The sequence below is a fragment of the Stegostoma tigrinum genome, chromosome 5 (genome assembly GCF_030684315.1).
Source record: "Stegostoma tigrinum isolate sSteTig4 chromosome 5, sSteTig4.hap1, whole genome shotgun sequence".
Classification (NCBI taxonomy): Eukaryota; Metazoa; Chordata; class Chondrichthyes; order Orectolobiformes; family Stegostomatidae; genus Stegostoma; species Stegostoma tigrinum.
The window spans coordinates 106,082,743-106,659,458 of record NC_081358.1 but is presented as its reverse complement, the minus strand read 5'-3'; the positions used below and the strand labels follow the sequence as shown (position 1 = coordinate 106,659,458).

General features: G+C 41.6%; 2 protein-coding genes across 2 annotated transcripts; both read left to right on the top strand.

Moving 5' to 3' along the window:
• Nucleotides 1-256,589: 256,589 nt before the first annotated feature.
• Nucleotides 256,590-267,637, top strand: LOC125452007 (uncharacterized). Its single transcript, XM_048529868.2, has 2 exons — nt 256,590-256,676; nt 265,270-267,637. The coding sequence occupies exons 1-2, from the start codon at nt 256,635-256,637 to the stop codon at nt 266,008-266,010; spliced, it is 783 nt and encodes a 260-aa protein (XP_048385825.1). The 5' UTR covers nt 256,590-256,634; the 3' UTR covers nt 266,011-267,637.
• A 9,816-nt stretch (nt 267,638-277,453) lies between these two features.
• Nucleotides 277,454-568,842, top strand: col22a1 (collagen, type XXII, alpha 1). The gene is made up of 63 exons (XM_048529285.2): nt 277,454-277,992; nt 290,919-291,043; nt 319,311-319,877; nt 370,205-370,279; nt 375,728-375,827; nt 385,819-385,942; nt 390,042-390,317; nt 391,382-391,462; nt 392,833-392,949; nt 397,572-397,613; nt 399,886-399,939; nt 403,733-403,771; nt 421,297-421,350; nt 438,921-438,974; nt 441,548-441,592; nt 445,296-445,349; nt 449,690-449,743; nt 452,915-452,950; nt 454,142-454,171; nt 455,691-455,744; nt 459,605-459,658; nt 475,450-475,503; nt 480,834-480,887; nt 484,159-484,212; nt 487,982-488,035; nt 491,559-491,612; nt 491,736-491,780; nt 492,923-492,985; nt 494,878-494,940; nt 495,025-495,066; nt 496,925-496,957; nt 497,313-497,366; nt 498,103-498,156; nt 498,582-498,635; nt 499,044-499,097; nt 499,174-499,227; nt 499,316-499,420; nt 499,498-499,542; nt 503,941-504,018; nt 511,751-511,786; nt 514,654-514,698; nt 516,107-516,151; nt 517,148-517,195; nt 520,540-520,653; nt 524,976-525,029; nt 526,951-527,004; nt 527,851-527,904; nt 529,416-529,469; nt 532,098-532,151; nt 532,737-532,790; nt 533,067-533,120; nt 534,725-534,769; nt 536,575-536,628; nt 538,859-538,912; nt 542,136-542,189; nt 542,309-542,380; nt 543,032-543,067; nt 543,763-543,807; nt 555,489-555,668; nt 556,027-556,093; nt 562,752-562,934; nt 564,659-564,736; nt 568,188-568,842. Exons 2-63 carry the CDS (start codon nt 290,956-290,958, stop codon nt 568,373-568,375), a joined length of 4,734 nt encoding a protein of 1,577 aa, XP_048385242.1. The 5' UTR covers nt 277,454-277,992; nt 290,919-290,955; the 3' UTR covers nt 568,376-568,842.
• The last annotated feature ends 7,874 nt before the right edge of the window (nt 568,843-576,716 follow it).

Genomic DNA, 576,716 nt, shown 5'->3' with positions numbered 1-576,716 from the left:
TGGGAGATGTGCAATGATAACGTGGAGAGTTTGGTACTTATTCAATGACAAACCACATGGTTGGAATGTGGATGGCATAAGTCCTGAATTGTTGGGGACTGCTGGCCAAGATGGAGGCCAAAGGAGCAAACATTGAGCCAGTGCCATAAGGCTCTCACTCTGGCTTTCACATTGGTAACTGTCATATTCTGGTTTGCCCCCAGTGGTCAGCCAAATTCTTGTCTCCTGATTCAAAATTTGGGAACAACATCAGACTTTTTTCTTGATGTTGATATTCACGCTTTTTTTTCAATTGTGACTTGTTTTTCTGTTGCTTTCATAATTCAAGGGGTGGGAATGTCATCCATAGACATGTGCTCAGTGTCAAGTTTGAAATTAGTTGGAAGACTATTAGACAGTAAGATGCGTGCCAAGTCTGCTTCAGATGATTCACCTCTTCCCATGATGAAAATTTAATTTATATCTTTCAAAGATAGTATGTCATCATATAATGATATATGTTTGATTGAAAGTGTGTTTTGATATTCAACATTTTCTTACTATGGTGCTTCCTATAAGGTGTTACCCTCTTTGTGCAAGTTAGCATTATTAATTCTGTGCTTCTAACACATTGTCTGGAAATGTTCCACTTCCATACAAAAGTTTGTGTGATAAATCTGGACATTGCTTCCAATTATCTGTTTTTAAAATCCATAACATGTCTTTTGCTTTTCTTAAATATCTGCCATTATTCCTCAACTGTATTTGCTACTGAACCCCTTTCCCAATTCACTTCAGCCAGCTCTGCCCTCATTCCTTTGCAATTACATTTATTTAAGCTTCATACATTTGTTCCAACTCAAGTTACTCCCTCTCAAGCTGAAAGCTAAATGTTGTCATGTTCTGTTCACTGTTTCCAAGGGGATTTTTATTTTTGCTCTGACAATATTCGCTAGGCCTGCCTTATCATTCAACATCAGATCAAAAATTGTATGATCCCTTGGTGGATCCACCACATATTTTTTCTTGGAAACTGTAGGAACATTGTTGGTTGTTAATAAGCCAGTAGATATTTGTCTCAATTAAAAGCTTGTACCAATTTCTCCACTTGCAGGAGGAAGGACAAAAGCATAAGATGCATCAGAGACATGACCTACCATTTTACACCCAAGTCACAATCTGTCCAGAACTGAAATAATATTACCATTTCTCCACTATGCCTCAAGAACAACCTGGAATCTGGAACTACATTGTGGACATGAATACAGCACTTAGACTACAGCACTGACTAGATGAAATAAAATTTCGAATGACGCTCACATTCTGTGAAGAAGCAATTAAAATGTAAACAAAACTAAAAGGAGTCCAGTATTTTTAAGGTAGCAAACAAGGACAAATCCAATTCATGTCCTCATTCACATCTGTCTCAATCATGACCCAACAAAAATAGAGATAACAAGGTGTAAAGCTGGATGAACACAGCAGGCCAAGCAGTATCAGAGGAGCAGGAAAGCTAATGTTTCGGATCTAGACCAACTCAACAAAGATAGTCCTTTTGGTCTTTTTAATTCATCACTTGGCTCTGAAGACATCCAATCCCAAGAAGAACAATGAGCCTAATTCTGTAACATGTTGACAAACTGGCTCATGCTTTGAAATTTTGACTTTCAGTTTGATTCTACTGTCATATGAATGTAATTATATTGTGATCTTCAGCTCCAACAATAAATGCAATGAATTCCAGGTCTGCTTTAATGCAAAGATTAAGGTCACATTTAAGAGGGCTACCGTCATCCCAGTGTTAAAGAAAAATCATGCAATTTGCCTGAATGACTACTGTCTGGTCGCTCTGACCTCCACAATTATGAAGTGCTTCAACTGGTCAGTCTTGGGACACATCAACCCCAGCCTCCCAAATTTCCTCAGTCCTTTGTAATTTGCCTACCAGTGCAACAGGTCCACAGCAGGTACCATGCCCCTGGCCCTACGCTCACTCATTGCTGGAATATCTTGATAACAAGTATTCTAACATCAGGCTCCTATTTGTTGACTTTAACTCTACCTTCAATGCCCTGATTCCAAACGAGCTCATCTCTAAACTCTGAGGCCTAAGTCTCAGTTCCCAACTCTGTAACTGGATACTCGACTACCTGACCCAGAGGCTGCAATCTGTTAGAATAGGCGACAGCACCTCCTCCACCATAATCCTCAACAACAGTGCCCCACAAGGTTGCATACCCAGCCCGCTACTATACTCATTAAATATGCACCACTGTGTGACCAAATTCTGCTCAAACGCCATTGACAAGTTTGCTGACGACACCACCACTGCAGGGTGGATCATAAACAATAATGAGACAGAGTACAGGAAAGAGATTGAGTGCAAATGAAGGAGTTGAACATTGCCCTGTCTGCATCAATGGTGCTGAGGTGGAGTTGGTTGAGAGCATCAAGTCCCTGGGAGTGATGATCACCAAAAATCCATTCTGGTCTTCCCACGTCGATGCTACAGTCAAGAAAGCACAACAACATCCCTACTTCCTCAGATGGCTAAGGAAATTTGGCATTTCCATAAGGACTCTTACCAATTTACGTAGATGCACCCAGGAAAACATTTTATCTGGAAGCACCACAGCATGGTTCAGCAACTGTTGTTCCCAAGGGCACAAGAAACTACAGTGCGTTGTGAACACGGCCCAGCCTTCCATCCATTGACTCCATCTATATTTCTTGCTGTCTCATAAAAGCACAAACATAATTAAAGACCCCTCCCACACTGGTTTTACCCTCTTCCACCCTCTTCCGTCAAGCAGGAGATATGAATGTTTGGAAATATACAAATAGATTTGAGATCCTTTCTTCCCCACTTTATCAGACTTCTGAGTGGACCTCTCAAATTTTAATTTAATGTTTATTTTGGTCTCAGTGCACCTTCTCTGCAGCATAACATTATATTCTTCAATCTGTTTGATTACCCTTTGTATGGTATGATCTGCCTGGATTGCATGAAAAACAAATCTTTTCACTGTACCTAGGTACATGTGGCAATAATAAATCAAATCAAATCAAATCAAACTAGCTATTTTCTCTCATCTCCTGAAGCAGGTCAAACATTAACTGAAGAATCCCCCATCTTTAGCCCACAGAATGCATGTGTTTAATTTAACTGCGTATTTACCCCCTCTAATTCTAAGTCTGTGCCCACAGGTCCTAGTCTCCCCGCCTAACGGAAACAACTTCCTAGCGTCCACCCCTTCTAAGCCATACATTATCTTGTACGTTTCTATTAGATCTCCCCTCAATCTTCTAAACTCTAATGAATACAATCCCAGGATCCTTAGTCGTTCATCATACGTTAAACCTACCATTCCAGGGATCATCCGTGTGAATCTCCACTGGACACGCTCCAGGGCTAGTATGTCCTTCCTGAGGTGTGGGGCCCAAATATGCCCCCTCATCTTGAAATCCCCCACCCTAAGAAAAAGACACCTGTCATTGACTGTATCTAGACCCCACATGATTTTATAAGCCTTTATAAGGTCACCCCTCAACCTCCTAAGATCCAGTGAAAAAGTGCCAGCCTATCCAGTCTCTCCTTAAATGACAAACCCTCCATTTCCAGCAACATCCTGATGATTTTTTTCTGAACCCTCTCCAATTTAATAACTTTCTTCCTGTAGCAGGGCGACCAAAACTGTACACAGAGCTGCAAATGTGTCATTCCAACTCCTATCCGTAATGGTCTGAGCGATGAAGGAAAGTATGTTAAATGCCTTCTTAACCACCCTGTCTACCTGTACACAAATTTCAAAGAACTATGTACCTGAACTTCTAGGTGCCTCTGTTCAACAACACTACCCAAGGATGTATCATGAACTGAGCAATTACTTGTTTGTTTTACCAAAATGTTATGATTTGCATTTATTCAATTTAAACTCTATCTACCACTCCTCAGCCCATTGGCCGATTCGATCAAGATCCCTTTGTAACCTTAGATAACCAGTTCTAAAAAAAAAGAAACATCCAACAAGACTATGGTAAACATAAACTATCCTTCCTCAACCTGTCAGTTGCACTCGACATGATTGAGCACACCATCCTCTACCTCCACCTCTGAGATAATGGGAACTGCAGATGCTGGAGAATCCAAGATAACAAAGTGTGGGGCCGGATTAAGACAGCAGGCCAAGCAGCACTTCAGGAGCACAAAAGCTGACGTTTCGGGCCTCGACCTGTTTTCTGATGAAGGGTCTAGGCCCGAAATGTCAGCTTTTGTGCTCCTAAGATGCTGCTTGACCTGCTGTGTTCATCCAGCTCCACACTTTGTTATCTAACTCCACCTCTTCTTTGTTGTCCATCTGGATGTGGTTGCACAAGCCTAGCTCCTTTCTAATCTAGTTAGTTGTATTTGAGGATCAATTATAATTGCTTCACATCATAATTTTGCAAAGTTATGTCTGTTGTTTCTGCAGGCTCTGCCCTTGGCCCCTCCTATCTACCACTGACATGTTGCTCCTCAAGAACTCTTCTGAAAGTCTTCATGTGCACACTGTGATCATTCAGTGGTTGGCTACATTGTCAGACTAATTCGATATCCAGGACGGGGTGAGGAGAAATCTTCAATTAAATGTTGGGAAGAATGAAACACTTGTCTTTGGGCCTGTTCCAAACTCCATTTCTTGGCTCCCAGCACGATTTGCCTGCCTAGATTTGCCTGTCTGGGATTAAACCAATATGTTCGTAATCCTGGCTTCCTGGTTGAGATTGAAATGAACTTTTTGGCGATAATTGTGCAATCACCAACACTCTTTTCACCATCTCAAAAGCATTATCCAAATTTGTCCAGCCTCAACTGATCTGCTGCTGAAATCTCATTCATGCATTTCTTAATTCTAGAATCAAATATTGCATTGCGTTCCTGGCTGGCCTACAGTAATTCCACCCCATGTAAACTTGAGGTTATTTAAAATTCTACTGACAACGTAGGCACATGCATATACCTTGTGCTAACTGAGCTTCCACTGACTCTCTATCAAGCAGAGATTAGATTTTATAATTCCCATAATGATTTTAAAAATATCTTTGCGGCCTACTTCTCCATTTCTCTGAAATGTCCAGCACCAGCACTATCACTAATCCGCTAAAATGCTGAATGTATCAGAGATAATGGGAACTGCAGATGCTGGAGAATTCCAAGATAATAAAATGTGAGGCTGGATGAACACAGCAGGCCAAGCAGCATCTCAGGAGCACAACCTCTCTGATGAAGGGTCTAGGCCCGAAACGTCAGCTTTTGTGCTCCTGAGATGCTGCTTGGCCTGCTGTGTTCATCCAGCCTCACATTTTATTATCTTAAAATGCTGAATGTGTTCAGTTAATTCTGCTTTTTGTTAATTTATTCATGAGATGAGGACATTGCTAGCTAGACCAATATTTATTCCCATTCCAAAATGGACACAAGTGTCAACCACATTGTTATGGATCTGGTGTCACATGTAGGCCAGGCCAGGTAAAGTTGGCAGTTTATTTCTCTAAAAGACATCAGTGAACTGGTCGAGAACGCCCTTGACCGTGTCTCCCGCATTTTCCGCAGCACAGCCCTCACACCCCGCCCCTGCCACAACCGCCCCAAGAGGATCCCCCTCATTCTCACACGCCACCCCACCAACCTCCGGATACAACGCATCATCCTCCAACACTTCTGCCATCTACAATCTGACTCCACCACCCAAGGCATTTTTCCATCCCCACCCTTGTCTGCCTTCCGGAGAGACCACTCTCTCCGCGACTCCCTTGTTCGCTCCACACTGCCCTCCAACCCCACCACACCTGGCACCTTCCCCTGCAACCGCAGGAAGTGCTACACTTGCCCCCACGCCTCCTCCCTCACCCCTATGCCAGGCCCCAAGATGACCTTCCATACTAAGCAGAGGTTCACCTGCACATCTGCCAATGTGGTATACTGCATCCACTGTACCCGGTGTGGCTTCCTCTACATTGGGGAAACCAAGCTGAGGCTTGGGGATCACTTTGCAGAACACCTCCGCTCGGTTCGCAATAAACAACTGCACCTCCCAGTCACGAACCATTTTAACTCCCCCTCCCATTCTTTAGACGACATGTCCATCATGGGCCTCCTGCAGTGCCACAATGATGCCACCCGAAGGTTGCAGGAACAGCAACTCATATTCCGCTTGGGAGCCCTGCAGCCCAATGGTATCAATGTGGACTTCACCAGCTTCAAAATCTTCCCTTCCCCCACCGCATCCCAAAACCAGCCCAGTCTCTGTCTCTGCCTCCCTAACCTGTTCTTCCTCTCACCCATCCCTTCCTCCCACCTCAAGCCGCACCTCCATTTCCTATTTATTAACCTCATCCCACCTCTTTGGCCTGTCCGTCTTCCCTGGACTGACCTATCCCCTCGCTACCTCCTCACCTATACTCTCCTCTCCACCTATCCTCTTTTCCCTCCATCTTCGGTCCGCCTCCCCCTCTCTCCCTATTTATTCCAGAACCCTCTCCCCATCCCCCTCTCTGATGAAGGGTCTAGGCCCGCAACGTCAGATTTTGTGCTCCTGAGATGCTGCTGGGCCTGCTGTGTTCATCCAGCTCCACACTTTATTATCAGTGAACATTTTTTTCCGGACAATTGGCAATGAATTTATGGTCACCATTGGACTCTTAATTCCAGATTCTTACTGAATTTAAATTCTACCACCTGCCATGGTGATATTTGAGCACAGATCCCCTAATCATTACCTGGTCTCTGATTACCAGTCCAGCAATAATACCACTTGGCCATCACCTTGCCTGGAGGATTGTGCATCCTCACTTTGAAATAGTCCACCATATGTTGCCGTATCTTGAGCTGTTTATGCCTCGAGCCATGGAATAATCTTCTCCCCGCTGTCTGTCTCTCCATTTTGCTTTCTCCATTCAGACACACCTTAAAATTATTACTTTGGCCAACAATTTGGTCAGTTGTTCGAATATCTTCTTATGTTTTTCAGTGTTATAGTTTGGTTCTGAATGTTCCTGAAAAGCACTCTTGGGCATTTTGTTATCTTAAAGACAATATGTATTTACATCATATGTGTGTCATTGTGCATAGCTGTATAGAATTTGCCACTGTTATATTAAGGCTTCACCTTGTTTTAGTGGAACTAGTCAGCTTATTCCATTTCTTTGGCGGGTCTTGTACGCAGGAATATCAAGAATGCTGTTGTGTTTTTTTTTGTTTTAATTAACTATCCCCCATTTCTGGCCTACACTACTGTGGTGCCATTGACCTTAAAGGCACTCATAACAATATCCTCACCATTAAGATAATTTTCATTTGGAAGGCTGGACAGTCACTGTTAGCCAACTCTGTTTTTCTCAAGAGTGACTTGAACTGCTCTAGTAAACATGCAGGGAGATTCCTTCAGCTCATATAACTGGGTAGCTGAGATTTGGCTCCTTTCTATAAGTCATTGACATCGAGACCAATCTTTGCAGCATCAATAAAACCCATGCTCAAGAAAAGTAATTTGGCACAGAGTAAAAATTGAACCTCTGGCCTTGCTGTCTATGTTCTCAGAATCAGGCCACTTGAATGAATAGATCAGTTAAATCAATTGCTTGTCACTGAATAAATCTAGAAACCCTCTTCAAGGTAAAAGCTACACTGTGCATAAGAGCTTTGGATGTCAAGAAGATACCAGACGAACTGCTCTCTGATTCAATTTTCTTTTAAGTTTCACTTTAAGTGGTTAAGTTTAGAAATTAGTCTGTGCAGCACAATTATACAAATATTGAAAGCATTCAGATCAAATTGTCATGTCTTATTTACATCAGAGGCATTACCTAATACATCCAATTTCAAAAAAAAAGTTTAAAATTCTGTCGAATTCTTAAGAAATTTCAGCTTGATGGATAAGCAACTTGTCGTCACTCTCAGCATTATTCCTTGGCTTTACTTTGGGAAGCTTTCCATGGATTCTTTCAAAGTGCTTCCAAGTATCTTCCTAAGCTGAACAATGGCTTTCTTGACATTACTGTTGTTGAGTATAAGCTGTTCCGTCTAATAAACATATGGTGAATATTTAATAAGCTTTGCATAAGGACCATACCGATTCGATATAATGTGCCGCTCGGGGCAGTCACTGATTTTGGATAGTTCCATCAAATGTTTCTTTGACCTACACTGCCACACTGTGGCAACTTTTAACATTAAGATTCATGGTGATTCCCTTCAGCAGATATGCACACTTCATTATTATTGCTTAAAGATATCCATTTGTAAATGATAAGCGGGTTCAATTTGTTCTGGGAAACCTGCCAGATTTGTTTTCACAATGCTTTATAGACTACAAAGCTATAGATAGTTAACCATGTATTTTTATTTAAGTAATATAGAATCACACATCGATGAGCTTGCTGCCTGTTGATAAAGTAACTGCTTAATTTTCTCTAATTTGGAACAGCAAATGCAAATAGATTCTTGTTATAACACATTCCCAAGACAGAATACAAGTGAGAGGTTTTAGCTGGAGTACATGCCCAATGCCTGTTGAAAGTTTCATAACTGCTCCTAATTAGTTTCACTATTGTCTTTACTTGCAAAAGAAAATTAATTATTCTTTGAATCTCAGCAGTCCAGAAATTGTGATGCAACCATGCAAATATTTAATATCTGTGCATCAAATTCAGTTTTCTCTAAATAAAAACTAAAAGAGCTGTGGATGCTGTAAATTAGAATCAAAAACAAAAATGCTGAAAAGCTCAGCAGGTCTGCTCACATATGTAAAGGGAAATCAGAGTTAACATTTCGGGTCCAGTGTGTCATTCTGAGGAAGGGTCTTCGGACCGCACAACATTAACTCTGATTTCTCTTCATAGATGCTGCCAGACCTGCTGAGCTTTTCCAACAACTAATGCTTTTGTTTCAATGTTGTCTTATTTGTTCAGTGTAGCTGTTGATCTGACTAATTTCATCTCTTCAAATGGTGGAGTAAAGAATTTGGTAATAATGCAGTAGGCCGATAATATTGTGGCTTTACTCACAATATTTATAAGGTCAAAAGAAATATCTAAATAGGCTTCTTGGAGCAAATATAAATTTAAAAGCATTTTGAGATTTTAAAAGCATCAATCTTCACATCTGGAAATCTGGATTTGTAAAGGTAACATCTCTGCAGTCTCTGAGGATTGAATTCTTGTCAGAGAGATGACTGGTGGCAGCTCCACCTTCGGGTCACCATGCTTTATGCAAGGAGTGAGATTGAGGAAGTTCTTGGCAAAATCAGTTAGTGCAAAAAATGAACCCATGCTGTTGGCATCATTCTACATTGCAATCCAAGTATCCAGTCAACTGAGCTAACCATCTACCTCAAAACAAAAACGACATTGTTTGGGTAGGAAATGTTCTTTTGCCTCTTTGATTGTGATATATTGCCCCGTGTTTACATATATATGGATGTTAGTGATGATGTGGATTGAAAGAATAAGGGTTGTTGCGGTGAAAGAAGACTTTACCTTTTACAATCTCTGTAAAGAGATCCCTTTACAAGAAATGTGTTTAGAATAATCACTCACATCTCTCAGTCAATGCACGGTCTCATTCTATGATTCGATTGTCAAGCATCTATTGCCAGAGAGCCAAGCGATGATTAAGGGAAATCTCCCCAGTTAGCAGCCATTGTCAAATGGACTTTGGGGAGAGATAGATCTAAAGGCTCACGTACCAATGACATGCAACAACTGCTCCAACAAATGTACTGCTCCTTTATGAAACCAGTACATAATAAAACCAGCTCACAATGACACTGGTTGCTTAGGAACAACACAGGCCTTAGGTAATTAATCTATTGACAGATCTCCAAGCACAGAACACTTGACCAAACTGCTCAATCCGGCGCATCAGTGATTGTTTTTATAGTCCTTTTTTTTATATCGCACAATTGTTACAATGTGTTCCACATCAACAATACATGTTTTTGGCCTACTCAATTGTTCTTTTTTGAACTGTTTCACTTGTTTAAAGCTGTGCTTGCTTGGTCTCAATTTCAAGGTTATGCATGAACATGCACAGTCCTGGGGTGTTATCTCTATCACCTATATCTATGAAGATATTCAATGATGGGGTGAAGAAGGCATTTTCATAGGCACACAGACAGTGAAGCTACAGTTCTCTCACCGCTCCAGCATAACTCAAAATTATTTTACACTCTTTACTGACTGTTTCGACAAAGTGTTCCATCCTGCTGTCGTGTTTTTAAATCCTTCAGTCAGTCTACCAATTTTTCCTTCAATGTTCCATTTCAGCATTGTGAGACAAACTCAGTGTACAGGAATCTTCTACTGCATTCCATCATTCAGAAAACACTTTTTATTCACACAGTGAGCAGTGGAATACACTACCAGTTGTAGAGGTGGGAAATGGGGAAGGGGGTGGTTTGGTTCACTTGAAGCACTCAAGAGAGCACTGGATAGGTTTTTGGATAGCAATAATGTGCAGGGATGTGAGGAAGAGTCGGGGGATAGGCGCAAAATAATCGGGCCAGACTAGCTAATAGAACCAGTGCAGGCATGATGGGCTTAATGGCATCCTTCTGCATCGTATCGATTCTATGATTCTACGATAGTAAATAAAACAAAATACAACTATATGATTCACAAACTCAGCAACTGAACTGGACTTGTTATATGTACAGTGGTTATAATAACAGGCCAGAAGCTAGGAATCATGCAGCAAGTAACTCACCTCCCGAATCCTCAAAGCTCATCTACCATTGAAAAGGAACAAGTCGAGAATGTGATACAATATTTCTCACTCTCCTGGATAAGTGCAGCTTCAACAATACTCAAGACAGTTGGCACCTATCAGAATAAAGCCACTCATTTGATTGGCACCACAACGACAAACATTTAGCCCCTCCAACACCGACACACAGAAACAGCAGAAAGCACCATTTACAAGATGTACAGCAGGAATTAACCAAATCTCCAAAAACAGCACCTTCTTAACCCTACCACCGAGAAGGATAAGGGTAATGGATACATAGCAAAACCATTACCAAGTTTTCCTTAAAGCCACTTAATATTCAGACTTCGAAACATATTCCTTCAGTGTGCCTGTGTCAAAATCCTGGAGCTCCCTTCTAAATGGGATTGTGGGTCTCCCTATACCAAATGAACTACAGCAGTTCAAGAAGGCAGCTTACTACCATCTTCCCAAGGACAACTTGAGATAGGCAATCAATGCTGGACAGCCAGAAATGCCCACATCCCATGAGGGAATTTAAAATAAGTGCATTATACAAAACAAGGGCAAATAATGGAAGCTGATGTTTCAGGTCTGGACCCTTCTTCAGAAACGTCAGCTTTCCTGCTCCTCTGATGCTGCCTGGCCTGCTGTGTTCATCCAGCTCCACACTGTGTTATCTCAGAGTCCAGCACCAGCAGTTCCTACTTTCTCCAAGGGCAAATAATTCATTGCCTTACAGAAGTCATGCATATGAACATGGTCTTAAATGGACAATTTTCACTGCAAATGTACAGGGCATTAGAAGAGATCGCACCAAAATACTGCATACAGTTTTAGTCACCTTATTAAAGGATACTTGCATTGGAGGCAGTTCAGCGATGGTTCACTGAGTTAATTTCTGAAATGAAAGGGTTCTGCAATAAGGATATTGAGCAGGTTGGCTCCATGTTCATTAAAGCTTAGAAGAATGAGAGGCAATTTTATAAAACTATACAAGATTCTGAGGGAACTTGACAGGATGGATATTAAGGAACATTTGGCCTCACAAAGGAATCTAGAAAAAGGAGCACCGTTTCAGAATAAGAGATTTCTATTTTATGATGGAGATAAAGAAGAATTTCTTCTTAGAGAGGGGTTTATCTTTAGAATTTTCTATGAAAGAAAGCAGGGAAGGTCAAGTAATTGAATATATTCATGACTGAGGCAAATTTTTGATCTATAAGCATGCCAAAGGTTATGAAGATCAACCAAGAATTTACTAAATGACAGATCATTTTCAGAGGGCCCAAGATAACAAAGTGTAAAGCTGGATGAACACAGCAGGCCCAGCAGCATCTCAGGAGCACAAAAGCTGACATTTCGGGCCTAGACCCTTCATCAGAGAGGGGGATGGGGAGAGGGAACTGGAATAAATAGGGAGAGAGGGGGAAGCGGACCGAAGATGGAGCGAAAACAAGATAGGTAGAGAGGAGAGTATAGGTGAGGAGGTAGGGAGGGGAAAGGTCAGTCCAGGGAAGATGAACAGGTCAAGGAGGTGGGATGAGGTGGTAGGTAGGAAATGGAGGTGCGGCTTGAGGTGGGAGGAAGGGATGGGTGAGAGGAAGAACAGGTTAGGGAAGCTGAGACAGGCTGGGCTGGTTTTGTGATGCAGTGGGGAAAGGGGAGATTTAGAAGCTTGTGAAGTCCAATTGATACCATTGGGCTGCAGGGTTCCCAAGCGGAATATGAGTTGCTGTTCCTGCAACCTTCGGGTGGCATCATTGTGACACTGCAGGAGGCCCATGATGGACATGTCGTCTGAAGAATGGGAGGGGGAGTGGAAATGGTTCGCGACTGGGAGGTGCAGCCGCACCTCCATTTCCTACCTACCACCTCATCCCGCCTCCTTGACCTGTCCATCTTTCCTGGACTAACCTATCCCCTCCCTATCTCCTCACCTATACTGTCCTCTCTACCTATCTTGTTTTCTCTCCATCTTCGGTCTGCCTCCCCCTCTGTCCCCATTTATTCCAGTTCCCTCTCCCCATCCCCCTCTCTGATGAAGGGTCTCGGCCCGAAATGTCGGCTTTTGTGCTCCTGAGATGCTGCTTGGCCTGCTGTGTTCATCCAGCTCTGCACTTTGTTATCCTGGATCGTCCAGCATCTGCAGTCCCCATTATCACTGATACAATTTTGAGAGGGCCGACTGGTCTACACCAGCTCTTATTTCTTATTTTAAATCTGCTATTAACAATTTGGAATTTTTTTTAAAAAGAGCATTAATAATATTGAGTATGAAGTTGATGATCATAAAAAAAACAAATTGATTCATTCATTTAATTTAGGGATGATAACCTGTGATTTTATTTGGTCTCATCAATACATGGCAACCACCACCACCACACCCCCCACCCCCCACACCCCCCTCCACCCCTTGTTCTACACCTGCCATGTGGACTTTTACCTCTGAAATAACAATTCAAGTCCAGTAAAGCACTGTATTGATTTGGATAAATTAGGACATTCAATCAGCTTCACAGACTAACTACGAAGGGCAACAAGCACCAACTTGCCAGTGATACAAACACGCTAGCAATGAATGAAGATAAAGGATTGAAATTCCAAAACTGGCGGCATCTGACCAAACTATCCAATCACTGAATTTAAAGGCTGACGCATGCTTGGGTCTTGATGGACTTCCTCCCAGTGTTAAAAAGAATGAACTTGATGCATCAATTTCAATTTTCCAAAATTTCAATGAGCTGGGGCAAGTCCCATTGAATTGGAAGATAGCGAATATAACATTTTTATTCAAAAAGAGTGGGAGATATAAATCAGCAAACCGTAGACCAGTTAGCTTAAGGGAACATTTTGGGATCAATTTTTAAAGAAGGCGGGGCACTAAGAGAAGTTCATTATAATCAGGCAGAGTCAATTTAATCTGGTGAAAGGGAAATCATGTCATATTTGACAGGCTATTGGAGCTCCTTGAAGCAATAATATATCCTTTGGCTTAAAGGTAGACATTGGATTTACTCAGATTTCCAGAAGGCATAGATAAGGGACCCACCACAAATAATTACAAAGAATGAAAGAAGTTCATGGTGGAGATTGGCATGAATAGAGGATTAGCTGGTTAGCAGGAAGGAGAGACTAGGTATATCCAGTTCTTTTTCAGGTTCACAAGGATGTAAGTGATGGGAAATTTTCTGGGTGACTTAATGTATGAATCATTAAAGCCTAGCATACAGCTACAACAAGCAATTAAGAATTTAATTGAATGTTATCGTTTAGAATGGCTGGAATTGTATACAAAAGTAGGGAGATTGTGTTATGATTGTTTGTCATTTTAAATCTTGTGGTTGCCCTGTCTGTCTTCTAAGAAATAAATTATAACAAAGTCTGAGATTTAATGTTTGAACTTAACTAAAAGAAATAAAGTAATCTTCACCAACCTGTAACTAAAGAGCTTGCAATTGTTTCATACCTTGCACAACCTGAAGGCTGTCCAAAGGAACAACAAAACATAATCAGTGCTGGAAGGTAAAAAAAACTACTTCAAGATAAATCATACCAGTAAAGTTTAGAAAATTAAGAGTGGAAGTAATTTTAAATTTATTTTATCCATAGAATGTCAAATTTTGTTAGTAATCTGCCAGTTTAAGTACTGGACTCAACAATGTCAAAGCAAAATTGGCTGCAGACTGAGTGAGGAATCGCATTTAAGAGCTGAGCTCAAATTGTTCTTTCATCCTTGACTTTGCATTTTCACATAATTTAATGCATAACAACAAATTTTCCGGAACCCAACTAACTTTTGTTTTTCAATCATACTTAGAAGACAGGCAGCTCTGCATTTCATAATTCTACTGATGTACTGTAACTAACTAATATTAGTGTGACAATCTAAAATGATGCCTTTTCATAGATATATACGTTTAGATACCTTCATAACTGCTTGGTAACAAGAACTTGTAGTTCCATAACAACTGAAGGGTGAAAGTCAGCCAGATAATCTTTGTTTAAATTACATGAAGTGCCATTCATAATGTAATAATGCATTAAATCATATCATCCTGGGATAGCTGACAAGATACACTATATTACCACATACCATGAATTTTAAAATATGAATTAACTATTGATTAGTGATTAAAAAAGCTTGAAATTTGTTGGCTCATATAATGATCTGCCCAGCGAAAATGAATAAATTGCATCTCATTCCTGTATGTGCCAAAATAGGTTATAATGTTGTCTTTATCATATTATGCAGGTGAATACACACAAAGTACTTTATCTCTCTAATTTCTTCTATTTTTACCTACCTGTTGTCACATGAACTGGCTATTTCTCAAGTTTGATTTTCACCTGTCTTTGCAAAGATTTTGAATGAAATTGTCGTAAAACTTTACGTTTGGTTTATAAGTAAATTCACAACAAGCCGTTAGCCAAACAAAAGACCATTGGAATTAAACAGACGGGGCAATGTGAATATGAATTGGGGAAAGGAAAGGAAACAAACATTAACAGTGAATGATTATTCTTCATCCCAGAGTGAAGTATTCAGTAGCATTACCTAACAGCTTTTTTTGATATGTATTAATGATCTGGTGCTGAGGGCATAATTTCAAAATTTGCAGATGAGATGCAATTGAGACATATCATAAACAATAGGAAGGATCACAATAGACTTCAGGAGGACATAAACAATCTAGTGAAGTAGACATGCACACTGTTGATGAAATTTAATGCAAAGAAATGAGGAACTCTACGTTTTGATTGGAAGATTGAAGAGATGCACCAAAAACTAAATGCTATGATTTTGAAGGGGATGCCTTTTTGATTAGACTCCCTATGGTGTGGAACCAGGCCCTTTGGCCCAACAAGTCCATGCTGCCCCATGCAACATCCCACCCAGTCCCATCTCCTATAACCCACACAACCCTGAACACTACGGGCAATTTAGCATGGCCAATCCACCTAGCCTGCACATCTTTGGACTGTGGGTGGAAACTGATGCAGACATGGGGAGAATGGACAAACTCTGCACAGACAGTTGCCTGAGGCTGGAATGGAACCCTGGTGCTATGAGGCTGCAGTGCTAACCACTGAGCCACTGTGCTGCCCCAATTGTCTGGTTTGCACATACATTTGTGAACATAAGAAATAGAAGGAGAAAGGTTCATCCACCCATCATGCGTTCACCAGCTTTGGCTGTGTCATTTGCTGATCTCAAGCTTCGACTCCTCTTTCCAATCCTGCCTCTGTATCCCTTGATACACCAATTACTGAATATCTCAGCCAGAAATAAATTCAGGGTCCATCTGTTACCTTTGGAGCAGAGATTTTCTGAATTTTGCACTTTTCAATCAAGATATTTCTCTTTATCTCAGGCCTAAATGATTCCATTGCATGCCAAGACAGTGACACCAGCACAGTTCAAGTGAATATCATCCTATCAGTACAATTTCATGTTTTCTCATTCCTGACAATAGTGCTCCAGAAATCGGAACCTGTATTCCCTTCACTAAACTTTGGCGCATGTATTCAAACCTTTGATCCTACTTATTCTCCGTCAAATTTGCCATGGTGGCTCAGTGGTTAGCACTGCAGCCTCACAGCACCAGGGACCCGGGTTCAATTCCAGCCTCAGGTAATTGTCTGTGTGGAGTTTGCACATTCTCCCCATGTCTGCGTGGGTTCCCTCTGGGTGCTTTGGTTTTCTCCCACGGTCCAAAGATGTGCAGGCTAGGTGGATCGGCCATGCTAAATTGTCCATAGGGCTCAGGGGTGTGTGGGTTTGGGTCTGGGTGGGATGCTCCAAGGGGTGGTGTGGACTTGTGGGGCCAAAGGGCCTGTTTCCACACTGAACAGAATCTAATTTAATCAAATTTCTTGAGTCTCAGGTGATGATTCAGAGGGTATTAAAATGGGAGGACAATCTGAGCAGGTTTTTTAAAATATGAGGACCCTTGGCTTTAATAATAAGTAGTCTTTCCTACATGACTGTATTTTAAACAAAAAGTACTTCATTGTCTTTAAAAAAGAACTCTAGTTGTCTTGAATGTAAGAAAGAGGCTTCATAAATCTAAGTTTGTTTGTAGTGCATTATGATGAAGCTATTCTAAGCTTTAAACAAACAAAGAATAGACCTTAGCGAGAATATTGAGTTGAATCCTGGCCTCCACAGCCTAAGAAAAATGTATGGGTGTTAAAGTTTTACTCAGATGAGTGGATGCCTCAGGTGGAGATGCTGGTGAAGTGTTAACTGGACTAGTTTTCCAGAATACCAGGCTAATATTCCAGAGGCGTGGCAGGTGTTGAAATTTGAAACTGTAAAAAAACGAAAGCTACAATAAAAATCTAGCCTGGTGGTGATCACATTATTAATATTCATCCTTCTAAAAACGTATCTGATTCACTAATGTTCTCAAGGAAAGGAGATCTGGCACCTTTAACTGTTCTAGCCCAGCCACCAGACATGCCCTATACTGTGGAGTTCGAAAGGGGTCTTCATTCCTGGGGGAAAGAATCTCAGAGTTTCTCTGCTGATCTACTGACTCTGAAGCTTAAGGCAGCACCAAGGATACCTCAACTGTGTTGCCAAAAGCCAGCTATATGCAACATACCTTTAAAATCATGCACAGGAAATATCAATATTAATTGACATATTCAGAGAAAAAATTGAAACCTCAGAAACACCCCACCAATAAATAGCTTATTGACTTACAGCAGCAAATATAAATTTATTTAATAATCCAAACTGGATCAGGTCAATCAATGCTCACAAATTCTTAATCTATTATAACAATTTTTTATGGTGTGTACAAGTATATCTCATCAACACATCATAGACGCATTGATTGCTTTTTTCAGTCAACAAATAGAAGATCAAACTACAAAACTGCTGGATGTATAGAATGGCTTGGTGATGGTTAACGCCAAGCATTAATGGAGCTTAATCAGATCAAACAAGAATTGGAGCAATGTATCCATGTCTAAGAAACTGCTGGCCAAAAATCTCGCCTATTAACAACTCACACAGCAAAATCAAACCTTAGAAGTATTACACAAGGCTTCTACAAGTCTTACGCAGAGACTACCAGTGTTTTTAAGCTATTAACAAAACAAATAGGTTCATAAAAGATGGATGAATAAAATCTTTATACAGAAATATCCAAAATCTCAAAGTGACTCTGAATATTAGTTGAGTTGAATATTAATGTCTGATGACCATGAGTGTCAAAAAGAAAATATAAAGAACAGGAACAAAAATCCTCTTTTAAAAGACTATAATTAGGAAACCAACCCTTGTTCATGATTGGGATTTCCTACAGAATAAAGATGATACTTTTAAAAGAGGCTTAGAAATGCATAGGCATGAAAATTACTTTACCATCCATTTCTGTCCACAAAAATGACCTTGAGGTTCCGGTTGCCTGCTATTTCAATGCATCAACATGTTCCCTGGCCAACATCTCTGGCTTAGGCTTGCTGAAGTGCTCCAGTGATGCTCAGCGCCATCTAGAAGAACAGCAAGATAACAAAGTGTGAAGCTGGATGAACACAGCAGGCCAAGCTGCATCTCAGGAGCACAAAAGCTGATTTTTCGGGCCTAGGCCTTGTTATCTTGGATTCTCCTGCATCTGCAGTTCCCATTATCTCTGATAGAAGAACAGCACTTCATTTTCCACATAGCACCCCTGCAGCCTTCTGGACTCAACAATGAATTCAATAATTTTAGGGCCTGGGTACCTTCTCCCATGTCCTCATCCTAATCCCCACACACCAGTCCTCGTTATCACATGGGCTGTTACCACGTGCAACCCATTGGCATCCATAAACGGTCTCCATTAGCAGCTATTTATTCTCCCAGGATAGCCCTTCCTAATTCCATTGTCTGCCCAACTATTTTTCTCTCTCTCTCTCTCACCTACTAGATACTCCTCCCCCTCATCTTATCCCATTTACAGCATATATACCAACCTCTTCCTGCCTACAATCAGCTCTGAAGAAGGGTCACTGTAATAATTTGAACAGGCATGATTTTCACCTCACAAAGCCATTGGCTTTGCTTGATAATGTTATGCATTTCTAAATGCTCTACTATTACATACTTGACAACAGACTCCAGCATCTTCCCTGTGATAGATGTTAAGCTAATTGGTGTCTGGTTACCAAGTTTTTTGACTTAGGCTGATACATTGGTAGTTTTACAATCCTTTGGGACTCTTCCAGACTCTAAGGGTTCTTGGAAAGTTATTACCAGTGGATCTATTATCTCTGTAGCTACTTCTTTTTCTTATCCTAAGATGCAACTCATTGGGTCTCAGGGAATTTTTGTTCCTTAGCCCCATTAGATTCCTTAATACCTTTATCTAGTTACAGTTATTGTATTTGTTTCTTTCTCCATCTTTTGCACCTTGATTATTTAGTATTGTTGGATACTATTTGTCTCTTCTATTATGAAGATTGAAGGGAAATATTTATTCAATTCGTCTGCTATTTCCTGGTTCCTAATTATTATTTCCTAGCCTCATTCTCTAAAGCTGATGCTTTCAATTTGGTCTTTCTGTTACTGTTTATGTGCTTGAAGGTTTTTAGTATACTTTTTTCTGTAACTTTCGAGTTTATTCTCAAAATTAGTTGTCTCCCATTTGTTTGGTTTTTGGTCATCCTTTGTTTTTAAAATATTTTCAAACTTCTGCTCATCTCGGATATTTACAACATTTTATGCAATTTTTCTTTCAATTAAATACTATTTTAATTGCCTTGGTTAACCATAATTGGGTTATTCACTTCATGGAATCCTTCTTTCTCACTTGGGTACATTTTTGTCGTAATATCACCCGAAGGAAGGCGATGTGATATTCAGTCTAGAATATTAATTCAGAGATCCTAGTACATTTCTGGGGGCATGGGCTCAAATCCTGCCATAACAGTTGGTGGACTTTGAATCCAATAACAAATCTGGAATTACAAGTCTCATGATGACAATAAAACTGTTGTTGATTGTAAGGAAGAACTTATTTAGTTTCCTAATGTCCTGATTGTCTACCCTGTGTATGACCCACAGCAATGTGATTGACTCTTCATTGTCCTCTGGAAAATTAGGGACTGACAAGAAACACTGGGTGAGCCAAAAACACCCACATCCCATGAATGATCTTAAAAAGGTGACTAACATACTCCCATTTTTACACGAGCTCATTATCTCCTGATTTATTCTGTGCCCTAAGTTATAGCCATTATTAGATGGCTTGTTGACTACTTTTACAGCTCCTGTAGCAATAGTACTATCTTCTCCCTGACCTGTGCCAGTTTGAACTGGCCTCAGATCTCCCATTCTCCACTTAGCTTGTCATGTGATCTGGCATCTTTCATTGGCATCTTCTCCCAGATACAGACTCACGGTGACCACAGCTCTCAGTGAGACTGCTGAAGCTATAGCGTTGTTGACTCTCTTAATGAGCAGTGTTTGGGAGCAGGCAGCTTTCCTTCATGGGGTGCAACAGTGTCAATGTCAGCCACTTAATGGGCTAGAAACCATTAGATGTTACTTCAGCTCTACTGCCAGACATTGTGTGGTAAAGTCTTACATTCAGAACGGTTGGTGGATCCCTGCCACTGATGTAAATTCCTACACAAAGGAACAGGTCAGAGGCAATCACCGGCAAATAAGGTCGACAAGAGGCATCAAAATTTAAATATTGCATCTAAAATGACTTTATGTGTTAAAGGTAGATTTGCTCAATACCTCATTGCCGTTCCCACCTGATAAATGACAACGGCCAGTCTGATGTATCTAATGGCAATGAAGCAGATATAACATGACTGCACATTGGAACCACTGATAAATCTCACATACATAGTGACTGAAGGTGAATCCTGTGAGCAACATTGCCCATGGCTGACATTAGAAGGCATTCTCTACCCTCTCTCTCTTTTATGTGAAAAAAGATAAACATTATTAATGATGTGAAAGAAACCCAAATGCAAATAAATCTTCAGAGAATCTCTCATGTAAAGAGCTAAACTTATTCACATCATTAAAAATAAACCATATTCACTGGATGAAAAAGCAGATTTTTTTTCAAGTCTGGTTTCAGTGGAGCACTTTGATGAACCTTTGCTCTGCGGGTAGTAAATTTTATCCAAGCCCACGTTCTATCATGCTGATGATAAAAAGACAGTGTCAATCCTGAATGACCATAGTGAGCTAAGCAAGGTGCCACAGCCTCCCTGGCTAAAATAAACAAATATCGCAACTTGCACGAGCATGAGTTTTGTTGTTTGTGGTTAAAATGGAAACATTGCCCAGAACTTCAGAATAATTCCTGTGTAAATGGTGCCATTGAATCTTTGATATTCATCTGAACAGGAAGATAGGAAATTAGCTTTGTAAGCAGCCAGTTTGGCTCTGGCCTCAGAGTCAGGACATTATGCGGCCATGTCACATTCAAGGGCCTTGAGCACATTATCAAAAATGATCCTTCAAATACGAAATATGCTGCAGTATCAAAAGTACTGGCAAGATGATGGTAGAGTAGGATACTCCAGCTGGAACTTGTCTGCTCCCTGCTGTCTTTTTCTTTTTTTTTCCCATTTCTCCTCACTTTTGTGGTTTTCTTCTCCTCTTCTGTCTTCTTGGACTGTCGGCCTCAGACGCCTGGCCTCTGATTCTTAGCCTTCAAAGCAGGTTTGGCAATCGGCAACTTGGAGTGAGGTCACCAGCGACCAGTGGCCAGCTGCCCAGAGTGGGGTTACCAGTGAACAGTGGCCAGCTGCCCAGAGTGGGGACACCAGTGGGCCAGAGCAGAGACACCAGCGACCAGTGGGCCAGAGCAGAGTAGGGCAGTGGCCTGGTGTGGAACCCGGTGGTAGCTGTGGTCAGATCACATGGTAGGCCACTGCACTGGTCTGCTGCTGACAGCCCTTGGAGAGACACTGTGAAGTTTGTCTTTTAATTTTGCTTCTTGTTTATCTGACCTATGTTTATGCTGTGTATAGCTTTAATGTAACCTTTTTTTCCTTCATTTCTCCATTCTGTAACTGAGGATTGTACCTAGGTACTTTGTACCTAAGATGGTGCTGTGTATTGGTGACCCTGTAACCAATCTTGTTACTGATAAAGCTGACCCTAGGTACCTTTGTACCTAAGATGGCACTCTAAACTTTCCTCTGTGCTCAATTGAGTACATGCGGCAATAAACCTAATTCATCCATTCATTCTGTATTTAATATCTAACCTGAAAAGCTTCTGGCTGGGCTTTCCTTTGCATCCAATAGGTGTCATGGCACTCAAGGAAGAGCAGTGAGCTATCCAAGGGATCTCATCATCATAAAACCACACAAAAAAAAACTATTTCACTGCTGTCTAGAGTGTTATTTCTGTTTCTAAATTCTCTGCTTTGTTCTTCTACTCACAGGAATGATGATAAAACAATTCTGAATACTTTATTGGCTATAAAGAGTTTTTGGAATACCTTGAGTTTTGGAGACGCTGCAATTTTAATTTCATCTTTCTCCTTCTTTAGTGAGGAAAGATTTCAGGAAGGCTGTACTTATTGGTTGTAACTCCACTGGTGGCTAATCAGACCAGTCCATTATGACAGATTTTACTGTTGTGAAGCTATAGCTGTTGCTGTAGAAGTTGAAGCTATTCTTTTTTTTATCTTTTGTGACAGCTTCTCGTTCAGTCTCAAAGGTTCCTGCAGCACCATCAACATAATATCTTTTGTCTGTTCTTCCTACTAGTGAAGGTGGATGTGGCATTCAGGCAGAGACTTCTTCATTGAGTACTTGAAACATTTGCACATTCATTCTGTTTACAAGTGCCCAGTTCTCCATACAACATGTTTTGTTTCCACAGGACTATGATATTATCCTCCCTTCTCTAGTTCTCCTGGTCAGGGAAGACAGGGCGATATATCTAAACATGCATTTAAGTATTTCCATTGAAGGAAGCCATGTGGTATTCCCAATAGCAACATTGAGTGCAACATTGCATATTCGAGCCAGAAAGCAGGAATCTTCTGTAAATGGAACCAAAACATGGAACCCGGCTCTCAAACTATGAAAATCTCAAGTACTTCCTCATTCATTATGGACAGTGACGTTAAAGCTTTATTGTTGGTACAAAAGAGAAAGAAATGTGCGTGACATAAGATGTGTCATTCAGAAGTTTGTTATTAAATGCTAGAGAGGTGAGAGAACAAACCAAGATTGTTACTGTTGTTGAACTGATATCACCAAGTCATGAAATTTCATAAGACAAAGATCTGCACATTCTTGAGATCTGAAATTAAAAACAGGAATTACTGGAGAAACTCAGTCGGCCTGAGGAATAGCTAAGGAAGTGTCCCCAAACTTGAAATGTAACTCTTCTCTCTTCCTACAGGTCCTACCAGAAGTGCTGAGTTTCTCCAGCAACTTCTGATTTTGTTTCATGAAATATCGTAATTTATACACTATTCATCTTCTTATAGCATTAATTCATGCCTTTCCTCCTTCACAAGTCTGTTGCTATCTTTAATGTAGAACGTAGGAGAAGAGGCTAAAAACCCCTTAAGAGAAGATTAGCACTCTGAGGACATCACATGAGTCCTTTGCACCATTCACCAGCACAGATTCGCATACACTTCAGCAGATCTAGTTTCACAAATCTTTACATTAGAACCAGGCGCTGTAATACGCAGTCCAGTCCCTCAAATTAGTTCCACCATTTGTACAATCGTAGTTGATCTTATCTGGGCTTCAACTCCACTTTCCTGCCTGCTTTCCATCACACTTTAACCCATTACTAATTAAAAACCTGTATCTCTTCACCTTAAATTTACTCATCGTCTTGGCATAGAGAGAGAGCTAGTCTGGATTTGTGACGCATTGAGAGAAGTAATTCCTCCTCATCTCTGTTTTATATCTGCTATTCTTAATTAAAATAACTCCACAGAGGCCAGCATCTCATCATCAAGTTACTCTTTATTTACATGTGGAGACAGCCCCAATCAAAGAACCATATTCTATGATGTCCACCTGTCTGACCTCATTACAATCACTACACTTAGTATGAAACTACAACCTCTTATTCAATATTGCTCAGCATGAAGAAATACCCTTTCCATGTCCACACTTTGTCAATCCCCTTTAGCATCTTAAATACGTGAATTAAATCTCTTGCCATCCTTCTAAATTCTAAACAAAGTTTGAACCACATCATATGTGAGGAGGAGCAAGAGTTGAGGACAGGAATAGCAGTGAAATGTTACAATTGGAGAATATTGTGTTAGGAAGTATATCTTTGTACTCTGCCGTTTGCTGTAATTAAGTCACCTCTGAAGTTATCCTTTTGATAAAGGCGAAACAGCAGAAGTCATTAGATCCACAATTGGAACATATTATCAGGAGTGTGCATCCAATATTGAGTGTATTCTCATAGTTGCAAGAGAGCCAGCTGCTGTAAGAAACAGCAAAGCATAATTCAGAATTAAGTCTGCAACTTTAAATAGGACTTTCATGCTATGTGAGTCAAGACAGTTATAAATAGTCTGCTCTTAAGGAGGTAAAAGGATATTTGAAAATAAATTGGGAAGATTTCTAGACAGCTCAGGAATAGAGAGAGAATATTGATCTGTTTGTGATTTTACTGAGATGTCTCACTGAATCTTGTGAGTTTGGGCAGCTGAATGTTCATCTGATCAGAGAGATTTAGAAATGAGCAATCCCTCTGTGACAGCATGTCTCCTGAGAGAAGGGAAACACACACTCAAAAATGTTATGACATGTGTTGAAGTTGTGTGGATTTAAATGATCAACTGGGAGAATTAATGGAAGATCAAAAAGGCTTTGCAATATTCTAAGCAGCTGTAGGAGAAAATTACTGCAGATGCTGGAATCTGCCCTGAAAATAAAAAATTCTAGAAATCACAATGGATCAGGCAGCATCCAAAGAGAGAGAGAGCAAGCTAGTGTTTCGAATCTAGATGACCCTTATCATGTTGACTTAAAGCATTAGCTTGCTCTCTCTCCATGGATACTGGCTGATCTGCTGTTATTTCCAACAATTTTGTTTCTAGGAAGCTGTCCACTCCTTACAAGTGCAAGTCAATGGCAAATGAGATATTTACAGAAGGGCCAGCAGAAAGTCAAGATACAGGATGCAAATATTGCAGAGAACACCATGTGAAAGAAAAGGAGGCAATTGTGTAACTGAAAAAATCAGAATCACATTGCTCACAAGTGATGATACTCATTGCTGGATTGTAAAGCAAACTTATAAAAAACGTCTGGTGCAGAAATGTAGGAGGATGGTTCTGAAAAAAAAAATTCCCTCCTGAGAACACAGCATCGAGTTACCAGTAAAATAACTAGTCTGTGTCTCCTGGAAAGATGACTGCAGAGGTCAGGATCAAACGAGTATGGAGTGTCAAATAGGCACTGGTTCTGTCTGTAACACAGTGAGCTTTGCAGACCTGCATGAATTCATTTAAGATGGTGACCTGAAAAGCTGTCAGGTTTTAAATTGAGGATATACAAGGGAACAAAGCTCACCCAACAGGAAACATCAATCTGAAAGATCAATGTCATATGAAGAAAATGGGCAATGTTGAGAAGACACATTGAAATTCTAGATTGTAAACCGTTATGTTCAGCTTATACAGGTCCTACTTGCCCCGACCTGGTCCAAGCCTCTGAAACCTGACACTCTCCCTCTGATATAATAAAATGTGAGGCTGGATGAACACAGCAGGCCCAGCAGCATCTCAGGAGCACAAAAGCTGACGTTTCGGGCCTAGACCCTTCATCAGAGAGTGGGATGGGGTGAGGGTTCTGGAATAAATAGGGAGAGAGGGGGAGGCGGACCGAAGGTGGAGAGAAAAGAAGATAGGTGAAGAGGAGAGTATAGGTGGGGAGGTAGGGAGGGGATAGGTCAGTCCAGGGAAGACGGACAGGTCAAGGAGGTGGGATGAGGTTAGTAGATAGGAGATGGAGGTGCGGCTTGGGGTGGGAGGAAGGGATGGATGAGAGGAAGAACAGGTTAGGGAGGCAGAGACAGGTTGGACTGGTTTTGGGATGCAGTGGGTAGAGGGGAAGAGCTGGGCTGGATGTGTGGTGCAGTGTGGGGAGGGGACGAGCTGGGCTGGTTTTGGGATGTGGTGGGGGAAGGGTAGATTTTGAAGCTGGTGAAGTCCACATTGATACCATTGGGCTGCAGGGTTCCCAAGCGGAATATGAGTTGCTGTTCCTGCAACCTTCGGGTGGCATCATTGTGGCACTGCAGGAGGCCCATGATGGACATGTCATCTACAGAATGGGAGGGGGAGTGGAAATGGTTTGCGACTGGGAGGTGCAGTTGTTTGTTGCGAACTGAGCGGAGGTGTTCTGCAAAGCCGTCCCCAAGCCTCCGCTTGGTTTCGCCAATGTAGAGGAAGCCACACCGGGTACAGTGGATGCAGTATACCACATTGGCAGATGTGCAGGTGAACCTCTGCTTAATGTGGAATGTCATCTTGGGGCCTGAGATAGGGGTGAGGGAGGAGGTGTGGGGACAAGTGTAGCATTTCCTGCAGTTACAGGGGAAGGTGCCGGGTGTGGTGGGGTTGGAGCACCTTCCCCTGTAACTGCAGGAAATGCTACACTTGTCCCCACACCTCCTCCCTCACCCCTATCCCAGGCCCCAAGATGACTTTCCACATTAAGCAGAGGTTCACCTGCACATCTGCCAATGTGGTATACTGCATCCACTGTACCCGGTGTGGCTTCCTCTACATTGGCGAAACCAAGCGGAGGCTAGGGAACCGCTTTGCAGAACACCAAAGCTCGGTTCGCAATAAACAACTGCACCTCCCAGTCGCAAACCATTTCCACTCCCCCTCCCATTCTTTAGATGACATGTCCATCATGGGCCTCCTGCAGTGCCACAATGATGCCACCCGAAGGTTGCAGGAACAGCAACTCATATTCCGCTTGGGAACCCTGCAGCCCAATGGTATCAATGTGGACTTCACCAGCTTCAAAATCTCCCCTTCCCCCACCGCATCCCAAAACCAGCCCAGTTCGTCCCCTCCCCCCACTGCACCACACAACCAGCCCAGCTCTTCCCCTCCACCCACTGCATCCCAAAACCAGCCCAGCCTGTCTCTGCCTCCCTAACCTGTTCTTCCTCTCACCCATCCCTTCCTCCCACCCCAAGCCGCACCTCCATCTCCTACCTACTAATCTCATCCCACCTCCTTGGCGTGTCCGTCCTCCCTGGGCTGACCTATCCCCTCCCTAACTCCCCACCTATACTCTCCTCTCCACCTATCTTCTTTTCTCTCCATCTTCGGTCTGCCTCCCCCTCGCTCCCTATTTATTCCAGAACCCTCACCCCATCCCCCTCTCTGATGAAGGGTCTAGGCCCGAAACGTCAGCTTTTGTGCTCCTAAGATGCTGCTTGGCCTGCTGTGTTCATCCAGCCTCACATTTTATTTTCTTGGATTCTCCAGCATCTGCAGTTCCCATTATCTCTGATACACTCTCCCTCCGATACCAGTTCTTTAGCCAAGCTTAATCGATCAGTCCTCTTATGTCCTATATTCAAAGGCTCTCTAGCATGTTACTATGGAAGTAATTATGAGGTTACTGCTCTTGATGTCCTGGTTTTTAATTTCCTTCCTATCTGACTGAATTCTGTTTTCACAATTTGTTCTTTTGTTGCCCAGGCTTGACAAGTTGCTTCTGTCATGTATGTCCTTTGCTTCTAGGGTCAGGTTCCTTTCTGGGAGCAGGTCTTCAGTGGATATGCTCATCGCTGAGGGTATCTGATAGACAAAGCACCTGCAGCACATGAGAGGAATGAATGCGTCGTGGGCAGTCCCTTGTGCAGATATGTCTCTCTTGTGCAGATATATGCAATCTTCTTATGGATGGTCACATTTCACACAATGGAATTTGAAGGCTTTCTGATTTATACAAATGTTTGGTTAATTTGATGGCATCATGATTGCCACATTGTGCAATCAATTACTCACTTGACCTTGAAGTAAAGCTGCAATCCCCCTGGATTGAGTGGCCTCTTCCATTCTAAAGTGATTATTATGGAAGTCATGAAAACTGCGTGATGTAATTTTGGGATGAAAGTTAAAAAATCCTGCAGATATCTACAAATGTCTCTTGCATTAAATCATGCTGTGAGTTCAACAGATTATCTTAAAAAAGACATTCTGCCTCCTGCACAGTTGAGCTAAGTCAGGCAAAAATGTCATGGCTGGTGCAATATAAGTTACAGTCTAATTGAATTAAAGAGCCTATTGTTTTAAAGTTTCAGATTGCAGACCCTATTCATAGAATCGCTACATTGTGGAAGCCCATCAAGTCCACACTACTGTCTAAAGAGAATCCCACCTGTACTCATCTCTTACCATATCACTGTAATCCTACTGTCTCTGTCAATCCACCTAACCTGCACATCCTTAAACTGTGGGAGGAATCTAGAGCACAGAGAAGAAACCCACACAGACACGGGCAGGATGCACAAACTCCACACAGACAGACATCTGAGGGTGGAATCAAATCCAAGTCCCTGTGCTACCCCATCAGCCTGTCCATCCTTGGAAAATGTAAAATAAATTACTGTGTCTATATGTGATTCCAAAACTGGCAGGCATTGCCCGAACAATCCTAAATGCATCCTAGTTACACCAATAGACAGTTTAATATAATTAATCAAGCTCATGAAATGGTTTATTTATCCTTGCTGGAAGTAACATGCTTTCATAGACAGGGCCCATCTTGACAAACAGGGACATGTTCAATCTTTGCACTTTTTAAAAAATTTCATGGATGCTTGAGGAGCCTATAACTGTTGTCACCATGGCTACTCCTCCGACAATCAGAATCAACTTGTGACCAATCAGCATATTTCAAAGATTATTATAATTATCTAAAATTTGACATTTTTGTGTTTGTTCTGCTAAATGGAAGATGAATGGCTTCATCAATTAATCCTTTCGTTTTATAAGTGCAATATTTGCTTTGGTAATACTCAAGATCTGTATTACCAAACAACTATTTCTTCTGTTCAAAATCACTTAACATATTCCTCTTTTATCCTTGATCTATTTTTAATTCTTTGTGTCTGTTAATACATTTTCAAATGCAGATATACATTTGTGAAGGCACTACAGATTTTCAAAGTCTTGTCCCTGAATACATAACTTCTCTTTTAATGTGGTTGCTGCCATGCTATGGGTAAATGTCAGTTGACTACAGTTTTCTACAATCCTTTGAAGATAATGGTTGCCTCAAGCCATTGCTACATTCTATCTTTTGAATGTCGAAACAAAGCTCACTTACACATTGTATGCTATTATAGCTTCATTGGTTGTTCCGATTATTTGAATAACATGTATCCGATATATGCATTGTCTTCATTGAAGCTGAATGTCGAAATGATTTTAGAGCTCATCAACACCACAATGTTTCAGAATCATCTTTGTTTATCTCCACTTCTTTTTCATTTAGAAGCAAATGTGGCTTTCAGAGACTACCATTGGAGACAACTGCTCTGTTTTCCTCCCACTTGATCCCTTCAAAGTATTAGCCTAAAATAGTTCCAAACTATGCCTTACCACCTGTGACAATAACAAGCCTGAGGAAAGTCCACCCAGTACATCTGCTTTTCTTTGATTACATGCAATGCCAATAATGGTTTATCTTGCTTTTGAATATTTATCATTATAATCTATTCTGTATTACTTTATTTTAATGATTACTATAGCCCGGAGTCTGTGCTAATTAAATATGGTTATAAAATTACATTTCTATTTCAAATTTAAACTTTTTTTTAAACTCCACCTTAAGGACAATAAATGAATATTCTAACAAAGATGTGAAAAGATTATACTGACAGCTCAGTAAAATTTGATGAAATAATCAAATGACTTTGCCTCAGAAGAGTACATGAACCTCAAATCTCAAAAGTCAGTAAGAAATATGCTATTGTATTCTGCATGTACATTCCATTTTAACTTTCAGAACTTTGTCATTGAAATTTACCAATCAGGCTGTCATTCATTGATAAATCCTGAGCAATGAAGGGTTCTTGAGCATCATAAAAACACCTTCTTTAAAGAGGTCTAATTGAGAGCAAATCATCTCACAATGCAAGATTAGCAAGGGTAGTAAGGCAATGTTAAACCTCCTTCTGTCCATTATACCAACTGAGAAACTGTTCTTGGGGCCAGATTTCATATTCTGATGTTACAGCCAACCTAATAAATTAAGTTAATCCTATTCAATAGTCAGACGAAAACAATGGCTGCCACAAACAGAGCTTTGTGGAGTGGGCTGGGAGACACATAGGCTGGTATAAACCTGACACAAGCCGTATGGTCCATTTTCACTGGTGACAATGCAGAGACATATTTAGTAAAGGGCAGGAATGGGCGGTTGTGGGGATTTTGGGAGGTGCAGAAAGAACATGAGAGAAATCCATATTTGCATGCCTCTGGAAACTTCCTGCAAGTGAGATCCATCTTAAAATTTAAAGATAGATTCTAGAAGAATGCAATAACCCACAAATCATTTTTCAGATTGGGTTTTGCAAGCCCCAGTTAAGCCAGATAAGAGGTGAACTGATAAAAAGAGAAATGGCCTTGATATTTAAGAAATTTTGCTTGTTTCTGCCCTCTCCAATTTTCCTGAGGGCAGGAGAGATTGTGAGCATCCAGTCCGACCTGGGCTGTTTATGGGAACGGTTAACAACATTGTGGGGTTATTACCCTGTCTCCTTGAATTGTTTTGAAGATTTTTAGAGAGGGCAAAGATTGGGACAGCTAACTGTCTGAATATCAGGCCCATGTCTGGGAAAAGTTAAGGAAGTTGGAAACATTTAAAAAGATAAGCAGCCTCCACAGGCAGGTCAGTGGGAATTGGAGATTGGAGGACAAGAATGAGGGACAATAATGGGAAGTAGACGCTAACCTGTAGCCACACGTAGAGTCTTCAGGTAGAGCTGAAGATATTTGGAGTACACTGAAAAGCAGTAGTGATGGATTCTGCTGTTTTCCAGGTAAATTATCACAGATATCTGTGTTTCTCTCAGCTGGCTGTACATTGGCTCACAAATTAGGAGACTGGCTCTGGTACCTGATACAGTCAGGTGAGTGCCTTGCAGTGTCTTCCACAAGGATCTCAGTCAATGAGGTGGTCTGCATCAGTTTCTATAACATAGCCTCTCAGACAAACGTGGATCCTAAGGATGATAGGTCCTGGAGGTCCACAGCTCCCTGGCATGGGGTTGGCAAAATATAAGACAGGACAAGAATTTAGAGGCAGAGGGAGACAATGTTGAACATGTGTTGTCATGTTATTCACTGGGAAGAAAGTGAAGTCATTTCCCCAAACTCTCATCTGAAGCCAGGCCTTCTGTTACTCTGTGTCAACTCAGGCCCCTGTGATGGAGTTGCAAACTTTGATACAACTCTCTCCCTCAAAGCTGCCAGCAGCCTGAATGATGGCTACATTTTGTGCCTGAATGCCATTCCTGCCCTGGCTGGCTTTAAATGGATTTCTTCACATCAATTAAAGACTTACCTGCAGGAAAGACCTACAAATCAATCAGCTTTGCATCAGAGAGCCAGACAGTCATAAATTCACACAACATAGAAATAGACACTTCGGTCCAATTTGTCCACACCAACCATGTTCCCAAACTAAACTAGTCTCTCCTGCCTGCACTTCGTCCATATCCCTCCCAACCTTTCCTATTAATTTCCAAATGACTTCTAAATATTGTAACTGTACCTGCATCCATCACTTTCTCTGGCAGTTTATTCCACACATGAGCCTCTCTCCATGTAAAAAAGTTATCCCTCATATCCTTTTTAAATCATTCTCCTCTCAACTTAAATATATGCCCCTTAGTTCTGAACTTCCCCAACCTAGGGAAAAGACCCTTGTTATTCACCTTATCTATGCCCCTCATAATTTTATAAACTTCAGTAAGGTCACAATTCAACCTCTTATGCTCCGCTGAAAAAATAGTTCCTGCCTTTCCCTGATAACAAAGTGTGGAGCTGGATGAACACAGCAGGCCAAGCAGCATCTCAGGAGCACAAAAGCTGACGTTTCGGGCCTAGACCCTTCATCCTCTGACGAAGGGTTTAGGCCGAAACGTCAGCTTTTGTGCTCCTGAGATGCTGCTTGGCCTGCTGTGTTCATCCAGCTCCACACTTTGTTATCTTGGATTCTCCAGCGTTTGCAGGTCCCATTATCTCCAGCCTTTCCCTTCTATTTTTATATCTCAAACCCTCCATTCCTGGCTGCAACCTGGTAAATCTTTTCTGAACCCTTTCAGTTTAATACTATCCTTCCTGTAACGAGGTGACTAGAACTACATACAATACTCCAGAACAGGCCTCAGCAAAGTTCTGTACAATCTCAACATGACATCCCAACTGCTATATTTAAAGATCTGAGCAATAAGAGGTTTTGATGCAGAGTAGAATCAGCTCCTATTTTCCATCACCAGTAGAAAATCCAGGCTTTGGTATGAGCTCATATTTAAAGCCAGGCTTGTTGAATCAGCTGTTAGTATATATCTCAGGTGAGTGACTCAAGAGAATAAACGAAGGGAGCACTAATTCTGAAGCACCTCAAAATCTATTTCAAATTAGCATGCTAAATCCCTATAAAATTCAGAACTACGACAAGAATATTTTGCTATATAATTTTTCTGATGAAGTGTCTAGGCCCGAAATGTCAGTTTTTGTGCTCCTAAGCTGCTGATTGACCTGCTGTATTCGTCCAGCCCCACACTTTGTTATTTTGCTATTTAAATTTGGTTTAAAAATGTTTCAGCTGATTTAGATGCATTTAAAACATTCTGCATACTGAATTATTTATTACCATTATCATCTGTAATGTTTATAGGATATTAACATGATTTTGTTTTCAGTGGAATAAGTGCTTGATTTTTTTTTACAGGAGCTAGCAAAGCTTATTCGGCCTGAAGCATATGCTTAATGGTTTTCTTAAATGCGAGTTTACACCAACAAGTTTTTTAAATAGAGATTCAGAAGCAAAACTTCCTACTAAAACTGTTAGATATTTCTGCCTTCAGTCCTAAATCACAGATCCAGGCCTGGTGAATTAAATCAATGCTTGACATAACTTATAGTCAACAATGCAACTTCTAGAGAGTCAGATTTAACAGAAGGAATGGAAATAAGCCTCATCAGTAATTGCAGCTGTTTTCTTTAAGGTTTAACCTGTCTCTAAAATTGTCAAAATGATCTCAAGGAGGAAATGGATGATGAATGAAACAGCTAAAGTTAATTCCATGGCAGGGAGGCATTGTGATTAACATTTAAATTCCACCAATTCCCTTACTCGAACCCCTCCTTACTCATAACTTATTGGTTAATCACTCTAAACACAGATGGTGAGGCACAAGGAGCCCTGACTATTGAGCCTCAAACTTCGTTGGCATATGCAAATCATACAATGCTCATTTGAGGTGAGGAAGAATAAACCGTCTATTTTGTCCTTACTTAATCTAGCGGGTCATAGGTTTGCAACAGAAGTTCCTTCCTTTACCATTGTTGGACTTTGGGAATCCACATCAACCAAATTTCTCGGCCAGTGAACCTCCTCAGCCAAGTTATATCAGTGAGGCCATACAAGATCTCGCTTATGTTAGCATTTTTGAGCATTTCAACAGTTCATATGTTAAATAATATCTGTTGTGAAAAAGAAACACAGATTGGTTCATCAATATATCTAAGAGAGAAAAGTGCTCATCAAACTCAGTTCTCTGTGGTGATCTTGCTGCAAATTCACTGAACAGATTAAATAAAAGAAATAGAACCAGATAAACACAGAAAGGTGAATTTGGGCTTTTTTGCTGTCACAGTTAATAAGTGGGGTAAGAGTTCTTTTTAACAGCAACATTAAAATTTGAAAATTGTCTCACGCCACTTTGGCCTTGTCAGACTCTAATTGCCTAGACAACAACACAAAGCCATTTTAATGGTGAGATCATTGCTTTGTGGAAGTAGTCTACAAAAAACAAACTACGGTTGCTGCTGCCCCAAACTTCTCCTATTTGTAAACCCAAAATAAATTTCCAAAACCCACCACATCCAGATAACTCGGTTGCTGGCCAGGTAGCCTCTGGATATCTATTTTGGGGTGGCCATGTTCATTTAACTTCCCATTGCATCTCCTGTATGCAGTTCCTATGTGTTGCCAGCTATCTACGCAGAAGTTAATTTTCCCTTTTGGAAAATAGCCCTACAAACTAAATTCTTGGAGATTCTTTGCAGCGAGAATTTGGCAAAGTCCAAATTAATCAGTGGAAGGTAAACTCTGTGGGAAGAGCCAAAAGCAAAATATCAAAAGGCAGCGAGAAGAGCAAATATTAGACTCTTTGAACTGATAGAAATGGTAAATGAAGGATTATCACTCAAAGCTAAAACCGGAACAGGATTACTCAAGATATATAAATTAACAATGCCAATCATCATGGGACACCCATCAAATGCCCTTGGCAAGAAACCTTTAAGTTGTACCTAACAGTGTCAGGAGACTTGGATGGCAGAGAGAGCTCCACAATGAATCTCATTGTGTGTGAAACCAGCTCTGCAACTTCTAGGTTACTAGGCTATCATCCAATAATGCTGTACAACAGTTTATCTTCAAACATTTACTCTACAGCTATGCATGACATGATAGTAATGTGTATTCTGCAAACTTATGCGCAATCAGTTTTACAGGTTTTCCAAGCAGTCTTATTGCCATAGTAGTGATGGTTGAAGCCTTTAAAAGAAGCTTCGAAAGGATGCTGGAAAATTGGTAGAGTGGGCGGACAGCTGGCAAATGATGTTCAATCCAAAGAAGTGTGAAGCACTATGCATTTTTAAAAAAGGAAATGGACAGACAATATAAATAAGGAGCACATTTCTAAAGGGGGTGTATGAGGAGATTGACGTGCAGGTAAATGTGCAAAGATCATTGAAGTTGGCAGGTCTGGAGAAGATAGCAGTTCATGAGATATACCATTTTGATCAAGAACTGCAAGAACCCCTCATTTTTAAATTGTTCATACAGTACCCTGGGATTTATTGATCAGTTTATAAGAATGTTTCCTGGGATGGGAAACTACAATTATAAGGATACGTTGAAGAGTTTGCGGCTGTTCTCCTTAGAGAGAAAAAGGCTGAGAGGGCATCTGATTGAGGTCTAAAAACCATGAGAGGGAAGGATAGATTAGACAGAATGAAACAGTCCTGTTCATAATAGGATAAAGAACGAGAGAACAATGCGTGGGTGCAGAAAGCACTATCTGGAAATATGTAGGAAACAGGTTCAAGACGGCATTACATAAATTGTAACAATTTGTAAAAGTACGGAGAAAAAGCAAGACAAAGGCACTCAGTCGTGATGCTCAATTAGAGAGCTTGTGCAGGCACAATGGCTATGAAGGGATTCCTTCTGTAACACAACAACTCTAACATGCCATGGTTTTGTTTAAAAAATGGGGAAGAAATAGTGAACAGCTTCCTTTTAATCTTTGCAGTATCCAACCATTTCCACACTGCATTTCAAGCATCACACACAGCTTCATATTGCTCTCTCTAATACCAATACCAAGATTTCCTTCAAATTAATGTTGGCATCCCATAACCCACCCTAATGATGTTTCATGAGCTTCGTTGTTGATTGCCAATTTTAACACTCACCTGCTGAATCCATAGTCAGATGGGAACTGGACAACTCAGTATAAGATTACAGATAAGGTTACCCACCCCATTACATTTGTTGACAATCAATAACCTCCTTACTTGCTCTCAACACTTTCATTTGCATGATCATTATTCAAATGGCTGTGCCAAGTGGCTTCTTCCTGTCAGGAGCCACCTCAATAAACTGAAAGTGATGCATGTTATGTCTCAGTAGCAGGGCTATTCAAATTCAATCTGTTATTAATTGTTTCAACTTTTGCAGGGAAATAAACAGTCTTGATAATGAAAGGTAAAGAGAATTTCACTTGCAGTTCTTGATCAAAAGCATAGTGAGAGGCATCAGAACTGATTTATTTTCTTAAGTATAAAGGCCATGAAGTGTATAAAAGAGGAGAATCTCATAATTTAAATTATTACTCCACGTTGAAATAAATTTTAAGGTAGCTTACTGGATGAACTCTGTAAACCATTATGAAGAATGTTTTCTTTCAAACATTTTCCACGTGAATTAACACATTTCTGGAATACCGGCATGCATTAAAAGTCAATCATGAAACAAATGAGTGATTCCTGAGCTCCAGGTTGAAAATGACAAATTTTAATGAAAATATAGGAAAAGGAGTAGGCCATTCAGTGCAACAAGCCTTCCCCACCATTGAATAAAATTATGGTTGATGGAACACTTCATGCTTTTTATCCATCACATCTCCCTAACCTGTACACCACTGTTAACCAGAAATCAATCAATCTCTGTCCTGAAGAAGGGTAATACCCAAAGCATTGACTGTTCCTCTCCTTCAGATGCTGCTTAGCCTGCTGTGTTCATCCAGACTCTTGTTTGTCTAAATTGGATTCCAGTGTTTACAGGTTTTTTTTGTCTCTAATCTATGTCTTTAACATATTCAATCACATTGCTTCCACAGTTCTTTGTGGTAGAGTATTTCAAAGGTTCGCAATCGTCTAAGTAAAATAATTCCTCCTGGGCTTAAGTGACATACCCCTCATTTTTAAATTGTGCCCCCTGGTTTTATACTCCCTAAACAGGGAAATGTCTTACCTGCATCTATTTGGGCACACCTTAAGTATTTTGCAGTTTTCAATCCCATCACCTCTCAGTCTTTGAAATGCTGCAGAATACAGGTGCAGTTTACCCAATCTCTCTTCGTTTGACAGTCCTGCCATCGTGGGAACAACTCCGGTAACACTTACACTCTGTCCATGGCAAGAACATCCTTCCTCAGACAAGAAGGCTAAACCTACACACAATGCTGCAGGAGCTGATTAAAAATGTTCTTATAAAAATGAAGCAAATCTTCACCACTCCATGGCTCAAATCCTCTTGCAATGAAAGCTAACTTTGCATTAGCCTTATTAATAGCTTGCTAAACGAACAGATGGATTGATTGAAGGTCATAGCAAACACATCAGAGGGTATGGGTCTTGTCTGAACAAAGTATTGCCTCCTGTTCAGATTACAATATATAGTATATTATTTAAGATGTAGCAATTATCGTAGCACAAAGAAAATCTTGCGTAGTCAGGCTCACATTTAGCTTCAGCTCCCAGCATTGCTCTGAGATTTCTCCCTGTTTGCGATAAACAGTGCAAAGTATATGTTCCTGTTTAGTTTATAATAAGTTACAATTCCCCCAATCTGAAATCTAGTAAATGTTAAAAGTGACACCATTCAAAAGTAAAAGGTTTGTTCTGTGCTCTAGATAACGCTCAGCTCTCAACCGTTTGCTAATCACTCAAAATTTGAGCATTAGACCATTTGACACTTTCATGATGTTCAGCCATCAACATAATCACAGAATCGTTAAAGCACAAAAGGCAGCCATTTGGCCCTTCATGTCTGCACTGGATCTATAACTAAATGCCAAGCTCTTGCCTTTTCTCCATATTCCTGCACAAACATAATTATCCAAATGATCAACCAATGTTATCCTGAATGCCTCAGTTGAACCTGCCTCCACCACATTTCCAGGCAGTGCATTCCATACCACAATGGTTTTGTGTGAAAAGTTTTTTTTTCCACACCTCTCTTATTTTTCTTTTACAAAAGAACGTGAGAATACCTTGAAGCCCCTTGAACCTGTTCTGCTATTCAATAAGATTATGGCTGATGAGTGGCCTAGCATAAATATATCCATTTCAGACTTAAACTTAATATCTAGAATGTACTGCCATTTGTGGAAGAGAGTTCCAAACATCCACAACCCTTTGTGTAGAGAAATGTTTTCTAACATCTCTCTTGAATAGTATGCGTCTAATTCTCAGATGAGTTCTAAAGTCCCCACACAGTGGAAATAGTTTATTTTTATATCTCATATCTTTTCCTGTTAATTTGTTGAAGACGTCGATCATTCCTTAAAATTCTATGTTTTTGGGAAGCCAAGCCTAATTTGTATGTTTCCTCAAAACTTAACCCCTGTAGCACAGGTACTATTCTTGTATACCTGCATCATACTCCAATATATCCTTCCCACGGTGTGCTACAAGTTCTGCCCACGGTATTCTAAGTAGGGTGTAACCAGGGTTATTTTATAACTGCAGTGTAACTTCTGCATTCTTCTACTCCAAGCCTCGAGCTATAAAGGCCAGCGTTTCATTAGTTCTATTGGTAATTTTCTGCACCTGTTTATGGCATTTTAAAGTTGCATGCACCTGAGCCTCCAAGTCTCTTCGGACAACCACTGTTTTTAATTTCATATCATGTAGAAAGTACGCTGATCGCTCCTTTTCTCAGTCCAAAATGGAGAATCTCACATTTGCTTACAATGAACTCTGTCTGTCACAGCTTTGCCCATTTATTTATCTCCCTTTGTAATGTTATGCTATCATTTGCACTGTCTACAATGTCACCTAACTTTACGTCATCAGCAAATATAGATAAGTGACTTTCTCTGCCATTATTCAAGTCATTAATCAATAACGTGAATACTGGAGACCACAACACCACAAGTCACATCCTGCCAATTTGAATCCTACGCATTATCTACATTCTACCACCTGTCACTCAACTAATTTCCCATCCATGTCAGCCATTTTCCCTCTGTCCTGTGAACTTCTACCTGAGTGAACGATCTCTTATGTGGTTCTTTATTAAATGCCTTGAAGATGTTCATATAAACATCTATGACACCTTCCCCTCCTCAAAAAATTCACTGAGGTTTGCCAGACATGAAATATCTGCCATGAATTCAAGCTGGGTCTCTCTGATTAACTGAAATTTTTCAAGTAATTCAGTTACCTCGTCCTTGATGTAATACATCCTTAATGTATTCGTCCTAAATTCCTGATTTATACTCTGCTTGACGTTATGCCTATTGTTAGACAACCCTAGATATTGCTCTTATCATTATTATCTGCCCCGTCTGAGCTCAAGAAAAGAACTGGTTGAGCTGCAGTTTTCTGAGCTAAGAACCTTTCTCCCTATTGCCTTTATACCATCTAATTTAATGCAATGCAATTCAACAGATGAATTTAATAATCTGTAACATTCAAACATACATTGGTTGTAAAATTTAGCACTTGGAATTCCTGAATTGCAACTGAAGATTTAAACTCAGTTGCTCGTCACTGCTTAAGTCTCTACTGCCTTTATGAGATCTTGCTGATACAGAACACTTGTCTAAATAACAAACAAACCTAACCTATTGTACGAAACCATGAAAATATGATGATAACATTTCTGCACTCTATGTGAGTGCAGCTATTATCTCTGTGACTGTTAGGGTTAAACCCATTCTACATTAACAAAAGCATTGTGGTGAGCCACCTCATTAACATTAATAGCTTGTCTGATAGCAGGAATGAGGATAAGTTGTGAAGGTAAATTGGCAAACTGGATTAATAAACCAATATAGTCCATGGATAGATTTACTTCCATCTTTAGGGCATCTATTCTGATACAACGTAGAATTACAAATTGCTGGGCTCATACGGAATTGTTGCCTTGGACTGTTCAGGATAAGTGAACGAAAATTAGAAGCAGACTGTGTGCTGATTTTAAAGAAAAATGTGATTGTTTGATTTTAGTTATAAAAACAAAATTATATTTGTTCGTCTTTTGCTGTTGCTGAAGCAATAATTATTATGAAGAACCAGATGGTTGGCAGTAAGTTACAGGTAATTCAAAAAAAAATGAATCAGACAAAGTCATCAGCTGTGACTACCAAAATTGTTTTGATTATGATTGCTTTTGGCAAAATTCTAAATGGGGACTGAAGTCTTCACCTTGTTGCCTAGATATATAATGTGTAACAATGAATGTCTACAACACTGATCCTAATGACTCTAAGGATACACTCTGTTTTCTTTGTACTACTAATGTATTTTTATCTTTTACATATTTGAAAATCATGAGGGGTATGGATAGAATGAATAGCTAATGTATTTTTCCTAGGGTAGGGCTGGGGTGTTCCAAAACTAGAGGCCAAAGGGTTAAGGTGAGAGGGGAAAGTTTTGAAAAGGACCTGAAGGGCAACTTTTTCACACAAAGGGTGTTGAGTGTATGGAATAAGCTGTTGCATAGAATGATGGAGTCAGGTACAATTACAATATTTAAAAGGCATCTGAATGGGTACATGTATCAGAAGTGTTTGGAGGGATAGGGACCAAATGCAAACAAATAGGATTAGATTAGATTCCCTATAGTGTGGAAACAGGCCCGTTGGCCCAACAAGTCCATACTGCCCCTTGAAACATCCCACCCAGACCCAGACTCATCCACCTATAACCTACACACCCCTGAACACTTCAAGTAATTTAGCATGGCCGATCCACCTAGCCTGCACATCTTTGGACTGTGGGAGGAAAACGGAGTACCTGGAAGAAACCCATGCAGACACGGGGAGAATGTGCAAGCTCCACACAGACACCTGCCCAAGGCTGGAATCAAACCTGGGTCCCTGGTGCTGTGAGGCTGCAGTGCTAACCACTGAGCCACCGTGCTGCCCAATAACACTGTTGGATTAGCTCAGACTAGGATGGCCAGTTGTTGCAGATGAGTTGAAGCAAAGGGTCTGTTTCTGTGATGTACGGCTCTATGACTCTATGACTGTCTGTACTAAAATGTAGTGTCAAGTTGAATGGAGTTGTATGACGCCGGACTGGTTCGTGGGGTTTAGCAGCATTGTAGCAAGGGTGTGATTGAACTTCAACCAGATGATACAAACGCCAGAACGTCAATTGCTGGCAGGGTTGCAATTTAAAAATTGTGCTGTCAGAGTAACCTGATACAACAGCGACAGTCTTAGATTTTGAGTTTGCTGGTGTGGAGTGGCAGGGAACTGGAATAAAGCAGGGAACTTGCTGGCTTTTAATGACTAAACTCTTCAGTTCCATTTATGGAGTTGGTTAACAGGCAGTGAAATAAGGCCCGGTTTTCTCAAAAAGGACTCTGGCAAGCCTGAGCAATTTGGCTACATGCCAACATTAAATGTTTGTTTGTATTGGATGAAAACTAGCTGTGCGTGGATGATTTTGTGTTGGGATGGCCATATAAAATTCAATATGGCCCAATGGCCATTTTTCCTTTGAATTAATGTGGCAGAACCTCTGAGTGGTAGGCCACATTGTGATTTCCACTAGCAATTACCACTGACCCACTGCAGTTCCTGAATGTCAATAATTAGGAACCAAATTCTCTTCCTGCCCATTGGAGCATTGGAATATAAAGTCAAATCATCATTGACATGGAGGCATGGCATAATGACATATACTCATCCAGATGCCAGCTTCCCAAGCTTGGTCTGATGAAGAATCTTCTAGACTCAAAACACTAGATTTTTTTTTCTCTGTGGATGTTGCCTGACCTACTTTGATTTCCAGCACTTTTTCTTTTCAGCAAATGTTTCCAGCATATGCACAAATTTGGTCCTGAATTTGCCAGGCCTTTCTGCTGTGAGTTGTGCAGAAAATAGCGTAATGATTGGTAACATCTTCATTTTTGACAATATGATGAAGGCAAGTAATTGATGAGGCAGACTTAAAAGATCTTGTACGATGATTTCCTGGGATTGAGGTAATTGACCTCCAAAAACAATACCTTTTCTGTTTGACATGGCCCCAACTAACAGAGTTGTTTATATAATTTTCATCAAAATTTATTTGCTTGGACTCATTGATGGGAGCCTCAAATCAAAGACTGTCTTGGTGTCACTCGCACTTCATCTTTAAATTTGTTATTTTGTCCATGTTTGGACGAATTTGATTCAGACCTGAATGGCTCATTGGGCAGTTTGGCTCTGAGCAGTTCAGCTTGATCACACAATCAACAGAACTTTCAGTCATTGTGCTGATGGTCGAGAATACATCTCATGGGATCATTATTTATGCTAGGTTGCCAGATCTTTTGTAGATCGGCAACACATAATCAATTCTCTGCAATGTAAGATAAATCCCACTGTTACAGCTATACTTGAACAGCTTGGCTAGGAATGTGACAAATTCTGGCCACAAGTCTTCAATGCAATTGCCAAAATATTGTCAGGGCCCATAGCCTTTGAAGTACCCTGTCTCTTCAACCATATCTTGATGTCATATGGAAGAAGTTGAGTTGCCTGAAAGCTGGCATCTGTGATGCTGAAGATATCAGGAAGAAGCCCACATGGATCATTCAGTTAACACTTCTTGCTGAGTTAGATGCAAATAGTTCAGACTTGTCTTGTCCACTGATGTGCTTGGCTCTGCCATCATTAACGGGGGGAATATTTCTGGAGATTACCCCTCGAGTGAAGTGTTTAATTTTTCACAACCATTTATGACTGGATGTAACAGGATGGTTTAGTTTTGTTCTGACTAATGGCCTATCATATGCCTGTCAATTTAAAGCAATGGTGAACTTCAGACTGGATTACATGACTAATGTCCCTAGACAATAATATTCAGGACACAAATATTTAAAGTATTAGAAGCATTAAACCAACAACACTGTTACCCGGGGGGAAATGCAGTTATATCGAGCAACCAACAGCTGGAGCAATTCAAATATTGCCTCAGGTGAAAAGAGCAGAATTCTCAATCTGTTTTGCAATTTAATAGACACAATGAAAACATCATGAGCTTGTACAGACATAGAGTCATTCAGTGTGACAAATATCTCAAGACAGGGATAAAAGTTTTAAAATGCAAACTGAGCCACTGGAAAAGATATAAAGAGAGGACACTGTCGACAATTAATGAAGCTCACTCATGCAAAGCAATGGACATTTTATGGAAAAACAAAAATGCGTGACTTTTTTTAATCTGGAGAATCAGTTTTGTTCTTAATCAAAGAGATGGATCTTAAGAGAATCATAAAAGAAGGAGAGAGAAAGGTCAAAGAATTGGATTTCAGAGTTTGGGACATGTGCAATAAAGATCTAGTGGCCAATGGTAAACTAAGGGATAGGGTGAAAGGATGAGGACAAAAGCTGAAGTTGAAGCCCTGACAATGTGAGGCAAGGAAATGAATCAACTTAAAGGAGAAGTAGAGAACTGTAAACTTCAAGAATTTAGGCAGAACAGAGTAGGTGAGTAGGAGAAGGAAAGGACATTGCAAGCAATTTTGAAAGACTTAATAATTAAACAGGATGGAAGGAGGAAAACCAGCTAAGGGAGCAGTAAAGTGATTAGGTCTGGAGGTGAGAAATGTTTGATTGAGAATTTTACCTGCAGTAGATGTGCAAGTATATGGAATGTCGAAGTAAGCCATCTTGATGATGGAGATGATATAATAACACGAGAAAGAGAATAATAATAATATCAGGCCTATCAAGCCTACTCTGCTGTTCAATTAGAGCATGGCTAATCTTAAATGTAGAGTCAGCATCAGCAGCTCAGTCACATCAAATAGGAAGTCCACACAGAGAAAAACGTATTCCACGCCCAAGGAGGAGATTGGAGTTAGTAGAGTAGAGTTGCTGGTAGGAGTACAAGTTCAGCGGTACAATATTAAGGAGCAGCGATGGCTTCGTGGTATTATTGGCGGACTGTTAATCCAGGGGCCTGGGTAATGTAAGATAACAAAGTGTGGAGCTGGGTGAACACAGCAGGCCAAGCAGCATCTCAGGAGCACAAAAGCTGATGTGTCGGGCCAAGACCCTTCATCAGAGAGGGGGATGGGGAGAGGGAACTGGAATAAATAGGGAGAGAGGGGGAGGCAGACCGAAGCTGGAGAGAAAAGAAGATAGATAGAGAGGAGAGTATAGGTGAGGAGGTAGGGAGGGGATAGGTCAGTCCAGGGAAGATGGACAGGTCAAGGAGGCGGGATGAGGTGGTAGGTAGGAAATGGAGGTGCGGCTTGAGGTGGGAGGAAGGGATGGGTGAGAGGAAGAACAGGTTAGGGAAGCTGAGACAGGCTGGGCTGGTTTTGGGATGCAGTGGGGGGAGGGGACGAGCTGGGCTGGTTTTGTGATGCAGTGGGGGGAGGGGAAGAACTGGGGTGGATTTGGGATGCAGTAGGGGAAGGGGAGATTTTGAAGCTGGTGAAGTCCACATTGATACCATTGGTCTGCAGGGTTCCCAAGCAGAATATGAGTTGCTGTCCCTGCAACCTTCGGGTGGCATCATTGTGGCACTGCAGGAGGCCCATGATGGACATGTCGTCTGAGGAATGGGAGGGGGAGGGGTTCGCGACTGGGAGGTGCAGTTGTTTATTGCGAACCAAGCGGAGGTATTCTGCAAAGTGGTCCCCAAGCCTCCGCTCAGTTTCCCCAATCTAGAGGTAGCCACATTGGGTGCAATGGATACAATATACCACATTGGCAGATGTGCAGGTGAACATCTGCTTGATATGGAAGGTTATCTTGGGGCCTGGGATAGGGGTGAGGGAGGAGGTTTGGGGGCAAGTGTAGCACTTCCTGCGGTTGCAGGGGAAAGTGCCGGGTGTGGTGGGGTTGGAGGGGTGTGTAGAGTGGACAAGGGAGTCACGGAGAGAGTGTTCTCTCTGGAAGGCAAACAAGGGTGGGGATGGAAAAATGTCTTGGGTGGTGGGGTCGGATTGTAGATGGCGGAAGTGTCGGAGGATGATATGTTGTATCCGGAGGTTGGTGGCGTGGGATGTGAGGACGAGGGGGATCCTCTGGGGGCGGTTGTAGCGGGGACGGGGTGTGAGGGATGTGTTGCGGGAAATGCAGGAGATGTGGTCAAGGACGTTCTCGACCACTGCGGGGGTAAAGTTGCGGTCCTTGAAGAACGTGGACATCTGGGATGTGCGGGAGTTGAATGCCTCATCTTGGAAGCACATGCGGCGGAGGCAGAGGAATTGGGAATGGGGATGGAGTCTTTGCAGGAGGGTGGGTGGGAGGAGGTGTATTCTAGGTAACTGTGGGAGTCAGTGGGCTTGAAATGGACATCAGTTTCTAGCTGGTTGCCTGAGATGGAGACTGAGAAGTCTAGGAAGGTGAGGGATGTGTTGGAGATGGCCCAGGTGAACTTGTGGTTGGGGTGGAAAGTGTTTGTAAAGTGGATGAACTGTTCGAGCTCCTCTGGGGAGCAAGAGGCAGCACCGATACAGTCATTGATGTGACGGAGGAAGAGGTGGGGTTGTGGTCTGTGTAGGTGCGGAAGACGGACTGTTCCACGTAACCTACAAAGAGGCAGGCATTGCTTGGCACATGCGGGTACCCATGGTCACCCCCTTTGTCTGTAGGAAGTGAGAGGAATCGAAAGAGATAATGTTCTGGGTAATGTTCTGGGGACCCGCATTCAAATGCCAGTATGTCAGATGGTGGAATTTGAATTAAATAGAAATCCAAAATTAAGAGTTTAATGATGTCCATGAATACATTGTCAATTGTCAGGAAAAACCCATCAGATTCATTAACGCTCTTTAGTGAAGGAAATTGCTATCCTTACCAAGTCATGACTCCAGATTGACATCAATATGATTGATATTTACTTGCTCTCTGGGCAATTAGAGGTGGGCAATAATTGCCGGCCTCATCCTGTAAATGGATAAAAAAAATTAATAAGGGAGACTATAAAGGTATGAGGGCTGAGTTGGCTGTTATCGACTTGGTAGCTTCATTAAAAGCCCTGACAGTGGAAGGTAACGGTTAATACTTAAGGAGAGAATGTGTGCATTGCAGCAGTCGAAGATTCCTTTTAGTTGAAAAAAAACACAGGAAAAGTTGTTAATTAAAAACAAGAATAGTATTAGTTCCCAACAGGTGTTATATAAAGTTGGAGGAAAAATAATAGTAAGGCTGAGCACTTAGAACAGTTTAGAATGTAGCACAGTTGGGCCAGGAGGTTGATTAAGAAGGGAGTATGAGTGTAAATATGCAAGGAACATAAAAGCAGACTATAAAAGCTTTTTTAAGTATGTATTAAAGGAAAAGATTTATACAGACAAATTTAACCCACTTACAGTATGAAATGGGGGAATTGATCATTGAAGAACCCAAGGAAATAGTATAGCAATTAAACAACTACATTTGTCTTGTTTGCACAGACGGAGACGCAACTAACTTCCTTGAAACGCTGGGACAGCAAGAGTCTTTTGGGAAAGAGGAATGAAATGAAATTAGTGTTAGCAACAGCAAAGTGCTGAGAAAATAATGGAACTGATAGCTGATATATTCATAGGGTGTGATTATTTATATTCCATGGCTGTGAAGGAGGGGACTGTGGAAATAGTGGATGAGTTGGTTGACATTTTCCAAAATTCTGTACATTCTGGAGCAGTATCAACGAATTGGCAGATGACAAATGTATCCCCACTGCTAAAAAAAAATGACTGGGTCTTGAGGGGGCAAAGTTTTCATGCAGTGGGTGATACATGCATGGAATGAGCTGCCAGAGGAAGTGATAGAGGTGTGTACAATTACAACTTTTAGAAGGCATTTGGACAGGTACATGAATAGGAAAGGTTTAGAGGGATATGGGCCAAAAGCAGGCTCATGGGACTAGGTCAGTTTTGGATGCTTAGTTGAACGGACAAATTGGAACGACAAATCTGTTTCTGTGCTGCATGACTGATGATGATAGACTGATTAACCAAACATCAGTGTGATGGAAAATGCTGCAGTCCACATGGAATTCATAACATGTAGAAATTACTGATGGTATTACACGAAGTCAACATGAATTTATTAAAGCTAAATTTTTTTTTGACAAACTGCCTGGAGTCCTTTGAAAATGAAATCCTTAGACTTGATGAGGAAGAACCATTGGATGTAATATATTTGGATTTTCAGAACTCTTTTGACAAGGTCCCACATCAGAGTTGATTACACATATGATTGGAGGTCATAGATTGGATGCATTGAGAACTGCTTAGCAGACAGGAATCAGAGAGTGGAATAAACAGCCACTTACGGAGTGAAATTTGGTGATGGGATACCACAGGGACTAACGATCGGACACCAGCTATTACAAGATTAATCAATGATTTGGATGTGGGAATATTTTCAAGCCTGTTGACATCTCAAAAGTAAGCATGGAGCACATAACAAGGCTTCAGGATGACAGAGACAAATTGAGCAAGTGGGCCAATATGTAGCAGAAAATGTACAATGTGTATAAAGATGAATTTGTCCATTTCTGTCAGAAAATCTGAATGGCAGATTGTTATTTAAATAATGCTAGTTTGGGAAATATTGTTTTATTAAAGTACCTGGTTGTCCTTATACCCCACTCATTTTTAGAAATTTTGTTCAAACTAGAAATTCAACAAAATGCAGACAGAGGCACTTTAATTATGGCTTACTGTAAATAGTAAACTCTCAAGAATGAGAGGTGAGTAGGAGAGGATAAAGGGTATGGATCAAAAGGCAAACATGCAGTGAGACCAGTCGCAGAGTGATACCGAGAACCACATTTGGTGTCAGTGCAGGGAAAAAAGCTGACATGAGTAGGACTGGTGAATATTTCAAGTTGTTAAAGTAAGAGCAAGGTCTTTAGTTTGTATTTAAGTTTTCAACATTTTTCTTTTCTCTTTTCTTAAATGTGACATTGATGCTTATGATTTTCTCTTTTAAATGTTACAAAAGTGAAATATAATTACAGTAAAGTATAACAAGCTAAGACTTGAGTAATTAATTTATAAATTAAATGAAATAACATGGTGGTGGCAGGGTGAGTGATGTGTTGTTGCTGCAACATGTGGAAGCTGCTTGACATTAATGTAATCAAGAGTGAACATATTTGTAGTATTGAAGTGCTCGCGGCTCAAAGAGCTTCAGATCTGAGTTGAGGAACTGGAGTCTGAGTTGCTGAAAGGAAACTGAAAGGAACAGTATAATCAGGGTAATATAGAAGCATGATTTGAAGATTGAGAACACCCATGGGATCGCCTAAGTCCAGACTCATAGCAGAAGCACTGATGCAAAGACTGGAAAGGACTGCCCTTCCGCAAATCCAACCTAAACTATGGGTATGCTCCATTAGATGATACCTTTGTCGTCATTAAATGGATCAAATTAGAAGAGACACACAAACTCATAAACAACACCCTCAACGGAATAAAGTTCACCAGAGAGGAGGAGAAGAACAAACAACTCCCCTTCACGGACATCAGGGTAGAGCGCAAGACAAATGGGGAACTGCAAACAAAAGTACACCGAAAAGCCACACACACAGACCAGGTATTGAACTTCAATAGTAACCGTCTCAGCACACACAAACAAAGCTGCGTGCACACACTATTTAAACGGGCAACAACACACTGCAGCAACATGGAACCACACCAAGAGGAGGAGGAATGCCTCTTCCAAGTGTTCAAGGGTAATGGATATCCAAAGAACTGGGTCAGGAGATGCCTACAGGAACAGCATCAGAAAGATTCTACACGCCTCGACACACTCATCACACTACCCTACATCAGGAGCACGTCAGAAATCACCACAAGACTTCTATGACAGCTGGACATCAGAGTTGCACACAAGCTCACATCAACCCTACGGCAAGTGCTCACTTGAACTAAGGACCCACTCCCCATCATGGACAGGACCAATGTCATCTCCAGGATCCCCTGTAGAGACTGCGAGAAACACTACATCAGGCAAACAGGAAGGAAACTAACAAGAGTACATGAACACCAACTGGCTACAGAAAAACACAACCAATACTCACTCATCTCAATCCACATGGACAAGGAGAACCATGACTTCGACTGGGACAACACCAAGATCCTGGGACAGGCTGGGCAGAGACAAGCACGAGAATTCCTGGAAGCATAGCACTCCACGAAGCATGCTATTAATAAACACATTGAACTCGACCCGAAATACATTCCACTACGGAGGAAACCTGGAAGTGAGGCAATCCATCACAACAGACCCCAGAGTTTAAAAACCAGGTGCGAAAACACACTGACACTTCATCAGAGGCTGCACTGAGGATGTTACCAAGCATAGTTACAAAACATTGGAACAACAAATCAGCTCTGCGAGCCAACCAACTTCAACACCCACAACCCGAGCTACAGATCTACTCCAAAACCTTAAAGAATGAGAACAAACAGAAAACAAATAAAGAAATGGGCTAACAAGGCGTAGAGCAGGATGAACATAGCATACCAGGCTGCATCAGAGGAGAGGGAAAGCTACTATTTCGGGTCTGGACCGTTCTTCAGAAATGATCACATTAGGATTTGAGTCCAGGAGCAAAACCATTTTGCTTCGATTTCATCGAACAATGGTGAGATTGTACTTTGAATAATTTCTGAAGTAGGGTCCAGGCCTGAAACATTAGCTTTCCTACTCCCCTGATGCTGCTTGGCCTGCTGTGTTCATTCAGCTCTACACCTTGTTATCTCAAATAAATAACTGGGTCTTTCTTAGGTTGGTCAGTTGTGTCTGGTGACCACAAGGATCAGTGCTTGGGCTTTAGCACTTTATAAGCCGGGATGTGGGGACCTTTTGTAATATTTCCAAGTCTGAAGACAATTTAAAACTTGGTGAGAATGTGAGAAGGACAAGAAGAGGGCTAAAGGAAATTTTGAAATACTGAATATGTGAGCAAAACATGACAAATGAAGTTCTCGAGAAGATCTGCTTGGGTTGCATATGAGGTTGTAGACTTGCTCGCTGAGCCAGTGTGTTTGGTTGCAGTTATTTTGTCACCCTGATAGGTAACATTGTCAGTGCAGCTCCACTGAAACATCAGTGTTCTGTTCCACTTGTTATTTATATGCCTCGGTTTACTGGGGTGGTTGGTATTACTTCTGGTTCTGTTTCTCACTGGTTTGTACACAGGGTCTAATTTAAAGTGTTTGTTGATAGAGTTCCAGTTGGAATACCAGGCCTCCAGGAATTCCCTGCCATGTCTCTGTTTGGCTTGCGTGATTACAGATGTTTTGTCCCAGTCAAGTTCATGTTCCTCGTTTCTGGGGTAGTTCTTTAGCAAGTCTATATGTCGATGTGCCTGGTAGTGAAGTAATGAGTCTGAGTGGGAACCCCAATTTGTTTACCTTGGGGAGTCTGTAAACTCACTAATCACCCTACCATACTTCAAGGACTTCTCAAAAGTGACTACAAAACTACTCAGACCCCTGAGTATCAGATTAACCCACAAACCAGCGACAACTCCTGACAAAAGTAAAGGATCCCTTACCCAAAACCAGCGAAACCAGTGTAATATACAAAATACCATGTAAGGACAGTGAGAAACACTCCATAGGCCAAACTGGAAGAAAACTGACAATATGGATACATGAACGCCAATTAGTCACTAAGAGACACAACCAATTCTCACTTGTCTACACACAGACAACGGCAAGCATGTCTACAACCTAAACAACAAATGCAATGGAAAATGGGGAGGATGGGTATGTTTGAGACTATTCACTCTGGTGCAAAGTATTTCTTAAATGGTGGGAGTGTTGATGTCCAAAGAGTCCAACATGTCTTTGTTAATAAGTTACTGAAAGATAGCATCTGGTATTAACAAATGATTCAAAAGGCAAGTAGTCTGTTAGATGTCATCACATAAGGATTTGAGTACTGAAGCAAAGCCATTTTGCTTTGATTGCATTGAACAATAATGAGATTGTACTTTGACTGATGTGTGCCATTTTGGTCCCTTGCCTGAGGAAAGATGTAATTGCCATGGAATGCAGCAGAGGTTCATTACACTGATTGCTGGGATGGTGGGACTGTCTTATGAGGAGACATTGAAGAAATGGGGCTGTACCATCTGCAGTTTATAAGAAAGGAAGATGATCCCACTTAAACTTACCAAGTTTTTAATGGGTCAATAGAGTAGGTCCAATGGGCCAAAAGGCTTAGTCTTATTTTTGTGTTTCTATGTTCCCAACATCTTTTGTCAATAAAGTCAATGTGAATTATTAGTTAATAGCTGCCCAGAACAAATAAAGTACAATCATGTTGTGATGTAGGATGCATGATTTGTCTAATGTTAATTTTTTTTTGTTTGAATTTGTAATTTTGAACTAGAGACTTATGAGATTTTCTGAGTGCCTGAGTGTTTAAAGATTATCTTATAAGTTATTTTTGATGCTACAGTAATTATTTTATAACTGTTTAAGACAAGGACTAACAGGTGTTTAGAACAGTACAGCACAGTACAGGCCCTTCGGCTCATGATAGATTGAGAGACTATCATGATAAAACAATATAACCAAGTTTCAGTTAGAAGCGTCTGATTCAAATTTATTAAGCTGAAGGGAAACAAGAAGACGAGAAAAATGCATTTTTGTTTCATAGAAACCCTACAGTCATTCAGCCTATCAAGTCCAGACTAACCCTTTTAAGAGAATCCACTTACCCTGCTCACGAGGGGTATTTTGCATGGCCAATACACCTAACCTGCACATCTTTGGAACGTGAGATGAAACCAGAGCACCCAGAGGAAACATATGGAGGTGTGGGGACAATGTGCAAACTCCATACAGACAATTACCCAAGGCTAGAGCTGAACCTGGATTTGTGAGGTAACAGCACTAACCACTGAGCTACCATACCATTCCATTTTCAGCCTGGGATAGTTTTTTAGAATGCATGAATATAAGAAGGTGTAAAGTGGTTGGTCCTGAGAAAGGGAGAAGATAGTAAGAGTAGTTTCTTTTGAGTAAGAATTTTGCAATTCTTTCAGGCAGGATGTTTTGGCATAAATCCCTTAAGAAATTATTTGGAACTATGAACGTTTAAAATCAGATGTATTAGGACCCAAGAAAGTCATTATCAGATTATCAAGACTGGGAATTGAAGTCAAAGTTACTTTAAGTGAATGGAAGCTATAGAGGAAGAGAATTTCTCTGACGTGATGACTGTGTTTTTGGGAATCTGGAAAAGAAGGCTTTCGATTAGTGAGATTTTTCTTATATTTAAAGTTTTCAAGAAGGTTTGCAGCTCGGGATTTGGATGAGGTTGTATATTTGCACTATAAGTTTCAAAGTCTTTCAATTTGTACCATATTTAAATAGTTTGGCTTATTCTACCTTCAAAATAAGTGAGGGAATGTTTTGGGTGTCTCATGCTATACCTCCAAAAAGAGATTTGATGAAATATTATTGAATTTATGCAATTTTTTCTTCATAACAGCTTCTGAAAGAGGGATTTTCTAACAAGAAATCTCCCCAGCCTCTCACAGCTGCATAGGTAAACCAAATTACATTATGCTGGATAAATGGTTCATTAACTTCTCCAGAAATATTAAAGTTTCATTATTTCAGATATATTATGATAGGTTGTCACTCGTTAAAATCACCAAAGGAATCACATTTTCAAATTACCTGTTCTAAAATCACATGCACCTGCAATTTTGTTTGTTTTTCATACTGCGTTAAAAAAAGCTATTTGCATATTGCCTATTTTCTAATCAATAGGAGACTTATACCACAGAGATACTAAACATAACGTAAGCATGTTGAAGATACACTTCCAACATTTCAGTCGTTTTTGACAAAGCATCCCAGAATGAAAACTGAATAAAATGCTTGCACTCCCATGCACACTGCAGAGCATTCTTAACCTCATTAGGATGGATCTTTCTGGAAGATTGATTATATTCTTTCACTTTAGTAGAGCAAAAAATCTCTCAGACAGCAGAAGCCAGAGTCACTGCAATTTTCAAGGTAGTTTGAACATCTGCCACACCAAATTAAACAATGTTTTACAGTTCTATTATAAGAGTTTACCTGGTGCATTGCATGCCTGTCATGACAGTGTGTTGAGCTGTGTGTAAAGCTCTGACATTATTTTGCATCCAACTGTTACAGGAGCTCTGAGGGGAGTAGCCCATGATTGACGTCCCAGGTAACTGATATGTCTTGAATTATCTTTCAAGTCCCTGCAGCCAGAGGGTCTGAGGGTTAATTCCTTCTCTTGCTTTGTGATTGGAACATCTGCTGCAACAGAAGTTTCAAGTAGTGAGGTTGTTCTCAAGAGGTAGTGCATGCTGCCTCTATAATTAATTATTTTCATTTCCCTGCCAGTACTATCAGTATCAGTGCTGTCAGTCTGTTTTAGTGGAGGCATTTGGAGATCCAGGTGTGTTTCTTTGCATTATAGAAGAAATAAATGAAAAAACAATGAATGGAGGGAAGGTGTAGTATTATAGACAGTGAACAATTTGACAACACTTGTGTTATTAAAGGATTTATTGTGAAGATGGCATTAGTTTTGCAGTACAAGGAGCACACAGCTTTAAGAAAGCATATCTTAAAAATGCTACGAAACATTGGATATCTTGAGTGGATGTGATCTGTTAATGCTATCACTTGTCATTCTGTCTAAAGGATCACCAGTAGAACTTAAATGTATTGTACTCAACTCCCAGTGAATATAATCCACATATAGTCTTATCTTCAAATAGATAGCCCAACATTATTGTTTCAACTAGCCTTTTTATGATTCATATCTTATATCTAGAAGAACAGTGTAACATTAATCATCATTGTGCACATGCTCTCACAATCCTTTCAAGCGATGCAGCAGATTTACTGTTTGCATGGCACTATGGAAGTCAAAAATGGGTTTACATCTCCACAAGTATGAGGAAAAAACATGTTGTAAGGAACAAGCTCAGAAAAAGATAGCAGACTTTTATCCTTACTATTTGCATATTTACTGGGCAGAGGAGGTTGCTGCATTCTATGAGCCTCTGAAGGGTTCTTTGATGGTCACATAGATTCTGTAGGTAGTGAAGGTGAAAATTTACTTCAGTAATCCCTGGTGTACTCTGAAAAAGAACTGAAATTAATCATTGCAAGTCAGTGACTTTATTATCCTCACATACATGAATAAATAATTATCACCTTCATGTTGGGGGAAACAACATTTCAGTTTTGATGACATTGAAATAATATGCAACATGTAAAACAAAGTGAACTATATGTCTTTAACAATACTTAGTTCTCCAAATATAACTTGCCCTCCATTCAATGCTGGGGCATTGTATTGGTAGAATTAACCAAACATTCAATAGCTAACACCAATTTCTTCCTCATGTAACTCTTAGATTTTACTTCAGGAAGCTAACAATATGACAGTGTAACAACAAATTCAGAGCTGAAGCCAAAATTGTTATGATTTACACTTCGCTTTGAGAAATGGTATGAAAGCTGCAAACTTGTACCACAATGGCTGTTCACAGTAATATTGCATTGAAAGAGAAGGATGCACTATCTTCGGCCAATTAAGGTCATTTAAGATAGTGTCAAATTGAAAGAAGAGGCATATGTAAATGACAGGTCAGAAGATTGGATATAATATAAAAAGTAGCAGTGAAAGCCTGAAAATAATAAAGCAATAGTAATTACATGGCTAGAAGATGCTAAAAATATATACACAGTATTTTCAACTGGTTTTTAAAAAGAAAAATAGTAACTGAAGTGTATGATGGTCCTTTAGAAATCAAGTCTGTGGAATTAATGTAAAACAAGAAATAATGAATGGATTGGGCAGATATTTTTTCCCATCTTCTATGTAGAGGTTAAAAGTAACATTTCAGAAGTAATTGTAAATCAGGAGAGAAAAGGGAGGGAGGAAATTTTTTTTAAAATTACAATTACCATGGAAATGGTACTAAAAATAAATTAGAATTAAATATTGACAAGTTCCTAGTTCTTGACTGACTTCATCCTAGACTTAAAAGAGGTAATTGCAGAATATTAGATGCACCCGTTTTAATGCTCTTTGACTCTGGAAAAGTCCTGTCAGGTTGAAATTTAGGAAGTACAATTCCTTGGCTCATGAGAGGAGTGAGGTTGAAAGTAGGAACTGCAGGTCAGTTAGCTTAACATTGGTCACAGGAAAGGTATTGGAATCCATAGGATACTTAGGAAATCACAAAACAATTGAGCAGGATTAGTCTAATGTTGTGAAATACTAATCATATTTCGCTAATTTATCAGAACTCTTTGATGAAGTGACAAATGATGTAGTTAAAGGGGAGCATGCAGAAGTACTGCATTGGATTTCCAGAAGACATATTATAAGATGCCAAATCAAAACATACCACACAAAATAAGAGCTAATAAGGTCAGCTAACAAGAAACAGAGAGTAAATGGGTCATTTTCAGATTGGCAAGATGTAATAAGTAGAGTTCAAAAAGAATCAATGTTACCTCTCAACTATTTATATTCTATAACAATGACTTAAATGAGCAGACCAAATGTAACATCAATAGGAAGTTCCCTATTTTAAAACTGTAACTCCAAGTGGGATGTATTTTACCGCAGTCCTGACTTGTATCTTATAGACAGTGCAGAAGCTTTGGGAGTCAGGAGGTGAGTTACTCACTGCAGGATTCATAGTCTCAGATCTGCTCTTAATCATTGTGGCCACTGTATTAATATGGCTATTCCAGTTCAGTTTCTAGGCAATGGTAACCCTCAGGATGTTGATGGGAGGGTATTTGGTGATGGTAAGGAATAATGGTTAAATTCTCTCTTGCTGGAGATGGCCATTTCCCGGTATTTGTACAATGCAAATGCTGCCTATCACTTGTTAGCCTAAATTTGAATATTGCCCAAGTCTTCTATCATTTAGAGATCGACTTTTTTATCGTGTGAGAAATTACAAATAGTCCTGATCATTGTGAAATCATCAACGGCCATCTGGCTTTATGAAATAGGCAAGGTTATTGACGAAAACGCTGAAGATGGTTTGGCCTAGAATGCCACCCTGAGAAACTCCTGCAGAAAAGACCTCAATGATTGAACTCTAATGACTAGTCTCAACCACAATCCTTGTGCTGTGTATGACTTCAACCAGTCGACAGTTTTTCCATTGATTCTCATTGACTCCAGTTTTGCTACACAACCTCAGAGCCACACTCTGTCAAATGCAGGCTTGATGTCTTGGCCAGTCACTCTAAACTCATCTGAGCTCTGTTGTCCATGTTTGAATCCAGGTTGTAATGTGGTCAGGAGCTGAGAGAACTTGAAAGAACCCAAACTGAGCATCAATAGATCAGTTATGGCAAAGCAAGTACTGACTTATAGCATTATTGTTGACACCTTCCATAGTGATTAATTGTAGACTGATGAACAGTAATTGCCCTGGTTAGACTTGTTGTGTTTTATGTATACAGCAAATGCCCATGCAATTTTCCACATTGTTAGGTGGAATCCAGTGTTGTAGTTGCACTGAATCAGTTTGCTTTGATACATGGAGCACGCGTCTTCAGTACATGTCAGATTTTGGCAGGGCCCACAGTCTTTGCTGCATGTAATCCCTCCATTGAGGGGTGAGTGATCATTGAATTGTACAGAGGCTCTTGGGAAGATGAATGTGAGTATGAAAAAGTGTTGATTTCAACATAGTGAGAACGCAGGAAATTATCGTAGTATTTCATCTTTGGCAGGAACAGATGAGGTAAAAGAGCAATGGAATTTAGAAAAAGAGCAGCATATTGCATATGCTGGAAACATCCCAATACAAAATGGTTTAAAGTTTGCTTAAAATTCCTTGTGTCTTAAATATTCTACCATCTTTTAAAAATTATTCAGGCTAGTCTATTTGATCCCAATCATTTGACCTCAGCATCAATTTGCTTCTTGTCTTTCTGAGACAGCATTTATTACTCATTCCTAATTGTTCATAGGGCAGTTAGGAGTCAACCACAATGCTGTGGGTCTGGAGTCACATGCAGGCCAGACTAGATAAGGTCAGCTCTTTCCTGTCTTAAAGGACATTAGTGAACCAGAGGGGTTTCTCCAACAATGAATAATGGCTTTGTGGTCATCATCAGACTCTTAATTCCAAGTTCTTTTTTTTATTGAATTCAATAAAAAATGACTACATTTTCCAATATGAAGCTTCCTTGTATGATAGCAGCACAGATAGGCTGATGCAAATTCTGGTCCTTCTGACCGTGTTGTCATTTATATTCCTTGCATCTCTATAATGTCAAACTATGAAGCATCAGAATTTGGTGCATTTCTAAAATCAGCAGATTTGAAAGTCTTATTATAAATCTATGTACTAACCAGATCAGAAACTATGGGTTGAAATTTTCCCATTTTTTGGGTTAAGTGTTATTTTCTGGGAGTTTCAATGAGGCCGTAGTCACCTGCCATGACCCATGGTGACTTCTCTCATACGATCTTCTGTTGCTCATCCTACTTACATTTAATTGCGTATTGTCCTTCATGTTTTATCATGAGATGGCAGAGACCAAAGTGCTCATTGCTGCTGGAACCTTATACCTTTGGTGCCATGTTGAAGTCCTAGCTTGCCACGGCTTCAGATGCTGCAAACCTGGAATTTTTCTTCACAGTCTGCTGCTGTTGCTGCTGCTGCACTATTTTTGGGAATGAGATATTGCAGAAAGAACATTGGCACCCTGCTTCAAGAAAAGGTGATGCTGGTGATCAGGATGGTGAACAAGAGGGCCATCGACTTTCTTGTGGATCATCAAATGAGACCACAACCCCTCTCCCAGCTAGCCTGAACCCAGATAGTGGCCAGATTAGAGATATTTTGCTCATTAAGAGGCATGTGTGTGTGACTATGTGATTATTTATGAATGCACACTTCTCTGGGGCAAATGTACATACTACCAATGTGATGACAAAGAGAGTGCACACCCACTCAAGGTGCCATGCTCAACTGCCATCAATCTGGACTTCTCGGCAAAAAACTAAACACCTCGATCCCCACAAGCAAACAAAAACGAAACTACCCCATCCACTGTGAGTGTGTTGACAGCTATTTTTCATTCCTTATTGAGCAACTTGAGCAAGCTATCCAGATCATGCTCCTGTGAGTGAATTCTAGCCTCCATCTGAAATTCAAGCCATCCCCCTAAAATTTTGTGTACTGTTTTGTGTTGCTGCCCCTTTTCATGTTCCCCACATTCCCAGCCAGCTCTTCTATTTAATGGTCAATATCCCCAATGCTCCCCCTGTCCTTGGCCTAATGCCCATTCTACGATCCAATGCCTGCTTGTGGTGATGACTAGTGTATATCTCATTCTGTGGCACAATACCCCATCCTCCTATGCTCCTTTTTATATTTGGAGTTGCCTCCCCCCTCCCCTTCACTCTCATTGTCACAATAGAATACATCCCATCCCCAGGCTTCAGCTTCCTACATTCCGCTACACTGCATGGAATCTTGATAAATCCCCTTGATGTTTACAGCCCAAAATCCCAGGAATACTCCCGGACTGACTTGTAAAGATGCTCTGACTGTGCCCTGGGGTGGCATTGACAAAGACATAGGCTTCTGCCAGACTCACAACTGGAAACATGCTCACAGCACTTTAATCATTATGAAAAATAAAAGAAGGGAATTGATTGTGAAATGCCTGTTATATAATCTCTCACAAACACTTCAATGTATAAACTCGAACCAGTATTAACTTGTACTGTGTAACGTATCAGTCACACAGATCATTGGAATAAGAAATCTTCATAAAAATCAAGAGGCCGATGCTCACATTTTGATCCCATCAGCATGCATTGATGCTTCTCTTTTGCAAATAAGGCATTTCCAATGGCACATGGCTCTTTTTCCAATTCTCAGTACATCACATTCCTTTCACTGTATATTTAACCGGTTCTGATCTTGGCATGATTTCTGTTCCAATGTTTGACTCTGATCATGCATTCTGCAGTCTTACAGCCAAACTTTATAATCAAAGGTTTATTCTGCTCTCTATCCTTAACCTCCTATATTTTAGCCCCCACATTCTAGAATCTTTCATCCCAGGAAACTGCCAGCTTCGAACTACAATTTGCATCCATTCATAGTTTGAAATCCCTTGACCTAGTTGCTCATCAATCTCCTTCACTGTCCTCAATTGTGGATTTTTAGTTTAAATATTTTTATTCTAACCTCTCCCATGTTTCTCGCAAAGAAATGCTCAATTTTTTTCCAAGTCATTCTTTGTCTTTGTATTTATCAATCAGACAGTAGTATTCTTTTAGCGTGAACGCTAGAATCTCACAATATTCAGCAATTAGCTGGTGTGATCGTATTGAGGTTGTATACAGATTCACCATTAAGTCACAACATTTATAGCTAACTATCAATTTTAATGGTATTTCTCACCAAACAACTCAGCAATCAATTACTTTTATAGCCTAATTCAATTGAGGATCTTTTTTAACATCCCGTCAGCATTAATTCCCAAACCTCTTTCCTCTTTGCATCATTCACAATATAATTAATCCTGCATCATTTTAGCTAAAATATAGCACCTCACACTTATTGTATTTGAGACCCATCTGCCACTTTGCTCATCTACTCCAAAATCAATTTCGGTATCCCTTTGAGGCTTCCTCTGGTTTTTAGAAATTGTTGTTATATATTTTTGACATTGGTACAACCTAGAAGTTTAGACATCACTCTGTAGCCTTTTATACAAATCATTAAAACAGACAGGTAAGCAGAAATGATGCCAGAATAGAACTATGGAAACTTTCTTGAAAACTTTGTTAATTTTTTTTTGTTTTCTAGCATTCTCCTAACCACCTCCTAAACCACGAGCCACTATCACCCTAATTCCATACCTCATGCTTGCTCTAATCATGGGAATGAAGCTTACATTTTTTGGTTATGTGCAGGCGTGTTGAGTATTTGGAAGGGCTTTTCAGCAAAAGACCGAAAGAGATTTCTCACTGTATCTTACCAAACTTGCCTTATTACAGGCTTACCTTGACCTGATGGCATTCCTCACATGTGAACCTAGCCCTATCTTATCACATACCTTTTCCTGGAACAAATAGCTTCAGCAGGGCCATGCCAGAATTGACTGACACCCCCAGTGCCAGCCTCATCTTGATGTGTCTGTTGTTCCCCTTAGAAAAGCACTGTCAGTTCAGAGCTGCCCTGCACAGATCTTAACACTTTCTGTAGACAAGGCACACAAGGCAAATTTGATGTCCCCCGTCGAGGACAGGATCCTTGTCCTGCTGGACAAGGTGATGCACTGCTAGATGTTCATGTCCCCCAAAGCCATAGGAGACCACAATACTAGATCAGGTTAGCCTGGTCTCAGGTAGCCACCTAGGCTAGTGCAGGATCAACCATTTTGAGGAATATATAGAAGATAAATGATGCAGTGACGTCTTCCCAGTGACGATGGAGCTATCATCTGAAGGGTTTATAGCTTCATGATTTCCAATGCATGGGAAAATCTTCACTCTGTCTAGTTTTCTTCTAGCCACTTTACACCTTTGTTTGTTACCTGAAGGCAGTCTGCAAGAACTTTTACCTGCCTTTGAACAATATCCGAGATATCTGATAAATAATTCCACATCCCTCTCTGCCTGAAAAATGCAGGTGATGTACACTGTTTTAATATTTTATTGTTACATATATTTATGTTTGATTACACTGAAAATACAGCACAGGAAAAGCACAGTAAACTGATCTAATGTATGCTTAATGACTCTCTTCCCACACCAATTACCAGTTTCAAGTATCTTTTCTGTATATACCTGTGTTCATTTTTTTAGTGATATATGCATTCTGCCTACTTTTAAATGCATTAAATCATTGCAGCAGCATGTTGTGTTCTTTTGACAGCATCTTCCAACCTCATGACCTCTACTATTTAGGTGTACTAAGACAGCGGAAGCATAAGAAAATCACCAGCCAGAATGTTCCCTCCAAAATGACCACCACACTGACTTCGAACTATTTTGCCTCTCCTTCACTGTCATTGGATTAAAATCCTGGAATTCCCTTCCTGTCAGCACAATGGGTAAATCTATACATCGAGGAATGCAGTGGGTTCAAGAAGGCAGCTCACCACCACACACTAGAGGGTGATTCGAGATGGGCAATAAATGTCGCTCAGGTAAGTGATGCCCGCTAAACAGATGAAAAAAGATATCACAAGGCTCCTTCTGCAAAGAGATTCTCAACAAGATCTGTGAGAGGAGTAAGATACTTAATGCCAGCAAAACTAAAATTATGATCAATCCTTTACACTGACACAGAGGTTAAAAATGGACTGTGATCACGTCCTTACAAGAAAAAAAAGTGTCATGTCAGCTTTGCTGTCTTCTACATACCATGCAGCCTTTTGGACTCCAGATAGTAAGTCGACACTGAGGAACAAATACAAGTTGTTTACGTGCTTGCAGCTTGTACCGAAATATCAATGTTGCTTGAACAAATCAACAAGATTGGGACAATCGATTCAGTTTCTGGTATCTATTTTGTTTTATGTGGCCTTCACAAAGCGGCTGAACAGATGGCAACTTGTAATTTCTAGGGATCTTCATCTCGAAATGACCGTGCAAAACAATCTATGCTGCGTAATATTTTGTCTATAACTGAAGTAAAGAAGGTCACCCAGTCTATTGGGAATAATATAACTACATTTAAACTGTTGTTTTACGACAGTTTTATGGATAATTGTCAGCTATTGGTATTTAGATTTGATGTAGCAGCATTTTTGTGATCATTATGGTAAAAATACATCTGCACTGGTAAATGGAGCATCTACTATTTTATATATTTCATGACCAAATTAAACATCGCTGTCTCATGTAAAAAAGAACAATGACGAAAGCTTGAAAAACCAATTAATGTTATTGTAAGACCAGGAGCACAAAAATTCCACACAGCTATTCTTTTTCTTAAATATATGTACACAAGGGGATAGGTTATGCAGCAGAAGAATTAAAACAGTCATTTGGAGATGACAATCATTGAGGCAATAAAAGCAAACATAATATGGAGGAAATGCAAAGATAAAATACTGGCAGTGCGCAGCAGTTCAGTCAGTACCTGAAAGTGATAGATAGGGTAAGGGTTTTGCTGCTCAATTCCTCAGCCACTTCAATCCACTCCTTTCTTTTCGGGAAATGGGTTTCTTCTATCTACTTGTACAACATAACACATCGCTCCTGATCCATCTGGCTAAAATTTCCAGCAAGACCTTTAAGGTCTGTGTCTCATCACTGCCCTCTTTCCAGACAAATGAATGCTTCCAAACAATATTTCACTGGATACAACCATATCACCGGGCCTTACTTTTGGATGGTGTAATTGGCAATTAGGAAACTGAGCCCTGCCGGGCGGCAACATGAATGTCACCAGCAACTTAACCGAAATGAGTTTGAGCTGTTTAAGTTAATCACATTTCCACATGGCATGATATTGTTGGTTTGTTGCCTATGATCATTCTTGAGAACATAAGCATTGCCAAATCTGGTAAAATATTCCGCTGGAGGCAAATTTTTCATTGTAGTTAGCAATGGTGCCCATCTGTACAAAAATAAGACCGTCAAGATGTTGATGGCAACAGCTGGACAACAGCTATATAGTGAATATGGACAATCACATAACTTTTAGCACTAGGAGAGCTTGTCATTGAGGGTACGGATATATTTGGAGCCTCCTCCCATGAATTATTTAATGTCCACCAACATCCACAACTAGATATGGCAGGACTATAGATTTCAGATATTTTTGCTTGTGAGTGTCAGTTGTGTGCAATTTTGCTGCTGAATTTCTTACCTTACAATTGCTCCAAACTGCTTTTGTCTATCTCAGAATACTGAAGTATCAATATGCAAAGTTATATCCTCAGTGGCAACAAGCTTGGTGACCAATATGCTCTTGTCCTTATCCCACACTCAGGATCATTTGACATGTCTTTCCAACTGAGATGGATTGTTCTTGCTTGGTTTCAATCTTGCATAGTTAAAGGTTGCTAGCAATGTCTTACCTTTCCAGCATTCGACAATTACCTCTCAAATCCTTCAATGATCTATAATTAGTTCATTTTTCTTCATCATCCACATGTTACTCTTGGCGTCAACATCTACATTATAACTGAAAATATCATATTGTACTTGTCCATCACATCTCTTGACATCTCCACTGACTCCACATTGACAGACCAGCAGGAGTAAAACTATTTTCAGGCATGCAATAGGCAATAATCATGAAAAAATAGCACTGGGCTTCATTTATTTATAGGAAGTGGGCATCGCTGGATGGCCAGCATTTGTTGCTTGTCCCTTATTGCCCTTGTCCTTCTAGGTGGACGTGGTTATGATTTTGGAAGGTGCTGCCTGAGGATATTTAATGTATTTCGGCTGTGCATCTTGTAGATGGTGCATACTGTTTGGGTGTATGATCCATTGTAGGTGAAGGGAATGGATGTTCAAAGATAAGGTGCCAATCAACCGGGCTGCTTCGTCCTGGATAGTGTTGGAAATGCACCCATCCAGGCAGCAAAGATCCTTAGACCATACCTTCCAATCCCAGGACCACTTGTATTGAGCAGGATAAGTACGGCAGATACATGAGGACACAAAGCCCTGCAAGTTCCTCTTCAAACCACTCATCATCCTAACTTAGGAATATATTGCTGTTATTTCAATGTCACTGGGTCAAAAACCTGAAATTCTCACTTGAACAGCTTAGTGGGCCTTCTTACAGCACATGGATTGCAGTGGTTCAAAAAGGCAGCTCACCAATACCTTTTCAAGTGCAATTAGTGAAAGGCAATAAATGTTCACCTGGTCAGTGAAACCTGCATCCAATGAGTGAACATAAAAGAGGCCAGTTCCTTCAAATGGTTGAATGACTCTACTGTTCTAGAAGAGAGAATAATTTCAAAGGACAAAGCTCATGTGCTCATACAATTTCAATACAATGCTTTACTCTGCTTCCACACAGAGCAAAACTCTGGGCACAAAATATCAGAAAGCAGTGTGTTGTTATTTTTGATTTATGTAACTGTTACCAGGTTCATAAGCAATGAAATTCAAATGTCAAAGGGTTAATATGTTACAAGCTTTAAAGATCTTGTAGAATGTGATGCTCTAGCTTATGAATTTACTGAACTATCTAACTGCAATGTTAAATTGTTTAAACTGGCAGTACTTGTTGCAATAAGCCATGGTTGATACTCCTTTTTCTCATTAACAGAACAAAACAGAATTCTCTTGCCAGATGAAAAGATCTTGTTTGATGAAATCATCTCAAATACCATTTTATTTTCAGTCAAAATATTTGCTCTGCTTTCACCACCTCAGGAGTTGAGAATTACTTTTGGAAATTTGTTTGAAACATTTGGAATTTTGACAGTGAACTTTTAATCAGGAACTCTTGGATCATTGCTTCACAAGCAATGAAGATCTGTCAGAAACTGTTATGCCTCTAAATCTGTTGTAATATTACACTCCTAGATTTGTTACTGCATTTACTCCAAGTAAGTGTCTTCTTTTCTTCTATTTTTCAATTCTTCTAAAAAGGCAAGCATTTATTGCTCCTTTGTAATTATCCTGAAAGGTGATTGTGAATGCTTTCGATAATCAGAGCTTCCAGTATGGTGTCAGTACACCTACAGTACTGCTGGAAAGGATATTTCAAACTTTTAATCCAGCAACAATGAATCAAAGATGTGCACTTCACAATGAGAATGGACAGTGGCCTGGATGAGGGCATGAAAGTGGCAGTGCTTCTAAGCATCTGCTCTTTCTATCCTTATGGGTGATACAGGAGATGTGCTTGCAAGGGTGACATTGAAGGAAGCTTGGCACATTGCTACAGTAGACCTTGAAGATGTAAAATATTGCTACAATTGTGCATCTATTAACGGGAATGTGAGAGTTTAAGGGAATGGATTGGGTGCTGATCAAATGGGTTGTGTTATCCTGGGCACGGTCAAGATTCTTGAGTTTTGTAGGAGGTACATTCTTTCAAGCAAGTAAAGAATAATCCATCAAAACTCTGACTTGAGCATTGTAGATGGTAGGCAGGCTTTTGAGAGTGAGGAGGTAAGGTTCTCATTGCAGAATTGCTGGCAACTGACCTGCTCTTGCAGTCACAACATACTTGCAACAAGTCCAGATCAGTTTCTGGTCAATGGTAAGCCTGCTGAAAATAGGATATTCAGCAGTAGAAATGCTACTGACTGCCAAGGAGAACTGGTTAGATTCTCTCTTTCTAGCAATGGCCTTTTTCTGGCAATTATATGGCACAAATGATTTTGACATATCTTGAATGTTATTCATTGGTAGAACGAGCCATTAGTCCCCTTCCCCTTTTGCCCAATAAAGTGATACTGTTGTGCATTTATCTATTTCCCTTCAGAAAATTACTTCTGACTCACCCTCCACTACATTTGAAAGCAATGCATTCCAGATTATTGTAAGTCATTCTAAAAACAATGATTCCTCTTCTCACTTCTAATCCCTTTGCTAATTTACTTACATCCCTGGAAACAGTTGCCCCCTATTTACTCTAGCAAAATCATTCATAAAATTAATCACTGTTGTCAAATTACTCCTCAATCTTCTTTGCCTTAAGGGAACAGCAACAGCCTTTTCAATTTCTCCACATAACTGAAGTTCTGCATCCTTGGTACCATTCTAATAATTCTCTTCTGCATTCTCTTATTCATCCTAAATCCAGAATTGAATAATTAATGTGGTTTACTTATTTTTGTACTCAATTCCTCTGAATTTAAGTCAATTCTGATTGGCTGAGGTGCTTAATGGAGCCAACATGAAGTCAACTAATCAGTTCCCCCTTCTCCTGAAGTATAATTTGTGAGAATTGGCTGTAATTCGGCATTCTTGTCTTTGTCCTGATGAATACAAGGTAATAACTTTGAGTGACATGTCTTTCCTTTCAGCAATAGACAAGTCCTATGTTGTCAAACATCTTCAAAAACAGTTAAAGTACGTAAAGAATTTGAAATACACTGAGATCACAAAAAAATGCAATACCTAAGCAATTATTTATTTCTCCCTTCAAGTCAATTTCATCATTTTTCAATTGCATGTGGAGTTTTCATCATAGTGGCCAATTTGCTGGAACCAATAGTATAAAGTTAGACCTCTGATTTTGAAAAGTGCAAACTCGCTACTATCCAACATAATAATAAAGAATGAATTGGCAAGCATACAGAATCTTATTTTGAAACTACAATGCTACTTAATTTGTTTCTCAAAAATTCCAGCTCCTACTTTTATGATTAATTCCTCTCAAATTGGAATAGACCATTCACTGAGATAGCATACTCAGCTATTCAACAATTTTTAAAAAAACTCAATGCATGAAAACCTTTTCCCACAAAAGGCATCTCTGTAGTTTTTGACACTGAAAGTGTTGTACAATGTTGTGGTTGATTGGCTCACCAAGCTGGTTTGTTGGTCCGCAAACGTTTCAATACCCTGCTGGGTAACATCATCAGTGCAGACTCCGATGAAGCGCTATTGTGTTTTCCCGCCTGTTATTTAAACTCTGGTGTCCGTTGAGCTGGGTTAACTCACTTCCAGTTTTCCGTTGTAGTAGTGTATATACATCCACATCCTGAGCTACAAATCAACCAATAACCTTTGTTGTATAATCTGTTGAGCAGTTACTAAAGTTGAAATTGTTTAAATTGATTTCACACGGGAATCTTGCCCATCAATCTAAAGTGGTAAAATTCCACAAATATTTCAAATTTATCTTAATTGATAACCTGATATGTGAAGATCCATAATTCTCAACATCACTAAGGTTGCAAATATCAAGAGACAAAACAAATTAAATTCAAATACTTTGGTGTATTTAATCAAATATGTAATTTTAACGCTTCAACATTAGAATAAAATAGGGAAAATTGAAGGATAAAATGAACACTGGAAAGATAGTCTTGGGTAAACCAGATATTGTTATTCTAATTTACCAAATACCTAATAAGTATGGAGCTATGAATAAGACTTGATGGCTTATTCCTGCCAACAGCTAGAGAGGAAAGGATGTATCAAAAGGTTACCTTCTCTGCTGTAAATGTTGGAGGGTTTTATGATATTGCTTTAATTATTATAGTTTTTCTTTTATAAATTGAATATGCTACTGGCTTCTGAGGTATTACTGTGTACGTGGGTCCAGTCGAGACATCATACCCTCTTAATCTCAATGCTGAACAATTCTATTTTATGATAACTTGGGTAGGTACTGGATGGCATTTGGTCATCACAATATTGAAACACTCAGCTAATTCCGCTTGGGAACCCTGCAGCCCAATAGTACCAATATGGGTTTCACAAGCTTCAAAATCTCCCCTCCCCCTACTGCATCCCAAAACCAGACCAGCCTGTCCCAACTTCTCTAACCGGTTCTTCCTCTCAACTACCGCCTCCCTCCAGCACAAGACGCACCCCCATTTCCGACTTACTGATCTCATCCCGCCCCCTTGACCTGTCCATCCTCCCCAGACTGACCTAACTCCTCCCTACCTCCCCACCAACACTCACGTTTACTGGCTCCATCCCCGCCTCTTTAACTTGTCTGTCTCCTCTCCACTTATCTTCTCCTCTATCCTTCTTCGATCCACCTCCCCCTCTGTCCCTATTTACTTCAGAACTCTCTTCCCCGCCCCCATTTCTGATGAAAGGTCTAGGCCCAAAACGTCAGCTTTCCTACTCCTAAGATGCTGCTTGGCCTGTTGTGTTCATCCAGCTCCACACCTTGGTATCTTGGATTCTCCAGCATCTGCAGTTCCTATTATCTCAGCTATAAAATGGTATTATGTTTTGAAGACATCAAGTTTTCTTTTGCTGCCAACGAAAGACTGAAAGTTCCAACAATGGATGATGAGGCCCTTGTATTTAAGGTAAGCATTTAGGGCAGAGTCCTGCAGCTATATGTGTCATGTCCATTGTAGTTAAATGTGTATCCTGGGTCTAATTGTTCAACCGTACAATGCCAAGTCAAACTTTGAAACACTTCTTACTAACAAGATTTGTGACAGCCTTTCAGCATAGCACTAAAATCTAAGGCCAGAGATCAGTGTCCACATTAATTGTTCAAAACATTATATTCAAACTTTTTGGATGAAAATAGAATTCATGCAGTAAGGTCAAACCTAAAAGTAAAACAATTGCTGTGAGGTCTTGTTGCTGAAAGTGTCAAAATGTCACAAATCATTTCAAATTTGTGTTTAACTTCACCAATACTCTTATCTATGCATTTTAGGAAATATGCAAAAACTAAAACAGAAATTTCTGAAAAGACTCAGAAGGTCTGTCAGCATCTGTGGGGAGAAGTCAGAGTTAACCTTTCAGGAACCATTCTGAAGAGAGTCACTAGACCCAAAACATTAATTATGATTTCTCTCCACAGATGCTGCCAGGCCTGAAAGTTTTCCAGCCATTTTTGTTTTTGTTTCTGAATTTCAGCATCCACGATTCCTTTTTTTTGTCAAGAAAAACATTTTTCCATTTTATTCCTTTGTTCAACTTTCACATTAAATAACTGTGTTAAGGGACATATAAATATGCTTTCTACATTGGGACTTGGATTTTAAAATAGAGATAAATGGATGTGAATCAATTCTGCAAATTTGTTTTATTTAAACAGGTCAGAAAGTCACTTAGTACAGTAGCCCAGATATATCAACTTCAAGATTGTTGTGATTTCAGTTAAGTCATAGCAGAATGCTGTTTTGTTAATGGATGGAATAATTATAGTGCTGAGTTTGCAACAAACCAGAAGTTTATTAATTTTAGCTCTTAAGTTCAGTTCAGAAAACCAGAAGTTCAGTTCAAGTGGGAAAAATAATGGTTTCTCCTCGCACAGGAGTCAGATTTTTAATTTAGACATAGTTAGTTAAAATGCTGTCCTCTATGGTGCTTCCAACCAAAGAAAGTTTGGATAGAAATCTTCAAAATGGAAGATCTGAAAGGTTTTGGCCCATCAGAATTGTGAAAAGTTTATTCCCACAGGCTCAAAAAGGCATTATAAAACTGTACTGCAGTTGAAGCAAATGAAACTGTGAGATGTCTGTTTAGTTAAATGTTAAAGAATTGACTTAGAAGCAAAACTGTGCCAGAATTGAGTACCTGCAATATAGTGTTGGAAATTGTTTGAAACTTTGTTTCATTATTTGTATTACAATCTATCTAATCTTCCTATCAATCTAACTTTGATTTATTTTTCACTCTTTCATAAACTTTTGTTCCCAACATCTGCAACCTCATCTGAATATGCGTCATTTACTAAACCATCCAAAAAGAAGAAACATATGATATTACAAATATTGTGGACCCGACTAAAGCCCCTCAAAATATATTAAGAAGATAGCCTCGGCCTTTTTTTCTCAATTTAAAGGCAATTGCCAGACATTGCATTCCAAATACAATGCAATTGGTCAAACTACCAGCCTTGCAGCAAACCACACTTTATTCATACACTATACTTAAAATACAATTTTAAAAATTGGAATAACTTGACTCTATTGGAAAACTCAACAGAATCATAGATTATTTAACTACTAAGCTGTAACAGTTTCAACGTAGCAACATCCCATAAGCATACCTTTGGCAAAGTTAAGTTCAGTGAGATAGATTGTCTCACATACACCTCTAGCCAAAGGAAGAGAACCCCAGATTTTATCTGTAACAGAGGGAGGAATTAAAGCTTCCACATTTAGCTGAAACTAATCAACCTTCTGGTTCTATGGGAGCTTAACACCACCCACTCAGGCTGCTTCTATTGTTCCATCTTTTCATAAAAACCTAAGGTCTCACAAGCTGTTTATTTTATTGGCTCTGAGAAGACTGATCGGAACTTCTGTCTCAAGCTTTCTTCATGAAAAGAAAACATGACAAAATAAACCTCTTAAAACCATTGTATCATTGCACAAGCTAGGTCTCATTCTAGGATCTCTTATTTCATATACTGCTATCAGTTGGGATGATGCACTGTTGTAATTTCAATGTAAACATGAATAGGACAGCATAGAAAGTAATCCATAATCTATGGCAATGTGTTTTCTTCTTAATGTTAATAGTAAACATTCAATTCAATACATATTCCTAATTTATATGATTGCTTAAAACTCAATCCTCATCTCAAATGGCAACCAGAAGTAAACACTTTCCAGATGTAAAGGAACAGTTAGCTGAAGCCCCAACTCTAATAGCATCAGTGCAGGAGAAATTGGAGATATTAATAAACAAATGTTTGAGGTATTTATATAGCATTTCTGTGTCTACTAACTCAAAACATTGACAAAGGGTCATCATATAAATATCTTGAGCCCGAGATAGAATTCTCTGTGCAGCACTGGACTACAGGAAGGGTGTGATTGTGCTAGATGCAAAGAAGATTCACCAGCAAATTGCTAGGGCTGAAGCATATCAGCTATGAGGCGAGATTGTACAGCCTAGAAAAATGGTAGAGGCGGGAACCATCACAACAATTAAAAAGGTATCTAAATGAACACTCGAGGCATCATAGCTCTACTGTAGCTCTACTGTGTGATTTGTTATCCTTGTTATCAAGAGCCTGATGTGATTTTGCCTTCAGAAGGGAATTATACCATGTATCTCCCATATCATGGATGTGAGTTTGCTCGCTGAGCTGGAAGGTTAGTTTTCAGACGTTTCGTCACCATTCTAGGTAACATCATCAGTGAGCCTCTGACAAAGCGCTGGTGTTATGTCCTGCTTTCTATTTATCTGGTTAGGTTTCCGTGGGTTGGTGATGTCATTTCCTGTGTTGGTGATGTCATTTCCTGTTCTTTTTCTCAGGGGATGGTAGATTGGCTCCAAATCAATGTGTTTGTTGATGGAATTCCAGTTGGAATGCCATGCTTCTAGGAATTCTCGTGAGTGTCTCTACGGAGGTGTATATTGTGGTGTTGAAAAATCCATCAGACATTTTATTCAGGAGTGTGATTACCTCTGACATGATATCATGAATGTGTTTTTTAAAAGTATACTGACATTCTGACCATGCAACATAACACAATTGAACCACCAATTTATAAACCAGAAAATGAGAACTCAAATCCCAGCATGACAGTTTGAGAACTTGAATTCAGTTTTTTTAAAAAATGTGGAAAGAAACAATAACTGGTATTGTGTAAATCCAACCGCTTAGCTAATAACATTGGAAAGGAAGCTTGCTGCCTTCTCCCGGTTTGGCTAAAGGAAAGGGTAATGTTGCCATAGCCTTATTAGACCATTTGGGCTGCTGTCTCATTAGAGAGAGTTCACTGTTTGTGGCTTAACTTGAGGTTCACTAAGTCTCAGGCAAAGGGAACATTTAAAAAGGATAATCCTTCATGATAATCTGGCAGATGACGGAATTAACTCATGCCATTAACAATGCTCTTTATTACAAACCCACTATCCAGTCAACTGAGGTGAACCAGAATAGGTATCACTGAATTACCGTTACTAGTTATTATTTCATTGTTATTTGTGGGATCTTTGTATAGTCAAAGTTGTAACAACATTACAACAATGACTATATTGCAAACGCACCTCTTTGGGTGTAAATTTCTTAGAGATAGTTTGAGGTTGTGTAAGTTGCAATGTGAATGTAAGATTATGTTTCTTTGCTTTGGTTAAGTAGGAATCTGTTCATGTTCTCATTGCATCTGCCAGTGTTCTTGAGAAATGAAAACAATAGTTTATAGGATTCTGCATCTGATGTTGAGCTGAAGGTACATTTGCTGTGAGAAATTTGTAGGATCTTCAGTCTGGGATGTGGATAATGGCAAAAGTGATCCAGGAATTTTTGCATGCAGAAGTAGAAAAATGCTATGCACACAGCACAGACATCAGTCACTATAATAAAGACCAAGCATGTAAATATACCTCACCAACTTTACATGGACGTATAAATCAAAATCAATTCACGCCTGCTCGATGCTCCAGTTATTTATTTGTTGTCATCGTGCATGCATATATCATCATTAAACTGAAATCTGAACCTACTCCAAAAACACCTTTCTGTTCCTCTATCTTTATCTAACTGAAGGCAGATTTGCCAGGTGATGAAACTCAAGAATTAGATTATTCACATTTCTTTCTCTGTTACATATACTTGTTGACAATTCTTGCTCAGAGCTACAGCATGGAAAGTTTTTAAAATTTTATGTTTTGAGAACTGAGTTCTGAAACTGATAAGAATTGCATTGCAGCCGAGATGAACTAGATTAATGTTTTCTCAGATTGCAGGAGCAACTATTCTCGCAGTTAAGCATAGGCTGCTAGAAATTGACACAGAATTGCCAATTAATGCTGGAATCTGACTGGAAGAGCTGCTGCCATCGAAAATTTAATGATGGCTGACAGTTGAATGCAGGGCTTCATTTAAATGTTAAATCGAGCAGGCTAACTCTAATCAGTTCAAGCTTAAGCCTAAGATATGAACCAGAAAATGACTCACCACCTATTTTGAAACAGACACAGTGCGTATACATGTTCTTCATGTCTGCACAGCTTCCAGTAAACACAAGCGCACTGCACTGCAAGTCTGGCTGACAATCTTAATGTGGCTGTCAGCAGAATCTTTTGCAAACTCAAAACTATCCAGCTCATGGCATTCATTTACTAGCATCCAATGTTGGACGCTTCTTCCAACCACCATCTGTTTGTATGCAGTCAATGTTTTGTTCGTGGCAAACGACTAAAGGGATATACTGTCTGATAAGCTTCACTAGTCTTTGGGACATATGGCCTCTATATGTGGCATCACACCAGCAAAATAATGACCTGAGAAATGGCCATCAGAGAGTGGCAAGAAAAGACAGAGGAAATGAACCCGAGAATCCGGCAACAGCCGAGAGTAAATTTTACAAAGATACGGCACGGTGGCTGAGAGGTTTGTTCTGCTGCCTCACAGTGCCAGGAACTCAGGTTCGATTCCACCCTCAGGTGACTATCTGTGTGGAGTTTACATGTTCCCCTTGTATCTGTGTAGGTTTCCTCCGGGTGCTCTGGTTTCCTCCCATGGTCCAAAGATGTATAGGCTAGGTGAATTAGCCATGCTAAATTGCCCATAGTGTTCAGGGATATGTAGGTTAGGTGCGTTGGAGGGGGATGGGTCTGGGTGGGGTTGTTGGGCCAAAAGGCCTGTTTCCACACTGTAGGGATTCTATTAACAATCTAATGTATCTGAATGCACATTGAATTCATGACTAAATTAATTAAGAGTGCAAATTAAAGTAAATAAATGTGACTTCTTAACTATTACGATAAACTGTTGTTTGATGATTGATTGTGTGATAAGTCCTTGTGAGCTGATGACATTCAGGAAGAATAGCAAACTCATAAAGGTGGAGAGCACAGCTAGTTAAGAATGCAATTATTAAAGATGAGCCTGATTGAGGAGATTGGGATAAAGATTCAAACTGGGTAAAAATGAGGAATAGAAAAGTAAAAAAAAACACACTTGGGGATTGGCCTTGAAGCTCCGAAACAGTAAAGCACAATGTAGAAATGAGTATACAAGAGGAATATTGGGTGATTGATGTAACAAAATGACAATAAGCATTGGTGATAATAATCTACATATAAAATTGAAAAAAAACTGTATTTGTGATGGTCACCCAGATGAGAAATTTATAAGCTGTTTCTGAGGTAATTTCCAAGATCAATCTGTTCTGGAGCTAACCAGAGAATAGGTCATTCCAGAGATAGTAGGAACTGCAGATGCTGGAGAATCTGAGATAACAAGGTGTTGAGCTGGATGAACATAGCAGGCCAAGCTTCACAATGGGGTTAAAATTGTTTCAGAGATAGTAGGAATTGCAGATGCTGGAGAATCTGAGATAACAAGGTGTTGAGCTGATGAATGCAGCAGGCCAATTTCTGAAGAAGGGCCTAGGCCCGAAATGTGTTCATCCAGCTCTACACCTTGTTATCAATGGGTCATTCCAATTTGGTATTATGCAGGGTCATAAGATTAATTCATGATCTCGCAATATAGGCACAATTATTTAGCAGTGTCAACAAATACGTTTGAATTTTACATTCAATTTGGAAGGAAGAAAACTGGAAACAAAGGCTAGCTTTTTAACAGTAAATAAGGGCAACCATGTGGGCTTTAAAGCTAAGCTCGCTAAAGCAAACTGAGATTCTATGCAGGCAATAAAAATAAAGAAGCAGTGGAAGATCTTAAGGTGATATTTCAGAATGCTCAGAATAAATGTATGTCTCTAAAATTCTCAGGGGAAGATCCACCATGTATTGTTAACTAAAAACACTCAACAAAAGCATCAAGTACAAGAAATATGCCTAGAATCGTGCAAGGAACAATGGCTGGTCAGGTGATTGGGCAGAACACAAAGTAAGGTAGAGAATGACAAAAATATTAAATCAGGAAAAATAAAATAAAACATGTGAGTAAGCAAAGTAGAAGTTTAAAAACAATATCAAGAGCTTCTTCAGGTATTTAGAAAGATAAAGTTTCAGTGGTGTCTGTTAGTCATCTTGAGAGAGAGAATCAGCAGTAAATAGCAAATAACAAGCAAATATTGAATGAAAAGGATAAATATTTTGGTTTTGCATTCATTACAGAAGATGGAAGAAACTCCAGTATTAGTTGTAATTTAGAATGTGGAAAGGAGAGAAGAACTTGGTGTAATTACAATCATGAAACAAACAGTACTAAGCAAACTGATGTAACTGTGGACAAACAAGTCTCTGGCTTCAGATGACTTCATCCTAGAGTTTTAAAAGGTCCGGCTAATGCTGATTTTAACTTTCCCTTCATTGTGTTGTAATCACTTAGAGATTATTGGGGTGGGGGGGAGTGGGGGTCACAGTTGTTAGGTGCCCAGGACAGCTTTTCGAAACAATATGGAGAGAGCCCCATCAAGAGGAGCCTTAGTAGACGTGGTGTTGGGGAATGAGCCAGGCCAGGTTTTCGAGTGGCAGAGCATCTTGGGAGCAATGATCTATTTCTGTCAGCTTTAAGTTACTTATAGACCAGGATATGAGTCGTCCTTGAGTGAGTGTACTAAACTGAGGGAGAGATTACTACCACCATATGAGGGAAGAATGGGGAATATAGATAATGGGGGCTGTTTGCAAATAAAATCACATCTTGCCTGGGGGAATCTTTGAAAGGCCAGTTGATTAGAGTTCAGGACCAGTGTGATCCCATGAAAATAAAGAATGAGGATGGCAAGATTCAGGAACCTTGCATGTGACATTGACAAGAGAAATTGACAAGACAGCTTAGTAAAAATGTAAAAGAAGATAGAAGGAAAGAACGCACACAAAGGCTTAGAAGGGCTAAAAGGGGACATAAAATGTTCTTGACAAACAGGATTAAGGAAATTCCCAGAGAGATTAGGAACTGCAGATGCTGGAGAATCTGAGATAACAAGGTGTAGAGCTGGATGAACACAGCAGACCAAGCAGCATCAGAGGGGCAGGAAGGCTGGCGTTTCAGGCCTAGACCCTTCTAAGGAACCTAAGGAATTCCCGAGGTGTTTTATCCATATATGAAATGCAAGAGGGTAGCTTAGGAAAGGATATACCCACTAAAAGACAAAGGAGGGAATTTATGCAAAGAGATGGAGGAAGTGGCTGAAGTCCTTAACGAAGACTTTGCTTTGGTCTTCACAATAGAGAAAGACATGGTGGTTAATGAGTATTGGACGGGTCACGTTAATATTCGAGGGCAAGTCAATATCAAAAAGAGGAGATAGTGGGCGTTGTGAAAAGCAATAACATCGACAAGCCCTGAGAACCTGATGGGATCTATTTTAAAATGATGAGGGAGGAAGGTGACGAAATTGCTGGAGCCTCATACACAATCTCTGTATACTTTATAGTCACAGGTCACAGTGGATGAGTTTGTAGGTGGCCTGATTAGTAATTTTGCAGATGGCACAAAGATTGAGGAGTTGTGGACTGTGAGGAGGATTGCCGGGGGATACAGCAAGATATAGACAGATTGGAGACTTGGGTAAGAAATGGCAGTTGGAGTTTAATCTGAACAAATGAGAGGCGATATATTTTGCAACATTAATGCAAGAGGGAAGTATACAGTAATTGACAGACCTCAGTCGTATGAACAAAGAGGGGAAGCTAAACATACAGGTCTGCATTTCCCTGAAAGTGGCAACAAGTGGATAATGTGGCCAAGAAGGCATATGGCATGTTTGCCTTCATCTGTCAGGGCATGAAGTATAAAAAATAGCAAGTCACTTGGTAGCTATATAGAAAGTAGGCTATATTTGGAATATTTTGTACAGTTCTGGTCACCAAACTACCAGAAGGGTGAGGAGGCTTTGGCGAGAGTGCAGAAATGTTTTACCTGTTTTGGAGTATATTAGCTTTCAGGATTGGACAAACTTGATTTGTTTTTGGTTGAGCATCAAAGAATGATGGGCCGCATGATAGAAGTTTACAAAGTTATGAGAGGCTTGAATAGAATGGACAGTCAATATCTTTCTCCCAGGGTAGAAAAATCAATTACCTGGAGACATGGGTTAAAGGTAAAGGGAGGTGAGTTTAAAGGAAATGTGAAAAGAACGTTTTTGATACACAGATTAGAAAGTGCCTGGAATGGCCTGCCAGGGAGATCATGGTGGCGGATGCAATAGCAACCTTTCAGAGGCGTCGTGAAAGGTATATGTATCGGCAGGGAACACAGGATATTCGAATGTTTGGAGAAAAAGTTTTATAGTTTAGAAAAGCATTGAAGGGCCTGCCCCTGTGATGTAATTTTCTTTGTTCTTTGATTACATGATGTACCTCTGCGTTCGCTTCATGCTTCATACACTCAGTCCCTTTCTGGATGCAGCTTTCTGCATTTTCTTCATTTAAATAATACTCTCTTCTTTGGTTCTCTCTTCCAAAATGAACAGTTTTTCCACATTGTACTCCATTTGCCAACTTTTTGCCCACTTACTCAGGTATCAATATCTCTCTTTAAACTGGTTATATTCCTCTTGTAACTTGCCTTTCCGCCTATTTTTGTATCTCCTGCAAATTTGGCAACAGTTAGTAAACAGTTACAGTCCCAGCACTAATCCTGTGGAGCCCACTGGTAGCTGGGCTGCTGACCTGATTAAAAACAACTCTTATCCCCACTTGCTACTTCCTGCCCATTAGCCAATTTCCTCTTCACACCAATAAACTACCAACAATACTAAGGGCTCTTATTTTATGGCATGCTTTTGTGAAGTACCTTTTCCAGTGCCTTCTGGAAATTTAAAAACAACACAACTTTTGTTTCCCCTTTAATCCACCACTTCACAGGACTGGTGTAAATACATACAGGGGTCCCTCTGATCCTTTGTCCTTCCCAGGTTCCTACCATGTATTCACTTGCCAAATTGGTTCTGCACCGCTGCATCACTTCAATCTGCCACTGAACAACATATCTAACTGGCCCTGTGTCCACCTGGAATCTAAGGCAAGGCTATCCTCCTGAGTAAATAAAAACTGAAAAAAACTGCAGGTGCTGTAAGTCAGAAACAAAAACAGTTGCTGGGAAAGCTCAGCAGGTCTGGCAACATCTGGGATGAGAAATCAGAGTTAACATTTTGAGTCCAGTGAGCCTTCCTCAGAATTTTCTTTGTCCTGAAGAAGGCTCACCGGACCCAAAATGGTAACTCTGATTTCTCTTCATAGATCTGCTGTGCTTTTTCAGCAATTTCTGTTTTAGTTTCTACCCTCCTGACTATTTACCACATCACTGATTTTTATATTATCCGTGGTCTTAGTAGTCAACCCTCCTACATTAAAGTTTAAATTATTTATATATCACAAGCAACAAAGGCCCCAAGACTGAACCCTGTGGAGCCCCATTGGTAACAGATTTCCAGTCACACAAACACCTCTTGATTATCATCTGTTTCTACATACGGCCAAATCTGCACCCATTGACCCACATTTCCTTAGATTACACAGGTTCTTTCCTTCATTATATGTGTCCCATTTTTGGACCTTTTGTGTAGCAGGATACTGTTTGATCTAACATTACATTTTTTGAGGGCAGTATGAGAAATAAAATCCTACATTGTTTCATAGAAGCAATATCAAAAATAGGGCATTGAGGAAAAATTGGCCAAATAACAAATGATCATAGAATTTTATTTTACGGAAGGAGGCTATTTGGCCCATATGCTCCAGCTCCAGCTTCCAAAAGAGCTAGCCAGCTCGTCCCACTCTCCAGCCTTATCTCTGTAGCCTTCTAAATTCATTACTTTCAAATATATTTCCAGCTCTCTTTTAAAAACACCTGTAAAATCTGCCTCCACCACTCTCCCAGGCAGCACATTCCAAATCTTAACTACTCTCTGAATAAAATAGTTTCTCATCATCTCACCCCAAGCTGTTTTGTTATCAATCCTGAAATTTTGACCCTAAGTCACTGATAGACCAACTGACAGAAACAACGTATCCTTCTTTACCCTGTCAGAATTTTGAACTCCTCAGTAAGGTCACTTCTTAATCTTCTTGGCTACATGGAGAATGAGCCAATTTTCTCCAATCTTTCCTTGTATCCCTGATTCCTGGTATCATTGTAGTAAATCTCTGTCCAGGAATTTAATATCTTTCCTTTAATAAAGTGCCCAGAACTGAAGACAAAACTCCAAATGTAGTCGGACCAATGATTTGTAGAGGTGTAGCATCACTCCCTTGCTTTTATACTCTAAGCCTCTGTTTATGAACCCAAGCATCCTATAAACTTTCTCAACAAGTTTCAAATTGCCTAACGACCTTCAGAGATTTTAACGCATAAATCCCAAATCCCTCTGTTCCTGTTGTCCCATCAAAGCTGTACCATTGAGCCTGTATTGTCTCTCTGTGTCTCTTCTACCAAAATCAATGATTCCATTTCTCTGCATTAAAATTCATCTGCTAGGCGTCTGCCTTTTGACCTACTTGTCAATGTCCACCTGAAGTTGCTCAGAATGACCCTCATAATTCACAATTCTCTCTAGCTTAGTATCATCTACAAATATAGAGGTTTTGCTCTCAACACCATTCTCCAAATAGTTTATATAACTCAGAAAAGGCAAGGCACCCAATACTGATTGCTTTTAACTTTTAACTCGTCTCCAAATGAGAAATGCACATCTATATCTACCCTCTGTTTCCAGTCATTTTGCCAACTTCTGAACCATGCTGCCACAGACCCAACAATCCCAAACATTTCTAATTTGCTAACCGACCTGCCATGTGGTACTGTATCAAATGCTTTCTGAAAGTCCAAATATATAACATCCACTGGCTGTGTCACCTCATCAAAGAACTCAATTAAATTTGTCAGACTTGACTGGTCCATGACAAAGCCATGTTGCCTGCCTAATATTCACTTATTTTTTCTCTCAGTGTATCTTTACCTTATTCTGTATTATGGCCTCCATTAGTTTTCATACCACTGAAGTCAAGCTGACAGTTCTGTTGTCTTTTAGATTATCCTTTGTCCACTTCTTAAGCAATGGTGTCACATTTGCAGTCATCCAGTCCCCTGGGACTAATGCTGTGTTCAGAGACCCTGGAAAGTTTCTGTCAATGGCATAGTGACTTGCTCCCTTAGCTCTCTCAGCAATCTCATCTGCATCCCAACTGTTTTCTAAGAAAGCCAAATTGGAAGACAAAGGATATATTCCAAATGGATTGATTTTCTAAAAGAGATAATCAATATGAAGTCATTTATCAAAACACCAGCAATGTAATAGAATTGAAGTGCTTTTGAGGCTTTAGCATGTAGCTCTCAGTTCATGAGTGATTTCAGTTTATCTTTCAGCTTATTGATTTAGCAGAATCGCTCTTTGTAAAACTGTTTGATGATAACGTGCTTCTGGCCTATTTTATTCCGAAGAGGTTTAAGCAGCTTATCAGCCCATCACTTTGTGAAAACAAGCCGTACTCGCTACTTATAATTCATTTTTGCATGAAATAATTTACCTTAGCTTGGAACTGTGATGCCACTGTAGTTTAAAGTACGGAGAATTTCCACCTTGTTTTGTGTTATAACACATGATCCCTACAGTATGGAAGCAAGCCATTTGGCCCTTTGAGTCCACATTGACACTCTGAACAACATCCTACCCAGTTCCAGACCCCTAACAATCTCTGTAACCCTGCATTTCCCATGGCCAATGCACCTAACCTACACACTCCTGGACACTTTAGGCAATTTAGCATGGCCAATCCACCTAACCTGCACATCTTTGGAATTGGCATCTTCATTCTCAGATTCCTCCATGACATTTCTTTCTCTTCAATGATCTTGTTTGTCTCTATCTCTCTAACTTCATTGTGCACTTTGTATTCCTCCAATTCTGGCCACTTTTGCAAACCCCACACTCTGCTAAACTATTGGTGACGGTACATTCAGTTGTCTATTTTCTAAACTCTGGAATTCCCTTCCTAAACCTGTGTGCTTGTCTACCTCCCAGTCCTCCTTCAAGACACTAAATAAAGCCTACCTATTTGAAAATATTTCACCGCGTATCCTAACCCTTTCGCTCAATGTCAAATTCTATTTAGTTCCCGAACCTTTAAGCACCCGGTGGATATCTTTATCATAATGAAGGGAAGTTTTGTAAATAGCTAGCTGGGTTACTGTGTTAAACAAATAATTAAGTAAATATTTCAATTCAATATTGTGCAAATCATATACTGCAGAGAAACAAATTTCAAATTTCATTCTCTTGAGCATATAATTCTGAGATGATTTCTCAGAAAGGAAATGATGGTGACCATGCAGATATCAAGTCTGTCTTTATATAAACTTGAACATTCTCTCAAATACATAAGAGAGTAGGGAATTTTATTAAATGTGAGGCTGGATGAACACAGCAGGCCAAGCAGCATCTCAGGAGCACAAAAGCTGACGTTTCGGGCCTAGACCCTTCATCAGAGATCTGATGAAGGGTCTAGGCCCGAAACATCAGCTTTTGTGCTCCTGAGATGCTGCTTGGCCTGCTGTGTTCATCCAGCCTCACATTTTATTATCTTGGAATCTCCAGCATCTGCAGTTCCCATTATCTCTGAGGGAATTTTATTCTCAGGTTTTTGTGCTAGTCTGCTATTATGTCTTTTTCTGGGCATTATATTAATCCCATTCTTTGTAGTAAAGTTAGATTCAAAAAGAGACCTGTTTTGTCAGGGATCACACAAATTGAATTAGAGTGTATCACTGTCATACATTTCTAGATTGCCATTGATAATCGCTAGGCAACTGTAAAATGTGAGGGCTGGTGCTATTTCATCTATTTTCTGCCTTCCCCCAAGATGAATGTCACATCCAAAGTGGCAGTCAGAAAAAAACAATGTGTTAAATTAATATTAAAACAAAGTATTGTAGATCCTGGAAATCTGAAATAAAAACAAAACAAAAGAAATGCTGGGAATAACACTGCAGGTTCAAGACAATCTGTGGAGGGAAGTCATTAACATTTCAGGGCATTACACTTTCAGCAGAATTGAACAAAGGTAGAAATGTAAGAGTTCATAAACTAATAGTTTGTGGGGGATGGTGTGGCAATAATTTTGTCAGCAAGAAGTACAAAGCAGATGGTCCATAGCAGAATGTAAGTGTGGAAAGATAAGCTGACAAAAGGTTTCTAAGGTTTTGGAGTAGATCTGTAGCTCGGGTTGTGAGTATTGAGGTCGGTTGGCTCGCAGAGCTGATTTGTTGTTCCAATGTTTTGTAACCGTGCTTGGTAACATCCTCAGTGCAGCCTCTGATGAACTGTCAGTGTGTTTTCTCACCTGGCTTTTAAACTCTGGGGTCTGTTGCGATGGATTGCCTCACTTCCGGGTTTCCTCCATAGTGGAATGTATGTCGGGTCGAGTTCAATGTGTTTATTAATAGCATGCTTCATGGAGTGCTATGCTTCCAGGAATTCTCGTGCTTGTCTCTGCCCAGCCTGTCCCAGGATCTTGGTGTCATCCCAGTCAAAGTTGTGGTTCTCCTTGTCCATGTGGATTGAGATGAGTGAGTATTGGTCCTGTCTTTTTGTAGCCAGTTGATGTTCATGGTCTCTTATTGTTAGTTTCCTTCCTATTTGTCTGATGTAATGTTTCTCACAGTCTCTGAAGGGGATCTTGAAGATGACGTTGGTCCTGTCCAGGCGGGGAGTGGGCCTTAGCTCGAGTGAGCACTTGTCATAGGGTTGATGTGGGCTTATGTGCCACTCTGATGCCCAGCAGTCGTAAAAGCCTTGTGGTGATTTCTGACGTGCTCCTGATGTAGGGTAGTGTGATGAGTGTGTTGCTGCGTGTAGAGTCTTTCTGATGCTGTTCCTGTAGGCATCTCCTGATCCAGTTCTTTGGATATCCGTTATCCTTGAACACTTGGAAGAGGCATTCCTCCTCCTGACAAAAAGTTTCTTGATTCAAAAACCAAAAAGGGTATTCATGCATATGTAAAGAGACTAATGTTATGTCCAGTTGAGGCATGAAAGGATACATAGCAAACCTCTGAGAACAATTTGATTGGATAAAGAAAGTAACAACTCAGAAACAACCTTGACCTCAATGTTTATCTGTGATTTTTTTTGTGACCTGAAGTTGCTAAACTGAATGTTGAGTTCAGAAGAGTGTAGATTGCTAAGAAAAACAATATGAGATCATGCTCCTCAAGATTGTGTTAATTCTTATTAGAATGCTGCCACAGATCATGAAGTCAGCATGAGGGCAACATGGAGAAATAAAATGACAATCTTGGAGTCATGCTGGCAGACTGTATGGTGCTGATTGCAAAGTGGGCACCCTGTCTTATACCAGATCTCCCCAGTATCAGGGAGCACATCATGAACAATCAAGTGAAAGGAGCCTAAGTTACTTCTTTCAATATCTCAACAAGTCCTGGTTCGTTTGCCTTCATTTGTGAAACCAATTTTCTGAGCTTTAGTTTAAACAGTACTGAGGGCAAAATAACTCACGTTTTTGACTGAAAAGAAAACTTGCTGCATTAAATGTTCAAGGGATAAAAGCTTTAGTTCATTTACATTTATTGGATGAAAAGATTGTCTGACCCATTAGGTTCTTCGAGCATGTGACAATTTATGCCAATGACAGCAGTTTCTATAATATTTGCTCCCTGAAGCTTACCAGGCTATGTCCGATGAGAAGATTTCTAAATTGTACTCATCAAGAAGGGTTGTGAAGGGTCATTATTCCTTAGTGAATTACATGCAGAGAGAAATGACTGATTACTGCCTTTATTTAAGGTACACTACTTATTTATAAATTATTTCACTAATCCATGGATGAATCAATTGGTGCTAATTAGAGGATGTGAGCAATAAATTCCAGAGTTTATTCTGCTTGCCTGAATATTGTTGTTAATTAAAGATTGCCATACTTTTTTAAATTTTCTTATATTTTCTTTTCACCCATTTTTAACCTTGATATAATTGGGCCTAAGCCTGAGTCTCTCAATAATGATTCAAATATGCTAATCATCAACACCCCTACAGCATCTCTCAACCTCTAGCATCTAGAAGGACAAGCTGCTTGGCAGTACTGATGAAAACAGGCTAATATAGGCATTCCAAATTTGGATTTGGACCTTCCACTCCTTCATTATTTGCCAGAGTAGGTTCAACTGAGGTGAAAAGATCACAGTTCAGCTTGCACTTCACCTCAACTGCTCAAAGATAAAGATGGACTTTGTGGTCGATTCCAAAACTAGTTGGAAAAATTAAATTTAAGATATAGAAGGTAATGTAATGGCATGCAATATTCCAGAACTGGAAGTCGAAGCCATGTTTGATACACCAACACCAATCTTCATACATTAAACTTTGAAGTGGCTGTGCATGTGTGCAACTTAAAGGGAACATTACTGGCGTGGATTAACGATTTGTTAACAGACAGAAAGCAAGCAATAGGAACAAATGGGTCATTTTTACATTGGTACACTTGGCTGGTAGGCTACTGCAACGATCAATACTTGAACGCCATCTGAGGTGAGGATCAAAAGTAATATTTCCATGCTTTAGATGATAAAAGCAAAGTGGGAATGTATACTATTGGGATGATGTCGAATGGTTTCGGAGGAAGGTGGACAGGCTTAATAATTGGGCAAAATCATGGCTTCTTAAAGGAGCTGGCTAAAGAGCTAGAAATGCACAGGTGTTAGTTTTCCAAAATTCCCTCAATTTAGTATAAGTTCCACCAGGCTATAAAGTTGAAAATAAATACTCATCTATTCAAGAAGCAGGGGAGGAGGTGTGGATTGTAAGTTTGCAGATGACACCAAAATTGGTGGTATAGTGGACAATGAATAAGACTGCCTAAGGTTACAAAGAGATGTTGATCAATTGGGTAAGTGGCCAGAGGGGTGGCAGATGGAATTTATTTGGATAAATGTGAGGTATTGCATTTTGGTAATTCAAACAAGGAAAAGGCTTATACAATTAATGGTAGGGCTGTGAATAATGTTGAAGGACAGAGAGACCTAGGAATTCATGTTGGTAATTCTTTGCAATTTGCATCACAGGTAGACAGGGTGGTTAAGAAGGCATTTGGCATACTTGCCTTCGTAGCTCAGGCCTTTGACTAAACGAGATTGAACTCCTTGTTGAAGTTGTGCAAGACATTGGCAAAGACTTTTCTGGAGTACTGTGTGCAGTTCTGGTCACCCTGTTATAGGAAGGATATTATGAAACTGAACAGGGTTCAGAAAATATTTATTAGGGCGTTGGCAGAACTGAAGGGATTGAGGTATAAATGTTGACTGAAAAGGCTGGAGTTCTTTCACTGGAATGTAGGAAATTACGGGGCAGCCTTAATGAGGCTTATAAAATCATGAGGGGAATAGATAAAGTGAATGACATGGGTCTTTTCCATAGGATGGTGAAGTTCAAAACTAAGGGATATAATTTTAAGTTGTGAGGAGAAAGATTTAAAGAACACATGATGGGCAACTTTTTTTTACTACTGAGAGTGGCTTGTGCATGGAATGAAGTATCAGAGAAAGTGGTGGATGCAGGAACAGTGACAATGTTTAATAAATATTTGGATAAGTTACATGAATAGGAAAAGTTTTGAGCGATATGGCCAAGCACAGGCAGGTGGGGTTAACTTAGTTTGGGAACATGTTTGGCATGGACTGGTTGGACTGAAGGGTCTGTTTCTAAGGCTCTTTGACCCTATGAAACTGTAACAAACAGAAACAGAAATTGCTGAAGAAACTCTGTGGAGATAAAAAGAAACAGAGTTAATGTTGAGCCTCTTCAAGGGAGGGGTCACAGGACTTAAAACGTGATTCAGTTTTCTCTCCACAGATGCTGCCAGACCTGCAGAGTTTCTCCAACAATCTCTGCTTTTGTTTGCTTCAGATCTTTAACAGCTGCAATTCTTCACTTTATTTTACAGGAAACACTCAGCCAGTTAAATTGTCAGCCACAGGAAAGGTATTGGAATCAATCATTAGGGAAATTATAACTATACACTTAAAATGTAAAAGTAATCAGGAAGAAGCAAATTGGTTTCTCAGATGGAAATTATGTTAAATCAATTTATTGAGGCTTTCTGGAGAAGTAACATTATTTATTGATAAAGGCACGGTGGTAGATCTACTGCACTTGAATTTCCAGAAGGGCATTTGTCAAGAACAAAGAAAACAAAGAACAGTACAGCGAAGAAACAAGCCTTTTGGCCCAAAAGGCTGTGTCGACAAATGATGCCTTTCTAAGCTATAAACATTTTGCTTTTGCAATTTTCCTATCCTCTATTCCCTGCCTGTTCATATATCTTTCATGATGCATCTTGAGCATTCTTAGTGCATCCACTGCTATCCCCTCATCTGGCAGCACATTCTAGGCAGTTACCATACTCTGTATAAAATCTTGCCTCTCAGCTTTCCTTTAAACTTACCTCCATTTGTCTTAAACCTATGTCCCCTAGGAATTGACTTTTCTACACTGGAAAAAAAAGACTCCAATTATCCTTTCTACCCATAGCTCTCATAACTTTATAAGCTTTTGTTCAGTGACCCCTCATCCTTCAAGGTCAACTGAAAACAAACAATGTTTATCCAATCTCTCCTAATAGCTAATACCGCCCAAACCGGGCAACATTCTGGTAAACTGCTTCTGTGACATCTCCAATGACTCCAATTCCTTCTGGTAGTGTGGCAACCAGAATTGTACACAATAAAGTTACCAAATAAAGAACATTACAGAAAATAAGAAAAAGTCGAGAAAAAACATGCTAGCACAGATAGAAGATCAGCTTGCTAGCAAAAAGCAGGGGGTATGCACAATTGACAGCAGTCTGATTGGCAGCATGTGACAAGTAGATTTCCACTCGGTCTCTGGTGAAACTCAGCACTAAAAATCTATATTAATGACTCAGATGAGGGGAGAGAAGGCATGGTAGTTAACTTCACAAATGCCAAGAAATAGTGGTAGGAAGGCTTACTTTTTGATTGTGCGCCTAAAACTCTGGCACTCAGAGTAAAATATAGGAAAATGTGAAGTTGTTCACTTAAGGAAGAATGAAGTTAGCATTCAGGTCAACATGTAATTATGAAGTGTAATGGGATGTTAGCCTTTACTAAGAGAGGAATTGAATATAAAAATAAGGATGCCATACTAGTTAATGTGCCATTGATGTGCCCATATCTTGAAAATTGAGAGCAATTTGGTCTCCGTATTTAAGGGTGTGTATAAAAGGGTTGCAGTTCACAGCAAGTTCACTAGACTGAAAGCTTGAATGCGCGAGTTTTCTTCTGAAGGTGGAACGGGTTGTTTGGATTTTTATTTCCCTGGTGTTACGATTAGTTTATCAGATCTTGCGGGTATGGCATGGTGAACAAGATGGATGTGGGAAAGATTTTTTTTCACGGGAATCATTCTAAAACTAAAGGACAATAAGGAATTATCCACTGAAAACTGAGTTGAGGAACTTTTATTTTCGTGCAATCTGAAGCTATTTGCTCCAAAAGATGTTGGACTTGGATCATTTTACATTTTCAAGGCAGACATAGGTACATCCTTGTTAGGTAATCTAATCAAAGGGTCTTGGCAAATGTAGTAGTTGAGGGTAAAGAGGAATGTGAATTTGAAACACAAATAGTTCAACCATGATTGTATTCCATAAATGAATAGTTGAATGTTCTACTTCTGATCCTATGTCTTATGTTTGTGCATTTATATTGTGACAAAATGTGCCTTCAAGAGGGAATTGTTCTATCCTGTTTGTCTGATGGGTATTGTTGTAAACCTGGCAGGGAGTAGTCTGCTGCATTAGAAGCATAGAAAATAGCCCCTTTAAAAACTTTAGTAAAAAGAAGTCAATCGGTGGAGACAGGCTTTTACACAGACCCAGGGTTTTAGCTTTTACTTTCAGTTGTTGAAGTTGGGGATTTTTGAAGTTGAAGCTGTTCAATACAGCTCTCTCTATCTGCTGCTGCTGCTGCAAAAGCTTGAGGCCTCTTTCTTTTGCTAGATTCATTCTGTCAATAGTACTTTCTCCGGGAATGGAGGAAGTTACAAGTGAGAGAAATCTTTTTGCTGAACTTGCCTTACCCAAGGGCGTGTTTGAGATTTTGCTACATTGTAACAGTTGATAAGTAGCAGTTAAAATATATATTACTTTGTTAAGTGTTTCTATATAATTAAAGATACTTTTTGTTTGTATTTTAACTGTTATGTAAGAATAAATTGTGTTTTGCTTAAAGCCTAGTAGTTTGACCAATCAAATCACATCTGGAACACAGCACCTTACACTTGCCTTCAAATAAGATAAAAGTTAGAGTGTAGGCTATCTACTTGAACTGTTTTGATGGGGCTTGATTTGGACCATAACGTGTAAAGAAATCTTAAATTGTCACAGAAACTTCAAAGTAATGAAAGCCAAAGAAAGGCCAGTGAGTTAGTTGTTTTGTGTGCCTTGTGGAGAGAAGGTAACAGTGAGACTGGTGAATATACGGAAAGTGACTGAAAGAAATTGCTTGCAAATGTACTAGTTCTGTAAAAAAAAGTTAAGATAAGAGCAATGATTCTCTAGAATTGAGCATCTGAGAAGCATGTTGCTTAGAAAAATGGTTTAATCTTTATTTTTGCTGTTTATGTTAAGATGTTTCCAAATTATGATACATTTAGCTTTGTTTTTTATTGTAATAAACTTATGCCACTTCATAAAAGTACATTAGCAGCCTCATGTGAATATCTTCAGTGACTAACCACCACAGTAACTGAATTGCAGAAATAAGAAGATAATGCTCTATCAAGCTGGGTTTCACTCTGGAATCTGATTCTTTCAATATTGTCGTCATCTGCAATCATAACAGAAGGGAGAATGGAGGTACTGAGTTACATCTTTGACAAGATTAGGACGTGAGAAGCACGCAGTAAGAGTGAGATGGAAGAGGCTGCCAGGACTTGTGAGACTGGATTTGAAACGAAGAAGGGAGTAAACAAAAATAAAACACATTCTGCAGCATGAAATGTTTATTTTAATAAAGTGCCATATGGCAGAATATGATAAACTTGACAGACAAGCGTATAACGTTTGTTGTAGCCGGGGAGCTCAGTGGAAATCAATGAATGCAGCAATATTCTTTTAAACAAATCTATTCTGAAATCAAGTGATGAACTTTGGTCAATCTGCAAATAGCAGATAACAGAGAAGGGTTTAGGAATAAATAGACAGTGAAATTAAACAGTCAAAGCCAAAGACAGATGTTAAATAAAAATTTTGAATGAACTTTTAATTGTACAGGCTTATTTTTCTCGGGAAAAAAAGATGATTCCTTAATTTATTGCTGCTGTGTTTGCCAAAACAAATCATTGCCCATGGGAATGATTTTAAACCAATCCTCTTTTGTTGTAACCATAAGATGAGAAAAGGCTGGTTGACCACAACACCAAAGAATGAGACGATATCCTAACCTCTACTCAGAGAACTCAGCTGGTGATTTTGAGCTCCCAGTTTATTAAAGAAAGGCAGAAAACATTCATTCAGAAATGTAAAAGTGCTTTAGCCACAAGTCCGTTAACTTACACTCTGGGAATATGAAGGATTTCAGCTGAAAGATGTGTTGCTATTTCATACAGATCACATTGCTTACAATAAACATCAGAGTGCTGCCATCTTGGCTTTAGGGTACAACATCTGAAGGGATTTTCCCAACAATATCAATCTTATTCTCTGTGCTCACACAAAGTATTAGAAGTGCTGAGGCGCAGCCCCAGTGAGAGAACTTTGACATCCACATGCGGGCCAGCTATCATTCTCTCACGGGACAGGACTCATTCCCCCACCACCCATACATCCAGAATTGCATGGGAGACATGACACATAACTGCCCTCCCTGTGAGATGCTGCAATTGATAGTCACACCCTCTCGTGGTATGTGAGATTACATCTGAAGAGTCCACAATGGAAGCCCAGCAGCCTTCCACATTTCAAACAGTAGCCAGGGATAAAGACTGTCAGAGCAACTGCAGATTACGAAGCAAGCTGACAGTAAAGGTTTGTACAAGAATGATTCAGACTTCCTAAATATTGACTGTAAGTCAATACATGAAGTTTGTTATTGCAGTATATTAATATCTTTCTGTAAATGTTATTGGTGTTGTTAAGAACAACATTCATGAACATTGACAAAAGGATAATGATCAGATGGTGAGTTTGAAATCAATGGTTACAAGGATGAACAAGTATTGCCTCATTCGAAAGGAAAGAGTGGGTCAGGTAACATTCTGGTGCGTGACTTGACCTCTGAGACTTCTGGCAGCTAAAAAGACTACTGGAAAGTCTTGTTCTTGCTCCTGTTCCTCTCAAAGCTTTTTCTTCTCGTGGTCCTTTCCTTCTCCATTTCTTCCAGCCTTGGTGGTAAGGTCTGGTCCCTCTGGCTAAATTATGGATCAGGAATTGAACTACCAGATATCTGGAGGTACAGTCAGCAGGTTCCTTTAGAACTCTAGAACAATCCTGACAGCAATACCATTGTTTGAGTGTGCTTTAATTTGTGGCACTTTTCATTAAGGAAGATCTAAGAACACCCATGAGCCATATATAAAGGGGTCATCTTCCATTTCCAAATAGCCAGCCGTACCCTTCATTCTAGTCGGAATAGAGATGAATTGGAGGATGACTTCAGGATGAATAAATTACATCAGCCAGGCAAACCCAGCATCATCCTCTGCTTCTATTTCTAAAGGATATGCATGTTTCGTTAAAAATGGTACTAGGTTAACCATATGACAAAACATAGCAACAGGAGTAGGCCATTCAGCCCATTGAGACTGCCTCACCACTTAAAATGATCATGGCTAATTACTTTGATGCCTTTTACACATATTCTCCCCATAATCCTTTGTACTACTGATAATCAAACATTTTTCAAACTCTACTTTGAATTTACTCAAAAGGTGATCTTCCACAGCCCTCTGAGGCACAGAATTCTGAAGATTCACTATCATTGGAATAAAAAAATTCCTCCTCATCTCAGTTCTAAATGTCTCTCAGTATTCCAGGAGCAGTCTGATCAAGCTACTATGCAACTGAAGCAACAGTTCATTATTCCTGTGCTCAAATCCTCTTATCATAAAGGCTGATGCTCTATTCACTTCTTAACAGTTTGCTGCACCAATATGTTAGCATTCAGTCACTTATTGGCAAGGACACTCCTCACTTGCCTGGATGAGTGCAGCTTCAAAAACACTCAAGAAGCTTGATGCCATCCAGAACAAAACAGCCCACTTGATTGGCACCACATCCACAAGCATCAATTCTCTCCATCATTGGTGCTCAGTAGCAGCAGTGTGTACTATCTCCAAAATGCACTGCAGAAATTCATCCAAGATGCACCTTCCAAACCGATGATCCCTTCCATCTAGAAGGACTAGGGTAACAGATAGATGGGAGCACTACCACTTGGAAGTTCCATTCCAAGTCACTCACCAGACTGACATGGAAACATATCACTGTTCCTTCACGGTCGTTGAGTCAAATTGCTGGAATTCCCTCCCTCATGTTGTTGTGGGTAAACCCACAGCAAGTGGACTCCAGCAGTTAAATAAGGCTGCTTACTGCCAGCTTGTGAAAGGCAACCAAGTACAGGCAATAAATGCTCATCACGCACCAAAAACAACATCCCCCAAATTAATAAAAATCATCCTCCCAAGTCTCCCAAGTACATCTGTTGTTTCTATCAAATTAGAAAACATCACATTTGCCCATATTATTCATCACTAAACCAGCCCAAATTCTCACAAAGATAATAAAATGTGAGGCTGGATGAACACAGCAGGCCAAGCAGCATCTCAGGAGCACAAAAGCTGACGTTTCGGGCCTAGACCCTTCATCAGAGAGGGGGATGGGGAGAGGGGACTGGAATAAATAGGGAGAGAGGGGGAGGCGGACCGAAGATGGAGAGAAAAGAAGGTAGGTGGAGAGAGTATAGGTGGGGAGGTAGGGAGGGGATAGGTCAGTCCAGGGAAGACGGACACGTCAAGGAGGTGGGATGAGGTTAGTACGTAGATGGAGGTGCGGCTTGGGGTGGGAGGAAGGGATGGGTGAGAGGAAGAACAGGTTAGGGAGGCAGAGACAGGTTGGACTGGTTTTGGGATGCAGTGGGTGGAGGGGAAGAGCTGGGCTGGTTGTGTGGTGCAGTGGGGGGAGGGGACGAACTGGGCTGGTTTAGGGATGCAGTGGGGGAAGGGGAGATTTTGAAACTGGTGAAGTCCACATTGATACCATTAGGCTGCAGGGTTCCCAAGCGGAATATGAGTTGCTGTTCCTGCAACCTTCGGGTGGCATCATTGTGGCACTGCAGAAGGCACAAAAATGCTTTACATCTTTCTCACAACACACACCCTGCTTAGCTTTGTATCATCTGCAAAGTTGGGCATATTATCTTTCGTCCCCATGTCCGAATCATTAATATATGTTGTGAATGGCTGTTCCCTATGTTACCCCACTAGTCAAATCCTGCCTACACAAGAATGACCAATTTATTTCTGTTTTCTGTCAGTTAGCCAATCTTTAATGCATAATCAGAAGTGAGGTAAAAACAGCACGATGAGTGCGCTGCCAGAGCAACGTCCCACCCAACCCATCCCACAGCCAGCCCTTGCTCCAAGTGTGACAGAGCCTATGGAAGTCACATCAGACCGTAAAGCCACCTACGGACTCACCCTGAGAGTGAAAAACAGTCTCATCTTTGTCCTTGTCTGTGAGGGACCATCAATAATGATGTTGAAGCATGTCAGTACATTCCCTCCTTATCCCATGTCTTTCATTTTGATAATTAAGCTTCTGTAAGGACTTTACAAAACTTTCTATACCACATCCATCGATTCCCACTTATCACAGAATCACTGAAGCATTGCAGCGCAGAAGAAGGCAATTCAGCCCTCATTCCTGCACCAGTTTGTTAAACGAGCATCATTAGCTAGCATCACTCTCCTGCTTTATCCCCATACCCCTGCACATTATTTTTGTCCCAATAATCATCTGAAGCCTCAACTGAAACTGCCACCACCTCAATTCCTGGCAGTGCATTTCAGTTAGCGCAGTTGGCTGGATGGCTGGTTTGTGATGTACAGTGATGTCAACAGTGCAGACTTAATTCCTATACTGGCTTCCATCATCATGAGTGTCCTGCCTTCTCAAACTTACCTCTTGCTTGACCTGTGGTGATCCTCAGATTCAGCCCACTTCCAGGTGTCATGGTGACTCAGTGGTTAGCACTGTTGCTTCACAGAGCCAAGGATTTGGGTTCAATTACACCATCGGGCAATTGTCTATGTGGAGTTTGCACGTTCTCCCTGTTTCTACACGAGTATCTTCCAGGTGTACTGGTTTTATCCCACGGTTCAAAGATGTGGAGGCTAGGTGGATTGACCATGCTGAATTTCCCATTGTATCCAGGGAAGTTTATGCTAGGTGGACCAGCCATGTGAAATGCAGGGGTACAGGGCTGGGTCTCAGTTGGATACTCTTCAGAGGATCAATCTGGACATGATGTGCCAAATGGCCTTCTTCCACCCTGCAGGGGCTCTATGAAAAAAAAATCTCTTTCTCATGGGACCATAATGAATTTGATCAGGAAGTAACAATAATGCACCTGCAGTGTGGTTAAATGCTCCTTTAACTATACTGCTGCAAGATCCTAACAGCGGATGGCACCATGGTATTTTGGTACATTTGCAACAAAGCAAATAAGGTGCTAAAGCAAAACAATTTCTCAAAAAGGGTCTTACATCTGTGGATTCTTATTTTTAAATGATAAGTTTCCTGCATACCTATTGAGACAAAAAATTTCTAATATGATGCTTGGCCCATTTCTGTCATTGGACATGTTCACGTAGATAAATTTATTGGTACCTTATGTGCCTATTTTATGTCTCATAAGATTTAATTTCTCAGCAATTTTACCAAACTGTATTCTACTATAGTGTAGAAATCTGAAATGTCTCTACATTATTCCACATAATATAGTCACATAGTAGCTTTTCAGGTCTACATCTTATCCGTGAATGGTCTTGGTAAAGGACAGCACAATGCTAATATTATTGGAAATCATTTATTAAATTCTCTCCAGCAAAGAGAGGCCATGGGGTAATGGATCTTACACTTTCTGTGTGCATTTTGAAATAAATACCCAAAAATTGAAAAGGAGAACATTGACTGGAATAGTTTCAATATTGAAAATTCAAACATGAAAACAGCCCACAGCAACTTGGTTGATTTCTTTTTTAAACCTGCTAAGTTTTAAATTGAATCTTTTCCTTCATCATTGATGTGATGATATTTGCATTCAAATTTCTATCAATGCCTTAAAATGCCTGAAGTGAATAATACAGTCATATCATACCAGTCCAATACTTTCTTGCCTTGTACGAGGGATGTGGATTTTGCCAGCAAAGCCAGAATTTATCTCCAGTTACTAATTACCCTGCAAAAATTGGTGGTGAGTTGCTTTCTTGCACCATTGTAGGACTTCAGACAACACCTACTGTGCTGTTAGCAAGAGTTCCAAGATTTTAACCCAAATGACAGTGAATGAACAGTCAAATAGTTCCAAGTCAGGGTGGCATGTATCTTAGAGGGAAATTGCAGCTGCTGCCAGCCCCATGCACTATTGTCCTCCTATGGTAGAGATCTTGGCTTTTGAAGACACTGTTGTAAGTGTGTTACTGCATTACATATTGTAGGTTTGGACAGTTTAGGAGAGTGGTCCAGGAAGTGGCTGATGAAATTCAACGTGAGCAAATGCGAAGTTTTGCACTTTGGAAAAAAGAATGCAGGCATGGACTATTTTCTAAACGGTGAGAAAATTCATAAAGCCAAAGTACAAAGGGTTCTGGGAATACTAGTCCAGCATTCTCTAAAGGTTAACTTACAGATTGAGCCCATGGTTAAGAAAGCGAATGCAATGTTGTCACTTATCTCAAGAGGGTTGGAAAATAAAAGCAGCGATGTGCTTTTGAGACTTTATAAAGCACTAGCTAGGCCCCATTTAGAATACTGTGCCCAATTTTGGGCCTCACACCTCAGAAAGGACATACTGGCACTGGAACATGTCCAGCGGAGATTCACACGGATGATCCCTGGAATGGTAGGCCTAACATATGATGAAGGGCTAAGGATCCTGGGATTGTATTCATTAGAGTTTAGAAGGTTGAGGGGAGATCTAATAGAAACTTACAAGATAATGTATGGTTTAGAAAGGGTGGACGCTGGAAGGTTGTTTCCGTTAGGTGGGGAGACTAGGACCTGTGGGCACAGCCTTAGAATTAGAGGAGGTAAATTTAAAACGGAAATAAGGAGACATTTCTTCAGCCAGAGAGTGGTGGGCCTGTGGAATTCATTGCCATGGACCTTAGTGGAGGCTGGGACGTTAAATGTCTTCAAAGCAGAGATTGCTAATTTCTTGATCTCGCAAGGAATTAAGGGCTATGGGGAGAGTGCGGGTAAGTGGAGTTGAAATGCCCATCAACCATGATTAAATGGCGAAGTGGACTCGATGGGCTGAATGGCCTTACTTCCACTCCAATGTCTTATGTCTTACAGTCTAGGTAGCACATACTGCTGCCATTATGCATTGCTGGTGAAGAGAGTGGACATTGAAATCAGTGAATGAAGTGCCAATGAAGTGAACTACTTTGAATGGTTTTGGCCTTCTTGGGTGTTGTTGAGCTGCACAGGCACTGGGTTGTCCATTAATTCTCCACTGACACATGATGTGATTGACTGCTTTGAATGATGTTATCTGAAGGAATAGTGTTGGACTGAACACTGCTTTCAGGAAAATTTCGTGAATTTTTAAAATTTGCCACCTTCAACAATACAACATTCTCTCTGTCCAGCACTTGAAAATTGGCATGATAAATTAGACTGTATGTGCCCATTTGTCAGGTAGAAATTGGAGTCACGAAGCACTACTTCTAAGCTTTAAGGATGATTGGATTGGTTCAAAGGAATTTACCAGCTGGCTAAAACGTAGGCTATGTCCCTTGCCTATTTAAATTGATTAATTATCAATTTCATTGTCAAGCAGGCCTAGAATCAGTGAGGAAAAGTATCTGTTTTGTATAAATGGGATTTCCATAGTTTGGATGCAGGATGGTGTACCTAGAAATTTATTTCAACTGTTGTTCTTCCTATTTCTACTCTCCCAAAACACAATCTATCTTCATTCCCCAATGTATCCCTGTAGCGTCTCCTGAACATAGTTCATACGATATTGGTTGCCAGATTATCACAACACATAAATTATGTTTGAAACCTTTGCAATAGATGGTGAAGAAAATCTTTTAGAATTCTGGAGGTGATACAGTCATCACAGAGAACTCAGCCTCCGTCACCGAGCTTTTGCAACTAGATTCTTGAAATTACGAATCCACATTGTTTATACAGCTGGTTCAATGGTGACACCCATCGTACAGATGGTGGGAACTTGGCAATTATCAAACTATTCAAATTCAGAGGTGGGTGTTTTTAATTGTAGTCATTACCACCTGCCATATTTGCACATGAATTATACCCGCCACTTGACAGTTCAACATCGGATATAATAAATGAAACTATTTAATCAGTGAACTTCTAAACTTATGGTGGATTGAATATCTGTGTCAGCTTCAGGACTTCAGATGCATTCTGATTTGTCTCAGTCTGATATTTGTGTTTCCAGCAGCCCTTTTGAAGAGCTGGGACCAGATAGAAAGACAGATAAAGACAGAAACTGCTATAGAAACCCCGCAGGTCTGGCAGCGTCTGTGGAATCATAGAATCCTAAAATCCTTACAGTGCAGATCTAGGCCATTTGGCCCTTTGAGGCTGCACTAACCCTCTGTAAAGCATTCCACACTATCTCCATAACTCGGCAATAACCATGGCTAATCAACATAGCCTGCACATCCATGAACACTAAGGGCAATTTATAGAACATAGAACAGTACAGCACAGTACAGACCCTTCGGCCCACGATGTTGTGCCGAACTTTTACCCTAATCCTAAGGTCTATCTAACCTCCACACCTACCTTATACTAGCATCCATATGCCTACCTATTAGCCGCTTAAACGCCCCTAATAAGGCCAACTCCACTACCCTCTCCACCAATGCTTTCCACAACCTGACCACTCTCTGAGTTACGAACCTACCTCTGACACCTCCCCTACATCTATCTCCATTCATTTTAAAACTATGCCCCCTCGTAATAGTTACCTCCACCCATGTAAAAAGTCTCTAGCTGTCCACTCTTTCTGTACCTCTGGTCATTTTGCACACCTCTATCAAGTCAACTCTCATCCTTTGTCATTCTAAAGAGAAAAGCCGTACCTCTCTCAACCTTTCCTCATAAGACCTTCCCTCCATTCCAGGCAACATCCTGGTAAATCTCCTCTGCACCTTTTTGAATGTTTCCATATCTTCCCTGTAATGAGGTGACCAGAACTGGACACAATACTCCAGATGTGGCTGAACCAGGCTTTTGAACAGCTGGAGTATAACTTCACAGCACTTGAACCCAGTCCCTCTATTAATGAAAGCTAACACACCACATGCCTTCTTAACAACTCTATCCACCTGGGTGGCAGCTTTCAGGGAACTGTGGACATGAACCCCAAGATCCCTCTGCTCCTCCAAACTGCCAAGAATCTTTCCATTAACCCTGTATTCTGCTTTTCAAGTTTGTCCTTCCAAAATGAATGACCCCATACTCTTCAGGGTTAAACTCCATCTGCCACTTCTCAGCCCAGCTCTGCATCCTATCAATGTCCCTATGTAACCTAGAACAGCTCTCCGCACTGTTCAACCCACCTTTGTATCATCCGCGAACTTACTAATCCACCTTTCCACTCCTTCATCCAAATCATTTAAAAACATCACAAATAGAAGATGACCTAGAACAGATCCTTGTGGTACACCACTCGTAACTGAACACCATGTTGAATATTTTCCATCCACTACCACCCTTAGGGTCAGCAAATTCTGAATCCAATATGCCACATTTCCCCTATCCCACACCTCCTTATCTTCTGCATGAGCCTACCAGGGGGAACCTTACCAAATGCCTTATTTAAATCCATGTTTACTACATCCATTGCTCCACCTTCATCCACGTGTTTGGTCACCTCTTCAAAGAATTCAATAAGGTTTGTGAGGCATGATCTGTCCCTCACAAATCCATGCTGATTATCATGAATCAAACTGTGCCTTTCCAAGTGATCATAAATCATATCTCTCAGAGCCCTTTCTATTAATTTGCCCACTATTGATGTAAGACTAGCTGGCCTGTAATTTCCAGTGTTATCCATATTCCCTCTTTTGAACAAGGGAATGATGTTTTCCTCTCTCCAATCTTTCAGCACTATACCTGTGGAAAGATCATCGCCAACTTAGCATGGCCAATCCACCTAGCCTATGCATCTTTGAGCTGTGGGGGGAAACTGGACAACCTGGTTTTGACTTCAATAACCATGAAGTGCTTCGAGGGACTGGTCATGGCTCACATCAACTCCAGTCTCCCAACCTGCCTTGATCCCCTGCAGTTTGCCTACTGACATAACAGATCCACAGAGAATGTCATATCCCCAGCCCTGAACTCATCCCCGGAACATCTGGAAAACAAAAGACTACAATGTCCCCTCCAGACCGATCTCAAAACTGCGTGACCTTGGTCTCAGCTCCACCCTCTGCAACTGGATCTTCAGCTTTCTGACCCATAGGCTGCAATCAGTGAGGATAGGTCACTGCATAATAAGAATCAACACCTATACACCTACAACTATGCTGCCACTTCCGAATGAAAGCCGTCGACATGTTCACCGAAGACACCACCATAGTGGGAAGGATATCTAAGAATGACCAGTCAAACTACAGATGGGAGATAGAGGGGTTAGTGGTGCAGTTCAATGTAAACAATCTGTTCCTCAATGTCGGCAAAACTAAAGAACTGATCGTTGATTTCAGAAAGAAAGAAGGTGGACATGGCCCATCCACATCAACTGAACTAAGGTCGAGAGTGTGACAGCATCAATTTCCTCAAAGTGACAATAACTGATGACCTGTCCTGGACTTCCATGTAATATGACAGTTAAGAAGGCACAACAATGCCTCTTGGTCATTAATCCCCTCAGGAAATTTGGCATGTCCATAATGTCCCTCATCAACTTCTACACTCGCGTCATTGAAAGCATACTGACTGGGTGCATACCAGCCAGATATGGCAACTGCTCTTCCAGGACCCGTAAGAAACTACAGAATGTGATGTGCACAGCCCAGACCATCACAGAGGCAAACCATCCATCCATGGACTCTGTTTACACAGCTCGCTGCCTTGGAATGGTGGCCAATACCATCAAAGACCTATCGCACTCCGGTAATGGTCTCCTACAACCTCTCTCATCAGGCAGATGTTAAGGAAGCCCGAACACACGCACAAGCAGGTTCAGGAACAGTTTCTTTCCAGCCACTATCAACCTGTTGAATAGACTGTAGCCTCAAACAATGTAACCTATGTGCCTCTAAGATTTTTGATCTGTACATCCTTTGCTTGCTGTGATTTGCCTGTACCACTCATAAACAAAGCTTTTTACTATATTTCAGTGCACATGACAATAAAGTCATTCAACCAATCAATCAACCAATTGTGGTATAGTGCTGAATTTTGTGAAATCAGCAGTGGACAGCTCTCTATGGCAGTCTCTTTCCACATTTAGATGGTATAATTGGCTTGGAGGGAATCCTGCAGGTGGTATAGTGTCCCTGTGTGTCTTCTCCCCATTCTAAACGTAAGTCATTGTGAATTTAAAAAGTTTACATTTTCCATGGCAACATCTTTACTAATCAGAGCCCACTTGCCCAAGCAATTTTTTAAAAAATCTTATACACTTCAATGTTGTTTTCCTTTTTAATACAAATTGTCCTGATGAGTTCAAGACAAAAAATTTTGACAAAGAATTTCATCAATATTCAAGTTCCGTCTGATTGAAATACTGTTAGCTATCACCACTGGACTGATACTGGAAGTACATGGTATGTTTTTTTTCCCACCATCACCTTCCCTTACCCTAATTCAAGTAACACTAACCAGTCTGGCAAACAATCACCTGCCAATGCACATTCCTGTATTGCTCCTCATCAGTTCATGTTTCCCATTCATCAATAGTCATGTAAAAAGGCAAACTGAATGGACAACATGGAGAAGTTATGATCCCAGCCAATTCCATTATCAAACAGCAGATGCCAGTATGGAACTTGACTTCATCACAAAATATTTTGTATTGCTTTGGATTCATCAAAAAAGTCCCTCACTGAAACTAAAACATGTAAAGCTGCAGGTTGTGGTTTCAACAATAAGACCAAATTTTATGAACAAAAGAAACAAAGGACACAATGAATAAACCAAACCATCTGTTTATACTATAAATTCAAAGATTTTTAAATGTAAAAGTCTAATCAAATTAACCCCTGATCACTTCTTCGTAAATTGAAAAGAAACAAAACAGCTTTTGTGTAACACCGTAAAGACCACTCTTATAAGCGTCTTTGAAAAACACGGTAGGTTTAAGTCATTTGTAACTTCAACTTTTAGCGTCTCAAGTTAAAGTAGTTTTTGTCAATGCAGACTTGGTGGGCCATAGGGTCTCTCCTGTACTGTATGATTCTATGATAAACTGTTCAAAGAAATCACCACGATGACACAAATACTTACAAGTTAGTGAATAATTTCAGACACATAGAGATACCAACAGTTACGAATTCAAAAACCAGAAAACCAAACTTATTAAAAATAACAATAATATATAATAGATAGCAAGGTGTAGAGCTGGATGAACACAGCAGGCCAAGCAGCATCAGAGGAGCAGGAAGGCTGATGTTTCGGGTCTGGGCCCTTTTTCAGAAATGGGGTAGGGGAAAGGGATTCTGAAATAAATAGAGAGACCGGGGGAGGCTGATGGAAGATGGAAAAAGTAGCAGATAGGTGGAGAGGTGACGGACAGATCAAGGGGGCGGGGATAGAGCCGGTAAAGGTAGGTGGGTAAAGTGTAGGTGGGTAGTTAGGGTGGGGGTAGGTCAGTTCAGGGAAGATGGACTGGTTAAGGGGGCGGGGATGAGGCTGGTAGGTAGGAGGTGGGCGTGGGGATTAAGGTGGGAGGAGCAGGTAGATGGGAGAAAGGATGGACAGGTTAGCGAGGCGGGGATGAGCTGGACTGGTTTTAGGATGGGGAGATTTTGAAGCTTGTGAAGTCCACATTGATACCATTGGGCTGCAGGGTTCCCAAGCGAAATATGAGGTGCTGTTCCTGCAAGCTTTGGGAGGCATCGTTCTGTCACTGGAGGAGGCCCAGGATGGACATGTCGTCTGAGGAATGGGAGGGGGAGTTGAAATGGTTCGCGACTGGGAGGTGCAGTTGTTTAGTGTGAACCAAGCGTAGGTGTTTCACAAAGTGGTCTCCAAGCCTCTGCTTGGTTTCTCCAATGTACCGGAGGCCACATCGGGAACAGCGGATACAGTATACCACATTAGCAGATGTGCAGGCGAACATCTGTTTGATGTGGAAGGTTTCCTTGGGGCCTGGGATGGCGGTGAGGGAGGAGGTATGGGGCAGGTGTAGCACTTCCTGCGGTTGCAGGGAAAAGCGCCAGTGTGGTGGGGCTGGAGAAGAGTGTGGAGCGGTCAAGGGAGTCATGGAGAGAGTAGTCCTTCCAGAAAGCAAACAAGGGTGGGGAGGGAAAAACATCTTCGGTAGTGGGGTCACATTGCTGATGGCGGAAGTGTCAGAGGATGATGTGTTGGATCCCGAGGTTGGTGGGGTGGTATGTGAGGACGAGGGGGATTCTGTTTTTGCTGTTATTGCGGGAAGGGGGTGTGAGGGATGAGTTGCGGGAAACATGACAGACACACTTAAGGGCATTTTCGACCACTGTGGAGGGGAAGTTGTGGTCCTTGAAAAATAAGGACATCATATGTAATACTTGTTTCATGTGATTCTCCTAAATAATTCTCCTCACCAGTTAACATTTTCTTATTCAGTCACGTACGTGTTGCACCTCCTTTAAGATCTATATCTGCATGGTGCAATCCCAGAGGCTGGAGTAGAGGAGGTTGAAAGATTCTCAAATTCCTGATATAGAAGTAAACTACTACAGATACTGGTAAATGTAAAAAGCTAAAAATACTCAGTATCTAGGCAGAGAACAACAGAGCTTATATTCTAGAGCATATCATTCTCCGACTTTTCATTGGAATGCTTCAAGTCCCTGCTCTGAATGCTGAGAAGATTGTGTACACAATCTCTGTGTAATCCTTAAGAACGTCTCAAATTCTATCTTAACTGCATCTGTTAGGGGCAGACTCAGTTCTCAGTTCCTAACATCAGTGATCAGGAAACTGTTGGAAAATATTCTGAGAAATAAAATTACTCTGTACTTGGAGAGGCATGATCTGATGAATGATAGCAAAGAAGGGCATATCTAACCAATTTGATTGAATTTTTGCATCAAAGATGACGAGTTGTAGAGGTGAGGGTAGTGCAGTTGATGTCGTCTGCGTGGATTTCAGTGAAACTTTTAACAAGCTCTCCTGGTAGGCTGTTTAAGAAGCTAAGATCTTGTGGTATCAAGTTTAATTTGATCTAGACATGATTAGTTAGTTCATAGATGGCATACGTTAGCATGGTGAATAGCAAAGAGGAAGGCCTTAGACTACGGGACAACAAAGATTGTGTGGTTAGATTGGCTGAACAGTGGCAATTGGACCTTAATCCTGATAAGTGTGAGATGCATTTTGAGAGGACAAACAAGGTAAGGGAGAACATGTTGGATAGTGGAACTTTAAGAAGTGCAAAGGATCACAGGGGTCTTGGTGTGCATGCCCATGGATCCTTGAACGCAACAAAACAGGCAGATAAGATGGCTAAGAAGGTATTTTGGATAATTTCTCCTATTCCTCAAGGCATTGAATATAGGGGTAAGGAGATTACAATGGAGCTGGAGTACTGCTGCAGGAATACAGCTAGAATACCATATGCAATTTCCTTGCCACACAATCAGAAAGGGGGCCCAGTTTTAAGGTAAGAGAAGGAACAGGATATTTAGAGTGAATATGCGGTTTTACTTTCCTGGTATGATTAGGCTGCGAAAACACTTGCTTCCCTCAACACAGAAGTGTAGCACAATGGTCCTATTCATCGCAGCTTGGTGACCTCCAGCCATGCCTTCTTTTTGACAAAAATAAGTTTCTTTCTCCTTTGATGAAGGTGATTATTTCTTTATGTCTGCTCATCACCCTCTGAAATACATCAAGGGAGGTATCATTGGCATAGAGAGCAACATTTGGTCGTCATCAATTTCTACTATTCAGCTTCCTACTCTCAGCTCAAACAAATGCCACCTTTGTCTTTTAGTTATTCTTTTACAGGATGCGGGCATCATTGACAATTAACACAGCCAGCATATATTGCCCATCTCTAATTACTCAATACAGTAGTTGAGTCACATGTACGCCAGAACAGGTAAGGGTCATAGGTTTCGCTTTCAGAAGGATACTAGTGAACCATATGGATATTTATGACAACTGATAGTAATTAGACAGTGTCTTTTGCTAGCTTTTTAATTCCAGATTTACTTTGATCCCAATTTTCACGGCCTACCACAGTGTAATTCAAATACACGTCTCAATAAGATAAGTTGGAGACTGTTGATTACCAGTCCATATATCTGAATATCTATACCTCCCCACGAACCACCACTTCCCTTTAAAGCCTGAAGTGAAAACTGTGCCAAACAAATGTATTCTCGCCACACATTGCCATGGAAGCTGCCACTTAAGACAGTAACAAAATAGCGACGAGCCCCCACCACAACACATCCCCCTGCCTTGATAATTATTTACAGATTCTCATTCAATATGGGACACAACATCTCAAGTGTCTTACTGGGACATTGAAGGCACTTTCTTCATAGCCATTCTTCATTACACATTTTGTTGCAAATCTTTGTACAATTCAAGCCTGTGTACAATTTGCTCGGATTCTGACTTTATGGGTTACTTGAACCAACCACCAAAGGACAACCAGCAAGACTGGATTGACCTTATATTTTCCACTCCATTCAGGCTTGGTTAAAATTACTCTATAAATCTGACAAGAAGAGTCACAGCAGAATATTATGCTTATGTAAATTATGCCAATAAAGTAGGGTGCACAGATGTAGCTGTTTATATGCATGGATGAGTCAGACCCAGCACATTAAATCAAGAGGACACTTGCAATTCATACCCTGTTGTGTCAAGTCATACACAGAACATATTGATTTAACACACACCATTTTTAACTCATGACATCAATAGCAGTGAGTATACATTTTTCTTGCCTACATAATACTTCCCTCTATCTGCAGGGAATCATCTGTCTTTAATAAGAAAGACATGCTTTCCTTGCAAAGATGCTATGATAAAACTCAAGTTGATTTTTACTTATGAATGGGTTGCAGGTGAAAATTTGAATCGTTTGCAACTTACGTGCGCATTCATTTCAATGATTTTAATCATGTTTAATAGCAATAAAAATTTGACACCACTGGTGGTTTGGGCTTGGGACATGGACATTGATGGGGTTACAGGGAGCTGGTTTCCCAACAAGTTTACATTTATACTGCATTATTCAAAGCTGTTTGTGAGTTCCTTTGGAAAAGGTTTGAGTGAAAGCACAACAATATGAATTCTGCAGATCTGAAATTTTAAAAAGCGTCAGAAAATCACAGAATTGTTACAGTGAAAAGGAGAATATTTGGCCAATGGTGCCAGCACTGGTTCTGTGTTAATGTGTTAACTTGGTACCAAACTCTTGTATTTTCCCCTCACCCAGCACATTGTTCCTATTTAAGTAAATATCCAATCCCTTCTTGATCACTTCAGTTGAACCTGCCGCTATATCATTTCCAGGCAGTGTACTCCATTCTCTAACTGCCTGCTGAGTGAAACAAGTTTATTTTTTCACCTGGCCTTAACTCCTTTGCAAATGTTTTAAATATGTGCCTTTTCAATCATCCTTTTAGAAGCAGAAACAGTTTCTCACTATCTTCTCTGTCTAGACAATCAACAATTCAGGAAATGTCTATCAAATCTTATCGAAGCTTTCTCCTCTGGAGGGAAAAATGTCAGAACATCTCAATTTTTCCTCATTGCCTAATTTCCCTAGTTTCTCCTGTACTTTTCCCGAACCACCCCTCCCCAAAACATAGTTATCTATCTTCTCCATTTTTCCCTCGTGCCCAGAATCATACACAATACACCAGCTGAAGTCTCGCCAGTGAATTCTACAAGTTCATCAAAACTTCACCATAACTTCCCCACTCTTGTATGCTATGCTCCTATTAATGAAGCAAAGAATACCACATGCTTTGCTAACAGTTCTCTCTGTCTGACCTGCCACGGTTATATAGCCCCAGTACAATCTCCTGAGAAAATCCACAACGATCCTTCTTCCAGCCCGTAAACCATTAGTCTCTGTTTCGTATCCCTCAGCCAATTTTGTAACTATATGCTAACTGCCCATTTGATCCCATGACCTATAACTTTCCTCATGTCTGTTTTATCGCATTGTTTCAAACTTATTTTGGAACATAGCAGGTCTGGCAACATCTCCAAAGACAGAGGCAAAGTTAACTTTTCAAACCCAAATCTGAAGAAGAGTAATTGAATGCGATATTTCTTCAGCACATTCCACTTTTATTTAAGTGAGTGACCAGACATTTCTATGTGCTGGTACTTAATTGATTTGAATGTCATCAAATATACTAACAAGGTTGCATCATTTTCTTGACAACAAAAGATCTGACTATCTCGATCACATGTCACTAAGGCAGAGGATATTTTTCATGGATATATTTGAAAAGAAATATGCAAAGGAGAACCAAACAGTTACGATTGAAAGTCAGCAATGTTTGGGTGAGTGGGTGGTCAGACAATGTCATGAAAAACATGATAAATTGGACAATGAGGAAAAGACAATCCTTCCTAATACTGGGAATGAGATAGAAAAGGTTGACAAACCCAAGGGGTTGAAACTAGCATTGGACCCACCTCCTCTATCAACAATGGCTCAGGTCCAGTATTAGCATCTGGTGTCCAAAACAAAATGACAGCGATAATTTAAACTAACTATACTAAATTCAGTGTTAACTCTGGGAGGCTTTAATATGTGCTTTGGAGAGATGACATGCTGTTCATCAAGTGTACATTGAGCTTTACTGGAGCAGCGCAGGAGGAGAGAATGGACAATTTATTGCTCAGGTATTTTCGGGGACCTGATCTAAGTTAGGCTCAGTAATCCATATCAGCCTCAGAGACTGATGAAAACTGTAAATTTACCAGCAAACGGTTAATGCTGAACTTCTCAGAGCTATAGAACTAACCTGGATACATGAAGTTGTGATGCAGATCATCTGTCTAATTCACTGAATTGGCTTAGGGCAACATGATTCATTTTTCAGTACTACTCAACCTGAAATATTAGACCTTTTTCTTGCTCAATTTGATAGGAATGGAGTGGAGGGAAAATGGGAAAAAGGCATGAAATTGGCACTAGATGATTGAACCTGTTCAGGCACGATGGGCTGAATGGCCTCCTGCTCCGTAACAGTTCTGTGATTTTGTGTCAGGAAGGTTTATAGCATGGAAAAGATCCTGAGCCAATCTTGTCCGTGATAGTTGTCAAGTAACCGTTTAATCTAGTCTCATTTTCCAGATCTTGGCCCAAAACCTTGTATGCTATGTGCTTATCTAAAATATTCTTAAATTTGTGATATTTCCAATCTCGACCACCCTTCCAGACTGTAGGTTCCAGCTATTCTCACCCTTTGGAATAAAATAATCTCCTCTAAATTCCATTTAAATCTCTTGTCCCTTGCCTTAAATCTATGTAGATTACTCACCCTTCCACTCAGGGGAAATTACTCAAAAGAAGCCACCCTTTCCCTGCGCCACATAATTTTGCTTTTTTTTAAATGTCTGCCATTGCACTTCTATTGACCTATTCCCGAACAAAATTTACAGTTTACTTTAGCTCAGTTTGTTTTCATGCCATCATAAATGCTCTTATTTAGATCTAACAGACTAGTCTTGGACCAAGTCCTTTATCTTTCTCTCTCAATCCAAATGTAAAATTTGTGATAACATTATCACTGTGATCTTGGGCATTCACTATGAGGCCACTGGTTAGTCCTATCTCAGTGTTCAAAGTCACGTCAAGTATAGCCTGCTCTCTCGCTTGTTCCATAGCGTGATGCTCTATGGATTTATGGAAACATCCTATGATCTCTTCCTATTCACTATATTTGGCCATGCCAGTTTCCAATCTGCATGCTGATTAACATCTCTATGATTCTCACCATAGTTTTCTGAGAAGTTCCTATTACTTTTTTTCTCTATATTTCATTCTGCTGTGTGGTGAATCATTAGTCACCTTTGCCTCTCAAGTGGCTCCTTATCATTATCATTTATCTTTATTCAACCACTTCTGTATTCTGCTTCCTGGACTAAAGTCAGTTCTCCCTCCTGTGTCATTGTCATCATTAATAAACACTCCAGCATATTTTCTTAACTTATTGTCATTCCTAAATGTTTTGTACATTCAATATTCAAGAACCTTTTTTAACTGTAGAAAGTTGGATAAATGCAATGAAAAGAAAGATTCAAGTGTCTTTAAAAGATTGAAGCAATGTTGACAAGAGTTCAGCAGATAAACAAAAAGAGACATTATGAAGCAACAACATGGCTTACTTGCCAAAAGGGAGGAGAGTATTGTCTGTGTTGCTTGCAAGTAATGCATTCCCAAGGGATGCTTTTGTTTTACATGTTTGAAATAAATCTGTTAAAACGCATTTATTGATCTTGTAAAAAGTTGCAAAACGTATTTGCTTCAGTTAATCATGGGTAATTTAAGGTCAGTTTGAAGACATTCATGAGCTGGCACTGTTGTCATAGAGATGATTGGAACTTAGAGGCTTCTCTAGTTTCAATTTACATGGAGAGTTTTGTTGAGAGAATTAGGAACACTTTGCTTCTTGGGTAGTTTGCAGTTTGCTAAGAAAAGATCGCGAAAAGGTAGTTGATAATTAGATAGACCTGCAATGTTATCAGAGTAGAATAAAACTAACATCCTCATTAGTCATACAGCGTGTGGGTGAGAATTTATTTCAAAGCGAACAAGATCTGGAGTGCTGCCTAGTTTGAAACTGACGGAATAATCCATAGGGGGTCCTCTAGAGAATTTCATGGCAACGTCAGCAACAAACAGATAAGCTTGAATGGATTACATAAATAACCGGAACAAGGAACAGTCAAGCACAGTCAAGACATAGCAAATGGAAATTTTACCTCTGAGAATAACAAAAGCTGAAGAATATTCTCCCAAGGGCTGTGGCACACTTATGGGAGGCCCCTACTGAACGTAGAGTAGTACAGTTCCTGTGCCGAGCTTGATGTTATTCTAAACTAATCTCATATGCCTGCACATTGTCTGTATCCCTTCTATTCCCTGCCCGTATATGTGTCTGTCTGGATGCCTCCTAAATATTGTTATCGTATATGCTTCTACCACCATTCCTTGCAGCGTGTTCCAGACACCTATCAGCTTCTGTGAAAAGCAGAACTTGCCTCTCACATCTCCCTTAAGCTTTCCCCACTCAGCTGAAACCTATGGCCCCCAATATTTGATACGTCCACCTTGCGGAAAAGGTCCACTCTATTCATGCCTCTCATAAATAAGTTTAAGATTGATGCATCCTGTAAGACAATTTTTGGAATAAGTAAGAAGTAAATCACAGTCCTAGCCATAGTAATAAAACACATCATTAAGTTAATAAGACTTGTCTTTTTCTTTAATTCTTTAATATACAAGAAATTATTTTTAAAGGAAAAGTGAAATATTGTCTAATTCTATTGTGTAAAATGAGTAATTTGGATTGCTCTTTCAATATTAATGGCATCCAATTGGATTGTAACAGTATGATGTACTCCTGGGCACTAAATTACTTAACGAAATAAAATAGACAGTGAGAAAGCTGATTGTTCTTGACAACTTATGTTAACATTTATCTTTCATATCAGAGGTTATCCTATTTTCATGCATTTGGTGTTCTTGATTCCTTTATTCCACCTCCCTTCATCAAAACAACTTGCTTGTTCTTCAACATGACAAAATTTTACTTCAATCACAAACATCAGAAAAAGCCTTACAACTCCTATCGGTTTTCCATCCTAGGTCTACTACTTTTAATCTTAAAACTTTGTTTTCCTTACTCCTTCATATTTGAGCCCCAATGGAATGATGCTTTTTTTATCAACTCTATCCTTCTCTCTTCATGATAAATCAAGTTATTATTTCCTCTGTTCTCGCTCAGTATAACCAGCTAGAGCAGGGTTGCTTGGGTGCCTAGCAAACAGATGGTGTTGTTTTAAGACCAGAAAATATGTTGAATTGAATAGTGCATAACTGTACTCCCCAGTGATTTTGGACAGTCTCAATTCATTACTCAGCTTAATGCAGTGAGTCAGGAATCAGATCTTTGAAGCAGGGAGATAGCTATTCACTGACAAGAAACTGTTCGAGCAGCATATGTGGAGGAGTAAAATGTTCCAAACTGCTTCACATTGGTAAAGTCAGTGTGCAAGCTAGACTTAGACAACAGGGCTTTGCACATTGAACGCTAGATTTACAGCAGATTCACTTGCTTCAGCCAGGTCTGTTCATTGCAATAGGGACTTCAATTAACTTCTTTTCAATTTTGCTTCTGGGATACAGTGAAGCCTGACGGAAGTCAATAGAAAGATGGGGCATTAGAGGATGGCCAATTAGCTGCCACCCATTTTTCACACTGTTGTGATTAATAGCAACATTTGTCGTTCTGTAATTGAATGAACTATTTATACATTTGGAGATAATGAACTAATTGTACTAGCATTAGACTGTTAATCCAGAGATCCAGGTAATATTCTGGGGACCTGGGTTCAAATCTCACAATAGTCAGTTGTGAAGTTTGCATTAAAGAAAAGGCTAGAATTAAAAATCTAATGATGACCATGAAACCGTTCTTGATTGTTGGGGAAAAGTCCGATCTGGTTCATATACGTCCTTTAGGGAAGCAAATTGCTGGCTTTACCTGGTCTGGCCTATTTCTAGCTCCAGAACTATTGCAACATGACTGATTCTTAACTGCAATTGGAGATGGGCAACAAATGCTGGCATAGCCTATGAGGCCCACATCCCATAAATACACTTAAACAAAAAAAAATTAGAGAAAACCATTAAGTCAAAGTAGACCTTATGGTAAAACGGAACAAAGCTGGACCTGGTATAAAATTCACAAAAGGTTTTTAGATAGCGTATTCAAAACCCATGGCCACTTCCATCAGGAGCAATAAGGGCAGCAGATACAGGGAACACCACCATGTGCAAATTCCCCTCTAAGACGCTCAACACCTTGACTTGGAGATAGATTACAGATCCTTCACTGTCACTGGGTCAAAATGGATTGTAATGGTTTCAAGAAGGCAGCTCATCACTACCTTCTCTGAAGGCAACTAGGGTTGGGTGGACACGGTCAAAAATCACACAACACTAGGTCATAGCCCAACAGGTTTATTTCAAAGCACAAGCTTTCAGAGCCTTACTCATTCTTCACCTGTTAGTGAGAGAGGTATTGGCAGACACAGCATTGATAAGTAAAAGATCAAATGGGTCTGGGCAACAGCGTCACTTCAACTTTAGCTGTCTAATCTAAAATAGTCAAAGTTCCTGGGAATTATTTTAAAATCATTGTTTTCACATTTTATATATTTTAGTTATGGATACTTTCATGGTTTTTATGGTAAATGAAACTCAATAAACCAGGATGTATTAAACAAACCTGAAATGTTGTTAAATCTGTTTAAAACATCCTGATCAGTGGTGCAAACCTTTGATCTTTTGCTTATAAATTTTGCGTCTGATACTACCTCTGTCACTGACATCTGAAGAAGGAGAGAGACTCCGAAAGCTTGTGTCTTCAAATAAACTGCTTTGGACTATAACCTGGTGGCATGTGATTTCTGACTGAGTTAATAATAAGCATTGCAAAAAGGTATATAATTATCAATTTACCCATAGTCTGAGTCCACCTTTTGTTGTTAGGAAGAGCTTTATCAGATCTCAAATGGCTCCATAATTGAGCAAGTGTAATAACTTGGGGGTGTCTCCTGAGGTTGTGTCAAGCATGCTGAAAGTGCACCTTGTGTCCTGTTCAAACATCAACACCAAACATGGCAATAAAGGTTAATCCACTGGGCAGTTTTTACCAACATGAAAATTCACACCAATGCAAACTACAAGCCCGTGTTAGATGTGAGGTAACCCAAAATGAGATTAGTTAAGTTATACGACATATAACACTTAAGTTTAATTTGGCTCTGGACAACAGTGTAGCTTCAACTGATGTAAAGTTGTCAAAGTTCCTGGGAATTCTTTTAAAATGTTTGTTTTCGCAGTTTATTTTGAGTTGTTTATATGCTTAATTAAGGACACTTTCATGGTTTTCATGCTAAGTGAAGCTCAGAAAACCAGTATAAAGTGCAAATCTGCATTGTGAATTACAAAACAACTTTTGACCAGATGAACATGGAAAGGCCATTGGAAATGTTGGAGATGATCAGAGTTAATGGGAGAGATAAAATACGGATTGTGGTTCTGTACAGAGTACACCATTTGATGAAAATGAATCTGGTTTAATCAGCTGAAACGTGAAGCTAAGAGTTTACTGTTGCCATTGTTCTTGGCAGCATATCTGGATGTCAGCAAAAATAAAGCAGATGAAGCACAGAAGAGTGTCAATGTTGAAGACCAATTGATGAACATGAGGGATTTGCAAATGACCAGGTCTCAGCAGAAGTTATATAAATACTAATGGGTCAAATGAATGTAGCGCAGAGAGCTTATGGGATGAAAATTCATGTAAAAAAGAAGGTTATGAAGACTTGTAGAAAAGCACGTGGAAAAAGAGGCTAAGATAAATGGCCAACAGCTGGAACAGGGATCATATTTTAGAAATGTTTCACAAACTATGTATTAAATTTCTCTGAAAGTCATTTGGACCAATGGTCCTGTCAGTGATTTTTTCTAAGTGCGCTGTCAGAGCTAAAGTAAGATACAAGCATACAGTAGAATGGCCTTTTAAATGAGATAAAATAATAGAATGGCAGCATGTTTACTAATCTATGCCTTGCTCTGAATTATACTTGTTGTGAAGTGCATTACATCCTTTATTTTTCAATTTAAACATTATTACCCATCCTTTTCAATGATATTATGATCCACATCTGCTCAGTTTGTGCCTCTATGTTGTGTCAAAAAATGTGCAGGTTCGGTGGATTGGCCGCGCTAAATTTCCCATAGTGCCCAGAGGTTAGGTGATTAGCCATGGGAAACACAGGGTGGCAGCAATAGGGTGGGGTTTGGGTTTGGGAGGGATGCACTTCAGAGAGTCAGTACAGAGTCAATGGGCTAAAAGGCCTGTTTCCACAGTGTAGGGATTCTATGAGTCTACATTGTCTCTACAGATAATGGCACAACAAACAAAACCCACATGAAACACATCTGCGCTACAAACCTACTGAAAAAGAAGCAGTTCGGAAGTAAAATTAAAGATGTTACTAAGCATGTATTAAGTCGCTCCAAGACAGATATTGTTTCTGGAAAGGAGGAACTTGTTCCGATTTATGGTTTCAATTTTGGCGTGCCCTCAAACACATTAATTTTACTACCAAGATAATGGGAACTGCAGATGCTGGAGAATTCAAAGATAATAAAATGTGAGGCTGGATGAACACAGCAGGCCTAGCAGCATCTCAAGAGCACAAAAGCAGGGTCTAGGCCAGAAACGTCAGCTTTTGTGCTCCTGAGATGCTGCTTGGCCTGCTGTGTTCATCCAGCTTCACACTTTGTTATCTTAAATTAACTACCGAGTTCAAATTCCTTCATTGCCAGTTACCTTATCACAAACCAGTTTCCATTGGCCCTGACAGCATGTTGAGCAGATCTGGTTCAAGTGTATTGTGGAACATCGAATAACTTGACAGATTTTCATGTGCCTTGCAAACGGCTCATAGTATTGCATAGTCTGAAGTCAAATCCTTGTGTGCTTATATGTAAACCTTTCATAGGGCCTGGAGTAGGACATACTCAACAAATGTAATTTCATTAACAAAATGTATGCTGGGTTCAATGAAGGCTCCAACGTTATACATATAGGACTTGCTACTACATATGATCAGACAGCCATGCTCAAAGGCAAGTTGCAAAGGTGCTGTTTGGACTTGTCAACCTGTGTTGTGACATAAATGATAGAATTTGTCCTCATGGATCACTGCATCAACTAATACATGAACCACTTAACACACAAAAAAGTGATCACAAAGTGTGGAGCTGGATGAACACAGCAGGCCAAGCAGCATCTCAAGCGCACAAAAGCTGATGTTTCGGGCCTAGAGATGTCCCTTTACACCCTACTCTATTTTTGCCCAACTCTGAACAATATAAATTAGCCAGTTGTTGCGTGAGCTTTTGTATTCAGCTCTGAACGAATTTTACAGTGAAGGTAAGTCCACTTTTTTGAAGATCATACAAGACCTATATTTTAAGACCATCAACATTTCTTGCATATTGCTAGCTGATTTACCAGCAGGCCACTCAAAGAAGCCAGAGCCATTTGCATTATGTTACCATATCATGGTGATCTGGATGTGTCACTGCTGTCTGAATCTGTGTTCATTAAACTCACAAACTCATGAAGTTGAGTTCAGCTTCAGACACAATGTGTGCCCAAGTAGATGACATTGCCATGGGAGTGCCATTCAGACTAGCCTATGAAAACATCCTTTTCTGAGTACAACTTTCATGGAATGACCACTAACGTCTTACCCCGTACACATTTCTGATAACGTAGATGATACAGTTGCAAGATTTAAATCTGCAGCTGCCTGCACTAAAAAAATCTCTTTACACAACTTAATGAACTCCATTCTGTGCTCAAATTTACCATTGAAATGGAGCAATCAAACGAGCTTCCCTTCTTCAGAGTATTAGCTGAAACATCTACTGATGGGTTCACAAATACTAACTACCAAAAGCCAAGTTCATTGATCAATAAAGACTTTGGGGACTCTTACAGTCCCAAGGGCTACAAGATCAGTCTTATTTACAAGCTTGTGAATAGGGTCTGACCTGTCTGTACACCACGCAAGTGTGTTGCCGTGATAGGGGATGTCAAAGCAGCCCTGTGTGATAACAGATATCCTGATCAAATTACCACTCATAGAATACTATAGAAATACATGAGGGGGCCTATATCAATCACTTTTGGTCCTGAGCAGCACTCATTTTACCTCATATTGTACTGGAAGGGGGAAATGCCTGAAAAGTGTAAACGACAGTTGAAGCTAACTGTCTCACACAACTGCTATGCAATAAATCTACAAGTGATTTTTCTCCACTAACACGATGTTGCCATCAATCTAAAAATACACTTTGTCTCCCATGCCTGAGCCTTCTGAAGAAGGGTCCCTAGACTTGACACGAACTTTTTCTTTCTCTCTCCACAGATGTTGTCAGGCCGGCTGAATTTCTCCAGCAATTTCTGTATTTGTTAGTCATATGAGAAATGTAATGTATGAATTCTGGTGACAGCACGATACCAACTATGTAGGTTACACATCCCAATGTGGACCACATCAAACAATCTATCCTATTATCCAAGATAATGAAATGTGATGCTGGATGAACATAGCAGGCCCAGCAGCATCTCAGGAGCACAGAAGCTGATGTTTCGGGCCTAGACCCTTCATCAGAGAGGGGGATGGGGTGAGGGTTCTGGAATAAATAGGGAGAGAGGGGGAGGCGGACCGAAGATGGAAAGAACAGAAGATAGGTGAAGAGGAGAGTATATGTGGGGAGGTAGGGAGAGGATAGGTCAGTCCAGGAAAGACGGACAGGTCAAGGAGGTGGGATGAGGTTAGTAGGTAGGAGATGGAGGTGCAGCTTGGGGTGGGAGGAAGGGATGGGTGAGAGGAAGAACAGGTTAGGGAGGCAGAGACAGGTTGGACTGGTTTTGGGATGCAGTGGGTGGAGGGGAAGAGTTGGGCTGTTTGTGTGGTGCAGTGGCAGGAGGGGACGAACTGGGCTGGTTTTGGGATGCGGTGGGGGAACTCTCTCCATGACTCCCTTGTTGGCTCCACACTGCCCTCCAACACCACCACACCCGGCACCTTCCCCTGCAACCGCAGGAAATGTACACTTGCCCCCACACCTGCTCCCTCACCCCTATCCCAGGCCCCAAGATGACTTTCCACATTAAGCAGAGGTTCACCTGCATATCTGCCAATGTGGTATACTGCATCCACTGTACCCGGTGTGGCTTCCTCTACATTGGGGAAACCAAGCGGATGCTTGGGGACCGCTTTGCAGAACACCTCTGCTCGGTTCGCAATAAACAACTGCACCTCCCAGTCGCAAACCATTTCCACTCCCCCTCCCATTCTTTAGATGACATGTCCATCATGGGCCTCCTGCAGTGCCACAATGATGCCACCCGAAGGTTGCAGGAACAGCAACTCATATTCTGCTTGGGAACCCTGCAGCCCAATGGTATCAATGTGGACTTCACCAGTTTCAAAATCTCCCCTTCCCCCACCGCATCCCAAAACCAGCCCAGTTCGTCCCCTCCCCCCACTGCACCACACAACCAGCCCAGCTCTTCCCCTCCACCCACTGCATCCCAAAACCAGTTCAACCTGTCTCTGCCTCCCTAACCTGTTCTTCCTCTCACCCATCCCTTCCTCCCACCTCAAGCCGCACCTCCATCTCCTACTTACTAACCTCATCCCACCTCCTTGACCTGTCCGTCTTCCCTGGACTGACCTATCCCCTCCCTACCTCCCCACCTATACTCTCCTCTCCACCTATCTCCTTTTCTCTCCATCTTCGGTCCGCCTCCCCCTCTCTCCCTATTTATTCCAGAACCCTCACCCCATCCCCCTCTCTGATGAAGGGTCTAGGCCCGAAACGTCAGCTTTTGTGCCCCTGAGATGCTGCTGGGCCTGCTGTGTTCATCCAGCCTCACATTTCATTATCTTGGATTCTCCAGCATCTGCAGTTCCCATTATCACTATCCTATTGTCCACTTGCAGCATGCGGTTTGTCAATTATGTTCAACCAGCCTTTATTTGCAAGCCACAGAAAATTGTATCCACTAGTAAATATGATGCAGTTATTTTAAATCATTTATGAAATAATCCAGTCTCTGCTAAGAGTTATATTGGAAACCAACAAAAGAACCTAAGCAGCCAGGCTCATACTGTGATGCATGTTTGGGCAAAAAGAATACTCATTAAAACAAAAGGATTCATGGAGACATTCAATCTGTGTTACAGCCGCTTGGTATCACACTGAGTGATCAGAATCTAACAGCCTGGTCTGAGAAACTTTTATGAAAACTCAGGTTGACTGACTTTGCTGCATCTTCAATGATGGCTCAACTGATTTTCACCCTCTACTTATACAGTATGAAATGGTGTCCACTTCCTTTTTAAGTCTGTTTTAAGCATGCCAGTTGTTATTAATACAAGACGAAAAGCTTTAACCCCGTGTCGTCTTTTAGCACTTAAAATGCTGGAAGCACTCAGCATGTGAGAATGAATGGTTCTGGACCCGCCTCAATGCCAAAACAGCACTTTGCAATGTAATAAATTACATTCTGTGTGATTATGATTTGGGCAAAACTTTCTTCCCTTACTCAATCTGTCTGCAGCATTTGACAGAATTGACCATATCATCCTGCTCCAACACTGCTCTATTGCCATCCAGTATTCTCACTTGGATCCATTCTTATCTATCTAACCGTAGCCGGAAAATCACTTGAAATGTCATACTTACCTGCTTCCATACCATTACTTCTGATGACCCCTTTGCCAGGGATCCATTCTTGGCCCCCTCCTATTTTTCATCAACATGCTGCCTTTTCAAACACAATTTGAAAGCAAAATATTATTTTTTGCATGTATGTTGATGACACCCAGCTCTAGCTCACCACCATCTCTCTTCAATCCTCTGTTCTATCTCAGTTATTAGACAGCTCATCGGACATCCAATATTTGAAGGCGGCAACTTACCTCAGTTGAATATTGTTAAAATGGAAGCCAGTGGTTCCTAACCTCACCTCAACCTCCATTTCCAAGCTATCAACTCTTTCCCTCTCCCTGGAAAAAGTCATATGAAGTCAATATGCTTTACAACATTTGGTCCTAAAATAGTTTCAGACCTCAAATTTTTTCCATCTTTCAGGCTCTCATTTTCCACTCCTGTATTGTTACTCAGCTTCCAACTGGGTGTGCTCATCTGTTGCTAAGAAATTTGTCAGGTGCAATTGTTAGATGTGACTATTTCAATGCAGTTTTGGCTGGTTATTCAAATTCTACCATCTGTAGATTTGAGGCCACTCAAAACTCTGAAACCTGCATCTTTACTCACTCCCACTTCCCTTACCATTCCTTTGCACACTGGCATATTTTTGTCTCCTGGTCAAGTATCACCTTATTTGAACACTCGCATCCTCGTTTTCAAAACCCTCCATGACCTTGCCATTTCCACTCACCTACCCCACTTCAATTCCACAATCCTCCAAGATATTTGTGCTTCTTTAATTCTGGACTCGTCTGCATTCCCAATCACAATTGCCCCATCATTGACAGCTGCTCCTTCAGTATTCCAGGCTCAATCATTACATGTGTCCTTGTATTTTCCTTACTTCACTCCTGAAGTTACTTCTTAAGATCCACATTTTGAACAAGTTTTTGATCATCTGACGTAAAATGTTCTTCTTTATCTCTGTGTCAAAGTTTTGGTTTATAATGCAGTGCTTTTGTTTCATCAGGCTCTGAGTGCTAAATAATCTTAAATTAAAATGCTAACAACCATGACACATGAACTATTTCTCTATCCACAGATTCTGTCTTCCCACTGAGTATTTCAGTATATCCATGTTTTAGAATAGAATTCCTACAGTGTGGAAACAGGCCCCTTGGCCAAACAAGCCCATATTGATCCTCAACGCATCTCACCCAGACCCATCCCCCGATAATCCACCTAACCTACGCATCCCTGAATACCATGGGTAATATAGCATGACCAATCCACCTAGCCTGCACATCTTTGGACTTTGGGAGGAAACTGGGTCTCTCGGAGGAAACCCATGAAGACACAGGAGAACGTGTAAACTCCACGCAGACAGTCGCCTGAGGGCGGAAACAAACTCAAGATTCCTAGCACTGTGAAGTAGCAGAGCTAAAACCACTGAGACACTGTGCTGCAGGAATTGTTGTCAAATGCATGGTAAATGAAATTCTGTACAATGTTGATAAATGTGAAGTTATCCACTTTGGTAGCAAAACCAGGAAAACAATTTACTATCCGAATGGTGATTGCTTGGGAAAAGAAAAAGTGCAATGAGGCCTGGATGTCATTGTACACTTTTTGCTCAATGTAAGCATGTAAGTGCAGCAGGCAGTGAAGAATGAAAATGGGATGTATTTTTCATAGTGAGAGGATGTGCAGATTAGATGGATTGGCCATGCTAAATTGCCCATAGTGTGTAGTGCAGGAGATGCAAAGATAAGGGTAGGGGGTGTCTGGGTGGGCTGCTCTTCAGAGGTTTGGTGGATGTGAGTTTGCTCGCTGAGCTGGAAGGTTAGTTTTCAGACATTTCGTCAACTTTTTTTTTATTTGAAAAAATATACTTTATTCATAAGATGTACAAAAAATAAAACATATTTATACACCTACCCAGTCATGCAAGCCGCTCCGGGTTACCCAGGGGGTACATACATCAACTAAAGGAAAAAAAACAAACAAAGAAGAAAATAAAACAAAGCAAAGAAAATACCCCGGCAGTTGTCACCCCGCACAGTCCCAGTTGGCTCCCTGACCAGTTGGGGAAGGCGCCAGCTGGGCCCAGGTGCCAGATAGGGCCCTTTTTTCTATTCTGGATGAGGGGTTTCATACGGTGGTCTTTCCCCACCACGCCTTGGCGGCAGCTGCCCCAAGCTTTAGCGCGTCCCTCAGCACGTAGTCCTGGACCTTGGAGTGCGCCAGTCTGCAACATTCGGTCGGGGTCAGTTCTTTCAGCTGGCAGACCAGCAAGTTGCGGGCAGACCAAAGAGCATCTTTCACCACATTGATGGTCCTCCAGGTGTAGTTGATGTTGGTCTCAGTGTGCATCCCGGGAAACAGCCCGTAGAGCACGGAGTCCCGTGTCACGGAGCTGCTCGGGACGAACCTCGACAAATACCACTGCATCCCCCTCCAGACCTCCTGCGAATAGGCACACTCCAGAAGGAGGTGATCGACAGTCTCGTCCCCCCCGCAGCCACCTTGAGGGCAGCGTGCGGTGGTGCAGAGATTCCGGGCATGCATAAAGGATCTCACTGGTAGAGCCCCTCTCACCGCCAGCCAAGCAATGTCCTTGTGCTTGTTTGAAAGTTCTGGCGATGAGGCATTCTGCCAAACAACTTTGGCAACTACTCGGTCCAACTGCTCGGAGCGTTCCGCGGCAACGAGGCCAGGTCCATCCTTCGCAACACCGGGGACAGGTAGAACCTCAGTAAGTAGTGACACTTGGTGTTTGCGTACTGAGGATCTACGCACAGCTTGATGCAGCCGCACACAAAGGTAGCCGTCAGGGCGAGGGTGGCGTTCGGTACGCCCTTTCCCCCATTCTCCAGATCTTTGTACATGGTGTCCCTGCGGACCCGGTCCATCCTCGACCCCCAAATGAAGTGGAAGATGGCCCAGGTGACCGCAGCGGCGCAGGTCCAGGGAATAGGCCAGGCCTGCGCCACATACAACAGGACCGAAAGCCCCTCGCACCCAACAACCAGGTTCTTACCCGCGATGGAGAGGGACCGGAGCATCCACCTGCCCAGCTTCTGCTTCAATTTGGTGATACGCTCCTCCCAATTCTTAGTGCACGCCCCAGCTCCACCGAACCAAACACCCAGCACCTTCAGGTAGTCTGTCCTGATGGTGAAGGGGATGAAGGAGCAGTCGTCCCAGTTCCCGAAGAACATGACCTCGCTCTTGCCCCTATTGACTTTGGCACCCGAGGCCAGTTCAAACTGGCCGCAGATGTCCAACAGTCTACTCACCGACCAACGATCGGTGCAGAAGACGGCGACATCGTCCATGTACAGGGAGGTCTTGACCTGAAGGCCTCCGCTGCCTGGAATAGTCACGCCCTTCAGGCTCACGTCCTTCCTGATGGAGGCGGCGAAGGGCTCCACACAGCACATGAACAAGGCAGGAGAGAGCGGGCAGCCCTGCCTGACTCCAGATCTGACGGGAAAACTGTCCAATTCCCACCCGTTGATCGAGACTGCGCTAACGATGTTGGCGTAGAGCAGCCGGATCCAATTGCGGATGCCATCCCCGAACCCCAATTTGGAGAGGATGTCCCTCATGTAAGCATGAGAGACCCTGTCGAAGGCGTTCTCCTGGTCCAGGCTGATGAGGCAGGTGTCCACCCGCCTGTCCTGTACGTAGGCGATCGTATCCCTGATGAGCGCGAGGCTCTCAGCGATCTTCCTGCCCGGCACAGCACAGGTTTGGTCAGGGTGAATCACTGACTCCAGGACAGACCTGACCCGGTTGGCAATGACCTTGTCCAGGATTTTGTAGTCCACATTCAATCGTGAAATGGGACGCCAATTCTTAATTTCTTCCCTCTCCGCCTTCCTCTTGTAAATGAGGGTGACGATGTCCTTTCTCATGGACTTGCACATTTCCCCGGCCCGAAGCGCACGATCGTACACCTCCAGCAGGTCCTGGCCGACCAGATCCCACAGAGCGGAATACAGCTCGACCGGTAAGCCGTCGCTCCCAGGAGTCCTATTCCTCTCCAAGGACTTGAGGGCTCTGGTCAGCTCATCCAGGGATATCGGCCGGTCCAGCCACTCCCTCGTGCCATCGTCTAAGACCTCCGTGATAGACCACAGGAACGACTCGGTGGCCGTGCTGTCCGTGGGCTTCGCGTCGTACAGTCCGGCATAGAAGGATCTGCTGATCCTCAAAATGTCGGGTCGAGACGACGTCACCGAGCCGTCGTCCTCCTTCAGCTGGCTAAGCACAGAGCTCTCTTTGTGCACCTTCTGAAAGAAGAAACGTGAGCACGTCTCGTCCTGCTCCACGGAGCGGACCCTGGACCGGAAGATTATCCTGGAGGCCTCCGCGGCGAAGACCGAGGCTTGCTGGCCCCTCACCTCGCGGAGGTCCTCCGTGACATCAACCCCCATCAACTGAAGAAGGAGCAGGTTCTGCACCCTTTTCTGGAGTCACGACAGCTTTCCCTGCCTCTCTCTCACCTTCCAAACACCCTTGAGGACAAAGAACCTTTTGATGTTCTCCTTCACTGTCTCCCACCAGTTGCCCGGAGACTCAAAGGGGGGTTTCACGGTTCTCCAACCGGTGTACACCCTCTTAAGCTCCTTGACGTTCGCTGGGGTCAACAGAGTCGTGTTGAGCTTCCACGTCCCCTTGCCGGCCGGCTGGTCGTCCTGTAAGTGACAGTCGGCCAGCAGGAGGCAGTGGTCAGAGAAGAACACCGGCTTGACGCCGGTGGACCTGACCGAGAACACCCGTGACACAAACAGGAAGTCTATCCTTGAGCGAATAGACCCGTCTGGCCGCGACCAGGTGTACCTCCGCTGCGCTCCATCTGCAGGGGTGCTGAAGACGTCAAGCAGCTTGACGTCCTTCACCATGCCCATCAGGAATCTGGACGTGACATCCAGTTGACTCCCCCCACCCGCTGTCCCTACGCCGGATCTGCCATCTGCATCGATGATGCAGTTGAAGTCTCCGCCTAGGATGACTGGCCTGGACGTAGCCAGCAGGGGTGGAAGCCGCTGCAGGACGGCCAACCGCTCATTCCGTACCGTTGGGGCGTACACGTTGATCAGCCTCAGGGGAGCGTTCCTGTAGGTGATGTCAGCCACTAGGAGGCGCCCCCCCCCCCACCACCTCCTGAACTTGAGAGATGGTGAAGTCGCGCCCCCACAGCAGAATAGCCAGGCCCGAGGAGCGACAGTCGTTACCCCCCGACCGGATCGAAGGCCCACAGGTCCAGGTGCCGGACCATTTCCTGTACCTGCCAAGGTGCAGTATCCCGCACTCCTGCGGAAACAGGAGGTCCGCCTTGATGGTGGTCAGGTAGGCCAACGTGGACACACATCTTGCGGTGGACTTGACGCTGCGCACATTAATGCTCGCAACTCGTACCCCCATTGTGAGCAGTGACCGCAGTACCCTCCCCAAGTCCAAGGTCCACCCCCTCCATCTGTCCCTGCATGCCCATTGCCCGGGCTAACTGCTGGACACTCTCCGGGCTCAGGAAACCGTCCGTGCTGCCTTCCGGGTGGCATCCCCCCTTCGGGGGTGCGGAGGCAGGAGGGTCCGGCTCTGGGTCAGGCTGGGATGCACTGTTTCCTCCTTCCCGCCTGGAAGTTCCGGGGGGCCCTCCAGTGCCCCAGCGGCACTTGACTGGGTGTCGGAGGGAGCCTCGGGACGCCTCCCGTCACCTGGAAGCGTGGTGCTGCTTTGGTTCTCCGTCGAGATCTATAACTTCTGCTTCGGGTGGGCTCTCTCCGAATCCCCCTCGTCAGAGGAGCTCTTATAGCCCCCCTGTAGCTGCCTCTTCCCGCCTGATGGTTGCGGTTCCTGGGCCCGTCGATGCACCTTCCTCCTCACTTTCCGGACCGTCGTCCACTCCCCTGGGTCGCCTGTCGCTGCCTCCATCGACTCCAGGTTGTCGGGGGTGGGGAGCAAAGCCTGCAGGGGCGCTTTGCTGGCCTCGGGCCCATCCTCCTGGGCTGGGCCCTCCTGCACGACCTGGCCCTCCTGCACATTAGTGGGGTCCTTGCAGGGCCCTGGTGCCTTCCTCTCCTCCGGGGTGGGGGGCGCTGACCCCACGTTGCCCCTGCCGGCGACCTGGGCGTAGGTGGTACCCCGCTGCGGGCATGCCCTATAGAGGTGGCCCGCTTCCCCGCAAAGGTTGCAGCGTTTCTCTTGTGGGCAATCCTTTGCAAGGTGTTCCTCCCCCCTGCAGTTCCTGCAGATGGTGGCTTTGCAGTCGGCCGCCACGTGACCTGACCTACCACAGGCATGGCAGACTTTAGGTTGCCCTGCGTAGGTCAGGTAGCCCTTGCTCCCGCCGATCGCGAAGCTGGACAGTAGGTGTACGACGTTCCCGTCCGTGCCCATCCTCAGTGTCACCTTGACCTGCCTCTTACTGGTCCAGATGCCAAAGGGGTCCATGATGTCAGTTAGGTCCCCTTCCACCTTCACGTACATTCCAAGGAAGGCCAGGACATCAGCTGCTGGCACATGCGGGTTGTACATGAGTACAGTCACCATACGGCTCCTCTGCGCTGGCATCACAAACAGCGGGACAGTGGTCAATACAGAGAGGGGGCCCTCACCTCCTTTCTCCTTGAAAACCTCCAGGAAGCGCTCGCAAAGCTTGGCACTCCTGAAGGTCACATCGTAAAAACCTCCTCCGGGGAAATCCTGCAGGCAGTAAATGTCCGCAGCAGCAAACCCTCAACAGTCCAACAGGACCCTCTTCACGAAGAAGGTGCGGTCCACAGGTGCACCTTCATCCACCTTCTTTACGGAAACACGGATGGTGTTCCAGACCCCCTGACCTGGGCGACGAGCACTTGCCGCAGCCATCGTTGCAGGTTGGCTGCTCCCCTGAACCAGTGTTAGGATCCACCGGTTGCAAGGGTGCACAGCCAACCCGCCGTCTTCCTTTCACCTCCAACACAGCATTCTACTCCTCTCGGTCCACAGGAGAGTGGGTCTTTATTTTGTTCCAGATGTAAGCTGGTTCACTGAGCTTGAAGGTTTGTTCCCAGATGTTTCGTCACCATTCTAGGTAACATCATCAGTAAGCCTCCGACAAAGCGCTGGTGTTATGTCCCACTTTCTATTTATCTGGTTAGGTTTCCTTGGGTTGGTGATGTCATTTCCTGCATTGGTGATGTCATTTCCTGCATTCGTGATGTCATTTCCTGTTCTTTTCCTCAGAGGATGGTAGATTGGCTCCAAATCAATGTGTTTGTTGATAGAGTTTCGGTTGGAATGCCTGCTTCTTGGAATTCTCGTGCGTGTCTCTGTTTGGCTTGTCCTTGGATGGATGTGTTGTCCCAATCAAAGTGGTGTCCTTCCTCATCTGTATGTAAGGATACGAGTGATAGTGGGTCATGTCGTTTTGTGGCTAGTTGATGTTCATGTATCCTGGTGGCTAGCTTTCTGCCTGTTTGTCCAATGTAGTGTTTGTCACAGTTTTGCAAGGTATTTTGTAGATGACGTTTGTTTAGCTTGTTGTCTGTATAGGGTCTTTTAAGTTCATTAGCTGCTGTCTTAGTGTGTTTGTGGGTTTGTGGGCTACCCTGATGCCAATCGGGTACCCAATGAACACAGTCTACCGATTTCTCAGCAACAAACCAAAAGAAACAGACAAAACGGGCCCAGAAACCATAACCGCTCTCCCCTACATCAAAGACATTTCCAAAATGACTGCCAGACTACTCGGACCACTTGGCATCAGGGTAGCCCACAAACCCACAAACACACTAAAACAGCAGCTAATGAACTTAAAAGACCCTATACAGACAACAAGCAAAACCAACGTCATCTACAAAATACCTTGCAAAAACTGTGACAAACACTACATTGGACAAACAGGCAGAAAGCTAGCCACCAGGGCACATGAACATCAACTAGCCACAAAACGACATGACCCACTATCACTCGTATCCTTACATACAGATGAGGAAGGACACCACTTTGATTGGGGCAACACATCCATCCTAGGACAAGCCAAACAGAGACACGCACGAGAATTCCTAGAAGCATGGCATTCCAACCGGAACTCCATCAACAAACACATTGATTTGGAGCCAATCTACCATCCCCTGAGAAAAAGAACAGGAAATGACATCACCAACACAGGAAATGACATCACCAACCCAAGGAAACCTAAACAGATAAATAGAAAGTGGGACATAACACTAGCGCTTCATCGGAGACTCACTGATGATGTTATCTAGAATGCTGACGAAACGTCTGAAAACTAACATTACAGCTCAGCGTGCAAACTCACATCCAGAAACTCAGCCTGAGCTACAAATCTTCTCAAAACTCTCAGAGGTTTGGTGTTGACTCAATGGGCCGAATGATCTACTTCCACACTGTAAGGATTCTAGGAGTTCTACGATTTTTCCTGTACAGAAACACAAATGTCTGCTGCTGTCGGTGAGGCTACATCTGGAGCACTATGTGTTGGTTCAGTCATGTTCTCCAAGGAAGAATGTTCTGGCTGTGGAGAGAGTGCAACAAAGGTTCACCAGACTGGCTTAACATGACTGACATGGAAAGGCAGACTGGACTGGTTAGGTCTATGCTCACTGGTGTTTAGTAGAGTGAGGAAGGATCTCATACAAACCTAAAAAATTTGAAAAGGACTACTCAGGATAAATTCAAAATGGATGTTCCCAATAAATGTGGAGCCAAGAACAAGGTGTCAGAAGATAGTGAATTGGGATATACCAATTAGGACTGAGATAAGGAGAAATTTCTTCATCCAGAAAGTGGTAAACCTGTGGAATTATTAACGTCACAAGGTGGGTATGGCCAAAATGTTTTCAATAAGGAGTTAAATATAGTTCTTTAAGCTAAAGGCACCAAAGGGTATTGGAAGAAAACAGGAGCAGGTTACTGAAATAGATGACCAACCATGATAATCTGGAATGGTGGGACAGTCTCAAATGGCTGAATGGCCTACTCCTCCTCCTATTTTCCATTTTTGTACAATATGACAATTTAACATCTTCGATTGATTATATTTCAATATCTTTATTTGTTTCTTCCTGATTGTTCTCTCCATGGGAGCCACCTGCCCTGCCAAATTTTCTATTTTTTTAATTTTTATTTCAGATTTTCAGTATGTGCAGTATTTGGCTTCTATTTTCCCATGGTGCTATTAACCTATTGAGCATACTTCTTAATGCAGGTCAATTGTACTGAACTTCAGTGCATCTAATCTAATTCTATTCACAGTACTGGATGCTCCAGAAAACTATTTTCCCAAGTTGCTAGTTTCAGCAAAGTATACAAGCATAAGGGAAGTGATGATAGGAAGTGAGGGAGAAAAAAACATCCTTAATTCCTAGTGCTTCCCACAACACAGAATTCCAAATAACTAAATTACTCATTTGCAGAACAGTGGTAGTGCTCCTGCCTCTGAGTTCGAGGCCTGGGTTTAAATCTCGCCTGCTTCAAAGGTGTGTCACAACTTCACAGGTGCCACTTCACCTGATGGAGAAGTAGCGCTGTGAAAACTTGTGATTTCAAATAAACCTGTTGAACTGTAATTGGGGAGTTGTGTGACTTCTGACAACTTCGAAAACAAGTCAATTAAAAATAATATCACCACATTGCATAGCCGTCACTACTTATGTCACTGAAAAATAGAGTTCCCACATTTATACAGCTGTATGCGGGTATTTAACTCAACCAAAGCAAAGTGACCATTGTCTATTTCCATTATAAAAGTGTCTTTGCACCACACTAAACATATATTGCTGACAGAAACATGTGTTCAGTTCATTGTTTGTATCTTATTCAGGAATGCACTTGTATGCTCCATCACATCTCTCGTGCAAGGCCATAAGTTGACCTACAGTAACAAGCATGCTCATGAGGTAAATATCACCATGTTAAGGTCAGTTATCTTTTGGACTGGATACTCTTTAAGTAGTGTGGGGTTCGAATTCAACAGTGACTTGTTATTAATAATTTTAAACAACCCTTTTCATATTTGATATGCCTGGAATGTGTGGGAATTACGTTCACCCCTTCTAGTTCAGAGGTAGAGGCACAAACATTGTGCTGCAAGACCTACAGGGTGATTTGTTACAATTATATTCAACAGGAAAAATGCTAACCAAAATCATTCAACTCATACAGTGAAGAAATTATATTTATATTACTGCATCCACTACAAATGGTGACAACTTTATATCAGTGTTAAACTTTTGGAAGCAAAGCATTGAAGGGTTAATATAGTCAACTGTTAGGAAGATGTAAGAAATGTCAGGTCAATCACGAGAGGGATAGTATACCATTTTCACAATGACAGAGAAGGCTTTCCACTTTCGGTGTCCTTTTTAACTAGATATGATAGCATTGATACCTGAATCATGTGTGGAAATATATGCAAAATGCATATCATTCTTATTTACAACTTAATGCTTGAATTTAATTCTTATGTTTGAACTTGATATTTTCCTCTTTTGCTCTGCCAAGCGTTGGATTGTTCACCCACTAATAGGGAACGTGAGCTGGGATTAGACCATCGTGAGACAGGTTAGTTTTACCCTACTGATGATGTGTTGTTGCAATAGCAATAGCTGTTGCAAAACGATGTGATGCAATATGATTATGATTTGATACAATGGGGCTGTGCTCAATATTCTGATCAAATTGGTTGGAATGTGTATATTCACACTGTATGTAAACTACAGAATGTATACTACATTCTGAATGAAATTTCTAACTGACAATGAGGTAAGAAAGCATACGTACTGTAATCTGAAGCCCACTAGAAATAGAATTAGGCTGCCTGAGCTCTGTATCCAGCAGAAAAAGGGAGAGATAATAGGAACTGCAGATGCTGGAGAATCTGAGATATCAAGGTGTGGAGCTGGATGAACACAGCAGACCGAGCAGCATCTCAGGAGCAGGAAAGTTGACGTTTCGGGCCTAGATCCTTCATCAGAAAAATCATCAGAAAAAGGGAGAGTCGGTTTCAATTTTGGCTGAATTTAAAAGACATTTTCAAGGAAGAATGGACACAAAATGAATAGACTTCACATGTAACAATCTCCTAATCCAGTGTACTTTCCTTTAACTATGTATTTTGAAGCAATAAATTCATTCAATAAAAATGCTTTAGGGAGTTCATAACGTACTCAGCAAGTGACAGCATGACACTGTCATATTCTTGAGCTCATCTTACTGCTAAAGAAATTTGCTGAGGTAAGGAAAATGTTGAGCTAAACCTTATGTGCTTTTGGCTATGTAGGATTTGTTGACTAGGGTTTCTCAGCACAAGGCTTAGCAAATATCTTCACTGCATCTTACCAAACTCGCTTCATTAACAACCCGGCCAGCTCTCTCACCTAATTCCAGCTATATTCGATCACTCACCATTCCTCACTGGATATCACCTGAAAGGCCAACATCCCTGGCACCAGTAGCATCTTTAAACACTGCTCTACTCCTGGACAAGCTCTGGTAATCTTGCTTTGCCCTTCACTGGCAGTGTCATGGCACAGCAGTCACATAGTCACACTGCTTGTGGATTATAGCTGATTTAAGAGACACTCACAAAGACAAGAGATAATGGGAACTGCAGATGCTGGAGAATCCAAGATAACAAAGTGTGAAGCTGGATGAACACAGCAGGCCAAGCAGCATTTCAGGAGCACAAAAGCTGGCGTTTCTGGCCCCGAAACATCAGCTTTTGTGCTCCTGAGATGCTGCTTGGCCTGCTGTGTTCATCCAGCTTCACACTTTGTTATCTTTAACTCAAAAAGACAACCTTAGTCACTGTTTAAGCACTGGGCCACACAGCTTATCTGTTCTTAGCTACTTTCTGTCTCTGTCCCAGATGCAGGCCCATGGTTTGCCATTGTCCATTTGGGGAATTTCACAGACGGACAAGCAATTGGACAGTTCTGACAATTCCAAACACAACCTGTTATGTAAGGTCAGCAAAAGTAAAAGCAAACAAAATGGATAGAAGCTGCAGTTCATCAGCAAAATGAAAACAAATACTGCCATCATGATCAACGATTATTTTATAGACTGCCCACTGCACCTGGCTGTCATTTACTGGAACTGGGTGTCAATCAAGTCCTGGCTGGCTGTAGCGCTCAAAATAGTGGAACTGTGTCGTCCACAGGAAGATTTTCCTCAATGTCCCTTGTCCACTTCCTCCTCCTGCTCAGAAGATTGTTCCCACTTTCTCCACATCTTTCATATTGTCATGTCATCTTCTGCAATTGTACAGAGCATAACAAGTCAAGGTGATAGAGCACACTCTGTCCAGATGTTACTGAAGGGACATCTTGCTGCAAACCAGCGAAACATATCTTCATCAGTCCCATTATCTGTACCAGCCACGGCTTTAGCCAAAGCATGAGCAGCAGTGACCCTGTGGCCTATACCATCCAGGGGTTGCACAATGTTATTATCAGCCCTCGTCACACTGGGGGGGCTTTGCACCTCAGTAATTAGCGTTGTAAGTGCTGGGCCCTCAAATGTACCAGAATGTAGGGATCATGCAGCTGTCCAGGATAGTGATCACAGCTCACCTGAATATTAATGAAATGGAATCCCTTCCAGTTGATGAACTTTGTTATGCTGTGATATAACCCGCTCAGTGTCATGTGTGTATAGTTGTTGACACCCTGTACCCGGTAGAAATCAGTTAAGTTTCCAACTGCAGCACTGACCTCATCACGGGGAAACAAAATGAACTGCTATGATCTTGCACAAGTGGCATCGGTCACTATCCCAATGTATTTCTGGAAGTACAATTGAGAGATCCCACATAGATTTCCTATCGTTCCCTGGAAGGAGTCACACACATTGAATGTTCAGAAGACAATGGCCTTTCACTCTTAGATAATAAAATGTGAGGCTGGATGAACACAGCAGGCCAAGCAGCATCTCAGGAGCACAAAAGCTGACGTTTCGGGCCTAGACCCGTCATCAGAGAGGGGGATGGGGAGAGGGAACTGGAATAAATAGGGAGAGAGGGGGAGGCGGACTGAAGATGGAGAGAAAAGAAGATAGGTGGAGAGGAGAGTATAGGTGGGGAGGTAGGGAGGGGATAGGTCAGTCCAGGGAAGATGGACAGGTCAAGGAGGTGGGATGAGGTTAGTAGGTAGATGGGGGTGCGGCTTGGGGTGGGAGGAAGGGATGGGTGAGAGGAAGAACTGGTTAGGGAGGCAGAGACAGTTTGGACTGGTTTTGGGATGCAGTGGGTGGGGGGGGGAAGAGCTGGGCTGGTTGTGTGGTGCAGTGGGGGGAGGGGACGAACTGGGCTGGTTTAGGGATGCAGTAGGGGAAGGGGAGATTTTGAAACTGGTGAAGTCCACATTGATACCATTGGGCTGCAGGGTTCCCACGCGGAATATGAGTTGCTGTTCCTGCAACCTTCGGGTGGCATCATTGTGGCAGTGCAGGAGGCCCATGATGGACATGTCATCTAGAGAATGGGAGGGGGAGTGGAAATGGTTTGCGACTGGGAGGTGCAGTTGTTTGTTGCGAACTGAGCGGAGGTGTTCTGCAAAGCGGTCCCCAAGCCTCCGCTTAGTTTCCCCAATGTAGAGGAAGCCGCACCGGGTACAGTGGATGCAGTATACCATATTGGCAGATGTGCAGGTGAACCTCTGCTTAACGTGGAATGTCATCTTGGGGCCTGGGATAGGGATGAGGGAGGAGGTGTGGGGGCAAGTGTAGCATTTTCTGCGGTTGCAGGGGAAGGTGCCGGGTGTGGTGGGGTTGGAGGGCAGTGTGGAGCGAACAAGTGAGTCACGGAGAGAGTGGTCTCTCCGGAAAGCAGACAGTGGTGGGGATGGAAAAATGTCTTGGGTGGTGGGGTCGGATTGTAAATGGCGGAAGTGTCGGAGGATGATGCGTTGTATCCGGAGGTTGGTAGGGTGGTGTGTGAGAACGAGGGGGATCCTTCTCCCAGACCTGTAAAGGACCTCTGCTGTTTTTCATCCTCCGCAGGATCCACAGACTGAATACCCAGTTTCACTCAGCTTTACTGGACACCAAAAATCGTAAGTACAACCAACTCACGGGCCCCTGCCACCCACAAGAGGATTCCTGCGCCTCCCAAATCCCGATTCTGCCCCTGCCCCTCCCCCACCATGCACCCGCCGCCATTGACCATGAGGACACGGCCGGAGACCCCACCGATGACGTCACATCCGCCTCCGCCGGCCACAGAACTTCCGGAACCGCTGCTGCAGTCACCACCTCCACGTCCAGGTACAACACCCAACACACCACCCTCACCGCAGCTGCTGCCGCCCACCCCGATCCTCCAACCGCCGACGGAACCCTGCCCACGGCCGACGGAACCCCGCCCACGGCCAACAGAACCCCGCCCACGGCCGACGACCTCATCGCTCCGCCCACAACCTCCACAGCCAGCAACCCCAGAGAAGACAGCTACACTGAGCCCTGCCGCATCTTCACCATCCCCCCAGACCTCCCACTGACTGAGGACGAACGGTCAGTCCTTAGCAAGGGGCTCACCTTTGTCCCCCTACAACCACACATCAACGAATACCAGTCACGGTTGGACATAGAGCAGTTTTTCCGCCGTCTTTGCCTCCATGCCTACTTCTTCAACCGGGAACCTAACCCTCCTTCCACTGACCCCTTCACCCGCTTCCAACACAAGTCCTCCTCCTGGACACCACCCCCAGGCCTCCTACCCTCCCTCGACCACTTCATCTCCAACTGCTGTCGAGACATTAACCGCCTCAACCTCTCCACCCCTCTCACCCACTCCAACCTCTCCCCCGCAGACCGGGCAGCCCTCCGCTCCCTCCGCTCCAACCCCAACCTCACCATCAAACCCGCAGACAAGGGTGGCGCAGTGGCAGTATGGCGCACTGACCTCTACATCGCCGAGGCCAGACGCCAACTCTCCGACACCACTTCCTACCGCCCCCTCGATCATGACCCCACACCCGAGCACCAAACCATCATCTCCGACACCATTCATGACCTCATCACCTCAGGGGACCTCCCACCCACAGCCTCCAACCACATTGCTCCCCAACCCCGCACGCCCCATTTCTATCTCCTTCCCAAAATCCACAAACCTGCCTGCCCTGGTCGACTCATCGTCTCAGCCTGCTCCTGCTCCACCGAACTCATCTCCACCTATCTGGACTCCATTTTCTCCCCTTTAGTCCAGGAACTCCCCACCTACGCCCATGACACCACCCACGCCCTCCACCTCCTCCAGGACTTCCAATTCCCTGTCCCCCAACACCTCATATTCACCATGGACATCCAGTCCCTGTACACCTGCATTCCGCATGGAGATGGCCTCAAGACCCTCCGCTTCTTCCTGTCCCGCAGGCCCGACCAGTCCCCCTCCACCGACACTCTCATCCGCCTAGCTGAACCCGTCCTCAACAACTTCTCTTTTGACTCCTCCCACTTCCTACAGACTAAGGGGGTGGCCATGGGCACCCGCATGGGCCCCAGCTATGCCTGCCTCTTTGTAGGTTACGTCCCTCTTCCGCACCTACACGGGCCCCAAACCCCACCTCTTCCTCCGGTACATTGATGACTGTATCGGCGCCGCCTCTTGCTCCCCAGAGGAGCTCGAACAGTAAATCCACTTCATCAACACCTTCCACCTCAACCTTCAGTTCACCTGGGCCATCTCCAGCACATCCCTCACCTTCCTGGACCTCTCAGTCTCCTTCTCAGGCAACCAGCTTGTAACTGATGTCCATTTCAAGCCCACCGACTCACACAGCTACCTAGAATACACCTCCTCCCACCCACCCTCCTGCAAAAATTCCATCCCCTATTCCCAATTCCTCCGCCTCCGCCGCATCTGCTCCCACGATAAGACATTCCACTCCCGCACATCCCAGATGTCCAAGTTCTTTAAGGACCGCAACTTCCCCCCCACAGTCATCGAGAGCGCCCTTGACCGCGTCTCCCGTATTTCCCGCAACACATCCCTCACACCCCGCCCCCGCCACAACCGCCCCAAGAGGATCCCCCTCGTTCTCACACACCACCCTACCAACCTCCGGATACAACGCATCATCCTCCGACACTTCCGCCATCTACAATCCGACCCCACCACCCAAGACATTTTTCCATCCCCACCCTTGTCTGCTTTCCGGAGAGACCACTCTCTCCGTGACTCCCTTGTTCGCTCCACACTGCCCTCCAACCCCACCACACCTGGCACCTTCCCCTGCAACCGCAGGAAATGCTACACTTGCCCCCAAACCTCCTCCCTCACCCCTATCCCAGGCCCCAAGATGACGTTCCACATTAAGCTGAGGTTCACCTGCACATCTGCCAATGTGGTATACTGCATCCACTGTACCCGGTGCGGCTTCCTCTACATTGGGGAAACCAATTGGAGGCTTGGGGGCCGCTTTGCAGAACACCTCAGCTCAGTTCGCAACAAACAACTGCACCTCCCAGTCGCAAACCATTTCCACTCCCCCTCCCATTCTCTAGATGACATGTCCATCATGGGCCTCCTGCACTGCCACAATGATGCCACCCGAAGGTTGCAGGAACAGCAACTCATATTCCGCGTGGGAACCCTGCAGCCATATGGTATCAATGTGGACTTCACCAGTTTCAAAATCTCCCCTTCCCCTACTGCATCCCTAAACCAGCCCAGTTCGTCCCCTCCCCCCACTGCACCACACAACCAGCCCAGCTCTTCCCCCCCACCCACTGCATCCCATAACCAGTCCAACCTGTTTCTGCCTCCCTAACCGGCTCTTCCTCTCACCCATCCCTTCCTCCCACCTCAAGCCGCACCCCCATCTACCTACTAACCTCATCCCACCTCCTTGACCTGTCCATCTTCCTTGGACTGACCTAACCCCTCCCTACCTCCCCACCTATACTCTACTCTCTACCTATCTTCTTTTCTCTCCATCTTCGGTCTACCTCCCCCTCTCTCCCTATTTATTCCAGTTCCCTCTCCCCATCCCCCTCTCTGATGAAGGGTCTAGGCCCGAAACGTCAGCTTTTGTGCTCCTGAGATGCTGCTTGGCCTGCTGTGTTCATCCAGCCTCACATTTTATTATCTTGGAATTCTCCAGCACCTGCAGTTCCCATTATCTCTGGCCTTTCACTCTTGCCTTCAGGGCCTACTGAAACAGCTGGAATAGAACCATCGTAATGTTCAGGCATTCAGAGACTCTGTTAAAAGTAAGTCTCCCTGATCCCTTGGAAACAGTCACATATGAGAACACCTGGCCGTCCAATGGCCTCAACATATCCTAGTGAAAGAGCAAATTACTGCAGATGCCGAAATCTGTACTGAAAACAATGAATGCCGGAGATCACAGTGAGCTAGACAGCCTCCTCAGAGAGAGAGCAAGCTAATATTTTGAACCCAAGTGACACTTCATCAGAGAGCTTGATCTCTCTCCATGAATGCAGTGTGATCTCCAACATTTATTGTTTTCATTATCCTCATGAAAACCTGAAGCTGAGGCCTTTGACTAAACGGGGACACCTTCGACTCCAGTGCAGCTTATTGGTAGCTTGGGTTTCTTATCAGGCAGGATCCTCCTACAACACATGTACATTCCTTAGAAAAGCAGTGACAGTGACAAACACCCCATCAGTACCTGGATACATCACACTTGACCAGTGTTGGGAACATAAGGAACAAAACAATTTCTTAACTCTGAGAACAGTTACTGGTGGCATACCCTGCAGATGAGAGTTGCACACTCTTCCCCAGACAGTGAGACATACTGCACCCTAATAACAAAGGCCATCTCTCCATCATTCGTTCTGCTTCACTCTCCATGTTTGTACCAACTTTCTGTCCCAGCTGCATGAGAATTATATGACAACAAACGGTCATGCTCACTGAGCTCCAAATACTTCCTGTCCCAAATCTACGTCAACCATCAAAACTATCGCTGCATTCTGTAGATTCTATTGTGATACCTGCGTGACCAGTCAGTTCCACCTCCCCAAGCTCCCAAGCAAGTTTCACAAATTATGCATTAACTTTGGACAGTATCCACTGCTATTTAAGTTATTGCCAATAACTTCTGCATCATTGAGATGCCAAAGTTCAGTTTGCAAGTATCAACAGAATGGTGCAAATTGCCTTTTACTGCATTTGACTCTAAACATATTCCCCTTACAGCCATCATTTTTTTGGACAATATAATGATTGTAAATTAAATGTAGCTGAATTTTGCAAGTCTGTGCTTCATGTATTTGCCCCTTTAATATTCAAGCATCAGTAGATGTGGAGCCTATGCTTTTATCTGTCAAAGTGTCACTGAATCTGCCCACCTTGGACATTGTCTAAACATTTTTCAGTTGTATCACAGAATCCCAACTGGGTGGAAACAGGCCCTTTGGCCCAACAAGTCCACACGGACCCTCAGAGCAACCCACCTAGACCCACCCCCTATAACCCACCTAATCTACACATCCCTGAACTACGGGTAATTTAGCATGGCAATCCACCTAGCCTGCGCATCTTTGGACTGGAAACCGGAGTACGTGGAGGAAACCCATGCAGGCATGGGGAGGATGTGCAAACTCCACACAGACAGTTGCCCGGAGGTGGAATCGAACCCGGGTCCCGAGCACTGTGAGGCAGCAGTACTAGCCACTGAACAACTGTGCCACCCCATATAATGGAGCAGATCTCTGACGGCCTTTTTTGCAGTTTCCTGACTGATAATATATGGTTCCCCTGACTGCTTGGGTGGCCCTACAGGCTGGACTGTTGACTACCCCCTGGACTGCAGTCAGACATACACCCAGCCTGTGACTAGCTTGGCTGTTGACTGACCGCGGCCAAGGCCCTGGGCTGAGTGCCGAATATACCTGTGATTGATGGCACCAGGACTAGTAGCAGATCCCCTTGACTGGATGAGGATGAGCCCCCATATTGTTGCCATTTGTTTGGATAAATATGCAGAGTGATGGCCATGCAATCAGCCTGCACATGTTGTAGGTTTCACATTGACATCGCATCGTAATGTACAGCAAGATGTTACCATCTCCTGGATGGATCCCTATCAACAAACATCACAAGTAGCCTGCCTGTGTGACTAGGCAACAGAGCATGCCAATATACCAGTTCTGAGAGGCTTGTGTCCTGATTAAAAAGCCAAAGCAAGGGAAGGCATCGCTGATGCGAGCATGTAGACAGATGCGATGTGAATTGCACTCAGAGAGCAAGCGAGCAGCTGTGAGATTTAGTCTGGTCTGTGAGCTGGGTGCCTGGCCTTGCAAACAAAATGTCCTTGTAGCAGCCTTTTGGTGTTACTTACCAGGCAAATGGGTCTCAACTTCCAGAATCCTGCAAGTGGATTCAGAGAGGTTTCATGAAGAACCTGAGCAGTTGGACATTATCAGATGCCACTGGTGTGCGAAGCTGGTGCCAACAAATGTAGTTGCATGGTGACCGACATGGAGCCTCTTCTCAGTGGTGCGATGAAGTCACCAGCTACCCACTTCTGACTTCCATATTGAGAACTGTCAGCCTCTAGCTTGCTTAATTGGTGGTATGATAGAAAGCTACCTATTAATGAGGTGAGATTGGTGGCTGATAAAGCAACAATCCCCTTTAGTGGGTGACTCGTACCACCTTGTAAGAATCTCATCTTGACCTCTGAAACTCAGTTAAAAGATGCAGCAAGATGATCCCAACATTGGAAAGGCCCCTGGCTGACTTGTCACTTGATTACGCCATATTTCCTCCCAAAGCCCACTTCATTCAGGCCCCCGTAAGACTTTTGTCAGGGAGTTGATTTAAGAAATATCTTGGTGTACCTTCATCCTGCCTTAGGGATGAGAACAAGATCGTGTGAACCTGAATCACCTCCTTCTTGTCTCATTAGCCTGTCACACAGTCAGAATACTTACACTTCAGTCACCAAATGCATATCATATAACTTGCTATTCTGTTCCTCACTTCTCCCACAGAGCTGAAAGAATGGCAAAGATTTAAATAAATTTAATCCGATGTCGCATCTCTGGAAGGGATCTCTGGAAGAGAATTGCATTCAAGTTATCAATTTCGAATGTCAGCTGCAATTTGTTTGCAACGTTTCTTGCCAACTGTGGCAATGATGTCTTCAGACTGCTTTCGCTCCTGCTCCTCAAAATCATCTAAATGTCAGGACCTTGCTTTCACATAGCTCTGTTTTCTCAGGAATTCATTAAGGTTGTAGAGTCACAGAAACAGCACAGAAATAGGTGAATGACTTTGCAATATTTGAACAAGTTGCTAACGATCCTTAGATTTTTTTCATGGAGAATGTCATGCTTTTTTAATATAGTTACCTTCATTAAATAAAATAAATCAAGTGCATTTCATCAGGAGAGAGAAGGAACATCTATTAAACTTTATTAAACTTTCCATAATGTGTGTTTTCCGTATTGAGATACTTCAGAAGGAAAAGAATAAAATAACATTAGAAATCAAAAGGAGGTGGATTTCAGGGTGATAATGGCGAAGAGCAAAGAATGCAGAACTTTATCAACTGTCACTGGTGTGTCCTGAGGCATTCGTCAATACTTTCTGCTTGGCATTGCAGTCCTGTTGTCCAGGGATTATTCTTTTGAAACTTACTAACTTACTCAGGAAAGGGTCTCCAAGTAATAGAGCTTTGCCTACTGTCAGGATCAATATTTGGTGGCATTTTGTTGGCTATGTAAGATAATAAATTGCTGTGAAAGGTTATCTCGTTAAAAATCTTCACCGCACAGATGAATGAGTTACTGCCAATATTGATGTGGCATAGGATCAGATTGCGGTGTTCATTTTGATTTGATCTGAGCCAGAATATAGCAAGTGCAATCAACATGAGATAAAAAGAGTTGGTTAAGTCAAAGACAAAGAAAATATCACATATGGTGTTCTTCAAGTTGTCATGAAAGAGCAAAGTCTTTCACGGCCAACCACTTTCAAGTATGGGAGGTTCCCATATCCTTATTCAGCATTATTCCACTTTAACATCATGCAAATGATTGAGTTTATGCTCTTGATATTGGATCTTCCATTTTCACGTCGCTTTGCCTGAGGCGTGAGCATTTGTGAACCAATTAGCGCCATTTTGAAATAATTTCAAGTTGTTTGAACACACTTGAAGACACAGTGACTTTTTCTGAAAACCATGCAGTGTTATTTTGTGTGATGAATATTGGTCCCACAGTAATTTCTTCAAGAGTGAAATTAAAGTGAAGTGAGTGGTGTGAAGTGCAGATTCATAGTTCCTTGAAAAGGGAGTCACAGGTAAACAGGGTGTTGAAGAAGGCATTTGGTATACTTACTTTCATTAGTCAGTACATAGCGTACAGGAGTTGGAATGTTATTTTGCAGCTGTACAGGACATTAGTGAGGTTACTTTTGGAATACTGAGTTCAGACCTAGTCTCCTTGTTGTAATAATAATATTGTTAAACTTGAACGGTTCAGAAAAGATTAACAAGGATGTTGCCAGGATTGGAAGGGTTGAGCAATAAGGAGAGGCTGAGTAAACTGAGGTTATTTTCCCTGGAGTGTCGGAGCTTGAGGGGCAACCTTATAGAGGTTTATAAAGCCCTGAACTGCATGGATAAGTTGAATAGACATGGTCTTTTCCCCAGAGTAGTGGAGTGCAAAACTAGAGGGCATAGGTTTAAGGTGATTTGGCCTGCTGTGTTCATCCAGCTCCACACTTTGTTATCATAGGTATAAGGTGAGATGGGAAAGATTTGGAAGGGACCTGAGGGGCAACGTTTTCACGCAGAAAGTTGTGCATGTATGGAATGAGCTGCCAGATGAAGTGATGGAGGCAGTTACAATTACACATTTAAAACACATCTGGATGGGTACATGAATGAGAAGGGTTAAAAGGGATTTGGGCCAAATGCTGGCAAATGGGCCTAGATCAGTTTAGGATATCTGGTCAACACAGAAGGGATGGACTGAATAGCTTGTTTCTGTGCTGTATAACCTTATGACTATGACTCCATAAAGCCTGAATTTTCATAGAGCTAATATAAATATACATTCCCTAACACTGAAATCCTAATTTATTTTTGAATTCCTCAGGTGAACCCTGTTGAGGTTCCATGTAAGGTGAGACAAATTTAAATTTACTTACATAAAAACATAGGAACTAGGAGCAGGAGTAGGTAATTCAGTCCCTCAAGCCTACTCCACCATTAACTACAATCATGGCTGATGTCATCTTGGCCTCAACTCCACTTTCCTACCCGATCTCTGTAACCCTTCAACCCATTACCAATGAACATTCTGTCTGTCTCCTCTCAAATTTACTCAATGTCCCAGCATCCACCACAATCTGCTTGAGTGAATTCCACAGATTTATGAGCATTTTTTTCTGCATCACTTTATTTCCATGGCACTGGGCATTCTTTTGGTGAAAGGTACAGGACTCAGTCCTTATCCTTCAGGAAAACAATTCCAAAATCTTCTGACTGATTTTGGAACTTGACTTTCGTTTGCTTTCAAATTTGCAGCAGGTAAAGCAGAAAGGACATTTTAAATTTTGTAAGAAAGACATTTATAATGCACTGGAATTTTGCTTTCTTAATGCTGCAGAGCACCCAAAAAGGGAGAGAATTCCAAAGATTTACAGCTCTTTGAGAAAAAGAAATGTTTCTTCATCTCTATTTTAAGTGAGTGACTCCTATTTTAAATCTACACCCCAGTTCTAGATTCCCATGGGAGACCAAATGTCCTTTCAACATCTACTTGGTCAAGTTTTGTCAAAATCATATATGTATCGACTAACTCACCTGCTAACCTTCTAAACTTCAGAGGATATATACCTAAGCTGCCTGGTCTTTCCTTACAAGACAATTGGTCCATTCCAGGTAGTACTCCAGTAAAACTTCTTTGAACTGCTTCCAATGCATTAGCATCCTTCCTTAAATACAGTTCCAATACTGTACCAGTACTCCAAATATGGTCTCATGAATGCCCTATATAACTGTAGCATAACCTCCCTACTCTTGCATTCAATTCCCCTTGCAATGAAACATAACACTCTATTAGCTTTCCTGATTACCAGCTGTACCTGCATGTTAACTTTCTGTGATTCATTTACCTGGACACCCAGGATTCTCTGCATCTTAGAGCTCTGCAACCTGTTGTCATATGAATAATGACTTTGTTTTATCCTTTCAGACAAAATGGGCTTATACGCTTGATGATAAGGACCTGGAGAGTGTTGCCAAACAAATTTGGAGTGCAGGTTTATAATTCCTTGAAAGTGAAGTCATTGAAAGTGAAGAAGGCATTTAGTTTGCTTTCCTTTATTGGTCAGTGCATTGAGTACAGGAGCTGGGAGATCATGCTGTGGCTGTACAGGAAATTGGTTAGGTCACGTTTGAAATGCTGCATTCAGTTCTGATCTCCTTGCTATAGGAAGGATGTTGTTAAATTTGAAAGAGTGCAGAAAAGAATTCAAGGATATAGTCAGAGTTGGAGGGTTTAAGCCATAGGGTGAGGCTGAATAGGCTGGTGCTATTTTCTCTGGTGTCAGAGGCTGAGGGGTAACATTAGTAAGGCTTATAAAATCATGTGGGGTATGAATACAATGTTTAGTCAAGGTCTTTTCCCCAGCTTAGGGGAGTCAAAAACTAGAGGGCTTAGGTTTAAGGTGAGAGCGGAAAGATTTAGAAGGGGCCTAAGGAGTAATATTTTCACACAGTGGATGGTGCATGTATGGAATAAGCTGCCAGAGGAAGTGGTGGAGGCTGGTACAATTACGACATTTAAAAGGCATCTGGATGAATATATGAATATGAAGGGTTTGGAGGGATATGGGCCAAAAACTGGCAAATGGGACTAAATTAATTTGGGATATCTGGTCAGCATGGATGAGTTGGATCAAATTGTCTGTTTCCATGCTGTACATCTCTATGACAAGTTCAAAGTTCCCACTTTGTACCCTATTTGCCAGATCTTAGCCCAATTAGCCAATCTCTATACTCTGTGGACTCCCTATGTCCTCTTCACAACTCCCTTTCTTACTATCTTTGTGTCATTCAAAAATTTGGCTACCAAACCTTTGATCCATTTGTGATAATCGTTTATGTAAATTTCAAAGAGTTGAGGGCCCAGAACTGATCCCTGTGGTCTACTCTTGATGTCATGCCAACCTGAAAAGTATTTATTTATTCCTACTTAGATAGCAAGAGCTACAGATGCTGGAGTCAAAGTGTGGAGCTGAAGGAACCCAACAGGTCAGGCAGCATTATAGAAAGAGGAAAGCTGATGTTATGAGTCAGGACCCCTTCTTCAGAACTTATTTATTCCAACTGTCTGTTTCCCATTAGCCAATTAATCTTCCACTAAAATCTATACTGTTAATACCTCTCCTCCCCCAACACATTGTGAGTATTTATTTTCCTCAATAAATTTTGATGTGGTATCTTTTGGAATAGGTTTCTGCAAACCCCAATACAATACATCCATTGGTTCCTCTTTATTAAAGCACAAATTACTTTGTCAAAGGACTCCAATAAACTATTTTCTGTTGAATAAAAACATGTTGGTTGTGCCTGACTACCTCGAATTTGTCCAAATAGCCTATTATAAATCTTTAATAATGGTTTCCAAAATTTTCCCTGAAATATAACATTTGTTTTGATCATGTTAGAAAAGAAATCACAACTTCATTTCAAAATAACTTTAGTGCCAACTCAACCATGAAGTCATTCCAAACCAATTCAGAAATATGTAATAAGTTCTTCTTCACTTAATTCACGCACAAAAATACAACACACACAATTTTGCCGAAGCACACAATTTTCCTAAGAATGCATATCTTTGAAAGTATTACGTAACTGCAAACATGCGCATCAATTCAAGAATCAATTTCAAGTGTAAGGGCTATTGCTGATGCTCTATTTGACCAAAATAAAGAGTGGATGGTGTAAACTTCATGTATTATGCTGGTGTTTGACCTACTGCAATGTTAGAATGGGCACGAAATAGTGTTGCCTTGTTTTGTTCTAGTTGAAATTTGACACTTTTAGCCCAATATCCAGATAAATTCCTGGTGAGGAACCCAGAACAGTGAGTGGCAGGAGAGTATATTCTCAGTGTTGAACTAATAAGAAGTGACTTCCAAATGACAGGATTCCTGCATCCATTCATTTGGCCTGTGCAGATGGGAACTGTCCAGCTTCATCTTACGGCAGATGCTTTGTGTTGCAAAGGAGTGGGAGCAAAGTCATGGAGTCATATTTCCTGTTCAACAAGTGCAGAAAAAAGGGAGCTGTGTTCTTAAGCTGAGCTATTTTGTACATATAGAACCTCAGACTCTATAGCTACAAGTAAGATGTCATCTTTTACCATCCTCTGCATATAGTAATGTTAAATAAAGCCTGTTGTTATTATTTATGACAGTGTAGGTCTTAAAGAAAGTATTGATTTTACATTGATGTAAAGCAAGCATGAGCTAAAATATCAATTAGTCTCCTTGAAGTGGGGTATATCTCCTTCATGAATTCCCAACAGCAAGGTCAGGATGTCTGCATCCAGCGGGATTCTTCAGGAATCACTGTTGCTTCCCTTGCTGGTTGTAGATTTTGCGAATAATTTAGATGTGAATGTAGGAGGATTGATCAATAACTTCACAGATGATACAAAAATTGTTGAGGTGGGCAACTATGAACAGAGTAGCCTTAGACAATGGGAGGATAATGGCCAACTGATCAGGTGGGCTGATCAGTTGCAAATGGAATTTAATCTAGATATAGTGATACACTTTGTTAAAACAAACAAGGCAAAGAAATTTTTGATAAGTGGTAAGACCCTGGGAAGCACTGATTCAGAGGCACAACAACATGCATGTAAACATCATGTACACATGTAAGCTGTCAGGGCAGATGGGTTAAAAAGGCATGTGGTATACTTCGATATCAAGGTGTACAGCTGGAAGAGCATAGCAGGCCAGGTAGCAGCAGAGGAGCAGGAAAGCTGATGTTTTGGGTCTGGACCCTTCTTCAGAAATGAGGGAAGGGAAGGTGGTATTTACAAGCTTCAAAATCTCCCCACCTCTGATCTCATTCCAAGACCAGCCCAGCTCATCCCTGCCTCTTTGACCTGTCCGTCTTCCCTCCCATCTATTCCTCCCTCCGTCCTCACTGACCAACCCCCATCCCAACTCCTTACTACACTCACCTGTACTGGCTTCATCCCTGCCTCCGTGACCTGTCCATCTTCTCTCCATGCATCTGTTCCTCTATCCACCTTCTATCATCACCTCTCCCTCTCTCTATTTATTTCAGAGCCCCCTCCCCCTCCCCCATTTATGAAGAAGAGTCCTGACCTCAAACATCAGATTTCCTGCTCCTCTGATGCTACCTGGCATGCTGTGTTCATCCAGCTCTTCACCTTGTTATTTCAGACTACAGCATTGGCAGTCCCTACTATCTCATGTGGTATACTTGCCTTTATTAGTCAAGGCAGAGTTTAAGAACAAGGAAGTTATGCTGGAACTATAGGTGACTTTGATTAGGCCATAGCTAGTGTATTCTGGAATCCACATTGTAGGAGGATGGAGTAATTGGAGAGAATGTAGCGGAGGTTTACAGGAGTATTGCCTCAGTTGGAGAGTTTTAGTTATGAAGAGAAATTGGACAGATTAGGGTTGCTTTCCTTAGCACAAAGGAGATTGAGGGGAGACATGATTGAGATGTACAAAATTCAGAGGAACATTGATAAGGTAGGTAGAGGGGAATGTTACCCCTTGACAGAGGGGTTAATTAACAGAGGGCATGGATTCAAGGCAGGGGGCAGAAAGTTTAGAGAGATGTGAGGAAAAACCTTTTCACTCAGAAGGTGAGATACAAGGTGTGGATCTGGATGAACTGAGCAGGCCAAGCAGCATCTTAGGGGCAGGAAAGCTGACTTTTGGTGGGAATCTGGAACTCACAATCTGGAATGGTGGTCAAGGCAGAAACCCTCATTACATTTTTGAGATATTAAGATTTCACTTGTGGTGCCAAGGCATATGTCCATGGGCCAAGCGCTGGAAAATGGGATTTCAACAATCGAGCAGTTGTTTCTTTTATTAGCACAGGCTCAGAGGGCTGACAGGCCTTTTCTCTCTGACATGGATCTGGATGACACTATGAATCTATGACCCTATAAATGACTCAGTCACAGAATGACACTTTATTTGCTCTTTTCATTCACTTCCTGCTGTTATCAGACAGAACATCCGAATACACTGCCCCCCAGTCCAGGCCAAGCACTTGGAAGCAGGAGCACATCAGGGAGCTGACCCACAAATACAACATCTGCACAACTTCCACAAATTCCCACTTCCAAAGACACCTTCCCGGGCCTTGGAAAACTCCAGACATTGCTTCAATGGAAGTTAAGAAGACTTTAATATATTATGGTTGTGCTTCAGATTTTAGTTTAAGATATAAAAAGCAAGTAACTTAGATAACAGCAGGATAAATTTATCAAGCTGATCACTTATCATGTAGAAATGTTCCTACTCCTCTTTATACACAACTACCACATTTTTCATTCATATCAGCTGATGTTTGCATCCATCACCACAGAGAACAACATAACAGGACATTTACAAAAGTACAAAGACTGCGTAGCACCCTGAAAGACATAAATAGTGGAATGACAATGACTTAGAACCATAGAATCACTACAGTGTGGAAGCAGGCCACTTAGCCCATTGAGTCCATACCAATCCTCCAAAGAGCATCCCACCCTGACCCAACCTGCCCCAACTCTATTCCTGTAGCCCTGCATGTCCCTTGGCCAGTCCACCTAACCGGTATATCTCTGGACTGAGGGAAGAAATTGGAGCACAGTCATGGGCGGAATGTGCTGACTCCATGAAGACAGTCGCCTGAGGATAGCATTGCTGGGAACAACTATGCCACCCACTTGGCCCAACTGAACAAGCAGAAAATACCTGCAGCCCAGTATTTTTGATCAGTGAAGGCTCTGAAAAGTTAGAGAGGGTCTAACAAAGCCAACAGGGAATGGGCCACAGGAAGACAGTTGGGGCTGGTTGGGTCTGGGCTGTCTGCTCTTCAGAGGTTTGGTACAGACTCAATGGGCCAAGCGGCCCATTTCCACACTTTGGTAATTCTATGGTTCTAAGTCATTGTGTTAACATTTTGGGCACATGACCCAGATTGGCCCATGAGATGTCCCAGCGTCCGAATAAAGTTATCCTGTTTCCTTTCTGTCTTTTAGTTGATAACATAGAGGGATAGCCACTTTTATTCTGCTTTCCCCTGCATGCCATATTATGATGGCAGCATTAATTGCATTTATTTGGTAATTTAAGAGCTTCAAGAGATGAAGGGTGAATGTACTGGCTGACGCCATGTAGAGAACATCCTGGGGACAGGTGAAAAGACAGTGGGTTAATCACCGTTTCTGTGCTGCCCTTGCCTTCAAATGTGCCAGTGGAGGAGTGCAGTGAAAATAAAGCCCTTTAAATTTATATATGAGCTTCCCAAGTATTTACAGTGTTTCAGTGCATTTTACAATGAACACTTTCTTGTGCAGGAAAACACCACCACATGTTTCATTTGTAATGGTGCTTTTGTTTTGAGGGAGAAATGTTTGCCGTGATATAAATTAAAGAGGGACAGAGTGTTAGGGATTGTCGTTGACTGTGGACATGAGAAACAAGCTTGAGAGAGCTGAATTCTGAGTCACAGATACATGTGTGGAACCTGATGGAAAATGATGTCTTTACTGCGATTCTGTTACATTTTGTACTTCATGCGTGCCCATTGGATTGTGGTTTTGAGGGAAGCAAACTGAATGATACAATGTGACCTTCAGACAGAAATGAAACTTAAATCCTAAGTAAAATAAGGTATTTTATTCAGGAAGTTGGAAAAAGCATTCCTTGTTAAGGGAATTATCGACAACGGTCCTTATGTCACAACCTTTTTGAATTGTGAGGCTGTGCCAGTTGATTTTGCAGCTGGTGATCAGTTTTTCTGAGCTCTATCAGTGGCATCATTTTTGCGTCCTTTATTTTCAGGAAGAAATAAATTAGATCAGAGCAGAAAAAAAAATGCTTCAAATACTCAGCAGGCCTGGTAGCAATTGTAGACATTTCAGGCCCGCAATCTTTCATCAGAACACCTGTAATGAGAAATATTTCAAGATGCCAATGTCCTGTGCTGATCAACACACTAATTTTGATTAAATTTAACTTATTTTTGCATTAGCGATATTTGTAATTCAGCCTGTAAACAAAGAATTGACAAAGCATTTCGCAGAATTGATTCAAAAAGACGTAAACAACAGTTAAATGTCTAGAGAGTTCTTTCTATTACAAAAAAAAGCTGAAATCATGTGTAACAAAATTGTTAAACACTAATAGAATCATTTTTTTTCTAATTAGGGCAAACTCAATCGAACAAAACTTGTCTTCAGGTTAGTTTTTCTAATGTAATTAAGGTATCTCTCCATTCACCCTAGTGCTATTCGATAATTGTTAAATAAATAAAGATTTTAGGCCATACATGGTGGAGGATGAAAGAATAATGGCAGCTGGCAGGAACACATGGAAGAAGCTTTTATTGAGACCACAGGGCTCAGCATTTCTGGCAGCATCTCTAGGCAGAAAAACAGAGTTAACACCAATACTGGCAAAGTATTGTTGAATGGCCACTGGACTTGAAATGATAATTCGCTGTTTCTCCTTTCACAGATGTTGCCAGACCTGCTGAATTCTTCCAGTGTTCTCTGTGTTTACTTGAGATTTCCAGCATTCACTGTACATCGCTTGTATTCGGTAAATAAACTGTTTAAAGAACTCAAAGCCACTCTCTCACCTATTGAGAGAATTCAAGAGTGTTAGCTTGGTGGGAGAGTGAGTAGGATTGCAGGTGGATTGACAAGAGGGTAGTGTGCGAGATGGGTGTGGTGCTATTGTCAGGGGATAAGACATAGAATGCCAGGCAAGTGAATGAGGAGTTAGGCTGGGACTTGAGTAGTTGAGAAGGTTCAAACAACAGTGCAGTTTTGGCAATCAATACTTCGTAGTGTAAGAGATGTGCAGGACAGGAATCTCAATCTCATCCCCCTCATGATTGACTATATTTCTTAAAAAAAAGACATTTTGATCTTCAGAAAAGGAAAAACCTGCATATTAAAAGGGGCTGGCAGACAACCAAACTAGTAGTTTCAGAACAGATAAGCAGGTACATGTTGGGAGGAATCTAGTCTCGTTTCCTCTGGGCAACTTCACATCAAAAAGTCAGAGTGAGGAGGCTCACTGATGATTGGAAAATGGTTAGCATTATCCTCAACACCTCACTGAAGAAGACCTCAACAACATCCAGGCTTGCACATTTGTAACACCCTAGGACCAGCCAATGATCATCTCCAACTAGAGAAAATTTAACTGTCATCCCTTTCAATGGCATTATGATGGTTGATTTTTTTTCTGAGATCTTGTAAGCAGTTGAACACCACAGGAATTCACAGGCCACTGATACTCTCTTTGCTCTCTCTTTGTCAGAGGTAGACAATGTATTTCTTTAATAGCACACTTGACACAGAAACATAGAAAATAGGAGCAGACATAGATCATTTGGCCTTTTGAATCCACTCCACCATTCAAATGATCATAGCTAATCAAGCAACTCAGCACAAAGTTCCCTTTTTCTCCCTGTAACCTTTGATCTCTTTAGCCCTAAGGACGATATGAACCTCCACCTTGAAATCATTCAGTGTTTGGTGTCATCTGCTTTCAGTGGCAGAAAGGTTCATAGGCTCGTAACTCCTTGGGTGAAAATATTTCTCCTCATCTCAGTCCAAAATTGGTATCCTATGCCTGTGCACAGACCAAGTACTTTTTTGGCTACTTCCATCGCCGGATTCCGTCAGATACGAGCATCAGTATAGCTCACCAGTGAAATAAATTATTTATTCAGAGAGTAATAAGGGTGTGGAATGCCCTGCCTGCAACAGTAGTAGATTCACCAACTTTAAGGGCATTTAAATGGTCATTTGATAAACATATGGATAATAATGGAATAGTTAGGTTATATGGACTTCAGATTGATTTCACAGGTCGGTGCAACAGCAAGGGCCGAAGGGCCTTTACTGCACTGTAATGTTCTATGTTCTCTGTTCTATACATGATCAAGAAAGACCTCTATTCCTCTAGTGTCCAACTTGTCTGTGGCCTCAATAAAAGCTTCTTCCATGTGTGAGTATGCTCATGTTCCTGCCAGCTCCCATTATTCTTTCATTCTCCATCCTTCATGTCTTACCAACTTAATAGAATTCTTTGATCATGTCTTACCAACTTAATAGAATTCTTTGATTGAAAAGGGAAAGGCTGGAGATGTCAGAGACATGGAATTTAGTAAGGCGTTTGATAAGGTTCCCTATGGTAGCCTGATGCAGAAAGTGAAGTCACATGGGGTCCAGTGTGTGCAAGCTAGATGGATAGAAAAACTGGCTGGGCAACAGGAGACAGAGAGTAGTAGTGGAAGGGGGTTTCTCAAATTGGAGACCTGTGACCAGTGGTGTTCCACAGGGATCTGTGCTGGGACCACTGTAGTTTGTGATATATGTAAATGATTTGGAGGAAGGTATAAATCGTCTGAATAGTAAGTTTGCAAAAGACACGAAGATTGGTGGAGTAGCAGGTAGTGAAGGGGACTTTCAGAGATTACAGCAGAATATAGATGGATTGGAGAGTTGGGCAGATAAATGGCAGATGGAGTTCAATCCCGGCAAATGCGAGGAGATGTGTTTTGGAGGATCTAATTCGAAAGCAAACTATAGAGTAAAGGGAAAAATCCTGGGGAAAATTGATGTACAGAGAGCTCTGGGTGTTCAGGTCCATTGTTCCCTGAAGGTGGCAATGTAGGTCAATAGGGTGGTCAAGAGGGTATACGGCATGTTTTCATTCAACGGACAGGGGATTGAGTACAAGAGTTGGCAGGTCATGTTACAGTTGTATGAGACTTTGGTTCGGCCACATTTGGAGTACTGTGTACAGTTCTGGTCGCCACATTACCAAAAGGATGTGGACACTTTGGAGAGGGTGCAGAGGAGGTTCACTGGGATGTTGCTTGGTATGGAGGGTGCGAGCTATGAAAAAATATTGATTAGATTAGGATTATTTCCATTTGAAAGATGGAGATTGAGGGGGGAGCTGATTGAGGTCTACAAAATCATGAGGGATATTGACAAGGTGGATAGCAAGAAGCATTTTCCCAGAGTAGGGGACTCAATTACCAGGGGTCATAAGTTCAAAGTGAGAGGAGAAAAGTTTGTGGGAGATATGCGTGGAAAGCTCTTTATGCAGAGCGTGCCTGGAACATGTTGCCAGCGGAGGTGGTAGACGCAGACACAATAGTGTCTTTTAAGATGTATCTGGGCAGGTACATGGATGGGCAGGGAGCAAAGGGATACGGACCCTTAGAAAATAGATGACAGGTTTAGACAGAGGATCTTGATCGGTGCAGGCTTGGAGGGCTGAAGGGCCTGTTCCTGTGCTGTAATTTTCTTTGCTCTTTATATTATGTATGGCCCAAAATCTTCATTCCAATTCAAAATATGTGTGACTGGATCCAAAAGAACAAGAAATGATTTGAGGGGTTGGACAATGATACCTCTACCGAAACATCAGACAGAGGTGATACAACCAATGTCACCAGTTAGAGGTCATGATTAAACATGGAGATTATACTACAAGAACGCCTTACAAGGCTCTCAGATATGGTGGTGGTCTGCTGTGCTCTCCATAGCGCTGCTTCCCAGACAGTTGCAGGCTTTGAGGATTGTGAGACCTTGGTCGTAAACTACTCATTGGGGTAGAAGTGAGAGGAAGAGATTAAAAAAATGATCGAGGAAGTGAAGTCCGAAGTAGAGGACACAGAACACACTGGTACCCCTACTTCACAATGAGGTTGTAAAATAATTCAACCCAATCTCTCAAGTAACTGAAGTGATAATGAGGTGGTTGAGGTTAAAACTGCAAAAGACAGTAACCCCTACCAAGCCAGCCTCCAGGGTATCTCAAACTTAAAATTCGGGTCAATGGTAAGATGTTGTTATGTAAATCAGAGTCTGGATACAAACCAAGGTTTACATTTACAAATAAATAATTACATCTTAATGTACTTGATAGTATTATGTTAGTGTGAACTTAACTTTAGCTTCATAATGAACACAATGCACGGTTTTATGAATCCTGAATTAATATGATCATAGTTATTTATAATGTCAATTTCTCTTGAAATGTGACCCTTCCTCCTCTACCTGGGTATTATTTTAATTTCTTCGTTTCTGAATATTGAACATGGGAATATGAAGAATGCCTCCAAATGAAATGTCACGCTCTTTGAACAAAAAAATGACACGAATGCTTCTACAGTGCACATCCAGCTGATATTAAAATTCATTCATCTTAGGTTGCAAAAACAAGATATGAGAAAACATATCAGACTAACAACTTGAAGTAACTTATAAACAATGGATCAAAATCAATTTTAGTCTTGTGGTGGAGCAACAACTAACCTTTAGTGACATTTACCATGATTCAGTAATGATGAGATCAATTGCATTGAAATGACCTTTATGGAAGCCCAGGAATATATCTGATCAAAAGCAACACAGTTCACCATCAAAATAGGCTTCTGGGTGAAATGTTATAACTAGTAGCTTCTTCTGTAAGCCATTGACATATCGTCCATTAAAATCAGTTAAAGGGCAAAATGGAGGCTGTTGCGATATGAGTTTATCAACAGCTACTTCTATTTGGATTTCATTAGAGTGTAACACTAGCAGGCTTCAGGCAAGAAACAAAGGCCTGGAGTTTTGCTTACTGAGTCAGGAAAATTTCCTGGCTCGATAAAGTTGATTTTTCATAATGGCTCCCCTATGTTGTATTTTTGATCTGTGTTGGGGTAAGAAGGTTTGGTGGTGGGGTGCAGGGAGGGGTGTGGGGGGAGTTGTAGGTGGGGATGGCAGAGAATGACTTGGATTAGAAGTTTAAACAAATGACCCCAAAAGAATTGAGGAGGTCACTGGCGACAGTAGCTGTCTAGCCAAAGACCCACGAGGAGGATTTAAAGCTCTATCCGACATTTAAAAGTCAAGGTTAAAGCTGGAAACATCATTCACGGTGTCAGTTTGGACCTCCAATACCATCTTATGCTATGCCTGTCCCTCTCTCTCTCTCTCTCTCACACACACACACACACACACACACACACAAACATAGTAACACACACATGTGCACACACGCACACACTCATACACACTAATACACACACACACACAAACACACAAATATACTGACACACACACACACACACACACACACACACACACACACACACACACACACACACACATACTCCCAATGCCCCAGATGTGCCCCTCATCCACACCAAATTCCCCCCATATCTCTCGTGCCATGGTTCTCACCTGTACCCAAACCCCATGGTTCCTCATGCCCCAGTGTTAAGTATGCCCCTCCAAATAATTTGACCAGGAATAGCCATACAAATACTGCAGCTACAAAAGTGAAAGTCAGCGCCTCAGCGTTTTCTGGAAAGTAAATCACACTGTCTCCTGTTCCCTGTTGACACTTCACCATCTACAAGGCACAAATCTGAAGCGTGCTGGAAGACTGTCCACTTACCTCAATGACTGCTGCTTCAATAACACCCGACAAGCTTAATATCAGTGAGGACAAAGCAACCACTCAATTGGCACTCTCCTTGGCCCTTTCACCTTTCAGTTCCTCCATCCATGAACTTCAACAACTCACAAAGACTCCTTTGACAGCACCTTCCGAACACACATCCTCAACCAAGTGAAGGACGAAGGCAGCAGATACATGGGAAAATCACCACCCACAAGTTTTCCTCCCAAACACCACCATCCTGACCTAAAAATAAATCACTGTTTCTTCAGAGTTGTAGGGTCAAAATCCTGGAATTAACTATGAATGTACTTAGCTCCTGCATGCTAAGCAATTAGAGAAGGCAGCTCAAAATCATCTTCCCCAGAGCAATCATGGACAGACACTGTATTCTCTCCCAGACCGTGTTGCCCACACCTCAGGATCAGAATTACATAATCTCTACATTAGAGGTAATAGGAACTGCAGATGCTGGAAAATCCAAGATTACAAAGTGTGGAGCTGGATGAACACAGCATGAATACTGGCCACGTTTGGACATAGAGTAGTTTTTCCGCTGCCTTCACCCCCACACTTATTTCTTTAACTGGGAGTCTAATCCTCCCTCTACTGACCCCTCCTCCTGCCTCCAACACAAGCCCTCCTCCTGGACAACACCCCAAGGCCTCCTACCCTCTCTCAACTCTTCATCTCGAACTGCCATCGAGGCATCAATCGCCTCAACCTCTCCACCCCTCTCACCCACTCCAACCTCTCCCCGACAGAACATGCATCCCTCCGCTCCCTCCGCTCCAATCCCAACCTCACCATCAAACCTGTGGACAAGGGATGCACAGTTTTAGTATGGCGCACTGACTTCTACATTGCTGAGGCCAGGTCCCAACTCTCCAACACCCCCTCCTGCCCCCCCCCCCCACCCCGATCATGACCCCACCCCTGAGCACCAAACCATTATCTCCCAAACCATCCACAAACTCATTACCTCAAGTGACCACTCACACACAGCCTCCAACCTCAGCATTTCTGTTGAAGGGCCTAGGCCCAAAATGTCAGCTCTCCTGCTCCTAAGATATTGCTTGGCCTGCTGTGTGCATCCAACTCCACACCTTTTATCTCATAATCTCTACATTTAAGCTTTCACTCTGAGGCTGCCAGGTTCCCACTTGATTAGAGGCAACTGATGATTTAAATACCCCTATGAGCCACACATTGATGAATCCTGTCACGTACCTAACTCCAGCTTCCATGAAAATATGTTATGCAGCATTCAAGGTCATAATTTGTCATTTCCTGACTTGTCCATTATTTTTGCTAGAATAAGGAGGCTCTCAGTCTTGATGAAAATCCAGGCTATCTACTTGTTATCTACTTTAAGTTAACAATTTAATGCTGACCTCACATCATTGCCTCCCTCTCTAGAGGTTAAGTGGCTAACCCTGATCCTTTGCCCAAATACTTGCAAGGTGCTTGATTCTGAAATTTGGCTCAAAATATGACCTATCCTTGTCTGGAGATTCCTGCTTCATTATTTAATTACAATTTATCACTTAATTACAAGATAACCTATAATCTTGATTTTAAATGTCAACAACTATCCAGAAATATCCTGCACACAACAAGCAGAGGACATCCAACTCAACACTATGGGAGCACGTCCACATGCAAGTTCCCCTCCAAGCTCCCCTCAAGCCTTAGAACCATATTGTTTCATACTTTACAATTTGTTCCCTGTGATATTTACTTACTGAGCCATTCATGTTGTTTTCTTTGGGTGAGCAAATATTCTGGCCATGAATTTGTCATTCCTTCACTGTCACCAAGTAAAAATCGTGGAACTCCCTTCCAAACAGGGTTGTGCATGTTACTGCATCACAAGAACAGTAGGGGCTTAATATCTTCTCAAGAAAAATTAGTAATGGGAAACAAGAGCTGGCCTAACCCGGGATGACCAAGTCTGGAGCATTGGAAAAGTGACCACAATCGTAGGATTGCCAGATTTTGTACAAACGGCTTAGTATAATAATTTAAAAAGGAAAATACTGAAGCATTTCAACAGGTCTGACAGCATCTGTCAAGGCAGTAGCAGAGTTAATGCTTTCAATCAGGTATTCTTCAAATGTATCATACTTGTCAACACCATTATCCACAAGCACATTGAATGAAATAAGATTAGTTATTTTATGCAAAACCAGAAATTGCTGGAGACGCTCAGCAGTTCTGAGAAAGCAGAGTTAACACTTCAAGTCCAGTTCAGAACTGACAGTAGCCAGGAACGGTTAGTATTTAAGGCAATGATAGCGGGTGGAAATTTTGGAGGAGATTGGGGGAGGATGAAGGAGGAAGTGTAGGCTTGGGGGTGATAGTGAATGGATAGGTGGAGATGCATCCCAGAGAAACAGAAAGAAATTCAGGTAGCCAAAGTATCACTCATACTCTGCTAGGGAAAGAGAAAATGGGAACAAAGAGTAGGTGAAAGTGGGTTGGCTATGCTAAAAGCAGCCATACCATGGCAGGGCCGAGGGTGTAAGGCTGTGATAAAGAACATGGAAGGAGGTGCTCAAGATCTGAAATTATTGAACTTGATATTGAATGCTGAGGGCTACAGTGTCCCCACATAGCAGATGAGATGTTATTCCAGTCTTCTCTCAGTCTTAATAACATCATGTCATAATGAAATAGGCATTCCATAGAAGGATGTCTCTTGACCCGGCATGTCAACACCTAGTAGAAGCAATTCATTTCACCTTTCTCCCCTCAGTTCCACATGATCTCTTTCAAATAATATTGTAATTCAGTTCCACTCTTGTATGTCATGATTGAACCTGCTTCCAACCTGCTTTCAGGCAACACATTCCTTATTATTAACATTAGCTGAAACAAAGTTCTTTGCCATTTCATCCTTACTTCAATCTCAATTCCCTTAAATCCATTGCCTCAGTCCTTCACTTTGAATGTAATCTAATGCTGCTACCTGTACTTCAAATACTGGTTGGGAATGCCTTAAGCTGTGGGTGTCTGCAAGCGCACCATACCTGAAGTTGCTTGCCACCATCTCCAAGTAAGGCTCTTCAAATCATGAGCAGTAAGAGCATTGTATTTGCATCTGTGCATTGTAAACTCGCTGAATTCAGCTCTCTAGTATATTGTCCAGGAACTCTCACTTCACATGTTCATTTTAGACCAGCATGTCCCAAACTATTTCCCAGTCGGACCCCATTCTGAGGGTTGAAGACTGATGAGGGCTGAGGAGGGAATTCTATGAGAACAAGCTGGAGGTTGGTGCTGCTGCTGCTTCTAGGCAATGGAAGACCGTCTGATAGTGCAGGAGTGTATCTGTTCCAACTCAATCAGAGCACCGCATTGGGGTCTTGGAGCTGGTGACTCTAAATTTCAGCTTGTGACCTCATTTACAGCCCTAACTCTAATTTTAGGAAACGCCGTTCTAGCCTGGTATCTTGTCTCTTACAATGTGATGTCATGTTATTAGGGTCAAATGATCACTGACATCTTTATGATTTATACAAGTCTTATTCTGTCACAAGCTGGGCTTTCTGCCAATAAGAACAGTTTATCTCTATCTGCAGAAAGTGCTGGAGAATCTCAGCAGGTCTGCCAGTATCTGTGGAGAGAGAAACAGAGTTAACATTTTGACTCTAGTTTGTGACTTTTTTCAGGAACATTATATTGGACTCAAAACATTAATTTAGTTTTTCTCTTCTCTCCACAGTTGTTGTCAGACCTGCCAAGTTTTTACAGCACTTTCTGAGCATTTTTTCTTCGGATTTCTAGCATCTGCACTATTTGCTTTTATTCTTCCCAGGTCTCTGTCCAAATCCTTTACGATTTTTAACTACTCTATCAAATTCCATTCTCTAAGCAGAACAGTCCCAGCTTCTCCAATGGCATTCACCCCATATCCATTTTAGTGAATTTTATCTGTGGCCTCATTAATGTTTCATGTCTTAGCTAAAACATGACAAAATAAAATGCTAACTTTATTTTAGTCATTGATAGAATCTTACAATCATTCAAATGCCAGGTGGTTGAGGAATCAACTGATTCACACAGGATCCTATTAAAGATTATCTGATTAGATATTGTTGTTGGATAAACTTTGCAGGCTTATCTGTAAGTTAAATTTCCTTCAAGCTTTCTCCCACCTCGTGGTGCAGAACACCCAAGGAAAGCAACTGAATGACTCAACAAGTAAATCCCCCAAGTAAACAAATTGTAACATATCAAATTCTTTCAGACAAGCTGTTACTTTTACAGCTCTTCCAAATCAAGTCACAACTCCCACACATGTGAACATCTTGTTCCACAAACAATCCTAACCCTGGTTGAAGCAACCTCCTTAAAACCTGTGGACAGAGGAATAGAATTAATGTTTCAAGTTGAATATGAATTGTCTTCAGAAGCTCTGAAAAAGTGTCATGGTGGACTTGAAGCATCAACTCCTTTTCTGTCTCCTTACGATAGAGGGAAGACAGTCAGTGAAGCTACTGAAGATAGTTGGCCTTTGGACACTACTATGGCAAGCTTCCTGAAGCTGAGATGACTGACCTCCAACACAACCTTTTTCCATTTTGTTCAGGTATAATAATGGCAGGGGTTTCCCCCTGTTCCTACTGCCTGCAGGTTTGTCAAGGCTACTTGGTCCCACATTTGGTCAAATGCAACCTTAATATCGAGGGTGATCACTCTTTGATATTCACCTCTTCTACCCATGTTTGAACTAAGAGTCCATGCATACATAAGTTATTAGAGCCTATTGTTTCTCTACAGAGTGCATGCTTGGTAAATGGGATGAAAGTACCAAGAGTTGACATGCTGGTCATGAAGTGCCAATGAGTATGGGTGAGAACATGATTTAGCATTAGGTGGCATGAGGGTTGGATGGAAAGTACATGGGAATGAAGAAGTGTGAAGTTTGATAACTGGCAGATCATAAATATTAGCAAAAGGCTGGAATAAAAGTCTAGCTACCTAAGGATAGCTTTTTACCGAGTCCAGCTGGGCAATTGACTATTCCTGTTGTTGCCTTGGATTTGATTTCAAAGGTGGCATGTCTGACACTATCTCACCTCCACTTCTTCTCAGCTAAAACTGGGTCTGAAGGGGCACTTTTCAAAGCAGCTTTGCCAAGTCATTGCATGTCCAGAGTTAGTAGTGGTAATAAATTGAGCAAAGTTGCAAACTTGCTATTAGTGCCAGTATTGACAGTGCTAAACTCTTCAGAGGTTGAAAGTCTTATATAAAAATCTGGGAGTTGGATATTAGTTGAAAGAACAATATCATCCAGTCAATATCCTTAGAAACCACTTTTGAAGAAACAGCTTGGATGGCTTATAAATATGAATGTAATAAAATCAAAAAGAAAACTGTGGATGCTGGAAATATGAAACTAAAGCCGAAAAAGCTCGAGAAACTCAGCAGATCAGGCAGCATTTATAGAGAGAAAACCAAAGTCAATATTCTGATGAAGAGTCACTCAGCTCAAAATCTTAACACTGCTTTCCTCTGCACAGATGCTGCCAGATCTGTTGTGTTTCCTAGCACTTGCTGTTGTTGATTTAGAAATATTAATGTTTTGCTTAAAAGATGGCATGAACCAGTTCTGACATTGTTTGTTCATCATTTTTTTTCTGTTCTTTGGAAGGATTACAATTTTAAAATGTTATCAGTCAGCAATTTGCTCATACCCAGTCAGGTAAATGGGTGGATATACTGCCACAACGTGTTTGCAATGTAAGAGTGGAAGGCCGACTGAGATTCAGACCAGAATCACATTAAGATGAACCAGTTGAGCTGCTGATTCCTATTCACATCAAAGGTCAGTTTGTCCATTTGTGCTGATTGAATACCTGGCAGTAGCCAAAAGGTAAGCACTGGAGGGTCATCAGGTGTGTCAGAAGTAACCTTCAGTGGAGTATGAAAAAATGAATAATATTAAGCTCCAACTTTATCTGTTTCTTAGTTATATTATTTACATTTTGCAAATATTTTTGCAAATTGCAAACATTTCTACTTGACTTTCCTAACAAATATTTCTTTCTTCTTTCCATTCTCTCTCTCTCTTTCTGGATTTAACCTTGGCTTGGAGCCAAGCTAACATTCAGCTTGAGTTCCCTGCGTCACCAATCCTCCGCACTTCTGTTACGTCTTTAGGCAGATGAAGAAAAAGAAGTCATTTGGAGATGAACAAGCTTCCTGATATTGGAGCTGTTGCCATTCCCATTTTATACCGGGAAATAAAAACCAATTTTGATTCACAAGACTTATTTCAATTTGCTTCTACTTCCTAAAATAAAGCATATCAATTTTGTTTAGTAGAAACTGACCATAATAGACCCATCTTCAACTATTCCAGCAATTAGCTCTTCAATACTACTCCACCATATTCACTAACCTGGAAATGTACTTTTCATTTCTGATTTATAGCCATAAATAATTGCTTGGGAAATATAATCAATATTTAGTTATAGTCTTCCAATTTTTTTTTGGATTCTGGAAAGATCCTTGCCTTCAGAAAATGGCAAATATAACATATTTACTCAAGAAGGTGGAAGGCAGAAAGCAGGAAACTATAGCCAGTTAACCTAGCATCCAATTAACAAAAGCGCTAGAACTCATTAATGTTTTGACAAGATACTTTTTAAAAAAGTCACAAAGCTAACATGGTTTGTGAAATGGAAATCTTCATTTAATCTAATAAAGTTTTTTTTTGATGAAGTAACATTTACAGTGGATAGAAGGCATTGGATAAATGTGACACCCCTGGATTTCTGACAGACAGGTCATGAATCATAAAGCCATATGAAAGGTTGTTGCAAGAAGAGTACATGGTGTAAAAAAAAGATATCAGTATGGAAACAGGATTGGTTACAGATGAAACCAAGATAGGTAGCAAAGTAAATTGATGGGAGGTATAGAGAGTTTGCAAAGGGATATGGACAACTTTAGTGAGTGGGCAAAAAAAAATTAGTAGATGGAGTGTAACATGGGTAAAAGTGAAATTGTCCATTTGGGTAGGAAGGAAAGGAAAGCAGTGTACTATTTAAATGGAGAGATATTGAAACAGTGGTACAGAGGGACATGGCTGTCCCAGTACACAGAGTCAGAGTCATATAGCATGGAAACAAACCCAAACTAAACTAGTCCCATCTGCCTGCTCCTGGCCCATATCCCTCCAGTCATTTCCTATTCATGTATCTATCCAAATGTCTTTTAAATGTTGTAATTGTACCAGCATCCACCTCTTCATTAGGAAGTTCATTTCACATGCAAACTGCCCTCTTTCTCTTATGCCTTTTTAAAAAAATCTCTCTCCTCCCACCTTAAAAATCTGTTCCCTACTGTTGAAATCCTCCATCCTTGGGAAATTAAAACTACCATTAACTCTATCTATAACTCTCATTATTTTATAAACTTCTATCAGGTCACCGCTCAACCTTCTACACTCTTGTGAAATATTGTTATGCAAGTGCAAAAACTGATTAGGAAGGTAGATTAAATTACATTGAAGGCAATGGGCCTACTGCTGTGTCATAACATTCAAGGCATTGAGCCTGCTGCATGAAAGTGGGGCTAGTGATGGCAGTAGTTTACTTTTGACAGTGTAGGCATACAAAATGATCCGTGGTATAGATAGACAGCCAGAGACTTCTTCCTAGGATGGAGATAACTATTACAAGGGGGCATAGTTTTAAAGTGAGTTGAGGTAGATTTAGGGGAGACGTCGGAGGTAGGTTTTTTACTCAGAGTGGTCGGGGTGTGGAAAGCATTGCCAGAGAGGGTAGTGGATTGGGCCTCATTAGGGGCATTTAAGCAGCTATTAGATACGCATATGGATGTTAGTATAAAGTAGGGGTGGAGGTTAGATAGGCCTTAGGATTAGGGGAAAATTTCGGCACAACATCGTGGGCCGAAGGGCCTGTACTGTGCTGTATTTTTCTATGTTCTGTAGACCCAATGGGCCAAAAGGCCTCTTCTGTAACGTATGATCCTGTGATTCTGTGTAGTCAGATATTGCAAGAGGAATAGAATATAAAAGTAGAGAGGGCACTGTACAGGGTTGATTTTGAGTCCAGCGTACATATCAATTATTGTGCACAGCTGGCACACAGAAATGTGTCTAACCGTTAAATGACTTCTAACATGGCCTACCAAGACACTCACTTGTATCAATTTGCTACAAAGTCCTGAGCCAAGGAATAAATCAGATGGATCACCTGGTATTGATTGAAGCAGTAGAAACAATGTGGCAACCAAATGCCTGTTGACTCCTTATACCAACATCTAGAGGCTTGTGCCAAAATTGGGAAAGCTATCTCCCAGACTCATCGATCCACAGTCTGATATTGTTTGTAACCTAACATTCCATGAATATGACTAGCCAAACTCCACCACCACCATTCTCTTCTGTGGGCAAAGTGATTTCCAGTTAATTACCACATCTTCCTTCCTATCCCAAGCTGATGAATCATCCTCTAACACTATGAACAGCTGTTGGAGGAAGTCTGGAAGGGGCAAGGGCACAGAGGAACTCTGGGTAGCGACTTCAATGTCCATCACCAACAGTAGCTCACAAGTACTACTATTGACTCAACTGGCTGAATCCTGAAGGGTGTTGCTGTTAGTCTGGGTCTATGGCAGGTGACAAGGGAAGCAATAAGAGGGAAGAGCCTGCTTGACGTCATCCTCACCAAACTGTCATAGATGCATTCATGCAGAATTACAGATGCTAGTCTTTAGCCAATTTGATTCACTTTATGAGGTATCAAGAAATGGCTGAAGACGTAGGACACTGAAAAGACAATGAACCTAACAACATTTGAGTAGTTGCATTGAAGAGTCGTGCTCTAGAACGAATCATGCATTGAGTAAGAGTTCTTGAAGAACTGAAGCCCTGTTTTCATAATGAGAGTACCTCCCATTGGGTTGGGTGACATCAGAGCACTGTGAGCACTGAGCCCTGGAGCAGCACATGGGCTATGAGCCCAGAGCAACACGGGGAAGATGCTCCACAGCAGCATGTGGGAAGCAGACCCAACGCAGGTTGCAGGCAGCGAGTCCTGAATGAAAACCAGTGCACGGGGACAATCCTTAACTTTGAACTTAGAACACTGTAATGTTAACACCTTAATATTTTCCTGTGTTTAACTTACTTTCAACTCTGTAATTAAGCAATTACTTCTATTCCTCTGCTGTATCCATGAATTGTACCTAAGTGCGTGTACCGCTCGCACCTAAGATATCCCCATAAGAAGGCAGACATTCGAAAAGCTTTTCACTGTACTCCTACAATAGAGTGCATGTGACAATTAAAGCATATTGTATTGTCATATTGCTGAAGGGGATAGACTGTGAATAGACCTAACATACTAAAACAATGCACCATTAAGACACTGGAGTATCAGCAGCATTAGACTTGTATTCAACCACTTTCTGTAACCTTATGAACTGAAATATCTTCCACTCTTGCATTACCACTGAACCAGGAGATCAATCCTGATTCATTGAAGAGTGCAATATTAGGAGCAGCAACAAGTTACACCAAAAAATCAGTTGGCTGAAAAAACCTGCTGAAGATACAACACAGATCTATTGTGTGCCAAACAAAGGAAACAACAGACAGTAAACAGTGCTAAGCAAGAGAAAAAAGCAATTAGGTCTAAGTTCTGCAGTCACACCACATCTGTTGTGAATGGTGGTGGACAATTAAACAATTAACATGGAACAGAGGCTTCACAAATATCCCTATCCTTATTGACGGGAGCCCAACACATCAGCGCAAAAGATATAAATTGTATCATTTGCTTTTATGTTCAGATGAGGCCAACTTCGACAAGGGAGCCTCCAAAATGTCCACATTCTTCCTCAAACAAGGATTCCCCAGCTCCGTTGTCAATAAGGCCCTCAATCGGGTCCAACCCATCTCCCACATTTCTGCCGTTACCCTATCTCTTCCTTCCTGCAACAGCAAGAGGGTTCCCTTTATCCTCACCAACCGTCCCACCAGCATCCACATCCAGAAGATCATCAGACGCCATTTCCGTCACCTCCAACAAGATGCCACTACCAGACACATATTCCCCTCCCCTCCCTTGTCCGCCTTCCGCAGTAACCGTTCCTTCCAGGACACCCTGGTCCATACTTCCTTTACCCCTAACACGTCTTCAGTACCTTCCCCTGTAACTGGCGAAGGTGCAACACCTGTGCATTTACCTCGTCCCTCCCCAGTATCCAAGGGCCCAAACATACCTGCCAGATAAAGCAACACTTCACTTGCACTTCCAAGAATCTAGTCTACTGCATTCGCTCCTCTACATTGGGGAAACGAAGCACCGGCTTGGCGACCGCTTCGCAGAATATCTACATTCTGCTTGCAAAAATGACCCTGAACTACCTGTTGCTTGCCACCTTGCTCCCTGGCCAACATCTCTGTCTCTGGCTTGCTACAGTGTTACAGTGAAGCCCAGCACAAGCTGGAGGAACAACAGCTCATTTTCTGCTTGGGGACCCTACAGACTTCCGGGCTCCATATTGAGTTCAATAATTTTAGGGCCTAAACTCTCCCATTTCCCAGCCACCCACCCCACACACCAGGCCTTGTTACCACATAGCCTGCTACTACACACCCCCTGTTGTTAGTCACTAACAAACCCCATTAACAACTACTCACCCTCCCAGCCTAATCGTTAGCAACTCCATTGTCTGTCCAACTGTCTTTCTCCCTCTTTGGGCGCTTTCTTATCATTTACGCCCTGCCCCACCCACCTCCCTATTTTCTGCATATAAACTGATGTTTTCCCAGCCACCAACAGTTCTGAGGAAGGGTCACCGGACCCGAAACGTTAACTCTGTTTTCTCCTTCACTGATGCTGTCAGACCTGCTGAGCTCTTCCAGCAACTTTTTTTTTGTTCTTGATTCACGGCATCTGCAGTTCTTTTGGTTTTGATTCAGACAAAGTTATCTCCTTTCAATACAGAGGTGAGACTTTTTTTTCCATCACAAGCTCTCTTGAGTGTTGCTTCCTTCCCCAAAAATTCTGAAGTCTGGGATTTTAAATTTGTTCAAGACAGTGCAAGCTAGAATTTAATGGACAGGACAGATAGTAAAGTGGAAATAAGTTCTCAACCAGATTTGCCAATGACTTATTGAATGCTAAATCAAGCTTAAAGGGCCAAATATTCTACAAACCCTTTCTTTCCATGCAAATAATTTTATCCAGAGCTCTGCCTCAAAAGAAGATAACGGCTTCTCCAGAAGAGTCTCAAATTGCAACAAAATTTGATACCAAACAGAATAATTGATTGTCAAGGAGCTAATTTGCAGTTTATTATTTACAGGGTGACACATATTGTCTGTTACTGAATAATGATGCATTGTGGCAATCTGATTCCAAAAGATCTGCCATAGAACTATATGTTCCAAATGACTTATGGCTGTACTATCTAAACAAAGCAATCGAAAACAAATAGTTTGTAAATTTTACAAGGCAAAATATACAGTGCAATAAATGTCCTTGATATGTGGAACATTTTTCCTACTAGCAAAAAGTCATTTGGAAATTGATGGGTCCAATAGCACAGCAATTCAATTTTATCAAGTCAAGAAACAAACAATGGACTGCAGTCACAAAAAAAGTCAGGTAATAACGTTTTTTTAAAATTATCTCATCAACCTGCACAGAACTGTTATAACATACCTCTGGAGCAGGTGGAATTTGAACAAAAGCTGCTTGGCTCAGAGGTAGGGACATTAACAATGCACCACAAGTACCCCACAGGTAATAGCCTTCTCTAACAAAGCACATTATCCATATCTGACATTCCAAGGTAGTACTATAACCAGGTCCCACACTATGAAATCACTGAGATCACCATTGATTAGAAATGAACAAAACCAGTCAGCAAAACGTTGATGAGAGCGTCCCCAACCCCCCATAAACTGTATGCCAGGCTTTCTACTCCACCCATATATCATGGCCCCCAGGTCAAGCAATGGCATTCCAGGGTCCTCCTTTCCCCTGCATCAGCTTCCACATTCAAAGGATCACATCCAGCTGGGTACTACAACCAAACACATCTTCTGCACCCTTTATGTCAACATTTTTCATTCCCACTGCAGCGCCCATGTCTATTCCTCCATCACTCCTAACACTTCCTCTGGCCTCCATGCCATCTCCCCATGCAATTACAGAAGAAGTAATGCTTGCCCTTTCACTTCCTCCTTCCTCACTGCCCAAAGCCTCAGATAAACCTCCTAAATGAAGGAGCATTTTGCTTGTATTTCCATCAATTGGGCCTTTTGTATTTGCTGCTCACAAAACAGTTGGTACCCTTTTTCAGTGGCAAGACCAATTGCAAACAGGGTGACCACTTTGTGGAACAGGGCCACTCGCTACATAATAATGACCCCTAACTTCCAGTCTCTTTTTATTTCAATAAACCACTTTCCCCCGTGTTAACTTTTCTATCCTGGACCTGCAGCAGTCTGCAAACTTCTCAAGCACTTTTCAAGCTGAAAACAATGAAATCAATAACTTGAAACTGGGGTAGCACAGTGACACAGTGATTAGCACTGCTGCCTCACAGCGCCATGGACTCAGTTTTGATTCCACCTTCAGGCGACTGTCTGTGTGAAGTTTGTACATTCTCCATGTGCCTGTGTCGGTTTCCTCTGGGTGCTCCGTTTTCCTCCCACAGCCCAAAGATGTGCAGGTTAGGTTGATTGGCCATGCTAAATTGCCCGAAGTTTTCAGGGAGGTGTAGATTAGGTGGGTTATACGGGGATGGGTGTGGGTGGGATGCTCTGAGGTTTGGTGTGGACTTGTTGGGATGAAGTGCCTGTTTCCACACTGTAGGGTTTCTATGATAAACTCTATGAAAACATGATCTCATTACAATCCTCCCCCTCGGCCATGTCTTGTTTGTGCCTTGTTGTCTTTAACATCAGCAGAATGGACACACATTCTCTTTTATCACAACTATTCTTTACCCCTATTTTACATCTCTGTATCTTCATTACCACTCCCTTTTTTTCCCCTCTGGCACCCTCACCAAATGTTCCACTTGTTTGTCTTCACTCTTTGCCAACAGCATTTTTTAAAAATCTATTCCTATCGGCTCTGAAGGAGATTCATCTCACATTTGAAACATTAACTTCGTTTCACCCTGCACAGATGCTGGCAGACCTGCTGAGTGTCTCCAAAACTTTCTGTTTTTATTTGTACAGGTATATACTTTGTACAGAAGCAATAAAATTTTTCTTAATGAAGCACATATGAAAGTATTAATTTGTTCATTCATTTCTAACTTTCTACATTCTTAATAGAATTGTTTTTATTCCAGCTTTATAACAGAATCAATCATTCAGGCTCCTTACACACATGGGAACACCATTACCTCTAAATTTTTACGCAGACCTAAGTTATCTTGCATGAACCCTTTTTTTTGCTGTTCTTATATTGTTTCTGGGTCAAAATCTCTGAACTGACTACTTGACAACATTGTGACAGAACATTGAGCTAACAGAGGGCAATGATTTGAGATGAAAGTTTCTCAAGGGCAACTCAGAATAGGAAATAACCGTTGACATTTTCTTCTGACATATATACATGCAACGTATTTCCCTGAAACAAACACGATTAGTATTTTGCAGATGCAAGAGTTGGTTAACCTGAAAAGGAGACCAGTGATTGAGACAATAAGAAGTACAGAAGATACAATGAAACATAATATGGTATGTGGAAACTTAGCTTGCAAATGACATGGAGCTCATTTCTCAAGAAATGCTCCACCAAAAGTGGTACCTATTGTTAACTAATCAAAGTAAATGATGAATAAATTACATGCATACATCCAACCACTATTACCTCCTGTGAGCAGCTTCCACATTAATGTTACTCCTGTAATAAGGTCAAGCCTAATTGGCCAATTCAACCACTTTACAGTATTTAACACAACTATGAATCATCTGAATGTTCAGGGAAGGGGATGTTTATGCATTATAATACTATGCATAAATAATATTGCTTCACCAGGTTGGTTTCTGGGCTAACATGCAGCCTTAGTGCCCTCTCTTGGATAAAAATCATACTAGTTTTTTTGTTGAAAGGTACAATCAATTATGTATGCTTTATGCATGCCTTTTCACCTCCCTCCCACCTCATAAGCAAAACAGGTCTACAGATGACATGTTCTGTTTAGAAGAATGAGACACACTACACTGACCCTGCTGCTGCCCTTGGCCCAGTTATCACATCCCCATCCACTGCCCCTACCCACGAGCCCCTGACATGAACACAACACTGCTCTCTGGAACCCAGGGCCCTGGTTATTTGCCTTAGTGGTAATACCTTAAGTTTGGATGTAGGCCCTGACTACCCACATCAATGTTTGAGTGAGCAACCACGTTGATGTTCACATAACCTGCAAAATTTGTTGATGTATATGGATTGCTCAGTACTGTCGACACCATTAGAGACCCAAGGATCTCAGGACCGATTTCACTGAGAGTTCAGAATGGAGTGCTGTTTATCAAGGGCAAAGAGGCAGTCAGTGCTTGGAAAATGCAGTTTAAGGATCTTGGTATGAATATTCACTTTTACATTCTACAACATACTATCTCACACAACATTGGCAGTACGTGAGGTTGAAAAAAGCCATCTGCAGGCAACAAAAACAGATGGAATCATCTTTGAAATACAGTGAAGAAGCACTCTTTGCATGAATACAAGAGCTCATCTCCCCTGTCTGGAAAGTGGAGAGATGCTACAATTGTGGTCTTCTTCAAGAACCGAAATAAAACCAATTGCAGTGAATATAGGGCAGTATTGGTGCTACCTGCTGAAGGAACGTCATTGCAAAAAACCCTCCACATTGCCTTCTCCTAACAACTCAAGAATATGCAAGCATACAAACTAGGAATAGAAATAGACCATTCAACCCCAAGAGATTGTTACATAATAACATTGAAATATAGAAGGTAGGAGCAGGAGTAGGCTCTCAAGCCTTGGTGCCGTTCAATATGGTCATGACTGATCCTGGAGCACAATACCTTAATCCCATCCTCTCCTTATATCTCTTGATCCCATAAGCCAATAGTGTTCCATCATTGCAATGCAGATTCCTTCCATCAAAAGGCACAGTGGGCATAATCAAAATAGCAAGATAAGTCCATGAAAAATTCAGAGAGCAGCAGCGACCTTTACTTGATGCTTCACTCTCCAGAACTTCAGATTCATGCATCACAGTCAGAAATGCTGGTCTTTATCACCTCCACTTCAACATCCCATTTGTTGTAGTCCGATGAATAGACAGAATCATTGATGGGCACAACTCTTCTTGTTGACATCAGGATCTCTAGGATATCAAATGTTGCTGCTCACTATGTGGCCTCCACTATACTGGGGAGACAAAATGTAAGCTGGGCGACTGTCTTGTGGAACACCTGCCTTCTGTTTACAGAAATGATCCTGAGCTTTCAGTTGCCTGTCACTTACACTCACAACTATGTTCCCTGGCCAGCATTTCTGTCACAGGTCTGCTGCAGTGCTCCAGTGTGGATAAGTGCAAGCTGGAAGAATAGCATGTCATTTTCTTCCTGGGTCCCTGTCGTCTTCAGGACTCAATATTTTAGGGCCTCAACACCTTCATCCACATCCTTTACATGCCCCACACCCTGGACCTGTCCTGACCTAGGCTGCTGTCATCGCACCCAACCTATTTTTACTGATTAATGGCCCATATTATCAGTTTTTCTTTCTCCCCGGATCACCATAATTCAATTTCTTTGTCTGCCTAACTGCTGTTGTATCTCCCTGTGCTCCATCACCACCTATCCAATAGTCCTAACCCACCACCCTGTCTTCAGCACAAAAATATATCACTTTTTCCGAGCTAATATCAGTCCTGAAGAAGGATTACTGGACTCTGCTTTCTGTCCACAGGTGTTGCCAGATCTGCTGAGTTTCTCCAGCAATTTGTGTTTTTGCATCAAATGTCTTAATGTGTCACAGGATCTTCTGAGGCTTTTACAGGTGGCATTTCCTAAATAATCTTGTCTGGAGTTTGCCTTTAGTCAAGCCACTGAGTTGCAAGCAACCTGATCACTTTCTCAAGACAAAGAAGACATGAACTGAGTCGTTCATATTCAAGCCTGTGCCATGCTTAATTCATCCATCAATTTTAAAGATTCAATCCAAAAATCCTCATCATTGTTTCAAATCCTTCCATTACCTAAGCCCACCCATAAGTTGTTGATGCTTATTGCGTGATGTCATTGATCAGGATATATAGCATGGAGGTATATACATATCAACCTCACAATGTATGCCCAAATTGACAACCAACAATTTTCACAGTGCCAATGATACTGCAAGGCATATTTGCACTATATTTCTGTTTAAATTAAGTCTATTTCTGTAATTTCATACTTAGGACAATTTTTAATTATTCTTTCATGGAGTGTGGCTATCACTAGGTCAGCATTTATTGCCCATTGCTAATTGCCCAGAGGGCAGTTGAGAATCAATCACATTGCTCTGGATCTAGAGTCACATATTGGCTAGACCAGGTAAGGATGAAAGATTCCTTCCCTGAAAGGCAAATTAGCGAGTCAAATTCCATATCCCCAACAATGAACAGTGGCTTCATTTTTGACGTTTAATTCTAGATTTCTTTCTGTATTGAATTCAAATTCCACCATCTGCCATTGAATGAATCAAACCCAGGATCCCACCAAAACATTACTAGGGTCTCAGGATTAATTGTCTAGCAATAATACCATCAGGTCATTGCCTGCCCCTAATTGAAATGAACATCATACCCATCTATTTTACTTATTTTTATTCACTCGGGTTGACGGCAGAATGTACAGAGAGTTAGAGAAAAGCGGAAAAATGGTGCAAAGTATGATAAACGTTCAGAAAGACTGCACAGATAGAATAGGCTGATTAGCCTCTTCCTGCACTATAACAATTCTGTTGTTCTGTGATTTAATGGTAGCATATTGGCTATGTCACTGATCTAGTAATTCAGAGGGCTGGCCTGATAAACCAGAGAAACAGGAATTTACATCTAATTGTGGCAGCTCTGACATTGAAATTGAATTTTAAAAAGAACATGAAAATGAAAAATTGACATCAATAAAAGCCACAATTAAACTGTGAGGTTATCATGAAATTACAAGTAATTCACTAAAATCCTTTGGGTGTACAGCCTGCTGTTTGCAACCAGGCTGGGCTAAATTGCTGGGCAATTTTCTAAATTTTTAACATGGTTTTCTTCAATGATATTGGAGCATTCATATTGATTCATAGCCTACTTAAGCATTCCATTACTTTTTTAGAAACAGCTCCTTAGGTGTAAGAATAATGCTGCCCTTCATTTGAAAAAAGGTTTACTGGGTAAGGATTCTTAATCTGTAAAGAGAATGGATCCTAAACTGAGTAATTAATCACTCAGATAAAATATAATAGAGCTGGCAGCTCAGGTGATACATTTTAGCTACAATATGTGGGAGCTTCTGGACACTATGGTCTTCAGCGTTGTGAAGCAGAGTCACTGAACCTGAACATTTAACTCTGCTTTCTCTCCACCAATGCTGCGAGACGTACTGAGTTTTCCCAACAATTTCTGTTTTTCTTTCTCATTTCCAGCATCTGTAGTTCTTTGCTTTTTTTTATTGCTTACTGTCAAACACATTTGAAATGTGAGCTGCAGAAATATAACCACATCAGGAAGATCATAAGACAATAATACATGAGATTTGAAGTAGGGCATTAGGGCCGTAGCGTTTTTTTCAATCTTTCAATGATATTAAGGCTGATCTAATACTACTCAAGTACATTTTCATCCTTTTTTTCATTACAACCTTTCATTCACTTACTACTTAAAAATCTATCTACTTCTGTCTTGAATACATTTAATGATCTGACCTCTCCACCCCTCTTCAGTAAAAATGCCACACTTTCAACACCCTCCTTATCTCAGTCTGGAATATGTGACCCTAATTTCGAAATTATGCTTTCTGGTCAAAAAAAAGAAGCAATAGCTTTTCCACATTTAAAGGCTAGAAATACTGCATCAAGTAACTCGCCCGTTGACTGCCCAAAGCCTGTCCATCATCTGTAAGGCACAGTCAGGAGTGTGATGGAATACTCCTCACTTGCCTGGATGGGCACTATTATAACAACATCAAGAAGCTTGACACCATCCTGGACAAAGCAGCCTGTTTTTAATTCACACCACCTTCACTTGTATCCGTTGCCTTCACCACAGATACTCAGCAGCAGCAGTGTGTAATATTTACAAGATGTACTGCAGAATTCACCAAAGATCCTAAGACAACACTTGCCAAACACAAAACAACTTCAATCTAGGATAAGGTCAGCAGATACATGGGAAAACCACCACCCGGAAGTTTCCCTCCAAGCCACTTATCTTCCTGACGTGGAAATATAGTGCTGTTCCTTCATTGCTGCGTGTCAAAATCCTGGAATTCCCTCCTTATTAGAATTGTGGGCCAACTTTTAGCACTGCTCAGCGCCACATTCTTAAGCGCAAACAGGGATGGACAATAAATGCTGGCCAGCCAGTGATGTCCACATCCCACAATTGAAAGAAAAACCTATCAAGTACTCTAGGAACATTGTGTGTTTCAATAAAGTTGTCTCTCATTCTTCTAAACTCTAATTGGTAAAGGTCCAAGCTACCCAACCTTTGCTCATAAAACAGTGATTCCATGCCCGATATTAGCCTACTGAACTTTCTCCAGGCTACCTCCAAAAGTGTTCACAGTCTTCCAGCTGACATGTGCCATGTATACTTCTAGCAAGCACTTCACATGATTATAGAATTCCCTTAGAAATACAGACCACAGCAGCTGATTTGCTTTCAAGGTTACTCATTTAACGTGGAAATTGGCTTCTTGTGATTCATGCGCGAGGACTCCAAAATCCCTCTGCTCTGCAGCTTTCTGAAGGTTTTTTTGCCATTTAAATAATAATTGGTTCTTTTCTTCTTCCTGCCAAAGTGCATAACCTCACATTTATCCACATTATATTCCACCTGCCAAGTATTTGCCCGCTCACTCTATCTGGTTTTATCCTCCTGTAGGTTCTTTGTATTCATCTTCACTGCTTGCCTTCCCACCTACAATATTGTGTGACAGTGGCATGAGAAATCAAGTGAGACCTTTCTTGATGTTGGAAGCTTCAAGTCATATTTCCCAACAGAGTTCCTTACGTCAACATGAGATTTTCATGAGTGAGCTTGAGAGGCCTGTGAATGGGGATTACTGTTCATTATCATCCTCATTATAATCTAATCTCACCTCATTAGCATGCAGATTCCCATTTTACTACTCACGGGGTAGAAATTAGATTATATGGACCCTCTGCTAATTAATGCAGGGCTCTGAGGCTCTGCTCTTCAATTTAGTGCCTAATCCCTCATACTGCCTGAGCAGGATATCTATCTTTGACCAACAAGTCATTAGTATCAACATAGATTCTCATTTTAGAATGTGCAGTAAGGATATGAGGTCCCAGGGAGAGCCAGTGGAGAGGTATGAAGCTGTATGAAGGGTATGAAGAGCCACACAGGGCCAGGCTGAAGGCTTAAGAGGTGGTATGAAGGAAATGACGGGTTTAAAATGCATAAAAGGGCCACTACACAGCATGACTAGAATAGAACATTTATTGTTGTGTGCACTCAAGTACAGAAGTACAGTGAAAAGTTTACATCGTCACCCTACATGGAACCATGTTAGTTAAAAGTACCCAGGTACAAATCTTAGATAAAACATAGAAAAATAAAAGAAAATAAGTTACATTACTTGCAGTTATTCATAGTATAAGTTCAAAAAATAAGAAATAAAGTTAAAAAGAAAAACATTACAGTCTTTCCATAAAGGGCCTGCAATTGATTGGTACCGGAGTCTTCCACACAGCCTGACTGGGCTCACAAGCTGCTGACCACCAGCACCATCTCCCAGTCCAACAACAGTCCGCTCCACTTCAGCATCAAGTCCACTGGCTCTCTCTACTCCGCACAGGCTTCCAGCAAACTGGCCATCCCCACTCTGGTCAGGGCATGCTGACCATCTCACTCCACTCAGGCCTCCAGGCCGCTCCACTCTTTTTGTCCAGCTCACTCTACATCATGGGATAGCACCCAAAAGGGGGAAAAGGGGATTAAAGAGAAGGAAATGGGAAACAAGCAGGAGTGGAGAAACTCCAGTTGAAGCATCCTACTCCACAGTCATCTTGCCTGGAAGGACTGAAAGGTCTGTGGAGCCATTAGGGGTAGATGGGGGTCACAGCATGGCACAGTGAGATCATGGGTAAGACCAATCAAACCAATGTTTCAAAAGATTCCCTCATGCAGACTGTGGTTCACTAGTACTCTGAGCTGCCATGAGCTAAGAGTCACTTACAGTTGACTTGGACTCAATGAAAGTTGTGAAAGATGCCTATTCCAGCCATGGTTTAAGCTAAAACAGGAGACCAGGGTGCAGGAACACTACTAGCACCAGCCCACATCCTTATCTGGCACTGCCGAATGCTGAATGCCCTGGGAAAGCATTTGAGAATTCCAGAATCGCTAATTGGCTGGCACTTCCACCCTCCAAACCTTCTTACTCCATAAAAATCAGTGCATGATTTTAAGTCTTTCACTCTAACCAGTCTCCTCAAAATTTGACAAAATTCCTTGTCGCCCCCTCTGTTCCAAAGATAACTCTCCAGCCTATCCAATTTGTCCCTGTAGTTAAAGTTCTTCAGCCCTGACAACATCACTGTAAATCATCTCAGTCACCTTTCTTGTGTGAACACATCCCTCCTGTAATGACTTCCACAATTAAGATAATGAAAATAAATCAAGGTTTGCTTTTGACTTGGAATACAAAACTAAATATTCTTCCACATGTATCTTCAGTATGTCCTTCTTGTAACTAAGTCAGCAAACTGACCTTGGCATTCTCCTAAAGTAAATTTATTGTGACAGTAATTACACAATTCATCAAGAAGGAAAACAGTTGCTGTCAAATTTCTGCACAAAGTTTTTTTTTATTATGTACCTTGGGACTGTTAAATGATAATTACAGAAAGTTATTGAAAATCCACTTGGTCTACATCTCTGATGAATATAGAAATGTTAACCTTAACCATCTTGTACATGTATAAATAGCTATACTAACTCAAAAGCTTGTTAAATCTGTTAATAATCCAACAGGCATTCATTACTTTTTTTTCGAACATTCCTGAGAGCCTTCTTCGAGATAACATAACGCAAAATGAGACAAATTGAAACATGTCAACTGCTTTGATGTTCAAAGTAATAAGGAGAATAAAAAAAACAACAATGTTAAAACCCAATGGAAAACCATAGATCGAGACTTTTCTGCTAAAGGATCCTTGAGTAATCTAAAAATAAAAAGAAATTTAAAAGGAGAAAATGAGTTAATTATGGAAGAAGAAAATGTCATTTTGACAATGGAGGAAATCCAGTCATGAGAACAGCTCAAATCGATAAGAAGGAAGTTTCAGATAGGGCTGTGATGACATTGATCGCTGGCCAGGGTGAAGATTTACATCGATGCAGTCACCAATATCAAACAGTGGTTTGTGGAGGAAGCATTGGCAAGGGTCAGTTAAACCCGAAACACTGCTTCATTGCTTCCTTTGCTCCCTTTCCCTCTCATGAAAGAAAACTCACTGTGAGGACCACAACCAGGGAATGTGAGTGGTCTTGCCCTGCTGCAGGCGATTACAAGGGAGAGATGTGATTGGTGAGTAGCAGGTAAGGCAGGTAAGTCCTTCCAACTTCTATCGCTTGGTACATTTTTTGGCTTCTGGCCTGTAAGGGTCCAGGAAAGAAAAGTCACTGATAACTGGATTTAATTTAATCTAATATAAAGTATTGTCCAAGGTGTAATTTAAAGAGGTGAATCATGGCAGGAGAGCTCAAAGTCTTGGTTTGCTCCTCTTGCTCCATGTGACAGACAGGGGACAGTCCCAGTCCTACCCTAGGTCAGCATGTGTGCAGGAAGTGTCTCCAATTACAGCTCCTGGAAGCTTGAGTTTCAGAGCTGGAGTGGCAGCTGGAGACGCTGTGGAACATCCACGGAGCAAAGACCATCATGGATAGCACATGCAGAGTGTTGGTCACACCGCAGGCTCTGCAGGCGGGAAGGGAATAGATGACCACCAGACAGAGCAAGAAAGATAGGCGGGTAGGGCAGGAATCTCCCATGACGATTTCTCTGCAAAACAGATACACTGTTTTGGATGCTGTTGAAGGGAATGACCACTCGTGGAAAAACAACAGCAGTCAAACTGGTTGTACCATGTGCATGTGATATGGGAATATTGGTGATCAAGGGTGATTTTAATCCGCACATAGATTGGGCAAATCAAATTAGTCACAATGTCAGAGAGAAGAAATTCTTGGGGTGTATAAGGCATGGTTTTCTTGACCAATATGTCAAGGAACCAACAAGAGTGCAGGCCATCTTGGACAGGGTACTGAGTAACGAGAAAGCAGATTGTCAATTGAGCTGTGCAAGACCCCTTGGGGATGAGTGCCCATAACCTGACAGAATTTTAGATTTTGAACAATCCAAATTGCTGCTTCATAGCTGTTAGAGCAATCATCATTACTAGCAACAATATCCATCTTCTCCACTCAGAATTTTGAATTTAATAATACTGAATTATGGGCTGAAATTCTAACTTTTCACACTGCATACATTTGCAATGTTAAAATTGAGCTCCACAAATCCAGATTTCATTAAATTTATAGGATCACGTTCTGAATTTTATTTGTCGAGTCACTACATTGAAGCCGCCATAATTACCATTTTGCTCTTGAGCAAATTATGTTATCATGTGCTCATCCACATTTAACATTTGAAGATCATCTACTCAAAGAAATCAGAATGATTTGAGACCTTCAGCTTCATTCAAACACAAAAGTCCTCAGTTAAATTTTGAAATCAAAATCAAGTTGCTTAACACATTTTATACACCGAATGCTCAAAACAGGCATTTAATATTGCAAAAACATCAACTTTTCATGTCATGACTAGGAATGGCCTAAATTCATACATTATATACAACAATGAGACCAATAAAAACATCAAAATTTGAAAAGTGACATTATGGTTTAAACTAATCGGAGTTAAATGTTTATTTAATTCACACTTGGCCATCTCTTGAATTCGTAAACTGAATGCATGAATTCAGAGTTTTGACAAAGATCTGTAGCATGAGTTATGGGTGAGATTGTTGACTTGCTTGCTGAGCTGGCTTGTTCTCATTCAGATATTTCATCACCATGCTCAGTGATGGCCACATTGCCATATATCAAGAACGTATCAGAACTGTCAACAAGACTCCTAAGACCACTAGGAATCATGGTAGCACACAAGCCTATGGACACTTTATGACAAACACTTATAAGGATTAAAGACCCCATTCCCACAACATGCAGAATGAATGTAGTTTACAAAATACCATGCAATGACTGCCGCATACATTACATTGGACACACAGGACGGAAACTTGCCATCAGAATACATGAACATCAGCTAGCAGCAAAATGGCACGACAAAGTCTCCTTAATATTGATATACTCAGACAACGCAGGCCATCAGTTTTACTGGGGAAAGGTAACCATAGTAGCCCAGGCCAAACATAGACACTCACAGGAATTCCTAGAGGCATGGTTCTCCACCCGTAATGCAATCAACAAACACATAGAATTGACCACATGTACAAACCCATGCAGATCAAAACTGGAAATGGCACTACTTACCAGAATGGGCCAAACAGTATAAATTCCAAGTGGGGTTGAATAACATTGTTTTATTGGAGGTTCCACTGATGATGACACCTAGCTTGGTGACGAAACGTCAGAACAAGAACAAGTCAGCTCAGTGAGCAAGTCAACAACCAGAGTGCTTGAATCATCCTTATGCTTGTTCATTCATATGATAAAATCAATACTATTTGTAGCACTGATGAGATTACAAATTTTGCCCAACAATGTGCAGTATACACGACCGATCTAGGCATAGTGGAAGAATCTGGTTCAAATCTGCAGTGCTTCAATGTACCATCCTTGACACTGAATTAGAAAGTTCTTATTTTAAGGCCCAGTCCAATCATTTCAGCATATAACTTCGGTACACACTTTGGTTCATAATTGACGGCATACTTCACTTTCGTCAGATTTACCATCTTGTTGATGTATTTGTTAACTGAGGGCAGAAAAATAAAATATCATGATGCATTTGGAGAATAGTAGCAGTGTAGTCTCAGTATTTAAATCTCAAACAGCATCATTAATATGGATTATTTGGTTCTTCCTGTTTAATTGCTGGCCTTTAAAGATTTCCCAGTCTACTAATTTCCCACTGCTCTTTGCTTTTTTGTATGTTTCTTTTTCAATCTGATACTTTCCTTTATTTCCTTAGACATCCATGGCTGACTATCTCTTTTCCTACAGTTCTTCCTAATCACTTCTGTTGTACTCTGTGAAAAATCATTTTGAAAGTTCTCCACTATTCCTCAATTGACCCACCAGAAAGTTTTGCTCCCATTCTACCTTAGTTAACCTGTCCCTCATTCCTTCATAGTCTCCTTTGTTTAAGCACAGGACATAGGTACTGGATTTAACCTTCTCACACTCCATCTGTATTTTAAATTCAATCATACTGTGATCGCTCCTTCCGAGAGGATCCCGAGATGGAAACTTCAGTTTTATTGAAGGTCATTATCATCATCAATCCCTCAAAACAGGAATGATATCCAACAGACTTCATGATTTGAATTGGATACTCAGCAGGTCATCTGGTACCAGATACTTGCAATCAAAAAAGGTACAATAGTTTCTATTTCAGCTCTTCATTCCTCACTGTCCAACATCTCAAAACACGTTTCAGACAAAACAGTGTTTTTCTCATCTTTCTTTCAATCTAATCAATTGTATTTGCTGTTCACAGTGTGGTCTCCTTTACACATTCAAGGCCAAATGGAAAGTGAATCACTTCATTGTATAACATGTGTTTCTTGCCTTTTCAATAGGCCCCAAAGCTCTCATGCGAGAATAGAGTCAGAGAGTCATAGAGATGGAAACATGCCCTTTGGTCCAAATTATCCATGCCAACCAGTTATCTTCATAAATCTGCGAGTGGAGCTAAAGGAACACAGCGGGCGATTCAGCATCAGAAAGGGGGGAGGGGAAGGGCACTCTGAAATAAATAGAGAGAGGGGATGCGATGATAGAAGGTGGAAGAGGAGCAGATAGGTGGAGAGAAGACGGACAGGTCAAGGAGGCAGGGATGAAGCCAGTGCCTATGAGCATAGGTAGGGAGTTGGGATGGGGTTTGGTCAGTGAGGAGGGAGGGTCAGGTAGGTGGGAGGGAAGACGGACAGGACAAGGAGGCAGGGGCAAGAGGGGCTAATCTTGGGATGAGGTTGGGGGTGGGGAGATTTTGTAGCTTGTAAAGTTCACATTGAGATCATTGGGCTCTGGGGTTCCCAGGCGGAACATGAGGTGCTGTTCCTCCAGCCTTCGGGTGGCATCGTTGCGGCACTGGAGGAGGCCCAGGATGGACACGTCGTCTAAGGAGTGGTGGGGTGGCGGGTAGTGGTGAAGTGGTTTGCAACTGGAAATCTGGGACTATTTCTCTTTCCATAGATTCTGCCAGGCATACTGAGTTTCTCCAGCACTTTCCATTTTATTTCAGCAAGTCAGTTCTGCAGGTAGTTGTACAGAGAGGATAGTGTTGCCTTGAGGAACAGGAGATTCTCAAATCATTGATCTGCTCTCTGACTTCACTTTTGCCATTTGCCTGCAACAAAGTTAAGGTGGTACACTGTCAAGAATGAAAATAGAAGTTGCTGGAAAAGCTCAGCAGGTCTGGCAGCATCTGTGAAGAAAAGAAATCAGAGTTAACATGTTGGGTCCAGAATCAGTATTGGAGCTTAATTGGTAATGAAAGTAAACAGGACAAATAAGTAAATAATCTGTGTTGGACCAAATTCAGAGAAGAAGGGAGCAGGGAGTTTCATGCTCTGATTCTGAGGAAGGGTTACAGGACCCAAAACGTTAACTCTGATTTTGTTCTTCACAGATGCTTCACAGGCTTTCCAACAACTTCTGTTTTGGTTCCTGATTTACAGCATCGGCAGTTCTTTCGGTCTTTGTGGTACCCTCTTAATTGCCTTAAATAGCCACTTAGGGTCAATGAGAGATGCACAACATATTCTACCCTAGTTACGGATATCCACATCCCATGAAGGAAGAAGTTTATGACCGTTTTGCAACTGCCTGGATAAGCCACATGATATGTCTCCCCAGTGTCAACATGTTCCTGTTTCAATGTGACTTTATACTGTACATGGAGTGATAGAACAATGCTTTGCAGTTATATAGGATGGGCGAAACAAATTGGCTAAACTGAGTGAAAGAAGGTTTCAATATAAGACAAATGGAACAATTGTGAAGGGAGCATAGATGCAAATACTCAAAAGTAGAGGAACTATAACTGGAGGTAAGATAGTGGAAAATGCTTATGTATTAATGGTGCTTCGAACCCAGACTACAAGACACCAAAAGAAAAACATTAGGCTAAATTGTAAAATGGCAATGGCTGGCCATGGCTGGAGTATTGAGCAAGAAAATAGATGGCACCTTTTTTGAGGTAAGGGTGTTAAAGTTTTAAGAATTCCCATTCCATTTTGATTAAGATGGTCAACAAAAAAATTGCTATCATTAGCACGTGTGAAAGATTGTAATACTGGGACAAATGCTACTTTCCTTTCTTAAATGCCACCTTGGACATCTGCACACTTTGGGCAGGAAGCGTTATTTTGAAACCATCTTGTGCAACAGGCCTTCATTTCTGAAAACATACTTCTCCGAAAGAATGTATGAAACTGGAATAAACTGAAGAATATTGCTACAATTAAATCAGAAAATTCAATTCGAGGAGGGGATTCTAGAGTGATGGATGTAGTATTGGAGATTAGCTGGTAATGAAAGTAGACAGGACAAATAAATTAATGGATCTGTGTAGGACACATTCAGAGAAGATGGGAGCAACAAGATTAATGCACTGATTCTGGACCCGAAAACTTGTCAGAAGTGCTTTAAGAACATTGAATGACCTCAAATAGGTAGTCAGGCACAGTGAATTCATCTTCACATGAGGTTTTATACCCAAAACTCTAGCATCTCATTCTACACAATGCATCAAGCTCACACACTGGCATTCAGACAACACCCAAATATTCCAATTCACACTCCTCCATCTATAAGTGTTGCCAGTTTCAAATTCACCTTTTGCTGCCTTCATACGTAGCTGTAGAGAACAGACAGATACTATAAAGGCATATAGAAAGTGAGGCTTGAAAGCTGAGTCGCAGGTAGATAGGATAGTGAAGAAGGCATTTGGCATGCTTGCCTTTATCAGTCAGTACATTGAACATAGGAGTTGGGAGGTCATGTTACAGAGGTACAGGGCATTGGTTTGGCCACTTTTGGAATATTGCATTCAATTCTGTTCTCCCTGCTATAAGAAGGATGTTGTGAAATTTGAAACATTTCAAAAAGACTTCAAAGGAAGTGGCCTGGGTTGGAGATTTTAAGTAATAGGGAGAGGCTGTATAGATGGGGCTATTTTTCCTGGAGTGTAGGAGGCTGAGGGATAATCTTACAAAAGTTTATAAAATTGTGAGGGGCAAAAAGACAAGGTCTTTTTTCCAGACGAGGGTGGGGTGGGGTCCGAAACTACTGGGCCTAGGTTTAATGTGAGAGGGGAAAGATTTAAAAGGGAGCTGGGGCAACTTTTTCACACAGTGGGTGGTATATGTATGGAATGGGCTGCCAGCAGAAGTGGTGGAGGCTGATACAACAACAACATTTAAAAGTCATCTGGATGGATATATGAATTGGAAGGGTTTAGAGCGTTATGGGTCAAATGCTGGCAAATGGGGCTAGATTAATTTAGGATATCTGGTTTACATGGATGAGTTCGACCGAAGGGATTGTTTCCATGCCGTACATCTCTATGACTCTTGTGCGTGAACAAAGATGTGGCCAATTGACTATAGTGAGGGAAAATGCAGCATTGCCAACTTTGGCAGAAGAATAAAGATGAGTCGATTATCCAAAACAGTGAGAGATTACAAAGCCTTGAAACGTAAGGAATCTGTTTCTGAATTACTCAGCAGGATAAAAACTAAGCAGGCAAACTAACAGAACATTTTGATTTATTGCATGGGGAGCTGGCTACAAAAGCAGGGAAGTTGTGATTGAGGTCTATAGGGCAATTGTAAGTCATAATCTGGTCTCGTATTACTTATTTAAACGAGATTGTAAAAATGTTGGAAACAGTTTATTGGACTGGTGAATTGGAAGATATGAGTTATCTTATGAGAAAACATCAGATAGGTTAGACTTGTATCTGTTGGTGTTTAGAGGAATAAGAGGTAAATTGATTGAAATGTATGGGATCCTAAGCATTCTCCACAGTGTAGATATGGAGAGGATGTTTCCTCTTATGCAGTAATCTAGAACTAGGGGCCATTGTTTAAAAATCAGATATTGTTCTTTTAAAACAGCTTTTTTTTTCTCAGAGGGCTATGAGTTTTTGGAATTCTTTTCCTTAAAAGGTGATAGAGACCTTGAATATTTTTAAAGCCAGAGATAAATTATATTTTAAGTAAGGGGGGTAAAAAGTTATCAGCATAAACAAGAATGTGAAATAGAGACTGTATTCAGATCAGCCATGATCTTATTGAACAGTGGAGCTGGCTTGAGGGGCTGAATGGCCAACTCCTACTCCTTTTTCGTAATTCTTACGGTTGTACTAATGGTAGAGAATTTTTGAGAGGCCACTTATTCTACTGTTGTTATTTCTCAATGCTATTATGTTCTTGCTGGAATGGCTTATTCATATAAATAGGAAGTTGCATGATGGATAATAGTTAATGCAGCACTATTTATCGGATCGGCTTATAGCATCCTTGGGTTTATAAATAGAGACATAGAGTATATAAACAGGGAAGTGATGCTACACCACTACAAATATTTGGCCTAACCACATTTGGAGTATTGTGTTCAGTTCTGGGCAACTTAACTAGGGAAAGATGCTAAAGTTCTGGAGAGAATTCAAAGGAGATTTACGAGAATAATACCAGGAATGAAAGATTTTAAAGACAAGGTAAGAGTAGAGAGGTACGGCTTGTTCTCTTTGGAATAGAGAAGGTTGAGAGGTAACCTTATTGAACTGTTCAAAAGTATGAACAATTTTGACAGAGTACAGAAGGACATTCTATTTTTGCGAGTTAGTACGTCAGTAACCAGGCATCACAACCTCAACATTGTCAGTAAAAGAGCTAGGAATGAGACAAGGAGAAACTTCTTCACTTGGAGAGTTGTTAGGGTTTGGAATGTGCTGACTGGAGAGTGGTGAAGGTAGACTCCGTAAGAGATTTCAAAAGAGAACCTGATATATATTTGAAAGGGGTGAGGTTAGAGAGCTATGAATATAGGACTGGTGAGTGGGACTAGCTGCTTAGCTCTTTCAGGAGGCAATACAAACAGGATAGGTAGAGTGGCCTCCTTCTCGATTGTAAAATTCTATCATTCTATGTTTTTAGATGTTTCCGCATTTAGTCTATGATTTGTGAATGCATAATGTTCCCTGCTAAAATGAGTGTTCTCCATTAACATAACTGCAGGTTAAGAAACACAACTGTGAATAATGTCTTGACCTGTCCGTCTTCCCTGGACTGACCTATCCCCTCCCTACCTCCCCACCCACACCTTCTCCACCTATCTTCTTTACTCTCCATCTTCGGTCCGCCTCCCCCTCTCTCCCTATTTATTCCAGTTCCCTCCCCCCATCCCCCTCTCTGATGAAGGGTCTAGGCCCGAAACGTCAGCTTTTGTGCTCCTGAGATGCTGCTTGGCCTGCTGTGTTCATCCAGCCTCACATTTTATTATCTTGGAATCTCCAGCATCTGCAGTTCCCATTATCTGTGAATAATGTTTGCTATCCTATCAACAAAGTTGGCAAAAATTGCCATCCATTTTCCATTTTGGTCATCATCAACTACAAATTGCAACTTACAGTGTGTTCACACTGTGCATTTCATGGAGAAATAAATATATTTTTAGGTAAGAGGTGCAGTTCACTTGCATGCTTAATCACCCCTATTGGGTGTTGGGTTGCTGGGTGCAAATAATCCAACTGGTACAACTCATCTGCATAATTCTCATTGATCTGTTGTATTTCTCTTCTAAGTAGTTGTCTAATTTCCTTTTGGAAGTTATTATCATTGCTTTTACCACTCTGTCAGTCTGCACATTCAAGGACATTATAATTCTTTAAAAACAATCTTCTCCTCTCTTGCCCTTCTTTCAATGGCCTTGAGACTGTCTCCTCTTTTTGAAGGGTCACGACGAAACGTTTGTCAAATTTTAAGATACAACCACTGCCAGCATGCGATATTCTTGTTTGTGTAGTTTGCTGCTTCCTTAGAATATGCATACTTTATTATGTGAATGGATCCTGCTGCTTTCCTGAGATAAGGTCAATCTTCTCATTTCTACCTCCAGTATGATCTCCAAAATTAAATCTTCCTTGGACTATAAGAAATCTATCAGCCTCATCAAAAATTCCAAAAACAATTCTGACTCTTATAAATTCTGATTTCAAAGCTTCATGGTCACAGTTTTGCATTAATTCACAGAGGAAATTGATAAAATTATGTACAGAATCCTGGAAAATAAGCTCTTCTTCTGTTAAATCTTGTTCATTAACAAATTTTATTAGTTCTCAAAATAATTATCAAACGTTTGAGAGCATTGTCAAAAGTACCTGCAATTCTTTTAATAGCTTGGTAATTAAGATCATCGTTCATTGTAAGGCCATCATTCATTGTAAGGCCATCATTCATTGTAAGGCCTATTGAATGCAATAAGGTATTAAACTGTTCAGCCTCATAGTTGGTATAATTTTGAATTAAGTCTGTATCTTAAGAACTATCTCCTCCAAGATACCCCATCTTATGTTTCGTATGATCCATCTGTGACCATAAAACTTTGTCCAAGTATTAATTCTACTTTCATTTCTTTTTTAATGTGGATAATTTTTCATTGTGGAAATGCTGTCTTAAATACTTAACATTTCATGCTGCTTGGGAGCTGCTGTTCTTTAAACTGTATTATTGCATTCATCAATGATGGATTAAATTCTGTTGCTGTAAAGTTTGCTAGATCTGTAGTGTAGCTATTATGCAGGAATTTACTTGTCTGCTTGTCTTTGTAAGCTCTGTTATTGAAAAAATACTGTCGGAAATACTTCAAGAAAATTTTAAATTGTGTTAGATGTTGCTGTGTAGTGATTTACTGCTTGCAATTTTTAAGTGTAATTTCACTGCAGGACAGACTTCTCTCTGCACTGTTTGCTGCATTTTCCCACTTTTTCATAGATTCATAGATATTTACTGCACAGAACAAGGACATTGTGTCTGTGTCATTCCACATAGATCTGACTACACTATTTTCATCTTGCAGCCCTTAACCATGGAGGCTTTGGCAACAGAAGCAAATGTTTAAAATTGCTTAAATTGTATGAGAATTTCTGATTCAATCACTTTTTCAGACTGTTACAGACTTCTACCTTCTTCTAGGTAAACAAATTACCCTCAATTCCCATCTTCACCTTTTACATTTTAACTTAAATCTATGTGGCTATTGGTGTCAATACCAATGGATAAGTGAGTTCCTGTCTGCCCTAACTGTGCTCCTTATAATCGTAAACACCTCTATTCACCCTTGCGTCAAAGACTCCAGCGCATCCAATTTGACCTCATATTCTGATCCTGCAGCACAGGCAGTATTCTGTGATTCTCCCCTGCACTGCCCCTCATGCAATTGCATCCTTCTCATAATGCAATAACCAAAACTGCACACATTATTCCAGATGCGGCCCAACCAGCATTTTATTCAGCTCTAGCGTAACCTCCCTCCTCTTAGCATCTATGCCTCAGCTAATAAAGTCCAAGTTCTCTGAATGCCTTAACTATCTTCTTTCCCTGCCCTGCTACCAATCCTTTCATCTTCACAATATTGTAGTTCTTTTTTTTAAAGGTACTATCTTATCACAAATGTCATGGATGGTATTTTCTCACATTTTCGGAGGAATTTGTCTTTTAATTGACCATATATTTATTAAATATTTTGAATTGTTTCTTCAGTTGGTCCCACTGTTTATTATTTTTACCTCTCAATATACTCGCCAACAACTCTTAAGCCAATATACCTGGCTATATTAAAGTTTCAGATTTTGTTTTGACTCATATCTGTCACTATCAAAACTTAATATGGAATTCATTTATAATACAAATATGTATTCCAAGGTCAGGTCAATCAGAAATAAATAGCACAGCTTTTAAGCTAGTTAGTCAGTTGTAGTTACGTTCCCTAACTCTTCACCTGTGCCTTCCATTCATTTCCTGAGTATGACCTTAATTCAATGAAGTGCACAGATGACTTTATCATTGACAAGACCTTCTGATTTGCTGGATGTGTTTTAGATGTATACAAGTGGACAGATACCATAGAATCATAGAATTGTTTTGCAGCAGAAGGGAATCGTTCAGGTCATCATGTTGACTATCAAATGAGTACTCAGTAACATTATGCTGTTTCATCTCTGCTACAGTGCATACTGTTCCTTTTCTTGAAATCATCCAATTCTCTTTTGAGTGTCTCAATTGATCTTTCAAGCAATGCATTCCAGAGCCTGACTGCTTATTGTGTGATGTCACTGTTATTTACTTTACTAACCACTTTAAATCTGTGCCTTTTGGTCTTGATCCTTTCATGAGTGGGAAACTTGCTTCTATTTACTCTTTCCAGACAAAGTAACTATTTTGAATACTTCGATCAGTTCTCTTCCAAGAGAAACACAACCAATTTCTCTAATCTTTCTTCATAATTCAAATTTCTCAACCGTTCTCATAAATCTCTTCAGTACTCTTTCCAGTTCCCTCCAATCCTTCCTAAATTGCAGCACCCAGAGCTGGATGCTGAGGCTGAACTGGTATCTCACAAAATATATCAAGAGCTAACTCCAGCGTTCTGTTGCAGAAGTTTACAAATCACAACCAATGTCAATGAATTAGTGACCGCTGACATCGATCACTTGCCTTTTTTTCATATTTTTAACCAGGCTGCTGATTAATTTCTGATTTACCCTTTGTCCAAAGGGCATTTACAAAAGTTATAAGCTACCTGACAGATGCTGTCAATCTTTTTTTTAATGCAGTATGAATGTTTGGTTTTATCCATTGAGATGACAAAGTGAAAAGCTTGCAAAGCAATAAAGAATGAAGTTCAAAATGAGCAAGGCAAAAAAAAGCCATTAAAGTCAAGTTATTGAACGTATAATTCACAGATCATTATACCTCCTCCAGATTAGTTCCTTCCATTGTTGAAAGCATTAGTGCGAGTTATGTATGATTGCTGAGGTTCACTGGCCATCTTGTAACAAATCACTTAAGTGGTTATTTCTTGTATGTGAGTTCAGATCTATTTGATTGTCAGGAACATTAATTCTGTCATCATCTGGCTGCCCAAAATAAGGAATCAAGAGAATTTTGTTTTTACTTCTTTTGGACTAAAGTGCCAAGACTAATTGCAGCATCCTTTTTATATTGAGTAATCTGGTGTTGGTTCAGCCTTCCTGTCCAACATGGCTTTAGAAAGCTCTGAACTTTGGCCCTAATGTGGCCTTATGTTGCACAGTTAGCTCTGCATGCACTTAATATTCTTCTCCAACTTGTACCATATGTCACCCTGTCATGGATGAATGTCATCATAGAAGACGGCAGAAATTAATTGCTGTAAGACCTGTGAAGTAATAACACATGCAGAGAGTGATGAAGAGGTGTGGGAGTTCTTTCCTGAACTTCAGTAACACACAGATTATCTGCCTAATTGTGAATTTTCTTGCATCCAAACCAAAAGCAGCTCTTTTTACTGAGCACAGAAAAAAAACTTTCTTATTTAATTCCACACTGTCACAAAGCATCATTGCATCTTTACATGCTTTTTGGTTACATATTATGTTATTATTGAAATACTTAGATCAGATATTTTCATAAAGTCTGATTATTAATAATTTGGCACAAATGAGATAAATTAGTCATGGGAATCACATTGGTTTTGATGCAGTTAGCGCATAAACCTCATACTCTCTGATCGCCTTCATGGATTGGGTTTAAACCCAGTGCTGACTGTGTGTTGCCACTCTGCATACACAGCTGGAAGCATAGATTTAAATAAGGTTACTCTGAGAGAGGCTAAGCCCGAGAGGCATTGTTTCTAAAAATGCGAATAGGGAGACACAAAGGGAGAACAGATCTTTCTGCAGGGGGCTGGGAAACACAAGGACATTAGCTTCAAAGGGAATATGGGCAGTTAGCTATGGAAGTCAATGCAAAGAGTCTAGGTCAGAGGATCTGGTTGCAGTGTTGCAAGAAGTTAAATAGCCTCTTGTAAGTGATCAATTTTAGTGAATTAGTCTTCAAATGCCAATTCCTATGGACTGTCAAATTGTTTATTGCAGCAAACACCCATCACTTACTCATTCACAAAAATCTTTGGCAATCTGGACTCAGCCAATGGACAAATTCTCCCTCACCCTCGAACACAAGCATCACATTTGGATGTTGCAGCTTTCACATTATTCCAGCCAACGGCAGGCATGAGCCAAACACATTGTGACAGACTCACTGGCACACTTCCGACTAAAGGGAGGAGATCCTGAGGCAGTTGCGTTTCGCATTGTTGAAATTATTCTGGATGGCATACATTCCTGCAATACGGATCTTCTTAAGTCCATGACCCTGAAAATTCATGTAAACTACAAGCTTCAGATTGTGTGACAGGCAACTCTTTCCGTCTAACCATTCTCCCCACATCTATTTATTTTTCACTATTCTGTCATGAGGTATGGGAGTCACTGGCAACACCAGCTTTTGCTGCTCAAACATAATTTCCCATGAACTGTCTGACTTGCCAGGCCATTTTACAGGAGAATTAAGACTTAGCCACCATGTTGTTTATTAGAAGTTACATTGAAAAGATATCAGCTAAGGGCAGAAGGTTTCCTTCTCTTCTTATATTCGGCGTTGCAAGGAGTGACTTTTATTTGGTATGTCAGAGAACATTTATAAAGGAAGCAACCATCTTGTGTCTCGTGCAAATTAGTGGAAGCATCTGGAGAAAGATGACAGGAGAACAAAGCCCTGCCTTGCATAAAAATCATAAAATCATTTCGTCAAATTGTTAACTGAAAGTATCAATTACATTTTCCCCTTGTGTGTGTGTGTGTGTGTGTGTGTGTGTGTGTGTGTGTGTGTGTGTGTGTGTGTGTGTGTGTGTGTTAGTAAAAGGGAGTTTATAAAGCAATTAGAATCTAAAGTTGTAGTGTTATCTGCTGTCAGTTTATAACTGATTACCTGTAGCTGCAGTTTACTTACTTTGAATAAATATGATTTGTTAAGTCCGGAAACCTGGGCCATGTTTTTTTTATCAAACTAGATTTGGGAAACAGTTAAATTGTGGGATTTTATGCACTTATTCTAAAATTTTTCACTTTAATGACAGCTCCAGGGTTAACATTGGTTTCCAATGCTCTATCCCAGGAAGTTGTGGCACTTTCTGAAAGGACATGCATGAACAACAGGGATTTTTTTATAACCGTTATCTTAAGTTTTGTGGTGACCAAGACTGAGATTCAGCTTGAATTCCAAATGTATCAACTGAATGTAAATTCCACAATCTGTGATGGGATGGTATTAAGCGCAGAAAGCTGCTGAAGTTGAAAATATTAAATAAAAAACAGAAAAATCTGGAGTTACTCAATGCATCTGGCAGCATCTGTGCTGAGAGAGAAATAGAGTTTACAGTCAAGCCAAATGACCCTTCTTGTAGCTAAAACATCATATATGTGCCTCAACCCCTAGGCACAGCCCTAAACAGCCCACCTCCTCCTCCTCCAGATTTACATCTATATCTCTTCCTTATCCTCTGTCACCTTAACAGCTTCCAATTTCTTGGCCTTAACTGGATCGTCCAACAGTTTCTGTTGTTTCCAGCACAATGCTACTATAAAAAAAATTCTTCCCCTTATCGTTATAGTATTTTGAAGAGACCATTCCCTTCAGGGCAGTCTCTACCACGATAATTCCAATACTCCAGCCCTTTTTAAAGGCTTCTTCCCTTCATTTGTATATTACAATGACATGGGATTTTTGTTGTGTGAAAAGACCACCAGCTAAACTGTGGCAGCCTTCCAACGGGCATAATAAAGGTGCTGACCTCCACTTTAGCCCATGAAGGCACCTGACTGCGGCAGTGGCTGTCCTTTGGCATTGGTATCCCCTGCCTTTGTGGCTCATTGATCAGGTAGAAAGTGTTGATGTTGGTCTGAATCATTAATAGGGATCAGCCCGAACCACAGCCTCTTCATTGCCTTGGCACCAGTCAAATCTGGATTTGGGGTCACGACCTATCAAGGCAAGGTCATTTCACCAAACTGATGGGACCCACTGCCACCTCTAAAATATCTGGGTTATAAAAACTTTCAGTACAAAAGGAGGACATGCCAAAATTAGCCTCTGCTGCCGCTTTACGAGTGCTATCTGTTTAATCCTCTGTTTATGCTGTTATTTTCTCTTAGCCTGCCTTTTTCTTTTATTCTCAGGTATGTGTACAGTTGCCTTTCAAAAATTGTTCAACATGCTTTCACTACTATTACAGCTGTGTATTCCAGGGCATATTAACTTGTTGATAAATCCTTTCAAATCACCAACTATCACTTTAGGAACATAAGAGTCTTTCCAAAACACCTTCACAGCAATAACAAAACATTACAGCCTTGTTTGCAACAGAATACAATAACAACTTTCCTTTATTTCACACATTTTACTCAGCAAACTGTCACAGAATCATGATTGTTGAAGTTTAACATCAAATCACTGACATCAATGTTAGCAAAGGTGACCAAAGCAGTGTTTTTTGCGTGGCTACGCTGAAAGAGTCAGGGTTTTTAAACAAATGCTTAGGCAAGAGAATTTCAGAGCTTGGAGTTGAGTTAACTAATGGCACAACTGAGAATGCTGTGGCAAAAACTGAAGATTCTCAGGGAGCCAGCACAGTGGAGGAGTTTTGGTATCTCAGAGCCCAGGAAGGTTGCACAAATAAGGAGCAGACCAAGGAATTTGAAATCAAGGGTCACAGTTTTAAAGATGAGGTGTTGTGGATGCAAGGCAGGGAGCTTAGAGTGCCAAGTCATCATTTCTCATGAAAGGAAACATTGACAACAAACACAGAAAATACTGAGAAACCCAGCAGATCCAGCAGATTTGAAGAGCTATATTGGACTCGAAACATTAACTCTGTTCCTCTCACCACAGATGGTGCCAGACCTCTTGAGTTTCTCCAGCATGTTCTGTATTTATTTCAGATTTCCAGCACCTTCAGTATTTTATTTTTATAAGAAACATTTACACTGTGTTTGTTTAGTTTGGCACTTTGTTGTTGATTCCAAGCAAAAGATACTCAAAATGTGCATTTGCATTTAGAATTTAAATCTATCTTTAAGTAATCTGTTTATGACATTGTTAAAAATATACATTCTGCACATATGATAACAAATTTTGAAAATTGCGGCCTTCAAATCATTCTGAGTACAGGACTAAGTCTTATGAAGACAACTTAGCCTGTAGATTTAAGAAATTGGCTTGTGCTTTTTATAGGCAATGTCACGTAGGAACCATATAATTCTTCCCTGTTTTGAGAAGATTACAATATGTATTTAGGCTTTCATCTTTTTCACTTTATATTTTACCCTCATTAAAATAAAGCTTAACACAGTGTTGACTCATCAATCTCACTAAGTACTTGATGTTTCTCCGGTAAATTGCTTGAAGGTCAAAAAATATAAAAAAGTACAAATGTTATTGCAATTCATATTAAATCGCCCAGTGTTGTTCAAGTCACAGATACATTTGGACAATGACTAATGATTCTCCAATTGGGTGTGATCATAAGAAGAAAAAAAGATTAAATTAGCTAACCGATAATTAAAGATGCAAGTTATAGGTAGCATCTTAAATCAATTAAATCAGACATCTTAAATGATGCAATGCAAAGTATTTACTCTGAGGAGGTACTGATATAGAGGTGCCATCATTGGACTGCCAACCCCCCAGGTTATTAGAAAACAATAATAGTGTTTCAAAGTTACTCAATAATCAAAGGAAAAATGAAGGAGAGGAAATAAATACAACAATTATCACTAGGAAAAAAGGGCAAATGAAAATAACGGGGCTAAAGACTGCTATGTCCCCAGGACCTGATGGATGCATCCTAGGATATTAAATGAAGCTGTTTCGAAGACAGTGGATGCACTGGCAATAATCTCCCATAAATCTTTAGATTCTCTTTCGGGATTATGGAGCACAGTTAAGAAAATGGGTGTTGTTAGTCAACCCAAAAGACTGCTTCAAATATCTGTAACTCAATGTTCTGCTGTATGTTGGTGGGAAATTGCCAAGAATAGCCTTCTGAGCTCTGTTCAGTCATTTCCACTATTGAGTGTGGACTTGTTGTAGGATATCAAAGACGTCAGGTCTCCAGATTATTTCAATAAAGGAGTTAATCTTCCTTTGGATTATAAAGTCTTCCCTTGCAAATTTTACTGTCAAAAGTGCAGTCATAATATTTCTAGCTTCATTTGAAGTAATGCATTTAGATTTATTTTGTATAGTGGGGTGAAATCCCATTTACCTTCGCTTCTCTAGTCTGAGCAATAAAAAATTATATTGATGTAGCATCTTTAAAGTAGTTAATGTCTTAAGGTGCTTCAAAGGGAAGCAAAAAAGCAAAATCTGACCTTGAAATAAATGAGGTAATGTTAGGCAGAAGCCAAAACTTTGGTCAGAGCGTTAAAAAACGCCGTAAAGCAAAAAAGAGAGGAGCAGAGGTTCAGTGAGGAAATTTCAGAATTTTAAATCATAACTTTTCCCATAGTTAATTTATTTCATACTTGGGATCAGATTGTTTTACCTGGTCTAATGCTGAGAAATATTTTACCTTTGCGCATTGTCATGCTTGAATACAAGGCTTCGAAATATTGTTCATGTCTATGCATCTTGACTATTCATCAGTTAAGCATGTTAATCCAAAATATTTAACTGTGTGGTCAGTCTTGTTTTTACAATTTGCTATCAATCAAGATAGTGCCATTCAGAATTTAAAACTTCTTTGGATTACAAAAAGAAAACAAAAAGGTATCAGAAATGGATTTGAATTTTTAAAACTGAAAGTATGATGAATAGTCATTTTCTCAGCTGGGGTTCCCCACGGTGTCAGTGCCCTTTTTTGCCTCAGCCTAGATTCGCGTATATGTCGTCAATTACAGCAGTCCAATAACTCCCATCAGGGACTGATTAATTCAGTCAGTTTACGTACGTAAAAAGCAAAGCACATTACAAAAGTACGAAGCAGTTATCACAGCAAACTAACTAATGTTTGTGTGTGCATCTTGCAAACCCACAGGGGACTAAGAGTCAGAGTTCACAGCATTATATGTATTACACACACGGAGTCCTTAAAGGTTAACTTGCTTAAAACAATGTTCACAGACATCATGCAGTCTTTCAAAAGAAAGTTTGGCTGATTACATAAGAAAAACTAAGCTTATAGGTTTCTGTAGCAGACAGGTAATCTGCTGGTCCAACACTTTTTATGATGCAGAACATCTGAGACACCCATGTAGATTAATGCACTTGCACTCTAGTATCATTGATCCTGCACATGGAATTTGTGTGATAACTGTGGATGTAATGACTATATGCCTTTCACCTTCCATTGTATGTTATCAATTCAGCACAAACCTGATTATTGGTTTGTGAATTAAGTTAAGTGGGTTTCATAGCTTGAATTTATCTGCGCAGCAGCAATCTGTATTTTTAGAACTCTTCAACTCTAACAAAGAAAGACTTCATGGGTTGACTCACTTTAGCATGATTTATTACTGTTGACCATGTGTTTTAACTGTAAATTAGCTTGTTTACTGTCTCTTTAAAAGCAATAGGTCCCGTCAATTTGATATTTCCCACTAGTGTTCACTACATCATCATTATGACCGAATAACCAGTTGGCAACCCAGGATTAATTAATGCTGTGGGTTTGTTTGTTTCGAACAGTGGAGCAAATTACAAATTATGAAGCAGATACTGCAGCAAAGGAATGTGTGTGTGTGTGTGTGTGTGTGTGTGTGTGTGTGTGTGTGTGTGTGTGTGTGGTGTGCGGTGGGGGTGGTATACAAAAAAGTGACAATGGGAACTGCAGATGCTGGAGAATCCAAGATAATAAAATGTGAGGCTGGATGAACACAGCAGGCCCAGCAGCGTCTCAGGAGCACAAAAGCTGACGTTTCGGGCCTCGACCCTTCATCAGAGACGGGGATGGGGAGAGGGAACTGGAATAAATAGGGAGAGAGGGGGAGGCGGACCGAAGATGGAGAAAAAAGAAGATAGGTAGAGAGCCCAGTTCGTCCCCTCCCCCCTACTGCATCCCAAAACCAGCCCAGCCTGTCTCCGCTTCCCTAACCTGTTCTTTCTCTCACCCATCCCTTCCTCCCACCTCAAGCCGCACCTCCATTTCCTACTTACCACCTCATCCCGCCTCCTTGACCTGTCCATCTTCCCTGGACTGACCTATCCCCTCCCTACCTCCTCACCTACACTCTCCTCTCTGCCTATCTTCTTTTCTCTCTATCTTCAGTCCGCCCCCCCCCCCCCACCCCCCCATTTATTACAGTTCCCTCTCCCCATCTCCCTTTCTGATGAAGGGTCTAGGCCCGGAACATCAACTTTTGTGCCCCTGAGATGCTGCTTGGCCTGCTGTGTTCATCCAGCTCCACACTTTGTTATCACACATACAAAAGTATACAGGTTACAATTTCAAACTTTACAGATAAAATCAAAACATGAGAGTAATTTGAGCTGTCAAATAGATATTGATGGACTTCAAGAGGGCTTTGATACACTGGTACAATGACTGGATGTGTAGCAGATGAAATTTGGTTCACAGACTTGCCAAGTGGCACAATTGTTGAAGGAAGAATAAGATGCAGAGATAACCAGTGAAGTTCTAAAAGGAATGCGCAAAACATTGAGGATGACAGGGTAGGCTGAGAAAATGGTTGAAACATGAAATGGGAACTTTGACTTTGAAAGACAAATAGTACAAAAGCAAGTCAGTTTAATGAGCCTTTTAGAAAATGTTGCAGCCATTATTGTAGTATTATGCACAGTGCTGAGTTCCACGCTTTAAGATGGGTCTGAAAATTTTAGAGGGTGTGCAAAAAACATTTGTGATAGGAACTTCAGTGAAATGAATTGAATGAAGAAACTGGGATTCATCTCTGTTTTAACGAATAAACATTTGAGAAGAATGTTGACAGTGGCGTTCAAAATCACAAGAGGCCTAGAGGGCACAAGTAGAAAAAAAAGTTCCTATTTGTGGAAAGGTTAAGAACAAGAGGACACCAGTATACAGTACTTTTGTATTCATTCATAGGATGTGGACACCTATGAATGAATACAATCATTCATAGGTGTCCACCTATGAATGGTGGCCAAACTGGCCAAACCTACATTTATTAGCCAGACCACAGTTCGTAGAATCCCTACAGTGTGGAAACAGGCCCTTCGGCCTAACACTGATCCTCAGAGCATCCCACCCAGACCTATCCCCCTATAACCCACATAATCTACATATCCCTGAATGCTACAGGAAAATTAGCTTGGCCAATCCACCCAGCCTGCACATCTTTGGACTGCACAACAGGGATGGGTCTGTGTGGAATGCACTGGGGTTCGGTGTGGACTTGTTGGGCCAAACAGCCTGTTTCCACAATGTAGGGATTCTATGGTTCTATGAAACCAGAGCACTCAGAGGAAATCCACACAGACAGGAGGAGAACGTACAAACTCCACACAGATGGTCACCTGAGGGTAGAATTGAACCCAAGTTTCAGTTGCTGTGAGGCAGCAGTGCTACCCACTGAGACATTGTGTTAACCACAGAGTTAATCACATTGCTGTGGGTCTAGAGCTATATGGAAGTCAGGCCAAGTAAAGGCACCACCCTGAAGTCCATTGTGATCCTGATGTTTTTTTTTCCCTATTAATGGTTTCATACTCATCATAATACTCTTAATTCCAGATTTTTATTGAATTTCATTTCCAACATTTGCCACGGTAGAATTTGAACCAGCGTCTCCAGAATTTTAAGATAAATTGAAAAAAAAAACTGTGAATTGGGGAGATCTGAAACCAAAACAGAAATTGCTGGAGAAACTCAGCAGGTCTGGCAGCAACTGTGGGAAGAAATTAGAATTAACACTTTGGGTCTGACGATGAATGAGATTCTAGTGAAGAGTCACCACGTTCAAAACGTTAACTCTGCTTTCTTCCCACAGATGTTGCCAGACCTGCTGAGTTTCACCAGCAATTTTCATTTTTGATCCCTAGAACATGATCTGGACATCTGGATTAACAGGCTAGCCATAACACCATGAGATTTTTGCCTTCCCTAACAGGGAGTGAAACTCACTGGATGGAAATTCAAACAGCTTTGCAAAGGATGACCATCAGAACTAACCACCATGACTTCTGACATCCAGCTGCATTACAGAGACAATGTATATAAGTGACCTAAACTCAGGGGCTGCACTACAAACCAACATTGACATCCACTGAGGTGTATAAGAGAATGGGCCTCAGGTTAAACCACCAGAAAACAATGGCTCTCCATCAGGTCAATACTGATCCCAAATCTCACTCCCCCGACCTTCAAAATCAACAACAAGCCCATGGAAAATGTAATTATTTCCCATACATTGGGAGCCTCCTCTCAGTGCTAGCTGACTTTGATGATGACATCCACCATCAACTCCAGATACAGGGTACTCGAAGTTCGAGACCTCACACCCAGCACCAAGCTCATGGTCCCCACCCTCCTGTATGTTTCAGAAACATGGGGCCACATACAGTGTGTGGGCTATGAGCCAACATGACAACGAGCCCTAGAGCAGCATGGGGAGGCAGCCCAATGGCAGCACGTAGGCAGCAAGTCCCGTGTTGAGGTTGGCACTGGGGACGCAATCCTGGAACTTACATTGCAGCAGCTGATTTCCAGGGTGGAGTGCTCTGGGGCTCGGAGCAGAATGGGGACAGCTGTTGTACTGGCCTCTGATGCGGGCGGTCAGACCAGGTGCGGAGGCCCTGTCCTGAGCTGGTACACTGTAATGTCTATTTGAAATGTCGTACCTTCCTGTAAGGTCAAAATTTTCATGATGTCTTATTTTCAACTTATTTTTCAACTTTGTAAGTGATACAACCACTTTTAATCTTCTGTTGTATCCAAGAATTGTACCTAATAGATACCTAATTATACCTACGGCGTTGCCAAAAGAAGGCAGACATTTTTAAAGCTTTCACTGTATTCCTACAATGGAGCACACGTGACAATAGAAGGATTTTCTATCCTAGATTGTACAGCAGCCACCTCAAATCCCTAGAGAGTTATCACTAATGCTGCCTTCACAAAATCCATCAAATGCATTGTTAGGATGGGCTTAGCAACATGGCCGTCCTCTCCCAGGCCCATATACCTGATGTTGAGGCTTTGGTCATGCATGGCCAGCTGTCATGAGAAGGCCACACTGTCCAGATGCCTGACACAGAATTCCCTGAACAAATGCGCTACCTGAGCTCCACTGTGGTGAGCAATCGCTAGGAGGGCAGAGGAAATATTGCAAGGACACCATGAAAGTCTCCACAAACAAAAACAATATCACCCCCGACACATAGGAGTCATTTTTCCTAGAACACACAGAATAGAGACAAAGCTGCCACCAACCACTTCGAGTGACACTGAATGGAACACATGGAGACCAAGTACAAGCAGCAGAATCAGTAAAATCCAGAGTGCCCCACCCACTCAACTCATCAAACATCACCTCCCCTACCCATGGCAGAGTCTGCAGCAGCTCCAGGATTGGACTATACAGCAATCACAGAATATTACTGCAGGGTGAAAGCAAATCATTCTCAACCCTGAGAGACTGCCAAATGCAGAAGAAGAAGGGATAATCATCTGAAGAAAAACAAGTTGCAGGGTCAGAGGATAGGAGAGGACTTGGTTTTGTTGCTTTTGCAGAGATTTTCATGACCACGTCGAGTTGAGTGGCATCTGTTTTGTCATAAGACAATGATTCTATCATGTCTTTTGGAAAACATTGGGGTAATCTTAGGTTTATTCCTCATCTTGGATTAAATAAACAATCAAACAAAGCTCTTACCATAATCAATATTTTGCAGTTTAAACTTTACACTCCCTGACTCAGAAATTTCTGTTCAAAAAGTTTGAATGTATTCTGCTGAATGCTACCTGGAAGACAGGCACTGCGCCATCGAATTTTGAGACAAATAAAAGAATCAATTCTTTTAAATTTTGTGCAAAAACTCATTCCACAGTGGAGTAATCCATTTTGCAGCATGTCTTAAATTGAAATATTATTTCCAAAGTTTAGTTCAGCAATGAAATAATTCAGTGGGCTCCATTTGATCAATGGGAGATTTTTTTCCTCCCAATTAAATAAAAATCAACAGAGGCATTATGATTGATAACATACTTAGAATCAACTGTCAACAGCACAATGACATGTCAAGCTCTTAGCTCAGCTCTCACAGAAAAGATTTATCGCTCACAGTGAGGTATATAAGAGATACACAGTAATTGCTATTGACTCCAAAGTGACAGAATTGTTGGTGAGAAAGTTTGCCTCTGCCTATTCGCCTATTCCCTGAGCTGGGTATTTCAATCAAAGGAAAACTGATCAGTTCTGATACAAATGTGAGTCTTCATCATATAAAAGGCAACTGATTTAGCAGTTAATTGGGTGAAGTGTGCCATCCAATAGTTTTCTGTTTTATTCTCTGCTATATAGAATTAGCGTAAAAACACAAGAAAACATTTTTTCTGAAGAAGGGTCTAGACCTGAAACGTCAGCTTTCTTGCTCCTCTAATGCTGCCTGGCCTGCTGTGTTCATCCAGCTCTACACCTTGCTATCACAAGAAAACTGTGATCTGTAACTCTAGAGTGAATTCAGAAAACTCACCAGTTGATCAGATTAAATGAGAAAATGTAAACTTCTGATTGCTGAATTAGAATTGTGTTGTAAGTTGCTGAAGAACGTAATCAGGACTAATAAACGTCTCTGTTCAGTTATTATTTAATGCTTATTCCAGACAAGACAGAAGCCATACAGTATCTGCACTGCTGTTGGCCAAAAGAAGGGAAAATCATTCAGCTTAACTTATTTGAAATGCTGTTAAGATAATAGCAATAACTAGTAAACATATAGCACATAAAACAGAGCAAAAGAACATATTGGGCTTCACAGCAGTGTAATCACCCAAGCCAATAAAGAATACATGGATCAGGTTATTTGAAAAGACATGATTTAAACAGCAACTTAAAAAGGGAGAGAGACAGGTGGAAGACTTGAGATTTGTGGAGAGAATTCCAATGTTGAGGACCCACCTTGCTGAAGGCAAGATTACCAAAAGGGAGGAGACAGATTACATAAGAGTTAGAGATGGAGTGGAGATTGTTGAAAAATGTCCATACCAGATTAGAGCAAACCAGGCAAATTATTATATTTTTCTCTCCTTTATTTTTCACTGGTTCACATTAAAGGTTCATATATGAAGTCCATACTAATAATTTCATGAGGCTCTGCTGCTGGTATGGGATGCTATCAATATTAAGCACATGTCTTAGAATCTGGGCTGCAGTCTTACAGCTCCATCTCAAGCCTATGTTTACTAAGGTTCCATGTGAAAATAACATGACCAAGCCCTCTCTATCTTCTCCTTCCACATGCAGTGCAATGCTGTTGTGATGAATTCCTCTGCATAAAATCAGGGTTTCAGCATGCAGTTCTTGAAGCAGGAAGAAGATGTCAATGAGATCATTGTCTAAAGTAATGTAAATAATTAAGTGGAAATGAAAGAAATGGTATCTACATTTTTTGAACTGAGAGGCTAAGGATGGCAAACATTAAAAAAATCTCAACCTGTAATCTGTTACCTCAACTCCCAGTGGCCAATATGTGTACCATCCATCATCACAATTTTTTTATTGTGTTTAGTTTTATCTCATTTGTCACTGACATTATCTACTATGTGTAGTTATTGTGCAAGGTGGATATGTCAGCCTTCAAAAGCTTATCTGCAGAACCACACATGCTTTAACTGATGGTGGTCTCCTCGTATTCGTTTAAGCTGTATGAAAATTCACGTTAAAGTTGAGATTTTTAACAAAAAACATACTTTTGAAGGTTAAGGCTAAGTTTAAGTATTGACAAAGAACCTCTATTTGGGAGCATTTACCAAATTAAGCATCCTTAATTCATGAAGGCTGTTATCTAGATAAAATAGAAGCTAAATTCAGTAATATCTGATTTTTATCATCAGGGGTGCAAATCTGACAGGTTCAAATCAGACCTTGTTGGGATACATCTAAACTTTGCAGAGTTTCTTGAATACATAGTGCACCGTTTAATGACAGATAAATTTCCCATCCGGATGTCACCTGGGAAACTACTGGGAGGAATCAAAGATAGTTTTGGAGATTTCAAGCACTCTTTAGGATTGTTGAAACTAGTCATGAGGGACAGCAAAAGATGTGTAACTCATTGGGACTGTCAAAATGAACTGATAAAAGGAACTGTTAAGCTTTAAATGTTTATAATAATTTGTGTAGAGATTTACTTTGAATAACTGAATGCTCTGTCGCATTGCACCTGGTGAATCAAAGGTTGAATGTGATGTTGGAATAAGAAAGATGAAAGCAAAGTGTCCCCAAATTACTTTTCAACCAATGAAGCATTTTGTTCCAGTGACAAAGTCACTTTATTCAAGTGCTTCGAGGGAAATTTGGGATTGACAATACAGGTCAGAGAAGCCCAAACCTGTGAAACAAATATAAAATACGCTTTGGCGCATAGCAAGCTCCCGTAAACAACAATGAAATGAATGACCAGATAATCTGTTAACACACAGACAAAATTATAAATTAGGATCAGTAGTAGGCTTTTCAACCCCTCAAACCACTCCTTTGGTTTTAGATGTAGACTAAGTGAAAAGTATTGGCAAAATGTGAGGAATTCCCTTCATTTCTTTTACTGAATGTTGACGCGGGATTATTTTTACATAGGCTGAGAAGGAAAACAAGACCTTGGTCCGTTGTTTTATTCAAATGCTGGCATCTTGAGAGCAAAGAATTACCTCAGTAGTATACTATGGTGTCAACTGAAATTATGTGTACATATTGTTGAGAAAGAAGCATAAAGGTCAGTACCAGGAACATTAAGCTAATTTTTAAATTAATTATTCTCAGGATGCAGGTAGAAGCATTTAGTGCCCATCTCTAATCACCCATAGAGCATTTTAGAAATAACCACATTGCTGTGGATTTGGAGTCACATGTAGTCCAGACCACATATGGATGACAGATTTCCTTCTTTGTAGGATATTAGTGATCCAGATGGGTTTTCATGACAATTGACAGTCGTTACACAATCATCATTAGGTTTGCTTTTAATTCCAGAATTTTATGGAATTCACATGTTACCGTTTGCCCTTGTATGGTTCAATCTCATGTCCCCATATCATTAGCCTGGGGTTCTGGATTACGAGCCCACTGACTTGACTAGTAATCATTAGTTATGCCTCTTTTGAATTCTGGGAATCACAATTGAATAAAATTGTTAATGTTTTGGAGAGGTTGCATTAAAGAACAGCCTGAATTTTACCAAAAATGGAAAACTACAGCAACAAGGAGGGACAAACATAGTTATGGAAAGATTCAGGGGTGGTGCTGAAGATTATAAAGGGTTTGAATAAGTACACAGACAGAGACCTCATAGAAATTTGTTTACTAGCATGAGGTAACTAGAAGACATACTTATTTGGATTATATCTCTAGAAAACCTCACAAATGCGAAAGCCATGAACAGTAAAATTTTACATTGGGATCATCCAAGACATTATTAATAAATACAAAAATGTTCCACTGGAAAAGTAGTAAAATAAATAGTACAATACTGTATTGTACTCTTTAATATTAAAGCATAAACTGATACACAAACCACCATATCATGAAGTGGGTTCATGTGCAAAACGGCAGTCAAAACTCATAGGTGTTCTCTTTCCTATTCCAGAAAAATTTTCAGATATTAGAACCATAGAATGCCTACAGCATGCAAGCAGGACACTCAGCTCATTGAATCACACTGACCTTCCAAACAATATCGCACAAAAGCCAGCCCGACCCTATCCCTGTACCTTACATTTCCTGTGGCTAATCCACATAACTTGCACATCCTTGGAAACTATGGGTAATTTAGCACTGCTAATCCACCCAGCCTGCACATCTTTGGACTGTGGGAGGAAACTGGAGCACGCAGAGGTAATCCATGCACACGTGGGAATAATGTGCAAACTCCACATAAATAGTTGCCCAAGGCTGGAATCAAATCTGGGTTCCTGTCACTACGAGGCAGTAATGCTAGCCACTGAGCCACTGTGTCATACTCTTATTCACCATTTTCTTAGGATTTTTTTTTAAATTGTGGTACTAACTTTTTTTTTAATACGTCACTTGCAAGTTTTCTTCTGCTTTTGTACCTGCAAAGCATGGTACTTACACTGGCTAAGATGGCGTACAGAATGCTTTGAGCAGTTAAATGATTGCCGAATGGTGAGGTCATCAGCTTTTAAGTACATAGAATGTGCAGCATAGAAAGAGACCATTTGGTCCCAGCAGTCCATGCTAGTATTTTACACCGAATCTTCCTCACATCTTTTCTCATCTAAATTCATGCCCATTTCCTCTCTCCTCCCTTATATGCTTGTTAAGTTTCTTTCAATTTCCTTCAATGCAGCACATTCTTTTCAGCCATTCCCTGTTGTGATGAGTGACAAATTCTCACCACTCTTTGGGTGAAGAGATTGTTTCTGAAGTCCGAAAGGAATTTTTTGATGATTTTATCATTTCTCCAGTTCCTACGTACACTTTTTTCCCACAACAGGAGACATTTCTTCCTTATCCACTGTATCAAAACCTTTCACAATTTCAAAGATACCTATTAGGTCATAATATTGGGATGTCAATTTTTCTTGGGTATTTATACCCACACGTTTCCACTATCACAGAATCCCAAATTGTGGAAAGAGGCCATTCAGCCCACCAACGCTCCAAAGAGCATCCAACCCAGAATCTACATTTCTCATGGCTACCCTGCCTAACCTGCACACTACAGGCAATTCAACACAGGTAATTACCTAGCCTGCACATCTTTTGACTGTGGCAGTAAACTGGAGCACATGGAATTCCATACAGACACAGCGAGAATGTGTAAACTCCACACAGACAGTTGTCTGAAGGTAGAATTGAACCGTGGTTCCTGGTGCTATAAGGCAGCAGTGTTAACCATTAAGCCCCACTGCTATCCCCTTGTAAATTATCCTCGTAAATTTTCTTGACACCCTCCTCCAGGTCTCTATATCTTTAGTTTTTTTTAATAATATGATTACCAGAATTACATACAGCGCATTGAGTGTGGTCTAACCAAAGTTTTCAATAACTTATCCATTTTTCCAATTTATTCCTCCAGAAGCAAAGCTTATTAGTTGCCTTGCTTTCTCGATACGTCTGCTAATTTTTGATATAACGTTAAGTAATCACTGTATTTTTGTTCCTTTATCCCTCTTACACTTGCTCATAAGTGACCTCTCTGTACTTCCCAGAAAAAAACATATCAATTATTTGAACATTCTATAAATTTATTAACCTCCACCTCTAATTTGTTGCCTTCTTCCTCGGGAATGACTCTAATCTGGGATCAGCTGCACATATGCGGAGATTGTTTTCAAGTTGCTATGATCTGTAGCTGCCAAAACTAACACTCTCAGTAAATTTGGTAACAACATTCAAAATTATCTCAAAATAACATCTCAAAATTTGCAGCTAGATGGAAGGGTGAGCTGTGAGGAGAATGTAGATGGTGCAGTGTGATTTGGACAGACAAACACATGGCACATGGAGTATAATGTGGATAAATGTGAGGTTATCCACTTTGGTAGCGAAAACAGGTAGGCAGATTATTATTAATTGAATGGCTATAGATTGAGAAAGGGGAAGAGTTCAATGAGACCTGAGTCTCCCAGTGCACCAATCACTAAAAGTAAGTGTGCAGGTGTAGCAGGTACTGAAGAAGGCACAGAGATAGTAAGGACTGCAGATGCTGTAAGTCAGAGTTGATAAAATGTGGAACTGGAAAAGCACAGTAGGTCAGACAGAGAAAATGGGAACTGCAGATGCTGGAGAATCCAAGATAACAAAGTGTGGAGCTGGATGAGCACAGCAGTCCAAGTAGCATCTCAGGAGCACAAAAGCTGACGTTTCGGGCCTAGACCCGTCATCAGAGAGGGGGATGGGGAGAGGGTTCTGGAATAAATAGGGAGAGAGGGGGAGGCGGACCGAAGATGGAGAGAAAAGAAGATAGGTAGAGAGGAGAGTATAGGTGGGGAGGTAGGGAGGGGATAGGTCAGTCCAGGGAAGATGGGCAGGTCAAGGAGGTGGGATGAGGTAGTAGTTAGGAAATGGAGGTGCGGCTTGAGGTGGGATGCAGGGATGGGTGAGTGGAAGAACAGGTTAGGGAGGCAGAGACAGGCTGGGCTGGTTTTGGAATGCAGTGGGGGGGGGTGATGAGCTGGGCTGGTTTTGTGATGCAGTGGGGGGAGGGGCCGAACTGGGCTGGTTTTGGGATGTGGAGAAGGAAGGGAAGATTTTGAAGCTGGTGAAATCCACATTGATACCATTGGGCTGCAGGGTTCCCAAGCGGAATATGAGTTGCTGTTCCTGCAACCTTCGGGTGGCATCCTTGTGGCACTGCAGGAGGCCCATGATGGACATGTCATCTAAGGAATGGGAGGGGGAGTTAAAATGGTTTGCGACTGGGAGGTGCAGTTGCTTTGCGAACTGAGCGGAGGTGTTCTGCGAAGCGGTCCCCAAGCCTCCACTTGGTTTCTCCAATGTAGAGGAAGCCACACCGGGTACAAGGGATACAGTATACCACATTGGCAGATGTGCAGGTGAACCTCTGCTTAATGTGGAAAGTCATCTTGGGGCCTGGGATGGGGTGAGGGAGGAGGTGTGGGGGCAAGTGTAGCACTTCCTGTGGGGGGGTGCCAGGTGTGGTGGTGTTGGAGGGCAGTGTGGAGCGAACAAGGGAGTCACGGAGAGAGTGGTCTCTCCGGAAGGCAGACAAGGGTGGGGAAGGAAAAATGTGGTGCGGTCGGATTGTAGATGGTGGAAGTGTCGGAGGATGATGCGTTGTATCTGGAAGTTGGTGGGGTGGTGTGTGAGAACGAGGGGGATCATCTGGGGGCGGTTGTGGCGGGGGCGGGGAGTGAGGAATGTGTTGCGGGAAATGCGGGAGGCGCGGTCAAGGGCGTTCTCGACCACTTCGCGGGGAAAGTTGTGGTCCTTGAAGAACTTGGACATCTGGGATGTGTGGGAGTGGAATGCCTCACCCTGGGAGCAGATGCAGCGGAGGCGGAGGAATTGGGAATAGGGGATGGAATTTTTGCAGAAGTGTGGGTGGGAGGAGGTGTATTCTAGGTAGCTATGGGAGTCGGTGGGCTTCAAATGGACATCAGTTTCTAGCTGGTTGCCTGAGATGGAGACTGAGAGGTCCAGGAAGGTGAGGGATGTGTTAGAGTTGGCCCAGGTGAACTTGAGGTTGGGGTGGAAGGTGTTGGTGAAGTGGATGAACTGTTCGAGCTCCTCTGGGGAGCAAGAGGCGGCGCCAATACAGTCATCAATGTAACGGAGGAAGAGGTGGGGTTTGGGGCCTGTGTAGGTGCAGAAGAGGGACTGTTCCATGTAACCTACAAAGAGGCAGGCATAGATGGGGCCCATGTGGGTGCCCATGGCCACCCCCTTTGTCTGTCGGAAGTGGGAGGAATCGAAAGAGAAGTTGTTGAGGGTGAGGATGGGTTCGGCTAGGCAGATGAGGGTTTCGGTGGAGGGGAACTGGTCGGACCTGCGGGACAGGAAGAAGCGGTGGGCCTTGAGGCCATCTGCATAAGGAATACAGGCGGCAGACAGCATCAGTTGACATTTCTGGTTTGGAACCTTCATCAGGACTCCTGACAAGAAGGCAACCTGTATTTTAGCCTTTGTAGTGAGAGGATTTGAGTTCAAGAACAAGGATGTTTTGCTGTTTTAATGCAAGGCATTGGTGAGGCCGCACTAGAATATTGTGTACAGTTCTGATCTCCTTTCTGAGGGAAGACGTTCTTGCAAGAGAGTTCAGCAAAGATTAACACATTGATTCCTGGGATGGTAGGACTGATGTAGGAGGAGTGGCTGAGTTGGTTATGATTATTTTAAACGGAGTTTAGAAGAACAAGGGGTGATCTTATAGAAACCTATACAGTTCTAACAGCATTAGACAAGTTCTATGCAGGAAGGATATTCCTGGCAGTGGGGTAGGGTCACAGTTTAAGAATAAGAGGTAATCGTTTTAGGGCTGAGATGATGAGACATTTCTTCACCCAGAGAGTGGTGAGCCTGTAGAATTCACTACCACAGAAAGTAGTTGAGCCCAAAAGGAAGTGAGGCAGGAGATTGCTGGGACCCTGACAGATACAGTTATTTTTCACTGGCTACATGTGAAGTGCCAGATGACTGGAATTGAGCTAATGTGGTTCTTTTCTTTCAAGAAAGGCAGGAGGGGTTAGGCGAGGTAAATACAGACCAGATGGGGCTGACATCAGCAGCCTGGAAATTGTTGGAAAGATATCTTAGAGACAGGATTAATTAACATTTGGAAAGGCAGGGGTTTGTCAAGGATAGTCAGCACAGACTTCTTAATGGGAGATAACAAACTGTGAAGCTGGATGAACACAGCAGGCCAAGCAGCATCTTAGGAGCACAAAAGCTGATGTTTCGGGCCTAGACCCTCTCTGATGAAGGATCTAGACACAAAACGTCAGCTTTTGTGCCCCTAAGATGCTGCTTGGCCTGCTGTGTTCATCCAGCTCCACACTTTGTTATCTTGGATTCTCCAGTATCTACAGTTCCCATTATTTCTTAAAGGGAGATCCTGGGGCAGTTGTTGTGGTTTACATGAACTTCAAACTGGTCTTTGACAAGGTGACACATGGTAAGTTGGTCCAAAAGCTAAGAGCCCCTGGAATCCAAGTCAAGTTAGCAAATTGGATCCAAAACTGTTCTGCAATTAGGATTCATGGGTGGTGGGTTATTTTTGTGATTGCAGCCTGTGGCCAGTGGTGTACCACAGGCACTGGTGCTGGGAAGCTTGCTATTTGTTATGTAAATTAATGAGTTGGATGTGAATGCAGAAAGTATAATTAGTAAGTTTGCAGATGACACAAAAATTGATGGTATTGTTGGTAATAAGGAGGATGGTCTTCAGCTACAGTCTATTATTGATCAGTTAATAAACCGACAGAGCAATGTTAGATGAAATTTAATCCTGGTAAGTGTGAGATTATACATTTTGGGAAGTCTCATAAAGCAAGGATATGCACAATGAATGGTAGGTCTATAGGGAATACTAGGGAACAAAGGGACTTTGGGGACATTGCCGTACAAGTCCATAAATCCCCGAGGTGTTAGCATAGGTAAACAAGGTGGTGAAAAAAAATGTGGGATGTTTGCCTCCTTTAGCTAGGATGTAACTTTAAACAACTTTATAACTTTAAAACAGTGTCACAACTTAATATTGGTTTGGCTACAGATGGAATACTGTGTGCAATTCTTGTCACCTTACTATAAGAGGATGTGATTGCACTGGAGACGGTGCAGAGGAGATTCACAAGGGCGTTGCCTGGGATGAAAAGTCTCAGTTATAAGGAGAGACTGGAGACGATGGGTTTGTTTTCTTTGGAGCATAGAAGGCTGGGTGGAGATTTGATGGTTGGAGTTTGTTGGTTGGCACAGACATGGCGGGCCAAAAGGGCTGTTTCTAAGCTATGACTCTTTGACTCTAAAAAATTGTATTTACAAGAAAAAGACAGATACAGCTCTCATGGCTAAAGAGATGAAGGGCTAAAGGGGGAAGGCAGGATTAGGTTATTGAGCTCAATGATCATCCATAGTCATATTGAATGGTGGAGCTGAATGGCATACCCCTAATCATTCTGTGTTTCTATGTTTAGAAGAAAGCTGTAGAAGCGAAAAGGAAGAAAAAAGTGTGCCTTCAGCCAAGAAATAGATAGCATTTTTAAAGATATAGCAGAAGTTTAATGGACTGAGTTGGTTCTTTCTGTGCTTTATGATTCAAGAATTAGGTATGAACCCATAACCATTTTAATCAGATATTAAAGTACTATAGGCACACAGGATTTCATAAGAAGCTTGCCAGCAATATACTGAGAGATACCAAATTGATGCCTGGAACCCACTTTCTGCTACTTCTTCACTGGGCAGCATTCACTGCATCCCAAGTTCCATATTGAGAGGATACTCTCACCTGAAATAGGCAGGCAATTTGAACATCGGAAGGTAAGCTCTTTTCAAAAGGTCATTTCTCTGACATTGGAGAATAAGAAGGCTTGTGACCCTATTTTAAGGCTGTTGCTACCATGATAACATGAGACCAAGGCAGCGAGAAATGATCCTCACTCTCTTAATTGGGAATTATAGCAATTATAACAGTCTGAAACCTGTTTTACTTTATTTCTCTCAGGGATTTATGAAATGAGATAAGGCAAAATAAAAAGCAAGCAGCTAATACAGTATTAATGACAGGAAAGCTACATCTTTCTACAGGTTCACACAGACTTAAGTAATGGTTGATTGACCCAAGGGAATCCTATGTCATTATTAACTCCAATTATTCAGTGCAAAAACTGTGAACATCATGTCATTCAAACTGATGGGTTTTACCTATTTCAGAAAGAGGGTGAAGCCTTTTTTTCCAATTTGAATTTATCAGCATTGAACAAAAGCCTCAAAAGAAAAGATAAAGCACAAAGGTTTTCTGATTTCACATCTGTTCATGCAGCGCAGTAATTTCTCAAGTGACTTTTAACCAAACAGTGGGATCTTCACTGTTCACAGCACTGCTTGCAGTCTGTTAAATTTGACTTGATGAATCTCATGTAATGGCTCACAACAGTGGAGAGATTCACTCAACTGAGTAAATATTTTCCAATCGCTTAGTACAACATGGAAAGCTAGCTCTTGACTTTGATCCCAGCAACTAAGGAAATCTTAAGGGAATGTGATGGCCCCATTTCACATTAGCATTAAATGTAATGCACTAATACTGATCATTTGGGAAGGGGATTGGCAGAATTTGCACAGGGTACATATAAATATTTCCTTTGAACAATTAAAAAGTTTTAGCAAGTAAAGTTGTTTGAGCCACAGACTGTGAATAAAGGCTGCCAACCAAGTCTCCCTATGGTCCACTGGGCATGTCACACATTGTTGAACTGAAAAGTTGAGATTAATTTTTAATTGCTGGCCACAGTCAAGATGACCAATCTTAGCTGGGGTAACAGTGCAATATTATTTATGTATATACCAAAACTTATTGCCTCCTTGCCCAACATTTTCCTCTACTGCAATGTCAGTTGTCTTTTTCTACTTTATCAATACATATAGAGTTGTAACTCTTCAAAACCTTCCTGCCTTGTTTTTGTACCAAGAATGCTACGCCTTACTTTTAAAATGAATACAATTCTACCAGACTTCAACTAAATGTCAATTTTGGTCAGTTTTGTGGAGAATTTCTCTCTACAATGCCAAGTGTGTTTTCTTAAGATGATCTTCAGAAACTCATTTCATTACTTCTACACCAAGCCCTTTATGCTCTCTGCTCCTACTTACCACAACCAGGGCATGCTGGGATCCTGGACACCAGCACCAAATCCAACACCGGTATTCTGGAGCTGCCTGCATGGTTTGTGTCATTTGCCTCAAATATGTCAGACACAAAAATTGGAGCTCACTTTGCAAAAAAGAAACCTGCAAGTTTGACAACAATGATGCTGGTCCTGCCAGTCTGGTCAAAGGATACCACCTGGATAAGCACATATCCAGATGGCAACCATTGACATGGGGATCAGAACACCACGTAGTAATACCACAAGATGGTCAATGACCTATTATGTTTCATGATGATATGGACCATCATCTTTTCTCTGCTATCCCACACTCATTCTATCTTCATTAATTTGCACCTCCTCCTCACCCACTCACCAAGGCACATCATCTGCCCTCTTATTGTTGCATGCAGCATCCTCCAGAATTCAAAGAAAAAAGAACAAAGAAAATTACAGCACAGGAACAGGCCCTTTGGCCCTCCAAGCCTGTGCCAATCCAGATCTTCTATCTAAATCTGTTGCCTATTTTTTCAAGAATCTGTATCCCTTTGTTCTCTGTCCATTCATGTATGTGTCTAGACGCATCTTAAATGATGCTATCATGCCTGCCTTTACCACCTCCACTGGCAATGTGTTCCAGCTACCCACCACCCTCTGTGTAAAGAACTTTCCATGCATATTTCCGTTAAACATTTCCCCTCTCACCTTGAGATCATGATCCCTAGTAATTGAGTCCCCCACTCTGGGAAAAAGCTTCTTGCTACCCGTCCTATCTATACCGATGTTGTAGACCTCAATCAGGTCCCCCCTCAACCTCCATCTTTCTAATGAAAATAATCCTAATCTACTCAACCTCTCTTCATAGCTAGTACCCTCAATACCAGGCGACATCCTGGTGAACCTCCTCTGCACCCTCTCCAAAGCATCCACATCCTTTTGGTAATGTGGCGACCAGAACAGTATGTAGTATTGCAAATGTGGTAGAACCAAAGTTCTATACAATTGTAACATGACCTGCCAACTCTTGTATTCAATACCCCATCCGATGAATGAAAGCATGCCATATGCCTTCTTGACCACTCTATTGACCTGTGTTGCCACCTTTAGGGTACAATGGACCTGAACACCCAGATCTCTCTTTGCATCAATTCTCCCCAGGGCTTTTCCATTTAATGTATAGTTTGATCTTGAATTGGGTCTTCCAAAATGCATCATCTTACAATTGCCTGGATTGAACTCCATCTGCCATTTCTCCGCCCAACTCTCCAATCTATCTATATTCTGCTGCATTCTCCGACAGCCCCCTTCACTATCTGCTACTCCACCAATCTTCTTGTCATCTGCAAACTTGCTAATCAGACCATCTATACCTTCCTCCAGATCATTTATGTATATCACACTCGCTTTCACTAGCTCAATTCCTCCCAGGTAATTAGCTCTGCATGACTTCTGCACCACCTATTCAGTCAATCAGGGGATCTCAATGCCTTTCTTCTCCCAGCACTAACAACTGTGGCACTGACTTTCATCTCACTCATTGACTCCCTCTCTCCCATTTCAGGAGAAACTAGACCATAGTGGAGTGCAGAAATTTAGAACTGCAGTTGTAGTAGCTGGCACTCAGCTATTGCCACCATTGAGGAGAAGATCCTGCCCAAGTCCTTACTGGTGAGCACCATAACCATTAATGTAGTGATGCCAAAAACTTCTGTGTTCATTGTGTGCCACTCTCCAATTTCCGCAACTGTGGATGCACTTTCAACGTGACTGATTTTTTATCCCTTATTCACAGCATGTTCTATGTCTTGTCTCCTGTAGGTATTGATGGCATCTGCACAGTTTTGGGAGCTAAAAGTTCAGCTTCACAATATGTTCTCAACTTCCAGTTCTGTGTAAGATGCCAGAGATGTCATAAAGGAATACCTCCTGCAACAGTGTAAACTTCAGAAGTTTAACAACGACATTGAAAGAATCAGCAATATCTCCTCCTGGAATAAATTGTTCCTTGAGATGAAAGGGACTGAAGAAATGGTTGTAAAGCAATTAAACACAACATGCTAATTAACCATCCCTGGGAAAAAGGAGTCAAAACAACATAAACAAGCTGTTTCCTGGAAGAGGGGAGGTGACATTGCTTGATAACCTGCTGCCTCGTGACAAATGGGCAATTAAGACTTTCTGCAGAATGAAACTCCTGATGTAAAGGGGTGAACTGCAAGACAGGCTGTTTGAAACAGACAGCTAACACTGAGCGTAGTAAAGAACACGGAACCGCTTCTGATATGAAGGCAAGTTACAGACTTGAGGACTCCAGAAGCATAATCAATGTTGGGAATGAAAGAATCTAAAAGCTCATAAATAATATCACACCATAAACTTGAAAGAGAGAGAATTGTATAATAACCAAACATCAGACCTCTCCTTGAGCAGATTTGAAGCACAATACTTGTACATTGAACCCTGGACCCTTCCAGAGACAGATGCTACTGGTTGGAATCATAGCTAAATTCCACCATTAATTGGGCAATAGCCAAGTTGTGTTGTGAGACTCAACTTACTTCGAGGGTCTTATTTTGGTTGCTACATGCAATAAAGTTCAATTCATTGTTTCAGTGCTTCATTGTTTAATAAGTACTTAATAATTAGCCAAATTAAAAATAATTTGTGATGATTTACCCATAACACTCCTACATCACTCACTAGCTCTGATACTGACACCCTGGTGGGTATTTTAGCTAGACTAGAGGCAGGAGTCAATGTTGGTGAAAACACCATTGCCATTTTTTCATTGCTGGTTGAGGAAGAAGTGCTGTAGGTCACTGTCACTCAGAGATCTGCCAGACACTAAGCTCAAACCCAGGCAGGGGAAGGCCTCTTAGTATTGGTTTTTGATAACTTCGTATGAATGCACAACCAGAAACAACTGCAACAGGCAGGTTTGTCAGAAGCATTGAGCAATCCGAAACAAGGGTTGCGGTATTTTGCTAACGTTGTTTGCACCATACTGCCTAAGGCATGCACTATCTAGCTGCCTCCATGGGCAGTTTGGTGGTTGCCTTGTAGACCAAGTTCCAGTACTCTCAGCATTTACTCGTTTTCTGCACTGACTCCATCAGCAAGGCAGGAAGGTGATGACAGGTTGTCCTTGCTGCAGATGCCTTTTCCTCACAGGAGTCAGGATAGGTAACAGGACACTCCAGAGGTGGCCGAACCTAGTCTCTCCGTCCTCACTACCACTTGCAGCCTGGTAGCAGTTCAGGCTGAAGAGAGTACAACTGTCTGTAGGCAGGATGCGTTCAGTATGTCTGGGTCCTACCACTGTTTGAACACACACTGCTGTTTCATTATTCTCTCCTTTTTTTTATCAATTGCGTTTGAAGGTCCAAACTGAGCTGATAGGTGAACATGATCTTTGGACTATGACCAGAGGTTTGTTTTTTTTTAATAAGAGTACAAACAAGCTGTTAGCCTGGCCTTCACTGTCCCATGGTAGATCATTCCCAAGTCACTTGACTGATATTGGAGGCTGCATTCAACTGGTAATGGAGGCTGCATTTAATGGAAATTAGAGATTGCCCTTGACTGAAATTGGAGACTGCCCTTGATTGATATTGAAAATTGACCTTGACTGATAATGGAGGCTACACTTGACTTACTGTGCCAGGATTGTGCCTATGACTGCCCTGACTAAAGGCTTTCTCCCTTGACTTTACTGTGAAATGTTCCCATTAGATTTTGGTGCAGCATATGCAGTGTGTTCAACTTGTATTTTGCTGGTACATGGTGCAGCTGTGAAAATGATATCACATGGTGCCTTTCAGGAGCATGTCCACCAACTTGACTAATGACCATTCTCAACCAGAACAAGTTTTCTGACTTGCATTACAAGATAAATCAAAATTAAATATTGTGAATATTTAAGGTCTGGCTGAATAGGCAAAACTCAAAGAAGCATGTCAAGACAAAATAGTGGCGCTATGAGCATTCAAGCATATTCAGAGGAGAGGCAAGGGTCCCTAGGATGTAGACAGGTGGAATGCATAAGCTGATATCTGTTTCTGTGCTCTAAGTGTCCTGGCAGCAACATTGCAACGACAGCATACTCTAAAGTACAGGAATGAAATGGAGAACTGTCTCGTAAGTGGGTCAGAGATGTGGTCTGAGGGTACAGTACAGCTGCTACGGGTCCCTTGTCAAAATTCATGGACAGGGAAGAATTGTGCAGTCACTGTCCACAGACTGTGATCTGCTCTCACTTTCCTATCAGGAATTTTCAGTATCTGGCAGGCGAGAGAATGGGAAACTGCATATAAATGAAGTGAGAGCCACTAATAATGAGACATTAATCCATACAAATTCATGTAAATTGGCTTATCACTGCTCACTAGTCAGAACCTTGTCGCACCTTCTAATACTTGGTAGGAAAATAGGATGGTTTTGTGAAGTTTGTCAGTGCGAATCTCGTGATTTTCTTAACATTTGTACCAATGTCATTTGTTCAGTGGCTGGCAAGAATCTACCCTTGGTGTAATGTGATCTTGCTCTGTCCCTGTGCCAATGCATTCAATGCTGCTGTCTTATTTCCACTGAGACATGCCATTACTAACTATCGAAACTTATGATAGCAAAGAATGAGTCCACTTGACCTATTATATCTACACCAGCTCTTTTGAATGCTAATCTCATTAGCCCCAGTTCACTGCTCTTGCTTTTTTTTCCTTGCAATTTATTTTCCTTCCAATATTTATTCACTTCCCTTTTGAAAGTTATTATTAAATATTTTCCTAACAGGCAGTGTATTCCTAAACTTGTTAGGCTATTGCAGAGGGCAATTAACAGTCAAGCACATTACTGTTGACCTGGAGTCACATGTGGACCAGAGGGATAAGAATGGAAGATATCTTTCCCCAAAGTGCATTAGTGAACTTGTCAGGTTTGTGCGACAATCAGTCATATTTTCATTGAGACTAGCTTTCAATTTCAGATTTTTAAAAAATTAATTCAATTTAAATTTGATTGGCTGCAATGGTGGTATCCTGCAACCATGGAGCTTGTAGATGGGCTCTGGATTGATCACGCAATTGCCATCACAACATTATTTCAATTACCACCTTACCTAGGTCTACACAGAACTGATAGGGTATTGTACTTCAGAGGAGGTAGCTTTTGGATGAAAATAAAGCAAAACCCCATTTATCTGTTTGCTAAACATCCATTGTAACATTTGAAGAAGAGATCAAATCCTCTCAGTTCTGAGACCATCACATTTGACTCAAAACATTTACTCTTTCTTATCTCTTCACAGAAACTATCAGGCTGTTGAGTATTTCTAATGTTTTGTGATTTTTAGTTAGATATCATGGGTGTAGAAAAGATTTACAAAGATTTGGCCATGGGTTGGAAGGTTTGAGCTAGAGGCAGAGGCGGAATAGGCTGAAGCTATTTTCCCTGGAGCATCGTAGGCTGAAGGATAACATTATAGAGGTTTACAAAATCACACGAGGTGTGGATAGGGTGAATAGCCAAGGTCATTTCCTAGGGCAGGGGAATTCAAAACTAGAAGGTAGAGGTTTAAAGTTAAAGGGGAAAGATTTAAAACAGATCTGAGGGGCAGATTGTTCACACAGAGGGTGATGCAGTTATGAAATGAGCTGTCAGAGGAAGTGGTGGAGGTGGGTATAATTACAACTTTTAAAAGGCACCCAGGTAGGCACATGAATAGGAAGAGTTTAGTGGGAAATGGCCAAATGCTGACAAATGGGACCAGAATAATTTAGGATTTAATTAGTTGAATCAAAGGGTCTGTTTCTGTGCTGTACAGTTCTATGAATCTATGACTGTGACTCTAAGTGTCTGCAGTATTTTGTTTTTTATATCAATTTCTATCAGTGTTATGTGGACAATTTTCTAAACTTGAATACATTTTATGGCCACTCATTACAGTTTATGAAATGCAGAATATTTGCTGAATTGACGTAATTAGTTCGAGACATATAAACACTTTGTGCTGTTTTTAAGAGATCTGATATAACAAGCACTATATAAACACCAATGTTTCTTTCTTCTCCCTGCATTTGATCTTTGCTCAAATTTATCACATCATTTTCCAGTATAGCATATTCTTTCTCTGCACAAATGTTCTCTTAACAATGCACAATGGCATGATTTGGCCCACCACTTAATTTATCTTCCATTCAACCTAAATGAATAATCTTACACCATAACCCTTGACCTACTAACTGGTTAAGAAAGGACACTAATCTAAGCAACTATAGACTAAATGAAAGATGTCTCTGTTTAGTTGGGTTTTGAAAGCTTTCAGCTGTTTTTGAATATGCATATTGATTGATTGATTTTATTGTCATATGTACTGAAATAAAGTGAAAAGCTTTGTTTATGAGTGGTACAGGTAGATCACAGCAAGCAAAGGATGTACAGATCAAAAAAAAACTTAGCGGAACACAGGTTACATTGTTTGAGGCTACAGAGTTCATTCAATGTTTGATAACGGCCAAATAGAAGCTGTTCCTGAACCTGTTAGTGCGTGTGCTCATGCTTCTGTACCTCTGCCTGACAGAATATTTATGAACAGCTTCTTTTGAATCGTGGGGTAGAGGGGTAGAGCTTTTACAGGGAATGGAAAGCAAGATTGGCATTGCATGTGGAATTTAGCTCCCAAAAAAAAACGTGAGATTGATCAGGATCCCCACCACTTCCATCTTTCAAACTGGCAGGTTCCAAGCATTTCACACTCTCTGAAGTGTTGAGTAGGTTGCTTTATTTATCCTAAAATGTTACATAATATAGTTTTAATCAAGCAATCTCGCTTCAACTACCGTTGCACTTACTTTTTTAAGCTATCAGCACTTACAGGGTGATTTAGGGGAGTGTACATTTGGAGTTGACACTGACAAGCTGGAATGCCTTTGATCAGTGAAACTGAAGAGTTGTAGCCATGGCCAGGAGAGAAGTGAAATGCTTGACAGGCAATTGTCAATTCTTGGAAGTCATTGCACACCTGTCTTATGACGTTTTTGCCAAATAAGGTGCAGGAATAATCTCTGCAGCCATACCTCAGCAGGTAAAAGCGAATAGATTGGACTGACTAGCGATAAACAGCATGGTTTTGTGCAGGGGAGGTCATGCCTCACTAACTTGATTGAGTTTTTTGAGGAGGTGACAAAGATGATTGATGAAGGAAAAGCAGTTGACGTCGTCTACATGGACTTCACTAAAGCTTTTGACAAGGTCCCTTATGGTAGACTGGTGCAAAAGTGAAGTCACATGGTATCAGGGTGAGCTGGAAAAATGGATACAGAACTGGCTCAGTCATGAAGACAGAGTGTAGCGAGGGATGAATGCTTATCAGAACGGATGGCTGTGACCAGTGGTGTTCCACAGGGACACGTGTTGGGACCTCTGCTGTTCATAATCTACATAAATGATTTGGAGGAAAATGTAGCTGGTATAATTAGACCATAAGACCATAAGACATAGGAGTGGAAGTAAGGCCATTCAGCCCATCAAGTCCACTCCGCCATTTAAATCATGGCTGATGGGCATTTCAACTCCACTTCCCTGCACTCCCCCTGTAGCCCTTGATTCCTTCTGAGATCAAGAATTTTGTCGATCGCTGCCTTGAAGACATCCAACATCTCGGCCTCCACTGCACTCTGCGGCAATGAATTCCACAAGCTCACCACTCTCTGGCTGAAGAAATGGTGTCTCATTTCAGTTTTAAATTTACCCCCTCTAATTTTAAGGCTGTGCCCACGGGTCCTAGTCTCCCCGCCTAACGGAAACAACTTCCTAGCGTCCACCCCTTCTAAACCATACATTATCTTGTAAGTTTCTATTAGATCTCCCCTCAACCTTCTGAACTCTAATGAGTATAATCCCAGGATCCTTAGCCGTTCATCATACTTTAAACCTACCATTCCAGGGATCATCCGTGTGAATCTCCGCTGGACACGCTCCAGGGCTAGTATGTCCTTCCTGAGGTGTGGGGCCCAAAATTGGACACAGTGTTCTAAATGGGGCCTAACTAGAGCCTTATAAAGCTTCAAAAGCACATCGCTGCTTTTATATTCCAACCCTCTTGAGATAAACGACAACATTACATTTGCTTTCTTAATTAAGGACTCTAACTGCAAGTTACCTTTAGAGAATCCTGGACCAACACTCCCAGATCCCTTTGCACTTCTGATTTGCGAATTTTCACACCGTTTAAAAAATACTCCATGCCTGTATTCTTTTTTCCAGAGTGCAAAACCTCACATTTACTCACATTGAATTTCATCAGCCATTTCCTGGATCACTCTCCTAAACTGTCTAAATCTTTCTGCAGCTTCCCCACCTCCTCAGTACTACCTGCCTATCCACCTATCTTTGTATCATCAGCAAACTTCACCAGAATGCCCCCAGTCCCTTCATCCAGATCATTAATATACAAGGTGAACAGCTGTGGCCCCAACACTGAACCCTGCGGGATGCCACTCGTCACCGGTTGCCATTCCGAAAAAGAGCCTTTCATCCCAACTCTCTGCCTTCTGTCAGACAGCCAATCCTCAATCCAAGCCAGTAGCTCACCTCAAACACTTTGGGCCCTCACCTTGCTCAGCATCCTCCCGTGAGGCACTGTATCAAAGGCCTTTTGGAAGTCTAGACAGATAACATCTACTGGGGTCCCCTAGTCTCACATACTTGTTACCTTTTCAAAAAATTCTAACAGGTTTGTCAGACACGACCTTGCCTTACTAAAACCATGCTGACTTGTTTTAATCTGATCCTGCACTTCCAGGAATTTAGAAATCTCATCCCTGGCAATGGATTCTGGAATTTTACCAACAACCGAGGTTAAGCTAATTGGCCTATAATTTTCCATCTTTTGCCTTGATCCTTTCTTAAACAAGGGAGTTACAACAGCAATTTTCCAATCATCTGGGACTTTCTCTGACTCCAGTGACTTTTGAAAGATCACGACCAAAGCCTTCGCTATTTCCTCAGCCACCTCCCTCAGAACTCTAGGATGTAGCCCATTGGGGCCAGGAGATTTATCAATTTTTAGACCCTTTAGCTTTTCTAGCACTTTCTCTTTTGTAATGCCTACCATACTCAACTCTGCCCCCCGGCTCTCCCTAATTGTCGGCATACTACTCATGTCTTTCACTGTGAAGACTGACGCAAAGTACTTATTAAGTTCTTCAGCTATTTCCTTATCTCCCATCACTAGCCTTCCAGCATCAATTTGGAGCAGCCCAATATCTACTTTTGCCTCTCGTTTGTTTCTTATGTATTGAAAGAAGCTTTTACTATCATTTCTAATATTACTAGCTAGCCTACCTTCATATTTGATCTTCTCCTTCCTTATTGCTCTCTTTGTTATCCTCTGTCTGTTTTTGTAGCCTTCCCAATCTTCTGATTTCCCAGTGCTCTCGGCCACTTTATAGGCTGTCTCTTTTTCTTTGATATATTTCCTGACTTCCTTTGTCAGCCACGGCTGTCTAATCCCACCCCGGATAATCTTCCTTTTCTTTGGGATGAACCTCTGTACTGTGTCCTCAATTACACCCAGAAACTCCTGCCATTGTTGGTCTCCTGTCTTCCCCGCTAGGCTCTGCTTCCAGTTGATTTTCGTCAATTCCTCTCTCATGCCCCTGTAATTACCTTTATTTAACTGTAACACCATTACATCCGATTCTACCTTCTCTCTTTCAAACTGCAGACTGAACGCTACCATATTATGATCGCTGCCTCCTAAGTGTTCCCTTACTTTAAGGTATTTTATAAAGTCTGGCTCATTACATAGCACTAAGTCCAGAATAGCCTGCTCCCTGGTGGGCTCCATCACAAGCTGCTCCAAAAAGCCATCCTGCAAACATTCCATGTATTCTCTTTCTTTGAATCCACCAGCAATATTATTCACCCAACCCACCTGCATATTAAAGTCCCCCATGATCACCGTGACCTTGCCTTTCTGTAATGCCCTTTTTATTTCTTGGTGCATCTTGCGCCCCTGGTCCTGATCACTGTTAGGAGGTCTGTACATAACTCCCATTATAGTTTTTTTGCCTTTGTGGTTCCTCAATTCCCCCCACACAGACTCCACGTCTTCTGACCCTATTTCATTCAGTACCATAGATTTAATTCTATTCTTAACTAACACCACCCCCTCTGCCCACCTCCCTGTCTTTTCGATATGTTGTGAATCCTTGGATGTTTAACTGCCAGTCCTGTTTAGCAAATTTGTGGATCATACAAAGATTGGTGGAGCTGTGGATAGTGAGTCAGATTGTCAAAGGATATAGCAGGATATAGGTCAGTCAGAGGCAGGGCAGAAAAATAGCAGATGGAGTTTAATCCAAACAAATGTGAGGTGATGCATTTTGGAAGGTGAAGTACAAGTGAAAATTATACAGTGGCAGGCAGAATACAGGAGTATTGCTATGCCAAGGGATCAGGGTGTACAGGTCCATAGATCTCTGAGGGTGGAGGTGCAGGTTGATAAGGTAGTAAAACAGGCTTATGGCATGCTAGCCTTCATCGGAAGAAGCACTGTGTATAAGGATAGACAACTTATGCTACAGTGCTATGGAACTTTAGTCAGGCCAAACTCAGAATATTTAGTATAGTTGTGGCCATCACACTACTGGAAGGATGTGGATACTTTGAAGAGGGTACAGAAAAGGTTTACCAGGATGTTGACAACACAGTGTGGAACTGGAGGGGCACAGCAGGACAGGCAGCATCAAGAAGCAAGAAAGCTGACATTTTGGGTCGGGGCCCTTCTTCAGAAAAGGGGTATTTCTGAAGAAGCGTCCCAACCCAAGACATCAGCTTTCCTTCTTCTCTGATGCTGCCTGGCCTGCTGTGTTCCTCCAGATCCACACTGTGTTCTCTCTGACTCCAGCATCGCTGGTTCTTACTATCTTTTACCAGGATGTTGCCTGGTATGGGGGAATTATAACTATGAAGAAAACCTGGAGATACTGAGTTTGTTTTCACCAGTACACAGGAGGTTGAGGGGCGACCTAGTAGAAGTTTACAAGATTATCAATGACATGGATAGATTGGAAAGTATGAGGCTTTTCCCCAGGGTGGAGCGGTTAATTACTAGGGGACACAGGTTCAAGGTGCAAGGGAGGAAGTTTAAAACAGAAGTGCAAGGCAATTTTTTCCATACAAAGTGTGTTGTGTGCTTGGAACATGCTGCCAGAGGTGGTGGTGGAAGCAGACACAAAAGCAACATTCAAAAAGCCTGGACGAATACATGAATAGGAAGAGAATAGAGGGATATGAATCCTGTTAGTGAGGACAGTTTTAGCATGGAAAGCAAAATGTGTCTCTTCAGGGAGGACCCAAGGGTCTGTTCCTGTGCTGCATTGTTCTTTGTTCTTTCACCTCTGATTAAGGGTAAGATGATTAACAACTGTGACAGCACCAGCAACATGAGCACCTTCTGCCTTCCCCTGAACCACATGTCATTCCACATAGTAGAGGGGATGGATGCTATGTTCTGGCTCAAGCAAGTGAAACCTACGATTCCCGGTCTACAACCAGAGGAGCATCTCTCCTGCCACATAAAATGATAGTTCATGAAGGACGAGCTTCCCATTTCTGATCATTGCAATTATCTGCAGCTTCCAGGAGTAAGACCTCCATCCTATTGGGCCAAATGGGACTATTAATGCCCATTAAACTACCATCCCTACCTTCACCATCCCCTCTCTAATTTATAGCTTCCTGCCTCACACCAAGGTTACACGGTCTTTTCACTTTTGCATTATATTTTGAGTGTTCAAAACGGCCTTGTGTGTACAGCTGGACAGGAATTCTCAGTGAGGAGTAACCCAGAGGCATGGTTGTGAAATGGCAATAAGATGTTGCTGAGTATGAGTGATACCTGTTTAGGAAGAGGTGTGAAGTGCCTGGAATAAGAGAAATGAATGGAGCAGCAAGGTATTTTGACCAGAGTAGAGCTGTGCTGGACAATTCTGTAAAAGTCAGATTGTGGAGCATCATACCACTTACCTGACTTCACTGACTAAGAGCCTGGACCCTCTAGAAATCAACTTCAGGGAAGATACCTTCCATGCTGGTTTCCTTGGTCATTTCCATCTACTCTTACTTCTCTGGAGAAGGTTCTCTTTCCTCCAATGGGCGCGACTGTGGGGTGGTGTCAGGTGCAGGACTGAGACTGTGGAATGACAGGAGTGGACTGCGTGTTATGCCAGAGACTGTGTCACCAGGGAGGGGTGGGTGTGTTTATTTATGACATGCGCAGAGTTGAGGTTTTTGTTGAATTTATCCTTTCATGGTATGTGGATATTGTTGACAATGCCAGCCATTTATAGCCTGACCCAAATTGCCCTTGAGAGTGGGATGTGGAGCTGCCTTCTTAAATTGCCATGGTACAAGTGTTATCAAGACAATCTCAATAAGAAGTGAGTCCCAGGATTCGATTCGGTGACAGCTAGGGAGCGCCAATATATTGCACCAGTCAGGATGGTGTGTAGACGCACTTACTCTCATGAATTTGCTGTCCTTGACCTTCTAGGATGTCAGAATTTAGAAGGTAATGTTGAAGAATCCCTGAGGAGCAGCTGTAAGACAAATGACCCTGTAATTATCTGCATCTGTTCTAGCTGTCACTTAACAGGAATATAAGTACCCCCTAAGCTTGCTTCTAATCGACTTGTACCTCCCTGTGTCCAATGATGCCCATAAAATGCTGATCAGTAGCTTTCAAATCTCCTCTTCACTCACATTCAGTACTCTGGGATAAATGACATCCCTCCCTGGGGATATATGTGGATTCAACCACTTGAAATGTTTTATTATAATAGTCTTCATTGCACAATTACACCTCACGTTTCATGGGCATATGCCATCATGAAGAGGACTGTTTCATTCATAACGCAAAAAGAAGTTACACCACAGATTGAAGGCATTAAGTCCTTTGTGTTATATCCCTTTGTTTTGCCAAAGAAATCCAAAATAAGCCCACTAATTGACTGCTATCCTCCCTCTCTTGTATTTTACAAAACCAGACAAAGATAACCAGTTTCTGCGCTCTATGTTTCTATGACTCTATGACTCCTTAATCTAAATATATCGGGACTTAAGTTTTGGATAAAACAGTGTGGAGCTGGAGGAAAACAGCAGGCCAGGCATTAGCAGAGGAGCAGGAAATCGATGTTTCAGGTCAGGACCCTTCTTCAGAAATGGGGAGGGTGAGAGGAACTCAGCAATAAATAGAAAGAAGAGGGTGTGGGGCTGGAGAAGGTTCGTGGGATGGCGATTGGTCAGTGCAGGTAAGGAGCGGTGGGGATTGATCAGTGGGAAGGGTCGGGCGGATAGGTGGGAGAGAAGATGGATAGGTTGTGTCAGGTCAGGCAGGCGGGATGAGAGGGACGGTTGGTCGTGGGATGAGACTGGTGGGGGGGGGGGGGTGTTGAGATTTTGAGACTGGTAAAATCCACATTTAGGCCATTGGGCTGTCGGCTCCCAAGCTGGAATATGAGGTGCCGCTCCTCCAATTTGCAGGTAGTGTCATTGTGACACTGGAGGAGGCCCAGGATGGACATGTCACCCAGGGAGTGGGAGGGGAGTTGAAATGTTTCGTGACTGGGAAGTGTTGTTTGTCATGTACAGAATGCAGGTGCTCTCTCTGAGCCTCCTCTTGGTCTCATTGGGTGCAGTGAATGCAGTAGACCATGTTGATGGGCATGCAGGTGAAACTCTGCACGATGTGGAAGTTTTGTTTTGTGCCTTGAATGGAGGTGAGGGGGGAGGTGTAGGGGCAGGTGTAGCACTTTCTGTGGTTGCAGGGAAAAGTGCCGGGCGGGGGGGTCTGATGAGGTTAGTGGGGAGTGTGGAGTGGACGAGGGAGTCACAGAGAGAGCAGTCCTTATGAAAGTGGGGAGGGAAATATATCTTTGGTTGGAATGTAGGTGGCGAAAGTGGTGGAGAATGATACATTGGATTTGGAGTTTGGTGGGGTGATATGTGAGGACAAGGAGGATTCTGTTTATTTTTATATTTGTTGGGAGGAGCCGACATGAGGGCAGAGGTGCGGGAAATGCAAGAGGTGGGACTTCTGTTTCCTTTCTTCCTGGTAAAGTTTATATCCAAAATTTCCATTAGTAGTTACAAGATCCAGTTTGTCCTGGATGGTGTCAAGCTTCTTGGGTGTTGTTGGGGCTGCAGTCATCCAGGCAAGTGGGGAGTATTCCATCACAAATAGATGGTGGACAGACTTTGAGGAGACAGGAGGTAAATTAATCGCTGCAGCATTCCCAGCTTCTGGCCTGCTCTTGTAGCCACTGTGTTTACATAGTGAGCCCAGTTGAGTTTCTGGTCAATGGTAACCCCCAGGATGTTGATAGTGGTGGGTTCTGTGGTAGAATGTTAAGGGAACGTAGTTAGGTTGTCTCTTTGTGGTGATGGTCATAGCCTGGCATTTGTGTGGCACAAAGGTCACTTGTCACTTGTCAGACCAAGACTGGAAATTGAACAGCTCTTGTCGCATTTGAGCATAAATTGCATTGCTACCTGAGGAGTCACGAATAGTGCTGAACACTGTGCAATCATTAGCGAACATCCCCACTTCTGACCTTTTGATAAAGGGGAGGCCATTGATGAAGCAGCTAAAGATGGTTAGGCCTAGGACACTACCCTAAGGAACTCCCGCAGAGATGAGAGGATTGACCTCCAGCAACCACAACCATCTTCCTATGTGACAGGTATGACTCCTAGCGCCAGAGAGTTTGCCCCCCACCACCCCGAAAACCATTGACTCCAATTTCGCTGGGCCTCCTTGATGCCACACTCAGTCAAATGCAGCCTTGATATCAAGGGCTGTCACTCTCACCTTACCTCTGGAAGTAATAGAATTGTGCCATTAATACAATTCCCAAGAACTAGTATCTCAGAGGAAAATATTTCACTTTTGGACCTGATATACCTCTATGTTACATCTGTATGCCAAATTGTTCCTGCCAACTTCTCAGGTGAGAAAGTTGGAAAAGCATACACCTTCGCTCTTTTCTTGCGGCAGTCTGAAAACTTCAACCACTGTACTGTTTACGCACAGCATCTCAACTCCAGGACATCTCTGCAGGAGTTCCTCAGGGTAGTGCCCTCAGCAAAGTGAGCATTCATTGTAAATGGCACACCATTTACAAGCCACAAGTCAGGAGTGTGATGGAATACTCCCCACTTGCCTGGATGACTGCAGCCCCATCGACACTCAAGAAGCTTGACACTATCCAGGTCAAAGTAGCCCGCTTGATTGGCATTACATCCACAAGCATCCATTCCTGCCACCACTGACACTTAGTAGCAGCAGTGTGTACTATCTACAAGATGCACTGTAGAAATTCACCAAAGATCCTCAGACAGTACCTTCCAATCCGTGACCACTTCCATCTAGAAGGAAAAGGGCAGCAGATATATGGGAACACCACCACCTCCAAACTCTCCTACAAGTCATTCACCATCCTGACTTAGAAATATGCTGCCGTTCCTTCACTGTTGCTGGGTCAAAATTCTGAAATTCACTCCCTAATAGCATTGTGGGAGGAATGCAGTGGTTTCACAAGGCAGCTCACCACCACCTTCTCAAGGGCAACTAGGGATGGGCTAGAAATGTTGGCGAGCCAGCTACACCCACATCCCACAGAAAATGAATAGAAATAAAAACACAAGCTTCCTACCAGCCCAGGAGCTAATCAGGAGCTGTTGTTGTACTGGTGACTCCTGACCACCACAACTGGCTCAGATTGCACAAACCAAACTGCAACATTTCTGAGTGAAGCTAGCTCTGTACACACATTCATGGTGGCATGAAGTCTTAGACATCTTCCTGGAACAAATCAGCAATGAGTTCTGGCAACTTGTTTTTCAAAGTACAGTGACTCCTTCCACAGTCCTTGGTGTACATCAGTATCCTTTTCGTATTTGAGTCCATGATCCAGAACAAAGGAAAATAAAGAAAAATGCTGTGGTCAATACAGCAGCAGTAAAGCAGCAAACTGATGCAAAGTTAATCTATAGAAGCCAGAAGTTTGCTGTTGTGTGATTTACATTGCTTGCTAATTCAGTCTAATTGCTGCACTTATGCTTCCCACTCAAAGTCATTAGTTCTACGTTCACTGATCCAATATTTGAAATAAAATAAGTCAGGTTAATCCTGCCAACTGGACGTCAGTAACATTTGCTGACATCTGTTTAAGTAGGTTCAGGGAAAGAACGCGATTAGGCGAACTTAGCCACAGAAGAAGACTGATGCATTTAACAGGGTTAGTAGGAACTGCAGATGCTGGAGAAACTAAGATAACAAGGTCTAGTGCTGGATGAATACAGCAGGCCAAGCAGTATCATAGGAGCAGGGCAGCTGATGTTTCGGGCTTAGACCCGTCTTCAGAAGCCTTTCTTTCTGAAGAAGGGTCTGGGCCTGCAACGTCAGCTCTCTTGCTCCTATGATGCTGCTTGGCCTGCTGTGTTCTTCCAGCACGAGACCTTGTTATCTCCTGCATTTAATAGGGGCTGGGTGTGGGATCAGTCTAGTCTGGTGTAAATTGGATCACTGGTGAAATTTCAGCCTCACAGTTAGATTCCCTCGGTGATCATGGCTACTCTGGAAAAATAAATCTTGGGGATTTAGGCTGGGAATGATACAGAAGCCAAGGGAGGAAACAGGGAGAATTTCTTTTGGGTAGGGAGGGCAGCTTGGCAATTTATGGGACAGATTTATACAGCATACAGCACACAAGGGAGGAGGTGTGATGTCCTAGATACAACACAGCTCCCCTCCCTAATCCCAATGACGTACCCACATCTTTTCTCTGTATGGAGCATAAAAGGGACCTGCACACAATCATATTTTGGCACATTAGAGGTGCTTCATTCAGCTCAATAGTCTTGTGAACAATAACAATTGTCCTTTAATTTTTCTTTTACATTTGGTGTGCGGGCTGCTGATTTCAGGGTTAACAGCTGCAGGCTGGGTGGGAAATTAAGTCGCTTGATCTATTTAATGCGTTCCTTTGATATAAAGTCTCTGGGGTATATACAATCCAGGCCCAAATTTAAAAGCCTGTTGACTCTTTCAGTGTAAGATCAAAAGATGAACAGAGGCAAGTCATTCAACTTATTAGCTCATTGATTGTGCACTGCCATTCAATGAGATAAAGCACGTGATCCAGGGGACCTTAGCTAGTTGGCTCCAAAATTGGCTTTGTAGTAGGAGACAGAGGGAGGTGGTAGAGGGCTGTTTGTGTAATTGGAAGTTAATATCCAATCGTTGACCGCAGGGGTCAGTAGTAGATTCCTTATTTTTTGTGATATATACTCCACATGCACATAAATGAAATAGATTAGGGCAGGTATTACCACTGGGCTACTAACGCAGAGACCCAGGTAATGTTCTGGGACCCGGATTTGAACCCGCCATGGTAGATTGTGGTTTTTGAATTTAATTTAAAAACAAATCTGGAATTAAGAGGCTAATGTTGAGCATGAATCTACTATCAATTGTTGGAAAAACCCATCTGATTCACTGAAGTCCTTTAGGAAAGGAAATCTGCCATCCTTACCTGTCCTGATCTACACGTCACTCCAGACTCACATCAGTGGGGTTCACTCTTAATTGCCTTCTGGGCAATAAATGCGGGTCTAGCCAGTGACATCTTCATTCCATGACTGAATAAAAAAGGGAAAAAAAATGAGTGATAGAGCGATGATAAGTAAGTTTGCAGATAAAATGAAGAGTAGCCAGAAAGTTAACAGCGAGGATAAAGGTCTTAGATCACAGGAGGATATAGACAGGTTGGGCAAATGGCAGAATGACCGATGGGATTTAACCCTCATAAGTGTGAGGTGGTGCACTTTGGAAGAAATAGGAAGATGGGTTTACTCAGTGAATGACAGGATACTAGAAAGCTCAGAGAAACAGAGCGATCTTGTGGCGCTTGTCCACAGATATCTGAATGCAGTGTTGAAGGGTCAAGAACAAGGCTTAATTTTAAGGTGAAAGGCTTAGAGGGGATTGAGGAATATTTTTTCACCCAGACAGAGAATGGCATGCACTGCCTGGGAGGACAGTTGAGATGAGAAACCTTTAAAAAGTTCTTGGATGAGCACTTGAAATGTCATAATATGCAAGGTTATGGGTAAAGTGTTGGTAAGTGGGACAAGAATAGATTTAGAGTGGTTTTCTGTCAGTGCAGGCTCGATGGACCAAAGGACATTTTGTATAATTCTTTGATTATGGCTGAATGGATAATCCTCAACTCCACTTTCCAGCATCTTCCCCACACCCCAGTTTCCGACACCATAGATGTTGTCTAATCTGCTGAGTATTTCCACCATTTTCTGCTTATATTCCAAGTCTTTCATTTGCTAAATCACTATTGTGCAAGTTAGCTCTGCTCCCAAGACTGATTTTACCAATGTAGCTCTTAAAATGAAGTATTGTACTGAGGTTCGTGCAATTCAGCTACAGACTATTTCAAGACACACTCCAATGCATTTCAGAGCTACCCAGAGTTCTTCCGAAAAACAAATCCATCACATTGGAATCATACTGTGCACCAAATGGCTACCACATTTGTTGACAAATAAAAAACAAAAATCATAACTTCAAAGATAGGGATTATAGCCATGTATGAGCATCTTTCATTTAAATATATTATTAGAGGACAAAGACTGGGCAATTCCTTTGCGCAAGATAGCAAACAGAAAGGAAAAAGGAAAGCAAATGCTAACTTGAAAATTCTAAGGTATTGTTAAGTTGTTTTTTTTAAACTCTTGATTATAATTTCACTTACAAATTGGTAATGTTGCTTTGAGATTATAATGATGAAGGACAGAGAAAAGATTCCATCTTGCATCAGTTCTGCATCGGTGCCACATTACACGGTGGCCACTGACGTGAAATCATCAGCAGCAGAAGAACTGGGAACTTCAATCAACCTCAGCTTTAATGGGCTGCAAAGTATTTATTTAACGTCTGAGGCATTTCAGTGGGATTTTCTGTCTGACCATTGGTGAGACTCCAGTGACCTCTTTTATGAGAAAAGATAGAGGCTTTGTAAATACTTAATTTATGCTGATTGCTTAGGAGCCAGGCTATTTAAAAAAAATGAACAGTGCAATGCTTCAGTGCCAGTGTTTTTTCTCTGCCGCATTAATTTAATGTAGAATTAGAAGTGCGGTGCTTGGGCATCACCTACAGGGCAATGTGTTAATAACAGAAACAAAATTGATGTTGCAATACTGTACCGAGAAGGAAGACCAGTAAACAGTATGCATCGACTGAAAATATAGGAATCATTGACCTGATATGTTTGCTTTGCGATGTTGCCTTTGCCACGCTATTAACAATGCCAGTGCCCACCAAGGTACTTCATAAATCATTTTAAATTGTAGCTTGTGGGAAAAAGACCTATCACTACCTAATATGAGAAGCCCCACTCTAGCATAACTGGGCCTTTGTTTTAATTGTGAGGCTTATTGGCACTGACACACACACACACACACACACACACACACACACACACACACACACACACACACACCGATGAAAACAGAATCCAATGACTGAGGGAATGAGTGGGAGTCTAACTCACATGTTAGCTCCTGTTCCATACGGGACCTTGATGGCCTGGATGGCTCAACTGCATATGGGGCTCTTAATTTCAACACTAAAACAAAATCAGAAGACCTTTGTGATTTTGGGATTTAGTTAAGCAACTCATAGTCAGTTCAGAAAGCAGCCATTTGGTCCAGTGTTAACGTTTCATGTCTGGTTACCCTTCATCACCAGAGTTAAGCTTCGAACTCTGTTTTCTTCCCAAAGATGCTGTGGGGCTGTCGAGCCTCACCAGCAATTTCTGATTTTCTTTCAGATATTCAGCATCCACAGTTCTTTCTTTTATTTTATAATAAACTGGCTCAGTGTGCTCTGCAGTCCATTCGAAAAAGATATACAATTACTGCTGTTTCCCTAAAAGCCCCTTTTTGCTTTCTTAATAAGTGCATATCCAATTTCCCAAATTAATATTAGATTCTTATCTACCGTACGAGCTAATAGCATTCCAGATTATGACAACTTGGACATGAAAAAAATCTTCACTGTTTCCTCCCTTTTTTAAAAAGTATCTCAAAACTATGTCTTCCAATTACTCACTCTTTCATCACTGGAAAAGATTTGTTTCCATATTTACTCCGGAAGATCTCAAATTCCTTTTTGACAACCTTGTATATTTTAACGACACTAAAACTGACTTCCATGGTAACTTAGCACATGCTCTCGGTTTTTTTTTCCCTTGGGGAACATTGACAAAATTGTGGAAGGTTTAGTTGGCATATTGAAACATGCCATGTGCACACTATTTACAGCCAACAAGGTCTAGAGATCTCTTTAATCTCAGAGGTTCTGGCACAGAGGCATGGACATTAAATCGTGAACAATAAACCTCGTTGTTGTTGCTTCCGAGGAGAAGCTTATTGTAGTAACCATCACTTCCTTCTCCTTCCATCAATATCTTCCATTCACTTTAGGTGAGAAGCTGAACATTTCTTGGACTCATTCTTGGTTTCTGCTAAAACAAAATTCGAAGGCAGGATTAAAGTCCTCAAATCAACTGACACTCTAATTATCTTCCATGTTTACAAGTTCTAGCTGTCACACACAAATTGGAAGCCCTCGGTAAGGACACGTATTCAAGGTGTTAATTGTGTAGGTGTATTTAGATTAGATTAGATTCCCTACAGTGTGGAAACAGGCCCTTTGGCCCAACAAGTCCACACCACACCTTGAAGCATCCCACCAAGACCCGTTCCCCTGCAACCCACACACCCCTGAATACTACAGGCAATTTAACATGGCCAACCCACCTAGCCTGCACATCTTTGGACTGTGGGAAGAAACAAAAGCACTCTGAGGAAACCCACGCAGACACGGGGAGTATGTGCAAACTCCACACAGACAGTTGCCCAAGGCTGGAATCAAACCTGGGTCCCCGGCGCTGTGAGGCTGCAGAGTTAACCACTGAGCCACCATGCCACCCCAAGACATTACAATTCATTGTTTAACTGTTTTTAAATTCCAAACAGAAATTTGCTGTTTCTCATAAACCCAATCTTCCATCATTTCTGGATTCTGAACTGAAATTCCTGCCAAAATTCTGATGCACTACATTGGGCAGCTGACCTGTACAGGTGGGCATGTCACAAAATATAATCCTCAATCTCTCCACCTGCAACACACTTCTCCATTTTTGCAAAGCTTGTGAATCAGGCTGCCAAACAGTGAGTCGCATTTCAACTTGGTTGGTGAAAGCAAATGGCTTAAAATTCACAGCCTCGTCTATCTGCAGGGCATTTTATGACTGTGAAGCAGTGCCTAAGGTGTTATAAATGTACAGTAACGCAATTCAGCTAAATTGCAATTCTGGGGTCTGCAGTATTAGCTTATTTTGCTAGTCTATAGAAATGGCAGCTTTGGGAAATGCTAAGCATTCAGTTTTGGCACAGTTACAAGATGGAGCACACGGACAAAAGCAAAATACCATCCAGAGATATAGAATCTAGCTTTTCATTATTTTGCTTCACGGTGATGTTCTGCCTACTATAATGCTAGACATTTTCTTGAGTCCTTGCATTCTGTATGCCTTTTAAGTGGAGCTTGGGGAGTTCACCATGATGTAATAGGGACTGACAAGTGGTCACAAGTGGTGGTGCTAATGTGGTGGCAGGCGGAGGAGTTAAAAAGTAGATAGAACATGCTGACGTAAAAGGGTTAGGGGAAGGGGATAATTTTTTTTTCCTAAGAAAGAGATATGGACGTTGACAAATACCATGATTGTGATCTTAAATATAGGGAAAAGTTAATGGTGGGGATATGAATATCAGCAGCAAGGACGGAATTGGAATAATAGATTGGCAATGTGATCCAGCAATTAAAGTGACATGAGCTTAAGCTGCTGAAACTCCCTGACCAATTATAAACACATTGAGAGCGAAAATTTACTCCTTAATTTTGTTGAAGCTGGGTTATCATTTTTAAAAAAAGGCTTGCATTCACAGAGATGTTTTTCATAACCCCAGGATGACTCAAAGCATTTATGTTCGAAGAAATATTTTTGAAGCATAGTCACAGTAGTGTAGGAAACTGAGAACAAAAAATGCTGGAGATCACAGCAGGTTAGATAGCACCCATGGAGAGAAAGAGACCTAACATTTCAAATCTAGATGACTTTTCAGAGCTGAAGCGAAGTGTAGAGTGGGCAGCATTTATGTTATAGTTTTGGGGCTGGCTGTGGGGGTGGTGCGGGCAAATTTTGAGAAACAGCTGTATGACAATGAGCACATAAACTGTTGATTGAGTGATAAATACTGGTCAACCACATGCCTCCATGTAAACTAAAATACTGTGGATGCTAGCAATGAAAAATGGAACCACAAATATGGGGGAATATTCAGTGCCACTGGCACCATTGATGGAGAAAGAAAACAGAGTTACATTTTGGGTCTCTGACCTGTCATCAGAACTGGATGCTGTCAGCCTTCCTACACCTCACTTCAGTTCTTAGGCTAACTAAGGCTTGTGAAGTGAAACCATTTTGAGTCTTACTGGAGTCCTTTTAAATAGAAGTCTTCCTGCTCAGGGTGGGCAATTGCCTCTTGCTATTATTGCTGAACTGTTAATCTAGAGAACCAATGCAATGGTCTGGGGACCTGAGTTTGAATCCTGCTATGGCAGATGGTGGAATTTGAATTCAATACAAATCTAAAATTACGAGACTAATAATGGCCATGAAATCATTGTTGATTGCTGGAAAAGCACAACTGGTTTACTAATGCTAGGGAAAGGAATGGAAGGAAAATGCCATCCTTGCCTGATCTGGCCTACTTGTGATTCTGGGGCCCACAGTAATCTGGGCAATTGGGAATAGGCAATAGATGCTGGCCTGGCCACTATTACCCACATTCTTTGAATGAATGAAATCAAACAGCTGTGGGTCATTTTATGCTGATAATCTGCCACAAGAAATTATGAAGCAATTTCCTTGGCTGAATCAAACAGCCTTGACAAAATATGATCTGACAAATATAGGTTTCCTGATCCATGAGCATTTCCGCCTCTCCTATTGTGAGGGCTTCTAACAACTCAGCCCATTACCTTTGTTTTGTTCTTTATAGATGCTGCTAGAACTGCTGAGTATCAGTAGAATTCTCTGTTTCTGTTGCAGAATTTCAGAAGCTTCAGAATTTTATCTTTGGAGCAATTCATTTCCATTTGGAGTCATTATATTCCATGCACCTATGGGTCATATGCCCAATTGGAGCAGAACTGTGTGTATACCACATTTGTAATGGTGTTACAATAGACTATAGACACCAGGCAGGTTATGTTCTCAATCAGCCATGAAAGCTGATTGTGGATTTATTTTGGAGCTCTCCAGCTACCATTTTTCTCAACTTTACACAAATGGACAAGAATTCAAGGAAGAAAACCCCAGGAGCTACATAAACATTTTTCAGATTGGTTGCCAATTAATTTCTGCACGTAGCTGTGAATTTACAAGTGCTTTGTGCTTTCTACAACTGTATCAAGTTGCAAAGCTCTGCACTGAGTGACGTGGGAGGTGTTGAAATGGTTTTCTTTGCAGACTTCAGGGCTTTTGCAGAAACTAATAACTCTTGGACATGAATGCTTAATAGGCATTCTCCAGATATACAGCTTGAGATGGAGAGTGATCCGAGCAGCATAAAGCTGGAAGATGGACACAGGGGTGAAGAGAGATAGGCCTTGTAACAGGAGATCACATTTACTCAAGACCAATTCTCCTACCTCAGAAATAGTCAGGACCAACGTGAGACATCTAAGTTTTAATAAGGACATCCTCACTGCAGTAGAAGTAGAATCTCAAAGCAGGATATTGTCATTACCAGTGATAATGGGAACTGCAGATGTTGGAGAATCCGAGATAACAAAGTGTGAAGCTGGATGAACACAGCAGGCCAAGCAGCATCCCAGTTGCACAAAAGCTGACGTTTCGGGCCTAGACCCTTCATCAGAGAGGATGAAGGGTCTAGGCCTGAAACGTCAGCTTTTGTGGTCCTGAGATGCTGCTTGGCCTGCTGTGTTCATCCAGCTTCACACTTTGTTATATTGTCATTACCAACTGTCCATAAGTTTAAGGATCATATCTCCCCAGGGTTATGAGATTCTGCCATGGGTCTTCGTGTGATGTAACAGACCAGTTCTCAACCCACCATTTCTGGCATAAGGGGCAGGATGCCCCATGTAGTAGTGGCATCTGGAGTGCAGGACTTGTTTCATTTAATTTCCTTCTATGGCATGATGAACTACACTTTCAATGGTTGTCCTTCCAGGAGAGACTTGCAATGTCTTGCAATTTTGCTGTCCACCGTTCTATAAGAGAGGTCAGTATGGTTCTCTGAAACAAACATAGAGAATCCCACAGAAATCCAATAGATCTGGCAGCTTCCGTCGAAAGAGAAACAGACTTAACGTTTCAAGTCCAGTATGACTCTTTTTATTTAGTCATACCAAATTCAAAACATTAATTCTGTTTCTCCCTCTGTAGATCCTATCAGACCTGCTGAGTTTCTCCAGCATTCTCTCTGTCTGCTTCCAATTTCCAACATGCAAAGTGTTCGCTTTAGTTCATTATAGCTGCCTATTTACTTATAACATGTTACATTTCATTGTCTTTGGTCAAGGTTGAGCAGACAGAGATTGTGCAAAGCTTTTCTGGGATTGTATCTTCTTCGTTACATGGGGTGCCATTCAACGCACGGACTTGACTTGATCGGCAGGACACATCAATTTTATCCCATTCTGGAAACAAATTAAATGCCACTTGACTACAGTCATATGTTGGCATTTTATGGTGGTTTGTGGATTACAAGAACTCATTTGCAGAAAACAAGGCTACCCCCTCCAGGGTGTAGAGCAAGCTCTATACATGTCACTTTCATATAATGAAAACAATACTCCCACATAAAATGCAACCGAGCAAACTCCATGGTTCTAAAGCTACACTACAAGTGAATGAACCACTCTGGAGTCCCATTGAATTGTTCATATAAGTCTTTTTTTTCCACTCAGCCCTCACCTCCCCTCATTCTCCAGTGACTTGTCACTGTTTTTCAATCACACAGGCAACTGAGGTCAATTCAAAATGAGCAATAACTGCTGTCCCAAATGGTGACAACCACATCCCATGAAAAAAATCCTCAACACCATCCAGAACAAAACATCTCATTCGGCTGGTACCCCATCTGCTTCCAATGTTTAGTCCAATCACTTCTGACACAAAAACAATCCGAATCATTTAGAAGCTGCTCTTTAGTAATTCACTTGGGCTCCTCCACAGTGCCTTCTGAACATGTGACTCCAACCAACTAAAAGGACTGTTAAGATCAGATGCAGGTGTAGACGACAATATGCAAGTTCTATTCTGAGGCACACATTACCCTGGCTTGGAACAATATTGCCATTCCATCACTGTCGCCTACTCAGAATCCTGGAAGTCCTTATCTAACCTACACCTCAAGAACTAAAGCAATTCAAGAAGGCAGTATACAGTTGTGTAAGCAAATTGGTTTTAAAGAGTTAATGCTGCATTTAGTACTATCCAGTCTGATAATATCACAAAGCCTTTGAGTGGAGGAAAGGGTCTGTTACATGGAGCTAGTGTGTTTCCTTTGGATCCTAATAGACCCTTATACCCTTATAAGAAAGAGGATTGGTAGCTGCACTTTACCTCAACTACAAGTCACCAGAGATCGGTACCATAAAATAACAGAATCACAACCCATCTTCTCAAGGGCAGTTAGGGATGGGTAACAAATGCTGGCCTAGCCAGTGATACTCACATCATAAAACCTCTTTTTAAACTCTGAACTTTAGCTAATGGAAGCTAGCTTCATGCAATTAGATTTTGGGCTCCCTGTTGATGTATTTAGTGCTGGTTGTGTGAAGGATTCATTGAAATAACAGAGAGAGGTTGCCACGCTAACAGCATTACATTGAATGAGGATAGTTTAATCATGCACCGTAATCCCCATGTCTGTTTTAAGGGCTTATCTAATTTAGACCCCAATAAACCTAGAGATAGGAATCATTCAGGTCCAATGCCTGCAAAAACAGATACATATTGTCACATCCTAATGATGATTTAAGAGCTCCCTGTTAAATAAATTAAGCAATATTAAGCAGCAACAGTTTCTATTCCATGAAGATTAGATCAAAAGTATACTCCAAAGAGAGAGACTATTTGAACTAATAAGCTTTAGCCACAGAGGTGAGAAAGTCTAATTTGATATTGACTCATTGAATTGAATATGTCAATTACAATAATGCCTCTGAATAGATGTGTAACACTTTAAAATTTGTTTCATTAAGCGAAATAATTATTTTGAAAAATGCATGATATTTCTGTTAATAAATAGCTTGGTAGGCTCATATTTTGTAGAGATGTTTATAACTTAAAGCTTGCTGTCATAAGTAAACATTAACATTCAACCAAACAATAGTGTAATTTCACCAAGTAATATGTTCGTTCTGTTAGAAGAAAAACAGAAAACACATGAAGGACAAAGAGTATCTCAGACAGAAGCACACCATCTATAGTTCAAAGATAAGAAACTTCATTGTGTTGAATTTGTGCAACTTCACATTGCAGTCCAGAGTTTATTTTATGTTAATCAAAAATTTGTTAATTAGATGTGGGTTTCATTGGCAAGGCTGACAATTATTGCCCATCCCTCATTGTTTAAAGGGCAGTTAGGAGTCAACAACATTCCTGTGGATCCAGAATCAAATGTAGATGGGAAAGGTAAAATTGGCAGAATTCCTTTGGTAAATGACATGAGTGAACTGGCTGGGTTGTACAGAGAAATATAGAAATAACAATAAATTCTATTTTTACTGCATTTTTAATGTGAGAAACCATCTCAAGTTGCTGCGCAATGGCATTACGGAATAAAATATAATACCAAGCCACTAAGGAGATATAAAGTCAAATGACCAGAAACTTGGCTAAAAAGAAAAACTTTAAGACTTGTCTTCAAATTGGAAAATGAGGTAGAGAGGTAGAGATGTTGAGGGAGGGAGTTATAGATCATAGAATCTAGGCAGCTAAACGTATGGTTACCCATGATGTAATAATTAAATCAGCACGCTCAAGAGGCCGGATTGCAGATATCCCAGAAGCTGTTGGACAAAATAACAGGGATTCAGATGGGAGAGCCCATGGAAACATCTGAAAACAGGATTGAAAATATATAGAACTAGGAGTTAGCAGGTCTAACTGTCGTCAAGGTAATAGGATTTGAGGTGCTTTGTAAAACAAAAAGAGAATTCAGATGTGAAATTCCTAAATGTCTGAAGGCACTTTCGGCCTAATGCTCTGTTACGCTCTGCTCCATGAATGTCTCACATCTGTCCCATGTCTCAGTGCGATGAATATCTGATACGTCCAGAAAATCAGCAACATTTATACACATTTACCATCTACATTTCATTCTTGTACAATGCACAGAAATCTTCCATTTTTGTTTTTTCTCTTATCCTCCCTCCAGGAAATTGTTTCTGCTCTTGTTTGCTCTCAGGCTTCAAAATGGGCAAGTTTCCCTTACAGTCATTGCTGACATCTACACTTAGGGTGTTCAAGGTTCATGCCTGTTAACATGCGCCTTATGGCAAGTAGCTTGTAAGGGGTTGTCTTATTCCCATGATAATCCCTTTTTACAAAATCTTATTTATTGTACACTGGACTGTGTAGCTCTGGGGCTTATACAATATACAACACTTACTGGTAATGTCAGTTTATCTGTATTAGTTAAGAGTTCTCAATTCTTCCTTTGTATTAAGGTTCCTTAATGAGTTTTGACCTGTGTAAATTATACTTTTACAGAATGAATTTCAAACATAACCTGTTAATTGTAGTGATTACCCCAAGTTGCTGCAGGGAAAAAAAAAGTCCGGTTCGCTCTTATAGGAGATCTTTCTGTGAGATATATTATTCTGTCCCTTCACTGCAATCATACTTTTTCACTAGATTTAGGTTCCTATAAATACTGACATCTAAAATGAGTTGAAGGTCTGAAAATCTCACCACTAAAGACCGTTGTAATGCATTTTCCTTTGACTGCTGTGACGATTCCTAAGCATTCTATAATTTTTATTTTCAGCTCTCAGGGAATGATTTTCACTTTGGCATTTTGTGTAAAATGAGCAATATTGAATAATTCACCCATTATACATGCAACTGATAGTCCTTTCCATTGAAATCTCTGGGAAGAGAGATGAAAAGAGCTTTATACATGCTGCTAATTTAATACCGATTTTATATACCATTACTCAAAGTTAAGGTCAAAACATTATAATTTCAATCACAAATTAGATTTAATCCATAATTCTTCACTCTCCTGAATAAGAATAAAACCTGCAGACCATCAGACATTGACTTTTGCATCAACAAACCAACAAAGGCAAATCCTATCCATTCAAGCCTATAAAATATCCTTTCTAATAATTTATGGGAACTTGTACCAAAATTGGGAAAGTTGTCCATACCAGGCTGTAGTCTATCATAGTTATTCTCACACATTCTTGCATTCAGCCAAAATCTCAGACTCCTCCTCTGTCACTATTCCAGCAGATGTTACAAAAGGATATAATAACATATGAAATAGGAGCAAGAGTGGGCCATCTGATCCATTGAGCCTGCTTTGCCATTCAATAAGATCATGGATGATCTTTTTGTGGATTCTGCTCCAATTACCCACCCACACATCATTAGTCTTAATTCCCTCACTGTTCAAAACTCTATCTATTTTTGCCTTAAAAACATACAATGAGGTAGCCTCAACTGTTTCATTGGGCAGGGAATTCCACAGATTCACAACCTTTTGGGTCAACTCAATCCTAAATCTGCTCCACATTATTTTGAATTCTATCCCACTGGCAGGACTTACTTATGAGAAGTAATAACACAGATGTTAATAGTTGGGAGGAGATGCTTCTGGGAGATTTCAGTGTTGACTCAGGAGCCCATAAAGCCTCATGGTATCTGGTCAAACATGGGCAAGTAATCCTCATGTTATTGTTGTAGTGTTATGTCTCACAGCTTGTATGTCAGCATGTCTTTAAGAGATGTGCTCATTATATAATCACAGATGTCATAGCATCATTGAGGCCTATAGGACAGAAAAAGGCCATTTAGGCCCTCAAGCCCATGTCGATCAAAAACAACTGCCTAACTATAGAGATAATGGAAACGGCAGATGCTGGAGAATCCGAGATAACAAAGTGTGGAGCTGGATGAACACAGCAGGCCAAGCAGGATCTTCGCAGCACAAAAGCTGATGTTTCGGGCCGAGACCCTTCGTTAGAAAAGGGGGATAGGGAGAGGATTCTGAAATAAATAGGGAGAGAGGAGGAGGCGGACCGAAGATGGATAAAGGAGAATATAGGTGGAGAGAAGAGTATAGGTGGGGAAGTGAGTAGGACAGACAGGTCAAGGGGGCGGGATGAGGTTAGTAGGTAGGAAATGGAGGTGCAGCTTGAGGTGGGAGGAGGGGATAGGTGAGAGGAAGAACAGGTTAGGGAGGTGGGGACGAGCTGGAATGGTTTTGGGATGCAGTGGGGGAGGGGAGATTTTGAAGCTAGTGAAGTCCACATTGATACCATTGGGTTACAGGTTTCCCAAGCAGAATATGAGTTGCTGTTTCTGCAACTCCCTGAGCGTAGAAAGATTGCTTACTCAATCTTATCTTTGATCACTGAAAGCACGACACCCAACTTGAACTTGGTTGAAGTCTTAGAGCCACAGAGGTATACAGCATGGAAAAAGGGCCTTTTGCCCAAATCATCCATACCAACCAGGTTTCCTAAACCATGGAACCATGCTCCACCATTGCAAATGAATATTCTTATATTAACCAAAGAAAAACACTTATGTAAGGAGTGTAATGTTTGTTCACAATAGTTAGTTCAAATAACTTCAAACTGAAACACAAGCTGAGTACGAGGATGATTGCAGACATTGCTCAAGAATATGACAGGTCAGGCAGCATCTGTGGAGAGAAAACACATTTAAAATTTTGTATCTAGTCACCCTTTTCCTCAGGGAAGATTATATCCATATGGCAGATTATTTTCCTAAATTTCCCACTTTTCAAATGACTTATCAATACAAAAATCATGTTTGTTGTTGATACATGAATGTTATTTTCTCTTGTTTTCTTCAGCATTCCTGATCATATAATGTTGTACAACAGCCTGTAATACTCTGGCAAACTGTGTCAAGACGTGTTATTAGCAGGGAGTGATCCATTAACATATTATCACCTCAAGATGCGTGCTCAAAAAATTTTAACAAAACTTACGGTGTGCCCTCTCAAATCAATGCTCATTAACTGTCAAGTAAGAAGGCCATACTTTTGCAATACATGCTACATTTTCATGTGACACCGGTGGAGAGGGGATTACCATCCTCAGCACAACTTATAATCATAAGGCAAGCATGAACAAACTCATCCAACAGCCCGCTGTCTGATCAATCCAAAACACAGGATATTCTACTGCAAAGACAGAGAATGAAAGTGATATATGATGAACAAACAAATAGAGAACAACTAACATGGCACAAAGACTGACAGTTAGAAATACCAGTGCAAATACTTGGGGACAAGTGAAGATTTCTCAACTATGGAACTAGCACAGATCATACGAAGTTATTTTCATGTTCATGGCATGCCATATCAAAAGAACAGTCGCGAGCTCAGGACAGTGGATGGTGTGTCAATCATGCATGAAGAGAGGGAGGAAGAATGATCTGATGAACATGATTTTGTAATGATATTGGGTGACAACAACCAGCAGCAAGAGGCTAAGTTATCAAACATGTGTGATAGAGATCAATGCATGCTTTCCAGACAGGTATTTAACTAGCAGATCAATATGTGCTAACAAGCCTCCAAAATGTTAATTTGAAGATTGAAGTGTTAATATTGTGAAATTTGCTTGAATAATTATTAAATTGGTAACACATGCCTGTGTCCACCCATGTTACAGGAGCTAAGATAAAGATTTCTGCATTAGGGAAAACTATATATTGGAGGCATGCTGACAAAAAAAATCTATTGCCCTCCCTCAAATGAAAAATCTATTCTCCTCCTTTTGAATATTATGAAAGAGTCGAACCATCTCATTTTCTAATGCAACAATGTGAGGCTGGAAACCATTAAACTTTTGGATTTTTTTTCCCCTCAGTGGATGGGATATAGGCATTTCTGGCAGAGCCACAATATTAACACTTCAATCTTCAAATTAACATTTTGGAGGTTTGTTAGCACATATTGATCTGCTAGTTAAATACTATCTGTTGTCCATCAGTAACTGTTCTGGAAGAGGTGGTTGTGAACTTTTGCAGTCCTCGGGATGCAGCAATGTCCAGAGTGCTATTAGGAAGGAGTTCCAGAAGTTTGACCCACCAACATTGAAAATGATAGCTTACAATCAGGATGGCATCTAGATTGGAGGCAAAATAGCAGGTCATAGAATCCCCATACACATTTTGCCCTTGTACCTCTAACTGATAAGGGTTCAGGGATTTGGAAGGTGCTGATGATGAAAGCTTGGTAAACTATTGCAACACATCTTGCATACACTGCTACCACCAAAGCACTGATGGTGAAGGGAGTCAATGTTGAAAGTGGTGAATAGAAATCCAATATAATGATCTGCTCGGTTCTGGATGGTGTGAAGTTTATTGAATGCTTTGCTCTGCACCAAGCCAGGCAAGTAGTGAGTATTTCATTATACTTAAGCCATGTAAATGGTAGACAGACAATGGGAGACAGGAGGTAAATTACTCATAACAGAATTCCAAGTCTCTGACCACAGTATTTATATCGCTAGTCCCATTTAGTCTCTTCTCAATAGTATGCCCCAGAATGTTGATAGCTGCAGATTCAACAATCATAATGCAATGGAATGTTGATGGTTAGATTCTCTATTACTGAAAAGGTCACTGCCTGGTACTTTTGTGACATACATTTACTTGTCACCCAAGTTTCAATGTTGCCAAGGCACTCATCACACAAGCTTCAGTGTTGCCTGGGTCATGCTGCATTTCTGCACAGACTGCTTCAGTAACTGAAGAGTTGCAGATGATCAATAATCAGTGAACATCTTCACTTCAAACCTTATGATAGTGTGAAGATCCTTAATGAAGGAGCTGAAGTCAGTCGGGTTCAGAACATTACTCTTAAGGCCTCCTGAAGCTGAAATGATTGACCTCCAATAATCAAAACCATCATCCCTTGCACTAATTGTGACTCCAACTAGCAGAGTGTTTTCCTCTAATTTCCATTGACTCCATTTTTTGCCCCTCGTGCTCATTGATGCCATATTATATTGGATGATGCCTTGATGTTAAGGACAGTCACTCTCATTTCACCTCTGGAGTTCAGCAGTTTTGCCCACGTTTGGGCCAAGTTTATAAATAGATCTTATACAAACCTTAAATGATCACTCACCAGAAGTATCATTGAACAGTCATATTTTATATTTATTTTACTCTTCCCTATATTCTTCTTAACATTGGCAATCTAAGTTGTTGGAGAAGAAGAGTCCAAAGCTCCATTCAGCCTGTCCCATACAGTATAGTGTAACAGAGCATCAATTGAGATCCTAATGGAGGGCCAACCTTTTGCACTAAATATTGCATGGGAGACCATGACACCAGCTATGGCCAGCTTGGTCTAAGGTTCCTGTAGGTGTTAATATGGTCTCCAGAGAATGGATAAGTGCACAGCAAGTAGGGAGGTCAACAATCTTTTATATTCCACCAAAGTAAGCACAAGCTTCTTTTTTCTTCCTCACACTGGCTCTATATTTGCTAGTATCATTCTCACTGTCACATGCAACATCTTCCCTCACTCTCTCATGCTCACTCCAATTTCGTCCCAACTATTCAACCTGCAAGGTCCCTGCATTGCCAACGCATGTACTCATGACACCAGGACTATGCTACCCACTTCTCATCTCACTCAATCCCTCCCTTTCTCTCATTATAGGAGAAAATGGCCCATTCTCGAGCTGAAGGGAGGGCAACATCTATTTTCAGTGAGGACTGGTCCTGTACAGACTTCAAAACCTCCATGTTATACCAATTAAGAAAGAAGCACTATCTATTGTTGTGCTACTCTCCATTCTATCCCCTGTGTGAATGTACTCTTGATATGTCATAACTTCTACTTTTTGTTCACAATGTATTTTCTCTTTTGTCTCTGGTGGATGCAAATGGAATTATCAAGGTCTCCGCAAGCCACGAGACCAATCCCACAAGACATGTCAAAGAACAAAGAAAATTACAGCACAGGAACAGGCCCTTCGGCCCTCCAAGCCCTTGCCAATCGAAATCCTCTGTCTAAACCTGTCATTTATTTTCTAAGACTCTGTATCCCTTTGATCCCTGCCCATCCATGTACCTGTCCTGATGCATATTAACAGACACTAATGTGTCCGCGTCTACCACCTCCGCTGGCAACGCATTCCAGGCACCCACCACCTTCTGCATAAAGAACTTTCCACGTGTATCTCCCATAAACTTTCCTCCTCTCTCTTTGAACTCATGACACCTAGTAATTGAGTCCCGACTCTGGGAAAAAGTTTCTTGCTATCCACCCTGTCTATACCCCTCATGATTTTGTAGACCTCAATCAGGTCCCCCCTCAATCTCCATCTTTCTAATGAAAATAATCCTAATCTACTCAACCTTTCTTCATAGTTAGCGCCCTCCATACCAGGCAACATCCTGGTGAGCCTCCTCTGCACCCTCTCCAGAGCATCAACATCCTTTTGGTAATGTAGTGACCAGAACTGTACGCAGTACCCTAAATATGTACTCGAAATGTCCTCCTTAACGTCTGGGGAAAACAGCACAGATGGCACTGGCAAGGCTGCCTCCAGCTCAGATACTCATACCTTGGTGGCAATATTAGTTAGATCATTTGGAGGGGTAGTGGACAGTGAATAAGGATACCTCAGAGTACAATGGGATCCTGATGAGGTGAGCCAGTAGGGTGAGGAGTGGCAGATTGAGTTTAATTTAGATAAATATGCATTAAGGAAAGATAAATCAGGGCAGGATTGAGACAATTAATGGTGCGGTCCTGGGAAGTGTTGCTGAACAAAGAGACCTTGGAGCACAGGTTCACAGTTCCTTGAAAGTAGACTCATGGGTCGATAGGATAGTGAACAGCATGTTTTGTATGAGCAATAATGGGAACTCCAGATGCTGAAGAATCCAAGACAACAAAGTGCGGAGCTGGATGAACACAGCAGGCCAAGCAGCATCTCAGAAGCACAAAAGCTGACGTTTTGGGTATAGACCCTTCATCAGAGAGGGGGATGGGGAGCAAGAACTGGAATAAATAGGGAGAGAGGAGGAGGCGGACCGAAGAGGGAGAGAAAACAAGATCGGTAGAGAGGAGAGTATAGGTGAGGAGGTAGGGAGGGGATAGGTCAGTCCAGGGAAGATGGAAAGGTCAAGGAGACAGGATGAGGCGGTAAGTAGGAAATGGAGGTGCGGCTTGAGGTAGGAGGAAGGGATGGGTGAGAGGAAGAACAGGTTAGGGAAGCAGAGACAGGCTGGGCTGGTTTTGTGATGCAGTGGGGGGATGGGAAGAACTGGGGTGGTTTTGGGATGCAGTAGGGGAAGGGGAGATTTTGAAGCTTGTGAAGTCCACGTTGATACCATTGGGCTGCGGGGTTCCCAAGCGGAATATGAGTTGCTGTTCCTGCAACCTTCGGGTGGCATGATTGTGGCACTGCAGGAGGCCCATGATGGACATGTCGTCAGAGGAACGGGAGGGGTAGTTGAAATGGTTCGCGACTAGGAGGTGCAATCGTTTGTTGCGAACCGAGCGGAGGTGTTCTGCAAAGCGGTCCCCAAGCCTCCGCTTGGTTTCCCCAATGTAGAGGAAGCCACACCGGGTGCAATGGATACAATATACCACATTGGCAGATGTGCAAGTGAACATCTGTTTGATATGGAAGGTTATCCTGGGGCCTGGAATGGGGACGAGGGAGGTGGTGTGGGGGCAAGTGTAGCACTTTCTGCGGTTGCAGGGGAAGGTGACTGCAACTTTCCCCCCAGAGTGGTTGAGAATGCCCTTGACCGCGTCTCCTGCATTTCCCGCAACACATCCCTCACACCCCGCCCCCGCAACAACCGACCCAGGAGGATCCTCCTCGTCCTCACGTACCACCCCACCAACCTCCGGATACAACGTATCATCCTCTGACACTTCTGCCATCTACAATCCGACCCCACCACCCAAGACATTTTTCCATCCCCACCCTTGTCTGTCTTCTGGAGACACCACTCTCTCTGCGACTGCCTTGTCCGCTTCACACTCCCTTCCAGCCCCACCACACTCGGCACCTTCCCCTGCAACGGCAGGAAGTGCTACACTTGCCCCCACACCTCCTCCGCCATCCCCATCCCAGGCCCCAGGATAACCTTCCATATCAAACAGATGTTCACCTGCACATCTGCCAATGTGGTATATTGTATCCATTGCACCCATTGTGGCTTCCTCTACACTGGGGATACCAAGTGGAGGCTTGGGGACCGCTTTGCAGAACACCTCCGCTCGGTTCGCAATAAACAACTGCACCTCCCAGTCGCGAACCATTTTAACTAACCCTCCCGTTCCTTAGACGACATGTCCATCATGGGCCTCCTGCAGTGCCACAATGATGCCACCCGAAGGTTACAAGATCAGCAACTCATTCTGCTTGGGAACCCTGCAGCCCAATGGTATCAACGTGGACTTCACAAGCTTCAAAATCTCCCCTTCTTCTACTGCATCCCAAAACCAGCCTAGTTTTTCCCCTCCCCCCACTGCACCACACAACCAGCCCAGCTCGTTCTCCCACCCACTGCATCCCAAAACCAGCCCAGCCTGTCTCTGCCTCCCTAACCTGTTCTTCCTCTCACCCATCCCTTCCTCCCACCTCAAGCTGCACCTCCATTTCCTACCTACCACCTCACCCCGCCTCCTTGACCTGTCCATCTTTCCTGGACTGACCTATCCCCTCCCTCCCTCCCCACCTATCTTGTTTACTCTCCATCTTCGGTCCGCCTCCCCCTCTCTCCCTATTTATTCCAGTTCCCTCTCCCCATCCCCCTCTCTGATGAAGGGTCTAGGCCCGAAACGTCAGCTTTTGTGCTCCTGAGATGCTGCTTGGCCTGCTGTGTTCATCCAGCTCCACACTTTGTTATCTAGGATGTTTTGTATGCTTGCCTTTGTTAGTCAGTGCATTGTGTATAGGAGTCACAGGGTCATGTTGCAGCTGTTTCGGTCATTGTTTAAGCCCTGACTGGAATACTATGAAATTCTGGTCTCCCTCCTGTAGGAAGGATACTGTGAAACTTGAAAGGGTTCAGAAAAGATTCAAAGAATATTGCCAGAGTTGAAGGTTTTGAACTATAGGAAGAGACTGAATAAACTGGGGTTATTTTCCCTGGAACATCAGAAGTTGAGGGATGATCTTATAGAGGCTTATAAAATCAAGAGTGACATGGATAGGGTGAATAGAAAAAAAGTCTTATTCTGTGAGTGGAAAATTCAACCCTAGAGGGCATAGGTTTAAGGTGAGAGAGGAAAGATTTAAAAGGTTCCCAAGGGGCAACATTTTCATGTATCAAATGAGCTGCCAAAGGAAGTGGTGGAGGCAGGTACAATTACAATATTTAAAAAGGATCTCGCTAGGTATACAAATTGTAAAAGATTAGAGAGATATGGGCTAAACGCTTGCAAATGGGACTGGATTTATTTAGGATATCTGGTCGGAATGGCCAAGTTGAAGAGTCTGTTTTTGTGCTGTATATCTCTATGATTCTATCAGAGTTAGGAACACATGCAAGTGAAAAAGTCATTAATATGTCTCGGCAGCAGGTCCAGGAAGAAAAACCCCAAGTCACCGGCACTCAGAAGACTGATAAAGACCAAGCACCTGCAGAGCCCCTGACAGGAGGACGACCCCATGGCATACACAATTCATGTCTTCATTGAAATGCACAAGCTGTTACAAGAGCGGCAGGCATGGCTGAGCAAACTAATGCAGAGGTTGCAGGGCTGCAGCACTGTTGGCAGGATCCTGTTGCCTTCAGTGACAGAGATTAGCACTACGAGAGAGAGCCAGGTACAGATGGATAAACACAAATCTACATGCCATCACTCTAGCTATTGGTCTTCAGCAAGGCAACAGGGGACAAGACACTTCCACTCACTCCAGCTGTTCTGTAGTGATGTCTAAGTAATGTTGTTGCTCTTTGAGCACTCCTTGTCACAGACTGAAATACTCAGCCTGTCCACTCCAGATGTGGTCACAGTCACCTTCAGCCCCAGTGCGCACTTGTAAATTTACAATGTCATGGAAGTAAACAGCAGTTGCTCCTCACAAAATACGTCTCAGATTCAGCCTTTTACTCATTTGGGGTAAATATTCCAAATGTACGCAATCTTTTATCGGTAGCCCTCCTCATCAACCCTAACAGCATTGATCTTTTCCATGTTCTCAAACTACCAGCCTACCCAGATTTTCATTCCTCTACCTTACAAGCCCCAGCCTCAAGCCTATTGAAACAAGCCAGATATAGCAGTGATAATGGGAACTGCAGATGCTGGAGAATCCAAGATAACAAAGTGTGAAGCTGGATGAACACAGCAGGCCAAGCAGCATCTCAGGAGCACAAAAGCTGACGTTTCGGGCCTAGGCACTTCAGAGAGGAGGATGGGGTGAGGGTTTTGAAATAAATAGGGAGAGGCGGACCGACGATGGAAAGAAACAGAGAGAGAGAGAGAGAGAGAGAGAGAGAGAGAGAGAGAGAGAGAGAGAGAGAGAGAGAGAGTCAGTGCAGGGAAGACAGACAGGGGTCAAGGAGGTGGGATGAGGTTAATAGGTAGGAGATGGAGGTGCGGCTTGGGGTGGGAGGAATCATTTCCACTCCCCCTCCCATTCTTTAGATGGCATGTCCATCATCGGCCTCCTGCAGTGCCACAATGATGCCACCCGAAGGTTGCAGGAACAGCAACTCATATTCCGCTTGGGAACCCTGCAGCCTAATGGTATCAATGTGGACTTCACCAGCTTCAAAATCTCCCCTTCCCCAACTGCATCCCTAAACCAGCCCAGTTCGTCCCCTCCCCACACAACCAGCCCAGCTCTTGCCCCCTACCCACTGCATCCCAAAACCAGTCCAACCTGTCTCTGCCTCCCTAACCTGTTCTTCCTCTCACCCATCCCTTCCTCCCACCTCAAGCCGCACCTCCATCTCCTACCTACTAATCCCATTCCACCTCCTTGACCTGTCCGTCTTCCCTGGACTGACCTATCCCCTCCCTACCTCCACACCTATACTCTCCTCTCCATCTTCGGTCTGCCTCCCCCTCTCTCCCTATTTATTCCAGAACCCTCTCCCCATCCCCCTCTCTGATGAAGGGTCTAGGCCCGAAACATCAGCTTTTGTGCTCCTGAGATGCTGCTGGGCCTGCTGTGTTCATCCAGCCTCACATTTTATTAATTTGGCATCATGTTTTGCACAACATCGTGGGCCAAAGGCCTCATTCCTCTGCTGTATAATTCGAGGTTCTCTACGTTCTATATTCCTCAACATTTTCATGTGTTGAACTGTTGTTTCAGCTGGCATACAAAACTACTTCTTTTAATATTACTATTTCTTGTACTGTAAGTAGATTTTCTGAAACAGAAGATTTGCTTTGCCATAAACTCTCCTGCCCTGCTCAGCACTTTTGTTCAACTCACAATTTCTCAGCTTTGAATACAGGACTGATTTTTGCTCACAGTGTGAACTGTACCACTGCCCTCAGGCAATTCTAGGATTGCAGTCAAGTTCTTATGTCTCATGGTCAATTGCCCGCCCAACATTGGAGAGAATGGGCTCAGGAGAATGAATGTCAGACAGCAGGTCACTGGAAGAAGATAAAGGAGTGGTTGCTGATACTTCTGAAAACTGTCAATTGATTTTTGCCAGGGTTTTGCAATTGGAAAGGGGGAGGAAGTTTAAAGTCACAGGAGGATTAAACTTTCATTGAGCTTTCTCCACCCCCTTGCCTTGTAGGACAAGGACTCAAATCTGGGGCTTCTCTCAGCTCTTGCTCTTCTTCTCACTAACCACTGCAGTTTCACCATCGAAACCATCAGTTAAAAGAGAGGTCGGAGTCTGATGATGCACAGATTTGTATATTTTAAAGGAAGAAATACCTCTGTTTCATGCACATTCTTGTCACCTTCTCAGATATCAATCAAGGCCAGAGAAAGGAAGAGGGATGTCAAGGTTTGGTCACAGCAAACGTCTAGGAAACTCCCTCCAATAATTTCAAATGTTCCTTGCCCACCATTTGGCAGCATTCAAATCTCCTCTTAAGTGTTTCTAATTTGTTGAATCATGGAATATCACAGTATAGAAACAGGACATTTTGTCATAAAGGCTCAGCCAGCACATTTCTCCAAAAGAATCACGCAAGTTAGCATTTGTACTTTCTCCATTCCATATAATGATAAAATCACTCAAAATAACAGTACATTTGTTATCTGCTCTTCCTCTGTTGCTACTCCAGCTTTCTGAAACAGCAAACAGAATATTCCTAATGAATATTCCTCATTTTTCATTCAACTATCAAGTCGCCTTTTGAAATTATTTGTAGTGTTGGCTTCAACAATAATTTATGGTAAACAATTCCACATTGTAATTATTCACTGTTCAAATTTATGCTCTCGTTTACCATCTCATTCCTCTTCTTCACTGATAACATGCTAATAAATCCATGCTACACCTGTTCCATTGCCTTTATAGAACTGCGAAATGTTACTCAAAGCTGCACACATCTGCAAGTCTCACTAAGTTCCTCTGCAAGTACAGCACAATCTGTCCACTTTGATGTTTTATAATCATTCTCTAATTACAGGCATTGCTCGCAAGGCTAGCACTTTTTGTCCAATCCTAGGTGCCCTTCAAAACATGGTGCTGAGCCTACTCAAACTATTACTATTTGTGCAATGTAGGTCTTCCCACATTGCTATCAGATGGGGAGTTTGAAGGCTTTTATTCAGCAACAATGAAAGAAATCGATAAACCTTCAAGTTAAGTTGATGTGTGGCTTTGATAGCAACTTTGAGGTGTTGCTGACAACATGCATCTACTGCTCTGGCCCTCAAATCCTCAGAGGCTCTGGAACTGATAATCAGCAGGCTAATGGACCCAAGGTTGCATTGACAGGAAAGTTTGCACACAGCAAAGAGGAGGAAGCTGCCCACAGAAAGCTCTTACTCTCCAATGGATTTCAAAGAGCATTTCTATACCCACCTCATTCAGAAATAATGACTAAGGAAGTCTGGTGAATTCCCTCATCCTCAGGTAATTTGGCATGCCCACATCAAACCATCATGAGGAGCCGAGGTTAGTTCTTGAAACTAAGGCCACATTAGCCCAACACCACTCGGCTACACAAGATCAACGTGTGTCCAGTGAGTACCGTGACACTCAGAAACACCATGGATCGAATCAGTGGGGGTCTTTAACAATGGCTATGCTGCTTTATTCACTCAGGGAGTGCCCTATTAAACTCGCTGGAGGGTGCCTCTAAGTCTGGGTGGTGGGCTGCAGCATTTTTCAAAATTCCATCATGGTGTGGGCACGCCTGCTGCTTACCACACCTACAGAAGCCACCTTGGAAGAAAAACTAGCAACAGAATGAGGAGTTGGAAGAAGAGAATAGGCATTCAGGTTCTATTTGTTTCCCAGATGGGCTGACCACACGCTGCTAATGAGCAAAAGATGAGGCTGAAAAATGTTCAACCATCTTGAGACTGAAGTGTTGAGTAGATAGCAGCCTCTTGCTGAAGTCCCCAGCATCATTATGTGTTAACTGTGAGCCAATACGATTCACTAAGTGGTTTAAAGTACAGGTTACTGCAAAGACTGTGGACCCTGACATCATTTCAGCAATAATACTGAAGATGTGTGTTCTGGATCTAGTCATGTTTTTCTAATGTTGCTACAACCATTTCATTGCACCAGAAAAGTGAGAAATTGCCCAGTTTGTCCTGCCCAAGAAAAACTGAACAAATCCAACTCAGCCAACTGTTTCTGTTAGACTCCATCATTAGCAAAGTTACAGTGTGTACTTTCAACAGTGCTCTCACATAAACACCTACTGAGCAATAAGCTATTTACTAATTTGGGTTCCACAATGGCCACCCAGCTCTTGGCCTTGTCACAGCCTTGGTTTAATCGTGGGCAAAAGGAGGTAAGGTGAGAGAAAAACTGTCCTTGACATCAGGGCAACATTTGACTGTGTGTAGCAACAATGAACCTGAGCAAAACTAGAACCATTTGGAAATCAGAGGAAAAACGTTTCACTAGGTGGTGACATTCCTCACCCAAAAGGTGGTGTCTGGGCTAGTATCCTCAGCACAACATCTTCAGCTACTTCAATGACCTTTCTTTTATCAAAACGTCAGAAATGGGGATGTTCACTGATAACTGCACAATGTTAAACTCTATTCACTACTCTACAGATACTGAAGCAGTTCATGCCCTTAAGCATCAAGACCTGGACAATAAAAGCCAAAAGGACCGCAGCTGCTGTAAATCAGGAAAAAAAGCAGAGATTGCTGGAAAATACTGCAGGTCTGGCTAAGGTCACCTGATCCAAAACGTTAACTGATTTTTCTTCACGGATGCTTCCAGACCAGCAACTTCTGTTTAAGTCCTGGACAATTTTCGGATTTGACCTGACAAGTGGCAAGATATATTTGCATTCCATAAGTGCCAGGCAATGATCATTTCAAGCATAAAAGAATCTAATCACATTGCTGTGACTCACTGAGATAGCAGGCTAGAAATCAAGCTTGATCATTCTTGCAGTCATCACAAAAGTTAAAGATTGTAAGAGAAATATGCAAAATCTCCAAACCACACGATTTTTGGGAGTTAGAAAGCATAGTTCAGGTTTCCGCACTTCTCAATAAATAACTATTCATTACAGGTCATCAGATTCTGACTACAGACAAACATTTAAACTAAATTAAGTAAACTCTACACACTGAATCCCTAAACCCATCATGTACTCCCTTACACACACTGTCAGGCAAACAAACTGGGGAAAAAATGCATGGGCAGAAGGAAAGCAGTTTCATAATCTTTGTTCACAATTTCTGTTGGGTTGGTAATTGTTGAGCCAAAGGTGTCATTTGACCTGTTGTTTTTCCCCCCCGCCCCCCAAATGCTTCCACTGGCTTGTGAGAGGTTCAATGGGCTGAATGGCCTACTCCTGTTTCGACATCACTGACTCACCATTGTTGTTCAGGAGCAAAAAACATGTTGCTGAAAAGCTCAGCAGGTCTGGCAGCATCTGTAAAGAAAAAAAAAGTTAACGTTTCGGGCCTGGTGACCCTTCCTCAGAACTAGTAATTATCCCATGGGGATCTCATGATCCCCAGTTCTGAGGAAGGGTCACCACACTCGAAACATTAACTCTGTTTTGTCCTTCACAGTGCTGCCAAACCTGCTGAGCTTTTCCAGAAACTTTGCTTTTGATCCTGATTTGAGGCATCCACAGTTCTTTCGGTTTTTATTCACCATTGTTGCTCCACTGTTCCCTACTTTCTCATCCATCACCACCAACAATAAAACCTTTTCAACTCAATGCCAAGGCACCCACATTACTTCTGAATTTCTTTGGAGACAGTCTGTCATGATGCAGGGAATGCAGGAAATGAGGTCTTTCCTACCAGTTTTAAAGTACACCTTGATTTGATTCAGACCAGATCAGGATAAGGAAACCAGTCTCATCTTTGGGCCAGTTTTAGCGTATTGCGCCCATAGGTGCTAGCGAGTTGAGAAGATTTGTAGCTCAGGTTGAGGTTCTGGATGTGAGTTTTCTCGCTGAACTGGAAGGTTTGTTTTCAGACGTTTCGTCACCATACTAGGTAACATCATCAGTGAGCCTCCGACGAAGCGCTGGTGTTATGTCCCGCTTTCTATTTATCTGGTTAGGTTTCTTTGGGTTGGTGATGTCATTTCCTGTGGTGATGTTGGGAAAACACATCCATCCTAGGACAAGCCAGAGACACGCACGAGAATTCCTAGAAGCATGGCATTCCAACCAGAACTCCATCAACAAACACATTGATTTGGAGCCAATGTGTTTGTTGATGGAGTTCTGGTTGGAATGCCATGCTTCTAGGAATTCTCGTGCATGTCTTTGCTTGGCTTGTCCTCGGATGGATGTGTTGTCCCAACATCACCAACACAGGAAATGACATCACCAACCCAAGGAAGCCTAACCAGATAAATAGAAAGCGGGACATAACACCAGCGCGTCGGAGGCTCACTGATGATGTTACCTAGAATGGTGACGAAACGTCTGAAAACGAACCTTCCAGCTCAGCGAGCAAACTCACATCCAGAACCAGTCTCATGTCACAACAATTATATAGGATTTAATTACAAACTAGCCAATCTACTTTGCAAGAAAATTGATTCTTGAAAACTCTATGCACTTCTTATGTGACAAAGTGTGTGGGTGGCAATTGCATACTCTAGTGATTGTGTACACTTGTACAAGTACACATGACAATAAAAATATAACCAAATCTAAGTACTGCTAGAATCTGATCCTTTACAGTTTGGATTGTACCAGGACCATTCAATTCCACACAGTCTTGGAACAAACTTGAAACAAGGAGTTGAATCCCAGATCTGAGGTGTGAATCATGGCCCTTGATATTAAGGAATATGTCATCAAGGAGCTCTGGCTAATTTAAGTCAGGAGGAAAATATCTCCACTGGTTAGAATAATATTTGTGATTGAAGGTTAATTATATCCACCCAGGAGACCACTGCAGGGATTCCTCAGAATAATGTCCTGAGTCCACTCATTTTCATTGATAACCTATTGTAAGGTCAGAAATGGGAACGTTCGCTGATGATTGCACAGTTTTCTGTACCATTCCCACCTCGGATAATGCAGCAGGGCACAACCACAAGGGACGCCCTGGGCAATATTCAAGCATAGGAAAATAAGTATCCAGTGACATTCCTACCAAGTAAGTGGAAGGCAGATAACATGCCTAACTAAAGAAGGTCTAATTAACTCACCTTTATAGCACTCAGTGCTGAATACGTCACTATCATCATCACTGTTGATCAGTAATTTAATTAGAATAGCTGTTTTGAGACAGTGCGTGAAAGAACAGGTCTGAAATCTGAAACTTCTTAGCTTAGTGCTCTGGGAGTACTTACCTCACAGACTGAAACATTTCAAGTAACTCATTCACGACTACATTTTTCCATGCAATTGCAGGTAATAAATAAACGTTAGTCTTACCCGTGACGACAATCTATCGTTGAACATAAAGATGAAGCCGTGCTGTCTAATGACAGGTTATTGATCTCAACATTAACTCTATTTCTCCCAAAGATGATGCCTTACTAGCTGAACTTTCCCAGCATTTTGTTTTATTCCACACTTTGTGTCAGTTATTGAATTGTAATTGCCTGCATGGGTAAATGGTAGAATGAAAGCATCGTCCAAATCCTTGATGGTGCAGTAAAATAGCAGCTCGCCCAATGTGTCGTGCAATCTGCAATGGCAGCTCAAAGAGCTGATCAAAATTACTGACAGTTGGTAGACTAGAATATGCAAGAGAATTAGCTGCAGGAGGGTTTAAAATACTCTTGGGAATTGGGCAGAGAAATGGCAAATGAAATTTGTTGTGAATTAATACCAAGTGGTTAATTTGGGATCAAAGAAATCAAAACCGAGAAGAAAATCACATGTAAAGAAAATAAGAAAAGGCCTGGGGTTCTGACTAATGATAAAAACACACATTCATTAATACTGGGTGGTGGTAATTATTATAAAATCCCTGATAAGGAGCCATCATTGATGCATTGAGAAGGAGTTATGGGTAGGTAGCTGTGTAGGGCTGGAGCAAGAATCTTCCAGATGCCCCACATTCTTCCCTCAACTTCAGCTGGAGTATCGCTGACTCTACTTTTCCCTTCCGCGACTTCACTGCTTTCATTTCCGGGGATACGCTGATCATCAACATCCATTACAAGCCCACCCGACTCCCGTAGTTATTTCAAGAAATTTGTTCCATTCTTCCAATTTCTCCATCTCCTCCTGTACTTATTTCAATATGGTATACTGTATTTGCTGCTCACAATGCATTCTCCTCGATATTGCAGAGACCACACACTAGGTGACTGTTTCGTGCAACACCATCGCTCTGTCCATAGGAATGTTCCAGTTACTTACCGTGTCAATAAGTCACCTTGATCTATATTCTCAGTGCAATGTTCTAATGAAGGACAACATAAGCTTGTGGTACAACTCTTCAATTTCCACTTAGGCACTTTACATCCCCAAGGTCTCATTATTAAATTCCATAACTTCAGAGGCAGACTACATAATGCCTGTTCTCTATTTTTCTGATATTTCACTCCCTACCAACACACACCCCTCTCCCCACACCATCACCCCAAATAACCTTGCTGGATTTGTGTCCCATTATGTTTCTCTCTGTAGACAGGACCTATTCTATCTCTTATGTCTTAATTTACACCCATTTTACATCACTTCTTACACTATCCCCTTTGGCCCTGCACTGCCCCTGTCAAAAGTATTAAAAAAGGACCATTTTCCAATATCTTTCAGTTCTGAAGAAGTGCCTGACTGGACTTGAAGCTTTGTTTCTCTCACCACAAATGCTGCTGGACCTTTTGCGTCTCTCTAGCATTCTGTTTGTTTTAGGAGTTCACAAAAATTGCGCAAGCCGCACCCAGCTTGGGGTCCAAATACTTGACATTGCAATATGAGCAGGCCTTTAGGAAAATATTCAGTGAGGAAGCAGTCAACCAGAATTCATTGTGCCCAGCTGCATTTAGGTGAGACCTAATGCTAAACGTTGCTAAATTTTCACACTTTGTGGCCAACCCATCAAAATTCAGTGCAAGTTTAATTTCTTACACAATATGTTTGATGCAGAGTTGAGAAACAAATAGGAAAAGAGCACAACATTATTTAAAGAATAAAACTGCCTGATGACCATCCAGGGGTAAGATCTAATAAAATTTGAATTGTCTATGTAAGTACCATTCAACAAATGTTCAGTGCCGAAGGTCCTACTTATTGCATTGTGTAGCACAACAGGTTGAATATTATACAAAATTTAATAAAGAGTTTACATTATTACATCAATATCTCTCAGCAGATTTCAAATGTTCCATGGTCTGCAATTATACTTTTTTTGAATCATTGAGACTCATCATGAGTGCTAGGTAATGGAGACTAGCACATCCCCCGTAGTTGCTGCAAATTTAATCTCATCAAGCCTGTTAGGTGACAAATACAGCCATTATATTCAATAACATTATGCTCATGCACTTCAAATGTGCAACAGTGTGTTATGTTGCATGAATGCAACAAATACAACTTTTTAGCAAACTTAACCCAATTCTCTATTCTGTCTATTTCCGGGCAGTTACTTGCAATTACCAAACTAGAATTCTTTGCATTCTTGAGTGTGCTTTTGGGATAATACATGATTGCTGGCTTATAATTTTAAGCAGCCTTCCATGTTCTACTAAACACTGCACACTACTTCAGAGCCAAGATGGAGCCAACTGCACAGCAGATTTTTACCAAAGTGATATGCATAGTTTGAGCGCAATGAAGCATGAAAGCAATAGTGATTACATTCCAGGCAAGATAAACACTGAAGCGTTAGAACTGCAGGTTTTCTGCTGCTCGGGGCACATGTATCTATACACATTCAGGAAAGGGTTTGGACAGGAAGTGGTGCCATCCTAACAGTGCAATCAATGGGGTGGAGGCAGCGTCATGGCAAATTTAATCTGCCATTTAGCATTATCAGAGAGGTCAGGTCAAATCTAGAGAGAGGAGGTCGGGGTAATCAGGTTGAGTATGAATGAAATTGACTGTATGGACAAAAGAACTCTTCTCCACTGATTACAAGTAAAGTACGTTTTTATTCAGAACTTCTCTGGCTGTCAATCTTCAGAGAATACTGACCTAGCATGAACAGAACACGAAGCCAGCAGCTGAAAATGAATTTTAGGTACAAGTTTGAAGGTAGAACTCGTGGTGAAAAGTTGGAAGGCTCCTGGAATCTGGAAGATGAACTCTGGATAACAGGCATTAAAATCTGCTCATCCTCCACCAGAAACATGGAGCGTTTAGATTCCCATTCATAATTAAAAAGAAACATAAAGGAGCCCTGATTCACCAGCATAATGCCAAGTCTGACAACAAAGCTTTCTGTTTGGTCTCTTTGGTCACTACATACCTATTTGTAAGATCTAGAAGGACAGAGCAGTAAGCAATGACAAATTATGACAAGCTGCAAGATTCTCCCTAAGCCACATGCCATTTGATTTGGAATTATGTCATCATTTCTATGTGATTTGGGATCTGAATCCCAGAGTTTCCTGCCTAATAGCACTCTGGGTGTAGCTATATCACTGCCACAATTGAAGAAATTGAATCACATTGAATTAAGAGCACCATGCTCAGCTGAAAGAAATGCTACCAGACAATCTGAGTATTCCCAGCACTGCCTGTTACTGTACAGGGTGGAGTATTTTATTAAAAGTGGTCTAGATGGTCCAACATGGTATGGTGCAATACAGCCAATGTGGCAGTGATATAGCTACACCCAGAGTACTATTAGGCAGGAAACCCTGGGATTCAGATCCCAAATCACATAGAAACGATGACATAATTCCAAATCAAGATGGCATGTGGCTTAGGGAGAATCTTGCAGCTTGTCATAATTTGTCATTGCTTACTGCTCTGTCCTTCTAGATCTTACAAATAGGTATATAGTGACCAAAGAGACCAAACAGAAAGCTTTGTTGTCAGACTTGGCATATGCAGGTGAATCAGGGCTCCTTTATGTTTCTTTTTAATTATTTTCAGAATCAGTGTAATATGGCAAGAGCTTTTCTCATATTTCTATCATTGGCTGTGTTGCACCATCCAGACCACTTTTAATAAAATACTCCACCCCTGTACAGTAACAGGCAGTGCCTGGAATACTCAGATTGTCTGGTAGCATCTCTGAAGAAAGTTAACATTTTCAGTTGAACGTGACCCTTCAGAATTCTTGTCTTGATTTCTGATTCCATAAACTAAGGAAAACACTACTGCTGCAGAGATTGGTTTGGAATGAGCTGAGCTCAGGTGAACAGCTGGGGAAAACTGCTCTCATCTGAGGTTCTCTGTTCTGAAATCAAAGCAAAATTAATTGCTGAATTAGGTCAAAAAAAAATCAGAAGTGTGAACATCTTATTCCATCGCAGGGGAGGCAAAGGTCTTGTGATATTATTGCTGGAATGTTAATCCAGGGACCCAGACAATGTTCTGGGGACACCGATTTGAATCCCGCCATGGCAGATGGAATTTGAATTCAGTAAATATCTGGAATTAAGAATCTAATAATGACCATGAATCCATTTGCAGCAGGAGGCATTATTAGTGGTTTAAGTGCACCTACGTTTTAATTTGTAGAAATACACATCATTTGGAGATTAAAGTTAGTGATATAGTTACAAGAACTGTTAACTAGAGTTAGCTAATACAATTCTATATTCTGATCTCCAGAGGTAGATGTGTTTAAAATTATTTCCATTTGACAGGTCGCTATTTGCTATTTCACTTTATTTGCAGAAGAGATATCAGTTCTTGAACTGTAGCACCATATAATTTTCTTAGTAATTGTCTTTGTGATAAAAATGGAATTGTAGATGGCGAACATTTTGGGTGGAATTTTACTAGCTCCAGGAGTGGGAGGCTGGAAAGTAAAGAAGGTGTGTAAAACTGTGTGGACAGATCCTCAATATGTTCCAGTCACCAAAACATTTCCTGGCAACAGGAAAGAGCTTGACAGCAAATTGCTGAATTCAGACCCAATTAAAAGACCTTCATGGATTCACTGACAATTTGCCAAGAATCGGTTGCCAATATTGTACCATTACGCAAACTTGGACATGATTTTGATGGAAATAATAATTGGAAGAGCTGCATAAGTGAGTGATATCAGAGTTGTATCGATATCAGATCAGATCACACACATTCCCAGCTGTGTTAGGAGCACACCTGGTCCAGAAAAATGCTTGAATATTGAATTAGCTCAATTCACAGTGGCTTCAAATTTTCCTCTAATATAAAGCAAATCACTCGCTTACATTTCATATCCAGTGGCAATGAAGAACAGACTTTTCAGACTCAAGGCTGCTGACTTCCCACAGCTATAGCACACATCTGGTCTTGTCTGTTTTCTCCACAGAGGCTGCCTCACCTACTGATTGAGTGCTGCTTGGATCTTCTGTTTTGTTTAAGATCCATAATAATAGTATTGTTAGTATTCCACTTTTCACCAAAACTGTTATCTTGCAAAGTGGTACAGGAACTGGAAAGGAATAGTATAATTCTAAGCTTTATGCAGAAAATATTTTGTGACGTTTAGACTTTCCAAAATTTAACAATTCAATTTTCTATTCTGTTTTGTTTTCCATAAGGAATACTAAACTCCATGCTGGTTTAAGAATTTCAGTCAATTCTGATGAACTGCATGTAGTGGTGTGAATTTGTCTGCAGCAACCTGTTTAAGCAGTGACCTTAATCTTCATGTAATTATTTTATGCTGACATTTATAGATCCCTAATCCATTGTAAAACCTTGCGAACAGTTGCCTGCTGTCAAGGCTGCACAGTTCCAGAGGAGAAACCTGCAGGAGATGAGCAAACACGGACCAAGTCAGGAACAACTGGGAAGGGGAGTAAGTTGGTCCTTTGCATTTTTTGTGCAATTACTTTCTTTAATCATCTAATTTTTGTCTCCCTGTGTCTCAATTTCTCTGACTACTTATCTGCTCATATACTAACCATCCTATCAGTTTCCAAACTCAATGTTACAGCAAGATGCAGACAAAACAAATTCCTACAACAATGAGTATTTGTATCCTCATGCTAAACATTGAATTTGAAGACTGCTGATGTTTTATCTCAACATTCTCCCTGTAGAAACCTTTATGATCAACATTTGAATAAATGCCATCCAGTCCCTCGAGCCTAGTCCATCTTTTTTGCATTACAGCTGAACATCTACCTCAATGTCATATTCCCACATCACTGTCATTAGGGATAGAAATCATTCAATCTTGATCTTCAATGTAGCTAATGACAGAACTTGCTAACTTTTGGGGGTAGTAAATCCCATACATTCACCACCATCTAAGTGAACAGGATCCTTCCTATCTGAGTACTAAATGGATTGTCTTTATTTCTGAAACTGGTTCTGGACATCACAATTGGGTCAATTTCCTTTGATTGAGAGATTGCCTCTCATTGCTTGCAAAATTACACAGAATACAGGGGGTTCTCTTATAAATGCATGTTCTGGCAACATGAATTGGCTATAAAGCAATTGACAAATAGGGAAACACTACATCTAAAATGCGAACTTGTGTTGGCTATAACACAATTCAGCATTATTTAAAAATGCAGCTCATTGAAGTAGAAGACTGGACTCCAATGCTAAATTGACACTAAGTAAAAAATGAAGTATAGTTTAAACAACATGAATGCTGTTAAAACACCTTTTTCTGTAGCATTTGACAAAATGTGTTACATATTTACTATGCAAGAAATTTAATTCACTTATGTAGATCATTATGCCAAAAATTCTGTGTTACAACCTGCTCTTTTCCAGCACTATTTCAAATACAATGTAAACCTGAGTAACAATGCATTTCAATCCTACAATTAACTTCAGTGCCAATGGGTTACATAGAAAAGAAAGGTCAGATTCCTCTGCTTCAATTATTTGAAAATCTATCCAGAGGTATGTGCCTATGGAATGTCAGGTCAGCATTTAAATGGAGGAGGGAATTTTACTAAAAATTGCTGATGTGTCAATTTTGGGGGAGTTTCATGGAGGGTGCTAGTTCTGAGCTCTCAAGTTTGCACTGCCCTCTGGCTTTGGATCATGCTGGCATTACCATGCCGTATTGACCATTGCTGGGATTTCCAGTGGCAGAACTCTTGTTTAAAGCCCAGCTGTCACTTCGTTGCAAATACAAAGGTCAGATTTGTAAAGTATTGCTTCTTTGCAGCATCACCTGTCTGATTAACTGTTAGTATAACTGCAGCTATAAGAATAAGGTGACACAGGTGAGGAAGGATTATGGGAGATAATTGTTATGTGTCCTTTATTTCCCTAACCCCTCTTTTCCTATAGGCTCCATTATTTCTATAGCACAATTTTCTATAATGCAATGTTACACTGGAATGCAACTACTGTGTTAAAGCAGAACCTGCTGTACAGGCTCTGTTGCCTCAGAATGCATCCCAGCAATAAACCTGGTAAACATCCACTGCACCCTCTGTATATCAAGTGTATCATTCCTCAGGCAAGGGGCCAGACTGCACATACATCTTCTGCTATGATTGCTTCAGTGCTCTGCACAACTGAAGCAAAAATACTCCCCCTGTGCTCAAATCCTTTTTGATAAAGGCTACATACCAGTCTCCTCAAATTGCTTGCTGCACTTGCATGCTAGCTTTCAGTGACTTGTGAACAGGGAAATTGAAGGAGTCAGAGTAATACAGCATGGAAACAGGCCCTTTAGTCCAAACTGGTCCATGCTAACTTTGGTGCCCACTCATCTAATTCCAACTGCCTGCATTTTGTCCGTATCCCTCTAAACCCCTTACATCCATGTACCTATCCAAGTGTTTTAATAAATGTTGAGATTGCTCTGCCCCAACCACTTTTTCTGGCACCCCATTCTATATGTGCACATGGCTGTGAGAAGTTAACCCTTAGGTCCTTCTACATCTTTCCCTTCTCACCTTACACCTACCCCCTCTAGTTTTCAATTCTCCACTCCTGGGAAGAAAATAAAAAACTATATGCACTCATCCAGTTTGTGTCCCTCATGATTTTCCTGCTTTATACCTTTACACCTCAATAAGGTCACCCTTCATTCTCCTATGTTCCAGGGAATAAAATCCTATCCTGATCAACACCTCCTTATAAATCAGGCTACTAGTCCTGACAACAATTGTAAAATCTTCTTTGCACACTTTCCAGTTTAACTGTCTTTCTTTTAAAGAGTGACCAAAACTGTACACAATACTCCAAGTGTGGCTTACACAACTGTAACATAACACCCCAACTCCTATACTCAATGAAGGTCGGCATGCTAAATGCCTTCCTCACCACCCTGTATCCCCATGAAGCAGCTTTCAACTAATTATATATTTATACTTGTGGTCCCTCTGTTCCACAACAATCTTCAGGACCATATTATTTACAGTACATATCCACCTTTACTTTAACTTTCCAAAGTGCAACACTTCACACTTACCTGCATTGAATTACATTTGCCAGTCCTCAGCCCACTTTCACGTATGAATAAGATCTAATTTTTGATAGCCCTCCTGGCTATCAATAATACTCCTAATTTTGTATCATCTGCAAGCTTACTAATCATGCCTTGTACATTCACAACCAAATCACTTACGTAAATAATAAATAGTGTCTCTTTTATTATGTTCATAATATTGTTTTCATAGCCATTGTTGCCTGTTATTGATGGATATATTTTTCTTGATCATTTACTGATTTTAATTTTGATATTCATTGTGGTCACATGCAGCTAAGCACAGTAAAAAGCTTTGTTTGCAAGCAATACAGGCAGATCATAGTAAGGAAGGACATACAGATCAGAGGGCGTCTAGGCAGAGTGAGGCATACAGATTACACTACACAGGAGGTGCACAAAACAAGATCAACATTATTTAAAGTGAGAGTGTCTTATCAGACTGATAATGACAGGGAAGAAGCTGTTTTTGAACTTGGTGAGTATGTTCTAGCTTCTGTATCTTCTGTCTAATTAAAGAGATTGAAGGAGAGCATTACCAGAGCAGGAGGGGTCTTTGGTGATGTTGGCAGCTTTTCCATGGCAGCAAGAAATGTAAATGGAGTCCATTGGTGGAAGGTTGGCTTCTGTAATGGTCTGGGTTGTGCACACAAACTTCTGTCGTTTCTTACAGGCCTGGGCAAAGCAATTGCTATACCAGGCTGTTATGCACCCAGATAGTGTGTTTTGTATGATGCTTCTGTAAATGTCCTTATGGACTGTTTAATTTCTTAAGCCGCCCAAGTAAGAAGGAGGCATTGTTGTATCTTCTTGACCATCATATCATATTGGAAAATCCAGGACAGGTTATCAGTTATTGTTGTTTGTCAGAACTTGATGCTCTCAACCTCTGCTCATTTGATGTAGATGGGGTGGGGGTGGGGGGCGGGGAGATGTTCTCCTCCTTTCTTTGAGGTTCATTATCTTTGCACCACAATTCCCAGCCCTGTATCTCCTTTCTGTATTCTGACAGATTGTTGATGGATAGCCATCCTACCAGTGTCATCATCAGCAAAATTGTCAATGATATTCAGATTTTGGCAACAGTCATGGGTGTACTGGGAGTACAGTAGGGGACTGAGAACATATCCTTAGGGACTTGTGTTGAGGGTTATCATGGAGGAGGTGCAGTTGTCTGTATCTTCACTGATTGTGGTCTGCAGATCAGAAAGCTGAGGATCCAGTTGCAGATGGCAGAGCCAAGATCAAGGTCTTGGAGTTGAGATCAGAGAGGGAATAATGGTGAAGGCAGAGCTGTAATCAATGAGTATATGTCCTTGCTGTCCAGTTATTCCAGGAATAAGTACAGGGCTAGGGAATGGTGTCTGCTGTGGACCTGTACATCAGTAGGCAAATAGCAGGGAATTGAGGCAGCCTGGGAGGCTCACACTGATATAGTCCATGACCAGCCTCTAGAAGTACTTCACGATTATGGAGGGCAGAAGTCAGATTGCACATGCAATCTTCAGTACTGGGATGATGGTGGTCTTCTTGAAGCAGGTAGGGACTTCAGCCTACTGAGGGAAAGGGTGAAGATGGCAGTGAATGCCTCTGCCAAATGGCAGATACAGGATCTCAGTGCACAGCCAGGAATGCTGTCTAGGCCCATCAATTTCCTTGGGTTGACTCTCAGGAAAACTGATCTGACATCCAGGACTGTTGGGTCAGGTGACCCTGCAGTGACAGCATTGTCTTCAAATGGAGAATGGAAAGCAGTGAGCACATCAGGGAGGGATGTGTTTTTGTCTTCTATCTTGCTTGGCATCCTTTTGTATCCTGTTATCTTTATTAGGCCTTGCCACAGGTGGCAGGCATCTATGGTTGGTTTGGGCCTCTAACCTGGTTGGTACTGCCTCTTGGCATCTAATGACTTTGCACAGGTCATACCTGGACTTGCTGTATAAGTTTGGGTCACCTGACTTGAAAGCTGTACACCTGTCTCTGCTCATCCAAGGTTTCCAGTTGGGGGAACAGCTAGATTAACGTCTTTCCCATGCAGTCATCCACACTTTTGCTAATGAAGTCATGACAGCAGTGCTGAATTCATCCAGGTTTTCTGCCGAGTACCTGAATACAGATGGAGTCCGCCATTTCCAAGCAGTCCTGGGGATAGTCTTTATCTGCCATTCCTTTCTGCAAAGGGTCCTACTGTTTCAGTTTCTGCTTGTAGGCTCGGAGGACGAACACAGCATTATGATCTGATTTTTCAAAATGTGGGCAGAGATTGGAACAGTAGGTGTCTTGGATGGTTGTGTAGCCGTGGTCCAGGATGTTCAGTCCCCTGTAGAAAGGTATACAAGCAATTATTGTCAGTCTACTGGCATAGATAGGCATCAGTTCTCAATAGTTCAGTGAAGCAGAGCATGTTTTCTCTCCTGCTGAGGTATGGAGCCTCAGTTAGTAACTTTTGGCTTTTGGCTTGTTACAGGTTATGTTGAGTTACATTTGGGAGCACTAAAATTAAACCTGGAATCAAAGTCCAAAACTATTTGGGCTTCAAACTGTCCTGCTTTGAAATGATGTCTTCCACTGACTATCATTGTGGTACTTTTGAATTTACTGCTCTAAAATGGTTAGCTTTACTTTGACAATTCTCATGTGAATTGCAAATAAACACAATCAGCACAGCTGGTCAGAGAATTGTAAAGTAAATAAATTGCACCAAAAACACCCAATTGATAAAAACGTACAATAATAACTCACCAATAAAATATCCAAGTGAAGAAACAGCACTGGCCAGTTCCTGGTTTACATTAAAAAATGACATTTCATGTAGTAGACTCTAAGCTTCCAGGAAATAAGATTGGAATCTGATAGTTTGTTGTAATTAGTTGTGCACAGTTAGAGTTTATGCTTATTCCAGAAAGGAATCTTGGGGAGGTCAGTGCTAGTGCCCCCGCCTTTGGATGAGCAAGACCCATTTTCAAGTCCCACCTGCACTGGAGATGAATCTCAAAGCAAGCTGTTCAGAAAATATCTACAATGGCAATTAGGAGGGTTCCTGTGGTGCAATGATAGCGTTCCTATCCCTGGATCAGAATGCCCTGGTTCTAGTCCCAGTTCTTCAAAAAGATATAAACATACCTGAACAAGTTGTTTAAAAGTGTTCACAAGGACAGTTGGGTGCTTTTAAACTGTCAATAAAGATAACCGGGAGGAAATAGCTAGCATTATCTATTAATTTTTTTAGAAACCATAACTTGTCCCATTTCCCTTACTATTGTTTCTATCTTTCTGTAATTATTCTCACTTGTACATATATCTGCATCAGAAATAATCCAAACATCAGCACCTTCAGGCCCCTGGGAACTTTGAAAGCTAATGCTTTCAGTTACCCATTTCCACCTGAAGTATTCTAATCTGAAAGCCCTTACATATGTCATTATCCTGTCCAAACACTGACCTTACAATTTTCTGAAGATTTAATTCACCAATTTTTTTTAATGACTGTTGTCAACTAATATTGAGTCAATAGAAGGGTTTGCAGAAATGAGCATAGTCACGTAGATAATGAATATTGGAGACGATGTTCAAGTTATAGTGGGTGGAGAGGGTTGTGATATAATTAAATCTGAAGGTTGAGTGGAGCATACAGCTTTCTAACTTACTCACCACCCCCACTCTAATTCCACAATTAATTTGATCATGTTATTAATGTAAAACAACTCCCCTTGAACAGATCAGTCCTATTGCTAAAAGTTTTACTAGGTCATTTAAAACCTCCACCAGAACAAATTAATTATTTCTTGACTCATTTATACAAGTATTCTGGATCTCCTCTGATATCTCTTTTGCACAAAAGAGTTGTAAAATAAGTTGTTTTCAGTCTTTCCCAACCATATTTCACCTCTTATTTCAAATTTAAAGTAAAGAATTAAGGGCAGCCAAAATAACCCAAGCTACCAGCATAATTCAGATTGCTACTCAGGCACATTGGAACCACTGAAATTTTGAGTAAACACCTTGCAGAATAAAGACCAACGCCAGTTTTGCTCTCTAATGGACTTAAAATGTCCCCTGTGATAGTTTAAGGGTGAGAGTGGGGGTGATTTCCCTAATGCCCGATATTTGTCCGTCAGATTAGTCAGTCATTAACTCAATGTTGGTTGTGGAACCTTGCTGTGCATAAACGATCAGTCATATTTTAAAAATTCTAACAGTGACTACATTGCAAAAAGCATCATTGGTTGTTTGGAAACCCTGATGCAATGAAAGCCAGGCTTTTCCTTCATTTTTAAATTTTCTAATCAATGGCATTGCAGATTATCCTGTGATATTTTAAGCCGAAGGATGGTAATCAGAGTTTCTATTATTGACAACAGCTATAAAAGTCCTTCCCTTGTTCTGGCTAAGGAGGGAGTGCAGACTGACTCATGGGATGGCAGGATCGATGTATGAAAAAAGGCTGAACTATATTATTGTTTTTGTAGAACTGTATGCAATACAGTTAGAATGAAGAGGATCTCAGAAATCTATAAACTGAAAGATCTAAAGGGGGAAATGCAGGAAGAATATTCCTGTCTCTGGGAAGTCCAGAACCAGGGGTCATAGCCTAAGAATATTTGGGTCGGCTATTTAGGTCTGAGATGAAGATAAATCTCTTCCTCCCTAGAGAGGTGGCCCTATGGAATTGTCTGCAAAAGAAAGTGGTTGAGGCCAAAATAATGAATGTTTTGAAGGAGGATTTTGATATAGTTCTTACAGCTTTAGGAATCAAGGACTACAGGAAGAAAAATGAGAGCAGGGGGACTGAATAGGATGATCAGCCATAATCATATTAAATAGCAGAGCAGTCACTGAGGGCTGAACGGCCTATTCCTGAATCTGTTCTATTTCTGGTACCATCCTCAACTGGACTTGTCATTTGGTTAAACCAAGTTAAAGATTGAAATTTATGTCACCGCTATGTGCCTTAAATCTTACTACAATTACCTCAAGCAACTTGGGTTACTGATTAACTTGCACACTTGAACTTAGTTTCCTTGCTAAAATTGTCAGAAGTTACATAAAGTGTTCAAATGCTCCAACTACACTTGTTACCATGGAAAAAACAAAGACCCTTCCCACTCAAGTCTCTTGCAACCTCAATCAGGCAGAAGATTAGAAACCTAAACAAGCATACCAAGAGTTTCAAGAACAGCTTCTTCCCTGCTGTTATTAGACTCCTGAATGGACCTCAAATTTCAAATCCAATGCTAAGCTTGCTTTTGTACGCCTCCTGTGCAGCCATAACTTTGTATGCTGTGCTCAGTTTACCCTATGATCTAAATGTACTTCTATGATACGATCAGCCTGTATTGCAAGTAAGACAGAACTTTTCATTGTACTTAAGTGCATGTGACAACAATAAATCAAATCTTAGAAATGAATGTCAACACGATAACCATTTAATTTTTGTCCATATTCTAAAGATCAGAATCTTGTTAGAACACAACTCCAGTTTAATATCAACAAAATGAGTGATTTGGGTAAAAATATAAATAATGTTTAGATTAGAGAAATATTAAATCTGAAGCTATAAGAAACACAGAAAAACAAGGTTTCTTTAAACATTTGCACGTACCCACTTATTTGTACTTATTTCAAAGCAACGTTCTCCATCATTTGTGCTGTACTCCCCAAAGTGATTGAAAATGTAAGCTACTCTAGTCCCTTACCCTGTTAGTGTACTCAGAAGATATGCTTATTATGCCAATCTTCTGCTCAGATTTAATATCAGAATATTATCTGTTCCCTGTTGAAGAATCAGTAGAAAAGATATTACAAAGAATATATGGAATACAACAGATAATTTTTCTCACATTGTTTTCTTAAACCTACTTTGGCTTATTTACTAACTAAAAACTGTTTTTTTAAGGATACCAAAGGCATACATAAGATTGTGTGTCAGTACACTGCATATCATATATTACAGAAACTATAACAACATTAATTGATTGTTTTCAAGGGACCCCCAATGGAGAGGAGCTCAGAATCCAAACTTGAAAATGCATCCAGTAAGCTCAGCATCCTCAACCGCAACCAAACCAAAAACAGGAAAGGCCTGAGTGCAGTCACTATGAAACACTCAGCAACCAGTGTTATGGATAGCCGCAATGATGTCTCCTTTACCATCAACCCTCACGTGCAGCAGTTTAAGTCTACATCACCAAAGTCATATCAAGAAGCCAAAGATGAATTGAAAGAAATTCCCCCCAAAAAGCCCATAAAACTTGCTCCATTAGCACTCTCAGAGGAGGTCAAGAAAGCCCAACTTGAGAAGCTTAAATACATTCAAATAGAGGGCAAGCAGGCAGCAGAGAAGCTGGTTTCCACTGGAAAAATTAGCACTGAACATCATCCAAAGAAAGAGCAAAATCATGAACGTCTTGACAACTTGAAGACGATAAAATTGGCTGAAAAGGCAAATCTAGAAAACCAAAATAGTCCAAAGCATCTACTGCTAGAAGTACCATTTCTTCGTGCCAACATCTCAAATTCAATTTCCCACCAGACATTCAAGTCACCACTTCCAAGCAAACCCTTGTTTTACAAAACCACAAACATCAATGCTAAATCTGTAGTTAGCCCTGATGAACAGAAGTATATTCCTGAAGAAAATCTTGTGCCCTCACTCCATCCTGTACAAGAGAGAATAAAGATAAAACACAAGAAAGACTATGATAATGGAACACATGATAAGCCTTAAGCCATTACAATTAATCTTTAGGAATGGCAACAAAGAAGAACTTAATATTGTAAACCAGACAACTGAGGAACACAGCAAAGCAAATAAGCTATTTAGCAAATCAGCCAGGAGAAAATGGACAAGGAAAGCAAGTGAATAACAGACCTAATTTCATCAAATTGAAAGAAAACAAGCAAACGGTGGTCAGTTACCTGCTTTGAGGCATTGTCAGTTGTTTTGAGAAAGTGCTTTGTGCTGGAGCATTAGTTAAAGAAATAAATAACAGAAAAAAGTTGCATTGAGTATGGAATTCAACTTGAGGCATTAAGGAAAGGTTTGTCTGCTGTATCAAGCTTAATATTCTATGTGCATTTTCCATAGATTGCAATTGATTTTAATCATGAAAGTAGGATTGTTTTTGAGGTTGAATGACTAAACAAGAAAAACACTAAATGACAAATCTGAATAACAAAGAAAAGGAATTTTGAATAAAGTGAAAAGAACAACATTGGGACTGAACTATTCCCATTGGAAAGCTGATCATCCAAATCAGAAGTCATATGTGACTATACCAGATAATGACACCACATTTAAAATTTCAGCAAGTCTATTTGTTCCATATGCTATGGATAAGCAAGTGAATTTTGAATTCTCTACTATAATTAGAGAATTCCATTATTTATGTGCACCCAAATTGACATATGCCAAGTTGAAAGTGGAACTTCAAACATTGGTATACATACAGTGGCTTGCACAGAAGCAAGAAAGCATAGTGCCAAGTGGACAGATGGTACAAAAGGTGAATAACAACACAGAGTCATTCAAGGATATCAACAGGCATAAATCAACTAGATTAATCACAAATGACATTTAACCCTTACAGTACTACATTCCATTCTGTCTTGACCTTGCTTTCTTGTTGCAAAGCAAATACTTCCTTATAATTTTATAGACCAAACTAGCTAGCCTCCAAAAAGGGCACATGGATTATGATAAAATAACAACCATTGATTACAATACCTGCAGAAAATAAACTCTGCCTGTGAATTAACCCCACAGAAGCCAGAGTTACCCTTTATTTACATGTGCACAATATCAGACTCTGACCAGCCAACTCATAGCCAGTCCCTAAACTGAGGTGAATCCTTGAAATTCTTGTTTATATCTGTCAGCCAAGACTCCCTGATTGGCCCAGGTTAACAGTCCCAATCTGGGAACTCATGCTCAATGGATCCACCTGGCCACCTCATTCCAATCTCTACACACTGCCTGTTAAGTTGTACAGTTGCTGGGTTTGGTTTTTCAGTTGGTGGGATGTTGTGAGGCTGAGTGATGGCAATGGCTTAGGTTCAAATCGTACACCAGCTCAGGTTGCCAGAAAGGACATTCCTTCTCAACCTTTCCCTTTGCCTGAGGTGTTGTGACCCTTAGAATAAATCACAAATGAGAGAGCAGGCCTATGATGATTTTACCCACAATATGGTTGTTGCTTGTGGCCAGTGTTATTTGCAATGCTGAATGGTTGCACGCTTAAGCCAGAACAGCAAAATCTTATGTCCTAAGAGGCTAAAGCCATGTGAATGTCACATGCTCTGCTTGTGGGTAGTCTTTATCTCTGAATGTGTCTTTTTGTTATTCTTTTGCAGTAAGTGAGTATTTACTGTTTTGCCCTACTTGTCGTTGAGATGGTGGGGGTGAGCCAACTTTGTGAACTGCTATGCCCCAAGGGGGTTTGGTATACACAAGGTGTTCTTTGGAAATTTGGAATTCGATTTTGATTGAGAATCATGGCAGAAGGAAATGTTTAAAGTTATTCTGCTGCTGACTTGGAATAGACGCAAGAATATTATAGCATTAAAAACAATGAACTCCGTGGTTTTTTGACACTACAATTAGTGCAGGAGGCGCAGAGGAAGAAAGATGAGCAATATCGACAAGGAACCAAGAGACCCACTGCGCACTCTTTCAGGAGGTGAAACTAAAATGTTGCAGAAGTTTAAGATCTGTCACAAAAACAAGAAGTGCTCGAGAAACTCAAGAGATCTGGTCGCCCGTGTCATGAGAAAAAGAAAGTCTACTCTGATTCTTCTTCAGTGTTCAGCAGCATATTTAAACAATCTAATTATTGTATTAAGGTAATAACCAGCAGAGAATGGGGATAAAGGGATATTTTTCAAGATGGGAGCCAGTGACCAGTGGAGAGCTGCAGGTGTCAGTGCGGGGACCACAGCTATTCATGTTCGACATAATGATCTGGACAAAGGAAATTAGGGAATTGTTACTAAGTTGTAGATGACACAAAATAGTGGAGGGTTAGGTAATGGTGAGGTGGTGGGGAGGCTGCAGAAGGGCTTGGACAGGCTAGGAGAGTGGGTAAAGAAGTGGCAGATGGAATACAATGTACCAAACGCAGAAGCAATGCACTTTGGTAGGAAGAATAGAAGCATAGACTATTTTCTAAATGAGGCAAGTTTTCAGGAATCTGAAGCACAAAGGTAAATATCCTTTTGGATCACTGGACCCAGACTGACCCAACTGCCCACTGATTGTGCTCGACCGATATTGGAGACAGCTCTTAACTTATAATGCTGAGCCACTCTCTACCTGAAGAATGGCTCCCTGGACTTGACTGAGGACCACTCCCCTCAACACTGAGGCTGTTTGCTGGAAATGCATGGAGTGTGTCTGGCACTTATGCAGTTGGCACATATTGCTGTGTAACAGTGAATAACCAGGGCGCCATAAAGTAACTTGTGCATCCTGTTGAGTGGTAACTGCTGACAACCACAACAAGCTGCCTGGCTTTGTGTTAGCTGTAAAAGACAGGTTGCATAGTGGTACTGTGAGAATTTAAGGTGCAGCTGAGGGGGCCAAACAGCAAGAAAATGCAAGGTGGGATGTCATGAGTGTTGATGTAGCTGCAATGTAAGCAGGCTTTAAGAGACTGGGAAAGAAGCCATAAAATGTACCCTGGTCCAGTCAATGTGCTGAGGGGATGGGGAGGTTGTCGGTAACGGCTCACAAAGTGTCCGTACTCTGCAAACGGCAATGTTGATGTGCAGAGCCATCTGTGGACCAGAAATGTACCACAAGGGTGCAGTGAGGCTACTATGAGTTGGCTGTCAAATTCCGTGAACATGGGGTGCATGTGCTTACTGCTCAATAAATGTGCCTGAAACTATTTGTGCATGGTCTCCAAGGCGAAGGACCAGAGGAGCAATGGGCAATTTCTGTTCATTCGTTACGGATGAAAACACATCCCCATCACTTGTGGACAGTGAACTGAATTGTAATCATTATTATTTTTTAACAATGCAACATTCTTGACACAGAATATGGTACAACAAGAGTTCATATCTGGGATTTAGAGTCATAGAGTTGTACAGCAGGAAATCCTTCTCTCTAACTTGTTCATGCTAGCCAGATATCCTAAATTAATCCAGTCTCATTTGCCGGCACTTGACCGAAATCCCTCTACACACTTTCTTTTCATATACCCAACCAGATGCTGCTTTAATGTTGCAATTGTACTGACCGCCACCACTTCCTCTGGCAGCTCATTCTATATACCCTCTGTGTGGAAATGTTGCCCCTTAGGCCCCATTTAAATTTCCCCTCTCATCTTAGACCTATGCCCTCTAGGCCGTGGTTCGCACTAAACAACTGCACCTCCCAGTCGCGAACCATTTCAACTCCCCCTCCCATTCCTCAGACGCAATGTCCATCCTGGGCCTCCTGCAGTGCCACAATGATGCCACCCGAAGGTTGCAGGAACAGCACCTCATATTCCACTTGGGAACCCTGCAGCCCAAGGGCATCAATGTGGACTTCACGAGCTTCAAAATCTCCCCTCCCCCTACCGCATCCCAAAACCAGCCCAGCTTGTCCCCACCTCCCTAACCTGCCCTTCCCCCTACCTATCCTCTCCTCCCACTTCAAGCCCCCACACCCATCTCCTACCTGCTAGCCTCATCCTGCCCCCTTTACATGTCCAAACTCCCTGGACTGACTATCCCTTCCCTAACTCCCAACCCACACTCACCTTTACTGGCTCCATCCCTGACTCTTTGACCTGTCTGTGTCCTCTTCACCTATCTTCTCCTCTATCCATCTGCTATCCGTCTCCCTCTCTCTCCCTAGTTATTTCAGAAACCCCTTCTCTCCCCCATTTCTGAAGAAGGGTCTAGGCCCGAAACATCAGGTTTCCTGCTCCTCTGACGCTACTTGACCTGCTGTATTCATCCAGCTCCACACCTTGTTATCCCTCTCACTTTGGACTCCCCTACCCTGAGGAAAATGATCTTGACAATTCACCTTATCCATGCTCATCATGATTTTATAAACTTTTATAAAGTTACCCCTTAGCCTCCAACACTCCAGGGAAAATAGCCCAGCCTTTTCAGCCTCTCCCTATATCTCAAACCTTCCAAACCTGGCAACATTCATGTGAATCTTATCTGCACTTTTTCAAGTTTAATGACGTCCTTCCTATAGTAGGGAGAACAGAATTGCATGTAGTAATCCAATAGTGGCCTAACCAATATCTTGTATGGCTGAAACATGACATCCCAACTCCTATAATCAATGCACCGAACAATAAAAGAAAGCGTGCCAAATGCCTTCTTCACTACTCTGTTTGCCTGTGCCACCTTCAACAATGAACCTGTATGCCAAGGTCGCTTTGTTTGGCAACTCTCCCCAGGGTCCTATCATTAAGTGTAAAAGTCCTGCCCTGTTTTGCCTTACCAAAATGCAAAATCTCATAATTATATAAATTAAACCCCATCTGTGACTCCTCATCTATTCGGCCCATCTGATCAAGGATTTTGTGTGGTAGAATTGGTAATGGTTAGAGAAATGCAGGAAAGTTGGTGAAGGGGAGAGGGGATATTGAGGGTAGAAGGTGAGAGACATGGCTGAATGCTCAGGTTATAATGAGTAGAAGTGGCCCCATTGCTCCAAGGAGAACAACCCCAACTTCTCCAAACTAATGATGTAGTTAAAATTCCTCATTGCGGGAACCATACAAGAAACTGAACATAATCAGTGCCATAATGATGTCAGCCGTAGGTTGCAGGAACAGCAACTCATATTCCACTTGGGAACCCTGCAGCCCAATAGTATCAATGTGGATTTCACCAGCTTCAAAGTCTCCCTTCCCACCACTGCCTCCCAAAACCAGCCCAGCTCGTCCCCGCCTGCCTAACCTGTTCTTCCTGTCATCTATCCCCTTCTCCCACCTCAACCCACACCTCCATTTCCTACCTATTAACCTCATCCCACCCCCTTGACCTGTCCGTCCTCCCCAGACTGCCCAATCCCCTCCCTATCCTCTCCACCTATCTTCTCCTCTATCCATCTTCGATTCATGTCCCCTTCTCTCCCTATTTATTTCAGAATCCTCTCCCCAACCTCCTTTTCTGATGAAGGGTCTAGGCCCGAAACGTCAGCTTTTGTGCTCCTGAGATGCTGCTGGGCCTGCTGTGTTCATCCAGCCCCACACTTTGTTATCTCGGATTCTCCAGCATCTGCAGTTCCCGTTACATCTGATCATAATTTAACATTAAACTGGTAAATAATCAGTAATTATAATTTGTGCACTTAAAATGTTACTAATCCTCTTGAAAAATAACAGTGCAAAAGATTCATTTTTAATACTCCCTAACAACAAAATTTGAATAAATGAATGGTTGATTTTGCTTTACTTTGATCAATGAGGAAAGCTGATCAGAATTTCTTCCCCCAGTCTTGTTAAATAAATGCAACGAATCAACCAAAGAAGCAAAAGAAATCATGGATTGATATCCACAGATGGAAGACCACAGTCATGAAGAGGCATTTTACACCTTGAAGAAAGAAAGTTAAGAGGGCTAATTTCTGAAGAAGGGTCACTGGACCTGAAACATTAACTTTGATTTCTCTCCACAGATGCTGCCAGACCTGCTGAGGTTTTCCAGGAATTTCAGGTTGGTTTCTGATTTCCAGATTCTGCAGTTCTTTTGGCTTTTACTAAGGTTAGGAATTGATTTGATAGAGATGTTCAAAATCACGAGGAGTCTGGTCAGAACATATAGAGAAACTGTTTACCTTAACAGAGGGATCAAAAACCAAAGGGCACTAATTTAAAGAGTTTGGCCAATGACCTAGAGGCAACATGAAGAATAAACCACTTTTAAGCAGTGAGCAGATAAGATCTAGAATGCCCTGCTTAAGATTGTGATAGAAACAGTCAGTCAAGGCCTTCAGAAGGGAATTGGGCAATTATCTGAAGGAAAGGTTTTTCGGGGCTATGGGGAAAAGGCCAAGGATTGAGACTGGCTGAGTTGCTTTCACAGGGACCTGGCACAGATATGACAAACTAAATGTAACTATTCTATGATATAATCCAAAAGGAGCCATCTCCAGTGATGAAGGGCTTATTTCATTTTGTGGCACGCCGCTTCATTGAAGCCAGAGAATTGAGCGAAAGAAAATAAATGGAATGATGTATACGCTGCTAAAGTTGAGTCATGGAATAGTGTTGTGAGCAGACTAGGTGGCAAAATAGAGGGTTCAAATAAATAAAAGATTGAAGTACATGGTGTGCAATTAGTTAAATAGGCAGGCAGATAGGTAGACACAAAGAAAGACATAGAATCATAGAGACCTTTAGCACAGAAAAAGGCCCTACCGTCAGAGGGATCCACACCAGTCAAAAATAACCAACTAACTATTCTGATCCCATTTTCCAGCACTTGGTCCATATCCTTCTATGCATTATCATCGAAAAGGCACATCTAAATTCTTCTTAAATGTTGTGTCTGCCTACACCAGCCTTACAGAGCTCCTGATTCCCCCCTTCCTCTGGGTGAAAACATTTTTCTTCATACCCCCTCTTCTGTCCCTTACTTACTATAAATCTATAACCTCAGTTATTGGTCCTTCCTCTTGTAATTTTATACATCTCAATCACGTCCCCTGTCATTTTCCACTGCTCTAAGGAAAACAATCCCAGCTTGTACAATCTCTCCTCACAGCTGAAACTCTCCAGTCCAGGCAACATCCTGGTAAATCTCCTTGCATCCTCTCCAGCGTAAACACATCCCTCCTATAATGTGAATTCCAGTATTCCAGATATGACTTAACCAATGTTTTATACAGTTGTAGCACAACCTCTCTGCAAGTAAGCTCTGTACCCAGGCTAATAAGGGCAAGTATGTTACATGCTTCACAGCCACTTTCCCCACTTGTCTTGATACCTTAAGGGCGACCAATGTACATGCACACTAAAGTCCCTCTGATTCTCAGTGCTTCCCAGGGTCCTACCATTCATCATATATGCCTTTTTCGTTATGTCCAAATACAGCACCTCACATACATTGGGATTAAATTCCATTTGCCACTAATCAGCTCTGTGGCATCAACCACTGTCAAAGTACAGGAGATTTCAGTGGTCCAGGAGTCTGGTTTGAGAAAAGTGTATGGGGAACAGACCGTGAACATTACAACACTTTCTCGTATTCCAGATACTTGCAATTACGGACAGCATCATTGAACTAATTCCTTGCTCATTAATCCCAATCACCTACTTGCCTGCCATTACAAGACATTGCACTCACCTCTCAACACTACATGGCTGTGTGGTTACTGCAAGTTATTTTTTATCCTCCTCTTCAGCAATAGCCGATTGTGCTTTTTACCATTTTGTAACATCCCGAGGTTCACTAAAGCAGCAAATTGCCCTTGAGACACATTTATCCTGTGCCAGATAGAAGATAGATAGAAAGAAATATAGCTATCACTATCTGAGAGAAGTGTTGCATTATTTTTGCTGTTTCACATCATTAGTCTTGCACAAAGGGAAAATAATTGTGCAAGTCATGCAGTCAACCTTTTATTTATGGGCAGATATGACAGCAATATTACTAAAATTGCAAAATAATAATAATCTTAGTAAAAATCTGTATGTAATAATATCAGTCATTCGCCTGAAAGTGATTTTTTAATAAGTCTGTGTGGGAGCTATGATATAGCAAGTACATAGTAAATGGTGTGCTTCTATTCACATTTTCTCCCTTTGCCTCCCTTCAATTTATTTCGCTTTGTCTTCTGAACACGGAACTCATCCTGAGGTGTAGCTGCAGGAGCGCCAGTCACACCTTGCTCTTGAGGCTTGTTCCTCAGGTGTAGGTCCACTTTGAACCAGTAGATGAAATGATCATTCAAGCTTAGACAGTGAGACAAAACCTGTCCTTAATCCACTGCATAGAATTCTAATTTAACTTACCTCAACCCCACTCTTTCCTAAGGATATTTTCACCATTCAGACTGTAGTACATTAAACCTTCAATCCTTTAGAATGGCCTGACTTCCTGGGGAGTAAGGAATGGGGAAGGCACGAAGGAACCAGCTATTCTGGGGGAAGATACAGTGTTATCAATAAGAATTGGATAAGTTACCAAGTGATTATCCTAACAGAAGCCAAATTCCTGTGAAATGTAAATGGTCAAATTAAATTCAGTGATTGGAATAATAACCATTAGATAAAGTCATGAGATTTTTATTGCCATGTGATTGAACACAGTCATTTATTTGAGATAATGGGAACTGCAGATGCTGGAGAATCCGAGATAACAAAGTGTGGGGCTGGATGAACACAGCAGGCCAAGCAGCATCTTAGGAGCACAAAAGCTGACGTTTCGGGCCTAGACCCTTCATCAGAAAAAGTGTTCATCCAGCTCCACACTTTGTTATCACAGTCATTTATTTCTCTTTTTAAAAAATTTCAAAGTATGCAGGCATCACTGATTTGTTGTTCATCATAATTGCCCTTTAATTAAATGATGTTGCTACAGCACTGTCGTGGAAAGGCCAGATGAGGCAAGGATGACAGATTTCCTTTGCTAAAGGACATTAATGAACCAGATGGCTTTTTTTTACTATAATCGAAGGCTAGTTTCATGGCCATCAAGAATGAGAGTAGCTCTCAGTTCCAGGTTGTTATTAATTGATTTAAATTCCACCAGCCATCATGGTGGCATTTGAACCCATGTCCCCAGGATCTTTGGATTACTTGCCCTGTGATATTGACATCTCCCTCTGGATTAGTTGTTGAATTATTGTGTGGAAATAAAATGAAGAAAAGTAACATGGAAACAAGCCATTTTTCCTGTCAGATCTATGGTGGTGGCCTTCTTCTGCCTAACTTCATCTCAATATCAATTCAAAAAGCTTACTCTCACCCAACGCCAAATTGCAGAGTCCTTCTGCCATCCAGGTTGTGCATTCATGGTAATTATGCACCCAGTTGCAGTGATGAGAGCCTTGTTCCTGTTCATGCTATTGACTAGATTTAAAAAATGACTCTTGGAATACTGCATTCAATTCTGGCCTCCCTGCTATAGGAAGGATGTTGCGAAACTCAAAAGGGTTCTGAAAAGATTTACAAGGATATTGCCAGGGTTGGAGAGTTTGAGTTATAGGGAGAGGCTGAATAGGCTGGGGCTATGTTCCTTGGAACATCAGAGGCTGAGGGTTGACCTTATAGAGGTTAATAAAATTATGAGGGGCATGGATAAGGTCTATAGTCAAGGTCTTTTTCCCAGTGTGGGAGAGTCCAAAACTAGAGGGCATAGGTCTAAGCTCAGAGGGGAGAGATTTAAAAGGGACCTATGTAACAACTTTTTCATTCAGAGGGTGGTGTATGCATGGAATGGGCTACCAGAGGAAGTGGTGGAGGCTGGTATAATTACAACATTTAAAATACATTTAGATGGGTATATGAATAGGAAGGGTTTAGAGGGACATGGGCCAAATGGGGGCAAATGGGACTAGATTAATTTAGGATATCTGGTCGGCATGGACAAGTTGGACCAAAAGGTGTGCAGCTTCCATGCTGTGCAGCTTTATGATCTATGACTCTAATAAATAAATAATGTGAGAAAAAATCTTCTTTCCTTTCTTTTTCCAACTTCATAACTTTCAAGGTTCTCTGTACGTATTTCTGGAGATGTGCATCTTCACTTTGCCCCATACTTATGGAGCAGTTTTCCACATGCTGCACATAATTGATTGTCTCTCTCTCTAATAGAGAGAGATGCCATTGACCCTTTGTGGATTATGGTTCCTTGCCATACACAATAGTTTGATAAATGGTATGGTCCGTGTGTTGGAATGTGCTGAAATGACTTGGATTTTCTGGAATCCAGTGCAAAATGCTGGAAATAAAAATAAAATGTGCTGGAGAAGATCAGCAGCTCTCTAATCATCTGAAAGACAAATGCAGAGCATCAGCCATGTTCCAAAGAGTAGTGATTGAATGCAAAATGTTAACTCTGTTTCTCTCACAACAGATGTCGCCGGTTCTGCTGTTTTAATTTTCAGATAGGACATGTGTCCACCCAAGGGATCATGTTTTTTCATGGAAATGGCTTAATTGAGCACCAAAGACTGGTTCAAACCATAAATTCCACCAATGGATATTTCAGAAGGAGAAAAACTTGCAGGGGATTCTGTGATTAAAAAGCTGTGCTGATTTAAATGGACTGAAGGACAGTCCAAATTATACATGGGGTAAAAAAAAAAGCAGACCTTGGCAGAACATGCAACTGCACCAAAAATACCTGACATGATCAAGACACTCAAAATCTTTGAAGCTCTCATTGACCTAATATTACAAGAGATGTAGGTATGGAATATCAGATTACTTAACATTACCACCACTCCCCCATACACATACACACATCAAAGCAGTGCATACACTCTGTATGACAGTAATTTACCAACAAATGGCAATTTAGTTTTGAACACATTTTAATGCTCTTACAAGATTGGCTCAGACAGATGGCATGAAAGCCAAATGGAGAGTTTTTTTGGTCTGCTCATATATCATTTTACTTGTGAAAACAAATGAATTTTTGCCAGAAGCACACTGCGCTGTTCTTAATGCAGTGTCATTGTAACTTTTTTTAATTTTCAGCAAAAAATCACTATCTGCTACAATGGCTGGTACATTTGAAAATGTATCACTTCTCTCAAGCAAACTAGACTATAACGTAAAGAGCTGGACTGTGGCTTGATCTCAGCACTTTGTGATTCAAAATTGAAATACTAACGATTGAGCAAACAATTTCTCTCTCTCGAATTCATCATGCTTTTCAAACGTCATTACATTACAATTCGAAAGATGGAATAAAAATGGTGCTGTTTTTGCTTGCATTTTATTTTGTGCTTTCATTTATTGCTGTAAATTCAACGAGCTTCACGATTATTAACTAAACTTTTATCACTTCAGCTTTCACTCATTTCGTTAATTTAATATTAGAACACAAGGTGGCGCAGTTTCTCTGCACAGACATGTTGAGGCGAGATTATCATTTTCGGTAACATCAGCTCTGAAATGCATGTATATTTAATCTGTTCCCCATCAGATGACTGATAGATCTTTAAAGTTATATTAAACTTAGAAAGTCCTGGTTAGGGATGAAGCAAACAAGCAAACCATAAGTGCCAGTGAAGGAGAGCAACCAGGCTCTGTGTTTTAATTGACTTGCTATGAGATGATTTTAGATACACAAGGACCAAAATACCTCAAAGTTTGCTATAATTGGATAGGCTGACATGCACTGCCGCTGAAACTTTATACAGCGTCCTCTGCTCCAAAGTCGAGAGAGTGAAGATGATCAAGAGATGGGCAATTTACTGACAGAGAAAGAAATAGTGAACAACGCACGTTTTGTTTTCACAAGTTGTTGCCTGTGAACTTCGTTTTAATTTTTGCGGGTATCAGGATTTCATTGTTCAGTGGATGACACTCAATTCATTCAAATGCGCTTTCCCTTTGGATGAAGTTGGATTCTTGGACCCTGTTGGGCGAAAAAATGTCACTTTAAAATCCTGGTTGCGAAGTTCTGGGGTGCTTTTCCGTTCATTGCTTAGTTTTACAAATGATCTTTTCTTTCTCCCCTCGTAATCATCAGAACTGATCGTGGAAGAAGTTTTTCAGAGAAAGAGATTTTATTGCAGGTAAGAATCTAAATTGAAACCAATGTAGTAACCTATGTTTGACTTTAATCCTCCAACGAGGGTGAATTACAAGTTGGGAGAGTGCCAAATTTAAATCATTGTTTTAAAGCTCAGTGAAAAGGCATAATTAGCAGCATGTGCCATTTAAATAATTACCCGTGGTGTTTGCTCAACTATTATTTTTAAAAAGAGCATTCACCATCATGTCCCATCTGATGCTGTATTGAGTTTTTTTTTCAGGGTAGTAATGTTGCATGTGTTCGGCAGCATTATATTGGATATTAAATGGGATCCATAAGCAAAAGACTTTGAGGGCAAACATTCGTTTTGTGCATGTCTAGTCCTTGATTTACTTCCAACTCCACGATCCTTTGTGATGTTGCTTCCTGTAGATTGCATCAGAGCAGCAAGAGTTCCCCTTACAGCTAATGTAACTGAATCACGGTGGTAACAGTTTTAAAGCTGGCCTCTGTGTGTGTGTGTGTGTGTGTGTGTTTGTCTTCATAGTTTTGATACCTGCCGTTGTAGACTGTTTCCCATTCGAGGCACCCAAGTTCTTATTGTCAGAGACAGGACATGGCACTGCACTCTTTCACAGATTGTATGCCCTCAAGCCAGGAAAGAGCATCCCCTTGTGCATCGGGACAACATATCTATTACCAAAGCAGCTATCGAATGCCCTAATAATCTGCCAGGTCTTGCATCAGCAGGCTGCCCCTTCATCTTGTGGCTTCCTAATGCACCACCTAAATACCAGACCCTTGCACTGATGGTGAAGTTACAGAAACATAGAAGATAGGACCAGGAGTAGACCACCCAGCCTTTCAAGCATATTTTGCCAATTCACTGAGTTCATGGCTGATTATCCAACTCAGTATTTTTTTCCCACTTTCCCCTTTGATCCCTTTCGCTCTGAAAAACACATCTAACTCTTTCTTGAAAACATTCAACGTTGTGGCTTCAATCACTTTCTGTGGCAGAGAATCTCAGGCTTGGAACTCTCTGGGTGCAGAAATTTCTCCTCATCTCAGTCCTAATGGTCTACGCCGTATTGTCAGACTGTGATCCCTGGCTCTGGACCTTCCTGCATTCTTCCAAATCCAGAGAATATAGTCCTAACTGAACCATGCGTCAGTCATATAATCCCAGGAATCAATCTGCTAAATTTTTGTTCTACTGTCTCCATAGCCAAAATATCCTTCCTTAGATAAGGAGACCAACACTGCACACAATTCTCTTGGTATGGCCTCACCAAGGCCCTGTATAATTGCATCAAGCCTTCCTTTCTTCTGTACTTGAATCCTTTTGCTATTTAGGCCAAAATACCATTTGCCTTCTTCACCACCTGCTGCAACTGCATGCTTACTGTCAGTGGCATGTGTACAAGGACACCCACGTTTTTTGCACCATTTTCTTTCCCAAAATACCACTGTTCAACAATAATCTGCCTCCCTGTGTTTTTTTTCTCAATGTAGATAACCTCACATTTATCCATTTTGTACTTCACCTGCCGTGCAATGGTTCAGTCACTCAACTTGTCCAAATCACAATGAAGCATCTTTGCTTCCTCCCCACACCTCATCCTCCAGCTGGCTTTGAGTCCCCTAGAAACTTAGAGATATTACATTTAATTCTTTCATCTAAATCATTAAACTATATGGTGAATAGCTGGGGTCCAAGCACTGATGACTGTGATACCCCATTAGTCACTACCTGTCATTTGAAACAAAGACCTGTTTATTGCTGTTCTTTGTTTCCAGTCTGCCAACCATTTCATACACCAGCCCAATCCTGTGCACTTTAATTTTACACGCTAATCTCTTAAGAGAGGCCTTGACTGCCTTCTGGAAGTCCAAATAAACCACATCCACTGGCTTTCCCTTATCAAGTTGACTAGTTACATCTCGGGTAATTCCAGTAGATTTGTCAAGTATCATTTAACTTGTATAAATGTGTGCTGACTCTGTCCAATCCTAGTGTTGCTTTCTTAGTGCTTGGCTATTAAAACTTTGATAGTGGACTCTAGCATTTGGCAATTGTGAATAGGAAGCACAGTGATTTTTGATCAGCCATGGAATGGGAAGGACCTCCACTATCCATAGATCAAGACTATAATGTGTATGTTTTTAAAATGTGCCTGGTGCCACAGGAACTTGCTCTGTTTAGGGACTGGGTGGCTAGTGTGGACCAGATTTGGTTGGACCGCCAAACTGAATTGGGGACCTGTGCCAGCCATCATAATGCTGTGGGTCAGACTTGCCTTAAGGCAACTCAAGAAGAAGAACTGGTTTTCAATCAAACTGACTATTTCTTTCATCAAACCTGAACAAAATTAGGTGACTGCATTTTCAAATCATGGGAATCAGGCCTTGCTCCCATGGTATACTAATATTTCTGCCCCCAATACCTAGGATTGCATTCATAGGACAAGAACTGAACTTTTGTCAACAGCAGTGGGATCAGTCCACAGTTAAATACTCCCTTAGAAAATAAGTTAAAATTGAGTAAAATATGAAATAATGAAATCAAATTGCATGAATGTCTTGAAAATTTGAACATGTGTGGGCTTTTTTTAAGGTCATTTTTTTAACCCAGTAATCTCCGTTGAGATTATAACTGAGCTGAACCCAACTGCATATTCCTGACTTTTTCCTGTATCCCCTGATGCTTCTGGATAAAAAAAAGTATTTCAATCTCAAATTTAAAGTTAAGAATTGATCTAGCTGTTTGTGTAAGAGAGTTTCAAACATTCACCACCTCTTACTGAATCCTGTGGTCTGGACTGGAGTTGGTGAACTGTGTGCCCTGATATTTTTTTCCCACCCTTAACACTCTGTGGTGTGTCTCTGTCTATTTGTGAAGTGGGGATTTCAGAAGAGGCAAAATTTAAGGTATGTGTTTATAAAGTAGCAATTTTTAATCTTTTTTTGCCATTGATTCAAGACAATTTGTTCATAATAATCAGTTATTTTCATGCTAAATGCAGAAACCTGATGAGCATTTCATTTTAACCTAAGTTTATCCGTGAGGAAATTTGGGAGACTTTGGACAGTTGCATAAAATTTTTTCACATTTGTGATGACTCTGGGAATATTGGACTTTGATTTCGAGGGCAATACCCCAGTGGTCTTGACACCAGTCTGACTTGGAACTATACCACCAATCCTTTGCTGTCACTCCATAAAAATCCTGAGATGTCCTTCCTCACAGCAACTGTGGGATACCTAAACTGAGATTGCAACTGTTTCAGAAGGTTGCACACCATCATCTACAACAGGGCAGTTAGTGATAGGCAACAAACACTCACCTGGTGAGCAACGCTCAGATCCCAGGACACGTTGAGACCACAAGAATAAAACAAACAATTGCGGATGCAGGAAATCTGAAACAAAAATAGAAATTCCTTAAGACCCCTTAAGGTTCTCTGGATTAGGCATGTTAACTCTGTTTCTCTGTCCGCCGATGCTGCTGGATCTACTGAGTTTCTCCAGCAATTTCAGTTTTTATTTAATATTGAGTGCATTGTAGAAAAGCATGTGGTTTCTTGGGCTTCATAAATAGAGACATTGATCACAAAAGCAGGGAAGTTATGCTGAACATTTATGAAACACTGGTTAAGCCATAGCCAAAATGTTAATTCTCGTTCTTTAAGAAGGTTGAATTTCAGGGTTATTGAGAGGGTGCACAGGAGATTTATCAGAAAAGTTCTCAGGATGGAGGATATTCATTTCAAGGTGAGATTCATGAGGCTAGAATTTGACAGAGGTATACTAAATGATGACAAGCATGAATAAAGTAACCAAAGAAAAAGTATTCCTTTTAGCTGATGAGACAAGAGGAATGTGAGAATGAATTTTATTTTTATGTGGCAAATGGTAATGACCCGGATGACGCAAGGACAATAAATAATTTCAGAAGTAGACCAGATGAGCACTTGAAAATAATAAGCCTGCAGGAAAACAGGGATAGAACAAGGCAATAGCACTTCCTGGACCACTCCATAGAGAGCTAGCATGGGCCTGATGGGTTGGAAAGCCTCTTCTTAGCCGTAAATTAGTATATGATTCTATGACCCCAATATTACTGTAATCATTTTTTAGCTGAGAGTTTCCATGAAATTATTTTCAGATGTACATGGTCACAATCTCAGCATAGCATAAATGAGCAAATTTGCAACACTCCCCCTCAACTGGACTGTGAGGTTGGAATCAGATTAAGCTGATATCTCTGAAGAATCTTATCTGCTCTTTATGAAGCAATAAAAATTGGTTAAATTGACCTTTAGCCTACTCCTTTCTGGGAAATAACATTGGCATGTTAACGTCTAATTAAGGGGATTTTTTAAAAAATCCTTGCTGCAGCATATAATCAGTGTATCTGTCTGCTTTCTGTTATGGTTATTGAGTAGGTTTAGCATCTACTTTTATTTTCGAAGCCACATTAACCAAGTAGAAATGTATTTAGTGTTGCTTGTTCTGTGTAATTAGCAATCCCCTTGGATTTGGTGCTAAAGTGACAATAAAAGGCCCGTGCCTGAAACCCAAAAGCTGTTTGTGAAATAGTAAATAGGTTCATTAAAGCAGATAGTAAGAAATAGTTTCATTCTGTGTGGAAATTCAGAACAAAGCTGGCAAAATCTTGCAATTACAGCTAGACTGCTTACAAGTGAAATCGTGCAGCATTTGTACAAGATGGTTGGTCTTGACTCGGTGGTAGCCCTGGTTTTTCAGAGTCTGAAAATCATGTGACCGAATCCTGCTCACAGAATTGGAACACATACATTGTTTTGATATTTCAGTGTAATGTTGATGAAGTGCTACTTTCAGGTGACGTGACAAGCTATTCTTTTTGCTGATGTAAAAGATCCAGTGACACTTTTCTCAGAAGAACAGGACAAACAATGGATGTTCATCTTCACTGCCAAGTACTTTCATCCTCACTTGACTCTGATACATAGAAAGCATAATCTAACAAGCAGGTTTGTTCATAGAAACAGAATCCACTGTTCCATTCTAAGAGATTAAAGTCACAAAACTCTCAAGTTAATTCCACGAATACATACCCTCCAGAGGGGCATATTCCTGTGTTTCTTATGATCTAGTCATCAAATTGTTTGCTTGATGTGGAACTGTTTAACTGTATTAACAGGTTGTTCACTGACACAAAACTGCTTTCTTCTGATAATTATAAAAATTCCTGCTGTCCAATCAGAATACGAACTAAGGATAGGAACCTTTGCTGCTATATTTTAACATAAATCATGGATACTGCTGTGAGTTCTGTTAATTTTTTTGCAGTTGAGGTAAATTAACCTGATATTTTCTTAGCTTTATTTTATTCAGATGAATTAAACTTTCTCACTCTGTAGAAGTCCAATTCATATTTTATGAATAATTCAACTGAGTTCAATTTCAATAATTCTGGTGTCTGGAACTTTGCAAAAGCTGGATTTGGGACAAAAATGTTAAACTGATGAATGACAGGCCACAAAGAGGAAAGATAATTTTAGATGTTGCGTGCACGATCTTTTCTGCTGCGTCTGTCCAGGAATTTAGGTTCCAACATTTTCTATTTGCTACTGTTAAAATAAATTATTTTCTTTCAGGACAAATCAATACCATTCAGGTCCTTAATGATTCTAAGAAAACAATTACAGATGAGCAAAGCAATTCATCTTATCCCGTTTATTCTTCCAGACTGTCATTCCCCACATTGCAACGTGCATTTATTTCTCAAATGGTTTTTCTACCTTTACACTGAGTGTAAAGTTTATTCTATGTGTCAGTTGCTCTTACACGAGGAAGAAATTCCCAGTGTGATACTTGTATCCTATGTTTCCTATTCCTGTTACCCCTTATCCTATTTTAAAAATTTAGGTTATAGCAGTACTCTAGATTTGCATTTTCCAAATCTTTCATTGCTTCAGAACATCATCTCCCAGGCTTTTCCTTCCAGATTTCGTTGACCAGGCTTCTTTAGCTTTTCTTAATCTATCTTTTATATAAGTGATGAACCTCATGGCTTTACCTGAAAATCCATTTGTTAAATATTTATCTTAGTTTCTGGTGAATAAAACTTGACTGCAGTTCTCGCCTAGTTCAGAGCAGTGTTCTTTGTAGCCACAATCTCATTGGACTGATATTTTACTGGCTTATATTTTATAGCACAATATTCAATTAGATTTGTTAATTCCTACCTTACATTTGTTGGACATCTGAAATATTAGGTTGAGCAGATGTCCTTCAACCTTAGCTCAAACTATTTAACGTTAATCATAAGAACATAGGAACAGAAGTAGGCCATTCAGCCCATCAACTTTCCCACGATTTAATACAATCATAGTGATCAAACATAGGGAAGATATCTTACTTTCACTTATCCTGTCTATTCCTTTAAGTATTTTTTAAGTTTCATTGGGAACACCTCTTATTCCTTGAAACTGTATAGAATTCAGACCCAGTTTGCCCAGAGGACAGTTCCAACATCCTGAGGACAATTCTGGTGAACATTCACTGCAGTTACTCTTTGGCAATAATACCTTTTTGAGATAAGAGGACCAAGACCATACACAGTACTCAAGGTGTGGACTAACCAAGCTGTTATACAACTGAAGCAAGACTACGCTACTCAAGTCCTCTTGAGATCATAGAACCATACAATACAGAAGAGGCCTTGCGTCTGTGCAGCCAAAAATATATTACCACCTGCACGAGTCTCGCTTTCCCACAGTAGGCCAAGAACCTTGAATGTTATGGCACTTCAAGTGCTCATCCAAGTACGTTTTAAAGGTTGTGAGGCTTCCCAACTCATCTACCCTCTCAGACAATACATTCCAGACTGCCCAACACTCTGAATGAAGAAGGTTTTCCTCCCATCCCCTTTAAGTCTCCTTCCTTTCACTTTAAAATTATGTCCCTTCATTATTATCCATTCATCTAAGGAGAACAACTGTTTTCTATTCACCCTGTCCATGCCCCTCAATATTATACACCTCTATCCAGTACCCATAGCCTTCTCAGCTCCAAAGCGAACAACCTGAGCTTATCCAGAATCTCCTCATAGCTAAAATGCTCCATTTTTGGCAACATCCTGGTGAATCCCCTTTGTGCCCCGTCCAGTGCATCTAAATCCTTCCTGTTGTATGATGAACATAACTGCACTCAGTATCCTGGCTGTAGCCTAACTACAGTTCTGTATGGCTCCAACGTGACCGGCCTGCTCTTATAAACAATGCCACAACTGATAAAGTAGGCATCCCATACACCTTCTTAACCAGCCTATTAACCTGTCCTGATATCTTCAGGAATCTGTGACCGAGCACCCCAAGATTCCTCTGTTTTTCTAAGTTTCCCAGTGTCTTGCTATTCACTGAGTACACCCTTGTCTTACTTGTCCTTCCAAAGTGTATCACCCCACATTTATCAGGGTCAAATTCCATCTGCCATTGAACTACCCATTTGACCAATCCTTTGTATCCTTCTGCATCCTAACACCATTTCCTCACTGTCAACAACATGGCCAACCATCTTTGTAACATCTGCAAACTTACTTATCACATCAATAAATATCACAAAGAGTAAGGGACACAGGACTGATCCCTGTAGTGTGCCGCTGCACACTGAGCTCTGTTCACATAAATAGCCTTCTACCACAAATTTTGTCTCTTGTCACGAAGCCAGTTTTGGATCTAATTTGCTCAGTTATCCTGTATCCATGTTTTACCTCGTTTCTCACTTTCCCATGTAGGATATACTATCATTCTTCCAATTCCCTGGTTACATTTTTTATGATTTTTTTCTCTCTTCTGTTATACTTATCTGCATTAAATATCAATTTCTAACTCAAAAGTTCAGGTCATTATGCAAATTTTGAGCTGCTTTCTATGATTTCTTAAAACACAAGAAATAGGAGCCGGAATTATCCAAATGGCCTCACAAGCCTGCTCCACCATTCAGTAGGATCTTGGCTTATTTTGGGTTCACCAGCAGTTTCCAACCTGGTCCACTTGCCCCCAGATCCCCTGAAAGGTTCAACATGTAATATTCCCTCGGTAAATGTAATCAATGATGGAACATCTAGGATCATTTGTGAAGAGAATTCCCTTGTTTCCCAACCCTTTGCGTGATGTAATTTTTCTTCATCACCTTTCTAAATGATTTTCACCCTATCCTGCAACTGTTTCCTTGTCTTAAATTCCCTTAAAGGCTTCTTTATTCCTGAAACCCAAGTCCCGAGCAATAAAACAGTGACATGCACTTCCTTTTCTAATTGCTTGCTGTACATGCATGTAAATATTTTACATCTGTATAACCAGCACACTGAAGTTTCCCTGAACATGAATATTTACAAGTTTCAGATCTTTAAAAAACATTCTGCTTTGCTATTCTTATCTTCAAATCAATTAACTTCACACTTTTCCTCATTAAAATTAGAGGAGGTAAATTTAAAACTGAAATGAGACGACATTTCTTCAGCCAGAGGCTGGTGGGCTTGTGGAATTCATTGCCACAGAGTGCAGTGGAGGCCGGGATGTTGGATGCCTTCAAGGCACAGATCGACAAATTCTTGATCTCTAAAGGAATCAAGGGCTACGGGGACAGTGCAGGGAAGTGGTGTTGAAAGGCCCATCAGCCATGATTTAAATGGCGGAGTGGACTTGATGGGCCGAATGGCCTTACTTCCACTCCTGTGTCTTATGGTCTTATGGTCTTATGATACTCCATTAGTAATCTCCTTACACACTCAGTTAGGCTGTCATATCACATTGCATTCTGTCTGAGTTCTCTCCACAGTTTACATTGCACTCTTTCTCTTCTTACGAAGAACAAAGAACAGTACTACACAGGAACAGGCCTGTGAGTTCACCAAAACTGTGCCAACACATGATACCTTTCTAATCTAAAAGCCTCTTGCTTCCATGCTGTCCATATCACTCTAGTCCCTGCCTTTTTATATTTCTGTCAAGATGCCGCTTAAGTATTGCTAGTGTATCTGCCTCTACTACCTTCTCTGGCAGCACATTCTAGGCACTTACCTCTCACACCTCTTTTAAGCCTAAAAACATTTACCTTAAATCCATGTCTCATTGTAATTGACTTTTCTGCCCTGGAAAAAAAGACTTCAATTATCCATTCTGTCCATGCCTCTTGTAATTTTATAAAGGTTCATCAGGTCACCATCACCGCCACCCCCCACCCCCCAATCCTTCGATTTTCAAGTGAAAACAAACCTAGTCTGTCCAATCTCACCTCACAGTTAATATCCTCCAAACCAAACAACATCCTGGTAAATTGTATCTGTACCCTCTGCAAAGCCCCCACATTCTCCTGTTCATGTGTGGTGACCGGAACTGTATACAATATTCCAAATGTGGCCAAAATAAATTTCTATTCAGCTGCAATATAACTTGCCAATTTTTATACTCTATGCCCTGATCGATATAGGCAAGCATGCCATTTGCCTTCTTGACCACCTTCAGGGAACTGTGGAACTGCATGCCTAGATTTCTCTACATATTGATGCTGCTAAAGGTCTGCCATTTATTGCATACTTCCCACCTGTACTTAATCTCCTAAAATGCATCGCCTCACATTTGTCTGGATTAAACTCCATTGGCGCAACATTGAGGGCCGAAGGGCCTATACTGTGCTGTAATATTCTATGTTGTATGTTCTGTGCAACTTTTCCACCCAAGTGGGGAGTATTCCATCATACACCAGATTTAACCCTGGGGAAGGCAATGACCCAGTGATATTATCTGTAGCCAATTAAAACAGAATCTCAGATAATTTTCTGGGAACTCAGGTTGTCATCCCAATATGGCAAAGGTTGGAATTTGAATTCACTTTTTTTAAAAAAGTGAAATTGAGAATCTATTGATGACCATGAAACCATTGTCGATTGTTTGTAAAATACCCATTGGGTTTACTAGTATTCTTCAGTGAAGGGAATTGCTGTAATTATCTGGTCTGGCCAACATGGGAATCCAGACCTACCACAATGTGGTTGAATTTCAGTTGCTCCCTGAAGTGGTCTAGCAAGCCGTACAGTTGCATTGGCTCTAGAACACAAAAGATGAATGAAAACAGCAGACCACCTGGCATCAACCTTAGGGACTGAAAACAACGATGACAAACTCAGCCTTGATAACCCTGCAACGTCCTCATTACTAACACTCGGGTGCGAATGCCAAAATTGGGAGAGCCGTAACGCACATCAATCAAACAGCAGCCTGGCATCGTCATACTCACATGATAGTAAATTGCAATGTCTCAGGAAGCAGCATCTCCATCCCTGGATATGCCCTGTTCCAACAGCAGGACAGACTCAGCCGAGGTGGTGGCCCAGTGGTATACAGTAAGGAGGGAGTTGCCTTGGAAGTCTTCAACATTGACTGTGGATCCCATGAAGTCTTATCTCATCTGGTAAAAAAAATGGGCAAAGAAACCTCGTGCTGATTAGGACGTCCAGTCCTCCTTCAGCTGATGAAACAATATCTTTCATGTTGAACAACACTGAGAGGACACACTGAAAGTGACAACAGCACAAAATGTACTCTAAGTGGGGGATTTTAATGTCTATCACCAAGAGTGTCTTGGCAGCAGCAGTACTGATTGAGCTGGTTGTGTCCTAAAGGACGTAGCTAATAAAATGGGTGACAACAAGGCTCTATTCAACAGTGTGTGGCACCAAATGGCCTTAGCAAATCTGGAATCAATGGGTATCAAGGGCACATTCTCCACTAGTTTAAGTTATAGCTGGCATACAGGAAGATGGCTGTGGTTCTTGGAGGTCAGCATCTCAGCTCCGGGACATCTTCCAAGGAGTTTCCCAGAGCCTTTTCAAAGATTTGGCCATCTTCAACTCCTTCATCAATAACATTCCCTCCATCATAAGGTCAGAATCATAGAATCACTGCAGTGTGGAAACAAGCTATTTGGCCCACTGAGTCCACACTGACACTCCAAAGTGTATCCCACCCAGACCCACTCCATCCCTTTAACCCTGCATTTTCCATGGCTCATCCACCTAGACTGCACATCCCTGGGCACCAACAGGCAATTTAGCATGGCCAATTCACCTAACTTGCCCATCGTTAGACTGTAGGAGGAAACCCACACAGGCACGGGGATAATGTGTAAAGTCTTACAGATAGTTGTCTGAGGTTGGAGATGAGCCCAAGTCCCTGGCCCCTGAGGCAACAGTGCTGACCACTGAGCCACCGTGCTGCTCACTTCTGTAACAGTTCACACAATTCAGAAGTAAGAGTTCAGTAATGATTGCACAATGTTCAGCCCTATTCGTAATTCCTCAAATACTGAAGATGTCCATGTTCAAATACCACAAGATCTGGACAATATTTGGCTTGGGCTTACAAGTGGCAAGTAAAATTTGCATAACAAAGGAAAGGATAAGGAGGCTGAGGTCGGTGTGGGTATTGAGTTGTAGATGTGTGAGATAAATATGAGGTCTGTTACTCAGGAGCCAGACTATATATTTAAATTCATATTTCTGCAATTTAAATAGAGACTTTTGGAGGATAGTTCTTGTATAGATAATACAGATGTATAGATAATACAGCTATTCTAGTTCAGTTTCTGGTCAATGGTAGCCCCTGCTATGTACATAGATTGTCAGAGGTGCAATGGTAATTGAAAATTAAAGGGGATCTGTTAAATTCTGTCAAGTTGGAGATACTGTGTTTGAGATTCGAATGTTTCTTGTTTCTCATGAGACCAGGCCTGAATCAGGTCCAGGATTTATTGTATTTTGTTTGACTGCTGCATAATCAGAAGAATTGCAAATGGCACAAAGTAATTATCAACAAACATCCATACTTCTGACTTTATGATGGAGAGAAAGTCATTGATGATCTGCTGAAGATGGCTGGGCCTAGAATACCACCCTGAGAATCCTCTGCAGTGATGCCCTCTAGCTGTGATGATTGACTTTCAACAACTACAACAATATTCCTTGTGTGAGGTAGAATCCAACAAGGAAGGGTTTACCACAATTCTTACTGACTCTAAATTTACAAATTTATGAAAGGATAGGATGGATAGCCAGAGACTTTTCCCTGAGTACAAAAGTCAATTACTCAGGAACATAGTTTTAAGGTAAACAATGGTGTGTCTATAGGAGATGAGAGAGGGAAGTCTTTTGCACAGGTATTGGTAATTGCCTGGAATAGGCTGCCAGAGGAGGTGGTGACAGCAGATACAGTTGCAGCATTTAAGAGGCATCTTGACAGATATATGACTAAGAGATAACAAGGTGTAGAGTTGGATGAACGTAGCAGGCCAAACAGCATCAGAAGAGCAGGAAAACTGATGTTTCGGGTCTGGACCCTTCTTCAGAAACTACATATAATATATATAATATGGAGATATATGAATAGGTTGGTAGTAGAGGTAGGTGGACCAACTAGAAGCAAAATCTTTTAGTTTACATAGGCATTGCGTGTTGGCACAGTCTTGCTGGGTTGAAAGGCCTGCTGCTGTATTATTCTTTCTTCTTTGTCTTGTTACGTCTCCTTGTGCCCCAACTTGGTCAAATGCTACCCTGATGTCGAAGGCAGACATTGCACCTGACCGTGAGAATTTAGCTGTTTTGACCATATCTAGAACAAGCTGTAAAGATGTCTATCCCTGAGCTACCCTGGCGGAGCCTGTTTGTAGATTATCATCTCAAACAAAAACAGTGATGTGGGAGATTAACTCTTCAAGAGAGAAAATAGATTGGAGAGAAAAATAAAATCTATTTTTATTCGGAAGTTGCACAAATTCAAAAATCCTATGCATTAAAATATGTAATTTTAGGAATTTATCAATATTATTGCAGATCACGTGGCAGCACTATTATTTGTTGAAAAGAATGCTGAGAACTGTTAATGAGCCAACTATTAATCTCTTCCTATTTCACTACAGGGTTTAATGTCCTTCTATCTCTTCCCTGAAAAAAGAAATGATCCTTCGAGCAATGTCTCAAGTTTCTGTTATTGTCATAATTCTCTTGTTATGGACTGGAGAAGAAACAAACGCACAGAGAGCAGGTATGGTACCAGTTTCATTATTGAAAGCACAATTAGCCAGTTGTAATGCAAATCCCTTCTTTCCAACAGCAACCATGTCTGCTGCTCACTAAGTGGTAGAAATCATAACACACAATATCTGCATGTTGCCGAATGTCTATTGTGAACTGGAGTGTGGCTCCTTCTTCCAGTTCAACATTGCTATGTTCTGTATTGTCTAATCCATTTATAGTTTTATTTTAACTGTATCTCCATCATGGAAAGCCCTTCCAGCAAATAGATCGGTATGAAAAGTCTTCCAACTTCTTCCACTTTGCTCTGAATCTGGGGCAACTTGTTACTGTTCCATTTTCTTCCTGCACCAACCATTCAACTCAGCAAAACAGCTGAGGTGTTAATTTAACTGACCCTCTTACCAGACACAGTGGACCTTTGCAAACTGGTCTCACAATGTGGTCATTATTCGCTATTGTGGGGGCCCTACTTTTAGTTATGGGCATGCAGATATCTACAAATTTCAGACAGCTTGCTGGACTCTTCTAAAACATCCCAAGAAATCGAGAATTACAACTAACACAATGCCATCACAAGCCCAGCAGCTTTGTTGCCAAAAACTCAGTGCAGATTGATTTAAAACAGTTTGGTCTTATTAAATCAAACCAGGTTAACTGCAGATTGATTGGATCTCGTGGTCTGACCAGAACCAATTCACTGGCAGGATAATCCTTGCTGATGATCTCATTCCAAACAGCACTGTCTCACCATGAAGTCCATGACAACTACTTCCATCCTCAATCTATCTGAGTCATTCGATTGGCAGTCTCATGTCAGCTCATTTCCATGGCAAATGGAAACAAATTCCTCCACTTCACTACAGGAACGCACGTAGGTAAATGCTACTTTAAGCTCCAGTTTAAAACCCACAGCAGCAGATAATCTATCACTTCTGGTGGATGAAGTGTCCAGATAATACTCACATTCATAAGTCATTCAAAATGCAAAGATCGTACATCAATCTTGTCAGAGCATTTGCCTCTGAAACAGAAATGCATGTACTCACTGTACCACGCCAACAATTTGAGTACATAATAAAGCCGGATACTTTTGTTGCTTAGGGAGTGCTACAAATCAGAAATACTGTCTTTGGGATGAGATGTTAAAGCTGTCTGACCTTTCAGGTGGATGTAAACAATCTCATTGCACTTTTCAGAGAAGAGTAGTATTCTCCCCTGTCTTTAGCCAATACTTATTTCTCAATCAATATCAGCAAAACAGACGAAATGATTATAAGAGATAATGGGAACTGCAAATGCTGGAGAATCCAAGATAACAAAGTGTGGAGCTGGATGAACACAGCAGGCCAAGCAGCATCTTAGGAGCACAAAAGCTGACGTTTCGGGCCTAGACTCTTCATCAGAAAAGGGGGATGGGGAGAGGGTTCTGAAATAAATAGAGAGAGAGGGGGAGGCGGATCGAAGATGGATAGAGGAGAAGATAGGTGGAGAGGAGACAGACAAGTTAAAGGGACAGGGATGGAGCCAGTAGAGGTGAGTGCAGTTGGGGAGGAAGGGGGGGATAGGTCAGTCCGGGGAGGACAGACAAGTCAAGGGGGCGGGATGAAGTTAGTAGGTAGGAAGTGGAGGTGCGGCTTGAGGTGGGAGAAAGGGATAGGTGAGAGGAAGAACAGCTTAGGAAGGCTGGGACAAGCTGGGCTGCTTTTGGGATGTAGTGGCGGGAGGGAAGATTTTGAGGCTTGTGAAATCCACATTGATACCATTCTCACCTGGAATTGGAAAGCTTCTTCCATTTCGCCTCCAATTTCCACCCTGCCTTCACTTCCACCTGACTCCTCCTTCCCTTCCTCGACATTTCTGTTTCTATTTCTGGGGATAGACTGGCCATTAATATCCACCACAAACCCACTGACCCCCACAGCTACCTGGACTACACAGCCTCACACCCCATTTCCTGTAAAGTCTCCATCCCATTCTCTCAGTTCCTCCATCTCCGTCACATATATTCAGATGAAGCCAACTTTGACAAGGGACCCTCCGAAATGTCCACCTTCTTCCTCAACCGAAGATTCCCCAGCTCCATTGTCGACAGGGCCCTCAAGCAGGTCTGACCCATCTCCCACACTTCCGCCCTTACCCCTTCTCTTCCCTCCCGCAACAGCGATAGGGTTCCCCTCATCCTCACCTATCATCCCACCAGCATCCACATCTAGAAGATCATCAGAGGCCATTTCTGCCACCTCCAGTGAGATGCCACCACCAGACACATATTCCCCTCCCCTCCCTTGTCTGTCTTCTGCAGAGACCGTTCTCTCCAGGACAACCTGGTCCACACTTCCTTCACCCTCAACATCTCCCCACAGCCCTACAACACCTTAGCCTGTAACCGACAAAGGGGCAATGCCTGCCCATTTACCTCCTCCCTCCCCACTATCCAAGGGCCCAAACATACCCGCCAGGTGAAGCAACACTTTACCTGCACTTCCCAGAATCTAGTTTACTGCATTCGCTGCTCACAATGTGGTCTACTTTACATAGAGGAAACAAAGCGTGGGCTTGGCGACAGCTTCACAGAACATTTGTGTTCTTCTCGCAAGGGAGACCTTGAACTACCTGTTGCTAGCCACTTCAACACACTACCCTGCTCCCTGGCCAACATCTCTGTCTCTGGCTTGCTGCAGTGTTCCAGCAAAACCCAATGCAAGCTGGAGGAACAACACCTCAGTTTCCGTTTGGGGACCCTACAGCCCTCTGGACTCAATATTGGGCTCAATAATTTTCGGGCCTCAACTCTCCCATGCCCAAGTCCCCTACCCCACACACCTGGCCTTATTACCACAGCCTGCCATTTTAACCCCTTGTGGTTAGTCACTAACAGTCCCCATTTACAACTATTCACACTCCCAATCTGATTGTTAGCAATTCCTTTATCTGTCCAACTGCCTTTCTGTCTCTTTGGGCTCTGTCCTATTGTTTACTCCCTTCCCCATCTCCCTACTTTCTGCATATAAACTGACATTTTCCCAGCCACCATCAGCTCTAGGAAGGGTCACCTGACCTGAAACTTTAACTCTGTTCTTGCCTTCACAGATGCAGACCTGCTGAGCTTTTCCAGCAACTTTGTTTTAGTTCATAAAATATGGCCCAGGATATTAAATATGTTTTGGAAATTAAAATTAAGGAATTGAATACAATTTGAATTTAAAGGAAGGGAGAACGCTGTACAAAGGCACTGGTGGCATTAAAGATAGCTGCTGAAGCCATAAGAAAGAATTTTGATTTTGGTTTTATATGTATAAACTTGGAATGGAAAAATAATGAGACCGTATTGAACTTAGACAAAAACTTAGTTAAGCTACTGTTGGAGATGCATATGAAATTCTGATTCCCCGGTTAGAGGAAAATAATAAAGTGAATGAAACAGATATAGTGTTATAAAGCAGAGGTTCCCAACCCTCTGCCCCTCACTCTGAGAACCAAAACTGAAACACCCAAAGAGGAGCACCTCGCTTTATAATCTATAAAAGGAACATGAAAAGTGGTGTGCCCTGCTTTTCAACAACTTCTAGTGGTTAAATGGAATAAATCCCTGACACTCTCTTTAAAAGCAACAAGCAACATTTTATTTCTCTAACAGTGAACAAATTGACTAAACTATTAATAAGCCAAATAAATCCCTTCTAACCACTAACTATTCCCCATAAAACAAGATGCTAATAGTTTGCTCTTCCAATAAACATAAGTCCCACTTATACAAAAAAGAGAATTTAGTTTCTCAAAATTACATCCACGTTATTTGTTGAACAGAATGTTCTGTGCCTTCTCTGTTGATTCTTCTGTCAGGAATATTAACTAGCTATGGCAATGGTACCATTGGCATTTAGATTTTTTTCTCTAAAATATAGGGGAGGCTGCGAGAGCCAGCATTTCTTTCTTGAGAGCTAAAAGCTGTTAACTCTCCTGGATGGTCATTAACTCTGCCGTGTTTGTCCAACCATTCCCTTCTTTTATACCCTTGATGACATATGAATATTTCTTACAATAGATTGGTCCAATGTTGTCGAAGCCATCAGATTTATATTAACTTGGTTTTTGACATCTAAATTCCTGGTTCAAATTGATTGGCTAAATTGAAAAGCCTGGTGCCATGGCCAGCTAACGGTATCGCCTTTTGGCACAAATGTTTCAATTCAGATGCTCGCTGTGTACTTGCAAACTCTAAAGTTGCTGCTCAAAGACATCCATTTTAAATCTCTAAGCATAGAAAAAGCATGTCATCTTTTAAAGGGACCATACAACGTTAGCCCCCTGACACCCCAGAATTTTACGAACATTAAATTATAACTTCCTGCCTCCCAATCCACAAGTACTGTCCCTAACTTTGCAACATTAGCATGAAGTGACTCTGGTGTTAATAGTGTTAAAAAAGACTTGATATCTGCTGAAAAATGACATATTTTGTCAAAGACTCTTCCCCTTGCGCTCATCAAGATAATTTGCAAGAAGTACCAAAATAAAGGGAAAATAGACATTTATTCTGTATGAGAGAAGTATCAATTAATTGGCAAATGAAATTTAGTTAGTAGAAGAAGCTTTGCCATGGAAAATGCTCTGGTTAATTATGCCTGATTATTAATTTACCAATGAACAGCCAGGTTTTGTTTGAATCTTAAACAAGACAGGTTGACTCTGATTAGGAAGACATTACCCTGAAAAATGAACAAGAGAAGGAGAACAGGACTATGTGTTGACATATATGCCTCCCAAGATTCTGTATCCTGTTAAAATTCAAATGTTTTGCCTTCTATAAATTTGAGCTCAATTGAAATATTAATGCCCATATTATAGTTTGCTCCAAATCCCTATTTGTCCATCATCCTTGTCCATCCACACCATGACATTAAGATTTCAGCCATATGTTCACATTTGTCCATGGTCTCATCGACAATCTCTGCAAACTCATCCATTCCTTATGTGCCTTCAGGTACCTTATACCCTTCCAATTCTAGCCCTGTTTACATCAAAGTGAATCCCCTTCCACACCCCCACCTGCCTTCTACTCACTAATGGTGCATATGTTTTGTATTGGATTAGATTAGATTCCCTACAGTGTGGAAACAGGCCCTTCGGCCCAACACGTCTACACTGCCCCTTGGAGCTTCCAACCCAGACCCATCCCCCTATAACCCACACACCCCTGACCACTACAGACAATTTAGCATGGCCAATCCGCCTAGCCTGCACATCTTTGGACTGTGGGACGAAACCGGAGCACCCGGAGGAAACCCACGCAGACACGGGGAGAATGTGCAAACTCCACACAGACAGTTACTCGAGGCTGGAATTGAAACCGGGTCCCTGGTGCTGTGAGGCTGCAGTGCTAACCACTGAGCCGCCGTGCCGCCCTCTAGTTCCTACTGTCTCATCTCTTAAGTCTACAATTCCTTCAGTAAACCTCTGTAACTCTCCAAAAATCTATGTTTCCTTCAGGAGGATCTTTAGGGATTATGGCATTGTCCAAGCTTTTGAGCATAGCTCGTATGTCTCCTCTTTTGGGCTTCTCTGTGTCTAGAACTTGACCCAGTGGCACTGCCAATCAAACTGGCTATATCAATCAAACATTAAGATGCCAGGTTTTTAAATGCTCGAGCTTCAAGTATAGCCATTTTAAAACGTGACAGTAGACGTTGGCACAGGCTTGATTAAACAAATTCTGTGCTGGAATGTAGACTACAGGACCCTATTTTAGTGCTGTCGAAGTGGGTTGTTTTGATTGGGTTGAGCTTTGGCCCAACTTTGTTTACTGTCACCTCCACATTCAGGATAGACATAAACGTGTAAAGTGAATTGTTAAAGATACTAATCCAATCTAATACAGAAGGATTTAAAATGAAACATGAAATTCTTGATAATGCTGAAGTCAACAACCAGCAGGAAGATTACAAACAGCTGCAGTGCTGTTCACTTCAGCACAATGTTCTTGGGCCAGTTGTTCCCATACCTGTATACAGGGAATATTAACTTTTCAGGCCCAATCAATCCTATCATAATTTATCAATGACGACTGTCCCTGCAGGTTATAAGATTCATACCCAAAATCAATTTGGCCAATTTTACTTGATTTTATGACAATGATGGAAGTATAATAGAAAATGAAATCAAATCTCACATATACTGGTCTTAAGTACAGCAGATTTGGAATTTTACACTGCTACTCTCTCGAGTACTAGGGGTAATTTATACTTTAATGTATGAGGGAAACACATTGTCAAAAATTAGACCTGGTTCTTAGGAACTAGGCAGCTGAAGTGTTGATGACAACAGGAAGACGTAAGAGATCAGAATGGGAGGAGTACAGACATTTCTGCGGGTTGGTGCTGACAGGGATCAGATAGCATAATCTCAGCATGAGAGATAATCAACACAATAAAACAAATGTTCCTTATACTTTTCTTTTCATGATTGTTGCTCTGTGCAAAGGATGTTTATGTTTGCTGGGTTCTCATATTCACAAAAGGAGAAACTGAAGAAATAGTCCAAAGGCAATGTCAATTAACATGTAGCAAAGTCAGATACTGCTACAATACTCCATCTGTTTTCCTGAAATACAGAAAGACTTAGACAGTACAAATTGCCAAATCTAAGGTTTTAAACCTCATGCTGGCTCCGGAAAGCAGACACCAGAAAATAATAACTTGAATTGATAAGGAGGCAGAGCTATGATTTTGGAAAAGGATGCTTTGAGGTACTGTGTTTGAGGTTTTGAAGATTTTGAAGGGAAATACCAAATCAGAAGATGTTTCACACAATGACAAAAAGTTCTAATACTGGGACACAAGTTAAAAAAAAACAATGGTCCATCATTAAAGGAATAGGAACCGAAAGCACTGCGGTTGCTGTAAATCAGGAACAAAAACAAAGTTTGTGAAAAAGCTCAGCAGGCCTGGCAGCAACTGTGAAGGGAAAAAACAGACTTAGCGTTTCGGGTCCATGACCCTTCCTCAGAACTGGGGATCATGCGATCCCCGATAACAAAGTGCAGAGCGGAATGAACACAGCAGTCCAAGCAGCAAATCAGGATCACAGAGGCTGACGTTTCGGGCCTAGACCTTTCATCAAAGAGGGGGATGGGGAGAGGGAACTGGAATAAATAGGGAGAGAGGGGGAGGCGGACCGAAGATGGAGAGAAAAGAAGATAGGTGGAGAGGAGAGTATAGGTGGGGAGGTAGGGAGGGGATAGGTCAGTCCAGGGAAGACGGACAGGTCAAGGAGGTGGGTTGAGGTTAGTAGGTAGATGGGGGTGCGGCTTGGTGTGGGAGGAAGGGATGGGTGAGAGGAAGAACAGGTTAGGGAGGCAGAGACAGGCTGGGCTGGTTTTGGGATGCAGTGGGGAGAGGGGACGAGCTGGGTTGGTTTTGTGATGCAGTGTGGGGAGGGAAAGAACTGGTGTGGTTTTGGGATGCAGTAGGGGAAGGGGAGATTTTGAAGCTTGTGAAGTCCATGTTGATACCATTGGGCTGCAGGGTTCCCAAGCAGAATATGAGTTGCTGTTCCTGCAACCTTCGGGTGGCATCATGGTGGCACTGCAGGAGGCCCATGATGGACATGTCGTCTGAGGAATGGGAGGGGGAGTTGAAATGGTTTGCGACTGGGAGGTGCAGTTGTTGTTGCGAACTGAGCGGAGGTGTTCTGCAAAGTGGTCCCCAAGCCTCCGCTTGGTTTCCCCAATGTAGAGGAAGCCACACCGGGTGCAGTGAATACAATATACCACATTGGCAGATGTGCAGGTGAACATCTGTTTGATATAGAAGGTCATCCTGGGGCCTGGGATGGGGGTGAGGGAGGAGGTGTGGGGCAAGTGTAGCACTTCCTGCGGTTGCAGGGGAAGGTGCCGGGTGTGGTGGGGTTGGAGGGCAGTGTGGAGCGAACAAGGGAGTCACGGAGAGAGTGGTCTCTCCGGAAAGCAGACAGGGGTGGGGATGGAAAAATGTCTTGGGTGGTGGGGTCGGATTGTAGATGGTGGAAGTGTCGGAGGATGATACGTTGCATCTGGAGGTTGGTGGGGTGGTATGTGAGGACGAGGGGGATCCTCTGGGGGCGGTTGTGGCGGGGGCGGGGTGTGAGGGATGTGTTGTAGGAAATGCGGGAGACGCGGTCAAGGGTGTTCTCGACCGCTGCGGGGAGAAAGTTGCGGTCCTGGAAGAACGTGGACATCTGGGATGTGCGGGAGTGGAATGCCTAATTTTGGGAGCAGATGCGATGGAGGCGGAGGAATTGGGAATAGGGGATGGAATTTTTGCAGGAGGGTGGGTGGGAGGACGTGTATTCTAGGTAGCTGTGGGAGTCAGTGGGCTTGAAATGGACATCAGTTTCTAGCTGGTTACCTGAGATGGAGACTGATAGGTCCAGGAAGGTGAAGGATGTGTTGGAGATGGCCCAGATGAACTTGAGGTTGGGGTGGAAGGTGTTGGTAAAGTGGATGAACTGTTCGAGCTCCTCTGGGGAGCAAGAGGAGGCGCCGATACAGTCACCAATGTAACGGAGGAAGAGGTGGGGTTTGGGGCCTGTGTAGGTGCGGAAGAGGGACTGTTCCACGTAACCTACAAAGAGGCAGGCATAGCTGGGGCCCATGCGGGTACCCATGGCCACCCCCTTTGTCTGTAGGAAGTGGGAGGAATCGAAAGAGAAGTTCTTGAGGGTGAGGACGAGTTCAGCTAGGCGGATGAGGGTGTCGGTGGAGGGGGATTGATCGGGCCTGCGGGACAGGAAGAAGCGGAGGGCCTTGAGGCCATCTGCATGAAGAATACAGGTGTGTAGGGACTGGACATCCATGGTGAAAATGAGGTGTTGGGGGCCAGGGAATTGGAAGTCCTGGAGGAGGTAAAGGGCGTGGGTGGTGTCACAGACGTAGGTGGGGAGTTCCTGGACCAAAGGGGAGAAAATGGAGTCCAGATAGGTGGAGATGAGTTCGGTGGGGCAGGAACAGGCTGAGACAATGGGTCGTCCAGGGCAGGCAGGTTTGTGGATTTTGGGAAGGAGATAGAAACAGGCCGTGCAGGGTTGAGGAACAATGAGGCTGGAGGCTGTGGGTGGGAGGTGATGAGGTCATGGATGGTGTTGGAGATGATGGTTTGGTGCTTGGGGGTGGGGTCATGATCAAGGGGGCGGTAGGAGGAGGTGTCGGAGAGTCGGCGTTTGGCCTTGGCAATGTAGAGGTCAGTGCGCCATATTACCACTGCGCCACCCTTGTCTCCAGGTTTGATGGTGAGGTTGGGGTTGGAACGGAGGGAACGGAGGGCTGCCCGTTCTGCGGGAGAGAGGTTGGAGTGGGTAAGAGGGGTGGAGAGGTTGAGGCGGTTGATGTCTCGACGGCAGTTGGAGATGAAGTGGTCAAGGGAGGGCAGGAGGCCTGTGGGTGGTGTCCAGGAGGAGGACTTGTGTTGGAGGAGGGTGAAGGGGTCAGTGGAGGGAGGGTTAGGCTCCCGGTTGAAGAAGTAAGCGTGGAGGCGAAGGTGGCAGAAAAACTGCTCGATATCCAAACGTGACTGGTAGTCGATGATATGTAGGTGGAGGGGGACAAAGGAGAGCCCCTTGCTTATGACTGACCGTTCGTCCTCAGTCAGTGGGAAGTCTGCGGGGATGGTGAAGATTCGCCAGGGCTCAGTGTGGCTGTCTACTCTGGGGTTGCTGACTGTGGAGGTTGTGGGTGGGGTTCCATCGACGTCGGCTGTGGGCGGGGGTGGGCAGGGTTCCGTCGGCGTGGCTGTAGGCGGGGTTCCATCGGCGTCGGCTGTGGGAGGGGGTGGGCAAGGTTCCGTCGGCGTGGCTGTAGGCGGGGTTCCATCGGCGTCGGCTGTGGGCGGGGTTCTGTCGGCGTCGGCTGTCGGCGGGCCACCCAAGCCAATTTTCCATCCCCACCCTTGTCTGCCTTCCGGAGAGACCATTCTCTCTGCGACTCCCTTGTCCACTCCGCACTCCCCTCCAACCACACCACACCCGGCACCTTCCCCTGCAACCGCAGGAAGTGCTACACTTGCCCCCACACCTCCTCCCTCACCCCCATCCCAGGCCCCAGGATGACCTTCCATATCAAACAGATGTTCACCTGCACATCTGCCAATGTGGTATATTGTATCCATTGCACCCGGTGTGGCTTCCTCTACATTGGGGAAACCAAGTGGAGGCTTGGGGACCGCTTTGCAGAACACCTCCACTCGGTTCGCAACAAACAACTGCACCTCCCAGTCGCAAACCATTTCAACTGCCCCTCCCATTCCTCAGACGTCATGTCCATCATGGGCCTCCTGCAGTGCCACAATGATGCCACCCGAAGGTTGCAAGAACAGCAACTCATATTCCGCTTGGGAACCCTGCAGCTCAATCGTATCAATGTGGACTTCACAAGCTTCAAAATCTCCCTTTCCCCCACTGCATCACAAAACCAGCCCAGCCTGTCTCTGCTTCCCTAACCTGTTTTTCCTCTCACCCATCCCTTCCTCCCACCTCAAGCCGCACCTCCATTTCCTACCTACCACCTCATCCCACCTCCTTGACTTGTCCATCTTCCCTGGACTGACCTATCCCCTCCCTACTTCCCCACCTATACTCTCCTCTCCACCTATCTTCTTTTCTCTTCTTCTTCGGTCTGCCTCCCCCTCTCTCCCTATTTATTCCAGTTCCCTCTCCCCATCCCCCTCTCTGATGAAGAGTCTAGGCCCAAAACGTCAGCTTTTGTGCTCCTGAGATGCTGCTTGGCCTGCTGTGTTCATTCAGCTCCACACTTTGTTATCTTGGATTCTCCAGCATCTGCAGTTCCCATTATCATGGGATCCCCATGGCATTGTAACTCATTCCAAGGAAGGGTCACCAGACCCGAAACGTCAGCTCTTTTTTTCCTTCACAGATGCTGCCGGACCTGCTGAGCTTTTCCACCAACTTTATCTTTGTTCTTGATTAAAGGAGTAGGATTGGTGTGGACCATTCGTCCGTTCAAATCATTTCTGCTGTATATTCAACATCAGCTAATTAGTTCCTCATTCCTCTATTTAGCAGATCTATCCCAAAATCTCTTCATACTTATGATACCCCACTTAAAAAAAACTTTCCGTCTCAGTCTAGAAAAATTGAAAATAACGTGACACCAGATTATAGTCCAACAGACTTAATTGAAGTTTTAAGCTTTTGATGTCTCACTTCTTCTTCAGGTATCAGTGAGAGAGGTGGCATCGGACACAATTTATAAGCAAAAGATCAAAGGACCATAAAACTAATGTGAATGTGTTGCACAAACCTAAGATGACTGTTAAATTTTTAATCAGTTAGAACAGATTAATATGCAAATTCCAGAATTTCTTTCAAGTCACTGCCCTGAGATAACTGAAGGTTTTATCAGTTCCCACAAAGGTGACATCCCAGGTCAGATAGTGCATTTTAGATGTGAGGCCTTGTTTAGAACCTGGCTGTGTATCAATTTGGAGCCAGACCAGTTTCATTTCCAAAGTAGGAATTTATAAAATGTCACATTGACTGTCTACAGACAAAATAAAATGCATCTAAAATGTATTTGCAATTACAAATCTGCAAATGCAAATTCACCCCATAGATGTATGTGTCTGTGTGTGTGTGTGTGTGTGTGTGTGTGTGTGTGTGTGTGTGTGTGTGTTGTGTGTGTGTGTGTGTGTGTGTGTGTGTTTGTGCGAGAGAGTATGTGTGTATGTATGCATGTGTGAGAGTATATTGTGTGGTGGGATCACCAGTAGTGCAACATGAACACAAGATCCCAGTTCATGGGTATGGAACTTGACTATCAGCCTCTGCTCGGTGACTCTGCGTTGTTGCGTGTACCGAAGTCCGCCTTGGAGGGCATTTACCCGCAGATCCAAGGCCAAAAGTCCTTAACTGTTAGAGTGTTACCCCACTGGGAGGGAAACTGGTGATTGTTGCATGGTGTCCATTCATCTGTTGTCATTGCATCTGCATAGTTTCACCAGTATACTATGTCGTGGGCATCCTTTTCTGCGGCATACGAGATAGCCAACATTGGCTGAGTTACATGAGTATCTGCTGTGCACATGGTGGGTGGTATTCCCATGGTAGTGTCCATGTTAAAGATTTGACCTGTCTTGCAGAGGTTACCCTTGACAGGGTTGTATGGCATCGTGGTCGATATTGTCCTGAAGGCTAGGTAGTTTGCTGCAAACAATGGTCTGTTAAATGTTTGGTGGTTGTTTGAAGGTGACAAGTCGGGGTGTGGGGAAGACCTTGGCAAGGTGCTCATTGTCATCAAATATGTGTTGAAGGCTGCGAAAAACATGGCATAGTTTCTCTACCCTATCGGTTATATCATGTGTCTGTCTTCTGAAGAGGTCATTATAATTTTTCACTGGCAATCGATGAGTTAAGCATCGTATCCCATTTTTATGAGGGTGTACATCAACACCTTCAGGTGTCCATTGCATAACTCCTCGTCTGCACAGATCCTGTGTATATGTGTGGGGCTTGTGCACAGGGGATGGCTTTTTAAATATGTTTAAGGTGGAAGCTAGAGAAGTGCAGCATTGTGAAGTTATCTGTAGGTTTACGACAGAGTGAGGTACTGAGGTGTCAGCCTTTGATGGAGATACATGTGTTCAAGAATGAGACAGATTCTAAAGTATAGTCCATGTTAAATCTGATGCTAGGATGAAACTTGTTGATATCGCTATGTAGTTGTTTCAGTGATTCCTCAGTGTGAGTCTGAAGGGAGAAAATGTCATCAATGTAACTAGTGTATAGTGTTGGTCGGAAGTTCTGTGCAGCAAAGAAGTCTTGATCAAACTTATGCATGAAAATGTTGGCATTCTGGGGAGCAAATCTGGTTCCCATGGCTATTCCGTGTATCTGGATGAAGAACTTGTTGCTGAAGGTGAAGACTTTGTGGTTGAGGATAAAGCGGATGAGTTGTAGCAGCGTGTCTGTAAATTGGCAGTTGTTGGTATTGAGTATTGAGACTGTTGCAGTGACCGTCATCGCAGGGGATGCTGGTATATTTGCATTTGCAGATTTGTAATTGTAGATACATTTTATTTTGTTCAAAAAGCACACTAGACAGTCAATGTGGCATTTTATAAATTCCTACTTTGGAAATAAAACCAGTCTGAATCCAAGTTGATACACAGTTGGATTCTAAACAAGGCTCCACACCTAAAATGTATTGTCTGACCGAGGATGTCACCTCTGGTATACTGAGGGGACTCATAACGCCTTAGTTATCTCAGGGCAGTGACTTGAAAGAAATTCTGGAATTTGCATAGTAATCCATTCAAACTTAACAGCCATCTTAAATTTGTTCAACACATTTATGACCCTTTGATTGTTTGTTTATAAATTTTGTATCTGATGCCGCCTCTCTCACTAATACCTGAAGAAGGAGCAAGACAGCAAACGCTTGTGCCTTGAAATAAACTTGTTGGACGATAACCTAGTTAACAAGATGTAGAGCTGGATGAACACAGCAGGCCGAGCAGCATCTTAGGAGTAGGAAAGCTGATGTTTCGGGCCTAGACCCTTCATCAGAAAAGGGTCTAGGCCCAAAACATCAGTTTTCCTGCTCCTAGGATGTTGCTTGGCCTGCTGTGTTCATCCAGCTCTACACCTTGTCATCTCGGATTCTCCAGCATCTGCAGTTCCCATTATCTCTGGACTGTAACCTAGTGTTGTGTGATTTTTGACCTCATCCACCCCAGTCCAACAACAGCACCCCTACATCTTGAAAAATTGAATTCACAGCCTTTAGATGATTTTTACTGTGACCTATACAAGCAATTGTTTCCTTTTTGTCTTAAATGTCAAAATTCAATTTTAAAATTTATTGTCTCTGGTTCTCATAAAAGCTTTTCTGCATCTACCTTAAGTCCTTCTTGCAATTTGAGCATCCTGATTACTTCATCGTCAAAATTTTCACCCCCAGGGAATACAGACCAGTTTATGCATCCTGTCCTCACCATTTATGGACCACACATTTATATTCCTCGGGGTACATTGCCCAAAACTGTACACAATGTTCCAGATATGGATGGTCAGGCCAAAATTCTGCATAACTCAAACATCACCTCGTCACTATTGAATTCCAGTCCCCTCAGGAGAAAGGTTACAATTCCCTTAGCATGTGTTTTCAAACATTCTGGTCCATACTCATGACCTCATAATTATGACTTAAGTAGAAGTTCAGGCCAAGTAAAGATGGCAGGTTTCCTTCCCTAAAAAACAATCGTTAATTAGATGGGTGTTTGTGAAAATCACGCCATCTGCCATAGGGTGATTCAAACCCATGTCCACAGACTAATAGGTCTTCAGTCATTGAGTGAGACAGTCATTATGCCACTGCCTTCACTCATGTACTATGTGTGAAATCAGTCTCCAATTGAATTTTCAATATATCACTCAAGCATTCGTCACATCATGAGACACAACTGGACTGCAAACAGTTAAGCAGAAGAAGCTGGATACCTGGATAACAAAGTGTGGAGCTGGATGAACACAGCAGGCCAAGCAGCATCTCAGGAGCACAAAAGCTGACGTTTCGGGCCTAGACCCTTCATCAGAGAGAGGTCTCTCTGATGAAGGGTCTAGGCCCGAAATGTCAGCTTTTGTGCTCCTGAGATGCTGCTTGGCCTGCTGTGTTCATCCAGCTCCACACTTTGTTATCTTGGATTCTCCATCATCTGCAGTTCCCATTATCACAGAAGCTGGATACCTGCTCTATTCAGTGAAGCATAAACTTGAAAGGAATCCTATATGGGCCTGAAATTCTACTGGCTTCTATCTGTAAATGATAATTTACGTACAGCTTCTCTCAACTACCTGTTTTTCACTATAGAACAAGACAGGAGAGAAACTTGGAAGGGATAAAATATCATAGGTTGAATAAAAAAAAACACAAGATTGAAATGTGAAATATTTCATTCTCTTTCCCTTGAACAAAAACAAAAGTTGCTGACAAAGCTCAGCAGATCTGGCAGCATCTGTGGAGAAAAATATCAGAGTTAATGTTTCAGGTCCGGTGAACCTTTCTCAGAACTGATGGTAGCTGGGAAAATGTCAGTTTGTATGCAGAAAATAGGAAGGGGGGTGGGGTAGGGAGGAGACGGTAGCATAGAGCCCGAAGAGAGAGAAGAGCAGTTGAATTAGACTAAAGAGTTGACAAGGATCTGGCTAGGAGGGGGAATAGCAGTTAATGGAGACTGTCAGTGGCTATCAATAAGTGTGTAGTAGCAAGTAATGTGATAACAATAGGGATTAGGGGGCTAGGGGAGAGTTTAGGCTCTAAAATTATTGAACTCAATATTGAGTCTGGAAGGCTGCAGGGTCCCCAAGTGGAAAATGAGACGTTGTTCTTCCAGCTCGTGTTGAGCTTTGCAGCGAACTCTGCATTCTCTTTCACATATTCATCTTTTTTCTCATTTAACTACTGACATGATGATTTCTCTGCGAATACTCTTACCGGAATAAGTATATTTGAACATCTAAAGTAACAGCAATTCAGATAATTGGAATCTGTAATTGCTTGCTCGATGCAATTTTTAGATCTGTTTTAAAATGTTCTGTGTAAAATGTCATTCAGAAAAGATTTTACTTTTAAATTTAATGATTTACCCTGTAGCTCATTTTTTTTCTTTCTCTCACCTGACGATTTAGTTCTTACTGGATTCTGTTTCATTAGAACTGGCTAATCTTTTTGTCCTCACTGAACTGGCTGTGCTTCTTAACAGTGCCTGGCAGCATATTATTAAAACTAAGCCAGATCCTGTCTCCACCTAGGCCGACCACAGTTATATATTCTCCAATGTGGCATACTGAGCAGCAATTAAAACTGGAAAGTTTACCTATTTATCCATTCCCGGGGCAATTGACACTTATGACATGGCTGTCTTTCCGAACAATGTTGATATGTCGATGGGGCTAGGTCCCTGAGGTGGAGAGTTTCTTCCCAGGTGCGCTTTTATCAGACACTAGCCTGAAACACAAGTAGCAGATGTGACGAAACCGCACTCTTCTATTTTTCACTGTCACCCATGTATCTGGAATATGAAATGTAGAATATGCCACCTTTGTTATGGGATTGCCCAATGCCAATCTGCCTATGCCAGTTATTGATTTATAAAGCTCCACTTTCCACCTTTTAGGAAAACATCTAAAACAAGCATTTGGTCCTCTTGAGAAAGCTGATCTAGAGCCTACTAGCTATTTAGGAGCCCTTTACAAAACAAATGACCAACCAGTGGCACAGGTATAAAGACACTCATTTCCAGGGTGTGCAGCATCCCCAATAGGTGAGATGTATTTTGTTATAAGATACATTTCTGTAGAATCAAGAGGAATACAAATACATCAATTTGGAATGCTCTCACCTCTGGGTCAGGAGATTATGGTTCAGGTCTTACTCCAGAGACACTGAATGTAAAATCTGGTCCCAGTATAGTCCTGAAGTAGGGCTGCACATTTGGAAACCCTATCATTCGGATGAGCCATTAAACCAATGTCCTAGGTGCCCTGCCAAGTGGATATAAAATATTCTTGGTGGTTCTTCCCTAAGCCCAGGTTAACAATTATCCATCAATATAAGAAATAGAAGCAAGAGTAACATCTTGAACCTTCACTGCCATTCAAATTGATCATGCTGATACAAATATAGAAGATAGGAGCAGGATGAGGCCGTTCAGCTCTTTGAGCCTGCTCCGTCATTTAACACAATCCTGGCTAATCGTCCAACTCAATAGGCTAATCCTGCTTTTTCTCCATAACGTTTGACCCCATTTGCCCCAAGTGCTATATCTAGCCACCTCTTGAATGCATTCAATGTTTTGGCACCAACTGCTTCCTGTGATAATGAATTCCACAGGTTCACCACTCTTGAGGTAAAGAAATGTCTTCACATCTTCGAGCTAAATGATCTATCTCGAATCTTCATAGTATGACCCTCAGTTCTGGGCACACCCACCATCAGGATCATCCTCCCTGCATCTACCCTGTCCAGTCCTGTTAGAATTTTATTAGCCTCTCTGAGACTCCCCCTCATTTGTCTGAACTCCAGCGAAAACAATCCCAACCTGGTCAAACGCTCTTCATACATCAGACCCACCATCCCCCAAATGAGCCTAGTAAACCTTCGCTGCACTCCCTCAAGAGCAAGAAATCCTTCCTCAGCAAAGGTGACCTAAACTGCACACAATATTCCAGGCGTGTATCCCAGTTCTGCCTAAGTTCCACTTTTCTCCACCAATCTGATGGGTCCCAAAATAAATTCAGTGATGGAACATGCATAAATATCTGATGTATGACATTCCAAATATTCATGAACCTTCAATTCCTTGATCTCTGGCCCACCTAGGCATGAGGGAGAATTGGGTGAGCTCTGGATGAAATGTACAAGAACTGGGGATGGCTGTTTGTGGGTAATTTCACAATAGCCATGTGGGAATCTTCTAAAGACCCAGTTGATTGGAGTTTAGGATCAATATGTTCCTGTGAAAATAAAGGACAAGGATTACAAGATTTGAGAACCTTGGATGACAAGAGAAACCAGGAACTGAGTCAAAAAGAAAAAGGAGGCGTATTTAGGAACCTGAAGGTAGACAGTGCCCTGAAAAAATATGAAGAAAGGAAGAAAGAACTCAAAAAGAAATTAGGAGGGCAAAAGCAACCATGAAATGTCTTTGGCAAACAGGATTAAGAAAAATCCTGATGCTTTTTAAACGTAGTTAAGGAGCAAGAGGACAGCTAGGGAAAGGGAGTCGCAGTCAAGAACAAAGGAGGGAATTTACAGGAGGAGTGGTTGAGGTCCTTAACAAATACTTTGTGTTAGTATTCACAAAGAAGAAGGACATGGTGGATGGTAAGCCTTGGAGGGGAATGTTGATATTCTAGGCATGTCAGTATGAAAAAGGAGGAAGTGTTGAATGCTTTGAAAAAGGTTAAGGAGTCTTCAGGACCTGATGGGATTTATCATAGAATGCTGAGGGAGGCAGGTCAGGAAATTGCTGGGGTCTTATGCGAAATCTTTGCATCCTCTTGAGTCACAGGAGAAGTCTCAGATGACTGGAGAGCAGACAATGTTGTTCTTTTGTCTAAGAAGGGTAACATTTTGGGAAATTACAGGTCCACGAGCCTTATGCCTGTAGTAGAGAGAATTTTGGAGAAGGTTCTTAGATGAAGTGACAAAGATGAGTTATGAAGACAGGGCAGTCGATGCCTACAGAGTTTCACGTCAAAAAGATGTTCACCTACGCATCCACCAATGTGGTCTACTGCATCTGTTACTCCCGATGTGGCCTCCTCCACATTAGTGAGACCAAGCAGAAAGGTCAGAGACTGCTTTGTGGAGCATCTGCACTCTGTTTGCAACAGACAACAACGTTTTCCAGTCGTAAACCACTTCAACTGCCCCTCCTAATTCCTAGGTGACATGTCCATCCTGGGCCTCCTCCAGTGTTTCAATGATGCCCAGAAGCTGGAGGAACAGCACCTCATATTCTGTCCAGGGAGTCTACAACCCAATGGTCTCAATGTGGACTTTACCAGTTTCAAAACATTCCCACCCCTGGCCTCATCCCATGACCAACTTTCCCTCTCACTCTCACCTCCTTAACTTGACACAACTTGTCCATCTTCTCTCCTATGTATCCGCTCCTCCATCTCACTGACCAATCCCCAATATTGCCTACCTATACTCACCGATCATCATCCCACCTATCTTCCCCAGCCTTATCCCTCCTCTCTCTATTTATTTCAGAGCTCACTTCTCCCTCCCTTATTTCTAAAGAAGGATCCCAACCTGAAACATCAACTTTCCTGCTCCTCTGATGTTGCCTGGCCTGCTGTGTTCCTCCAGCCCCGCACTGTGTTATCTCTGACTCCAGCATCAGCAGTTCTTCCCATCCCTGCATGGATAGGCTAGGAGCCTGGATGGATAAATGGCAGATGGAGTTTAATCCAGACAAATGTGAGGTGATACATTTTGGGAGCTCTGGTGCAGGGGAAGAGTATTCAGTTAGTGGCATCAACATACAGAAGGATGTCGGTGGACTGGTCCATAGTTCCCTGTGAGTGGCAATACCAGTGGATAAGATAATTGCAAAGGCATATGGCGTGCTTGCCTTCATCAGTCTGGCATAAAGTATAAAAATTGGCAAGTTTTGTTGCAGTTGTATAAGCCACACTTGGAAATGAGTGTATAGTTCTGGTCGCCACACTAAGAGAAGAATGTGGAGGCTGTGAAGAGGGTGCAGAAACAGTGACCAGAATATTGCCTGGCTTGGTGACTATTTGCTATGAGGACACACTGGACTAACTTGATTTGATTTCACTTGAAGGCCAAAGGATCAGGGAGTGACTTGATAGATGTTTTCAAAATTATGTGAGGCATGAATAGAATGGATTATCAGAGTCTTTTCCCCAGGGTAGAAATGGCAATTATTAAGGAAGGTAGGTTTTAGTTGAAAGGGGGGATGTTTAAAAGAAATGTGAGAGGCAAATTTTAACACAGAGTAATACAGTATGGACACAGACCCTTCAGTCCAACTTGTCCATGCCGACCAAGTTCCCCAAACTGAACAGGCTCCTTTTCCCTGCACTTGGCCCATATTCCTTTAAACCTTTCCTGTTCATGTGCATGTCCAATTTATTTTTAAGTGTTGTAACTGTATCTGCGTCTACCGCTTCCTTTGGCGGTTCTTTCCAAATGCACACCACCCTCTGTGTGAAAAAAAATTTGCTTCTCAGGCCCTTTTAAATCTTTCTGTTCTCACCTTAAAACTATGCTGTCTAGTTATGAATTTCTCTGCCCTAGGCAAAAGACCTTTGCTGTTTCACTTTACCTGTACCACTCATGACTTTGTAAACCTCTTATAAGGACACCCCTCAATCTCTCATGCTCAGGAGAAAAACATCCCAGCCTACTCACCTGTCCTGATAACTCAAACCTTCTAAGAATGTTTTATCAGAGGTGGTGGTGGAGGCAGATACAATAGCAACATTTAAGAAGCATCTTGACAGATATATGAATTGGGAATAAAGGGATACAGACAGGCAAAAGGTTTTTAGTTTAGTAAAGCATTGTGTGTCAGCACAGTCTTGGCGGCTGTATTGCCTGTACTATTCTTTGTTCTTTGAAAGGAATGCTATCGGACCACAACACATAATCAAGGAGGCAAATTTAGAATGATAGTGTGAGAGACTCCTTTGGCCTCAAGGAAAGAATCCTCCATGAAACTCAATGAGAATGACAGTAAACCAATTTCTGGTAAGATTCCAGAAACACCCCAGCATTTTTAAACTACTAATTTCAGGTTAACTGTTATCCTATTGATCCTCCTGTTTCATTCTCTCTTCATCCTTTAATGCAGCATTACGTTCCCTAACTTGCAATCCACTGGGGCCAATCCAAAGCCTAGTGAATTCTGGAAAATCATAAACATTGTCCCTACTTCACTTGGCAGCAAACCCTTTTTGAGCCACAAAATCAGCAGCTTTTAGGGATATACTTTCTCTGCTGATTGCTATTTTTGAAAGTTCCTCTTGTTTTTATGTCAATTGATTATGCTTTGTTTCTGATAAGTAATCAAAATTCCATTTTGAAGACATATGCGCAGCATTTGATAAAGTCTTTGCCATTTCCTCATTCCTCATGATAACATCTGCTGGCTTAACAGCCAAGAGGTTATTATTTACATCCATATTTTATTCACTTACATGACCATATAAAAGTTCATGTAATTTGTTTTTTTTGAAATTTCCTGACTAGTTTGCTTTCATGTTCCATTTTTTTCCCCCACTCTTTTAACAAATTTGAGTCTCCCTTTGCAGTTTTCCAAAGCCCTTCGCATCGTCAGGTTTATTACTATTCATTATAACATTGTCAGCCTCATTTATTTTCCATTTAATGTTATTCTTTGTTTCAGTAGTAACCATGGATGGATCTTTTGCACTTTCTTTTGTTTCTAATGACAGAAAATTGTAATTATTTAACTGTTCATTTCACCATTCAATAAACACTATTGTCTACTTATCTACTAACCGAATTAACCTTAACCATGCCTACTGTCATGGAACTGACTTCGTTTACAGCTCAGATTCTTGTTTTAGACACAGTTATTTCACTCTTAACGTGGGATTTGTTGTTAGTGGTTTTTCTCAGACAGATTTTTACTGTTCGATTACTAATTAACCCTGCCTCAGGTCCAAAATTGGATCTAAAATAGCTTCTTCACCAGTTGGTCCCCGCAAGATCTTGTTCTAAAAAGCACCCAGAATCTTATAGACCACATCTGCCAATTTAGTTTACCTACTCTGTATGAAATGTACCATCTCTCACATTCATTGACTTTGTTTGAAGATTCAGTTATTTCTGATTTAAGGTTCTATCCAATAGTATAACTACTGCGAGGCAACCAAAGAACTACACATGCCAGTACTTTTGACCATTACTTTTCCTAATCTCCACCTATACAAATTCTAGTTCCCTATCTTCTGAGGCAAGAAGTTTTGTTTTACTATTTTCCTTCTGTTACTCTTAATTGTGAAGTCTACTTGATTCAATCTATCTTATCAGAATCTTAAGTATCTTGAAATAGTTATTTCCAAATCCTGGCTACCGTGCAAACATGTCTATCTCTCAGTGATTAGATCCAGCCCATCTAGTTCTAACTGTACTACTGCTTTATATACCTTGCTGTGCATATTTCGTGCATTACAAAATTAAATGGTTGAACACCATTCTTCACACTGACCTTAATCATTCAAGCATAATTATCTTTAAACTCTTCCTGTCCCATTGTTCTTGTGTTTTTCTAGCATCTTGCTGAAATGATGGCATTACAGTATTAACTTCACTTTCCTCTTTAGAGTTCCAAATTTTCTTTCATTTGAATCTTATAACTGATAATTTCAACCCATAAGCATAACCCTATTAACAAGAATGCCAATCTGAACTCATGAACTGAAGGCTGGGCGAATAGCCCAGCACCTTCTTTCCCCAATATAGTGTTAGTGTGAGTTTTGAGAAGATTTGTAGCTCAGGTTGAGGTTCTGGATGTGAGTGTGCTTGCTGAGCTGGAAGGTTAGTTTTCAGACATTTCGTCACCATTCTAGGTAACATCATCAGTGAGCCTCCAACGAAGCGCTGGTGTTATGTCCCGCTTTCTATTTATCTGGTTAGGTTTCCTTGGGTTGGTGATGCCATTTCCTGTTCTTTTTCTCAGGGGATGGTAGATTGGCTCCAAATCAATGTGTTTGTTGATGGAGTTCATATGAACATCAACTAGCCACAAAACAACATGACCCACTATCACTCGTATCCTCACATACAGATAAGGAAGGACACCACTTTGATTGGGACAACACATCCATCCTAGGACAAGCCCAACAGAGACATGCACGAGAATTCCTAGAAGCATGGCATTCCAACCGGAACTCCATCAACAAACACATTGATTTGGAGCCAATCTACCATCCCCTGAGAAAAAGAACAGGAAATGACATCACCAACCCAAGGAAACCTAACCAGATAAATAGAAAGTGGGACATAACACCAGCGCTTCGTCGGAGGCTCACCGATGATGTTACCTAGAATGGTAACGAAACGTCTGAAAACTAACCTTCCAGCTCAGCGAGCAAATTCAAAACCCCTTCTTTCAACTTGTCTCTTTGAGTTTAAATCTCAAATCTGTTTCATCCTCACCCAATTTACATGAGCGACAGATATTAATCTCTAGATTATTTAATGTAGAACTCAGTTCCTCAAATTTCCTTATCGGTACATCATTACTAGTTCTAACTATGTCACTGTTCCTATATGGACCACGACTGAATATCTTTTGCCTCCCTCTGAGATTTTATCCAAACGCAAGAAAAATATTTAATCTTGTTACCAAGCAAATAACAGGTGAGCTTGATTTTCTGAGGAGTGGGCAAGCACACACAGATGAGAGGGAAAGACAACAGTGGTTGTCAGGTCAGGGGGTCTGACTATTCCCTGGGTATATTCTGCAGTAACTCTATTGCATTCCATTACTCCAAATAGTTTCCTGCACCATGTGTCAATTGTCAACCCATCTGGCAGACCTTCTTCTCAGTTAGCAAGACCTAAGACTCCTTTGTCAATTCAAGGACCTGAATAATTGGTCTTGCAATGATCACATTTCTGTGTATGGAAGCTTGTTACGCACTAATCAATTACTGCTTTTTCTACATTATAACAGTGACTATACTTCAGAGGTACTTCATTGTTTATAAAATGTTTCATTATGCCCTGTCAGTGTCAAAGCAAATAGACTTCATTCTTCCTTGGCTCATTCCTTTGGTAAAGTTGAGGTTATATAAACTTTCGGTGCCTGTATTGATGTGTAGGTATATCACAGTTAAAAACCTCATATAAATCTCATGGCTGTGCAGCATCACCACCTATGCCTTAAGCCTGCGATTGGTCACTTTTTTTTAATGTGATCTCTCCGGAGAAAAAAGCTGCGGCAAGTTTTACTGTGCCACAGAAACACCTCTTTATCCAAAGCTGTGCCTAATAACAGGGTGCTAGAAAGACATGTCAGTTGACAGACAAAACTCAGCTGTGTTCATTCAATAAACTGCAATAGCTGTATTTACCGTGAACAGTGTGCCAGCTGGAACATAAATTTAGTCTTCATTAGAATGATAGGTAGCCTGTGGCTTTTGGATGTTGTTTCATCATAGTCTGTAATGCTCTCAAGATCTTCCAATGTGTGAGCAACAGAGGGAGAGATCACAGGAGCAGAGTGTCTTGTTGCAGTTGGTCCTTGGTGAGACCACACTTAGAATATTGTGCCCAGTTTTGACCTCCTTATCTGGGAAAATGTACTTTGGCTATGAAGGGAGTACAACAAAGATTTACTAAACTAGTTCTTGTCATGATAAGGCTGAAATAGTAAGAGAGAATGATTGCTTAGGGCTCTGTTTACTGGAATTTCAAAAAATGAAGGGTATTTCACAGAAACCTGTAAAATTATAACACGACTACGCAAACTAAAGAAAGATGTTTCTGGTATCCGTGGTGTCTAGAGCTGGGGAAGGGTCCAGATGTGAAACACCAGCTTTCCTGCCTCTCTGATGCTGCTTGGCCTGCTGTGTCATGCAGCTCTACACCCTGTTATCTCAGTCTAAGTGTTGGCTCTTTAGGAGTGAGATGTGGAGAAATTTCTTTATCCAGAGAGTGGTGACCTGGAAGAATTAACTGCTACAGAAAGCATTTGAGGCCAAATATTGATTTGTTTTCAAGAAGGATTGAGTTACAGTTGTTCAGGCTGATGGGATTGAAGGGTATGGAGAGAAATCAGGACGGATTATTGAGCCATGATTCATATTGAATGATGGACCAGGTGCTAAAGACTGATTGACCTACTCATGCTCCTATGTTTTTAATGTTTCTCTGACAACTTATATTAATAAGACACAAGGTGTAATTTCATGGACACCATAGGTTTCAGATACAGGGATCATCCTCCGCCTCTTTCACCAAAAGCTCAAATAGGCTGATCACCAACCAATATTCCTGATGTTTATTTTCAAACCCTTTATCATTCTAACTGTCTGAAATTAAACCAATACTTCCTGATTTGAACTGAACCGTGAAAGATAAAAGAAAACAATGGACTTTTAGGTATTGGCATTCTCATCTTTTATGTTACTTCCTCACCAACTGATGGCAATGCTAACAATGACAGAAAGCAGAAAAATGCCTGAAGGGATTTATTATGCCTAGTTTTCTACTATTTTCAACTTCTGGTGTGAGCTAATCCTTCACAGTGGTTATTCCAAAAAAAAACTCTCCTGCACAACTGTTAAAGCTTTGTTGAGAAATGAAAAGAGTTCAATTTTGCCATGGGCTAGTTCTTTTAACTTTCAACAGCAGATTGGTATGTTGTCCAGGATGAGATGTTTAATTTTTAAAATATCAATACCAGTTAGGGCTTGATTCAGTTAGAAAAGGTATTAATGTTTGAATATGTGGTATTATGCTTTTAAGAACAGTTTATGGATGCATTTCAGTTCAGATCCGATTCTTTCATGTTCAGTCATCTGCAAAGTTGGTAAAGATTGAATGCAATGAACGCGACTGTTGCATCAAGAGATTTACAGAGCATGTTCCCGAAGGCTGGAAGATTACTTTAATCAATCGGCTAAAATCCTATCTTATGTCCAACTGCAGGAATGTTGAAAAAACCTCCACAAAAGCTTTCCTTGATAATGTAACCTGAAATGTTACTGAGCTATACAAACGTGTGAAATAAGAGAAGCAGGCTATTCAGTCCCTCTAGTCTGCTTCCATCATCCGTTAAGTTTATGGCTGATCTACATATATATCAAAATTCACAATCTTACCTATCCCCAATAACCTTTGATGCTTTTGCTTCTCCAAAAATCTATTTCCCTCCAACTAACAAAACATTAAATGATCCCACGATAACAAAGTGTAAAGCTGGATGAACACAGCAGGCCAAGCAGCATCTCAGGAGCACAAAAGCTGACGCTTCGGGCCTAGATCCTTCATCAGAGAGGGGGATGGGGAGAGGGTACTGAAATAAATAGGGAGAGAAGGGGAGGCGGACTGAAGATGGATAAAGGAGAAGATAGGTGGAGAGGAGCGTATAGGTGGGGAGGGGATAGGTCAGTCCGGGGAGGATGGACAGGTCAAGGAAGCGGGATGAGGTTAGTAGGTGGGAAATGGAGGTGCGACTTGGGGTGGGAAGAGGGGATAGGTGAGTGGAAGAACAGGTTATGGAGGCGGGAACGAGCTGGGCTGGTTTTGGGATGCAATAGGGGGAGGGTCGAGTTGGGCTGGTTTTGGGATGCAGTGGGCGAAGGGGAGATTTTGAAACTTGTGAAGTCCACATTGATACCATTGGGCTGCTGGGTTCCCAAGCGGAATATGAGTTGCTGTTCCTGCAACCTTCGGGTGGCATCATTGTGGCACTGCAGGAGGGCCATGATGGATATGTCGTCTAAGGAATGGGAGGGGGAGTTCCCTCTGCTCGGTTTGCAATAAACAACTGCACGTCCCAGTCGCGAACCATTTTAGCTCCCCCTCCCATTCCTTAGACGACATGGGCCTCCTGCAGTGCCTCAATAATGCCCCCCGAAGGTTTCAGGAACAGCAAATCATATTCCACTCGGGAACCCTGCAGCCCAATGGTATCAATGTGGACTTCACAAGCTTCAAAATCTCCCCTTCCCCACTGCATCCCAAAACCAGCCCAGCTCATCCCCACCTCCCACTACATCACAAAACCACTCAACACATCCCTGCCTCCCTAATCTGTTCTTCCTCTCACCTATCCCCTCCTCCCACCTCAAGCCGCACCTCCATTTCCTACCTACTAACCTCATCCCACCTCCTTGACCTGCCCGTCCTCCCTGGACTGACCTATCCACTTCCCGCCTCCCCACCTATACTCTCCTCTCCACCTATCTTCTCCTCTTTCCATCTTCGGTCCGCCTCCCCCTCTCTCCCTATTTATTTCAGAACCTTCTCCCCATCTCCTTTTTCTGATGAAGGGTCTAGGCCCAAAACGTCAGCTTTTGTGCTCCTGAGATGTTGCTTGGCCTGCTGTGTTCATCCAGCTTTACACTTTGTTATCTTATATTAAATGATCCCACCTTTGGAGGCAGTGTTCCAAAGACACGCAGCCCTCTGAGAGAAAAAAAACCCTTCTCATCACTTTCTACAAAGGGTCTTTGCTCATTTTTAAACAGCGCCACCTTGTCTTGGACTTGCCCACAAGTAGAAATGTCCTCTCCACATCCACCTTGTCAAGATAGTTCAGGATCTTATATACTTCAGCCAAGTCACCCCTCGCTCTTCTAAATTCCAGTGGAAACAGACACAGCCTGTTTGACCTATTTTCATCAGCAACCTGCTCACTCTTGACATAAATCTAGTAAGCTTTCTCTGAACTGCATTCCATGCATTTATATCTTTCCTTAAATAAGGAGACAAAACTGTGTTAACCTCAGCTAAGACAAATGTGGAAACATATAATTTCCTGAGTTCTCCTGAGCCAAACTTAGAAAACAAAACAACCAGGCTTAGTACAAACTGATCACTGTCCAATGTCCTCTGTGGCAAGATATAGCTTAGTTGAAGAAATATTTGCCTTAATGATCTACCCACTACATTGATCATACGGGCTCAAATATAAAGGATTAAGCATCCTTGAAGAAAGAAAGTTTAAGCACAAATTACACTCCACAGTCTGTGGACTAAGTTTGGCTGATACTTTACTACAGTGCTGAGAGAGGAAATTCTAAAGTGAAACTGCTCAGGTGGATGTTAAAGATTTTCATTATAGAATTTGAACAAGAGCAAAAGAATACAGCAGTCTTTATTTTTTCTCCCCCACTAACAAACTGTTTCACTATTTTGCTCTCTGATTCATGCAATTACTCTTTGTAGGAGTTTGCTAATTAGTTGCTGTGGTTACATTCATGACCACAACCTACTGCTGCAAAAGCACTGCACTGACTTTGTGTCATGCTGAAGTCATGGAAGGTACTATACAAATGCAAGTTTTGTACTTTCCATGCAGCAAAGTTACAAAGTGCTGTAAAACTTGAACTCAATCGTTGGCAAAGAATCCCAAATATTTCCTCTGAAGTTCAGTCACAAACAAACACCATCAATGGTTCAATCAGGTAAGGTAATGCCATATGCCTTTCCCACTGATGCATTGGTATAGTTTGGCTGGGAGTCGAATGGCACAAAACAACAATAATAATTCCACATTTAAAATATGGGAGTATTTTATAAATAAATCCACAAATATAAAAAGTCCACTAGGAGCTGAAAATAAATACATATATTTGGACCCGTCAGAGTGCACGACTTCATTTTAAATTAAGTCCTCACGTCTAATTTGAAAATAAATACCTAAGGTGGAATACATTTTGAAAACCACTAGTGGAAGCTCTTTGTTCATTTAGGAATCAACAAGAAAACAACTTCCTTTAATACTACAGTCTGATGAGGGCAGGCTTCAGAGGAAGGCTGGAACTGCATATAATAACAGCTTTCAAATGTGTCGTACATCACTTCAAGTGAATCTCCTCTCAAAACGAGCACAAAGGAGCGAAGTGAAAGAGCTCAGCTTTCCTTTATCTTTCTGACATCCACTGTTTCAAGGCAGCATGTTGCGCTGAAATGCTTTGGGGATCAGTACTGCTGTTTTTCAGTGTGCACCATGTATTACCCACTGACTCTGCTTCATTTACAGGCTGCAAGAATGTCCACTATGACCTGGTCTTTCTGCTGGACACTTCCTACAGCGTGGGCAAGGAGAACTTTGAAAAAGTCAGGCAGTGGGTGGCCAACTTGGCAGGGACGTTTGATATTGGTCCAGATAAGACGAGAGTAGGGGTCGTAAGCTACAGTGACAAGCCTCACACAGAATTCACCTTAGGCACTTATCAGAACATAGAAGATATCCAGCAGGCTGCAGCAAGCATCAGGTACCGCCGAGGAAATACTGTAACTGGAGAGGCCATTGGCTATGTCACCTTGAACAGCTTCTCACAGCAAGCTGGCGGGAGACCCAATGACCCAAATATTCAGAAAGTGGCAATTCTTTTGACAGATGGCAGAAGTCAGGATGAAGTGTTGCCGAATGCCACATTGGCTCACTCTGCTGGCATCAGGCTGTTTGCTGTGGGTGTTGGTGATGCCCTTAAAGAAGAACTAGAGGAGATTGCCTCAGAACCCAAATCAGCTCACATGTTCCATGTTACTGACTTCAATGCCATAGACAAGATCCGAGGAGTATTGCGACAAAGGCTATGTCAAAGTAAGTGCTTACTGTTTGTCATATGGTGAAACCTGTTGGGAAAGAAGGTGTTACCTGGCTATTATGAAAAGCAGTTTAAATTCTTTTAATGTGTTAAGCTTCACGTGCCTGTGAACATTTGTTCTGCCATTTTAAACCAATGTTACTGCAACTACCCATGATTAAAAACAGCAATGTCAGAAGCCATTGCCCGAGCCCGTAAAACACCACATGATTGGGTAAGCAAGTGTTATTTTGGCACAGATTGTCAAATTGAGTCAATAATATGTGTGATTTTGTTGACCTTTTCTCAAGATTGGGTCTGAATTAAGTCTTAGCGGTGAGATGAGGAGTCAAATAGACGTTCCATTGCATTTTGCTCTGCTTTGGTTTTTGCAAGCTGTCAGCCGACGGGTGAGACTCCTTTGCGATGGCCAGGTACGTGGGAGTAATGTGAATTCAGCGTGACAGCAGTAGAATGAGAGAATGCTCCACTTTGATCTAAAAGAACTCCATAATGACTCGTTGTTCTGTGGAAACCCCAAAGGGCATCTTGGCATCTGGAGAAACCACCACATTCCTTTCCTCGTGGAAAGAAAACAAAAGTTTTTCAGAGACTTAACAGGTCTGACAGCATCTATGGAGAGAAAGTAAGATTAATATTTTGAGCCCAGTGACCGTTCTTCAGAACTGTTGGCAGATGCCACCAGACCTTCTGAGTTCCTCAGAAAATTTCTGCATTTTGTTTCAGATCTTCAGCATCCACAATACTTTGTTTCGCTTTAGCCATTTTTCCACAGAAGTTGCCAAGCTGGCATATCATACCTCCGATTGCATATTGAAGTAGCTTTCCACTTGGTTTGGGCAGCTGTGCACAACTGCCACTTAAAACCCTCCCTGAAATGTAAATCAGCCCATAAATTGGGTGCTCGAAATCTCCGCTGGAATCTCCTCAGCTGATCTTTCATGTGCCAGCTGAAATATACAGTGCAGGCAATTGAAAATCCCTTCATATGTGCTTTAGATGGTCTGCAACTTAAATCAAACATTGATAACTGGAAATTATAAATGAGTAGAAGCTTATTATCAGTGTTTGTTTAATTTGACAAGCTGAATTGCCTGAGTATCTGTGGATTTGAGAGGATGCCCAATAAGCACATGAAGTACAAATGACTGGAGGGACATGGTGATAGAATTAACTGATTTGGGTAGCAAGAGGTTATTGTGAAGTATGAACATGGTCTTAGACCATTTTGCTTGTTTCTATGCTATAACTTCAATACAATGTCCATCTGATAACCATCATATCAAGTTGTTAGACAGCCCCATTATGCCCATCTTTCTCCAAAGAAAGGATTCAATTCTCAGACTGGTGAATTATTTGTTTGCATTATTGTTCAATATTGATAGGGCATTTGTGTGAAAATTAGCCCATTTCATTTGTTGATGCTGTACAATTTTAATCTGCAACTCTTCAAACTATATGAAGATGAAGATTTTTTTTTGTACTGGATTTGATTTTGCTTTCATGAGTTGACCAGGTATGGATCCTGAAGCCTGGGATTAACTTTCACAGGATATTCCTTTGTGGCTACTCCCACTCTGGCTCTGTCACTTTGCCATAAGGCGGAGTGGAGGGAAAACTGACATAAGCAGGATTCATGCAGAAAGTATCTCCCAGTTATAGCAGCAGATCAGTTGAAACCCTGAAGCAATTAACCTCTGTGATTTTAATGCCTTTGGGTTGGGTTGGTTCTCAGAATGAGGCTTCAGTGGTGAACATATTAATGTCCTCACACTACTGAATTAGCAACTTACCAAAAAAAGAAGTATCATCGTGTCTAGCCCAGGAATAAGTGAGGTGATCCGTAATATTTCTGCCAATGGTTTATTTTAAGAGCTGCACACGCAAAGGGAAACTAATGACAGTTCTTTCCATTTTCACTGGATGAAAACATCTAATTATTCATGAAACTACCAAATGACTTGAAAGAAGTAATTAAAGAGCACCATTTTCATCTCCAGGGCAATAGCAAAGGCAGACCAACTATGAATCATTTTTGACTGAATGATGTCATGCACATGGCATCTGCCATTCTCACAATCCTGTGTTTTCATGTGGATTATCCATTCACCAGGTATTTTTCATAAGAAGAATATGGATTTGACTAAAGTATTTTGATCAAAACCGTGCCCCTTTCATTAATGGGTAAACTACTGAGACTGTGAGTATTCCAAATCCTCAGTTCTAATATGGTGTAGTAGAATGGTTACGCTGCATATCTTTGTATGATCCTAATATTGACCACTGTAAACCATAGGTCTGTGCCACTGTCTTGTTGTTGCTTAGACAACGCCTGAAAGCTGAGAATTTAAGAATGTCGAAAGAAAGAAAGAATGTGACACTAGCCTGCATCTGTTAATTTCATTGTTTTCGTCTGGTCTGGAGCTGCCTAGGAAACAACATGTTAGTAAAACTTTTACAACATTATAAACATAGTTAATCACATTATGAATAGGAAATAATTCAAAAAACATTTTCAGTTTAGAAGACCATCTGGCCCACACTGTCTCTTTTGAAGTGCAATCTTATACCATTTGGGAGTGTTACAGTGGCCCAGCAGCTAGCCCTGCTGTTTCACAGCATCAGGGACCCAAGTTCAATTCTACCCTCGGGCAACTGTCTGTGTGGAGTTTACATGTTATCTTTGTGTCTGCGTGGGCTTTCTCCAAGTGCTCCGGTTTCCTCCCATAGTCCGCAGATGTGCAGGGAAGGTGGATTGGCCATGCTAAATTGCCCACAATGTGCAGGCTAGGTGAATTAGCCATCAGAAATGTAAGGCTATAGGATAGGAGGGTTGGAATATAAAAGCAGCGATGTGCTTCTGAGGCTTTATAAAGCTCTAGTTAGGCCCCATTTAGAATACTGTGTCCAATTTTGGGCCCCACACCTCATACTAGCCCTGGAGCGTGTCCAGCGGAGATTCACATGGATGATCCCTGGAATGGTAGGTTTAAAGTGTGATGAACGGCTAAGGATCCTGGGATTGTATTCATTAGAGTTTAGAAGGTTGAGGGGAGATCAAATAGAAACGTACAAGATAATGTATGGCTTAGACGGGGTGGACGCTAGGAAGTTGTTTCCGTTAGGCGGGGAGACTAGGACCCGTGGGCACAGCCTTAAAATTAGAGGGGGTTAATTTAAAACAGAAATGAGACGACATTTCTTCAGCCAGAGAGTGGTGGGCCTGTGGAATTCATTGCCACAGAGTGCAGTGGAGGCCGGGATGTTAGATGCCTTCAAGGCAGAGATTGACAAATTCTTGATCTCAGAAGGAATCAAGGGCTACAGGGAGAGTGCAGGGAAGTGGTGTTGAAATGCCCATCAGCCATGATTTCAATGGTGGAGTGGACTTGATGGGCCAAATGGCCTTACTTCCACTCCTATGTCTTATGGTCTTATGGTCTTGGGATTGGCAGGGGGGAGGTTTGGATCTGGGTGGGATGCTCTTCAGAGAGTCAGCATGGACTCAATGGACCAAATGGCCTACTTCCAGGGATTTGATGATTCTTTCCCATGCTGTCTGCAGTTATGCTTCTTATTATCCCTTAAAATGATTTAAAAAGTGAATTAACCGGCTTGATTACTCCATTCTCTAGTAGCTTCCTGTGTAACGTCTGATCTCTTACTTCACTTTTTCAGTGACCAGTTTCAATTGATGACCACTCATAAATGACTCCTTAATCAGAAGCAATGGGTTTCCTTATTCACTTTGTCAAACTTCCATTTTAATTTAAAAAATACACCCCTTCCATTGATTTACTTTCCAATATTGCTGAACCAGTGAAGCTTATTCATGTTTCATAAGTCTGCCTTCTCATCCATAGCGTTTTGATTCGGTTCTGAGATATGAGTGCGATGGGCAAGGTCATAATTATTGCCCACCTCCATTGTCCTGATTTTGCTTTAAGTGATGCAGACCTTGTTATAATACAGATGCCACGATGGCCTTCCACAGGGATTTCCAGTAAATGAAAACCAAAAGAACTGTGGATGTTGTAATTTAGAAACAAAAACAGAAATTGCTGGAAAAGCTCAGCAGGTCTGGCAGCATCTGCGGAGGGAAATCAGTTTTAATGTTTTGGGTCAAGTCACCCTTCCTCAGAACTGTTCTGGCCACCTTTACAGATTTACAGCACCTGCAGTTCTTTCGGTTTAGATTTGGAAACTCTTAATTTGGCTTTGCGTATTTTCTTTGGTATCTAGATTTGTCTCTTTAAGAGAGAGAGGGATATGCTTCATTAAACGTTATGGCATCAGAACTAATGATTTTCCTCCTTTATAAGCAGCCAGGAGCTAAGATGATTTGCTGATTTAAGCCCTTCTATTCTAATGTTTGGTTATGGGGGCTGCAGGGAAGGTGTTGGTGGTAAAGAGGTGAGAGAAGATAGAGTTAACAAGGTGTAGAGCTGGATGAACACAGCAGGCCAAGCAGCATCAGAGGAGCAGGAAAGCTGACGTTTCAGGTCTGGACGCTTCTTCAGAAACCCAGAAGATAACTGGTTATACAAATTTTCCAAGGTTGTTGAAGCTACAAATTTGGGCACACTAAATGGAATTTGAAAATTGACTCCTGACTGTAAAAGTATTACTTATGCTTTTAAAACAAACAAAAAATTGACTCAAGATATATTAAGTAAGCTGAATATCTGGACTTGGTAATCTTTACGTTGTGAATGACTGCTTACTAATTTAGTGCTGAGTGCTATAGGCTTCATGTCTGTCAGCAGTTAAAGGCACAGACATTACTGAGCTGCACTGATTAGAATGGACAATGTTTCATGAGTGATTTCAAGGTATGTTCATGCATGTGTGAGATTGGCAGAGACCACTGAAGCGAACAGTAATTGCAGATGAGTGGACAAAGCTACATTCCAACTGAACTCAGCCAAACTTGTTTTTTTTAGGGAAAGTCACTTCTGAAATTCGACAACTGGATTCTGACAGATAACTGCAGCATTTTCAAAGCTGCCAAAATTTCCTGTTCAAATTCCTGAACATTTCAAATATTCAGTGACCTTCTATGAAAATAAAACTGTTCATTTAGCCTTCCTTGTCTTCTACGAATATATTTAATAGAATCCCCACAGTATGGAAACAGGCCCTTCAGCCCAACAAGCCCACACCAATGCTCGAAGTATCCCACCCAGACCCCACCAGGCAATTCACCTGGCCTGCACATAGATACAGGAAAAACATGCAAACTCGACACAGACATTCACCCAAGGGTGTAATTAAACTCAGGTCCCTGATGCTTTGAGGCAGCAGTGCTAACCACTGAGCCACCATGCCACCCATGTTTGAAAGGGAAAAGAGCAGGGCTGAGAATTTTTGCTACTGAATTATCATTTAATCAATACACACCATACTGCCACTAGCCATCAATCTATGCTATTCAACTATTGGGCATTAGAATGACAGGACTTCGTAATATAATGAATTTCTAGACTAAGTGCGAATCGGAATGAGTTTGATGATTGACTCTCACCACAAGGCCAAGAGAGTTTTGTTGCTCCATCTTACCTCACTGCATTAATTGGCAGTTCAGTCCTTACCACATGCGATATCCACCACATCTTACTAACGTGGCATTCTTGCAACAACTTGCCACTCACTAGAAATCCTGGAATTGAATGGCGCTCAAAATTTCCATCAGCACCATCTTTAAAAGTCCTTTGTGCACATTGTCAATGCGGAGCTGCTTTGCACTGTTCCCAACATTTGCCCAGACATGACAAACAGGTAGAAGTTAATCCACTGTTTTACGGGCCTTCATTGGATGTTAATGGATTGGAAATGTACCATGATTGGAAATGTACCAAGGCTGACACATGTCTGATGCCAATGTCTATGAATGTGAAATGCATGTGGCTGCCGCCTCTGGAGTGACCCCAAAATGTTGTCATCTGGTGCCCAGTGCAGTTTTTTGGATCAAGCAGCAAGTCCACTTTGTCAAGAACCTGCTCTGGTTTCCCATATCGAGTTTTCCTGGTGGCTGCTTTGTATGGCAGGTCAAGTAAGATTGCAACGCCCCTGTCAGTTTTTAAGTAACACCCAGGGTCACTTAGGAACTCGACACCACCTCGAAAGTATCTTTGATGACAAACAGTGCTTTTTACAGTCTCAGTGTGGAAAGACCCATGGTAGAGAGTAGCATTGCCAGAACACATGAGTGGGCAGAAGTGGGACAACTAACAGTTTGAGGATCATGTGGGAAGGCTATATCATCTTGGGGTTGCGGTGAATATCTCCATGCATATGGAACATATGACAAAGGATGAATTCCTTGCACCCCTACCCTCCATCCCACTTTTTCACTTCAAATTGTGAAAAAATACATATGTCACTGTTGACTGACTGCAGAGATCAATAATGTTGTGGTATGGGCAGTGTTAAATTCAAATCAGTTTGTCTGTTTAGAAGGCCAATTCGCCAATCACTTGGTTATTCATTGGACTAGCCATGCAAATACTGTGGTACAAGACCAGCTCAAAGGCTAGCAATCCTGCAGTGAATAACTCACTTGCTGACTTTGCAAATCTTATATACTATCTACAAGAGACACACTAGGAGTAGGATGGAATATTCCCTGCTAGCATGGATAAGTGCAGCATCAACAACACAAGAAAATTTAAACCACACTGGACGAAGCCTCTCTGATGAAGGGTCTAGGCCCGAAACGTCAGCTTTTGTGCTCCTGAGATGCTGCTGGGCCTGCTGTGTTCATCCAGCCTCACATTTTATTATCTTGGATTCTCCAGCATCTGCAGTTCCCATTATCACTGGACGAAGCAGCCCATTTAATTAATACCACATCCACAAACATCCACCACCAATACTCAGTAACAGCAGTATGTATGATCTGTAAGATACACTGTTGGAATTCATCAATGCTTCTTAGGCAGCACCTTCCAAAACCACAACCACTATCATGAACCTGCAAATTCTTTACTAAATGACCCACTTTCTTGACTTGGAAAAATATCATTTTTTCTTCATTGTGAGTGGGTCAGAACCTTGCAACTCCCTCCTTAATGACATTGTGAGTTGACCTGCATCAAAATGGACGGCAACTGTCCAAGAAGGGAGCTAACTGCTAACTTTGCAAGGGCAACTAGGAAGCGGAGTGCTGGACCAGTCAGCCAAGCCTACACCCTATAAGTGAATAAAGAAAAGCTCAATTGCTCATTTATGACTTTTTTTTTGAAAGGCAGATGGTAACTAAAGTGTTGTGAACAGATGTAATTGTGCTCGATTTTATGCACATGTAGGATGACAACTGTACCAATTTGCAAATACAAAATTGCAGCTATGAACAATGGGATTAAAAAAACTTACAGTGGGGTGATGTGATGTGTATATTTTGTGAGGAAAGTGGAATGTGAAGTTATACACAAAAGAAAGATGTTGAACAAAAAGCTTAAAAGTGTTCAGGTGTAGAATTCCTTTGAAATGTGACAGTATAGAGATATGGCCATAAAATATTTCAATAATATTTTGGGTTTGTATGTCCGGGTTTTGCCAACAGCAAGTGGCAATGGTAAAAGCAAAAGGTTGATTGAAATTAGAGAATATTGATTGATTGATTGATTACTATGTGTACCAGATTACAGCGAAAAACTTTGTTCAGATGCAGTACAGGCAGGTCATATGAAGCAAGGATGTACGGATTAAAGTTTGTAAAAACCTCTGACAGAGGCGTACAGGTTACATTGCACAGGGTGTGCACAAGGCAAGATCAATGTCAGCAAGATGGTAACTTTTACAGATTTAGAATTTACGTTTAAAAGTGTAGAATGGTTATAAGAAATGTTAGAGTTAGGTCTGCTGTAGGAATCCCCCCACGAGCCACACAGTGTCAATGCCATCTTGAATCCAAACAGTGGGCAATTTTGCTAACACTACTACGGAAAGATATTAAAGCTATGGAGGGAATGGAGTGTAGATTCACCAGAATGACAACAGGCTGGAAATCCAGTCAGTTGCTGATCTAATTGAAAGGTCCGAGAAAGTATCAACGACTCAACTTGTGGACCCATTGACAAGGTGCACGACTGTAACTTAGATCATTCCAACTGTACCTTTCTCAGCATTGACCTCTACCATCCAGAAGGACAAGGAAAGTAAACTCATTGGAACAACATTGTTCTGACTTGAATGTATATTATTGTTCCATCTGTCTGTACACTTGAAATCCCTAACAAAAACAGAAATTACTGGAATAAGCACAGCAGGTCTGGCAGCAACTGTGGAGATAAAGCAGAGCTAACTTTTTGGGTCTGATGATCACCATTATTTTCAGGCTGACATTTTTTCAAAAAAAAGTTGTGGTTTCTTAAACTAATTACTTTAATTATTTGAACATACAATTGACAAAGTTTGTATTATTTAAGTTAGTGTTGAATATAATTCTACTTCCTGGCCCTTAATCTTCAATGTTGGATTTAGCATTGGCAAAACTAATTCTAGTGAATGCCAGTGACTAGAGCTCAGGCTGTGGAAGAAGCAAAAGGTCTTTTTTTTTTATGCTAGTTAAAGACAGGTTTCACAATTTAGGAATGGATGCCATGTATGATTTATTGATCACAATTAATAGGCCTTAATGGTTCTATTACTGAACTAATTATAAAGAACTCTGGACAAATGTTTGAAAGACATATGGTTAAATATCCCCACCTAATTTAAGTTTCGTTAGTTTAATAAGTCCAGAGTTAAAAGCTAGTGACAGTAATGGCATAATGCAATTACTTGATTCTTGTAAAAACGATCAGGTTTTCTCATTTAGAGAAGAAAATTGACCATCGTTATGTGGTGTGTCCTATATTTGATGCCATGACCCACATGATTGATTCTTAATTTCCCTCTGAAATAACCTAACAAGAATTTTAGTTGGTTAAAAACATGTATAAATGATGGCCTTGCCTGTCGTGCCCATATTCTACGAATTAATAAAATATGAATTTACGATTCTACAAACAAATGAAGTTGGTTATCAGATTTGGGTTCCTTCAAATGTTTCTTCATCCTCTTCCCTTGAAGGAGTCAATTTATGCTGTATCATCATCCATGGAACAGCCTCAAACAAGGAATCATTCTTAATGAGGCCTTACATTAGGTGTCAATAGAGCTTGGAGAGTTCCATGACTGAACCCAATCTTGTTCCTGCATAATTTCTGCACACATACAAATTCTAGCAAAAATCAATCATCATCAGTTGTCAGGATCACTCAAATCCTGGGAAGGAAAGCCAGTGATGGAGTGCTAACTTCAGCTGATCGCTTCATTTCAATTGATTAACAACAAACTTTATATATGTCTCCCTCTCTCCTTTGGATTACATGAATTAAAACATGAATTTTGGGCCCCACATCTCAGGAAAGACATACTAGCCCTGGAGCGTGTCCAGCAGAGATTCACATGGATGATCCCTGGAATGGTAGGTTTAACGTATGATGAACGGCTAAGGATCCTGAGATTGTACTCATTAGAGTTCAGAAGGTTGAGGGGAGATCTCATAGAAACTTACAAGATAATGTATGGTTTAGAAGGGGTGGACGCTAGGAAGTTATTTCCATTAGGCGGGCAGACTAGGACCCGTGAGCACAGCCTTAAAATTAGAGGGGTTAAATTTAACACTGAAATGAGACGACATTTCTTCAGCGAGAGAGTGGTGGGCTTGTGGAATTCATTGCCGCAGAATGCAGTGGAGGCTGGGACGTTGGATGCCTTCAAGGCAGAGATTGTCAAATTCTTGATCTCAGAAGGAATCAAGGGCTACGGGGAGAGTGCAGGGAAGTGGTGTTGAAATGCCCATCAGCCATGATTTAAATGGCGGAGTGGACTTGATGGGCTGAATGGCCTTACTTCCACTCCTATGTCTTATGGCCTTATGGTCTAAATCACTATACAAGGTGGAAAATATAGAACACAGAACTCAGAGCATAGAACAGTACAGCACAAAAACTGTGTGCAATTCTAAACTAATTCCATCTGTCTGCAAATGGTCCGTAAACCTCTATTCCCCATCAGTTTATGTGTTTGACTAAATGCTTCATAGATGTTGCTATCATATCTGCTTCTGCCACCCCCCCCCCCTCCCCCGCCCCGGTAGAACATATCAGGAAACTACCATGCTCTGTTGTTAAAAACTTGGCTCACACATCTCCTTTAAACTCTCCCCTCTCCTCCCAATTTAAACTTATGCCCCTTATGATTTGATAATTCCAGCTTGGAAAAAAGACTCCAAATATCCAATCTATCCAAGCCTCTCAATTTTCTATACTTCTATCAGCTCACACCTCAGTCTCTGATGTACTAGTGCAAACAATCCAAGTTTTTCCAAGCTCTCCATATAGCTAACACACTCCAATCAACACAGCATCCTAGCACACCATCCAAAGCCTCCACATCCTTCATATATTGTGACAACGACAACTGCACACAACACTTCAAGTGTAGCCGAACTAAAGTTTTATACAACTACAGCATTACTTGACAATTTTTAGGTTCAGTAACCCAACTAATGAAGGCAAGCATGTTGAATGCCTTCCTTACCACCAATTCCATTTGTGTTTCCACTTTCATGGAGCTATGGACTTTACCCTAAAATTCGTCTCTACGTCAATGCTCCTGAGGGCCCTACCATTTACTATATCATTTCCTCTTGCATTTTGCCTTCCAAATGCATTAACTCATCCCTGTCCAGATAAAACTTTATCTGCTATTTCTCCATCTAACTTTTCAACTGATCTGTATCCTGCTGCATTCTTTGATAACCTTCCTCATATTCCACAATTCCTTCAATGGTCACATTGCCTGCAAACTTGTAAATCAGAGAAAGTAAGCTTTCTTTCACATCCATATATTGCATATATATACATATGGTGTGTGTGTGTGTGTTCGCGCACGTGTCCACGTATATATACCCGTACAACACAGGTCCTATCACTGATCAGTACAGAATACCACTGGTCACAGAATAACACCCCTCAAAGCCAATTTTGTATCTAACATACCAACTTACCATGGATACCATATGATTTAATCTTCTCAATCAGCCTACCCTGAGGGACTTCATTAAATCCTTTGATAAAGTTCATGTAGACAATATCCACTGCCCTACTCTCAATCATCTTCATCACTTGCTCAAAAATCTCAGTCAGATTTGTGAGACAACACCTTCCCTGCACAACGTTATCCTTAATACGTCTATTCTTTTCAAACGTGAGTAAACCCTGTTCCTCAGAATCTTCTCAATAATTTCCCCATCTCTGATGTAACACTCACTGGCTTCTCATTTCCTGGATTATCCCTGCTGCCGTTCTCATACAGAGGAATAATATTGGCTATTCTCCAATCTTCTGTGACCTTACCATGACTAAAGAGTTTACAAAGATGTATGTTAAGGCCCCAGAAACGCCTCCTTCATGAATAGATTCTGGAACTTATTCACTTTAATGTTTTTCAACATAGATGCCAAGCAAGAAAAATAATTTAGAATGGCCAATGCAGGACAGACGAAAGATAGGATCAGATTAAACAAAATTGCACAGGTGGTCTGGAATGAGGCATCTGAATACAATAAGGGTGTTAAGTAAGGAGGATGAATTTTAAGTGTGTGAGAGATTCTCTGACAATGGGGCAGGGAGAAAAAACCAATGGGTGGAATCTTCCCAGCCCTTGAAATGACATGGCCATGGTGAGAAAAGTTGGGAAAATCAAAAGAGGTGTCCAGCAAGGAACCTCTTGACATCAAGAGCAAAAAATTCCATTTTGAGCTTCATAGCACTCTTACAGCACATCTATTCTTCTGTACTTCAATGCTGTAATTTGGCACTCCTCATTGCGTTGTTACTGCAAGGAAATGGTACACAGCTCATGGTTTTAACCAGGGTGCACTTAATGGACCCTTGCTTGCACTCTTAGTGCCCACTCATTATGTGCCTGCCATGCTTGCAGCAGCCCTGTTTTACCTGGCCTTCCCTTTTTTGACTTTGTCCCCTCAGCCAGAGTTAACAGGCTCACAGTGCTTTCACCTTATCTTACCATACCTTTTAGAGGAGTGACAAAATTAGGCAGCTTGCGTGATTGTCAGCAGTCATCAGTGAACTTAGCAAACATGATGCTGGAGGGCACTTTGCTACATCAATCTAACGTCTACACCAGGAGCCAACCACACAACCCACTAAATGCACTGCATATGCATAAAAAAAAGACCATGTCTCAAAAGTGTAAGGGCAATGCTAAGGGCAAGCCAAGGAAGATACCCTTCAGGCAGGGGCAGTAAGTCAAGGGCACCATCCAATATCAGCCCAGCGACTCAAGCATAGTCAGTCAATCAGGTTATAGTTGGGATCCTCTCCTGGCAGGGGATAAGGAGCAGAATTTCAGGCACCACAGCATCTATCTCATCTCTTTCTGCCTTACTACGGGCTCTATTTTCCTGGACTAAGTCAAAGAGAGTGATTGAGTAAGATGAAAGAGATTGGCACTTGTATTCGCGCTGGTGCAATAAGCTAATGAGATGTCTGCAGTGAGTGAGTAGGCAACACAGAGGCTATTCAGGATTAGTAGCCTGGGGCTAGATTGAGAGCAAGAGAGGAAGACGTTGCATGTGATGGTAAGCATGATGGAGGTGTGGGTCGTAGCAGAGATAGAGTGACAATGAGATAACTCATACAGGATGATGACACTGATCCTGATCATTGACCTACTTGCAGCATTGCTGGCCATTCCTCTGCAGGGTAGAGGTTGCATTGGCCCAAGCAGCAAACACAGAACAAACTTATGTTGTGTCTTATGCCAGTATTGAGGGAACTAAATGGCCCTCCACTACACCATTCATCCTCTAGGACCTCAAATCCCTGTCTACAAAGTAAGACACAAATACCCCTTATATGTCATATCTGGAAAAATATCATAAACCACGCAGGAAGCTCTGGACTGAAACTTCTTGACTGAGCACACAAAAGTGTTTTAAATACAGCACCGTTGTTTGAAAACCCAGAATATCATGCCATTGGTCAGTATTTCTGGCCACTGTGACTGGGAGCATCAGGCTAGCATTGGGTGAGTATGGTTTCCATAGGAATGCGGTACATAGTTAATGAGGCGGGTTTGGGACAATGGCAAGAGAAAACTCACTGGATGCCTTCCATGAAATTCAATAAAAATGGCATGGCCAATTTCAGGTATGATTCAGCCTAATAATCTCCAGACAAAAAAGTAAAGGACTTAGATAGAGATTTATGGCTAGAAAGGATTGCCATGCAAGTGTGCAGGGAGAATGTTTACTGATTAGAAGATTAATGAAAGAGATCTTAAAGTCAATTATCTGCAGTCAGTAATTAGAGAGGGAATGAGCCAAGCACATCTAGATTTTCTGAAGAATAGTGGAAGTAACACCAACAAAAAGAATACTTGTGAAGCCAGTGAAATAATGATGGAATAGTTAAGGGTTTTAAAAATGGAAGGAGAAAAATATGCACATTGCAAATACAAATGGAATAAAGCAAACTGGACAAGAACTTGATGTAAAATGTTCAGTTCAGGATTAAAGACGATATTATCATTACGTAGCACAATATCCAATCTAAGAGAACAGTCTAAGTAGCTAATGGAGTTAGAATCAAGAGTATGTAGAGATCAAAGTTTAGTACTTAGATACTGTTGTCAAGGAAGAAGCAGAGTTCTTTTCTGAAACACAGACCTCTGAGAGACCTAAATTTATTATCTTGTTTTTGTGTGTCACATGGCATCTTCTTGATCAGTTAAATATCCCATTATAACTTCTGTAATGTTGTGGAACACTTCTGTTATGCTATGACCTTCAATACAATTCAAATTACTTTTGTCACCAAACAGAGAAACTCACTGTCACACTGAAAGTAGTCCAAGCACATCATTTAGAAACTACATCAAATGGTTTCCGTTGAAGAGTCACTGTCTGACACTAACATGATTGATTGGGGTGCCCCTCAGGGTTCTGCAATGAGATCATTACAGTTCCCACACCATATTAATGGGCAGCAACATGTCTGTACTGCACAAAACTTACTTTCATCTGCCTCCGAAGCAGTTCCACTCCAACCATGAGCATATCAAAAGAACGGGAAAGGTTTTAACAGGTTCAGAATATAAATAAAGAATGATAAAAAGAATATTCAGTGAGTGAGAACGCCACCTACTCCTATCTGAACTTGTAGGAACATTCAGATATAGGAACACAAATAGATTAAGCTCCTCAATCAAAAACTGGCAAGTGATCAGACTGATGTGTATCTTAAATTCAGTTACTGGCCTTGATTCTGAATTCCTTTTCCGGCCTGAAAATGGAGAGATGCCATTAAAGAAAACTGAACTGTGAACTCTTGTAGTATCAGAGATAATGGGAACTGCAGATGCTGGAGAATTCCAAGATAATAAAATGTGAGGCTGGATGAACACAGCAGGCCAAGCAGCACCTCAGGAGCACAAAAGCTGACGTTTCGGGCCTAGACCCTTCATCAGAGAGGGAGATGGGGTGAGGGTTCTGGAATAAATAGGGAGAGAGGGGGAGGCAGCAGACCGAAGATGGAGAGAAAAGAAGATAGGTGGAGAGGAGAGTATAGGTGGGGAGGTAGGGAGGGGATAGGTCAGTCCAGGGAAGACGTCCATCCCCTATTCCCAATTCCTCCGCCTCCACCGCATCTGCTCCCACGATAAGACATTCCACTCCCGCACATCCCAGATGTCCAAGTTCTTCAAGGACCGCAACTTTCCCCCCACAGTGATCGGGAACGCCCTTGACCACGTCTCCCGTATTTCCCGCAACACATCCCTCACACCCCGCCCCCGCCACAACTGCCCAAAGAGGATCCCCCTCGTTCTCACACACCACCCCACCAACCTCCGGATACAACGCATCATCCTCCGACACTTCCGCCATCTACAATCCGACCCCACCACCCAAGACATTTTTCCATCCCCACCCCTGTCTGCTTTCCGGAGAGACCACTCTCTCCGTGACTCCCTTGTTCGCTCCACACTGCCCTCCAACCCCACCACACCCGGCACCTTCCCCTGCAACCGCAGGAAATGCTACACTTGCCCCCACACCTCCTCCCTCACCCCCATCCCAGGCCCCAAGATGACATTCCACATTAAGCAGAGGTTCACCTGCACATCTGCCAATGTGGTATACTGCATCCACTGTACCCAGTGTGGCTTCCTCTACATTGGGGAAACCAAGCGGAGGCTTGGGGACCGCTTTGCAGAACACCTCTGCTCAGTTCGCAACAAACAACTGCACCTCCCAGTCGCAAACCATTTCCACTCCCCCTCCCATTCTTTAGATGACATGTCCATCATGGGCCTCCTGCAGTGCCACAATGATGCCACCCGAAGGTTGCAGGAACAGCAACTCATATTCCGCCTGGGAACCCTGCAGCCTAATGGTATCAATGTGGACTTCACCAGTTTCAAAATCTTCCCTTCCCCCACCGCATCCCTAAACCAGCCCAGTTCGTCCCCTCCCCCCACAGCACCACACAACCAGCCCAGCTCTTCCCCACCACCCACTGCATCCCAAAACCAGTCCAACCTGTCTCTGCCTCCCTAACCTGTTCTTCCTCTCACCCATCCCTTCCTCCCACACCAAGCCGCACCCCCATCTACCTACTAACCTCATCCCACCTCCTTGACCTGTCCGTCTTCCCTGGACTGACCTACCCCCTCCCTACCTCCCCACCTATACTCTCCTCTCCACCTATCTTCTTTTCTCTCCATCTTCGGTCCGCCTCCCCCTCTCTCCCTATTTATTCCAGAACCCTCACCCCATCCCCCTCTCTGATGAAGCGTCTAGGCCCGAAACGTCAGCTTTTGTGCTCCTGAGGTGCTGCTTGGCCTGCTGTGTTCATCCAGCCTCAAATTTTATTATCTTGTGAACTCTTGTAGGTTGTGTAGCAGATTGTGGACTGTTTGAAAGAAAGGCTGTTCTGGGTGGAAGGCATGTCTGTGTTTTACCCTTCAGGGAATACACAAGGAAGAAATTTTTAAAACAATGCACTGCAATCCCTGGTGTCCACGTGGAGTGCTGGCCTCATTATGTGCGAAATTGTGATTCGGGTTGCACTGTACTGAACTGTGCTGTGAAGGGACCCCATTGAGGGTTTCCATTTAGACAATCTTGCATGCTCTGACTGCTGAAAGCAAGTTGCTCGCAAAGTCACTGTTAGAAACTGGACAATCCCCTTTCAGCCAATTGCACACCCAAGAAGCTGCAAATAGCTACACAACTGCCAAAGGCACCAATACTTAAATTAATATGTGACAGCTGCACTGTTTCACAACCTATTCATCAAAGACAAGCTAGAATCTGATTTTTTATTTACTTTTACTTCTTGCAGTCATTGCTAAACTGTGTATTTGTGGCACATTTTGCAATGTTTTTAGTTGCGCATAAACTCCTGCTTTCTTTAACTCAAGAATTTGGTATATAAACAACATCCATGGGGTCAGGGATCCTTAGATTCATGGAATCACATGATAAGAAGAGGCCCTTTGGCCCATTGAGTCTGTACCGCCAAACATAGACTATTCCGGACACTTGTAACACTTTCACTTGCCAGGCTCACGCCCTGAACATTGTGACACTTCAAGTGCTCACCCAAGTACTTTTTAAAGGTCGTGTGGTTTCCCACCTCAACTACCCTCCCAGACAGTGCATTCATCTTTGGGTAAAGAAAAAGGTTTTCTGCAAACCCCTCTAAATACCCTACCTGCCACTTCAAAATTCTGCCCCAGGCTATTGACCCTTCTACTAAGGGGAACAGCCATTTTCTGTTCACTCTTCCATGTCCCTTGTAATCTTATATGACTCAATCTGTCCATCTACAGCCATTTCTGCTCCAAAGAAAGCATTTCCAGGTTATCCATCCTCTCCTCGTACCTGAAAAGCTCCATCTCAGGCAACATCCAGGTAAATCTCCTTTGCAATCCCTCCAGTGCAATTACATGCTTCCTACAGTGTGGTGACCAAAACAGCTCATAGTATTCCACCTGTGACTTAACCAAAGTTCAAGACAACTCCAACATTGTCTGTCTACTCTTGTCATCAGTTCCAGGACTGATAAAGGCAAATGTCCCAAATGCTTTCCTAAACATTTCTAGTTGCCCCCTTTAGAACTAAGTGACTGAGCGGCTTGTGATGTCGTATCAGAAATCATTTTATGGTCAATCATGTTGGTGTCTTTATGGGTGAGGCTACAGAAAAATCTTCTGATAAACATTATTGGTTGTGCTTTTACTCCAACATTGCAGCTTTGTGGTCACTTTTAACAACATATACAACTTTTTTTTTAATTTCAAGGTATTTAAAAGCCAAATTTAAAGTCTCATTCTAACATGATGGGGTAGTAACTCAGGTCTGATCTATTATATATCCATCATACATGCCAATAATTCTCATTTCTATTGCATTTAATCTTGCTCCCCATCAAAAATGAAAGATTATACTCTTAGTATCAACATTATTATTTTATGTAAAACTTCCTTTCTTTTTCATCTGGATAGCAATTGAAGAGAAAATAATTTTACATTATTACTTCCATCTTAAACTAATTGATATTTGTTATATTAGTGTACATTGCCATTAAGTATACATGGGGGAGAAGAGCACTGGAATACATTGAGACTAAGAATGGGATGTGGAAAAGAAGCGAGAGGCAGGAGAATTACAGTGATATGGACAGGACGGTGTGAAGTATGGCTGGCTTATAGGGATGGTTAAGAGAGCAGCAAAATCAGAAAGTAAAGGAAGTTACAATTAAATACATTTTTCACCCCCAGGGTGTTGAGATTAATAACTTTTGATGATGTTTACAATGAAACTGCAACACTGATCCAACCTATCCCCAGGCAAGATTCTCCAATTTGTTATGATTCTGGATGGAATGGTGACAAATGGTTATGTTCCTGGGTGAGGACAAACAAACTATTTCTGCTCCTTTGCACAACCTCACTTTCTTGGTTGTTCATGAAAGCATAATTTAAGAATACCAAGTTGACCAAAGCTGGTGGAATTTTCTGAGGTGCTGACCAAGTGCTTGGATGGGGGTAATGCAGCTGATGTTGTTTATATGGATTTCATCAAGGCCTTGACAAGGTCCTAGATAGGGAAAGTAATAAAGAAGGTAAAAGCTCATGGGATCCCAAGTAAATTGACAAGGTGGATCCAAAAATGGCTTGATAGGAGAGTGAGGGTCGTGGTAGAAAGCTGTTTGACCAATTGGAGTCTGGCATGCAATGGCATACCAAAGGGATCAGTGCTTTATCCCTGATTGTTTGGAATAGTCAAAAAGAATGTAGATGTGAATGTGGGAAGGATGATATGTAAGTTTACAGATGATTAAAAGATTAGCCGGTTGGTTGACAGTGAGGAGGAAGGTGATAGCTTACATGAAGATATAAATGGATTGGTTAAATGGACAGATCAGTGGCAGATGCAATATTACCCTTGTAAATGTGGGGTGATGCACTTTGGAAGAAGGAACAAGACAAGCAAGTACTCAATAAATGGCAAGACACTAGGAGGCTAAGCAGAACAGAAGGATCTTGGGTGCTTGTTCACAGATCCTTGAAGGTGCCAGGACAGGTTATTAGGTTAGTGTTACCGAAACCTAAGAATGAATAAAGCAGTGATAGAAATATCACAGGTCTTAAAGTGTTGCACCTTTGATAGCTATTTTTGAAATTAGAAGGTGACAATGCTGTTTCTACAGCAAGGTTTGTCCACTGAGAAACATATAAAGTCCTCACACCACCCTATCAAATATTTCGTAAATCATTACAGAAACTTCAAAAAGTGTTCCTTAAAAAGATATGAACAAAACTTTGAGTAACCAGTGATAATATGTTTATTGCCTTTATATTAGCATATAGCCATTTTTTATGAAAACTGTTTTGCAGTTTTTAACCTAACTCAAAGAGCGTCATTATATGTCTACTTTTTCACTGTCAGAAGAACAAGAGAGAAGTCATTCTAATTCATTTAACAACGGTTCATAGTTAACACAGTTGTGGATAACCTCTACACAACAGAGGTTGTGTATCTCAAGTAATATCCTGGCTCGTAGCAATGAAGGTTCATTAGTGGCTTAGATTTGTGGCATGCATTTTGAGAGAAAAATATCAGAAATAAAGCCTTGAAAATATAAGAACACATATCCTTTGAATAAATAATCCATATTTGAAACAATTCCAATTGAAACTTCAACAACGAAATTTGGAAAATGAAGTTGTTGATAAAGCTCAGCAATCCAGCAGCATCTGTGAAGAAAAACCAGAGTTGACATTTCGATCCAGAGACCATTCCTCAGAACTGATGGTAGCTCGGTAAGTGTCGGGTAAAATGCAGAAAATTGGGCGTGGAGAAGGAGTAAGCGGTAAATGATAGGTTAGGATAGAGCCCAAACAGAGAGAATAACAGTTGTACAGACAAAGGAGTTGATAACAATCTGGCTAGGAGAGTGAATGTGGACTCTTTGTGACTAACAATAGGTAGGGTGTAGTGGCAGGCTATGTGATAACAAGGCCTGGTATGTGGGGTGGAGGTCCTAGGACATGGCAGCGTTCAGGCCCTAAAGTTATTGAACTCAATATTGAGTCCGGAGGGCTGCAGGGTCCCCAAGTGGAAAATGAGATGCTGTTCTTCCAGTTTGTATGGAGCTTCACTGGAACACTGCAGTCAGCCTGAGACTGAGATGTTGGCCAGGGAAAAGGGTGGTGTGTTAAAGTGGCAGGGAACTGGAAGCTCAGGATTTTTTTTTACAGGTAGAATGTAAACATTCTGCGAAGCGGTCACCCAGTATACACTTCGTTTCCCCAGCATAGAGGGGACCACATTATAAGCAGCGAATACAGTAGACTAGACTGTGGGAAGTGCAGGTGAAGTGTTGTTTCATCTAGTAGCTATGTTTGGGCCCTTGGAGAGTGGGGAGGGAGGATGTAAATGGGCACATGTTGCACCTTTGGCGGTTGCAGGGAAAAGTGCCATGGGACTGTGGGGGTGTTAGGGGGTAGTGTTGAACATGAAGGAAGAGTGGGCCAGGCTGTCCCGGAGGGAACGGTCCCTATGGAAGGCAGACAAAGGAGGGGAGGAGAATGGTCTGGTGGTGGCATAAATGGCTGCTAATGATCGATAATTCAAGTTACTCTTTATTTGTTCACAGGATGTGGGCATAGCAGGCTGGGCCAGCATTTATTATCCATCCTGAATTTCCAAAAGTGAAGTTAAGCATCAAATCCATTGCTGTTGGTCTGGATTCATAATTTGGCCAGACCAAAGGGTGGCAGATTTCCTTCCCTGAAGGACATCATGAACCAGATTTTTGTTTAACAGCAATAGTTACATGATTGACATTAGCCCAACTCTTTATTCCATGTTTGATCAAATTCACACTTCAACATCTGACATCAGCTGTGGTGGGATTTGAGCCCATAATCCAGAACATTAGCCTGGTTTTCTGGATTATTTGTCCAATGGCATTGTCACAACATGCATGTGTATGTTACTGGCACGGTCTGGCATTTATTGCCCATCCCTTATTGCCCTCAAATTGAATACCATGATAAACTGATCCAGGGTATACTGAAAAGACCAATTCTGTGGATCTGGAGTTATATATAGGGCAGACCAGGAAAGGATGACAACTTTGAATGAGATGGGTTGTTACATAGTCAATATTAAGCCAGCTTTTAATTACAGATTTTGCCTTTCCAGCCATGGTGGGATTCAAAAAATTACACCAGAATGTTAGATATCAGGACTTCTTGATTACAAGGGAGGCAGTGATATATTGGTATTGGTGATCTAGCCAATAATACCCACATCTCAGAAATGAATTTCAAAAATATTCATATTGTTGCTTTATATCACAAAATTTTAAAATTCCTCCTTCAATGTGAAGAAACAAGATAGATGAAAAAAATAGTGTACCAATACCATTTTGAGTCGGGCATTATAGAAAAGGTAAAACAAGTTCAGAGTTTTGGAGGATTGTGCAACATTTGGAAATGTGATGATGAGCCTTGATTCAAACGTTCTTTTGATACTGTAAGATTGTGCAGGAGTACGGGGAGAGGTTGGTGTACATAATGAAGGGAAGATTATGCAAAGGATAAATCTTCTCAAAGATGTTTAAATCATGGAATAATTTGGAAAATTGTCTTCCACATTTCAGTTGAAAATCTCATGGCATACTTCCTTTCAATGATGTCAAATCAGCTTCCAATCAGATAATAACAATTAACACTGTTCAAGTCAACCATATCAAGACAGACAGACACACACACATATATATGTAAATGAATAAATGAAAACACCGCTTTTCTGCCTCTAATGAAGGACTAACAGACATTTATTTTTATCAATCTAGTGTCCCCTTAAGAGAAAACTTACAAAATAGTAACTGTCAAATGAAGTCATGATCAAAGTAACTGAAGCAAGACATATGCTATGAGCCCAGACAACAAGATACTGATGACAGATGTTTTTACCAAATTATCGCACTTGCATTCCTGCCTAAAGACATCATAACGTCTACACTTGAGGGGACAGTAAGTAAATTAATAGGAGGAAAGCAACTGCACCTCCCAGTCACGAACCATTTCAACTCCCCCTCCCATTCTTTAGATGACATGTCCATCATGGGCCTCCTGCAGTGCCACAATGATGCCACCCAAAGGTTGCAGGGACAGCAACTCATATTCCGCTTGGGAACCCTGCAGCCCAATGGTATCCATGTGGATTTCACCAGCTTCAAAATCTCCCCTTCTCCCACCGCATCCCAAAACTAGCCCAGCTCGTCCCCTCCCCCCACTGCATCCCAAAACCAGCCCAGCTTGTCCCCGCCTCCCTAACCTGTTCTTCCTCTCACATATCCCCTCCTCCCACCTCAAGCCGCACCTCCATTTCCTACCTACTAACCTCATCCCACCTCCTTGACCTGTCCATCCTCTCTGGACTGGCCTATCCCCTCCCTACCTCCCCACCCATACTCTTCTCTCCACCTATCTTCTTTTCTCTCCATCTTCAGCCCGCCTCCCCCTCTCTCCCTATTTATTCCAGAACCCTCACCCCATCCCCCTCTCTGATGAAGAGTCTAGGCCTGAAACGTCAGCTTTTCTGCTCCTGAGATGCTGCTGGGCCTGCTGTGTTCATCCAGCCCCACACTTTGTTATCTTGGATTCTCCAGCATCTGCAGTTCCCATAATCTCTGACTACATTACATGGCTCCCTGTTTGTGAATTGGTTCAAGGTAATTCTTGTCTCCAAAGCCAAATAACTACTGGTAGTTTTTTTTTAATAGAAGAGGATATATTGATATATGATATAACAAAACGTAAGTTGAAAGTGCCAACTTTTTAGTGAATAATGGTGGAATTTTATACTCCTCAAGGACAAGGGACTGATACAGCTGTGGAATGGTAGGTGAGAGTAGGTTAACATTTTGGAATCTGAAACCTTCCACCCCCAAAGGCACCCACTATTGTTGGAAGCAGGGAGTGGACGACTCTAACTGCTATCAAAATGTTGTTCAGTTATTTATTATGCATCCTGAATTTCCAAAAATGAAGTTAAGCATCAAATCCATTGCTATTGGTCTGGGTTCGCAAATAGGCCAGACCAAAGGATGGCAGATTTCCTTCCCTGAAGGACATCATTGAACCAGATTTTTATGTTAATAGAGTTTCATGGTTTAAACTTTAAAGAATGAAGAAAACCTTATAAGTACCTTTCATGACCACTCAATATCTCAAAGGTCAATATAGGCCCCACTTTTGAAGTGTGTTCATTTCGCAATGGTGGCAGCCAATTTGTGCAAGTACTCACAAACAGCAATTTGACAATTACCAGATTACCAGATGATCTGGATTGACAAATAAGTATTTGCCAGAATACCTAGGATAATTGTCCTGCTAAAATAGGTCTTTTTTGCAGTGCTAGTAATACTCCACAACTCTATTTCCCTGCAATGCTTCCTCTGTAAGCATCCACCCAATTTCCTTTTGAAAGTTCCTTTTGATCCGTCTACCATTACTCTTTCAGACTGTGCCTTTCAGAGTATGAAGTATTAAAAGGTACAGTACAAACTAAGTAGTTAAGTTGAAGCACCACTGTAGATGGTTGTGGAACGTCTAATAATTACTGCTGCGCTGCTCTGGCTCGACAACTTTCCAGCCTTCTGAATTTGTTTGGTGTTGGAAATGTTGGATCATTGAATTTATCTTTTAGAACAGAAGATGAGACAATGTTTCAGAGATAGTTCGAACTGCAAATGCTGGGGAATCTGAGATAACAAGGTGTAGAGCTGGATGAGCGCAGCAAGCAGCATCAGAGGAGCAGGAAGGCTGACATTTCGGGCCTAGACCCTCCTTCAGAAAAGGGTCTCTTCAAGAACAGCTTTTTCCCTGCTGTTATTAGACTGCTGAATGGGCCTCTCTAAGTTTAAATGTAATGCTGATTTTGCTTTTGTGCACCTCCTGTGCAACCATAACCTTGAATGCCTCACTCTGTCTAAACCCCCGATGAACTGTATGTCCTTACATATTGTGATCTCCCTGTACTGCTCGCAAAACAAAACTTTTCCCTGTACCAAGGTATTTGTGACTGCAATAAATGAAATGAAATCAAATCAAATCAGTATTCCTTGGTTTCGTAAAGGAGGATGGATTATTGGAATATCGCAGTGCCACTTACTGAAGTAATATCAAAATAAATAACATGTTGGCCCCAATTGTTGTGGCTGTAATGAAGGTCAACTGCCTTATCCTGTCAATATTCCACTGAAAGTGCTAACAAATTTGGGTATACGTGTATACGCACAATAATGCAAAAATCCAGAAGTTGCTGTCACTGAATCAATATTCCTTCCAGATCCTCCCAGAGTGCACGGCTAAAGCATTTGGTCAATTGATGATAAATTCAACTTTTATGTTGTTAATTTTTATATAGAAACCGTTGAAAAATGTGGTACCCCGTTAAATGACTGGGTTTGAATATCGTAATTAATGCTAGATGCTTTTACCAATCCAATAGAGGCTAATTCACATTTCTCCACAATAATAAAAACTCATACTTTGAACATTTTATTTTCTGAAAGCTTGTTTTTATTGATACTTTAGCTTCTTTCTTAATCCATTCACAAACAGTGATTGGTGATAATGGGAACTGCAGATGCTGGAGAATCCAAGATAATAAAATGTGAGGCTGGATGAACACAGCAGGCCCAGCACCATCTCAGGAGCAAAAAAGCTGACGTTTCAGGCCTAGACCCTTCATCAGAGAGGGGGATGGGGTGAGGGTTCTGGAATAAATAGGGAGAGAGGGGGAGGCGGCAGACCGAAGATGGAGAGAAAAGAAGATAGGTGGAGAGGAGAGTATAGGTGGGGAGGTAGGGAGGGGATAGGTCAGTCCAGGGAAGACAGACAGGTCAAGGAGGTGGGAGGAGGTTAGTAGGTAGGAAATGGCGGCTTGGGGTGGGAGGAAGGGATGGGTGAGAGGAAGAACAGGTTAGGGAGGCAGAGACAGGCTGGACTGGTTTTGGGATGCAGTGGGTGGAGGGGAAGAGCTGGGCTGGTTGTGTGGTGCAGTGGGGGGAGGGGACGAACTACCATTTCCTCTGCCCCTCCCATTCTTTAGATGACATGTCCATCATGGGCCTCCTGCAGTGCCACAATGATGCCACCCGAAAGTTGCAGGAACAGCAACTCATATTCCGCTTGGGAACCCTGCAGCCCAATGGTATCAATGTGGACTTCACCAGTTTCAAAATCTCCCCTTCCCCAACTGCATCCCTAAACCAGCCCAGTTCGTCCCCTCCCCCCACTGCATCCCAAAACCAGCCCAGCTCTTCCCCTCCCCCCACTGCATCACACAACCAGCCCAGCTCTTCCCCTCCACCCACTGCATCTCAAAACCAGTCCAGCCTGTCTCTGGCTCCCTAACCTGTTCTTCCTCTCACCCATCCCTTCCTCCCACCCCAAGCCGCACCTCCACCTCCTACCTACTAACCTCATCCTACCTCCTTGACCTGTCCGTCTTCCCTGGACTGACCTAGCCCCTCCCTACCTCCCCACCTATACTCTCCTCTCCACCTATCTTCTTTTCTCTCCATCTTCGGTCCACCTCCTCCTCTCTCCCTATTAATTCCAGAACCCTCACCCCATCCCCCTCTCTGATGAAGGGTCTAGGCCCGAAACGTCAGCTTTTGTGCTCCTGAGATGCTGCTGGGCCTGCTGTGTTCATCCAGCCTCACATTTTACAATCAGTCATTGGCTTGTCTGGTCATAAATATTCTGAATTTAAGAATGTTTAACTTCCGAGAATGTTCTGTGATATTACTGAGATGTGATGGGTGCTTGCAGTGCTTGTTGACATTGATATTGCTGGATTCCTGGATATTTCCTCGACTTGGCATCAGATTTAAACTGCCATTGGGAGAAGATCACTCAATTTGTGTGGGCTGCTTTCTTCAAGGTCAGCAACAAGTGACATAGATTTGCTGCTGGCTGCAAAATAAGAGCCACTAATTTCCCGTCACTTTCAGTTTGCTTAGAAGCTGGACCTCCAAGCAAACCTCCTGGAGGGATAGGAATCATTGCTCTGAAGAACTTCTAATATTTAGGGGAATCACCTTCTCACCCTATTCAGACATGAAAGTGAAAGTCAGCAGAAGATGGTTAAAAAATATTAGAAAGAGAGTCAGGGAATGGGCAGGAATATTCCTGCTTTTCAAATGGGTGTGGATGCAATCATCAAAGAGCAGCTTTTAGTAAAGACTACTATGCAAAAATGGCAACCATCAGAGTAATCACTTGAAAAGACGAAAAATATGAAACCAATGCACACAACAATCACGGCTGCTTTCCAAAGCCACATTGGCAATCTCAATTATATGGAACACTTCAATTTAACTGATGTTTACAGATGGATTACACCCATCAAACTCAAGTTATAATTAGAGTATAAACCACAGCTATTATAAGGCACATATCATTTAGTGTCAGTTTAGTTCCTCCCTTATCACTTAAAGGAAAATGACTAACTGAGTCAGATGGTTAAGAGTTGAAGACCCACTCCCACATCTTGAGCACAAACTCTAGGCTGACACTCCAAAGAGTACTGATGAAGTATTCCACTGTCAGCAGTGCCATCTTTCCAATGAAACATTAAGCTGAGATCATGCCCACCCTTTCGGGTAGTCATAATCCATTGCATGTTTGGAAGAAGAGGAGGAAAATAAACCCAAAGGTAATCCAATAAACTAATGCTTATGCCTTAACTCATAAATCTTAGAGACAGGTTATCATCTAATTATGCCTTGCTGTTCAAAGGATCTTGCTGTACTTGTTTTGGGTTGAGTTACACTATGACTACACTTCATAAATACTTAATCAGTTGTAAGAAGGGAAGGTCGTGCCTCACAAACCTTATTGAGTTCTTTGATTTGGTGACCAAACAGGTAGATGAGAGTAAACCGGTTGATGTGGTGTATATGGATTTCAGCAAGGCGTTTGATAAGGTTCCCCACAATAGGCTATTGTACAAAATGCGGAGGAATGTAATTGTGGGAGATATAGCAGTTTGGATCGGAAATTGGCTTGCTGAAAGAAGACAGAGGGTGGTAGTTGATGGGAAATGTTCATCCTGGAGACCAGTTACTAGTGGTGTACTGCAGGGGTCGGTGTTGGGTCCACTGCTGTTTGTTATTTTTATAAATGACCTGTATGAGGGCGTAGAAGGATGGGTTCGTAAATTAGCAGACGACACTAAGGTCGGTGGAGTTGTGGACAGTGACGAAGGATGCTGTAGGTTGCAGAGAGACATAGCTAAGCTGCAGAGCTGGGCTGAGAGGTGGCAAATGGAGTTTAAAGTAGACAAGTGTGAGGTGATGCACTTTGGTAGGAGTAACCAGAAGGCAAAATACAGGGCTAATGGTAAGATTCTTAGTAATGTAGATGAGCAGAGAGATCTCGATGTCCATGTACACAGACCCTTGAAAGTTGCCACCCAGGTTGACAGGGCTGTTAAGAAGGCATACAGTGTTTTAGCTTTTATTAATAGAGGGATCGAGTTCAAGAACCAAGAGGTTATGGTGAAGCTGTACAAAACTCTGGTGCGGCCGCACTTGGAGTATTGTGTACAGTTCTGGCCACCGCATTATAAGAAGGATGTGGAAGCTTTGGAAAGGGTGCAGAGGAGATTTACTAGGATGTTGCCTGGTATGGAGGGAAGGTCTTACGAGGAAAGGCTGAGGGACTTGAGGCTGTTTTCATTAGAGAGAAGAAGGTTGAGAGGTGACTTAATTGAAACATATAAAATAATCAGAGGATTAGATAGGGTGAATAGGGAAAGGCTTTGTCCTAGGATGGTGACGGCGAGCACGAGGAGGCATAGCTTTACATTGAGGGGTGAAAGATATAGGACAGACGTCAGAGGTAGTTTCCTTACTCAGAGAGTAGTAAGGGAATGGAACGCTTTGCCTGCAATGGTAGTAGATTCGCCAACTTTAGGTACATTTAAGTCGTCATTGGACAAGCATATGGACGTACATGGAATAGTGTAGGTTAGATGGGCTTGAGATCGGTATGACGGGTCGGCACAACATTGAGGGCTGAATGGCCTGTACTGTGCTGTAATGTTCTATGTTCTAAGACTTTTTGGGAATTCCCGAAGTTGTGAAAAGTGTGAATTAGATGTAAATATTTCTCCAGATAGAACAGGTTAGTTTTTAAGCTGATGAAGAAGCTGGCATTCTATGAAGGCAAACGGAGTCGCTATTTTGATCTTTGTCTCTTTGCCCCTATTCCTTTGCTTGGAGAAATGCTTTGAAAAGATTCTGTTGCAGCCTAGATTTGTTGAAGCGTCCTGCCTCCAAAATCAGCCTGCATTTATCTTCTTGAAAAATGTACAGTCTATTTTATGTCATTACACACAGTGAATATGGGTGATTTGAGTCACAAATAATATTTATTCACAGCTAGGTGTAATAATAACACTTATTCACAGGCTAGCCTCATGTCCAGTTAAAGGAAGAATATCCAGAGCCAATGCTTTTCAGAACATGTATCTCTCAGCGTTGCAACTGTTTGCCTCCATCTCTGCAACATTTCCACCACACATATCTACCCCTCAACCACTGAACCTCTTTCGTATGATTACCTTCTTCATCCTCAGATTTTACTTATCTGTTGCTACCATTTATGATAATGCTTTATTTCCACATGTTTATGCTTCACAAAGTCTTGATCTGTAATAAATCTTGATTACCTTATCAACCTGATCCTCATTGGCTTATGTTTGCACACTACCCCAAGTATTACATCTAAAATCCCCAAGTTAAATGGTAGATTTTACAAGTCCATGCCTAAACTGATATCTTAAAATGCCTCTAACCCTCTTTTCTCTGCTGCGCACTGTTTCCTAATCTCTAAAATTTTATAACATCCATCATCTGTATTCCCTTCTGTCTCCTGATCATTGACTGCCAACCACCTTACTTTCCTGAATTCTCAGAATTCCCTGTTCCAACCTTTACAACTCAGAGGTGGAGGTAGATAAATTCTTGACTAACAAGCGACTCAATGGTCATTGGATAAGAGCATGGAGTTGAGAGGACAGTCAGATATTATTGAATGGTCGAGAAATGAAGGGGCCAAACAAAACAGCCCTGCTTTTAGTTTGTACATTTACTTTTCGCTGTGAATATCAATTCAAACTTCAGCACCTTGTTCATCATCCCCAGCACTCGCTTTGTGTGTTGTGGGCATTCATTCTTCTGTTATGCCTGTTTACCAGAGAAGCGCCATAAGATTTTACATGTATCTTATAGATCATGCAACATGTCCCTCAACATCTAGTTTGGAAATTATTGTTGACAACATCAGCATACACTTAGTATGTTCATCTGACACTCCACTTTCTCCTTTTACTGCAAAAGTATTAGCATATCTCTGAAATATTTTAATGTGTGCAGATAGCTACTGTAGAACATCGTTCACTAATATTATCACTGTCAACAATTATCAGTCTTAAGAAGTGAACTAACTTCAGCTGGGGTGGCAGCAGGAGATCTAATCTTGTTGAGGTTGGATAGTTGCTGGGGAAAGGTATCTTTGCTGTGGTTATGGAATTTGTGGCATTTATCATAAATAATCCCATCCCAGTGATAGCTGGGGCAAATAGACTGAATGTTGAAGAACATGGAATCTGTAAGGGATTCACATGGCATTGAAATGGGACAACTGTAGTCATCTGCACAACTTTGGCAGTTGACCTGTTTAACCCCAAAAACAGCCCGTGAGGTGTGAAGAGATCAATAAAAACCCATGAACTGGAGCACAACCCATCTCCAGTTTGCATATATCCAATTTTAAAAGTCAGGATAGTTACATTGTTACCTTTTTTTTGCAACTCCAGCTGTTTAGTGAATTCCAAATCTGGGAACTGCTAAGGTAGGTTTTGAACCCATGTCCACAGATCATTAGCTGAGGGCTCTGGAGTTACAAACTCATGACATTGTCATTATACCGTTGTCCCCTCCCAAAGAGGGTATGCAGCATGTAACACTAGGAATGCCTAAAATGAGATGTCAACTAGGTAAAACGGCATCGAGAGTAACTTGCAAGTTTAGGCAGAATTGGTAGCAAGCAATAGATGGAGCTAAGAGGTGCCACAGCCAACAGTTCAACCTACACTCTGCAGCAAAGTTCCCTCTATTATTTTTTGTCTCTGCATGGACCTCTGAGAATCATGTGCGATTGTGTCTTCCAAAGTCAGAAGCTCTGAAGTCCTGCAACATCCAGCTATAAATGTGGTATTCAATTAAACAACTCCCTGGTGATGGAGGCACCACAAATATCCCCCTCTTCAGTGACTTGGGAGGTCAGCATTTCAGTATGAAACAAAGTCGGGAGAACTTATAAACATCTTCAACCAGGAGTGTTGAGGTGCCAATCCACTCAGGCATCTCCCTGAGGACCCCGAAATAAGGATTGCAATTTTCACTTCATGCAGTTCAATCCATGTGATATAAAGAGATGGCTGGAGTCAGGGGATACTGCAAAGGTTAGGAGACCTTACAATATTCTGGCAACATTCCAGTCCTCCTGTTCTAGCTGTGCCCATAGTCAATTTGTTCCAGTACAGTTATAACACCAGTATCTACCTGACTATGTGGAAAATTGCCCAAGTATCCTCTGCCCCATCAGTATATTCACTGTCAACAACAAAGTGATGTTTGGGGTAATCAACAATGTAAGTACTTACTCAAAAATAAAATTAATACAATAAATTGCTCCTTGATATACAGTTTGGGTTCTGTCAGAGCCTTTCAGCTTCTAGCAGCATTGGTACTGGTTTTGGTATTGGTACCCACCCCCCCCCGGTTCTGAGGAAGGGTCTCCGGAACCGAAACATTAACTCTGAGTTTTTTTCCCAGATGCTGCCAGATGTGCTGAGCTTTTCTAGCAACTCTTGTTTCTATTTCCAGAATATTAGCCTGAGGTTCTGGGTTTCTAGTCACCACTATGCTGCCACTTCTCATGACTCCTCGTGCACATGTGTAGGTCCAGTTGTATTCAGGTGCTTCATCAATGACCTTCCCTCCATTGCATTGTAGACAATGTCAATATTCCCTGCAGATTACACATATTTCGTGCTGTTCCCTATGTATGTGGAGATGGTTGCATATTGGTCACTTTACTAGACTAATAATTCAATCTCCAAGTTAATGTTCTTCGGACATGGATTCAAAACCCCTGGATTATGGATCAATCCTTCAGGGATAGGAATTAGCTGTCTTGACCTGGTCTGGTTTACATATAACTCCAGACCCACAAAAATATAGTTGACTCTTAGCTGCCATCTGGACAATAAATGCAGGCCTAGCCGTTGACACCCACCCTCTACTAAAAGAAGTAACTTCTCAGATGCTGAAACTGCTTGTGTCCAACTGCACCAAGACCGAGACAATATTCAGGATTGGATTAGAAACAGCAAGTAAAACACCACAAAATTGCCAGGTAATGACAATCCAACTAGTGAGTATCTAGCCATTACCCATTTACTTTCTGAAGAAATATCATCGCTGAATCTCTCAGGATCAAAATCTCAGGAGCTTTCCATGGAACAGGAAATGAATTAGACTGATGACCATAAGAGTAGGCCAATAAATGCTGGCCTAGTCAATAATGTCTGCATTTTTTGAAAGAAGTTTTATGAAATTGTCAGATAGAGCAATTTTTCACTTCACTATTTTCTCTGCAGTTTTATTTAATTGAGATGAAGAGGTGATTCAGTTCTGTGTCTTCTGGCAGCTGTAATACATACAGAAAGAAAAATTACAGACCTCTTTCTTTAAAGCTCAGAAATAGTGAAATTTGGCATTCTCTGTGGTATGGATCACTTCCAACATCATGAGCTAAATTCATACTTTGTTCAAAATCAAAATTTAGAGCAAGTTGAAAATGGAACAGCTGACCACCCAACCTACAAAAGTTGCTTTCAACAGCACTGTCACCAAGAGGGCAATGCCAAATTTAAGGTAATCCACTTGGCTAGCAATAGACAGGATCTGGTTAAATTCTGCTTTTATCCCTGGACCACTTTTCCTTGCCGTTGCCTGCACATTTCTGTCACCTAGAGGAACCTGAGAGATCAATGACAGCGGTATCAACTGGCAAGATCAAGCATGCATGTGCAAAATGTAATAGCTCAAGTCTCTTTTTCTGTAAGTACCAACACCACACTCCGAAACAAACCACCATCCCATTTCCAACCTTCTGTACCTTCCATGTCCTGGATTAAATGGCTAGTCTGCTGTGGTTTCAGTTCTCCTCAGTGGTTGTTCACATGGCTTCTCCCTGTGGTACTTAATTTGGCTGCTATTTCTCCCCAGATGCCAGAAACTTTAGACTGTTCAGCAGATATTGCAATGTTTACATCAAAATACACCACCAAAACCCCAGCCACCACACCAAACTATGATTACCTCCTACCTCCGATCTACTGTTCTCACAATGTTCCGCCTCATGTAATCTCTATGTTGCATAATATTTTGTCGATGTTAACAGTGTTTCTCCTTAAGAACTTTGTACTCAGCTATGGAAAAAATGTTTTTGATGTTTCCTCCCTGTAAAAATTTGAAAATCATTCCTGTAATTATTCTTCACATACACTGTAATGCTTTGCCATTCCCTTTCCTGCGCACTGCTAGAAATTCAGATGCCAAGTCTGAGGTTTTGTGTGGGTGGTGTTAGGCAGGGGCTGGATCATACCCAGATGTGGGCATGTTAGACTCCAAAAATGTGGCATCACTCATTGTTGTGAAACGCACTAGAGCAATTGATAATAATTGGAGACAAAACAGCTGACATTTTTTTAAAAAAAGCACCATAGCTCAAATCAATGCTTTCACAATCAGTGGATGATGTGTAGATGAGATGAATGTGAGAGAAATCCATAAAGTTTATGCTTATGTATAAAATTTCTATGATTTCCTAAATTCCACTCAATATTTATTTTTAATTCATTCATCGGAAGTGTTTGCTGGTTAGACCAGCATTAATTGTCATCCCTAATTGTCAAGAGGTCCATTAAGAGTCAATCTCATTTCTGTGGGCCTGAAGTCACGTATAGGCCAGCCAGATAAGGACCGCAGTTTTCTTCCCTTAAGGATATTTGTGAACCAGATGATTTTTTTCTGACAATCAATTCATGGTCACCAATAAACTCTTAATTCCAGACATTATTTATTTAAAGAAGCAAATTCTGCCATGGTGGGATTCAAGCCCAGGTGTCCACAACATTACCTGGGTCATAAGACCACAAGGCTCATAAAATATAAGAGCAGAACTAGGCCATTTGGCCCATCAACTGTGCTCCACCATTTGATCATGGCTGATGTGTTTTTCAAACTCATTCACCTGCCTTCTCCCTGTAACCTTTCAGCCCCTCACATTCTAGGTCATCTCAGTCTTAAATGCACACACTGACTTAGCCCCCACAGCCTTCCATGATAATGGAGTTCCACAGGTTCATATTTTTTGGTGAAAGAAATTCCTCCCAATCTCTGGATTAGTAGACCTCACCTTTATGATGTATAATGCTCAAACAATATACATAAGCCATCATCTGATAATTTTCAACTTTACTTTCTTACCTTCTACCTATAAGCAGTGATCCCTTTATAGGTTAACAATTTATCTAACTTAACCTTGAATATACTTAACAGCACAGCTTTAACAGAAGACATTTATCCTCTTCTCTATCCTAACTCAACCGCTGACTCTGAGATTATGGCGTCTGGTTCTAGAATCTCTCACATAGAGAAACAACTTGTCCATGTCTACCTTGTCAAAACTCCAAAGATTTTTACCTGTTATAATTTGGTCTCCTCTCATTATAGTAAGTTCCAATAGGTCCAGGCCCAAATTACTCAACATCTCCTCATAAGAAAATCCCTCCTGACATGGAATCAACCAAGTAAACCTAATCAACGAAGTGGCAAGAGAAGTTTTGGTTACTACTAGCTGGATGCTGCCATTCAGACATTCTGCATATCACAAAAGAGAAATGTCACATATAATTTTCAGTCTGGGTATTATGCCAAATATATAGTCTGTACTCTTTAGTCCCATATTAAATGGCACATACCCTTCAGCTGTTCATCACAATCTGAGGACTGAGCCAGTGCTTACAAAACTCAGAACATACAGTCCAAAGTGATTCTGTGATTAGACAGTACTTGCCAAACAAGTCTGATTCTGCTGAGAATTGCAATAATCCTCAATTTACAATGTGACTCACTTGCACATGTAACGTACTACACAAAAAATTCACATTCAGGGCCTTGTCCTTTGCTCAAAAACAGAAGTTGGTGGAAAAGCTCAGCAGGTCTGGCAGCATCTGTGAAGAAAAAGTTAGAACTAACATTTGAGGCCCGGTGATCCTTCCCCAGAACTCTTATTTTTCGTTGACTCTTTCTCAGAACTGATGCCAGTTGGAAAAACTTTGGTTTATATGCAAAAATGGGGAGGGGGATGGGGTGGGGAGGAAATGATAGTATAGAACCTGAAGAGAGAGATGACAAAAGAGTTGCTAACGATCGGGCTGGGAGGATGAAGAGTTGTAAATGGGGACTATTAGTGACTAAAAACAGATGGTATGTAATGGTAGGTTATGTGATAGCAAGACTGGGTGTGTGGGGTAGGGGGCTGGGACTTGGCAGAGTTTAGACTGACACGGCATCCCAAAACCATCCCGGCCTGTCTCTGCCTCCCTAATCTGTTCTTCCTCTCACCCATCCCTCCCTCCCACCTCAAGCCACACCTCCATTTCCCACCTACTAACCTCATCCCACCTCCTTGACCTGTCCGTCTTCCCTGGACTGACCTATCCCCTCCCTACCTCCCCACCTATACTCTCCTCTCCACCTATCTTCTTTTCTCTCCATCTTCGGTCTGCCGCCTCCCCCTCTCTCCCTATTTATTCCAGAACCCTCGCCCCATCCCCCTCTCTGATGAAGGGTCTAGGCCCGAAACGTCAGCTTTTGTGCTCCTGAGATGCTGCTTGGCCTGCTGTGTTCATCCAGCTTCACACTTTATTATCTTGGATTCTCCAGCATCTGAATTTCCCATTATCTCTGATACAAGGTCGACCAGGGTCTTTTTGTGGGCAGAATGTAGATGTTCTGTGAATCGGTCACCAAGTCTACGCTTTATTTTCCCAATGTAGAGGTGACCACATTGTGAGCAATGAATGCAGTTCACTAGATTCTGGAAAGTACAGGTGAAATGTTGATTCACCTGGAAGGTATATTTGGGACCTTGGATACTGGGGAGGAAGGAAGGAAATGGGCACTTGTTGCACCTTCACCGATTATAGAGGACGGGCCTTAGTGCTGTGGAAAGATGGTGGGGGTGAATGAAGTGTGGAACAGGGTGTCGCGGAGGGAACTGTCCCTGCAGAGTGCGGACAAGGGAGGGGAGGGGAATGTGCGCTTGGTGATGGCATCTTGCTGGAGGTGATGGAAATGGCATCTGATGATCTTCTGGATGTGGATGCTGGTGGGATGGTAGGAAAGAACAAGGGGAACCCTGTCGCTGTTGAGGGAGGGAAGAGAAGGGGTGAGGGTGAAGTGCAGGAGATGGCTCGGACCTGGTTGAGGGGACTGTCGACAATGGTGCTGGGGAATCCTTGGTTGAGGAAGAAAGTGGACATCTTGGAGGCTTCCTTCTCAAAGTTGGCCTCATCTGAACATGGAGACAGAGGAACTGTGAGGATGAGATGTAGTCTTTACAGGAAGCAGAGTATGAGGATGTACAGTCCAGGTGGAAGTCAATGGGTTTATAATGAGTGGCCAGTCTATACCCAGAAATGGAATCAGATATGTTGAGGAAGGGAAGGGAGGAGTCAGAGATAGACCAGGTGAAAGTGAGGGCAGGGTCGAAATTAGAAGCAAAATCTATTAACTTTTCCAATTCCGGATGAGAGCGGGAAGCAGCATGGGAGATATATTCAATGTATCAGAGAAAGAGTTGTGGGTGGGGGCCAGAATAGGACTGGAACACGGAATATTCTACGCATCCCACAAAGAGACAGGGGTAGCTGGTACCCATGGCGACTCCTCTGACCTGAAGAAAATGAGAGGAGTTAAAAGAGAAGTTGTTGAGGATGAAGAAAAGCTCAGCCAAGCTCAGGAGGGTGGTGGTGGGTAGGGATGTTTAAGGTCTTTGCTCCATGAAGAAACAGAGAGCCCTAAGACTCTCCTGGTAGGGAATGGATGTGGAAAGGGATTCAGCTTAATAGGACACAGCCGGAACCTGCAAACTGGAAGTTGCCCTTTGCTGATTGACACCCCATACATTGCACCTTTTTTTTTCAACTCGGTTGAGGGACAGCCATTCCCTGACACATCGTCCATTGCAGTGAATTGGCCATCAAAGTTGACATGCCTGATTTGAATTTAAATGAAAGTTTGGTGGTTAATTGTTTCCTGATGTATATTTTGTACAATGCCTCTTTCAATAAGAATCCAATTGAAAACCAATCAGTTACATCTCTCATGCACTCGAAATTCTTCTTCCTTTGAGTTTTAACTTTCCTGCAATTTGTCCTGGTGTCCGCAAAATGAAAATTCGAATAGCATTTTTTTTCAATAATTCTCATCTTCAGTGCTACCAATCTTGCAGGAACTCAAGTCTATGAACGTTCGGTTGAACCAAACTTAGCCTTAGGGTTCTTATACAATTTTGATGATTTCGGTTCAAATATAGCTGAACAACTAAATGAAAAATATATTCAGATAATGTTTCCAATATGTTTCCAATGAATTCCAGGCTCAGATTTTAAAAGTTGTTCTCACAAAATTTATGTCTCCCTTTTAACTGCCCACAATGAATATTTTTGTATGAGGTGTCTATTCTTATACACAGAGTGACTATCCCAAGTAACTTGATCCATACTTTTTATGAGTCTTAAAATACAGAATGTTATTTATTCTCACTCACTTGTGCTGAGACAATTTTTTTATTCATTCATCTTGCAAGCACTCACACAAGCAAAGAATAAATACAGATAAATGTTAATTGTTGCTGCAGATTACAAGTGTTTTAACTCCTTTCGTGTCATGCCTATAATTTCTCAAATGCTCTGAGAAAGAAAAGTGAAGGCTTTGTAATGCAAAAGATTTTAAGTAACTTGCTGTCTACTATTCAATTTTAGTTCCCTGTTGAACTTTAAATTGGAACATGTTGAGGAGTCTTTATTCAGTCAATATCTTCTGTTTTTGAGGTATTGTTCTTTATTACCTTGAATGTTCAGTTGATTACAATGAATTTGATGCTTACAGTTAAACCATCTCGGCAAACAGTTTCCAGCTGATTTAAAAGCAGAAAAGTCATCACATGACTTGCACAAGTTCAAATGCCTTTCTTCAAATGTAAATATTGTTTATTATGTTCATGCCATCGTCCTGTGTTAAAATGTGACATTCTGAGAGTTTGTGACCGATTACAATTTGGATAACGTGTCATCATAAAACAGTGGAAGATAGATAGTGTTCATTCGTATTCACTTCACACACACTGAGCTGTGATAATAAAGTGTGAAGCCGGATGAACACAGCAGGCCAAGCAGCATCTCAGGAGCACAAAAGCTGACGTTTTGGGCCTAGATCCTTCATCAGAGGAAGGGTCTAGGCCCGAAACGTCAGCTTTTGTGCTCCTGAGATGCTGCTTAGCCGGCTGTGTTCATCCAGCTTCACACTTTATTATCTTGGATTCTCCAGCATCTGCAGTTCCGATTATCTCTGAGCTGTGATGTTCCCTTTTGTTCAGAAGGAATATCAGAGATACAGGATGACTGGAAATCTGTATTTGTTTCTGTGTTGCTCGTCCTATTCAAAGGGATCTATGAATTCCCCGAATGGCTTTGAATGTCCAAGTTCCATCTGGGATTTGCTTGTCTGAATGTAATGTGGCACTTCAGCAGTAGTTTATCAAGGTCCAAAGGTTACAAAGTGCTGTGTAAATGCAGAGGGAAAACAGCATTTTAACTCAGAGACCCTTTTTCTAATCCTGTCGTGGGATGGGTGTATCCCTGGCTGGGTCAGCATGAATTATCCATCTCTAATCACTTCTTCACAAGGTCATGTTGAGCTACTTTCTTGAACAGCTGCAGTCCATGTGCTGTAGGTAGATCCATAATGCCTGTGGGGAGGAAGTTCTCAGATTTTGACCCAGCAACGCTGAAGAAACGACGATATATTTCCAAATCAGGATGATGAGTGGCTTGGAGGGAAGCTGTTTGCTGGTGGTAAAATGGCTCAGAGGAATGACCACCGGACCCAGAACATTATCTCTGGTTTTTCCTTCACAGATGCTGCCAGACTTGCTGAGGTTTTCCAGCAACTTTGTTCTTGTTTCTGATTTACTGCGTCCAAGGTTCTTTCATTTTTTTATTTGCTGGTGCTGCAAATTTTGTTTTAGCCAGCATCGTAAACACTGGCGCTCTCAATAAACTGACAAAAATTGTATTTCTCAAATACCGCAAGGTGCATTATTCTGTCCAGTTTTAAATTTATTTATTTCAATGTAAATATATTCGTTGTTCAATCGAATGGCCACATGAAATATCAACAGGGGACTCAATTTTTAGTCAATTTCTTCTCACATGCTGTGATCTACCCCAAAGGCCAAGTAGCCAGTCGGGAGTATGAGTGAAAGGCTCTTTGCTGCTAGGTTTCATTTAAGGCAAAGTTTCATTACTATTTAAGTGATCTATGGTGTAATTAAAGTGCAGCAGTGAGATGTAAACCCCCTGCACTACATTCCTATTCCTTAAGGTATGTTTTTACATTGATTATGTGGACCTCTTGATTATCCAGAATATTTGTTCAACCAGTACACTCCTGGTCCCATAAGGGCTGCTTAATGAAACATTTGCTGCATTTGATACTCTTGTCCTCATAGATTGAAGTGGTCATGGATTTGAGAAATGCTGTCTAAAGAACCTTGGTGAATTTTTGCAGTGTAGGTGAAGTACAGTCCTGCAAGTAGCATCAGTAGTGGAGGGACTGAACATTTATGGCTGTGATGCTAGTCAAGTGGGCTGCTTTGACCTGAACGGTGTCAAACTTCTTGAGTGTTGTTGGAGCTGCACTCATCGCCACAAGTGGAGAGTAATCTATCACATTCCTGACACATACCATTGTAGAAGGTGTTTCAGAGATAGCAGGAACTGCAGATGCTGGAGAATCTGAGATAACAAGGTGTAGAGCTGGATGAACACAGCAGGCCAAACAGCATCAGAGGAGCAGGAAGGCTGACGTTTCGGGCCTAGCCTCTTCTTCAGATAAATCACTTCACCGTGCTATCCCATCTAGATGGTGTGTAAGTTTGGGGGGGTCAATAGATGAGCTCTTCTGCAGGAAACTGAACCACTGATGTGCTTTTGGAGCTGCAATATTTATATGGCTAGTCTAGTTCTGTTTTCATCGGTGATAAACTCGAGGATGTTGTTAATGGGAAAGTTCAGTGGTAGTAACGTCACTGAATGTCAAAAGAATTAGGTTCTCTCTTGTCAGGGGTGGTTGCGTCTGGCATTTGTGTGGTAGAAATGTCAAGTGGCACTTATCAACTCAAACCTTGATATTGTCCAGACCTTGCTGTATTTGGTCATGAACTGCTTCAGTATTTGATGAGTCATGAATAATGCTGAAAATTTTGCGATAGTTGTCTGATATCCCACTTTTTTACGGAGGGGGAAGGTCGTTGATGATGCAGATGAAGCCTTGGACATTTCCCTAAGGAATTCCTGCAGAGCTGGCCTGGAGCTGGGATGACTGACCTCCAACTATCAATTTAGAAATGGTGAGCACCTAGAGTATTGGAGGCAAGTGGCATGATACTTTTAAGGGGTAAGTTAGGAGAGTAGTTGTTGATATAATTGCTGTCTTTTCTTTGTAGGTTAGGCCTGATTGGTGCCTTAAGTTCCTCAGTTAAGCTTACACTAAATAACGCTTGGGTGTTTATACCAAGGTTTCAGTATCTGACCGAAACTAGATTCAAAACAGTAGGAGTTGTATTTGATCTGTCAGAATGCTGTACTGAGCTTGGCAGGTTTTCCAGCGTCATTATATAAAGTAATCTTTAGATGTATTTCCGAGCCTTTGACACAAGTATTTTAATCTTGTAAATCTTGCATTTAATTCGACATTGTTAATTCATTTAGTCATGGGGAGAAAACCCTGAAGAATTGATTATCCTTTTAAAGGCAACTGGGATTTCTTTGAATCGGCCAGGATGAGTGAAGATGCGCATTTTGAAGTTTACGTTGTGGTGATGTGGCATTCTGATGAAACTGCTGTAATAAGTGGGAGCCTGAAACCTTGCAGTGAATTTTGGCAAGTATCTGGAAAACTAGAGTGCAAAAAAAGGTGGTTATTAATTCATAATTGCTTGGGCAGCACCCACTGCCCATTCCCCACTTGCCCAGCAGAAGTGATTTTTAGCTGGCTTCTTGAACCATATGGATTAGGGACAACTGCAATGCAGTTAGAAGGGAATTTCAGGTAGAAAATTGTTTTCTGTCCAGTCTCTTTGAGTTTTGCGATGATGACACACTGTTGGCCATCAGGGGATAGTCATCCTTGAGAACACCCATCTACTTTGCAGTCAAAATGCTTCCAGTTACCTCTTCGGGGTGTCAGTTTATCTCAAATTATCTCTCAAAATCACAATATGCAATGTGCTAATGCATTGGCTCTTTTTTTGACATGTAAGTTCATTACAGCCACAGAGATGCATGTCAATGATACTGATGGTACAGTAAATTTATTTGGTACTTGTATTAAGAGCTTGGAATATTTGGATAGAAATAAATGTTCTATGTTTGCATCTTGTAGCTTAACTACCACAGTGATAAGGACTGAAACAAACAGAACGTCTGCCCTTGTCCTATTAACGTCCAAAGTTACGTCAGGAAGATCTAACTCACTGGTCAGTAGTTATTGGCAGGCCTCATCTGTAACATAACTCACTGCTGAGTCTTAAGAGGCTATGGAATAGTTTCTAGATGTTGAACCTGATTTCATTTCTTCCAACCATAGAATTATTATTCAAATAGTTGGATACAATATGACATGATGTGGCGCATCTCACACACTTGTTATCGAGGTGCTAGAGATTTAAACTACCAAGAATAAATTGTGGTAATTATTCCTCAATCAATTTGTATTTTCTTTCTTCTGCATACTCCATCTTTTTCTCCAATGAATTGTAATTAGAAGCTTTTATTTATTTACCTGTTTGCTCCACTACTTTTGATCCCAGGGTCTATTTTGACAAAAAACTTTAAATTAAAACTATTTTTTTAAAGAGTAACAGCACCCAGACAAGTAAACATAGCTGTTGAACCTGTAGGGTTAACATTCTGAGAACTGGAGACTCTATCTTCAAGCCTGAAGCTAAAATTATTTCAGTAAATGAATTGTTATCAAGAATCTTACAATATATGATTTCCTTCTTGGAAAAGAATGTGTGAATAATTGCTGAGACTGTGAAGTTGTGGCAGCTAGATGATTTTATTCCGCAATTCTCTACCACTGATGTAAGGAAATGTTTTGTTAATAACTGAGCACTGTCTCTCATATTTCATGTTTTTTGTGTAAGATTTGGCACCACAAGGTGGTGAGTAACGAAAGATGAACAGATTCTGTCCAAACCAATGTGTTTTTTTTCTGACAGGGGCTAATAGACCATTGTAAGGACAAGGAATTCTAATTTTGTTTGTACATCCTGAGACCATTAATCGCAGAGTAAATTGTAGAGCCTCAATTTGTCAATTTAACACCAAGATTGGAAAAACCTGAATAGCTCTGTTCCACATTTTCCAATAGAATGACTGGAGTCATTAGAGATGCTGTTTTATGTGGTTTGATTACAGTTAAAATGTTAGGTAAGAATTATCAAAGGCCTCATTGTTCATCTAAGACTGTGAACAGTTCCGGCTGGATCTCCATGCTCGTGGTCCAATCAGTCACCACCCTGTTCTCATTCTGTCAAAATCATTAGTTTATTTTCAGGTTGACTTTCCTATGTTTTTGCCCTGAGGACAGCAAGGTGAAAAGGTTCGACTTATGTCTCTTCTGAGCAATGTTGCTTCAGTTGGTGTCATTGGACAACATCTAATATCATTCACCTCTCAGCACCCACTGCAGCTGAAAGCTGTATGCATTATTTGTAGCCACGTTCATATGATGGCCCCCTTCTTCTCTCAGAACTGTAGCTGTCACAGACAGGCACGACTGATTGAAAAACCAATTATTTAAGGTGGTGATAAGGGCACCCACCCTCTGTTCAGAAGTGGTATGTAGTAAAGGAATATTGTCACATTATGGGGAAAATGAGGAGTGGGAGCCCAAAATACATTCTATGAAACCTCTGCAATGAATTTTGCTGGATTAAATTTTTGTTGCTGTATATGAAAATCTGAATCAGTGCAGAGCTCTTTAATGTGTTTTATTTTTATTGGGTTGAGAAATACACTGTGTTCTAATTTTAAGCATAAAGGTTTATTTTATCTTAAATGTTAAAAATATGTGTCAAGTCATTTCACAAAAATGGGGCTGTGACATTGATGTAAAGTGGGCACCACACCCTATCTTATGGTGAGTTTAGTGCTCGAGGTCATTGAGTACAACTCAATGTGAGCAGAAATTCAGAACTCACAAAAGTCCAATAAAGCGACTGATAAAATATACTCCAAGCTAACCATTCGTCAATATTGCATTCAGAAAATAAGCATCTTGAGCTCAGTTCAATCTTTTACTTGAGTTTTAGCATCAGTATCAGGGCATTGGTAAGGCCACATTTGGAGTATTGCTTACAATTCTGGTTGCCCTGCAACAGAAAGGATGTTATTCAACTGGAAAGGGTACAAAAAAGATTTACAAGGATGTTGAGCTGTAAGGAGAAGTTGAATAGGGTAGAATGTTCTCCCTGGAACATAAGAAGCTGACGGGCTGACCTTGTAGAGGTTTATAAAATCATGAGGGACTTGGATAAGGTGAATAGCCAAGGTTTTAACCCCAGGGTAGTGGAGTCCAAAACAAAAGAGCATTGGTTTAAGGTGAGAGGGGAAAGATTTAAAATGGATCTGCGGGGCAACTTTTTCATGTAGAGGTTGGTGCGAAAGTGGAACGAGCTGGCAGATGATGTGGTAGAGGCGAGCACAATTGCAATATTTAAAAGGCATTTTGACAGGTACATGGACAGGAAAGGTCGAGAGGGATATGGGACAAATACAGTCAAATTTGGTTCAGGAAACCTGGTCGGCATGGACAAGTTGTGCTGAAGGGCCTGTTTCAGTGCTGTATGTCTGTATGACTCAATGGCCCTAAAAGCAACAAAGAGAACAGTTCTGTCACTGTACCACAAGGTAGACTCCCAAACAGAGACCCTGTAAGAGTGCTATCAAAATGAAGATTGTGGGCAAGTTTCTGATGCCACCAGCTCAATTAGTGATCCAGTGGCTCTGAGGCCTCAGTAGTGCCGTTGGGAGGATTGAGTCATTGAAGGAATCCTCAGGAGCTGCCTCAGGTCATTTTGAACAAAACTATAAAGGGATAGAGGGGAAAGCCCTCCAGGGATATCATTTTGGTCACTAGGTCTACTGTCGCTGCCCAGCATCCCTTCATTGACAGTGGTGCAAGGAGCATGTCATTGTGTAACAAACAAAATGCTGCCAGTCATAGAGTCATATAGTTATACAGCATGGAAACAGACCCATCAGTCTAACTCAGTCTTTTGGGATGGCTTGTAATTGGTCTTTTAATTATTCTAAGCTGTGGAGGAGCTGGCCTGATATAACTCTCCCACTGGTGTAACTTCTACCCTTTAAGCTTAAAGGTGCATTGATATTTTTCAAGTCTGTTGGGGAGCAATTGAAAGTGACCAGATGTCTTTGGATATCATCCTGTCAGCTGCTTCAAGATATTTTGTCTGAGCCTGTATAACCATAGCATTATGCTTGTGATTTGTGAAAAACTATGGGGGTCCTTGTGGAGAGACCTATATGTTTGAAAATTCTTCGTTTTAAAATTAACTCGTGGAATGTGGGCAACACTGGCTGGCCAGCATTTATCACCTGTTCCTAGGTACCCTTGAGAAATTGGTGGTGAGTTGCCTTCTTGAATCACTGCAGTCCATGTGCTATGGGTTGACCCACACTGCCCCTAGGGAAGGAATTCCATGATTTTGACCCAGTAAGAGAGAATGAATAGTCATAAATTTCCCAGTCAGAATGGTGAATGACTTGGGGGCCGCTTGCAGCTGGTGGGGTTCCCATATTTATGCTGCCCTTGTCCTTTTAGTTGAAAGCAGTTGTGGGTATGGAAGGTGCTGTCAAAGAATCTTTCATGAATTTCTGAGTGCATCTTGTAAATGGTATGCACTCCTGCTCCTGAGTGTGAAGCAAGAGGATGTTTGTGGATTTGGCAGCAATCAAATAGTCAGCTTTTCCCCGGGATGGTGTCGAGCTTCTTAAGTGTTATTGGAGCTGCACCATTCAGATAAGTTGGAAGTTTACCAACACACCTCCTGACTTGTGCCTTGTAAATGATGGAAAGGCTGTGGGGAGTCAGGAGATTAGTTACACATTGCTGTATCCCTAGCCTCTAACCTGCTGTTGTAGCCGCTGTGTTTGAGTCAATTTGAGTTTCTGGTCAATGGTAACCAAAGGATGTTCACAGTGGGTTATTTCAGAGATGGTAACATCATTAAATGTCAAGGGACTTTTGTTAGATTGTCTCTTGTTGGAGATGGTCTTTGGCTGGCATTTAGCCTGAAGCAAATGTTACAACAGGAGCAAACGGCAGATTGTGTTGAGGCCCAGTGCAAAAGACAAAGGACGAAGAAAAAAATGATGTGAAATGGCTGAATGTTAAGGTGTAAAAGAGAGAGAATTGGTGCTGTCTTCTAAATGCAAAGTTAACGAGATGCAAACATGACATGGCAGTGACCTAACCAAAATTTTGAGAGAACTGAGAACGGGCATATTGTGATCAGCACCTGAAGTTATGGATTTCAGTGTTGAGACCTCAAAGCTGCGAAGTGGCCAAGTGGAAAATTAAGTGTTTGTTTCAGTTTTCCAGCATTCATAGTATTTTGCTTTTATGTTAGTCAATGAGATGTGTTTGGTAAGATGCAATGAAAAACCTCACTGGGCTTCGCAACAAGAATCCCCCAAAAGTCTTGATACAACTTGTACTGAACTAAAAGTGAAATGCAGTCCAATGATCTTAAAAAAAATAGATTTTCTTCAGATTGAATCCTGTTGCCCGAAATTGGGAGTGGCAGTTGTTAAAGGATCTCAGAGTGTTGATAAATTGGTCAATTACAATCTCAAAATGTCAATTGACACCCAAGTTGATGACAAAGTACTCACTAAATGGGAGACTTATATTTAACAGATTATTTATGGATAGTGATTTAAACAAATACATGATATAGTACCTTGCGTCTGTCTAGTATTTTAAAATGACAGCTGTGTTCTTTTTATAATTCACTACACTTCCTGAGAATTTCAAAAGGACAGTCAGGAGGTATGTTCTTGCAATTCTTCAGCCAATGTATGTGAACAGTGGATTGACCGAAGCACCATTGTTTCACCAAGGGAATTTCCCCTTCCTCAGATTCCAAACTTAGATTCAGAGCCATTATGGGGATGATGTCCATCCTGGTGCGAGATTGAGCTCCTTCATCTCTTCAGTGTTGATTTTCACGTATTTGATTTGATTTATTATTGCCACATGCACCCAGGTACAGTGAAAAGTTTTGTTTTGGGTGCAGTACAGGTGGACCATACAAAGTGCATACGGTAACAGAACAGTGCAAAGAATGCAATGTTATGGCTGCAGAGAAGGTTCACGCAGAGCGAGATTAACATTAAGTTTAAAATTTGAGAGGTTCTTTCAAGAGATTCGGTAACAGCAGAGAAGAAGCTGTTCTTGAATCTATTTGTATGTATATACAAACTTTTATATCTTCTGCCCATCTGGAAGACTGTAGAAGAGAGTATAACCAGGATGGGAGGGATCTTTGATAATGGGAACTGCAGATGCCGGAGAATCCAAGATAACAAAGTGTGGAGCTGGATGAACACAGCAGGCCCAGCAGCATCTCAGGAGCACAAAACCTGACGTTTCGGGCCTAGACCCTTCATCAGAGAGGGGGATGGGGAGAGGGAACTGGAATAAATAGGGAGAGAGGGGGAGGCGGACCGAAGATGGAGAGAAAACACGATAGGTAGAGAGGAGAGTATAGGTGAGGAGGTAGGGAGGGGATAGGTCAGTCCAGGGAAGACGGACAGGTCAAGGAGGCGGGATGAGGTGGTAGGTAGGAAATGGAGGTGCGGCTTGAGGTGGGAGGAAGGGATGGGTGAGAGGAAGAACAGATTAGGGAAGCAGAGACAGGCTGGGCTGGTTTTGGGATGCAGTGGGGAGAGGGGACGAGCTGGGCTGGTTTTGTGATGCAGTGGGGGGAGGGGAAGAACTGGGCTGGTTTTGGGATGCAGTAGGGAAAGGGGAGATTTTGAAGCTGGTGAAGCCCACATTGATACCATTGGGCTGCAGGGTTCCCAAGCGGAATATGAGTTGCTGTTCTTGCAACCTTCGGGTGGCATCATTGTGGCACTGCAGGAGGCCCATGATGGACATGTCATCTGAGGAATGGGAGGGGGGGTTGAAATGGTTCGCGACTGGGATGTGCAGTTGTTTGTTGCGAACCGAGCGGAGGTGTTCTGCAAAGCGGTCCCCAAGCCTCCACTTGGTTTCCCCACTGTAGAGGAAGCCACACTGGTTACAATGGATACAATATACCACATTGGCAGATGTGCAGGTGAACATCTGTTTGATATGGAAGGTTATCCTGGGGCCTGGGATGGGGGTGAGGGCGGAGGTGTGGAGGCAAGTGTAGCACTTCCTGCGGTTGCAGGGGAAGGTGCCGGGTGTGATGTGATTGGAGGGGAGTGTGGAGCGGACAAGGGAGTCGCAGAGAGAGTGGTCTCTCCGGAAGACAGACAAAGGTGGGGATGGAAAAATAGCTTGGGTGGTGGGGTCAGATTGTAGATGGCGGAAGTGTCGGAGATGTGAGAACGAGAGGGTTCCTCTGGGGGCGGTTGTGGCGGGGGCAGGGTGTGAGGGATACATACCACCCCACCAACCTCCAGATGCAAAGTATCATCCTCCAACACAAGGCCGTTAGAGACACCAAGAGGCAATATGGGGCTAAGCTCGAGCCCCAAACTAACAACATGGACATCTGTTGCTTGTGGCAAAGCCTACATGACATAATGGGCTACAAAACAAAGCAGAACAGACGAACAAACAAAAATACATACCCTCCCCCACCACCCAATGTGCACACAGCATTTTACGATCATTTTGAATACAAAGTCAGTCACCTGCCCCGACAACCTGAGGTGCACCTGCCCCTCAGTCACCAATGCATACACCAGATTCGTCTTTTTTGAGAGTGAGCCCACAGAAAGCGATTGGCCCAGATGGAGTCCCTGGCTGTATGCTCAGATTTTGCATGTACCAGCTGGGAGTAGTTTTTGATAAGATCTTTAATCCCTCCTTGCTACAACCTGAAGTCCCCAACTGCTTCAGGAAAACTGCCATCATTTCACTGCCAAAGAAAGCTCATGCAATACGCTGCAATGACTACTGCTCTGTCACCCTGACCTCCAGAATTTAGAAGATCTGAGTGATAGAGATAAGCTAAATAGGCTGGGGCTATTTTCCCTGCAGTGTTGGAGGCTGAGACGTCTCCTTATAGAGGTTTATAAAATCATGAGGGCCATGGATAGTGTAAATAGTGTAAATTCCCTGGGGTTGGGAAGTCCAAAACTAGAAGGCATAAGTTTAACATGAGATGGGAAAGATTTAAAAGTGACCCAAGGGGCAACCTTTTGATGCAGAGGGTGTATGGAATAAGCTGCCGTAAAAAGTCATGGAATTACAATTACAGCATTTAAAAGGCATCCGGATGGGTCTGTGAATGGGAAGATTTTGGAGGAATATGGGCCAAATACTCACAAATCAGACTAGGTTTATTTGGGATCACTGGTCAGCATGGACAAATTGGACTGAGGGGTCAGTTTCTGTGTTATATATCTCTACAACTCCATGACTCTATAAAGTTGGTAATGGCTCACATCAACACTAGCCTCCCAGTCTGCCTCAATTCCTTGCAATTTGCCTACTGTTGCATCAGGTCTATGAAATACACCATTTCCTTGGCCCTACACTCATCCCTGGAACATTTGGATACCAAGGATATCTAGGACATGCTCCTACTCATTCACTGCAGGTTCATCTTCAGTGCAATAATTCCAAACAAACTATTCTCTAAACTCTGAGACCTCGGTCTCTGGTCCACCCCCTGCAACCAGATCCTCAACTTCCTGACCCATTGACCGCAATCCATGAGAATAGGCAACAACACCTCCTCCATGATAAACCTCAACACCAGGTACCCTGCAAGGCTGTGTGCTCAGCCCCTTACTATACTTCCTGTGTGCTCATGACTGTGAGGTCAAATTTCGTCTTAGCACCATCTACAAGTTCGCTGACGACACCGCTGTTGTAGGTCCGATCTCAAACAATAATTGGACAGAATGCCGAAAAGAGATTGAGTGCTTGGTAGCATGGTGTAAAGATAATAATCTCTCCTTCAATGTCAGCAAACTGGTGATTGACTTCAGGAAGCAAGTTGTTGGCTATGTCTCTGTGTCATTAATTGTGCTGAAGTGGAGATGGTCCAGACCATCAAGTTTCTAGAGGTGATGATCTGTCCTGGTCTACTCACTTTGATGCTACAGTCAAGAAAGCACAACAACACCTCTTCTTCCTCAGATTGCTCAGGAAATATGGCATTCTGTAAACATTCTTACCAATTGTTATAGATGCACCATGGAAAGCACTTTATTTAGATGCATCATGGCTTTGTATGGAAACTGCTCTGCTCAAGATTTCAAGAAACTTCAGAGAGTTTTGAACACAGCCCAATCCATTATGCAAGCCAACCTTCCATCCGTTGACTCTATTTATATTTCTCGCTGCCTTGGGAAGGCAGCCAACATCATCAAAGACCCCTCCTACCCAGGTTATAATCTCTTCCAACCTCTTCCGGGTGGGCAGAAGATACAAAAGCCTAGACACACGTATCAACAGATTCAAGAACAGCTTCTTCCCCACTGTTATCAAACTTTTAAATGGACCACTCAAATTTTAAATTGAAAGTTGATCTCACTGTTTATGCCCCTTCTCTGCAACTGTAACATTGTATTAATTGCTCTGTTGTATTACCATTATGCACTTTGTATGGTAAGGTTTGCCTGTACTGTACACAAAGTGAATGTTTTCACTGTGCCCATGTACATGCCACAACTATATTTTCATTCTGAAAGAAAGGTTTAAGGTGGGAACTGTAGAGCTTAGGATGGCTTCAGCAGCTGAAGGTTAAGGTGGAACAATTAAAATCACGTGTGTCCAGAACTGGAGAATTCCAGAGGTTTGTTTTTTAATCATTCGTGCGCTGTGGGTCTCATCGATTAGGATAGTATTAGTTGCTCATCGCTAACTGCCCAGACTGCAGTTAAGATTCAGACATATTCCTATGAGTCTGGAATCAAATGCAGGCTGGACCAGGTAAAATATGTCTGATTTATTAATTCAAAAGTCAATGCTCATAGCAACAGCTGCATGAACAATTTTCTTGAAGTTTGAACTGAGCTTTTACATTGCAAACAACAGACAGTTTCTGCTGGGGAGGACTCCAGCACACATTTTAAAATATTTGTCCTTTCTATGTCTGTGCCTCTGTAAGTTGTTTCCATTTCTAACCTGCTCAGTTACCTGAGATCCAGTCAGCTTCACTTATATAAAAAAAACTCCTCGGTACCCGATGATCATTGCAGGAACTTATAGTCACGCACACACAAAACAAAGCTCACAACAGGCATCAAATTCCTTGCTGTGAAATTATGCAGACATCCTGGTAAAACCTTATTTTTACAAACAATGCTTCCTTCTTGCAGCCCATATTTTTTCTTACAATAGAGAACCAATGAAGACCAGTGAACATGAGGTTCATACAGTGAACAGTGAGTGAACAGGATATGGAATGGTATAAAATAGCGGTAACAGAGCTTTGGATCAAGTTCTTGGATGGTGTAATTATCGGACACCGAGCATGAGACATGTCAGTTTGAAACGGGTATTGGCGCAAGAGTTGAATTAGGGCTGATGGTGAATAGAGATAGAAGTGAGAACTCTTGGTGATTTAGCAGATATGTTGCCAAAAGCTCATATCAGGGTCAACTAGGAAGTGTAAGTTGTGAATCTCAAATAGCAATCCCACAGACAGGACGAAGTTTTTGACTAGGAAATAAAACTTGTGACATGTAGTGACACCCATATTCCATGAATGAATAAAAACGTTCCCCATTAATGCAATGATATAGTACCTGCTATCAGGCTTAGAACATTCATTGTGGTGCTAAAGAGACAGTTTAGTTTAAGCACAGTTCTGTGTTATTGGTAGGATAATACGCTGTACATTACAAGATATATCGGTCTGAATCCTGTTTCCAGTGAGCAATGTCGTTGTACTTTATACTATGCTTTTATTACCGTATTCGATAATGATATTTTCAGTAACATTTTATTCTTTGTTTCAACAGATGTGCTATGCCCAAATTTAAGATTGGAAGGTAGTCAGTACAAGTTAGAAAATAAGGCTTCAGTTAACATCCCAGGTACGTGATTTTCTTTGCAGGAATGGCAAAGCTGAATTGTGGATATATCTCCATGCATTGCAATTATTTTTGACTGACATGCTCAACAATTAATGAATTTTCAAACTGAGCCTCTAAGAAACCAAGGTACAATATTAATATGTACAAAATAACATATTGGGTATAGAATTTCTGACTCAGATTTGGATGTTGTGCTCAAAGTTCACCAGAATTTTCTCTGTTTAGTTTGCATTTTTTGTTAAAATTTAGAGACAGTCTAAAACCAGGAGGCATAGTCTCAGAATTAAGGAGCACCAATCTAAAACTGAGATGAGGGGGAATTTACCCTCTCAGAGAGTTGTGAGCCTGTGCAACTCCTTGCCACAGAGAGCTGCGTACATTAAAGGCTGAGATAGATAGACTCTTCATCAGCAGTGCAATCAAGGTTTCTGGGAGAAGGGCAGGAAAGTAGACGTGAGGAATGTCAGTTCAATTTTGATCAGCTTGAAAGGTGGAGAAGGCTCGAAAAACCGACCAGCCTACTCCTGTTCTTATTTCTTATGGTCTTTGCTTAATCACCGCCCTGAAACCTTCTGTGAACAAGCATCAATGGCCAGTATAACAAAAGATAATTATTTCTTTTCATCAGCTACAATGTTGTTTCATCAGTTTCGGAGAGGTAACCAGGGTAGTTTTATTGATACAGCTTAAAATACGTATATCACTAAAAGAAGCAGTTTGAACAAGGGTGCCCAGTGCTCCACACGTGAGTGACCTGATTTAAAATTGTTAGAAATTACTTGAAAATAAATGTGCTGGACTATTTAATAGTTTTGTTAGAATAGTTCTATAACTTGGTAAATAATATGCATCTTGACATATCAATGCTTATAAGATTGGCTACTGCTGCCTATGCACCAGTGAAAGTGAATACAATTTGAGGATCCTTTCCAAACCAGTGTAATAAGCATCATTTTGCAATTTGCATAGGGGAATATGGCCAGCTTCATGGATGCGATCTCATGTAAGCATATGGAATTGTGAACGAACGTAAAAGATCACAGATAATATGAATGCAAGTGCTTTTGTGCTTAACCCATTTGCAATTAATACCCTCTGAACCATAGTGATGTTATTTCACTCAATTATATTGATATTATCAGAATAAAGTGAGTGCAGACTTGACTCAATATTTACTGAGAGCCAGACAGCTTAGGTACAAGTTTATAAAGTCAAGCTTCAGGATCCCTAGATCTGGTCAAATCAATTGCAAATCGCTACATGGAGGAAAACCCACATCAGGGCAGTGGATGACATAGAAAAGGATAATAATATGAATGCAGGGCCAATGTATTACCATGAAGGTGAATGGTGGGACCAGCATCCAGAGAATCCTGGATGTCAAGCAATATACAGGATAGGATAAGAAAAATGAAGGAGATTCACGGGAGATGCCAAAGCTCAAAATAGCAGATGTCCTAGAGCAGTTTAGAAAATACATTGGGTTGCTTAAAAAGAAATTCGGTGAGTGAAGAACAGTCTTGGAGAAGAGAGATAACAAGGTGTAGAGGTGGATGAACACAGCAGACCAAGCAGCATCAGTGAAGCAGGAAAGCTGATGCTTTGGGCCTCGGCCCTTCTTCTGAAATGAGGGAGGGGAAGGGGGTTCTGAAATAAATAGGGAGAGAGGGGGAGGCAGATAGAAGATGGATAGAGGAGAAGATAGGTGGAGAGGAGACAGACAGGTCAAAGAGGTGGGGATGAAGCCAGTAAAGGTGAGCGAAGGTGGGGAGTTAAGGAGAGGATAGGTCAGTCCAGGGAGGACGGACAGGTCATGGGGGCAGGATGAGGCAAGTAGGTAGGAGATGGTGGTGGGCTTGAGGTGGGAGGAGTCGACAGGTGGGAGGAAGGACAGGTTAGGGAGGCAGAGACAAGCCAGGCTGGTTTTGAGAAGCAGTGGCGGGAGGGGAGATTTTGAAGCTTGTGAAGTCCACATGGATACCATTGGGCTGCAGGGTTCCCAAGCGAAACATGAGTTGCTGTTCCTGCAACCTTTGGGTGACATCATTGTGGCACTGTAGGAGGCCCAGAATGGACATGTTGTCTGAGGAATGGGAGGGAGAGTTGAAATGGTTCGCGACTGGGAGGTGCGGTTGTGTAGTGCGAACCGAGCATAGGTATTCCGCAAAGCGGTCCCCAAACCTCTGCTTGGTTTCCCAATGTAGAGGAGGCCACAACGAGAACAGCAGATACAGTATACCACATTAGCAGATGTGCAAGTGTACATCTGCTTTATGTGGAAAGTCTTCTTGGGGCCTGGGATGGGGGTAAGGGGGAAGGTGTAGGGGCAGGTGTGGCATTTCCTGCAGGTGCAGGGAAAAGTACCAGGTGTGGTGGGGCTGGAGGGGAGTATGGAGTGGACAGTGGAGTCCTGGTGAGAGTGGTCCCTGCAGAAAGCAGATAAGGGTGGAAAGGGAAAAATGTCTTTGGTGGTGGGGTTGGATTGCAGATGGCGGAAGTGTCGGAGGATGATGCATTGGATCCGGAGGTTGGTGGGGTGGTATGTGAGGATGAGGGGAATTATGTTTTGGTTGCTATTATGGGGAGAGGCTGTGAGGGATGAGTTGCTAAAAATGTGGGAGACAGGGTCGAGGGTGTTCTCAGCCACTGTGGGGGGGAAATTGCAGTCCTTGAAAAACAAAGACATCTGAGATGTTTAGGAGTTGAATGCCTCATGCCGGGAGCAGATGCAGTGGAGGTGAAGGAATTGGGAATAGGAGATCGCATTTTTGCAGGAAGGTGGGTGGGAGGAGGTGTATTCTAGGTAGCTGTGGGAGTCGGTGGGCTTGAAATAGATATCATTTTCCAAGTGGTTGCCAGAGATGGAAACAGAGAGGTCCAGGAAGGAGAGAGATATATCAGAGATGGTCCAGGTGAACTGAAGGTCGGGTGGAAAGTGTTGGTGAAGTGGATGAACTGTTCGAGTTCCTCATGGGAGCGTGAGGTGGCGCTGATACGGTCATCAATGTAACGGAGGAAGAGTTGGGTTTTAGGGTCAGTGTACCTATGGAAGAGGGATTGTTTCACGTAACCTACAAAGAGCCAGGCGTATCTTGGTCCCATACAGGTACCCATGGCGACCCACATTGTCTGTATGAAGTGGGAGGAATTGAAAGAGACATTGTTGAGGGTGAGGACGAATTTGGCTAAGTGGATGAGGCTGTCAGTGTAGGGGGAAACTGGTTGGGCCTGTGGGACAGGAAGAGGTGGAGGCCCTTTAGGCCATCTGCATGGGGAATGCAGGTGTATAGGGACTGGACGTCCATGGTAAAGATGAGGTGTTGGGGGCCGGGGAATTGAAAGTTTTGGAGGAGATGGAGAGCGTGGTTGGTGGCATGGACGTAGGTGAGGTGTTCCTGGACCAAGGGCGAGAAAATAGAGTCAAGATAAGAGGAGATAAGTTAATTGGGCAGGAGCTGGCAGAGACAATGGGTCAACCAGAGCAGTCAGGTTTGTGGATTTTGGGAAGGAGATAGAAGCAGGCAGTGTGGGGTTGGGGAGTGATGAGGTTAGTCGCTGTGAATGGGAGGTCACCTGAAGTGATGAGTTTGTGGATGGTTTGAGCGATGATGGTTTGCTGGTCGGGGGTGGTGTCAAGGGGGCAGTAGGTGGAGGTGTCGGAGAGTTGGCAACTGGCCTTGGCGATGTAGAGGTCAGTGCACCATATGACAACTGCACCTCCTTTGTCCATGGGTTTTATGTGATGTTGGGATTGGAGTGGAGGAAGCGGAGGGCTGCATATTCTGTGGAGGAGAGGTTGGAGTGGGTGAAGGGGTGGAGAGGTTGAGGCGATTGATGTCATGGTCTCACATGGTAGGCTGGTTAAAAACCTAAAAGCCCATGGGATTCAGGAAAATTTGGCAAATGGATCCAAAATTGGCTTCGTAGCAACAAACAAAGTGCAATAGTTGAAGGATGTTTTTGTAACTGGAAGCCTGTATCCAGTGTCGTACCAAAGGGTATGGAGCTTTATTTTTCTGTTTGTTATTACATCAATGTACACGTCCCATAGATCCTTGAAGGTGGTTGGGAAGGTATACTTGCAATTTTTAGCCAAGGCACTTTTGACAAGATCTAGGACATTATAATGGAGATGTACCACAGTTGGAATATTGCGTGCAGTTCTGATCACCACTCTGTTGGAAAGATGTGATTTCAGTCGAAAGGTTGCAGAAGGTATTCACCGGGACGTTGCCTAGGCTGGATAGAATTCAACAATGAATAGCGATTTGTTAAGCAGGGGTTATTTCCTTTCGTGGAGAGAAAGGTGAGGGGGAGGTGGGGGAGGAATCTATTGAAGTGTGTAAACTTCTGAGGGACATTGACAGTTGGATAGGGGGAAGCCTTTCCCCTTCGTCATGGTGGCTCAATGGTTAGTAATGCTGTCTCACAATATCAGAAGCTCAGGTTCAATTCCATACTTGGGTGGCTGTCTGTATGGAGTTTGAACATCTTCCCTTTTTCTCATGGGTACTTCCGTTGCCTCCCACAGTCCAAAAATGTGCAGGTTAGGCAAATTAGCCATGCTAAATTGTTGACAATGTCCAGGGTGACGTAGATTGGCCATGAGAAATACAGGGATAGGCTGGGGTCTCAGATTGGGGTGGGATGCTGCTTGGATGATTGGTGCAGACTCAGTGGGCTGAATGGCCTCTTTCTGCACTGTAGGGATCTGATTATACTATTCAAGGTGTTAAAACCAGGGCACACCATTTTAAGATAAAGAGCAGGAGGTTAGGGGGAATTTGAGGGAACGTTTTTTCACCCAGAGGGTTGTGGATATCTAGACCTCATTGCCTGAAAGCGTGGTAGTGACAGAAAGCCTTAAGACATTTAAGAACTATTTCGAGAGAAACTTAAAATAGCATAACATATGAGGCTACAGGCCAATTGCAAGAAATTGGCATGAAAGTAGAGAGATTTTTGTTGACTGGTGCAGATTGATGGGCCGAAGGGCCTCTTTCCATGCTGTAAAATCTCTTTGATAAGGTAAAACATACAGTGGACCAAGTATAATGGTTCTGTAAGATGTGTTTTATACCATTGTTTTCGGCACTGTAAAAAATATCAAATCATATGAGGAATGCAATTAATTTCCGTGAGAAGTGTCAAATCAAGTCAACAGGCCTGTTCAACACTGTGCCAAATCCTATTTCACACAGACTTGGAAAATATTGCCAGGAGTTTTACTTTCTAATGAAAGTAATAGTGAACCCAGGAAATTAATCTGCAAAAAGAAATGTCTGTTATCATTCTGTAAACTTCACTGGGATGATTCTAGTCTTGTCAAATGTTGGCTGCAGATTTCCTGTGGGCTGTTGTATGCTGCTGGTAGGAATCTAATTTACTTGCACTATTTTTAAATGCAATCTTCATAATGTCATATACGTCTGGTGTGTATTCAAACAGGTTTTGATTTGATGGAGCGGTTCCATGTGAAAAGTATTATTGGAACAAAAGATAGAGGATTTGTTCGCCTTGGAACAATGCCCATTGTTCAGATGACCAAGTAAGTGAACAACCAAGCACATTGATGTGGTGCATCTAGAACCAATTTACTTTTATGCATGTTCATCTATTTTATTCTACTCTGTCTTTTGTCATGGAAATATACTCCACTCCCAGCAACTCTGCTCAACACCAGTGTACTCTAGTCCACTAAATATCAGAAAAGGAGTTCTTTACATCAATTCACTGTTCCTTACATTGCTGAATGGAATTTCACTCGACTATTCGTCCCTCATTTCAGTGCATACAAACTACTCGATGCTAGAAGAGTCTACTTATAGTATTATACGAGGGTTTACTATTGCAGCCAAATATCACAGCACATTGCTGTACTCTGCTGGATGCTATTGCAATGCACAGCTCTGAATTCTAACACTACAAAATGCTGAAGGGTCGGCTTGAAGTCCTAATATGCCATTCATGGCGTTACTGATATAAGTAATGAATTGTGAACTGAGTAGAAAGCAGACATCTCCTCTTAGTGTGTGAAAGGGAGTCAGAAAAACAGCCTGACATACTTTCCAGCATCTGCTCTGATGTGACAGAGCAGAAGGCTTAACAACAAGTTGCTTATCCAATGGTTTTGGTCAATGAAATTCTTAAAAAAAAATTCAGAATAGAAAAGTCAGAGGAGTCTGGTTCACTCGGTAAGCTGAAAATTATCCTTTCAATTTTTTCATTTGTTATCCCCTAGACAACATTAGATGATTGGATGAGTGGGTACTACGGGATATTAGAACCTTAGACTTGTTTGCAAACATAGTACCCAGCTCTAAAAATCCTCAAGCAGTAATCTACGTCCAGTTTGTCAATTATTGGAGATAAATAGACAATATTATTTAGAGAGGCTATGGGATGGATACTTGTAAAATAAATTGGCAATTTTGGAATTTTAGACATTTAGTGGACTCTGAGACATATGGTTGACAGAGTAAAGAAATCTTTGCGTTGACTGTAATCATCCTTGCGTTTAACCATGTGGGAGGTGGAGAAGAGAGTGCATATATGCAGTCAAGAAAACAAGAAAATTAAATGGTGTTATTGGATTCAAAAGGGAGATTAAAATTATTTTAGAAGAGACAATTTATAAGAAATAAATCATTTACACCAACAGAGGCGTAAAGATTTCCTGTCTCGTGTTGGCACCGAATCTCATGCAAGATTCAAATAAAAATAATAACAGCTTGCATTTATATTGTACCTTTAACATAGTGGGATGTTCTAACTTATGCTTATGTATCCATATGAATTCTCACTATCTGTCACAAACATCAAGTTGCTAACCCCCAACCATTCGCCTCATCAAATACCACTTTCCCCACTTTGGCAGAGTCCACTATTTAGCTAGTGCAGCACTGCCCCAGCCCTGCTCCAGCTCTGCTCCACCCAGAGTAGAAGCAAGTCATCCTCAAACTGTTGCTAATGAAGTTGCTAGTAAAACACAGCTTAGTTTTTTTTTCAGGGGCAGAAGGTTGTCGGGCTCAATCTTCACATGTGGCAGGATGCTTTGAGAGAGTAATCAGCAAGACATATAGAAATTTTGAAATCATCCACCAACTCTTCTTCCCTTCCCTTCATAGCAAGTTGTAAGACATGACCACTTGTTGTGCAAATGGGTCTTTCTCACATTGCCTTGCATTTCTTGCTAAAACCTTAGATCAGTGTCGCAGGTAAGAACAACTTTGAGTAACTTACCTGTTCTCTCAAGTTGCTTCTCAGTCTCAACTGTTGCACGAAGAACAATCCTAACTTCTCCAAACTAACCTTATAGCTAACATCCCTTACCTCAAACCCAAAACACAATATCCCAGTCATTGCTTTCCAAAGGAGATCCTGATTTTACAAGCAAACTCATGAGTTTCAGGTCTGTTCCGACCAGGTCCAATCTGCACAGACACCTGCCTCATCAAAATCAACTATAAGGGTAAAGTCACCACAGATCTACTGGACCACAGAGCTACTCTCTCAATATTGAGAAATGGCGTTTTAACCTGAGGGTGGCCATAGCTCAGGTTTGAGGAAAGGTTGAAATGGAGAGTGCTTCATGGCAACCTTAGCCAAAATCAGATGTCAGTGGATGCAGTCGCTGATTGAAATGGGCTGCTGCCTCTAGGAGGCAATAACTTCTTATTTAGAGTTTGTCTCCTTTCTACACCACTCGTACCCTCCACTGTGAAAATGATGGAGGCCAGGTTCAGCAAGGGATCTCTGTATTTGAGCTTCTGCTGCCATTTTCACACTGACAAAAGCCTCCCACTCTATGCACAATTTCAGGCCCTTATGCTTGATGCCTACATGTTTATCAATTTGCTCACTGTATGTAATTTGTAATTGAATTTTCTGTCTGTGGTATCTAGAGGTATGAAATATGATAAGGATTGCACTTTTAAAGATCTAATTGAAAAATAAAATTTAGAAATAAAACCCTCTATCTTTCATTCCAGCAATACTTTTCTAAAATATAATTTAGAAATATTTTGTTGTGTCTTTTGGAACGAATAAACCATATTAAATTTGAAACATTGAAATCAACATACAGTGGATGTCAAGGGAATGATCAGTATTCACACACTCACTGCATTTCATATAAACATCAAAACATTGAGTAGATCAATTTATGTTCCTATAAATAAACCTTTAGTTCCTCAACAGCAGGTCATATGTCAGTTAACTTTCACCTCTCCTTCATCTGACTTAAGTTATCTGTAGTGACAGGAGTAGAGAATATGCACAGAGAATTAGCTCGCCTCAAACAAATTTTTAAATTGCCAATCTTATTGTTGCATATTCCTGTTGAAATATTACATGATTTCCAAGCTAAGCAGCTCATTTTGAAAGGAGCTGGGTGAGCATTTCATGAGGTATGGGTTTTAGGATAAAAATAGAGTTAGAAATTTCCTGTAAAAACTACCAGGAAAGTTATCTGTGGAATGCAAGTAGCCAAGGGTAGGTATTATAGATTTTCCTGTTAGAATGGTGTCATAGAACATTTGCATCACTGCTTTCGACAGGAAAAGAAAACAGCTTTGCCTACCTATTCAGCTTCTTTCAAGAGATTAACTAAGCAATACCATTATTGTATCTATTGAATTTTGTTAAAAAAGGAATAGCTTAAATAAGCTGAATGTTTCATATGTTTCATATTTTGCTGTGTTATTATTCCTTTGATGCTAAGATTAGAGTTTGGATTAGGTTACAGTCAATGTTTAGACAAGGGTTTGAGTTGGAATCAGGAATTTATATCATTTCCACCTGACTTCCTCAGAAGCTTAACATGAAAATCTTTCTTTTAGCAGGGTAATTTACTTTGGCAATGCTCCAAGTAGCTTGTGCACTTCAAGGTGATAGATTTTACCTGGTGAAAGCATTGAATGAACTTTTTGTTTAAGCTTAGACAACAAATGAGATAATTAGCTGGTTAATAATTAAATATTCCTACCATTATAGGTTGTGGAAAACATTTATTTTTGTCCATTTGGTGAGCCAGAAATAGTATACTGATGTTTTCATTGACACATTACCAGCAATTGACTTCAATGAAAATAAAGGTTTGGAGAAATGTAAAAGAAGGTTCTGGCCTTATACAAAAAAAATCCTTGGGAAATATTTCGTTGACTTTACCATCATTTTTAGCAGTGAGCTGAAGATCCTGTAGGCTTTCTTTCTCTAATAATGGGCTACTTCAGTGGCTTGAGTTTCGAAGAAAGAGCTACAATAGCTCTGTAAAATACAGTGAAATGCTGGAGCCATTGTCTTCAAACTATGTCACTTCAAGGAAGTTACATTGGCACGGGTTTCTGATACCTTAATTTATAGCAGATTGTATGGACAGTTCACGTTTACCTATAATTCAATGATCTACTGTGTTGACCTGCGAGTTCACTGCCTGGCCATATCAAATTGAATTATTCAGGTTTATTTCAGGATGACACTGCCTGAACCTTAGAACACAGGGAGCCTTGGTATGAGGAGATGCGACACAACATCACTTTAACTTGACAGCCAGTTGCTCAAGATTCTAATTTAATGTGTAAAGACGTGAGCAACTGCAGGTTTCATTGTCAGAACATAAACAAAGCTAAGAACGGAGTTGATGAACAATAGCAGATTTTGAGAAGTGCTCCACTTAGACAGCTGTTAGCCATGTTCAAATTTCTTTGCCAGGGTTAGTTATCACTGGCTGACAGATTCAGGCATGACTGCAACCTAACTTAAACCATTATCTTGATAGTGGGAATAGTAAATATTCTGAGACAGACAACTGCTCCAAATTCAGAAAGATATTTGTTACCTCCTCACACCTCAGACTATAGGATAAACTCAGAAGTGATATTGTTGTGCTCCTTAGTTTTAACATTAATTCTCAAGGTATGACTCACAGTTAAGGCTGACATTCATCACCTGTTGCCCTGAAATCTTAATCTTGGGTCTGGTTTTGACTCATTGAGCCACGTCGAAGGCAGGGAATTCACATTGATAGGAGTGTAGACCCTGAATAAGGAGTGCATAACATCTGTGCATTAATAGGTTTATAAAAATGCAGTACACTTTTTTTAATACAATTTGGTATTTAGACTTATGTTCCTGGGATTATCAGTTTAGATCTCAAGATTATCACACTACCAAACCTATATTTTTAGAAATAATTTTCTAGATTCTGCCAAGAATTATGATGGTGACCCACCAATTTTTCAAGCACAAAATGGCAGTGTAAATGTCCCTTATAATAGGTCGAACAGATGTACATTCAGTGACTGCAATGCTCCACCCAGCAATTGGTTTAAGCAGAAATAAAAAGATTTCCAGAGCCCTGTTGAAAATGAAAATGTCCACTCATCCTTTCATGTATTGTACAAGTTATTGTACAAAATGCGGAGGAATGGGATTGTGGGAGATATAGCAGTTTGGATCGGAAATTGGCTTGCTGAAAGAAGACAGAGGGTGGTAGTTGATGGGAAATGTTCATCCTGGAGACCAGTTACTAGTGGTGTACTGCAAGGGTCGGTGTTGGGTCCACTGCTGTTTGTCATTTTAATAAATGACCAGGATGAGGGCGTAGAAGGATGGGTTAGTAAATTTGCAGATGACACTAAGGCCAGTGGAGTTGTGGATAGTGACGAAGGATGCCATAGGTTGCAGGGAGACATAGCTAAGATGCAGAGCTGGGCTGAGAGGTGGCAAATGGAGTTTAATGCAGACAAGTGTGAGGTGATGCACTTTGGTAGGAGTAACCAGAAGGCAAAGCACTGGGCTAATTGTAAGATTCTTGGTAGTGTAGATGAGCAGAGAGATCTCAGTGTCCATGTACACAGATCCTTGAAAGTTGCCACCCAGGTTGACAGGGCTGTTAAGAAGGCATACAGTGTTTTAGCTTTTATTAATAGAGGGATCGAGCTCCAGAAGCAAGAGGTTATGCTGCAGCTGTACAAAACTCTGGTGCGGCTGCACTTGGAGTATTGAATACGGTTCTGGTCACCGCATTATAAGAAGGATGTGGAAGCTTTGGAAAGGGTGCAGAGGAGATTTACTAGGATGTTGCCCGGTAAGGAGGGAAGGTCTTACGAGGAAGGGCTGAGGGACTTGAGGCTGTTTTCATGAGAGAGAGAAAAAGGTTGAGAGGTGACTTAATTGTAACATATACAATAATCAGAGGGTTGGATAGGGTGGATAGGGAGAGCCTTTCTCCTGGGATGGTGATGGCGAGCACGAGGGGGCATAGCTTTAAATTGAGGGGTGAAAGATATAGGACAGATGTCAGAGGTGATTTCTTTACTCAGAAAGTAATAAGGGAATGGAAGGCTTTGCCTGCAACGGTAGTAGATTCGCCAACTTTAGGTACATTTAAGTCGTCATTGGATAAGCATATGGACGTACATGGAATAGTGTAGGTTTGATGGTCTTCAGATCAGTACGACAGGTCGGCACAACATCGAGGGCAGAATGGCCTGTACTGTGCTGTAATGTTCTATGTTCTATGTCTGTCCCTGCTTTTTACAAGAGTAAATCAGCTTGTGCCATTCCTCACTGTTTTGCCTGCACCCCTTCAATTTTTCCTTTGAGAAAATGATCAAATTTTCTTTTGAAAATCACAATTCAATCTTCTCCCAACGTACTATAACCTGTGCAGTCCAAATCTTAACTACTGGTTGTACGACAGAACTTTTCGTCATACTGTCATATTGCCTCCTTAGTCAAACACTCCCTGCTGTCTTCTCAACTGTTCCTCAATGGGAAGAGATTGTCCCTGTCTACTGCGTCTCATGGTTTTGAATACCTCTAAAATGTAGATCATAGAACATAGAACATTACAGCACAGTACAGGCCCTTAGGCCCTCGATGTTGTGCCGACCTGTCATACCAACCTGAAGCCCATCTAACCTACACTATTCCATGTACGTCCATATGCTTGTCCAATGACGACTTAAATGCGCCTAAATTTGGTGAATCTACTACCGTTGCAGGCAAAGCGTTCCATTCCCTTACTACTCTTTGAGTAAAGAAACTACCTCTGACATCTGTCCTATATCTTTCACCCCTCAATTTAAAGCTATGCCCCCTCCTGCTCGCCGTCACCATCCTAGGAAAAAGGCTCTCCCTATCCACCCTATCTAACCCTCTGATTATTTTATATGTTTCAATTAAGTCACCTCTCAACCTTCTTCTCTCTAACGAAAGCAGCCTCAACTCCCTCAGCCTTTCCTCGTAAGACCTTCCCTCCATACCAGGCAACATCCTAGTAAATCTCCTCTGCACCCGTTCCAGTGCTTCCACATCCTTCTTATAATGCGGTGACCAGAACTGTACACAATACTCCAAGTGCGGCCGCACCAGAGTTTTGTACAGCTTGACCATAACTTCTTGGTTCCGGAACTTCATCCCTCTATTAATAAAAGCTAAAACACTGTATGCCTTCTTAACAGCCCTGTCAACCTGGGTGGCAACATTCAAGGATCTGTGTACATGGACACCGAGATCTCTCTGCTCATCTACACTGCTAAGAATCTTACCATTAGCCCAGTACTTTGCCTCCTGGTTACTCCTACCAAAGTGCATCACCTCACACTTGTCTGCATTAAACTCCATTTGCCACCTCTCAGGCCAGCTCTGCAGCTTATCTATGTCTCTCTGCAATCTACAGCATCCTTCGTCACTATCCACAACTCCACTGACGTTAGTGTCGTCTGCAAATTTACTAACACATCCTTCTATGCCCTCATCCAGGTCATTTATAAAAATAACAAACAGCAGTGGACCCAACACTGACCCTTGCGGTACACCACTAGTAACTGGTCTCCAGGATGAACATTTCCCATCAACTACCACCCTCTGTCTTCTTTCAGCAAGCCAATTTCCGATCCAAACTGCTATATCTCCCACAATTCCATTCCTCCGCGTTTTGTACAATAGCCCATTGTGGGGAGTCCTCTCAATCTTCTCTACGCCAAGAGGAAGAGTCCCAGTTTCTCATGGCTATCTATATAAACTGAATTTCTCAGCCATGGAACCATTCTCAAAAATCTTTTCTGTATTTGCTTTAATGTATTTCTGGTCTTCTAAAGTGTACTTGATGAAATTGAATGCAATACTTCAGCTGAGGCCAACCCAACATTTTATCAAGTTTTATCCTAATTTTCTTGACTGCCTCCATTTGTAAATCCCAGCATCCTATATGGTTTAAAAACTGTACTCATACCTATTCTGTGACTTTCACTGATATATGCAAATCCACCTATGTCCTTTGTCTTCTGGACCCTCTTTAGAATTTCACTCTTTACTATAAATTGCCTCCACTGTTCTTCTTCAATAGAATCCTTCACACTTCTCTGCACTAAACTTTATCTGCCACTTTTCTGCTCATTCTATCAGTCCATCTGTGATCTTTTGAAAGGTAATAGAGTTCACTATACTGCTATGTTTTGTGTCAGCTTTACATTCTGAAACTCCTCTTCACATCAACTGACCCAATTTTTATCCCTGGTTCAGACAATCAGAGTCAGGAAATGTTCTGGCGTTTCAAGCTGACAAGGAAATATTGACCCAGGAGGGAATATTCTGGCATGATTGGGCATGGGGTTGAACATGGAAAGAGAGCAGCATTTGCTTGCTCCAGGTATGAGACCAATTGAAGTTCCATGGGATTCAAATATTATTGGAGTAGGCAAGAATGTCGAGTTGAGGCATCAATCTGATCAGCCATAATCTTACTCAATGACAAAGCAACGTTGAAGGGCTGAATGATCTAAACTAGCTCTAGTTTTTATGTTGTCACTGACCTCGCAAGGGCCTTGTCATGTCATCACTAATATTAACCCCATGGTGGGTGGGCAAGACTTCTAACAAGGGTAGCACAACAAGGTTACATCATGGGTATCTGACTGAGAAATCAACCAATGAAAAAGCTGTAACATTCTGAAAGCCATACTGACCCCTATATCCTTGTGGCCAAATATATTTAATTTTTCCCTTACTGTAGCCTGGTGTCCTGTAAGTAAGCTTCAGATGGGTATTGCACGAGCAATAGCCAACACTTTCCCAGCGGTGCTGCTGTTCATCAGAACTACCAATATCTGATTATCTGGCTGCTCGTGCGTGCCCTTGATCCTGTGGGAAGGGCTATCAAGTGTCTGAGCAGTACATGATATAGCCAACTTTCACTACAGAGCTAACACTGGACCAGCTCTCCAGTTGATGAAAACGGGTGTGTTGCCTCAACAGTCTCTGTTCTTGACCTCTCAAGTGTATCCTCTGTGCAGCTCTGCAATGTTCAGTAATACCTGTTAGAAGGCTACCTTGCAACCTTTTTTAAAATTCATTAACAGGATGAGGGCTGCAATGGCTAGACCAGCATTTATCGTCCATCCCTAATTGACCAGAGAGCAGATAAGAGTCAACCACATTGCTTTGGGCCTGGCGTCACATGTAGGCCAAACCAGGTAAGGATGGCACTTTCCCCCCTTAAAGGACATTTGTGACCCAGATGGGTTCCCCACTGCCCCTGCTACCCCCCCTCCCCCTGGCCCCACAACAATCACAGTGGATTCATGGCCATTATTAGATTCTTAATTCCAGATATTTTATTGAATTCAAATTCCAGTATTTGCTGGGGTGGTATTCCAACCCAGATCCCCAGAATGTTATGTGGGTCTCTGAATTAGCAGTCCAGTGATAGTACCACTGGGCCATTGCCTCCCTTCACTGATCCTTAAAGAGCTTTCCAGAGGCTATCATCATAAAACTAAATTCATTTGTAGATTTATTTGTATCTCATGGCTCAGTGATAAATATGTTAAGGGACTCAGCCAGGAAATTTAGACAGCCTCACAAGTATGTATAGCCTCATAGCTCCCTGAAACGTAGAAAAGTGTGGCAGCAGTAGGTACAGATGTTAAGGTTTTAGAGCAGACTACCTGTTTGGGAAACATTTGTAGCAAGCCAATCAAGTCAACAGCTTTGGAATTTGAAATAAATTAATTAATGACAAATCTTAAAGTCAAAGTTAGTTTCAATAAAGGTACCAAAAATCTAGCATTGACTGTCTTGGAAATTCACCTAATGTCCTTTAGGGAAACAAATCGGTCATCCTTGCCTGGTCTGACCTACATGCGACTCCAGGCCCACACAGTGCCATTGTCACTCAGCCACTGACTGAAATAGCCTGTAAGAAACTGAATTCAAGGACAGTCATGGATGGGCAATAAGTGCTGACCTCTACAGCAAACCTGAAAGAATTGTTTGAAAAGCCACAACAAATATCAGCAGTAAACAGTTAATTGAAATGAAAGGATGTACTTGTGATATATTATGGCTGTGTAACCTACCTATGCAATGTCAAAAACAAATAGCTTTTAATGTTGGTTGTCTACAACTCTGCATGCATCAACTAAAACAACAGCGATTGGACATGATCCTTGGGATTTTCTTGGCATATCTGGATATATCACTAACTGCTGAATATTGATGAGCATTCAAGGACCTCTCAACTTTTATTTCAGAGACGTGTTTCCTCAAGGCCTGCCTGATGAATATGCTTTTGTTGCCACATTCAAATTCCGTAAAGCTTCCCGAAGAGAAGACTGGTACATCTGGCAAATTATTGACAAGTATGGGATCCCACAGGTATATTGTCTCACGTTTATCCTTCATTCAAGCGTGATTTCACTGGGTAAAATTGGATGACTGGGAAATCAGAACACAACAAATTAAGACAAAATCATTGAGTTATCAGCACATTTCACCAAATCAAAATAGATCTCTCCAAGAGGTGTTTAACGCCATAAAATCGAATGTGTTCAGATGGAATGTCCTCTATTGAACTAGTTGAGTTAAAACTATTTCACAAGTGTTGTGTTGCATGTACTTCCAGTATGTGTACATTGATGTGTGCATTCAGGTGTAGTTATTGACTGTGGAGGAATGTTGGGTTTGAATTATATTGAATAGATTTGGATAAGACTGCAGAAATTGAGAAAATTAAAAGATGCTGAGGTTACACTGTTAGTGAGGGTTTCGATCTTTGCCCTTGGTATTAAGGATATTCTAGTAATTGTGTTAAATTAGAAGACACAAGACTAGAGCTAAGAAATTGTAGAGAAATGGTAAAATGTCCCTTTATGAACCACAGGCCACTAAAAGATAGAAATCAGATAGAGTGTGAGATGAGAAGACACAGCACAAAGGTATGTAGCACTGTGTCTCAGTGGTTAGCACAGCTGTCTGACAGTGTTAGGGTCCTGAGTTTGACTCCACCCTTGGACAACTGTCTGTGTGGAGTTTACATGTTCTCCTTGTCCCTGTTTGGGTTTCTGCTGGGTGCTCTGGTTCCCTCCTACAGTCCAAAGATGTGCAGGTTAGGTGGTTTGGCTGTGCTAAATTGTCCATAGTGACCAGGAATGTGTAGGTTATGGGGTTATGTGGAGTTACAGGGATAAAGTAGGGAGTAGGGTTCTGGATGGGATACTCTTAAGAGGGTTGGTGTGGACTTATTGTTCCGAATGGCCTGCTTCCATGCTATAGGGATTTTATGAATGTAAGGATGACAATATTGAAGATTTTGACCATCTCAAGATAGATTGAAATAAAAATAACACAGTTCATTGATTTTATTTTGGAATGCTTACCAGACTGCTTTCAAGAACAATATATTCCTTTACTCTGGGGAATGATGTGAGCAGAATCTTTCTTAATAACTTTCTGTTGAATATTTGTGTGATCTGTCTGTGGACCTCGCTGTAGCTTTGATTTACACTGTTTGGGATGTTAGAATCAACTAGACACAGGGACAAAAAATATTTGGGAAATAGGAACCAGAATATAGCTTTTAGAAAAAAATAGTTGAAGAGGATGCAATTAAGTTACAAACATAACCATGCTTGGCTGGCAAAAGACAATGCTCAACATTAATATGAAGTGATCTAGCCCAATTTTATCATGGAGATCCTTTAGCAAGCAGATTAACAGATGAGAAATGAAGAACTTTCAAGCATGTGACAACCAGTAAAATTGCATTCATGTAAGCAGAAATGGTGAGCTCTGGCAAATAAAAAAAAAGAGATTGAAATGGGTTGAAATTTAAAAGTGAGACATATGATAATGTTAGAACAAAAAAAACTAAAGATGCCCATGAAAATTGAAAAACATATAATTACAAAATGAGAAGACATATACATAAAAGAGGTTTGCAAAATAGCGAGCAGATAATCTTTGAAAAAAACAATGGGGCTTTTATAATCACACAGAAAGAAACACAGCTAGACAGAGAATGGAATTATCATTCCAAGCTACGTGGAAGAAACTCATAGAGTCATACAGATGTACAGCACAGAATTAGACAGTTCAACCCAATTGTCCATACCGACCAGGTATCCTAAATTAATCTAGTCCCATTTGCCAGCATTTTGCCCATATCCTTTAAACCCTTCCCATTTGTATACCCATCCAGATGCCTTTTAAATGTTGCAATTGTACCTGCCTCCATCACTTCCTCTAACAGCTAGCTCGTACTCACACCTTCCTCTTTGTGAAGAGCTGTCCTGTGTGTCCCTTTTAAATCTTGCCCCTCTCATTTTAAACCTATGCCATCTAGTTTTGGACTCTCCGATCCTGGGGAAAAGACCTTGACTATTTATCCTATCCACAGCCCTCAGGATTTTGTAAACTTCTACAAGGTCACCCCTCAGCTTCTGGTGCTCCACGGAAAATAACCTCAGTCTACTCAGCCTCTCCCTTGAGCTCCCTATGGCAAGTAGACCAGAAGTGAATGCAGTATTCCAAAAGTAGTCTAACGAATGTCCTGGCCAGCTACAACATGACATCCCCACTCAATGTACTGACCAATAAAGACAAGCATACCAAAAGTCCTTCATACTATTCACCATTTATCATAAATGTTGTGAAACTTACAAAATTATGCCTTCCCTTCTGCAAACTATACTCCATGTAATCTGAATATAATCTGTGAACTGGTTTATTTGTATAATTTCAACCAAATGTACCTAGTCAGAAACTGACAGGATTGGATCAGTTATCCAATTTACATCATACCTGACTTGCTTTCCATTACACTCACAAGTGATAGATCCAGGCTTAACAGGTAGATAAATAGCAAATGAGCACCATGTCTAAAATCAAGTTTAATGGTCAAGATATTTGAAACAGTGCCCTAATGTGAATGAAATGATTCAGAAGAGGAAATATGGAAACATAGAAAACAGAAATAAATTAGGCCACTTGGCCATAGAGCCTAGTCCAACATTCCTCATAATCCCCCATCTGAGCACCACACTTCCACACATTCCCCAGAACGTTTGATACATTTAGCATCTAGAAATTTCTCTCTTTCTTTCTTAAATATATTTAGTACCTTTGTGTCTATACGCCACAGCCTTCAGGAGAATTCCATACGCCCACCACCCCCTGATTGAATAAACTGTCCCTTACCTCAATCCAAATAGCCTCCTGTTGGGCCATAAGACTATCAGATAAATGGGAAGAATTAGGCCATTCAGCCTATTAATTCTGCTCCGCCATTTGATCGTCACCGGTATGTATCTCAACCACATTCCCCTGCCTTCTCCCCATAATCCTTGGTTCCCTTAATAATCAAGATCCTATTTATGTCTGTCTTAAATGCAGTTAATAAGTTGACCTCCAGAGTCCTCTGCGGCAATAAGTTCCACAGATTCACCACCTTCTGGCTGAAGAAATTCTTCGTCATCTCAGTTCTAAAGGGTTGTTCCTTCAATCTGAGCCTGTGCCCTCAGGCTCCTAGTCTCTCCTACTGTTAGAATGTCTTCTCCATATCCACCCTATCCAAGCCACTTCATACCATGTAAGTCTTATTGGTAATGGTTTGAAGGCTTATGGACATTGGGCAGGAAGGATCAGTTGATATCTCAATGAGATCAGCCATGATTGCATTAAATGGTGGAGCAGACTCGAGAGGCTGTAATGCCTCGTCATGATTCTAGTTCTAATTCTTCTCAGTGCTGTGCATCCTCAGCGAGTGATCCCTTGTTCTGGGATCCTGGCCAAGGGAAAGGTCAGTGCTGCGTCCAGTCTGCCCAGCCTTCTCAATAAGTCCTCTGTCATTCTTCCAGTGAATATAACCCAATAGGCCAAAAATCTCCTCATATGACAGGATTGCCAATCCAGGAATCAGCCTGGCAAAATTTTGTTGCACTTGTTGCACGAATGTTATCTTTAGTAAGGAGATCAAAAACAATGGTGCAGGTGTGGTCTCACTTGGCCCTGTTCTACTGCAGTAAGATTTCCTTGCTCCTGTACTCAAAACTTTCTTACGATGAAGGCTAACACACCATATGCATTGCCAACTGTTTACTGCACCTGTTTGATTGCTGCACAAAGACACCCAGATTGCTGTTGTACATCAACCATTCCCAATCTATCACCATTTAAATAATACACTGCCATTTTTTCTTTCCCACCAAAATGTGCAACTTCACATTTATCCACGTTTATGCCATGTATTTACCACTCAACTTGTCTAAATAAACTTGAAGTATCTTTATGTCCACACCAATTACACTTGATATCCTCTTTTAATTTGTTGGCATATACTGTGGATAGCAGGATCCAAGTATTGATTCCTCTGGGACTCCACTTGTCAGCACCGTCCACACTGACAATAATCATTTTAAAAAGGTTGCCAGTGCAAACAGTTGGAACACAGAGTGATCCCTCCCTTTGCATTTTCCAGGTTTCCATTCGATTAGATGGTGAGGACAAAGCTGTGGAATACAATGCAGTTGGACTGAGAAAAGATGCTGTGAGAACTGTTTTCAAAAACAAAGAAGTCAGCGGCTTATTTGACCGTGATTGGCACAAGCTGGCACTCAGTATTCAATCGAGCAGTGTCTCTCTCTACATTGACTGCAAACTGATTGAAACACTGCCATTAGAAGAACGGGAGAACATCAACATTCGAGGGAAAACAGTGATTGGCAAACGTCTGTATGATAGTGTCCCAATTGATGTAAGTCATGTGTAGTCCATAAATTCAACTGGAGAATGTCCATTTTCAATTGCAAATCAGCGCTGAAGGATCTGCTATTGGTTCGTATTCAGACCGTGTCAGAAATGTATGCACTCTTGGTTAGGCCATCATTATAACAATAATCATTATAATAAACATGACACTTGTCTTTTGTGGGCAATAGGTCCTTTACCTGTGAAAACTGGAATGCTGATGGCTGCTTCTGGTTTGTTTTCCAAGTTAGATTGCAACATGTGACACACAGGCAAAGATGAGTTTAATCTGGCGCACCGTGATCAAACAAGGGTCCTTAAACCATTTGGAACCAAGTGCAGTGGAACCAAGAGTAACAGGAAGGCGTTTGAGGGCTGAACATATTTGGCGCATGTTCTTTGGGTTTGCAGCTAACTGCACAAGATTCTTACGTCTGGAATATTTCCCTCATTTTGAACTGATGGCATAACTACCACACGAGATCTAAAGTTTGGTCCCTTGCTTGAAAGGAAGATCACCTGAGAATCCCAGTGAAAATACTAAAATTATCTTTTGTTGCTTTGAAGTGCAGATTTACCCTTCCTTCCCTCCTTGACTGGAGAGTTGGCCAAAGGATTTATAAGAGAAAGGGTATTCTAAATGAAAATATTAGGAATGTATTTCTTTTCTAACTAACAAAAATGATTTTGAAATATACAATCTCTGAGAATCTTGCTCATGTGGAATGTGGAAAAAAGGTATTCTTTTAGTGGATGTTAAAGGAAATTTTTGTGGAACTAGAATCTCACTGCGTCAGAGAAGCCTACTCAGCCAATCTAGCCTCTGATGGTTCTCTGAAAGATCAGTCATGCTTAGCACATAGAATCATAGAAACCTACATCACAGAGTTAATTGTTCTTTGATAAGAATTAGATCAGGTTGAATTGTGAGGTGCAAATACCCAGCAGGCATTAGGACACTCACTAGAATTTGACAGAGTGGAAGGTTGAAAGGACGTAGATTCAAAATAATTAATAATATCCAGTAGTGATTTTGTAAAAAAACATGTATTTTTTTCAACCTTTCTCCAGTTTGACCTTCAACGGATTGTCATTTATTGTGATGCCAAGGATGCAGAGCTGGAGACCTGCTGTGATCTTCCCAGCAATCCAGTGAGTAAGAAATAAGTGCATGAAAAAGAGAGAGATGGTTCTAAAAGCATTAAAAGCTGATTTCAAAAGTCATGCTCACCTCTAGCAAATATGCTTTCAGTAAAATCATTACCTGCAATGTCCTAATTATCGGATATTATGAAGTTTACATCTTGAAGTAATCTCAATTGTTTATTCACTTTCTTTATAAACCAACTTTTCCCAAACTGTAAATGCCTTCAAATTGGTGTTCATTTCTATCTGATTGATTCAGTGTGAAGTGCCTTTCCATTAAATATTTTATATAAATGCAAGTTGTTGGAACTATTTTCTTAGTTCCATCTATCATAGACACATTAACACTTGCTAGCAAGGTTTGCTGCATATCAGTCAGGCTTAAAATCTTTGTAACAATAAACTACAGAGGCAGACTAACATACCTAGTGTCAGTCCGGCTGTGATCAGTGGACTCATTGCAAATCAGGAATTAAATCTGGGATCTTTTTGATCTGTATGGGGCATTACCACAGGGAGTCATTCACATCAACAATAATATGTGTTTACAGACAAAAGTACAGAATACAGCAAGGTACTTGACAGAAGCATGGTCAGACATTGAGCCAAAGGCGGACTGGGCCTTAGGCATGATATTAAAGGAAAATAGGCATTGACCAGCAGAGAACCAAAAGGTTAAATTACAAAAGTTACACAGCTTTTCGCAAAACCACCATAACAGGCCAGGTTTCTTGGCAGAGTGTAGGTACTTCAAGATTGATTTCAATTTATCATGTTTGAGCTGAGTGATCAAAAATCAAAGTAGATTAGAAAGTAGAGAATAAGTAAGTAGGTGGAGCTTTTTGCAAATCACAGGCAATGAGCTGAAACATGTGCAGAGTGGAAGATGGCCAGAAGAGTATTGGAATTTTAGAATTGGGAGATGCCAAAGACTTGAGGGCTTTTGCATGAGATGAGTTGATTCTTGGAAATGCATGTGAAATATTACAGAGGTGGACTTTGATAGAATTAATGTTGGAAGGAATAGTGATGTCATCTGCTGAGTCAAGCTCAAATAGAATGTTGGATTTGCATAACATTAACTTTGACATGAGACATTGGTCAAGGAGGAGAATTGTGCTGCAGATGAAGGTACAGAATTTGTGGGTGCAGCCAAAGATAATGGCTTTAAGGTCTCACTAACTTTACCCAAGAGATAATGAATGGCATGATAGGTTGAAACGATAATTGAGGGTGAGCTGAGTTCTTTCAAAGAACTTTTGCATTATTCCTGTCTGCATAGTTGGTTAAATGTAACTTGCACTGATATGCATTTCAAGTAACTGTCCTTACACTTTCTGCTATTCACCACCATTTCTTTGTCATTTGTTCCCCAGTGTCAAATTACTGTTGCCACACAACATCCTCATTTGGAGATCTCAACAATCCCACAACCACCTGCTGAAGTTGACAGCACAAAGACCATTAACTGTTCCTGCCTTCAGGGAGAAAAGGTACTCAAAGTAATTAAATGAATGCAATAATTGTCATTATTTACCACATCAAAGGCTAAGGGATAGAAACACAGTACATCAAAAATAGGAAATTCTGGAAATATTCCATAGGTCTGACAGCATCTGTGGAGAGACACAGTTTGAGTATCACGTTGATGACTTTTTCATCCAAATGTTGACCATGAGTTTTGGTTACCTGATGTTGACGGCGGCATGTAAATTATCTGGGAAGAGAAACAGAGCTTTGTTTTATAGATAGCAGGAACTGTAGATGCTGGAGAATCTGAGATAACAAGGTATAGAACTGGATGAACACAGCAGGCCAAGCAGCATCAGAGGAGCAGGAAGGCTGATGTTTCAGGTCTAGACGCTTCTGAAGGAGGTTAAGAGGCAATCTGATAGAAGTTTATAAAATAATGAAAAGTATGGATAGGGTTAATGACAGATGTCTTTTTCCCTAGAATAGGAGATTTCAGGAGTGGAGCGCACATTTTTAAGGTGAGAGGAGAGAGATCAAAAAAGGCACGAGGGGTTAATTTTTTACACAGAGAGTGGTTCGCGTGTGGAATGAACTTCCTGATAAAGTGGTGAATGCGGGAACAATTATAACGTTTAAAAGACATTTGGACAAGTACATGAATAGGAAAGGTTTGGAGGGACGTGGACCAGGAGCAGGCAAGTGGGACTGAATTAGTTTGGAGTTACGTTCCACATGGACTGGTTGGACTGAAGGATCTATTCCCATGCTCTATGACTCTGTGAATCAATGTCAAATGATTAAAACAAGTTTACCACAAGAAGAATGAGTGCCTATGTCTCTGCTGAGAAAACTGAGACAAATTTAGTTGTCTCCAATATTGCTGGAATTGATCATGCAGTGTCTTAGTGTTCTGAGGAAAGGTCACCAGACCCAAAATGTTAACTCTGTTTTCTTTCTTCACAGATGCTGCCAGACCTGCTGAGCATTTCTAGCAATTCTTAAAAAATATTCATTACTTATGCAGTGAGTTAGCACAGTTTCCAACCAACTCTAGGACCCGGGTTTAAATTTAAATCTGACTAATGCAACTGAAATTTCCACTTATCTGAAGAATGGTTAACCCGACACGTTAACCCTGTCACCTTTCCACAGATACTGCCAGACCTGCTGAGTTTCTCCAACGATTCCTGTTCCTTAAGTTTCCTCTCACCAACTCTGCTGCCTTTTGTTAAATACATTTAAATGAGTTTCAGGCAAGTTTCCTTTAGTTGTGTGGACTCACAGTATACAATTAAACAAAATGTGAGGTAAAAACAATGTATTGCTGGTTGGGGTAACACACAGAAAAAAAGGGAAATGCCATGACAATACGTAAGTTTCTCTTTCAATTTAATTTGTAATACAAACAATCGGTGTAATTTTTGGAGAAAATGTCACTAGGATTCCACACTTCTACTTTAAGATCTTGTGCATACAGGAAACACAACATATGGTAATTTTTTTAAATGTGTGCCCATGATAAAGTTAGGTTTTCATGGAAATTATAAATCCCAATATATATTCTAATGCTTAGGTCTGAAATATTCGTACATTCAAACACACAGACATTGATTTGATGTATTCATATTCACATTAAAAATGTAATGATTACCATGAGACATAAGTTAAACATGTACAGTGATTTTCCATTTCCCGACATGTTAGCTGGCATCCTAATAACAATGCCACCTATTTACTAAAGTGTCTGTTTCAAGTCAGTTTACCTCATATCAATATTGACCTTATACTTTATTGCACCATCTGAAAGCAATGGTTAAATAATAAGTATAGAAACATCATATTAAATGTATTGAGTTCGTGGAAATTGGAATACTTATTTTAAGTATCACATTTTAAATAAATTCTATCTCAGGGTAGATATAAGAAAATAGTACGAAGAAATGTATTACTGTAATAATTTATAATAATTTCAATATGAAAATTGTAGATTTTTGCTGCTGATTGCAGGGATGAATTAGCTGACCTACCAATTCAGGAAGTGGCTCGAGTTCAGACGCTAAAGGAATATTTTTCAGGCAGTAGAAAGCTTATTTCAAATTGATTCCACAAAGATATATTGGATAAGAAATATCATGTTAGATGTACCTGGAAGAGGATAATTTACTGCTTGTTTTATTTAGTGAGAACTTAATTGACAAGGTTCTTGAATCCCAGAAATAATTCTTCCCAAAACTGCCAATATACTTAGCATAAACTGCTTTGATTCAGTAGTTCTACACTTGGCCAGAGATTATGTATTCAAGTCCCACTCCAGTGTTAAATCCAGGTGAACATTTTACTATTGGATTGAGAAAGTGCCACATAGAGTCACAGTTTTCCTGATAAGATGTTAAAGATGAGATAATAAGAACATAACATATTTAACATTTGTTTTATTCATGGGATGTTGGCTTTCCTGGCAAAGATGTATTAATCACATTTAATAAGCCTACAGGCCAGCAAAGGGTAAACCACATTGCTGTGAGCCTGGAGTCACAAAAAGGCCAGACTAGTTAAGGATAGAGCAGAATTCCTTTCCTAAAGGACATGAGTGAATTAAATAGGTTTTCAGAGAAAAAAAAATGTGGTTTACTAATTACCTTTGGGCTAGCTTCTAATGCAAAAGATTTTGATTTAATTTAAATGATACCATTTTCCATGGAGTGGTGGGAGAAAAGACGGACAGGTCAACAAGACGGGGACGAGAGGGAGGGCTGGTCTTGGAATGAGGTCAGGGTTGGGGAGATTTTGAAGCTTGTAAAGTCCACAGTAAGATCATAGGGTTGTAGGGTTCCAAGGCAGAAATATGAGGTGCTGTTCCTCCAGTTTTCAGATGGCATCATTGTGGCATTGGAGGAGGTCCAGGATGGGCTTGTCATCCAAGGAGTGGGAGGGGGAGTTGAAGTGGTTCGCGACTGGGAGGTGTTGTCGTTTGTCATGAACCGAGCGTAGGTGCTCCACAAAGCGGTCTCCAAACCTCTGCTTGGTTTCCCCGATGTAGAGGAGGCCACATCGGGAACAGCGGATATAATATGCCACGTTTGCGGACGCACAGGTGAACATCTGTTTCATGTGGAAGGGTTTAGATTAGATTAGATTCCCTACAATGTGGAAACAGGCCCTTCGGCCCAGCAAGTCCACACCACCCCTTGAAGCATCCCACCCAGACCCATCCCCCTATAACCCACACACCCCTGAACACTACAGGCAATTTAGCATGGCCAATCCACCTAGCTTGCCCATCTTTGGACTGTAGGAGGAAACTGGAACCTGGAGGAAACCCATGTAGACACAGGGAGAAGGTGCAAACTCTACACTGACAGTTGCCCGAGGCTGGAATCGAACCCAGGTCCCTGGCGCTGTGAGGCTGTAGTGCTAACCACTGAGCCACTGTGCCGCCTTCTTGGGGCCTGGGATGGAGGCAAGGGAGGAGGTGTAGGGACAGTTGTGGCACCTCTTGCCGTTGCAGGGAAAGGTGTCAGGGGTGGTGGGGGAGTGGGAAGAGTGGAGTGGATGAGGGAGTTGGGGGAAGAGCAGTCCCACCAAAAGGCAGATAAGGGTGGGGAGGTAAATATTTTCTTCGTACTGGGGTCAGATTGCAGGTGGTGGAAGTGGTGGAGAATGATACATTGAATCCAGAGCTTGCTGGGATTTATTTCAGTGCCCCCTTCCCTTCTCACATTTCTGTGTCCAGGCCCAAAACATCAGCTTTCCTTCTCGACATCTGGGAAACCAAGTGGAAGGCTTGGAGACCGTTTTGTGAAGCACCTGCGCTCGGTTCGTGACAAACAACAGGACCTCCTAGTCACGAACCACTTCAACCCCCTCTCCTACACCTTGGACAACATGTCCATCCTGGGCCTCCTCCCGTTCCACAACAATGCCACTGGAAAACTACAGGAACAGCACCTCATATTCCACCTGGGAACCTTGCAGCCCATTGGTCTCAATGTGGGCTTTATAAGCTTCAAAATCTCCCCATCCTTGACCTCGTCCCAAGACCAGCACCCCTTCTCATCCCCGTCTCCTTGACTTTTCTGTATTTTCTCCCACCTATCCGTTCCTCCCACCTCACTGACCAACCCCCACCTCCACTTCCTACCTTCACTCACCTCCACTAGCCTCTTCCCCGCCTGCTTGACCTGTCTGTCTTCCCTCACACTTACCTGTCCCTCCCTCCTCACTGACCAACTCCCATCCCAACTCCCTACCTACACTTACGTGTATTGACTTCATTCCCACCTCCTTGACCTGTCTGTCTTCTCTCCAGCTATCTGCTCCACTATCCACCTTCTATCATTGGCTCCCGCCCTCTCTATCTATTTCAGAGCCCCCTTACCCCCACCCCATTTCTGAAGAAGTGTCCAGACCCAAAACGTCAGCTTTCCTGCTCCTCTGATGCTGCCTGGCCTGCTGTGTTCATCCAGGTCCATACCTTGTAATATCTGGTCAGCTCTTTCTAGATGGATTGCACTTATCTATCACTGTTTTTCTGATTATGTTATGATGACTCTGAGCCATTACTGATGTCATTGTGATGTGTTTCTGATATTTGTTTCTGAACAGCAAGAGTTCTAACTTATTTGTCTTGTAATTTTGACAGGGTGAGCGTGGTCTACCTGGTTTTGGACACAGAGGTCTGAAGGTAAGTTTGGATGGAGAGGGTGAAGAAGATGGCACATAAATGTTTTAAGGGTTATGCTTGCATTTTGTTTGATTTGACTGATTGATTGATTTGATTTATTGCCTTGTGTACAGTGAAAATATTTGTTTGTGAGCAATACAGGCAGATCATAGTAAGCAAGGACATACATATCACAAGGTGACGCAACAAACTTGGACAGAGTAAGGCACACAGGTTACACTGCACAGGGCATGTGCTAGACAAGATCAACACTAACAAGAGCAGCTTTATTTGAAGTTGGAGAGTACATTCATCAATCTAATAATGGCAGGGAAACAGCTATTCTTGAACCTGCAGCTGCATGTGTCCCAGCTCCTGTATCTTCTGCCTGAATGAAGTGGTTGTCGGAGGGCATAACAGGGCTGGATTGGGTCTTTGATGACGTTGGCAGCTTTCCCGTAGCAATGAGACATACAAGTGGAGTCCGTGGATGTGCTTCTGTGATGGTCTGGGATGTGTACACTACCTTCTATAGCTTCTTATGGTCCTGGCAGATCAGTTGCCATACCAGGCTGTTATGCACCTGGACAGCATGCATTCTATGTTGCATCTTTAAAAGTTGGTGAGGGTCCTTATGGACATGTCAAATTTCCTGAGCTGCCTGAAGAAGAAGAGCTAGTAATGTATAAAAGAAGATTTCTCCCAAAAGTATCTGAATCAAGGATTTTTCTCTTGGAATGGGCAATTTGGAGAATCACTGGACTAGCGATTCAAAACCCCAGGCTGTTATGAGGCAAGGGTTTGAATCCCATCATGTAAGGTGTTTTAATTTGAATTTAGTTTAAATCAGAAACAAAATGCTAACCTAATAATGACCATTAACAATTGTTGATAAAAAAAAACAGTTGGTTCAGCACAGTTCTTTATAGATGGAAATCTGAAATCCTAAATTGGCCTGGCTAATGTATAACTCCAGACCAACATTAATATGGTTGTTTCTTAACTACCCTCCGCATAGTTAAGGAAGGGCAATAAATGTTAACCCAGACAGTGACACACAAATATCATTAATGAATGACAAAACGTATAACATTTTGATCACTTTGGTCTAAGTTGCAGTCAAACGTGGACTGAAAAAATGTAAGCATGTTCATTTTGTCAATTACTATATTCTGAAGTGAAATTAGTTTGTTCAATTAATAATCACAATTATTCACAACTAAATATGCAGTAGCATATGCTGGAAATCTGATGTAGAGATCCACTTATCCATAGCGTAGCTCAGCATCTGAATCGAGGGCCGAAGGGCCTGTTCTGCACTGTATTGTTCTGCGCTGTATTGTTCTAAAGGCAAATAAAATGATTGAAAAGCATCCTCAGTCAAATAGAGTCAAAGAGTCACACAGCACAGACACAGCCCCGTGTGCTCAATAGATGAAATTAATTGCACTTCTCTTAAGATTAGCATAACCACAGATCCCAGAATGAGCAATTTTGGTTCATTCTGCATCACATAAAGGAACAGAATATTGCGTCGGGCACAGCTAAGCGCATTGGCTCTGAAAGCATTTTAGTAATACTGCTGAAAACCAGACACCAGACCTAGTCACTCCCCTAGCAGACAGTTACAGCCGGCGCACCACATTGGTTTCTGCCTCAAAATGTAGATGATTGCCCTGGTATGTCCGAGCCTCAAAAAACAAATAAATCTAACCCAACCAATTACGATGCTGTCAGTCTCCACTAAATCCTCATCAAATTGATGAAAAATTAAATGTACATGCCAGGTCAGTGATGTCCAGTTTGGTTTCCATCTCTTTTTTCTAAAAGGCATTACAGGATCCAGATACAGATGGTGAGCTGAAGACATGCAAAGCGTTAATAGTAACTAACCTTCATTCAGCCCAGGAGCCTGAGGAATAAAAGTCAAGTCAATAAGAATCAAAGGAAAAACTCTCGACATGCATAGTCTTCTTGTTCCTATAGGAAAACTGTTGTGAAGGCTGAGTTTGAGCACAACTTATATTGAAAAGCACAGCAGAAAAGGATGACTTTTTTAAAAAATGAGAAAATAATACCAAACCTAAATTTGAAAAAGCTTGCTCATTGCAGTAACTTTGCTTGTTGAAGCCACTTGCCTCTTTATGTACAGACAGGTTTTCTTCCCCTAAACGATAGTAATTGTGTCAGACTCCATTGGGAAAATGCATATGATTGATACAAATAAACCTGTGATTAGTTGGTCGGCTATTGACTTGAAATTAAAACCACGTATTTAATCTTTTGTTGGCAGGGTGAACCAGGCCAAGTGGGAGCTGAAGGCCCCAAAGGACAAAAAGGAGAACCTGTAAGTATTGATTTATTGAAGAAACGTTCTAAAAGGAACATCACATTGTTGTTGGCTCCCATAACTAAGCTGCCATTCTATCTCTCTAGTTTTAAAGTGTTAGTTAAATTGTCACAACACAAATTCTGAGCTAAAGTAGACCACTCACCCGCTTTGAGCCTGCTCTACCATTTTGTAAGATCTTTGCTGATCCATTTCGTGTTTGAAATTCCATGTTCATATCTACCCCGATAATCCTCAGATCCCTTGACTCATAAGAACATATCTAATACTGCCTTTAACGACCCAACCTCCACTGCCACCTGATGCAGAAAATTCCAAATTTGTACAACCCTCTGAGACAGAAAATAATCCATCTCACCTCTCTCCTAAATAGGTGACCCCAAATTTTTAAACAGTGCCCCTTGGTTCTGGACTGACTCACAAGCGGAAGTATGTGGCTTCCCGGTGTGGCATCCTCTACATTGGGGAAACCAAGCGGAGGCTTGGGGACCGCTTTGCAGAACCCGGTGTGGCTACCTCTACATTGGGGAAACCAAGCGGAAACTTGGGGACCGCTTTGCAGAACACCTCCGCTCAGTTCGCAATAAACAACTGCACCTCCCAGTCACGAACCATTTCAACTCCCCCTCCCATTCTTTGGATGACATGTCCATCATGGGCCTCCTGCAGTGCCACAATGATGCCACCTGAAAGTTGCAGGAACAGCAATTCATATTCCGCTTGGGAGCCCTGCAGCCCAATGGTATCAATGTGGACTTCACCAGCTTCAAAATCTCCCCTTCCCCTACCGCATCCCAAAACCAGCCCAGATCTTCTCCTCCCCCCACTGCATCACACAACCAGCCCAGTCATCCCCTCCCCTACTGCATCACAAAACCAGCCCAGCCTGTCTCTGCCTCCCTAACCTGTTCTTCCTCTCACCCATCCCTTCCTCCCACCTCAAGCCGCACTTCCATTTCCTACCTACTAACCTCATGCCACCTCCTTGACCTGTCCGTCTTCCCTGGACTGACCTATCCCCTCCCTACCTCCCCACCTATACTCTCCTCTCCATCTCTCCATCTTCGGTCCGCCTCCCCCTCTCTCCCTATTTATTCCAGAACCCTCACCCCTTCCCCCTCTCTGATGAAGGGTCTAGGCCCGAAACGTCAGCTTTTGTGCTCCTGAGATGCTGCTTGGCCTGCTGTGTTCATCCAGCTCCACACTTTATTATCTCACAAGCGGAAGCGTCTTTTTCATGCCCAACCTGTCAAGGCTATTCAGAATGGCTATGCACTTCAGTCAAGTTGCCCATCACACATCTAAACTTCAGTGGGATCAAGCACAGCCTGTCCTAACTTCATTCCAAGCATCAATCTAGCAAAAATCCTCTTAACCACATTCAATGCATTTACATCCTTCCTTAAATAAGAAGATCAAAACTGCACACAATATTAGAGGTGCTATATCACCAGTGCCATTTATAACTGAATCATTATTGTGGTCACTGATACTGAGGAAAACCATTACTCTGATGTCATTGACTAATTCTGTCATGTTGCACCATATCAAGTGTAATATAACCTACTCTGTGATCAGTTCAAGAACAGACTGGTCAAAAAATGTGTGAAATATTGAAATAGAAATAACGTGTACAGAACGCAAATGGATCAGAGAGACAAAGTTGTCTTTTTCAGTCAATACCACTAAAAACAGATTTGTTGATTGTTCACTTTGTAATAGTCTGATACAAAGTTGCTGACACAGACTGGGCTGCTTACGTAATAAGTTATTGATATGCTTCATTGTTTTATAATATCCAAAACGTTCAGCATGATAGGGCGTGATTAGGAACAATAAAATGATAGAAGTGTGCAGAAGCTATCCAAACCATCATTTCTACACCAGCTTCTTGTTAAAATAATCCAATAACTAATTGTGCAATCCTCCTAACACACCATGGCCCAGCATCTTCCCCAGCTTCAAACATTTTCAAACTGTTTAATTAAGAGATGCAATGATCTCTGCTTTCCTGTTGTGCAGTTCCACCTCCACCTTGAAAAGCACTCTCTATTAAAAAAAACAAAATATTTCCGACTCTCTCATTTTCATGCAAGTACCATACTCATCTTTGATAATGGGAACTGCAGATGCTGGAGAATCCAAGATAATAAAATGTGAAGCTGGATGAACACAGCAGGCCCAGTAGTATCTCAGAAGCACAAAAGCTGACGTTTCGGGCCTAGACCCTTCATCAGAGATACTCATCTTTGCTATGTCTTAAAGCTTGAATGAACATGAAGTCAGTAAAATGATTATGCGTTGGTGATAGCTGATAAAATAGCAGCACCCATTGTTCTCAATCATTCTAGATATTGCAATAAATGCAATTACCTAAGGCTTGTCTACAGATGGAGAGTTGTGAGCGCATGGAATAGTTTACCAGTGATAGTCGTGGAAGCGGAGTCATTAGTGACACTTAAGCGACAGCTGGACATGCACATGGACAGCAGTGAATTGAGGGGAATGTAGGTTAGGTTATTTTATTTTCGGATTAGGATTATTCCGCGGTACTACATCGTGGGCCGAAGGGCCTGTACTGTGCTGTACTTTTCTATGTTCTATGTTCTATGTTCTGGATGGGTCACCTTAAAATATATAAAATTGTTCAAATTTCATGACTCGCCAATTAAGTAAAGTAAAATTAGAATAATATTTATGCTTGGCCACTGGCCAACTGGAATATCCAAGAAATTCTGGAAAATATCACACTTTCAAAGCACCTAAAGGCATTATCGTTTTTTTTAGATTAGATTCCCTACAGTGTGGAAACAGGTCCTTCAGCCCAACAAGTCTACACCGCCCCTTGAAGCATCCCACCCAGACCCATCCCCCCTATAACCTACACCCACACACCGCTGAACACTACAGGCAATTTTTAGCATGGCCAATCCACCTAGCCTGCACATCTTTGGACTGTGGGAGGAAACTGGAGCACCCGGAGGAAACCCACACAGATGCGGGGGAGAATGTGCAACCTCCACACAGACAGTCGCCTGAGGTGGGAATTGAACCCAGGTCCCTGGTGCTGTGAGGCTGCAGTGCTAACCACTGAGCCAACGTGCCGCCCTGTAACTGTTCTCTCCTCTTTCCAGTGTAGTAGTGATGCTATCATGAAAAGAATTATCATCAAATATAACACAAATCTTTGCCAATAAGTGATGCATGACTCAAATTCCATCAGGTGAATTGCTCCTTTTCTCAAACGTTGCTAAATCAATTGAATGTCCCTTCATCCCTCAAAATGTTATCAGTAACTGTTCCAATTTTTTTCAGCTCACAAATCAAAATAATTTTGTTAAAGAATCTTCCTTCAACATTTTCTTCTTGCTCCACAGTTTTCTACATCTACCTAATTTTATTCCCTCTCGAATCATGTTCATTCAAACTCAGGGAGATGCACAATGGGGCTCTTCAGCAGAGGTGAGGTGGTGAAATGGTGGATGCCACAGTTTTATCCACCTATGCCATATCTCCAGATTCTGCTGATGTCCCAACCAAAGTTACAGTGGGATAAATTCTGTGAAAATTATAGGCACATATGTTTGACAAATGTCTTACCTTTAAATAAGGCCTCCAGAGACTGAGAACCACCTCAGCAACTTGATCAACAATCCGTTAAATATATAGATTGTTAATAATTGAGAAAAAAAGAAAACTGAATCAGTTTTGACTGGTTTAAATTTTTACGTTTACATTGTTGATATCAGTAAGAGGAACCTTTCCTGACAGCATTTTATTTTAATTCCAGGGTACAATAAGCTACGATTCATGGGTGAAAGGTGAAAAGGTAAGACAAATTATTTGTTAAACTGGGAGGGCTGGTAAGGGAAGTCATTAGCAAGTTGTTGCTCACGATCCAGTTGTGTCTGTGTATTGGAGTGAAGTTACATGGAGAAAGCATTGGTTTTTGGATATAATTCCACCTTTCAACATAAGACAGAAAAATGAGAATTACATCGCTCCTGTACACTGCCTATTTCCTTTTCTGTGGCTGTTGCTAAATGATAGTGTGTAATTCCTGTGTTAATAGACCCTCACTGCCCTCAATTATTAATTTTCTGATTAAGAATCAAAGCGCAATGGAAAAATTAGTATCCCTGATAAATAAAAAAAAGTCTAATGTCTAATAATTCACTAATAGTCCCTATGTAACTAATAGTTAATCATAAAACATTTGAGTAAACAATCAGTATCCACTAGTAATTTCATAACCTTCTAATATCTATTATGGGAAAATAATGGTAATGTCACTGGACTAATAATCCAGAATCTTCAGCCAATATTCTGGTGACATGGGTTCAAATTTCACCTTGACACATGGGGAAATTTTAATTCAACAAACTCTGGACTACCGAACTTGCCACTTTGATCACTGTTGATTGCTGTGAAAAATACCCATCTGATTCACTAATTCCCGATAGGAAAGGAAGTTTACTGTCCTTACCCGAACTGATCTGCCTGCAACTCTGGAAGCTTGTTATGCATGTCAGCAGGCCTCAGGATAGCCTTCGATCAGGGAATCCTGACCCTGTATGTGTGGTCAGAGTCAGAATCGTCTCCTCATAAGGGTTGAGGAGCCAGATTACTGGCAGCACAACACCAACCTTGGCTCTTTTTGCCCCATTGTGGCTTGTTTTGCTCCTGGAATGAGACAGACAGGAATTGTGATGGGTAGAAAGGTGTCACAGTTAGTGGAGGCAAAGAGACAGCAAGCAAGCGAGTGAGTCGGGTGTGCAGGTTAAGTGGCATCGGAAGTTGGGGTGAGTGAGGGAGGGTATTGCAGACAATAGTGTGAGTGGTTAAGCATGGGTCTTGATGGGAGGTGAGTATGCTAATAGAGATAAAATGGCATGAGAGATGATAATGTCATATACACCATATGAAGTGGAGGAGGTAATTGGCCTTCTTCCTACACCGCTGGGCATTTCACCATTCTATTGAGACTGCTCAACCTAAGGTGGCAACCTCAGACCAGGCTGGCATTGTCTAGTTTCATGGCTTCCAACTGCAGGACCCAGGAATGAGAAAGTCCTGCCTCTGCATCACATCGTCCAGCAGGAAATCTTTGAGGTGCTGACAAAGCGAGGCACTAATTTCCCCATCTGCTAAGCCCGGTAAACAGGTCAGGAACCATTCAGTGCAGCTCTGGGCTGACGGTGGCTGTCTGGGTGCATAGTAACCTTTTAAAGATGGTGCAAAGAGCCGGGGGTGAAGGGCAACTCCAAGATTTCTAGAGATTGATGAGTTGTTCCAAAACTGGCACAAGGTAAGAAGAGATGGAAATTGGAGGTGCTACTCTCCACTCGATGGCAATGGAAATTAAAGTGGCAAGTTTGGGCAGATTTGGTGAAAATACTCTCTTGCCCTTAGGTCAGGAATGGCTATGCCGTCTTCAATACAATTCACACTCATGTAAAAACAAAACTTAAGATCCAGCCCATTGTGTATCATCAAACACACGGCAAAATGTCATAACTGAGGTGGGATGCACAGCCTAAGAAAGGGATGGGCCACAAGATGTTTGGAAGTTTGGCTGGTCACAGTCTAAGAATACTGGGTCAACCATTGGGACTGTGATGAGGAACTTTTTTTTCACCCAGATAATGGTGATCCAGTTGAATTTACTGCTACAGACAATAGTTAAGGCCAAATATTGTATGATTTGGGGAAGGAGTTGAACACAGCTTCGGAATTAAAGCAGTCAAAGGATTTGGGAGAGAAACAGGAATTGAGTTGGATGATCAGCCAAAAAATCAACAGGTTCAGAGGGCCAAATAACCTATTCCTGCTCTTGTCTTCTGTGCTTGTATGTTTCTATGAGGGGTGAGAGTTGGAAGAAGACTTTATGTCTTACCATGGTCTTGAATGAAAGTTTGACACAGTGCAGGGAAACTGAAACAGGTCATTTGTTCATCCCACTTCTGCACTGCTTTTGGGGTTGCACTTCATGACTGTTAGAAAATCCAAGCTCCAGGGCCCATTATCCTGGGCCAGATTTGAGATGCCAGGTATTGCTCCTGACGCAGAAGTGAAACATTCATGCTATAGAATCAAACAGCACAGAAGAAACCTGTTCAACCCGTTGTGCCTGTGTTGCATTGATGCCCAGTTAGTGCCTTTTTCTGTGTTTGGCCATAGGCTCGCAAAGCTTTCCTTTTCAAGAAAATATAATTACATTTTGGAAATTATTGTTGTTTTTATTATTGACAAGATATGGGTGTTGCTGGCTAGGCCATCATTTATTGCCCATCTCTAATTGTCCAGAGGGAATAGTAAAACATTTTGAGAACATGAAATATGTAAATTGGATCTGCTTCAGTTGCCAAAATGTTCTGGCTCCAAGTTCAAATTTGAAGTGTGGCTAACCTCCAACTTCTTTCAAATCAACACAGCATGAAATAATTTGCTCTAGGTCCTCCTCCTTCCGTTACTCTGGAGTTTGTCCAGGGCTCAACCTTAACATTGCCTTGTCACTTTTGCTTTGTTGAGAATTCATAATGGCTTGGACATAAATATGGAATACATCTAAATGCTAAGTAATGTTTGTCAATCCCACCAATTTGTGGGAATATCTTCTGAGGTTCATTGGCATTGTATTGTCTTCCAAGATGATGATTTGCACTGCATGTGTGCCGACAGAATTAGCATGTTCCTGGACCTCTGAGTTGGGTGACTTTATCATCCCAAGAGATGCTAAAGAAAGATCTGACATAATAAAGGTGTAAACTGTACAGCTTTTTCTCCTGCCTAGCGTATTTTGCTCATGTTCCAGCACTATAGAAGAATGTTCTGATGACACAGGCTTCAGAGATTCACTATATGCTGTTCTCAGTCAAGTTACTGTTCTCAGGTAACAGCACATGAGAGTAAGCAACTTCTAACACTGATAACCCAACACTGGAAAAACAGAACAGGAAAGGAAGCAGGAGTACTGCTTCAGAAATGCAAACTGTTGTTAATGGGGCCAAGTGTGCACTATTTATTCTGATTATAGACACAAGGATAGTTTACATTAAGCTGAGAAGTATAAATAAACTATGGAGAAGTTTTGTGGAATGAAAGCAGGGGGATGTGATAGGCTTCTGATTGACAATGATAGTAAACTGCTGCACTAATCTTTTTATCATTATTTGAAGATTTAAACATCCATTCTCCAATTAGGATTATACAAATTCTTCAGGGGCCAGTTGAATATTTACAGAATTGACCCTGGAACCCCTAATAATAATGCTGACTGAGTGGTTCTGGCTGGCATCACTCACAACCTGTTTTTAACATTGAGGATTATTCTGGTCTGATATCTGATGCTCAGACCAGTCTGAATGGTCTCAATGTCTCTGTGTTCCTTCATAAAATGTATAAATAAATCTTTAATAGCTCTAATTCAATCTAGTCACATTGGTATTGCTGTATAGGATCTGACCAACTAAACATTAAGCATCAGTATGGTAGCAATCATGCTTTGGAAGGTTATGGGCCTATCCCTATTCTAAGATTTGACCATAGAAATCTAGACAAATGTGGCGACCGTCAATCATCCTTTGAACAAAATCCCAGTTGTGAGTTTTTCATTGGATTTGTTGTTTGTGTGATCATTCTGTGTGAAAATTGTCTTTTTAGTTTTTCTCCATCTGAACAGTTTCAAAGTATTTCATTGGTTGTGTGGTTTCTCTGTGCTGCACATATGATAAAATTCTCAGAGGAGAAAGTACCTCATGGAATTTAAATTCACTTGATAATGTTTGGAATTAAAAGGGTCGTCTCTGTAGTGATAACCATAGTACTATTAGGATTTTTTGTTGTAAAACCCCCTCTGGTTCACTGATGTCCTTTATAGAATGACAACAATACTTTGACAAAGGCAGCTTATTATTCAAATCAATGGGCTTGCTATGAAGCCTAATGACTTTTAATTCTTCATTTAAATTTGACAAAGGGGCTGCCGATTATGCACCCAGCCACATAAAGCGTTCTTAGGGTGTGCTCAACGATGTGGGTATAAAAACAGTGGGCTAGCCATCCAAACCTATTTTGTCTGCTCTCACACCTATCCCATGCATGACCAGAGAGGGTACATTAATTCCATGCCCTCTATGTTGATCATTAGCAACATTTTAAATGACTTTTCTAAAAGGGCTAGTTTTTACGAGCCAGCTTCTTTCAGGTCTTGCAATTTTCTCTGCCTTACGCTTCAGAATCTTTATGCATAGAAAATCCATCTCCAGCGGATTGCCTTAGTCGTGAACAGGATGCAGGTTCAAATGAGAAACATGGATAAACTCCTGTCAAATTGGGCATGTGAGAAATTGATGATGAAATTGCTGTTCAATGATATTTTTCCATGTTTGTTTGGAACACCCTAGGATCTGAAGATGTAAAATGCACAATTGGATCTCCCGGGGTATTGGGCATTCATTGTTTTCCAGCAAGTAAAGGATGTGCATTAAGTCTGACATAAGGATGGTCTCCCTCTCAAAAAAAATGACAAAACACCCAGAAATATTATGAACAATGGATAGATAATATCTAATATTTGAAATGAAACTGATGCTCCCTTAGTCACAGTGACAGCTGGGTGTCAGGAGCAAGTCACTGCTGGAACACTTCTGCTACGATTTTCTTTTAAATGCTTCACTAATATTTGGACTCAATTACTGTTTTTATTTTTAACAGTTTGTATAAATTGGAAGATTCTGTCCTAACCAAAATTAGCTGTTTCCAAGCTTTATGTTTTTTGACAGAGCTATATATTTTAACCACAGTGAGACATAATAACGTATAATTGCTGTCCAGACGTACACAAACAAACCAAAATCAATAGACAGGTATCTTGACTTGAATTTCTCATTTTGAGGATCCTTTCAACATTATTTTTACATTAGAAATGTACACAAAAACTGTCTGTTCTTTGGTGGTAGTAAGTAAACAGATTACCTTTGTGATCTGTAGCTTTCAGGTCATATATTGATCATTCACTGTCAAAAGTGGCACACATTTAGAGGGAGTATGATGTTATGATCAAGCCCTAGGTGAGATCCCCAATTCATTACGGTTCCAGATGGGACACCCCAAGATGTTAAGCATCCAGGGAAGTGGGGTGAACTGACTCCCCATGTTTATTCACCAGCTGCTCTCTTGTCCGAAACAAAGTTAAATTTGAAAGGAACCTTCCCTTATTTTACCAAAGAGGGATGTGATAGGGGCAGGATAGACAGTTAATGAAGTGAGCTTGTAAGATATACCAAGAAATCTTGCTTGGAAACACTTGCAAAACTCAAATATGACACTTGACTGGAAGGGGATAAGATTCAGCCCATTGATTCCATTCTCAAAGAGAGCATGAGTCAGTGATAATAAAGTGTGAAGCTGGATGAACACAGCAGGCCAAGCAGTGGCCTGCTGTGTTCATCCAGCCTCACATTTTATTATCTTGGATTCTCCAGCATCTGCAGTTCCCATTATCTATGAGTAAGTGAATCAGTTTCCTATGTGTTCTGGCCCCTCTTCTAATTCATTGACATGTCCATTTATCATAACCCTGGGTCATCAATGGACATAACAAACATGTAATCATAATATTTCCTTTTTTTCAGAAAAAGGAAAAGCACTGATAAATCCAGTATGACTAGGGATATAAATGCAGTGGCTGTCTGGAGAAGAATTCTGGAATGTCACACCTGTAGAGCCAGGGAAGCTTCAAATGGAAAGAGTAAAAAGGAAAAAGATAGCAACAGCCTGACTACCCCACCATATCTCTGCAGGAGACAATTTCCTGCAGCTTTTTTTTGTGTTTACCCTTTCAGTGAAGTCTAAAAAGTAGTGTTTGAAAACAAGCTTCAACCCTGGTTAATGTATGTTAGAGGCTTGATGCCGTAATGTTTGCCCCAATGAACTGTGAAGGTCGCAGTTTCAGTTCAGCTATTAAACACCTCTGTACTACAGGGACGTGAAGAGAAGAGACACTTGCTCATTCTGATTGCTTCCAGTCAGCCATGGCTGAAAGGAACCAGATCAAACTAATTTCAGTTTATATACCAACAATTATGAAAGCATCTGTTCAGCTATCAATGGTGATGGTACCAGTAACATTCACTGTAACGGCTATAAGGTTCCACAATCCAAACTTCACACATGCCTTATTTCTCTTTTTATGAAAGTTTTATCTTTTTAATTTGGGTTTACTTTTTATTCCTAATCTCTATATATTTATGTTGTATGATTATTTTGGCTTGTAGCTAGTAACAAATAATCTCATTCGTTTGTTAATCAAAAATCAAGCTGGTTTAAATTGATTCCTTATAAACTTAGGACATTTTGGTCTGGGATGGAGAAAAAAAAGCTACCCACAAGAGATGTTGCCATCAAAATTAACGAGTGCACTGGAGCATATGGAACCCATGGTCATCTCAAGGAAGTGCAGTTGGGGACAATATTATCCCTGCTCATGTTCAGAACCTCACACACACTGAGAGGCCCAGCAGCACAGAGTCTGCCTGAACGAGGAACACTTTTCCCTCCTCAGACGCTTGCTGCTGCTCCTGGCCTGGTTTCAGACTGATGACATTCCACATTAAGCAGAGGTTCACCTGCACATCTGCCAATGTGGTATACTGCATCCACTGTACCCGGTGTGGCTTCCTCTACATTGGGGAAACCAAGCGGAGGCTTGGAGACCGCTTTGCAGAACACCTCCGCTCAGTTCGCAATAAACAACTGCACCTCCCAGTCGCAAACCATTTCCACTCCCCCTCCCATTCTTTAGATGACATGTCCATCATGGGCCTCCTGCAGTGCCACAATGATGCCACCCGAAGGTTGCAGGAACAGCAACTCATATTCCGCCTGGGAACCCTGCAGCCTAATAGTATCAATGTGGACTTCACCAGTTTCAAAATCTCCCCTTCCCCAACTGCATCCCTAAACCAGCCCAGTTCGTCCCCTCCCCCCACTGCACCACACAACCAGCCCAGCTCCTCCACTCCACCCACTGCATCCCAAAACCAGTCCAACCTGTCTCCGCCTCCCTAACCTGTTCTTCCTCTCACCCATCCCTTCCTCCCACCCCAAGCCGCACCCCCATCTACCTACTAACCTCATCCCACCTCCTTGACCTGTCCGTCGTCCCTGGACTGACCTATCCCCTCCCTACCTCCACACCTATACTCTCTCCACCTATCTTCTTTTCTCTCCATCTTTGGTCCGCCTCCCCCTCTCTCCCTATTTATTCCAGAACCCTTATCCCATCCCCCTCTCTGATGAAGGGTCTAGGCCCAAAACGTCAGCTTTTGTGCTCCTGAGATGCTGCTTGGCCTGCTGTGTTCATCCAGCCTCACATTTTGTTGTCTTGGATTCTCCAGCATCTGCAGTTCCCATTATCTCTGGTTTCAGACCTGTTGTTCTTATAGCCACCTTCGCCACCTTCGCCCAGTGACCAGCTTCCCACTGGCAGCTAGGAGCTTGACTCTTACTGACAGCGATCTATGTGAGGCAACGTGTGAAGCAAGCCAGGTTCTGAGCTTTGAGAACATCCAGTGGTGGTCACCAGATCTCGCAATCCTCACTCCTTTGCACCCATCACCTGGAGTCTTCTGCCTTTCCTCACATTACTCTGACAAACCAATTCCCTGCAACCCCACCACGTGACTTGGAGACCCCCCACGTTGAACTTTACCTCTGCATGACTTCCTCGCCCGAGGTAAAATATTGCACCTTGACAATGCCACAATATTCCTGATCACACCCCCCCCCCACCCCTGACCCCGCAGATGGTGATCCCAGCCAGGATCACCCCCTCCAAACTACTATTCTGTTCTGCATGCTCCCCTTTATTGCTTGAATTTCCTCCATTACCATCGCCTGTCCCACTTCAACATATGCCCCTGTTTCCCCTTATCCTTCACCCCCCACCATGGACTGCATACCTGTCCTTGACTGATAGTACCATCCTGACCAACAGCACCACCTTTTGGCTGGACTAAGAATAGCTCCCACCTATTTTCCAACATGACCGTTGTTTGCCGCTCAAGCAGCTGGGACATGATGTAGGTGTGAAATTGAGATCATGGCATGCTGTAGCAAGGTGTCCTGTACACTGGACACAACCTGACTGATAAATATAAAAAGAAGCCTGTCTGTGTATTTGTGTAAACCAGCAATAGGGGCAGCCGTGATTGTCTTCAGGTTCTGGCTGGTGTGCCAACATTCTATCAGATATGCCGCAGCATGGCATGGCAAGGCATGGGTATCGAAAACATGTAGATAGGCATTAAGTGAAAGAGTGGTAAATAAACAAGAACATAGCTAATCCACACTGCAAGCTAGGTAGCTATGCATAAAGTGCCCTTGAAGCAGTCTTGCAGTTGCTCGTTGCAGATTAACTTGCAAAGTTGGTCTGTACTTTGTAAGCAGCTCTGAAGAAGGGTCACTGGACATGAACAGTTAACTCTGCTTTCTCTCCACAGATGCTGCCAGATCTGCTGAGTTTCTCCAGATATTTCTGTCTTTGTTTCTGTACTTCCTAAACATCCTGCAAGAGGGTTACGGAGGAGCCGTGAAGTTCCTGAACGGCTGACAGTTATGAGATAGTGTCAGCAGAAAGGAATACATGTGGCCCATGCCCATGGATCATATTCTGAGATACTAATAACCAGCATGGAGGCTGTGCATAGCCAATGGCCAGGTACCCGGTCTCTCTTCCATGTCACAGATTCACAGCCTATAGGTTGCTCTCAGCAGTTGATATGATAGAAAGCTGCATTTTAATGCAGGGTGCTGTGCCTCTAATAAGTTTGTTAACAAGCAATAAATTCCCTTAATAGGCAACTCACCATTTCAATGAGAATCTCACCGAGGTAGTGACCTTAACAAGGTCAGCCAGCTGGACCTCATACCATATGAGTTCCCTAATTGGGGCTGTTAATCTCATTCAACCAGGCAGCCTCGGTTGACATATAAAAAGGGGAGTGTCAGAGATGCTGATGCTCTGAGTTGATTCAGAATGAGGGAGAACTAAAGCCAAGGACTGGCCATCTGTAAACAAAGGTGATGGATGCTGGCTTCAATTGAGTTATTCCAACCTCAAATCCTGGAGTTTAGTGAAAAGATTGCTGTGATCAGAAGGGATGTGTTTCTTGGCAACCCTTCAGAAGACGGGATGGGGCACTCCTCTATCGAAAAATTGTGCCTATTTTTTTCCCTAAGATCTCAACCACAGGGGTTTTTTCATATCATTTCTGGGTACATTGTCGAGAAATTGATCGCAACTGGTTCAATAGTTTGTCTCTGTGTCTCTGTCTCTGTCTCTGTCTCTGTCTCTCCCCTGGCACCATGCCTTGATGGCCATGGACATGCGTGTTCACATTGGTGTAGAGGTGTGAATTGTCTTTGTTAGTGGCACATACATCCAATTTGTGAGGCTCTTCAGAAAGGTCATCGTTTGTCTACCTCAGTCTCTTGTACCATTGATCTTTCCCATCAGTATCAGACTTGACAAATCATGAATTCTTATTATGAGTCAAGAAATTACAACCATCTCATCCTAACCTTAGCCACTGGCATCCTTTCGGCTTCAGATTTTGCTCACCCCTCCTGTGTTGGTTGTGTGATTTTTCCAATATAATCTTCATTATTTTCCTGAGAAACCATTGTCCTGTACTTTAATTATTCCCTGCAGTATTTTGATGATTACTGGACATTTGCTTCCACATGCTAGACAGAGGGGAGGTGGCATGTGGTGGTAATGTTATTAAATTTGTTGTTCCAGAAACTCATGCTGACATTTGAGGGACAGGAATTCAGATCCCAATAAGACATGGTGAAGGGTCTAGGCCCGAAACGTCAGCTTTTGTGCTCCTGAGATGCTGCTTGGCCTGCTGTGTTCATCCAGCCTCACATTTTATTATCTTGGAATTCTCCAGCATCTGCAGTTCCCATTATCTCCATTGCTGGAAAAGTTAAGCAGGTTCTGAGGAATGGTTTCATTCATGACTCTCTTCAAAATCTATTGCAGTTGCTTTTCGGAGTCAGCAATAAGAATAGTGTCATTAGTATTTCCTATGTCACTAAGGTTGTTGTCTTCGACTAATAATTAGATCTTCAATCTCTCGAAGAATGCTTTCACCACATAAATCAAATAACTCTGAGGCATACCCTGATGTAATGCATCCTTGAGTCTCCAGGAAATTAGATCATTCTCAACTTTTGTGATTGCTATTTGTTCCCAATGAAGATTTGTTATTATACTAAGATTTTGGACCATAATATCGAGAGGTTCTAACAGAGTCATCTGTTCTTTATGCTTTGCTATGTGGTTTGGTTTGCGAAGCAGTGTGATGACAATTGCATAAGTTTGATTTGCTGAGGTTACTCTCCCTCTTAACCTGTCCCTTCACTTGAGGGTGGTGATTCTCAGCTTAAGTCATCTTCAGTCATCTCTATCTAATGAAAGAGTGGCCCTATGCTCTGGAAAGACAATTGCAAATTGACTTGACTCATGCTTTGCCTTAGTAAATATCTTCATCAATAAAACTCATGAATGAATTTTTTTCATCCCTATAAGCTCTCTCTGGTCATTGCTCATGTACCTCAAAGATAGAAATTCTCAATCTGCTAGTTTCACAAAATTATATATTGAAATTCTCAAATTTCTGACATTACTGTGATAATGGTCCTATTCATTGTCACTTGAAAAGGACCCTGATAGTGCGATTCGTAGACTGAGTAAGAGCGATGGAGCTCACATTCAATACCCCCGGCTTTTAATTAAGTCTTCATTCACTGTCGTAAACTTTACTGAAGATGAGAGTCAGTTTGTCCATTTAATGTCTTCTAAACTTTTAAGTTGTTTGCTAATTATTCCTCCTGGCACTTTGACATTTTTTCCCCAGAAAGTCTGAGCAGCGTTGAAAAGCCTAACTCAGAGCCTAGTTGAACTAAAAAACATACATTTCTAATCTGTTCTGCCTTGGAATTTACTGGACAGGAGTCCTGCTATGAAACAGAAAGGAAAATCTGGGAAACATCACACCTAGCAGTGGGGGGGATCAGAGTGATAACTACACCCCCTTTACCAACAGTAGGTATGACATATAGAACATAGAACATAGAAAAGTACAGCACAGTACAGGCCCTTCAGTCCACGATGTTGTGCCGTGGAATAATCCTAATCCAAAAATAAAATAACCTAACCTACAGTCCCCTCAATTCACTGCTGTCCATGTGCATGTCCAGCAGTTGCTTAAATGTCACTAATGACTCCGCTTCCATGACTACCACTGGCAAACTATTCCATGCGCTCACAACTCTCTGGGTGAAGAACCTCCATCTGACGTCTCCTATATACCTTCCTCCTAACACCTTAAAACTATGGCCCCTCGTGGCAGTCAATCCTGCCCTGGGGAAAGGTCTCTGGCTATCGACTCTATCCATGCCTCTCATTACCTTGTAAAACTGTAGTATACTGTAGTGTAAATGTCCAGCAGCCACAACTACAGCTAATGTGAAAGGCCAAACATGTAAGATAAATATTAGGTAACATGGCAGGTCAGGGAATGGGTTGGATATGGTGTCAGGTGGGTGAGGGTTTAGGAAAGCAGTTGGAAGAGAGATTGGGATGGCCTTCGATGTGCAGTTATGGCGACAGGAGGGTAAGGTGGTATCAGATCACTGATAAATTATGGGATGGGGTGTTGAGTGGATTGGGGATGTAGGGTACAAGCTGGCATTGTGGATAGGATTCCAATTCAGTTAAGGTCATAAGGGAGCCGGGGGGGGGTTGGCATTGTAATATACTAGGTGCATTATTAGGTTGGGTAGCAGGTAGATGAGGGGCACAGGGTGCCAGGTGGGTTAATGGTTATGTGGCAGATGGGTGACAGATTAGACAGGCAACAAGGTTAGGGTATAGGCTGTATGGTGAGTCCTTGGAGTAGGCTGAATAGTCGGATCAGGGATGGGTGTTGTGCCTGGTAAGGTTGGATTGTGGGAGGCTGGCGTTGGTCGATGGTGGGGAAGGGGTATCGTGTCTGGCCGGAGGAAGCCAAAGAAGAGTCAGGGGGCATGTTGTGTTGGTGGTAGAGCACGACGGATTGTGTGAACATGCTTAGCTCTGGCGGGTGTTGGGTGTGTCACAGGAAGGTTGAAAGAGTAACAGTGTGGAGCTGAAGGAACACAGCAGGCCAGGCAGCATCAGAGGAGCAGGAAAGCTGACATTTCGTGTCAGGACTCTTCGGATATGAATATCTCTGAAGAAGGATCCCTATCCAAAATGTCAGCTGATGCTGCCTGGCCTGCTGTGTTCCTCCAGCTCCACACTGTGTTATCTCAGACTCCAGCATCGGCAGTTCTCCCTAGCTCCGAAGCTAGTGGTATATTGAGTTGTGAGGAAGATTTGTGAAGGTGATTACAGGAAGGGGTTCTGGTGTCAGGTTGTTCAGGTATGGCATGAGATATGTATTCAATTAAGATAGGTTGTGCTGGGGTTGGCTGGCTTAAAGTATAGAAGGCTGGGAAGGGGAGAGAGGCAGTGGTAAATTGCTGGCTTTGTCCAACAGTCACTCAAAGTTTAGAGCAGGTATAATCCTCCAACTTTTCCAGTGTAACTATAGAAGCAGAACTCTGAGAAAAAATCTGACTCCCAGGGACTTGCAGATGCAAGGAAATTTCTGTTTCCAGTCAATCCCCATGCAGTCAACTGCGTTAAGATTTCCACGTGATCACTGTACAGAATTCCAACCTACATTACAGAAACGACTCTCTAGCAAGTGAATTTTTTTTCATCTTACTTATTTCTTTTCATACTTCACCTTTCATAATCTTTGTACCATATTGTTTTCTTAATAGCTGACTTTTCTTGGCTGTTCAAGGAAATACGCAATCTAGCTTTCAAGTTTTCGAGCCCTTTCCACGATCATATCTCCATATTTCCCTATGATGCATCTGCCAGACTTTCCTGTGATTTCCCTAATGACTTGATCATTTGTACTTGAATTTTTGTTTTTAATTTGATCTATTCCTATTTTTGTTCAGCTGCTTTTCCTTCTCTTCAAAACATTCTTGTTTAGTCCATTTCTCTGATCCTTGCTATTTGCACTCATCTATTTGCTTTACCTTCTTTCCATCCTCCCTCAGATCCACTTTTTCATCTGGTCATCCATTTTTTCCTTACTTTTTTTTAATTGAAACGCTGATTTTTCATAATTCTAACACTAATACTTTGAACCTTTTGCACGTTGAACAATTTTTTTGACTTCATGCAATTTTAAATTGTTTTGAAATTCCCTCGGAAATTTTCCTTTGAGTAATTCAGAATTTGGTGTTCAGAATCTAATCTGAGTAGATGAGTGCGAAGCTATCTGCCATAGAAAAACTAGCATCTTTCAGCAATGGAATTACCATTTTGTTCTGCAAGTTGCAGTGCTAATCTAAAAATAGTTTGACTTGCCTGTCATTACACTGGATTGAGAAGACCCATTGCACTGCTCCCACAATGTCTTCACTGTTACCCTGGCACAAGATCACAACCAGAGACTGTCAGCAGGGTCTTCTGAAGCTGAGGCTGGCAGAGAATCAGGCAGTCCACGCCATAGATCTCCCAGTACACCCACCTCACCTGAAGATCACTAATCTGTAACATCATTAAGTAGCCAGGATGCTGGATGCAAAATGATCAGATTTTAGTCTTTCTTTTTGAACAATTTCTACGCTCCTATCTCTGAGACTTACAGCAGGCTATTTCATGGTAAACTTTGCAATGAGGGTTCAGGCATTGAAGAAGAAATGCGGTCAGGTGTTTGAAATTTTGCAACTTGCTACAAATGATTTTGATATGTAGAATGATACCAAGAGACCAATTATTTCATAGAATCAAAGAATCCCTACAGTGTGGAAACAGGCCTTTCAGCCCACCAAATCTGCACTGACTCTCAGAACATCACACTTTCCCCAATAACCAACCTAATCTACACATCCCTCAACATTATGGGCAATTTAGTATGGCCAATCCACCTAGCCTGCACATTTTTGGACTGTGGGAGGAGACTGGAACACCCATAGGAAACCCACGCAGACACCGGGAGAATGTGCAGACTCCACACAGACAGTCGCCCAAGGGTGGAATTGAACCAGAGAAAAATAAGGTGATTTCTCCAGCAACTACAATGAGTGAAAATTAAAAGCTATATCCCTCCTATCAATCACAAATTATTTATGGACATGTTTTTAAGGGACATTACCTAATTCTATCTATTTTAGCCATTATTGATGTCACTGTTTGCAGCCATTTAGTTGTCTAAACGTAGCTTTGTGAATCAGCTTTTCAAGCGGAATGATTGATTCATGAATAGTGTAAGAGTCTTAACATGCCAGCTAGTTGATAATGGAAGGATAAGAAATAGCTACTTCTGCCCCTTACCTGTTATTAATAGGTATTATTACAATCCTGTAAATGTACAACTGATTTGTTTGTGGGTAAAAATGTCTCATTGCAGTGAGCTTGAACTATCTACTCAAAATTTGATTTTATGCAGGAATTTGTGTTCTGCACTGGAACTTATTCATTGTGACAGTAATGTCAGATATTTCAAGTTTACCAACTTTTTGTTATTTCAGTTCTCTGCATGATACATTGTTTTTTTTTAAAGTTGTATAAGAGAATATTTCCAGCACCGGAAAATGATTCAGCAATTGGGGAAACCAGGCAATTTGTAAATCAAATCATTCACAAAGAATTTATGGCTATCTTCACAAGTACAATTATTCATTGTATCTCGCTCTAAGCAAGTCATATTCCAGTTGGTACCACATGGTTTCCTGTTTGCAGTAATTTCAAAAGATTTACTAAAATTTGGTCCAACAGAGTTTTTTTAGATAAATTGAAAGTAATCTAACTTTACTCAATTTGCCCAATAATCACAAAGAGAAATATTTTGGAAACAGATCCCTGTGGTGCAAATTTAACTGGTTCAACTGGTAAAGATTAAATAAAACTAAAATACTGTGAATGCTGGAAAACTGAAATAAAAGCAAAGTGCTGGGAGTCTTAGCAACTAGACAGAGAAATAGAGTCAACATTTTGAATCCAAAATGATTATTCTTTGGACTCTTTGGGCTGGAGGATCAGCAGAAGGTGTCTTATTGGATTATTTGTAACATTAACTCGATTTCTCTCTCCAAAGGTGCTGCAAGAGTGGCTGAGTTTCTTCAGCATTTTCTGATTTTGCAGCTGGTAACAATAACCGGAATAGTAAACAGAAAATGTGGAATTAAAAATGAGGAAAGACAGAAAACAGATTGCCACCTCCTGCTTTACACAATTGCGTAAAGCCAAGATCATAGATCATAGAATCCAGCAGTGTGGAAACAGGCCATTCGGCCCAACCAGTCCACACTGACTTTCTGAAGAACGCTCTACCCAGACTTGCAACCTCCCCCCATCCAATCCCTGTAATCCTGCATTTCCCATAGTTAATCCCTGTAACCTCATAACCTACACATCTCTGCACACTATGGGCAATTTAACATCCGGCTAACCTGCACATCTTTGGGCTGTGGGAGAAAACCGGAGCACCCGGAGGAATACCAAGCAGACACAGGGAGAATGTGCAAACTCCACACAGAGAGTTGCCAGAGGCTGGAATTGAATCCGAGTCCCTGGCACTGTGAGGCAACAGTGCTAATCACTGGGAGACCTGTCACATTTGTGAAAAGTGTAGAAGTATTTTGTTCTGGCAAGCTGTTGCATCATGATAATTAATAACAAGGTCCATTTCATTGTGCAAACTCAAAATGTAATGTGCAAATCCTGTTTTTAATTATATGGTTTCCAACAGAATTACTCATTAGCATCAAACAATGGCGGATTTTCTTTTCTCTCTATTGTCCCTCACTGTCCCAGTAAAAAATCACTGAAGAATATTTTACTATCTAAAATAGTTATTCTAGCTGAAATCAACTGGATTTATTGATGGTACCTTAGACACCCCTGGAAGGGAAAAGTTAGATACAAAGTGCAGGTAGTTCTAGACATACCGATGTGGAAGGAGCCAAAGGCGCAAAGGTATAGATCTGAATATATTCGCTTGTTTAGTGAAATTGTCATTTAAGTAATGCAATTTCCTAAGAAATTCAGACCATTTGGCCCAATAAGCCCACATCAACCCTCAAACATCCCGCCCAGACTCACCGCCCTCCCGCCCTATCCCTGTAACCCAGCATTTCCCTTTATGCCCAGGCAGTAAAGGCATGGAGATTCCTGACAATGGTTTGCATCCCCAGTATCTTCATGTTTGTTCTGAAAATATTTGAAATGTGGGAGTACACTTTTGTTTTCCTGTTTTTTTTTACAATTTAAGATTACAACCATTTTATTTTACTGTAATAAAATGGGTCCAGATTTATATATCATGCAAACAATTCAATACCTCTTGATAGTTTTGACTAAATTTTGAATTAGCAACGCAAGTAAGGCAGTCATTTGTTGGTGCTTACCAGTAAGTTTGAATTTTATCCCTCTACATCTCTACCTTCTTCAGTCTTTCCATTCCTTTATAATGCTTAAAAATGAAAATTCAGACCCTGTCTCACTCATTCTTCTCTGCTACTCTTTTCACACTTGTGGCGATCTTGGAGTTGTAGTTCTCGCACACCCATCTCAAAATAAAAGAAGATCCACTCAGCTCCAGTCAGTTTGGTTCAGTAGCAATCATTTTGGTTCTTTTCTGATGCCTTCTTCCTATATCTGAGGGCACTATTCAGGTTAACACTAGTTCACTGCAGTGGGAGTGTTTATGGTCGGAGCTTAATCTTGAGATGAGAGATAAAACTGAGGTCCTGTATGCCTCTTGAAATTGATACTGAACAATAATTTCAATATTTGGAGAGTGCCAAGAAGCTCTCTACATATTCAGATAACTGTCACACACTCAATAAATGCTATAAAAACTCATCTCTCATGATCATCACTTTATTTCTTAGTAGGGACTTTGGTGTTGAGAATTGGGTACCATAGTTACTTACATAACAACATTTACTGCATTCCAGCTGTCAGTTATTGAATGAAGTGCTCTGAGATATTGCGGCATGACAGATACAGTTATTATCATTTGATGATACATGAGGAATGGAAAGTGACTTCAATCGAGACACAAAAGCTGACAGTAGAGTCACACTTTGAATCCAAAATGAATATGTTTTTCTAAGTTGCTGTTTAGTTCTTGGCTTAGTTGTGAGGATAAGTAGACAGGGATTAGGGGATGGTGTTGTTCCCATTGATCATCATTACTGTAATCTTAACTCTCCTTTCTTTCTGGTTTCCAGGGAGATCCAGGTCCACAAGGGCAGACAGGACAAACAGGCCTGAAAGGTGAAAAAGTAAGCATGAAAAATCACATTGTCCTCAATAGTACTGTAACCATCACGATATTCTTGATATTAAACATTTTGAATTGTAAGCATTTTACATCAATAATTGAGTCAGTGACAGGATAATAGCTGTGGATGATAAGAGGACAGCTATTCAATGGGGTGAAGGTGACGAAGGAGCAACGCTTGTGATTTCAGATAAATCTGTTGGACAATAACCATGTGTCATATGACTTTGGCCACCGCAGTCCAACACTGGCACCTCCACATCATAGATACTAATTTCGCGATCAGAATTTTATTAAAATAAGACAAAGGATGGAGGATGCCAAAGACCTGAAATAAAAACAGGAATTCCTAACGAAACTCAGCAGGCCTGGTGGCATCTGTGGAGAGAAAACAGAGTTAATGTTTCAATTCCAGAGACCTTTTCTGAAGAAAAGTCACTGGATTCAAAATATTAACTCTGCTTTCTCTCCATAGGTACTGCCAGACCAGAATTTCATTCTTCTCTACGAAATATTGTCTATAACTTTAAAAAAAAATCCTTTGCCATAAACATTCTAATATTAGAAACAGTTAAAACATGAATGTAAACATACTTTTTGTCTTGACTGGTGCTTTAATCAAGTGATCATTTGGCCGCAGCCACCTCCTCCTACACTCTGTCCCCTTGATGTGCTCCAGCTTAACTCCAGCCTCAAGACTCTATTGGTCTCTTCTGTTTCCATCATAAATCTCACCAGGCGCATTACCATCATGAGCTCCACCTCTCAGAAGAAGAGCTTTTTTTTTAGCTAAAAGTCAATATTAATGAAGTTATTTATGTGAAAAGATAATCACAAAAGTATACAGATAAGCTCCTCACCATTAAATTACCCTTATTTGACATTGTGTTGATTAGTAATGTCAATAATTTAAGCTACTTTACTGTTCAGCCAATCACAAACTATTAAACTCATGTCACTTTTTACAAAGTCTATACTTGAACCATCTGTCCATTTGTTCTACTTCTTTCTAACTAATGTTCTGGACTACATCAGCTCATCAAACTCTGTCAATGCTTCCACCACTTAATATTCATAACTGTTCTGCCTCCTGCCCCATGTTCAACATCATGGATAATTATGACCAATATGCATTACTTACCATTTGCCTTCTTAACACCCCTTCAGCTTTTGAAATGAGTGTTGGTACTATTCTTTTCAAATATTCTTCTCTAAGAGTCCTCCTCAATGTTTCACCTTAATCACACAGCCTATCTTATAGTTCCATTGATATCTATCCTCAAATGAGCAGTACATCTCTTTCTCAAAATTCTTTTGTCACCTTTGTCACTGAAGTTCTCCTTTACTTTACCAATCATGGTAAATGATAGGAAGACAGTGTAGTGGTCATTTCTCAGGACTGGTACACCCAGACAATGTGTTAAAATCTGGAATTTAAAGCTGGTCTCAGTACTGGTGACTCTGATCTGATCTTACTCACATATGACTCCAGAACCCCTGTATTGTAGTTGAATCATGACCTGACTCTTAAAATAGAAGGCAAGCGAAGAAAGGTCAAAAAATGCTGATCATGCTGGCAATGCAAAAATATCATGACCAAATAATTTTAAAAGCAATTGTTAGTATGTAAATCATTTAATTAATCCTTTTGGGATCCAAAATCACTTGCTATTATCAAGATTTTTTATCAAATCCAACTTCTCGTCCACAATATATGTTGCCATCTCTAATTTCCCACGTGCTCTTCCTTAAGTCAAAACAAAGTCTGTCGATGCTTGAGATCTGACAACACAGAAACAGAAATTAATGAAGAAGCTCAGCTGGCCTGGTAGCATCTGTGGAGAGAAAACAGTTAAAGTTTCGAGTTGGGAAGAGTCACTGAATTCAAAATGTTAACTGTTTTCTCTCCACAGATGCTGCCTTAGTTTTGCTAGCAATTTGCGTTTGTGTGCTTTAATGCTCTAGGCACATGGGTTTGAATCCCACATTTTAGGTGATGGAATTTGTATCAATGAAAGTCTAGAATTAAAAGCTAGCCCAATGGCAACCACTGTTGATTGCCGTAAATATCCACTTGATTCTCTAATGCGCTTCAGGAAGGAAAGCTATTATCCTTGAATGGTCTGGCCTACATGTCAACTCCAAATGCACAGTGCTGATTCTGAACTGGCCCTAATGATACCACTTAGTTTAAGGGGCATTTAGAGATGGACAATAAATACTTACCCAACCAGTGATGCCCACATCCCATGAGCAAATTCAAACAATATATTATTCCAGAAAGCAGAGATGTATTCTTCCAAGACCAGTCTAACCTTGTTGCCCAGAACTGTTCAAATTACTCCATGTGCATTCAACACATGTTTTGAACGGCTGGAGCATGATTTCTACCTCCTTATATTTTTAGACTCCAGGTATAAATAACACTGGCATTTTCCTGTCTTCTTTTACATTTTAACTGAAATAAGTAGTCACAAAGCTTAACCAAATACCAATCATGTTTGTTTTACCAATAATGTACAGAGTTCAAATGTAGAGACAATTAAATTTTAGCAAATATTTGATGAATGAAGCAGTACATTGAGAAGAAAGTTTTATGAATACACAGACATTGCTTGGTTTTATTCTGTAATCTTATGACTTTCAGCTTCTTCCTTCATATTCCTTTTTTTCAAATTAACAATCTACTGATCAAAATCATTTCACAAATGGCCAATATTCAAGGAAGAGGTGGATGAACATTGAGGAGGCAGGGATTGAAATATTATGGGAAGAAAATGTAATTCCTTGCCATGGAACAAAGGGCCCATTCACTACAGACAACGTTGTGAAATTTGGGAATAGAGAGAGTTTGTGTTTACAACAAGTCAGCATTAAATTGTGCCTGTGAGGTCAATTGTCTCAAATGATTGCAGAACAAAAACTGCTAAAATGCGAGTCAGCCATCTGACAGTTTATCTTACTGAGTATGTTTCGGGTTGTGGGCGGGGTGTGTTTTGTTTGTTTGTATGGGAAATTCCATTTAAAATGCATTAACAGTCTATAGAGTCCACTGTTATACAAACTAGAAGCTTGCTTTAACACTGTGTTGGTCATATAAATTAGACCACTTGGTCTAGCATCACAGAAATGCAAGTATGAAACTTCACATATTAATAAAATTTTGTTTACAGGAAAGCGGTAAAATCGCTCAACTTGGGTCAAAGTTATGTGAAACGACTGGGAAATGTCAATTTAATAACTGAATGAGGCAGTGTTTTTTTTAGAAGGGAAACTGGGATGAGGGGATCCTACATAGTGTGGCACATTTTGCATCATCTGCCATATTGACAAGTTTTCCCTGTAATTGTCTAGAATACATGCCTCAAACAGGTATCAATCCCATCAGCTATGTAAATCGATCGGGCCTAGTATCTCCTTCATGTACCTTCAAAAAAGTATGACACCTGACCATGCTGCAGTCAATTTCTTCGATGCACATCAGCCAATATTTTTAAAAGAATTGATGGTAGCCTTCATCAGAAAATACAAGCATTTAACCTGAAGAGTCTAAAAGATGAGCAGAGCTCACTAACACTGTTGTCACTGTCAGCCACTAATCGCGACGACTCCAATCTTGCTCTCTCTCCACACACCACTGCTGCATTGACTAATGCTCCAGTGCCATCTTTTCCATTGACCTATTTTTATCTAGGCCATGACCACCCAGTTGCATCAAGACACCTGGGAGCACAATTGTCTACAGCTGATGAAGAATAATTACCAACTATGTGTGATGTGATTGCTCAGCAGTTTAGTGCCCTGCTTCACGTTTGACTGTGGGTACGTACCCAAAGATAGACAAAAATTAACATCTGAGGTAATCTTATGGTCATTTTGTAGGCAATGCAAATGAAAAGATGTGGAGTGAATGCTTGGAATTTGTGGTGGCTATGACGGGAATCTATTGGCAATGAATGTCTTTTCAGTAAAAGTGGCAGCTACATCTGGAGATTACATGTACAGAATAATGTGGAAAACCAGAAGTTGCTGGCAATGATTCAATGCTTATCAAGGGATTGAACTGTTGAACTGTTTAAAAATGCACACTTTCAAAAAATAAACATTTTTTGGCTTGTTATGTTAAGATTTTAGCTTCAATCTTAAGCTAGTCATAATCATCTACCTTGTTGTATGAAGATTAAAAATGAATGTAAAGGTTAAAGTATTTTTAAATGCTTGGTGTAATATCTAATTAGCTTTGACCCTACTTGCTGACATTACTGCTGCTACATGTATGGAGATTCCCTAGGTTTGGCACCAGGTTGAATCTATGACTAGGAAAGGGGCAAACTTTGACAGAGTTCACTAGATTTTTGTGGACAGGCATCTTTGCAGGAAACTAAGAATTACTGTTTGTCTGCCTTCATGGAATTTGTAGAAATGAGGAACTGAAAGAAATTAGTATTAGGAAAAAGATTGCACTCAAAAAATTAACCGGATTGAAGTTTGATAAATCCCTTGGACCAGATGAACTGCATCCCAGAATGTTGAAGCAGATTAGAGAGATAATTGATGCATAGGAGCTTATCATAAATATAACCCTACTATTTAAGTAGAGATGCAGAGAGAAAAAGAGGATTATATATCCGTTAGTTTGATGTCAGTAGTAGGGAGAATGTTGTCATCTGTTGTAAAGAATGGGATAATGAAACAATTGGGTGACATCATCATGGGTTTAAGAAAGAGAAATTGTGTTTTGTTGACAATATTTCTTATAATATAAACAAAAGTGAATCAGTAGATGCAGTGTGCTTGAAAATTCAGAATGTTTTGGTAATGTCCTAACCAGGAGGATAGCAAGAAAAATTCCAATACACAGGATTGAGACTGATTTTCTGGCATGAAGTGAGAGTTGGTTAAGAAGCTGAAAGCAGAGAAGAGGAATCAATAGACATAAAGGGGACTGCAGATGCTGGAGAATAATTTAGCTCTAACTGTCCCTCCTTGAATAAGCAACGATTTCTCACAGATAACAAATTGTGAAGCTGGATGAACACAGCAGGCCAAGCAGCATCTCAGGAGCACAAAAGCTGACGTTTTGGGCCTAGACCCTTCATCAGGCCCGAAATGTCAGCTTTTGTGCTTCTGAGATGCTGCTTGGCCTGCTGTGTTCATCCAGCTTCACACTTTGTTATGTAAGCGGAATCAATATGTCATTCTCAGGAAGAAAAGCTATTACTAGTGGTGCTCCATAAGAATCAGTTATGTTCATAACTGTTCACAATCTGTTTAAATGATTTGGATGTAGAGACCAAATATAATGTTTCCAAATTTGTTGATGACATAAAACTAGGTGGGAATGTAAGTTATGAGCACAGTACAATATAATCAACAGTGCCAACATGACTTCATGAAAGGGTAGTAATGGCTGTCAAATACATTGGTGTTATTTATGAAAGTAACAAACATCATAGATAAAGGGGAACCAGTAAGTTTAACATAAATGTGACTTTCCAAAACTTGCTCAATAAGATGCTGCACATAAGACTGCTTAATAAAATAAGAGATATAATAAAATAAGGGAATAGTATATAAGGCAGACTGACAGCAGATGGAAAATTGGCATAAGGAGGGCATTTTCAGGGTGGCAGCCTGTAACAAATAGAGTGCCATAGGAATCAGTGTTAGGACCACACATATTTACAATATTTATTAATAACGTGGATATAGAAGTGAATGCACTATAGCCAAGTTTGCAGATGACACAAAAATAGTTGGGAAGGCAAGTGGCAAGCGTGATACAAAGAGTTTGCAGAGGGATATAGACAAGTTAAATAAGTGGGCAAAAAATTCCAACATTGAATTTATAATTTGTGAAAATGTGAAGTCATCTACTTTTGCATGAAGAATAGTGGTGGTGAATATTACTTAAATGGGGAAAGACTGCAGAAAGCTGCAGCACAGAGGGATTTGATCCTGTATAATCAGAAAGTTCTATTATTTAAGTTCAGTGCACAATAGGGAATGCAAATGGGATTGTTAGATTTTGTTTCAAAATGAATAACGTATAAGAATAAGCAAGACTTACTAAAGGGAAGGCTCATATAAACTGCATAGGAAGGCCCTTTGCTTATGGTAAAGGGGTCAATAACGAGCGAGTAGAGATTTAAGAAAAGACGTAGAAGCTTAAGAGGGGGGTTGAGGAGAAATGATGTTACCCAGAGGGTGGTGAAAGTCTGGAACTCATTGCTTGAAAGGGTGGTAAGTCAGAAACTCTTGTAGATTTAAGCAGTAGTTAGATATTCACTTGCAAATCGAATTGCAAATGGAAAAGTAATATAGAGAAACTCTGCAGGTCAGGCAGGATCTGGCACTCTGTTTTCTCTCCACAGATGCTGTCGTAATTTTTAGCCAGCAAGTTCTGTTTGATTTTCTGATTTCTGGTATTTGCAGTTCTTTTGTTATTTTGGAGATGTGCTGCACTTTGGGAGGGCTAGCAAAGTCAAGGGATCGCATTATGAATAGTAACACCTGAAAAGTATTGAATATCAGAGGGACATTAGTGCACATATTCACACATCCTTGGAGAAGGTAGGGCAGGTGAATAATGTGGGTAAGATGTCACATTTATTATTCAAGGTATAGAGTACAAGAGCAAGGAGCTTATGCTGGAACTGTCTAAAATTGGTTAAAATTGGGGGACCGTGTTTACTTTTAGTACCGCATTGTAGGAAAGATGGGATTGCACAAGAGAGGGTGCAGAGGAAATTAACCAGAATATGTTCTAGGCTGCAAGGCCAAAACTACCAGGAAAGATTGGTTGTTTGATGTATGATGTGTTTGTTTACCTTTCGGTAGCAGTGGTTAAGACAGATCCTGACAGACATGCAGACGATTATAACAGGCACAGATAAAGTGAAATGTACAGCACATTTTCCAACGGCAGAGGAATCAACAACCAGAGAGCACAGATTTGAGGTCAGAGGTAGAAAGGAGAGAGAGATGAAGAATTTTACTTTTCACCCTGGGGCTGGCAGGCATCTGGAACTCACTGCTTGAAAGGATTGGTAAGTTAGAAATATTTGAAAAGGATTTAGATATTCACTTGCATTGCCATGTCCTCCAGGGATAAAAAGCTGAAAAATAGGATTAATGTAGTCAGATCTTTATTGATCAGTGCAGACATATTGGGCTGAATGACCTCCTTCTGGACTGTTCAAAGCCTATGAGTCTACACCTAAAAAAGGCACTCCTCTGCCCTTGCTACCAATCCCACTGCATTCGTCAAATCCCTGTACTGTGCCATCCACAATCCTGGGCCATTGCAGAGTGTAATTCATTCAGGGAGAGACGACAGCAACTGTCTGATTGGTTCCTAATATATGCCAGGTTTTCCCAGGAAGAGACAGCATGGTGTCTCGCAAACTCAAGTGGCCAAGACCTCCATTCATAGAATCCCACTGAGGAGCAAATTGCTTTTGTCACTTCTAGAGCCTCCAGACCAAAACGCAGATGTATTATTACTAGACTAAGAATAATTTAGAATATTAGGTTTGCCTAATTGAGATATTGCATTGTTGATCTGTGCTATGAGGCTTCCTCCATTTGATACTTTAAAATACTGTGTAATGCAGCTGTTGCATGCTTCGTCTTTTTGAATAATTGTATCTATTCAGTTCCATATGATATTCTATTGCAGATTATAGTTTATATCACAAGTCTCATGTGAAAGAACTTTTGCCACACAAAATGACGTCAACACTTTATTTGGGGGGAGGGGGGAAAGGATGTTGAGCACAATATGAATGGGAGTAAAAGGGTTAACTTAGAGCATGTTTAAGAAGGACAATCTTAAATTACTTTGAAGGAAGACAGATAGTTGGCAAACAAAAAGAATTTACGTGCTGTGAACTTACAACTCTGAACCTAAACTCAAACTGCCAAACTTTTACAAGGAAACCAACAGAGAAAGAGGCGGAGAAAGAGAAAAGTATGTGCCATCTATTGGGGCCAAATTGAGGCTCAGGTCCAACAAGTAGGGACACTAATCTTTGCGCTGAAGAAACTTCCTAATTCCTCCAAATAATGAGCTTCATTGCATTGCTTTTGATGACATAAATTGCAACATTAATAATGCTGTACAATAGGTTGAACTCTTGCCTCCAACGTTTCAGCTTTTTATTGCATTGTTGAATATATGGTAGGAGCATCATTAGCTCACCAAAATCTCTGTGTTGCTCCTGTTGTCATTGCATATGTCTCCATACAGACTGTTAAACAGCACTTTACCACTGTTTTGTAAGAAGTTGTCACTTATAATAAAGAACTCTGTTTGGCCACACATTTTGGGGAAGTGTTAAATCATTTCACAAAGATTTATTGGGCTTCAGGGTACTACAGCAGTAAAGTTTAACTGAGTACGCACCATCAGGTTTCATTTAGCAAACAACAAATTGGTTTATATCGTTTGATGTGTCATCACTTTTCTGAAGACGCCAGGGTCATATTTAATGTTATGTTATCTGATATAATAATTAATGCATTAAAGCTGCCAGAATGAAATACAACAAAAAAAATAGCTGGATGAAACAAAAGCTGAAAGTGATATTCTTGCCACCCAGTTTGATAGTGCTGTTAAAAAGGCTTTCGGAGTGTTAGACCATAAGACCAGAAGACAGAGGAGTGGAAGTAAGGCGATTTGGCCCATCAAGCCCACTCCGCCATTTAATTCTTGGGTGATGGGCATTTCAACTCCACTTCACTGCACTCTCCCTGTAGCCCCTGATTCCTTCTGAGATCAAGAATTTGTTGATCTCTACCTTGAAGGCATCTAACGTCCCAGCCTCCACTGCACTCCGTGGCAATGAATTCCACAAGCCCACCACTCTCTGGCTGAAGAAATGTCGTCTCATTTCCATTTTAAATTTACCCCCTCTAATTTTAAGGCTGTGCCCATGGGTCCTAGTCTCCCCGCCTAACAGAAACAACTTCCCAGCATCCACCCGTTCTAAGCCGTACATTATCTTGTAAGTTTCTATTAGATCTTTCCTCAACCTTCTAAACTCTAATGAGTACAATCCCAGGATCCTTAGCCGTTCATCATATGTTAAACCTACCATTCCAGGGATCATCCGTGTGAATCTCCACTGGACATGCTGCAGGGCTAGTATGTCCTTCCTGAGGTGTGGGGCCCAAAATTGGACTTGGGGGCTTAGATGTTAGGTTTTATTGTTAGAGGGATTGAGTTCCGGAGCCGTGATGTCATGCTGCAACTGTACAAATGCTAGTGCGGCCTCATTTGAAATATTGTGTGCAGTTCTGGTCACCCCATTACAGGAAGGATGTGGAAGCATTGAAAAAGGTGCAGAGGAGATTTACCAGGATGTTGCCTGGCCTGGAGCACAGGCCCTATGAAGAAAGTCTGAGGGACTTGGGTCTGTTCTCATTGTAGAGAAGGAGGTTAAGAGGAGATTTAATAGAGACATACAAGATGATCAGAGGATTAGATAGGTAGGACAGTGAGAGTCTTTTTCCGAGGATGATGACTTCAGCTTGCACAAGGTGGCTTAGCTACAAATTGAGGGGTGATAGATTTACGACAGCTGTCCGAGGCAGGTTCTTTACTCAGAGAGTGGTAAGGGCGTGGAACGCCCTGCCTGCCAATGTAGTTAATGTAGCCACATTAGGGGCATTTAAATAGTCCTTGGATGAAGCATGTTTATTCGAGAGCGGTAGATTCTGACACAAAGAAACAGACCCTTCAGTCCAACTCCTCCACACCAAATAGGCTTCCCAATCTGACCCAGCCCCATTTGCTGACATTTGGCCCATATCCCTTGGAACTCTTCCTATTCATATACACATTCACCATATCTTTTAAATATTGTAGTTGTACCCACCTCTACCACTTCCACTGGCAGCTCGTTCTGCACACAAACCACCCTCTGCATGAAAAAGTTACCCCATTGATCTTTTTAAAATCTTTTTCTTCTCACCTTAAACCTCTGCCCCGTGGTGTTGGACCACCTCACCATGGGAAAAAGACTTTGGCTATTCACTCTTTTAATGCCCCTTGTGATTTTACAAACCTTTGTATGGCCACCCCGTAAAAATGGCCTCACCATTGTCCTGTCCAGCTGCACTCTGCCTTCCCAGTTCCTACTCTCAGTGTTCTGAACAATGAAGGCACGTGTGCAAAATTCTTAACCACGCTGTCTCCTTATGACTCCATTTTCAAGGAGCTACGTGCCTGTACCCCTTGGTCTCTTTGTTTGGCAACTCTCTCCAGGGCCCTACCATTAAGTGTACAAGCCCTGCCCTGGTTTGCCTTACCAAAATGCACTACCTCACATTTATCTAAATTAAAATCCATCTGCCACTCGGCTCATTGGCCCATCTGATCACAGTGCCGTTGTACTCAGATAATCTTCCTTACCAATTTTGGTGTCATCAGCAAACTTACTAACCATGCTCTGTATATTCACATCCGAATCATTTGAAGTCTAAGACCATTTCTCTATTGGCTTAGGCCAGATCCATGGGTAATGGGTGGAGAATAATTACTTTTGGACATACTCCTCCCTTCTATCATACATTTTCTGCAAAATCAATCAATTTTAAGATTATTTTGTTCATGGTATGAGACCAGTATAGAATAGATCAATCAATCTGTGTAGAGTACCAGTGTGAAGTGACTGATCCAGTTTCTATAACATAATAAATATGGACTTCTAAAGGACAAATCATATTTGAATGACTAACATGCTTGGAGTTTTGTTTGAAGAAGTAATAGAAAAAGTCAATGAAGATAATCTTGTTGACGTGTTATTCATATTTTTAATCAACCTGTTCAGATGTGCTGTGACACAAGGCAAGACAGAGTCCAGAACTTTTGGCTCAAATGTAGGGCCACTATTATGGTCACCATATATTTTTATATTCCTAGTCAACCTGTTCAAGCTGTTGTGTTATCTAGAGCAGATGGGATGTGAATTAAGGCCTCCTAGTTCAGAGGTAGGGACACTGCAGTTGCACCGTAAGTGCCTCCATCTGTTGGAATAATGTAAATGGAATTTCAAAGTCATACAATGGAAAGATTATGGAATAAAAGAGACAGCAGCAATGTGGAAGTAAAAGTGGCTGTGTAATAAAGAGAAAAGAAGTCAATGACAAGGTTTGGGCTGGAGGAAAATTTGTGGTGGAGTTCCCCAGGGGTCACTATTAGGACCCTCGTTTTTCCTGATATATATGAATTATGTATTTCTTAGCATGCAGAGGACAAATTCAATGTTTACAGATGATACAAAATTGTAAGTATTGTAAACTGTGAGGAAGACCACATAGAGCTACAAAGGACATAGACAAGGGGGCTATGAACTCAACGAGGACATATATTCCCACCGTTGTGGTACAGCAGCCAACTGGATAAACTCCCTGAATCATTGCGGAACTTTGCTTCTCCCTTTCAATCATTATCTCTGCCACCCTTGGCAAGAGTTCCTGCTTAGAAGAGTGGGCGGGAAAACTTCTTAGCTTAAATGAACGTCTCTCAGCTCCCACCAGTTGGAGCAGAGCCTTTCCTGTGGAAAGTGAATAAAGAAATTTAAACTTCATGCTACATAAAACTGTATGCATTGGTTGTTAAGTGCTGAATACTGGAGCAATGTATCTATGGGGCTTGATGCTGATGAATGCAGTCTTGTTCTTGAGTGCAGCAGAAATGAACAGATTTACAATAGATCTGCTGAATCAACAGAAATGGTAATTAATTTGCTTTATGTTGGTACATGGATAGGATGATTTTAAATGTTTTTTTTCTTTATTCTGTTAACAATGAAATAACAGGACTGAGCTGAATTTTATGATTAATATATACTACATAAATCATACATCAATATATTTGCAGCTCAAGGCAAGTCAGCCTCAAATACATTGAATTTATTTGGTCACAGGCGTGCTATAGTGACACATAGCACTGCAATGTCTTATGATAATTAGTTGATGAAAGTATAACAACTTAATTCACTTTAAGACAGGTAGCACTTTATTTATTATCTCTGGTTTGTAGCAAGTTTGGAAATGAATAATTACAGATGCGTTGCTTTGTGATATCTAAGCTGCTGCTTTTATATAAAAAGTAACTGCATTTGACAACATGCATATTACAACTTGCAGCAATCTTGACTTACAAATGCACTATATTTCTCTAATTGTGATGGTCAAGATAGTAGCAATACTGTTTCCTGGAATTACAGATGATAACACAAATAATGTGTTGAAGATTCAACAAGATTTTGTGTTATACACGTAATGAGATTTAAGTATTTAAGCAGCCAGAAAAGGCAATCCAATTTTGAAGTTTTTTGTGAGTCATACGGTTGCTGACTACTTACATCTGGCGAGAGACTTGTAAAGCTTTGATTCCCACCAGCTGACAAACACTACTTTTCCAGATGATAAATTAACCCTGACAGTTCAATGCATCCATAACTCTATATTTTTCCAAAAAATGCAAAGCAAGCAACAGTAATTATATATTATACTTATATTATCAACCAGCATTTACTGAAATAAATTGAGATATATGTTTCTAAAGAAATTCTACCTAAAAAAGAATAAAAGATAGACATGAATATTTTCTTCATCAATTTCCTCCTTGATTCCACTGAATATGTTGAATAACATTGAAATGTAGTTCTGCAGAAGCCATTTGTAATTATTTGTTGTGAATTTTAACAATGAACATTGGTACATCATTCAACAGAAAAGTGAATACTCAGCAAGAAATATTCCTATTTACACTCATTATTTAGTTATTTACTACAAAGTGATCGCAAGATGGAAAGACAAATGGAGTTAGAAGCCTTTTCCAAATAATCCTTGATTTCCTTACTGTTTAAAAATCCGCCTGTCTCAGCATCAAATCTACTTAGTGATCAAGCTCCTCTGCCCTCTGCAGTAAGTTACTTTAAAGACTCACTATTCTATGAAAGAAGAAATTGCCACTCATCTCTATTTTAAACGGGCAACCTCGCATTCTGAGATTATGCCCTCTGGTCCTACACTGTAGAAGATAAGAATATACAGGCTTGTAAATAATTATGATCTCTTCAGCCAGCCTCAGAGAATATCACTGATCCAAATATAAATTAATCATTCAGATTCAGATACCCAAGGCCACTGCATTGGCTTTTAGCTGACATTAAATTAAAAAAGAAGAAAAAAAATATAAAAACCTGTCATAAGTACAGGATGTCTCAACATAGTTCACATTCCTATAATGTGGAGATTTTCTTGAGCCAGGGATCAAATTTAAGTGTCCACAAAAGCAGTTAGATAAATGCAGTAAATTCTGATAAAATTCATCAAAGATACGTGTAAGGTATCAATCTTAGATTGGAAGGAAAGTATTAGATACCAGAAGTAAAGACCATAAGATGATAAGATGTTAAAACAGAAGTAGGCCATTCAGCCCATCGAGTCTGGTCTGCCATTCAATGAGATCATGGCTAATCAGATAATCCTCAAATTCACTTTCTCGCCTTTTCCACATAATACTTGATGTCCTTACTGATTAAATCTCTGTCTACCTTGGTCTTGAATGTAGTTAATGATCCTAGCCCTCTGCAATAAGATATTTCAAAGACTTACTATTCTCTGATAGAAGAAATTCCTTCTCATCTCTGTCTTAAATGAGTGACCTCTTGTTCTGAGATTGCGCCCTCTGGCCTCAGACTCTCCCACAAGGATTGCTTGTTTACCACAGAGTTGAGGAGTAATTTCTTTCCTCAGTTGGTTGTTAACTTCTGAAAATCTATATGTCAGAGATTGGGATCATTAGAATGTATTCATAACTAAATTAGATTTATACAGGAGCCATGGCTTTGGGAAAGTAGGGTTGAGACCATGAGTTAATCTAGATGTTGCCTCGAATTTCAAATGTTACATTGAGTTATTTAATGAATATCTGTAAAAGGTTACAAGACCTACACACTGAATGATTTGATATTTTCCACCTGCAAAATCTATTAATATGTACCAGGCAGGACAAAAAATGGATAATAAAATGTGAGGCTGGATGAACACAGCAGGCCAAGCAGCATCTCAGGAGCACAAAAGCTGACGTTTCGGGCCTAGACCCTTCAACGTCAGCTTTTGTGCTCCTGAGATGCTGCTTGGCCTGCTGTGTTCATCCAGCCTCACATTTTATTATCTTGGAATCTCCAGCATCTGCAGTTCCCATTATCTCAGGACAAAAAATGGAAATGTCTTCATAATTCAGCGTGCTTTGCAATTCCAAGTGAACATCACTCGAAGTGAACATCAAGCATTGGCACAGATATGACAACCTCCACTTCCCATCAGAAATATTATTCACCTAATAATAATATATTTTATTAATATGTAAGTCAAACTTTGCTTTACAAAGGCATCATGCAACTGAATCATTTAGGAAAGATAGCTTGCCTGTGCAGAATTATCTCAGCTTACCAAAGGCAGTATAAATGGTGTAGCAGGCCATGTTATAAAGAAGGAATCAGCTTGTGTTCTTCATCCTGATATATTAAATCACAAGGTCAACATGTTTACCTATGTCCAGAGTTAGGTGACGCACCAGAGGATGCTCATTGCTCTAGGAATCCCAACAAATATCTGGGATGATTTTACATTAAATTTCATGAGATTATGAAATGTCTGATGAGAGTTAGAGACTGCAGTAGATGACATTTCTATATTTTAAGTGGATGAGATTGCTAGTTGAAGAAGCAAATAGAACATGTATATGAGATTATAGCTACTACTCATGTGAAGATAAAACCCAAAACTGACAGCCTGTTTACATGTTGCAATTTTGATTGCTTCCAATTAAAATATATTTACTACATAATCTCAATGATCACACACTAACCTTCTTCATGGTCAATCTTACTATTGATCTCCATGGTCAGGAGAAGGCTCCCTAATTTACATACTATTAATGGGTACCAGTGCCATTAGAGGTAAATCTTGGACACCTCCATTTTTGTGAAGACCAACATTTGTGTTTTTTGGCCTGCCCCTTATGCAAACAAGAAGTGACTCCTATTTTTTACCAAACTCTGAAGTTAATTGTGTAAAAGATTTTGTTGCCATCCTGTGAGGTGGCAACAGCATAGAAACCGAGGTAGTTCATAAAAGCTGGCCATGTTACATTCACTTTGCCAACCTCAGCCATGACTATCATTTGCATCTTAGTTTTTCAAGACCAAAAAAGAACTGGCAACGTTTAGATTTCCCACATTTCAGAAGGCAATGGCACACAAGTCAACTGGAGCCAGGTGGTGATACATAATTTAAAATCAGTGAATTTTATGTAGTGGATGGGAAGGAATCTTCTGTCATGCTCATTCTCTTCAATTTCATTCTAAATTGTGCTGTGGCAACTGAAGACTCTCACACTTTTATATCTCAGAACATAGCAAGAACACTGAAGAGAATACCTAAGAGCTGAGACACAAGTTAGCCTTGTGTCAGGGCAGGTGAGGCTTCCCTTGGCATTCTAAAATAAACAGGGAAACTGCTAAATAGAAATAAATACTGAATGGAAAGCAGTGCGTTGAGATTTTTAAGTGTTAAATAAATATAATAAAACAATATTCAACTGACCCCTGATATGATCTCAAGAGATCCTTAAAAGTAACTTCAAAAAAAGAAAATCAAATTCCCAGTTATTAATGGATTAAACTAAGTCACAAGGTTTTACATTTTCATCAGAAGACTTTATACTCACTGACGGTTAAATAAAAATCAAGTATGACTAACAATGCTATATTTTGTGAATGTATTTATTTAACTATCCATTAAATTATATTTCAGGCAATGACTGTCTCCAATAAGAATCTGTATAACCACTATCCTTGACATTCAACATGATTACCATCACTAAACCCCCACATCAACTTCCTGAGGGTTATCATTGAAACTCAACTGAACTCACCATATAAATACAACCATGACAAGGGCAGGCCAGAGACTAGGAATACTACAGAATTTATATCCTGACTTCCCAAAGCGTGTCCATCCTCCACAAGACATAAGTCAGGAGTGTAACGGAATACTCCCCATTTCCCTGGATGAGAGCAGATCCAACAGCACTGAAGAAACTCGATGCTCTTCAGGACAAAGCAGCTCACTTGATTTGAACCACATTCATAAATATCAATTCCCCCACCACCAATGCTCAGTAGCAGTTGTGTGTACTATCTACAAGATGCACTTCAAAAATTCACCAGCTTAGACAGCACCTTCCAAACCCACAACCACTTCTTTTTGGAAGGACAAGAGCAATAGATACATAGGAACACGACTGGTTGCAAGTTCCCCTCCAAGCCACTCACCATTATGACTTGAAAATGTATTACTATTCCTTCACTATCACTGGATTAAATTCCTGGAATTCCCTCCCTAATGGCATTATTGATCTACTTACAGCACATTGACAGTTGTTTAAGAAGGTAATTCACCATCATCTTTTCAAAGGCAACTAGAGATGGATAATAATTGCTGTCAGCCAACTATGCCTGTGTTCTATGAGAGAATATTAACAAAAAATATCTTTGGGACGTCTATGTAAATGATGAACAACAGTGGACCCAGCATCAATACTTGTGGCACACTGCCAGTCACAGGCTTCCGGTCTAAAAAACCACCCTTTACCCACCACCTTCTGTCGTGGACCGTCAAGTCAATTTTGTATCCAATTGGCTTGCTCACTCTGGATCTCATGTGATTTAATCTTACTAACCAGTCTACCATGTGGAACATTGTCTATAGAAACAATGTGTACCATTCTGCCCTGATCTATCTTCTTGATCACCTCTTCAAAATACTCAATCAAATTTGTGATACATGATTTCCCAAACCAAAGCCATGCTGACTATCTCTAATCAGACCTTGCCTTTTCAAATGCATGTAGATCTTGAATCTCAGAATCCCTTCCAACAACTTACCCATCACTGATGTTAGGCTCACCAGTCTGTATTCCCTGAGGTTCCCTGTCATTCAATTTAGGAAACCTACTCAGCATTGATGAATTGGGCCAAAGGGCCTGTTTCCATGCTGCATGACTGTATGACTCTGTGTTAATGCCCCAAACTCCTAAACCATATGATTCGTTAAATATGAATTTGTCGCAACAACCTGACCTCACGTCTGTTGAGATGATATGATACCAGACAGTGGCTGAGCTCTAACTACCTCATGCAAAATTTTTTAAAAATCTTACAAGGGATGGGATCACAATGATTTCACAATTATGTCAAGTATCTCATTATGAGGAGAAGTCCTGTTTCAAGGCCCAGTGGTACCCTTGGATAATGCTGGAGTGTAAATATGTAAGTGGGGTTTCTAGCCCGACTCCTCGGCAGCTATTTTTATGACTGCCCAAACCCCATTTCCATTAACAGTGCAGCCTTCAAGAATACAAGTGTGTTTTCCAGTACAAGTAGCACTACTCATTTCCCTCTTTTACTTCCCCACCCTCTCAGGAATAGTGCAAGACAATGTTTGAGAAACAAATCTTAATTTCTTGACTTCTTATGTTTTTCACAGGGAGACCAAGGTTATCCAGGAGAACAGGGATTTCGAGGCGTCGCTGGACCATCTGTAAGTTGATCCTTTGGATTTGCCATTTGTAGTTGAATGTGATTCTTTCAGTAACATGTTTCAATGCTTAATTTAGTGGAGAATTTTATCCTCAGCTTTTTTTTAAATTCTCTTCTTTTTTTCCTACCTGAACTGATCAATCCTTTCCTGGAGTACATTTCCATGGAAGGAGAGAGGGGTTTTCCTTGCAATATTGTATACCTTGTCCTTCTTTCAGGACTGAAGACTGACAATGAACATTGGCAACCTATTCAACTGTAAATCTGGCCTCTGTGCCCTCTCCATACTTCATTAGCAGCTGGTGATCAGAGTCAGGAAACCAATCCAAAATACTCTTCTGTCCGGCTGAAGTGCACTGAGGCTAATTGCAGCACATTCTGTTGGAGAGATAATTCAACTCAACATCGACATAAAACCTAGGGCCTTAATGCTCATGTGTGGCTCATCTTCTCATTTGATCTCATTTCATAGCTGTCCCTTGTTATCCCACTGGAGGGTAGCAGCACATACTTCTGATAAAATTGTTGCATAAAAAAGCAGAAAGTCTAGACTCTGCGTGTCCCATATTGCAGGGATACTTGCCTTTTTGGCACGTTTGGACTTCTCCTTTTTCTCTGTGTCATTTGTCTGAGTGCACAGTACATGGAATGTGCTTTGTGTGCATCCTGCCTAAATCTAGCCATAATGTACCTGTACCTCTGTGTGCAAGCTATTATCATGGTTTGTAAATACCCATGGACAAAAATGAACATGTGTTTAAAAGCAGGGAAACTAGGCTGCCACTTCAACCTTGCAACTGTGGTAATTGTTGTTTGGTTTGGAGCCTTCAGGCTGCTGACCAAAAATAGCAGTCATCTGTCTGCAACCTAGCTGACTTTCCTTGCTGTATTTAAAAACAAGGTGCTTCTGTGTTTGGAGGTATGCTAAGGTGGCTAATCATCCTTTCATTGTTACAATCTTCAGAGTTTAATTTTGTCACATACTGCAATGTTTGAACCTCTGCCATGAGAAGGTAAATGACGTGACATCTGATTTAATCAAAAAGCAAAATGTCAATTCATGTCTCTTTCATTATCCACTTCTGCTACATTGCCCAATGCCATTCCGATCTACCTAAATGAAAACAGTCCATCTCCAGAAATTGCCTTTCTTCCCTTCCCCACCTCCCATTTCCTCAGTTCACCAATGTTCTATTCTTAGCCTTTTGCTCTTGTTAGACCCTCACCGACAAGGTATTGGGTAAATTTCTAAGTATGCTGATTTCAAAGACTCTTTTTTTTTCATTTCTCCTGTTAATGCTTCAGTGTTGTTAGGCTGCCCAACATCAAGCCTTGAATGAGTCATAATTTCCATGAGCTCAACATCAATAAAACAAAAGTCTTTATCTTTGGTCCATAATAAAAATGCCATCACCTTTATAATGACTTCATTTTCATCAACAACTACTCTGTCAGCCTGAAGACAAACTGTTTCTAACTTTGACATCGTATGTGATCTTGAGCTTAATTTCAAACACTATATTTAATTGTACACGTTGTTTGTTCAATTCCACCTCCAAAGTTCATCTCACTTTACTGATACTGAAAATCTTATCTGTTTTGTTTTTCATTTTCAAATTCAGTTCTTCCAATAGCCCTCTTGCTGTAATTCCATCTTTGTCATCACCATTTTTTTTTCTAAACTCTAAACTTTCACCCATCACTCTGGCACTCACAACTTTATCAGATTTTCCTATTCATCAATGCACTCAACTGAAAACTTTTACTCTAATGTCTACATCCCTCAGTGATCATGACTTATTTTACCTCTCTTCAGTCCTCCAGACATAGAATTCCAATTGGATTCTCCATCCCTTTGGCCTGTTTTTCATTTTCCTCCTTTTAGGCCACATTCGGTGGCAGAAATTTCAACTATTGCATCTTACTCTCTGGAACTGCTTCCATCTTTCACCTCTCCACTTTTAAAATTTTCTCAAAAACCATCTCAGCCATGAACATTTAAGCCACTCTCGCTAATTTTTTTTATCTGGCTTCATGATGTGGAACCATTTATTACTGAGGCCATTAAGTGATTTAGTTATTATTTTACCATCAGTGAAGCAAAATGCCCAGTTCAAATCTTTCTCAGCCCTGTCACATCTAGTTAGCTGATCAGCTGTCATGAATGTATGTGTGACTACAGTATTTACAAGATAGGTTAATAAAGAAACTTAATGAGTCATTATCCAAACTGGGTATATATTTGACTCTGGATTATTTTACACTATTCAATCAAGTTATATATTAAAGAAAAATGACAATTATTAATCTGTAGGTTATTAAACTCCGTACAGTATGTAACAAGCAGTTCTGTCCTTGTGACAACAGTAATATATTGAAGATCACACAAGCAAGACTTATGGATCAAAATGTGCTATCCAGATTACTTCTGTCCTATTTCACAATATGCTGAAATAAATGGATCCTAAATTAATTAATAACATATCAGTATTTCTCTCCTATAGCAGTGCTCATGTTCGTTATCGAAAATCGACTAGTTATTATATCCAGTTCTGACTGTATATTTATTTCTAGGGTATCAAAGGTGAAGCGGGTCAGAAAGGGTCCATTGGAGACAAGGTGAGAAATGCGCTGAACGGATGCAACATGTTTGATATTCTTTTAGGTTAATACCTAGAGCCATTGATATCTATAGTACAGATGGAGGCTACCTACACCATCATGTCAGTTCTGATTCTGGTCTAGAGCAATCTTACATTAATCCGTCTTCATTTGTTTAGCTTCATGTTGGGCGATTTCTGTGACTACTTAAATGTACCAAAGGAAGTTAACATGAAAGGCATGCTTAACCAACCCAATTGAAACCATTGGAAAGTAACAGAAAGGGCAGATAAGGGTAATGAAGCATATACAATACATTTGGTTTTTCAAAAGATCTTTGACATGTTAGTGCATCATGAACTGATGACAAATGTTAGAACATGAGGGAAGTAAAGGGAAACAAAGTATGATTAAATATAGATGAACAAACTTACAGAGGATCAGCAGTGACACACCTGATTTACAAGTAATTTTGAATTTTGTATACAATTTCAAACCTGCTGATGGCATCAAATTGGGAGATGACATTATAGGTATGTATGAATTAATTCACAAAGTAGTTACGTAACTAACAACATAACTTGAATATAAGTAAATGTAAGGCAGTATGTTTGTGCTGGTGGAAAAAATAAGAATGCCACAGACACCTTGGAAAGTAAATGTCTAAATGCTGTAGAGAAACAAAGTAATCAGCTACGGGGTAATATTATAAATCAACCTAGGTGGTGTCACAGAATCTCAAAATAAAATAAAATCTACCTAGGACTGAGATGAGGAGAAACTTCGTCACACAAGGGTGATAAATCTTCAGAATTCTCTAATTTAGAGGGTTGTGGACGCTTAGTCATTAGGTATGTTTGAGACAGAGATCAATAGACACCAAGAGATATGAGGATAGCACAGGAATATGGTGCTGAGGTAGATAATCTGCCATCATCTGAAATGGCAGAACAAACTTGAGAAGCTGAATGGCCTATTCCTGCTCCTAGATTCATACATTCCTGTTTCAAATGAAAAACAAAAGAAAATATGCTGAACATGTAAAGGACCTTGGTGAGATCAGACACAGAATATTATGAATATTTCTTGTCCTCATATTTTAAATGATATGAAGTCATGACCGGTGGTGCAATAAACAAAAATGATAAAATGATGCCGGAAATGTTTTGATAAAATTATCAGAAAAGATTGAATATGCTGGGATAACAAGGTGTGTAGATAGGAGAACACAGCAGGCTAAGCAGCATCAGAGGAGCAGGAAAGCTGATGTTTCAGGCCTCGATCCTTCTTCAGAAAATATGCTGGGGCTTTTTTATCTGAAAAAGTAAAAACTGAAGCGTGACATGTTGTAGAGTTAAACACCACAGAAACAAGCCCTTCGGCCCACCATGTCTATACTAATGAACAAACACAAAATTGCACAATCCCATTTACCTACACTTGGCCCATTGCCAACTATGACCTGGCATTTTATGTGCTCTTCCAGATGCTTTTCAAGTGTTGCGAGAGTACCTGACTCCACCATCCTCTCAAACAGTGCATTCTATATCTCGACCACCCTCTGTGTGAATTCATTTTCCTCCAGATCCCCTCGAAACCACCTGTTCTCATCTTAAACCTCCCCTCAGGCCATTTTAGGGGTCTTCAAGATGATAAAATAGTTTAATAAAATAGGAAAGACAGAGATGATTTATGGAATTTTTTTGAGTGGTAAGGAGTCCTGTCACCAAGACAAGAAATGGAATCCTACCCTGAATGTGACAGCAGATTGCTTTCTCAAATTGCGAATCCACTCTGTGGACCAGCCAAATCTGCATGAAATGACTGCCGAACCAGCAGTAGGAAGGCGAGATTTGAATGCATATTGCTCCAAAGAACCAGCCAGGGGAAATCACTTTTAAATAGCTATTTGGGAATATTTTTTGGGTGAGGAAATACCCACTGTGAGCAGTGAAGCAGCCATTGAGCAGATCCATCACCTTCAACAGGAACTTTCTGGGAAGTCACCAATGTTTAAACAGTACCAACATGGGGAAGAAATTATCCCTAATTTTCTCGTCAAGTAGCTCAACTGGCCACTCTAATGTTGACTTTGTTATTTTATTCATTCACGCAATGAGTGTGATGCTGGCGAGGCCAACGTTTATTGCCCATCCTTAATTGCCCACAGGGCAGTTGAAAGTCAACCACATTGCTGTGGGCCTGGTGTCACATGTAGGCCAGACCAGGTAAAGATGCATTTTCCTGCCAGAAAGGGCATTTGCAAACCAGATAGATTTTTCCAACAAGCAGCAATGGATTCAAAGTCATCATGAGATATTTTTCAGATTTGACAGGATTTGAACCCAGGTCCCCAGAATGTTCCCTGGGTTTCTGAATTAACAATCCAGGAATAATACGGCTAAGCCATTGCTTCCGCTGTTTGGTGGGACCCTTCTTTGGTTTACAAGGACAGACTGTAATCGTAACTGTGGCCACTACAGGGATAGAACTGTTGTTGTTGTAGGGGAAGAAAGAAGGTAGAGAAATTGAGCACAGTAAAATCCCAAAAAACTATAATGTAACATCTGACCTTACTGGGTTGTGGGATGAATACAGGCTAGGCTATCAGCAAAGCCCCTGAATTGTTCTTCAAAGTATTGATTCGGTGACATAGAACTTTGCAATAACAGCAAAAGACAACTTCTGCAGCCAAACAACACTGCATTCCATTTGTAGCCAGGATGATATCTGTGCAGTGGGTCATAGCTTGCTGGCTCAGTGGTGAAAGTCAGGCTCATGAATCCATGAGAAATTTGAGGAATTCACTGAGCTTCTTCCCAGCACCTAAGATAAAGTCCACAATGGAAATCTATTAGAATTACATCCTTGGTAAGATATCATGGGGTTGACCACATTACTGAGTAAGTGTGAGAAGGAATCTCATTAGCATCTTATGTCCTCAATGACACGAACAGGTATGAAATTCCATGGAAGGAAGATAAATGGACAGATCTGGTGTTGCTGGCTCAAACAGAGGATGGTGCATGTCTAGAATAGATTGACTAGACAAGTATTCAGGAGTGAGTTAGGCATGCATGCGACAAAGAAACAAATTGACACAAAATTGGATTGAAGCACAGGTTTTGTTTTTAAAGCCTGGGCCTTGTTATGTAAGGGTGTAAAGTTCTGAAAGGGTCAATACTGAGTACTATGATGATGCTGTTTCAACATGGGAGGGGAAGAACAGCTTCAGAACTGAAAGAGGAAGGCCTGTTTGAGTCTTCCTTATAATTTATGTAACTGTGCCTAACACATCAGTGTAACTTTTACATATCCGCCATCAGGATATGAATTGCATCTTGTTTAACGCTAGAGTCCCTTGTCATTTGATTACCAAGTCATCATTCTATCTACTAGATGAAAGAGACACTGCAGATCCCGATCAGGAAGGTGTATATTGGCAGCACTTCCAAAAGATAGATTATACAAGTTGAAGAGCATTAAGGATTCATCTTACAACAGGGATATCCATCTTTTTTGGTGCAGTTTTCTTGTGTTGGAAATGGCCACCTGATGAATCATGACAGATCAAGATGCAGCTCTATGCATGAATGTAAAGTCAGTGACTGTATTGAGTAGAAACTAAAATCAGCTTTGCATTTAAAAAGATCCGGATTAAGTGTTTTTCAGAATTACAGGTTGCTTGTGCGTTACATTAATGCCATCTACCATCTATTAGGGGGAAAGTGGCTTTGATGGATTTCCTGGAAAAGCAGGCCTTCCTGGTGAAGTGGTAAGTGAAAGCTGCTTTTACGTCGAACAAGTTAGCATCTCTCATCTATTCATACATGACACAAAAATATGGACGGTGAAGTGCCTAGTGTTAGATTGGTAAATTGTAACCGTAGAGTAAAAGAAAAGAAAAAAAGGAGCTTATATTTATTTTGCAGGATTCCAATTAATTATTTAAGAACTTGACAATTTCTGGCATAAAAATAAGCCACAGAAGTGCATCCACAAAAACACACAATCATCATTAGATGCCAACAATCTAAAGTAAACAGCAAAAGTTTCCCCATTTGGGCTGGTGAACTCTAATGACATTCAGTTCAGAATTCAGGACATGCTCAGCCATTCAACAATTCATTATCTCAACAATCTTACATGCTCTACACCATTTTAGCTTTCCTCCCCTTTTTATTAAAAAATATACTTTATTCATAAAAACATTGATTCTGGACACAATTTTTACATATGCACAACACACTTATGATGTAACAACTAATAAAACTTCGTTCAATAGGGTACGTTCCACAATGAAAGCCAGGTCCCCACTCAGTGGGAATGTGTTTCACCGTTAAGTCCACTTTATGGAATTGATTAAATTGCCTGTACAGCTATTAGACATGTCTCTTTAGTCAACATGTTTCTTAACCCTTAACTACTTGACAAAAAAAAATCACATCCTCTGCTGGATTCTTCTAAAATACATCACTCTGGGTATTCTGGTAATGGATATTCCACACCTGCTCTTGTTTTTCCAAACGTCTCCTGTTGAAGTTACTTCATCTGATGATTTGGCTTCATGTGGACTTCGGTCTATTCTTGAATTAGCAGCTGTGTGATCTTTGATCCTTGCATTACAACTTTTGGCAGCATGCTGCATTGGGAAGTCTATGACCTCTATCATTTTACTCTGCCAGCGTTTGGCTGCCGAAGAAGTATATTCTGACTTGAATCACAAGAAACGAGAAGTACATGGTTCACAGCAAGTTCTCCAGGGAATTGTATGCTGTTGGTCATCGTAAGAGGAAATGCCAATCAGAGAAATCTCCTTCTATGCCAAGAGTTTACTTCCTTTTTAATGAACAACATTAACTTGTCAAATACAGACATGCATGTGTTGTAAAGGATGGGGGTAGTTCGGGGGAAGAGAAATCCCTTTTGCAATCTCACCTGTTTGATTCAGGAACTTTAAAATTAAATCTTGATATTTCCTTTATTCATTCTGGGGATGTGGATGACATTACAATGCCACAATTTATTGCTTATTCACTAGTAACATCAAGTGGCTAACAAAGCCATTTCTGCCACAAAAACAGAATGCTGGAGAAGCTCAACAGGTCTGACAGTACCTGTGGAGAGAGAAAGAGAGGTAATATTTCAATTCCAGTATGACTCATTTTCAGAATCTGATGGCAGTAATGCAACAGCCACATGGATATGGTACTGCAGTTAGATTAAAGCCAGACCATTCAAGGATAACGTGACTTTTCTTTCCGCAAAAGATGTTAATAAGACAGACATGGTTTGAGATAGACATGAGACAGGGTTTAAACGCAGTTTGATATTTTCATGGTCATTTTGACTTATATGCCATTGTTTACATTGAGTTAAAGTTTTCAAGCTGCTGCAGTGAAATTCTATATGCTCGCAAACTGGATCATTATTTAAGGTTTCCGGTCCAGCAACAATCCCACTTTTCATTCGCTGTACGTGTTAGTCATATGATACAAAGCTAACAATTAAACTTTTATGTTTACCTTTTTTGAACTTTCTCGACTCAAAGGCTGCCCACCATGTAATCCAGCCCTCTCCGTCATGTTAAAAAGTGTCTTGTCAGATAAAGAACAGGGCTGGCTTTGTGCCGGGTCTTTGATGTGACTTCTGAGGCAATGGCTAAAATTGCAAGGCAATTGATTCTGACACAGTAAAGCAAATGCAAGCTGACTAAACTTGATGAATACAGCAAAAGGCAAAATCATTGGACACTTGAATGAATGAGAGAACATTTATTTCACATTACTGTGAATGAAATGTCCTTTCAATCTGGGAGATTGGCAGATGCCTGAAGAATAAAAGATTATATTGACATGGTAAAAGGCCAGTGTAATGGAACTGGATTGCTCACTGGAAGTGCTAGCACCCAGTCAGGAGGCCAAATGGACTCCTTAATACAGGCCTGTTTGGTTTAAAGCACAGCAAATCAATTATTCTAAATTTTCTGCCAATTGTGGGCCTAATATGAGTTGCCTCTTAAGATGGACCAAAGTTGCCACTTTTTGATAACAGGAATTCGTTGTCAGATTGTTTTGAGTTATTTGTTGAAATAATAAAAATCCCTGAAGGACTTGGTGGGCAATTGTATCCCTCAGTTTGTCATACAAGCTAATTGTCCTCAGGTTCAATCCCTGCTTTAAGGCAACTGCATTTAGACAGACCAGTCCAAATGCCCTGGGAGAGGGCATTGTCCCCATCCCCTCTCATTTTCATAAGTGGATATCAGCAAGTGTAACGTTGAACTTGGCTGTGAAGCCCCTCTAATGAAACTACCTGCCATCATTCACTGTGTCATGAAAAAAGGCCAGTTGGGTGAAATGTGGCATAATGTCAGTAACTATTTCAACCTGCATCTGGACTTTAGGAAAGTGAGGCAAGGAAACTGAAGAAAAGTAAAGGAAGTGGTGGCAAACAATGTAGAATCCTTTCAGTAACAGAGTATTAATTCTTTAAAAGAAGCAATTATGGATAGGATCTGCAATAGGTGAGCTGTTTGTAACAATGCCTCCTATAGAGGATCTGGATCAGCGCCAGCTTGGAGGGCCGAAAGGCCTGTTCATGTGCTGTAATTTTCTTTGTTCTTTGTTCTTTGTTCTATCCTTCACCTCTCAGAAACTTTGATTCATTCAAGCTTCCGAACTCACTGCAGCTTGCCCAACACTGGAGCGTTCACTGACCTGCATTAAATTCATGTCCACCAATGCCTTGAATATTTATTTTTCTAATTTCCAATGTTTCCATGATCTTACACTTCCATGTTTCTCAAACCTACAAGAGACCATTTGATTCTGCTTGATGTTCAATCGCATTCTGATGACATAACAGCCCACAGTTAAAATCTTGAGGATTACCATTGATCTGTAACTGAATTGAATAACCATAAAACTAATATGGCTATGAAAGCATGTTAGAGGCTTGGAATTCTTTGGCTAATAAGTCACCTGCTGACTCCTATATGCGTGTCTACCATCTAAAAGCCACAAGTCAGGAGTGCAATGATAAATCCCAACTGGCCTGGATGAATCATCTCCAGCAATAGTCAAGAGGTTTGACGATATTCAGGATAAAACTGTTCCCTTAGTTGTCACCTTTAACATTCACTTCTTCCAACATTGATGCACAGCGGCGACAGTATATATGATCGACAGGATATGCTGCAGCAGTTCACCAGGGATCACCTCAACATCATCTACTGAAATCGTGACTCAACTACCTACAATGACAGAGGTAGCACATATGTAGGAATACCGCCAGACGCAAGTTTATCTCCAAATCACTCAGATTCCTAAGTTAGAAATATATCTCAATTCCTACTCTCCTCATCAAGCGTCAGAAACTCACTATCTAGCAACATTGTTATGGCCCTGCACCATGTGGACTGCAGTGGTTTAAGAAGGCAGATCACGATCACCTTCTCAAGGGTAAGTAGGGAGGTGTAATAAATGTAGGCAAAGCCAGGAATACCCAGATCCCATGAATAAGTAGAAAACCTACAACCCTCCAAGAGTTTTCTGCATTCCACCTGAAGTGTTGAAATATTTAGTTGTTATTTGTGAAATTATGTGAATCTCTGTCCTGTTCACTGTGCTTGATTGGTTAGGCCTGGATGTGCACTCAAAGGTGAATAAATAAAAATCTATAGAAGTTGCTGGAAGCATTGAACTGTAAGCAGAAGAAGTTTTGGAACTCTGTGAACAAATCCCTATTACACACAAGGAAGCTAGCATGTCACCTCTTTATGACCCCTAGATATAAAATATGCAATAACTTCAAATGATTATTCATGTATCCCCACTTTCTTTTTCCACTAGAGGTGGTTGCAACATCAGTTACGTAGGTCCTTAAATCTGGAATTACTGCCCTAAGTCTCGACCTCAAAATTCTCTGTCAAGAGCCAGCTGAATTGCTACATCATTGACCAAGATTTTGACCACCCATCCTGATATCTCCTTTATCTTGGTGTCAAATTCTATCTGATTTTGCACTTCTGGAGTGCTTTAGAATGTTTTATTCAGTTAAAATTTCTGTTGTTGTTCAGTTAATTTCTGTTGTTGTAATATCTTCTATCCTTAGGGTGCACCTGGTAGCCCAGGAATTTCTGGTACTCCTGGAGAAAAAGGAGAAAAAGTAAGTATAAAAATTAAAAAACAAAATTGTTACGGCATTTGATATCATCAGAACAAATTGTGTGAACTATTGTAAGAATGTTTTAGGAGGATCAAAGTGATTCTTTTTGTTATGAAACAGAGAAAAAGACAAAATAATTTCAGTTTAACCCAGATTTTACACATGTAACACTAAAGAAAACTGTTAGCCTTCATCGTCACTGTTCCTATAAAACTCAGAGTAACATGAACTGCTTCCTGTGATTCTATGTTTCTCATTGGGGCACGCTGTTGAACACCTGGATTATAGTGAATTAGAAATCACTACACTGAAAATAATCTATTCTTTTATGCTATTAGTCTCATCACAAAAAAAAACGCTGAAAAGCTTCGCATTTTTAGAAGATGGAACTCAACCTTTAGTTGTGTACTAAATTTATAATTATTGTTACAGATAATCTCTGGCTCTGTAAACTAATTTCGTGTTTGTTGAATATCAAATTTCTCCATTATAATTTAAGAAATCAAGCTTTAAAAATGTTTGTATTAATTTATGGGAATTAAGCTTCCATTGTAGGCCCATGTGAATGGCCCAATCTTTGTTTGATTCTGTAAAATTTAACTATGGGTGAAGGATAAGCATGGTTTCTTCCTTCCAAGCTTGCTACTGGTGAGAATGCGTCGATATGATTGGCTGTTGGACTTGTTGCCAAATTCAAATTAATGCCAATCAAGAGGAAATCATCACAAAGGAGATTGTTAGATTATAATAGGTAGGTTTCTTTGATATCAGCACCAAATACCATCAGAGATAACAAGGTATAGAGTGGGATGAACATAGCAGGCCAAGCAGCATCAGAGGAGCAGGAAGGCTGACGTTTTAGGCCTAGAGGGTCTAGGCCTGAAACATCAACCTTCCTGCTCCTCTGATGCTGCTTGGCCTGCTGTGTTCATCCAGCTCTACACCTTGTTATCTCAGATTCTCCAGCATCTGCAGTTCCTACTATCTCTGAACCAAATACCATCAGTTAGCTGCTTCAAAACCAGGCCCTCTTATTATATTTTGGTAGTGAATCCAGTCAGCAAGGGGAACCTCATAACTTATATCAGAAGAACATTGGCATTCTGCACAAAATTTGGTATGGTGTGCGCTTTGAAAGTGAAATACCCTGTTAGTTTAATGTAGTTGTTAAGTTATCTCTTGCATATTAATCATTGATGGAATTCCTACTTCCATAAGAAACAACTCAATAATTTTGTTTGCGTTTCAAATTTCACAGCAGCTGTAGAGAAGCCAAGAGGATTTATGTTTGTGATTTTCTACTTTCCAAAAATATCATTTTCCCATCTGGAACTTTGTTTCTATCCTATCATGCTAATTGCTAACATTTATTGTTGATGGCATCCTAACCTCCACAGATCAGAACTAGCACAGGGAGGAGAAACTTAGCTACTTCAGAGATTGCTTAAAATCTTCCCCTTCCTTTAGTAGAATTCTAATAATGCCCATTCAATGTTATAATCAACACTAAAGCTATTTGAGCACCCATTCCATGGACACAAGCATGTCAGAGCAATACCAGTTCATAGACCTCGTGTGCTGTTTTCCTTCATGTTGCACAAAAAAGAAGACAGTTGCCTGGATATTGGTATAAGCATGAGAGCCTGTACAATAATTATGGTAGACAACCAAAAATGTAACCTAGAACTGAGTCAAGGTCTTGACTTCACACAACTTTGCTAAAAGAAGACTAAATATTGGAGGGTTTTGTCTTATACTCGTCAGATCTAAGATGTAAGCAACAGACTTGAAAAAATATGCATCATCTTGTACAGTACGAGAGAGGGTAATGATTGGTTGAGCCATCATTGGCACAGAGATACAGCAAGAACCATTAACGTTAACCTTAATTTTCAGACCAGTTACATAGATTCTTATTGGTCAGATCATTGTCACAGGGATTCAGTTGAGTTTGGCTGCCTCCATGGCTGTTTTCTTCTCAAAAAAATTTTCAAGTATGTTCCTTTTTGCCCACACGGCCCTAATTATTTATGTATGCAGCTTCTAATACCTGCAGATGCTTCACACTGTAAGTCTGGCAGATGATCTGGAATTGGCTTTGGATGTAACTCATAGTACAGCTGGATTATTTAATAAAAAATTTCCAATGGCAGAATCACATCTAATGTCGGATATAATGTTCTGATGCTTGAAAATACAGGCTGGTTGGGCATGAGCAACATGCTGCCACCTGTAAGTCATCATCAAGATGTGGTTTGGCATAGTCTGTCAATCACTGGTGTATATAACCTACATACCCAACACCACTTACTAGAACTCACATACCGCATTACTTATTGTGTGATGGACTTGATGGCAGCATTCCGTTAGTGGAGAAAACCACTTGTGGGTTTGCTTTGTCGTAGCCATGTGAGACAACTAGCTTCACCTGACCAATTGTAATCGTCAACTAAAAGGCCATTCTGTGTCCTGATATTGGTAAATTATCTCTGCTGTGATATATCTGTGTAGATGTATCTTATTCTGAGATTAATTTGGTAGTCCAAAAGCTCACTTTAGAATCACATCCATTGCTAGCTATGCAAACCATGTTTCAGTAATGATTAATTTCTCTCCTAGTTGATGTTTCAGCTTCACAATACGTCCAGCTGTACAAATTAAGATTGCTGGGAGTAATGAGCAGAACCATTAGCAGTGCTCTATTATAAAGGCCCCTCGATTCAGTCACAAATCTGTACAAAATTGCTTTATTTGGATAAAGGCTAGAGTCGGGGAGTGATAGCAAATAGTCTACAAAGGGAACAATTCAGCAAGAAGCAAAAATGCTGTCTGGAGATGCATGCTATAAGCTATTTGTGGGGTATTGGACGAGGACAAAGGCTGGTCTTAGACCTGACATTTTATTCCACAGTTAAATGATCAGGCAAAATATACTTGCTAATAACACAATGAAGTAAAATGGCCACAAAGGCAACTTGTGAAAAATCTGCACCTCTATTACTAAGCCCCTTGGTAGACCGGCAAATAGAATTGGAAAAAAAAAGTTGAAGATTTCTCTTACTTTTCACAAATTTCTTCATGCTCATGCTGGGCAGTTTGAGGAAGGTAACTAAGGCTTGAAAGTATAAATTTTCAGACCCATCATTTGTTGATATTGTTTTTTATTTACAGGGAGAAGCTGGACCTCCAGGTTACCCGGGCAGTGTGGTGAGTGTCTTAACTAGCAAAGTATAATGCAGTGGAAGATGAAGTGACCTGGTAAAGAAATCAAGGAGTGGGCTGACTTTGCAGTCTCTGTCAGCAGCAGGAACATCAGGTTTCAGACATTCCTGACTTCCCACTCTCTCCATTAAGCTGGTTGATTGAAGTCAGAGACAATTTGGATTGTCTGGTCTGGAAATATTCAAAAGTTATATAGATACAGGAGAGGAATACAGCAGGAATTGTGATCAGATGCTGAGTTCCTTGGGGTAAATTTATGAATTTTGTGCTTTTGGTAGAAATCTTTACCTCCCAGGAGTAAGCATCATGAATGTAAATATCATTTAGTTATTTTCAATCCATTTCAATGCATAATAATTTCCCTATTACTGCTTGCTTTTACAGTTGATGTACATTCAATGATGTTAAATAACTAACGTCACTTCTGTGAAAGCACATTTTTAAAAAATCTATTTTAAAATCAATGTGAGCAGTTGTTAAATGTTTACATTTACATATCTCCTAAAAATGGAATAAACTGTTCAGATTTAAGAAAAATTATGACATTGGCTATCTTTGTAACCATACAATTTTTAGCAACTTGTTTTGATATTTCTGACTAAAATAGTGATTAATGTCACACATTTCTCTTCAAATTTTATCAATCCTGATCAAGATTTTTATCATTTGATTTAAATACTTGGTCTTCTGTGACCAATTTCATTGTTCATTGGAATAGATAAAATGAAATTTTATTTATATCTCTTCAATGATCTTTTTCAAATCTCTTCTGAACAATGTACTTTTTTCCCATGATGTTGTGTCATTTGTAATTATCTACTGCATATTAGTAGTGGACGATAATCTGATCCTGTGCACCAGTGTGGTACAAGCATACAGAGAGCAGAGAAGGAGGAACAACAGTGAAGTACCTGGAATGCATTGTCCCTTCCACTCATAGCACTGCTCAACAAGGAAGATGCGCTAATTGTCCATAAGGCCCATTACCTTCTCTAATAATGCAACCTGAGAATTGTTTACCTTATATGGTTTAATGCCTTCTAAAATTAAAATTGACCTTCCCTGGTTTTAATAATTGCATAATTATTTTGGTTGTTTTAATTGTAAAAGGAAAGTAAGTTCTGGTTTGTTTGATCCTTTGATATTGATGACTAACAACTGAATATTTTCTTTTAGGTAGAACTTGGTGGTTTGAAAGGAGAGCCAGTAAGTTTGATTCCAGTATAAAGCATATATGTCTCGAACAACACATTAAAATACTATTCAAAGTGTCTGCATTTTGATGGCTAAGAAATGTTATGAATCAAGATGATATGAACAACTCTAGGTAATCTGTAAGCATTTTAAAATAAGAAGAAATAAGAAAGAAATTAATTCAATTCCCAAATTACTGTACAGGGAAGGAAAATACAATCCTAACAAAATGTATGCTGGTGTGAACTCTTTACACAAATATCCATCTCCACCTTACTCCATATCAGCCTGTCATCATATCCTTCTCTTTCTTCTTCGCTCATGTACTGAACTAGCTTCCCCACGAAAGCAGCCATGATCTTTAATCTGGTAACTCTACCATTAACACTGGTGGTGAAGGAGGAGCTAGCAAGAAGAGCCGCTGTAGCGTGGAAAGAGGGAGTAAAAGGATGTTACACAAGGGGCCATACCCAGAGTGATTATTCACAGAGCACTCCTCCCCCTCACTTAACTTCACTGAGAAACAGTATGTGAGAAATCTTTGTGATCCAAGATGATGGGAACTGCAGATGCTGGAGAATCTAAGATCACAAAGTGTGAAGTTGGATGAACACAGAATTCATCAGTGTGCTCTCTGATGAAGGGTCTAGGCCCGAAACATCAGCTTTTGTGCTCCTGAGATGCTGCTTGGCCTGCTGTGTTCATCCAGCTTCACACTTTGTTATCTGTAAGAAATCTTTGCTTATTCCAGGAGGGACAGTTAGAGCTAAATTACTTGCCTTTACCTTGCTGCACTCTCAAATCAGTATCATTATACATATGTCTGATGGATAGGGCTTAGAAAGGAATGTTTATTTTGGCCATTCTTTCCATGGCTTTCTGAGATGGCAAATAAACCAATTAGGTGCCTTCCCCAGTAAACCACAGTTTTCAGGTTAATGTGAAGTGTTCCCTGATCTGGCACTTATAGCTACACTCAGACTTGGAGTTGTTATTCATCTTCCACATTTGAAACAGCTGGCTGCAATATGAATGTCCAGCACGGACCAAGTTGTGCGCTGTCCTGTCTTCAAAGGAGGAAGAATTCTGGAATGTTTGCTGATATTGATGGCACTTTGAGCAGGAAATGAGGTTTGGGGGAATGAAGATTGCAGTCGGTAGAACAGAAGATGTCTGTAGTAGCATAAAGAGGTAGTGAGATAATAAGCTACAAGGGAATAAGACAAGCAAGGACACATAGAACATAAACACAAGCATAGATCTACGGCATTAAAAACTTCTTTTCAATGTTGTAAAATATGATGTGCTTCCATATACTTCGATGAAGTGTGGTACACTGATTGCAGGAGAGTGAAGAGATTTTAAGGCAATTCTTAATTGGACAAGTCTCTCATGAAACAATGAGAAAGCATTGAAAATATGAATCAAAATTCATCAATAATAAACCATTCTTATGAATAATATCTACAGGTGTTCAAGATTTTCCAAATGCTTCATTTTGATTTAGATGTAATGTGCTTAATCTTTACAGGGTCAGCCAGGACTTCGTGGACATCCAGGCTTGCCAGGTCCTATAGGGCCAATGGTAAGTAGACTTTTTCTCACTTTGAAAAGAAGAAATTGGCTCAAACCATTCAGCAAGATGGAATGATCACTGAGTGAAAGAAGACCTCAGATTCCTCTCACACATGTGCCCTTGCCTGATATTAAATTGCAACTAAGCATAATTAAAAACGCTTGTAATTACTGCAGGTAGCAGTGGATTTTCTGAAGCCCTTGCTTTGCTGATGAAACACATTGGAGGAAAATTAGTTCCTTGAAAAAATTTCTGATTTGTAAAATTTGGGAAGTAACATGGACTTGTTGGAGAAAGAGGACAAAGGTTTCGTTCAGTACAGATTAGCCGCATTGATGGACCATACTTACATTCCAAGGAATGTCATCAGTCAGACGTTTTCTGAAGTTGCCACTTCAGTAGCACATATGTGGCCTGAGGAAGCTTGCAGGGCAAACGTTTACAAAGATTCCTACCCATCCCACTTTCTGGGTCAAGCTGTCACAATTTAGGAATTCATGCAGCTTGAGAAAATTTTCTCTTCTTTATGGGTTGGCATTAGAACTTTTTGTGATAATGCATATAATTTCCTCAGCACAAATTGTTTCCTGCCAAAACAGGTAAAAATGTAGCATCAAAATTTATGGTGAAATAGGTGGCTATGAAAGTGGAAATTAACAGGCCTGGTTTCAATGCAACAAAAGATTTAGGACATGATTTTTCACTCCCTTAGGTGGTGAGAATAATAACAACAAGTTTCAGATTCTTGCTCTTGAGATAAACTCTAACACTCGAGTCCTCCCTCCTTACATAGCAGGTTCACCTTCTCACCATCAGGTAGTGAGAAGCCTACGTACATGAATTTGCATTTCAATAATTGCCCTAGATGTCAAAATTAATTCCCCCCTTACAGTTAAGCTCTTCCCTATCAAGAAACTTGCTTCAGAAAGACCACATCACAAACCATCTTTGATTTTCTGCCTCCAGTCCAGATAGAAGCATAAAAATAAAAAAAATAGACACAGGAACAGGCCACTCAGTCCTCAAGCCCACCCCATAATTCGCTATGGTAATGGCTGATCATCTACTCAGTACTGTGTTCCCTTTTGTCCCTTTACTTTTGATGTCTTTCATCCTCAGAACCACATCTAACTCCTTGAAAACATTCAATATTTTGGCCTCAACTGCTTTCTGTGGCAGAGAATTCCACAGGTTCACCATTTTCTGGGTGAAGGAATTGATCCTCATTTCTGTCCTAACTGGCCTACCCCATTTCCTGAACTGTGACCCCTGATTCTGGACTCCGTCGTCATTGGACACATCCTTCCTGTGTTTCTCCTGTATGGTCATGTTAGAATTTACAGGTTTCTATCAGATCTCCCTCACTCATCTAAATTGCAGTCAGTACAGTTCCATCTGCTGCACCTATCATTTTGACTAAGATACAATATGTCCCGAAACCATAGCTTCACCCAACCTGGCAATGGCAATGCACCAGTGTCAACTTCTCAGGGTGAAAGTGAACGCTTCACACAATTGAAAGGCAGGCAGTGAGGACACATCAGTGAAAAGAATGTTAACTGCATGAAAGTCAGAAACAGTCGAAGAAGGGTCCCATACCAAAATGTCAGCTTTCCTGCTCTTCTGATGCTGCCTGGCCTGCTGTGTTCCTCCAGCTCCACGCTGTGTTATCTCTGACTCCAGCATCGGCAGTTCTTACTACTGAGTGGCTCATGTGCCAATATCTTATCAGCGGACGCACAGCATTTACTTGTGGAATAAGATGAGAGGCTGAAAGGAAAAGAGGAAGCATGTTTCATGAGGCGATGGTAGCCTCTAGTCAGACGGGGATTACCACCACTCTCAGCCTAGGTACTAGGCCAAATCTCTGGATTGGGTTTGCCCACAGGCAGTCAGGTGGCTTGTCTGACGCAGATCTGAGAATCAATGCTATTACTGTATAGGGATTGAGCCATGGTCAGTCCTGACAATCAAGTGAAAGTGGATTGGGCCTTGCTCGTCAGTCATTTGGGGTCATCTTGCAAATTCAGTCGGGGTGATAAAGGGGATGTTGGCAAAGATGTGATTAGTCAGGGCTGTCCTGAGTGGGGTCAGGCACAGTCAGTCAGGGATGCATAACGGATTGTACATAATCAGGCTTCTCAAGTGCCTGTCCACCGTGTTGTCAAGCTTATGAGCATCTCAAGTGAAAGAATTGGCCAGGTTGTACTTGGTGGTTGAGTTTTAATGCTCACAATTGCAAGGGAGTATTGTAGATGGTATAGTGGGATCTAGCAGAAAGTAGGTTGAAACTGCATGGTCTCAAATGGATTTTCAGGACAGGTCATTCTGACCCCAGTATGGAGGGAGTCTAAGGCAGCAAGAACATTGATATCTCAATAGTTAAGAACCATGGAATAAAATAAAAACATTCATGGTCATATAAAGGAGCTCAACCAAAATGGGCAAGGATGATGGGCAATTCGGGAGCACAGAGTAGCATGATAAGGAATGTGAAGAATGGGGAGTTTTTTTGTGGGTCACAGGTAGGCCCTACAAGTCACTGCAGTGAAGATAGAGTCTAAATCTTCCCAAATTGATCTGAATATCAAGGTTTCAATGTTAGGAAGGTGGGAACCAAAGTGGGAGGCTCTATTTCTGAGATTCAGCTGCCATGCATTCACTGCAATCCCCACCTTTTCGGTCTGTTGTTCCCAAATGAGGTGATCTCTAGTCACTCAGTTTCCTGGTTATGCAAGATGAACGAAGGGTGTGAATCTTTCATTTTGGAGAAGCTCCTCCATTCTGATTAGGACGAGACCATGACAGGCATTTGCACAGCATGAGCGAAGATGTTTACATAAGCCCTTACTCCATACAGTGATTGATTGAACTCCTCTATGAGAATGTTTTGTTTTATTATCCCTCACCATCCTACAGTGTTGGGATGCCAGCTGAACTCTTGCAGTTGGGATGGGACGGAGCCTGCTGGGCATATGTCCCGTTGACTTTGAAGTCACTGGCAAGCATACCTTGGTGGCTTTGGACCTAAAGGGCCCAGCCTGCTGAAAATGCCTTGCATAATTGCACGCTCACCCTTCTGGGACTGAGCAGCTGAAGGAAATGGGATCAATGGTATGGCATCTCTGGAATGTCCTGAAGTGAAACTTAGAAATATAGAAACTGTAAGTAGGAGTGGGGAATTCAGCCACTTGAGCCTGCTTTGCCATTCAATACAGATTATGGCTGTTCCTGTATTTCAATGCTGCAGTCCTGATTTCTTTTTTCTCCATTACCTTGATGCTTTAATACGTAAAATGTTATCATTTTATTTCTTCAATATACGCAGTAGACCAGGCTGCAAACCCTTTTCTGGTCATGAATTCTACAGATTGACCACCCTCTGAGTGAAGAAATGAGGCTGTTGGAGTGACCATCACCTTTCCTCTATGTGGGTGCCAGTTGGCACCACCCTGACTTCCTGAGAAGATGAGAGACCTACAATGAGGTCAAGGTCTCTTGAGCCCACCAACCCTGCCATTTACTTAGCACCCATCTCATTCACAAATGCCCTCTGGATAGTCTGTAATCTGTAATCTGCAATCCTAACTTGGTATGGCCTACATGTGACTCCTGAGCCAGCCCCTAAACTAGGGAACAAAAATAGAAAGCACTGAAGAAACACGGACGAATTGACAGCATTTGTGGAGAGACAACTGTGTGACCCTTTGTCAGAACTGAAAGCGCTGGGAGAAAATGGTACTTTTGCAGATTATTGCAAGGTGGTGTTGAGATGTCCCAGGAAGGAAAGGAAATGAAAATTTGAAACTCTTGTGAACAATTAAAGCTCAATGAAATGTTAAAGAAGTGTTTTTGTTTTCTAATTTTAGGGTCGTCCTGGTCTGGATGGCACTGCTGGAAAACCTGGATCATCAGGTCAAAGGGTATGTGAACAGAAACATTTCCACTATGTTTGAGTCAACACATTTTCCACAACAACGTAGAACGTGACAAGATAAATCCATAGGGCAACAATTGAGATTCAATGTTAATGTAGACGCAAGGGTTTTTACAAAACATTTTCGTACAAGTACTTTCAGTGTCTAAACAACAATGCCAGCAAGCCCAGAGACAAAGGCAAAACTCAATCAACAAATGATATACAACCAAATCATACAAACTGCATGGGTTTAAGGCTCAATATCTAGTTAGTGTTAGAGATAATGGGAACTGCAGATGCTGGAGATTCCAAGATAATAAAATGTGAGGCTGGATGAACACAGCAGGCCAAGCAGCATCTCAGGAGCACAAAAGCTGACGTTTCGGGCCTAGACCCTTCATCAGAGAGGGGGATGGGGGGAGGGAACTGGAATAAATAGGGAGAGAGGGGGAGGCGGACCGAAGATGGAGAGTCCCTGAGGTTGGTCCGGAGGGAGGAGGGTAACTTCTTCAGGTTAGGCATCCCTGGAAGAGGTTTCGCAGTGAGGTTAAAATAGTATCAGCAGTTCCCATTATCTCTGATACTATTTTAACCTCACTGCGAAGCCTCTTCCAGGGATGCCTAACCTGAAGAAGTTACCCTCCTCCCTCCGGACCAACCTCAGGGACTCTCCATCTTCGGTCCGCCTCCCCCTCTCTCCCTATTTATTCCAGTTCCCTCCCCCCGTCCCCCTCTCTGATGAAGGGTCTAGGCCCGAAACGTCAGCTTTTGTGCTCCTGAGATGCTGCTTGGCCTGCTGTGTTCATCCAGCCTCACATTTTATTATCTTGGAATCTCCAGCATCTGCAGTTCCCATTATCTCTGATACTATTTTAACCTCACTGCGAAGCCTCTTCCAGGGATGCCTAACCTGAAGAAGTTACCCTCCTCCCTCCGGACCAACCTCAGGGACTCTCCATCTTCGGTCCGCCTCCCCCTCTCTCCCTATTTATTCCAGTTCCCTCCCCCCATCCCCCTCTCTGATGAAGGGTCTAGGCCCGAAACATCAGCTTTTGTGCTCCTGAGATGCTGCTTGGCCTGCTGTGTTCATCCAGCCTCACATTTTATTATCTAGTTAGTGTTAATTTGATTTCACTCAGGAAGCCATGCCTGTGATCATTTAAGCTTCTTGCGATTGACAAGTGACCAGTTACTCACGTCAGAAACTGTACATGGAAAAATCTTGGTTGAGGATTAAACATCTTTTAAGCATTTCCCTTATTGGTTGAATCCTTCCTTCTTTCCTTAGTTCTCTCTTGTGCCAAATGGCACATGGAATACAAGCCTATTTTTCTTTCCTGGGCTGCTTTATTCTGCTGGATGTTGGCTGGTCAATCACCACAGAATAGTGTTTGAGGGCTGCCACTTTGCATCTAACATGGTTGATCAGGAAAACTCTTTCAGAGATAGCAAGAACTGCAGATGCTGGAAAATCTGAGAATAACAAGGTGTAGAGCTGGATGAACACAATAGGCCAAGCAGCATCAGAGGAGGAGGAAGGCTGACATTTCGGGCCTAGACCTCTCTTCAGATTTGCCCAAAACGTCAACCTTCCTGCTCCTCTGGTGCTGCTTGGTCTGCTGTGTTCATCCAGCTCTACACCTTGTTATCTTTGATCTTTCCCACTTTTGCTGCCTGACATAGCCAAGATGTACCCCACATTATGACGCTTTCTGACACACATGTGATCCTGGCAATGTGGTCCAGATGCCCATGGGGGATATTCAGCTCCTGTTCTTGAGTCATAGAGCCATACAGCATGGAAACAAATCCTTCAGTCCAACTAGTCCTTGCTAACCATAATTCCAAACTAAATCAGTCCCACCTGCATGGCCCATATCCGCCCAAACCTTTCTTATTTATATACTTATGCAAATGTCTTTTAAATGTTGTAATTATATCTGCATCCACCACTTCTTCTGGAAGTTCATTCCACACACGAACTGCTGTCTGTGTAAAAATGTTGCCTCATATGTCCTTTTTAAATCTTTCTCTTCCCACCTATAAAATATTCCCCCGGTTGTGAAAACCCAACCATTGGGAAAATACACTTGCCATTCACCTGAATAATCGTCCCTGTTACTTAGATAGTGAAATTAAAATTTCAATAGTCTCTTTGTAAAGTGGCAGTGAAAAATGTTAGCCTTTTCAGAAAAATATTATGTGAACGGAAACATTAACCGAAAGCCCCTCTGTTTCATATAATCAGTTATTCCCCGGTGAAAAACTTGTCTGCTTGGATCCTCAGAAGATGTCACGAGGGGTTTGAGTCTGACGATCCTGTCATCTCCAATCTTGGAGAAATATTTGGGTGAAATTTAACACCCATTTATTAACCATGCAGCTTACTCAGTTTAAATAGTTAAGGGTGGGATGGCGGAATCAGTTGAAATGAAGCATGTTGATACATTCACTATCTTCACTTCTCCATGTGGCAGATTGCAATATGAAATACAGGCAGCTGGAAAGTTGCTCAAAACCATTGGAATCCTTCTGTGAAGGGATGATTAGAGCTCTAATGACATCATAATGACTCACAACATTAACCAAGAACCAAGAGAACGCATAGTCTATGAGATCATAAGAGATAAGAACTTAGATAGATTGTAAGACCCCACAGGCCTGCCCCACCATTCAAAATGGTCATGACTGATCTGACATTCCTCTTTCCCACTTCCCTGCATTTTGCTGTAATCCTTGATTCCCCTCCTAATCAAGAATCTATCTCAGATTTCAATATGCACAAGGTCTCAATCTCTACAGCTCTCTGGGAAAAGGAGTTCCAAAGGCTCGCAGCCCTCTGAGAGAAGAAATTCCTCCTCATCTCAGTCTTAAATTGGCATCTCTTAATCCCGAGCTATGACTTCTGGTCCTCGACTTTCGCATTAGAGGAAACACCTTCTCAAGCCCCTTGAAGAATCCTTTGTGTTTCAAAGAGTTCACCCAGTGATAAAGTCCTAACCTGTTTAACCTGTGCACATAACACAATCCCTCTGTGCAAGGGGTCATGTTTTTGAAATTTCTCTGAACTGGATCTAGTGAAATAATAGCTTTTTCTTAAAAAGCAGGACTTAAAGGCCCTTCAGCTAATGGCAAAGCTTATGTCAAGAAAACTAATGGCAAGAAGGTTATAGCAGATGAGGACTTAGAAACTCATTATCAGTTAGGAGGCAGTGCTGGGCAAGCTAATGGGGGGCCAAAGGTGGACAAGTCTCCTGGCCCTGATGAAATGCATCCCAGGGTACTAAAAGAGGTAATGGGGGAAATAGCAAATGCAGTAGTAATTATTTACCAAAATTCACTGAACTCTAGGGTGGTTCCTGCAGATTGGAAAACAGCCAATGTGACACCACTGCTTACAAAAGGAAGTAGACAAAAAGCAAGTAACTACAGGCCAGTTAGCTTAACTTTGGTAGTGGGGAAAATGCTTGAATCTATCATTAAGGAAGAAATAGCAAGACATCTGGATATAAGTTGTCCCATTGGAAACACCCAGCATGGGTCCATGAAGGGCAGGTCATGTTTAAGTAATTTGTTGGAATACTTTGAGGACATTACTTGCATGGTGGACAATGGGGAACCTGTGGATGTGATGTATCTAGATTTCCAGAAGGCATTTGGCAAGGTGCCACACCAAAGGCTGCTACATAAGATAAAGTTGCACAGTATTACAGGTAATATATTGGCATGGATAGAGGATTGGTTGACCAGTAGAAAGCAAAGAGTAGGGGTAAATGGGTGTTTTTCTGGTTGGTGGTCAGTGGCCAGTGGTGTACCTCAGGGATCAGTGTTGACACCGCAATTGTTTAAAATTTACACAGATGATTTGGAGTTGGGGACTAAGTGTGGTGTGTCAGAATTTGCAGATGACACTAAGGTGAGAGGTAGAGCAAAGTGTGCAGAAGACACTGAAAGTCTGCAGAAGGATATAGATAGTCCAAGTGAGTGGGCAAAGGTCTGACAGATGAAGTACAATGTTGATAAGTGTGAGGTCATTTATTTTGGTAGGAATAACAACAAAATGGACGATGTTTTAAATGGTAAAAAAATTGCAGCATGCTGCTGTGCAGAGGGACTTGGGTGTCTTTGTGCATGAATTGCTAAAAGTAAGATTACAGGTGCAGCAGGTAATTAAAAAGGCAAATGGAATTTTGTCTGTCATTGCTCAAGAGATGGAGTTTAAAAACAGGGAGGCTATGCTGTAGCTGTATAGGGTCCTGGTGAGGCCACACCTGGAGTACTGTGTGCAGTTTTGGTCTGCTTACTTGAGAAGAGATGTACAAGCCCTCAAGGGGGTGCAGAGCAGATTCACTTGGTTGATTCCAGAGTTGAGAGAGTTGGATTATGGGAAGAGACTGAGTAGACTGGGATTATGCTCATTGGAATTCAGAAGAATGAGGGGAGACCTTACAGAAGCATGTAAGATTATGAAGGGAATAGATAAAATAGAGGCAAGGAGGTTGTTTCCGCTAGCAGGTGAAACTGAGACTGGAAGGCATTGCCTCAAAATAAAGTGAAGCAGACGTAGTACTGAGTTCAGGAGGAGTTTCTTCACCCAAAGAATTGTGAATGTGTGGAATTCCCTGCCCAGTGAAGCATTGAAGCTACCTTGCTGAATATGTTTAAGGCAAGTCTAGATAAATTTTTGAACAGTAAAGGAATCAAGGGGTTTGGTGAGTGGGCAGGTAAGTGGAGCTGAGTCTCAAAAAGATCTGCCATGATCTCATTAAATGGCGGGGCAGGCTCGAGGGGCCAGAGGGCCTACTCCTGCTCCTAGTTCTTATATTCTAAAACTACTCATCAGTTGTGGTCTCACCAGCGATGGGTACAGTTACACTAAAACTTCCCTAGTCTTATAGTTGGCCACTGACCGCCAACCAGAGAAACACCCATTTACTTCTACTCTGTGCTTTCTACTGGTCAACCAATCCTCTTTCCATGCCAATACATCACCTGTAACACCGTGAAACTTTATCTTATGTAGCAGCCTTTGGTCTCCAAACCCCTTGAAATAAGGGGCAACATTTGTTTATCGTTCCTGATTACCAGCTGCACTTGTGAGCTAGATTTCTGTGTTTTGTGCATAAGTATCTCCAAACACCTTTGTGTTGCAAGCTTCATCTCTATTTTAATAATGTTCTATTCTTTTGTTTTCCTTTTCAAATGAACAGCTGCACATTTTCCCATTTTATACTCCAGTTGCCAACTTTTTGCTTATTTACTTAACCTATCAATGTTTCTCTGTGAACTGGATCCCTGTCATAACTTGTCTTTCCACCTACTTTTGTGTCGCCTGCAAATTTGGTTACCGTACACTCACTTCCTTTTTCCAAGCCATTAGTATATATTGTAAATGGTTATGGGCCCAGCAGTGATCCCTGTGGAACTCTACTGGTCACAGGTTACCAACCTGATTAAAAAAAAAACCTCTAATCCCCATTTGCTGTTTCCTCCCCATTAGCCAATTCTCTATCCATCCCAATATGCCACTTCCAACATCATGGGCTTGGATTTTATGCCTCTGCCTTTGGTGGGATACCTTGCTGAATGCTTTCTGGAAATCCATACATAGTGCATCTAATGGTTTCTCTCTATCCACTCTGGTTGAGACTTCTTCAAAAATTTCTCATAAATCAGACACCATTTCCCTTTCAATAAAGCATAATGAATCTGCTTTATTAGATTATGATTTTCCAAATGATCTTCTATTACTTCCTTAATAATCGATTCCAGCACTTTCCAACAATAGATGTTAGGCTAATTGGCCTATAGAGAAGAGACAATGGGAACTGCAGATGCTGGAGAATCCAAGATAATAAAGTGTGAAGCTGGATGAACACAGCAGGCCTCTGATGAAGGGTCTAGGTCCGAAACGTCAGCTTTTGTGCTCCTGAGATGCTGCTTGGCCTGCTGTGTTCATCCAGCTTCACACTTTATTATCTTGGCCTATGGATACTCTTTTTACTGCCCTTTCTGTTTGAATAGGGGCGTCACATTAGCAGTTTTCCAATCCTCTGGTACTTGTCCAGAATCCAGGGATTTTTGGAAAATTACAACCAATGCAACCGTTGTTGCTGTATTACCCTTTTTTACGATCCAAGGATGCAATCTATCAGGGTCAGGGAATTAATTTGCCTTTAACCCCGTTAGTTGGTCTAATATTCTTCAATAGTGATGGTGATTGTACTTGATTCCTCCCCAATATTCTTTCATTTTAATGCAATGTTTGAAGTATCTTCCATTGTAATGACTGATGCAAATATCTGTTTTACCCCACTGCCATTTCCTTGTTCCACATTATCATCTCCCCACATTCATTTTCTAAAGGGCCTATTTTCACTTTAGCTTCTTTCTTTCCTTGTTATATATTTAAAGACGCTCTTATTGTCGCTTCTTATATGCCTTGCAAGTTTGCACTCATAGTTTACTTTTTTCGCTCTTTATTACCTTTTCAGTCCTCTTTTCCCAGATTCTTAATTCATCTCAGTCTTCAGAGCTATAACTCACTTTTGTTGCCTTTGCTTTTCATTTCATCATAATATTCTCCTTAACTTCTATGGTTAGCCATGGTTGATTCATCCATCCCTGTGAATCTTCCCCCCTTACTGAGATGTATTTTTGTTCAGAATCATGAATTGCCTCCTTAAATGTATGTAACTGTGTGCTTACTGTTATTTCTGTTAATTTCTTTTTGCTCAGTTCACCTTGGCTGACTGTATTCTCATTTCACTGTAATTCCCATTATTTAAGTTTAGCAAAGTTGTTTCTTTGATTTGATTTGATTTGACTTGATTTATTGTTGCCACATGTACCGAGATACAGTGAAAATGTTGTTTTGTGTGCTCTGCAGGCAGATTATACTGTACAAAGTGCAACAGGTAACAGAACAGAGTACAGAATACAATGTTACAGCTGTAGGGTGCAGAGAGAGGTCAATATTGACATTTGTGAGTTCCATTCAAAAGCCTGATAGAGCGGGGCAGAAGCTATCTTGAATCTGCTGATATGTGCATTCAAACTTTTATATTTTCTGCCCAATGCAAGAGGATGCTTGCAGTCTTAAACTAAATATTAAATTCTATCATGTTATGATCACTGCTTCCTCGGGGATGTTTTAGTGGGAGGTCATTTTATTAAACCTGCCTCATTTTACACATTACAGGATCCATGATAGACTGCTCACTGGTTGGTTCCATGGCATATCGCTACAGAAAATAAACCTTAATGCACTCAATGAATTCATTGTTATAGCTACCCTTTCCAAGTTGATGAATTCAATCAACATGAAGATTAAAGTCACCCATAATTGTTGCTCTATTCTTTTTATACGGACCTCCCATTTGTTGACTTTCTAGAGAAGCTACTTTTTGCTGGGGTTGGAGCTGTACACTATTCTTACCAATGCTTTCTTCTCCTTGCTTTTTTTTTTAACCTCCCCCCAAATGGATTCTACATCATCAGGAGCAAAAGCAGAAGTTGCTGGAAATGATTGGGCGAGCTGGCAGCATCTGTAAAGAGAGATCAGAATTAACATTGCGTTGAGCAAATGATAGGTGGATAGAGCCCAAAGAGAGAGAAGAAAAGTTGGACAGACAAAGGCGTGAATAACAATCTGGCTAGGAAGGTGAAGAGCTGTTAATGGAGACTGTTAGTGGCTAACATTGGGTTGTATGTAATGGCAGACTATGTGATTATAAGGCCTGGTGTGTGTAGGTGGGGTCTAAGACATAGAACAGTTCAAGCCCTAAAGTTATTGAAATCGATATTGAATCCAGAAGGCTGTGGAGCCTCAAGTGGAAAATGATGTGTTGTTCTTCCAGCTGACACGGAGCTTTGCTGCAGCTCTGCAGCAAGCCTGAGATAGAGATATTGGCCAGGGAATAGGGTGGTATGTTAAAGTGGCAAGCAACTCGAAGCTCAGGGACTTTTTTGCAGGCAGAATGCAGGTGTCCTGTGAAACACTCAACCAGTCTTTCTGTTTCTACATCATCGGAACTTAAATCATCTCTCACAACTGTTTAATTTAATTTCTTATTAACAATGCTATCCCACCAACTTTTCCATCAATCCCGTGTTTCTGAAAGGTAAAATATCCCTGAATATTAAGTCCTTAGTGTTGCTCTCTTTTTAACCATGTTTCTTTAATAGCTGTGAGATCACGTTCATTTCTCTCAATTTGCACCGTGAGGTTTGTTAACCTTATTCCAAATGCTTTATGCATCAAGATACAAAGCCATTCTGTTTGTTCTATTACTGTTTCCCTACGCTTTTATGTCTTCATGGTATTTTCTTGTAACAGCCAGCCCCTTCACTAACCTACAATCCAACATTCTACTTTACCTTTGATTTACAAATTTTTCATGAAAGTTTCCTCCAACGACCTCCCCTACTGTTACCTCCTGACCTACCTTCCCACCACTATTTAAATAAAGCCCCATCTACAGCCCTAGTTATTCAATTCATCAGGACTCTGGTCCCAGCAGGATTCAGTTGGAGACCATCCCATCGGAACAGCTCCCTCCTTCCAGAGTACTGATGCCAGTATCCCATGAATTCAACCCATTTCTCCTATACCAATCTTTGAGCCATGTGTTTACCTCTTTAATCTTGTTGACTCAGCACCAATTTGCTTGTGGCTCAGATAGTAACCTGGAGATTATTCCCTCTTTTGTTGGCCTTTTTAATTTAGCCCCAAGCTTCTCATAATTCCTTAGCAAAACCTCTCTCTTTATTCCACCAATGTCATTGGTACCTACCCGGGCCATGAAAATGGGATCTTTCCCCTCCCAATCCAAGTCCCTCTGCAGCCCAGAAGCGATGTCTTGCATCCAGCCATTAACTAGACAACACAGCCTTTAGGATTTTCAATCCTGGCTACAGACAGTAATGTCTACTCCCCTGGCTATACTAACCTGATTATAGCTATATTTCTCTTTTCTACGCCCTTTTGAATGGCGCTCCGTATCATGGTGTTATGCTCAGTTTGCTCATTCTCCCTACATTTGGGAAGGCAATGGCTGGTGATATTATCGCTGGACTGTCGATACAGAGACCTAGGTAATGTTCTGTGGACCCAGTTTTGAATCCTGCCATGGTAGATATTTGAACCTGAATTCGAAAAAAATTCTTTAATTAAGGTAACCATGAAGCCACTGCTGATTCTTAGAAAAGCCCGTCTGTTTTACTCATGTCCTTTAGGGAAGGAAACTGTCACCTTTACCTGGGCTGGTCCACATGTGACTACAGACTGATAGCAATGTGGTTGATGCTTAATTGCCTTCTGGGCAACTAGGGATTGGCAATAAATGCTGGCCTAGCCAGCGATGCCCTTATCCCGTGAATGAATAAGAAAAGCGTCCTTCCACTCATCCACACAGGGAGCAAGAATCCCAAACCTGCTAGACAAGATCAAGGGCTGAGGCTCCTTCAGCACTAACTCCTGGATCCCTCTACCTTGCTTGTAGCCATACATTCCTGTCCCACACCATTGACCAAATTTGAGGTACTAAATCTAAAGAGTGTGACAACTTACTGAAACACTGCAGGTATCACTACATTCAAAGCTCAGGCCTCAGCTGATTGACTCTGAACTGACTTTCTCAAGCAACCAACAGTTGTTACAGATGTGGTCACCCTGAACCACAACAGGGTCAACCAGTTCCTACATCATGCAGATACAACACATCACCTGGCCCTGCATCTCTATTTACTTCTTAATTTATATTTTTTTAATTTCCTACTGGTCTTTCAGGTTTTCATCTGTAAAATATTTCTCCTACTTACTTTTAATCTGAAAATAGCTCATAATACACAGCCAAATTAGTAGTTATTACCAAACAACAAGCTTATGATTTTCCTCTGATGTCACTCTTTGTCTTCTGCTGGGCCCCTGATCCTGGGTTTCAAATTAACCAGATTAAAAAAAACTGCCTTACAAGCCTTGAACTAAAAAAAAGTGAAAAACACCTCTTAGCCTCTGCATCAAATTCACTCATTGCTCCAAAATTCAGAAATAATACAATCACTTGTGCTGTGCCTCAATCTGGATGTGATCTATCCTTTCTGATCAAATGAAGCTTACATAAAGCCATCAGGTTAAACTTGCTGAAATTTGAGAGAAAATCTCCAGCAAGATAAACTTTTGAATTTTTTTTTGGCATCAACTCAAAAGAACAAGGCTGGACTGCCCTGCATTTGCCTACCCTTTCCCCAGTCAACTTAGTTTAATGCCAAGGTCCATTCGAAAGCAGCCTAGAAACTGAACTGGACCAGCCATCTAAATACTGTAATTACAAGAGAAAATCAAAAGCTTGGAATTCAGCATTGAGTAACTCATCAACTGCCAACTATCTACAAGACATAGATCAGGAGTTCGATAGAACACTCTACACTTGCCTGGCTGGGTATAAGTCCAACAACACATCCAAGCAGCACACCATCCAGGACAGTGCAACTCACTTGATTGGAACTCCCAATGGAATTCAATAGTCATTCCAAACACAATCGAACCACAGTCACTGAACCGCTGCTAAAGGTAGCAGTGTGTAGAGAGTAAACGATATAGTAAAGTAATTCATCCAGTCTCCTTCAACTCATGACTCCTGCCAACTAGAAGTAAAAAGGGAGCAGATGCATGGGCACATCACCAAGCCACAAGCCATCCTGTCTGGGTCAAATCATGAAACTCTCTTCCAAACAGCTTCCCTACAAGGATTGCAGAAGCTCATGAAGACAGCTCGCTGCCACCTTCTCCATATGGAACTGGGGTTGGGGAACAAATGTTGGACTCCTGCCCGTGGGATGCGAGCAGTAACATAACTTCTAAATAATTGCTGTCCCACTGAAGAGTACGAGCTAGTCGTTTTGACTGGGCTTACATGGTTAGGAAGCTGAAAGGTTTGATGTGAATAAGAATTCTGAAATTAAAATGAACCGGGCCCAATCTATTCTCAATTTGTATTTGCTTCCATTATCCTCTGATCCTACATTTACTGGCTACACTTGGCCAAAGTGATACTGAATCATATATCAGGATCTCAAATGGAGTTGATGTTTGAAGGAGAAAGATGGACAGAGGAAAGTTTTAAAAATTCGTGACATCAAGCTTCATCAGCTTTAAAGATGAATAACAGAAATCCATAGACTTGCATAAACCGTACAACACAAAAATGGCAATTCAGAACTTCTCAGTTTATGCCAATGCAAATGCTGTACAAAATGTTTTATCACACTAGACAGCAAGTAGCAGTCAGTTCTTGTGATCACAATTTATATCTTCAAAAAGGTTTGTTTAATATTGAGACTACAATCATAAATCATGAGCAGATTTTGAGGAAATTATGAGCTAGCAACTGTACAATTAAGATGAAAATTAAAATTCTGTTATCCTGACTGACATCTCCCTGAGAATGATTGTCGCACTTTTATTTGCTATTGATTGTGTCATAAGAGGTTAGTTTATGTTATTACATAACAGTTGCCATGTTGCTATGCAACTGATTGCCATTCCATTATTGGTCATACAATTCCAAATTAATGAGACAGAGACCAATCAGTCAGTTTTACGTCTTCGAAATTTCTTGAATTTTCTTCATGCTCTTTCTGATTCATAAACTCAGCCATTTAACATTATTTTCTCTGTTGTGTTTCTCTTTCTCATTATCTGTTCAACATTCCCTTTCTTCTGAGACCCTGCACAATGCCTGTCGTACCAGATTTAAACTAATCTGGTGGGGGTTGGGGAGATCCAAAGCAGCAGGGAGACAAAAGAGAAAGGCTGTTGACAGTACAGAATGTGAGCCAGGTAAATAGTAAAGGCACAGTTGGTAACCCTAGTACTTGGCAGAGCAGGCAATAGTGTGGCAGGAAACAAGGGAAGTCTGACATAAACTTCATTTAATTCAATGCAGGAGGCCTGACAGGTAAGGCAAATGACATTGGGGCATGGATGTGTACGTGAGACTGGGATATTATAGCTATTACAGAAACATGGCTGAGGGAGGGAGTGGCAACTCAATATTCAGGATATAGATGCTATAGGAGGGATTGAAGGGGAGGCAAGGGGGTGGGGGGATGTCACAGTTTTGATGCGGGACAACATCATGGCAGTACTGCAAGATGACATTCTTGAGGGTTTTTCCAATGAGCTTATTATACAGGTAGAACTGAGAAATGAAAAGGGTGAGATCACTTTCACAGCATTGTATCATAGGACCCCTAATAGTTGATGGGAGATTCAGAAGTAGGTATGAAAGGAGATCACAGGTTGCTGGAAGAATAATAAGAGCTGGAATAGTAGGGGATTTTAATTTTCTTAACATCAACTGGGCCAGCCGCAGTATTAAGGGCTTGAATGAAGAGAAATTTGTTAATTGTGTTCAGGAAGAATTTCTCATGCTGTATTTAGATGGCCATACTAGAGAAGGGACAAAACTTGACCTCCTCTTGGGTAAAAAGGCAGGGCAAGTACAGAGGTGTTAGAAGGGGAACACTTTGAGAACAGTGACCAGGACTTTAAAATAGCTATAGAAGAGGATAGGCCTGGTCCGTAAGTTCAAGTTCTAAATTGGGGTGAGGCCAATTTTGCCGGTCTTGACAAAAACTTTAAAAAGTTGACTGGGGGAGGCTTTTGGCAGGCAAAGGGATGTCTCATAAGTGGGAGGCTATCAAAAGTGAGTTAATGATGGTTCAGGATCAACATGTTCCTGCTAGAGTGAACAATAAGGGTGGCAGTAGTAGGGAATCGTGGATGACTCGAGCTATTGAGGACCTGGTCCAGAAAAAGAAGGAGGCATGTGACATGTGCGGCAGCTGGGATCAAGTGAATCCCTTGAGGAGTATAGAGTACACTTAAGAGAGAAATCAGGAAGGCTAAAAGGGCACATGAACTGGCTTTGGCAGATAAGGTGAAGGAGAAACCAAAGAGATTCTACAAGTTAATGAAGGAAAAAGAGTAACTCACGAGACGATAGGGCCTCTTAAAGATTAAAAAAGGTGTGTGGAGCCACAAGATGTGGGTGAGATTCTAAACGGATATTTCTCATTAGTAGTTATGTTGAGAAAAGCATGGATGCTGGGGAACTTCTGGAAGTAAACAATGATGTACTGAAGAGATTCATAGAACATTACAGCACAGTACAGGCCCTTCGGCCCTCGATGAATTCCACATTACAGAAGTCTTAAAATGCAATTAAGGTAGATAAATTCCTGTGACCTAATGAAGTATATTTCAGGACTTTGCGGGAGGCTTGGGAGGAAATAGCGGGACTCCTAGCAGAGATATTTGTATCATTGACAGCCATGAGTGATGTTCCCAAAGGTCAGAGGTGGCTAATGTTGTGACATTATTTGAAAAAGCTTCAGGGACATGCCTGGGAACTCCAGTCCAGTGAGCCTAACATCTGAGGAAATTCTGAGAGACAGGATCTACAGGCATTTGAAGAGGCAAGGACTCATTTGAGATAGTCAGCATGGCTTTGTGAGGGGGAAATTGTGTGTTATGAATTTTCTGGAGTGTTTTAAAAGGGTGACCAAGAAAGTAAATGAGGGCAGTGCAGTAGACATTGTCTCCATGGAATTTAGCAAGGCCTTTGATAATGTACCACATGGTAGATTTTTGAGTAAGGTTAAATCACACAGGATCCAAGGAGAGCTAACCAGTTGGATACAAATTGGCTTGACGATAGAAGACAGAGACTATTGGTAGAGGATTATTTGTCAGTCTGGAAGCCTGTGACCAGTGAAGTGCCATAGGAATCAGTGCTGGTTCCACTTTTATTCATCATTTATATAAATGATTTGGATGAGAATTTTGGAGGTGTAATTATTAAATTTGCAGATGATATCAAGATTGGTGATATGGTGGACAGTGAAGAAGGTTATCTGGGAATGCTTCAAGAACTCCATCAACTGGACTAGTTAGCTGAGAATTTAAATAAATACAAGGTGTGCATTTTGGTGGGTCAAACCAGGACAGAACTTACACAGTCAATGGTAGGGCAGTGAAGAACGCTTCCGGCATGCTTGCTTTCATTGATCAGAGCACTGAGTATAGGAGTTGGGATGTCTTGTTGTGGCTGTACAAGGCATTCGTGAGGACACATTTGGAGTACTGTGTGCAGTTCTGGTCTTCCAACTATAGGAAACATATTATTAAACTAGAAAGAGTTAAGAAAAGATTTAATAAGATGCTGCCTGGACTGTAAGGTTTGAATAACAAGAGAGGCTGGGACGTTTTTCTCTGGATGTTAGGAGACTGAGGAGTGACGTTATAGGAGTCTATAAATTAATGAATGGCATGGACAAGATAGATAGCCAATAGCTTTCCCCTGTGATAGAGGAGTATAAAACAATGCAGTATAGGTTAAAGGTGAGAGCAGAGAGAAATGAAAGGGTCCAGGGAGCAATTTGTTTCACTCAAAAGGTGTTGAGTGTCTGGGAAAAAGTTGCTAGAGGTAATATTGGAAGCAAGTACAATTCCATCATTTAACAAATATTTAGACTAGTACACAGGTGGGCTAGGATGGAGGGAAATGGACCAAATGCAGGCAAATAGTTTTATCATGAAAACTGGGCAGTGTCGGCCAGTTGGGCAGAAGGGCCTGTTTCCATGCTGCAGATCTCTTTAACTCTATGACTCTATTTCTCATTGAGGAGCTGGGCTAGTGAATGAATCCCCTGTTTCCTGTTAACTCACCCTCATTATGAGGTAATTTGGTAAGGAACTTGATTTCACTGCCTGAAAAGATGATAGAAGCACAAACCTTCAGAATATGTTGAAAGAAATCTTGGAAATGCACTGGAAACACCTACTAGACTACAGATCAAAAACTGGAAAATGGGTTTAGGCCTGAAGGCTACTTGTTGACCAAATGGCCATATGTTCTGTTTTGATGCTTCTGTGATCACTCTCTGGGATACCAAAGATGTGTTCATTTGCACTGCAGTTGGCATTTAGGAGTCCATTGGTGATAATCTTAACATCATCTAGAGCCTAGAAATCAGACTTAGATTTTCTGGTAAAATTAAGTTTCCAACTGTTTTTATCACTGGAAGCCTATTGAGCTAAATCAAACATGCTTGAAAAGATTGCATTGTGCAGTTTTTGAGTGAAAACCATGAGCAAGATTATGGGAAATGCACTTAAGGGGAAGCTAAATAAATACATTCAGGAAAAAGGAATAATTAGTTATGATATGGTTAGATGAATGGTTCACTAGATTGGTTCTTGGGATGAGGGGATTATCTTATGGAGAAAGACCAAATAAATTGGTCCTATACTGTCTGATTCTTTGCAAGATGAGAGGCTCTTTTAATTAACTTATGATCATGAGGAGGTTTAACAGAATAGATACTGAGATGTGGTTCCCTTAGCTGGGAAGAAGAGAAATTTCTTCTTTCAAACGATGATAAATATTTGGAATTTTTTAACCCAAGATACATTTCAAGACCAAAATAGATTTTTGATCTCTCAAGGAATAAAGGAGCCTGGGGTGTTAACAAGAAACTGAAGATCAGCCATGATCATCTTGAATAGAGAAATAGGCTGAATGGGTCAAATGGCCTACTCCCGCTCCTAATTCTTATGTTCTTACCATAAAAATGTATATTATTGCACACTTCCTTCTTTCATTATTGTAGAAGTCACATCATGGAGCACCACCATGCTCTACTACAAACAATTGACTCTGCCCCAATATTCATTGTCTTATTTGAATATGTTCGACCACTGATCCTGTTCCTTCTGCTGTTCTTTAGGGAAGGAAGGGTGATCGGGGACTGCCTGGTTTGCAAGGAATTGCTGGACCTCCGGTGAGTGATAAACTTCAGAGAGCTTGTCCTCTGAATAAGTAAAGCTTAATTCCAGCCTTGATCTTAGTTTCCTTCAAGCTTCACCAGCGTTATTGTCAGTCTGGAAGCCTGTGACCAGCGAAGTGCCATAGGAATCAGTGCTGGTTCCACTTTATTCATCATTTATATAAATGATTTGGATGAGAATTTTGGAGGTATAATTATTAAATTTGCAGATGATATCAAGATTGGTGATATGGTGGACAGTGAAGAAGGTTATCTGGGAATGCATCAAGAACTCCATCAACTGGACTAGTTAGCTGAGAATTTAGATAAATACAAGGTGTGCATTTTGGTGGGTCAAACCAGGACAGTTCCAGCTGCGGCCACCACTCTTGGTGATGCTACTGAGTCCAGCATGTTGCTGACCGTTTCATCATCCAACGACATTCAAGAGGCTGGACTTATTTGCCAGTGGGAGCAGGAAATTGACTTCAAATCAATTATAGTTGTTATTTGTTGTAGTTAAATTTGTTTTCTTGTCTAGTGCAGGTGATGTTATGCATAATGATGACATCCTTATGACACTCTTATGTTAGTTCACTCAAAAGTAAAGGGGAAGTAGTGATATCATAATCGCCGCAATCACTGAGGAAGTAACCCTGAATCATAAGCTAATGTTCTGAATTTGAATTTGAATCCCATGATGATGAAATTTGCATTCAGTAGAAATCTGGACCAATGGTGATCATGTAGCTACTGCCAATTAAAGTAAAAACACAAAGTGTTCACTAATGCCCTTTAGGGAAGGAAATCTGCCATTTTTACTTAATTTAGTCGACATATAAGTCAAGAACCATTGCAATGTGGTTGACTCTTAACTGCCGTAACATGCATGTTTACATGCATGAATGTTTGAAAAATAAATTCAACTTAATCAATATTATAAATCTTGTATTTTATTTTCTCTATGCCTCAATGTCACACAGGACTGTTCATTTACTGACCTTGCCACTTTGCAGCTAAACTAATCTGTTCAAATCTACTCCTGTACTTTTGGGAATGAGAGAATACACTGAAGAATGCCTTCTCTCCCTCAGCAACAAAATCTTCTCTAATTTGCCATCAATTGCCACAGCATTAATAGATGGACGCTGTGGCATAGTAGTAACATCACTGATGTAAAAATCCAGCTTTGCAGGCGAATTCTCTGTAGGTACATGTCCAAATCCTGTTAAAGCTCGTGTGGAATTTGAGTTCAATTAATGGAACTGGAAAAATATAGTTTTAATTTTACAATATGCATTAAATAAAATTCAGTCTGGTTCACCAATGTCCTTGTGGGAAGGAAATCTACCATTGTTACTTACTTGCCCTACATGTGGGTTCAGACCCAGAGCAATGTGACAGATTTAGCAACAGTTGCATCAAACTGCTATGAAGCCTGAAATCAATGCAGCTGGACAGAACTCCCTTCCTAACAGCATTGGCAGTCTATGTACACCATTTGGACTCCAGATGTTCAAAAGAACAACACAAAACCTCCTTTTCAGGGGAAATAGGGATAAGAAAGAAATGTTGACCTCGCTAATGATGTTCACATTCGAATGACACAGATTGCCCACACAATAAATTTATTTTTTAAAAAAACCTCATTCCAGGTTGGCCGCAGGATGTGCAGTGGCAAAATGTCACATTTTTGTCATAGAATGAGATTGGCATGAAATGGCATTGGGGCAATATGGTGGCTCAGTGGTTAGCACTACTGCCTCATTTCACCAAGAACCAGGCTTTCATTCCCCCCCCCCGGATGACTGTCTGTGTGACGTTCACACGTTCACCCCTGTCTACATGGGTTTCCTCCTACAGTCCAAAGATGTGCAGGTTAGGTGAATTGACCATGTCAAATTGTCGATAGTGTCCAGGGATGTGTGCCGAGGTGGATTAGCCGTGGAAAATGCAAGGTTAGGGGGATAGGGTAGTGGAGTGGTTCTGGGTGGGCTGCACTTCAGATGGTCAGTGTGGAATTGATGGGCCAAATGGCCTGCTCCTACACTGTAAGGATTCCATAATTCCATACATTATTTGGGCAAAATAGTGGGGCCTTAACTCTCCGTTGTACTTCAAGTGATAGTGTTTGATCTTGGTACTTGGATATGAAATGGCAAGTGTTCTGTTCCCAAGCATGAGCTTTCATTCCAAAAAAATGCCGGAACACAAAAATAAATTTAAAATCATTGTCCAAAAAATGATACCCTGGCATAAAAATTTGTTAAAAAAAATATGTTTTCTAGTAAATTGTCCCCACTGTGCTTATCTGCTGTCACTAATTTGTGAATCATGTTTAAATTTCACTGAAGGTTTTGGAGAAATGTGTGGAAGTTGTTAATGTACTGATGTGTGTGTTTTTACTTGTTTCAAAAGCAAATGCCACCATCTTGTGGTCAAGTGGTATAAATGTAGCAGCACTGCAGAATAAATCTTTGCAAAGTCGATGAAAAGTTTCAGCAGTGACAGAAATATGATGACATCAGATCAACAGGCAGTCTGTCATAAACTTTGCCAGATTTCCTTATTAATTGCCGCAATGAAATTGCAGTCTGCAATACAAATATTTAATACATTCACTGTCATTTTTTGGTAGTTGTGTGCATCAAGGGGCTAGTGTGAGTAAACAGAGGTGTGGATCAACCATGATTTAATTGAATAGTCAGTCAGGCTGGAGGACCCAAGTGGGTTACTTTTGTTTTGTGTCCCTAAAGCTCTGTCTGCTTGGCTTTATTAGAGATGCTGACAAGCTTAAAATCTAGTGGTTAACAATCCATTAAAATGGCAGAGCAATTAATTTGAGCCGAATATATTAGATATTTGTATATCTTGTGACATAATTTCAGAGCCAAAAAACACAAAGTTAAATATGAATGTGGACTATTTAGGTCACTGTTTCATAGGTAATCACAGTTTACCTCCCTCACAGCCTCTTGACAGACCCCAGATTTTTTGGCCGACATTATCTCATTGGGAAACCTTTCCAGGCTTTTCAGCATGAAGGAGTCTTTTGTAACATTACCTATAGAGTCACCTCTAATTCTACCTTTGTCTTCCAGTCACAATTTAACTTGGAATTGATTTAACTTATTGATTCCTGAAAGTATCAAACACCTCAAAAGAATCCTTCATTTTTGAAGTTCTGAAGAGTCATACCAGTCTCAAAATGTTAACTCTGTTTCTGTCTCCTCAGATGTTGCCAGACCTGCTGAGTTTCTCCAGTATTCTCTGTTTGTGTTCATTTTTCAATGACCTCCTTTCAAAAGAGAAGCCTTGAACCTTCATGCTTGCATTCATAATTCAAACGTCAAATATGAAACAGCAATCTAGAGATCTGTTCTCCAAAAATTCCTTGCTTTCATCAAATCATACATTTCTTGCAAGTTTTTATTTGTATTTCTGGATTAAATACACTGGGGTAGAAACTAAATATCCTTGAACTTTTTTTTATGCCTGTGACATAAGTATAAAGATTGAATTTTTTTAAGGAATGACATCCCACATCAACAAGAATGCCATCCAACCTAACATTGTGTCAGGCCATTTTTCAGGCAGTCCTGTTGACTACCTGCGACAGGTACTAGGCTCCCATCAATCTATCTGTTGAACCTAGCACCTGTTTTAGATTCCTTGTGCAATGACACGAGGACAGCAAGTCAAACAAAGCTGCCTCACTATCACTGAATTTGTAAAACAGTGAAATTAAAACATTCAATGACCCTTACAGTTACTCGATTGTTCCTAACTTGAATTGACTAGTAACAGATCTTTAATACCAAGTTTATAATTACAACAAAATTAACAAATTATTATTAATAATGAAACTTTAGCAGAACAACAAGATAATCTAATTAATATCTATGATAGAAATAAATTTTCATTGACCATTGCCAGTCCACCCATTACCACCACTACTCATAGACATGCAGAATTAAGGGATAATTTTATTTTAAATGAAAAAATTGTCAAGTTACCAGTGTAATAACCATTTCAATAATGAAAACATGCCATATGTAAAATCCTTAAATGATGTTTTGAATTGCAGGCATGTTTGACTGTGTATCTTACATGAATTCCAAAGTCACTGTTGATGCAAACAACTTCCACAGATCCCTGGGGCCTATTGCTTATTTCTTAACACTGGGTATTTTTTTCTCTCTCAGAACTTGTAACAAGTTAATAACTGGAGGGAGCAACACCAAAATAAACAGCTTACCTATCAGGCAGCTTCTAAAGCAAAACTGCCTCCTGCTGAAAACCCCAGTCACCATCAGTCTTTTCTTTGTTCTCTCTTTTTCAGCATTCTCTGTGGTTGACTGACTATCACCAATCCTTTCTTGATTGATCAATTCACCAGCCAACCAGCTGCCAGGCCCTGAGCATAGCCGTATCTCAGTGCCAAACCATGTACAGTGATGAGCCTGCATTATTCTTCCAGGCCAATTCCCCACAGTAAACATCCGTCTGTGTTCTTTTCTCTTTTTCCAAAAAAGCTGCTGTTCAGAATTCAAAGTTTAATTCCCAATTTTGACTCACAGTTCCGAAACAAAAATAAGAAAAATAAAAGAAAAAGAGTGGTAGCCTCAACAAATGACAGAAATGAGTGTAAGATGAGAGGAATGGGAGCCAGGATTGCTCTGGTATTGGATTCTTCAATAAAGTTGAAGCATTTCTCTCTCTGTTTTAAATGAGAATTGATCTTCCCATCCACAGTCCTTCCAATCAGAGTGTTCCTTCCCTATTACTGACTGACTCTTGAGATTTAGCTGTGTACTTCTTTATGCAATGTGAACATGTGGAGACATTATCACTGTAATCTGCTCAGTTAATGTTAAAGATACAGATGGTCCAATTTTGGGCTGACTCTTTGCCTCCGCCAAGCTTAATAATAAATAATTCATCATATTCTTTACCTCCTTTTGCCAAAATATTTTACCACGTACCCAAAGGACATTGACTGTCTCTACTCACATTGATTACACAGGTTCTACACTCTTGAGACTACGTATTCAATATTTGGAAAACATTCAAGGTTTAAAACACAGTGTAATCACATTGTTAAATGAAACTCATGGAAAGGCACACTATTGCTTGGACCATTGGGTAAAGGCTAATTGTCAGCTCAGCAAAGCAAAGGTACTGAGACTAGTTATAATGTTCCTTCTGGTAGACGTGGCATGATCAATAACATTCACAGCAACATATCTAGCATGCAACTTAACCCTTCATGAAATGATCCCACTGACCTCTGTGAGAACTTCAACTGCATCCTTCTTAGCCATGTTTTTTGCTACCTTTTCTAGGGTCCTAAAGGGGAACCTGGTGCTCCCGGACCGACAGGACAGCCTGGAGAACAGGTCAGAGAGCTTTGTGAACATTTCAATTCAATGTAAACTTTACATATTGTTGGATAAAAAGAGAACATGTTACCAAACATGTATATGAATTGGTCATTTTGACTATTTCCTGTTGATATTTTCTTGCTTTTCTTTTGCCTAATCAAAGAGCAGTATCATTTATTTTTACAGCTTATAAAAGGCTACAGTTTTGTGGCCAAAGTGCATTATCTGGCAATCATTAGATTGCATTTTAAACATTAAATTGTTTGCTTGAGAAATTGCTGAAAGTGTGAGTTAACAATATTTTAGCAAGGCAAACCAGGAAACTAACGCCTGAGTGCTAGAATCCAACAACTGTGTATTGTCTTAGTTAATAAAATTAAAGTATTGTGAAACCAATGATGCAAGGACTGAGAAGGAAGTTTCAGTTAAAGTGGGCAAACTAATGTCAAATCAAATATTGGAAAAGTAGTGAAGTGAAGGAAAGAATGTTTGGAATCTGAGGAACAAGAAGGGCAGAAAGAAACAGTGAACATTTTATTAAATAAAATCACATCTTTAAAACTGTAACAACAGTTAGAACCTGAAGGAATGTATCTCTAGACTTTTAATCATTTTCAGAGCTGATAAACCATGTTTTCAGAGTCGTGTTATTAAAAGGATACTTATACTGGATTGGACTAAAGTTAAGTATTCTGTACCTGTTCCTCAAACACAGCAACTTCACACCATTCAATATGTTGCATTAGTGAGACACTCAGTGAACTTATTTCTTTTAAGATAATAACAAATTGAACAATTTGCCAGCAACTTGTGGCTGCTTAGGAATAACTGTGCACCCAATTCTTGTCTAAAGTTACAGTATCATTTGTTCATTATCAGCATCGAGCACTGTGAGCCCTAATAATTATTTTGGCAAATTATAGGCCAACATTATTCTTTTAAAAGTAATAGTTTTTAAAAGTTACTGCACAAAATACATGGATAAATTTTAACGTTGTATGGTAGTTTGAAAGTATAAAAGTGTAAAACCACCTATAGGCTTGTTTTACATCTTTCCTATTTTTATATTTTGTTACTTTTGTAAGTTATATCTGCACAGAGTTGAAAAATTATCGGTCTTAGCTCCATCGACTGTTGCATTCGAAATATGGCGTTTAGTTAAGTTTAGTAAATGGATCTATTCTATATACCCGATTGGACAAACAAGAAGTATGTGTTCAGGCATCCAATAGTTTAGGTCTGAAATTTCAATCCCAGATTTGGAGCGCAGAATCAAGACAATTCCCAACTCTGCAAACCCAACCCGGAAGAAAGTGCCCAAGAAGTTTAAATATTTGTTCCAAAGAGGAAGTTGCTGGGTGCAAGCAAACCTAGGGTCATAGTGAGTGACACTTGAAGATGTTTGCAAGCTATCAGGTGCTTTGAACAAAAGGTTTGCCTCAGTGTTCCAATACTTCAGCACTTTATCGAAGTTATGAAGAAAGTTGTAAAATTCGTGACCCTCAGATTTCACGTCCTGTTATCCATCCATCTAATCTCCCCATGCCCAAACCCTGCAAGGTTTCCATGACTTAGCTCCTGATACCCGCCACCCATGTCTGCTCATCCCTGCATAGCTGTCTGTTATGTACTCCTCCCATCTCCACGATCCGTCATAGCCTCCATACCTACTCACTATCTCCAAAGCCACTTCAATCCTTTGGCCATACACTTACCATGCTAATTCGCCCAGTATCCACCACAGACAGGGACCCATTATGTGCTTAAATAAATGCCTTAGGTATCTATTATTAAGCCACTCCTTCAAAACCAAAAAAAAAACCCTGAAGTGATAAAAAGCAATCATTGGATTTAATTTCCTTCAGTGCTTCATAAGCACAGGCATTGCAATTCATATCAAAGGACCTGGCCATTTAGAGCAAAAATGCACAGCACCTCATTTTCTCCTAGGGGCCTCTAGGAGTCAACATTGAGTTCAATAACTTTAGAGTCTGATTCTGCCCTTCCATGTTTTTATCTTGTCATGACATGGATTGCTTTCACTACAGCCAACTCATTTTCTCCTACTTCCAGCTCTCATTATCACTTATTTGGCTCCTCTGCTGTCCTGGCCTATTGTCCACAATCCCCCTTTCTGCCTATCCCTTTCATATCTCTCTCACTCTAGGCACTATTTCCATGTACTGGCTCACCTGTCCCCATACCTCCACCCCCCCCCCCCACCCCCCAACTTCATCTTCAGCATAAATACCACTTTTTTTTTCCCTAGCTACTACCAGTTCTGATGAAGACTCACTGGAATCAAGATGATGACTGCTTTCTCTCCACAGATGATGCCAGACTTGCTGAGTTTTGTCAGTATTTTCTGTTTTTGTTTCAGATCATGCAACCATTTGGAATTCTTACTCAACTTGTGAACTGACAATTCCTTCTGTGGTGATGATATATCATGAAAATAGTCATGCAGGATCAATCAAGGACTATGGTCCTTAGGCTTATGAAAACAGGCAGAGTGAGATAGCAAGCACTTTTTTAACATAGATTTTACAACTTTCTTTAAAATGAAATGAAAGACAGAAAATAAAAATGCCTGAACAGATTTACAGCTCTCCTTAATAGCTTTGTTGACAATGAGAAGAATGGTTAGCTGTTTTTAAACACATATTCATGTCTACTTTTAATATTTGCCAAGGGATCCTCACCTCCCCAAAGGCCATCCTGCCTCTCCTACAGGGCATCTATTTCAAATGTGTCCTGGGTCCATATCCAAAAGAGTACGTACATCTCCAAAAAGATGTACATACCTCTCCAAAGGAATTTGGCATCCATAAACCTTCTCCGACCAATTCTAAAGTGCATCGGTTGCATTTTGATATCTCACGGATGAAAGTCACACTTGATGGAAGCAGCTCTAATTAAACGTGTGTAGTTGCCTCTGTGAACCATGGATTTGCAAATTATAGTCAAACCCAATTCATTGCCTCTACAAAAATGGCTGGTTCCTGTGAGGATGCAAACTTCTCAATTCAAGCCTCGCTTCTCAGTAAAAGTGTGGAGATGCTGACAGACAGTGGAATTTCACAAGTGTTAGATTCTTGGTTGCTCAGTCAATACTTGGCTGACAAGTATAATAGCAGAAGATCTTTAGCACACATTTTTGAAAAACGCATTCAGTTCTTTTAATCAGATTTAAGGAAGTATATGCTCAGTTGTGGCAAATTCTGGTGTATTTACTTGATAACGAACAACATTTGCTGCTATGTAATTCACATTTTATGTTTCATAGGGACTACCAGGTGAAATTGGCTTCCCAGGAAAACCCGGATCAATTGGAAAACCAGTAAGAACAAATACCACCATCTTACTCTTTTGTGGACACAGTGATGGGGAGTTTAAAATCTTACTGTGCCATTTTAGTGTGGAATTCATTTTGTTGCTTAATGAAAATGTCTGAATTTGCAAACCATTATCTTTAAGACAAAACAAAAAGAAATTTCATTCCAATCTCTTTACATGCTCATAGGAGCGTGGGGAGCAAGAGTAGGCCATTTGCCCCATCAAATCTGCTTCAAATAAATCATGACTGATTCACCAACTCAGTGCCATTTCCTGCACCATCCCCATATTGTTTGAAACCGTTTATACCTAATAATCCATTCATCTTGTCTTGAACATTTTGACTGAGGCATCATAACCCTCAGTGGTAGGGAATTCCAAAGATTTACAACTCTGAGTAAAGAAATTCCCCCACATCTCAGTCCAAAATTGGTTACCACCACCATTTGCAAGCTCCCTTCCATGCCATTCACCATCCTGATTTGGAACTCTTTTCACACTCAAAATCAATAACTTGTATTCACCTTGTCATAGTCAATATGAGTGTGATACTACCTGGGACAACAACACATACCTCTATGAAATAAGATTTACTCTGTGATATTAACTTTGGAATACATACCCAAATGATACCATCTGTTCACAGAATATAATTTCTCAATCATTGTTTTCTTACTTTTAAGTTTCTGCAGCAAAGTTCAAAGCAATCTGGTTGGTGGTTTAACGTATGATGAACGGCTAAGGATTCTGGGATTGTACTCATTAGAGTTTAGAAGGTTGAGGGGAGATCGAATAGAAACTTTCCAGATAATGTATGGTTTAGAAGGGGTAGACGCTAGGAAGTTGTTTCTGTTAGGCGGGGAGACTAGGACCCGTGGGCACAGCCTTAAAATTAGAGGGGGTAAATTTAAAACTGAAATGAGACGACATTTCTTCAGCCAGAGAGTGATGGGCTTGTGGAATTCATTGCCATGGGAGTGCAGTGGAGGCCGGGACATTGGATGCCTTCAAGGCAGAGATCGACAAATTCTTGATCTCAGAAGGAATCAAGGACTACGGGGAGAGCGCAGGGAAGTGGTGTTGAAATGCCCATCAGCCATGATTTAAATGGTGAAGTTGACTTGATGGGCTGAATGGCCTTACTTCCACTCTTATGTCTTATGGTCTTATGGTCTTATGATCCTGTATCTGCCAGTAGGAATGCCCATGGCAAATTTCCTCTGGAGCTCCTGCCATTGTCTTTGTAAGGGTAATTTTAGCCATGAGTACTGGAGGCAGAATTGTTCTCTTGAAGGGATGGGCTTTGATCAGAGATTACCAAGGAAAGAGCTTCCAAAGCCTTCACTCTTTTCCTTGTCAAAGTCTACATGCAACTCCTTGCTAAATAAGTGGGAGTGCACTTGTTTGGATTTGAATGTTGTATTCAGACATCAAAGCAACTGTTTGATCAATGCTTCCCAAGACTGCCATCATATGAAGGCCAATTTTATTGCTCCTACATTCACTAGTCTTTTCCCTAAGTTCAGGGAGTTCAAAACTAGAGAGCAGAATTTTAAGGTGAGACGAGAAAAGTTTAAATGGGGCTTAATGGGCAACTTTTCCACCCAGAGTTGTTCGTATGTGGAAGTGGCAGATGTAGGTACAACATTCAAAAGATATTTGAATAGGTACACGAGTGGGAAACATTTAGAGGGATATGGGCCAAATGAAGGCAAATAGATTTTGATAGATTGGGAAACTTGGACCAAAGGATCTGTTTCAATGCTGTATGACTCTACAAATCATTAACCGGTTCACATGACTGTTCATGAGATTGGGAGCTCTTTCAATGGAGATTGTCACATTTAAAGTGTTGCAGTATTCAACTCTGCTCAACAAAGGGGGAGAGACCTTGTTGCAGGGAACTCTAGTTAATTGGAAAGTGAAGAGCATTTGAAGAGGAATACAATTAACTCCATATGGTTGAAGAGCTGTTGATGGTACTGATGAGTTGTCAGAAGGGCGCTGAACTCTTTGCTGTTGGGACTCAGAAAAACCCTGGAAGATATTTGGTGACTCTGTGCTACTGGACATTTGGGGTACATGGAATACCTGTGAATTTAACAGGTTAGTGGAGAAAAAAGAAAAGTGACTGCAGGAGAGCTAGCAGCTGGAAGAAAGAAACCTGTAAGCAGAGGTAGTCTACAGACAGCCCTTGACCGTTGGAGTTCAGCTCTGAGTAGCAGGAAAGCTGGGATATCACTATCCAATGGATGCTGGAGTGTAGCCTTGTGAATCCAATGGGTTCAGTCCTAAGAGATTAAACAAATGGGAGTCAAGCAGTCTTTGAGGTAACTGCTCTGGAGTTTGAAGGAAATCATGGGCTCTGTTGTCAAAAGGAAAAACGGAGGGTTTTAAAAGATTTCTGTGACTTACAATGTTCACTACCACCTGAATAGGTTACTGAGAATTTTATGAGATCAGTTTTGGTTGTGTCTGCCATTTACAGAATCCCAGAATTATTATGGTGCAAAAACACTCCATTGGTCCACTGTGCCTACAGTAGCTCTATTATGTAGGGAAGCTCTGTTACCTAGTGCCAATTCCTGCCTTTTCCCCATATCCCTGACTGTTACCGTTCTAATGGATCACTAATGCCCTCTTGAACGCCTCAGTTGAACCTTACTACATCACTTTTCCAGGCAATGCATTCCATACCTTAACAACTAGCTGTATAGAAAAGGTCTTTCTCATATCATCCTTACTTCATTTGCGCTTTCAAACTGTACCATCTTGTTCTTGTTGCTTTCAGTCTATTTTTACAATTCTAAAACCTTCAAAAAGATCTCTTCTCAGCCTTTTTCCCTCCAGGGTGAACATCCCAATTTTTTACAACCTATCGTTACAGCTGAAGTTTCTCATACATGGAACCATTCTGGGAAATTACTTTTGCATTCTCGCCAATGCATTCATATTTTTATTATAAATTGGAATGCACAGCTGAGGTTTAAAAAGTGTCTTGTACAAAATCAACATTCCTTGCTTTTAAACTCTACGTCTCCATCAGTAAAGCCAAGAACCCTGGATCCTCTCTTTACAGCTGTCTTAGTAATGCCACCTTCAGTGATCTTTGTGCTTGTATCCCCAGGTTCCTCTGCTATGGCATTCCCTTTGGAGGTGTGCTCCTATTTTAAATTGTCTTTCAGTATCCTTCTGACCAAATTTTCAACGTAAACTTCTCCATGTCGAACTTTATCTGCTACATATCAGCCTACTTCATCACTAGCCAGTGTTCTTCTGGTGTCCTCCTTTGAGTTTGCAATTCTTCCAAGTTACGTGTTATCTGTAAACTTGAAAATTGCCCCCCTCACGCCAAAATTCAAATCATTCAGCAAGGGTCTCAATACTGTTACCAGGGGAATTACAGCATAAACCTTCCACCAGCCCAAAAAATATATTAACCATTATTCTACATTTTCTTTCGCTCAGCCAGTTTTGTTCTGTGTTTATTTAACATGCAGTTTGTGGTATGTTTGAGCAAATTTGCCTGTTAATTTATGTTTATCTCATGTAAATTGTTGTTGTAAGTTGATGTGTAAAATGTTGTTTGCTTTGTTAAATTTGTATAATAACATCAATTTTATTTATCTTACTAAGTAACTGGGATTTCAAATTTTCTCCCCTTTAAACAAAATCTTACTTGTTAGACTAAATTTAGGCCCTGGTCTGGAATCATAACACAATTGATAAGAATTCCTAAAGATAGTCATTTTCTGTAATTGATATATTTATAGGGTGCACCTGGGATAGATGGGAAAAATGGCTTCCCTGGACCTCCTGGAGTTAAGGCAAGTATTTCTTTTCTTCTCTGTTCCATCTTATGGTGTTATCCTTTTAAGCATTAGCCCAATGCTGAAAGTGTGATACAAAGTAGCAAAGTTGCGTTAACTCACTCCATGATAACTAAATGGTCTTGCATTTTGTATATGCCAAGTGAAGAGTGAGAACAATCTGTAAAATTTGCACTGTTGAACAATAAGAATGATACAGCACAGAAGGGAGCCATTCAGCCTATCTTGTCCTTGCCGACACTTTCTAATCCCAGCTTCCTGCACACGGCCCATAGCAGCTCACAGCACTTGAGATGCAGAACCAAGTACTTTTTGAAAGAGTTTATAGAGTCTCTGCCTCCACCACCAAATCAGGCAGCAAATTCCAGATACCCACCACCATCTGTATAAAAATGTTTTTCCTTACATCTCATCTAATCTTTCTGCCATATAGCTTTAATCTATGACCCATAGTTTTAAACTGTCTGCCAGGGGAAACGTGTTCCTCCTGTCTACTGTATCCGTACTCTCTGATAATCTTGTACACCTCAATCATGTCCCACTTCAGTGTTCTTTGTTCAAAAGGAAGAAACCCCAACCTTTTGAATCTCTCCTTGTAGCAGCATATTGGTAAATCCTCTCTGCATTTGCTTCAGAGGTATTAAGTCAATCCTGTAACGTGGTGACCGGAACTGCACGCAATACTCTAGTTGTGCTTGTACCAGTGTTTTACTTGAAGAGTCATTATTAGTCATATGAATATGTTTTTGTCATGCAAAATGTGGCATTCTGATCTTGACATGCAACCCAAACTGAAATTGTCATTTGTTGTTTTCAGTGCCTTCGTCCCAAAAAGATATTTGCATTAAATCCACTCTCTTTCCCTCTCTACGTCGTGGTCTTCTCTCTGTTATCCAGGTCTCTAGGCATTGTCATGTTGTTGACCACATTATTTTTCACAGTCATGATTTGTACATCTTGAGGAACCTTTCTAATTCTTGCACAGTATTGATCCCTGCTGAACTGTATTTCTTTTCCTTTCGCTTCTCCCACAGAAATAGTCTGCACTTTATATAATTAATATAATCCTTAATGTATATTGCCTGAGTTACCACATTAGCTTCTTTTCAAAAGTATTTCAGAAATTATGAAACACATTGGATAGCCTGATGCCATGAAAAGCACAGTAAAATGGAAAGAAAAAAAATTGTAGAAAGTTACAGAACAGAGGGATTTTGGAGCCCTAATCAATGAATCACAAAAAGCTAATATACAACTTTAGCAGGTAAGAGAAGGAATAATTGCTAAAATTAAGCAAATCCTTGTAAGGCTACCACTCAGTCTAGTCAGTAGACTGAACAGTTTTGGACCCCTCACTCGTTTGATACCAGGTATGGAAGTTCTTTCTTAGGAGATGAGGTTGAATAGGCTGGGCCTATACTCATGGAATTTAGAAGAATCAGAGGCAATCTTGTTGAAATAGACAAAATTCTTAGGTTAATTGATGATACAGATGTCAAAAAGTTGTTTTGCTTTGTGAGAAAGTCTAGAACCAAAGGTGTCGCATATTTAATACAGAGATAAGGAGGAATGTCTTCTGTCAGAGGTTAGTGAGTCTGTGGAATTTTTTGCCACAAAGGGCTGTCAAGGTTGACTAGATAAATACATTCAAGACTGAGATAAACAGAATTTTAATCAGTAAAGAAATCAAGAGTTATGGAGATAAAGCAGAAAAACAATGTTGAGGATTATCAGATCAGCTATAATCTCATTGAGTAGCACAGCAGACTCAATGGGCCAAATGGCCTACTTCTACAACAATGTGTTATAGTTTTATCACCTGATAATGTTATGATGCCAGCTAATATGACCAGTCAAGTCAAATCCTAGAGTAAAATCTGGCCTGATAGGTTTTTTAAGTTTAACATAGCAGGCTTTCACTGGACATAAGCACACAAGGCTGCAGAGTGGGTTTTCAAATAAAGGTTTATTCCACAAGAGAAACAAAATAATGGCAATCAAATACATTAGTTAAATATAACCAAAACACACAGCAAACCTGAAGTAACTGCCAGCCAGCTCAGATTCAGTCCCCTAAACTGAGGAGATTCTAAATGCCCTTTTTATATAGGTCAGCCACGGCCACCTGATTGGCCCAAGTTAGCAAACCCAATCAAGGATCTTGTAGTCATTGAGGTCCACCTGGTTCAATCACTACAAAGCCAAACTCCCATCTATTCCCCAACACTATGAAGAAATTTCCCTTCCTAATCAAATTTGTAGGTTAGACTTAACTGCTCAGTCTTAGCTCCAGTCCTGAGCTGTGTGGCCTTTTCTTTTAATTGTCATGCAATTGAAACCTTCAGCTTTCTCAGTCTTTTAATGATTGGCAGAGTACCACGAAACACTCCTGCTCTGGAACTTTCACAAGCTACAGCTTTCACTAAGATAGCTTATTTCCTAAATTCCTCTGAACAATCTCCTTTCTCCAGAAGAAACTGCATTTAATTCAGACTTTAGTCAGGTCCCCTTCAAACAGCTTGACAACTTTCTAATCTCTCATGTTTTTCTTTGGTAAAAATCAATCCGTGATTCCTCTTTGGTCAAAATCAATCCGTGATTCCTCTAAAGCCTAAAACAAATGAATTTTTAAAAAATATTTTCTCTGGCCTGTCACAAACACTCACAATGTTAACAAATTTCAGCGCTCCAGAAGCACATGTTAGTTTAAAATCAAGGTTCTAGAAAAAACTGCCCTAGTTAATTTTCAGACCAACGCCCACATGCAACTAGTTTAAAATCCAGAGAAAATGGGAACTGCAGATGCTGGTGAATCTGAGATAACAAAGTGTGGAGCTGGATGAACACAGCAAGCCAAGCAGCATCTTAGGAGCACAAAAGCTTTTGTGATCTTAGTTTAAAATCCAAACTTTTAAATCAGTGCATAAATAAACCTTTCATTACAAACAACAATATTTGTTTCTTTTGTCTGTGATTTGAGGTTATGTGAGTTCAGTCTCTATCTTTTTACCTCAGCATTGATGGTAAAACATTCAGCTGCCCTAGATACATCGGCTGGAACTTCTTGCGCATCTCTATTCAATTTTTCTGTTCACTTTTAAAACTTATTTCAACTCAAATGTTTATTCAGCCTTTTTAATCTCTCCTGTAACTGTTCTTTGTGGTCATAGTTATCATATTTGATTTGTAAAGAATGACCAATTTTTTAATCCAATGTATGAAACAAACAAATGGGCAATAAATAGGATTAGGAACTTGCGCAGGCTTGGTGGGCTGACGGGCCTGTTCCTGTGCTGTATTGTATTGTATGAATTCTTAGGATCTGTGAACATACCACTGGGGCTGTGACATGTATGTTAAAAGTAAGTTCAGCTTTCTGTTTGGATGTACAGACAGGCAGCGGATTTAATACTGAAGTGATATTGACCACATGAAAAGCAGTGGATTGAAACAATCATTTTCAATGATCCCTGCACATTATATCCCAGAATTACCGTGTTTTCATCTTTGGCTAACACAGGGAGAAGCTGGAGATCGTGGACTGGATGGCATCCCTGGAAAGCCTGGTGAAATGGTAAGAGCAAAAGTGTTACATGTGCTTAAGATTTATTTTGAATGTATGAACCAGTTCCTTCATACTGTGGTAGGGAATCTGCTGATAAATGCTGAACATTCTGTGTTTTTTTTTGCGGAACAGGGAGAAGGAGGGGTACCAGGTATGACAGGGCCCAGTGGACCAAAGGTAAGGGAGAGACTCTTAATATTCTCCTAAACATGAACAGGTTCATTCATATTTTTCATAACGTGACCACATATCCTCCTTATTGCTCCCAAATTTTCAAATAGTGTGAGTTTGAAAGCATTATTGAGGCTCCCACAGAATTGCCATGCCATCTTTAGAGTAATCCTGCCATCATAACTCCCAGATTCAATGTCTACAAAGTGGTGGATGGCTGATCTGAGACATTGTTGTGGCAAGATTCAGTCAGGGATCAGGCACTGGATGATGATTAAATGTTGATAGCTATCTCAGAAGAGTACACAGGGGGTCACTAAACCAACAGAGAAACAGGGCAAATACCAAAAAGTTTAGGAATTGTCAGTGTGTCTTCACTGTAGATTTTTTAAAGCTCATATCCCTTCAATACTTAGTCACCAATTAGCGACTGAACTGATTCAACCATGTAAATAATGATAATCAGAAAAGTACAACTATTAGAGTGGCAAATTGTAGCTCTGTCCTTATACTTACATGGGTCCAGTCATCTTTCGTTGCTAATACAGAACCACCCAGTAAATGTTAAGTAGCATAACTGCAGTCAAATGCAGAGTAGAGGTGAATTTTACCACCATCTTCTGTTCATGGGGTTGCAATAGCCGACTGGTATCATTGCCAGACAATTAATCCAAAGGCATTGATAATTTTGTGGGGACCAGGTTTGAATCCTGCCACATCAGATGGTGGAATTTGAATGCAATAAAACAAAAATCTGGAATTAAGAGCCAGATGGTAATCATGATGCTGCTGTTGAATGTTCAAAAAGCTCACCCGGTTCACTCATGTCTTTCAAGGAAGGAAACTGCCATCCTTACCAGGTCTGACCTACATGTGACTTCCAATGTTAACAATTGGAGATGGGTATTAAATGCTGGCCTAACCAGTGACACACACATCCCATGAATGAATAAAAGAGCTCCAAGTTTTGAAACTTTAATAACTCAATGACTGAAAAAATAATGAAGGCCTCCAGAGTTGTTTTACTTTATTATAGCATAGCTTTCTTTCATTTCCTGTCTGACATGGTTTATGTTTTGAAATCACAATTTAAACAATCATGTAGTGATATTTTTTCATATACACAACTTGATCATATTCTTTTTCAGGGAGAAACTGGTCTTCCTGGACACCCTGGGCTACCAGGTCCAAAGGGAATGAAAGGAGAGCAGGTATGTAGCTTTGTGGTTCAATCCTTTAACGACAGGATGCCACATGACTTAAGTGTACAGCATATGCTGTAAGCCAATTTCAGAACCTGCCATCTTCAGCTCTTCCACCACAAACTCCAAAAGCTCACCATCAACTCTCTTTTGGCCTCTGTGAAATCATTTCCATTGACCTTCACCCTCTGCTACCGAACACTCACTATCCCCACTTCTTTCACGTCAAGTCTCAAAGATGCCCGTGCTTTCCTGGCACCCTGGACGATGGATAAACTAATCCATGAAGTGAATGAGGAGTCTGTCAGCTATTTTAGGGTCCCTTTCTTAAACTAAAGTAAACACCCTGAGCAGAGCAGGCTGGAAATTCTCCAAAATTTACATGTATAGGCAAATATTTTTTCTCTAAGTTGTGAAAGCAAGAGGAATTTCAGGACCCCTCCTGGCTCTGCAGCATTCCTAAGAATTGTTGTCAGTTCCAATTTCCCCAACATAGTTGTCTTCTTCCGAACCAAGGCATTAGCTGTGGCTGAGTGCCAGCCAGGCAAACAGTTTGGGTGAGCTTGATCCACATGGATTGGGCGAGCTACCGCGAATGATTTTGGAAGCTCTGGAAAGTCTCTTGAAGTTTCAAAAGGGGGCCCAAGCCTGAACTTAGAGTAAGCCTTAATGTGACTGTTTTAGGCATTTATTATTTGCAGATCATAGAACATAGAACAATACAGCGCAGAACAGGCCCTTAGCCCTCGAAGTTATGCTGACCTGTGAACCAATCTAAGCCCATCCCCTACACTATCCCATCATCATCCATATGCTTATCCAAGTACTGTTTAAATGCCCCTAATGTGGCTGAGTTAATTACATTGGCAGGCAGGGCGTTCCACGCCCTTACCACTCTCTGAATAAAAAACCTGCTTCTGACATCTGTCTTAAATCTATCACCCCTCAATTTGTAGCTATGCCCCCTTGTACAAGCTGAAGTTTTCATCCTCGGAAAAAGACTCTCACTGTCCACCCTATCTAATCCTCTGATCATCTTGTATATCTCTATTAAATCCCCTCTTAGCCTCCTTCTCTCCAGTGAGAACAGACCCAAGTCCCTCAGCCTTTCTCCATAGGGCCTGCGCTCCAGACCAGGCAACATCTTGGTAAATCTCCTCTGCACCTTTTTCAATGCTTCCACATCCTTCCTGTAATGGTGCGACCAGAACTAGAACATAGAACATAGAACATAGAACAGTACAGCACAGAACAGGCCCTTCAGCCCACAATGTTGTGCCGACATGCCGACTGCATGCAATATTCCAAATGAGGCCGCACTAGCTTTTTGTACGGTTATATATTCCTTGCAATCGATATCTGATCTTTTCCAGCCTCAGAGAGTTAACTGCAACTTTACCCAGACTCATTAGGGCACAACAGGAGGTCATTTGGTCAGTCAAGTTCATACCAGCTCTCTGTAAACAAATCCAGATGTTCCCTGCTCTCCCTATCTAGCTCTGCAAGTTTATTTGGCTGCAATGCCATGTCAGTTCCTTTTTGAAATCATGGATAATTTCTGCTTCTTCTGACCCCATTGGCAAGTCACTACCACTAGCTGTGTAAAATAGTTCTGCTTCACATTGTCCCTGTATCACATCCCCAAAACCTGAAATGTCTTGTAGACATCTATCAAATTGGCTCTCAGCCTTCTTTATTTGTAAAAGAACAAGCCAGGCTTCTCCATCCTAACCTTGGAGCTAAATTCCTCCATCCCTTTCTTAAACTAAAGTGAACACCCTGAGCAGTTGATGGAAAGTCAGGCAGAGACATATTATGATACTATAGGTATAGTCACAGTTGAATGTAGTTACCCTTTATATAGGTTTCAAACACTGATGCATTACACTGTGCTTTGACAGGGAGAACCAGGGAGACAAGGTTTGGTTGGTCCAAAATCAGAAAAGGGTGAAAAAGGTGACAAGGTAAGCAACATGTCATTGAGGTGAACTTTGAAATGTACTGGATCTTTCTGCATTTACAATCAATTCCTTTATTTTGTGTCTTAGGGATCTATTGGACCTCCTGGCTCTCCAGGCCTACCAGGGACGGTGAGTAAGATAAAACAATAAAATAAAATTCTGTATTTGTATGAATAAATGTTTCACTTCAGTGTTGATAAGGCTTCAAGTCATTCAAAACCTCAGGGGTAGTTGTATTTACCTATTATACACATCAGTTTATATCTCAGAGCAAGAAATTTCTGTGCAAAACATAAGCTCTTTACAATACTTTAAGATGTCAATTCAGGACCAACTCAGGCTTAACTAATCAAGTCCTCGGAGCATAGATCAGTTACCAGTCAAACTTAAACAAATACTGAACAGTTGAACCACTGAACATTCCACTCTTCTTTTTGCAAGTCATCCCAGTCCAGGTATGGGTCTTGTGTTTAAGGTTGTGAGCCACGGTCAACAGTAAAATCATTTTTTGGCAGTGTTTGTAAAGGATCTCGAACCTCAAGGGACATCTGTGGAGAATCTTTGAAGAAAACGTATTTTATTTTTAAGCATACATGAAGAAGACATGAGGGAATCACCCCATGTATTTCTCCCTCAGTCATATGGCTTTTGAAGTTGAAAATGGCAGGCTGGTACAAGAGACTGCAGGATGACAAGGTGTCCACAGACTTTGGAAATCAAACAGTGAGTTGCTTGCCGTGGAACGCAGGGTTCTGAGCTGCGCTCATAGGCCCTGTAATTTTATGGCCAGTTAAGTGAACTGATCGAGATAACTTGATGGTGACTAAATTTAGTGTTGGTCACGCCACTGAAGTTCAAGGGTGGATGGTTAAGCTCTGTTTTATTGGAGATTGCCATTCCCCGCCATTTGTGTGTCACAAACGTTACTTGCCACTGATCAGCTCAAGCCTGAATGTTGTCCAGGTCCTACTGCAAATGATCCCAGACTGCTTCAATTTCAGAGAAATGATGAAAGGCACGGAACATTGCACAATCATTAATAGGCACCCCTAATTCTGATGGTGTAATAGAGGGAAAGCAATTAATGAAGTGGGTGAATGTGGTTGGGCCCAGGACAAAACCCAGAGGAACTCTTACATAGATCTGGGTTCAGATCTATGTAAGAGCAATCCAATCTAAAATAAGTGGAGATATCTATACTCGTGAAGATGGTATCCAAATAAAAAGAATGGGAGAAGATTATATAATGAAGAGAGTCAGTCAAGGATCTACATCTCCAGCTATGAAACAAGTGATTCATAAATGTAACTTCTGTAGGAGATCATATGATGTGTAGACTCAGACAGGATGGTGAGTCTTGGAATTCTTCCTCAGGAGGCAGTGGAAGCAGAGACCTTTAATATTTTTGAGGCAGTGGTGAATGGATTCTTGATAAGCAAGGGGTGAAGGCTAGTTAACAATAGGCAGTAGTGTAATCAGATCAGCCACAAACTTACAGAATGCCAGAAAGGGCTTAAGGAAGAGAACGGACTACTCCATCTCCTAAATCACACTTTCATATGTTTGTGCAAATGGAACCATATCCTGGCATATGGTTTGGATACTTCCAAAGCAATCATATGAATGACACCTGTTGGAACAGAATATTTGGGAGGCATATAATGAGAACAAGAAAGTTGTACCAGAAAAGGTCAATATGGCAATTTAGTCCCTTCCATCAAAAACCAAAAGAACTGCGGATGTTGTAAATCAGGAACAAAAGCAAAGTTGCTGGAAAAGCTCAGTAGGACTGGCAGCATCTGTGGAGGAGAAACAGAGTTAACATTGCGCGTCCGGTGATCCTTCCTGAGAACCATTCTGACAAAGGGTCACTGGACCTGAAACATTAACTCCTTCACAAATGCTACCAGATCTATGTTTGATACTAACCCTTAACATGGTTTAACATCCCAATGGTTTTAATTTATTTTCTCTCCATTTTTTACAGTCAACTGAAGGTTTTCCTGTGCCTGGGATACCGGTAGGTATATAATAAGCATTGATAGTTTTCTAATTGCACCAGTTGATGATAGTGTTCCCCTTTACCTGTGGGGAAGGGGTTACAAGGCACATCAATGTGGGCATGCCCTATGTGCATGTGCATCTCAAGATATCACTTAATAATAACTGAAAGAGCTGCAGATGCTGGAAATCAGAAACAAAAGTAGAAAAGCCCAGCAGGTCTGGCAGCATTCACGCAAGGAAATCAGAGTTGGCATTTCGGAACAAGTGACCTTTCCTCCACAGATGCTGCCAGACCTGCTGGGCTTTTCCAGCAACCTTGTTTTAGTTCATGATTGCTAATGACTTCAGCTCTTTCTTTGTATTGTCTTTAGGGTTTGGATGGGGAGAAAGGAGAGAAGGGAAGTGCAGGAGAACCAGGAGAACCTGTAAGTATGAGCCCTCTGTACTAAGCACCTTTATTTAAAGCACTGTTGAGGAGATTGTGTCACTTTGGGGACTCCTTTGCTCAAGGAGGACAATCATGGGAGCTGTGATTAGAGTGGATAAAACATTAACTGGAGGCAACATCTGTCTTATCAGGTGGGCATTAAAAATTCCAAGGTGCTATCTCACTGCACGGCTAGAATGGTTACTGTGGTGGCCACGTAACACCCTCAGTCAAAATGACAAACATCAGATTATCTTTCCACTATGGTATTGCAGTTTGTGGGAGCTTCCTGTGAATAGCTTGGTTTCCAGATTTCCAACTTTACAATAGTCACTGCATTCCTAAAGTGCCATATTAGCTGTCATAGCAGGTGCTAAATAAATACAACCCTTAAGTAATCCTAATTATCCAGTGTGAAACAGACCCAGCCTCCCCCATCAAGTTGACTTTGTGGGAGGTGCACAGGGGACTTGGTTGGTGGGTTTCATTGAGCCGTTTCCGTTTTGTTGAGACCAAAAGGCCTCCCAACAATTCTGTGTGTGCTGGCTTCTGAATGGTGACACTGCAGTCCACCGCACTGTTCAAGTAGTAAGATGGAGGCCCAGCTTCAGATCCTGCCTGCTCAACAGGTGTGTAATAGCCTCTCAGAATGGGTTGGTTCAAAAATATCTTTTTTGAACTGTGTTTTGCGCTGTGTCTTATCATGTCTGTAACAAGTGAAATTTTCATTTTAGGGTTCCCATGGATCACCAGGTGCAAGTGGACCGCAGGGACCTCCGGGCCAAATGGTAACAATCACTTGTTGGTTTGACTTGATGGGATGTGAGCATGATCAGAAAGTCCTGTTTTAGTTGCCCATCCCTAAAGGAGGCTTGGCAAATTGCTGATGTGCATCTTATGTGGTGTACACTGTTACACTTCCTCTTATGGTGATGCACAATTGTATGTTTAAAATGGTGAATGGAATGCAAAAGAGGCTTCATTGTCCCGGATAGTGCTGAGTGTCTTGAGTTGATTTAACTGCAATCTGTGTTTGGGCCTCCTTGATGTTGGTGTTGTGCACAAGGAAAGTGATGAGGCATCTTTTGTTTTCTCATTTAGGTCAAATAACTGCTCCCTCATCCCAAATTCCAGAAATGGATGCCCTGTACTGACAACAAGGCACACTTAGGCGAGTGTAATGCATGAAACTAACTATTCCTTTCATTCTCAGGGTCAGCAGGGTGAACAAGGTCGACCTGGAATCTCTGGAGCAAAAGGTGAAATGGTAAGTTGCCCTCTTTCAGCTGAGAGAGATCTCACTGATAATGGGAACTGCAGATGCTGAAGAATCCAAGATAACAAAGTGTGGAGCTGGATGAACACAGCAGGCCAAGCAGCATCTCAGGAGCACAAAAGCTGACGTTTCGGGCCTAGACCCTTCATCAGAGATCGGTCTAGGCCCGAAACGTCAGCTTTTGTGCTCCTGAGATGCTGCTGGGCCTGCTGTGTTCATCCATCCAGCCTCACACTTTATCTCAATAATCACTGCCAGACCACAGACCCCACTGAGTGCCCCTCAGAAATCTTAGCAGCTACCCTCAATGCTTGTAGTCTCGCCCTCAAGAGCTGGTGGGGCCCTATTCCCAACTAATTAGAGTTGTACCTGTGTCTGAATTTTTTTTTAATTTCTTAGGGTATTCCTGGAAGACCAGGACCACCAGGGTCACGTGGCGTGCCAGGAAATGTGGTGAGTACATCATGATTTTGGGGTCTTGGTTTGAGTGAGAAAATTAAGTGGTAAATCTAATATGATTTCATTACAGGGAATCCCAGGAGATCCTGGCCCTCCAGGCAAGGATGGTCCCAAAGGTGAGACGGTAAGTAAGACTTGGTTTGACTGAGTCATCATGCTTCAGGCAAAATTACTGTGCCCTGCCTAACATTCCTCATGCCTCTATGTGATAGGGAGCGCCTGGTGCAGATGGTGAACCAGGATCACCAGGAATTCCAGGTGACACAGGACCAGCTGGAATTCCTGGATTGCCAGGAGAAGGTAAAACTGGTAAACCGGTAAGTCATTAAACCACTATGAGATTGAGAGGCTGGAGGAATTAATAAGACACTCATTTGTGATTATTATGTTACAGGGTCAACCTGGTACACCTGGCTTAGTAGGCCCACAAGGAGCAAAGGTGAGTTCATTAACACCTATTAACGACAGCCCACAAGATTAAAATTCAAGACACAAAGCATTTTTCCAGCATCATTGCTGATGCTTTTATTCATTGTCAACAAATCAGAACAGAAGATAATGAAGTCTTCAAAACATGCAGGGCAGTCAGTCTGCTTGGCTTAAAGAGATAGCAGGATGTTTCATGCAGTAGTTGACTTTAATACTCCGTTGGTCCAAATGTGGCTTTTGCAATGTCTGAAGGAGATTAACGACTTCTTCTCGATCGGCGTCCACGCCTCCTCCTTCTTCTACGTCGTCTTCCGCTGCGTCTTCTGCCTTGTCCATAGCTTCTTCTAGAGCGGCTTCTTGCCATAGTGGTACTTTGGCCTGTCTCCAACTACTGCTACCGGTTCAGAAATGTTGTCGTTTTATATAGGTTGTAACTTCCCCTCAGCACCCATTATGATGCGTACAGGTACATGACCCCCATTGTGAATCATACAAGCATTAAAAGTGTTATATCCTTACATGGTATTAATGATCATATTGATGTACATACACATATCCTGTCCTTGTTTGGTCTTGATGTGCATACCAACTTATATATCTCTCAATTTAATAGACATGATACCTTATTTAGTATTTTTATGACCATTTAAATTAATTTTCAGTTTGAATGTTACCATGGTGGTTGTATGTGATTGCGTAAAAACAGACAGCAGCAGAGGCAGTTTTACTTCTGCAGTACAACACAATTCAAAATTAGAAAGGTGGCCCTTGAGTTTTGAGGTATAGCCAATGTACTGTTTACAGGAACAGCAAAAACTTGCTTGAGAACTGCAGCTCAGATGGAATCCTAAGTGAAGCAAAGGAAATATAGTAATGCAGATCCAAGATATAAGCCATGGGAAGCAACCCTGTAGCTGGAGTCAAAGCACACGGCAGGAGTGCTTGACTAAAATAGAAACTAGGATGAATGCTTGACTAAAATAGAAACTAGGATGAATGTCCAATTGAAGAAAGCAGCCAAGCCAATGCAGCAAGGGAGGAGACCTGGATGAATGTCCAATTGAAGAAAGTAGCCAAGTCAATGCAGCAAGGGAGGAGACCTGAATTGTGTAAATAGGAGCTGGATCTAAAGTGCTTCTGAATGGAATTGGACCAGAAAAGGTCTTAATCAGAGCCATATGAAAATATGAGTACCGTATATAATAAAATATTGGATCAGATTCATTTTCTATAGGCATTATGTGAAGCAAGCAGAAGGCCCTATATTGTATAAATATAAATCTGGTATCTCTCTCAGGTTAGGATTTTGAAAAGTTTCCACCAGGCTGTTATAATGCCAGGAACTCAGGGATCTGAAATGATTGTGTAATCATTAGCAAGCATCCTCACTTCTCACCTGATGAAAGAAAGTCTTTGATGAAGCAGTTGAAGATAGTTGGGCATATATAGAATTTAAGCACCCTTAAAATCAAGATCATTTACAAAAAACATTTGTGAGGAATTGCCCTTGGAGTACCCTATCCAATCTGGATACATGTAGAACCGACCACAATTCTAGTTGACAACTGTGAGTTAAAACACAAGCCTAGGGATACAGGGCATCAGAGCTCTTGCAGACCAGAGATGCATAAGGGAAAGAAATTACTCTGAGACAAGCAGGTGTGAAAAGGGAGACTAGAGAAAATGGAACTATCTTGAACTATTCAATGGAGGCATCTTCCATTTTCTCTAGCCTCCCTTTTCACACCTGCTTGTCTCAGTATTTCCACTGTGGGATGCCAGGAATGCAAAGGAACTTTGCTGGCTTTTGCTGTTCCCCCATAAATTCAAGCTGCAAGTCAATGTCATATTAAGTGGACAGTGTCTGTTTAAGCATGACAGTTAACAAGGATAGTTGTCAGAATATTGTAAAGTAAAAGGCGAGTATAAATATCCTGGCATATATCTCTTCATGGGACTCTTCAGTAAACAGTCTTAAATGTCTATGTGAACAGTCTCAAATCTACACTAGCTGCCAGGTTCTAAAACATGCTTGCAAGGATTTGCTATACCCTATCCAGATTCCTAAAACTATTTGCACTGTTTGTCTGAAAGGACTGGTAACACCAGTTTGCCAAGACTGAAACAGATTGTTCCTCAGTCTTGGAAAGTGAATGTTGAATCAGGATGTGCAGTCTCCCATTTGGGCTTCTCCTGTCATCGAGGGCAGGTTCTAGTCTTTTGGTCATGTCACAGAGGTGATACTCTGGGTCTGGTCAACTTGATGATACTCACCACAAAGTACAAGGAGCTGGAGATGCTGTACATCAAAGTTGTTCTCTTGAGATTTTGAACAAAATGCAAAATCAGAGAGAGCTGGGGTTTCAGGTTGCCCCTTTTATCCTTCTCTTCCCATATTTATGTCTAATACTAGCATCAGAGGGAGGAAGATTCAATATGGTGACTCCTTTCCATTTCTGGAGGTCACAGAACATAGTTTTGATTCCTTAGCTCTCAAGTGCTGTGCTTGATACTGTGTCTTTGGCATTCTACTGAGGGAGGTGCACCTGCTATCAAAGCAGGTTCACTGGAGGTGTTAACACCTGTTCATTCTGAAACAATGTGGGTAACACCGGACCAGGCAGCTCCAGGTCTATCTCGTTTCCATGGGATAGTAATTATTCAAGGCCTGGCTGCATGAAGCCTGTTCACTGCATCTCTGCCGTTTGCAACTTGCAGAGTCCAGCTAGGTTTAAAATTTGCTTCCACATTTCAAAATTTGGATGTAATGGGCAAGAGCATAGATGTGCCATTGGTTAAAGTTTACTTGCAGAGTGAACATGTTATAGGATGTAGCCCCAAGCTTTCCAATGTCAGAGACAGGCACTTTATTGGGCAATGATTAGGCTGGTAGTATGCTATCTCTACCACATTGAAAAACAGTAGTCAAAAGAAGCTGGAAGGGCTGGAGAAAGTCAGCTGCAAGAAGGATAAAAAGCAAGAATTGAAAGAAGGTTCAAAGACACAGAGAGCTCATTATAACTCATGACATTTGGAAGAGCTGAAGAAGGGCCACTTAAAGTAGCAGGAAGGTCTAGATCCAAGAGATATTTGTAAGCTGAGCAGAGGACACTGAAACCCCAAGCCTTGGGGTGGCTCAGGAAAGGTCATTTGAATTAAACAGGATCAGCAAAAGCAGTAATGGCTAGGACTGAACCCCAACACACTGACGTATATGTCAGCAGTTGATCTTGAGCAGAGGCACAGAGAAAGAACATGGATTGATAATTGCAAGGTTAGACTTTTCCAACCTGTCTCTCTATTGCTGTCATTCCTCAGTGTCCAGTCAAAAAAAAAGGTGAACTGAAGAAACAACCATTCACCAGGAACACAAATTCTACCAACTTTGCCACTGCTCAGGGCACCAGACAACAATGCAACAGCACTGGTTTCAGATTTCAAGTCTAACATCTCTAGGACTTTAAGGACTTTTAAACTGCTCATCCTTCCAAACGCATTAATGATGATGATTTATTTATTTATTGTCACTTGTACTCTACAATGAAAGAAAAACCATCTTCTTTCCCTTGCCTCCACTATGAGTCCTGAGCCATGAGCTAGCTGACCAACAAAACCCATGCCACCACCTGTGCAAGACCCACCAACTTCAGAGTTGCCACTCTTCCAATGCCATCTATTTGTCGTCAAGTCTGGCCTACTTTTCCATGGTCATCTTCTTGATGTGTGTATCATTTCTGTGTTTGATGTTGCATTATTTCTCTCAACAGTAGGAGGTAATAAAATTATTTCTTTCACTCAAGAAAACAATGGTAACTGAACAGTGATTTCGTAGAAATGGAACTTGAGTGTCCTGGAGTGTTTGCGCGCTGTAGAAGGCGTCTCACATTTTTCTGCCAGACCTTAATTCCATAACCTTGTGTACATTTCTCCTTCGTTTGCTTATCTGATCCTCCTTAATTGAAGCAGCATTCATTATCTTAGGTATTATTAGCAAGATTCAAATTCCAAATATTCTTGGTCAAGATGCCTGTGCAATTGATCAGTGGTTAACATTTTTATGGCCCATTTTGTCCTCCCTTTTCAGTAGAAATATCAAGTTTAAATCATTTAGGTTCTCCGATCCTTTCAGCTGTAGGTAATATCTGCTGCAGAAGTTTATCAGGAAACTTTTGTTGAGACAGGCATGGATTCAGTTTGATACCTCACATGATCAATTATCCCACTAAAAATGAAATTCCATGTTCAAATATGAGGAGTGATTGGACAGTTGAGATGCCAGCCCCTGTGGAAAGCAGGAATGACAGCAATGGAATGAAATAATATAAAAATGAAAAGGGTCAGTGTGGTGAGTTATTCAATTCCAAGTCTTGATATGGATTGTTTATTCTTAAGCATCTATTTTTTGCAGGGTGATCCAGGAGATCCTGGTATACCAGGGTTACCAGGAGACAGAGGCCCTCCAGGTGAAGGGAACCCAGGCCCACCAGTAAGTTATTTCAATACATTGTCAAAAATAATCTCTAAACCACATTAAAGCAGAATTGTGTAGTTTTAAGGTGAGAGGTAAAAGATTTAAATAGGACGTGAAGGGCAATCTTTGAATACCGAGAGTGGTACTAGTATGGAATGAGCTGCCAGAGGAAATTGTACTGGGAAATCTGGTTGGCATGGGTCCATTGGGCGGAAGGGTCTGTTTCTGTGCTCTTTGCGTCTATGACTCTAAGCCATATTGTTCCTGAATTTGTAGGGTAATAAATCCTTCAGTTATATGAAGTGTTGCATCTCCATACCCTTGTTCCTATTCTCAACAAGCAAGTGTGATAAAAGTAAGAGGATTTGATCTGCCTCAACTCAATTCCACAGCAAGACTGTAGCACAAAATTCCTTTTGAGTCTACACTTCTCTGAACTCAACCTGTTCCCAGGTGTTATTACCAATGCACGGCAAAAACCCTTTTCTTTTTGACTCTGGCAATTGAAATATTCACTGGATGAATTTGTCAGTACTCAGCCAAGCAAGTCATAATATTCAGCAGTCAGTACTCCCAGTCTTGACTGGAGCAATAGAACAGAGTACACTGTGATTATCTCTACTGACCTGCAGGAAGCTATGACTTCCTGGATCAGTTATGTAGTTTATAGTCATTGAAAACTCACTCATCTTCTGGCAGATCCTGAGATCTGCAGCTGTGGTTCATTTTTTGTTTTCACATATGTTAGCAAACAAATGATCCAGGAACTGTTAACTTAGACCGTTGCTTTACGGCTGGTTGCAAATATGTTGTAGTTTCTAAGAGCAGTGTCAGTTATTGGTCCATGGCTGTTTTATTGGAACCTCACAGCTGTTGGAACAAAACAAAGAGCTGAGACCTACTTTACTGGGTGCCCATACCTTTCATTCCTGGACTTTAGAACTGAGAATCCTAGAATCTCAGAATTCAAGAATTGTTAGATAATTAAGTACTGCACTCCACCCAGTTTTCTTTTTACCATTTTTGTGTGATACAATGATGGCTGAGTTGTTGAATATCAATGACAATCAATCTCATAAACTGGCTGCAACAGATACATACCATTTATGTCCGGGCAATGACAATGTGTATATATTTTAACAAGCGGGCCTAAAGCCTGCAAATATTAATTTGTTGCCTTTCTGATGAATCTATATTAAGTATCCAAAGCCCAAAAAATATTAAAGATGTACTTTACGGTGTTCCAGCTTGGAATAATTCCCTGACATTCGGAACTCAGCATTGTACACTTTATACGTTTGCTAAGTAATTCCATAACTAACTATTGTACTCCAGGAAATTACACATGCTTCTAAATCTTTATGAACTATAAATCTTTCATGGTGATCTGTAGTAATGATATCCACTACCTCTTGTAAATCAATCATCTTAATCACATTTTCTTAACGCTGCAGAGTACAAACATCCATACCTTGTGTATTGATTTATGCAATAGATTTAATGTTGATGTATTTTCCAATTCACATCAACGATTGAACTTTATAGTATAAATCTAGAGAAAGAGTCTGGGTGGTTCCTGGAATTAAGCAGACATGGATTTACTAATGTAAACTCACTGGACAATGAGCCCCTCTTCAGTTATCGACCACATTGACACAATACGAAGTTGTCTGGCTTTGTAGCAGACAGCTTTACATACAAAAAGATTACGTTGGGAATTCATGCATTTACTGGGAGACCCATCATTATATTCCTTTCAAATAAAGATCACTTTCTTCTTAAATTCCTTCATTGAAGTTGCCTCCCAGTGTATCCCTGGTTCCTGAAATTTACTGCGTGAAGGAAGAGTTAAGTCCTCAATCCTTTTACTTTGGCAACGTACTTTTCTTTCTTACACAGTGCAGACTCTGTTGGACCTAATAGTCTACATTCCAGAGTATTGAATGAGATAGTAGAAACTGCAGATGGTGGAGAATCTGAGAATACAAGATGTAGAGCTGGATGAACACAGCAGGCCAAGCAGCATCAGAGGAGCAGGAAAGCTGACTTTTTGGGCCTGGACCCTTCATCAGAAATAGGGGAGGGGAAGGGGGTTCTGAAATAAATAGGGAGAGAGGGGGAGGCAGATAGAAGATGGATAGAGCAGAAGATAAGTGGAGAGGAGACAGACAAGTCAAACAGGTGGGAATGGAGCCAGTAAAGGTGAGTGTAGATGGGGAGGTAGGGAGGGGATAGGTCAGTCCGGGGAGGACGGACAGGCCAAGGTGGCGGGATGAGGTTAGTAGGAAGGAGATGGGGTGTGGCTTGAGGTGGGAGGAGGGAACAGGTAAGAGGAGGAACAGGTTAGGGAGGTGGGGACGAGCTGGGCTGGTTTTGGGTGCAGTGGGGGAGGGGAGATTTTGAAGCTTGTGAAGTTTAGAGATTGCCAATGCAATGGCAGTTACCTTTGAAAATTCCATAGATTATGCAATGATTCCTGCACATTGGAAGCAAATGTTACCTCATTATTTAAGACAGGACCAAGAGAGTAAGTCCCAGCAAATACTAGGATCTATCATAAAGGATGGGATAAGTAGACACTTAAAAGAAAATAATCTGATTTTGCATTGTCAGCTTGGATTTGCAAATAGAAAATCATGTTTGGCAAACTTATTGGAGCTTTCTTCAGCATATTTCCAAAAAAGATTGATCAATGGATGAAGTGTATTTCAATTTTCAGAAAGTTCTTCAGAAGGTTGTTTTGCAAAATTAAAGGTGATGGTTCAGAAGGTAATCTACTTGCATGAATCAAGGATTGGAAAACAGAAATAAAGAGTAAGAATAAATAGGTCATTCCATTTTAGCGGACTGTGACTAGTGAGGAATCGCAAGGGTCTCAGCTGTTCATTATATATATATATATATCATAATTTAGACATGGCAATGAACTGTAATATATCTGATTATGCAGATGATACAAAGGAATCTGGATTTTGAGGATGGCGTAAAATATCAGGAGGATTTAATGACTGGGCAAAACATGGCAATGGAATATAACAGAAAAAAGAGAGGTTATCCACTTTGGTAGTAGATACAGATATGCGAGGTATTTCTTAAATGATGAGAAATTGAAAAGTGTAGACCGATAACACAAATTGAATGTCCTTGACAATAAGTCATTGAAAACTAACATGCAGATGCAACAAGTTATACAAAAGGCCAATGGAATATTGGTGATGGAGATAATGGGAACTGCAGATGCTGGAGAATCCAAGATAATAAAATGTGAGGCTGGATGAACACAGCAGGCCAAGCAGCATCTCAGGAGCACAAAAGCTGACGTTTCAGGCCTAGACCCTTCATCAGAGAGGGGGATGGGGTGAGGGTTCTGGAATAAATAGGGAGAGAGGGGGAGGTGGACCGAAGATGGAGAGAAAAGAAGATAGGTGGAGAGAGCAGAGGTGGGGAGGTAGGGAGGGGATAGGTCAGTCCAGGGAAGACGGACAGGTCAAGGAGGTAGGATGAGGTTAGGAGGTGGATGGGGGTGCTGTTTGGGGTGGGAGGAAGGGATGGGTGAGAGGAAGAACAGGTTAGGGAGGCAGAGACAGGTTGGACTGGTTTTGGGATGCAGTGGGGGGAGGGTACAAACTGGGCTGGTTTTGGGATGCGGTGGGGGAAGGGGAGATTTTGAAACTGGTGAAGTCCACATTGATACCATTAGGCTGCAGGGTTCCCAGGCGGAATATGAGTTGCTGTTCCTGCAACCTTCGGGTGGCATCATTGTGGCAGTGCAGGAGGCCCATGATGGACATGTCATCTAAAGAATGGGAGGGGGAGTGGAAATGGTTTGCGACTGGGAGGTGCAGTTGTTTGTTGCAAACTGAGCGGAGGTGTTCTGCAAAGCGGTCCCCAAGCCTCCGCTTGGTTTCCCCAATGTAGAGGAAGCCACACCGGGTACAGTGGATGCAGTATACCACATTGGCAGATGTGCAGGTGAACCTCTGCTTAATGTGGAATGTCATCTTGGGGCCTGGGATAGGGGTGAGGGAGGAGGTGTGGGGGCAAGTGTAGCATTTCCTGCGGTTGCAGGGGAAGGTGCCAGGTGTGGTGAGGTTGGAGGGCAGTGTGGAGCGAACAAAGGAGTCACTGAGAGAGTGGTCTCTCCGGAAAGCAGACAGGGGTGGGGATGGAAAAATGTCTTGGGTGGTGGGGTCGGATTGTAGTTGGCGGAAGTGTCGGAGGATGATGCGTTGTATCCGGAGGTTGGTGGGGTGGTGTGTGAGAACGAGGGGGATCCTCTTTGGGCAGTTGTGGCGGGGGCGGGGTGTGAGGGATGTGTTGCGGGAAATATTGGAGACGCGGTCAAGGGCGTTCTCGATCACTGTCGGGGGAAAGTTGCGGTCCTTGAAGAACTTGGACATCTGGGATGTGCGGGAGTGGAATGTCTTATCGTGGGAGCAGATGCGGCGGAGGCGGAGGAATTGGGAATAGGAGATGGAATTTTTGCAAGAGGGTGGGTGGGAGGAGGTGTATTCTAGGTAGCTGTGGGAGTCGGTGGGCTTGAAATGGACATCAGTTACAAGCTGGTTGCCTGAGATGGAGACTGAGAGGTCCAGGAAGGTGAGGAATGTGCTGGAGATGGCCCAGGTGAACTGAAGGTTGAGGCGGAAGGTGTTGGTGAAGTGGATGAACTGTTCAAGCTCCTCTGGGGAGCAAGAGGCGGCGCCGATACAGTCATCAATGTACCGGAGGAAGAGGTGGGGTTTGGGGCCTATGTAGGTGCGGAAGAGGGACTGTTCCACGTAACCTACAAAGAGGCAGGCATGGCTGGGGCCCATGCGGGTGCCCATGGCCACCCACTTAGTCTGTAGGAAGTGGGAGGAGTCAAAAGAGAAGTTGTTGAGGGTGAGGACGAGTTCGGCTAGGCGGATCAGGGTGTCGGTGGAGGGGGACTGGTCGGGCCTGCGGGACAGGAAGAAGCAGAGGGCCTTGAGGCCATCTGCATGCGGAATGCAGGTGTATAGAGACTGGATGTCCATGGTGAAGATGAGGTGTTGGGGGCGAGGGAATTGGAAGTCCTGGAGGAGGTGGAGGGCGTGGGTGGTGTCACGGACGTAGGTAGGGAGTTCCTGGACCGAAGGGGAGAAAATGGAGTCCAGATAGGTGGAGATGAGTTCGGTGGGGCAGGAGCAGGCTGAGACGATGGGTCGACCAGGGCAGGCAGGTTTGTGGATTTTGGGAAGGAGATAGAAACGGGCCGTGCGGGGTTGGGGAACAATGAGGTTGGAGGCTGTGGGTGGGAGGTCCCCTGAGGTGATGGGGTCATGAATGGTGTTGGAGATGATGGTTTGGTGCTCGGGTGTGGGGTCATGATCGAGGGGGTAGTATGGCGCACTGACCTCTACATCGCCGAGGCCAGGCGCCAACTCTCCGACACCACCTCCTACCGCCCCCTCGATCATGTCCCTCTTCCGCACCTACACAGGCCCCAAACCCCACCTCTTCCTCCGGTACATTGATGACTGTATCGGCGCTGCCTCTTGCTCCCCAGAGGAGTTCGAAAAGTCATGCACTTCACCAACACCTTCCACCCCAACCTTCAGTTCACCTGGGCCATCTCCAGCACATCCCTCACCTTCCTGGACCTCTCAGTCTCCATCTCAGGCAACCAGCTTGTAACTGATGTCCATTTCAAGCCCACCGACTCCCACAGCTACCTAGAATACACCTCCTCCCACCCACCCTCCTGCAAAAATTCCATCCCCTATTCCCAATTCCTCCACCTCCGCCACATCTGCTCCCACGATAAGACATTCCACTCCCGCACATCCCAGATGTCCAAGTTCTTCAAGGACCGCAACTTTCCCCCCACAGTGATCGAGAACGCCCTTGACCGCGTCTCCCGTATTTCCCGCAACACATCCCTCACACCCCGCCCCCGCCACAAAAGCCCAAAGAGGATCCCCCTCGTTCTCACACACCACCCCACCAACCTCCGGATACCACGCATCATCCTCCGACACTTCCGCCATCTACAATCCGACCCCACCACCCAAGACATTTTTCAATCCTCACCTCTGTCTGCTTTCCGGAGAGACCACTCTCTCCGTGACTCCCTTGTTCGCTCCACACTGCCCTTCAACCCCACCACACCCGGCACCTTCCCCTGCAACCGCAGGAAATGCTACACTTGCCCCCACACCTCCTCCCTCACCCCTATCTTAGGCCCCAAGATGACATTCCACATTAAGCAGAGGTTCACCTGCACATCTGCCAATGTGGTATACTGCATGCACTGTACCCGGTGTGGCTTCCTCTACATTGGGGAAACCAAGCGGAGGCTTGGGGACCGTTTTGCAGAACGCCTCTGCTCAGTTCGCAACAAACAACTGCACCTCCCAGTTGCAAACCATTTCCACTCCCCCTCCCATTCTTTCGATGACATGTCCATCATGGGCCTCCTGCAGTGCCACAATGATGCCACCCGAAGGTTGCAGGAACAGCAACTCATTTTCCGCCTGGTAACCCTGCAGCCTAATGGTATCAATGTGGACTTCACCAGTTTCAAAATCTCCCCTTCCCCCACCGCATCCCAAAACCAGCCCAGTTTGTCCCCTCCCCCCACTGCACCACACAACCAGCCCAGCTCTTCCCCTCCACCCACTGCATCCCAAAACCAGTCCAACCTGTCTCTGCCTCCCTAACCTGTTCTTCCTCTCACCCATCCCTTCCTCCCACCCCAAGCCACACCCCCATCTACCTACTAACCTCATCCCACCTCCTTGACCTGTCCGTCTTCCCTGGACTGACCTATCCCCTCCCTACCTCCCCACCTATACTCTCTCCACCTATCTTCTTTCCTTTCCATCTTCGATCCGCCTCCCCCTCTCTCCCTATTTATTCCAGAACCCTCACCCCATCCCCCTCTCTGATGAAGGGTCTAGGCCCGAAACGTCAGCTTTTGTGCTCCTGAGATGCTGCTTGGCCTGCTGTGTTCATCCAGCCTCACATTTTATTATCACGGAATATTGGTCTTTCATGATAGAGAATTTGAGTACAAGGATAATAGAGGAGTCTTGCTTCAGATGAGGTTAGACTGCACCTGGAGTACTGCATGTAGTTTTGGTTTTTTTTCTCATTAAATATATGATTGCCACAGAGAAAGAGCAGTAAAAATTCACTAGCCTTGTTCCCAGGGTGATGCATTGGCCCTTTGAAGAGAGATTGAACAAACTAGGGCCTGAATTCTCTCGAGCTTCAAAGAATGAGAGGTGATCAAATTCAAACCTACGAAATACTTAAAGGGGACGCACAGGGTTAGATGCAGGTAAGTTATTTCCCCTGGCTGGAGAGTCTAGAACCAAGGGTCAAAATTTCAAATGAAGGATTGTTCATGTAGGACTGAGAGTGGGACTTTATTTTAACTCAGAAGGCAGTGAATCCTTGGGAGTCTGTACCCCACAGAGCTGTGGAAGCTCAGTCTTTAATTGAATTTAAAGTAGAAGTTGATAAATATGTGATTAGTAATTACAATGGGGTTATGGGAATAATGTTGATAAAATACATTGAAATTGTTTGATCAGCCATGATTCTCACTAATGGTAGAGCAGGCTCAATGGTCTGAATGGCCTATTGTTGTTCCGGTGTTCGTTCTGGAATACTTCCTCATTCTTAATGTCACGAGAATATAATCAAGCAGAAATCGGTAATGCATATTTCTTCCTTGAAATAAAAACGATAATATTGTGATTATTTCTCTCTTGTCTAGGGTGCTGCAGGACACCACGGAGAAAGGGGCCATCCGGTATGACAACTGTGATCGGAAACATTCAGATCATATTGGGAGTTAGAGTTGAGAGCAAAACAGTGCAAAACAAGAAGCAGCAATGAATTTCATTGTTAACTGATTTTTCTCAATGTTTAAAATATAAAATTCAATTAAATTTTCAAATTTTATTTCATAAGCTGCAATAACTGCGTCAAAGAAGGTGTCATTTGACACATCATGTCTCTTGGTTAATTCGATCATCCACATACATTAAATAAACATTGTCATCCTATTGATCGCAATTTCCCCTCTACAGTGGTCAAAAATGCCCTCAACCACATCTCTCGCGTTTCCCGCAACCTATCCCTCACAACCCCTCCACACAATAACAACAAAAACAGAAACCCCCTCATCCTCACGTACCACCTCACCAACCTCCGGATTCAACGCATCATCCTCCGCCACTTCCGCTGTCAGCAATGTGACCCCACTACCAAGGATATATTTCCCTCCCCACCCTTATCTGCCATCCTGAGGGACCGCTCTCTCCATGATTCCCTTGTCCGCTCTACTCACCCCACGAGGTCACCACACCTGGCACTTGTCCCCGCAACCACAGGAAGTGCGATACTTGCCCCTACACTTCCCCCCTCACCCCTATCCCAGGCCTCAAGAAAACCTTCCACATTAAACAGATGTTCACCTGCACATCTGCTAATGTGGTATATTGTATCTGTTGTTCCTGATGTGGCCTCCTCAACATCGGGGAAACCAAGCAGAGGCTTGGGGACTGCTTTGTGGACCACCTACACTCAGTTTGTGACAAACGTCTGCACCTCCCAGTCTCGAGCCACTTCAGCTCCCCGTCCCACTCCTTGGACAACATGTCTATCCTGGGCCTCCTCCAGTGCCATAACAATGCCACCAGAAGGTTGCAGGAACAGCCCCTCATATTTCACTTGGGTACCCTGCAGCCCAATGACCTCAGTGTGGATTTCGCAAGCTTCAAAATCTCCCCACCCCGACTTCATCCCAATACCAGCCCAGCTCGTCTCCACCTCCTTGACCTGTCTGCCTTTTTTCCTACTTATCCACTCCTCCCAACTCACTGTTCAACCCCCATCCACACCTCCTACCTACCAGCCCCATCCCTGCCTCCTTGACCTGTCTGTCTTCCCTTGACTGACCAACCCTCATCCTAACTCCCCACCTGCACTCACCATTACTGTTGCCATCCCCATCTCTTTGACCTGTCCTTCTCCTCTCCACATATCTGCTCCTTTATCCATCTTCCATCCACGCCCCCCCCCCCCCATTTATTTCAGAATCCCCTTCCTCTCCCCTATTTCTGAAGAAGGGTCCAGACCCAAAACGTCAGCTTTCCTGCTCCTCTGATGCTGCTTGGCCTGCTGTGTTCATCCTTCTCTACACCTTGTTATCATGGTATTCACCATACTGTTTTCCTTCAGCTGGGTAAATACTTTCTGGTGCTATAAAGATCATGCAAACTGGTTCTGAGTTGAAAGGAAGCCACCCCTGGATTTTCTGGTCCCACAAGGAAAATAGGCTTAGGCTTTGAAAAAAGGGTAAATATTCTCGCCTCTCAGGGCAGTTCTTTCCTCTGTTAGATCATCGGTGACCAGCGTTTGAACACTATTTTCATCAAACAACTTGTAACCCTTATCCAGAAGAATCCATTCATCTCAGCTCAGTCATGAGAATTACACTTGGAACAGCATCAGAAGTCTTTTGGGGAAGGGTGTACCAAATTTCACGCATCGTCACGTGAGAGAGTATTTCCTGGTTTCAGTTCTAAATGATCTTCTTCTAACTTCAGGTTCAGGCTCCATGGGCACTAGGTCCCCTGTATGAACCTATTAAAACCTCTTAGTATTTCAGACCCTTTGATCACGTCACCTCTTCCTAATCCCAAGGCAGTCCAACCCAAGTTTATGTCCTTAATCTAACTGTTTTAGCCCTGAAAGTTTGTCAAAATATGTACAAATCATCTCAATAAGATTGAGATGGAGGAGTGCAAAACTAGAGAGCATAGGTTTGAAGTGAGAAAGGAAGGATTTATAATGGACCTGAGGGATACCGAGAGGGTGCTGCATGTATGATCTGAGCTGCCAGAGAATGTGGTACAGCCAGATACAACTACAACATTTAAAACACATTTGGCAGAGCACATGACTAGAAAAGGTTTTGGATGAATATGGACCAAAAACAGGTACATGGGACTCGTTCAATTCCTGATACCTGCTTAGCATGGGCAAGTTAGACCAAAGGGTTTGTTTTCATGCTGTATGACCCTATGATTCCATGGCAGTCTTCTGGTTAGAATACCAGTTAAACCTTGATTACATTCTCAGAGCATGTTCTTCATATACGAAGAAGGATACCAACCAGTTTCCAACTGCTATCCTTCTTTCTTACTTAGGTGAGCAGTCTCTGACCTGAATCAGAGAGGTGAGAATGGAGTTGTGGTGGACATAGACAGTTTAGACAGCAAATGGCATTAAAAGTGCCTCTTTTGGAATTCAGTTTCCCAGGTTCACTCCGAGTTAGGTTGCTGAAGTAAACTTCACCTTCCTCTTCCCAACCCCGCCCAAAGATTCTCCTCATTATTTCACAGAGTATATATGAATCCATTATAGAAAGTGCACATGGAATTCTGTGCAAAAAAAGAAATTCCACACTAAAAAATCTTATGTACCAGATGCCTTAATAGTTAACTCAGTGGTAAATATGATGCGTAATTCAGCAACAGTAATGTGTGAAGATAATCCTCTATTGCAGTCCTTTACAGTGACTTTGAGAAGTGAAAATAAAGGAAATGGTGCACTGGATAAAAATATGTTTGGAATTGGCATTAATGTTGCTTTTTTAATTGTACTTGCCAGGGTCCCCGAGGCCCACCAGGAACTCCAGGCCAGCCTGGAAGTGATGTAAGTCCTTTTGAAATTTCTAAGGGTGCTATCATGTCAACTTAAGTAATATTTTGTAGCCTTAAGTTGTTATATACTGAATTTCGCTACAAACCCCATTGTAGTGAGAATCTATCCCTGATTAACTAATACAGGAGAAGGTAAGCCTCAGAAGAACTATTGTATCCTGCTCTCATTCACTTTTTGAGATTCAACAATGGACTAACATATCCCTGTCTATTCCAGCGGATATGCCTGGCATAGGAAGAATGAAGAAATAGCCAAGAGAAAAACAGTTACAAATTATAGTGTCTCACTTCTAATCCCTCTAAGAGGGATTTCTGAATTTGGACAGTAGAGTAAACTGCATGGTTTCACTGTGGAAAGCTACTGAAATCAATGGAAATGAAGTTCAGGAGCAATCTTCCAGGGATGGCTAAACCAAAGTTAAACCAGTGCCAAAATAATAAGTTGTATAAATTTTGAAAAAAAATGGAAGGGAAGAGATTCATGATCCAGTGTTGTTACCATTTTCAATTAAGTAACTATCTTCTCCATTAATGCCCCTCTTACTGGACTAGGGTAAATAATTGTAAGTCAAGATGGATAAAGATTGGTGTTGTCCACAAAGTATTGGTACTCTTCTATATTTACGTTGAAGTTTTCTGGAGTCTCCCTTTGCCCTTTTCTCTTCTTCACAAAGCTGTTGAAGTTAATTGTGAAAATTAACATGTTCAGCCTTTGAGGAAAAGAGGTGACAGAATATTTTTCACATATTTCAAGTTCACTTTTCAAGGTAATACCAATGTTGCCCTCTGAATGCATCTTGCTGTGTCAATGATCTAGCTAGCTGCAGTTATTGCAATGGCTGGTGTCTTGTAGATCAAAGAGACCTCGGAGGGGTTGGGGTGGCAGAAATACAAATGTCCTTTTGCTTGAGTTTTACCTAGTGATGCTGTTTGAAAGTTATATGCTTCAACAGTGGGTAGAAGCATTTATGTCCTTTGATAGTTGTTGAATACCCTGGTGACAATCAAGCCCTAGAATAATAATTAAAAAGAAATGGAACAATTACAGATGGCAGGGCATTTTTGTTCTGCTTTTTTTTTGTTCATGCAGCTGCCACCCAGAATCAAATCTTTGAGAGACTCAGGGGCAAGAAAACATTAGTTGTTCATCTGATATTGATTGATTATAGAATTTTAAAAGGTGAAACTAACTGAAACAGTATAAAATATAATATTCAATATTACAGCTTTCGGGAGGTAATAACCTCCACCAGTCCACCACGAATAACCTACCTTTAAAATTTTTGTGATGTTGTTCTTGTTTTAGTTACTTCCAGATCTTTGTGTAGGCTACAACACTTGGAATTGCTGTATCAACTTATTGCTTTCAGTCAAGTAAGTATTTTCTGTTTGTCCTGCAGGGGTTACCAGGGCCTAGAGGAGATCCAGGACCTCCAGGAGAACCTGTATGTTAGCATTTCCTGTGTACTATCATTACCATTTTTCCAGAAACAATTCCTTTTGCTATTTCTTGCTTGCTGTTACTAACCTTCTATCAGGATGGCTGATTATTTAACATTGACATATTTATTCTTTCAGCTTTTTAAATCTTCCTACTAGTTATTATTTGTTATCACATTTTGTTTCTCACTTTTGTTGCCTTTGCTACTTTAAAATTCCTTGCTTCTTCTTGAGCTCAGCCCCTTCCTAATGCTCTCCCAGAACTCTGACCATATGTGGATCAGTGGATGCACTTTGTTAACCTGATCCAAGATTTCTGTCTCTGGTAACTGTGCCATGTGAGGAACCAAGGGTACCGTCCCCTCAATGTGCAATTCAATAAAAATCATTTGTGTGTCCCAAATTTAGAAATTACGTTCCAATTTTTCTAGATTATTTTGAAAATATACTCGTGGCAATCTTCTGATGTTAGCGCTTTATAATAACTTTTATTTTCTTGATGCTATTTTCCCACATGTCATCCTGCAGGATGATTCTGATCCCATTCTGATTGACTAGGAGGCAAATTAGCCAGTGGAAGACAAATAATCCTTGGAATTCCTGTTTTATCCAAACCTTTGAGCTTCTAGGCTCCTGAACCTTTGGAATATGCTGGCTAAACATTCTTGTTATCATGGCTGTGGAGATTAGAGAGGGTCAGTGCTATTCCACGCGATAATAAAACTAAGAAGCTCAGTGGAGTCAAGGATTGGATCTCGGTCCTTTATGCAAATCATTGGCTTTGAGCAATTCTTTTTTCTTAAATTCTTTCACTCATTCCCTCTTTTAGACACTTTGCAATGAGCATCTCACCACCAAACTGAAGATGCTAACTTTACCATATTCAATTGCTGAGTAAATTAATTCCAAGAAAAAGGTAAAGAAGTGTAGCTAACATTTCATGTAAAATTGCATTAGTATAGTTGTGACACGCCAATGTAATAGTATTTTCTGACCTGCAGGCGTCATTACCTCTTATTTCAAGGGGACAGATAGAATACATGGTACAGGTGAGTGGTTTGGTAGCCTGATAAAATAAAAATTGGATTCGTGGGGGATGGGTTTTGGGTGGGGGGTGGGGAACAATATAGAAAAATATAAAGGAGCAAAGCTGTACTGTTTTAAGATGCTTGTACCAGTGTTGGCCATAACCATTATTGTGAAAATGCCGATGTTTTTATTTGTTCCTGGGATGTGGACATTACATGTGAGGCCAACATTTGTTCTCACTCTTTACCTGTCTCGGAAAGTAATTAAGATTTAGCCAATTACTGAATTGTGCATCTGAGGTTAACCAGGCCAGGTGAAATTGGTGGACTTCGTTGCCCAAATGATATTAATGAACCATATAGGTTTTTCTTTTATACAGTTAATGACAGCTTCATCATCACCATTACCATTGCCAGTTCTCAATTCCAGGTTTATTTTCAAATTAATTGAATTTACATTCCACAACTTCTATGATAGGATTCAAACCCGACATTCCAAAGCATTAGCCTGCCCCTCTGAATTACTAGATCACTAATATACTTTCTCATGGATTACTAATTGTAGCCCTTAGGGACTGAAAGACAACAATTTTCCAGCGTTGTTGTCCCTTTGGTGCACTGGGTCAACGTAACTTTTGGAAAACCAATAATGTATTATGAGGGACAAATACATCAGGATTTGGTAAAGTTCTTGCTTTCTCTGCTATTCCAAAAATAAGTCCTGCAAATTGTGCCATTTCTTCACTTTTTCAATGACAATATTGAATAATCCGCTGCTACATTTTTTTTTAAATTCTCCTGATACCTTTTGCTATTATTTCACCTATTAATATTGTTCCCAGTTGTTAAACTATTCTGCAATGATGTCACAGTGGTTGATTAAATATTACCCTAAGATGTCAACAGTAAGACCATCTCCTGGTCTTAATAGTCATAAGGTAATATGGAATGTCAATGACCCTCTCTTTACAATTGACTAATCAAGCACTATGTATGACATCATGCATTCTTTTGGGTGAAAAACAGTCACAAATATTGTTGAAACATGATTATTTGCTTTACTACAGTGAGTAATATATGCACAATTAAAGAATGTGACTTGGAGTGGGATTGATCAATGCCATTTAACAGAGAACAGGCAGGGAGTGTGGATGACTGTTCAAATTAAAAGGGGAGACACAGAGCTGCATGTGAGATATTCAACTGAACTCTTGTCTTCTTCTATTTTAAATCGAAATAGGAATAAATTACTGATCGTGCTGAAGCATGAAAGCAGCCCTCATTTGTGAGAATATGCTCACAGCAATCCATAATGTTGCATCGTTTCTTACAAAATGACACAATGTAGAAGTAATATTTAAAACACAAATCGTAACATTTTACTGCATTTTCAATAAATTTAAAAAAGATAAGTTAATAATGCATTATATTTTCAACATATTTAGTAAAGCTTAGTAATGCCGCACACAGACTAGCTGAGAACTAAACATTCAGGGGTTTGAGACTATTTGAAAGGATGGGAATAAAGAGAAGGGTGGTGGGATGGCTTTGTTCCTCTAAGATGGAACTAGTACATTCACAACAAATGATCTTTGATAGGATGGTATAGAATCCCCATGGGTGGAGGTAAGAAATTATAAGGAGAAGAAGACGCTGGTAGCAGTTGTCTGTAGACCACCCAAAAGTGGGGCATATAAAAATGCAATATATTAATTGTATGTGATTTTAATCTTCATATTGGGAAAGTAATATTGGCATAGGTAGCCACGAGGAAGAATTCATAGAACACAAACAGGGTAGTTTCCTTTAAGGATACGCATGGATTAAACTAAGGACAAGGCTTTTTGAGATCTATTTTATGTGGAACGAGGCAGGATTAATAAATGATCTCAGGGAATATCCCCTGGGTACAGTAACCATAACATGGTAGAGTTAGCACTCAATTTGACAGGGAGAAACTTGGTTTGGAAATAACTGTTCTATGCTTAAATAAAGACAACTACATGGAAAGGAGGATAGAGATGGTGGGAGTAGACTGAGAAAGGAGTTTAGCTGAAAAGATGGTTGATGAACAATTATAGATTTTTTTGAAAAAGTTCATAACTCTTGGCAAAGATAAATTGGAAGTTTGAAGGATTCTAGGAAAGGGATAAACCAACCATGGTTAACCACAGAAGTTAAGGACTGTACCACGCTGAAAGGAAAACAATACTGTGGCAAAGATGAGTGGTAAATTGGAAGGTTGATAAAGTTTTAAAAGCCAACAAATGTTGACCAAGAAATAATAGAGTAAACTATGAAGGTAAACTGGCAAGTACCATAAAATTAGACACAAGTAGCCCAAATCACACGCTGCCATCGCCAAAACACATAATGTAACCATTACCCTTCATCAGTTATTGACATTATCTTTCAGGAAGAGACCGAAAGGTGTGGGGGCAATGTTGTGAGAAATGGAATTGATGTCATTGCGAAACCTGTCAAATATGATTAAGAGAATCCTTGAATTAGGAAGAAAACAGATGTAGTGGAAGTACTAAATAAAAACCAAAAGAACTGCAAATGCTGTAAATCAGGAACAAAATTACAAAGTTTCTGGAAAAGCTCAGCAGGTCTGGCAGCAATTGTGAAGAAAAAAGCAGAGTTAACGTTTCAGGTCCGGTGACGCTTCCTCAGAAACATTAACTCTGTTTTTTCCTTCACAGTTGCTGCCAGACCTGCTGAGCTTTTCCAGCAACTTTGTTTTTGAGACCTAGTGGAAGCAATGGTATGGAAGGTGGTTTCAGCAGAACAAATAACATGGAGATGGAAAATCTAATCAAGGAAGGTGAATCAAATGAAGTGTAGTCAAGGTAACTTTGGAAAGTCATTAGTTTTATAGGGAGGAACGGTACTTCAAAAAGCCACAACCATCTTTCTTTTCTTTTGTGAGGTATTACTCCAACTAATGGAGAGTTTATTCCCTGTTTCCTAGTGACTCCAGTTTGCAGGGTTTCCCTGATGCAATACTTGGTCAACACTGATGTCAAGGCAGCCACTGTCATGTCAGCTATGAAGTTAGTGGTTTTTATTACATTTGAATCAAAGTTAGGAGCCATGTAGCCCTGGTAAAACACAAACTAAGTGAATGTTAGTGAGCAAGTTATTCCTTTGCAAATGCCACTTGATAGCACTGTCAATGACCTGTTCCATCAAATTGCTTGCAACTCTTTCTTACAAATTTCAACTGGATTATGGTAATTTATCAGTGGAATCAAACTTTAATTGATTGGGAACAGAAAAAAATCACTCCAACTAGGATGCTTGTCTGATCAATGGTATAGTAATGCTTTTCCTTCTAATCTGACTTTGTTTGATTCCCTCAGGACTTGTGCACAAGTTGTCCAGCTGGTCCACCAGGTCTCCAAGGGCTACCAGGTTTGAAAGGAAGCAAAGGTCATGCAGGGCTCCCTGGGAAAGATGGAAAAGATGGTCTAATGGTACGCTAATACAAAAGACTTCAAGAGGAAGAGTAAAATCCTGACTATAAAACTGACCAAAAGAAAGCCTGCATGTATACTGACAGTACTCTGTAAGTAGAGAAGCCAAACAGTATCTGAGAGACTAAAATATTTGGAGAAGATTTGGTAGAGGTGTGAAATTTGGTGAAGGCCCTGGACAGGAGAATGTATTCCCATTGCCTCAAGAATTGATTTAAGATGATTTTTCAGATGAATGACAAAAACATTAAAAGTGAGGGATTACTCTAACAACCAACGAAATGTCAGTTGGGCTCACAGTATGGTGAGCTTGCATTGTACTAGAAACTACATATAGATTCATACATAGGACCCCGTTCTCTGCAGACAGAAATAACTTTTACCTTTTCCTTCACAGAATATGAATGAAATATGGGAGGAAAAGCATTTTTACACAGGAAGTTGCTAGGGCCTGAAATATACTTCCTGTCAGAGATAGTAGGAACTGCAGTTGCTGGAGAATCTGAGATAACAAGGCTTAGAACTCGTTGAACACAGCAGGCCAAGCAGCATCAGAGGATCAGGAAGGCTGACATTTTGGGCCTAGTCCCTTCTTCAGAAAAGGGGGATGGGGAGACAGTTCTGAAATAAATAGGGAGAGAGTGGGAGGCGGATAGAACATGGATAGAGGAGAAAATAGGTGGAGAGGAGACAGGCAGGTCAAAGAGGCTGGGATGGAGCAGTAGAAGTGAGTGTAGTGTGGGAGGTAGGGAGGAGATAGGTCAGTCCAGGGAGGACGGACAGGTGAAGGAGGCGGGATGAGGTTAGTAGGTAGGATATGGGGGCGGGGCTTCAGTGGGAGGTGGTGACAGATGGGAGGAAGGACAGTTTAGGGAGGCAGGGACGAACTGGGCTGGTTTTGGGATGCGGTGGGGGAAGGGGAGATTTTGAAGCTTGTGAAGTCCACATTGATACCATTGGGCTGCAGAGTTCCCAAGCGGAATATGAGGTGCTGTTCCTGCAACCTTCGGGGGGCATCATTGTGGCACCGCAGGAGGTCCAGGATGGACATGTCGTCTAAGGAATGGGAGGGGAGTTGAAATGGTTTGCAGCTGGGAGGTGCAGTTGTCTAGTGCAAACCAAGCATGGGTGTTCTGCAAAGTGGTCCCCAAGCCTCCACTTGGTTTCACCGATGTAGATGAGGCCACCACGGGTACAGCGGATACAGTATACCACATTTGCAGATGTGCAGGTGAACAGCTCTTTGATGTGGAAAGTCATCTTGGGGCCTGGGATGGGGGTGAAGGGGGAGGTGTAGAGGCAGGTGTAGCACTTCCTGCATTTGCAGGGAAAAGTGCCGGGTGTTGTGGGGCTGGAGGGGAATGTGGAGCGGACAAGGGAGTCACAGAGAGAGTGGTCCCATCCGGAAGGTGCATAAGGGTGGGGAGGGAAAAATGTTTTTGGTGGCGTGGTCAGATTGCAGATGGCAGAAGTGTCAGAGGATGATGCGTTGGATCCAGAGGTTGGTCGGGGTGGTACGTGAGGACAAGTGTGGTTCTGTTTTGGTTGTTATTGGAGGGATAGGGTGTGAGGGATGAGTTGTGGGGAATGCAGGAGACACGGTCGATGGCGTTCTCGACCATTGAGGCAGGGAAGTTGCAGTCCTCGAAAAATGAGGACATCTGAGATGTGCGGGAGTGGAATGCCTCATCCTGGAGCAGATGCGGCGGAGGCAAAGGAATTGGGAACGGGGATGGCATTGTTGCAGGAAGGTGGGTGGGAGGAGGTGTATTCTAGGTAGCTGTGGGAGTAAGTGGCTTGAACTGGATATCAGTTTCTAGTTTGTTGCCGGAGATGGAGACAGAGTGGTCCAGGAAGGAGAGAGAGGTATTAGAGATGGTGCAAGTGAGCTGAAGGTTGGGGTAGAAGGTGTTGGTGAACACAGCTGGTGTTCATCTAGCTCTGCAGCTTGTTGTCTCAGAATAGCCAGCATCTGCAGTTCCTATTATCTCTGACAAGAAGTATATTCCAGATCCTAGCAACTTGCTGTGTAAAAATGCTTTTCCTCCCATATTCCATTCATATTCTATGAAGGAACATGTAAAAGTTATTTCTGTCTGCACAGAACGGGTCCTATGTTTGAATCTATATGTAGTTTCCAGTACAAACCAATGAAAACTGTGGGCTTAAAAGCGAAACTATTGACAACCGTGTAACCATTGTCAATTGTGATTAAAAACCCCTCTTGTGTATTAGTGTCCTCCAAATTCCCAGCAATGTGGTTAACTCTAATGGCCCACTGAAATGCTGTAGCGTGCCAATCATTTTCGAGGCAGTTAGAGATGAGAAATAAATACTTGTAAAATCCGTGACACTCATATGCTATGGAAGAACAAGTAAAAGTTATTTCTGTCTGCAGAAACCAAGGTCCAAAGTATTGACCTATATGTAGCTTCCAGTATATGCAAGACCTACTCTGAGCCAACTGAAATTTGGTTGGTTATCAGTGTAATTCATCACATGTTCAGGATTATTCAGCAAATGTTCTTATGTTGGATTGGCAGGGTGGCTCAACGGTTAGCACTGCTGCTTCACAGCACCAGTGACCCAGGTTCAATCCCATCCTTAAGTGACTGTGTGTGCAGAGTTTGTCTGTTCTCCTTGTGTCTGTGCAGGTTTCTTCTGGGTGCTGTGATTTCTCCCCACAGTCCAAAGATGTCGGTTGGCCATGCTAAATTACCCATAGTATTTAAGGATGTACAGGCTAGATGCATTAGTCATGGGAAACGCAGGGATATATGGTGGGGGGTGGGTCTTGGTGAAATCCTCTTCAGAGGGGCAGTGTGGGTTGAATGGCCTGCTTCCACACTATAGGGATTTTATGACTGAAATGTCACATGTAAAGTTGGGCATTATTCTGTGAGTTCTATGAGTGTGGTCTGGTTGGTTACAATCAGTACTTTGCTTCTTAAAAACAGCTGAAGGGATGCATTGTTGATATAATCCACCAGTCTTTGAGATGTACAGGCTGTATACCTGGCATCACAGTAGCACTGAAGTTAAAATACCTATTATTCATTTTGTGATAGATGGAAAATCTTTTTGGTTTTACACGGCATCCTATTAGTGATGAACAGTATTTGAGTTGCTACTGCATAGTAACAGTGTGAAATATCTAGCTTAATTTGTTGTTCAAGCTTCTGGAAAACCTTGCCCTCAAAGTTATCTGAAATAGATTGGCAACTTTGCAGAACCACTTTGGGTCTTTTCATGAGTTTGCATGATATTCAGCAAAAAATGATCTGATCCGGGTAGCCATTATCCCTGAAGAAGATTTTGGTACACCCTATTTCAGCACCAAGTTCCAGGGTGAACAAATGGCCCTATTTACAGGGCCAGAAAGATCAATTGTATAGCATGTGGAACTGTCAGATTCCCAACATGTATACTTACAAGTGAAGGTTATTTTGCATTGGACGGTAGTAGAGAACTCCCTCTCAACCTGGACATTGAAGAAAGGAAGCTCATTTGACTATGCCTTTTCAAACATGAATTTCAACATAGAATGGAGCCCATTAGGCAGGAAGTTGCAGATTCAATTCAATGGAAAAACCAACATTTATACTCTCTGAGAGGAGATGCTGATTATCTGCAGTGGACCTTGACGGATAAAAGTGTTGCCATGGAGAATGCATCCATTACTGCTGATTGACAATTAGCTGCCAGCCATCATTTAAATTTTAAACCAGGAAGGTTGTCTAGTTAAACCATTAGCCTGAGAAATAAACCCAGTTAATGGTTGTGATCTATCTTACTGAGCTAAAACAGGTGCAGCATGTATGCATATTCTTTCTGGGTGTAAACTGCACACTGTGAATCCAAGTGATAATCTAAAAATGTTTGTAATTATAATTCATTGTACCTTCAGGATTATCCAGCTAATGTTGTACAATTGCAGAACCACACCATGTTTAGAGTTTTGCAAGCACTTGCGAGTTAGGTTTTCCCATTGAATTAGAATTCTTGTGAATTATCCTGATCAATATTAGACATAAAGCTTTTATGAAATGTGTCTTTTCAACTACATTCAAGCTCTGTACTACCAAATGATGAATTGATATGGTAAAAGGCGATTGGGTGGAAAACAGTCAGAACTTTAGTTGACAAGTGAGTTCAGAAAACTCTTTACTTTATCAGAAGAAGCACATCAGTCTTCATTGCCCATTTTGTTATGAAACTGTGGGAGGTATATGATCATCTTTTCATCCACTTCAAAATAAATTGTAAAGTTTTATACTGATAAATTTGTTGTTTGGCCTTAAATAACCTTTCTTTAACTTTAGGGCGAACCGGGACCATCAGGGCTGCCTGGACCACAAGGCCCAGCAGGAATGACGGTATGAAATGCAAGCAATTCACCATATACCTCACTGAATCAAAGATCCTGGTGATTTGTTCCTTTCCTGCCTTGATAGTGCTATTAGCTCCTTGTCAATATTAATACTTCTGCACAAATGGACATCATTATTATTCCCTTCACCACCCTCACTGGCAGCACGTTCCAGAGGGTGGAAGGAATATGGGTGAGAAAAATTTTTCCTCCAATGTCCTCAAACAACTTACTCCTCACCTTAAACTTGTGCTCTCTAGACGTATCTGTCATGTGGAAAAGATTCTCACCATCTACACTGACTTTACCTGTCATAATTTTCTACACCTCATTCAGATCAGCTACCCCACCCACCCCACCACCGTCATCCTCGGCTCCAAGGAAAATAAATCCAGTTTATCCAGCCATTATGTGTTGTACCTGCAGACTAACCTCTTGTGACTCATAGACTAGAGTGCCTAGATCTCTCAGCATTTTGGAATTACACTGTCATTCTCCATTTAAGTCACATTCTGCTTTTTTTTTAATTCTTCCTGCCAAGTGAATAATTTCATATTATTTAACATGATAGTTCATCTGCCAGATTTTGCCGACTCACCTAACCTACATATATTGTTTACAAACTCCTTATGTCTTCTTTGCAGCATACGTTCTACTGACCTTTGTGGCATTTACAGAATTAACTACCTGGCTTTGCTGCACACATCTCACATTATTAGCCTCCGCCTGTCACATTCTGGCATTCAGACAAACACCTATTTAAGTATATGCTCTACATGCAGCCAGTAAGCCAATCTTACAACCATGTTAATGTGAAGTACTTACACCATTACAGAATAATATTGATGCAGCTACTTATCCAAGACCTTCAAGTACATTACATTTATATGCTGCCCTCTATCCACAGCACATGTTACTCCTTCGAAGAGTTGTAATAAACTGGTGAAACATGATTTTCATCTCATGAAACCAGGCTGACTCTTCCCAATTATCTTTAAAGTTTCCAGCTGCCTAGCTATTACCTCTTTAACAACCAACTCTACCACCGTTCCCACTTCAAACATCAAGCTAACTGGCTTATATTTTCCTGTTTTACACTTCCTTTCCTTGAGTAGATGGGTTGCATTTGATTCTTTCCACGTATGAGATATCACCAGTCAGGGCCGAATAAGTTCATCATTGCCACAACTTAAAATTAAGAATGAGTGAGAAACTCAAGGTGAAATATTTCCAGTAGCATATTTGAAGCAACTGGTGCCAATTAAGCACTGAGAATCCACTCTTTTTGGCATTTCTTGTTGGCCAGGAGAAGTGACCTCACAAGAGATTCTCTTCAGCCTCCTAACTACACCTCTTTACCACATTTTACCATTTCTGATTACATCCTGATGTTTTCACCTCCTCCCGTTGACCTAAACAAGGCTGTGATCTCTTCATCTCTTTCTCTCTCTCTCTCTCACACACACACACGCGCGCGCGTGCGCACGCACACGCATCCCATCCCCACTGACCTGTAACCGCTGCTCTTCGCTCCCCCAGCCCAGAGCAATGTCCAGTCCTTTCACTATCTTGGAATTTTCAGTTTGCAGTTGGTTTTTTTCTCTGCTCTGAATAGAACAAGCTAAATTCCGTTCATCTTTCTTCATTGAGAGGAGTGTTTATTTCTTCAACTTCAGTAGCTGGCTTTGGTAAGATTTCACAACACCAAAATATCTTCCACAAAGGTGTGCATACTGTTGATGTGTGACCCTATCTACTTAACCACAGCAGATATAATTTGCACAAATCACTCCCATAGTGGCACCAATAAAGGGATGCATTGTAAACCATCAATAGCCTCAATCTTTTATTACCCACTTAATGCAGAAATATTACTACATTCAAAGCCAATATCTAACACCCTGCTGCCCTTCTTCCTCATTCATCAGGGCAGTAAAGGAGATCGCGGTTTGCCTGGCTCATCTGGTGAAAAAGGCGAGCAGGTAATTTATTTTAAATTGTTTGTTAATCACATAAACTAATCCATCTGCCTACCTTTTTCTGAACTTTGTATCAAAAGTAAACCTCCATCTGAAATTAAGGTATGCTTTAAGCAGAATTCAGAATGGATTTGCTCAACTTTGTGATTTTGTGACTCACTATGTTTTGCTTTAACATCTTCAGCAAAGCCAGTCTGTTGTCCAGATTCTACTTTGGCAGGCACAAACAGATAGGATAGGCTGTCTGCCATAGGTAATGAAAATGATCATACCTTCAGAAATTAAAAAGGAGGAAGGCAGACGTTGCCTGGGTTAGGAGACAGGTGAAATTAAAAGGAGAGTACTGTTGAATCGTACTTCTTTTGAAGTTGAGTGATGGTGAATATGAGTGCCAAACAGCTTTGGTTAAAGAGCAAACCTCAGGAAATTATAGCAGCTATAGACAATCATTATTCCCACAATGTCTGTTAGATTTTATAGTGATTATAAAATTAATATCTGCTCCCCTCATTTAAGGTAGTCAATAGCAGAAGGGTCCAAGTGATAGAAATGTCTTTTCAGGGGCTCAACAGATTCTTTGACTTCAAATTGATTATGGGTTGTTTCAATTTTAGCTCAGATCAATGGATGAATATAGTATCTGTCCTGTGTGGTACAAACCATTGCAAGATCAAACGCTGTCAGCCAGCTCTGGGTTAGTAGATTTTGTTGCACTGTGTGTCAGTGTCTGTAGGCTGAGGCTGATTCAAAATCACATAAGGTTGCTACTTCAGATCACCATCAGTGATTCCTGCTCTCAACTATTTGCTTATAGTCTTCTTGAGTGTGTCTTTTTTTTAAATTCCTTAGGGTAGTCCTGGGCTGCCTGGTTATCCCGGACCTCCTGGAATTGTCGGCCAACCTGTAAGTGTAAATTAATATCTCTTGCTGATAGCATTTTAGTACTAATACAAATCAGATTCCGGCTCGTTCAATGAGGTATTCATTGGACCTCATTCTGGTGTACTATCCAGACTTTAAGTTGTCTAATTATCAGAAAGACATATTGCCTTTGAGAGACTACAGAGATCAGCAACCAGAATGATTCCCAATCTCAGATATCTGAAGTAATGAGTAAAGTGTAAGGAAATTCAGCATCTTTTCTTTGGGCAAAGTGAAGATACTAAAATGATTAAGTTAAAGTAGTTGAAAATGAGAAGGTGTACAGGCTATTTATGCCTACTGTACACATGAAAAACACTAACTGATCAAAGGAATATCAAAGTGGTAACCACATCACTCCAGTGGAGGAGCTGAAATCCTAGAAGTGAGGAAGAGATAAGAGTAACTTTTAAAATACATTCAACAGAGTACTTAACAAGGTGATCAATGCCCCCCAGTTGAACTTAATATATGTTCACATTATGTTCACCAGAGTCACAACTGATCAATGTTGATGGTTTATATTGTTCATTGTGTATAAGCCATGAATAGGATTTTCCCAAAGCCACGGTTATCTGGCTACCAAGGTCAAAAGTGGGAGGAACCAGGTAGATGATGGGAACCTATGTAATATTTTGTTGACAGCAGACAATGAAGAGACCATTGGTGGATGAATGTCAAATTGAGGATGTCAGCCTTACCCACTCCCAACCCATCACTCACCAGCTGTCATCAGAAGGCCAGAAGCCTCAGAAGCGTCATCAATAGAGGTGAACACTACTGAGACTGCAAGAAGAAGAGGGCATCTTAGTGCTGAGGGGGGATACGAAACAGCATGAAAGGAAGGCCAAGCATATTGGCACTGTGTGAACCCCTGGAATCCTGCACACATGATACTAGCCCCTCTTCACTCTGATATAAAGGGGTTGCGATGGTGCGAGGGAATTGGGCCTAACCCAGGCAGTTCATCAAATCAGTTAGCCACACACCTCATGTCAACAGGCTAGTCCACTGCTACCACCCCCGTGGCTGTAAATACCCTGTGCCCCTTCCCCCTTCTGAGGCCTTTAGCTGTCATTTTACAAGATCTGTTGCCTCCCAGGCTGTCACTAGAGGATAGATAAACTTCTAACTGCTTGTGTCTGAATTGGTTCAGTGTGAAATTTGAAACCTGTCACACACACATTAGGGATAATGGGAACTGCAGATGCTGGAGAATCCAAGATAATAAAATGTGAGGCTGGATGAACACAGCAGGCCCAGCGGCATCTCAGGAGCACAAAAGCTGACGTTTCGGGCCTAGACCCTTCTAGACGTCAGCTTTTGTGCTCCTGAGATGCCGCTGGGCCTGCTGTGTTCATTCAGCCTCACATTTTATTATCACACACACATTAGGTTTGTGCTGAGACTTTTCTTTGGGCCTGCAGCCAAACCTTTCTTCACAAATGATATAAAGGACATGAGCTCAGCAGCACAGTTTTATTGTTCCTTAGGGAGCTGATGGCATTCCTGGATCGTCTGGTGCCCCAGGGCTACGAGGAGAGAAGGTAAGATTATCTGTGATAACACAGTGTGGAGCTGGAGGAGCACAGAGGGCCAGGCAGCATTTGAGGCACAGGAAAGTTAATGTTTTGGTTTGGGACTCTTCTTCAGAAATGAGGAGGGGGAAGGGGGATGGGAACTAAATAGAGAGAGGAGGAATGGAGCTGGGGAAGGTAAGTCGGATGGTGATAGGTGAATGCAGGTAGGGAGTGGTGAGGATTGGTCAATGGGATGGGTGGGCGGATAGGTGGGAGAGAAGATGGACAGGTTGTGTCAGCTCAAGGAGGCGGGGATGAGAGGGAGGATTGGACATGGGATGACGGTGGGGAGGAGAGATTTTTAAAACCTGTGAATTCCATGTTTAGGCCATCAGGCTGTAGGCTCCCGTGGCAGAACATGAGATGCTGCTCCTCCAGTTTGCGGGTGGCCTGACTGTGACACTGGAGGAGGCACAGGATTGACATGTCACCAGAGAGCGGGAGGAGGAGTTAAAATGGTCGGTGACTGGTTGTTGCTTGTCGCATACAGAGCACAAATGCTCTCTAGGAAATGAACTCCGAGTCTGTGTTTGTCCTCACCAAGTAGAGGAGGCCACATGAGCAGTGGATACAGTTGACCATGTTAACAGATATACATGTGAACCCAAACAAAGGTTTGTCTGGTACCTTGGATGGAGGTGAGGGGGATGGATGTGTAGGGGCAGGTGTAGCACTTCCCACAGTTGCAAGGAAAGGTGCCAGATGTGGTGGGGGGTGGTTGGGAGTGTGGAGCGGACAAGGGAGTCATGGAGAGAGCAGTTCCTACAAAAGGCAGATAGGAGTGGGAGGGAGATATCTCTTTGGTTGTGGGGTTGGATTGTAGGTGGCGGAAGTGGTGAAGAATGATACATTGAATGAGGAGGTTAGTGGGGTGATTTCTGAGGACAAGGGGGATTCTGACATTATTTTTGTTGGGGGGAAGGGGTTTTTGGACAGAAGTGCTGGAAATGCAAGAGGTTGAATTGAGGGCATTTTTGATCACCAGAGGGAGGAAGTCGCTGTCCTTGAAGAAGAAGGACATCTGGATGTTCAGGAGTAGAATGCTCCATCTTGGGAACAGATGTGATGGAGGTGGTGGAATTGGGAGTAGGGGGTTGCATTCTTGCAGGAAGGAGGGTGAGAGGAAGTGCAGTCTAGGTAGCTATGGGAGTTGGTGGGCTTAAAATAGATATCAGTTTTGAAGCAATTTACAAGGATGGAGACTGAGAGGTCCAGGAAGGAAAGGGAGGTGTCGGAGATGGTCCAGGTGAATTCGAAGCTAGGGTGAAAGATATTAGTAAAGTTGATGATTGCAGCTCCTCGTGGGAGTAAGAAGCAGTGCCGATCCAGTTACCAATATAGCAAAAGAAGAGGCAGGGGATAACAGCAGAAAAGGGATTTGACTAGATGGGGAGGAGAAAACTTCAGAACAAAAAAGTGGGCCTGTTCCAAATCCTAGGCTGATTTGTGGCACATTTTTGGGGAAACACTGTTATACCTAGTTCATCACAATCTAATCCCATGCAAATTCAAAGCTCAACCAAGCAGCCACTGACTGTGAAAAACACCATGACAGTCTCCCATTCTAGTAACATATGTGAATGTTTTGGAGGAGTTAAGGATAAATGAAGAGAAAAAAACAGTATTATTTTAAATAACTGGTTTATGTCAGGTTTCTTTAAATAAATGAGAGAGGAAGAACTGGAAATTTACAGTTGTCCCATCCAGCTCTGGTAAAAAGAAAACAAATACTTTGGTTGAGGAGATATGGGAGGAAAATTTAACTCTCTAATGCAAAGACACAGTTAGTGCAGATTGATAATGTTACCAGGGGCCTGCTTCATTTTAATGGTCAAGCTATTTAAAATGCACAAGGGATCTTTCTGGCTGTAGAGGCATAAAAGCAAAATACTAAGATTGCTGGAAATCTGAAACAAGTGCACAGAATGCTGGAGAAACTCAGCAGGTCTAGCAGCATTTGTGGAGAGAGAAAGTGAGTTAATTTTTCGAATCTGGTATGACTCTTGTTCAGACAGAACAGGAAAGCTAAAATTGTACCACTCATTGCTGATCAATCCATACCCTCCAGATTTCCTCCAAACTCCATTTTAAGTTTGAATCTAGACTCAAGTCCTCACCCATCGATTTCCTGGTTGCCTTGCTCGATCAGCAAATTGACCGACTGACATTGCTCGCTCAGAACAATTAGTCAGCTAAGGTCTGACCCTGAATCTGGATCAGGCATCAAGCTGATGCCATTGTTTCATCCACTCACCCATCCAAATCACACGCAAATAACAATCAGGCTTACATTGGATGCAAACAATAGTACACACATTTAGGAAAATAATTTATGAAACTTTTAGAAATTAATGACAGCCTAGCTTAAATGATCATTTTAGTTGAGTAGTGATATTGTTTGAGAACCTACTCAGTCGAGCAATAACATATCTCTGACAAATATAAGGTGCAGGGTCAACTAAAGTGGGATGTTACTTGGAAAGAAGTGAGATAGTGTGAATGAACAGACAATCCAATCATTTAGTATAATTATCCATTAATAAAAAGAAAATGATTCTGGACAGTATTAACACTTGAATCTGTGAATATTTCCAGGGGAAGGAAGGTGCTCGAGGAAATCCGGGACCTCCTGGACCATTAGGGCCACCTGTAAGTAGTAGTTTTCAATCTAGTATTGCTTGGGGAAAATGGCAGCTCTATCACTTAAACCTGCCTTACAGAAGCACCCACCTGCCTCTCCCTTGACTAATTCTAAAATGTTTCCTCTCTAATTTCTTTGACTCTGCTTCCAAGAATTCTTGTGCTCTTTTATTTCTTCTTATCCAGTCAACTTAGCCTTTCATTGTTTCACTAGTCCTCAGCTTCCTCTCTGTTCTCTGATGGTACTCAAATATTCTTTGCTTTATTTCTTCTTGCTTGCTGTCCCTCAGTTCTGCTTCTTTTTCTCTTAGTGATCACATTCTCATTCCTCCTCTCGACCAACCAATTTTGCTGTCTTTGCAAAATCTGCTGATTTTTTCAAGCTACTGCTCCCATCCAAGCATATGCTCCTGGATGAAGTGTTTTCTTTTAGGATCTTAACAGTGAGGGCTAATTCATACAGTGCTGTCAATGTACAACTGGTTGCATTTTATTATGTATGTATGGAATTAGTGAACAAGCACTAGGAGGAATGTAGTTGAAGATTTCTGTGCCTTGGAATGACTAAGAAGTCAACTAATGTTTTATTCACAGGGCCTTACTGGCAAAGCTGGAAAGGACGGGAAACCTGGACCTGCAGGGGAACCAGTAAGAAACTAAAACAATCTTTTTATTCTAATCAGCTGGTAACCACAAATAGGATATACTCATTATCACACAATGGAAACAAAATCACTTGATGATTTAAATGCAAGTCATCCTATGGCCAAAATTCTTTTCAAATGTTTGTAATTGGCAGAGGTTGAAGCTCTGTTGAAATTTACATTACGTTTTGGATTCTATCTGATTTTAATGGGAAATCATTTGAGGGTTTGTTATTTAATTGGCAAACATTATTCAACAGCCTGGGCTCCTGTATTTCAGGGCCGGCCGGGAAACCCTGGGCCTCCTGGCAGGAGTGGCCTTCAAGGAATGCCCGTAAGTATGGAATGCCTAATACTTTGTAACGTATTTCAGAGCAATACAAAAGCAAAACACTGTGGATGCTGGAAGTCTGAAATAGAAACCATAAACCGCTGGAATTATTCAACAGGTTTGCCAGCATCACTAAAGAGAAAAATGGTTAATATTTCATGTCTGTTATAGTCAAGTTTTCTGCTTTGTTTCAACCAGTTTCCAAACCAATGTGCAATGGCATATTCAAATTGTGTAGTGCTGGATCGATGGGAACCATCACTTTTCTTTTGTAATTAGCACTAATGTAATGCTGGCTGAAGGATAGCAGCGTGTTGTTGAAATTCATATGTGCTATATGGCACCACATCGGACAAGATCTCATTCAGGTAGAGCAAGTGATCAAAAACCTACATGATTTCAATCTTATCACAATTCAGCACTCCCGTTAATTTTCCCAACTGTCTCCTGATCCAAGAGCCTGCACTAAAATGTTCCTCACTCAAAACATAAATAGGAAAGCTACCTGTTACTTGTGGCCCAGGAGACGGTTTGGTCTATTTCTTTGTGGGATGTGGGCATTGCCAGCAAGATTAGCATTTACCACCCATCCCTAAATACCCCTACGGAGGTGGTGGTGAGCTGCATTTGTAAACTGCTGCGGTATTACTGAGGAATGGGGCACCGACAGAGTTGTTAGAAAGGGTGTTTTCAAGATTTAACTTTATTCGTTGAATGATGATACAGTTCCAACTCAGGGATGATGTGTCAGGAGAAGATGTTCCTGTGGTTCTGCTACCCTTGTCCTATGAGAAGGTAGAGCTTGTGGATTTAAAAAGTGCTGTCAGATGCACCTTTGAGTGTTACTGCAGTGTATCTTGTAGATGGTACACACTGCTGCCCCTCTACATCAATCTTACTAATACTGTCATGGAGGGTGCATCTGGGACAAATAAATTAAAGTGGATAAGGTTCAGTAGAATTTTTTCCCCCTGTCAGTTCTCCAGTCCCTCTCCACAAACTAATTCAAGCAGTTATATCCTTTGGGACTCAACCAGCTCAGTCAGTGTTGGTGTTACTGGGGAACTTTTGGTGATGGACACTGAAATCCCCACCTAGCATACATTCCATGTCCTTGCCATCCTCAGTGCTTCCTCTATGCAGTGTTCAGGTGTGCTGATTCTTCAGCCAAGCAAGGCAGGGAAAATCCTTATACACCTAAGGAGGCAAATAAAAAGGGCTTAAACTCTTTACCATAGACATTATTGAGATTATTTAAGAAAAACTGTGAGATGATAGCAGACACTCGAAAACACATGGCCGTTGGCAGGGTCGTTCTCAGCTTGCAGTATGTGGAACTTAGTAAAGCTATTCAGGTGTCAGACATTACTAGAATATTGACTTGAAATGCAAAGTTAAGCAGTTTGTTATAAACAACACTTTTTTAGATTGTAACACTTGAAGATTTCCATTATAACCAGACCCTTTGACTTGTCTTCGCCAGGGGGAAGGCTTGGAAAACATTTGAAAGTTGTATATCACACCATGTTTAAATGAAAGATATTTGGAACAATCTCTATATCAAATGAACTGTATGAATTATTGATTTATACTTCTCTCTGACACAGGGCTTCAAAGGCTCTAAAGGTGCTCCTGGCCCAATTGGTCCAAGAGTAAGTATTGAAAATATCAATCATGCAGAAAGTTGAAATACAAAGGGGCATTGCTAAGCACTGCATTTATAATTTTAGCATATTATTATCGTACCATGTACAAATATGTTCAAAAGGGCAACCGCTGAGCCTGAATGAATGATGTTTTTGTCAGAAAAAAATTAATGCAAACTTGTGAGACCTCAGCGAGTTTTTAACTTAATTTAATAAGCAACTGCATAAGATATAGGCCCACAGAAAATGTGGCAATATATTAAAATGGTTTGGCAGATGGCTCTCAGTGGATTTTTTTCTGATTTTTCTGATGAAGGGTCTAGGCCCGAAACATCAGCTTTTGTGCTCCTAAGATGCTGCTTGGCCTGCTGTGTTCATCCAGCCCCACACTTTGTTACCTCGGATTCTCCAGCATCTGCAGTTCCCATTATCTCAGGTTGCAGAATGACTTGGACAGGCTAGGAGAGCAGGAAAAGAAGTGGCAGACTGAATACAGTGTGGGAAAAGGTGGAGGGTGTGTAATTTGTTGGAAGCATAAAGGCATTAACTATTTTCCAGATGGGGAAAGGCTTCAAAAATCTGAAGCACAAAATGATCTAGGAGGCCTAATTTAGGGTTCTCTTAAAGTTAACACACAGTTTCAGTTGGCTGTTAGGAAGGCAATTGTAATGTTAGCATTCATTTTGAGATGGCTAGAATACCAGTGCGGAAGGTGTACTGGTGATTCTGCATAAGGCTGTAGTCAGACCACATTTGGAATATTGTAGCAGTTTTGAGCCCTGTGTCTAAAGAAGGACATGCTGGCATTGGAGGGGGTCAAGGGGAGGCCAATAAGAATGATCCCAGGGATGAAGGTCTTGTTATGTGAGGGCTGGTTGAGGACTCTCGGCTGTACCTGATGGAGTTTAGAAAGATGAGGGGGAATCTGACTGAAACTTATGAAATACTGAAAGGCCTGGATAGAGTGGTGGTGGAAAAGACATTTCCACTAGTAGGGGAGATGAACCCAGGGCACAGACTCAGGATGAAGGGACGACCCTTCAGAATTGAGATGGGGCAAAATTTCTTCAGCCAGAGGACGGTGAATCTTTGGAACTCATTGTCACAGGGGACCATAGAGGGCAAGTCACTCAGTATCTTTAAGCTGAGATATGTAGGCTCTTTATTAGTAAGTGGATCAAGAGGTAGAGGATCATTTATGTGACTTTCCTCTGGGCCCTTTCCAAGAACAGCACATGCTATGAAGTGCTTAAAATTATACTTTCCCATAATTCCAATATCCAAAGTCAGACTTTGAAGTGCTAAACCCAAAAGTAAAATCCTTCCATCTGTTTAAACATCTCAATTTAAATTGAATTAAGTTTTTGACTAATACTCTTGAGCTTACAGAAATTCATGGGCAACATATTTGTTTTAAATAAGTAAAAGCAGTTCAGATAACTTGTTGCTTCTGATGAATTTTCATTGAGTGAAATATGAATGACTAGCACCCAAGTGTATATCTGGGTCCATTGATATGGTCCATGGCTTCAGGGGGCTCAGTTTGATGGCAGATCTAGCTCAGGAGCGATACTAAAACCTTTGATTCTGTCCTTCAATATGCTAGTATCTTGTGTTGTTGTCTCATTGAAAGTTGCAACATTGGAAGTTAGTGGTGATTATAAAATAACTTTTTAGCCATCGATAATTGATTGATAGACCTGGATCAAGTCTGAGCTGAAATGATGGGTAATCCTCTTGCAGCTACATGTAAAGAGGAATTAAGAATGTGTACAATACCTTTAAAACTGATTTCCATCTTTTCATTCCAGGGGGAAACAGGAATTGTTGGGCCACCAGGCCAGCCGGGCTCACCTGGGAAAGATGCAAGTTTCTAAAATAACTTTTAGTATTCCTAATAGAATTAAAAATATTGTTCCAATATGTTATCCTTTACAGTGCATGCATCATTCTATGACATTGTAGCTAGTTAAGAACTCAGGCATGTTTGATTGGCAATCATTATGCATCTTTTACCTCATTTTTGGGTAATTTATGCTACTATCTGTTACAACACAAAGTATGCCCACACACCAGGAGGGTGGGTTTCACCAGAATAGCAATCTTCTTGATAACGAGCGTGGATGTTCGGAGCAGCTCTGTCACAACTACTTGTTACAACATCAGCCAAGTTTCAGGTCCATCAGTCGGGAAATGAGCTGCCATCAGGCTCCCATCCTTTGAAGGAATTAACCCCCAAGATTGTCAGAAGCTGCAGACTGAGCAGGGTCAGCCATGCCACTGGCAGCAATGGCCACTAATAGGATTGCAGCTAGCCAAGAGTCATATACAGAAATATACATCACCCTGTCAGCAAGGCAAATGGGAACAGGGATTAGGCAACGAGGCACGTTGAGAGAGGTGCCACAAGTTTTTGTTTCTGAGGAAGGTGGGGGTGATGGTAGCGTTGCTGCAGAGGTGTCCATCGACACAGGAGAGCTCTCTTTAGGCCATGCAGTGCCCAATTAAGATCCCTTTCCCCTCATCCACACCCTTAAACAATATAGAGTCCTTTAGAGTTCTCCCATTTCTGTGCAAATCTTAGACTTATTCCTACTGGAGTGACACTGGGAAATGAGAAGAAACTCTGTCGACCTTCAAGATGTGTTCATCTCCATACCATCAGCCTTCCTTCTAATGTACCAGACTTGACACCTTCCGAAATAAGCCCATCATTTCTCCCCCTTTCTTTTGTCCTCATTTATTATTGGGCCAGTCATGGCACTTGCTGCTGGATTTCTCAGAGCAGCTTCTATTACCATTCCACTGTCTGTTCTCAGCAGATATTTTGGCAAGGGACAAAGTTCTTCAACCTTCATGTCATCCCACAGGCTCCCACATCTGTTGCTCACCCCAATCAGAGGTATCGATCTATAATTTAATTTCAATCTTCATTGTCTCCTGAGATTTTTTCTCAGGATGTGGGTATTACTGATAAGGCTGGCATCTGATGCCAGTTCCTAAATATCCCAAAAAGATGATGAAGATCTCTTTTAAATAGCTTCAACAGCCACTTGTTATAACTTACTTCAAAAGACAGTTAATGTTAAGCTACTTTGGTGGAATGAAAGATTGATCAGATCCCATTCATTTACTAGTTTCTTGGCCACAACAGGCTTATACTCTTTTTGTGATACTTATGTTTTATTTCCAAATTTTCAAAAATGAAATTAAAATTCTCAATCTGACAACGTTGGGATTTGAACTCACATCCACTTAGTTATTTATACCAACCTCTTTGTGGCCTCATAACATAACCAATTCAATATCAAGAGAAAAGTTTGCATAATCTCTGCTGAGCAAAAATGGCCAATCGCATCCACAAATCAGAGGGGTATAACTTATCATCTTCCACTTGCAATCAAGTTGATATGAGACTTTCTAAATATAATTGTAGATGTATAAAGCTTCTGTTTTTTTTATTTAATGCATCAATCTTCCGAATTCATCCTTGCTCACAATATTGATTGGCCCAATACTATCATCGAGCTCGACAGCACAGAATAAAAGCCTTTGGCCCAACACCAGCCAAAAACAAACCCCAAACTGTTCTAATCTCATTTCCTGCACTTGGCCCATGGCCTTGTATGGCTTGGCACCGCAAGTGTAAGTCTCAATCTAAATGCCATTCATTGCATGTCAATAAGCTCTGAAGATGCATGCAGGCTGGATTGTGAATGACATGCTTATGGGAAAACATTTCAACAGTTTTCCCAACAACAAAGTACTCAGTCAAAAATTCTCTTAGTGTGAAAGCGAACATTATGTGCTCAGGACAGAGCATGGGCCACAAATCCACTTTTGGTCTCAGTCAGGTTTTCTAGGTGAGCTGAGTCAAGCTGGTATAGCATAGCTGTGCAACCAGTAGTTTGAGACTTGATGTTCGAAGTGAGGTCTGATGGCAGCAGCAATTTAGTCTAAATCAGGAAATGCAAGATCTTCATGGTAACCTTTAACATGCATGGTTGTAAATGGAATAACAAGTTCATACTTATTACATCACTGTACTTTTCTGTATGTGTCTGCTTCATTATGAATTATATTTTATATTTGTAGGGTGAACAAGGACCTCCAGGACCTCAGGGACCTCCAGGTTTAAGAGGTATTCAGGTAAGATAAGTGTTCGCTCACTTCTTTGGGGGAGCCTTTAATTATTGTCTAAGGTTTTCAAACGTCTTGGTAGCTGGTTCTGTATTAAGTTAGCCGACACCCTAGACATCGAAGTTCTTATGTAAATTTTTTTCTGAAAGCATTAGCCCCTTACAACCAGTGCCTCCTTTCCCTCAGATTTTGCAGCAAAGCTTCTATCAATCTTTTTAGATAAAAGTAGTTTTCTTCATGTTGTAACATCCAAACCTACTGGAATTGTGCAGAATAATTTCAGGCTTTTGCTTTCAAGTGCCACATTGGTGACATAACTGATTCATAATGCCACTTTCAACAGTTTAATTGGATTAGTGCTCCTCCCATTTCACTGATTTAGCATCTTGTATGAGAGCTGTCATGCACATTTTAGTCCAATGGGCTGACAAAAGCAAATCATTAAGTAAACCAACGTAAATTTACCCAATAGTTTTTCATAACTTCTCATTTTTCACAGTAATTTCTAGGTGTAAATCAGGCAAGTAGAAATTCTGCATAATGTCCGGAAACTTCAGACAATGATGTGAGAAGTCAAACGAGGCCTTTCTTGGAGCGACAAATGGCATTTCCCATCAGAGTTTTGGATGTCAAGATGAGAACCTTGCCAGTGAGAGGCCCAATGGCTGGGACTATTACACATTATTACTCTCATTACTACCTAATCTTGGTTTATTAGTATGCAGATCCCAAATCTACCATCCACCAAATAGGAACTAGATGTTGAGAATACTGACACGAAAGTCAGAACAGCGAACTGGTGATTCCAGCTGCCATTTACTCCTGCAGACCTCCATCATAGACACCCAACATATCTCAGGACAATAGTTGAACCCACCCCATTGTCAAGAAATACTAAAAGGACATTGTGCAATCAGGACCTAGATAACAGATTCAAGCAGGCTACATCTCAGGGCTGTCCGCTCGCTTTCTTAGAGCTCAGTCACTGAAGACCTTCCTGGACACACACAGTACCCCTATCTTGCCTTTTAAAGCTATTCCTCAGTCAAAGTTAACTGACTCACAGTGTTTCTGGTTTGACTTGTCTTTTAGCACAAAGCTCGTCATGGTTATTGGCAGACCTCGGGTAAACATTGTTACTGTATGACACTATGCTACGCCAATCTCACACTCACAACATATGTCACCGGTATACGCAGCAATGAAACAGCATTCAAACAGATGTCCATTTCTCAAAGTCTAAGGGGAGTATTCCTCAGTCAAGTTAAAGAAACCAGTCCCAGGATCAAAGGCAGCCACTGATTACAGTCCAGGGGCTAGGAATGGACATTGAGCCACTCAGGCTGGGAATGGCCAGGCCCTCTCCTCATAGAAGGTGAGAACCTGAAGGTCTGTCATCCCACTGCCCGCTTTGGCTCTTCTTCCCTCTTGTCGGTGCTTGTTTCTTTTTTTCCTCCAGGAATTAGAGAAAGGAAGGTACTGAGTCAGGTGAAAGTGCATGGCACAACTTTTACTGTAGTTGCAGGTGGGGGTATGGTGGTGAGGTGTCCCAGTAGGCAGCACAGAAGCCATGCAGGGTTAGTGGTGTGGGGGGAGTTGGATGGGTAAGAGATAGTGAAAGAATATATTGTGTGAAACAATGAAAGTTGTAGAATATGAGGCTTAGTGGGTGCAGGAGCAGAGACAGAGTGAGCATGTGGTAGCAGAGAGAAGATGGTGGCACTATCCTGGCAGAGCAGAGTAGGCCATTGCTCTTTTTCTTATTTTGTGGGTGCTCCTCCAGATGGTTGAGACTGTACTGACGTAGCTGGCAAACTCAGCCAAGGCTGGCAGGGTCTGGTTTGCTAAGATCAAAGCAAACAAGACACAGCAAAGGGAAAGTGGAGATTCAAGAAAAATGTGGTTGAGATCAAGTTCTGAAGTTTTAGAAAGAAATATTGAGTCCTGGAAGCTAAAAAGTACCAAAGTTGAAATGTTGTGCCTCTAACTTGCAGTAAGCTTCAAGGATGGAAATGTTAGCTTGGAGCAAGGTTGTTTCTTATAATGGCAAGAAACTGGAGCCTGTTAGACTTTATCCCTGTTTCAAGGGATTGCTGATAGTAATGACTGACAATAAAACAGAATAAACTTTCCATATCTTTCCCTGTTACAAACTAAGCTGACTTAGAAACAGATCAAAAGATAAAAAGTTTTCATGTAGAGACATTTATCTCACACAGCCTTCCTCCTGAATAGTGAGATTTCACTCTCTTTATACCTCGCTAGATGTTCCAGGTCAAGATGTAGTTTGCTAGGGAAAGGAACAATGACCTCTGGGAATTCTTTCAATATTATGTGATAAATTAGCCAATCAAAGTTAGAAATTGTGAGCACCAGTGTAATTGTCCATTCTATGTGTCTTCAATAGAATTGAGGATCAGAAGTTAACCAAAATAGAAGTCATGAGAAATGTAAAAGCTTCATATGATTCAATGTCTCTGTCTCTCACTCTCTCTCTCCCTCCCTCCCCCGACTCACTCATTCGCTCAGTTTACCTGATTGCTTCTAATTGGATGACTAAATCACCATGGATTTGGGATTATTCCAGAAAGAGAAAGGAAATGAGAATAAATATCTTAACACATTGGACTGTAGTTTACAGGTCACCCAAGAGTGGAGAAGAATGCAAACATGTAAACTGATTGCAGGGTGCTTAGAGTGTTGAATATTGGCCTACAAGCAAGTATTAAAGCACACGCTAAAATTTAAAATAATTTGGAATGCAGGCTTGTTATTGCTAAGACACCGTAGACCAAAAGACATCCTTCTGTGATGACCGGGTTCCCATGTGTGTCACAAATATGTCTTACCAAAATGAAATGCCACATACCAAGGAACATTCTGAATAAATGCTGACTTGATAGAATTCTCCAAGGTATTTAGGATTAAAATAAAATAAAGATTCATTTGCCCTCCCTCAACAGAAGACTCAGATTTAATAGAATTACAGAAATAATTGATGGATGCTTACAAGAGATTTCTCAACTCGAGATATGATATGATGTATAATTTCTAAAATGACTTTGAATTAGAGTTTAAAAGCTGTGAGGCAACTGCTTGGAAAAAAAAGAGAGGAATGTTTCAAGTTATATGAGCCATGCAGAGAGTGGAGTAAGACCAGAAGATGTGTGAAGAATATTATTGGTGCAGACTATCACCACCCTCATTATCAATGTCTGTCTTATGTTCATAGGGTAAAAGTGGTCCTCCTGGTCCTGAGGGAAAACTTGGTCCTCCAGGTGACCAGGTAAGAAAACAGATTTTTTTCAGATTCTGTAGCACTATTACAGAATTTGACTGACAAAAGCTGGCACTGTGCAGAAAATTAGACTGACTCCATTCACATGAACTAATTTTCAATTTTAGGGACCAAAGGGTTCTAGTGGAAGATCTGGAGACCCAGGGTTTCCAGGGCCCCAAGGACTACCAGGACAACCGGTGAGGATTTCTGTCTGCTTTCTTTGCCTGAAAACAGAGTGAGATTTGTTTTTGTTTAAAACTGCTTACGAACTTGATGATGGCAGCCTTCTCTTCGTGAAACAATATGGAAGCCCTGAAGGGAAAATTCTCAAAGTGCACTAGACCAATAGTGGGTCTCCTCATTTCTGGTTTCTTCGATTGTTTTATAAGCTCCAGCATAAAGGTGATTACATAACAAAACTGAAGAAATATCAGAAAATTGCTCCATGGAGTTTAGAGCTGTGCCATTGGTGGTTAGCAGTCACTACAGCACAAATACTTAAAAATTTAGAGTTTCAAATCAATTTATCACTCAGAACTTAATTATAGTTTCACTACAATCAATTTATAGTTAATGCTGCCAAAAATTTGCCAATTTAGTTTTGAATTGGCACTCAATAATGTCATGGTCAATCAGTCTGACTGAGTGATCCAAATTATTGTCTCAGTTCCTTGATGTATAAACATGTTCTAAATTCTTATATTCTCTTGCATTATGCATTTTGTTCACACCCAAAAATATTGGTTTTCAATCTTGATTCTTGTCTATAAATTTTCTTTTTACTTGCCCTACTTTACTCCTCCTTGTAAGTTGATTTTTGTCATCCTGTTTTTTTTTTGCATGACCAGGGACAGCCAGGAGAGACGGGATTCCCGGGAAAAACAGTAAGTAAAGCACAACATGTTCATTCTTATCAATGTCTGGTAGAAACCTTACAGTGGGGAAACAGGCCATTTGCCCATGAAGTCCACACTGGCCCACTGTTGAACATTCCACCGAGATCCATCTCATCCTTTTCACTCTGCATTTCCCATGGCTAATGCACGTAGCCTACACATCCCTTGTCAATATGGGCAATCAGCCTAACCTGCGTATCTTTGGACTGTGGGAGGAAAGTGGAGCACCTGGAGGAAACCCAAGCAGACACAAGGAGAATATACAAACTCCACATAGACAGTCTCCCAATGGTGGAATCAAACTTAGGTCCCTAGCACTCTGAGGCAGCAGTGCTAACCACTGTGTTACTGTGCCACCCATGATAATAATCTGTTCATGGCCATTATCAAACAAAGACACAGTGTACATGGTGTGTTAAGGAAGTGGTGTGATAGTGATGCCACTGCACTTGTAACCAAGAACACAAGCCTAACATTTCATGCCTGCCTAGCTCAGTCCATAGGGTATGAGACTCTTAACTTCAGAGTATGCTATGGCACTGTCCCTACTACAGGTGCACAGGTTTCTTGGTTGGAGCCCCATTTCTGAATTTTGCATTTCTGAACAGGAGGTTAAAAATAATTACATGTCCTCATTGTATTCATGATGAAGGTTTCAAGACTGCTTTTACTCATTTGTGCAGGGATCTCCAGGCAAACCAGGTGAACGGGGGTCCAAAGGAGAAAGAGTAAGTGATACAGCAATGAAGACAAATTGAATATCACTAGGCTGCCTGAGCTGTCAACTAGCCAATAAACTGACCAGCAACCTCAGATAAGTAACAACTCCAATGTAAAAGAGTCAAACTCAATATGCAATATTATTCATTTCATTGCAAAGCCAAGTCCATTGCTACTGTAGGCAGATATCACTCCCCTGATAAACGTGAGAACATAAGTAATAGGGCAGGAGTAGCCATTCAACCTCTCAAGCCTTGCCAATCATTTAATAAGATCACAGTTTATCTACCCCAAACATCAACTCCTCTTTTATGTCAGCATGCCATAGCCCTCAACTCCCCGATATTTCAAAAATCTACTATTTAAATATTTAAATCATCAAAATAGTTAGATCAAACCTAAAACCTGCATGGTCCATGTGGCTCATGTAATATTATTTATTGTTTATACTCACCAAAGCAAGGCAACATACAATCCATATTTAAAATGCCATAAATATACAGATTGTTGGTATTACGATGTTTTGAAAGATTTTTGTGATTATCACTTGGAAGTTAAACATTGTGCAGACAGAGTGCAGAAAAGAAAACCTGGATAGAGGATTTCTAGCTGCTATCAGAACATACTAATTTTACTTCCATCAAATAGGGGACATTCTGTAAGTAATCTGCAATCTACATCATCAGACCATGCTGTGCTTCACCTGAAAACCCAGGCATTATTCTGGCTAAAGTTCACAATTATTCCTATAGTTATTTTCACATTCTCGCCACATTCTTCCAACATCTGATGCCACCAGAAATATATTAATTGATCATTCATCATGCTTGTATATTTTATAGAATCCAATTGTTTATAATTAATACGTAACAACGGTGACAGCCATCCAGAAATAATTGAAATGTAGCAAAGCATTTTGGGACATCTGTTGAACATGGGAAAATGCTTGAAAAAATACACATTGGTTCTTTCTCCATGTCAAATTCAAATAATAAATTTTCCAATAAAAATATGGAATCAAAGGAAGAGAAGTAAATAATGTTTCGAGAATTACTTTTAATGAGATACTGAACTCGTATTTTGTGAGATTTATGCCTTTTGCTCGGCTTTGTCGACAAAGAAAATTCAGCTCTCCTTCCGAGGTCAGGTGATTAAGGATGCTGGGAATTCAGTTTCCTTCAGTTGTTACATGTTAAGTTAACAGGGATATCTTATGGTTTGCCCTGCCCTTAATGGGTTTTGCATGTAAATTAATCAGTTGGAAAGCAAGCATAATCTACTGGTGATGGTAAATGGATGAAAAAGAGCAACACAGGTGATTTGGTGAAGGAAATAAACACGTTCCATTCTGTGTAAGAGCACTTCTGGATGTTTAAAAAAACACATATTTTAGCGATTCTTGTGGTACAGTAGTAGTGTCCTAACTTCTGAGCCAGGAACATATCCTATTTGGTCCAGAGATGTGTGATATTGCCAGTGAACAGGTTACAATCATAGAGCCATGCAGTATAGAAACAGGCCTTTGATTCAACTCGTCTATGCTGACCACATTCCTCAGCTGAACTAGTCCCATTTGCCTGTGTTTGGCCTGTATCCTTCTAAACCTTTCCTACCCACCTACCTTTGCAAATATCTTTCAATTATGTCCGCCTCCATCACTTCCTCTGGCAGCTCATTCCATTTATGCACCACCTTTGTGTGAAAAAGAAAATTGCCCCTCAATTTCCTTTTAAATCATTTCTCTCTCATTTTACATGGCATCCCTATCATTCTGGGCTCCCTTGCCCTGGGGAAAAGACCTTGGCTATTCCCCTTATCTCTGCCCTTCATGATTTATGAACCTCTGTAAGGTTACCCCCGGACTGCTATGTTCCGGGGAAAAGGGTGTCAGCCTCTCCTTATAACTCGAAGCTTCCAGTCTCAATAAAATCCTTGTAAATACTTTTTTGCACCATTTCCAGTTTAATAATATCATTCCTATAGTAGGGTAACCAGAATTGTACACAATACTCCAAATGTGGACTTACCAATGTCTTGTACAGCTGTAATATGACATTCCAACTCATGTGCTCAATGTTCTGACCAATGAAGGCAAGTGTGCCAATTACCTTCTTCTCCATCCCCTCTACCCATGACACTACCTTCAAGGATCTATCCACCTGAACCTCTAGATCTCCCTGTTCAACAACACTCCCCAGATTGACTGTATTAATCCAGTCCTGATTAGTCTTACCAAAATGCAACACCTTGCATTCATTAGAATTAAAGTCCATCTACTATTCCTCAGCCCACTGTCTCAGTTGATCAAATACTGTTGTACTTTTAGATAAGCTTCTTCACTGTCTACTAAACCACCAATTTTGGTGTCATCCACAAACTTAGCAACCAGGCCTCCGATCTTCTCATCTAAATCATTTATGCAATTGAAAAACGACAGTGGACTCAGCATCAATCTTTGTGGCACACTACTGGTCACAGGCCTTTAGTCTGAAAACAGCCCTCTACCACCAATCACTGTGTTCTGCCGTCAAGCCAATTTAGTAACCAATTGGCTAGCTTTTTCTGGATGTTGTGAGATCAAACCTTACGAACCAGTGAACCATGCAGAACTTTGTTGAAGGCCTTGCTAAAGCCCATGTAGATAATGTCCACTGCTCTGCCTTCATTGATCTTTTTGGTCATTGCTTCAAAAAACTCATACAAATTCATGAGACACAATTTTCCATGCACAAAGCCATGCTGACAATCCCTAAACTGTCTTTGCCTTTCCAAATATATGTAGATCCTGTCTCTTGGAATCCCTTCTAACAATGGAACACCACTGATGTTAGGTTCACCGATCTATAATTCCTGGCTTTTCCTTGCTGCCTTTTTTAAACAATGGCACAGCATTAGGCTTCCTGCAGTCTTCTGGGACAACCTGTGGCTGTTTATGATACAAATATCTCTGTGAGGGACCCCATAATTTCCTCTGTCCTTCCCCACAATGTCCCAGAATAATTTTGATCAGGGCCTGGAAATTTATCTTCTTTTATGTGTCTTAAGACCTCCAGCACCTCCTCTTCAGTAATGTAGACTCTTTTCAAGACATCACTGTTTATTTCCCCAAGTTCCCTAACATCCATATCTTTCTCCATAGTAAATACTGTTGAGAAATATTCATTTAGGACCTTACCCATCTCCTGTGACTCTTTGCATAGATGACCTTGTGGCTCTTTAAGGGGCCCTATTTTCTCCCTAACTACTCTTTTGACCTTAAATTACTTATAAAATCTCTTTGGATTATCTGCCAAAGCCATTGCATGTCCCATTTTGCCATCCTGAATTTCCAACTAAGTGTACTGCTGACTCCACATACTCTTCAAGGGATTCACTTGAACTGAGCTGTTTATACCTGATATAAGTCTCCTTTTTTCTTGACCAGAGTTCCAATATCTCTATTCATCCAGTGTTCCTCACTTCTGCCAGCCTTGCCCGTCACTCTAACAGGAACATGTTGACTCTGAACTCTCGTTATCTTGTTTTTGAAAGTCTGTCACCTGTCACTCATCTCTTTATCTGCAAACAGCCTCCTCCAATCAACTTTTGAAGGTTCTTGTCTGATAGCATCAAAATTGGCCTTGCCTCAAATGAGGGCTTTAACTTGTGAACCAGACCTATGCTTTTCCGTAACTATTTTAAAATTAATGGTCCAAACGTGCAACACCCCATTAGTACATCAGTCATTTGCCGTGCCTTATTTCCCAAGAGGAAGTCGAGTGTTGCCCCTCCTGAAGCTGGGCCATCTACATATTGATTGAGAAGCCTTTCCCGACCACACTTGACACATTCCTCCCCATCCAAGGCTTTAACACTATGGCAGTCCTAGTCTATGTTTGGAAAGTTAAGATACCCTACTATTACAACTTTTCTTCAGCTATCTGAAATCTCTCTACACTAGCGAGTTTTGAGAAGATTTGTAACTCAGGTTGAGGTTCTGGATGTGAGTTTGCTTGCTGAGCTGGAAGGTTCATTTTCAGACGTTTCGTCACCTTTTTTTTATTTGAAAAAATATACTTTATTCATAAGATGTACAAAGAAAAACATGTTTATACACCTACCCATTCATGCAAGCCACTCCGGGTTACCCAGGGGGTACGACACGAACTTAAGGAAAAAAACAAAACAAAGAAGAAAAAAAAGCAAAGAAAATACCCCGGCAGTCATCTCCCCGCACAGTCCCCATTGGCCCCCTGACCCCAGTTGGAGAAGGCGCCGGCTGGGCCCAGTTACCATATAGGGCCCTTTTTTCTATTCTGAGCGAGGGGTTTCATACGGTGGTCTTTCCCCACCGCGCCTTGGCGGCGGCTGCCCCAAGCTTTAGCGCGTCCCTCAGCGCGTAGTCCTGGACCTTGGAGTGCGCCAGTCTGCAACACTCAGTCGGGGTCAGTTCTTCAGCTGGCAGACCAGCAAGTTGCGGGCAGACCAAAGAGCGTCTTTCACCGCATTGATGGTCCTCCGGGCGCAGTTGATGTTGGTCTCGGTGTGCATCCCGGGAAAGAGCCCGTAGAGCACGGAGTCCTGCGTCACGGAGCTGCTCGGGACGAACCTCGACAAATACCACTGCATCCCCCTCCAGACCTCCTGCGCATAGGCACACTCCAGAAGGAGATGATCGACAGTTTCACCCCCCCCCCCGCAGCCACCTCGAGGACAGCGTGCGGTGGCGCAGAGATTCCGGGCATGCATAAAGGATCTCACTGGCAAAGCCCCTCTCACCGCTAGGCAAGCAATGTCCTTGTGCTTGGTTGAAAGCTCTGGCGATGAGGCATTCTGCCAAACAACTTTGGCAGTCTGCGTGTGGAACCATACGACGGGATCCACCCTCTCCTTTTCCCGAAGGGTCTCGAGGATACTACGTGCTGACCACTGCCTGACGGCCTTGTGGTCAAAGGTGTTTCCCTTCAAAAATTTCTCCACGAAGGACAGGTGGTACGGGATGGTCCAACTACTCGAAGCGTTCCGCGGCAGCGAGGCCAGGTCCATCCTTCGCAACAGCGGGGACAGGTAGAACCTCAGTAAGTAGTGACACTTGGTGTTTGCGTACTGAGGATCTACGCACAGCTTGATGCAGCCGCACACAAAGGGAGCCATCAGGGCGAGAGTGGCGTTCAGTACGCCCTTTCCCCCATTCTCCAGATCTTTGTACATGGTGTCCCTGCGGACCCGGTCCATCCTCGACCCCCAAATGAAGCGGAAGATGGCCCGGGTGACCGCAGCGGCGCAGGTTCAGGGAATAGGCCAGGCCTGCGCCACATACAACAGTACCGAAAGCCCCTCGCACCTGACAACCAGGTTCTTACTGGCGATGGAGAGGGACCGGAGCGTCCACCTGCCCAACTTCTGCTTCAATTTGGTGATACACTCCTCCCAATTCTTAGGGCACGCCCCAGCTCCACCGAACCAAACACCCAGCACCTTCAGGTAGTCTGTCCTGACGGTAAAGGGGATGAAGGAGCGGTCGTCCCAGTTCCCGAAGAACATGGCCTCGCTCTTACCCCTATTGACTTTGGCACCCGAGGCCAGTTCAAACTGGCCACCAATGTCCAACAGCCTACTCACTGACCGACGATCGGTGCAGAAGACGGCGACGTCGTCCATGTACAGGGAGGTCTTGACCTGAAGGCCTCCGCTGCCTGGGATAGTCACGCCCTTCAGGCTCACGTCCTTCCTGATGGATGCGGCGAAGGGCTCCACACAGCACACGAACAAGGCAGGAGAGAGCGGGCAGCCCTGCCTGACTCCAGATCTGACGGGAAAACTGTCCGATTCCCACCCGTTGATCGAGACTGCGCTACCGATGTTGGTGTAGAGCAGCTGGATCCAATTGCAGATGACCTCCCCGACCCCCAATTTGGAGAGGACGTCCCTCATGTAAGCATGAGAGACCCTGTCGAAGGCCTTCTCCTGATGCAGGCTGACGAGGCAGGTGTCCACCCGCCTGTCCTGTACGTAGGCGATCGTATCCCTGATGAGCACGAGGCTCTCAGTGATCTTCCTGCCCAGCACAGCACAGGTTTGGTCAGGCTGAATCACCGTCTCCGGGACAGACCTGACCTGGTTGGCTATGACCTTGGCCAGGATTTTGTAGTCCACGTTCAATAGTGAAATAGGACGCCAATTCTTAATTTCTTCCCTCTCCCCCTTCCTCTTGTAAATGAGGGTGATGATGCCCTTCCTCATGGACTTGCACATTTCCCCTGCCCGAAGCGCACTATCGTACACCTCCAGCAGGTCCTGGCCGAGCAGGTCCCGAAGAGCAGAATACAGCTTGACCGGTAAGCCGTCACTCCCGGGAGTCTTATTCCTCTCCAAGGACTTGAGGGCTCTGGTCAGCTCGTCCAGGGATATCGGCCGGTCCAGCCACTCCCTCGTGCCGTCATCTAAGACCTCCGTGATAGACTACAGGAACGACTCGGAGACCGTGCTGTCCGTGGGCTTCGCGTCGTACAGTCCGGCATAGAAGGATCTGCTGATCCTCAAAATGTCGGGTCGAGACGACGTCACCGAGCCATCGTCCTCCTTCAGCTGGCTAAGCACAGAGCTCTTTTTGTGCACCTTCTGAAAGAAGAAACGCGAGCATGTCTCGTCCTGCTCCACGAAGCGGACCGTGGACCGGAAGATTATCCTGGAGGCCTCCACGGCGAAGAGCGAGGCTTGCTGGCCCCTCACCTCGTGGAGGTCCTCCGTGACATCGACCCCCATCAACTGCAGAAGGAGCAGGTTCTGCACCCTTTTCTGGAGTCACGACAGCTTTCCCCGCCTCTCTCTCGCCTTCCGAACACCCTTGAGGACAAAGAACCTCTTGATGTTCTCCTTCACCATCTCCCACCAGTCACCCGGAGACTCAAAGAGGGGTTTCATGGTTCTCCAACCGGCGTACTCCTTCTTAAGCTCTTCGACGTTCTCTGGGGTCAAGAGAGTCGTGTTGAGCTTCCACGTCCCCTTGTCGGCCTGCTGGTCGTTCTGTAAGTGACAGTCGGCCAACAGGAGGCAGTGGTCAGAGAAGAACACCGGCTCGACGCCGGTGGACCTGACCGAGAACGCCCGTGACACAAACAGGAAGTCTATCCTTGAGCGGATAGACGCGTCTGGCCACGACCAGGTGTATCTCTGCTGCGCTCCGTCTGCAGGGGCGCTGAAGACGTCGAGCAGCTTGGCGTCCTTCACCGTGCCCAACAGGAATCTGGACGTGACGTCCAGTTGACTCCCCCCACCAGCTGTTCCCACTCTAGATCTTCCATCTCCATCGATGACGTAGTTGAAGTCTCCGCCTAGGATGACCGTTCTGGACGTAGCCAGCAGGGGTGGAAGCCACTGCAGGACGGCCAACTGCTCATTCCGTACCGCTGGGGCTTACACGTTGATCAGCCTCAGGGGAGCGTTCCTGTAGGTGACATCAGCCACTAGGAGGCGCCCCACCACCACCTCCTGAACTTGAGAGATGGTGAAGTTGCGCCCCCGCAGCAGAATAGCCAGGCCTGAGGAGCGACAGTCGTTACCCCCCGACCAGATTGAAGGCCCACAGGTCCAGGCGCCGGACCATTTCCCGTACCTGCTGAGGTGCGGTATCCCACACTCCTGCAGAAACAGGAGGTCTGCCTTGACGGTGGTCAGGTAGGTCAACGTGGACACACATCTTGCGGTGGACTTGACACTGTGCACATTAATGCTCACAACTCGTACCCCCATTGTGGGCAGTGACTGCAGCACCCTCCCAAGTCCAGGGTCCAGCCCCTCCATCTGTCCCTTCATGACCATTGCCCAGGCTAACTGCTGGATGCTGTCCAGGCTCAGGAAACCGTCCATGCTGCCTTCCGGGTGGCATCCCCCCGTCGGGGCTACGGAGGCAGGAGAGTCCGGCTCTGTGTCAGGCTGGGGACACGCTGTTTCCTCCTTCCCGCCTGAAAGTTCCGGGGGGCCCTCCAGGGCCCCAGCGGCGTGTGGCTGGGTGTCAGAGGGAGCCTCAGGATGCCTCCCATCACCTGGGAGCGGGGTGCTGCTTTCCTTCTCCCTTGAGATCTTTAGCTTCTGCTTTGGGCGGGCCTCCTCCGAATCTCCCTCATCAGAGGAGCTCTCATAGCCCCCCTGTAGCTGCCTCTTCCCGCCTGATGGTTGCGATGCCTGGGCCCGCCGGCGCACCTTCCTCCTTGCTTTCTGGACCATCGTCCACTCCCCTGGGTCACCTGTCACCTCCTCCATCGGGTCCGGGTTGTTGCGGGGGAGCGGAGCCTGCAGGGGCGCTTTGCTGGCCTCGGGTCCATCCTGCGGGGCTGGGCCCTCCTGCACGACCTGGCCCTCCTGCGCAATAGGGGGGTCCTTGCAGGGCCCTGGTGCCTTCCTCTCCTCCGGGGGGGCTTGCACCTCATTGCCCCTGCCGGCGAACCGGGCGTAGGTGGTCCCCTGCTGCGGGCATGCCCTATAGAGGTGGCCCGCTTCCCCGCAAAGGTTGCAGCTTCTTTCTTGTGGGCAATCCTTTGCAAGGTGTCCCTCCTCCCTGCAGTTCCTGCAGATGGTGGCTTTGCAGTCGGCCGCCACGTGCCTGACCTACCACAGGCATGGCAGACTTTAGGTTGCCCTGCATAGGTCAGGTAGCCCTTGCTCCCGCCGATCGCAAAGCTGGATGGTGGGTGTACAATGTTCCCGTCCACGCCCATCCTCAGCATCACCTTGACCTGCCTCTTACTGGTCCAGATCCCAAAGGGGTCCATGATGTCAGTTAGGTCCCCTTCCACCTTCACGCACCTTCCAAGGAAGGTCAGGACATCAGCTGCTGGCACATGCGGACTGTACATGTGTACAGTCACCATACGACTCCTCTGCTCCGGCATCACAAACAGCGGGACAGCGGTCAATACAGAGAGGGGGCCCTCACCTCCTTTCTCCTTGAAAACCTCCAGGAAGCACTCGCAAAGCTTGGCACTCCTGAAGGTTACATCGTAGAAACCTCCTCCGGGGAAATCCTGCAGGCAGTAAATGTCCGCAGCAGCGAACCCACAACAGTCCAACAGGACCATCTTCACAAAGAAGGTGTGGTCCACAGGTGCACCTTCATCCACCTTCTTTACAGAAACACGGATGGTGTTCCGGACCCCCTGACCTGGGGCACGAACACTCACCGCAGCCATCGTTGCAGGTTGGCTGCTCCCCTGAACCAGCGTTAGGCCGAAGCCAGCATTAATATCCACTGGTTGCAAGGGTGCACAGCCAACCCGACGTCTTCCTTCCACCTCCAACACAGTCGCGCTCTCCTCTTCTTGGTCCACAAAAGAGTGGGTCTTTATTTTGTTCCGGATGTAAGTTGGTTCACTGCGCTGGAAGATTTGTTCCCGGATGTTTCATCATCATTCTAGGTTACATCACCAGTGAGCCTCCGATGAAGCGCTGGTGTTATTTCTCGCTTTCTATTTATCTGTTTCGGTTTCCTTGGGTTGGTGATGTTATTTCCTGTGTTGGTGATGTCATTTCCTGTTCTTTTTCTCAGCAAATGGTAGATTTGTTCTTTTTCTCAGAGGATGGTAGATCTCTCTACACACTTGCTCCTTAATTTCCCGCTGACTGCCAGTGGATGGCACAATCACATCAAAGTGATAACCCTTCCTAGTTCTACCCACATAGCTTCACTAGATGATTCCCCCAGGAATATCATTTCTAAATATTGCCGTTATGTTTCCTTCGTCAAAAATGTGACTCCCCCTCCTCTCTCGCCTCCCTTTCTATCCATCCTATAGCATCTGTACCCTGGAACTTTGAGCTGCCAGCCCTGTCCCTGCCGTGCTCGTGCGTGCCCAGTCTGTTTAATTTCTGCATGAGCCTTAACCTTCTCCTTTGTCTCAGTACTGTTTAGGATCCCACTGCCTTGCCAGCTAGTTTAAACCCTCCAGAGTAACTCCAGCAAATCTCCGTGCCAGGATATTGGTGCTGCTCCAGTGCAGGTGCAACCTATCCCTCTTGTACAAGTTACCACTGCCATAGAAGAATTCCCAATGATCCAAAAATCTGTATCCCTTCCCCCAGCTCCTCAGCCACGTATTCAGCTTCCCTATCCTACTATTGCATGTGGCACTGGAAGTGATCCAGGGAATCCTACCCTTGAGGTCTTGCTTTTTAACCTCCTGCCGAACTTCCTGTAATCACTCTCTAGGACCTCATTCTTTTTCCTACCTATGTTGTTGCTACCAATGTGTACAATGACTTTGGCTGCACACACTTCCCTTTGAGAATTTGCTGCAACTGCTCCAAGACGCCCTTGACCCAGGGACCATGGAGAGAACACACCATCCTGGAATCTTGCTTGCAGCCAGAAAAACATCTGCCAGGCACCCTGACTAGAGAGTCCACTATTACAGCTGCTTTCTTGGACTTTGCCATAGCTAGTTGTAATGCCAAATACCTGGCTCTGCTGCTATTTTCCCCTGAGAGGCCAGCACCCCCCAACAGTATCCAAAGCAGTACACCTATCTGAGAGGGGGTAGCCACAGGAGACTCCTACACCACCTGCCTACCTCTCTTGGCATCACCAATCTACCTGATTGAACCTGTAGTGTCATCACCTCCCTGAAGCTACTATTATTACACTCTCTGCCTCCTGTATGCTTCTCAATGCATCCAATATGCCACAACAATTGGTCCATGTGGTCTGAGAGGAGCTGCAGCTGGACAACTTCTTGCAGGTTGATCTGAAAATAAAACTAAACAGGAATATTCTATGGCTCTTGTTATGTAGTGATAGACTTCCTACCTTTGGGTCAGAACGCCTAGTTCAACTCTCACCTGCTTCAGAGGTATTTCAGAGGCATGTCATATGATTGAATAGGTTGATTAAAATGACTAATTAAAGTAGCAGAGCACGAGAGCCATCACCATGTCTAGGCCAGGGATTGTGGAGGAGTTTGTAATTCCTGACTGCCTGCTTGTTTAAAACTGAAATGAGAAGGAATTTCTTCAGGCAGAAGGTGGTTAATCTATGGAACCCATTGCCACAGAGAACAAGTGGAGTCCAAGTCATTGAGCGTCTTTAACATAGATATAGATAGATTCTAGAATGATTAAGGGATCAAGATTTACAAGGAGAAAGCAGGAGAATGGGGTTGGGAAACATGTCAGCCATGATCAAATGGCAGAGAGACTCAGTGGGCTGACTGGCCAAATTCTGCTCTCATATCTATATTCTTATGGTCTTCTTTTCTCCAGCTGTGACCTAGGAAATGGAGCATGTGGTGTCCACTGGTATCCTTGAGGCTTTCAGAGATATGGGGGTGCTGATGTACAGTAAAGGAACAAAAAACGGAAGTATTTAGGGGTCTTGTGATGCAGTGTTATGCCCCTACATTTGGCCAAAATGCCCAGGTTCAAATCCCATCTGCCCAAGATGTGTGTCATAACATTTCGGAGAGGTTGATTTCCTATATTTTACTTCCACTTACAACAGAATAAGAGTATTATTTCATTCAAAGAAGCAATCAGAGGGAATCATCTGACCAACCTAATGATGCTAGCAACCAAAATGCTGTCTCTTCAAAGAATGCTCAAGAATTTGAGGGCCTAGAGATGACTGAAGTCAAAGGAAAATAAGAAGCTCAACAACATTCTTCCACTTCAATGTTTTTTGTTATATTCAAATTTGATGTTTTCTTTTCTTTTTGGGCAGGGTGAGCCAGGTACCAAAGGTGAAAAAGGAATCCAGGGAGACAAAGGACGACCTGGTGATCCAGGGTCTCCAGGTATAAAAGGACACACTGGGATAATGGGTCCAGTGGGGCCTCCAGGAGAAAGAGGCCCAGTTGGGTTACCTGGCCAATCGGGTCTTCCCGGAAAACCTGGAGAAAGAGTAAGTTGCTGTATACTGCCCACTTGGTTGCGGATCGCAAAAACTGAGTGTCAAACCAACTGTGATGGGGAAAAAAACAAAATCCTTATCTTCGGAATTACTTCAAAACTCTAGTTTGGAATTGAGCATTCCAGTCAAACTCATTTAAAATTATCTCCTCTGATCAACTTTAGATGTGTCAGCTTCATAAAAATCAGGGATCATTTTGTAAATTAAAACTCACTTAAAGTTACATGCTTAAGTACCTGTTACTTACTGTCAGAGGCAAGGTTACCAATCAGAATTTGAGTTTGGTAAAATTACCCCTCATACATTGATTTAACGTTGATTTATGTGCACTTGGTTTTATTTTTCCTAGGGCGAACCTCCATCTTCTGAGTACCTGAGAAGACTTATAAGGGAAGAGCTGTCAAAGCAGCTCGATGGTAAGTTGCACTTCATATTTCTGCATTTACTGTATTATACTTTTGGAAGATATGATCCTGGCCCCAAAGTTTCAATTCAGCATAGATTCATTCCAGATGAAATGTTTGTCTTATGAGAAAAGATTGAGCAGTTTAGGCCTATACTCACTCTAGTTATGATGGATAAGAGGATACCCAATTAAGGTGTATAAGATGCTAAAGGGTATTAACAAATTAGACGTAGAGTGGGTGTAAGGCAATCTAGAATGAGAGGTCATAGTTTGAGGCAAAGGGATAGCAGGTTTAACACAAGACAAGCAGGAATTGCTCCTCTCAAAGTGTCATGGAATCTGTGGAATTCACTGCCCCAGAGTGTGGTGGACACCAAAGCACTGAGTAAATTTCAGGAGGACGTGGACACAGTTCTATTTAGTCATGAGTTAACTTGTTGTGGGGAACAAACAGGAAAATGGAGTCAAGGTCGAAATGATCGTATCAACTGGCAGAATAAGCTCGACAGGCTGAATTGTCTATTCCTGCTCTTAGTTCGTATTCTGATATTCAAAACAGTGTTGGCATGTAGGCTGACCTTGAATCATGCATTTAGTAGCTGAAACGAGAACAACAGAATTAGTAACATTATCCCAGACTTTGAGGATGGCACGTTGGCTCTGTGGTTAGCACTAGTGCTTCATAGTATCAGAGAACCAGGTTGGATTCAGTTCCAAACTATGGTATTTAAAAGATTGTCTATCTCAGGCAACTGCAACAGTATGAAGACAGCTCAGTGTTCATTCACTCCTCTTGTGCATCTTTTGATTGATCTGAGTTTGTAGCACTTGTTGTCAATTCTTTCTGTTATAAAGGATTTTTATTTCCCTTTAAATAGCCACAGTATGAGGGCATCACTGCCAGGAAGCATTCATTTCCCATCCTAATTGCCTAGAGCGCAGTTAAGAGTCAGCCACATTGCTGTGGGTCTGTAGTCACATGTGGCCAGACCAGGGAAGGATGACAGTTTCCTTCCCTAAAGAACATCAATGAACCAGATGGGTTTTTCCAAACAATCAGCAATGGATTCATCATTAGACTCTTAATTCCAGATTTCTATTGAATTCAATTTCCACTGTCCACAATGGCAGGGTTTGAACCCGAGTCCCCAGAGCATTATCTGAGTCTCTGGATTAACAGCCTAATGATAATATGACTAGGCCATCGTCTTCATAATTTGACAATCAAATTATGAAACTACATCATAGGAATTAGCAGGTTGATAAGAAAAATGATGTTTGGAGCACGCAATTCTCAAATTTAGAGTGAAGTGATGAATGAATTATTGGGAAGACTACAAAATATTAGTTCACTGCTTCAAGTGACTCAGAAGTCGACTGTGAATTATTGACATATAATGCAGACATTATTCCTCACATTGAAAGATTTTCTAGTCAGACTGTCAGACCTACACCTGTAAACCATTGCTGTAGATCATTCTTAACATTATCATTGAACGCTGTTGTTACTGAAAATGTCCCTGAGGAAAGCTAGGTGGGGATAAATAATTTAAAAACAAAAGTCAGACATTAATGTCATGTATCAATATTGCTGATGGATCATCCTGCGCATTAATTTGTTGCATTCTATGATTCTGTATGATCTGCAGATCGCACCATGTTTACTCTCCCTGTTGCTAGTTGGAAGGGTATTCTATCTGCCTTGTATAGCTAAGAACACTGGTACTTCCAGCACATTTTACATAAATGATTGTAATGATTCATCATTGTCAGTGCCACATAAATTACTATTGCTGTCAGAGTTGGCTTCTCTTTAAGAATTGACGACGAATATCAATAAGTCTTGATTTGTCGTTTCAATGATTGAAGAATCAGATACTGCAAGGCTTTCTTTGCAAATCACAAAATTGGGCCTGATATTGTCAAGATCGCTGGTACTTCCACTGGGTGTGTCTACTGTTTAGCAGCGTCTGAAGAAATAGGTTCATCCTCTTCAAACATGAAGCGATGAGATATATCCTAAAATGGAAAAAAATATTCTTGGAAAAGTCAAGGCACTTCTGGGTTATCCACTTCTCCTGGTGTAAAGTTTCAGCTGTTCGGAAAAGTTGAGGTCAATTTTGGCAAAATGCCACCCAATCTTCAAGGGATAAAAGCTTTCATTCCTTGTAAGACTGAAACAATCCTTGTCAAATGGAATGAAGTTATCATTTTAAATGGAGTTAGAGACAAAGAAAATGCAGATGCTGGAATCCAAGATAGACAAACAGGAGGCTGGAAGAAAACAGCAGGCCAGGCAGCAGTGGGAGGAAAGGAGCTGTCAATGTTTTGTGTATTACCTTGTACCAGTTGTAGAAGACTGAGTAGTACACAAGCCTGCCAAAACATCAGTGATCTATTCTGATTCTGTAGGCTCCTAAAGAGCTCTACCATTGTAATACTACTGCAAAACACCTTTTAACGCGACGGGATTTTCTTTTTCCCCCCAGGGGCTTAGACCTTGATGCCTGATGGTTGAAGTGACACATTGTAAAGCCATTCTAAAATAGCAGGCAACATAATAAAAGTTCCTCGGAGTCGAATCAAAATTCAACATCAAAATTCTTGACCTTTAAGATGACTGACCAAAAATCCTGGGCCAACTTATCACCTAGACCTCAGAACAGCCCATGTGAGACAGATATGTAGTCAGATACTAGAAAGGTGTGAAAAAAAGCAGGGCAGTTGTTGTGGGTGACTTCAACTTCTCTCTTCTTGACTTGGACTCCCTTAGAGCCATGTGCTCAGATGGAGGGCAATTTATTAGATGTGCCCAGGAGGGCTTTCTGAGACAGTATGCTGACAATCCAACCAGTGAGGAGGTCATACTAGACTTGGTATTAGGGAATGAGCCAGGACAGTTGATCAATACTTCAGTAGGCGAGCATTTCAGGCTTAGTAACCATAACTCAATAAGATTTTGAGTCGTCATGGACAAGGACAAGAGTGGCCCTTGGGCGAGGGTGTTAAATTGGGCAAGGGTCACTTATACTCAAATTAGACAAGAACTGGGGAATGTGGGTTGGGAGCAGTTATTTGAGGGCAAATCTACATCTGGTATGTTGGAGGCTTTTAAGGACCAGGACAGTGCAGGATTAAAGTGCAGGACACGCATGTCCCAGCAAAACTGAAGAATAGGAATGGCAGGACCCCAGAAACCATGAATGACAAGGGAAATTGTAAACTTATACGAAAGGAAAAAGAAAGCATACATTAGGACTAGGCAGCTACAAACTGACAAAGCTGTTGAGGATTATAGAGAAATTAGAAAAGAACTGAAATGCATAATTAAGAAAGCTAATAGGGGCCATGAAATATCTTTCACAAACATGGTCAAGGAAAATCCCAAGGTGTTTTATGCATACGTTTGAAGAAAGAGGGCATCGAGGAAAAGAGTACACCCCCTTAAGGACAAAGGAGGGCAGTTATGTGTGCAGCAATAGAAAGTGGGAGAGATCTTTAATGAGTACTTAAAATTGGTATTCACAAAGGATCAGGTCATGACTGATGTTGAGGTCAGGGATCAGTATGTGAATACTCTAGAGAATGTCAGTGTACTAAAGGATGAAGTTTTGTGTATCCTAAATTGCATATTGGTAGACAAATCCCCAGGGCCAGATGGGATCTATCCCAGCTTACTGTGAGCGGCAAGGGAAGAAATAGCTGGAGCATTAGTAGCTATCTTCATATCCACCTTGACCACAGAGTAAGTTCCAGAGGACTGGAAATTAGCCAGTGTTGTTCCCTTGTTTAGGAAAGAAGCAGGAGTAATCCAGAAAATTATAGGCTAGTGAGTCTGACATCTGTGGTGGGGAAGTTCTTGGAGAAGATGGTGAGGGACATGTGCACATTTGGAAGAGAGTGGACTAGTTATTGACAAGTAGTATGGTTTCATAGAGAAAAGGTCATTCTCACCAACCTGATCAAATTTTTTGAAGAGGTAACAAAGATAATTGATGAGGGAAGATCTGTGAATGTAGTTTATGCGGACTTTAATAAGACGTTTGATAAAGTCCCACATGGCAAATTGGTATGAAAACTAAAATCACATGGGATTCAGGTTGGTCTGGCTAGATGGATACAAAACTGACTTAGTCACAGAAGGCACAGGGTAGTGGTGGAAGGGCGTTTGTCCGAATGGAGACCGGTAACTAGCAATGTTCGACAGGGATCAGTCTTTGATCCTCTGTTGTTTGTAGTGTACATAAATGATCTGGAGGAAAATGTGGGTGGTCTGATTAGTAAGTTTGCAGATGACAGGACGATTGGTAGAGTTGTTGATAGTACTGACAATTGTCAAAAATATACAACAGGATATAGATAGAGTAGAGACTTCAGCACAGAATTGGCAGATGGAGTTTAATCCAGACAAATGCAAAGTGATGCATTTTGTAGGGTCAACTTTAGGTGTGAATGACATTGGTAATGGCAGAACCCTTAGGAATGTTCATTTACAGATGTATCTGGGCATGCAGATCCATAGTTCCCTAAAAGTGGCAACACAGATGGCCAAATTGATTAAGAATGCATATGGCATGCTTGCCTTCATTTGCCGGGCATAGACTATAAGAGTTGGCAAAACATATTGCAGCTATATAAAACCCTTGTTAGGCCGCATTTGGAGTATTGTGTGCAGCTTTGGTCACCACACCACCAGAAAGATGTGGGAGCTTTGGAGGGGGTGCAGAGAAGGTTCACCAGGATGTTGCCCAGTCTCGATGGCATTGGCTCTAAGGAAAGTTTAGAAAGATTAGGATTGCTTTCTCTGGAAAGTGGCTGAGAGGACACCTGATAGAGGTGTAGATAGGATGGATAGTCAGAGGCTTCTTCCCACATTTGAAGTTTCAATTACATGGGGGCTGAGATTCAAGGTGAGAGGGCAAAAGTTTAAGGGCATGTGCGAGGAAAATTTTTCACACGTTGAGTGGGAGCAGCCTGCAATGAACTGCCAGAAGAAGTGGTGGAAGCAGGCACTTTGGTGACATGTAAGAGGCATCTGGATGGTTACATGTAAAGAGAGGGAATAAAGGGATATGGACCGAATAAGGGCAAAAGGTTTGTTTTTTAGTTTAGTCAGGGAATGATGATGGGCATAGGTTTGGAGGGCTGAAGGTCCTGTTCCAGTGCTGTACCATTCTTTTGTTCTTTAGTTCTGCTGCAGAGTCAATGATGTAAGCTTGACCAATAAAGTTTCCAATAAAAACTTCCATCAATTTCCTCCTCTGCATCTTGTCCAATCAGTTGGATTCTCCATTGTTCAGAAGTTAATTTATTCAAATTGTATTTCAGAGGTGACCTTCAATTTTTAGATTGTTGAAAGTGACTGATTCTGCCACTGTGAAAACATTGGGTGCCCCCTGCTGGACAGTCTTTTTACATGTGTCGCAACCTTGTGCCACAATGCCAGCATTACAAAATTGGTCTTGGACTTAACTTGATTCACATCCCAGTTATACACGCTTTGCTGTGCTTGGCTGCTGTAAGTTGTCTTCTTTAGACTGCAAAATAATAGTTTGCTGTTGAGGGCTTTGACCACAATCCCACCCTGGCTTTGTTTGAATGTGCTATAACTGAATGAACTGGCCAGGCTACGTAAACCATTCATGAAGGAGTCTGTCAATTCCCACTTGCTGCTGGGACTGCTGATTGAGCTGGGTGCATTCAATAATCAAACTTTTTCTGGGGCTAAAATGGACTTAGGTGGAGCTGTTGCTGCTGTGAATGGAGACCTGAGGCTATTCTATTCCTGTGAAAGATGCAATTCCATTTATATGCTTGCACTTGTTTTTTGGCATTGAAAAGCGTTGGTTGAGTTAGAAACTAAACAGCTAGTGTAGACGTTTTTCAACAACAGAGCATGCCTGACTTCACATCACTTCGTCAACATGCAGAATTTGGGAAGGATTCTCAGGATTTTTGCTTCATAGCTCTTCTACCTTGTCTCAAGTTTCTTCAAATTAGATTGCTGCCTCTACTCATGCCACCACGCTTTAGTATGGGTTAATCTGCACAAGCAGTATTTATTGACAATTTAAACATTATGATTTTGCAGCAAACATCTCTCCCCTAAGCAGCTCCCATTCCATCCTCTAGTAATGTCTATTCCTTATAGCTTCTGAGGTCACATAATTACATCACCAGCATACCTCAGATACTCAGCTGCAATTCAATTATTTTTCTACCATGGACATTTAACACTCCCTTCCAAAGATGATAATTGATTTTTATGGATTATGTACGTGGGTTTCAGGTCCACTATGAAACTCATTGAGCGGTGAAACTGGCTAAGGTATGCTAAATGGCCTACTCACGCTGCCAAATTGTTCAGAAAATCAATCCTCCAGAAGAGGGAGAAAAATATAGTAAGAAGTAAATCTGTAGGAGTGACATGGTCTGTTATACAATCATTGATTTTTATTGTATTTCTGTAAATTTAGAATTTAGAAATTATTAACTTCATAAGCTTTGTGAATGAATTCATGTGGTTTGCAACTATGTCGAGATCCTGGGTCTTTCAACATTCTGCATGCAGTGAAGAACCAAGCTAGATAAGTTTCATAAAATTATACAGGTGGATGTCCTTTTTTGACATTTCAGTAAACTAGAAGCTTTGTTATATTTGTTTACAGTGCGGCTGTCCTATCTCATGTCTCAGTTTCCACCAACATCCATTAAAGCACCGCCTGGGAAGCCAGGACCTCCAGGCCCAGCAGGGACTGATGGATTTCCTGGGAGACCTGGTGTCCCTGGAGAACCTGGGCCACCTGGGCAACCTGGCTCTGAAGGAGCCAGTGGACCAATGGGTCCAAAAGGTATGAATGTGCTTCTCATTTTTAAAAATGTGTTCTTATGTGTACTGAAATAAAATCGCTCAGTAGTTCCAAATTTCAGACCCAGGTTCAGCTTATTCATTGACTGAAAAGTTTAAACTTGATCAGATGCTAAGGCCAATAAAATTGAAATGGATAATCTAGTAATCCTAAAACAATACTAATACATAATACGTTTTAAATATCAAAGTAGAACAGTCATCTCACCAAAACATTATGCTTAATGTGGTAAGATGTGAGACACCATATTCGGTACAAATCACTGTGGCTGATTTATATCCTCTTGTTTTATCAGGACTGGAGATAAAAATTTAATATGCGCATTATGATTTATTATAGGTCTCTTAATCTTTCTTATTTTTTTTCTTCATTACATAATTTTACAATTTTTAATTTATTAAAGGCAAGGACATAAGCTAAATCCTTATTTCAGGCCAACACCTGTCACTTACAATGAGCTTTTCATCAACGTAAAGTATCATTTCACCTCCTCAGAGATATCATGAAAATTAAATGGATAAAGAGTTAATATTACAAAAAATAATGAACAAATAAAATTACAGTGTAGGAACAGGCCCTTCGGCCCTCGAAGCCTGCACCGACACGGAACCCGTCACAACCAAATCCCATACCCTTCCAGGGACCGTATCCATCTATTCCCATTCTACTCATATATTTGCCAAGATGCCCTTTAAAAGTCACTATAATATCTGCTTCCAATACCTCACCTGGCAGTGAGTTCCAGGCACCCACCACCCTCTGTGTAAAAAACTTGCCTCATACATCACCTTTAAACCTTGCCCCTTGCACCTTAAACCCATAGCCCCTGGTAACTGACCCTTCCACCCTGTGACAAAGCTTCTGTCCAGAATGTCCATGCCCTTCACAATCTTAGAAACCTCTACCAGGTCACCCCTCAACCTCCGTCATTCCAGTGAGAACAACACTAGTTTCTCTAACCTTTCCTCATTGCTAATGCCCACCATACCAGCGAACATCCTGATAATTTTTTTCTGTACCCTCTCCAAAGCCATCACATCCTTCTGGTAGTGTGGCGACCAGAATTGAACACAATATTTCAGACGTGGCCTAACTAAGGCTTTATAAAGCTGCAACATTACCTGCCAATTTTTAAACTCAATGCCCTGGCTGATGAAGGCAAGCATGCCATATTGATGATGTCCTTGTAATTCTTGGAAACATCCTGCATTGATAAATTTCAGTAAAATCGATAAAAGCCCTAGTCTGACCTCTTGATAATGTGGTGTTGCTTCTTCTTAGCTGCGGGTGGATTGAAAGATCTTCAATTCTCAACAGCAGAAAGTAATCTCTCTTATTCTGCAGAGCAATTGCTTCACAAAATTCTCTTAGCAATTCTTTTTACTTCCTCATGATGTTCAAAAGGTTAAAAGATTTGTGCACAACATACACACACACAAAGGGTGACTATAAAATGTTTTAAGTGTGGGATATTTGTCCCCGTATCTCTGGAACCAAGTATAGTATTTTTCCAACAATTAATATTTATAATAGCCTATTTAAATACAAGTGCATATCATTATTTCATTGCTCAATGAAGAAATTAACATCAGCATTGATCAAGACAAACATTTATTTTAATGTGCATTTAATTTCACAAAGGCAAATGGCATTTTTGCTATCAGTTCCTGGCCTGTTATGTGTAAGTGGTGTTGTTTTATGCTCAGGTGATAGGGGTGCTAAAGGTGAAAAAGGAGAGACAGGTATTGGACAGAGGGGTGATCCTGGTCCACCAGGCCCTGCTGGTAAGATTTTATTTTCCATTTTATTGACTAGCATGTCATTAGCTAAAATAATATTGCTTAAAAAAGTTGAGTATCTTGGCTGAAGGTATAAAAAGTGATTTTAAAAAATTGCTTTTTCTCATTTGAGTTGTTCTGTTTTGTAGACATGTATTATTTAAGAACAGGAATCCTTTTCCTTCATGCTTATCAACAGACAGGCTACCTGTGAGTTTAAAGGAATATTCCAAGAATAATTTTCTCATTCCGATTACTTTATGTTCTTTGATATTTGCACCAATCCATCAAAACTAGGATTAGTCGCAGATTATGAATTAAGGCTTTACGAGATAAGTTTCCTGAATTGATCATGGATGAGCTAGGGTAAAAAATTGTACTGTATTAGTGATGTGCAGGGAACAAGGGGGTGGTGTGTCAGGAATCAGTATAGAGGGACATCTATGTAGTATTAAATCTAGATACTATATCAGAGATTGTTTCATACTGGTAACAATGAATTTAGAAGGAAAGACAATCTGATTGCCCCAAATGATTGAAAATAAATCTATGTAATTTGTTATTTGGCAAGATTAGGTTCCATACAAAATAGCCTGGTAGCTCAGGTCCCTGTTTATCTCAGGTTTTCATAACTCTGTCAATGGGGAAGTAGGTGCTCATCTGAAATTCCTTCAGGGAGCATCCTTGCAACTTGTTCTTTGCTATGTCTCCGAGGCTTAAAATTTTTAATGATCGAAATAGAAATTGCCATTGCTGTGTGATCTGATAAGACTCATGTGACTTGAAATCTAATACCTTTGATTTTTATTCCACTGTTTTGCTATTTTATTCAAAGTATTGGTTTACTCTACATTATTTATACATATCTGGATTTCCATGAAGGAGATGGTTATTGGGATTTGGGAAAGTTTCCAATCTGAGAAACCCATCTGCCAAGAAGGTCCTGTTTTCATGCATGGGCATTGGGTGGGGATGGGGGGGTGGGGTGGTGGTGGGATGGAGTTGGGTCTTCTTGCTTCAGGTCTGACTCAGCAACAGAGGGAGACAGATGATGATGCTGTAAGATTAGGGGAGCCCATCTTCATTGTCATAGTGATAAATTTCAAACTCTCATCAGATATTCACCTTAGCGTCCACCCAGCAGCTTGTCCCCAGTAGTTTTATGAAGCCACTATACACCCACTCACCAACAATATTCCCCATTTTTCTCCATGCCCCCGTTTCTCCTATGTCTAATCCATGGCCTCCAAATATCTTATGCTCACTGAACAACCTCTAAGCTCCAATTTTCCCCTCAATGCTCCCTCATCTCCTGTATTTCCCCAGCCCCTGTCAATACCATTCTATTACCCCATTAATCTTCTATGCCTGTTCTCCCAATATCCACTATACAGAGAACCAAAGAGTTGTTGGCAAGCCAGCCATCAGCACAATGATCCTGAAACTCATTACACAAGCAGGATCTCGCAAAAGGCATGTTGAAAATCTATGGTCAGCCTACAATCCTCTAAAAGCATCAATCAGCCACAAGTATTAATTATAGATAATAAAGTGTGAAGCTGGATGAACACAGCAGGCCAAGCAGCATCTCAGGAGCACAAAAGCTGACGTTTCAGGCCTAGACCCTTCATCAGAGAGGGGGATGGGGAGAGGGTTCTGGAATAAATAGGGAGAGAGGGGGAGGCGGACCGAAGATGGAGAGAAAAGAAGATAGGTGGAGAGGAGAACATAGGTGGGGAAGTAGCGAGGAGATAGGTCAGTCCAGGGAAGACGGACAGGTCAAGGAGGTGGGATGAGGTTAGTAGGTAGGAAATGGAGGTGCGGCTTGAGGTGGGAGGAAGGGATGGGCGAGAGGAAGAACAGGTTAGGGAGGCAGAGACAGGCTGGGCTGGTTAATTGCTCTTCTTCATTTTCATCACCATCATCAGTTCTCTGCCTGAAGGATGGTCCAGCTCACTGCGCTATGAGTTTGACGATGGACATGTAGACATATCCTCAATCCCAAGTGGAGGTTTGGGGACCGCTTTGCAGAACACCTACACTCGGTTCGCAATAAACAACCGCACCTCCCAGCTGCAAACTATTTCAACTCCCCCTCCCATTCCTTAGACGACATGCCCATCCTAGGCCTCCTGCAGTGCCACGACGATGCCACCCAAAGGTTGCAGGAACAGCAACTCATATTCCACTTGGGAACCTGGTAGCCCAACGGTATCAATGTGGATTTCACAAGCTTCAAAATCTCCCCTCCCACCACTACATTCCAAAACCATCCCAGCTCGTCCCCGCCTCCCTAACCTGTTCTTTCTCTCACCTATCCCCTCATCCCACCTCAAGTCACACCTCCATTTCCTACCTACTAACCTCACCCCGCCCTCTTGACCTGTCTGTTCTCCCCGTACTGACCTATCCCCTCCCTACCTCTCCACTTATACTGACCTCTACAGGGTCCATCCCCGCCCCTTTAACTTGTCTGTATCCTCTCCACCTATCTTCTCCTCTATCCACCTTTGATCAGTCTCCCCATCTCTCCCTATTTATTTCAGAATTGCCTCTCCCCATCCCCCTTTTCTGATGAAGGGTCTAGGCCCGAAACATCAGCTTTTGTGCTCCTAAGATGCTGCTTGGCCTGCTGTGTCCATCCAGCTCCACACTTTGTTATCTCATATCCTCAATCCACCCCAGCTAAAATGGGGATTGAACACTATGCCTTTGACACCAATGTGGTGCACATCAGCCATCCAACCAACTGAGCTGAAGTGCATCTCCCCATGCACTCCCAGCATCATAGCCAAAAAGAATAATCACAACTGTAATGAGAGTAAACTACCAAGAAAAGTTACAGAAATTTAAGGATTGATGGACCTCATTAAATGTAAATTGTAGAGAAGAAAACAGTGTACACGATATGGCAGTAAAAATAGACTACCCAATTCAATTTAGTCAAAGAAATTATTAAGTCATTTAAAGATGCTAAGTATTTATAATGTGTCTCATGACCTGGCAGAGAATAGCAGATTTCCACTTGAACGACTTGAACTCAGAATGAAAATAAAAGGCAAACTTGCATTTATCCAGCTGCTTTCACAACCTCAGAATTTCCCAATATACTATGCACTGGGATTTGTGCCCTTCTGTACTTTGAAATCGAGCTATGGAACTTTTAAATTCACCTGAGAGGCCAGATGAAGCCTTAGTTCAACGTACCAACTACAAGACAGTAAACAATTCCTTCAAAATTTAACTGGTAGGTCAGCCTTGATTAGTGTGCTCAGATTTCTGGAGTGGGACTTGAAGCCATAATGCTCTCCCTCAGAGGAAAAAAAAAATTCTCCCAGCTCTCCCATGGATGACAAAAAAAATCTGGATCTTGGAGTTAAGGCTTGACGGGTCAAATTTCATTTTTTCTTTCCATTGTAAACTTTCACTTATCTTGTTTCAACTGTTACATTTATAGGTACCCCTGGAACACCTGGCTATGGGAAAGATGGAGTTCCTGGTACTCCAGGGCCACCAGGAGAATCTGGCCTACCTGGAGGGATAGGTCCTCAAGGACCCCCTGGTCAGAATGGAATCTGTGACCTGGCTCAATGTGCTTATTATGCAAGTATGGCCAGCCGTCCAGCTAACCAAAAAGGACCTTGAGCCAAAACAAGGAGGGTTTGAAGAGATGAAGGATGCAGATTCTGTTTAATACAAACGTAAAAATATATCCGACCGCAGTCTGTACAGCGATCGCTCCAAGCGCACATGTGGCCAGCTAGATGAGTTTTGATGTGAGATCCTGCCATCTCCTAGAAAATCAGGAGAAATGTACTGTTTCCCAGCCATTAAACACACACACACACACACACACACACACACACACACACACACACACACACACACACACACACACACACACACAGGCCCCTGGTGATTTAAAAACTTTCTAACTGTACATATTTTCAAAATCTGCAGCATGTTACCTGTATAGTTGTACCTCATCTGTAGTACAATCCAGTGTGGCATGTGTGAAATGCAATTTATATGCAGTAGATTACTGAGTTATTGTTGGATTTCAGTGTTGTGAATATATATATATATATATATATATATATATAAAGTAAAATTAATGACAAAAATGCTGATTTCCCCAGGTATAATTTAAAAGCAAATACCTCTTCTGCAGGCCCTTGAGGAGCAATTTATTTTCACTTTGCATGAATAATGTACTTGAGTTTTCAATCATATATCAGCTAATCATAAAATATTAAAATTCCAATTATTTTCTTTGAAGAAATAGTAATACCTGACCTTGCTGATGATTTATTATTTGTGCCTTAATTTAAATTGCATTTTTTTTAAAATTTAAGCTTTATTTTATCATGCTTATTGAGGCAAGATATTAATGCTGAAAATAGAACATTTTTTCAATTCAAGAACACAGCTTCTGCTTCAAGTGCTCTCTGGTCAAGTGTAGATCTGCTCATCACAGAGTTATGTTCTCCCCCAGTTATCTGCACAATTCCTACTATACATTGTTACAACATTTTTAAATACATTTCTCACACCATCCATATTTGGTGGCTTCTTGGAATGAGGTTGCTTTTTTTTTAAATCTTTGTTTTGTTGTTTAACACTTTCTCCAGCTGGTTGGGGAGGGATAGTGAATTAGTCCTCAGGTACCCCATTTGAATGGGTGTAGACAGGACTAATTTCAGAGCACAACACTCCGTGTGAAATAACTCTAAAGAGACTGGTATCTCGCTATCAAGTCATCCTTTATTTACACGGTCAGAAATCACACGACACCAGGTTGTAGCCCAACAAGTTTATTTGAAAAACAAAGGCTTTCAGAGTCTTGAGAGATAATGGGAACTGCAGATGCTGGAGAATTCCAAGATAATGAAATGTGAGGCTGGATGAACACAGCAGGCCAAGCAGCATCTCAGGAGCACTCATTCTTCACTCTCCAAAAGCCTGTATTTTCAAATAAAGCTATTCGACTACACCCTGTTGTCGTGTGATTTCTGACTTTGTCCACCCAAGTCCGACACATGCACTTCCACCTCATGGCCTTTATTTACACTATATATAGTTTTGACACTGATCCAGCCTCCTCAGAGTCAGCTGCCAGAGAATGAACAGAATCTCTGACACTCCTGTTTATATCTGTCAGCCAGGCGTCCCTGATTGGACCAAGTTAACAGCCCCAATCAGGGAACTATGAGGCTCAGCTGGCTGATTTCATGACAATCACTATACCATGTAACTTTATTATAGATACCACTGTATAAGAAAAATCTGATGTTCTGGCAGCTTTCTGAAATGAATACTTTGCCTCATCAGTTGTAGGTCTATTACCTGTTTAAGGGGCTTTGTCGGATAAAGCAGAGTTGGAGCCAGACTAGCTTGATCCAATTATTTGTTTCCTAATGGAACTGCTGGAGGCTGCCTACAAAAATCTCTGCTTATATATTAGGTTAATTAGAAATGAGACAAATTTCTCCACTGTTCACTTGTCCTGGTCTACATACTTAGTTTGAAACTGGCAGCTATCTAGCACTTCGGTAAAGTGTGCTTTGTCACATGTAAGTCAACCATTTAGATAATTATGGACATTGTGATGGAGTATAAAATCCTGTTGTCAGCTATTGTCCACACATCCACACTCTTTAACCACAATGGAGTATTGGTCCTGGCTGATTAATTTTCCCTCTCTAACTGAGGCCAATTGTATCAACTGTTCTCCTCATTTCCTCAGGTCACATCTAGGCTATATACTTTTACAGCACAATAAAGTCTATACATGTATCCATTGAACCATCTTATCACAACATCACTGAAGTATTTATTTATGATAATTTCACTCTAATATGAGCACAATTGCAAGAACGAACAGGCAAGACAAGGACAATGAGACAGCACCATGCACTTGGTTTATCCATTGCCTGCAATTTATATTATCATCTTGAAATTTATTTCATTCTTTTAAGCTACCTTAACCATTTATCCAACAGACAGCCAGAAATATGAAAGATTCCATCCAATTGTTTCAGTTTTTGTGTGAATCCTGTTTGAAGGTCCCCAGAGATGAAATCATATCTACCCATCCACGATTACTTTTGCCTCAGAATACTTCTGGTAGCATGCAGCTGACTTTCCCACCATGAGTTCAGTTTTCAGTGGACACTGGAAGTGCTGCAGTGCCTTGCATTCAGAGCTCAGCAGTGCATGGAGAGCTGCAGAGTCTAAGTAATAGAGGACCTGTGCAAATGCTTTCTGAGAGTGACACAAGTAACATTAGTGGAAGAGATAATAGGAACTGCAGATGCTGGAGAATCCAAGAAAAAAAGGCGTGGAGCTGGATGAACGCAGCAGGCCAAGCAACATCTTAGGAGTAGGAAAGCTGACATTTCGTGCCGAGACCCTTCCCGAAACGTCAGCTTTCCTGCTCCTAAGATGCTGCTAGGCCTGCTGTGTTCATTTAGTGGAAGATAACTTTTGATTGAAGGAAACACTATTTGTTCAGGAAACTCATTATGTTCTTTCCAGCAGTTGCCACTGGCTGCAGCAAGTCTCTCCCCTAATCTGACTTTATTCTTCTGTGGAAATGAGAATCCATGCCAATACACCAGTAAACCCTAGGATGGAAAACCAACTGTAGTCAGCACAGATTCCATTCTACATAATAGTCCTAGAATCATGAAACCCAAGATATTGGCAACTGCTCATTGTTGTCTAAGAATTATTGTACCCAGTTTACATGAGGTTGTAATTCTAACAGATGTGTTCAACAATAACAGCACAATACTGAATGGAAAATTTCAAATAAGATTTTTCAAATCCTACATCACAAATTTGATATCTTTCACATTGTACATCATGCCTTTACATTCTATATTATGTAGCAAGTATTTTCAAAAACAAAAATCGGCACTGAAGAATAGCAAAATAAAGCTAGCAATGTTTCTATAATATAGCTATATAAAGAGATATACTGTATTTATAAAAATACTGCACATTTTTGCACGTGCAAATCCAATCGCAGTATTATTCAGTGAATCAGAGCAGTCACCAAAAATTAACAGCTAATGTGTGAGAAGAAAAATTATGCATGTGTGAAAAAGTTCATTTAAATCTACTTGAATTGGGTCTAAAATTGGGCTGGCTGTAAACTTAGCAATCAAGTCGATCCATACTCATGGAACAGGTTAGTTTTATAACTGAAATGTGTGATTATCACAAAAGTATTAACTTTGCTGCACTATGAAAGATAAGTGCATTTCAAAGCGTAACTTAAACCAAAGAGTTCCGATGACAATTCCACTATTCCCAATTCCTTCCGCCGCATCTGCTCCCAGGATGAGGCATTCCACTCTCGTAGATCTCAGATGTCCTCGTTTTTTCAAGGACCGCAACTTCCCCCCCTCAGTGTTCGAGAACGCCCTCGACTGTGCCTCCCACATTTCCCGCAACTCATCCCTCACACCCTTTCCCCGCAATAACAACCAAAACAGAATCCCTCTCGTCCTCACATACGACCCCACCAACCTCCGGATCCAACGCATCATCCTCCAACACTTCAGCCATCTGCAATCCGACCCCGTCACCAAAGACATTTTTTCCTCTCCACCCTTATCTGCTTTCCAGTGGGACCACTCTCTCCAGGAATCCCTTATCTGATCCGCACGTCCCTCCAGCCCCACCACATCCGGCACTTTTCCCTGCAACCGCAGGAAGTGCTACACATGCCCCTCCACCTCCCCCTTCACCTCCATCCCAGGTCCCAAGAAGACTTGTCTCATCAAGCAGATGTTCACCTGCACATCTGCTAATGTAGTATACTGTTCTCATTGTGGCCTCCTCTAAATCAGGGAAACCAAGCGGAGGCTTGGTACTGCTTTGCAGAACACCTATTCTCGGTTTGCACTAAACAACTGCACCTCTCAGTTGCGAACCATTTTAACTCACCCTCCCATTCCTCAGATGATATGTCCATCCTGGGCCTCCTGCAGTGCCACAACAATGCTACCCACAGGTTGCAGGAACAGCAAATCCTATTCCATTTAGGAACACTGCAACTTAATGGTATCAATGTGGACTTCACAAGCTTCAAAATCTCCCTTCCCACTACCGCATCCCAAAACCAGCCCAGGTCAGCCCCATTTTCCTAATCTGTCCTTCCTCCCACCCTATCCCCTCCTCCCATCTTAAGCCCCACCTCCATCTCCTACCTACTAACCTCATCCCACCCCCTTGCCCTGTCCGTCCTCCCTGGCCTGACCTATCCTCTCTAACTCTTCACCTACACACACCTTTACTGGCTCCATCCCCACCTTGGTGACCTGCCTGTCGCCTCTCCACCTATCTTCTCCTCTATCCATCTTCTATCCGCCTCCCCCTCTCTCCCTATTTATTTCAGAACCACCTTCCCCTCCCCCATTTCAGAAGAAGGGTCTAGGCCTGAAACATCAGCCTTCCTGCTCCTCTGATGCTGCTTGGCCTGCTGTGTTCATCCAGCTCTACGCCTTCTTATCTCTAGTTCAAATGACTAGATTTGATATCAAAATTTGAAACTGCTCAACTGAGTTCATGGAACTTGTAATTTTTCACAAAAGTAACACAGATGACCCTGCATAAACCAAATATTTTCTTTGGGAAAGTTGTGACCATGTGTTGATGATTTTATCATATGGCTGTGTGGGTGCTTACCTGGTGGGATGCAATGCAAAGGAATGTCGATTGTTGTAATTTATTGATTAAGAAAAGAAGGGCAATTCAATGAACATATATGGACTGCATAAATTTCCATTAAAATGTACAAATTGTTAAGATAGTGGAAACAGAAGTTTATTAACAAGCACATTCAAAACTGATGTATTTTGTGCAAAAAGATAATATTTGAATATTTAACTAACCCTGAGTGAAGCCTTTTATGCACTGGGTATTTCACACTTTTAATGTTTTACAAATATTATATTAAATAGTGAGCCAAATTCTCCAAAACTAGGGGAAGACTACTTTTGGTGCACTTCCTCTTCTCACCTATTTACAGATTTTGTGTGGTATTCCTTGTCAATATGGCTGTCCTTGGGACAGTACCTGAAAGATACTTTGGAGACTCAGGAGATAGTTTACATTTCCAGCAGGTGGCAGTGGAGAGAAATTGACCAGAACGGTTTGCCAGCCGAATTACACACAATGCCTTCTTCTCCTCAGTAAAGTGAATGAAAAGGTCACCACTGCACCACTGTTCCAAATTAAAACAGACATCTTTGATTTCAATTCCTTTAAAATAATAGACAATAGACAATAGGTGCTGGAATAGGCCATTCGGCCCTTCGAGCCAGCACCACCATTCATTATGATCATGGCTGATCATCCACAATCAGTATCCTGTTTCTGCCTTATCCCTATAACCCTTGATTCCACTATCTTTAACAGTTCTATCCATCTCTTTCTTAAAAGTATCAGAGTGTTGGCCTCCACTGCCTTATTGCAAGGTTGTGAGATAGAAATTCAAAGGTTTAGCCTAGCTACGAATTGGACTGATTCTGGGACCAGCAATATATGTTTTGGCCTGGTTCAGCTAGATTTTTCATGACCCTGGCGCAGAGTTAATTTATGAATGTTGCTGTTCCTAGAGTAGGAGGCCTCGAGGGCCAATAGGTATGGTCCCTGCCTCTAAGCAGAAGCTCTGTGTTCAAGTTCCATTTCAGGTCTTCATGGCCATGAAAATAGCATTTATGACCTTGTTCAATCAGTTGATGATCCACCCGTTAATTCTTCCAATGCTTCCCTAAAGAGAAAATAAGACAAAATGTAAAATACAAATCATCTTTGAATAATTTTAACTAATCATGTCTGTGTTGCGATGTTGCAAATATTTTGCCGTTGCAAAATTGTTACCATCTTCAATCTTTCGTTTGTTCCATTTTACTACTGTGTTTCCCATGGCTCTGCTTTCCTATCGGTCAAATAAATATTTTAATAGTATATTCCAAACTGCAAAATTGCTTCCAACTCCGTCTTGTCTCTTCCTAGAAATAAAAGCTATTGACACTTCAGCAAGAGCCTCCAAAAAAACCACTGTTTCCTTTCCCTCAACTTCTATAATATGCATTTCAAATAGCTTAGTTGCGATCAACAGGTGGAGAGATAATCTGGCAACAGGGTGATAACAAAATGGCATCATTCTAATTCTATAAACCTGATCTTGGCATTTGAGTCAGTACCTGAGATGGAAAAAGGAATGCATCCCTGCAAATTGAGTTGTTTCATAGGCCCCTAGCATTTGGTTACATGTTTCTTGTATCCCTTACCATGTTCTTTATTGTGATTGATGACAGACCTAACCTATACCCCACCACAATTACCATAGAAACAGTACCAGCATAAAGGTTTTCACTATGATGTGGTTGTTTTTTTTAAATAACATCTATCTTTTATGACAGTGTACGAGATTTGCAACAACATTAATAGGCACTGTCCCTCAAAGGAAGTTCAGATCAGCGTTAAGCTTCCTTTTACTTATCGCAGAATGTGTTTTACTTTTTTCTTGTCAATGTATCTCATGGTGCTATTCCTTGAATTTTTTTGACATCTCTGTAGACTTATTGTTTATGAACATCTTTATGTATAAAGTACAGTTGATGAGCGACAGAACTGCATGTTTGCAGCTTTATTGATTCATGTATTTTCTTTTTAAAATTGCTGTGTAACTTTTGGAGATTGGGGTTTGATATTAAATACCTCCTGTCGAGCAGAAATGGAACTAAAAATTGTGGGAGACTAATAGCAATCCCATGTATAGGGAGGCAATGGTATAGTGCGAATGTCACTGGACTTGTAATCCAAACCCCCAGGCTGCACTTCTGTGGACATAAGTTCAAATCCCACATTGGCAGGTGGTGCATTTTGAATTCAATAAAATCTGGAATTAAAAGCTGTCTTAATGGTGACCACACAGCCACAGTTATTTGTCACTGAAGAAAATCTGTCTGGTTTGCAAATGTCCTTTACAGAACAAATTCTGCCATCCTTGCCTTATCTGGTCTACATATGACTCTATATTCGCAACAATGTGTTTGACACAGAGCTGCCCTCTGAAATGTACCAGTTAGCCACTCAGTTGTATCAAACTGCAATAAAGCCTCAAGAAGGAAAGGAAGCAGAAGACAATCCAAATTTGACCTAGACACCAGGAACCACAAAAACAAATGCAGCTCTGCCACCCCACAAAGTCCTACTTTCCAGTGTCTGGGGGCTTGTGCCAAATTTGGAGAGGTGTCCTACACATTAATCAAACATGTCATAGCCACTAAATCATATATTACGGCTAACATCCTAGACACCAACATTACCATCCCTGGGTATGGCTCTGTCCCACCAGGACAGAACCACCAGTGGTGGTACACTATCAAGAAGAATTCATACTAGGAAACCTCAACATTAACTCCAGAAGTCATTTAATCTCTTGGCATCAGGTTAAACATGGACAAGGGTGGCACAGTGGTTCAGTGGTTAGCACTGCTGTTTCACAGCACCAGGACCCAGGTTCAATCCCAACTATCAATGCAGAGTTTGCATATTCTCCCTGTGTATGTGTGGGTTTCCCTTGGGTGCTCCAGTTTCCTCACACAGTCCAAAGATCTGCAGGGTTGGTGAATTGGCCACGTTAAATTGCCCATTGTGCCCAGGGATCTTTAGGTTTGGCAGATTAGACATGGGAAATGTAGGAGGAGGTGGATGGGATGCTCTTCCGAAGGCGGTGTAGATTTGTTGGGCTGAGTGACCTGTTCCCACACTAGTAATTCTATGAAAGAAACGACCTACTGATTTTTACCTAACTACCAACTCCCACAACTACTTTCTCACTCCTCCCCCAACCCACACACACACACACACACACACACACACACAAACACACACACTTCAACTGCAGATTCAGTATTCCTCAATGTTAAACACCAAAAGATGGCAGCACTGAGAGTGGCAAAGA

Bases quoted from the DNA above. Each gene is read 5' to 3' on its own strand.
- col22a1 (XM_048529285.2), top strand. From the start codon at position 290,956: ATGATCCTTCGAGCAATGTCTCAAGTTTCTGTTATTGTCATAATTCTC. The intron at 391,463-392,832 runs GTGAGTAAGAAA...TTTGTTCCCCAG, and splicing joins GTGATCTTCCCAGCAATCCA to TGTCAAATTACTGTTGCCAC. The intron at 543,808-555,488 runs GTAAGTGATACA...CTTTTTGGGCAG, and splicing joins GGGGGTCCAAAGGAGAAAGA to GGTGAGCCAGGTACCAAAGG.
- LOC125452007 (XM_048529868.2), top strand. From the start codon at position 256,635: ATGAGCAAACACGGACCAAGTCAGGAACAACTGGGAAGGGGA. The intron at 256,677-265,269 runs GTAAGTTGGTCC...ATTGTTTTCAAG, and splicing joins AGGAACAACTGGGAAGGGGA to GGACCCCCAATGGAGAGGAG.